Source organism: Mya arenaria, chromosome 16, assembly GCF_026914265.1.
Source record: "Mya arenaria isolate MELC-2E11 chromosome 16, ASM2691426v1".
Taxonomy (NCBI): Eukaryota; Metazoa; Mollusca; class Bivalvia; order Myida; family Myidae; genus Mya; species Mya arenaria.
Genome location: NC_069137.1, coordinates 33,919,914 through 34,392,639, shown reverse-complemented (window position 1 = coordinate 34,392,639; position 472,726 = coordinate 33,919,914). Strand labels below are relative to the sequence as shown.

General features: G+C 39.1%; 7 protein-coding genes and 1 non-coding gene across 31 annotated transcripts; 4 read left to right on the top strand and 4 right to left on the bottom strand.

Moving 5' to 3' along the window:
- Positions 1 to 23,973: 23,973 nt before the first annotated feature.
- LOC128221575 (uncharacterized) lies at positions 23,974 to 28,324 on the bottom strand. The gene is made up of 2 exons (XM_052930180.1): positions 28,212 to 28,324; positions 23,974 to 26,748 (listed from the first exon to the last, which is right to left on the bottom strand). The coding sequence occupies exons 1-2, from the start codon at positions 28,212 to 28,214 to the stop codon at positions 23,974 to 23,976; spliced, it is 2,778 nt and encodes a 925-aa protein (XP_052786140.1). The 5' UTR covers positions 28,215 to 28,324.
- Positions 28,325 to 35,021: 6,697 nt separating this feature from the next.
- LOC128221371 (transmembrane protein 267-like) lies at positions 35,022 to 45,269 on the top strand. 6 transcript variants are annotated; one of them, XM_052929972.1, is made up of 4 exons: positions 35,022 to 35,190; positions 40,417 to 40,643; positions 40,961 to 41,056; positions 43,210 to 45,269. In XM_052929972.1, the coding sequence occupies exons 2-4, from the start codon at positions 40,464 to 40,466 to the stop codon at positions 43,543 to 43,545; spliced, it is 612 nt and encodes a 203-aa protein (XP_052785932.1). In that variant the 5' UTR covers positions 35,022 to 35,190; positions 40,417 to 40,463; the 3' UTR covers positions 43,546 to 45,269. The 6 variants fall into 6 exon arrangements, with proteins under 6 accessions (XP_052785932.1, XP_052785931.1, XP_052785930.1 ...); XM_052929971.1 differs by lacking the exon at positions 35,022 to 35,190 and adding an exon at positions 38,766 to 38,863; XM_052929970.1 differs by lacking the exon at positions 35,022 to 35,190 and adding an exon at positions 38,781 to 38,941.
- On the bottom strand, positions 43,712 to 78,599 carry LOC128221369 (ras-related protein Rab-8A). Of its 2 annotated transcripts, none has more exons than XM_052929968.1 (7): positions 78,401 to 78,599; positions 64,800 to 64,860; positions 58,035 to 58,095; positions 52,584 to 52,661; positions 50,964 to 51,053; positions 48,819 to 48,935; positions 43,712 to 48,349 (listed from the first exon to the last, which is right to left on the bottom strand). In XM_052929968.1, the coding sequence occupies exons 1-7, from the start codon at positions 78,522 to 78,524 to the stop codon at positions 48,257 to 48,259; spliced, it is 624 nt and encodes a 207-aa protein (XP_052785928.1). In that variant the 5' UTR covers positions 78,525 to 78,599; the 3' UTR covers positions 43,712 to 48,256. The 2 variants fall into 2 exon arrangements, with proteins under 2 accessions (XP_052785928.1, XP_052785927.1); XM_052929967.1 differs by lacking the exon at positions 78,401 to 78,599 and adding an exon at positions 67,337 to 68,224.
- Positions 78,600 to 78,845: 246 nt separating this feature from the next.
- On the top strand, positions 78,846 to 78,917 carry Trnag-ucc (transfer RNA glycine (anticodon UCC)). The gene has a single exon. It is a non-coding gene; the product is annotated as a tRNA-Gly (tRNA).
- A 4,282-nt stretch (positions 78,918 to 83,199) lies between these two features.
- Positions 83,200 to 88,056, bottom strand: LOC128221574 (uncharacterized). Its single transcript, XM_052930178.1, has 5 exons — positions 87,939 to 88,056; positions 87,479 to 87,570; positions 86,847 to 86,958; positions 85,003 to 86,579; positions 83,200 to 83,691 (listed from the first exon to the last, which is right to left on the bottom strand). Exons 1-5 carry the CDS (start codon positions 88,054 to 88,056, stop codon positions 83,200 to 83,202), a joined length of 2,391 nt encoding a protein of 796 aa, XP_052786138.1.
- Positions 88,057 to 98,017: 9,961 nt separating this feature from the next.
- LOC128221939 (mothers against decapentaplegic homolog 3-like) lies at positions 98,018 to 160,282 on the top strand. The gene is made up of 9 exons (XM_052930651.1): positions 98,018 to 98,370; positions 115,517 to 115,743; positions 120,983 to 121,114; positions 150,030 to 150,083; positions 152,037 to 152,112; positions 152,431 to 152,612; positions 152,987 to 153,124; positions 154,431 to 154,575; positions 154,895 to 160,282. Exons 1-9 carry the CDS (start codon positions 98,168 to 98,170, stop codon positions 155,016 to 155,018), a joined length of 1,281 nt encoding a protein of 426 aa, XP_052786611.1. The 5' UTR covers positions 98,018 to 98,167; the 3' UTR covers positions 155,019 to 160,282.
- A 22,784-nt stretch (positions 160,283 to 183,066) lies between these two features.
- On the top strand, positions 183,067 to 281,935 carry LOC128221838 (multiple epidermal growth factor-like domains protein 6). Of its 11 annotated transcripts, none has more exons than XM_052930442.1 (41): positions 183,067 to 183,684; positions 204,187 to 204,288; positions 206,918 to 207,036; positions 210,269 to 210,404; positions 210,663 to 210,762; positions 212,118 to 212,204; positions 213,577 to 213,713; positions 215,603 to 215,714; positions 216,049 to 216,260; positions 216,814 to 217,026; positions 217,329 to 217,508; positions 220,035 to 220,895; positions 222,844 to 223,680; positions 224,441 to 225,091; positions 228,054 to 228,205; positions 228,445 to 229,045; positions 230,081 to 230,185; positions 230,404 to 231,051; positions 232,122 to 232,889; positions 233,121 to 233,885; positions 234,781 to 235,533; positions 236,078 to 236,830; positions 238,212 to 238,387; positions 238,691 to 238,901; positions 239,688 to 239,906; positions 241,963 to 242,210; positions 242,526 to 242,622; positions 243,403 to 243,564; positions 257,369 to 257,481; positions 257,952 to 258,131; positions 261,385 to 261,512; positions 262,323 to 262,499; positions 263,282 to 263,391; positions 266,252 to 266,374; positions 266,738 to 266,873; positions 269,177 to 269,385; positions 269,520 to 269,895; positions 270,191 to 270,426; positions 271,875 to 271,949; positions 274,925 to 274,997; positions 280,357 to 281,935. In XM_052930442.1, the coding sequence occupies exons 1-41, from the start codon at positions 183,615 to 183,617 to the stop codon at positions 280,505 to 280,507; spliced, it is 11,562 nt and encodes a 3,853-aa protein (XP_052786402.1). In that variant the 5' UTR covers positions 183,067 to 183,614; the 3' UTR covers positions 280,508 to 281,935. The 11 variants fall into 11 exon arrangements, with proteins under 11 accessions (XP_052786402.1, XP_052786401.1, XP_052786404.1 ...); XM_052930441.1 differs by having other exon boundaries at positions 278,730 to 280,499; XM_052930444.1 differs by lacking the exon at positions 234,781 to 235,533 and having other exon boundaries at positions 183,068 to 183,684; positions 278,730 to 280,499.
- A 1,690-nt stretch (positions 281,936 to 283,625) lies between these two features.
- LOC128222028 (CUGBP Elav-like family member 3-B) lies at positions 283,626 to 438,692 on the bottom strand. Of its 8 annotated transcripts, XR_008259056.1 has the most exons (15): positions 437,695 to 438,692; positions 381,035 to 381,117; positions 324,572 to 324,620; positions 311,623 to 311,643; positions 296,740 to 296,868; positions 293,164 to 293,243; positions 292,675 to 292,857; positions 292,276 to 292,435; positions 291,746 to 291,874; positions 291,396 to 291,470; positions 291,026 to 291,154; positions 290,627 to 290,773; positions 290,175 to 290,342; positions 289,724 to 289,810; positions 283,626 to 287,944 (listed from the first exon to the last, which is right to left on the bottom strand). XR_008259056.1 is itself a non-coding variant. In XM_052930766.1 (14 exons), exons 1-13 carry the CDS (start codon positions 437,957 to 437,959, stop codon positions 290,215 to 290,217), a joined length of 1,578 nt encoding a protein of 525 aa, XP_052786726.1. In that variant the 5' UTR covers positions 437,960 to 438,692; the 3' UTR covers positions 283,626 to 287,944; positions 290,175 to 290,214. The 8 variants fall into 8 exon arrangements, 7 of the variants coding, with proteins under 7 accessions (XP_052786726.1, XP_052786728.1, XP_052786731.1 ...); XM_052930766.1 differs by lacking the exon at positions 289,724 to 289,810; XM_052930768.1 differs by lacking the exon at positions 289,724 to 289,810 and having other exon boundaries at positions 290,627 to 290,770.
- Positions 438,693 to 472,726: the final 34,034 nt, after the last annotated feature.

The window sequence follows — 472,726 nt, the reverse complement described above, 5'->3', positions numbered from 1 at the left end:
ATTGCATAATCCATTGGATTGGATTGCCCTTGGGGGGGGCATTCATCACTTTCTGTGATAGTACTTAAACTAGCACTTCCAGCTGTAAATGAGTCAAGTATGTTTTATTTAGGAATTTCCCTTGCTGCGATCGGGAGGCGACAATACCTGGGGCGGGGTCAACTGTGGTTGGTCAGTGTCAACTGTGGTTGGTCAGTCAATTGGTCAGTGTAAACTGGTTGGTCAGTCATTTGGCCAGTGACTGTGGTCGGTCAGTCCATTGCAATCTTCCTTGTTCGGAACATTATTTAAAAAACCGCTGGATGGAGTGTATTTAAACTTCATACACTGAACATAAGACATTAAGTGCAGTGTACATGTACCATAACTCTATTTTAGCAAACTAGAGAGTATATTCTCTGGATAGGAAATGACCAAATAAGCCATGCCAGTAGAGCATAGGCCCTCGTTGGCCTTTTGTTTAATGCATGCTTTAGACGGTCTTAAAAATGAACATATTTGAAAGTTTTTAAAATACCACAATTTTATTTTGTAAACATGTTTTTTTTAAGATAAACATAGACTTTACAGGCTACATTTGGTAATTTAAAATATAAACACACATCATTTTATGTTATTTTAAGATACACATAGGTATTTAAACGATAAGCATACACTGATGATATGGAAGAACATGATATTACACAGAGTTGGGATGCAGCCAATGCCGGTATTAGGTGCACACCCCAACGGAATTCCGTAGTAAACGTGGTATTGCCAACGCATCGCAACCACGCCTACGCGTTTATGGAAAAAATGACAAAGTATATGACGTATTTTAACGTGTTCACGGTTCACTCGACGATCATTGAATAATTCAATACCTTTCAACGCTTTGAAATTACTGTAAAGGTGTTTTATTATTAGTATTATTTATTAATCTACTGCTAGACTCGTATTCGAAATGATGCAAATTGCTTCCATTAAATGCAACCTTCAAGCAGCTTACAAACAGAAACCATGAAACTGACTTAAACAACAGAATGGCATAATACGTAATGTTAATACTTGTCAGTAATCAGTCTATGAAAAGTGTTCTTCGTTTAGCATAGCTCTTACTCTCACGATTTCTTTCAAGTTCGTCCCGAAAATCATGACATGGGGACAATGTCCATCTCGACGATTTATGCCACTGTCTTAAAGGCTTACCATTACGTTTTATACAAGCGCTAAATGACGTTTGTATACGCCGTTGCCACCTACGACGATGGCCGAAACTTTGCTAAAGAAATAATCAAGGATGGACACTCTTGATTTCTAAATTGTATGCGTGTGGTGCATCTTGCTGCAATCTTCAGTATCGTAGTGTATTCATAAAGGTAGCATAAGACATTACCGTAAAACGTAACATGAATCGTAAAAAAAATCAACAACAAAAATAAGACATTTTGTTCTGACAAATGATTCTTTTCCTTTTTAGTACATTTGTGTATATGTATATTAGGGATATAAAATGATAGCTAATTGTAGTTTCTAGCTCTAATGGTCAAAAGCAAGTTTTGCTATCGTTATCATGCCAATCCTTTTTATTTGCATCGCCTTCACTAAAAATGGTACGATTCGACATTTTGCAAAATATTTATTACCTTAGCAAAGATAGTATGTAAATATAAGGGTTAACGTATTGATGTTTCGTGCACCATTGATTTCTACAGTTATACGACAGTACCCACGCAGAGCTATTGAAAAAGTGTCTTCTTACGCTTGTAAGCGGATCGTGCACGAAAATTTCGAGTAATCCCAATAGCCGATACATTGTATTTAGAAAGGCTACAATAATAATCTTGTGTTTATCTTTCGGAAAAAAATATTTCTATTTCTCAATTTATAAATCTGTATTTATTCATGAATGCATTTATCTCCTCACTAATATAACAATTATGCAATACACTTATCGTATAGGTCAGATACAGTTACTCGTTTTCCCAAGTCTTCAACAAAATAAGGGCAGAACTCAAATGTAAATTATGTCCACAGAATTCTACTATGTAGTTCCCCTTAGATCGATATACTTAGAAAACATAAAATGTAATCAAACTGGCCTAGCTTAGTTAAATTTTATAATTTATATCAGATGCTATGAAGTTTTTGCTCATGTACGTTTGTGTCTTGGTCATATCGATATTTATTTTGTGTAATCAGCCAAAGGCAAACTGCTGATTGTCCAATACAAACTTGTGACCTGTTTTAAAATAAATAAATGCATGCTTTAACTTCGCCCACCAGGACAGTACACGCTATAATAACATAATTCATCTAATCAGTGCAAGGACAGCAACCATTCTAAATTTTAAACATCAAAACAAAATAGACGGTGGAAGGATTATAATTTATTGTATTCAAACAATGAATTCTAGCCCCTGGACATGTGTACAATTTGGTTTGAGTAAACGGAGTCATATGCGGTCAACCTTGCATATTCCTGTGTTAGCTATACCTTGGTCAGTTGAAGCCAGAAAACAAACAAAAAAAGATTTTTTTTATAGTGGCTGCCATGAGGGAAATCTTGTCTGTTTCCAGGTATTTCTTTTGGGTTGTGCTTGGATTTAATATTGTGTTGGACTATGCGTACAGTAACTGTTTCCATTGAGTTTTCGATTTTCTTTCACTTGCTGGTTGTGAAACAAATCGTGTAGGAAATTGGATCATTCAAAGGAACTAGCTAAACTGTTCAATAACAAAATATTTACAAGAATGTCAGCTTTATCTAAAATTTTCTGTTGAACGATTTTATATATGAGTGCTCTGTCAGGAAGCATTTAAAATCAGTTTTATATAGTTCAAATAGTCGCCGACGTCTCTCCACGATTCATTGACGCAAACCCACGACGTATCTACCTTCGCCTCATGCAGCTGCCATGAAAACATCAACGAAAGGCAAGTTTAATTCTCCTCTGTTCGTGTGTATTAGAATGAGTTTAAACCCAAAACAAATCTTTTACACTTAGCTATGGCACTATCTGCACTATTTGAATCGTTCCCCATAAAAAGTCAAGCTTAAACTGTTTTCTCTAAATAGGTCACTTTAAAATTATTTTAAAAGCTCATCATTTATGAATTACAATAAAATGGGGAAAAATGAATTATGAACTCTTATGTTAATAATAAAATCAATAATTGTGTGAGAGAGCAAATAGTCTTCGTATTGATAATTAATAGTATTATTGAATTTTAGGCCAGAGTTTTTTATCTTTAGATTTACGGGAGATTTTTCAAAAAGTTGGGTAAGGAGGAAGAAATAAAAATAAAAATAAAATGCATAAAATGTCCCGAAGGAGAAATAAATAAAAATAAAACGGATTTTTCTCCGATTTTTTTTTATTTTTTAAATCTTCTTATAACATGAAGACAAAAGGGTGATAGATCACCATAAAGTTTCAAAAGCATAATTATAAGATCCTTTTAATGACTGAAAATATTGACCTCAACACTGTGGAGTTCAAGCGCTCATTGAAATTAATTGTATATATTTGTTCGAATGCATCTATGCATATGAGGTGCATATATTATCAACCCATGGATTTTATGAAACATGTCAGTGTAATAAAGAAGTTTAAATGGCCATTTCTAACCTTTTGCCCACAGTATATAAGCATATCCTTTCCATTGTGAAGTAATCAAACATTGAACAAAGTTTCAGACACGGTATAATAAGGAGGTCAAATGTGTGTTTTAACGAAATAGTACCGTGACAATTTACCGTGATGTGGTTTTGATATAGAAAAAATAACCAAAAAAAGTCGACGCCCTGATGGAAATTCCTCTTCACTTCAAAGTTTGACAGGGCTTACGGATACACAGACAGTCAAAATCTACATTTATGTATATTCTTCACCAAAGAAAATTCGGGAGCATTATGATAAATTTGACAAGTGTTATATGTTTCAAAAAACCAGGTCTAAGAACTGATTTTAGAATCAGTCCTGAAAAATATCCTAATTCCAGCTATGCCCGTTGGCAATAAGCAACGGATAAGTTTGACTTCTTGCACTGACTGCCAGATATCTTATGTTCAGATTTTTTTCTGTTTTATCGGAAACACACACTATGTTATTATTACATCATTTTCAGTACTCTATAACGATTTAAATTCTAAATCATTATTAAACTAATTAACAACTACGAATATCACGATACCTTGTGTTTTTCTCTTCAAATATGTGATCGTGAAGTAGTGTGTTCAATGCTCCCCAGAGTCAAATTCAGAAAAAAATATCCATTTTGACTATGATGAACACGATATCATTTTGCAGTTTGTGTTTGTCAGAAGCTATACATTTTTGCACTGTAATCCAATTCATCCTTGTTAATATACGACGTGCGCCAACGACTTTTAATAGACAAAACAACCCAAGAATTTTTGTCTCCTTATTTTGACCAGAAGTTTCGCAATCATTCCACGAAACGCGAACAACATACCGAATCTATAAAGAATTCACAATAAACACGCTTAAAGTTCTCCACGGTTTGATTTAAATAATGAAAAATAAACATCGGAACGTTTTTGTAGTAAAACATTTCTATATAGCTGCAGAAATTGCGAGAAATAAGGGGTATGACAAAAACTACTTTCACTTTTGACAGGACGTTGTTATGGTAACGGGTAACTGTTCTGTTCCCCCCCCCCGTATTTCCGACTGGTTTACGTGGTTTGTGCAGTAAAAAGACCTATAATTAATGAAAATTGGTACACCAGTTGGTTCTAGTATATGGGTAGAGATCACTAGTTTTATTTTCTTCTTAACATTGGAGCAACGTTCGTCGGAAAATAAAAATAAAACTACGAAAATGAATTTTATTTTTATTTGGGTTTTGCAATATTTAGGTACGGCGCTCCCGTAAATCTAAAGATATAAAATCTCTGGCCTTAGAACTAAATGAATTGCAAACAGACTTTCTGTTGTTTTAAGAAATACATCAAGAAAAAAAATCAGTACAGTATACTATTTGTTTTAGTAAACTTTTGAAATAATAAGTGACTGCACCAGTTCAATGGTTCAGCACTTTCAGCATCTTATACATCTGATACTTGCTTATTTGATATATATACAACTTATTGAAATAAGTAACTGCATCGGTTTTTCATATAAATATCAATGTTACAGCATCCACGGTACCGGAATTGTCCAATCATCCAACCGGAAGTGATGCCCCTTGCAGTGGAGTTGGCTAGGAGAACAGATGGCTATGGGCGACGACTCACTGATGATGACTGCGTTGTACCAGGTGAGCAGTGTATCATAGATGAGGTTAAACAATCGTTTGAAATATTCACAGAGAATTTGCACATTGTTTTATACTTTCTAGCTCGACTAATCGAAGAATAAGGAGGGCTTTACTACTCGGCCCGGCGTCGGTGTCGGCGTAGGCGTCTGGTTAAAGTTTTTGGGCAAGTAAGGTTGTATACTTATAACTCCATTACTCTACTATTAATTTAATTCACTTAATACTTAACACAGTTGTTCAGATCCATCACATAATGAGGTTAGATAACTCCATATCATACTTTATACACATTTTGGTCCCTGACTATGGAACTTAGGTTAAAGTTTAAGGGCAGGTTGGGATATTTATTAATAACTTCTTTATCCTTCATTCAATTGACTTAATTCTTCACACAGTTGTTCAGGACCATCACAATATGAGGTTACATAACTCCATATTGTCCTTAATACAAGTTATGGCCCCTGATTGACTAAGGCTAAAGTTTTAGGGCAGGTAAAAGTTTAAGGGATAGTTGGGATTTTAATATAAAAAAAACCCTCTATACCCTACACTCAATCGACTTGATACTTCGCAAAATTATTCACGACCATCTTACAACATGGTTACATAACTCCATTTTAACCCTAATGACAAAATATGGCCCTTGAGTGATTTTTTTTTCTCTTTTTTTTATTGATTTATTTTATGGGGTTTTTTTGTTTTTTTTAACAGGCATATTTTTTTTGTATTTTTAACGAGGTTTTCACAAAGGAAAACTATCTATTAGAATGACTTGCGTCATTGTTCGGGCAGGCTGGTGGAAGAGCAGCGTCAAAGTCACCTTATGTATCGAATACTTTCATCTAGGTTTGACATATAGTGACCAGACTTGGTATATAGGAAGAGTTCATAGAGACCTTTCACGGGATTGCGTTTGAGGCCCCTAGGATCAAGATCAAGGTCAAAGTTACTATTTATAGAAAAATGGTCAGTATTGTGACCTTTCGTGAGATTACGTTTTGGGCCCCAAGAGTTATGGTCACGGTCACTGTTACTTAAAATGGTTTGTACTGAATAACTTATGTAATGGTTGACATAGTGTGACCAAACTTGGTATATAGGACACGTTTAAACATAACTTTTAATGGATTGCCTCTTGGCCCCCTAGGGTCAAGGTCAGTGTCACAAAAATTAGATTACTGTTTCAGTTATGGTTGACATACTGTGACCAAACTTTATATGTAGGAAGAGTTAATTAAGGACTTCCATGGAATTGTGTTTGGGGCCCCAAGGATCAAGGTCTTTGTTACAAAAAAATAGAAGAAAGCAGTTGAAACTGAATCTCTTTTGCCAATCATTTAAAACCCTGTTTTGTCACATCGGGGTTCTTGTTCACTTTTTAATTATATTTTTTCATTGCTTTTGAATGGCAAATATTACATCATTGTTTTCACTTCCAAGACAACGCGGCGTAGTCGAGCACGCTGTCTTGCGACAGCTGTTGTTTTGTATCTTGACCATTCATTATGATTTCGACATTTGTTGTTTGAAGAAATGCACTTTTAATTTGGACGTGTTGATTTTTTTTCTTTGGTTGGATATAGGAGCCTTGATTTCCGCGTTTTGTAAAATAGCATTCTGGAAAATGAAGTTACTAACGTTCTTATGTATTTAATCAATCCACAACCTCACTTGTGACTTGTTCAGATTTCTTTGCATTGTACTACATGCAATATTAAGACCTAAACATTTTTCCAAAAATGTTGGCCTTGTCTTAATTACCTTACAACTTTGTGCACGTGTCATCAGTGACAATGTTCATATAAATAGCAAGGCTCATTTATTTGATTGTAAATTATATTTGTTTGTACCTATTGAAATAAGTAACTGCATGCGTTCAATGTTACAGCGTCCACGGTACCTGAAGTGGCCAACCATCCAACCGGAAGTGATGCCCTTTGCAGTGGAGTTGGCGAAGAGGCGTAATGCGGCTACAGTTGAAGTCTGGTTTTTCCAAATACACGAAAATTGGAAAAGCATTTTCTGTTAGTTTTAGAAATCTTACAGTGAAAATGCTTAAAGGTGCCAGCATCCTTTCCCAAGATTTCTTTAACCGAACACAGGTAGCAGAAAATGTCTATTTCATTTTCGTGTATGTCAAAATATAGTATTTTTAAATAAAATGTTTTACATTTGAGGGGCTTCATTTGTACAAGTCTAAACGTGTTTTATAATGTAACTGGTGGGAAGAGAGGGCAAAACAATATAAAACTCATTTAATTCATATGAAAATATCTGTTTAATAAACATAATTTAATTGATTTCGAATGACATTTGTTTAGAACTACTTTAATTCACATGTTTAACAATTGTTTATTTAATTACGATATTGCATATCTTATATATGAACTACATATTGAAATAAGTTAATGCATCGGGTTTTCATATAAATAGCAATGTTACAGCGTCCAGGGTTCCTTAAGTGGCCAGCCATCCAACCGGAAGAAATGCCCTTTGCAGTGGAGTTGGCGAAGAGGCGCAATGCGGCTTCAGTTGCAGTCAGGTTTGCGTAATGTTATGTGGACAACTTCATCAACAAAGGTATGTATTATTTTGCTCACTTTTTGTATAAGTTTTTGTTTGCACTATTTGGCTCAGCATTGTTTTGTTTTTAAACAATTCATCTTGAAAGAATGTTTTCAATAAGCAGGTCACTTTATATTTCATAGCCTTTTAATGAACTAATTAAAATATGTGGTCAACATTTTTAAAGGTTCTTATTAAGTCAATTATTTTATTAAACATATATTTATGATTTTTCGAATTAATAGTTCTTTTTTTCAAATACACGAAAATTTAAAAGGCATTTTCTGTTGGTTTTAGAAATCTTACAGTGAAAATGCTAAAAGGTGCCAGCATCCTTTCCCAAGATTTCTTTAACCGAACCCAAGTAGCAGAAAATGTTTTTTTCATTTTGGTGTATGTCGAAATATTATATTTTTAAATAAAATGTTTCACATTGGAGGGGTTTCATTTGTACGAGTCTAAACATGGTTTATAATTAACTGGTAGAAAAGGCTCGTGAAAAGAGAGTGCAAGCCAATTTAAAACTGATTTAAATCATATGAATACATTTGTTTAATGAACATAATGTAAATGATTTTGAATGTTTTTTTGTTAATAACTACTCTAATTAACATTTTTAACAATTGTTTATTTAATTACGATATTTGCTTATTTTTTTATATAAACTACATATTGAAATAAGTTACTGCATCGGTCTTTCATATAAATAACAATGTTACAGCGTCCAGGATACCTGAAGCGGCCACCTTACCAACCGGATGAGATGCCCTTTGCAGTGGAGTTGGCGAAAAGGCACAATACGGCTTCAGTTGCAGTCAGGTTTGCGTAAGGTTATGTGGACAACTTCATCAACAGAGATATGTATTATTTTACTCACTTTTTTGTATAAGTTTTTGTTTGCGCTATTTGGCTCAGTAATGTTGTTTTTTTAAACAATGCATCTTGAAAAAATATTTTCAATAAGTAGGTCACTTTATATTTCATAGCATTATAATGAACTAATAAAAATATTTGGTCAACATTTTTGAAGGGTCTTATTAAATCAATTATTTTATTTAACATATATTTATGATTTTTCAAATTAATGATTCTTTTTTTCAAATACACAAAACTTGGAAAGGCATTCTCTGTTGGTTTAAGAAATCTTGCAGTGAAAATGCTTAAAGGTGCCAGCATCCTTTCCCAAAATTTCTTTAACCGAACACAGGTAGCAGAAAATGTCTATTTCATTTTCGTGTATGTCAAAATATAGTATTTTAAATAAAATGTTTCACATTGGAGGGGCTTCATTTGTACAAGTCTAAACGTGATGTATAATTAAACTGGTAGGAAAGGCCTCATGAAATGAGAGTGCAAAACAATATAAACCTTATTTAATTCATATGAAAATATCTGTTAATGAACAGAATTTAATTGAATTCCAATGACAATTGTTTATAACTATTTCAATTCACATGTTAAACAATTGTTTATCTATTTATGACACTTGCTTATAATAAATATTTCTTATTGAAATAAGGTACTGCATTGGTGTTTTATATAAATATAAATGTTACATCGTCCAGGCTACCTTAAGTGGCCAGCCATCCAACCGGAAGAGATGCCCTTTGCAGTGGAGTTGGCGAAGAGGCTTAATGCGGCTACAGTTGCAGTCTGATTTGCGTAAGGTTATGTGGACAACTTCATGAACAAAGATATGTATTATTTTGCTCAATTTCTTGTATAAATTTTGTTTGCACTATTTGGTTTTGCATTTTTCATTTTTAAACAATTGATCTTGAAAGAATGTTTTCACTAAGTAGGTAATTTTATATTTCATAGCCTTATAATGAATTAATTGAAATATATTGAGAACATTTTTAAAGGATCTTATTAAATCAATTAATATATTAAACATATCAATGATTCTTCAAATTAATTATTCTTTTTTCCAAATACACGAAAATTGGAAAGGCATTTTCTGTTGGTTTTAGAAATCTTACAGTGAAAATGCTAAAAGGTGCCAGCATCCTTTCCCAAGATTTCTTTAACCGAACCCAAGTAGCAGAAAATGTCTATTTCATTTTCGTGTATGTCAAAATATAGTATTTTTAAATATTTATACCCCCACAAACGAAGTTTGAGGGGGTATATAGGAGTGAGCTTGTCGGTCGGTCGGTCGTTCTGTCTGTCAGTCTGTCGGTTTTCATGGTTTCCGGACGATAACTCATGAAAGGCTAGACAGATTTGAAAAAATTTTGGTACACAGGTGTAACATCAGAAGATACAGGTCAAGTTCGATATTGGGGCTGGTGGGGCCAAGGTCAAGGTCACTGTTTCTAAAAATAGAAAAACGGTTTCCGGACGATAACTCATGAAAGGTTTGACAGATTTGAAAATATTTTGGTACACAGGTGTTACATCAGAAGATACAGGTCAAGTTCGATATTGGGGCTGGTGGGGCCAAGGTCAAGGTCACTGTTACATAAAATAGAAAAACGATTTCTGGACGATAACTCATGAAAGGCTAGACAGATTTGAACAATTTTTGGTACACAGGTGTAACATCAGAAGATACAGGTCAAGTTCGATATTGGGGCTGGTCGGGCCAAGGTCAAGGTCATTGTTACTAAAAATAGAAAAACGGTTTCCGGACGATAACTCATGAAAGGCTTGACAGATTTGAACAATTTTTGGTACACAGGTGTTTCATCAGAAGATACAGGTCAAGTTCGATATTGGGGCTGGTGGCGCCAAGGTCAAGGTCACTGTTACTAAAAATAGAAAAACGGTTTCTGGACGATATTTCATGAAAGGCTAGACAGATTTGAACAATTTTTGGTACACAGGTGTAACATCAGAAGATACAGTTTGGTACACAGGTGTAACATCAGAAGATACAGGTCAAGTTCGATATTGGGGCTGGTGGGGCCAAGGTCAAGGTCACTGTTACTAAAAATAGAAAAACGGTTTCCGGACGATAACTCATGAAAGGCTAGTTTTTCTTGTCAGCAGTGTAACTTCTAAATTACTCAACAGATTTAAATAAAACAATACATGCATGATAAAAGAAGATGCAGTGTGCAGTAACCTTGGAGTTATGGCCTCTTTTCAAAGGAATGGTTTGCCATTCCTGTGTCCAGGCGGCATTTGGGGGTATTCGTCACTCCTGTGACAGCTCTAGTTTTTTCACATTGGAGGGGCTTCATTTGTACAAGTCTAAACGTGATGTATAATTTAAACTGGTAGGGAAGGCCTCATGAAATGTGAATGCAGAACAATATAACACTAATTTAATTCATATGAAAATATATGTTTAATGAACATATTTTAATTGAATTCGAATGACATTTGTTTATAACTACTTTAATTCACATGTTTAACAATTGTTTATTTAATTACGATATTTGCTTATCTTATATATGAACTACATATTGAAATAAGTTACTGCATCGGGCTTTCATATAAATAACAATGTTACAGAGTCCAAGGTACCTTAAGTGGCCAACCATCCAACCGGAAGTGATGCTCTTCACAGTGGAATTGACGATGAGGCGTAATGCGGCTACAGTTGCAGTCAGGTTTGCGTAAGGCTATGTGGAAAGCTTCAACAAAGATATGTATTATTTTTCTCACTTTTTTGTGCAAGTTTTATTTTCACTGTTTGGCTCAGCATTGTTTTTGTTTTATTTAACAATTCATCTTAAGAGACGTTTTCACTAAATAGGTCATTTTATATTTCATAGCCTTATCACGAATTAATTAAAATATATTGATTACATTTCTAAAGGTTCTTATTAAATCAATTATTTTATTAAACATATCAATGATTCTTCGGATTTATGATTCTTTTTTCCAAATACACGAAATTGGAAAGGCATATTCTGTTGGTTTTAGAAATCTTAAGTGAAAATGCTAAAAGGTGCCAGCATCCTTTCCCAAGATTTCTTTAACCGAACCCAAGTAACAGAAAATGTCTTTTTCATTTTCGTGTATGTCAAAATATAGTATTTTTAAATAAATGTTTAACATTGGAGGGGCTTCATTTGTACAAGTCTAAACGTGTTTATAATGTAACTGGTGGGAAGAGAGTGCAAAACAATATAAAACTAATTTAATTCATATGAAAATATCTGTTTAATGAATATAATTTAATTTAATTCGAACGACATTTGTTTAAAACTACCTTTATTCAAATGTTTAACAATTGTTTATTTAATTACGATATTTGCTTATCTTATATATAAACTACATATTGAAATAAGTTAATGCATCGGGTTTTCATATAAATAACAATGTTACAGCGTCCAGGGTCCCTTAAGTGGCCAGCCATCCAACCGGAAGAAATGCCCTTTGCAGTGGAGTTGGCGAAGAGGCGCAATGCGACTTCAGTTGCAGTCAGGTTTGCGTAAGGTTATGTGGACAACTTCATCAACAAAGATATGTATTATTTTACTCACTTTTTTGTATAAGTTTTTGTTTGCACTATTTGGCTCAGCATTGTTTTTTTTTTAAACAATTCATCTTGAAAGAATGTTTTCAATAAGTAGGTCACTTTATATTTCATAGCCTTATAATGAACTAATTAAAATATTTGGTCAGCATTTTTAAAGGTTTTTATTAGATCAATTATTTTATTAAACATATATTTATGATTTTTCGAATTAATTATTCTTTTTTCAAATATCGAAAAAAAATGAAAAGGCATTTTCTGTTGGTTTTAGAATTCTTACAGTGAAAATGCTAAAAGGTGCCAGCATCCTTTCCCAAGATTTCTTTAACCGAACCCAAGTAGCAGAAAATGTTTATTTCATTTTGGTGTATGTCGAAATATTATATTTTTAAAAAAAATGTTTCACATTGGAGGGGCTTCATTTGTACAAGTCTAAACGTGGTTTATAATTAACTGGTAGGAAAGGCTCGTGAAAAGAGAGTGCAAAACAATTTAAAACTGATTTTAATCATATGAACACATTTGTTTAATGAACATGATTTAACTGATTTTGAATGTTTATTGTTAATAACTACTCTAATTAACATTTTTAACAATTGTTTATTTAATTACGATATTTGCTTATTTATTATATGAACTACATATTGAAATAAGTTACTGCATCGGTCTTTCATATAAATAACAATGTTACAACGTCCAGGATACCTGAAGTGGCCATCTTACCAACCGGATGAGATGCCCTTTGCAGTGGAGTTGGCGAAAAGGCACAATGCGGATTCAGTTGCAGTCAGGTTTGCGTAAGGTTATGTGGACAACTTCATCAACAAAGATATGTATTATTTTACTCACTTTTTTGTAAAAGTTTTTGTTTGCACTATTTGGCTCAGCATTGTTTTTATTTAAACAATTCATCTTGAAAGAATGTTTTCAATAAGTAGGTCACTTTATATTTCACAGCCATATAATGAATTAATTAAAATATGTGGTCAACATTTTTAAAGGTTCTTAATAAGTCAGTTATTTTATTAAACATATATTTATGAGTATTCGAATAAGTAGTTCTTTTTTCAAATACACGAAAATTGGAAAGGCATTTTCTGTTGGTTTAAGAAATCTTACAGTGAAAATGCTTAAAGGTGCCAGCATCCTTTCCCAAGATTTCTTTAACCGAACACAGGTAGCAGAAAATGTCTATTTCATTTTCGTGTATGTCAAAATATAGTATTTTAAATAAAATGTTTCACATTGGAGGGTCTTCATTTGTACAAATCTAAACGTGATTTATAATTACACTGGTAGGAAAGACCTCATGAAATGAAAGTGCAAAACAATAAAAAACTGATTTAATTCATATGAAAATATTTGTTTAATGAACACAATTTAATTTAATTCGAATGATATTTGTTTATAACAACTTTAATTCACATGCTTAACAATTGTTTATTTAATTACGATATTTGTTTATCTTATATATGAACTACATATTGATATAAGTTACTGCATCGGTCTTTCATATAAATAAAATGTTACAGCGTCCAGGGTACCTGAAGTGGCCAGCCATCCAACCAGAAGAGATGCCCTTTCCAGTTGCAGTCAGGTTTGCGTAAGGTTATGTGGACAACTTCATGAACAAAGATATGTATAATTTTGCTCACTTTCTTGTATAAATTTTGTTCGCACTATTTCGCTTAGCATTGTTCTTTTTTAAACAATTCATCTTGAAAGAATGTGTTCATTAAGTAGGTTATTTTATATTTCATGAACTTATAATGAATTAATCTTTAAAAATGGTTTTCATTTAATTATTGATTCGCAAATACACGAAAATTGAAAAGGCATTTTCTGTTGGTTTTAGAAACCTTACAGCGAAAGTGCTAAAAGGTGACAGCATCCTCTCCCAAGATTTCTTTAACTTAACTGGAGTAGCAGAAAATGCCTATTCCATATTATCGTGTTTATATATATTAATTTAATAATGCACATTGGAGGTGCTTAATTTGATATTTGCTTTTTAAATTATATGTTTAACATTTGTTTATTTGATGATGAAACTTGATTTTATTATATATTTAACGTTGTTGTTTTATATAAATGAGTGCGTTCGTTCAATGTTTCAGCGTGTGTCCCACCATTCGGTTTTGAATCGATGCTCCATGCATTAACCTTTGGATGACATATCACTTGTGGTACTTGGCCAGGAGCAGGTGAGCATTGTGTATAAAACTTGAGTTTAAAAGAAATGATATAACTATGATTCGGTTATACATGGTCAATTGTAATATTGATGAAAATGCTTACAGTCGCTGTACAGGGGATAGTAGTGTTATTGATTGTCAATTCGGTCTTGCAAAATGATCGTATTGTTTCTAGCCTGACCTTTCGAACAATAAGGAGGGTTATACTTATCGTCTAAGCATTGTTGTCAGCGATCATACTTTACAGCGTTGTTCAGTACCATCACACAATTATATCACATACTTCCATATCATACTGAATACAAATTATGATCCCTGATAGACTATAGATTAACCTTGGGTTTATGTTTTGGGTACAGTGTTTTCCTGTTCATTTTAAGGGAAGTTGGGATTGTCACAATTAACGTTTATACTCTTTTATACTCTTTATTCAGTTGACTTGAAATGACGTTACATACCTCCATGTTATCGACTAGAACTTTGGGGGTTTTACCAAGATATGAAATGACGTTCATTAAATGGATTTCATTCTTAACAGTTGTACACGGCCATCTAACAATAAGATTACATAATTCCATAGTATCCTTATTACAAATTATTACCTTTGACTTTATTTTTAATCAAGATGACGATTTTTTAACTTAACCTTTACTAAACCCAAATGTGGTTCAATATTTCAGTGTCCAGGGAACCGGATGTGTCCCACCTTGTAACTCGAAGTGATACCTCTTGCAACCTGAATGATGCTCCATCAGTGGCATTTGCAATGGTACGAATTGATCAAAACATTGCCTTATATAATTTTAGAACTTAAATAAAGATAATATTTAATGGAAATGTCTCTATAGTTCGTTCGAATGGCATTCGTACAACAAAGATATACACTTTAATTGATATTAAAGTTAATGATTAATATTATAATGAAGATGGTTAAAACGATGATTGTGGTGCTGTTGGTGATGATGCTGTTCAAGGATAATTATTTTGTCATCAAGATACCTAGACATGATTGAAGATTTGTTGTTTAATACAATTTCAGCCCGAAGACCGCACAAACCTGTCCTTCATTTAGCACTTTTAGCCCTGTATGACAACTTAGTGATGACACAATGGGTAACACCTCACTGATGACACACTGGCTTGATTGCTTAACTGGATCCGGCCTTTTCATGGGAAACTCAATGGAAAATGAGATATTTAATACATTGACGCTCTATTTTTTGGCCTTGTGTTGATCGATAAGACTTTTACATTTATGTGACAATCTTATATTAATGTGACATTATAATGGTTATGTTACATTCTTATACTGAAGTGACTTTCATATGTTGATTTGACATTCTTATGTTGATGTGACATTCTAATGTTATGTGATTTTTTATATTGATGTGCCATTTTAATGTTTATGTGACATTAGTATATTTATGTGACATTCTTATATTAATGTGACATTAAGGTGTTGATGTGACATTCTTATAACGATATGACGTTCTCATATTGATGTTACATTCTTTTATCGATGCGCGGGTTATTTGAGCGTGAAGGTCACGTGGTATTCGAGCTAGGGTAGTCGGTTATATTGGCGAGCAAATCAGTTGTAGTCTTGACTTCTAACAGCGATCATCGATTCCATTCAAATTCGATAAAAGGATGTTTGTATACATATGTTTGATATGTGTTTATACATGCATGCATGTCCGGATGGATTCCGTAGTTCCTATATTCTGAGGAATGAATTAGGGGTTATCTGTTTTAGTTAAGCCTTACGTGCATCGCTACGGTAACACGTTTCATCCACCGGGTGTTTTGCGTGGGCGGCTGTCATTCCTATGAAGGATATATGATCAAATCTGTATTACCATTAGTAAGAATTAAGAGGCGCAATTAAGACTCTTTAAAACTTATTTATTGTTGACGCCTGGTAGTATACAGGTGTTTGTCTTTTGTGCGAAGGGACGTTAAGACTATCTTTTACAGTACTGTATTATATCAAACTAGATTTATTGTGTTTGAACTTAATATTAAAATTATTTTTTCGTTATGTTTAATTCTTTGATGAACTAATATTTCAGTCTTTTGGGAACATTCAGATAAGGTATTGAATAAGGTCCAAATGTGAATTGGTTACTCTACAGGAGAGGTGTTTGCGTGCAAACACTATCTAGCAAGAAAAATTACCTCGTTTTAAGAAAACCGATATGGACCTTGTTGTGGCACTCTTATTCAAAAAAGCACATGTATAACCATCATAAATTTTGACTTATAAACTATTAACTACTTTCTAAATAATGCATTTAATGGAAACTATTAATAACTGATAACAATGTTTTAACCGTTCATTTAATAGTTGAAAGCGCCAAAAAAGATTGGTGAGTGCTGAAATATATACTGTGATCTTCTGTGGTATCATAAGGTAGAAATACCGTGTTTTCTGCACATTTCTTTCCAATTTAATTCGGTATCCATCATTAGAACCATTCTTTTCGACATTTATTCATTGGTTTTGGTATATTAAAACAATTATATTAATTGTGGTTAATCTTATTTGGGAGTAAGAGTACATCTTTTAAGTAATTGTGTCTACCCAAGCATCGAAAAAAAATACAAGAGATTACACTAATCAACGTTCAACCAAATGCGAGAAGCGTGGACATATGGGGACTTAAGACAGCGCATGAATCTTGACAGGTTGGATTTTGAAATATAATAATCATATGACGCAGAAAACATCATTTAAAGAATTCTCACTACGCCATTCTTGAGATTTTCATTTTATTGATATGATTTTAAGCGAATCTACTTGAAGTCTTTCCAATATCCCTGATATATGCAATAAGTCGAACGACCTTATAGAGCGCTGTATAATCAGTGTGTAGCCATTTGGTTTACTTCTTTGGATATTAGTGAACTCATTATATATATTTACCTTATTGTGTACAGTGTTAGTATCAGTCATATAATAGATACAAAATATAAAACTGGTGTTCGTCCTAGCGAAACGGTTTCTTAAGTCTGTAAGAGGACATTTTATAATAATAAACGAGTAACTGTATCTGACTTAAACGACGATCAGTTTATTGCATATATTAGTGAGCAAATAAATGCATGAATAAATAAATAAATAAATACAGATTTATAAAAAGATAAATAGAAATATGTTTCAGAAAGATAAACATTAGATTATTATCAGTGCTTTTCTAAATACAATGTATCGGCACGTGGGAGTACTCGAAATTCGCGTATACGGTCCGCTTACAACCGTTAGAAGACGCTTTTTCAATAGCTCTTCTGGGGGTTTAGTCGTATAATCAGTTTAATAAACATAAGGATACTAACAGACAGTTAAACAGAAGCCTTGGAGGGCCACTTTTGAGTTTCGACTTACGGGTACTTTTGACTTTTGACTTTTGACTTTCGACTTTCGACTTATGACTTATGACTTTTGACTTTTGACTTAGGCTATGCATTATACACGTGCTCCAGAAGCTGAAGGGAACTACGTTGATTTCAGGTATGTAACCCCTATTTTAAACGTTTTCTCTGGCACATACACTGTGAATTAAAATGATTTTAATTATTCTTGCTCAAATACTTAATATCGCATATATTTAATTGTGGGTTGTGACGGAGGATTTTGTGTGTGTGTGTGTGTGTGTGTGTGTGTGCGTGTGTGTGTGTGTGTGAATGAGTTCAGTAATCTGTTGACTATGTTGTTAATGTTTTCATGTTTTTAGTAGTTATACATGTTCTATCTTTCTCAACACAAACTCTGATCTGACAAGTTATATCACTTTTAAGACGTTCACAGAGCCAGTATTAAACATGTATAGCTAGGTAAGAAATAGACTGCATTTTTACCGGGCAAACACAGAACCAGCATTAAACATGTATAGGTAGGTAACTTTACCAAGCAAGCACAGAGCCAGTTTTAAAAATGTTTAGCTAGGTAAGAAATATACCATTAATGAGTACTTCCTTTTTGAAGACATATGGAGTACTTTGGACTCAATAGTGTTACCTATGTTGTACAATGTAGAGAATAATATCATATATATAAACATGTTTTTCAGACACAACTACTCGACTGAAAAATATGAAGATGACAACTTGGATAGTGTTCTGTGTCTGTTTCATAATACTGCTCGGTATTGCCCAAGCTACTGTGCCAAGGTACCTACCACCAACATCTATAACAGACAAAACTCTGCTCACAGTAGAGTACTTTCAGAAAGGCTTTAAGATCTATGAAATTGTTGCATTTTTACTGACACGACATGGCATTATAACGTCATTGAGGACAGTAAAGAGGATACTTAAACGCTTAAATTTGAAACGACGTAATATAATATATACACCTTTGGAGATTGTGTCTGATGTTATAAACAGAGAAATACAAACAAGTGGACAATGCATAGGTTACCGTACAATGTGGCGTCGGTTAATGCTGGATTACAACATGTACGTCAAAAGGGACGACGTCATGGAAATAATGAGAGCGCTGGATCCAGTTGGTGTAGAGCTGCGAAAAGCACATCGTCTCCGCCGGCGAGTATACTTTGCCAAAGGACCCAATTTTGTATGGCATATAGACGGTTACGACAAATTAAAGCCATATGGATTTTGTATTCATGGTGCGGTGGATGGGTTTAGTAGGAAAATAATATGGTTAGAGGTTTCGGACTCAAATAATGACCCACGCTTAATTGCAAGATACTTTTTAGATGCATTGAATGAGCATAAAAAAGTCCCTCGAATACTACGTTCTGATGGTGGCACGGAAAACTGCATTGCTTTACTTTTGCAGCAATACTTCCGGCACGATGCTACTGATCCGTTTGCTGGGGTTCGAAGCGTTGTAGTTGGAAAAAGCACATCGAACCAGCGCATTGAGAGGTGGTGGGGTACATTACGACAAAATGGAATACATTGGTGGATTAACTTTTTCAAAGACTTACGCGATACAGGGACGTTTAATGAGCTGGACGCAATACAATGTGAGAACTTAAAATTTTGCTTTATGGATCTCATACAAACCGAGTTAGACCGGATTGCACAGCAATGGAACGTTCATGAGATAAGGGAACAAACCAATTCTTCGGTTATTGGTGGAAAACCTGACACACTGTTCTTTATACCAGGTCTGTTTGAAACTCACGACTTCGGTAATGCAGCGAACTTGAATGACGTAAATGTTTGCAAAGACATGTATTCGCGTCCAAAAAGACACTGTGAGGAATTCAAAGAATTAGCACATCTTTTGAAGCCAGATCTACAGATGCCATTGGACGCTGAGTCAGCACTACGACTGTATACTGAGTTGAACAATTTAATTTCGAGAATTGATTAAACATAAATACCCATTGTACTAATGAATATTGCATGGGCGTACGTTATTGATAAAACTACTTTAAGGGTACTGAATATCAGTTTCGAAAAATGGCGATTAAAAATCAGAAAATTGTTCTAAACAAGAAAAGGTCTTTGAAAGTTCTACCATTTGACTTGCTTATATAGTTGTTTTAAGGCATAAATAAAGCTGTAACGTGTCTCAGAAACTGCTTATGCGGCTTCTTATATGGTAGGTGCACTGTAGTTACATTAACCCTTTACTCCATATATGCATTATACTCCTGTCTACGCCTGCTTTCTGGTCAGGATACATCTTGTTTGCAAATATGGAATATCATAGAAATTAAATCTTCAGATTCGGCTATGACAATAATATTCATTAGTTTATGTGCTACTATAAAGATATATTCAATTATATACTCATGGTAGGTGGAGACTTGCTTGAATATTCATATAATAAAGAGTTCAATCATAGTTGCCTCCATAAAAACGCATGCAGATCACTCACAGTGCGCCGGGAATCGCATTTGTTCAGTCTGTGAATGAATTGGGTCAGTCTTTACTCCTTGAATATTCAAGAAAGACTCCGCCCACCATGACTATATAATTTAATATATCTCTATAATGGTACGTACTTGTTATAGCCAATTGTGATGAATTATTTCTAGGATATTGCATATTTGCAAACAGGATATAACCTGATTAGGCAGCCTCTGTAGGAGCGGCGTGATCTGGGTATACCCTGTTTGCAAATGAATAGAAATAGTACATATGGAGTAAAGGGTTAAGGTTAAAACAACAGTATGTCTAAAGCGAAAGTCTCGTGGTCCTTATCCTATATCACGAAAGAGTTCAACTCCTTTCATGCTAACCGCGGCCACAATAATGTAAAATAAGTATGTAAACAGTTTGGATCGATATCAGACGCCGTGTAATTCGGATTCTGATCAGGATTCAAGCTGCTTGATACTCGGCCAACAGTTCTTTTAAATTGGAAGCGAACTGGACGACGTTGAAGTAGACGAGATTACCAGATGACAAATAAGGGTCAAAGCAATTGTATGTATAGCAAAAGTCTCGTTTGAATTTGATTGGCTGTTTATGTCGTGGGAACGAGATAAAAAAACACTTTCGTTTTCCCCCGAGTTAAAAAAGAAAATCGGGATCGTTTTCCCGAGGTTATTTTTAATTCGAGAAAAGAAAGTTCGTTTTCCAGAGTTATGTTTTTGGTATATCCCCCGCACAGTCCCCACCCACTCATTCTCCCATTCATTCCGTATGCAACTTGCATACGGAATGAACGGAATAATGAGTGGGTGGGGACTGTGCGGGGGATATTCCGGTATATTGCCGGTATATCGTCAACCCCCCCTCGGGATGTCATTAAGTCCATTTCGTTTTCCCGAGGTTAATCTTTTAAAATATATTGCACATGTCACCTCAGTGCCACCGTAAAATCTAGATCACTAGGTCATTTAAAAAATTTAAAAAATGCTTATGAACACTCTAGCGGTTGTAAATATGACCCGATCTTCAACACACAGCATTTAAATCACACTCTTAAACTTCCAATACTACATTTACTTGGTACTTTATACACAAGTGAGTTATGAGTTGTGAGTTATGAGTTGTGACTTGTGAGTTACAACTTAAGATTTTATTCTTAAATGAACTAGAAATATCACTAAATTTGATTAATACCCCCCACAGCATCCTTAAGTAGATAAGGGCAAGGTTTAACAATAAACATAACAAATATAGAAAGGACAATAACTCCGTAATTAAGCAAATTAGAGTTATGGTTCTCAAGTACTGCACTTCCTCTCATCAAGGTCTATCTTCAGACGAAATTTCATCAAACTAGCAGCTTAAGTATAAGAGTTATGCTCCGGACAAAATCAAAAGACCAAAAACAACAAAGGGGAATAACTCCTTTAAAAGAGCAAGCATAGTGATGGGCTTGTGCACTGCACTACCCCCTCATCAAGGTCTATCTACATATGAAGTTTGATCAACATAGCTACAGTAGTATTAAAGTTATGCTCCGGACAAACTTTTGTAGACCGACCGCCAGACCGACCGACCGACCGAAAGGGTGACTCCTATATACCCCCCCCCCCCCAAATTTCTATTGTGAGGGTATAAAAACTTTATTATGCCCCCTTCTGAAAAAAGTGGGGTATATTGCTTTGCACATGTCGGTCGGTCTGTCGGTCGGTCTGACCCCTATTTTTATTGGGTCAATAAGTCAAAGGTCAAGGTCATCAAGGTCATTTAATACTGTAATTCTGACCAAATGGTTTCCGATCAATAACTCGTCCATTCTTTCATCTCCAGTCATCATATTTGCTAGGGAGGTTCGTGGTAATGAGTAGAATACCCTTATTATATTTTGTAACAACTTTGTAAATAAACAAATTTGGTCAAGTTCAAACATTTCAAGAGAAAATTGGTTGTTTACAAAGTCGTTTTGTGCGATTCTAGGTTATATCAGTTTCTTTTACAAAATCTAACTCTCGTTGACTCTAGATAGTGTATCTGTCTTATATTATCTAGTGAGTTTTTTATTGATACCACTGGGGTGAGGTAGATGTCCTGCAACTGCCGGAAGCTATTGTTTTAGCTTGTCCGGTAGTAATTAGTCGTAATTGGAGGCTAACATTATGCAGATACCTTCCATTCAACATTGTCAGGTTGCAGAAACACTGTTTTGGATATTTACTATCGATATCGTAGAACTAGGCTGACAAATTAGAATAGACAGTTTAGGCCAGGGAATATAATTTTCGAATTATGACATAGCCCTTAAACCTACAGTCCTTATATTTGGTAGGGAGGTTCGGGATGATGAGTAGATGACTCCTATTTCTTTTGAGGTCAGTAGGTCAAAGGTGAAGGTCATTCAGTACTGTGATTTGATGGCAAGGCTTTTCATGTTTTATAGGTATATATTGCTTGTGACATGATATATGCAAACATACCAACTTTTTTGACCTGTGACCTTGACATTTGACCTACTTTTTATAAGTTTAATCTTGGCCATCTTTGACATACATTAGAAAAGAAATATCTGCTTTGAGGGGGGGCATTTGTGTTTCACAAACTCTTGTTTAACTAATGTAACTCAATTGTTTCAAATTGCTACAATGAATTGTTTCAAATTGCTACAATGAATTTCACAAATTAATGGCATTTTGTACAAATGAACCCTTTCCACAACAGGCTTTATTTTAGATCATTTCATCATTGTCTCTACTTTTACAATTTTTAAGTTAAAACTTAAGTAATGATTTGAATTCAAGCATAGGCTCCATATAGTCAAATGCTTCATTTTCGAAAATCTGATATTTCAGAGGCGTCCAGAGGCGCTGGTGTTGAGGAAAGGATCAAATATACAAAACAATATACATGTAAGCCAAAGAGTTTGAGTATTGCTAATGCAGACTTTGACAACATCTACAATAATGCCGATGACTTTGACTGCAGAACAACTTTTAAAAGCTCTCATGGAATAGTCTCAATAGTGTTCAAATGATTTCCAAAAGTAGGTATTTATACAGGTTGTCTCTAAGGTATGTATGGATATAACTCGTAATAACTTTTATGAACTTTTAATGGTCCTTTTTATTTATCTGCAACAAACTAATGAACAAGTCTACTGTTGTATTTTGTATACATGTATTTTAACGATTTCTATGTATACATGTATTTTAACGATTTTAACGGTAACATTTCAAACACTGTATACCTGAATCAAAGGGCTCCTATAAGAGCCAACTGGTCTTGTTTTACACTGTGTGCAAATGTAACAAGTGCACTTTAAATCAGATCTATAATGTTAAAAGATATAACTTTGTGTAAACGGATTGTGTGAAACCTCATTTTAACAAATACCTGCCGTCATGAGAAAATGGACCCTTTTGTCTTTCTACTGAATAACATAAAGGTCACTTGTCTCAAACGTTAATTATCTTTAACACAAAACACAAAGATCTATATAAATCCTTACCAGTATTATGCGATATATGAGGTGTGTTAGGGAAAATAACCTCCAATATAATAGCCAAATGAGGCTACATGTACATTACTAATTGCACAGGGCATTCTAAACAATCGTCAATCTGATAAAGAGGGCCATGATGGTCCTGAGCTGCTCATCACATTTCTTTAAAGTTCATGTTTTAGCGCAACTACAAAGTCTAATGCTGTCGGTCTGTCCTCAATCTGGTATGATAAGCCCTTCTGAATAACAGCCTTCAGCTGCACTGAAAGGGTATGCTCCCTGTCTAAATTACTTAAGCCATGTGGCATATCCTTTCTTTGCATTGCCCGGATTATAACCTGGACAGAGTCGTCATTTTCATCATCCTCACTGGTCAAGTCCCATATGGTTTTGGCAGTAAAGAGCTCAACTAATGAACAACAGAGGCTCCAAACATCTGCTTGTGTTCTGCCTCTCCTAGCTTGCAGAAGAATCCCTGGAGCTTGATAAGCTAGAGTTCCTGGCTGTGTCTCTCTGCGATCTGCAACTGTTTTGGTCATGGTATTCATTACCTTCACCTTAGACAATCCCATGTCACAAAGTTTTGCCGTTTCCAAATTTCTCGTCAGCAAAATGTTTTCAGGCTTAATGTCTCTGTGAATAACTATTGGATTATGATTATGTAAATATGCTACACCCTGACATACTTGCAATGCCACTGCATGTTTTTGAGGCACAGTAAATTCGTACTCATTGTCAGCAAAAAGCACATCATCCAAATTTGGACCTGCAATGAACTCTGTGAGAAGATAGAGACAGTCAGTATTGATTGAGTAACCCATCAGTAGAACAATGTTTGGATGCCTAAGATGACTGTTTGTGACAACTTCTTGCAACACTGACTGTTTCACAACTTTCATGCGTTTTATCTTAACTTTCTTCACTGCAATATCTGTTCCCAAATATTCACCTTTGTAAACCTCACCAAAACCACCCTCCCCTATTTTTTCCAATAATTTGAAGTCTCCAAACCTTACATTTAAGTTGTCAGTATTAGCATCCAACTGTGTAAACCCTTTTTTAACTGGTGGTTGCTCTGCAACTAAATTATCAGAAGAACCCATACTCTTTCTTGAGTTTTTTCCAGTAAGCTTAGCTTTAATATCATTTTCATTTTCATCCTTGTCCAGTCTGGTTTCCACAGAATCCACAAATCCTGTTGAAATATCTAAGAATTCAGTTGTAACATCACCCAAAAAACTTGTTTCTGTAACTGTTGAAATAGCATTTGAACATGTACACTCATTTTCGATCAAAATACTTGTTTCGGTAACTGTTGGTGCTTTGTTTACTGCTGCACCATATTTTTCACAGAAATAACCTGTTGAAACGGTGTTTGCATCTGAACCATATTTTTCAAAGATTACACTTGTTGCAGGAATTGTCTGAACAGTCTTTGAACATTTGCCATCTTTTTCACAGATTACATCTACTTTAGGAATTGTCGAAATAGTATTTGTTCCTGTACCATTGTTTACACACATTGCACTTGTTTCAGGAATTGTTTCAGGAATTGTTGGAATAGCAGTTGCCCCTGTGCCATCTTTTTCATGGATTACACTTGTTTCAGGAAATGTAAGAACAGCGTTTGCACCTGTGGCATCTCTTTCATGGATTACACTTGTTTCAAGAAATGTTGAAACAGCGTTTGCACCTATGCCGTCTTTTTCACAGAATACACTTGTTTCACAAGCTGCTGATACAGCATTTGCACATGTGCCATCTTTGTCACAGATAAAAGTTGTTGTTGTTAAACTGTGTGTACCTTTACCATCATTTTCACCCAAATCACTTGTTTCAATAAACGTTTGTGTAACCATGTCTAGGCTAGAATCTGTAGCTGCTGTATTAGAAACGCAATCTTTCAAATCAGCAGTTATGCCAAAGTGTGTGGTGTTCAGATTTTCAGTAACCTCGCTGTCGATTCGCATATCCATGTCATATCTATCTGTAGTTGCGGGCAAAGCTATTTCAACACTCTCTTCAAAGGTGTACAACGTTTCGCCTACTTGGCATTTTACATTATAGACACCAGTGTCATTTGTATGTATCAACATGAGATTAATCCCTGCTGCATATATGCTTTGATCCTTATACCATGTGTAATTAACGTTTTCAGAACAGTTTGTTACTACGCCTAAAACAACTTTGCCTTCATTCATTCCACATATCTCATTAGGTCCATGAAATATATATGCACTGTCTTGTCCAGCGACGTCTTGTGGAAAACTGAGGCCAGACGAAGTTCGCTCCATGTAAACCTTATCATTTACAGCCAGATACGTTACATTATAACCATCTTCAAGAGGGTCGTAATCGTCTATGTCATCAGGAATACCTGATAATTCCCTGCATTGTTTTGTGCTATGACATGTGATAATTGAGGTGTCTCCTGAATATTCTGATGTTTCATTCTTAGTATACTGTACATGCAGTCCTTGTATTGTCTTCCTGTTGGCAAGATAACTCGTTTCACTTGTTTCTTCCAGTGGCGTTATTTTATCATAGGTAATGCTTTTCGTCGAAAGATAAACATGGAATTGAGACGAGTACCTTCCTGTTGACTTCAAAAATTCTTGAAATGTACACGGTTGTTCATCTATATTGCAGAAGCGTTCAATTTTCTCACCGCTGTAATTAGTTAAATTCACTTCCATATCATTTAAATTTCCAAAAGAATTTCTTCCATTCGGAAAAAATAAACGTTTGCCGACTTCAATTATTGATTCCACTGACTGAGGCTCCGTTATATTATATTCCATCTTCCGAATGCCCCCACCTCGTCTTGATGTAATTTGTCTAAAGTCACCTTGACAGTAATGGCGCCATCCGATATGTAGCTTGTACATAGTATGACGGCCGCTAGGTTTCTGTTTTCTCTTTTCCTGTCCTGCAGCATCCTAAATGAAATAAGTAGAACATGTAGTCCTAAATGAAAAAGTAGTAGTAGTAGTAGTAGTAGTAGTAGTAGTAGTAGTAGTAGTAGTAGTAGTAGTAGTAGAAGTAGTAGAAGCAGTAGCAGTTGTAGTATGAGTAGTAGTAGTAGTTGTTGTTGTGTTGTTGTTGTAGTAGTAGTAGTAGTAGTAGTACTAGAAGTAATAGCGCTAGTAGGGCTAGTAACGGTAGACGGTGGAAGTAGTAGTAGTAGTAGTAATGGAAGTAGTAGTAGTAGTAGTAGTAGTAGTAGCAGCAACAGCAGCAGTAGCAACAGTAGTAGTAGTACATGTAGTAGTAGTTAGCAGCAGCAATAGTAGTAGTAGTAGTAGTAGTATAATTGTAGTAGTAGTAGTAGTAGTAGTAGTAGTAGTAGTAGTAGTAGTAGTGGTATAAGTAGTACTAGAAGTGAAGTTGTAGTAGTACTAGTAGTAGAAGTAGTAGTAGTAGCAGAAGCAGTATTATTAGAAGTAGTAGAAGTAGTTGTAGTAGTAGTAGTATCAGCTGTAGTAGTAGTAGTAGTAGTAGTAGTAGTAGTAGTAGTAGTAGAAGTAGTAGTAGGAGTAAAGGTTATAGTAGTAGTAGAAGTAGAAGCCGCCGCAGTAGTAGTAGTAGTAGTAGAAGCAGTCGTAGTACAAATAGTAGTAGTTGTAGTATTAGCGGTAGTAGTAGTACTAGTAGTAATAGAAGAAGTATTAGAAGTAGAAGCCGCAGCAGTAGTAGTAGAAGTAGTTGAAGCAGTAGTAGTAAAAGTAGTATAAGCAGTAGTAGTATTGGTAGTAGTAGTTCTAGTAGTAGTAGAAGTAGTAGATGTAGTAGCAGTAGCAGAGCGATAGCAGCATCAATAACAGTAGTAGTAGTATTAGCAGTTGTAGTGAAAAATCCTAAGAAATGGCATATTATATATGTGTTATAATAACTTCTATTATAGATCAATTGTATGCAAAGTTCTACAAAACAGAAATTAACAAGATTGCAGTCTGAAGGACAACTATATTCCCCACCGCCATGTATAAAGTTATATGAAATTCCATCCAGTAGTTTTCAAGTTATGCTCCGGACAAGAAAAAGTAACAAAGGAAAATAACTCAGTAATTAAGCAAATAAGTTATGGTTCTTGTACACTTCACTTCCTCTCATGAGCTCTACCATTGTATGAAGTTATATCAAATTCCATCCAGTGGTTTTCAAGTTATGAAATATGTTATATATATTTGCACCGCTTACAATCTTCTGTTTAGATAAGGAGATAGTGCATGTTTCTACCTGACTTTGCCAACGAACGACATTCATTAAAAGTTGCAGTGTTAACAATTGCTTTTTCATCAAAAAATGGAGCTAATAAAGTGGTTTCCAATAAAGAATACCTTGTTATTGTAAGTCGTTCCCCTGCCAGTACCAAGACAAATCTATTTTTAGACATATTTACCATTTTTTCCTTTTCTTTTGGCTCACTGACTTTTTTAGTAGCAGGCACCAGAGCTTTCTTCTTCAGCTTTTTACTACGAGTACGAATATTTTCAATTACTGCTTTAATCCGCTCTCCTCTTTCCTGCAAAGTATGAAGTGTATTAGCTGTACATCTGACATTCAACAAGAATCTGAATTCTGAAAGAAACGACCAGTTACATGTATATATAAATTATTATTTTATTACACAACACGCTCCTTTCGGTTTCTTCGGAAATATAAAAAAAGAGTAAACTATTCGAACTATTAAAGGCATATGCTACAGACCAGCCACGGTTTTCCTAAAACAACATAGGTAAACGTTGTGCACCGCATCATAATGCTTTAACCTGACGAGGAAGGTAATAACGAGAACGGTTAGTCCGAGGTTTATTTGTCGTAAAGCTTAAAAAAGAATGAAATGCACATTTACCAGAAAGCCCGATAACCTATTAAATATATACTATAAGGGCGCATAATCCCCAATGCCCGAAGCTCAATATGCTGTAATAATCCAATTAAAATGGTGTTTAAGCATATCAAATGACTAAATAAGTCAAGTACATAGAGGTATTTATCTATTGATAGTATCAATAGTTTCATAGATCTATAAACAGGACTTAAGGAACCAAATTATACTCAGTTCACATGAAAAAGCATAGTACACTAGTACACCACTGTAATCCACCTAAATAAAAGGGTACTAACAACATCTAGGACGGAACAGCAAAATATGAATCGCGAACGAAAGGTCGAGGATACGAATATTGCATTCTGGTTACGAAACTGACGAGGACGAAACTATTTCCTTACAAGTAGCAGACTTATAACAAGTACTGAAAATTTAAGTGTAGACTCTTGAAGAAGCATATAAATTTACATCATATTCATATATAAGGGACTACAAAACATAGAAATTCTCACATCTATGGCCTTTTGAAAGCGAACAATCGGAAATTTACCTTCACAAAGAGCGAAAGACCTCGGACAAAAGATTAAACCGCCCCAATACTATTTCGAAACAATGCTAAACTGTTCCCCCTTTAGCTTTATTTCATTCCTCATCAACTTGATTAAGTGTGCATTGTCACACCCTATAGAGCTCCCATCGAAACGAGTTACACGGGATCTCGATGAACTTCAACGAATAGTGCTGTCTTTAAAAGGGAGCTCTATTCGTTAAAAACATTTGAAAGCCCACATACAGCTTATTTGATAGTTGTCACATATGGCTGGGACGTACATAATTTAGCAAGGACGTGTTTATACAGCATTAAGTGTGAAATAATGGCCGGAACCGTTGACAGTGTTCGTGTTATTATCATATATTTTTTGGATCAAAGGGCTTAGGGGACCAAACGCGGCCTTAGGAACCCAGTCCAAAAACAATTGAGTGCGCTATAATTAAATCTATCTAGTTCCTTATGTAGAGCTTTCTTTACAGGCGCTTCAGGTGAACATTTTTACCAGTTATTGAGCAGAACCCGATTTCAAAATCAGCTCACGATGACCTTTGACTCAGTGACCCATTTTCAATTAGGACCAAGTGTCATTGAAATCAATACATTATTTCCAGTGAATATACGACGATTTCAAAGGTAGGTCAATGTGACCTTGACCATTGACCTAGCAACGCTATTCTAGCAACTAATATGGTACTGTATGATGGTGGTCACGCTTCATTGAATTATACTCAGTAGTTTCTTGCGACTTGCGGGTTGCGATACCAATAATTTGTTAAAGAAAGGACTGAAGGACGGACGGACGGACGGACGGATGAACCACGGATGAAATGCGATAGTTTAAATTACAAATTTGAAACTGCAAACGGCAACAAACAATGCTGATCTAAGTGGGTTTAAAACCCGATCCAATATTTAGGCTTTTCATTTATAGATATGTCAGATTGAGCTTACACATGTAGCAAAGATTCCCTGTTCCTGAAATGAATATGTTACAGAAAGGCCTACATTGTGCACTTTGTGACAGAAGAAAAACACGGGGAGCTCTATTCGAGGGAAGCTCTATATGGAGTGACAGTGCATACAAGTCAAAGTATTCAGTGAACTTTGAATTCTGCCCAAATAGCGTTGTGGAAAAGGATCCCAAGTGTTCCTTTCTAGTACATTAGAAATAAAAACCAAACACCATTTGTGCCGGTGTTTTGCATGAACGGTGCCATGCAAACAAAGTGTTTTCGACTCTTCTTTCCGAATTAATTGCAAATTAATAACACACTGTTCGCGGACGTGTGTATATATGTTTTGTTTTCAATTATTTCGCAAATAATACAAGAAAAAACTAAGACAAATGAACTTACTTCTTCTGAATATTCCTTGTCCGCCATCATGAGATGAGGCATGCATCTCAAACGTAATAAGTCAAAAGTCATAAGTCATAAGTCGAAAGTCAAAAGTCAAAAGTCAAAGTACCCGTAAGTCGAAACTCAAAAGTGGCCCTCCAAGGCTTCGTATGATAAACCTCAGCTGATATCCTCACTTTAGGATGGTACGTCCTTCTTTTTTCACAAAAGCTTGATCACTGAAATACAGCGAAACCTTCTGCAATCTTGTGAACAGGCATGTTAAAAATTCCTGGACACCAGGCCATGCTGACATTCAAGGAAATGAGGAAATGAGTTAGCTGATATGCTGGCCAAAAAAAGCTGCAAAAGAGTTGCTGGATGAGGATCTTATGACAGCAGTTTCCCAAGGTGACATCAAATCAGCAGCAAGAAATGCGCTTCATATCAAATGGGCAAGAAGATACATGTGACATTTCAGAAAAGGCATGAAGACAACATTCCAACCGCACCTCTGCATCCTCGGCACCCCAAATGTATCATAACCTATACCATGCTTGGTTACTGGGGTTACGAGGATGCACCTCTGTTAAACAGAAGAAAATTTCATTCAACTTCCTTCCAAACCAACGCATTCTCTCTACAGCTTCAGAGTGGGCACTGCAAATTGAATGATCACCTACACAATTTGAGTCAACGAAATCCGCTGGTGTTTATATATCGTACACTTATAATGTTGTTAAGGCGACCGCAAGCCGGTTGAACTAGTAATGTATGCAGGAAAAGTTACAAGAAACACTGCGTTGATTGATAATGGCCGGGCATTTATTCAAAATGCCAAAAAATAAATTCAAAGTCAACAAGAATAGGTTGACAAGTGTTACGCTATGTTTCCCGTAATACAATATCTGGGTGGGTAAACCACCAAAAGGCAAAGCCGCCGCCACCAGGTGTATTTGTGGTGAACCTGAAACCATTTCTAATTACCTGATTGACTGCAATCTCTTTTGTGCTGAAAGGGAAAAAATGTTATCTAACCTCTACAACATAACTGGAATACAGCACCAAGAGGTCACAGAACACCTTCTCCTCACTTCTGGACAAGATGATCTATGGGAAGAGCATAGACAAATTATTGCTGAAGAATCAAATGCCTTCGTCGAAAATACAGAACGGTTTTCAAGTTAAATAGTAGATGAACTCCGCAATGTGACGTCACTAAAACAGATGTTACTGTGATACTTTATTTTTTTACATAAACTGGTGAACGAGTTCTACCGAAAGTTATTGTGGCTGATTGAGGCGGGGCCAAAGACGATGACGAAGACAATTTAACGCATTTCTTTTTGAATTGACACTGTCTAATTAACTCGAGTTGTCCTATGTACAAGTTATGAAATCAACAACAAAATTGACTTGAGATTCCATAAATAAAACGCCGTCTCAACATTTGCAAATTCAATTAACATGTGGTATTCGGATTTAAGATAATTTGGATAAACGATCGATTTCCATAGAATACTTTTTGTGTATGTTGTACAGAATGTAGTTTATACATGCATCAATACTGTCTAGAAAGTGATCGTTTTTATGTGTTTGTATTCTTAAAGCTGCAAACTTTTGATGCCAAGCAATAGTATATGAATTCGGGCTTGTTCATCCAAAAGTCTAATTTCGATGACTGTCTCACATATTTACTTTTTTTTACAACTTTTTATATATTTTTTTGTCTTGGAAAGAGCAAATGTTTGCGTAAATATCTGCAAACCAATGATATTGATATAAGATTGCTGACAAAAAATCAGTGCGTAGATGATGATATTTCCGTTCGAAAATTAAAGTTTTATGGCCTAAACCGTTACTAACGGTATAAGAAAAATGAATAAAACATCAATTTTTGAACTTAAATATAAAATCTGCGATCCAATTTCTGTCAGCAGTCTTATTCAACTGGTTTCAATGGATATTCGCAAAAATCGACAGGGATTTCCGAGAAAGGAATACCGTCTCCAAGAAAGAATATTTTTTAGCATGTCTGGTTTTGAATCTTTCAAAATGCATCTTGGATTCTGGGTACTCAATTAGTTGAGCTTAACGTTTGAATTGTTAAAAACTTACTGCAATATGTCTAAAAGATTATATATTTCATGAATTTTGTCCATGAGTTTTTTGGCATTTTTATCATATTTATGACTACTTAAAAGGTTGTCTATGTCTGGAATGAGTGTTTACAGGCAATTTTTATACTCTACGCTGATTCCTCAATGCCAACGCTAAAATTACCAAATGACGTCGCCTGTGCATATTAAAATTGCACTGTTAGTCCGTCTGTCCGTCCGTCAGGCTCAATAACTCGTGTCCGGTCTGTAACGTTCTCTTGTATGGACAGATTTTTAAAAAAAAAACATGTGTTTGACATAACAAGATGACGTGTCGCGTGCAAGACCCAATGTCCCTACCTCTTAGGCCAAGGTCACAGTGTTTATTCACAATGGAATGCTGCATATAAGGACATAGAGTATAGGTTGTCGTGTCCGGGCTGTAACTTTCCCCTGTATGGACAGATTTTAAAATAACTTGCCACATGTGTTTGACATACCAAGACGAGGTGTCGCGTGCAAGACCCGTGTCCCATCCTCTAGGTCAAAGTCAAACTTAGGTGTTTATTCACAATGGAATGCAGCATATAAGGACATAGAGTATAGGTTGTCATGTCCGGGCTGTAACTTTCTCTTGTATGGACATATTTTAAAATACTTGCCACATTTGTCGACATACCAAGAAGACATGTCGCATGTAAGACCCGTGTCCCTCCCTTAAGGGTCAAGGTCACACTTAGGTCTTTATTCACAATGGAATGCTTCATATAAGGACATAGAGTATAGGTTGATGTGTCCGGGCTGTAACTTTCTTTTGTGTGGACATATTTTAAAATAACTTGCCACATGTGTTTGACATACCAAGACGACGTGTCGCGTGCAAGACCAGTGTCCCTACCTCTAAGGTCAAGGTCACGTTAGTGTTATTAACAATAGAATGCTGCATATTAGGACATAGAGTATAGGTTGTCATGTCAGGGCTGTAACTTTCTCTTGAATGGACAGATTTTAAAATGACTGGCCACATTTGTCGACATACCAAGACGACGTGTCGCGTGGAGGATCCGTGTCCCTATCTCTAAGTTCAAGGTCACACTTGGTGTTTATTCACACTGGAATGTTGTATATATAAGGACATGAGTATGAGTTGTGTCCGGGCTGTAACTTTCTCTTGTATGGTCAGATTTTAAAATGACTTGCCACATTTGTCGACATACCAAGACGACGTGTCGCGTGCAAGACCCGTGTCCCTACCTGTAAGGTCAAGGTCGGTCACACATTTATTCACACTGGAATGCTGCATATAAGGACATAGAGTAAAGGCTGTCGTGTCCGGACTGTAACTTTCTCTTGTATGGACAGATTTTAAAATGACTTGCCACATTTGTCGACATACCAAGACGACGTGTCGCGTGCAAGACCCGTGTCCCTACCTCTAAGGTCAAGGTCACACTTAGGTGTATATTCACAATGGAAGGTGTCTATTCACAACGAAATACTGCATATAAGGACATAGAGTATAGGTTGTCGTGTCCGGGCTGTAGCTTTTTCTTGTATGGACAAATTTTAAAATAATTTGCCGTATGAAAGATACACTTAGATGTTTATTCACATTGGAATGCTGAATATGAGGACATAAGAGTGTAGGATGTCAAGTATGGATGGTATTTTCTTATGTTCAGAAGCAATTTAAAATAACTTGACATGTGTATTTGACACGTAAAGGCAATATCACATTTTCATGTTGTTCAAAGGTCAATGTTACATTCGGGGGCATCCATCACATACTGTGACAGCTCTTGTTTTATGTTGTTTGGTTTGCATTGTTGTTCAAAATGTTTACCGAGGCCATAATTTAAAATCCTTTCAAAAGATTCAACTTAAACATGTAAAACACTCTTGACCTTAGCTTTTATTTTAAAAATGAATTTTTATTAAAAATATAGATCTGTATTAGTTCTACAGCTCTCTGGTCGTGTCATTTGGGTTGTCTACAATATCTTCTTGCTTACTATTTCATAGTTAACATTTAATTATACAGGGAAGCAGAAATTTTATCTGGTAGACAAGGCTGAATTGCCGGGGAAAGGAAGCGACAGTTTCGTGAGCATGGGCCACCACTACTTCCAGCGCTATGGTGAAAATCATGCTAAGGTATTAAGTGCTTCGAAAAGTTTACCCATTCAAATTATCTATAGAATATTTAATGAATTAAAGGTTCTAACAGCCTATGCAAACTTTGACCTTATTGCTGAGTAGAGATAAATAGAATCAATAGTGAATGTAAAATATGATGAAACTTAATATAGATTATACTGTCAAACACATTCTTACTATTGGATTTTTTTCCATTTCACATTTGATGATTGATTACGGTTGGATATTTTGATTCAGCTAGGGCTTATAAAATGTGTCCGTCATTATCACTTTGCTTCATGTACCAAAAGTTCTAAAATATGAAAAAGGAATGTATTAAACTTTCCAGGTTCATTTTGATAATGCAGTCGGCCAGAACAAGAACCAAACTGGTTGGTATGCCATGTGGCGTGTAATGGCAGGTAAGTTCTCTAGTCTGTTAATATTTCTGTGTCTGTTTTTTTAAGGACAAATACACTGCACCGTCTTTCGAGGTAAATCACACCATTGACACCTGCATTTGGTGCTTTAGTTTAATCGGATGCAGAACTGGATGAAGTTAAAGCGTAGCAGGCAGTTATTTGATATAAGGAGTAGGTTAACTCAATATAAACCATATGTGTAAACACCACATTATTGTAAGATTGATATATGTCTTGACAATTTGATTATAACCTGGTTAAAATCATTTGCTTTCTTTTATTTTTTGTGTATATAGATAAATTTTATTTACACTAAATAGATCTTCCAACAATGTTCAGGAATTAATGAGTGTAACGCTCGACACTATGTTGGCTGGGCACACCAAATTGGCTCCTGACTGTCACTTCGGCATCTGGAAGGTGAAGTGGTGTTGCCGTAATGCAGGAAAGTTTCAAGAAATTGCCCACACTGTAAATCTGGCCACAACATCCACCAGTTGGTTAATGACCCTCAGCAGCCAGTCACATTTTACAATTGGAAATGATTCCTCGATACATATTTCAAAACTCTTAAGAAAATTACCAAATACCACCATTTCATCAAAACATAAACCTCTCCTAGTTCCTTATTCGATTTTTTTCCATTTGTGGGCATTACTTTATTCACAAAGTTGTTTAATTGCTATGAAAATACGAAGCACATAACAAAGAAGTGATTTTCTTTCATGCTTTACGATGAAATATGGGGTTTTAACAGTGAAATAACAACAGTGAAAATATCAATTTGATATTTTCACTGCAAAATAAGGAGTGACAATATCAATTTTCAGAACTACTTTTAAAATCCTTTGTTGTTACATGTACTTGCCTTGGTCAAAACAGAACACTGGACTTCAGTAATTTATGTCAAAAAATGTTAAAAAAAAATAAAGAAATATTTTATAAATTTAAATAAATATATAATTGGAAATTAACAACTTACCGTTTATAACCGGTTATCCCGTTTATCAAACATTTTACTGATCTTTGAAGCTGAATGTTCGAACATTTGCTTTCATTCCAAACAAATTACAGACAAACACAACTGTTCGAACATAAATAAAATTTTATAGCATCGTTAAAATGTATTTTGAACTGTTAACCGTTGTAGTACGTAAAATGAGCTTCCTGGAGAATTCACACAACAATTTACAGATAGATCCGATATTTTTTACCCCACCCACATCTCAAAATGTGTCAACAAACTAGCGTGGCATTTACTCTTCGGAAAAACAAACATTTTAAAGCGAAACAGACTGGTCTCTTACAGTAAGATGACTGAATATTAACTTACTATAAAAACACACGTATATGCAGTCTTAAACTAAGAAGAATGGTTAAAATCCAATGAGTATCCATTTGTTTTGCTAACACATTTGACCTTCCAAATTTTCATTCTATAAATAGCGGCGTAGTAATTTGGTCAAAATAAAAAGTGTTTTCATTATTTTTTGGAACATTTGTGCACTAATAATACTTCCTTTTTTACTGTTCATAAAACTTTGCAATAGAAAACGAGCGAATAATAAGCTATAAGAATGAATAGCAGAGAACTATTTCTCAGCAAACCGAAAGTAGAAAAGTTGACAGCTATAATTATGCATGAGGGGCACCCCACGGGTAGCGGCGTAAAGCCCACCCTTTTCAAAAAAGGGGGTAATTCAGAAATAAATAAAAAACAAATAAATCTCCGAAAATAAGCATAAAAGATACAGAAAATTTGTTTATTTCAGTGTAAGATCGTATTTAATTTCACTCGTGGTCATTAAAAAACTACATTTTCACTCGTGGCTTCGCCACTCGTGAAAATATGTTTTTTTTATGACACTCGTGAAATAAAATACGATCTTACACTGAAATAAACAAATATCCTCTATATCCTCTATTTATGCATATCTACAATTATTTATTTTGAATAAGGAATAGGGAACTAGTTCGAAAAAGGAATAAGGAATAAGGAACTAACTTATCGTCCATATATTTTTATGCCTTCCGGTTTTGTTTTCTTCTAATTTATACTATTAATAAACTTAATACATTATCTATAAATAAATGTATTATTATAATAACAATGCTTAACTGCAGCGCGTTTGGCCGTTGCAATAAAGGTGCGAAAAAAATGGCCAATGATGATTAGAGCTTTGAAAGTTGCATATCGGTAGTACATGTAAAACTGATGTTTCTTCTTCAAATTAAGTAAACTCTTGTGCTTGCCTTTTAACAGTACAAAACGCCACAAAATATGTATTCAACTCGACGACATGGTTTTGTGTGGGGGGTTTGTGTGTAAAAAATTTGATATCATGAGTACTGGATCTGTAAATTGAGCTGTTCGTTGCTGACGTTCCTCGCGCGCTTTTATACGCAACCTGGTGAAATCATATTTACTTTAACACTCACACTTATGAGTTTCACATAATATAGACATAAAAGGTCTTATCAATAGAATAAAATAGTTTAATTGTTGTGGGACATTTTCGTGGCTTGTCACACCAGATCTTTTAATTTATCTTAATTCAAGTTTTGCATATATACATGTATGTATGTATATCGATACCCTTTTTCTATGAACTACCTGAAATGACAGCCCATCATAAAAAAAACTTATGAACAGTTTTTCTACAAATACGCAAATACATGGACAGATCATAAGTCTTCCTTTCTTAATTACATTATTACATTTCATTGTGGATTTTAAGTGTTTTTTAGTAGTTCTAGTAGCTCTTAGTAGTGCTTATAATAGCTCCAAGTAGCTCTAAGTAGTGCTTATAATAGCTCCAAGTAGCTCTAAGTAGTGCTTATAATAGCTCCTAGTAGCTCTAAGTAGTGCTTATAATAGCTCCTAGTAGCTCTAAGTAGTGCTTATAATAGCTCCTAGTAGCTCTAAGTAGTGCTTATAATAGCTCCTAGTAGCTCTAAGTAGTGTTTATAATAGCTCCAAGTAGCTCTAAGTAGTGCTTATAATAGCTCCTAGTAGATCTTAGCAGTGCTTGGTAGCTCTGATTGGCATTCTAGCATGACCACAGTCAGGTGGAACTCGCTGGTCACCCTGGACTTGGCCACAACCAGAAGTTCAACTGCATGCCGTTAAAGTCAATTCGGGGCTATTTGGTGGTCAGGAAACACGCTGAAGTAAATACACTGTATATTGTTTACTGTTTAGAAGGAAAATCTGACATAGAGAGAAAAACAGTTGGAATCTGCATCAGAGAACAACCTGAACAATTTTCGGAGCACTGTACATACTCTCCTGCTGTTAGATTTACACACACGCCCCGAGTCACTTTGCTTTGTCTGATTTCAATCAAAATCGATGCAACCAAAATTAGTTATGTTAAAATATTGGTTATATGTAGCTACAATAATGAGCGATCAGGGATACTTTTTTTTTTATTATCATGACATTTCTTATGTTTCCCTGTAACGAGTCTGCCATACATATTAAAAAAATCGTTAAAAGACTCGTTGACGGCCATTTAGGTGGACTATGGTTATATGTAGCCTTCCTCTTACAAAACCTTGGAAAAGTTGTTTCCCTTGTATTTAAAGTTGCTATTTATTTCGAAGGAAATGTTAACGAAAAACACGTCGATGTTTGGAAATTTACGGGTTAAATCATTGTGGTCATAGGCTTGTACGTTTGAATTGAAACATGCTTAATCAAAAGTACACATACATTTAGAAAAAAAAACGAAAGTGCATGGTGTAGTAGGTAACTTGTAAGTCTCACATCAAAGACGATTAATAGATAAACACTGAATAAATTTCAAAAACAACGAATATAAAATCAACATAAGTGAGGGCTGTCTTGTGGTGTCCCCCTCTCATTCAAGTGGTTATGAGTTAGATAACCAGTAGGGGAAACTTCTCATTGCTTCCTAAATAGACATCAGTACTGGTTTATAACCAAAGAAATGGACCCGAGTTAGGAGTGATTATCATGACTATATCTTTAATAGCTTTTTATATGCTTAATAGTTGTGACATTGGCATTTTTACCAGAAAGATAAGATTTATTTTGAGATTGCAAGATAGCAACAGTTCCACATTTATTAGCTCATGAAAACTTTTGAACCTACCATATTTTCCCGACTATAAGGCGATCCGCTTATAAGACGACCCCCCTACTTTGCCCATGAAATCTGGTGTTTTTGTCTTGACTCGTTTATAAGATGGGGTAATTTTTAAAGCAAATCCAGCACTTGAAATTCTCCAAGTCTGTGATAATGTTCAAGCTTAACAGTCAAATATCAACTAAATTTGTTCATTTGCTTGGGATTATTGATTTTTATTTTCCGATGGTATGATATGTTTGAACCAGCCTAGACGCAATTTTGGGATTTAAGTGGGTTCATACCGTATTTGATTGACCTATTTAAATACAAACCATTGCAGTGCATCTTTGATCTTTACACAGCTCTTGCTGTGACGTCACAAATTGTACTGTTTGATCTGCAGCCGACAAACAGAGCAAATTCCATTACATGTGTTAATGAGTTATATTTTCGCAAGTGTTTGTTTCGATTGCAGTTGATGGGACTTAAATTTTGAGTAATAAATAACCATTGATGATTGCGGATAAATTAATGTAGCAATTTATAAAATATGTATTGAAATCTGCTAGTTACATGCATGTGCATAATATATACAAAGCCTTATAGTAAGGAAAAAGTAAGTTTTATTTACGACATAGAAAAAATAACAATGCATTAAAAAAAAAAAAACGTCGAAATATTTTTATTTTAAAAGTAACAAAATATGTCTCCTGTGAAAAACAACGTGTTTGGACCGATAACATGTGTTATATTGAGTGTTCATCGTAGCGAAACAAAGCAGATCTATGGTCGTCTTAATCCGATGGGTGTGATCGTGTCACTTTTATTGGGGTGTCATCCACAGACAATAAATCAGTCAGTTGAATACCTTATGTTGAATTTTCCTGATTATGACTCTATTCTTTATGAAATTCTTGAAAGACTCGCCTATAAGAAGGGGCCCCTACTTTAAGGTTCAAAATCAGGACCAAATTTCCCCGTCTTATAGTCGAGAAAATACGGTACATGGTGAAGGAAATGGAAGTTTTTTGTATCTAATTTATTACAGAGCAATGGTACTGATTAATGTTGTATGTATTATTGTATAGAACTTGGTTATTTGATAAATCAATTCAGTATGCTTTATTTCCAGGTTTGATATGAAATAATAGTAAAGTTTGTTCTTGCTCTGCCACCTACATGTTATTCAGCTTAGGAAAGCTGTTTGTCCTGGAAGTAAGTCTTCTGTTAACATGTTTCCTTGGCGACCATCTACTTACACATCCTGTTACTAACCAGCGATATCTGGTTGCCATTGGTGACAGTCTCACTCATGGATTTGTAGGAGCCATCTCTTGGGTCATTGTTATTGATGCAAAGGTAAAAATAAGTTTAAGTTTGCCATTAACTCTAAGTGTTTACACTTTCTCTTTAATTGGCAGAGAATTTTTTTAGTCTTGATAGCATGGAATGTACATATTTTATTCATGCATACTTAAGGTAAATTATTATTTCATTTATTACAAATCTGAAACATTTCAGCTTAAATCATACTAGAATGAAATCCGCTGCATTATATCAAACTTGATACTTGTTTCGATGTTACAAAATACCTATAACATATTTGTAGTATGGCCCATCACTCTGGCTTAACTTAGAATTTACTCTTGTGAATTTTTGCCGTGGTTTACTTTCAGAACAGACATGATATTGCCCAGTGTTTGCTGTGTTTGATGTTTGCCATGGCTGTAGATGTGGACCATTTCATCGCTGCAAAATCACTTAGCTTAGAGGTATACCTCTGTTAAATTTTTCTCTTTTTTATTTTAAATGTTATGTTAGCATGGATGTCCCTGCATCAATTTTAAGTCTTGTCTCATCGTTGAGAGCTATTTGAAGTAACTTGGCAAACATGTTGCTAATGAGGACATGGGATGTCACACAAAAGGCTGTGGTCTGCAGATTCTAGGTCGAGGTCTCCTGAGAGGAGTTATGTCTAGACTATTATTGGAATAATACCAGCCAGCAGTGGGTTAACTTGGAAGAAAGATTAAAGTTATTGGTCCCAGGTTCAGTAACGTCTGGCTGGTTTCTTTACTGGTTTCTAGCTCTTGAACAGCTGCTTAATCCTCATCATATCAAAGACTGTGTTTTTTGTCTGCTTTTTTTCACCAAACCAAGTTAAAGCACTTGCTCATTCCTATTGTATTTTAATACCACCGATAGGTTTGATCACTTATATTTGAGGTTTTATCACTGATATTGAAGGATTGATCACTGATATTGGAGGTTTGATTGCTGATATTGGAGGTTTGAACACTGATATTGGAGGTTTGATTGTTGATATTGGAGGTTTGATTGCTGATATTGGAGGTTTGAACACTGATATTGGAGGTTTGATTGCTGATATTGGAGGTTTGATCGCTGATATTGTAGGTTTGATTGCTGATATTGGAGGTTGAATGCTGATATTGGAGGTTTGAACACTGATATTGGAGGTTTGATTGCTGATATTGGAGGTTTGAACACTGATATTGTAAGTTTGATTGCTAATATTGGAGGTTTGATTGCTGATATTGGAGGTTTGATTGCTGATATTGGAGGTTGAATGCTGATATTGGAGGTTGAATGCTGATATTGGAGGTTTGAACACTAATATTGGAGGTTTGATTGCTGATATTTGAGGTTTGAACGCTGATATTGGAAGTTTGAACACTGATATTGGAGGTTTGATTGCTGATATTGGAGGTTTGATTGCTGATATTGTAGGTTTGATTGCTGATACTGGAGGTTGAATGCTGATATTGGAGGTTTGAACACTGATATTGGAGATTTGATTGCTGATATTTGAGGTTTGAACGCTGATATTGTAGGTTTGATTGCTGATATTGGAGGTTTGATTGCTGATATTGTAGGTTTGATTGCTGATATTGGAGGTTGAAAGCTGATATTGGAGGTTTGAACACTGATATTGGAGGTTTGATTGCTGATATTTGAGGTTTGAACGCTGATATTGGAGGTTTGATCACTGATATTGGAGGTTTGAATGCTGATATTTGAGGTTTGAACTCTGACATTGGAGGTTTGCACACAAATATTGAAGATACAGGCCAGGGAAAGGGATTTATTTAATTAATAATTATCAATACATTTAGTTATTTCCACTGCATATTATTATTTTCAATTTAATGTTCAAACCCCCGATATTGACATCCAAACCTCTAACATCAGCGTTCAAACCTTCAGTTATTCTGTTCAAAGAAGTTCATACTGACTTATTAAATTACTTTAATAAAAAGGAAATAAATGTGTAATCAACTACATGTATGTTATGTTGAGCATCCATACCTGTACTATTTAATCACCTAACAGGTAAAAGTATTGGGTCTTTTCTTGACCCCAAGCACTTGGTTAAACGCTTGAAGCCATATTCAATACAATTCTTATACTTTTCCTTAGATATGTCTCAGTGATTCCAACCTAATAATATTATAGTCAAATCAAAACATTGAATTCTGAAATGTAAGTTATATATAAGTTGATTACCAAATACAGCCCTTGTTTGTTCAACCCATGTATTGAGACACACCCTGTTGTTGAGTAAAGAAATTGGCCATTTGTGCTCTATTCAAGTTGTCATACAAAATTGTTCTCATATACATGTATTCATTTAATGGCAATCCAATTATGAATTAAAGATCTGTTATATGATACAAAAATAAATTAATATTTATTAATAACTTCATTTGGTCATTTCTTTATTTCATGGCCATAATAATTATGTAGCTGAATGAAATGTTTTGCCATCAATCACCATTGCAAGATAAATCAATGGATTTTTTTTCTTTCTTTCAGTCTTTTTCTGCATTCACATTACGTAAACTGTATATACAAAGTAATATAATTGTAGTGTATCAGTAGGCATATTGTTCCTCCTTTTTTTCAGGCAGCCTTGTCGTTACCCTCCCGACCACCATTCCATGCCACAACTGTGATATTTCTTGTGGACCTTATTCTTCTCATCATGGCAGCCATTCTAAAATCTGGAACACCTCTGACTTTAGCCCTCATGTTCACTGTTGCCTGGTTTTCTCACCATGTGAGAGATGGGACTAGGAGGGGGCTATGGTTACCTCCCTTTACTGAAACACCGCCATTGTCAGGATTGGCATATTTAGGACTGATTATGGTTATACCTTTGTTAGGCAGAATTTTATATACAAATTGGTTGCAGTTTTCTACTGACAGACAGTTAAAGATCATAGAAAGTAACATTGTATAGTGATTTTATTATGAATTGTTTATAATTAATAAATCATTTGGTACTATATGCATTGTGGTCAAGTTTTCAATTATCTACAATACAACGAGAGTGGACGAGAAACAGTTTAGCAAGTAAAGGACCACCTCTTGTGTTATATAGAAATTGCTAAGTAAAAAGGAACACCTTGTAAGATTTATATTTTAATCCACAGTAATAGTTTTATCAAAAGCTACAGGGGTTTTGTTTACTGTGTTATGAAAAACAATGTACATTTAAACCTTTCTTGCAGATCAATGTATGAAAGTACACATATCATGTAGATAAGTACACATATGATGTATGTAAGTACACATTTAATGTATGTAAACACACATATAATGTATGCAAGTACACATTATGTAATTACACATATACTGTATGTAATTACACATATGTAAGTACACATACATTGTATGTAAGTACACATATAATTACATGATGTTATGCACATTTTAACATAATATTAAGCAATTTGCGGACAGAAGTAATTAAGCAAATTGTGCTAGGTTTCAACTAAAACTAATAACATACGAGGACTTATAGGTCTTGCAAGTCGTCAGTTTTTTAGTCTTGCTTCTTTAAGCCAGGTAAATGCTGTTTGTGTGAACTACTATTGTTTAACAGCTTAATCATCTTCTAAATGATTTCATCACAATCTTAATTTCTTTCAAATTTAGTAGATTACACAATACAACAATTTGTTGAGCCACTAGATTTTCGACGTAAACGAGTCAGTCCTATTCACAATGAGTTTAGGGGAAAGCCATTTGTATGCATGCAGCAATGACCTGCTCTATTTTGCATAACATTTTCTGTTTGATCTGACATTTCTCTAGTTGAAATTCATTCCCCGACTGTAAATATAATCAGCGACTTTAAATATAAGGAAGTTCTATTTCTATTAGGAAGTTGAAGACTTTTTGCGCAATGCTTGCTTGAAAGAAAGCGGGAAATCTTGACCATGATGACAATGCAATTCTTATTAATGTGATGAAAAGTGATGAAATATGTCCTCGTATGTTAGTTTATTTTGATTGCCAATATAAATGAACTGAAAGTTGTTCATTAATATACAAACAGATCAAGTTCTGTAATAATTACTTCACTGATGGACTAACCATTTTACTTCTTAGATGAAAAGAGTGGACACAAGTAAATTGTGAACATTTAAATGTCATATGAATTTTTATACATCAATTAACCAACCCTATTACCCTATCTTCCATATTTTATGTATTTGTTACATAAGTTACTATAGCATAGAAAGTCAACAAATTATAACATTCATATACTGCAAAAATCAACTATAGGTAGCATGCATTAAATAAATTGAATCATTTGAACGTACATGTACCTTCAATCTTGTATTTTGTTTTACTAAATGAGAAATATATAAACAGTGACTAGCAGAAATAATTCTTAAAGTGCATTTTTTTTAATAATAAGTGTTTGCGTCAAATCAAATACCTTATTAACAAACCTTGAAATTACCATTGACCTTAAACCCAACATCACACTGCATGTGTTATCATTCCATTTCCAGTCACATAAAACTATTAACGTCATATTTCCGGCTTAAGCCTTATTTCCCTATAGAATCTATCTCTGCTTGTCAACATTCATATAAGTTTGTAAAACATTGAATTATCATTATGTTTACTATATTCGGCTTGTATAACCATAATAAATAGTACCATAAATTGGACACCCCTCGTTTTCATAAAATGTTTGTATCCCTCAAGTGACAAAAGTAAGATCATAGTTCTTTCATTTTCTAAGTTTTGAGGCCAAAAAGGTCTCTACACCCATTTTCATACACGTTACAGTAATGAACATAATAATAACAGATTGTTTGTGGTCTATTCCTCAGAACATCATTTATACAAAATGATCTATGACTTGTTGTTTACAAAATATATGGAAGTGAATGATAAAAAATAAAATAAACATACATTTTGAACTTTTAAATTGATATTGTTTTTTATCTATGTGAAGCTGTAACTCAGTGATTGGGACAGGAACACATCAGTTATTATGCATGTAGTTCATAGAATTACTTTTATCCAGCAGAACAAAATTATTTTGATAATTTTGAACTTGCTTCTTGGATATATTGAACTGTATATGCAAAGTCTGTTTATAGAAATGTACTGCGAGCATAAAATTAAAATAAAAACCCAATTCAAAATTAAATTATGTTTAAAACAAGATCAGGTACACATATTTCATTAATTTTAACATTTTGCACAAATTTCAACCTTACAATTTCATTTTGAAACAATAATTTCAATTTTTCTCAATCTCAACAATTAAGACAATTTAATCTTAAATTCGCACATATTCACTTCAATCAAGAGTGAAAACTACAGAAATGTGTCTTTGTGTTAAAAACTTTCATGTAAAATATCCCAGGCCATCCTTAAATATTGTTTGTTTTCAGTGGCCCTATTTATGGTTGACCATAAAATGACTTTACAACTGACAAGAGATCAAAATACAACTATTTGTTGAGCCTACACCAGGAGTGAACATATTAATTTAAGTGTGGACATTTTAAGTGAGCTGGTTGGACCACTGGAACCCAATATCTGTACAGGGATGGCCTTATATGACGCCTTGGTGTCCTACAGAACGGAGTTCAGAAAGGAAACAATGTACAGGTACCTATATATTAAAAGCAAGGCCAGCAGAAATTGGTCTCATAGTGCATGTCTCGGATAGGTCAGTTTTGACTTCATAATATCTTTTATAATTGTAAAAAAGGAAATCAATAACCCCTAAGGACATGCTTACAGACAGTCTCAAGACCAAACACTTAGTAAAACACTTTTATTGAATTACAAAGAATCCTCTTTAATTCATTCCGTTTTACCTGGGAGTAGGATTGGTCCCACATACCAAAAAAATGTGAAGAATTGTACAATTTTAAATAGTAATAAAATTCAGCAAATTTTATCATAAAAACTCAGCTACAATGAAAGAAATATTTGCAGTTCTGAAGTCAGACTTGAGACTGTTCGTAATCATGGCCCTTGACTTTCAAAACACCTTACAACATGGTGCCACCAATTTATTTTCAGTCACAAAAGTCTATGATGATGTCATAGTTCACCTTACGTCATGACAACTAAAAGACCTATATCCGCTCAGTCATTCATTTCATCTATTTTACTGTAGAACTTCATTACACCTTGTCACCAAAATATCATGCTTAAAATAGTTTTAAATCATAAATGTACATGTATAACAAATTGTTACAAATAATGTTCCATACAGTTACAGCAGACATACTGATGTTATTCATAATTTAGACTGAAGTTTGCTGAATATCTGCTGAAATAGCAACGATGATTAATTTAAGATTCCCATTTAATAAAGGATACTTTCATCATTCTTTTCCTTAAATTTTCACATTTTTCGTTTACATTTTCAGAATCAATGTGTGAAAACTGAGTTCTTCATTGAAAGAATGCATGTTTGTCTTCTTGTGTACAGATTTTTTAAGACTGGATTTTTTAACATCTGATACAAACATTCAGAAATACAATAATATAAAAATAAACTTCTATAGAAATGTAGCAACGTATGTACGAGAAAGGCACATGATTATGATAAGCAAAAGTTCCATTTTTACGGTGTTTCTAAGCCAACACTAACGGTAACATAAAGTGACCCCAATGGCAGGCTTGGTTTCAACTATGTGTCTACCCAGTGCAGAAATAAAAAAAATTGACGTGTATCTATGTGAAATATAAGAAATGTTCAACAAATGCAGAAATTGAAAACTAGTAAATTAAATGGTAAACACATGTGTAATCAAGTTTATCTTATATGAATTTTATCAGATTTGCATATCCTTTTTTAGTTGAATATCATTAATTTCATTAATAAGTGATATTCATACAGTAATTTTTGAAAAGAAAGTGTTTACAGCAATACACATTCTATACATCAAGCAATTCATTACTAGGACTTTTGGACTTATTCACAAGTCAAAATTGAATCAGTTTTGTATTGTGAGGACAAAAGAAACATTGTTACGGCTCAGTTCAACTCTAAATTAAACACTCATTGCATAGTTAATATAAAACTTTTAGATCTCCTCTCTAAAATCTTGATAAACCTTATCCCATTTAGAACATGTACATCAAATTTGTTTAAGAAAAAACTGCCTTCAATTTATAATAAGTCTTTCTTGTAACATATTTCAAAGCTTTCTTATTACACAAGCATGGAACTCGAACTATTACACTGACATAACTAGTCTGCACCAAAAATCGTGCTATAAGTGATACATACATGTACACATGCTAGGACGCATGAAATTGACAATGAATATTAAACCTTAACAATTTAGTCTATAACAAGGTTTATATAAAATTACAGCTTTAAATAAGACCGATATCTATATATACACTGAACAACTATATACTACATATTGCCACAGGGGAGTTATAAAACAGGACTTATAATGACTTCATCATTCACAGATGATCGACCAATAAAATTGTGTCTTTCATTTGGATGACAGTAGGGATTATATGACCTGTCCATAAGCACTGAAATTCTATTGGTCAATCTCCTACTGCACCATTCAATTTCAACCAATCAGCATTCATGTAGCAAACACTTGTATGACATTGTAAACATCTGTCCAATCAGATAAGAAATGAGATTTTGCAGTGACCAATCATAGAATGGCACACTTCCACCATGACTTCTTCTGTTCCTGATTGGATGTCAGTTTTCTTCCCCCTCCTCCCTTTGGTGGTGATGAAGCATCCTTTAATGAGAGGGAAATTATTATAAAGAAAGCTGTAAAATTCTGAAGCAAGATGGTAATGGTTTTAATAAATTCGTTTTACCAAAGCACCACATAGGGAATGTTAATGCTATTGGTTTTCTGTAAAACAAGGGGCATAGCTCACCAGTCGTGTAAAGCAATGGAGCTTGCTGTGACATACAGTAATGTGACTTTTGTCTCTAGCAACATGTTTAACATGTTCTTTTTGAATATCTTGAAAGTTTTTGGGTTCTGGGCTGGATTTCTGTTTTTGTACAATAGGTTTTGACCAGTATAGAATACTCCAGGCATGGGAGCTACTGGCACCAATAATTAACATATTTCCTTATGATTGAACCAGCAACCTTCTGCACCAGAAGCGAACATTCAACCACTAGGCTATCACTAAGCTATCACTAGGCTATCAGGGCAGTCATGTCGAGGAAAAGAAAGCCTGTAGACTATTTACCAGTTTCCTGTCCATCTTTGCCTTGATATCGCGTGCGAGCGTGAAAAATGCCTCCTCTACATTGATACTGGCTTTTGCACTCGTTTCCATGAACTTGATTCCATGCTCTATCGCTAACTGTGTAAAGAAGACATGAAACTTTATAAGAATGGCAAAACAAACAAGAGCTGTCACAGAGACAGCGCGCTCGACTATTCCGCCGCTTTTCAGTGTAAGGATTGAAAAGTTTTGGCGAAACATGCATGGATCACTGTTAGATTAGATTTCAATTCAATACATTATGTGCTGAGATATAAACATAAATGTGGTTACATGAAAAATTTTAACCATAATTTTCAAGTCTAATAATAAAGGGCCATTATTTGCAAAATACAGTTATCTCACTTGGTTATTCAATTAGGTTGGGTGGTTGAATACCATTGCATAAAGTCTCAATGCAATACATCAAGTAGTTGCTGAGATATTATCCTGTGTGTGGTAACATGCAAGACTGTAACCAGAATTTCTAAGTCGCATAATAAAGGGCAATTATATGCATTAAATGCAAACAAGAGTTAGCTTACTTGGTTTATTAAGTAGGTTGGATGGCTGAGTACCATTGTATCAAGTCTCAATGCAATACCTCAAGTAGTTGCTGAGATATTAACGTATGTGTGCTTGCACACAAAACCTTAACCAGATTTTCTAAGTCGAATAATAAAGGACAATTATTTGCATTAAATGCAAACAAGAGTTATCTTACTTGGTTAATTAAGTAGGTTGGATGGTTGAGTACCATTGTATCAAGTCTCAATGCAATACCTCAAGTAGTTGCTGAGACATTTACCTATGTGTGCTTGCATCCAAAACCTTAACCAAGGGGTGACGCCAACGCGACGCCGATGATTTTTATCTTCATGAAGCAAACACTAAGGCTAGTCTGTTGTTTTTTGGTCAAAAAGGGTCACAACTGACCAATTATTAAATCCAGAGTTATGGACCTTACTGTAAATGAGTGTATTGTCAACATGTGTACCAAGTTTCATTAGATTATTTACATCAAGTGACATTATAGGTTTTTTTGATTGTTTTTATTGTATGGTGGCCCGGACAAACTCAGATAAGGGAAGTTTAAGTGTAGATAACCAAAAACATGTTGGGCAGGATTATGGTTCTTTGGTTATACACTCCCTTATTACCATCTATCTGAATTTCATGTTTCATTTCAATTTAGTATTTTCCAATATATGGCCTTGACAAGTATCCATTTTTTAAATATATCAGGTTAGGGGGGATACATGTAACTAAAAAATATGCTAGCAGGATTATAGTTCTTTGGTAATGCACTTCCTCGTATTGCCATCAAACTAGATTTGAAGTTACATTTCAATTCCTTAAGTAATTTCCAAGATATGACCTGGACAAGCACCAAAAATGGTTATGGGGAGAAACTTAATTAAGGTTAGGTAGTAAGACCCTAATGTGCATCATTTCAAGCTATGATCTACTTGATAATTACTTAATGTGTGTCATTTCTTGGATTAAAAAACAATTTTTTTAAGAACTTACAATTTTATTTAAACTTCTCATTTCAGATTATCTTTTTTATAAATATCATCCAAAAGACAAGAAAAACTCTTTATTTCATTTATTTTTTAACATTTTGGTAATATTTGGAAACCTCGTAACAAAAAATCAGAACGCTTTCAGAAATATTACATTATTGATCACTGTTACTCACATCATCAACAAATATAATCAAACTGTACTGGTATTACAATTTTAACATCCTGTTTTGACCGCGTAAAAACTGGAACATCGAAGTTTTAAGCTAAATGAACAAGTTCTAGAAATATTCCTGTTCCTACACTGCACTTTCTCTTATCACCATCTATCTACATATCTACAAGTTTTATTTCATCAGTAGTTTTGGAAGTGAAAAATGGTTAAGGGGATATAACTTAATAAATATGCATGCTAGGATTATGGTTCATGTGCACCGCACTTCCTCTCATTGCCATCTATCTTTATTCTAAGTTTTATTTCAATCCCATCAGTAGTTATGAAGTTATTTTCGGAACAAGAATGTGATGGATGGACAGACAAAGCAGCAACTATATGCTCACCCTTCAGAAGGATAAAAATGGTGATCATGTTTTGACTGACCTGTTCCCCTCGTTCCTTGCTGACCTGTCGCTTGTCGTTCATGTCACACTTGTTTCCCAAAATCATCTTCTCCACGTCTCTCGATGCATGCTGCAATACATGAATGTAACAACCCAAGTTAAGGTTATTTTTGGGAGAGCAAAATATTGCCTGTTTCTAACATCTGGTTATGCATACAAAACAAGAGGGCCCTAAAGTCAACACTTCCTTCCAGTCAAACAAGGGGCATAAGTCAACAATTAATTAAGTCAGGGTTGGGGGCCTTGACTTGTTATTTGTGCCTATTATTGTGGCTACCAACACATGTACCAAGTTTCATTTGAATAGCATGAACAGATTTTGAATTAAAGCCATCAGTGAAAAATGAGCGCACTGACCCACCCAGGCTTTGAAGTATGCAATATACCTGAGAGCACAAAATTGGATGTTTTCAACATCTTGTAAAGTATACCAACCAAAAAAGAAACAAGAGCTGTCACAGTATGTGACGAATGCCCCCGAATGTGACATTGACCTACGAACAAGGTCAGTACATGAAAAGTTGATCTTGCCTTTACGTGTCAAATACATATGGCAAGTTATTTTAAATTGCCTCTAAACATAAAAAATACCACCCATACTTGACAAACTACACTGTTATGTCCTTATATTCAGAATTCCCTTGTGAATAAACACTTAGTGTATCTTTCACCTTAGAGGTAGGGACATGGGTCTTGCACACGACACGTCGTCTTCGTATGTGGAACAAAAAAAATCTGTCCATACAAGAGAAAGTTACAGCCCGGACACGACAACCTATACCCTATGTCCTTGTATGCAGCACTCCATTGTGAATAAACACTAAGTGTGACCTTGACCTTTGAGGTAGGGACACGGGTCTTGCATGCGACATGTCGTCTTCGTATGTGGAACACATGTGGCAAGTTATTTTAAAATCTGTCCATACAAGAGAAAGTTACAGCCCGGACACGACAACCTATACTCTATGTCCTTATATGCAGCACTCCATTGTGAATAAACACTAAGTGTGACCTTGACCTTTGAGGTAGGGACATGAGTCTTGCACGCCACACGTTGTCTTGGTATGTGGAACACATGTGGCAATTTATTTTAAAATCTGTCCGTACAAGGGAAAGTTACAGCCTGGACACGACAACCAATACTCTATGTCCTTATATGCAGCACTCCATTGTGAATAAACACTAAGTGTGACCTTGACCTTTGAGGTAAGGACACGAGTCTTGCACGCCACACGTCGTCTTGGTTTGTGGAACACATGTGGCAAGTTATTTTAAAATCTGTCCATACAAGGGAAAGTTACAGAGCCTGACGGACGGACAGACAGACGGACGGTGCGATTTTAATATGCCCACCTTCGGGGGCATAAAAAAAGATTAATATTGAAGTTTTTTATTTCATTTAATAGAATGCTAAAGATCTTCTAATGTAGATCAGTTGATAAAGTGTTACAGATTATTCAATGAGATGTTACAGATTGTTAAATGAAAATTAACATATTAGTTAATGATATGTTACAGGTGTTTCCGACACTTTATCTTAAGAGACATGCAAGGGCTTTTTCAATGCTCACATATACCAACTAAGCAAAAAGATACATACCTCTTCAATATTTCTTATCCAGTTTCGGATGTTGTCGAAGGACTTCTCATTTGTAATATCATACACCAGCATTATACCCTGCAAATAGAAGCACAGTGAAAAAAGCCGCTGTGTAGGACAATACACATCATGGCACTGGCTGTACAGTTAGTGCAGTTGTTAGGGCACTCGCTTCTTACCTAGGTGACCCAGGCTCTGGTTTCTTCCACAACTCAAGACCACACTCTCGCGTAAAATCGTGCCAACGAGAGTGATTAATATAATGTTGTAATAACTTGTTTCACAATTGTTGTAAAATAAATAAGTTAAAACTAAACTAGTACATTGTTGTTACAAATTTGGTATAGAACAGTAATAAAAACATAATCATCACTCAATCTAGTTTAATGCAAAGGTTAAATGAAAACTTCCTTTTCACCAAAAACAAGACTTCGTGTAGGAAAGGTAATATTGCACTTTTTGCAGTATGCTCATAGTTTGTATAAAATAGTATAAAATCAGTTTTACCATCAGGAAATCCAGTATATTTATTATTACACTGTCTTCACTTAACATTATTTGTATAACTATTACTATACAACTATTATAATTCAAGAAAAGAAGTTTACTTTTGATTAAACAGAGCAAGCTTTTTAAGTGGATGTGAAGTAATCTAATCATGAAGGCTGAATGAGCAAGGTTTTGAGTCGGATGTGAAGTAATCTAATCATGAAGGCTGAATGAGCAAGGTTTTGTGTCGGATGTGAAGTAATCTAATCATGAAGGCTGAATGAGCAAGGTTTTGAGCCGGATGTGAAGTAATCTAATCATGAACGCTGAATGAGCAAGGTTTTGTGTCGGATGTGAAGTTATCCAATCATGAAGGCTGAATGAGCATGGTTTTGGGTCGGATGTGAAGTAATCTAATCATGAACGCTGAATGAGCAAGGTTTTGTGTCGGATGTGAAGTAATCTAATCATAAACGCTGAATGAGCATGGTTTTGAGTCGGATGTGAAGTTATCTAATCATGAAGGCTGAATGAGCATGGTTTTGAGTCGGATGTAAAGTAATCTAATCATGAACGCTGAATGAGCATCGTTTTGAGTCGGATGTGAAGTTATCTAATCATGAAGGCTGAATGAGCAAGGTTTTGTGTCGGATGTGAAGTTATCTAATCATGAACGCTGAATGAGCATGGTTGTGTGTCAGATGTGAAGTAATCTAATCATGAAGGCTGAATGAGCATGGTTTTGAGTCAGATGTGAAGTAATCTAATCATGAAGGCTGAATGAGCATGGCTTTGTGTCGGATGTGAAGTTATCTAATCATGAACGCTGAATGAGCATGGTTTTGTGTCAGATGTGAAGTAATCTAATCATGAAGGCTGAATGAGCATGGTTTTGAGTCAAAGTGAAGTAATCTAATCATGAAGGCTGAATGAGCATGGTTTTGTGTCGGATGTGAAGTAATCTTATCATGAAGGCTGAATGCGCATGTTTTATCTAATCATGAAAGCTGAGTGAGCATGGTTTTGTGTCGGATGTGAAGTAATCTAATCATGAAGGCTGAATGAGCATGGTTTTGAGTCGGATGTGAAGTTATCAAATCATGAAGGCTGAATGAGCATGGTTTTGTGTCGGATGTCAAGTAATCTAATCATGAAGGCTGAATGAGCATGGTTTTGAGTCCGATGTGAAGTAATCTAATCATGAAGGCTGAATGAGCATGGTTTTGTGTTGGATGTGAAGTTATCTAATCATGAAGGCTGAATGCGCATGGTTTATCTAATCATGAAGGCTGAGTGAGCATGGTTTTGTGTTGGATGTGAAGTAATCTAATCATGAAGGCTGAATGAGCATGGTTTTGAGTCGGATGTGAAGTAATCTAATCATGAACGCTGAATGAGCATGGTTTTGTGTCGGATGTGAAGTAATCTAATCATGAAGGCTGAATGAGCATGGTTTTGAGTCGGATGTGAAGTAATCTAATCATGAAGGCTGATTGAGCATGGTTTTGTGTCGGATGTGAAGTAATCTAATCATGAAGGCTGAATGCGCATGTTTTATCTGATCATGAAGGCTGAATGAGCATGGTTTTGTGTCGGATGTAAAGTAATCTAATCATGAACGCTGAATGAGCAAGGTTTTGTGTCAGAAGTGAAGTAATCTAATCATGAAGGCTGAATGAGCATGGTTTTGTGTCGGATGTGAAGTAATCTAATCATGAAGGCTGAATGAGCATGGTTTTGTGTCGGATGTGAAGTAATCTAATCATGAAGGCTGAATGAGCACGGTTTTGTGTCGGATGTGAAGTAATCTAATCATGAAGGCTGAATGAGCACGGTTTTGTGTCGGATGTGAAGTAATCTAATCATGAAGGCTGAATGAGCACGGTTTTGAGTCGGATGTGAAGTAATCTAATCATGAAGGCTGAATGAGCACGGTTTTGTGTCGGATGTGAAGTAATCTAATCATGAAGGCTGAATGAGCATGGTTTTGAGTCGGATGTGAAGTAATCTAATCATGAAGGCTGAATGAGCATGGTTTTGTGTCGGATGTAAAGTTATCTAATCATGAATGCTGAATGAGCAAGGTTTTGAGTCGGATGTGAAGTAATCTAATCATGAAGGCTGAATGAGCAAGGTTTTGTGTCAGAAGTGAAGTAATCTAATCATGAAGGCTGAATGAGCAAGGTTTTGTGTCAGAAGTGAAGTAATCTAATCATGAAGGCTGAATGCCCATGGTTTATCTAATCATGAAGGCTGAGTGAGCATGGTTTTGTGTCGGATGTAAAGTAATCTAATCATGAACGCTGAATGAGCACGGTTTTGTGTCGGATGTGAAGTAATCTAATCATGAAGGCTGAATGCGCATGTTTTATCTAATCATGAAGGCTGAGTGAGCATGGTTTTGTGTCGGATGTGAAGTAATCTAATCATGAAGGCTGAATGAGCATGGTTTTGAGTCGGATGTAAAGTTATCTAATCATGAACGCTGAATGAGCATGGTTTTGTGTCGGATGTCAAGTAATCTAATCATGAAGGCTGAATGAGCATGGTTTTGAGTCGGATGTGAAGTAATCTAATCATGAAGGCTGAATGAGCATGGTTTTGTGTCGGATGTGAAGTTATCTAATCATGAAGGCTGAATGCGCATGGTTTATCTAATCATGAAAGCTGAATGAGCATGGTTTTGTGTCGGATGTAAAGTCATCTAATCATGAACGCTGAATGAGCACGGTTTTGTGTCGGATGTGAAGTAATCTAATCATGAAGGCTGAATGCGCATGTTTTATCTAATCATGAAGGCTGAGTGAGCATGGTTTTGTGTCGGATGTGAAGTAATCTAATCATGAAGGCTGAATGAGCATGGTTTTGAGTCGGATGTGAAGTTATCTAATCATGAACACTGAATGAGCATGGTTTTGTGTCGGATGTCAAGTAATCTAATCATGAAGGCTGAATGAGCATGGTTTTGAGTCGGATGTGAAGTAATCTAATCATGAAGGCTGAATGAGCATGGTTTTGTGTCGGATGTGAAGTTATCTAATCATGAAGGCTGAATGCGCATGGTTTATCTAATCATGAAGGCTGAGTGAGCATGGTTTTGTGTCAGATGTGAAGTAATCTAATAATGAAGGCTGAATGAGCAAGGTTTTGAGCCGGATGTGAAGTAATCTAATCATGAACGCTGAATGAGCAATGTTTTGTGTTGGATGTGAAGTAATCCAATCATGAAGGCTGAATGAGCATGGTTTTGGGTCGGATGTGAAGTAATCTAATCATGAAGGCTGAATGAGCAAGGTTTTGTGTCGGATGTGAAGTTATCTAATCATGAACGCTGAATGAGCATGGTTTTGAGTCGGATGTGAAGCTATCTAATCATGAAGGCTGAATGAGCATGGTTTTGAGTCGGATGTAAAGTAATCTAATAATGAACGCTGAATGAGCATGGTTTTGAGTCGGATGTGAAGTTATCTAATCATAAAGGCTGAATGAGCAAGGTTTTGTGTCGGATGTGAAGTTATCTAATCATGAACGCTGAATGAGCATGGTTTTGTGTCAGATGTGAAGTAATCTAATCATGAAGGCTGAATGAGCATGGTTTTGAGTCGGATGTGAAGTAATCTAATCATGAAGACTGAGTGAGCATGGTTTTGTGTCGGATGTGAAGTTATCTAATCATGAAGGCTGAATGCGCATGGTTTATCTAATCATGAAGGCTGAGTGAGCATGGTTTTGTGTCGGATGTGAAGTAATCTAATCATGAAGGCTGAATGAGCATGGTTTTGAGTCGGATGTGAAGTAATCTAATCATGAACGCTGAATGAGCATGGTTTTGTGTCGGATGTGAAGTTATCTAATCATGAAGGCTGAATGAGCATGGTTTTGAGTCGGATGTGAAGTAATCTAATCATGAAGGCTGAATGCGCATGTTTTATCTGATCATGAAGGCTGAATGAGCATGGTTTTGTGTCGGATGTAAAGTAATCTAATCATGAACGCTGAATGAGCAAGGTTTTGTGTCAGAAGTGAAGTAATCTAATCATGAAGGCTGAATGAGCATGGTTTTGTGTCGGATGTGAAGTAATCTAATCATGAAGGCTGAATGAGCATGGTTTTGTGTCGGATGTGAAGTAATCTAATCATGAACGCTGAATGAGCATGGTTTTGTGTCGGATGTGAAGTAATCTAATCATGAAGGCTGAATGAACATGGTTTTGTGTCGGATGTGAAGTAATCTAATCATGAAGGCTGAATGAGCACGGTTTTGAGTCGGATGTGAAGTAATCTAATCATGAAGGCTGAATGAGCACGGTTTTGAGTCGGATGTGAAGTAATCTAATCATGAAGGCTGAATGAGCACGGTTTTGTGTCGGATGTGAAGTAATCTAATCATGAAGGCTGAATGAGCACGGTTTTGAGTCGGATGTGAAGTAATCTAATCATGAAGACTGAATGAGCATGGTTTTGAGTCGGATGTGAAGTAATCTAATCATGAAGGCTGAATGAGCATGGTTTTGTGTCGGATGTAAAGTAATCTAATCATGAAGGCTGAATGAGCACGGTTTTGAGTGGTTTTGAGTCGGATGTGAAGTAATCTAATCATGAAGGCTGAATGAGCATGGTTTTGAGTCGGATGTGAAGTAATCTAATCATGAAGGCTGAATGAGCATGGTTTTGAGTCGGATGTGAAGTAATCTAATCATGAACGCTGAATGAGCATGGTTTTGTGTCGGATGTGAAGTAATCTAATCATGAAGGCTGAATGAGCATGGTTTTGTGTCAGATGTGAAGTTATCTAATAATGAAGGCTAAATGAGCATTGTTTTGAGTCATAAAGGCTTAAAGATTAATAACAAAGCATGTAAAAGAATTTTCAAAAAGATTCCAAATTGATAACTGTTCATTTTTCTGCAAATAATTCATGCTTAAGACTTTTTTCGTGCATACATCCTTTCATTCACTTACCATTGCACCTCTGTAATATGCTGTTGTGATGGTTCTGAATCGTTCCTGTCCTGCTGTGTCCCTGTAAAAAATTTGTAATAAAATTACAAAAGAAATACTGAAAAATGTTTATTCATGCTTGTATTCTGACCTCCAGCCACTTTTTTATTCATTTTGAATTGTGGTATTTTGCACGATATACTATAATCTCTGTTAAAATGGACAATATATAAATAGTATTAATGATATTATAACAAGGTGAAGCTTCAAATTTACATGCATAATTGTGGCATAATCAACAATTACTTAAGCCGCAGTGAAAGGCCTTGCAAAGCACAGGGTCAACATCATTGATAAAATGTCCATGTTTTATGGGAATACATAGGGAAATGTCACTGATAACATGTGTTTGTCTCACAGGAGTACACATTGGCAATAGCACTGATAACATGTGTTTGTTTCATTGACATACACATTGGCAATGTCACTGATAGCATGTGTTTGTTTCATTGAAATACACATTGGCAATGTCACTGATAGCATGTGTTTGTTTCATTGAAATACACATTGGCAATGTCACTGATAGCATGTGTTTGTTTCATTGAAATACACATTGGCAATGTCACTGATAGCATGTGTTTGTCTCACAGGAGTACACATTGGCAATGTCACTGATAGCATGTGTTTGTCTCACGGGAGTACACATTGGAAATGTCACTGATAGCATGTGTTTGTCTCAGAGGAGTACACATTGGCAATGTCACTGATAGCATGTGTTTGTTTCACAGTAGTACACATTGGCAATGTCACTGATAGCATGTGTTTGTCTCACAGGAGTACACATTGGCAATGTCACTGATAGCATGTGTTTGTTTCATTGAAATACACATTGGCAATGTCACTGATAGCATGTGTTTGTTTCATTGAAATACACATTGGCAATGTCACTGATAGCATGTGTTTGTTTCATTGAAATACACATTGGCAATGTCACTGATAGCATGTGTTTGTTTCATTGAAATACACATTGGCAATGTCACTGATAGCATGTGTTTGTCTCACAGGAGTACACATTGGCAATGTCACTGATAGCATGTGTTTGTCTCACGGGAGTACACATTGGCAATGTCACTGATAGCATGTGTTTGTCTCACGGGAGTACACATTGGCAATGGCACTGATAGCATGTGTTTGTCTCAAGGGAGTACACATTGGCAGCATGTGTTTGTCTCACGGGAGTACACATTGGCAATGGCACAGATAGCATGTGTTTGCCTCACGGGAGTACACATTGGCAATGTCACTGATAGCATGTGTTTGTCTCACAGGAGTACACATTGGCAATGTCACTGATAGCATGTGTTTGCCTCACGGGAGTACACATTGGCAATGGCACTGAAAGCATGTGTTTGTCTCACGGGAGTACACATTGGCAATGTCACTGATAGCATGTGTTTGTCTCACGGGAGTACACATTGGCAATGGCACTGATAGCATGTGTTTGTCTCACGGGAGTACACATTGGCAATGGCACTGATAGCATGTGTTTGTCTCACGGGAGTACACATTGGCAATGTCACTGATAGCATGTGTTTGTCTCACGGGAGTACACATTGGCAATGGCACTGATAGCATGTGTTTGTCTCACGGGAGTACACATTGGCAACGGCACTGATAGCATGTGTTTGTCTCACGGGAGTACACATTGGCAACGGCACTGATAGCATGTGTTTGTCTCACGGGAGTACACATTGGCAACGGCACTGATAGCATGTGTTTGTCTCACGGGAGTACACATTGGCAACGGCACTGATAGCATGTGTTTGTCTCACAGGAGTACACATTGGCAATGGCACTTATAGCATGTGTTTGTCTCACAGGAGTACACATTGGCAATGTCACTGATAGCATGTGTATGTCTCACAGGAGTACACATTGGCAATGTCACTGATAACATGTGTTTGTCTCACAGGAGTACACATTGGCAATGTCACTGATAACATGTGTTTGTCTCACAGGAGTACACATTGGCAATGTCACTGATAACATGTGTTTGTCTCACAGGAGTACACATTGGCAATGTCACTGATAACATGTGTTTGTCTCACAGGAGTACACATTGGCAATGTCACTGATAACATGTGTTTGTCTCACAGGAGTACACATTGGCAATGTCACTGATAACATGTGTTTGTCTCACAGGAGTACACATTGGCAATGTATGTTTCATAGGAATACCTTGAACTGTTTTTTCTCAAAGTTCAGGAGTTACTCTGCAATAGTCAACAACACCTGGTTCTAGAATGATGACAATATGCTGACTTCTCTCTTCAGAAAGCAGACAAACCAACAAAATATATTCATTGCATCCAGCAAATAGACGTATGTTGGCAACTAGAGATTGCTTTTTTGAAAAAGCGCATGTCTCCCCCATTGTGTGGTCGTAGGTGAGAAATAATCAATGATGGATCCCAAAATCAATAGGGGCCATCAACTAGTCATGACTAACTGGCATACCAAGTATGAAGTTCCTGGGTGTAAACGTTCTTGAGTTATTGAGCAGAAACCGGTTCTTCACCTCAAGGTCAGTGACCTTGACCTTTGACCAACTGATTGCAAAATCAACTAGACATCATGACCAACCTCACTTCAAAGTTTGGTGAACCTAGATCAAAGCATTCTCCTGATATTGCACGGAAATATTTTTTTACATTAGAGGTCACAGCGACGTTGACCTTTGACCTTGTGACCCCCCAAAATATAGGAGTTTTCTAAACCTCATGATCAACCTCCCTACCAAGTTTGGTGAACCTAGGTCAAACCATTCTCAAGATATTGAGCGGAAATGTTTTTTACATTGGGGGTCGCCGCAACCTTGACCTTTGACCTAGTGACCCCAAAAACAATAGGGATCTTCTACACCTCATGACCAACCTCCCTACCAAGTTTGGTGAACCTAGGTCAAACCGTTCTCAAGATTTTGAGCAGAAATGTTTTTTATATTGGGGGTCGCCGCGACCTTGACCTTTGACCTAGTGACCCCAAAAACAATAGGGATCCTCTACACCTCACGACCAACCTCCCTACCAAGTTTGGTGAACCTAGGTCAAACCATTCTCAAGATATTGAGCGGAAATGTTTTTTACATTGGGGGTTGCCGCGACCTTGACCTTTGACCTAGTGACCCCAAAAACAATAGGGATCCTCTACACCTCACGACCAACCTCCCTACCAAGTTTGGTGAACCTAGGTCAAACCATTCTCAAGATATTGAGCGGAAATGTTTTTTACATTGGGGGTCACCGCGACCTTGACCTTTGACCTAGTGACCCCAAAAACAATAGGGATCCTCTACACCTCACGACCAACCTCCCTACCAAGTTTGGTGAACCTAGGTCAAACCATTCTCAAGATATTGAGCGGAAATGTTTTTTACATTGGGGGTCGCCGCGACCTTGACCTTTGACCTAGTGACCCCAAAAACAATAGGGATCTTCTACACCTCATGACCAACCTCCCTACCAAGTTTGGTGAACCTAGGTCAAACCATTGTCAAGATATTGAGCGGAAATGTTTTTTACATTGGGGGTCGCCGCGACCTTGACCTTTGACCTAGTGACCCCAAAAACAATAGGGATCTTCTACACCTCATGACCAACCTCCCTACCAAGTTTGGTGATCCTAGGTCATGCGGTTTTCCAGTTATCGATCGGAAACGAAGTGTGACGTACGGACGGACTGACGGACTGACGGACTACCGGACTACCGGACTGACGGACAGGGCAAAAACAATATGTCTCCCCCAGAGAGGGGGAGACATAATTATGCCAGTTATTTTATATGGCTCAGAGTTATGTCTTATGGGGACTGAAAAAAATGGTTTCCATTGATAATGTACATATCTTGGGATGCAAGGGGCTCTTGAAATGTTCAACAAACTGGTTGTAATGAGGTGGTTCTAGGTGACTTGAGGGTTGGAACATTTCCCTATGTATATTAATTCATCGAAACGTTGTACTAAATACTGGACTCATCTTCTTAGTATTCCAAATACTTGATACCAGAAATTATGTTTTTGTATATCACGATAGTAATGGCTTTGGTAATTAGGTGACTCCTGTTAGAGAAAATTTATAAAGTAATTGCTGTGGCAACATTTGGGAACGTCAACATATCAATAATGTTATGTTGTATTTGTTTATGTATACTAGTAGGTTAAAAGATCAGTATTTACAAATTTGGAGTGCTAGATATATAGAGAATAGAAAGTTATCATCATTCACTCAATATAAAACAAAGTAAACAAGAGATGTTTGTCAAACATTATGCCCCCCCCCCCCCCCCCCCCCCCTGAGCGCCATGTTGTCAGGATTATGTGGACAATTGAATGAAATATGCATGGACCGAAATGACAGCTGATTTGTTGCCATTAAGGCAGTTTTAAGATTATGACCATTAAAGTGTGAGGATAGAGTGTGTTATGACCATGACCTTTGACTCTATGAACTCAAAATCCAAAGTCATCAGCTGGTCACCAGAAACCTAAATGTCAAGTTCGAGGGCCATGGGTGCAGGCATTGTCAAGTTATCACACAGACAAGTTTTTTTCCTTCAAGGTCACTGTGACCTTGACCCAATGACCCCTTAAATCATAAGGGGTCATCTACAAGTCAGATGCAACTCCAAGTCAAGTTTGAAGGCCATGGGTTCAGGCATTGCTGAGTTATCACTCGGACAACTTTTACCATTCAAGGTGACCTTGACCTTTGGCTCTATGAATCCTAAAATCAATAAGGGTGGTCTACTGGTCAGGCTTAACATCCATGTCAAGTTTAATGATCATAGGTTCAGGCATTGTTGAGATATCAGTGGGAGAAGATTTGTTAACTTTTTAATGTTAAAGGTTACTATGACATTGACCTTGGCCTGATGACCCCCAAAGTCGATAGGGGTCATCTACTGGGTATGCCCAACCTTCATGTCAAGTTTGATGATCATAGGTCCAGGAATTGTCGAGTTCGCTTTCAAGGTCACTGTGACCTTGCCCTTTGACCCCTAAAATCAATAGGGTCATCTACTGGTCAGGCCCAACCTCCATGTCAAGTTTGAGGGCCATGGGTGCAGGCATTGTTGAGTTATCACTCGGACAACCTTTTATCATTCAAGGTCACTGTGACCTTGACGTTTGGCCCAATGACCCCTAAAATCAATAGGGATCATCTCCTGGCCAGGCCCAACCTCCAAGTCAAGTTTGAGGGCCATGGGTGCAGGCATTGTCGAGTTATCACTCGGATAACCTTCTACCATTCCAGGTCACTGTGACCTTGACCTTTAGCCCAATGACCCCTAAAATCAATAGGGACCATCTTCTGGCCAGGCTCAACCTCCAAGTCAAGTTTGAGGGCCATGGGTGCAGGCATTGTCGAGTTATCACTCGGACAACCTTTTACCATTCAAGGTGACTATGACCTTGACCTTTGGCCAGATGACCCCCAAAAACAAATGGGGTCATGTACTGGTCAGGCCCAATTTCAAGTCAAGTTTGAGGGCCATGGGTGCAGACATTGTCACGTTATCACACGGAAAACCTTTAACCATTCAAGGTGACTGTGGCCTTGACCTTTGGCCCGATGACCCCCAAAAACAATAGGGGTCTTCTACTGGTCAGGTCCAACCTCCAATTCAATTATGAGGGCCATGGGTGCAGGCATTGTCAAATTATCACTCGGACAACCTTTTACCATTCAAGGTCACTGTGACCTTGACCTCTGGCCCGATGACCCCCCAAAACAATAGGGGTCATCTACTGGTCAGGCCCAATCTCCAATTCAATTATGAGGGCCATGGGTGCCGGCATTGTTGAGTTATCACTTGGACAACCTTTTACCATTCAAGGTCACTGTGACCTTGACCTTTGACCCGATGAGCCCCAAAAACTATAGGGGTCAGCTACTGGTCAGGCCCAACCTCCAAGTCAAGTTTGAGGGCCATGGGTGCTGGCATCGTCAAGTTATCACTCGGACGACTTTTTACCATTCAAGGTCACTGTGACCTTGACCTTTGGCCTGATGACCCCCCAAAACAATAGGGGTCATCTATTGGTCAGGCCCAACCTCCATGTCAAGTTTGAGGGCCATGGGTGCAGGCATTGTTGAGTTATCACTCGGACAAGCTTTAAAATTATTTTACCATTAAAGGTCACTGTGACCTTGACCTTTGACCCGATGACCCCCAGGCCTGATAACCCCCAAAAACAATAGGGGTCATCTACTGGTCAGGCCCAACCTCCATGTCAAGTTTGATGACCATACATCCAGGAATTGTTGAGTTATCACTCGGACAAGCTTTGGTCTACCGACGGACCGACCGACCGACATGCCTGTGCAAAGCAATATATCCCTCTTCTTCGAAGGAAGGCATAACAATTGAACCCTATGTTCATGTTTTAGATGTAGCTGAATTTCATAAATATTTTTCATCATTTATATGTCCTGTACATAATCTCTCTAGTGAAATTGGTAAACATTATGGCAAAGACTGAGAAGAACACAGACTTCAAATGTTATATTGAAAAAATGAATTACATTTTTTCGTTGATATGTCATATAATTACATAATGTTAAAAGAAATGTTTTACATCATTTCAATTATAACATGTCATTGTCACTATAAATCACATTTGTATTATATATGTATACTCTTGTTTTTGTGTATGGACTTAAAGGCCTTCTGTACAATAAACTTTGAACTTGATGTAAAAATAGCCAATTTAAATCTAAAAGTTACCATATTTGTAGTTTTATTTTCTTCCCATCAAGTTCTATTGTCCTGATTTTGAAGTCTATGCCTGAAAAGAGAAAAAAGATAAATCAAACAAAATTCATCAAAAATAAGGTTTACTATGACATATAATTATATAGATAGGAAGATATCTAAATGACTGTGTGTTAGGTTGGTCCATTATTTGTAAAAACTTGAAAAATTCATTTGTTTGTGCGCAATAACTACACATTGTTAATTATTAATATTAAGAGAACAGCCTCTGATATTTATTATGTGCTGCTATCATCAGATATGAATATATGCCAGTATCAGTTGAACACTTGAAATAGCTGATAAAATAATTTTTGTTAGGTGTCCAATGCATATCAAATAAAATGACAGTCTTATCTTACTATTTAACCTTGCAATTTGACCACAATACTGTGCAGCAAACACACATGAGCAATCTTATAAGCTCAAGTATCTTTTCTGAAATACTTGAAATATCCTGCATTCAAATCTGAGTCAACATGTGCTCAGGACAATCAAAAACATATTGTTTACATTATAATACATCAAATGACAAGTTAGAGAAACGAACAGAAAGCCATAATTTTGGTCACATTTGACACAGCAAAAATGCCTTTGTTTAGTTCACCTGAACTAGATGCTAATGATCATCTGTGAAAATTTGAAGCAATTTCTTTTAAAGGTGAATGTGGAGTTCGAAGCACAATAAGTTTTCACTAAAAAGTAATAACGGTCAAAATGGACACAGAACTAGAACCTTCCTTCTTTGCTATCAGCACGTGATGCAGACTATCATCTGTGAATGTTTGAAGAAAATCCAGCAAATGGCATAAAAAAATAGATACACTAGTTTTTTAACTTTAGTCATAACTCTATTTAGAGGAAAAAGGGCCATAAAAACTTTCAAATGTTAACATAAATTTACTCATTCACAGTCTTTGTTTGTTTTATTATGCTATATAAATCCTAATAGGATATGTGTCCCATGTCAAGCTGACATAGACGATACTCATAAGGTCACTGACAACATTATGGGTAGTTATGTGTCCTTGTATTACCTTTTATACAAAACATAACAAGTAAATTACATACTTCAGAAAATATTATGTCTATACTAACCTGTTATTAATTTTACATATATAGAAAATATGTCTTACTACTAAAATGTTATTGAACTCACATATTTCAGATAATCAAATGTAATTGAACTTATATATTTCAGATAATCAAATGTTATTTAACTGACATATTTCAGATAATCAAATGTTATTGATCTCATATATTTCAGATAATCAAGTGTTATTGAACTCATATATTTCAGATAATCAAATGTTATTGATCTAACATATATTAAAATAGCATGGCTACCAAAACAAAATGTGTTATACTTCCACAAAATAATTAACTTAAAACAAGAGGCCCAACAGGGCCTATGCTCTACTGGCATGGCTCTTGTGGTCATTTTCAATCCAGAGCATGTAATTATGAGTAATAGGCAAAAAATATATAGTTCACTTTTTTTGTGTTTGGGTTAGCTGAAAACGCTACACGTTCAACATCTGAGGACACAAAGTGTTGTAAGCAGATTAGTTGCATGAACTATTTTAATATGTGCCAAGTAAAGGTAATCTGAGGGTAAAAAATATTTGCTTTCAAAACTGTACTCACGGTCAAAATTTCATTTCTGTAGCTTTAAAAATAAAAACGTTGGTCAAAAGGTCAAAGTCAAGGACATCTGAGGATAACATTGATGGTCAATTGAAAAACTGTACACATGGTCAAAATTTCATTGCTGTAGCTTTAAATATTAAAAAGTAAGTCAAAAGGGGTGGGGCCAGCTTTTGCCCAAGGGGCATAATTTCAAATGTTTTGCTAGATGGTCATCATATGATGCTCCACAACAAATATCAAAGGTATGGGCCTTGTGGTTTGAAAAAGGAACATTTTGAAAATATTTCTTCAATAAGTCTCTAGGAAACTTGTGACCCCCGGGGCAGTGCCAGTTTTGACCCAAGGGGCATAATTTGAACAACTATGGTAGTGGACCACTAAATTAAGCCTCGTTCAAAATAGCAAGGAACTGCATAGCTGTTTTAGACAAAAAAGGTTTTTAACATTTCCCAATTTAAGTATACCAAGCCTGTGAACCCGGGAGCATGGCCAGTATTGAACCCAGGGGCATAATTTGAACAAACATTCACAAGCAATTGTGACTTTACATGTAAACTTGGCTAAAAATAGACTTTGCTCCTGTAGTCTTGGCTAAAAATAGACTTAGCTAAAAATAGGATTTTTTATACTTTTAAGACCCATAATCTAGGCGGATCTGGCTGGTTTCCAAAAGGAACCGAGCTTTAATGGCTATTTAAATACTGTACAAGTTTCTTCGAGATACAATCAAAACTGAAGACTGTATCCTGTTCACAAGCAATTGTTTACTGACGCACGGATGCACAGACTACGTACATATTACCATCGCATAAGCCTTTGGCCAGTAGAGCTAAAAATCTAATTCCTGGTGTTTGGTTTACCTATTGTTGAGATAAATATAGGGCTATAAGTATTGTCGCAGTAACGAAACATGAGCGATGTCTTCCCAACAGCGCTGTCCCCGATAATGAGAACCTTGATGGTTAAAGGTGCGACAGGTTTAGATTCTGGCACAGTTGTGACATCTTGGTACACCGGGCTGTCCATATCTGAACTCATTTTTGCTTCTTATTTGTTCCTTATTTAATGTACAATGTAACAGTTACTTTTCTTTTCTTTAAATCCAAGCACAGGTTCTTCTGTGAGTTCTCTTGCACATGTGGATAAGTAGAACACTATATTAGTCTTGTTAAGCTTTCTTTTATTGCTTCCTGTTCTTATAGCATCAAACTCTGAATTAACAATGATATCTGTTATGGCACCAAATAGTCCATTATAAATGATATTGCATTTACTACTTTATTCAAAATATCACATGAGTATGTGTCCACAGTCAATAATTCAATCAAGTCTGATGAACTGAAGTAAAGTCTTATGTTTTAAGAAAAATGCTACATCCAAAATTTATATCTTATCTGATTTTATTCACTGTAGTGTATGTTTTGGTATAAAACAAACACATAAAAAATAAAAACTTAAACGTCTTCTTCCCTGGTATTGATTTAAAGTGTTAACAATAATGTTGGCTGGTTGCTGATTTTCTCTAAAGTTCATTTACATATACACTATATAATCACAAATAAATATCACTGTTAACACTGCACAGGGAACAATTTTAATATGTGCCACTGTATGTCCACTTTCTGAAATCTTGTTGCTCAGAATGTCCACTTTCCTAATTCAGAGAACTTGAAAGAGCAACAAAACATCACATGATGTCTATAAAAAATTGATATACTTTCTACATGATTTCGTGAAACTTTGAACTGATTTGATAAAATAAAGTGATAACTGCAACCAACATACTATCAAGCGTTTATTTATATGAATCAATTGTTTACTTTATCCAACTATTTGGCCATGTGATATATAGGTGCTCCAATGACGATGAATCAGTCAAGGAAGACAAAATGTTCAAAGATATTTAGAAGGTGGAGGTAGGGAGCAAACTATATATCAAGTATTCAGGGCTCGAATTTAGCACTCGCACACTCGCAAAATGGCAGTGGAAATTGAAAATTGGGAGTCGAGTTGAGGTACTTGCAAAATTTTGTGAGCAAAAACTCTTGAATAAAAACAACTTTCAATTTGCCTACTGTCTATTTCTCGTAAACACACATAAAATGATAAAATTTAAAAAAATTGAGGACTGGTTTTTTGTGTTCAGACTTAGGCAGCCGTATTTGGCTACATTTGTATCATGAGGCACAATTTTGAGGCACAGTCCATCATCATGACAATCAAGAAAAGTTTGTTTACTCATGGCTATTTAAAGGGAAACTCTTATTCAAAATCAATACATAAACATGTACAACAAACATAAATTTTGAGTGATAAACCTTAAACTACTTACTAAATAATGTTTTTATGGAAAATATTAATTACAAACAAAAAGATTGTAAGTAACTGTGTATTTAATAGCTGAAAACGCACAAATATTAAATGATTGGTGAATGCTAAAAGATTTACTGTGATCTAATTTCGTCTCATGCGGTAGAACTATCATGTTTTCTGCACCTTTCTTAAAAATTTAATTCAGTACTGTATCCTCCATAAAAAACATTGTTTTCGACATTTAGTCATCCTTTTTGGTGTATTAAAACATTTTGAGCAGACTGCACATCAGACTTCCTCGATACGTTTTCTATGTTTACAAATGTAAATTGCTTTAGAAGGTGAATTGTTATGACACAGAAAAAAATATTGTCGTTTTTTTTTCACATTAGATTTTCCTAACAAAAACAAAATGGTAACAAAAATATTGCGAGACAATTTCTGATTTTGCGAGATGAAATTTTCATCACTTGCAAAAATTTATGAGTCAAATTATTTTCTTAATTCAATTCCTCAGGTTTTGTCAATAATTGGTCTGAGTTTAGCGACAAATGAATCTGATTTTCAATAATTGATTATCGCTGAAGTAGAACTGTATAAAACACACACTACAAAAGTATAAGAATGGATGACCACCTCTCATTGTGATATGAACATACCAACTTGTAAACCCAAAACACTGCATATAATGGTTCTGTCTCGACCCATGTCGAGCATAAATCTTGCCCAATAAAGCAAGATCATGTTCGTCATTTACCGAACGATATTTCTATAATGTTTTCTCACACTTCATACACAATAAATTATCAGTAAAATGCACTTTTTCTTTGGTTCTGCATGATTCAATGATTTTTATCAAACTGACCTCTTTGATAATAAGCAACAATTGATTGCTGTTTTTGCCTGATTTTCAATCCCTATTATCGATGTTGGTCTAATCGGTGTTGTAAAAATGTGTTGGCATGCACAAACTTTAATCTTGGCCTTAACTTCAAAAACATAGGTCAGAAAATGAAATCTAGTTTACATGTTGCCAGAAACATTATGCACATGTTGCCAGAAACAGTATGCACATGTTGCCAGAAACATTATTGGTATTCTGTGGGGACACTTATATTTCTGACCGATAAACGCAAAATATCAATAAATATGTAGCATTTCATTAATTTATTACTTAGGGTCCCCCTAAATTTCTTGACAGTGCATGTCAAAATGATATTATAATTATTATTATCAGACACACCAAAGCGAAAGAATAGCTGACTTTTTTACTATAGTTACATCATGAATCTTTAAATAAACTGGTAATTTCACAGGGCGCAGGAGGGCTAACGCTTCCGTTTTGTTGTTTCCATTTTCAACAAGGTCAGAGGTGACAGAGATTTATTATCGATAAAATACCTCTGTGGAATTGTTTTGCTTATGTATCAGAACCGCCCCAAAAAGATGCCAACACTGGTGATACCTTTATGATACGACCTTCAAGTATTTAGAGTAACATTTACGGCACAAATGACCGGCATCCTACATTCAGCATTCTTTGTTAATTGGCATTCAACTTATCAGTATTCTTTGTTAATTTTAAAGACATATATTTTAATGCTATGATCAAATCATAATAGAAATAAAATTTGCTAAGTTTTCTTCATAATCTCAATTTATGAAATTTTATGACTTTTTGGCACGAAAATTAACATACACAATTTTTAATTGTCTGCTCTGCCAGTATGCACTACACCTATTGGGCAGTCTGATTGATTAATCAGCAGCTCTACTAAATACATGTATTGACTTCAGTTTTCACAAGCCAGACATCTGACAAGACCCTGAACCATGATGTATTTTATGCGTATTTTCCGAAAATCTATAAAATAGTAACAACATCAAGTTTTTGTTTACATCTTTGTTTTGACATTCTACCACTTTTGAACCCAATCTACCAACTTAGAGACCCAAATATACCTCACTGCCATTGCCAGAGGTTCATATGTCTGACATTCAGTGCTACTAAACTTGTCATTACATACTGCTGAAAACATGTATAATATGGTGTATACTGAATTACAAATTGAAAAGTAAAAGACACTGTATTTGTAACAGTATGTTGGATTTAATATTAAAACAGGCTCAACAATGAAAAAAATGTAAAAAGTGGAAGGGACTCCTAATTTCAGGAAGGGACACCTGATTTCAAATGTTGGTATCCCTTCGGGATCCCTTGGAAAAATGGTAAGTGTCGACTCCTGAACAGTATGCACATGTTGTCAGAAACAGTATGCACATGTGGTCAGAAACAATATGCACATGTTGCCAGAAACAGTACGCACATGTAGCCAGAAACAGTGTGCACATGTCGCCAGAAACAGTATGCACATGTGGCCAGAAACAGTGTGCACATGTTGCCAGAAACAGTATGCACATATTGCCAGAAACAGTGTGCACATGTTGCCAGAACCAGTATGCACATGTTGCCAGAAACAGTATGCACATGTTGCCAGAAACAGTATGCACATGTTGCCAGAAATGTTGTCAGAAACAGTATGCACATGTGGCCAGAAACAGTGTGCACATGTTGCCAGAAACAGTGTGCACATGTTGCCAGAAACAGTATGCACATGTGGCCAGAAACAGTATACACATGTGGCCAGAAACAGTATGCACGCACATGTGGCCAGAAACAGTATGCACGCACATGTGGCCAGAAACAGTATGCACATGTGGCCAGAAACAGTATGCACATGTGGCCAGAAACAAAACAGTATGCACATGTGGCCAGAAACAGTATGCACATGTGGCCAGAAACAGTATGCACATGTTGCCAGAAACAGTATGCGCATGTTGCTAGAAACAGAGTGCACATGTGGCCAGAAACAGTATGCGCATGTTGCCAGAAACAGTATGCGCATGTTGCCAGAAACAGTGTGCACATATGGCCAGAAACAGTACGCGCATGTGGCCAGAAACAGTATGCACATGTTGCCAGAAACAGTATGCACATGTGGCCAGAAACAGTATGCACATGTGGCCAGAAACAGTATGCACATGTGGCCAGAAACAGTATGCTCATGTTACCAGAAACAGTGTGCACATGTGGCCAGAAACAGTGTGCACATGTTGCCAGAAACAGTGTGCACATGTGGCCAGAAACAGTATGCACATGTGGCCAGAAACAGTGTGCACATGTTGCCAGAAACAGTGTGCACATGTTGCCAGAAACAGTATGCACATGTTGCCAGAAACAGTGTGCACATGTCGCCAGAAACAGTCTGCACATGTGGCCAGAAACAGTATGCACATGTGGCCAGAAACAGTATGCACATGTGGCCAGAAAGAGTATGCACATGTTGCCAGAAACAGTATGCACATGTTGCCAGAAACAGTTTGTACATGTTGCCAGAAGATTTAAATTTGTTTAATATAAGGGCAACTCTTATTTCTTACCATGTTGCATTTTATTGTGTCAGTGTTCAAAATAATGATTTTAAAAATACATTATAATTTAATTGTCAACTCCTGTCTTATGCTAAACTTATCAGCTACTTTATGAACATGACATCATCGGTTGCATTGTGTTCAGATATGATAAGTAGTCATTGTATTAGTTCAACTCATATCAATCTCATATCAAATAACAACTACCTACTTTAGAAAATATTGAATCCAAAGGGGAATAACAAATATTAAAACCAGAGGTATATGCCTTACTGTACATATGCATATTGTCGCTGGCAACATGTGAACTCAATTTCATTGTACCAAGCATTCGGAACTCCTCGGCCATTTTATCGAAAACAACCTCGGATGTATGCCGGTACATCTGTTGAAGTAGTTTGTAAAATTTTGAATTATATCATTAGTTAAATGTAGTGTTTTAGAGTTGTATTTATTGATCTAAGTTAAAATTTATTATCATTGAATTGTATTATAGCAAACATAATGAAGAATCCCAAGAGTTAAGTCACAAAGTTTAACTGCTAAATTAAATACGCGATCTACTTGCAGCGGACTTAAACGTACCACTTTTTGAGTGTGTAAACCATCCAAATACATCCGAGGTTGTTTTCGATAAAATGGCCGAGGAGCTCCGAATGTGTACCAAGTTGCATTTTTTATCTTGAAGGGAGTTGGGTTATGGCCAAAGTTAGTTTTTGCACAATGATGACTTCAAAACCAAGGCCTCAATGATACCTCACACCTTTTTACAGCATTGTAAGCTGCACAGCCTCAGATCATTGTTTTAGAGTTAATGAAGGTCTGACTGTAACCATTGGCTGCATTATGGCTTTATCTACAGTGGCACAGAGGTGACATCTGCAACACTTAATTCATATTGTGGCCACAACTTAGTATTAACTTGAGGCCACGAATTAGTAACTAAATTGGCCTCAATTTACAAAGTTGTGGCCACAATTTTTTTAAGTTGTGGCTACAAGTTACTAAGATGTGGCCACAATATGAATGAAGTGTTGCAAATGTCACCTCTGTGCCACTGTATTTACCTCAGGCTCACAGGAACATCAGTCTCAGGGAGGGTAACTCAAACAGAAAGGAAAATAAGCTTCCTTGACTTAAACAACTTCAATCTTCACTCATCAACATGTCATGACTTTGAGGTTCAAATATTTTAGGAAGTTTAAGGTTTATTTAGTTACCTTTTAAGCAATTTCTAAAATGCACATGATAAAAAGGAAATGTAATCTTTGAGATTTCATAATGATATACAGGTAGAGGGAAGAATACAAGAAAGTCCTTACAAACAATAAGGAAGTAAAAACCTGATCACAGTATCAAACTTAGTCAATTAACCATTTAAATATTCTAAATTTGAATTGTTGTCAATACATTTAAACCCCCTTAATCCAAACACCATATAAATCCGAATTCAGATTTGTTTCAAATTATTTTTTCTGTCCATATTTTTTGCTTCTTTGTTTAATTAAAATTTTCATCAATGAACCAAATATCGCTGTTTCGAATTTATCGCCGTTTCGAATTTTTCGCCATTCTGGAGTCAAAATTATGGTCCTGATTCGGTATTTTCACTTATTTATCGATTATTGTTTCAAATTAGAAACTGAGACCATGAAACTCACTGACACACACTGGCCATCTTATAGTTTACACACATGTACATGTAGCACAATAAGCGCTTGTTAAAGAATGACATTGAGCACTCATAGATAACAAACAAAAAACAGCGAGACTGCACATCATTCTCAGTGACTTTTTTTGGAAATATTTTTACCGCCTGTGCCTTGCAAATTGGGAAAATAAGACGATCTAGGGAAATCAGGACAAAATAGCTAATATATAATGGCAAATATACATGTTTGAACTTTTTATGCTGTGAAAGAGCAAGTCTTGTCAAGATATTGTTAATATTTCAAGAAATTCATTGCTTTTTCATTCATTAATGTAATCTGAATTTATTAAATTTGGAAAAAATGATTTGTAAGGGGAAACAGCCTTTAGAAGGCAGTAAAATGCACCAAAAAAATCACTGATTCTATAAAAAAAAATAAACTAAACAATACTGTTTAAACTTTTTGTATTTTCAGTGCTATCAAATAAGATCTATATAATGTGCACTGTTTCGAATGCATGCATGTGCTGTCATTTTATTTTACATTAATAACGTTGCGTCAACAAAAAGTATAATAACAGACTTTTCATTTTATTAAACAAATTTCAATATATTCAAAACAATAATTCAAACAAAAAGCAACAAAATTGTAATGTACAGTACACTCAATGAGTTAGACCGACTTTCCTCGCTCACTCCGAGGGATAAAGTCGATGATCGCGGGTTTCCTCCGAGGGTAAAACTAAAACTGTTTCCCTCGCTAAAATTCCCCCCCCCCCCGAGTTCCTACGAGTGGCTGGCTTACCGCCGAGTTTAATATGAACGATAGCGTTGAGAATCGTCCGATTTTATGATCCCGCGGCGGAACTCCGAGTCTAATCAGATAAGCAAGAAATCGTTCTTGTTTAGAAGTTATTTATTTTTATGCTTACTGTATGCACATTGTTAAGCCTAAAAGATTCTTACATGTACCAACGTTTAATTTGTATTTATGTCCGTAAACGCCAATTGAATATTGTCTTGAATTATAAACATTGAATCATTAAAGTATATCCACTAAGTTATTGCATCATAAAGCAGCCGACTATTTACACGATTCTGAACCATGACCTCTGACGTCAAGCGCGTGATCAATACAATGTACAGTAGAATATACTATTTATTATTGGTGGTTAAAAATAGCTATGACGTTTCATGGAATTTTCCACAGAAAACGAGGCAAAGAAGGCCTTCAACACCATGCGCTGTGAACTTTGAACGCGTGTTTGACCTCCTGATTTTCCGAAAATGTGTAACCTAGAATTTCTCGGAAGAAATGTGTTTATCAGTCATTAGCAAAAACACGTTTATAAGATGCATGTGCAACTAGTGAAATACAACTGCATTCTTGTGGTAAGCTAACTTCATGCAAAAAGGGCAAAGGAAAAAGAATAATAGCAATTTACTGGATCTGTCGTAATCGGTTGAACATTTTAATAAAATAAATATAACTTTAGCGTAGATTCTTATCTAGTGCCCGCAGAGTTTCGCGGAGTTACCCCCCCCCAGGAACGCCGGGTTCGTTATTCTTCGGTCGACTGTTCACCCTCCGAGGGCCTTAAATTCAAACTCCGAGGAACGCGGACAGTCGATAAAATCATTGTGTTGGCCGCGATAGCAAAAATCCGCGGAGGGAAACGGAAAGTGGGTCTAACTCGTTGAGTGTACTGTATTAGCCGACATTGCTTTTTTCATGACTTAATATTTCACGTCATGAGGTGAAATCCTGAAGATTGTCATTTCTAATACTTGTTAATCTAAATTTAATATAATTGAACCACAGTTTTTACCTGCATCCTGATAACTTCGAAGTACAACTGTTAAAATGTTTAAAAAGATAAAAGGAGGCTACATAGATTGAGATATCAGAGATAAAGCTGGTCTATGAGCCAAAAATCCCTGTGCCCTTAGACTTGCAATATGTAGCTACATTGGCTTTCAAGTATACCCCATACTCCTTTGTGACCTACGACTTGCAGTATGTGGCCAAAGTGGCTTTCTCGCATACATGTTACCCTCCCTGTCACAAAAAATGTGCACCCATAGTCTTTGTACTCCCATACTCCCAACACCAATTGAATGAGGAATGTTTGTTTTGTATTAACAGGTAAAAAATGCATGACTTCAGCAGTCTGAGCAGATGCCCTATAATGTTTCCAAAGGATTTCATCACATTCTGTTTCCGGCTTTGAAGTATCTGTTTTGCATGCACAGGAATCGTCCATGAATTCCATGTGGGCCATACCACCACTATCAAAACTCATTGTAATGTACATACTTTTGTATTGTAGCTGATTGCAGGTGGAAATTCAGTGTGTGATGGGGTCACCATTTTGCAAATATTTGCCAATGAGGTTGGGGCTTTTCAGATTAGAGAAAAAATCTGTCATTGAGAATAAATATTATGTCTAGAAATAAACAAGAAAGGAATAATTAAACAGAAAAGATTAACACATACGTGATAATGTTTGTTTCTTTAAGAATACACCAGAAATTGCGAAAAACGTTGGTCCGACCGGTAAATTTTGACTCGGTCTGACTAAATTGTGATGGGGTCGGTCTGTCTGACCGACAGCTTTCACATCCAGATTTTAAAAAAATTGGGATTTTATATTTATCAAACACCGCTTAAAAGTAAGAATAATTCATTTTGTTTAACAGAAAATCGTGTTTTTATCAATGATATTGTCAAATGACCATTTCTTTACGAATCCAATGTTGTTTTCCGGTAGTGTAAATGTCGGAATGCATACTGCACTAAGTCAAACACCATGCAGCATTTGCCTCCCTTTGCAATACATTGCCAAATAATGTTTACTACTGTTTATATATCACGCAATGTTGGAAACACTAAAATGATAAACTTTAGTCATGAACATTAGGATATTTTAAACGATAGTTCCAAATGTTCCAAGTATCAATAATCATATCCTTTGAAACATGTTATTCGATTATGAAACCGGTACGGTCCAAAAAATACAAATTGCCAACAAAAATCGACCAATCAGAATTTTAATTACGATTAAGTGCGAGTGTCAGAAATTGGCTACCTTAAAATTTTATTCCAGGGCAATACCTGGCAAAACAAAGAAAGAACGAAGCAGATGAAAGCAGAAAGAAAAAACTATATGTTTTTATTTCTTGTAAATGTAAAATTAGCAACAAACGCTTTGAAAAGCTTTCATACAAAAAATTGTCGGACTGGCAAATTTTCTTTCGGACCGACAAAATATCAGAGGCCGTCTGTCTGAATGACCGAGACTTTTTCTGAACTTCCGCGATGTCTGATACACCATACAAAATGGGTTAGTCTGAAAAATGTCCTAAATAACTGCCGATTAATATAACATGCTGGTGAAACTTATCCAGTGGGCCAATTTTGCCTAATCAGTCTATTATTGAGCAATAATTGGAACAAAAGGAGCAATGTTTCATGCCTTGATTACCCAGTAGCACCAAACTGGAAGTTTTTGCGCATCCAGAATAAAACATTCATAATGAAACATTTACAAGGCAAACATTCAAAGAATTACGCAAAGTGTACCATGATGCACCCAGTAGCTCAAAATGCACACAATTCCTTCAAATATTACAATAACCTACAAACACATTGCCAGAAGTTCTTTTCTTTCACTCAATATGTCAAAGCATATGGAATTTGCAACATTCAGCCTCTGTATCAAAATGCATGAATAGCTTTTGAGACTTATCTAACATCTAAAAGTTTCAATTGAAAACATAACTCTTATGTTTAAACAGTAAACTTCCTCAGTAAAACTGACTATCTGATATCAAACAAAACATTTCAAATGACACACATAGTATTCTGTTCATATTGAATTATAAATGGATGATATTATAAAACCTGAACTGTCTGGAATTTGTTTCTTTAAAAGAAAGGTAAACTGTAAGATATTGTTCATGCACCCCATATTGTATTTGGATGCTAAAATAAATGTAACTTTTTAAACATCTATATCAGACACTACTCATTAATGACAATTTACCAAATGCATAAACATTTTGTTAAAAAAATTAACAAAAAAAACTTCAGTACTAGCTCAAGTAAAAATTCAATTTAATTTTATGAGGTTCTACAAGAACATGCATAAATGCAAACAGAACGCAAGTAAATGGTTATAGGCAAATGTTTCATCACTTGTAATGCTTGGATGTGCAAAGCAGTTGCTGCCTGGAAAAGAAGACATTAAGCGTTTCTTCTTCGTTTTAATACTTGATTGAGCGCAGCAATATTGGCCGCGTCAAGGCTGTTCGACAAGTTTTACCAGCATGTGTTTGTTTCCCATACTGACAAGAGGCTCATAGCATTACTCAACTGCTTTTTCTGAGCTTCATGGACAACATCACTTTGGGGATTAAATTGACTGTGAAATGTACTAGCAAATAAGGTACACTGACATAAAATTGCTTCAAACGAATGAATCCCCCACCCACCAAACTTTGCCAAGTTTTCTCAACTTTTACTTACCTATCGTTGAAATAAACGTGGCATTAAAGGCATCTTCTGAAAATCGAAATAGCACACATGTTTTTCCTACACCACTGTCACCTATCAGTAACAGTTTAAATAGATAATCGTATGTTTTGGCCATCTTATTCACTTATAAATGTCAAAATGTTAGGAAACTCCCTTCATTTACGATGTGTTGTGAGTATGACGTCACTTTATTTCCGGTGAGTATCAAGAATGTTTTTAGTCGTAAGAATAGCAAATGTGATCCGAAACAATAACAATTGCGAGTTTGATTTAGCACAATATTAATTATCTCAAAGTTGACAAATAAGATGATTATAAACATAACTTTACACTTATTCACTAATTCGTTGATATTTGTGAATTTTAAACAACAGTATAAACACAACCGTTTTGATTTGTTTGATTTATATATAAAACTTTACCCGGTATGTCATAAGCGTCGGTGGTGTAAAGGTTAGCATGGTTGCCTTCCAAGCAGTCGATCCGGGTTCGATTCCCGGCCGACGCACGCTTTTTAGTTCTTTTTATTTTCTTACTTTATCGAATATTTGAGTGCCGTACCGTGATATAATATTTCTTGTATAAATCAACGTCAACGCACTGTTTCCGGTAAATAAGCCTTTGCAAAAGAAAATAAATCCATCTGATATTGTGTCAACCCCTCTAGAATATCGCTTAGTGTTTCACAAGAATCCATAATATAAAACCTCTCAAGACTGCTGTATTTTCCTAGCCTTTACATTAATTTCTCCCATCTTTGATATGTTTTGTCTGACGGTCCGATCCAGTTGTCATTCAGCCATTGACGTTGCCGTGACGTCAATTTTAGGAATACGTGTTACGTCATGATTGCAGCGATATATTTGTATAATAAAAAATATGATCGCAAATATCTATGATCTTAACATCGCCTATTTTTAACATTCGATAGCAGTATAATATTAGTAAAGCTGGAAAAATAATTATAAAATCCACGTGAAAAGAACGGACGTTTGATAATCGAATATATGTATGAAAGGATGTAATTTTAATTCGCTCATTATTTAAAAAAACCCGTCTTTTAAATAGAGTAAACACATTATATAAAATGTGTTGTAAATTAATTATTTTAAATGACAGCAGTTGTTGGGGGCCCTTTTCCAAAAGGTGGTAATACAATGACTGCTCAAACATCCTAATGAAGTTTAGAAAATAATTCCCTATAAGTAAAACTTTATCTTAGTGAGGGGCATCACGATCCCCTCCGGCGCCTTGCTTAGATATATGTTCATTACTAACAACAAATATGGCAGGCTTACCTGACAACTACAAACACATTATATTATATTGAACAAGAATGGGCATAGAGGGAACGAAACGATAACCGGCACCTTAAGCGACACACACGATGAACGAAATACTAAGCTAACAGCAAAATGTATATAGAATATTTACTGTTTTACATATTTTACCTTTTGAAATTATCGAACCATACGAATGGAATTCATGAATTTAAGCAGGGTATCTGGAACGATACAATGAATACCAAATCGACTATCCATTATTATCAAGCCCGGTAAAAAAACATTTTATCCCCGGAGTTATGAGATGAACGCGTATAAATTGGATCTCTACTACTTTTAGTAGCTATACATTATTTCAATGATTTTCAATCTACATTACGGTGACAAAACATTTCTTTTCTTTTCTTCTTTCGTTTTCACATGAAAGGATAAGGTATTAAGGAGTATGATGATATACAATCGATTTAACCATAAATTATTAAATGCAAGTCACCATAACCTAAAACGAAACCAAATTTTTTTTTCGGCCGAAGTAGTCAAGAAAGAAAACCAATATCGGTATAAACTGTATAGAGACATTTTGAGTTAACAATTCTACCGATTAAAACCGTTACATCCATAGTACTATTAGAAGTTCATGACGATATGACATGCTATTCTATGTGATGGTGTTGTAATATTACTCTTCTGGTCAAGGTTCATTGTTAGGAAAAACAGTTTTTGATCCTAGCCCTAATTCATTCATACACTTAAAGATTTTTAAACTTTGAAAATATATATTGTTACGACCCATTGATAAAAAAAGAGAATGCACTGGACAAGGGGCTACATACCTGTGTATAGAAAGTATACCATGTACTTTTATCCTGTACATACATATTAAAATGGAAAAGAAAATCGGGGGCGGGCCGTTTAAAAAAAAAAAAAAAAAAAATATATATATATATATATATATATATATATATATATATATATATATATATATATATATATAAATAATAATAATAAAAAAAAAATATATATATATATATATATATATATATATATATATATATATATATATATATATATATATATATATATATATATATATATTTTAAAACAACCATAGTAACCCTCTCTATATATGTACATGAACATTTAAAATACATGTAGGGAAAACTTGTAAGTAATGTCAACGCACTCTCTGGTCTTGAAGATGTTCCAATTATTAAATAGTGAGGCAATAGTCGGGCATCGACAACAAAGTGGTCAGTTCATCTATATATTAGAAATATACATACATATATTGGACGAAAAGTCCTGTTCTCGCAACACTTTCTTGTAAATGAACTGACCGCGAGTCTTGCCCATCCTTTAAAAAAAATACCATTCTTATACGTAAATGTTTTTTAAGATACAATGCAATATCAAACTTACAACTGTAGTTAAGACTAGAGAAATGAAACCACATCCAATAGTCAGAGCTGTGGGACCACTCTAGATGTCATTCATCGCAGGTTTCGCGGCATTTTGTGTACAAAATTACTTCTTTGGCGAATATCCCATCAACCGATGGGGGTAAAGCTCCCCATTTGGCTTCAAAATTCTGTTAAAATTCTGTTTAAGTCACACTTGGGGATGTGACTGGGTCAAGCCATAAAGCAGCCATTATAGGGCGCGGGCAGACCTTTATAAACTCAACAACTGTGGTCATCCGACACTTTGTCAACATTATGGGAGTTATGACCATACGGTGATATACAGTGAACTAGGTCACACCAATTTCTTTTGTGGATTTTGGTTTTAAATGTTGATCGAACGAATGTCCTATTTCGTAAATAGCCCTTATATTTCTCACCCTGTTAGGTAAGGTATGCTCAAGAAGTCGGACAAGTGAATTTGGTAAAATGTTTGACAATTAAAGGGCCATAAGTATAGATAATATAGTGTGATCAAGCTGTTAATCGAACTCAGTTGAAAACGTATGCCAATAAACATTGTTACCCATCTTTACAAATCCACATGTAATGGCTGCCATGCTACGTTGCCATATGTAATGGCTGCCATGCTACGTTGCCATATGAAATGGCTGTCAGGCTACGTCGCCACATGTAATGGCTGCCATGCTACGTCGCCACATGTAATGGCTGCCATGCTACGTTGCCATATGTAATGGCTGCCATGCTACGTCGCCACATGTAATGGCTGCCATGCTACGTTGCCACATGTAATGGCTGCCATGCTACGTTGCCATATGAAATGGCTGTCAGGCTACGTCGCCACATGTAATGGCTGCCATGCTACGTCGCCATATGTAATGGCTGCCATGCTACGTGGCAACATGTAATGGCTGCCATGCTACGTCGCCACATGTAATGGCTGCCATGCTACGTCGCCATATGTAATGACTGCCATGCTACGTTGCCACATGTAATGGCTGCCATGCTACGTCGCCACATGTAATGGCTGCCATGCTACGTCGCCGCATGTAATGGCTGCCATGCTACGTTGCCACATGAAATGACTGCCATGGCTGCCATGCTACGTTGCCATATGTAATGTCTGCCATGCTACGTCGCCACATGTAATGGCTCCCATGCTACGTTGCCACATGTAATGGCTGCCATGCTACGTTGCCATATGAAATGGCTGTCATGATAGGTCGCCACATGTAATGACTGCCATGCTACGTCGCCACATGTAATGGCTGCCATGCTACGTTGCCATATGTAATGTCTGCCATGCTACGTTGCCATATGTAATGTCTGCCATGCTACCTGCCATGCTACGTTGCCAACATAAACACACCAAAGCCTGCAAAGGAACGGGCGTGACCACACTTGTGGACAGTGTTCAGAAACTGCCACTATTCATTGGCGATACTTATTTGTAATTAAGCACTAAGACGAACATAAACTATTTCATCTTCGACAGATCTTTGCAAACGTGAGATGGCCATACACATTGAGTTTTTAAATGAATGCATTGGAGTGGACATCCTATATGCGGACTGGGGTAGGACATGTAAGACATGGACGGCGTTTCAATGTATAACAACGGAATTTTATTATGCAAAATAATACAAGTCTATATACAATTTTTAACAGACTACATATATGAAAATAATTACATATGCGGTTTATTTAAAACAACAACAACTTCTAAAGAACATAAATATTTCACTAACAATTGACGTGAAAAGCTAACAAACCAAGCAGGTTCATGTTGGAACTATGACACGTTAATCACAGCATATATATGTATCTGTAATGATATATCATCAATTGTACAATTTACCATTCGTTTAACAGGTTTATAAGTAAGCATTAATAATACATTAATTATTACTTGAAGCGGAGGTTCAACATCACAAGTCTCGACATCATGTAGACACTGGATTTGAAAAACAACAACACTGTTGAGTCAACTGATACTTCAACAACTCATTTTCGCTCCCAAATTTGTTTAAAAAAATGCAGTAACTCTACAAACATTGTCTTAAAACACCACTGCAATATTCTCGAATTAACCCGCAAACGGCATCATTGGTCTCCCAGCGGGTGGTCGCGCCGGCCCAAACATGTCTTGCATCGGCCCAGGTCTCATTTGCCCAAACTGGTTCGGCCCAAAGTTCATAAACTGTCCATCATTTGGAAGACCGAGCATTTGGCCCTGATTAAAGCCGGGAACAAGCATGCCTAGATTCTGTTGATTTTGTAAGGAAAACTGCTGTTGCTGTTGTTGTATATTGGGAAATTGTCTGAGATTTGGATTTGTAAAACCATTTTGTTGGTTATTGTTGATATTTGGATTTGCAAAGCTATTCTGCGGGCTGCCATTAGTGCCCATGTTTCCAAAATTGGGGTTCTGTTGAGCAAATGTCTGAGCATTTCCCGAAGCTTGTGACGCTTGTTGGTTGTTCCACAGGTTTCCTCGATTATTCGTTGGAAGTGCTTGGTCAACCGTTGGTCCGTTTTGATTAAATCCTCCAGTTTGCCCAATATTCATCAGTTGATTCTGGAAGGTGTTTGTTGGTAAAAGTCCTTGTCCTCTCGCAATTGTATTTTGCTGTTGCGTATTAAATGTTTGTTGGTTGCCCTGCCCTACCGTATTCCTGGGTAAAGTGTTAATTTGGGTGTTGATGTCCATCCCCGGCTGTCCTATTGTTTGTTGAACCTGTGTATTTCCATTATTTTGTTGAATTTGACTCACTAGTTGTCCATTAGTAACGGATTGTTGGTTCAAATTAGGTAACTTTCCCTGTAAGTTACTGAAACCATTGTTCATAGAACGTGATGGATCTTGGTTATTTATTGTAAGCTGACCGTTGCTTGACCGTCCTGGATTGCTTGTCAGAACGTTTTGCTGAGCATTATTATTTTGGTTGTTTATCGGTACATTTTGTTGACCAATATTAGGGTTGTTTATTGGTATATTTTGTCGACCAATATTATTTGGGTTGTTTATCGGTACATTTTGTCGACCAATATTATTTGGGTTATTTATCGGTATATTTTGCTGACCAATATTATTTGGGTTGTTTATCTGCATATTATTCGAAATGACAGCGTTATTGTTCATCTGAGTGTTCCCATTGTTGTTTTGTGCATTTTGCATGCTATTTATCAAACGATTCGTGTTAAATTGACCTTGCACCCACCTGTTGTTGGACAGCTGATTTAAATTATTCCGGTTAGACCCAGGACCATTGGGTGCATTCATTCCATTCACTTGGCTTTGCATGTTTTGCAGTTGATCAATCTGGTTATTTACTTGATTTGATATTGGTACATTGTTTGGCAGCATCTGGTTTGTCCTTGGGTCTTGGTTGATCTGCTCATTTCTATTAAACCCTGTCATAGTGTTAGCTTGTCCATTGCCCTGCATGCTGTTAATATTAGTTTCTTCACCGCCGTTGAAGCTTCCAATGAAACCGTTTCGTTGGTTGTTATTGACGTTATTAAATGAGTTTAATCTGTTTACGAGATTTGTTGCACTATTTGCATCCGGCCGATTTTGTCCGTTATTATTAACTATTGTATTAGAGGTTCCTGGAGTATTTTGCATGGTTCCAAAAACGTTTGCATTAATATTTCGGTTACCTTGTTGATCATTAAATCGATTTAGGGTATCGCTTAATCCTACCGTACGCATACTTTGATCTTGATTACTGTCTAATCCATTTACAATAACGTTGTTCATATTATTTTGTCGGTTTGTATTGACACCATTCATGGTATTCAAACCATTTATGTTTTGTAATCTGCCATTTCTTTGTAGCACTGGCCTGCCGATATCCATTGAATTGACAGGAAAATTATTAAGCACCTCGTTTAATTCAGTGTTGGTCTTTATCCTGTCTAAAGGTATAAACTCTGTCGTAGACAACCCAGGAACTTCTGCAGTAGGGGCAACGTTGGGGAAAGCCCCAGTGCCTGGGTTGGAGTTATCTACATCTTCCTTGTTGAGAACCTGAACATCTGGTTCGGTAACAAATCTATCGTCAGTGTTGCGACCAAGAATATGGTTTGTATGTCTAACATGGGGAATATCTAAATGTGTGGCTACGTCTGAGGCGACACTTTCCGTCTTCGTTCCTCCAGTGATTGCGATGAGATCTTTAGTGTCAGCATTTACCGGCTGTTCAGCGTTTATACTAGAAGAGGTGTCGTCAGAGTTCGTTTCGGGTTTCGAAGGAAATGGCGCCGGGGGGTACAGAAAGTCGACTTTCAGACCTTTGTTGCCTGGGTTTTTGCTGTTAGCTGCCTGCGACAAGTCACTTGTTGCGTCTACCTGCAGTGTCGTGGAAGGTGATTCATTGATTGTAGTTGTTACCGGGGGAGTCTTGGAATTTGTTGATGGTTTTGTTATTTCTGTAGGTGTAAGCGCTGTTGGTTTAGGTTCAACTTCTGCAGGGGTTGATTTCGTTGTGGTTGTTGGTTCCTCTTTCTTGATGTGACTTAGATCTACAAACTTTGACTTGACCATAAATCTTGGACCTTTAGACTGGTCCTTGAATTGCCCAGTAATCATCATTGTTGGTTTCTTGATGTTTTGTGATGTAGGTGGGGCTGGTGTCGTTGTTGTTTTCGCAGCGAAGTTATTCATTACTTGCATGGTAAGTTTTGGTCTCATTGAATTCTTGAAGGCAAAGTCTGTCGAAAAGGTAGGCAATGGTTTGATGCGGACTTTGTTTTCTGTTGGAGAAACGCCTAGAGTATCCATCGGATAGATAGGGCCAGTACTTACATCAGAAATCCCTAACTGAGTGAAATCTGTAGGCGCACTGTTTAAATTGGTGTCAAAGTCAAAAGTGTTTGTACTCTCACGTGACTTGGCGTTATCACTCATACTACTCAAGTCAACGCTATTTTTATTACCAGCCATGAATGAATCAAATGGATCAGAGTTTACATTGCCAGACGATACTCTTCCAAATATCGAACTCTCGGAGCCAACTGAATTGTCAATAAAAGTAATGCCATTGCTGTCTGGCGATGAGGAGAGGACGGCGTTGTTGTCAGTTCCGGTGTTTGTACTAGAATCAAAGTCACTATTAAATCTCGACCCGAAACTGCTAAACGGCAGATCACCTCCTGTTTCTGACCCCGTTGCTAAAGTATTCAGCCCAAAGCCTTGGTCTACAGGTGCATTTCCGGTTTCAAATATAAGAAACGGGTTATCAGCTGCGCTTGGTGTGTCCAACTTCGTTTGTAGTGTATTCTCACCAATGAAATCGCTGGGAGATGGGGCATCTAGGTCATTTGTATTGGTTGGCGCAAATGATGCCACATGATTGGTTGGTTTCTTTTTTGTCGTGTCGGAGTTGCCCATGAAAACAGGTAATGTTTCTGTTTTAAATGCGCTCTTTTTGCTGAAAACCATCCCCATGTCGTTCTGGGATTCTAGGAAGAAATAAAAATGCATGTCAATACAAATATAATGTATAAGATATTGATTTTTAAAATACATATAACTGTTTTCATTATATGTATTTTTTACGCAAATTGAACGGTTAGTATCGCTATACATAAACATAGAATTGTGCGTACACGTTTGCTATAATGTATAATTAACTACTAATAAAATGCACTTTTGGTATTATAAAATAATTCAAAACACAATTTCAATGCCAACTGTCTAATTTTGTATTTAATTAAACTACCATTTACCAGATTGAGGAAAGAAACCGCCAAAGTGAGACCAGGAGCTCCGGAGACTGGGTTTGGTCTTCGCGAGTCGCTCCACGGTCTTAGACAGTAGAATGTCGTTAGGTAACACTCTCTGAAATGTGAATAGCATTGTATTTATAATACGTCTCATATAATTTAGATATTTGAAAGTTCTGGTCGACAATATTTGATCTCTCTATCATTGCTAAAACACGTAGTCTTTTATAGTACAACAGAATGAAAGGGTCGTAACTGGTACGTAACGTTCAAATAGCCTAGCTATGCACCAGTCGCACCAGTCGTTGTTTGTCCAGGTCGTGTATTTATTAGTTAGAAATGTATCTTACACTGTAGTATTGCAATATATATGCATGCTTTTGGTGTTGACGATGCCATATAGTAAAATTTCTTTAAGATAAGTGTCATTTGAACATTTATTGCCCTATATCACACAAAATCAACGACCGAATATTTACGAAACCAACTAAATCACTAACGTTAACTAATAACTGCTTTAGGCAATCCTTACTTTAACAAATAGTCCTACCATAAACACAGCATTAACACCCCTTACCCAAGGTTGTACGTTAGCTGGCCTAGCCAAAACCCTAATCAACCACTTAGTAACATACCGAGAATGTATGGACGTCATTTTCGCTCGGTTTTGGGTCAGAGCCGGCGTGGAAAAATGTTATACCTTCCGGGTCAAGATCTTTGGCTGTTCCTATAAACAAATAAGCAGTTTAAACGAGGGCCGATCCAAAAACTTGCCGACATTTGAATCCGATAAGAGATTTGTTTAAACATACATGTAATAAGAAAGTACGTAATATTTACACAAACCCATTATTTTTGAACGAAATTGACAGTAAAGAATATGGTCCATATTGCAAAATGTGCAACAAATCATTTGAAATAAGAATGCTTAAACCCTTACCAAAATTGTGAAAACTATTTCAGGAGTTTCCGTTTATATCAGACTTTACGAGAACATGATATCTTAGAACATGTTATATAATATGGAGCTCTTGTTTCTGTTTCAGGATATTGTTATTTTTTTATATTTTTGTTGTTATAACATTGCAATAATACCTCCATGTAGTGTCCAGACTTTATTTAAGGGTTCACCATTGACCCGGTGTGTTGTCTGTAACACCAGCAGCATTGTCATGGCAACGGTTACGCCCAAGCTCCGTAAATCCATGCGCATTTTGTATTGTTTTCAAAATATTCCGAAACTGACGTTTGTTTTTATAACTATTTTGAAGACTTTTTGTAGATCTGCAGTTTTTATATTTAGATTTCTTGTCCGCTTGATAATTCTTTGCAAAAATATCCGTTTTATTTTTAACTAATTTAAATGAAGTTCGTTCCGGGGGGTTTTCTTGTCAATGTATTTATATGTTATGTATGTTCCTGTTATATTTCACAAAGTAAGTCACTTCAAACGTCCGCCGGAATTCCACCACTGTTAGTTAGCTGTGTCCGTCCAAGCACCTCGCACAATTCTGTTCACCCTGTTATGAAATCGGATACACAAATTGTATAAATATTTCACATATCAAAATATTTAAATACGTCAATAAGTTTGACAATTACGCGTTTATTCGTTTGACTCAAAACATCCCTGGGGCACACGGAAAACGTTTTGATGACGAGGCCCGTCAATAATCGTCATATTATGACTAATTGACTATCCTGTATGTACGATGTATGTGTATACATCGTATATATACAGTTATAACATGATTTCATACTTAACTCCCAGCATTTTTTCAGACATACACATACCAATATGGAAATGGTATCAGGTACGTAGATGGAAGTATCTATCACAGATCAGATGTTGAAAAAAACGAGACGGTAAAAACAAAACACACACACCTAAAGTAATAAATCCAATTTAAAGGCCACATACCTGAGTTTGTCTTGCATGGATGCACGAACACCTTCGTGAAAACAGTGTTTAAAAATCTTAAACATTCTCGAAAAGTCCCCTTTTTATCCCAGGTTTACCGTGTTTTTTAACAAGCAGTTCAGTTAATGATCGTGATATATTCATTAAATGTTCCTGAAAAAAATTCAAAAGTCCGTTTCTGTATTTGAACTATGTATGTGTTTTAAAATAGTAAACTTACATTTGGAATAAATATAGTCTATAGAATGACATCACGTGTTGAATCTTGTTGATCATACAACTACAGAAATGCGCTTTCTTCTTCAAAAACGCATTTCTGCTGTTTATGTAACTTTTTTTATTTATTAGTTTCTACACGATTGAATCGGTAGCCGGGCGTCGATTTTGTAAAGGAGAACAAATAGTTCTTTATGTTCAGTAGAAGTGGGTGTATGTGTGTTTAACGTGTTCATCAAGGTCTGCTCGAGCTTATTGGCTGCACGTCTTAACACTATCACGACTTCGGTTGTGTTTTAATGCCATAAGTGACATAAAATTCACAGTCATAATCATATAAGAATCTTCGACGAAACGGAGATTGTACGACGATCCCATTACTTAATCGTAAGCATTACGGAGAGTGTCCGGAGACGCCGTAATCAGGCTACGTGATAGTCGGTTCCATAGATTTGTGGAACCGACTTGATGTTCAAGTTTGCAACTGTAACACGCTAAATGGAATTAAGTTTTAAAGATACATACAAAGGCTCAACAGTATTATCTTGTCGCGGACAGACTTTCAAATATCCACCGTACAATAATCAGAAATGCTCGCAGCAATCTTAATGCACATCTTCATATAAAAAAAATCGTGGTAATCTTAATTGTGACTGTGGACAAGGCACAGAACAGCAGAACGTCATTTCTTTAAATGTAGTAGATACGGCGAACAACGCATGTTATTGTATCAAAATACTCGAATATTTCATCCTTTAAGTACATCAAAATTATTATTTGGAATAGAAAATTACACAGGCGATAAAACAGTGTGGTGTTTTTTTATTGAAGTCCTTAAGAATATATAATTAACCAAACTTTTCTTTTGATATCACCCTCAAGCACGATATAAATGTTTTGGGATGTTATTACAATGTGTTTTTTTTCTTTCGGTGGCAACCAATTTTCTTTTTTTCCTCAATTTAATAAGTTAATATTTTTTACTTTTTCTAGTTACGTTTTATCATAGATTTAAACGACATTGACGTTACATTGACGCCTGGGAAGGGCTGAAACTAATGTCGTCATAACCTGAAGCCCAACCCATTTGTTAGTTTTGTTTGATTGTATGTGTATGTGTATGTGTAAAGTTTATGTAATTTATACTGTAGACAAATATGAGTAAACTAAATGTACCGGCTACGGGCAGAATCTAAACGATTTATGTTCTTTCTTATGCTTTATTGAAAAGCAGTTAAAGCCGAAATCAGAGTTACGACTTGAATATTACGATTTTACGACAGTTATTGATACGGGTACATGAAGATTAAGTGTCTTAACTGGTACATCAGTTTATTTTTGGAAGTATATAGCGTGAACGGAATGTTTGTTCTTTTAATATAACTATGTAGTAATCAGAGCTGCTTGTCAAAAATCAACATGGTATAAATGTGATAAAATGCGTGATTTCTCAAAAAAGACTGTTTAGCTACAGCTGTATTTCATAAGTGAAGTTGTACGATTTTATAGGTGGGGCTGTGCGCTCAACTGCAGCTGTATTTCATAGGTGAGGCTGTGTGCTCAACTACAGCTGTATTTCATAGGTGAAGCTGTACGCTCAACTACAGCTGAATTTCATAGGTGAGGATATACGTTCAACTACAGCGTATTTCATAGGTGAGGCTGTACGTTCAACTACAGCTGTATTTCATAGGTGAGGCTGTACGTTCAACTACAGCTGTATTTCATAGTTGAGACTGTACGCTCAACTACAGCTGTATTTCATAGGTGAGGCTGTACGTTCAACTACAGCTGCATTTCATAGGTGAGGCTGTACGTTCAACTACAGCTGTATTTCATAGGTGAGGCTGTACGTTCAACTACAGCTGTATTTCATAGGTGAGGCTGTACGTTCAACTACAGCTGTATTTCATAGGCGAGGCTGTACGTTCAACTACAGCTGTATTTCTTAGGCGAGGCTGTACGTTCAACTACAGCTGTATTTCATAGGCGAGGCTGTACGTTCAACTACAGCTGTTTTTCATAGGCGAGGCTGTACGTTCAACTACAGCTGTATTTCTTAGGCGAGGCTGTACGTTCAACTACAGCTGTATTTCATAGGCGAGGCTGTACGTTCAACTACAGCTGTTTTTCATCGGCGAGGCTGAACGTTCAACTACAGCTGTATTTCATGGGCGAGGCAGTACGTTCAACTACAGCTGTATTTCATGGGCGAGGCAGTACGTTCAACTACAGCTGTATTTCATAGGCGAGGCTGTACGTTTAACTTCAGCTGTATTTCATAGGCGAGGCAGTACGTTCAACTACAGCTGTATTTCATACGTGATGCCGATCGGCATGGCCACCTTCTTTTAATAAACAGTAATTATATCAACAACACGACATCAATATATCTGCTTATATATGGAAATACGTGTACGGCAGATATTGTCGTATTAATCATGCGCATGTTCGCGCGCACCATTTTGTTTTCAAAATCAACCCGTTATATACAATTGTATATATATTTATATAAGTCCATAGGCAAACAATGTTTGCAGTATTGACTGTGTTGTTAAATACACACAGAGCGTAAAGAACGAGGCGAGATGAAATTTCAACCTTTTTTGTATGTATTTTTTATTTAGAAGGGCCATGGCAGTGGATGAAATCAAATTTGGAAACCATACCGCTCTTTTCTTGTTTTCTTTCGGAGAAAGAGAAATAAAGCACGACGGGCCTCAAACAGTGATATTTTAAATTTCACGTTTGACTTACAACAATTTATAGCAGGAGCCTTGAATTTTAAGGAAGTCACATATTATTATTATGAAATAAATTACTAAGAAAGGGTTAGGGTTTTCTGACATTTTTACAGCAATCGTAACTACTCGGCCATCTCCGGCAAGATACGTTGACCGTAACAGCTCGTAAAATGTACCTGTATTATTTTTATATATTTCTGAGTGTGACAAAAATTAATACATAACATAACATAACATAACATAACATAAAATATCTTTATTCAGCATTAAACGGCATATGTACATTTATAGCTTTATAATAAAGTACACTATGGAACAGTGAAGACACAAATTATTTACAGAGAGGTCAAGCATTCAAGAAAGTAGAAGTCATGTGACAAAAAACATATACTATACACAATAAATAAACATCTGTCAATAAAGAATACATAGCTAGGGTGGGAGTGTTATGAATCCGCGGTTAAGACCTCACATCTAAAAAATAGACCTACCATGAGGGACATTACCAGGGTCCCTATTCACTGATGCCGCGTGTAAAAGCTCTTATCTGGGTTGTTACAATCTTTCTATGCACCCCGCTCCCCCACCCCCAATTCATAGATCAGCTATTAGCTGCCTACTCAGTCGAGCTTTATTAAAGCTGCACTCTCACAGATTTACCGTTTTTACAACTTTTTTATTTTTAGTCTTGGAAAGAGCAAATTGTTGCGAAAATATCTACAAACTAATGCTAAAAGAGTGTTGACACAAGATCGGATCTCAGATTTTCATATTTCCGTTCGAAAATTAATGTTTAATGCATAAAACATTAATTTTTGAAATTCAATATAAAAATCTGCGATCTTTTTTTTTTTGTCAGCAGTCTAATATCACTTGTTCCCATGGATTTTTGCAAAAATTGGCTCGTTCCAAGACAAAAAATAAAAAAGTTGTCAAAACGTTCAGATGAAATCTGTGAGAGTGCACCTTTAAATAAATAAGTATCAATACAGAGGAGCTGAATTCACACAACCTGATATTTATTAGTTGGCGCCCTGGGCGCCGACTATATTTTGATAGGAATTACTTTAGAAATATTCCAACTTGACTTCTGTAGTTCATAAATTGCAGAACAATGCTTTCAATAGTTTAGTGATAAAATATGAAGTTTTTGAATGTTTTATAAAACTTTACTCTTTAATTGATAAAGAAACCTTAAATCATAATAGACCTGCTTATCATTTTGAAAATTTTGATTTACACGGTACTATTACAATATCCGTTATGTTTGTAAACCTCCTACGCAGTAATCTCCCTTGGTGACGGGAAAAATGCCGAGTTTTGAAAAATTAACCTTGAGCTTAATTGTTTGTTTTGAAAATGTCATTCGAAAGAATGAACTCTAGATCATTCCCTCTTGATGTATATTATTTGTATCCCCGTTCTATATACTCATATGAGTGAAATGTGTTACAAAAATGTATACAAAATATAAAGCAAGGAATTCACATAACATGCCGGTACAAATAAAAGGTGAATTTCATGTTATTGAAATCTATGTACTATACCATATTTCTTCCGAAGAAACGTTTGTATATTTTTGTTATAATTTAGTTTTAGCTTGGGAAAAAACCCAGAATATCTATAATTCCGGGCTTAAACTATTGTAACAATATTATAATATTAACCATAATGTCCTTCAAGCATGTGTACACCCAACATAAAAACAAATATTATCATTGAAATAATAACCACTTTTGGTTATCTGCATACACGTTTTTCTTCTTATTTCATTGCGCCGACTTGATGCTATGCATCAACTTTTTTCTTGATGCTTTTATGGTTGTATGTTTTGCTTGAGAAGTATCCAATTTATAGTAGTGAAAGACAAACACAAGACGTGAGTCTGCTAGTGCTACTAAGTTTATTCTACAAGTGAAGTCCAGTGGTCAAATAAGGGTACACGTATTAATAGATCTATAGTCTGTTTCATAATAGAACAGTTTAAATTTACAGTCTAAATTTATCTGAAATAAAATGTTATCAATATATCGAACTCCATCCAGTTAAGTTCAGTAGTGCATCTATTTTGGTCAAATAGCCCCCACACTTTTGGTCAAATAGCCCCAACTTGCAAAAAAATGGTCAAAACGCACCCAATCTCATCAAAACGCCCCCATTATTTAAAATTACATTTAAAGGTAAGTTGTAATATTTGTAAGATATTTGAAGGTATGTTGTAATATTTTTAAGATATTTGTATTTATAATTGAAGGTATGTTGTAATATGTGTAAGATATTTGTATTTATATTTGAAGGTAAGTTGAAATATTTTTAAGATATTTGAATGTATATTTTAATGTCAGTTGTAATATTTTTAAGATATTTGTATTTATATTTGAAGGTAAGTTGTAATATTTTTAAGATATATTACATTTACATAATTGCTAATCAAACAAAACCATTTGTTGATAATTAAAATGTTTAAAAAAAATGCACATATTAAAGACTTATAAATTAGAAAAGATAGGGCATCTTAATTATCACATTGCTATTCGTATGTTTTTGGTATGTGACATGTTAATTGATGACTACTAGTGCAAAATGGCAAGAAACTCTTTAATGTTGCTAAATGTGCAAAATAAATAACCAGCTTCATCATACTCATGTTTTTTTCTAAAGTAGCACGTTTTATTGTTTTCAAGCGAAATATATTAGATGAGTATTGATCTTGGAACCAGCACGACCAGGGGACGAATGTGCCTCTCACATAAGAGACATATTCATAGCACTGAGGGACCTCAATTCCGCCGACCACCTTGAGCCGCTACTGAACTACATAATGATGTAATAATATAGTATTTAAAGTAATATTTTAAAACATTATCTGGTAAAATTGTCAGATTTATTAATATACAAATAATGTTAATTGCACTTCATTTGTAAAAGTAAAGGTTTAAAAATGTTTTGGAATAACATAAGTATGCATACATACATATAAAAAAAGAAAAGAAAAGTGAGGGCGTTTTTTTGGGGCTATTTGACCAATTTTAAAATGTGAGTGGGGGCTATTTGACCAAAATGTGGGCTATTTGACTTGGAAAAAATAGATACGATAAGATAAGATAAGATTTATTTAAAGTCGGCAAGACAGATATACAGACAACATAAGCTCTGATTAGCTTTTACAACCGACTATTTAATAAATGTATATGGATAACAAGCAGCTACAAGAAAGTAAAACTTACATAATTACAGCATAAAAGCTATGGGAGACATGCTAATCTTACCAAAGGTTTAAAAGAGCTTAAAAAATTATTACTACATGGCAAAAAATGTAAATGACATAAGTGTGTTTGTTTTAAAAAACGGCATAAGAAATCAAAATATCAGCTCAAATCAGATTTGAAGTGACCTGATTAGCATGCTACTCATAGTAAATAAAATTAAATCATTTGATATAAATTATTAAATATTATACTATTACCGACATGGCACACAGAAAATCACAATTATGCTAGGTTACAGGTATCCAGGTTATACAAGATAGACATGCATGCTATTTTCTAAAGCAGCTAACCAAAAGACACAGCAAATCACAATAATGCTAGCTAAGGGTACAGGTATCCAGGTTATACAAGATAAGCAGACATGCATGATATTTTCTAAAGCAGCTAACCAAGAGACAAAATAATGCAAGCAACACAATGCAAAATAAGGCAGAAATACGAAAGCATAACTAAGCAAGATAATGTTTGAGTACAAAACAATGCAAACTGAGGTAAGAATACAGAGCAATACAAACAACACAGTTAAAACAATGCAAGCAAACAGAAAAAAACCCAGATCATGCAATTAACATACATGTATGTGGGTTGCTAACAAGAACTACAGATCAGAAAAAAGCTATACCTGTGCTATGTTTTAGGCCCATGAACAAGCAACACATTTACATTCTTTACCATTCCAATTTGACATTAAACTTTTAAACTGATTAAAATTTGTGCTAGAGCGATATTCTTCGGGAAGGGAGTTCCATAGCACAGGCGCAGCAAATCTGAATGTGTTCTTACCGTAGGTGGTAGAGCAATACGGGGTACCTGCAAAATATTAGAGTATCTGAAACCTAAGTTTGAGTTTCGTTGAACAACAAGATTTTGAAGAACAACGGGTGATATTTGAACAACGGGTGATATTTTGTTAACTATTCTATAAGTTTCATTAGCCATGGTACGCATCCTTCTGACATGAAGTGTTGGTAAAATTACTTTTGTTAACAAATCTTGATAGGGTGAGCAGAAGACAAATCTAAGCGCCATTTCCTGAAGTTTTTCCATTTTCTTAGTATTAGCTTCACCGCAAAAATGCCAAGTCATTGGACAAAAAATTGAAATTTGACAGAATGAAGGTATGGAAGACAATTAATCGGTTTAGCTTACCCAAGATTATGTCCGATTCTCTTTAGAATGTTAAGCTGTTCAGCTGCTTTCTTGCATAAATAACCAATGTGGAGATCAAATTTAAGTTTGTAGTCAATATGAATCCCTAGCAGTTTTACAGACTCTTCACATGTAATTTCAGTGTTGCCAATGTTAAAGCTCGGATGTTTTAAATGGGTTTTATTACCAACAGCAATGGCTTGAAACTTGCTTGCATTTTATTACAAGTAAACCAATCTATTAGGATTTTACTTTTATCCTGTACAGTAAAACTGATTTAACTTCATCAAAATTCTTGGAATGATAAGACAGTGTATTGTCGTCTGCATAGTTGTATAAGGTGCCTTTATGAATGAAGTACAAAATATCATTAATGAAAACATTGACCAATTGGGGACCAAGTATAGATCCTTGAAACACCTTTGCTTATTTCGGCCCAGGAACTTACTAAATTTATGACGGTAAAGTTGGAAGGTAGTTGGTAGTTGGGGATTCGAATAATCAACTACTTACCAGTTGCCAGTTGGGGATTCGAATATTCAACAACCTGCTAGTTGCCAGTTGGGGATTCGATAAACACTGTTTTAATTCACTTTTATTGGTATATTCGCCAGTCGGATATTCGACCATTTCCAGTCGATTATTCGCGAATGTTCAACTGCAAACCAGTCAGTAGTTGGGGATTCAGATTATGCCTATATATATGGTTTTAAAGGTCACATATGGGAAAATTAATCGCCAAATGTTTCTCTATGCATGTACACATATGTATCTTTGCAACAAACACTGTATACAATTTTTCTCGTATATTTGACAGTCGGACATTCGACCATTTCCAGTCGATTATTCGCGAATATTCAACTGCTTACCAGTCAGTAGTTGGGGATTCAGATTATGTCTATATACGTATATGGTAGATGGAAGCCTAAACAAGGTTTAAATCTGGGATTGAAGAGTTGTTCGCCCCAGCATATTTAAACTGAATATCTATATTATACGCCGGTCCATGTTGACAGTTTCACTCGCACAAGTAGGTAGGAACAACAGCATATACTATAATACATGTACATGTATGTACATATTGCTTTTAGTCACTACTTCAAGTTATTTAGTACAGTCAAACTTCAAGTTATTTACTAGAAGAAAATAAACCCTGAAACACTTTTCTATTCCGATTGTTAATCAAGTTATTTACTACAATAAAATAAATCCTGAAACACGTATCTATTCCGATTGTTATATAAATACTATTGCCAGTTGAATTCTAAATTAAATCTAATTATTGTAATGTTCTCACCATAAACATGTTTATGCAATATATTAGTGCATTAATATATATATATCTAAATAATATTGTATGTGATCGTTTCATTGTTTAACATCGAAAACACCCTCGGGTATTGCCCCATAGTATTTACATGAAGGTAAATTCCTTCACCGCTTGGTCTCTTAAACACGTGCCATTCAAATTAGAAATTGAATTCATTTCTCGCCAACAGAAAAATTAGCATGCTATTTAGTATTGTAGAAAATATACCGCGCCGATCGCATTGTGTTGTTGCTTGCGTAATATAAGTAATTATGTGTGTAAAATAATGGTACGAATGTATATAAAATTTGAAACATATTGAGTACGAATAAATAAATTTCCGTGAAATTCCGTGGCTTACGGAAAACGCGTAGTAATATATTGTGTCTGATACCTAATAAAAAGAATATGTAGCTTGTACGAAATGTGTTTGCTTCCTTTAAATATTCTCTATCACATGTTTACATATTTTGACTTACATTTAAAACCAACTCCAAACTAAAGCCGAACCAGACAGCGAACTATTTGCCGGATGTCAATACAACCTAAATGTGTTGTTCGGTCAGTGTTATGGCGGATTTAGACATTTCATAAAAATTCAGTTTTCGATGAAATATTGCATCGTTTCTTTTTTGAAGCGTTTTATAAACATTGCCCATGGTTAGCAATAAGCTATAAAAGTCCTTATATCGTCTCACTAACGAAACGTCAGAAAAATGACGTCCTTTTCGCCATTTACCCCACCAGTTGTGAAGAGGTTGCTCAGTCACAAGAAAGGCGATTCTGACCGAGAAGATAAATGGTCTGAAAAGGCGGTTAAAAGCCTAGTTAAGAAGCTGAAAAAGTCTGGTGGCCTTGATGAATTGGAAAAGTCCATAACTAATCAGGACGCCACAACAAAATGCATTACTATTCCTCGGTAAGCAGTGAGTGTGATTTACGTTGTGTGTTCGCATTTTTTCAATTAAAATTATTCAAAACTTGAGGTGATAAAAATATGTAGATGAATCTACATGTTATAACAGTATGACATTCTCGACAAAGATGTAGACACAATAGCATAGATGTAGTGAGTGTGGGTAAGAACAAGCGGTCCCTTTAGCTCAGTCAGTAGAATGCAGTGCAAGTCCAAGTAAATGTTTGTGGACATATTTTTTTATATGGCAAATCTGTTACGTACAAATTGTTTTATCGCCATTGTGGGCCATTCATTCAGATTGGGATTTTGGGCATTAATAAATCTATAAAAGATCATTAAAACAATAATACAATGAAAACTGCAAGAACAAGCCATACAGTACACTCAACGAGTTAGACCCACTTTCCTCGCTCACTCCGAGGGATAAAGTCGATGATCGCGGGTTTCCTCCGAGGGTAAAACTGTTGCCCTCGCTAAAATTCCCCCGAGTTCCTCCGAGTGGCTGGCTTACCGCCGAGTTTAATATGAACGATAACGTTGAGAATCGTCCGATTTTATGATCCCGCGGCGGAACTCCGAGTCTAATCAGATAAGCAAGAAATCATTCTTGTTTAGAAGTTATTTATTTTTATGCTTATGCACATTGTTAAGCGTAAAAGATTCTTACATGTACCAACGTTTAATTTGTATTTATGTCCGTAAACGCCAATTGAATATTGTCTTTGATTATAAACATTGAATCATTAAAGTATATCCACCTCTGACTTCAAGCGCGTGATCAATACAATGTAGAATATACTATTTATTATTGGTGGTTAAAAATAGCTATGACGTTTCATGGAATTTTCCACAGAAAACGAGGCAAAGAAGGCCTTCAACACCATGCGCTGTGAACTTTGAACGCGTGTTTGACCTCCTGATTTTCCGAAAATGTGTAACATAGAATTTCTCAGAAGAAAAATGTTTATCAGTCATTAGCAAAAACACATGCATAAGATGCATGTGCAACTAGTGAAATACGACTGCATTCTTGTGGTAAGCTAACTTAATGCAAAACGGGCAGAGGAAAAAGAATAATAGCAATTTACTGGAGCCGTCGTAATCAGTTGAAAATTTTAATACAATAAATATAACTTTAGCGTAGATTCTTATCTAGTGTCCGCAGAGTTTCGCGGAGTTAACCCCTCCGAGGAACGCCGAGTTCATTATTCTTCGGTCGACTGATCACCCTCCGAGGGCCTTAAATTCAAACTCCGAGGAACGCGGACAGTCGATAAAATCATTTTGTTGTCCGCGATAGCAAAAATCCGCGGAGGGAAACGGAAAGTGGGTCTAACTCGTTGAGTGTACTGTATCATATATGTTTTTTTGTATTAGTTCTTTGTAGAAAATCTTTCTTAAGAAAACATAATGGGTACCGCAAAGAGCCATAGTGTTCAGAAGTTTGATATGCAAAATTGTTATCTGTGTCATAAGAAGCTTTGTTTACCCATTTTTTAATGGAATTAATGCTTGTTTTGTGCAAAATACTTCTGCAGTTACATGGTGAAATAAAAGTATAATCCTTTTTAATTTCAAACATCAAATACTTCTCTTTATTCAAACTTAATATTTTTCAAACCCGTTCAGACGTTTAGGGAAAAGAAGAATGCCTTTTTGAATGTCAATTATTTTAGACTAAGTGCAGTGCTAGTGTCCCGGCAGCTGTGAGTTTGAGCCCAAAATATTTCTAGCTAGGGTTACTTATAGAAATAAAGTTCTCATGAAAGTAAGGTACTGTTAACTTAATTTGGTCTTTACTTCTATGCACAATCTAGTCAGGTCAGTGTCATGCTATGAAAGTGAATGTCATACTTAGCGCATCTCTAATACAGCTCAAACGGTATGCCCAATATTTAAATAGACCAAACAACACATTTTTACATGCAATCTTTGAAAACAATTCTGAGGACAGATATTCTTATATCTATAGACTAGTAAACTGTAATGCATAGTTTTTTTATTAAAGTATTGTCTTTTTACTGTTAAAAGGAAGGCCGGTCTGCCAACTTTTTTAATTTATGACAATTGATTCAATCAAAATTTAAAGTTCATGTTTGTTATTGTAACTCCAAAAGCGAGTCATCTTCATTCTTTGAACTAGAAAGTGTATTTTACCTGAAGGTGAAGGTAATTGGCTCAAGAGTGTAAATAATAATTGATGGAGTAGTAACAGAGTGTGTATACTATGTGATTAATTGCGTCATTAATGCTCTATCGGAAGGCAATATTTTGGTTTAAATGTAGACTTCAAACAAAGATAACTTTACTAGTTCTTCACCATTTTAAATGAAACCTAGCGCAGTCAACACCGCTTACAGGGCCCCACCTTCGTTCTTTTATCAGAGTTTGATTGAGTCTTTAAACACTTCGACAAACCGTTTCACAAAACCGCTGCCTGATGAAACACTGTCAAAGCATTATTTTGGAAACAGGTTTGTTTCAGTGTTTGAGAAATTTAATCACCTTATCAAACTCCAGTAATTCAACAAAGACAGGGCTCTTTAAGTGCCATAGACTGAACTTTGTTTCCTTTAAAATGGTGAAGAAAAATAAAAGTTATCTTTGTTTTAAGTCTTCATTCCTAGAATATTGCCTTCCGTTGTAGCATTTATGACGTAATTTATCATTGTGGTATACACACATCGAGTTACAAAAAGTGAAAAAATATATTTGTAAATTACACAATCATGTTCCATTCTATGTTATAAGATATAATGAAATGTGGGTAACAGGTTTTATTTTTGTGGCTTCCATCTGTCCAGGTCCAATCATTTTTGTTGCTTATTTGGCACTCTTTTTTATGCTTTATTTATGCTTGAGATATAATCTTTTAACCAATCTATTTTTTTGTATTTTATTATTTTGCTTTAATATGTAATCATACATGTATGCATCATCCATCATGTTTTGTACTTATACTAATATAATTTATTTACACTGTAGTATATGTACATTGTTCATTTCATCTCATCAGGTCTCCAATAGATTCCCCGCTGTAAGTTGATTCATTATTCTCGTTTCTGTTACCAACAATAACCTTGTACTAGGGCTTTTTATGCTACAAGAGTTTAACAAATTATTTGAGAAATTATTTATGATAACAGACTGTTATTCTAATTGAATGGATTTTTGGTCAAGAGTCGAAAGCCTTGATTTTATATAAAAAAAAGATCCACTTTGGGCAAAATTCTAGAGATGCATGGGTGAAAGTTTTCCTGATTTTGAAAGGCTCCAGGAATATTTTTTTCCAAATCATGTAAATCTTGGAGGTTGGGTTGGGGGTGGCTCATGGATTGGAATTCATCTGTTTGATAATATCACCTAAAGTAACAGTTGTAACCACACAGCAATCTGTGGCAAGCTTCTGTGTTCCTATTGACGACCGCAGGCCCAGAGCATTTTTTTGGTTTTTCGCTTTTCCTACCTTTCACCCATGTCGCAAAAATAAGTCGCAAATAACTATATTAACATTGTAAATACATATAGATAAATCACTGTTACTAACATTTCAAAGTTTCGATATTGAGAAATACAAGTATAAAAAGCCCAAGTAGCAAATCATAATTATTGGACACTTGGTAAAATTACAAAATGTCATAACGGCATTATACACACAACTTCAGGACTGTTATATGTTCATTATATATGTACAGTGCTCCATAAATCATGTTCCTACATAAATTTTGCCAAATTCTTTGGCAATGGTGGTGCTGAATTATTAAAAATATTTAAATTAACAGATTTGTATGGTAAGCCAATGATAATGATTATCTAACTTACTGAAATGGTTTTACTGAGTGTCAATTTCTGCATGTGTTTCATGGGTTATGTTGGAGAAAAGTTTCATGTTAACAAATCAGTTTTCAGTTTTTGTTTAACTGCATGCATGAGGTTATCATATTTATTTAGAGTAAATATTTGCATTTTAAGTTCATAATCACTATTTGTAATAGCACCAGAAAGTGATTGTGATATACTTAAATTAGACACAGATGCCAATTGTTTTTTGAGAGCCCACATATTCTTTATCAATGCCAAGAAGTACTGTGATAATAAAGGGTTAAAGTCAAACCTTTTTTAGTTCACCTGAGCACTTTGTGCTCAGCTTGAGCTATTGTAGTAGGGAGATTGTCTGTGGTCTGACCATCATCAAATGTGCTCTTTTGTGATAGGTCAACTCCAACTTAAATATTGTAAGAGTATGTTTTTGAATGTGATAGTGGGCCATCTTGTCCCTCTTGCTTTGTATTGTTCAAATACTTTCTTTTTTTCTGAATCTAAACTTTCGAGTTCTTAAGTGTGTTAGTACATGTACGAATAGGTAATCTGCCGGACTGTGCAAAAGCATTAAGTAAACTTAAAATACCAAAAATGTGATCAGTACCATGGTTTGTGTAGGTGTTGGCTGTGGTGTTGGTTTGATAAATGAGTTCCAGCTAGATGGTCTGCCCTACACTGGTGGTTGTAGAGGAGCCACTGTAAATGCCCCTCCCCAGGTGGCTGTAGAGGAGCCACTGTTAATGCCCCTCCCCAGGTGGCTGTAGAGGAGCCACTGTTAATGCCCCCTTTCCCAGGTGGCTGTAGAGGAGCCATTGTTAATGCCCTTCCCCAGGTGGCTGTAGAGGAGCCACTGTTAATGCCCCCTCCCCAGGTGGCTGTAGAGGAGCCACTGTTAATGCCCCCTCCCCAGGTGGCTGTAGAGGAGCCACTGTTAATGCCCCTCCCCAGGTGGCTATAGAGGAGCACTGTTAATGCCCCTCCCCAGGTGGCTGTAGAGGAGCCACTGTTAATGCCCCCTCCCCAGGTGGCTGTAGAGGAGCCACTGTTAATGCCCCTCCCCAGGCGGCTGTAGAGGAGCCATTGTTAATGCCCTTCCCCAGGTGGCTGTAGAGGAGCCACTGTTAATGCCCCCTCCCCAGGTGGCTGTAGATGAGCCACTGTTAATGCCCCCTCCCCAGGTGGCTGTAGAGGAGCCACTGTTAATGCCCCCTCCCCAGGTGGCTGTAGAGGAGCCACTGTTAATGCCCCCTCCCCAGGTGGCTGTAGAGGAGCCACTGTTAATGCCCCCTCCCCAGGTGGCTGTAGATGAGCCACTGTTAATGCCCCCTCCCCAGGTGGCTGTAGAGGAGCCACTGTTAATGCCCTTCCCCAGGTGGCTGTAGAGGAGCCACTGTTAATGCCCCTCCCCAGGTGGCTGTAGAGGAGCCACTGTTAATGCCCCTCCCCAGGTGGCTGTATAGGAGCCACTGTTAATGCCCATCCCAAGGTGGCTGTAGAGGAGCCACTGTAAATGCCCCCTCCCCAGGTGGCTGTAGAGGAGCCACTGTTAATGCCCCCTCCCCAGGTGGCTGTAGAGGAGCCACTGTTAATGCCCCCTCCCCAGGTGGCTGTAGAGGAGCCACTGTTAATGCCCCCTCCCCAGGTGGCTGTAGAGGAGCCACTGTTAATGCCCCCTCCCCAGGTGGCTGTAGATGAGCCACTGTTAATGCCCCCTCCCCAGGTGGCTGTAGAGGAGCCACTGTTAATGCCCTTCCCCAGGTGGCTGTAGAGGAGCCACTGTTAATGCCCCTCCCCAGGTGGCTGTAGAGGAGCCACTGTTAATGCCCCTCCCCAGGTGGCTGTATAGGAGCCACTGTTAATGCCCATCCCAAGGTGGCTGTAGAGGAGCCACTGTAAATGCCCCCTCCCCAGGTGGCTGTAGAGGAGCCACTGTTAAAGCCCCCTCCCCAGGTGGCTGTAGAGGAGCCACTGTTAATGCCCCCTCCCCAGGTGGCTGTAGAGAAGCCACTGTTAATGCCCCCTCACCAGGTGGCTGTAGAGGAGCCACTGTTAATGCCCCTTTCCCAGGTGGCTGTAGAGGAGCCACTTTTAATGCCCCCTCCCCAGGTGGCTGTAGAGGAGCCACTGTTAATGCCCCTCCCCAGTTGGCTGTAGAGGAGCCACTGTTAATGCCCCTCCCCAGGTGGCTGTAGAGGAGCCACTGTTAATGCCCCTCCCCAGGTGGCTGTAGAGGAGCCACTGTTAATGCCCCTCCCCAGGGGGCTGTAGAGGAGCTGTTAATGCCCCCTCCCCAGGTGGCTGTAGAGGAGCTGTTAATGCCCCCTCCCCAGGTGGCTGTAGAGGAGCCACTGTTAATGCCCCTCCCCAGGGGGCTATATAGGAGCCATTGTTAATACCCCTCCCCAGGTGGCTGTAGAGGAGTCTGTATAGGAGCCAATGTTAATGCCTCTCCCCAGGTGTCTGTAAAGGAGCCACTGTTAATGCCCCCTCCCCAGGTGGCTGTAGAGGAGCCACTGTTAATGCCCCTCCTCAGGTGGCTGTAAAGGAGCCACTGTTAAATGCCCCTCCCCAGGTGGCCGCAGAGGAGCCACTCTTAATGCCCCTGCCCAGGTGGCTGTAGATGAGCCACTGTTAATGCCCCCTCCCCAGGTGGCTGTAGATGAGCCACTGTTAATGCCCCCTCCCCAGGTGGCTGTAGAGGAGCCACTGTTAATGCCCCCTCCCCAGGTGGCTGTAGAGGAGCCACTGTTAATGCCCCCTCCCCAGGTGGCTGTAGATGAGCCACTGTTAATGCCCCCTCCCCAGGTGGCTGTAGAGGAGCCATTGTTAATGCCCTTCCCCAGGTGGCTGTAGAGGAGCCACTGTTAATGCCCCTCCCCAGGTGGCTGTAGAGGAGCCACTGTTAATGCCCCTCCCCAGGTGGCTGTATAGGAGCCACTGTTAATGCCCATCCCAAGGTGGCTGTAGAGGAGCCACTGTAAATGCCCCCTCCCCAGGTGGCTGTAGATGAGCCACTGTTAATGCCCCCTCCCCAGGTGGCTGTAGAGGAGCCACTGTTAATGCCCCCTCCCCAGGTGGCTGTAGAGAAGCCACTGTTAATGCCCCCTCACCAGGTGGCTGTAGAGGAGCCACTGTTAATGCCCCTTTCCCAGGTGGCTGTAGAGGAGCCACTTTTAATGCCCCCTCCCCAGGTGGCTGTAGAGGAGCCACTGTTAATGCCCCTCCCCAGTTGGCTGTAGAGGAGCCACTGTTAATGCCCCTCCCCAGGTGGCTGTAGAGGAGCCACTGTTAATGCCCCTCCCCAGGGGGCTGTAGAGGAGCTGTTAATGCCCCCTCCCCAGGTGGCTGTAGAGGAGCCACTGTTAATGCCCCTCCACAGGGGGCTGTATAGGAGCCACTGTTAATGCCCCTCCACAGGTGGCTGTAGAGGAGTCTGTAGAGGAGCCACTGTTAATGCCCCTCCCCAGGTGTCTGTAAAGGAGCCACTGTTAATGCCCCTCCCCAGGTGTCTGTACAGGAGCCACTGTTAATGCTCCTGCCCAGCTGGCTGTAGATGAGCCAGTGTTAATACCCCCCCCAGGTGTCTGTAAAGGAGCAACTGTTAATGCCCCTTCCCAGGTTGCTGTAGAGGAACAACTGTTAATGCTCCTCCCAAGCTGGCTGTATAGGAGCCACTGATAATGCTCCTCCCAAGATGGCTGCTAAGGAGCCACTGTTAATGCCCCTCCACAGGTGGCTGCAGAGGAGCCACTGTTAATGCCCCCTCCCCAGGTGGCTGTAGAGGAGCCACTGTAAATGCCCCTCCCCAGCTGGCTGCAGAGGGGCCACTGTTAATGCCCCCTCCCAGGGTGGCTGTAGAGGAGCCACTGTTAATGCCCCCTCCCCAGGTGGCTGTAGAGGAGCCACTGTTAATGGCCCTCCCCAGGTGGCTGTAGAGGAGCCACTGTTAATGCCCCCTCCCCAGGTGGCTGTAGAGGAGCCAGTGTTAATACCCCTTTCCCAGGTGGCTGTAGAGGAGCCACTTTTAATGCCCCCTTCCCAGGTGGCTGTAGAGGAGCCACTTTTAATGCCCCCTCCCCAGGTGGCTGTAGAGGAGCCACTTTTAATGCCCCCTCCCCAGGTGGCTGTAGAGGAGCCACTTTTAATGCCCCCTCCCCAGGTGGCTGTAGAGGAGCCACTTTTAATGCCCCCTCCCCAGGTGGCTGTAGAGGAGCCACTTTTAATGCCCCCTCCCCAGGTGGCTGTAGATGAGCCACTGTTAATGCCTCTCCCCAGGTGGTTGTAGAGGAGCCACTGTTAATGCCCCTCCCCAGGTGGCTGTAGAGGAGCTGTTAATGCCCCCTCCCCAGGTGGCTGTAGAGGAGCCACTGTTAATGCCCCTCCCCAGGGGGCTATATAGGAGCCATTGTTAATACCCCTCCCCAGGTGGCTGTAGAGGAGTCTGTATAGGAGCCACTGTTAATGCCTCCCCCCAGGTGTCTGTAAAGGAGCCACTGTTAATGCCCCTCCCCAGGTGTCTGTATAGGAGCCACTGTTAATGCCCCTCCCCAGCTGGCTGAAGAGGAGCCTCTGTTAATGCCCCTCCCCAGGTGGCTGTAGAGGAGCAACTGTTAATGCCCCCTCCCCAGGTGGCTGTAGAGGAGCCACTGTTAATGCCCCTCCTCAGGTGGCTGTAAAGGAGCCACTGTTAAATGCCCCTCCCCAGGTGGCCGCAGAGGAGCCACTCTTAATGCCCCTGCCCAGGTGGCTGCAGATGAGCCACTCTTAATGCCCCTCCCCAGGTGGCTGCAGATGAGCCACTCTTAATGCCCTTTCCCAGGTGGCTGTAAAGGAGCCACTGTTAATGCCCTTTCCCAGGTGGCTGTAGATGAGCCACTGTTAATGCCCCTCGCCAGCTAGTTGTAGGGGAAGCATGGTTAATTGCCTTCTCCTGGTTTCTTCACAAGAGCCACTGTTTATGAACACAAGTATTCACATTATCTCCCTTTATATATAAAAACTGAATTCATCTCAATGATCACATGAATTGTTTATACTTTCAAGGCCCCCCCCCCTGTTTTTTTGAAGGAATGAGGACAGTCTCAGTTATTACTGATACAACTTATTTAACTTTGCAATTGTATTCAAAACCTTGGCACATGGCAGACAAGCCTTCAAAACATTACAAAACATGCAGATTTTGTTAGAAGTTATTTATGCATATTAAAGTAAGATATTTGTTCCTTTAATGGAGAAATTAAATTTCATTGTCAGTTCAATCAATACATGTCTTTAAGTATTATTTCATATCAATGGAGCATTATGTATGACATGGAAGAAGAAATCAAATATATTCTGTCTAGAATGCTCGTACATACGTTTTTTCTTGTTGTCATAGTCTCAAAAACATGCTTTCAGGCCAAATATAAATTACTTGAAATGACCTTAAATATGATATTATGTGTTGGTTATGAAATCACTAGACCACACACATCCTTACAGAGAGTGAGAGCATTTCTCAGCAATACACAGGTGTTATCAGCAAACCAAACAAATAACTCTGCAGGAATGTAAACATATCCTGTAACTAGTCCACAAGAAAGTAGTCCTGAGACTGATGTTGACCTACTGAGGTGGTCTATCTAGGTCAATATAGTTTATATTATCAGGTCAATGTATTGTGTTGCTATTGATTTTCTGGTAGATGTATCTATTTATCTGGTATTAATATTGTCTTAATGGGGGGGGGGGAAGTACTAAGAGACCTAGAGTTTAGATTAGATGTTCCCTTGTGTATTTAACTTAGTAGTAGATAATTTTGTAAAATCTTATTGATTTAGAAGTCAATAAGATTTACATAATATGATCCAAATTCAACTGTTCTTAGATAAAATGGTCATGTGTAGTAGATAATTTTGTAAAATATTATTGATTTAGAAGTCAATAAGATTTACATAATATGATCCAAATTCAACTGTTCTTAGATAAAATGGTCATGTCTGTTAAGATGTAAAACTGAAAGTCTTTTAATTAAGCATTGTACTTTTTGGAGGCTAATATGGGATCTAATTTGCTTGAAATGTCTGTCATAATCTAAGTTGTAAAACTACACATACTTATATGAGGCAAATATTTTTTGGATATACTGGTATATATAATTATTCTAACAAGTAAAATACAAAATAAAAACACCATCTGATATGGCCGTCTATTTTTAAAATAAGTAAAAAAAAAACAACGCAGAAAAAATCCTGGCAGATAATAGTAACTTGTCTGTAATAACAGCAATTCCTAAATAACAAAGATATACATATATATTTATAATGAAGGAATTCTAGGGCATGGAATGACATGACACAGGGCAGTCGTTGTCCTATATTTGGACTTTTCTGATAGGGGAAATATGTGTTTTTTTGACTTTGATTGGGAATTCCCATTTTTCCTAGAAATTAACAATATTGTTTACGAAAGACAGCAATATAGTATCAACTTTATGAGGTTGAAAAAATATGTTGCTAAGAGGCAAATACATTATTCCTAACACAAAAAATAAAGCAATGTTCTAATCACGAATTTTCATTGAAATGTTCTAGGAATATGCTCTTTGGTGTTGTTTCTGTGTAATAAATGCAACAGCTTTTATCCGATCTTCATGGAGGTTGGTCAGAATTTTGGTCAGCAAGATATTAAGACAAGTGTAAATATAGGTCATCTCTGGTAAAAAAACTACCATAAGTTACTAGGTCAAATATTAAGACAACATATTGTGTGAAGTTTTGCTTATTTGTTTCACAAATTCACAGAGTGATGCATGGCTCCTTATTAATGATGGAAATAGTTAACCTGTATGATTCCTGTGTCCAAGCAGTGTGTGGTAGGGATTGAAAATCGGACCAAAGTCATAATCGATCATCGAAAATAATCGGACGAGCCATTTCGATCAATCATAGATTATATAATCAAAACGGAACAAGTGAATACATTACAAATATATCCCAAACTATATTGGTTTGTACATACATGTCTTTAAATGAATAAACATATTACAATCAGTTATGTTTTATATGCTGTTTTGTTTTACATTCCAGGTTACAATTGATAATTTAGTAAAATGTTTTTAGGAGATAACTTAATTCTAAAATTATTGAGAATTAAAACTTGATTTTTCCACACTACAAGTATATACCAGACAGTAGTTTTATATTTATTAAAAAGATCAATCATAAACTGATGAATTAATTACATAATTATCAGCATTTTCATCACTTTAAAACAGATATTACATAAATTGGAACAAAAATGTAGTACAAAATGTATTTACATGTAGCATTTTAGAAAATGTTCAATCTTTTACATGAAATACTTATCAATTATAATGACATCATGTTGAAATGAATTTAATATTTTTCTAGCAAGATATAACATGGGGAAATGCTGATCATAACACCTACATCATTTTTACTTGATATTTTTTTTATATTTGATATTACAATGAAGATGATTTTTTACTTTAATAAGACACGTTCGTCCATGGGAGCACATTTTGAAACGGATGTTGCGAGAGTGCATGAGCTCCCCTGATTTCTAATTGCCGTATAAGTCCGTACCGTTTCCCGTTTTAAAGAAAATCAGTACATACCCAACACGGTTACTTCCCTTTGCCGTACATTAGCGATAATCGATTATGGAATAATGAAATCGATTATCGCCAACCTCGGACACAAATAATCGACTTTCGACAATACTCGATCATCGTTTAATCCCTAGTGTGTGGATATTTTTCTCCTCCGACATCTTTTTATTTTTATTTAATTAAAACAGCCCTTAACTATATTTTTACATGTGTACTCAATTTGTCAAATATTGGTCAAATGGCTTTATTTCGATTGTTTTATACCCATTACTATATCAAAAGCCTAAAGGGCCAGAATTCACTCAATATTCAAACTTGGTGCACAGTTATCAAACTCTGCTGTTTATTCAATGTTGGTTGTTGAACAGGAAAGGTGGTCCAGTGTCAAAGCTTAACAACTTAACAACAAGAATTTTTATTTTTGAATTTCAATTGATTGTCAAGCTGGCTCAACAAACAACAGTCTGAACATGACTTTTGAGCTCACTCAACAATTTCTTTTTATGAAATTGAATTCTTAAGAAATGTTTAAGTTGTTAATGACATCATCTGATTTCAAATGTAGTGTGTCAAAATTTTCTTTAGGGGCTCCCAAAGTGCAAAACTGATGGGAGGGCAAACAATTAATATGTTTTAATTAGTTTGTGTTTATCTAGTAATGAGAAACAATCTTTTTCAGGAGTTACTTAAAAACATACAATCTTTGCAACATGTTTTGGTAAACTAGTAAGGAGTTGAGTAAATTTTTGCTTTGGCTGAAACAGTACTTTTTCAGAAAAGTCTGTTCACAAGATAAAGTGATGTTATGACAAAATTGCCACACTACCCAATCAAAAGTGTCTTGTGGTTTCCTTGTTATATCTTTTCAAATAGGAAATATATTCTAGAAAAGACTGAAAAATATTTTATTTACTACCTTGAAGGTTACACAAATGCAAATATCTTGTTTGAAATAGAAGTAATCACCACAGAGCCACAACGCATTGCTGATTGGCTAATTCCAAAATTTGATAAAATATTCTTTCGTAAAAATTAATCAGCTGCTCATAACACCTACACACGTTTGAAAAGATGTTTGTTAAATATTGAACCTAAATACTGAAATAAAAAAATGAAATTTTTACGTTTTGATCCTTCAAATCAACTTTTGCACTGTGGAAGGACCTCATAGTGTTTCGTCAGGCAAGCTTAACAATATTTTTCTGAATGTTGAACACCACATTCATTTCTTTGTATTGTTGAATGATGTTTTTCCAGCTAGCCAGCTCAACATTCGATGTAGTTTGTCGGCCAAGCTCAACAATCATTTCCTGGCCCCAATTTCTCGAAACTTCTTAAGCTTAACAGGCTTAAGTCGCTTATTTCAATTAGCCTAAATACATACTAATAATGGATTTTGATAAATGAAAAATGGTTTCTTCTAATTAGCGTACAGAATTTTCTTATATAATTTATAAAAACTCCAAAAGAAGTTAATATAACACATATTATAGAACAGCAAAAGTAGTGAGATTAGCTTAAGCCTGTTATAAGGGTCTTAAGAAGATAGGAGAAATTGGGGCCTGAATGTTAATCATGTCATTATGTCATGTCAGGCTGGCCTGATTTTACAGTTCCGTTAGTCAAATGCCATTTGTCAGGCCAGCTGAACAATCATTTTATGATGTTAAATGATGGTTGTTGAGCCAACTCAATATTAAGTTGCCCATCTAGGTCGACATATATTTTCTGATTTGCATGCATCTGATTGAACATTTTGTGAGTATTTATTTTTTTTTGAGGCAAATTGGAAGTGGTTTGCATAAAAAATCAGAGACAGTTAGGTTTCCTAGTCTGTATATTAAAACTCCATTGTTGTGAAATATTGATGTATTGTTATATAAGAAAACTCTTGTAACATTTCTCTGTGAACAGGGGAGATGAAAACATCAACTGCTGCCAAGTTGAAGGTCATTTTAAAATATAACTGCTTAGATTCTGTTCTTTTTTAACAATTCGTAACTTCGCAGAGCGCATTGTAAAATCTGATTTCAGACAGAATTATTTTTTTCTAATTGACAATTTATCATTTACTTCTCTTCTTCCCCCAAGGAAAAAATGTCTAAATGTTATTAAAGAACGCACATAAATGGCCGGTTAATGTGATCCTGTTGAATGAAAGTGTCTAATGATGTTTGTTAACTTCAGGGTTATTTCTTCATCTATAGAAAGTATGCAGAATATCAGTATTAATGTTTAACAATGGGTGGTTTTAAAGAGAACTTATGAAAAGAACTGCACTCTTTTATATGGTAGATACATTTAGAATTTTATGATTGGTTATTTTGTCAGTCCATCCATTCCTATTTTGTGTCCAATTCAATAACACTCAAACTAAGGAAGGATTCCTAACTAACTGCACATTGTTCACCACATCAAGAAGACTTGCAGAGTACTTGCTCCAGCCACCTACCTTCAAGGTCACCGTCCATAACTGTCAAAGAAACTTTACACACTGTCTGCTATATTAAGTCTTTGTTCAGTAAGCATGTTCCTGCCCCCTAGCACCTATCTTCAAGGTCAAACTAAGGGGTCATAGCAGGGCTTCTAAACTTTTGGAACCTCAATCGGTCCGGACCCGGACCCCCCCCCCCCCCCCCCCCCCCCCAAAATAAATAAATAAATAAATCCTCCCCCTTCAAAGAAAGCAAAAAAGACCTGTTCAAAAAAGTCAAAAAGTCCGATTATATAGAAATGTCACACATTTTTGCGATGTACATTCTGTCAATACTTTTCCCGATGTTACACTTCGTAAGTGGTCTGTATCATCAATAGTAATTGATACAAACTTAATTTCAAATGAGATTATCATCAAGTTCTGTGGCGTTTCTAACAAGAAACGCTGCAAGCTTAATTAACTGCGGCCGCCGGTAGCGGTCAGACGACAAAAAGTGAAACAGTATTATGATTTATTTGCTTAATGCTACTACAGTGGGTCAACATTCAACTGATAATCTTTAATAATCATATATATATCTACATTTATAATCGGGGCTTCAAGCTATAAGTTTGATATCGCAGCGAATTTTTCATTACAGTGTATTAAAATGACGTAAGCAGCACACTGAGCTTTCAGACTCTGTAGTTGATCGAGCGTGTCGCTGTTGATATCCTATAGGACTGGGTTAATCAGTTTCAATGCTTTCACGGATTAACAAATAACACTTATTCAGGATAGCTGCAAGCTCATAATTTGTTTAATTGTGTCTTCTACGACCTATCACTACACGTGATTGGACCGATTGCAAGTGTCTGCTAAATTAACAGATATCGTGTTCAGCGTAGCGGAAAAAGCAGCTGGTCGCATTGGTCTGATGGTAACTAGGACACTTTTATTGTTTTTTTTTAATGTGTGAATGACCCAAGAATGTTTGTGTATTACAATTTCTACAGTTTTTTCTGACTAGTCATTTTGGACCGAAATTATAAAAAAATGAGGAAATTTCAGACCAATTTTTTGACACTTTTTGAAACTGAAATTGGTCTGGCTTGGTCAAAATCGGTCCAGACTCCAGACCAGCAAATCGCCGGTTTTTAGAAGGTCAGATTGCCATTTTTATGTGTCCCAAAGGGAGAACATATAGTTATTGCTTAGTCCATCTGGCCATCAAAGCCTTGTCTGGAAAATAACATCATAACTACTGATGGGATTGAAATGAAACCTTAAATATCAATAGATGGCAATGAGAGAAAGTGCAGAGCACAAGAACCATAATCATGCCATGCATATTTTTAAGTTATCTCCCATATACTTGATATTTTTCAAAAATAGGTACTTGTCAGGGCCATAACTTGGAAAATACTAAATGGATTGAAATGAAACTTGGGAGAAATGTAGATAGATGGCAGTAAGAAGAATTGAATTATGACAGAACCACAATCCTACCCTGCATTTTTAATTATCTCCACTGGAACTCCCCTTATCTATTTTTGAAAATCAGAGTTTGTCCAGGCCATATCTTGGATATTTGTGTAAATTTTATAATTGCTACTTTTTTATGCCCCCACAAAGTGGCGGCATATAGGGTTGCCCTTGTCCGTACGTCCCGAAGATTGTTTCCGATCTAATTCTTGAAAACCGTTTGTCCCATCCTCACCAAACTTTAAACACATGTTTGTGACCATAATATCTTGATCAAGTTCGATAGTCATGGAAATCGCTTTAGTCATTTAGGAGTTACGGCCCTTTTTTGCCAAAAATTCCCGAAGATTGTTTCCGATCTAATTCTTGAAAACCGTTTGTCCAATCCTCACCAAACTTTAAACACATGTTTGTGACCATAATATCTTGATCAAGTTCGATAGTCATGGAAATCGCTTTAGTCATTTAGGAGTTACGGCCCTTTTTTGCCAAAAATACTTCAAAAATATATGTTTCCAATCTAATTCTTGAAAAGTATGTGTCCAATCCTCACCAAACTTTACATACATGATTGTGACCATAATATCTTGATCAAGTTCGATAGCCATGGAAATCGCTTTTGTCATTTAGGAGTTACGGCCCTTTATTTGCAAAAAAAGACTTGAAAAATATGTCCCGAAGATTGTTTCCGATCTAATTCTTGAAAACTGTTTGTCCAATCCTCACCAAACTTTTAACACATGTTTGTGACCATAATATCTTGATCAAGTTCGATAGCCATGGAAATCGCTTTAATAATTTAGGAGTAAGGGCCCTCAGATTATCCTGAATAATCATTATGGCTTATTTTCTGTGACAAAAAATCGAAGTGGGGGCATCCGTGTCCTATGGACACATTTCTAGTTATTTCATTTCTTGAAATTTATTATAAGACCTGCCAATATCTTTCCATGTTATGAAATTTTCCAATTTGTATATAAGGCCAAAAAAAAAAAATTGTTTGTTTAGGGTAACCTTCTCAAAATTTCTAGGTAGGGTAGGTAGGGATTTTTTATTAATTTTTTTCAAAATCTGTCGTAAGTTCAGAGTGTTTTCTTGCACATGGCAGTCTTTCCTACATTACTGTCATTGCCTGACTTTGTTTTATCATATAAACAATAATTCTGATTAAAATCTGCATTTATCCGCCCTTCGTTACTCTCTATTCGCTAACGAATATTTATTTTGCTCAGAAACGTAAATAAATAGTTAGGATCAGCGCATTTTTATAGGTAGGGTCGGGTTACCCGAAACAGACATATATTTTTTTAGGCCTAATAATGCCTTAGCAATTACCTTCTACCAGCACATTGTATTACAAATACTGTTTTTCATAAAGAATGAAAAAATGGGAAGCATCCAACACTTCCTGTGATAGTCTTGTTCATGTCTTTTATATAAGTCCTTAGGAAATTAAAAGGATTTCAAAATAATTTAGCACAAATGTTCACTAAATCATGCTGATATGCATGGTGCAAGTTCATGAACCTACCTTCACACTTAGGGGTCAAAGGTCTTCTGTAAATCATTGAAAACCTGGTCTCTTCGTATTGCGATGTATCTTATTTGCTTTTTAATTTGTCTTTTATATATTTTTCCTTTTGACAGGCACATATTACAATCAATCATTATCTTCTTACTTATAAGACAAAACAGGGTAAAGTTGAGCGCGCTGTCCTACAACAGCTGTTGTATAAATGGTAAAATCTATATTGATACTAATATCCATTTTGAAGTTATTCCATACTAGTGATGGTAATCCATAATTCCAGGTCGCTGGATGGTCGTCTGCAGGTATCCCAACGGAAGGGCCTCCCTCACGTGATCTACTGTCGTCTGTGGCGGTGGCCGGACCTCCAGTCCCACCAGGAGTTGCGGGCCATAGAGTCGTGTGAGTACGCCTACGCCCTGAAGCGGGAGGAGGTGTGTGTGAACCCGTACCACTACAACCGTGTAGAGATTCCTGAAGGATTCGAGGCCGACACTGGCAATATGATGAGTACGTATCCGACCAAACTTTAGGGTCATTTAACAGAAATTGAAAAATGATTGATGATCAGTTAATAATCAAATATTTCCATGCTCAAAGAAAAAACCTTATATTTCAACTATTTTTTGTCTACAAATTTCCTATGCATTTTCTGACTTGTCTGTTTTGCTTTATTTATTTATCTAGCATTGATAACTAAATTTATATCAAATGCGGGTGATAATTTTAATTTAAAGTTGAAAAGTTTTTATTCTGGAAGAAGAGAAATGGAGCTGAAATGGTCTTAAATCATGGAAAAAGAGACGAAAGGAAAATATTTTTGATAATTGATTATAATAATAATAATAATAATTAATAATAATAATTATACATATAATCATATTAATCATAATAATAAAAATAATAATTATAGTTATAATAATAATAATAATAATAATAATTATAATAGTAATAGTAACTAATAAAAGAAGAAATAAAGTAAAGATATAAATGTCATAACCTTGAAGTAAAGATATAAATGTCATAACCTTGAAGTAAAGATCAGGGCTCTCGCGAGGGGGCGACTTGGGCGAAGTGGTCGCCTAAAATTTCCAGACTTTGCCCATTTGTATCATCAAAGCGACATTGACTTCGCCGAAAATTTTAGCACATTGTAAATCTGTCAATCAGCGAGTATTTGGCCACTGTCCCATTAGTCAAAACATCGCAGTAAGCAATTCATACAAATTGGTAATCTCCTAATCCGATAATTGGGCCGTGTCACCAAAACATCGCCAGTAGACGGAGCTATTGAAAGTTAACCAATCAGAATGTACATTGAGAAGACCCTGATCAAATGATATAAGTTTGTTAAAATGAGATAGAAAAGGCGACATAATTATGTAAAATTGTGTCGAGCATTAATGAAGTAAAAAAAAAATTAATATATGTATTGAATAAACAATAGAAGGCATTTAAACATTGTTGCTTTTGAAGCAGACGGTCATAGCCATCTCGGGCCATCGGCAAGTAGGCGTTAAGAAAATCAATAACATGGCGTATCACCAAATATTTGATTGGTTTTAGTGAAATGTTCATGATAAAAATTGATTTGTAAACACATTTTTTTATTTTATTTTTGCTTTATGTAGAGTTTACTTACAGTAATTTTCTCCTGTCATAGTTACGATGTCCAAAAAAAAATCGGCGAGGTTGCCATTTTGTCAGAACAATTTTCCGAGTTAATTTTTCAACCTCCCATTATGTATTGGTAAATTTTTCATCAAGGACACTGATTTAAATGTCATATGGTTTTTAAATGTTAGCATATTTAAAATTATTTAGTCAGAGAAAAGTAAATAACAGCATAGATGAATGTGACATTCGTACCCAATCCCGAACGTACCAAAACAAGATTCGTCCCCCTACTATATTGACAGTTCATTTATAAGGTCATTTTGATTATTTAAAATCCTTAGCTGTCCTTTTTTTCATTTTAGATGCTTTTTTGAGATAAACTATGTGACATTGACAAATACACTTTTGCTGAGCCAAAAATGATACATTATTTTTTGAACATTTTATATAGTTATAGCAATCAATTTTAATGTGAATATAAACTTAGGTGAGTGGTATGGCATAGTTTTTGTATCAGGTGTTACAAAAAGTATCACTTCTCCCTAAAGTCTCCCCACTTCTCCCTAAATTGCCTGAAGGGAGAAGTCACTTCTCCCAAAATGTTCAGCCTAGTGAGAGCCCTGAAGATATAAATGTCAAAACCTTGAAGTAAAGATATAAATGTCATAACCTTGGTTGTTTGTTGACATCATAGTCAATGTTGTGGAAAAGCTTTTGGTCACAACTCTAAATGCTAAAATATTCACATAAAATCTTGTACACATACTACAAATGACAAAATGCATTTTTCTCTACATAAAATTGGGCAGAAATTTGCTTTCCCATATAATTCTTATATGATTCATTTTCCCTTACAGTGGTAGTAGAACTCGTATATCTGAAAATTATTTAATTAAAAGGGGCTAGACACCAGATGCTCCAGTAATCTGCTAAATAGATTTTTTCCACAAAGCCAGCCTAAAATTGGAGGTCGATAGTTTATCATTTAACATGATTAAAAGTAAACTATATTTTCTAGGTGTCCCAAGTTGAATTTACCAGTGTAAAAATACCAACGCTATTTTTAATTTAACTTGGATTTACGCAGTGACAAAACCAGTAAATTTTAAATTGGAAAAATACCCTGAAACTGTGAAAGATACAAGTATCATAAGCCATCTGATTCATCAGTTAGTAAGATTCAATGTGTTGTCCACAATGGTATCAATTTTATGTAAGATTTTGATAAATTCCTTTTTCTTGAACTAATGTATCACCTGGTGTCTATTCCCTTGAACATATCATTTTCCTACATCCTTTTGTCATTGACCTATTTGAAATGTTTATAGTTGTACTTCATTTAGCAAATAAGTGATTCCTAACAACTTTTCAATGATCATTGTTCTAAAATTCTGAAACTCACTATCGGTAATCTTTAAAAGTACCACTATTTCTTCAAGGTTCACAAATCAGTCATAGAACACTGGCATGTGTTGCAATGCCGATCTTTCAGGCATAACTAATTTTAAAGCTTAATTTATCCCTTTAAAGCTGCGCTCTCACAGATATACCAATTTTACAACTTTTTATTTTTTGTCTTTGAAAGAGCAAATTTTTGCATGAATTTCTGCCTACCAATGATAAACGATCAGATCGCAGATTTTCAAATTTCATGCCGAAAATTAATGTTTTATAGCTTTAAGAAAAATGCATAAACATCAATTTTTGAACTTAAATATAAAAATCTGTGATCTGATTTTCTTTTTTCCATGTTTTCCATGGATTTTCTCAAAAAAGACTGTGAATGATTGGTATGCCCAACAGCTGGCAACCTGTTCTGTGAATGATTGGTATGCCCAACAGCTGGCAACCTGTTCTGTGAATGATTGGTATACCCAACAACTGGCAACCTGTTCTGTGAATGATTGGTATGCCCAACAACTGGCAACCTGTTCTGTGAATGATTGGTTGGCAACCTGTTCTGTGAATGATTGGTATACCCAACAACTGGCAACCTGTTCTGTGAATGATTGGTATGCCCAACAACTGGCAACCTGTTCTGTGAATGATTGGTATGCCCGACAACTGCCAACCTGTTCTGTGAATGATTGGTTGGCAACCTGTTCTGTGAATGATTGGTATACCCAACAACTGGAACCTGTTCTGTGAATGATTGGTATGCCCGACAACTGGCAACCTGTTCTGTGAATGATTGGTATGCCCAACAACTGGAACCTGTTCTGTGAATGATTGGTATGCCCAACAACTGGAACCTGTTCTGTGAATGATTGGTATGCCCAACAACTGGCAACCTGTTCTGTGAATGATTGGTATGCCCAACAACTGGCAACCTGTTCTGTGAATGATTGGTATGCCCAATAGCTGGCAACCTGATCCGTGAATGATTGGTATGCACAATAGCTGGCAACCTGTTCTGTGAATGATTGGTATGCCCAACAACTGGCAACCTGTTCTGTGAATGATTGGTATGCTTTTCACATGTAGACATTGCTATAATTATTATTTCTTTTCAAGACAGATGTGGTCTACATGGCTATATTATTTCTTTCCAAGACAAATGTGGCATAAATTTCCTCACCCTAACCCTGGCAGAATGTAGGGAGACATCATTCCCATCGATTACAACATCAAAATTCAGTGTAGGCCATTACATAACCCTGTACAAATTTGAGCAGATTAATGCAATTTGCTTCCTCCAATTTCTCACCATACTTTATTGCTATAACAGACTGGTATAGGGTTGTATACAGTTTTGTTTTACTTGAATAGCTTCTCAAGGAAATAGTGAGAGATTTCAAATTTTGAATTATAGTTGATGTTGAATATAAAGACTCGCTGGGCTAGTTGCAAGGAGCCATGCACATATGGGGTAGGCTATAAAAGGGAACAATGCATTATGTGGGATAGGCTTTAGAGGGGAGCCATACACTATGTAGGTAGGCTATGAAAGGGAGCCATGCACTATGTGGGATGGCTACAGAAGGGAGCCATACACTATGTGGGGTAGGCTATAGAAGGGAGTCATCCACTATGTGGGGTAGGCTATGAAAGGGAGCCATACACTATGTGGGGTCGGCTATAGAAGGGAGCCATACACTATGTGGGGTAAGCTATAGAAGGGAGCCATACATTATGTGGGGTAGGCTATAGAAGGGAGCCATACACTATGTGGGGTAAGCTATAGAAGGGAGCCATACACTATGTGGGGTAGGCTATAGAAGGGAGCCATGCACTATGTGGGGTAAGCTATAGAAGGGAGCCATATACTATGTGGGATAGGCTATAGAAGGGAGCCATGCACTATGTGGGGTAGGTTCTAGAAGGGAGCCATATACTATGTGGGATAGGCCATAGAAGGGAGCCATATACTATATGGGATAGGCTATAGAAGGGAGCCATATACTATGTGGGATAGGCTATAGAAGGGAGCCATGCACTATGTGGGGTAGGCTATAGAAGGGAGCCATGCACTATGTGGGGTAGGCCATAGAAGGGAGCCATACACTATATGGGGTAGGCTATAGAAGGGAGCCATATACTATGTGGGGTAGGCTATAGAAGGGAGCCATATACTATGTGGGGTAGGCTATAGAAGGGAGCCATACATTATGTGGGGTAGGCTATAGAAGGGAGCCATATACTATGTGGGGTAGGCTATAGAAGGGAGCCATATACTATGTGGGGTAGGCTATAGAAGGGAGCCATATACTATGTTGGGTAGGCTATAGAAGGGAGCCATGCACTATGTGGGGTAGGCTATAGAAGGGAGCCATATACTATGTGGGGTAGGCTATAGAAGGGAGCCATGCACTATGTGGGGTAAGCTATAGAAGGGAGCCATATACTATGTGGGGTAGGTTCTAGAAGGGAGCCATGCACTATGTGGGTTAAGCTATAGAAGGGAGCCATATACTATGTGGGGTAGGCTATAGAAGGGAGCCATGCACTTTGTGGGGTAGGTTTTAGAAGGGAGTCATGCACTATATGGGGTAGGTTCTAGAAGGGAGCCATACATTATGTGGCAAAGGTTATAGAAGGGAGCTCATGATTACTTCATAGGGTTATTAGTGTCTAGCCCCTTCACACCCCTTAAACTGAAACCATCATGCAACACACTTGTATCTGATTTCAGCTCTGCCCCCTGTCATGGTACCCAGATCCACAGAGATCCCGAATAAACTCCCGGAACTCGAGAATTACGCCACCACAGTGCCAGAGAACACAGACTTCCCAACAGGACTGGGTGAAAACTTTTCTATACCAGGTATGCTCAAACTTTGTGTAGTGGCTACATCCCCTTCGTGTACTACTCACACTTCCCCACAGACATATATAGCAGGATGTAAGAGAGATGAAAAATGCCAAAAAGCATGTTGTCATCAGAATGCATTTGACACTCAAATCCCCTACTAAGTACTTGAGGAATTGAGTTTGTATGGTAGGACAAAAGGTGCATTCAATAAACATCCATTATCATCATCATCCGCCATCACCATCAGTAGATGATCTGCTGAAATCATTGTAATGAATGATGTTTTAAGTTCTCACACATATAATTCTGGTAACTGAATCATTTGTCATCTGTTCTCAGAAACAAGACCCTAAAACAAACAGCTTCCTGGGGTAAACTTCATCCTTTTTACAGTTTTGTCAGGGGAAAAAATCTCTTTTTTATATAAAATATCTGTCTGGTGTGACAAAGCATGTCAGACTTAACACTTTCTTTAGTGTAACAGGATATACTCCTCTCTGTAAAAAAATTAAATTACATTTTATGAAGTTCAGTAACTGCAGCGTGTTATTGTGTGGAGGTATTCCCAATTTGGGGTCTAGTTTTGTTACATCGCAAAAATAACTTAAATTGTTACAGAATATGTCTAACAAAGGTTCGTTTTTGCATGAAACACATACATTTCTAGACACAAGTTGTCAATCAGTGTCATGTTGTAATGTTTATTTTCGACAGAGACAAATGGAGATGCCTTGCAAATGGTATAATATGGGCTGTAATAGATCAAAACACTCCTCAGAGATTTTGTAAGATTAAATGCAAATTGTATGTTTTCACATATTTACATATTTGAAAGTTGGAAGTTTTTTTCTTTTAGATGATGTATTAGAAATATTTTCATACATCTCAAAACTGGGTAAATAGTATTTAATCTATTGAAATGGTTTTGGAGGTTATAGGGGTCCGTGGCGGTCTTGCGGTGGCCTACGAAGTCAGTACAAGTCATCAGTGTGTGTTAAACAAGCAACCACGTTATTTACCTTGAAGTCAGTTTTAGGATATTCATCATCCTCAAATTCTCATGAAACTTCGTGGTTTTGGCAATAAGCATATCAGTAGCAAGTTCAAGCATCCTAGTTTAACATAATGTATTGTGAGTTATGACGCTTGATCAAATGATCAGGGCAAACTGCCTCGTGGGAATGCAGATGAGCATTGACATCTGGGGGAAGTTGTGTCTGCAGAGCACTAATCAGGACAGGTCAACGAGAGAGCTTTACTAGCGGAAGCAATGACTTTTTAAATCACTTTCTGTTAACAAGGAATTAGTTAACTGACATAACCCCAGCAAAGAAGGTTCAGAGATTCTTATGCAACAGTGTGAAACTGTAAAGCGCTCTCCAGGAAGTAGATAATTCCTTGCCACTGGGAACTGACTTAATAGGACTTTCTTGTTACATGCTGTTGTATAAGAGTTGGCTTGGGTGGCCTTTAGGGCTTAGACAACTCAAACAATGCTCAAACAACACATGTACACCCCTCTTTGTTGTCATCTTAAGTTTTCTTGTGATTTTTATCCTCAATTTACAGACAGTTATCTGAATTATGATTAAATGATGACTCTGAATTCTCCAAGAATGTGGTTAAACCAACATCATTATCTGAACATAGACCATCAACTTATCAGAATAAGGCATTTTACGGAAAAATTAAGGTTTTGTTAAGAAAATTAATTATTCAAACAAATTCAAATTGATTGGTTCTTTAATGCGCTGATTATTATACTTTTGAGTACAATTAGAGGATAATTATATCAACTGGTAATATCACAGTATACTTCATAGTCTTAACTATGTAAAAGTAAATGCCAAAATATCAAAAAAGAAAACCAACATATTGTTATGTCCTTGTATTCTTCCTTGAAAATATCGGTTCTTCATTTACACGGGGTCATGGTAATATAGGGTGACGTAAATAACGTGTCAAGATGTAGGCTGAATCTGTTTACCAATACAGCCACAGTGCAAATCTCCTTGACATCCCTCCTTGACCAATCAAATCGCTGACCGATTCCCGGAAAAAATGGATAAAAGTTCGGTGAGCTAGGTCTGGCTTTCAGCGTGGATGTATCGTGAAGCAGTGCTGTATTGCGGTATCCCATGCAGAATCAATACTCTGGTTGACGGACTCTTCTCCATGCAGCGGGAGTGGTTTTTTGGCTGGTCACCAGTTATTGCATGATCTGAGTAAAAATTATAGATTAAATTTATCACAAATCCTAGGAGCGGTTTTGTACCTAGGATAGAATTTCAACAGTTGAGCATTCCTTGTATTAAAGTGTAAAATCGCCCCTTAATTCCTAATGAAGTAACCGCCTGGTTTCGCATAAGCGGTCATTGAATTATTCGTCATTCATGGCGGATGTCAAGAAGCAGTCAAGTGTAATATGTTATTATTCTGATAAGAAACCCAGAAAGAGCTTGCAAAAATGCTAAAAGTAAGTCTGGATTGAAGATTTCCTGCTAACATTATTTTTAAGATGAAGCAAAGTGGAGTAAAGTCAGGCAGCACAAACAACAAACTGAGATTTTGAGCCACTTTCATAACTTCAAAAGCCCTGTAGTCATTTTTTGCTTTCTATTTTTTGATTTTCTGGTTGTGTAATGTTTGAGTCTAAGATTGCCATATTTGGCCCTGTTGTTTGGTGCTGGTTGTGACGAAGACGTGCATCCAATCAAGTTGACCTGTTTTGCAAGTAGAGACTCTACAAGGAAATAATAACCAGACAGCCATTATAAGTATCTAAATAACACTGCTCAAGTATTGGAGATTTGCCTGCAAAAGTATTTATAATTATGGGAAATATAAACAGATAAATTCTTCCTAACCTACACGTACACAGAATGTCAAAGACTGCAGGCATTGGCCAAGCTTCATTTTTGCCATTGTGCATATTGGGATGTTGTTTTGCTGAAAAAAACTCCAAGATGAATTCTCCTATACATTACATGAGAATCTAGATGCTTATTGGCAAAAACCTCTACTCCACATACATAGGCTGTAGGTAACAGACACGCTATTTATAGAAGCTCGGAGTTCAACTATTGAGAAACCAGTGCATATTGTCTGTAATGGTTGGATGTCGAAGAAACCCAGACAAAATATGTCGTCTTGGACTGGTTTTCAATTTCTGCTAAAAATGGCTTCTTCCAGACTGCGAAGAGAAGCCTCATGTAATACAGATTTGGCTTGGAATCTGCAATGGCGGAGTTAAGTGTTTGTGAACCAGTCTTCGGTTCTGTTCCATAGCTGAAGTGTACACTACTTAAGACGATGTATGCATCTATATATCCATGTGCAGTCGTTGCAGACATGACGGTTTTGGCGATAACAGCGATTCGGTCGATATTCGGGTTGAAAAGAATATTTACACGGAGACCTATATTTTTTAACGACAATGGCGCACAGGAAAATGTTAACTAAATAAACGGATTGATGGCAGAAATATCTACATGTTATTTTTGAATTAAGTTTGCCAATATTCTTATTTTAATAGCAGTTTTTGAGGAAATATCTACAACAATGAGTGATTTACTTGTCTTTTAAACAATAACGGAATATAAGCGAATTGTTTTTGCCATTAGATAGACAATGCTTTATTGATTGGGATTGTAATTGTCTTATATTTTCCGGGGAAAAAGTAATTATATATGAAAATATTGACATGAAATGAGATATGAAAAAGTGGGCAATGAATTTTTGTTCGGATATTAAAAAAAGTTTGTGGTAACTGAGGAATAGTGGACATTGGTGAATTTTTAGAATTAAGCTACACTGGTGTTTCAATAGACTTAAGTGATCAAATCCTACCTCATAAATGGATTATTTTTATTCCAACAAATAGAGTTATATTGAATAATTAATTTATCTGAACTTACCTCAAATTGTTGAAATAAACTGTGATATTTGCTTTTGAACTTTAGCATTTACAATTTATAAATGAACCAAAAATTCACATTTTTGTGACTTATCTTTTGCTGGAGATTTGTTTGTTAACATAGAGTTTTTGTATATTGTACATTAAGATTATCATGTTTTGAAAACTAATCAAACCAAAACGGCAAGCTGAATAATTTGGAATTTGAACCGGTAGAAAGACGTTCAACGAAAAACCCAAGTTATTGGAACTATTTTGAGATGTAATGAAATGCATTTACATCAAATAGGCTGAGGAAAAGGAAAACTTATATTTAAAACAAAAAGGCATTTGAACCCAAATATATAAATATAATTTCAAAGAAGACACAGAAAGGCATAATTGAAAAGCGATCATTGTCAAAGAAAGGCATAGCAAACCAAAGAGCAACAATTGAACCCAAAGAAAGACATTTGAGCCCTAGGAAGGCCCTAGGCTCAATGTCCAGTACACAAGTTGTGTTAGTTTCCTCGTCATCGGAAAGCGAGGAAAGCCGACCGTCACAGATGCACAGACATATTATCTCGTCACTGTTTGGAGCAGGTACAACATTTTTGTCTTAGTATATTGTTAAGTTAACCGTGGTAAGTGTAAGCAAAACATGAACATGTCTAAGATGAACTCATATTCTTATAATGCCAAGTAAATCTTATCAGCAGAATGTGCACTATGTGTGCTGATTGGCTGTAGAATGACTGGTAGATTAATAATTCCAAGGAACAGAAGCAACATTTTATTAATATTTTTAGCTGTTGAACCAACATATGCTACGGAATATTACGACCAATCTTGGGCCTTCATTTCACCCTGGCTCTTGTCACGTTTGTTCCCGTAATTATGACAACATACTGTAATTGCAGAACCATACCTGGGTCGAGGGGGACATGAATAAAGTGACTTTTACTTTTACCATGAAAACAGTGCTACAGACATTAATCAATGGGTTGAAAATACCCTGTCTGGTGGGGATGCACAAATTGTAATTATGTCTGGACAGTCAGCTGTTTCCAAGAAATCTCCAGTTTTTGCCTGACTATAAGTGCACTTGGCCAGTGTAACAGTTACTATGACTTCATTAAAGCTGTTTTGACCACTGTATTTTTATATATTTAATAATATAGAAACAGATTTAAGGGACTGTACACCAGTTTTTTTCTGTAACAAATCTCAGGACAATTATTTAATAAAATGTTTTACTCTTTGATTTCATAATTGTAAAAAAACATATCAAAATGTAAACAAAAATCAAGTCGGGAGACCGGGTTCGAACTGGTGATGCCAAAATTGCATTCTAGTGTTGTATCCCCTATGCTACGAAGGCTGCGCCTAAACAGTAGGAATATTTAAGCTATATACCTAACATGGTCATATCACGTGATAACATCGACTAGCCAATCACGCATAAGGAATGAATTCTACTAGGTAGACATACCTAGTAATCTTTTTGAATGGAAAAATATGAAAGAACTGCGAAAAATAAATTAATTGTAAACTATGTGGTACTTCAGTTATTAAGTTTCAATGCATTGTACACACCAAGTTTATGTCAGTTTTCGACAATTTTCTTTTTTTTTTCGCTGCTTCATCATACAAAGTGCAGCCCCTTTAATGGTTGCATTAGGTGTCTTGAGCACTTTGTAATCCTCTGATATTTCGATGCAATGTTGAGAAATTCTGACACAATTAGAAATTGTGTTGATATGTTTGATAATAAGGCCCTAGATATTATTTCCCTTCCATGGTGCAGTGGCTATGATCCCAACTGCAGAATGAGTGCATCCAAGATCAAGTCCTGCTGCTGGCCAAACATCCTAGATATTTTTTATGCCCCCAAAGTTGGGCATATTTAAATGGCACCCTACCATCCGTTCGTCTTTGTGAGTCCATCTGTTCTACTGTGTCCGGCTCAATTTCTTATGTCCAGGCTGAAACTTTATCTTGTTGGACCGAATTTAAAATAACTTGCCACATGTGTTTGGCATACCAAGACGATGTGTCGTGTTCAAGACCTTAGTCCCTACCTCAAAAGTCAAAGGTCACATGAAGTGTTTGGTTTCTATGAAATGCTGTATACACGGTCATAGAGTATACCAGTAGTTTGCCGTGTCTGGGCGGTAAATTTCTCGTTTATGGAGAGATTTTATTAAAACTTGTTTGTCTTTTTTTTGTATGGAATAAATTTCATGTTGTCACATCAGTTTGTCTTTCCAAATTTTACAAAATATTTAGTACTGCAGCTATGCGTAGTCTTAAGTATTTAACAGAGATATTTATTTAAATTGCCTCTCGATGTCACAAATTTTAAAAATATGTGTATTTGAAACAGTTTTGAGTTTACTTTTTAGCTTTCAATTCCATTGCATGCTACTGCTTATAAACCATCAATATTAAATTCCTAAGAATGTTCTTGGTAATCTGCTTGCATGCTTGTTTTCATCTATATCAACGTATTTATATTGCCAGGTCTTGAATGCATACCAAATGAATCTGCATAACATATTAGTTGAATATGAGGATTCTTTTTTTTGCCATAAAAACAAATTATTAGCTAAAATGATAATTTTTAAGGAAAGGCAGGAAAAGTGAGTATACTTTAGTCTTTAAATGTGCCTGACTCTTCAGTGTAACTAATGCATTGACTCATTTTTAAACTGCCTTAAATTTGCCTTTTTGGAAATTCAGCGCAATATGTCCTAGAAGTGGTAAAATAAGTGCTGGAATGAGTCACAAATGTGGCAAAACAATCACAATAAGTCCCAAATATGGCAAAACAAGCGCTATTAGTCCCAAATTGGCAAAACAAGCGCTGTTAGTCCTAAATTGGCAAAACAAGCGCTGTTAGTCCCAAATTGGCAAAACAAGCTCAGCTAGTCCTAATTGTGGCTAAACAAGTGAAGTAAGGATCATATGTGGCAAAAAAAGAGTATCTCCCAAATGTGGCAAAATAAGCACATTAAGTCCTAAATGTGGCAAAATAATCACAGTAAGTCCCAAATGTGGCATAATAAGTGCAGTAAGTCCCAAAAGTGGCAAAACAAGCTCAGTAAGTCCTAAATGTGGCAAAATAATCACAGTTAGTCCCAAATTGGCACAACAAACGCTAATAGTCCAAAATCCAAATGCGGGAAAATAAGAGCGCAAGTCCCACATTAAGTTCCAAATATGGAAAAATAAGCCCAATAAGTCACAAATGTGGGAAAACAAGCACAATATGTCCCACATTGGAAAATAAGCACAATAAGTCTCAAATGTGGGAAAACAAGCACAATAAGTCCCACATTGGAAAATAAGCACAATAAGTCCCACATTGGAAAATAAGCACAATTAGTCCCAAATGTGGGAAAACAAGCACAATAAGTCCCACATTGGAAAATAAGCACAATAAGTCTCACATTGGAAAATAAGCACAATAAGTCCCAAATGTGGGAAAATAAGCACAATTAGTCCCACATTGGAAAACAAGCACAATAAGTCCCAAATGTGGGAAAACAAGCACAATAAGTCTCACATTGGAAAATAAGCACAATAAGTCCCAAATGTGGGAAAACAAGCAAAATACGTCTCACATTGGAAAATAAGCACAATAAGTCTCAAATGTGGGAAAACAAGCAAAATACGTCTCACATTGGAAAATAAGCACAATAAGTCTCAAATGTGGGAAAACAAGCACAATACGTCTCACATTGGAAAATAAGCACAATAAGTCCCAAATGTGGGAAAACAAGCAAAATACGTCTCACATTGGAAAATAAGCACAATAAGTCCCAAATGTGGGAAAACAAGCAAAATAAGTCTCACATTGGAAAATAAGCACAATAAGTCCCAAATGTGGGAAAACAAGCAAAATAAGTCTCACATTGGAAAATAAGCACAATTAGTCTCACATTGGAAAATAAGCACAATAAGTCCCACATTGGAAAATAAGCACAATAAGTCTCAAATGTGGGAAAACAAGCACAATAAGTCCCAAATGTGGGAAAACAAGCAAAATACGTCTCACATTGGAAAATAAGCACAATAAGTCTCACATTGGAACAATAAGTCTCACATTGGAAAACAAGCAAAATACGTCTCACATTGGAAAATAAGCACAATAAGTCCCAAATGTGGGAAAACAAGCAAAATACGTCTCACATTGGAAAATAAGCACAATAAGTCCCAAATGTGGGAAAACAAGCAAAATAAGTCTCACATTGGAAAATAAGCACAATAAGTCCCAAATGTGGGAAAACAAGCAAAATAAGTCTCACATTGGAAAATAAGCACAATTAGTCTCACATTGGAAAATAAGCACAATAAGTCCCACATTGGAAAATAAGCACAATAAGTCTCAAATGTGGGAAAACAAGCAAAATAAGTCTCACATTGGAAAATAAGCACAATAAGTCTCAAATGTGGGAAAACAAGCAAAATACGTCTCACATTGGAAAATAAGCACAATAAGTCTCACATTGGAAAATAAGCACAATAAGTCTCACATTGGAAAATAAGCACAATTAGTCTCACATTGGAAAATAAGCAAAATACGTCTCACATTGGAAAATAAGCACAATAAGTCTCACATTGGAACAATAAGTCTCACATTGGAAAACAAGCAAAATACGTCTCACATTGGAAAATAAGCACAATAAGTCCCAAATGTGGGAAAACAAGCAAAATACGTCTCACATTGGAAAATAAGCACAATAAGTCCCAAATGTGGGAAAACAAGCAAAATAAGTCTCACATTGGAAAATAAGCACAATAAGTCCCAAATGTGGGAAAACAAGCAAAATAAGTCTCACATTGGAAAATAAGCACAATTAGTCTCACATTGGAAAATAAGCACAATAAGTCCCACATTGGAAAATAAGCACAATAAGTCTCAAATGTGGGAAAACAAGCAAAATAAGTCTCACATTGGAAAATAAGCATAATAAGTCTCAAATGTGGGAAAACAAGCAAAATACGTCTCACATTGGAAAATAAGCACAATAAGTCTCACATTGGAAAATAAGCACAATAAGTCTCACATTGGAAAATAAGCACAATTAGTCTCACATTGGAAAACAAGCAAAATAAGTCTCACATTGGAAAATAAGCACAATAAGTCTCAAATGTGGGAAAACAAGCACAATAAGTCTCACATTGGAAAATAAGCACAATAAGTCTCAAATGTGGGAAAACAAGCAAAATAAGTCTCACATTGGAAAATAAGCACAATTAGTCCCAAATGTGGGAAAACAAGCAAAATAAGTCTCACATTGGAAAATAAGCACAATAAGTCTCACATTGGAAAATAAGCACAATAAGTCTCAAATGTGGGAAAACAAGCAAAATAAGTCTCACATTGGAAAACAAGCAAAATAAGTCTCACATTGGAAAATAAGCACAATTAGTCCCAAATGTGGGAAAACAAGCAAAATAAGTCTCACATTGGAAAACAAGCAAAATAAGTCTCACATTGGAAAATAAGCACAATAAGTTTCAAATGTGGGAAAACAAGCAAAATAAGTCTCACATTGGAAAACAAGCACAATAAGTCTCACATTGGAAAATAAGCACAATAAGTCTCACATTGGAAAATAAGCACAATACGTCTCACATTGGAAAACAAGCAAAATACGTCTCACATTGGAAAACAAGCACAATAAGTCTCACATTGGAAAATAAGCACAATAAGTCTCACATTGGAAAATAAGCACAATAAGTCTCACATTGGAAAACAAGCAAAATACGTCTCACATTGGAAAACAAGCAAAATACGTCTCACATTGGAAAATAAGCACAATAAGTCCCACATTGGAAAATAAGCACAATAAGTCTCACATTGGAAAATAAGCACAATTAGTCCCACATTGGAAAATAAGCACAATAAGTCCCAAATGTGGGAAAACAAGCAAAATACGTCTCACATTGGAAAATAAGCACAATAAGTCCCAAATGTGGGAAAACAAGCACAATAAGTCCCACATTGGAAAATAAGCACAATAAGTCCCAAATGTGGGAAAACAAGCAAAATACGTCTCACATTGGAAAATAAGCACAATAAGTCCCACATTGGAAAATAAGCACAATAAGTCTCACATTGGAAAATAAGCACAATTAGTCCCACATTGGAAAATAAGCACAATAAGTCCCAAATGTGGGAAAACAAGCAAAATACGTCTCACATTGGAAAATAAGCACAATAAGTCCCAAATGTGGGAAAACAAGCACAATAAGTCCCACATTGGAAAATAAGCACAATAAGTCCCAAATGTGGGAAAACAAGCACAATAAGTCCCACATTGGAAAATAAGCACAATTAGTCCCAAATGTGGGAAAACAAGCAAAATACGTCTCACATTGGAAAATAAGCACAATAAGTCTCACATTGGAAAATAAGCACAATAAGTCCCAAATGTGGGAAAACAAGCACAATAAGTCCCACATTGGAAAATAAGCACAATAAGTCTCAAATGTGGGAAAACAAGCAAAATACGTCTCACATTGGAAAATAAGCACAATAAGTCCCAAATGTGGGAAAACAAGCACAATAAGTCCCACATTGGAAAATAAGCACAATAAGTCCCAAATGTGGGAAAACAAGCAAAATACGTCTCACATTGGAAAATAAGCACAATAAGTCTCACATTGGAAAATAAGCACAATAAGTCTCACATTGGAAAATAAGCACAATAAGTCCCACATTGGAAAATAAGCACAATAAGTCCCAAATGTGGGAAAACAAGCAAAATACGTCTCACATTGGAAAATAAGCACAATAAGTCCCAAATGTGGGAAAACAAGCACAATAAGTCTCACATTGGAAAATAAGCACAATAAGTCCCAAATGTAGGAAAACAAGCAAAATACGTCTCACATTGGAAAACAAGCACAATAAGTCTCACATTGGAAAATAAGCACAATAAGTCTCACATTGGAAAATAAGCACAATAAGTCTCAAATGTGGGAAAACAAGCAAAATATGTCTCACATTGGAAAATAAGCACAATAAGTGTGGCGAACATAATTGTTTGTCTATTTTAAAGTGGGAGAGCGTTTTTAGATTGAATGCCGTCTGTTCGACACACTGTAATATTGTTTCTTGGATAAATTAATTTCAGCAACACAGTAAAATAATCTAAACATTTTATTCTTCGTTAACAATTTTATAATACCGTTTTACTTAGTGAAATTCTAATAAGAGCTGGTTTAGAAATATGTTTTAAAGTCCCAAAGTAAAGTCCAATGTTGAAGTCTGAAGTCTAAATCTCTGGTCTAAAATCCAAATCAAATCTGATGTAAGAACATGAAACGTTCGTTTATATATGAGAGTTCATCCGGGTAACTTTATTTAACAAAAGCTCCGGTGCTCCGGTGCACGATAAAGTCCTGATTCATATGGAACGGAGTCTGCTCCGAACACCACGTGTCTATTTGCTCCGTTTGGAGTACGTCAATAACTCCGCCTATCTGGCTAATTCTTAAACTTGAATTAAGTTAACTTAAACTTAACAAAATAAACATAACATAACAAAAGCATTTAATTAGAAACTAAATCGTTCACGACACTCCCGACCGGAGAGATGGCGGAGTCTGTATTTAAGTAATTACCAATTCACTGATTATGCTGTGAAACGTAATTCATAAACTCTTCCTGAACACGTCTAAAGACTGTCAACGGGTTAACTGAATCTGGATTAAAATTGTCTGAATACCCCAGGGAGACAACTCTGTCCACACTATCATATACTCCGTTGACGTATCTGGTGGTTGTTCTTAATGTAACGTTTATATATTCATGCTCTTCGGTAATATTATCGTCTATATTGTCGTTGGGGGCGTTGAACACGGAAGCGTCGTCGTCGGTGGCGTTGAACACGGAAGCGTCGTCGTCGGTGGCGTTGAACACGGAAGGGACGCTGGCATCATCGTTGCTTGTGGACGGAGGAATTTCGTCGCCGTCGCTGTGCGCTGAATAAACGTCGTCGACGTTGCTGACGTGACTGTCAGCGTCGGTGACGTCTTTTGTAATACTGTCCACTGATGTATCTGTACCCATAGCGTCGGAACCAGCTGTAACTTCATCACATTCGACGGCGTTTAAGGTAATAACGTCATCAGTAACGGTGACGTCTGAATCGTAAGTGTCCGTTACGTCGGCGTTTCCGCTGATTCCAGTGTCTGTCTCACGAATCCGTTGTAGCTCACATCGGGCCTCATCATATATCCTATTGATTGACATTTCGTCGTCAATAACCGCTTCCTCAGATCCAACACCTGGCTTAATGTCCGTCTCCTGTGTTGCACCACTTGGATTAGATATTACAGTATCCAACCAATTGTCAAAATCACCATCATTGTCTTCAGATATGGCTTCGTACTGATATGTTTCTGTCAATGGCTTCCGCGCAGGTTTGTTTGGCTGGAGGACGACATTCGACGCAGACTGCTGGGCTGTAGTTTTGTCCATTTTGTGGATTAGTGTAAGGTGCTTTTTCAGGTACCCTCTGCGTATAAACTTTGACTGACAGTTTGGCATCACACACTTGAAATGCAACAATCCATTATCATGCTTCTCTTTTACATGGCGGCATAAGTTACGCTTATTCGCGTATATGCGACCACATGTCTCACACATGAACGGCATGGCTGGGTTTTGAATCTGATAACGTTTGAAGAGGTGAACTACGTCTGAAGTTGTCGAAGACTAGAGCGAAAATGATCAGTTCGAACCATGTGCTCATCGTGCACGGGCAAAATCACTTCCGCTGGCTCCGCCAGCTATTGTTAGCCTAGGTCTCCGCCAGCGATAACAATAGAACCTTAGGTAGAGAGCCCGGGGGGATTAATTCAACCGGCTCCGCTCAGCCTTTATACATAAATATCGTAAGCGGAGCTGATCTGGTATGTACATATACATGTATAAAACGTATCCGTTCATTTCTTTGCAACATGTACCCTTTACAAGAGCTTGTATATACATGTATGCATTTAAAGGATGGTTGTAATTGCTTTATTGGGAATCAAATAAACGTGTATATTGACTATCTACACTGGCATATAAAGTTACTCATTCAAAGATCACCTTTATTAATTGTCTTTATTGAAGTATTCACTCAGTTTTACTTTCGCTTGTTCGGCGGCTGGTCGTTTGGGTCTCGAACACCGGTCCGATGACTCTGGCGTGTATGAGTCGTGTCTAGCATCGACGTTCCCCGATACTTCTATTGGGTATAGTAAGTTAAGGGGTCGACCTATGACACGCCCTGTGTGAGTCTGTACTTTAGCAGACCTGGTTTGACCATCACAGCTCTTGATAAGATCCTTAATCTTTCCAAATTTCCAACATCCTCGGGGAACATCGTCCTTTATAAGAACTACGTCACCTACCCTTGGTAAGAAGTGTGACTGTATTCTATGAGATTTGAGCTTTGTTTGAGTTCATTCCCGGAGGCTAAGCAGATATTCTTCTCTCCACATCTTCCAAAATGAATTAAGGAGCTTTTGCCCTTTTTTCCATATTTGGAGGAGCTTTTGCGCAGAGCTTTCATACGGTGTATAATCCGTGTCACTGTCAACATCTACACTTGGTATTCCAATTTTTGGATTCAACGTCAAAAAACTCGATGGCGTTAACGTAATCATTGAATTGACGTCGTCGCCAACGTACGTGAGTGGCCTTGTGTTTATAACTGACTCGATTTCTTTGATCAATGTTTGCATTTGCATTTCTGTGAGAAGATTTCGGCCGATGGTTTTTCTCAGTGACCGTTTGACAAGGCCCACAAGCCTTTCATAAAAGCCACCCATCCATGGTGCTAGCTCTATGTTAAATATCCAATGTATACCGTTTTGTGAGGCATAGTCTTGTACGTCTTCAGTTTTCAAGATATTTTTCCATATGATGTCCACGGTCTCACTGGCCAGCTTAAACTGGAGTGCATTGTCACTAAAAACTACTTCCGGTTTTCCCCTAGAGGCAATAAATCGACGCAGACACATCAAAAATTGTTCTGTGGACATGTTCTGCACAAGTTCTAAGTGAATCGCTCGAGTAACAAGACATGTGAACAAACATATCCAGACTTTGCTTGTTCCGTCTGCTCCTTTTATATATAGCGGACCCAGATAGTCTAAGCCAACCTTTGAAAAAGGAGATGACTCGGTCACTCGTGACATTGGCAGCGGAGCCATCGGTGGCATTTTGTAAGCTCCGCCCTCGTTGCGCCTGCACACAAGACACCGTCGTATAACGCCCTTTATGGTAGTGCGTCCGCTAGGTATCCAAAATCTAAAGCGAACCCTGCTTAAGGTTTGTGATACTCCACTATGCAAAGTTTCTTTGTGCATTTTGTCTATCATCATGTGTGTGAGTCGTTCACCCTTTGGCAAAAGAATAGGGTACCTGGCAGCTTCACTTAGATTGGCATTTTCTAACCGTCCCCTACACCTGAGTAATCCATTTGGATCTACATATAGACCCAATTGTCTCTGCAAGTTGTTTGGTTTCTGTTCAGAGATTGCTACAAAAGTGTCTCTGAAGCACTTTTGCTGAACATATGTAATCCACAGGTGTTCGGCGCGGTCCAGTTCCTGTTTTGTTAACACCCCACGTTCAGTTGACTTGTTTCGAAGTTTGCTGATAAATCGAAGTGCAAAAGCAGTAACTCGAACTAACTTTGTAGCTGACGAGTAATTTTCACTTTCGATTTCAAAGGGGGGTAACTCCGTTTGTGTATATGCTCCGTCAGGAGATGCTCCTTTGAGCTTCTTATCTGAATTTTCTGCTCCTTCAAGAACATGTTCAGCTGATTGTTTTTTATGCAACCTTTTTGTCTTCTTCAGACTTTCTGATCAAGTCTTCGTCGAGGTCTTTCTCAGAGCTCGGCTCTATCTGCCAGTTATAACCTTGTTGTGTCAGCCACTCTGGTCCATGCCACCACAGTGTCAGCTCCTTCAACTGATGTACAGATGCGCCTCTTGTGGCGATATCTGCAGGGTTTTCAGATGAAGGTATGTGATGAAAGCTGATTGACGACTGCCGTTTGATTTCTTTCACTCGGTTTGCTACGAACACAGAAGACACGTTTTCTGAAGTGATCCAGTGAAGAACGCACTGGGAGTCAGTCCAAAGATGAATATGATCAACTGGCAAATTCAAATTGTCCTTCACAAACTTGATACATCTGACCCCAATTACAACCGCCATGAGCTCCAATCTGGGAATCGACATCTGTTTTGTCGGTGCAAGTCGAGACTTTGCGAAGATAAGGTCACACCTTGACTCATTGACACCTGTTTGATGCAGGTATATAGCAACTGCATATGCCTTTGCTGATGCGTCGCAGAAACAAAATAGCTTGTATGACGATTTTTCACAACCAACCTGAGCGATGCACCTTGGTATGGCAACGTTTGGAATTTTGGCCAACTCCTGTCTTATTGTATCCCAAAGTATGACGTCATCTGATGGTAAGTTGTCGTCCCAGTCTAGATGTTTGCTCCAAAGACTTTGCATGAGCACCTTCCCCCTCAAAAGCACTGGGGTGAAAAATCCCAGCGGATCGTAAACGGACGCTAGCTGTCTCAGTACCTTCCGTTTGGTTGGATTCGCAGTGTCATTTAACACTGGAGATTCTTTTAGTGTCAGAGTGTCATTTTTAGTGTTCCACGTGTGGCCAAGAACCTTGATACACTCAGACTTGGCCTTGTCTGTATCGGGAATCACACTGTTGACAAAATTACTATTTGTTGACCATTCTCGAAGATTCATGGCAGCGTCATGGAACATGGCTTTTGATGATGTATAAAGCTCGACCCCTTCACTTTCTGTATGTGTGCCTGTTATGACATTGTCAACGTATATGTCATTCTTAAGCTTGTTTGCGATGTCATTGTCATATTTGTCTAAGTGACACTCTATTGTAGCTCCAAGAATGAAAGGGCTTGAAATAATCCCAAACGGAACACGACAAAAACGGTATTCTTGCAAGTTGTCACCTCCTGTGCTGGGATTTTCACAGTCTTTTAGCCAAATGAATCTAGTTGCATCTCGCTGATCTGGCTGAAGTCCTACTTGAAGGAAAGCTTTCTCAATATCCGCCACAATAGCAATATTGTGAGTGCGGAATCTCATAAGTATGCCGCAGAGGTCATGCAACATAACTGGACCCCTGTAGAGGCATTCGTTGAGGCTTTTATTTTTGTCACACGTCTTGGCGGAGGCATCATATACCAATCTCAATTTTGTTGTCGACTTCTGAGGAGTTACTACTGCATGGTGTGGAAGATAGTGTTTGACAGTGTTGGTACTATTTCCACTCACCTTTTCAATAACTCCTTTTGATAGCTGATCCTGTATAACGGAGTCGTACTGTTTCAGTAGCTCTGGTCTCCCTTGCATTCTCGATGCTGTAGATTTCAGCCTACCAAGAGCTAATCCGCGATTGACAGGGAGATCGGGATTTTCTTCCTTCCATGGCCAGGTAACTTGATAACGACTGTCTTTGAACTGTATAGTCTCTTTGAATTTGGCCATGGCAGTTTCGTCATCATTTTGTCTAGGGTCGTCAAGTATCCCGATAGATTCAATTGCCCAGAAATCCTCGAGATCGGGCTTCTTTGGAACATCACTATCCACTGAAGAGAACACATTTGAGTTTGTTATTCTATAAGCATCGGTCCCATAGGTAAGTATGAGCATTCCAATGTCATTCTTTTCAGCTTCCTCTTCACAGGGTTCATTGATGCGACCGGTAAGTAACCAACCAAATTTGGAACTTAGAAGGTACAAACCAGGCTGTATCTCTATCCTCTGTGGCAGGACAACGTCAAGGTAGTAGTCGTTTCCCACCAACAAGTTTATGGTAGAGTATTCATTTGTGGTAGGAATGGTGTCCGCCAGGTCAACACTGCTCAGGATGTGCTGTATGTTCTCAGAGTGAGACAGATGTACAGCTTTCCTTTCTATTGTCCCTGTGATGTCAGGCACAATATTAGCAGTTATGCTCAGATATTTCCCATTGGTCAGCTTCAGACTCAATTTGGTAGTCGGCGTTTTGATCACTTTTGCTTTATTACTACCAAACGTGACTAGTTTTATTTCTTGCATTTCTCCTCTAACGAGGTCAAGCTGCTCCGCCAGGCGCTCCGTCACATATGTCCTTTGTGACCCCGAATCTAGGAGGAGTCTAATCTGGCGGCTGTTTTCACTTGTAGGACATTTTGCCTCTGTTCTTGCAGTCTGCATGAGGACAACCTCACCAGATGACACGAGAACATTTTCGTGATGTACATCATTATTTTCAGACACAAGTTCTTCTGAAACGTTCGCACTTTCTGCTCGTCTTGTGGGAATGTGTACACTAAATTTGGCGGGACAAAGACTTCTGTGATGAACATCCTTTTCACCACAATGTACACACAGTTTTCTAGCCTTACACTTATCAGTTTTGTGTCCAACTTTCAGACACTTGTAGCATGCACCTTTCAGCAAGCGTTTTCTTTCTGGAATCGTTTTGTATTTCGTACATTCATCACTCCAATGAGAGTTCGTACAGTATCTGCACTTGTTTGCATAAACACTGTTTTTGCTGTCTCCAGAGATTAGGGACTCCGCCGAGATGTGCTTTCCAGCGGAGACTGGCTTCTGACCAAACATTTTCGTTGGCCTTGCGCTTTTAATTTCAAAATTGTTGCCACTTTGAAAGTCAATTTTCTGTTTCATTTTGTTTGCAGGCTCTTGTTGGTTGCTTTGTTCAGCGTGTTCACGAGCAATTATGTAATCTCGTAATCGCTGTCGGAGTGTTTTAGCGCTCCATTCGTTTCCTGAGCCTTTCTGTACCTCCAGGTGCAAGAGTACGTCCTTTGGAATTTTCGATTTAACCATTGAAACAAACATGTTTTGATCAATGTTTTCACCTAATACTTCTAGGCTCCGCATATGTTTTTCAACTGTGTCAAGAAAGAGTCGCAAACTCTCGGTCTTGCAGTAGGGCGGAACAATATTCATCAGCTTGTGATAATGAATATCTATGATTTCTTGTTTCTTTCCGAATCTCTCTTGCAACAGGGTTACGGCAATTCGGTAATTTTTGTTACAGAGAGACAATCCGGATATTGCTGCTTTTGCTTCACCGACTAGCTTTGTCTGGAGATAACTGAATTTTTCAACGTCTGACAGTTTCTCATTTATGTGAACCGTACACTCAAAGGCATCCCAGAATTCTGACCACTTTAATTTATCACCATTGAAACACTTAAGTTCCAATTTTGGCAATTTAACTGACGTTGATGGCGACTTTGATTTAGAAAGTTTGTCTAAAACCTCGTGTTGTTCTCGAACTTGTTTTTCTAAGAACTCTATTTGCTGTTGACTTTGCCGTTCTACAAATTCTTGCTGATGTGTACTCTGTTCGATCTTAAAAGATTGCATTTGATGTGTAATGGTACTAACCTGTTCTTCACGGGTCGCCGTTTCCTTGGAACCACGTTTCCTTGCAGATTCCATTTCATCCAGATAATTCTCCAATACCATAGAACATTCAGTTGCTTCATCACAGATAGTATAGTCCTCGTTCAATATTTGTTCTACTGTTTCTCCTTCAGAGTCTTCTAATACTCCAACATATTTTTCACATTGGCATTCTAACTTTTCGCGATATGCTTTTAGCATTTTAATACACTTTTTTGTGTTCGTTATTTCTTCGTTTAAATCGATTTCCTCTATATCTTTTCTTGATAATTCCATGCCTTTCTGAATTTCCTTCTTAAGGCTGTTCCTGAACCTCGTCCGTACAGCCTTTATGTACGTTTTGGACGACATTGTTCAGTGTTGTACTGCTGCTCAATTCTGCAACAACTAACGCCAATCTCCTTTTTAGAGACTGTAGGCGTGTTTCCTGAGAGGCAAGTTTTTAGCCGCTCAAGACACGTGACTTCACAGATGTAGCCGCTACGCTGTTTTCACGAACGACAAATCCGTATCCGTCGGTTTTGTTAGTTCCTATGTTGTGGTGTTTCACACTATTCACGACACGGAAAGTTCTTAATATTCCCTGGGAATTCCCGGGTTCCGGCACCAAACAAATGTGGCGAACATAATTGTTTGTCTATTTTAAAGTGGGAGAGCGTTTTTAGATTGAATGCCGTCTGTTCGACACACTGTAATATTGTTTCTTGGATAAATTAATTTCAGCAACACAGTAAAATAATCTAAACATTTTATTCTTCGTTAACAATTTTATAATACCGTTTTACTTAGTGAAATTCTAATAAGAGCTGGTTTAGAAATATGTTTTAAAGTCCCAAAGTAAAGTCCAATGTTGAAGTCTGAAGTCTAAATCTCTGGTCTAAAATCCAAATCAAATCTGATGTAAGAACATGAAACGTTCGTTTATATATGAGAGTTCATCCGGGTAACTTTATTTAACAAAAGCTCCGGTGCTCCGGTGCACGATAAAGTCCTGATTCATATGGAACGGAGTCTGCTCCGAACACCACGTGTCTATTTGCTCCGTTTGGAGTACGTCAATAACTCCGCCTATCTGGCTAATTCTTAAACTTGAATTAAGTTAACTTAAACTTAACAAAATAAACATAACATAACAAAAGCATTTAATTAGAAACTAAATCGTTCACGACAATAAGTCTCACATTGGAAAATAAGCACAATAAGTCCCAAATGTGGGAAAACAAGCAAAATACGTCTCACATTGGAAAATAAGCACAATAAGTCCCAAATGTGGGAAAACAAGCAAAATACGTCCCACATTGGAAAATAAGCACAATAAGTCCCAAATGTGGGAAAACAAGCAAAATACGTCTCACATTGGAAAATAAGCACAATAAGTCTCAAATGTGGGAAAACAAGCAAAATAAGTCTCACATTGGAAAATAAGCACAATAAGTCTCACATTGGAAAATAAGCACAATAAGTCCCACATTGGAAAATAAGCACAATAAGTCTCAAATGTGGGAAAACAAGCAAAATACGTCCCACATTGGAAAATAAGCACAATAAGTCCCAAATGTGGGAAAACAAGCAAAATACGTCCCACATTGGAAAATAAGCACAATAAGTCCCAAATGTGGGAAAACAAGCAAAATACGTCTCACATTGGAAAATAAGCACAATAAGTCTCACATTGGAAAATAAGCACAATAAGTCCCACATTGGAAAATAAGCACAATAAGTCTCAAATGTGGGAAAACAAGCACAATAAGTCCCACATTGGAAAATAAGCACAATAAGTCCCAAATGTGGGAAAACAAGCAAAATACGTCTCACATTGGAAAATAAGCACAATAAGTCTCACATTGGAAAATAAGCACAATAAGTCCCACATTGGAAAATAAGCACAATAAGTCTCAAATGTGGGAAAACAAGCACAATAAGTCCCACATTGGAAAATAAGCACAATAAGTCCCAAATGTGGGAAAACAAGCAAAATATGTCTCACATTGGAAAATAAGCACAATAAGTCTCACATTGGAAAATAAGCACAATAAGTCCCACATTGGAAAATAAGCACAATAAGTCTCAAATGTGGGAAAACAAGCACAATACGTCCCACATTGGAAAATAGCACAATAAGTCCCAAATGTGGGAAAACAAGCAAAATACGTCTCACATTGGAAAATAAGCACAATAAGTCCCAAATGTGGGAAAACAAGCACAATAAGTCCCACATTGAAAAATAAGCACAATAAGTCCCAAATGTGGGAAAACAAGCAAAATACGTCTCACATTGGAAAATAAGCACAATAAGTCTCACATTGGAAAATAAGCACAATAAGTCCCACATTGGAAAATAAGCACAATAAGTCCCACATTGGAAAATAAGCACAATAAGTCTCAAATGTGGGAAAACAAGCACAATAAGTCCCACATTGGAAAATAAGCACAATAAGTCTCACATTGGAAAATAAGCACAATAAGTCCCAAATGTGGGAAAACAAGCACAATAAGTCCCACATTGGAAAATAAGCACAATAAGTCCCACATTGGAAAATAAGCACAATAAGTCCCAAATGTGGGAAAACAAGCACAATAAGTCCCACATTGGAAAATAAGCACAATAAGTCTCACATTGGAAAATAAGCACAATAAGTCCCACATTGGAAAATAAGCACAATAAGTCTCACATTGGAAAATAAGCACAATAAGTCTCACATTGGAAAATAAGCACAATAAGTCCCACATTGGAAAACAAGCACAATAAGTCTCACATTGGAAAATAAGCACAATAAGTCTCACATTGGAAAATAAGCACAATAAGTCTCACATTGGAAAACAAGCACAATAAGTCTCACATTGGAAAATAAGCACAATAAGTCCCAAATGTGGGAAAACAAGCACAATAAGTCCCACATTGGAAAATAAGCACAATAAGTCCCACATTGGAAAATAAGCACAATAAGTCCCAAATGTGGGAAAACAAGCACAATAAGTCCCACATTGGAAAATAAGCACAATAAGTCTCACATTGGAAAATAAGCACAATAAGTCCCACATTGGAAAACAAGCACAATAAGTCTCACATTGGAAAATAAGCACAATAAGTCTCACATTGGAAAACAAGCACAATAAGTCTCACATTGGAAAACAAGCACAATAAGTCTCACATTGGAACAATAAGTCTCACATTGGAAAACAAGCACAATAAGTCTCACATTGGAACAATAAGTCTCACATTGGAAAACAAGCACAATAAGTCTCACATTGGAACAATAAGTCTCACATTGGAAAACAAGCACAATAAGTCTCACATTGGAAAATAAGCACAATAAGTCTCGCATTGGAAATTAAGCACAATAAGTCCCAATTGTGGCAAAATTAGGGCCGCTCTAAGTCATAAATTTTGGAAAAGAAAAGCTGCAATAAGTTCTAAATTAGAGAATATAAGCACTAATTATGGGAACTGTAGATGGTGCCATATGAAAGACTGTAAGTTACAAAACACATCTATTAGTTATCTCTTATGTACATGTACATAATCAGACAGGATCCTTGAATTATAAAAGTAAATCCTTTAAGCGTTTATGAAAATTGAGTCTTTCTGCTGTTTCTTCTTTCTCTTTATAAGGCACAATATTACCAAGTTTTGCGGAAAATATGTTATTTTTTAAAAATGAGGACTAATTTGCTAGGAGAAGCAGCCTGTAAGCGGCAATTAATCCTGAATAAAATCACTGGCAAAGCATTGAAGGTTGGTGGAGCTACACACTTTAGCAGGAAATGGCCTATATATCGTCCAGAAGTTCATGGCAATAGTTCCCTCAAACCCTAATACAGCCATTACATTCCTCCGCCATAACATTGCTCTCCATGAGAGATTTAATGGAATGGTAGATGGCTTATTTCCTATCCAGACAAATCCCCGTAACAATGACAGGAGGCTGGGAAAGTCAGACTTCTAGATGAATGCACTTGTTAACCATATATTCATTTGTTTCGGGGAAATTAGTGTATGTAGTGAAGAAAGTAAGAGCTATATACAGTGTGTGTATACCAAATGATAAATTACGTCATTATATGCTACATCAGAAGGCCACATTTTGCTTAAGATTAAGACTTAAATCATAGATAACTTTTCTTTTACAACACCATTTTAAATGAAACAAAGGGCAGTCTATGACGCTTAAAGAGCCCCGTCTTCGTTTTATAACTGAAAGTCGATAAGGCAATAAGTTTCATCAAACACTTCGACAAACCATTCTCCAAAATAATCTTTTGACAGTGCTCCGTCAGACAGCCGTATTGTGAAAAGGTTTGTCGGAAGTGTTTTAAGAAACTAAACTCTCAATCAAACTCTGGTAAAAGACCGAAGGTGGGCTCCGTAAGCGGGGTAGACTGCACTATATTTCATTTAAAATGGTGAGTAAATAGGAAAGTTATCTTTGTTTAAAGCCTTCTTTCCAAGCAAAAAAATGCCTTCCGACATAGCATTTATGACGCAATTTATCACGTGGCATACACACACTGATATAGATGGATGTTTGTGATATATGCTCTGTAACCGAATTAAGGACTTTCAGATGTATGAATCAAGTCAGCCACATACAACCATAACACAAATACAGTGCACAAAATTCTTGTTTCTGAAATTCAAAAGAGGAAAAAAGCACAGTGGCCGTCATTGGAGTTGGAACTATTTCTTGACACCAACATTCACGTTTGCTACAAGTTTAGGAAATTCTCTAATTGTTGTGGTAATATTATATTATTTTGCTCTTTTCTGTGAGGTGGTATTGATACTCTCTGTAAGTTCAGTCAGTCCTGTCAATTCTGATAAATCAAGCATTGTTACAAAACTGTGAAAATCAAACAACTTCAGTACAAGTAATGTCATGTTTTATGTCCTGGCTACCACAAATTCTATTCATTACATATCACCTTGATGTATATTGTTTAAATTTTGGAAGGTTTTCACACACAAAACTTTTCTTGATTTGATCATGTCACAACGTTAAAATCCTAGTGAAATTTACATGCAGCTGTTTGCACATTATTAAAGGTATGAGAGCATTGTAATTAAGGTTCCGTAATTTACAAATACATAAATATACCAAAACAGGACTGGTGAAACTACAATATGCAGTATATTATGGGTTTCCTATACGGGACAACCCTGTGATAGGTTGATGATCATAATGGATGATATGGGACAACCCTGTACAAGGTTGATGATCATAATGGAAGATATGGAACAACCCTGTACAAGGTTGATGATTTTAATTGATGATATGGGACAACCCTGTACAAGGTTGATGATCATAATGGATGATATGGGACAACCCTGTACAAGGTTGATGATTATAATTGATGATATGGGACAACCCTGTACAAGGTTGGATGATCATAATTGATGATATGGGACAACCCTGTACAAGGTTGATGATCATAATGGATGATATGGGACAACCCTGTACAAGGTTGATGATCATAATTGATGATATGGGATAATGCTGTACAAGGTTGATGATCATAGATTGATTATATGGGATAATGCTGTACAAGATTGATGATATGGGATAATGCTGTTCAAGGTTGATGATCATTATGGATAATATGGGATAACTCTGTACAAGGTTGATGATCATAATTGATTTTATGGGATAAATAACCCCATACAAGGTTGATGATCATAATTGATGATATGGGATAATTAGGGCTGTATATCGCCGGACAAAAGGCGATCCGATTCGAATCGCGATCTTTGACTAGCGATCCACGAATCGATTTACGATTTACTTGGTTATAAAGCAAAACATATTTTGAAAGTAAATGAATAATTTAAGTATAACAAAAGCTTCATTTTTATTTAGTTTTCATTTTTTTTGTCATTCATTACATCAAACCCGAAATATTTTCAGAATTTAGAAGAAAAGGATGCTGGGTCATTTCTATATAGCGCTGAATTTGATGTTTTTGTTAAGGGGGATGCCATGTTGACATTGAATTGCAGACGAAAATAAACGATAGCTGCACATAAGTTTCGCATTTTATTTTATTATTGTTGATCATCTCTTTATAATTTCTTTAATGCCCTTTGACTTTTTATTTCTTATTTCTAAATTTGTATTCATTTTAAAACATTATATTCCCTTAAAACCTTGAAAGAAGCATTCTCCATTCGAACACCGCACTGCATTGAATGCTAGCGCTGTAGGAATTAACTTCCGGTTGCGTCAGTGTAATGTATTTCGGATAAACAATTCATTATATTTTATAAAAACAACCACAATATTGCTGGAATTGAATTATCTCATTTTGTTTTGTTTTTAGCTCTACTGGCCAAAGGCCAGAAGAGCTTATGCGATGGTAATGTGTACGTAGTATGTGCATCCGTGCGTCCGTGCGGTTGTGCGTCTGTAAACAATTGCTTGTGAACACGATACAGTCTTCAGTTTTGATTGTATCTCGATGAAACTTGTACAGTATCTAGATATCCATTAGAGCTCGGTTCCTTTCGAAAACCAGCAAGGTCCGCCCATGAATGCCTAGATTATGGGCCATGAAAGTTTTAAAGAAATGCTTTCTATTTTTAGCCAGGTCTGCATGAGCGAATTCTATTTTTAGCCAAGTTTACATGTACATGTAAATTCAAGTTAAGGGAGACAATTTGCAAGACTAGGATTTTGAGAGACAATTTGCTTTTTGCTTCTGCAGTTGATTTTGTGAATTACTCTGCCATGTTCTTGTTGAAAGCCCAAAGGCCATTTTTTAGCTTTAAGTTCTGTAGTTTGTGCATTCATCTTAACAAAATTGGTTGTGAATGTTTAAGTTATGCACCTGGTGTCATTACTGGCCACACCCAGGGTTCACAGGTTTGGTAAACATAAATCTGGAAAGGTTTGAAAATCTTTTTGTGTGTTCGTGCATCCATCTCAGCACAACTGATTGTGAATGTTTGTTCAAATTGATCAATGTTGTCCGAGGATGCCCTTGACTTTGACCTTTTGACCAACTTTTTTTAACTTTTAAAACTACAGAAATTTTTACTATGAGTACAGTTTTGAAAGCATTTTTTTTTTGTCGGATGACTTTTACTTTGCACATATTAAAATAGTTCATGCAGCGAATCTGCTTACAATACTTTCTGGGCTCAGATGTTGAACGTGCTACGTTTTCAGGTAACCCAAACACAAAACATAAACTATATGTCGGTTGCCTTTTACCCATACATACATGCTCTGGATTGATATGACCACAAAAGCCATGCCAGTAGAGCATAGGCCCTTTTGGGCCTCTTGTTTATTAACTTTTGCACTTGAATCCCGATCCAGCGATCTCGGCACTGGCGAATATTTGTGTCGAATATTTTGCTTTGACTCGCCATTACTCGGATACTCGTTACATCCCTAGGGATAATGCTGTACAAGGTTGATGATCATAATGGATGATATGGGATAATGCTGTACAAGGTTGATGATCATAATGGATGATATGGGATAACCCCATACAAGGTTGATGATCATAGATTGATTATATGGGAAAACCCCATACAAGGTTGATGATCATAGATTGATTATATGGGAAAACCCCATACAAGGTTGGATGATCATAGATTGATTATATGGGAAAACCGATACATGGTTGATGATCATAGATTGATTATATAGGAAAACCCCATACAAGGTTGATGATCATAGATTGATTATATGGGAAAACCGATATATGGTTGATGATCATAGATTGATTATATAGGAAAACCCCATACAAGGTTGATGATCATAGATTGATTATATAGGAAAACCCCATACATGGTTGATGATCATAGATTGATTATATGGGAAAACCCCATACAAGGTTGATGATCATAGATTGATTATATGGGAAAACTGATATATGGTTGATGATCATAGATTGATTATATAGGAAAACCCCATACAAGGTTGATGATCATAGATTGATTATATGGGATAACTCTGTACAAGGTTGTACTTTATTTTGAAACTATAGAATGACAAAATTATAAAGCTCTTACTTTAATCTTAGGCCTGTTTGGAACTTTTCTGGATTCCAATTAAGGGAAAGCTTAAGAATTTGAGTGACAGATGGGGGCTTTATAGACATTTTCTGGACTTCAAATCGTGTGCTATGTTGCCCTGCTAAATTGAACCACTTACATTAAATCAGCCAATAGCATGATAAGGCACTTTTCTTAGATTACTGAAAAAAGTAGGATAACTCTAAATATAGGGTGTGATTGATGTCTGTACTCTTGGAAGACTGCCATAGATGTGGTAAATGTCACAGAATTCACTTGGGAACAATCCTTGTAGGCAAAGAATTGATTGGAATTCATGTTATGTTATTATTTCATATAGTTATTATAATATGGAGATTATCGGTTGACATTCTGATGTTAATTGATGGATGTCTTAAGCGCAACTATTGGAAGAATAAAACGGCTATTGGAATCACCCTCATAATTGCGCCCTAGTAGCTATTACAGTTTGGTTTAGTAATAGTTCATGCACCCCTTATCGGGTTATAAGATTAAACATTAGCATGAAGTCTGAGGTCACTGTGAGTGTTACTCAAAATAGAAACAATGGTACATCTTAGGGTTGACATATTGTGACCAAACTTGGTATAGCTATATAGAGATCGTTAATTGGATTGCAATTAGGGTCCTTAGGGTCAAGGTCACTGTTAATAAAATAGAAAAACAATGGTACTGAATAATTTATGTTTGGGTTGACGTTTTGTGACCAAATCTGGTAAAAAGGAGAAGTTATAGAGACCTTTCATTGGATTGCAATTGTGGCCCCAATAGGGTCAAAGTCACTGTTACTAAAAATAGAAAAACATTTTGTACTGAATAACATTAGTTAGGGTTGACATATTGCGACCAAACTTAGTATATAGGAATAGTTAATGGAGATCTTTCATGGGATTGCAATTAGGGCTCCTAAATTCAAGGTCAAGGTCACTGTTACTAAAAATGAAAAAACTGGTGGAACTGAATATATTTTGTTAGGGTTGACTTATTGCAACTAAACTTGGTTTATAGGAAGAGTTTATGGAGCAGTTTCATGGGATTGCAGTTCAGACCTCTAGGGTCACGGTCACTGTTACTAAAAATAGAAAACAGTTGGTAATGACAAACTTTTACTTAGTAAGGGTTGACATATTGCGACCAAACTTGATATACAGGATGTACGCCCATGTGAGTGTAAATAATTTTTATGAGTCTTAATGGGAATTGATTTGGGGTCAATATCAAGGTCACTGTCACTAAAAATGCTTGAAACTGATTAACTTTAGATGGTTGACATATTGTGAATTTACTTGCTATGTAGAAAGAGTTTATGGAGACCTTTCATTTGATTGCAATTGGGGTCCCTAGGGACATGGTCAAGGTCACTGTTACTAAAATTAGAAAAGCAGCTGAAACTTAATCTCACGATGCAGGCTGAAGTTCCTCGATCAATCATTAAAAACGTGAGTTCTTTGCATTGCAGAGTTTCTTGTTAAGTATTTATGCAAACTCTTCAGCCTTGGTCATAACACAATCCCTTGAGACAATATGCACAGGTAAAGAACGGCCCACAACACTTGTTATTGCCCTTTTTCTGAAAAAAAAACAACATCACAGAACTACAGAGAAGGGCTGTAATTGGCTAAAATATGCTTTAGCATGTGCCAAGTTCAATATAAAATCAAAATCTGTTTGTATTGTTGCAAAAACACAATTTTTATAAGGGGCACTGTTACTACAATGATTTTATGACTGTCTCGGCAACAATGCTTTTGAGCAAATCAAAGATACTGCTAGACTGTTGAAGAATCACTTCAATCCTTCACAGTTATTAACCTTAAAGAGCGTTGTGTTTTATAATGCAAAGAAATGGAAGTTTGATATAGTCCAGTATTTAGGATCAAACCTTTCTTGTACGTACAATACATGTATGTGTGCATCTAAATATGACGAAAAAATTTGACAATCGCCATTACACGTTATTGAATGAAATCAAGGCATACACTTCTATCACTTTACACCAGTACATATGGCTGTACAATATACTTTAAGTAAAACGTTATCTGTAGCTCTGACAACAGAAGAGCATGGTTGTTGGCTATTGTTTTTGTTTGTTTTGCTCCACCTTGTTTGCGTTCTTACTGTTAGACAGATACTTAACCATTTCTCTCATTGTCTTAGCAACTTCAATGAATGTATATGCTCTTAATTGTCATGACATCATCACTTAAATAATAACTCTGTTCAAAGGGGTTCCCATTAGTGTGGACAATTTGTTCAAGTACATTTTGGATACAGATGCATCAACAAGATTTTATAATATGGTATATGTCTTTAGAATTGCAATAAGGCTACTGACCACGTAGACGTGTATGTGTGAATCTATATAAAAAAATCCCATAACGCAAAATTGATAGGTAGTTTACAGCTTGAGTTCAAATAACATTCCCCATTGTTGCCCTATATGAAACAGACATGAAGACTTGAACCTGACCCTCCTGTGATATTATTTCAGACACGCCCCCACCTGGCTACATAAGCGAGGATGGAGACAATACAGACAATCAAGGTGAGAGGTTTTTCTTTTGAGTATATTGAATCATTATTTATACTTTTTATTACAATCTTTAGTCAAAATATGTCTCAATTTCAAATCGAAAGCAATGTGACAATTGCATTTTACTTGGTGAACTGTACAACCAGTTACAGGAAGTGTCAAAACAGAAACAGTCGTCAAGGTTTCTAACCAGACAGAGTAACTTCTAAAACAGTTTTACATAGTGCATTGCGATGCATGTTTATTAAAATGATTGCTATAAAATGACAAATATTGTTTTAAATTAAGTGTTTAGTATGGCATTTGTCTTTTCTTGCAATTTCTGGGGCTTTGTTTTTAGCTCACCTGAGCACGAAGTGTTCAAGGTGAGCTATTGTGATCGCCCTGTGTACGTCGTCCTCGTCAGTCATCCGTCGTCAACAACTTGACTGTTAACACTCTAGAGGTCACAATATTGGCACAATCTTATTGAAACTTGGTCAGAATGTTACCATCAATAAAATTTTGGACAAGTTTGATATTGGGTTATCTGGGGTTAAAAACTAGGTCACCAGGTCAAATTAAAGGAAAAGCTTGTTAACACTGTAGAGGTCACATTTATGACTGTATCTTCAGGAAACTTGGTCAGAATGTTAATATTCATAATCTCCAGGTCAAGTTCGAATCTGGGTCAAGTGCGGTCAAAAACTAGGTCACCAGGTCAAATTGAAGGAAAAGCTTGTTAACACCATAGAGGTCATATTTATGACTGTATCTTCATGAAAGTTCGTCAGAAAGTTTATAAAAATAATCTTTAAGTCAAGTTTAAATCTGGGTCATGTGCGGTCAAAAACTAGGTCACCAGGTCAAATCATAGCAAAAGCTTGTTAGCACTCTAGAGGTCTTATTTATGACTGAATGTTTATGAAATTAGTCAGAATGTTAATATTAATAATCTCTAGGTCAAGTTCGAATGGGGATCATGTGCGGTCAAAAACTAGGTCACCAGTTTAAATTGAAGGAAAAGCTTGTTAACACTCTAGAGGTCACATTTATGACTGTATATTCACGAAAGTTGGTCAGAATGTTTATATTAATAATCTGTAAGTCTAGTTTAAATATGGGTCATGTGTGGTCAAAAACTAGGTCATTAGGTCAAATCATAGGAAAAGCTTGTTAGCACTCTAAATGTCACATTTATGACTGTATGTTCATGAAACTTAGTCAGAATGTTTAAATTGATTAGTTCTAGGCCAAGTTCGAATGTTGGTCATGTGCGGTCAAAAACTAGGTCACCAGGTCAAATTTAAGGAAAAGCTTGTTAACACTCTAGATGTCACATTTATAACTGTATCTTCATGAAAATTTATCAGAATGTTTATATTAATAATCTCTAAGTCAAGTTTAAATCCAAGTCATGTGTGGTCAAAAACTAGGTCATTAGGTCTTGATTAGTTCTAGGCCAAGTTCGAATGTGGGTCATGTTCGGTCAAAAACTAGGTCACCAGGTCAAATAATAGGAAAAGCATGTTAACACTCTAGAGGCCACATTTATGACCATATGTTCATGGAACTTGATCAGAATGTTATTCTTGATGATCTTTAAGAGAGTTTGAGACTGGGTAATCAGAGGTCAAAAACCAGGCCACTAGGTCAAATCATAGAAAAACATGAAAACACTGTAGAGGTTACATTCTCACTTTGATCACCATGAAACTATGTCAGAATGTTTGTGTTTATGAATTCTATGTCAAGTTTGAAACTGGGTAACCAGAGTTCAAAAACTAGGTCACGGAGTCAAATTCTAGAAAACATTGTTAAAACACTGTTGAGGCCATATTTTCTACTTTATCTATATGGAACCTGGTCAGAAAGTACTTATTACAGCAAGGTAATTGAATTGGATCAGGTGAGCGATACAGGGCCTTCAGGGCCCTCTTGTTGATTTTGCATTTACTAATTTTTTCCATCATACAACTGTTTCAGGTGATATGGACATGTCCCCCAGCCCCTCCAATCAGAATCAAATGGACGCCCAGCCTGTCACGTACAAAGAACCCACGTAAGCCTACTATTTGATTTGGTCAATATTAGATGTCTGTAAGTCTGATGTCTGGTAATGCTTCATGAAATCTCAACTTGCAAATAAATCCAATCAAGTAGAAATCATCCTTCCAGATGAAAACCTAGTATTAATTACCCTATTGTGTTTCCAATTTTTTGTGTGTCATTAATTTTATCAGATGGAGGAATTGAACGGTCCTTCAAAAACACATTGACAATGACGTTTGGGTCATTAAATCAACATCCAGGGCGAGGTCATTTCAAGGTGCCACCACTTTAAGCCATACAAATGGAAGATCATATTCTATTTCCGCAGGTATTGGTGCTCTATAGCATACTATGAGCTGAACACACGAGTAGGAGAAACATTTCACGCCTCCCAACCCTCGCTGACAGTGGATGGGTTTACTGACCCCTCAAACAGCGAACGCTTCTGTCTCGGCTTGCTGTCAAATATTAACAGAACACAACAGGTCGAAATGACGCGGAGACATATTGGTAAATATGATTCATGTAAAGAAATGTTCAGTATTATAAATAAGTCTTACCAAAGACATTGCATGATAATTCATACACTGGCAGTGCATCTCAGGGGTCGTCAATATTTTGTACAAGTATGGTAAACTTTAGTCTTTCATGATTATTTGTATATTGCCTTTAAGTCTTTAATTTAGGCAAGAGTATGTCTTGACTACATTGGTCTAGGTGTGCCTGTAAATGTCCTAACAGTTTGTTGATGAAAACTTTCTTTGAAATTATATGTTGTTTGTATAGTTATATGTTTTTTGCGCCAGTCTATGTAATATTGGTGTTCATGATGTGAATTTGTGTCCAAGTGTTTGTATATATGATCATGTATATACACATTGCAGGTAAAGGTGTTCGTCTGTACTACATCGGAGGTGAGGTGTTCGCGGAATGTCTTAGCGAGAGTGCAGTGTTTGTACAGAGCCCCAACTGTAACCAGCGATATGGCTGGCATCCTGCAACAGTGTGCAAAATACCCCCAGGTACTCTCATTGTTAGTATTAATAGTGCATGGAACAAAGTATTTTTCTCGAGGTGTTTGGAAGTTTTAAATATATTTCTTTCATTATTTTCGATGAAATATGGGGTTTAAACAGTGAAATAACAACAGTGAAAATATCAATTTGATATTTTCACTGCAAAATAAGGAGTGAATTTTTTTTAGCTTTCAGAACTACTTTTAAATTCCTTTGTAGTAACTTCCCCTTGATCAAAACTGAACACTTCACCTTGAACCAGTAAATGTTGGCAAAACATGTTTAAAATTTAAAGACATGTTTTATTAATTAAAATGAATATATATTTGTAATATAAACAACTTACTGTTTATTACCGGTTATCCCGTTTTTCAAACGTTTTCTTGATCTCGAAGCTGAATGTTCGAACATTTGCTTTCATACCAAACAAATTACAGACTAAAACAACTGTTCAAACATAAATAGAATTTTATATCATTGGTTGAGTGTATTTTGAACTCTGCCATTGTAATATGTAAAACGAGCTTCCTGGAAAATTCACACAACAATTTACAGATAATCTGATATTTTTTACCCTACCCACACATCAAAACTTGTCAACAAACTAGGGTGGCATTCACTCTTTACCTGGAGAACAAACCTGTTTTCATAGCTGCAGATAATGTATCATGAAACATGTGCAGACTTAAACTAAGAAAAATGTTTAAAATCCAGTGATTATCCTCATTTGTTTTGCTTACACATTTGACCTTCCAAATTTTCATTCATTAAATTGTGGCGAAGTAATTTTGTTATTTAGCTACGTATTCATGCCCCACTTAAAATAAAAGTGTTTTCGTTGTTTTTTTTAACATATGTGCACTTATAAAACGTCATTATTACTGTTCATAAAAGCTTTGCACTAAAAAATGAGCGAACAATAAATTATAGGAATGAAAAGCTGAGAAATTTTTCTCAACAAACCGGAAATAGAAAAGTTGACAGCTATAATTTTGCGTGTGGGGCGCCCTACAAGTAGCGGCATAAATGACACCCTTTTCAGAAAAGTGGCTAATTAAGAAATTAATTCAAAAACTAATAAAACTCCGAAAATAAGCATAAAAGACACAGAAAATTTGTTTATATCAGTGTAAGATAGTATTTAATTTCACTTGTGATCATAGAAAAAAAATATTTTCACAAGTGGCGAACTCTTTATCTTTGACAAAATGACATTTGAAGCATGAATTAGGGAATTAGACTTTAGTAAATCATTAAATCTGTTATTCTTATCAAACACTTAAATAATTGTTTCTCCATGTTTGGTTTGTAGGCTGTAACTTGAAGATCTTCAACAACCAGGAGTTTGCAGCCCTTCTTGCCCAGTCAGTTAACCAGGGCTTCGAGTCTGTGTACCAGCTGACCAGGATGTGTACCATACGCATGAGCTTCGTCAAGGGGTGGGGAGCCGAGTATAGGTTGGTGGTCTCCCATCTTCGGGATGGTTGTTTGTTGAGAAACTGTAAATTGGAAGGGTCAATAATGTCATTGTCATGTGAAACTGTAAACCCCTCAAACTGTTGAAGGTATTCACATGAATCTTTGTACACATGTTAATAAGTGACAATGATGGCATGTTTAACAAGGTTATAATGCTGGCTTTAATTGTCCAGTTATGCCTGTTGATTGACGTTTACAACTGACAAGTAATTTTCAAAGCATCCATTAAAAGCAGAACTGGTGATTAGATGATGTGCGCGTAGATCAATACAAAATCCCCGCTTTTGTGTCTTTCAGGCGTCAGACAGTCACAAGTACTCCGTGTTGGATAGAAATTCACCTGAACGGCCCTCTACAGTGGCTGGATCGAGTACTTACACAGATGGGCTCTCCAGGGTTGCCATGCTCTAGCATGTCATAACTATTATAAACATGATAAAAGTGGTTAACCGGGTCTGTGGGAAAACCCACTGTACATTATTTGATTGACTTCTGGTGAAAACTTGAGTTACAGACTTAATCAAGTGTGAAGCCGGGTTGGTGGGATTCTGCCCATCGTATTTGATAAACTTATTGTTAAAACTTGAGTTACAAAGCTAACCAAGTGGTATCCTGGACTGGTCAGATTCTCCTCACTGTATTTGATCGACTTCTTGTGAAAACTCTACTTCCCTTGAGTAGTACACCAAATGGTGTACTGGTGTACTGGTGTACTGGTGTACTGGTGTACTGGTGTACTGGTCATGTGAAAAACACCTCCACTGGAAACTGTTGTCTACATTTGAAACCCTGGGTTGTAGCCTGTGACAGTCACGATCCAGTTTTAGGTCCAGTGGCAAATCTTATCTAGTGTGAAGACAGACTAATTGTTGGCATTTAAGGCTGGTATTCATACAGCACGTTCAGTTCAACTCAATGTCAATGTATATTCAGCTCCTGTTATTACACAAACTGTTTAACAACAGGAAATGTGTAGGGAGTTGAAAGGAGATAAGAACTTTGTTTTGGTTCAATCCCTTTAGATGTTTGAAGGGAAAATGAAATGAGGATAATACTCCAAGACAGCTAAATAGGAGTTGCATTGTCACATAAGGTCCCAAAATATTGTTTCATGAAACTCCAACAGTAATGCTCCTACACTCATGATTTAACTTTACAGGTATGTTAGTTTGGGCTGATGTGCAACTGAACTTTTTGTCACATACGACTTGGGCAAAAAAAGACATGGCCCTAAACTCAGTAAAAAATATCATAGATTAGCATGGGCGATTGTGCACCTGCCATTGTTGGGAAATATATCTAGCAAGAATTCTGGCACTGTAATTAGTTAAAAATGGTATGATGAATCTTGCGTGGCATGTAGATCCCATCATACCATTATTGCATCTATACTCGTGAAGCATCATAGTAATTTTGGTCATCATAGACTTTATGTGCACCTGCAAATGTTTCACTGCTTCACTTCTTAACTCCACAACGCCACATTTCTGTGTCAGGGGGCATCTGAGGGGATCCATCACGACTCTGACAACTCAAGTTTACATAACTATGTTGGCGCTAGGAAAGTGTAGGCCACTATTTCAATTGAAGCAGAACATCTGTCAATTTGAGATAATGAAAAGATGAAAATGAGTTTTTTAGCTACATGTACTGGCTATTTTTAATACTGTTGAAGCCTACATGGCTTCTAAACTAATTATTACTGAACTTGTTTTATGAATATCAGCTCTTACGGTAGTGTTACCATGCCAGGAATGATCATGTACTGCATGTGTCAAACCACTGCTACACAACATTTGTTATCTCTTTATTGATGTATTGAATTGGACTCAGTACCTCGTGTAGAACCGTGTCTTTTGCTGAAATATATACTTTTAAAACTGCGTTTAAAGTATAGGATACACTGATACCATTTTTGATGAATTATATTTTTACGACAAGTTTAGTGCTAGTATTGTTGAAATGGAAATGCTACATGTATATTAATGAGCATTTTGAAGTCACCATTTATGATGGATTGAAAACTCTATTTTACAACCCCCTAGTTTAATGATTTTCCCCCATTAAAATGTGATTTTTTAAGAACATTTATAACTAAATAAATAAATGTATGAGGGAAAAGAAAAAGTTTTTTCATTAGCATCAATTTTGATATGGGGAGTTATTAACTTTTTTTTTTTCTAGTTTTTGACCATGGCCCGTAACACATCAGCAAGAGATAACCAAAATAATGTTTGTATTCCATTCCCTCACCTTCCCTCATTGTTTGCAACCATGCATATTTTTTTATTGATGCCAGATAATAAAAAAAAAAAACATTATTTTTTTATTCTTTAGAATATATTTTTGGTGTTGACACGTAAATGAATTGTTTTTAAATAGTATTTAGTTTTCTTTGAACAATACAAATTGGAGATAGTCCTAACTCTGAAATTGAACATCATCATAACCCGTGGAATCTAAAATAACAATCCTGACCCTCCTTCCCTGCTTTTTTACCAGTAAAATAGGAAATGAACATTTTATTTTTGCCTAATGATTATACCAGTATATTGAGTTCTTTCATATGTGTTTACATGTTCAACCATTGTTCCTGATGGTTTTTAGTTTTACTATAGTTTTATTTAGATTATCAAAGTTCAGTTATTTGTTTATTTTGCATATGAAGTATAATTAGAGTTTAGAAGGAACGGCAGTAAATATGTAATATGTTACTGAAAGGATGTTACGTTTCTCGTTATGTTATTTCTAATTGGGCCTACATTTTACATGTTTCTTTGTTGACATTTGGGAAGAAATAGTTTGTATTATTAGCTGTTGAAAACATTCGTATTGAATATGCCTTTATCTGTCTCAAAGAAATGTTACAATGGTTGAAAAAAAAAAGATTTTAACATGTACTATTTTCATATTAGGATCGATGTATGAAAACATTAAGCAAGTGTACTTGTACCTGTCATTTTGGAATTCATAAACTATGTACTCACCAAATTATACACAAATGAACTCCAATAGAAAAAGACATGGAAAGCAGTAACATTTCTGTAAATTGTGGATAAAATACTTGTTAAAGATAAAACATGATCAAAACTTCATATCAGAGATCTATTGATAAAAAAATGGACTGAAAATGCTTTATTTTGTTGAAAAGTGTTCAAAACGCTACTAAAAATTAAATTATTTCAGCTTTGGCTTAATAAGATTCTGTTAAATTTTCTGAGAATCTGCCAGTTGCTTTTTATTCTACACATAAAATATGTGAGTGTGTTCCTAAATGAACTGGATAGAGGCATTTAACTTGGTGAAACAACTTGAGCTTTTGTCATGGAGACAAACTTTGACTTTGTGTTTTGTAATGTATCAGTATTACTTCTGTATTATTATCTATGAATATTGGAACAACATATGTATACATTTCATAGCCCTAGTGTTGCAATGAGGCTGTGTGGAGCATGTGAAATGTAGGCCCAAGTATTTGTTCACAATCATGAAATGATTGCTTTATATGTCCATATGTGATCACTCAAACATTATTGTTTCATAATAACAATTCTCATATACATTTCACTCCGATTGTTTGCATATTTTATATTAACTTAAGTCTAGCATAAAACAATAATATCAGAAGTGACCAGTTTGCACAATTTATAAAGTTTATATGGACATTTTAAATAATAATTGTGTTAAGGAATTTGAACTTCCTAGTTTAGAGTAAGGATATATTGTCAAAGCCCATGTGTTTTTGGTGTGAAAATTAGCCAAAAAGGACTCGGCCATATCGAAACAAGTTACAGTATTTGCAGAGTTTAACCTTGATTCACTCAAGAACCCAGATACCAGTGCAACCATATGACAAGTGCACGGGCCTCCTTCTTAGTATCAGTTAAATTGACTTGACAACGAACCACCCTGATATAAATATTCATAACTGTTTAAACTCTTTAATTTACATGATTGTGAAGAAAATTATATTGATGCTGTGTTGTTGGGGGAAACTTGAGTGCCTGGCTTGGTAACCACCAATCAAGCTCACATATGCCCAAAACTGTTAAACCATTGGGAAGATGTACTAGAAACAGCTCACATATGCCCAAAACTGTTAAACCATTGGGAAGATGTACTAGAAACAGCTCACATATGCCCATAACTGTTAAACCATTGGGAAGATGTACTAGTAACAGCTCACATATGCCCATAACTGTTAAACCATTGGGAAGATGTACTAGTAACAGCTCACATATGCCCATAACTGTTAAACCATTGGGAAGATGTACTAGTAACAGCTCACATATGCCCATAACTGTTAAACCATTTGGAAGATGTACTAGAAACAGCTCACATATGCCCATAACTGTTAAACCATTGGGAAGATGTACTAGTAACAGCTCACATATGCCCATAACTGTTAAACCATTGGGAAGATGTACTAGTAACAGCTCACATATGCCCAAAACTGTTAAACCATTGGGAAGATGTACTAGTAACAGCTCACATATGCCCATAACTGTTAAACCATTGGGAAGATGTACTAGAAACAGCTCACATATGCCCAAAACTGTTAAACCATTGGGAAGATGTACTAGTAACAGCTCACATATGCCCATAACTGTTAAACCATTGGGAAGACGTACTAGTCACATATGCCCATAACTGTTAAACCATTGGGAAGACGTACTAGTCACATATGCCCATAACTGTTAAACCATTGGGAAGATGTACTAGTCACATATGCCCATAACTGTTAAACCATTGGGAAGACGTACTAGTCACATATGCCCATAACTGTTAAACCATTGGGAAGACGTACTAGTCACATATGCCCATAACTGTTGGAAAGATGTACTAGTCACATATGCCCATAACTGTTGGGAAGATGTACTAGTCACATATGCCCATAACTGTTGGGAAGATGTACTAGTCACATATGCCCATAACTGTTGGGAAGATGTACTAGTCACATATGCCCATAACTGTTGGGAAGATGTACTAGTCACATATGCCCATAACTGTTGGGAAGATGTACTAGTCACATATGCCCATAACTGTTGGGAAGATGTACTAGTCACATATGCCCATAACTGTTGGGAAGATGTACTAGTCACATGATGTACAAGCACACTAGCTTGGTTTCAAGGTATTCTTTTGTTATACAAAGTTGGCAATTATCCTGGGTGGTCGTTACCATATTCAAGCGTCATATCAATTTGCATACTTCCACTTCATGTTATGTTGATCCAGTTTTAAGTAAGTTGATGCATTGTGCACTTGTTATATCTGATGTGTTCCATACTGGGATGATGTTTTCCCTTTAATTCTTAACCGACAAGTCTAGTACATGTTTCGAATGATCTTTTCAATACTAAAATTATGAAAGACAGCAATATTCAAGTGTTATCAAACTGCAACTGTAAAACATTGGTTTTGAAGAAGTTGTTTGTTATTTCAAAAACTTTGCAGGTATTTTAGTGTAACAAATCTCATGGTCACAGAAATGGTTATAAATTAAAATCAGAAATAATGCGTTTCTGAGTATCATCTGAAATTTAATCTCAGTTTAGTTTTGTTATGATTGCCTATTTACCCGAAACTCTGATGGTTATTTTTACTGTATTATAACCTTGATAATGTATATATGTGATACTAGCATATGTTTGTGCTGAATAAATACATTTGTCGCTTTATAAATTTCTTTTGTTTACCTTCATTGTCCCCCGTCACGGGCATGTGATGAGGTCAGACATGTAAAGAGGTCATGTGCATATGATGAGGTCAGACATGTTAAGGGGTCATGTGCATATGATGAGGGTAGATATGTAAAGAGGTCACGGGCATATGATGAGGTCAGACATGTAAAGAGGTCACGGTTATGTGATGAGGTCAGACATGTAAAGAGGTCACGGGCATGTGATGAGGTCAGACATGTAAAGAGGTCATGGGCATATGATGAGGTCAGACATGTTAAGAGGTCACCGGCATGAGAAGAGGTCACAGGCATATGCAGAGGTCACGGGCATGTGAAGAGGTCACCGGCATGAAATGAGGTCTTCAGCATGTGAAGAGGTCACAGGCAAATGAAGAGGTCATGGGCATATGAAGAGGTCACAGGCATATGAAGAGGTCACGGGCATGTGATTAGGTCACAGGCATGTGAAGAGGTCACCGGCATGTGAAGAGGTCACGGGCATATGAAGAGGTCACGGGCATGTCACCTGTATTTTGTCTTCTGTGAGTTCCACAGGAGTTCGTGTTTTCGGTAAAACTCCAACAGACTATCCGCCACCGCCAGGTGGAGTACGGTATACTAGTAGTATTCCCAATAGCAGAAGCGCCCTCCCCACCTTTTTTTCTCTTGGCGGCATGATGCGCACTATTCAATATCAAAAAGAATAACTGAATCCACTGTGATTTTTCCGCGTTTAATACCCGTAAGGACATGGAACGCCAGCAACGTGTTAGTCTGTAGTAAGTCACCCTTAAGTTTCATGCTCAACATGCTCGGCTTACGTTGACTAATTGTTCGTCGCGCACCAGCAACACATCGGCACAAGCTAATAGTTTCTAGGGTTGTCTAACTTGGTCGCTGGCACCCGTTCCTCATGCGTTAATCACAGTCACGCTAATCATGCATGAGTCACACGTTAGTCACACGCAAGATGTGTCCACCTTAGTCTAGAACGCTCGAAAATTGAACAAAATAAACGTATCCTAGAACGCTGACCAGAACGTTATGGTGTGACGGCCCAATCACATATAACGTATCCTAGAACGCTGACCAGAACGTTATGGTGTGACGGCCCAATCACCTAACGTATCCTAGGACGCTGACCAGAACGTTATGGTGTGACGGCCCAATCACAGCATCATTTTGTCAAAAGTATTCTCAGAGATCACATAATCATTTTGTCACAAACAAAGAAATGTTCCGAGCGATTTAAAACTGTGCCCTGAAGCCTTGCAGGTTCCCTTCATGTATATATCGTTATGTTTTGACAGAATGAAATGAAGAAAAGCCGTCAAACTCATAATTATAAGTTGGATATTTATTTTTTGTGTACGGAACTAATGTAAAATAACATTATCTGGTAATATTTCTTGTTTTTATGATATTTTATAGACGCTATATGCTTTAACCCGGAATCCTGATCGGAACAACTACCCACTTTTGATACTAAACAATTTGTACGTGAAGGATTTGCCATATCAAAAATCTAAAAAAAATTCGTCAACGTACAATTATTTCGACTACATCAATACATGCACTTGTGGTGGACTTGTAGTTGTTGGCGATCTGCAACATCAATGCATGCACTCGTGGTGGACTTGTAGTTGTTGGCGATCTGCAATATCAATGCATGTACTCGTGGTGGACTTGTAGTTGTTGGCGACCTGCAATATCAATGCATGTACTCGTGGTGGACTTGTAGTTGTTGGCGATCTGCAACATCAATGCATGTATTCGTGGTGGACTTGTAGTTGTTGGCGACCTGCAATATCAATGCATGTACTCGTGGTGGACTTGTAGTTGTTGGCGACCTGCAACATCAATGCATGTACTCGTGGTGGACTTGTAGTTGTTGGCGACCTGCAACATCAATGCATGCACTTGTGGTGGACTTGTAGTTGTTGGCGATCTGCAATATCAATGCATGTACTCGTGGTGGACTTGTTTATTGGCGACCTGCAACATCAATGTATGTACTCGTGGTGGAATTGTAGTTGATGGCGATCTGCAACATCAATGCATGTATTCGTGGTGGACTTGTAGTTGTTGGCGATCTGCAATATCAATGCATGTACTCGAGGTGGACTTGTAGTTGTTGGCGACCTGCACTATCAATGCATGCACTTGTGGTGGACTTGTAGTTGTTGGCGATCTGCACTATCAATGCATGCACTTGTGGTGGACTTGTAGTTGTTGGCGACCTGCACTATCAATGCATGCACTTGTGGTGGACATGTAGTTGATGGCGATCTTCAACATCAATGCATGCACTTGTGGTGGACTTGTAGTTGTTGGCGATCTGCAACATCAATGCATGCACTCGTGGTGGACATGTAGTTGTTGGCGATCTGCAATATCAATGCATGTACTCGAGGTGGACTTGTTTAATGGCGACCTGCAAGATCAATGTATGTACTCGTGGCGGACTTGTAGTTGTTGGCGATCTGCAATATCAATGTATGCACTTGTGGTGGACATGTAGTTGATGGCGACCTGCAAGATCAATGTATGTACTCGTGGTGGATTTGTAGTTGTTGGCGACCTGCAATATCAATGCATGTACTCGTGGTGGACTTGTAGTTGTTGGCGACCTGCAATATCAATGCATGTACTCGTGGTGGACTTGTAGTTGTTGGCGATCTGCAACATCAATGTATGTACTCGTGGTGGAATTGTAGTTGTTGGCGATCTGCAATATCAATGCGAATACTCGTGGTGGACTTGTAGTTGTTGGCGATCTGCAACATCAATGTATGCACTCGTGGTGGAATTGTAGTTGTTGGCGATCTGCAACATCAATGTATGTACTCGTGGTGGAATTGTAGTTGTTGGCGATCTGCAACATCAATGCAGGTACTCGTGGTGGACTTGTAGTTGTTGGCGATCTGCAACATCAATGTATGTACTCGTGGTGGAATTGTAGTTGTTGGCGATCTGCAACATCAATGCATGTACTCGTGGTGGACTTGTAGTTGTTGGCGACCTGCAATATCAATGCATGTACTCGTGGTGGACTTGTAGTTGTTGGCGACCTGCAACATCAATGCATGTACTCGTGGTGGACTTGTAGTTGTTGGCGACCTGTAATATCAATGCATGTACTCGTGGTGGACTTGTAGTTGTTGGCGATCTGCAACATCAATGCATGTACTCGTGGTGGACTTGTAGTTGTTGGCGCACTTCAATATCAATGCATGCACTCGTGGTGGACTTGTAGTTGTTGGCGCCCTTCAATATCAATGCATGTACTCGTGGTGGACTTGTAGTTGTTGGCGATCTGCAATATCAATGCATGTACTCGTGGTGGACTTGTAGTTGTTGGCGATCTGCAATATCAATGCATGTACTCGTGGTGGACTTGTAGTTGTTGGCGATCTGCAATATCAATGCATGTACTCGTGGTGGACTTGCAATTGTTGGCGACCTGCAACATCAATGCGAATACTCGTGGTGAACTTGTAGTTGTTGGCGATCTGCAACATCAATGCGAATACTCGTGGTGAACTTGTAGTTGTTGGCGATCTGCAACATCAATGCATGTACTCGTGGTGGACTTGTAGTTGTTGGCGATCTGCAATATCAACGATGTACTCGTGGTGGACTTGTAGTTGTTGGCGATCTGCAATATCAATGCATGTACTCGTGGTGGACTTGTAATTGGTGGCGACCTGCAACATCAATGCATGTACTCGTGGTGGACTTGTAATTGGTGGCGACCTGCAACATCAATGCATGTACTCGTGGTGGACTTGTAGTTGTTGGCGATCTGCAATATCAATGCATGTACTCGTGGTGGACTTGTAATTGTTGGCGACCTGCAACATCAATGCGAATACTCGTGGTGGACTTGTAATTGTTGGCGACCTGCAACATCAATGCATGTACTCGTGGTGGACTTGTAATTGTTGGCGATCTGTAATATCAATGCATGTACTCGTGGTGGACTTGTACTTGTTGGCGATCTGTAATATCAATGCATGTACTCGTGGTGGACTTGTAGTTGTTGGCGATCTGCAATATCAATGCATGTACTCGTGGTGGACTTGTAATTGTTGGCGACCTGCAACATCAATGCGAATACTCGTGGTGGACTTGTAATTGTTGGCGATCTGCAACATCAATGCATGTACTCGTGGTGGACTTGTAGTTGTTGGCGATCTGTAATATCAATGCATGTACTCGTGGTGGACTTGTAATTGTTGGCGACCTGCAACATCAATGCGAATACTCGTGGTGGACTTGTAATTGTTGGCGATCTGCAACATCAATGCATGTACTCGTGGTTGACTTGTAGTTGTTGGCGATCTGTAATATCAATGCATGTACTCGTGGTGGACTTGTAGTTGTTGGCGATCTGCAAGATCAATGCATGTACTCGTGGTGGACTTGTAATTGTTGGCGACCTGCAACATCAATGCGAATACTTGTGGTGGACTTGTAGTTGTTGGCGACCTGCAACATCAATGCGAATACTCGTGGTGAACTTTTAGTTGTTGGCGATCTGCAACATCAATGTGAATACTCGTGGTGGACTTGTAGTTGTTGGCGATCTGCAACATCAATGCGAATACTCGTGGTGGACTTGTAGTTGTTGGCGATCTGCAACATCAATGCGAATACTCGTGGTGGACTTGTAGTTGTTGGCGATCTGCAATATCAATGCATGCACTCGTGGTGGACTTGTAGTTGTTAGCGATCTGCAATATCAATGCATGTACTCGTGGTGGACTTGTAGTTGTTGGCGATCTGCAACATCAATGTATGCACTCGTGGTGGAATTGTAGTTGTTGGCGATCTGCAACATCAATGTATGTACTCGTGGTGGAATTGTAGTTGTTGGCGATCTGCAACATCAATGCAGGTACTCGTGGTGGACTTGTAGTTGTTGGCGATCTGCAACATCAATGTATGTACTCGTGGTGGAATTGTAGTTGTTGGCGATCTGCAACATCAATGCATGTACTCGTGGTGGACTTGTAGTTGTTGGCGACCTGCAATATCAATGCATGTACTCGTGGTGGACTTGTAGTTGTTGGCGACCTGCAACATCAATGCATGTACTCGTGGTGGACTTGTAGTTGTTGGCGACCTGTAATATCAATGCATGTACTCGTGGTGGACTTGTAGTTGTTGGCGACCTGCAACATCAATGCATGTACTCGTGGTGGACTTGTAGTTGTTGGCGCACTTCAATATCAATGCATGCACTCGTGGTGAACTTGTAGTTGTTGGCGCCCTTCAATATCAATGCATGCACTCGTGGTGGACTTGTAGTTGTTGGCGCCCTTCAATATCAATGCATGTACTCGTGGTGGACTTGTAGTTGTTGGCGATCCGCAACATCAATGTATGTACTCGTGGTGGACTTGTAGTTGTTGGCGATCTGCAATATCAATGCATGTACTCGTGGTGGACTTGTAGTTGTTGGCGATCTGCAATATCAATGCATGTACTCGTGGTGGACTTGTAGTTGTTGGTGACCTGTAATATCAATGCATGTACTCGTGGTGGACTTGTAGTTGTTGGCGATCTGCAATATCAATGCATGTACTCGTGGTGGACTTGCAATTGTTGGCGACCTGCAACATCAATGCGAATACTCGTGGTGAACTTGTAGTTGTTGGCGATCTGCAACATCAATGCGAATACTCGTGGTGAACTTGTAGTTGTTGGCGATCTGCAACATCAATGCATGTACTCGTGGTGGACTTGTAGTTGTTGGCGATCTGCAATATCAATGCATGTACTCGTGGTGGACTTGTAGTTGTTGGCGATCTGCAATATCAATGCATGTACTCGTGGTGGACTTGTAATTGTTGGCGACCTGCAACATCAATGCATGTACTCGTGGTGGACTTGTAATTGTTGGCGACCTGCAACATCAATGCATGTACTCGTGGTGGACTTGTAGTTGTTGGCGATCTGTAATATCAATGCATGTACTCGTGGTGGACTTGTAATTGTTGGCGACCTGCAACATCAATGCGAATACTCGTGGTGGACTTGTAATTGTTGGCGATCTGCAACATCAATGCATGTACTCGTGGTGGACTTGTAGTTGTTGGCGATCTGTTATATCAAATATCAATGCATGTACTCGTGGTGGACTTGTAGTTGTTGGCGATCTGTAATATCAATGCATGTACTCGTGGTGGACTTGTAATTGTTGGCGACCTGCAACATCAATTCGAATACTCGTGGTGGACTTGTAATTGTTGGCGATCTGCAACATCAATGCATGTACTCGTGGTGGACTTGTAGTTGTTGGCGATCTGTAATATCAATGCATGTACTCGTGGTGGACTTGTAATTGTTGGCGACCTGCAACATCAATGCGAATACTCGTGGTGGACTTGTAATTGTTGGCGATCTGCAACATCAATGCATGTACTCGTGGTTGACTTGTAGTTGTTGGCGATCTGTAATATCAATGCATGTACTCGTGGTGGACTTGTAGTTGTTGGCGATCTGCAAGATCAATGCATGTACTCGTGGTGGACTTGTAATTGTTGGCGACCTGCAACATCAATGCGAATACTTGTGGTGGACTTGTAGTTGTTGGCGACCTGCAACATCAATGCGAATACTCGTGGTGAACTTTTAGTTGTTGGCGATCTGCAACATCAATGTGAATACTCGTGGTGGACTTATAGTTGTTAGCGATCTGCAACATCAATGCGAATACTCGTGGTGGACTTGTAGTTGTTGGCGATCTGCAACATCAATGCGAATACTCGTGGTGGACTTGTAGTTGTTGGCGACCTGCAATATCAATGCATGCACTCGTGGTGGACTTGTAGTTGTTGGCGATCTGCAATATCAATGCATGTACTCGTGGTGGACTTGTAGTTGTTGGCGATCTGCAAGATCAATGCATGTACTCGTGGTGGACTTGCAATTGTTGGCGACCTGCAATATCAATGTATGTACTCGTGGTGGACTTGTAGTTGTTGGCGACCTGCAATATCAATGCATGTACTCGTGGTGGACTTGTAGTTATTGGCGATCTGCAATATCAATGCATGTACTCGTGGTGGACTTGTAGTTATTGGCGATTTGCAATATCAATGCATGTACTCGTGGTGGACATGTAGTTGTTGGCGATCTGCAATATCAATGCATGTACTCGTGGTGGACTTGTAGTTGTTGGCGACCTGCAACATCAATGCATGTACTCGTGATGGACTTGTAATTGTTGGCGACCTGCAATATCAATGTATGTACTCGTGGTGGACTTGCAATTGTTGGCGACCTGCAATATCAATGTATGTACTCGTGGTGGACTTGTAGTTGTTGGCGACCTGCAATATCAATGCATGTACTCGTGGTGGAATTGTAGTTGTTGGCGACCTGCAATATCAATGTATGTACGCGTGGTGGACTTGTAGTTGTTGGCGATCTGCAATATCAATGTATGTACTCGTGGTGGACTTGTAGTTGTTGGCGATCTGCAACATCAATGTATGTACTCGTGGTGGACTTGTAGTTGTTGGCGATCTGCAACATCAATGTATGTACTCGTGGTGGACTTGTAGTTGTTGGCGATCTGCAACATCAATGTATGTACTCGTGGTGGACTTGTAGTTGTTGGCGATCTGCAATATCAATGTATGTACTCGTGGTGGACTTGTAGTTGTTGGCGATCTGCAACATCAATGTATGTACTCGTGGTGGACTTGTAATTGTTGGCGATCTGCAACATCAATGCATGTACTCGTGGTGGACTTGTAGTTGTTGGCGATCTGCAATATCAATGCATGTACTCGTGGTGGACTTGTTTATTGGCGACCTGCAACATCAATGTATGTACTCGTGGTGGACTTGTAGTTGTTGGCGATCTGCAACATCAATGCATGCACTTGTGGTGGACTTGTAGTTATTGGCGATCTGCAACATCAATGCATGCACTCGTGGTGGACTTGTACTTGTTGGCGATCTGTAATATCAATGCATGTACTCGTGGTGGACTTGTAGTTGTTGGCGATCTGCAATATCAATGCATGTACTCGTGGTGGACTTGTAATTGTTGGCGACCTGCAACATCAATGCGAATACTCGTGGTGGACTTGTAATTGTTGGCGATCTGCAACATCAATGCATGTACTCGTGGTGGACTTGTAGTTGTTGGCGATCTGTAATATCAATGCATGTACTCGTGGTGGACTTGTAGTTGTTGGCGACCTGCAACATCAATGCGAATACTCGTGGTGGACTTGTAGTTGTTGGCGATCTGCAACATCAATGCATGTACTCGTGGTTGACTTGTAGTTGTTGGCGATCTGTAATATCAATGCATGTACTCGTGGTGGACTTGTAGTTGTTGGCGATCTGCAAGATCAATGCATGTACTCGTGGTGGACTTGTAATTGTTGGCGACCTGCAACATCAATGCGAATACTTGTGGTGGACTTGTAGTTGTTGGCGACCTGCAACATCAATGCGAATACTCGTGGTGAACTTTTAGTTGTTGGCGATCTGCAACATCAATGTGAATACTCGTGGTGGACTTGTAGTTGTTAGCGATCTGCAACATCAATGCGAATACTCGTGCTGGACTTGTAGTTGTTGGCGATCTGCAACATCAATGCGAATACTCGTGGTGGACTTGTAGTTGTTGGCGACCTGCAATATCAATGCATGCACTCGTGGTGGACTTGTAGTTGTTAGCGATCTGCAATATCAATGCATGTACTCGTGGTGGACTTGTAGTTGTTGGCGATCTGCAACATCAATGTATGCACTCGTGGTGGAATTGTAGTTGTTGGCGATCTGCAACATCAATGTATGTACTCGTGGTGGAATTGTAGTTGTTGGCGATCTGCAACATCAATGCAGGTACTCGTGGTGGACTTGTAGTTGTTGGCGATCTGCAACATCAATGTATGTACTCGTGGTGGAATTGTAGTTGTTGGCGATCTGCAACATCAATGCATGTACTCGTGGTGGACTTGTAGTTGTTGGCGACCTGCAATATCAATGCATGTACTCGTGGTGGACTTGTAGTTGTTGGCGACCTGCAACATCAATGCATGTACTCGTGGTGGACTTGTAGTTGTTGGCGACCTGTAATATCAATGCATGTACTCGTGGTGGACTTGTAGTTGTTGGCGACCTGCAACATCAATGCATGTACTCGTGGTGGACTTGTAGTTGTTGGCGCACTTCAATATCAATGCATGCACTCGTGGTGAACTTGTAGTTGTTGGCGCCCTTCAATATCAATGCATGCACTCGTGGTGGACTTGTAGTTGTTGGCGACCTTCAATATCAATGCATGTACTCGTGGTGGACTTGTAGTTGTTGGCGATCTGCAACATCAATGTATGTACTCGTGGTGGACTTGTAGTTGTTGGCGATCTGCAATATCAATGCATGTACTCGTGGTGGACTTGTAGTTGTTGGCGATCTGCAATATCAATGCATGTACTCGTGGTGGACTTGTAGTTGTTGGCGACCTGTAATATCAATGCATGTACTCGTGGTGGACTTGTAGTTGTTGGCGATCTGCAATATCAATGCATGTACTCGTGGTGGACTTGTAGTTATTGGCGACCTGCAACATCAATGCGAATACTCGTGGTGAACTTGTAGTTGTTGGCGATCTGCAACATCAATGCGAATACTCGAGGTGGACTTGTAGTTGTTGGCGATCTGCAACATCAATGCATGTACTCGTGGTGGACTTGTAGTTGTTGGCGATCTGCAATATCAATGCATGTACTCGTGGTGGACTTGTAGTTGTTGGCGATCTGCAATATCAATGCATGTACTCGTGGTGGACTTGTAGTTGTTGGCGACCTGCAACATCAATGCATGTACTCGTGGTGGACTTGTAATTGGTGGCGACCTGCAACATCAATGCATGTACTCGTGGTGGACTTGTAGTTGTTGGCGACCTGCAACATCAATGCATGTACTCGTGGTGGACTTGTAATTGTTGGCGACCTGCAACATCAATGCGAATACTCGTGGTGGACTTGTAGTTGTTGGCGATCTGCAATATCAATGCATGTACTCGTGGTGGACTTGTAGTTGTTGGCGATCTGTAATATCAAATATCAATGCATGTACTCGTGGTGGACTTGTAGTTGTTGGCGATCTGTAATATCAATGCATGTACTCGTGGTGGACTTGTAATTGTTGGCGACCTGCAACATCAATTCGAATACTCGTGGTGGATTTGTAATTGTTGGCGATCTGCAACATCAATGCATGTACTCGTGGTGGACTTGTAGTTGTTGGCGATCTGTAATATCAATTCATGTACTCGTGGTGGACTTGTAATTGTTGGCGACCTGCAACATCAATGCGAATACTCGTGGTGGACTTGTAATTGTTGGCGATCTGCAACATCAATGCATGTACTCGTGGTTGACTTGTAGTTGTTGGCGATCTGTAATATCAATGCATGTACTCGTGGTGGACTTGTAGTTGTTGGCGATCTGCAAGATCAATGCATGTACTCGTGGTGGACTTGTAATTGTTGGCGACCTGCAACATCAATGCGAATACTTGTGGTGGACTTGTAGTTGTTGGCGACCTGCAACATCAATGCGAATACTCGTGGTGAACTTGTAGTTGTTGGCGATCTGCAACATCAATGTGAATACTCGTGGTGGACTTATAGTTGTTAGCGATCTGCAACATCAATGCGAATACTCGTGGTGGACTTGTAGTTGTTGGCGATCTGCAACATCAATGCGAATACTCGTGGTGGACTTGTAGTTGTTGGCGATCTGCAATATCAATGCATGTACTCGTGGTGGACTTGTAGTTGTTGGCGATCTGTAATATCAATGCATGTACTCGTGGTGGACTTGTAGTTGTTGGCGATCTGCAATATCAATGCATGTACTCGTGGTGGACTTGCAATTGTTGGCGACCTGCAATATCAATGTATGTACTCGTGGTGGACTTGTAGTTGTTGGCGACCTGCAATATCAATGCATGTACTCGTGGTGGACTTGTAGTTATTGGCGATCTGCAATATCAATGCATGTACTCGTGGTGGACTTGTAGTTATTGGCGATTTGCAATATCAATGCATGTACTCGTGGTGGACTTGTAGTTGTTGGCGATCTGCAATATCAATGCATGTACTCGTGGTGGACTTGTAGTTGTTGGCGACCTGCAACATCAATGCATGTACTCGTGATGGACTTGTAATTGTTGGCGACCTGCAATATCAATGTATGTACTCGTGGTGGACTTGCTATTGTTGGCGACCTGCAATATCAATGTTTGTACTCGTGGTGGACTTGTAGTTGTTGGCGACCTGCAATATCAATGCATGTACTCGTGGTGGAATTGTAGTTGTTGGCGACCTGCAATATCAATGTATGTACGCGTGGTGGACTTGTAGTTGTTGGCGATCTGCAATATCAATGCATGTACTCGTGGTGGACTTGTAGTTGTTGGCGATCTGCAACATCAATGTATGTACTCGTGGTGGACTTGTAGTTGTTGGCGATCTGCAACATCAATGTATGTACTCGTGGTGGACTTGTAGTTGTTGGCGATCTGCAACATCAATGTATGTACTCGTGGTGGACTTGTAGTTGTTGGCGATCTGCAATATCAATGTATGTACTCGTGATGGACTTGTAGTTGTTGGCGATCTGCAACATCAATGTATGTACTCGTGGTGGACTTGTAATTGTTGGCGATCTGCAACATCAATGCATGTACTCGTGGTGGACTTGTAGTTGTTGGCGATCTGCAATATCAATGCATGTACTCGTGGTGGACTTGTTTATTGGCGACCTGCAACATCAATGTATGTACTCGTGGTGGACTTGTAGTTGTTGGCGATCTGCAACATCAATGCATGCACTTGTGGTGGACTTGTAGTTATTGGCGATCTGCAACATCAATGCATGCACTCGTGGTGGACTTGTAGTTGTTGGCGATCTGCAATATCAATGCATGTACTCGTGGTGGACTTGTTTAATGGCGACCTGCAAGATCAATGTATGTACTCGTGGTGGACTTGTAGTTGTTGGCGACCTGCAACATCAATGTATGTACTCGTGGTGGACTTGTAGTTGTTGGCGATCTGCAACATCAATGTATGTACTCGTGGTGGACTTGTAGTTGTTGGCGACCTGCAACATCAATGCATGTACTCGTGATGGACTTGTAATTGTTGGCGACCTGCAATATCAATGTATGTACTCGTGGTGGACTTGCAATTGTTGGCGACCTGCAATATCAATGTATGTACTCGTGGTGGACTTGTAGTTGTTGGCGACCTGCAATATCAATGCATGTACTCGTGGTAGAATTGTAGTTGTTGGTGACCTGCAATATCAATGTATGTACGCGTGGTGGACTTGTAGTTGTTGGCGATCTGCAATATCAATGTATGTACTCGTGGTGGACTTGTAGTTGTTGGCGATCTGCAACATCAATGTATGTACTCGTGGTGGACTTGTAGTTGTTGGCGATCTGCAACATCAATGTATGTACTCGTGGTGGACTTGTAGTTGTTGGCGATCTGCAACATCAATGTATGTACTCGTGGTGGACTTGTAGTTGTTGGCGATCTGCAATATCAATGTATGTACTCGTGGTGGACTTGTAGTTGTTGGCGATCTGCAACATCAATGTATGTACTCGTGGTGGACTTGTAATTGTTGGCGATCTGCAACATCAATGCATGTACTCGTGGTGGACTTGTAGTTGTTGGCGATCTGCAATATCAATGCATGTACTCGTGGTGGACTTGTTTATTGGCGACCTGCAACATCAATGTATGTACTCGTGGTGGACTTGTAGTTGTTGGCGATCTGCAACATCAATGCATGCACTTGTGGTGGACTTGTAGTTATTGGCGATCTGCAACATCAATGCATGCACTCGTGGTGGACTTGTAGTTGTTGGCGATCTGCAATATCAATGCATGTACTCGTGGTGGACTTGTTTAATGGCGACCTGCAAGATCAATGTATGTACTCGTGGTGGACTTGTAGTTGTTGGCGACCTGCAACATCAATGTATGTACTCGTGGTGGACTTGTAGTTGTTGGCGATCTGCAACATCAATGTATGTACTCGTGGTGGACTTGTAGTTGTTGGCGACCTGCAACATCAATGCGAATACTCGTGGTGAACTTGTAGTTGTTGGCGATCTGCAACATCAATGTATGTATTTGTGGTGAACTTGTAGTTGTTGGCGACCTGCAACATCAATGTATATACTCGTGGTGGACTTGTAGTTGTTGGCGACCTGCAATATCAATGCATGTACTCGTGGTGGACTTGTAGTTGTTGGCGATCCGCAACATCAATGCATGTACTCGTGATGGACTTGTAGTTGTTGGCGACCTGCAACATCAATGCGAATACTCGTGGTGAACTTGTAGTTGTTGGCGATCTGCAACATCAATGTATGTATTTGTGGTGAACTTGTAGTTGTTGGCGATCTGCAACATCAATGCGAATACTCGTGGTGGACTTGTAGTTGTTGGCGACCAGCAATATCAATGCATTCACTCGTGGTGGACTTGTAGTTGTTAGCGATCTGCAATATCAATGCATGCACTCGTGGTGGACTTGTAGTTGTTCGCGACCTGCAACATCAATGCATGCACTCGTGGTGGACTTGTAGTTGTTAGCGATCTGCAATATCAATGCATGCACTCGTGGTGGACTTGTAGTTGTTGGCGACCTGCAGTATCAATGCATGCACTCGTGGTGGACTTGTAGTTGTTAGCGATCTGCAATATCAATGCATGTACTCGTGGTGGACTTGTAGTTGTTGGCGACCTGCAACATCAATGCATGTACTCGTGGTGGACTTGTAGTTGTTGGCGACCTGCAACATCAATGCATGTACTCGTGGTGGACTTGTAGTTGTTAGCGATCTGCAATATCAATGCATGTACTCGTGGTGGACTTGTAGTTGTTGGCGATCTGCAATATCAATGTATGTACTCGTGGTGGACTTGTAGTTGTTGGCGATCTGCAATATCAATGCATGTACTCGTGGTGGACTTGTAGTTGTTGGCGACCTGCAACATCAATGCATGTACTCGTCTTGGACTTGTAGTTGTTGGCGATCTGCAACATCAATGCATGTACTCGTGGTGGACTTGTAGTTGTTGGTGACCTGCAATATCAATGCATGCACTCGTGGTGGACTTGTAGTTGTTGGCGATCTGCAATATCAATGCATGTACTCGTGGTGGACTTGTAGTTGTTGGTGATCTGCAACATCAATGCATGCACTCGTGGTGGACTTGTAGTTGTTGGTGATCTGCAATATCAATGCATGCACTCGTGGTGGACTTGTAGTTGTTGGTGATCTGCAACATCAATGCATGCACTCGTGGTGGACTTGTAGTTGTTGGTGACCTGCAATATCAATGCATGCACTCGTGGTGGACTTGTAGTTGTTGGTGACCTGCAACATCAATGCATGCACTCGTGGTGGACTTGTAGTTGTTGGCGACCTGCAACATCAATGAATGCACTCGTGGTGGACTTGTAGTTGTTGGCGACCTGCAACATCAATGCATGTACTCGTGGTGGACTTGTAGTTGTTGGCGACCTGCAACATCAATGCATGTACTCGTGGTGGACTTGTAGTTGTTGGCGACCTGCAATATCAATGCATGTACTCGTGGTGGACGTGTAGTTGTTGGCGATCTGCAATATCAATGCATGTACTCGTGGTGGACTTGTAGTTGTTGGCGATCTGCAACATCAATGCATGTACTCGTGGTAGACTTGTAGTTGTTGGCGACCTTCAATATCAATGCATGTACTCGTGGTGTACTTGTAGTTGTTGGCGACCTGCAACATTAATGCATGCACTCGTGGTGGACTTGTAGTTGTTGGCGACCTGCAACATCAATGCATGCACTCGTGGTGGACTTGTAGTTGTTGGCGACCTGCTATATCAATGCATGTACTCGTGGTGGACTTGTAGTTGTTGGCGATCTGCAACATCAATGCATGTACTCGTGGTGGACTTGTAGTTGTTGGCGATCTGCAACATCAATGCATGTACTCGAGGTGGACTTGTTTAATGGCGACCTGCAATATCAATGTATGTACTCGTGGTGGACTTGTAGTTGTTGGCGATCTGCAACATCAATGTATGTACTCGTGGTGGACTTGTAGTTGTTGGCGATCTGCAACATCAATGTATGTACTCGTGGTGGACTTGTAGTTGTTGGCGATCTGCAACATCAATGTATGTACTCGTGGTGGACTTGTAGTTGTTGGCGATCTGCAATATCAATGTATGTACTCGTGGTGGACTTGTAGTTGTTGGCGATCTGCAACATCAATGTATGTACTCGTGGTGGACTTGTAGTTGTTGGCGATCTGCAACATCAATGTATGTACTCGTGGTGGACTTGTAGTTGTTGGCGATCTGCAATATCAATGTATGTACTCGTGGTCGACTTGTAGTTGTTGGTGATCTGTGCATGCACTCGTGGTGGACTTGTAGTTGTTGGCGATCTGCAATATCAATGTATGTACTCGTGGTCGACTTGTAGTTGTTGGTGATCTGTGCATGCACTCGTGGTGGACTTGTAGTTGTTGGCGACCTGCAGTATCAATGCATGTACTCGTGGTGGACTTGTAGTTGTTGGTGACCTGTAATATCAATGCATGTATTCGTGGTGGACTTGTAGTTGTTGGCGATCTGCAACATCAATGCGAATACTCGTGGTGGACTTGTAGTTGTTGGCGATCTGCAATATCAATGCATGTACTCGTGGTGGACTTGTAGTTGTTGGCGACCTGCAATATCAATGTATGTACTTGTGGTGGACTTGTAGTTGTTGGCGATCTGCAATATCAATGTATGCATTTGTGGTGAACTTGTATTTGTTGGCGATCTGCAATATCAATGCATGTACTCGTGGTGGACTTGTAGTTGTTGGCGACCTGCAATATCAATGCATGTACTCGTGGTGGACTTGTAGTTGTTGGCGACCTGCAATATCAATGCATGTACTCGTGGTGGACTTGTAGTTGTTGGCGACCTGCAACATCAATGCATGTACTCGTCTTGGACTTGTAGTTGTTGGCGATCTGCAACATCAATGCATGCACTCGTGGTGGACTTGTAGTTGTTGGTGACCTGCAATATCAATGCATGCACTCGTGGTGGACTTGTAGTTGTTGGCGATCTGCAATATCAATGCATGTACTCGTGGTGGACTTGTAGTTGTTGGTGATCTGCAACATCAATGCATGCACTCGTGGTGGACTTGTAGTTGTTGGTGATCTGCAATATCAATGCATGCACTCGTGGTGGACTTGTAGTTGTTGGTGATCTGCAACATCAATGCATGCACTCGTGGTGGACTTGTAGTTGTTGGCGATCTGCAATATCAATGCATGCACTCGTGGTGGACTTGTAGTTGTTGGCGATCTGCAACATCAATGCATGCACTCGTGGTGGACTTGTAGTTGTTGGCGACCTGCAACATCAATGAATGCACTCGTGGTGGACTTGTAGTTGTTGGCGACCTGCAACATCAATGCATGTACTCGTGGTGGACTTGTAGTTGTTGGCGACCTGCAACATCAATGCATGTACTCGTGGTGGACTTGTAGTTGTTGGCGACCTGCAATATCAATGCATGTACTCGTGGTGGACTTGTAGTTGTTGGCGATCTGCAATATCAATGCATGTACTCGTGGTGGACTTGTAGTTGTTGGCGATCTGCAACATCAATGCATGTACTCGTGGTGGACTTGTAGTTGTTGGCGACCTGCAATATCAATGCATGTACTCGTGGTGTACTTGTAGTTGTTGGCGACCTGCAACATCAATGCGAATACTTGTGGTGGACTTGTAGTTGTTGGCGACCTGCAACATCAATGCATGCACTCGTGGTGGACTTGTAGTTGTTGGCGACCTGCAATATCAATGCATGTACTCGTGGTGGACTTGTAGTTGTTGGCGATCTGCAACATCAATGCATGTACTCGTGGTGGACTTGTAGTTGTTGGCGATCTGCAACATCAATGCATGTACTCGAGGTGGACTTGTTTAATGGCGACCTGCAATATCAATGTATGTACTCGTGGTGGACTTGTAGTTGTTGGCGATCTGCAACATCAATGTATGTACTCGTGGTGGACTTGTAGTTGTTGGCGATCTGCAACATCAATGTATGTACTCGTGGTGGACTTGTAGTTGTTGGCGATCTGCAACATCAATGCATGTACTCGTGGTGGACTTGTAGTTGTTGGCGATCTGCAATATCAATGTATGTACTCGTGGTGGACTTGTAGTTGTTGGCGATCTGCAACATCAATGTATGTACTCGTGGTGGACTTGTAGTTGTTGGCGATCTGCAACATCAATGTATGTACTCGTGGTGGACTTGTAGTTGTTGGCGATCTGCAATATCAATGTATGTACTCGTGGTCGACTTGTAGTTGTTGGTGATCTGTGCATGCACTCGTGGTGGACTTGTAGTTGTTGGCGATCTGCAATATCAATGTATGTACTCGTGGTCGACTTGTAGTTGTTGGTGATCTGTGCATGCACTCGTGGTGGACTTGTAGTTGTTGGCGACCTGCAGTATCAATGCATGTACTCGTGGTGGACTTGTAGTTGTTGGTGACCTGCAATATCAATGCATGTATTCGTGGTGGACTTGTAGTTGTTGGCGATCTGCAACATCAATGCGAATACTCGTGGTGGACTTGTAGTTGTTGGCGATCTGCAATATCAATGCATGTACTCGTGGTGGACTTGTAGTTGTTGGCGACCTGCAATATCAATGTATGTACTTGTGGTGGACTTGTAGTTGTTGGCGATCTGCAATATCAATGTATGCATTTGTGGTGAACTTGTATTTGTTGGCGATCTGCAATATCAATGCATGTACTCGTGGTGGATTTGCAGTTGTTGGCGACCTGCAATATCAATGCATGTACTCGTGGTGGACTTGTAGTTGTTGGCGACCTGCAATATCAATACATGTACTCGTGGTGGACTTGTAGTTGTTGGCGACCTGCAATATCAATGCATGTACTCGTGGTGGACTTGTAATTGTTGGCGACCTGCAATATCAATGCATGTACTCGTGGTGGACTTGTAGTTGTTGGCGACCTGCAATATCAATGCATGTACTCGTGGTGAACTTGCAGTTGTTGGCGATCTGCATCATCAATGCATGTAATTTTGGTGAACTTGTAGTTGTTGGCGATCTGCAACATCAATGTATGTATTTGTGGTGAAACTGTAGTTGTTGGCGTCCTGCAATATCAATGCATGTACTCGTGGTGAACTTGTAGTTGTTGGCGACCTGCAATATCAATGCATGTAATTGTGGTGAACTTGTAGTTGTTGGCGACCTGCAACATCAATGTATGTATTTGTGGTGAACTTGTAGTTGTTGGCGATCTGCAACATCAATGCATGTAATTGTGGTGAACTTGTAGTTGTTGGCGACCTGCAATATCAATGCATGTACTCGTGGTGAACTTGCAGTTGTTGGCGACCTGCAATATCAATGCATGTACTCGTGGATGTACTCGTGGTGAACTTGCAGTTGTTGGCGATCTGCAACATCAATGCATGTAATTGTGGTGAACTTGTAGTTGTTGGCGACCTGCAACATCAACGCGTGTTCTCGTGGTGAACTTGTAGTTGTTGGCGATCTGCAACGTCAATGTATGTATTTGTGGTGTGTTGGCGACCTGCAGAATCAATGCATATACGTGTGGTGAACTTGTAGCTGTTGGCGAGCTGCAGGATCAATGCATATACGTGTGGTGAATTTGTAGCTGTTGGCGAGCTTCAGGATCTATGCAGATACTTGTGGTGAACTTGTAGCCTTTGGCGATCTGCAGGAGCAATGCATATACTTGTTGTAGTTGTTGGCGACCAGCAGCATCAATTCATGTATTTGTGTTTTTGTTCGTATATTCAATTTTGATATCATCAACTCGTCAGTTTCCCAAATATAACCGGCCGATGTATATATTTCCAAATCCTTATGATGTCTGTCTGTGTCGTCCACGTTGAGGACGTCCTTAAACTCTTGAAATTCCCAGGATGCTAGCCGAATTTTCTAAATAAAGTTTCTCAGCCCATCAACTAGATCACGCCTACTGGCTTCCTTCAAGTCATGTAGTTCCACAAGTTCTCCTATTTTCTGCTCCTCCTTTCTGTCCTCGGTCACTTCATACCTCCATCTGAAAGTTATAATGGACTGATTTACTAATTATAGCAGTAATGCTCTTTTAATATTGTGTTTTTTCCAGCAGTTAGATGAAGCGTCGGGTAGACAGTGGATTTCAGGTAAGACGTCAACAGATCAGGCAGGACTTGAGCAGTTCGGCTGGGACTGCCATCTGGCAAATAGGCTCGGCGATATGTTAATACCTGGACATCTCCGACGCCAAGTTTCCATGTGAGATACTAACAGTCCTAATCATAGGGTGTCCCCAGTTAACACTTATAATAATACACGCGTGAATTCAATTGTCTCGCACAGTAATGCAGTCGTCAGTTGGGTTGATATCTGTCTTCCCAATCAAGCTATGAAAAATGTACAAAATAAATTATTGACATTTTACACTGATTTTAATTGCAGCTTGCAAACTTACTGGATAAGCTCACACGATATGACCTCGTGCTATTGGTCATAGTGGACTCGTTCTGGTTTATGACGTATTTGTGGAAAGTCAATGCCCAAATACTCGATGACCGTGACCACTTTCTTTCCCCGTGTGATATGTGCAACAGGAACCTGTCAGACAAGGGACCTGCAACGTTATAAGTAGACACTGGTAAACCGCGCACAGATGCAAATTTTGAGTATTTCTTAGTATTGATCGATCATTGATGTTTCTTCAGGTTAAGACACACTCAATATACAATTTGTTATACATAATACAATATCATTTAATGACATGCTAATACTAAGCACTACTTGGAAGTATATTTCTGTAACGTATCACAACATGCTAAATTCTAAAATGAAGAACCTCTGGACTAAGACCTTAAAAAGTATAATTAGCAACTCGACTAAATGTAGTAAATATAAGTGGAGTGTGTAATAACCACGTACGGTTTTAGAAAGAAATAATTGTCTCAACTAAGTTTTGCCCTAATAATCTGACTTACCTATGTTTTGTACAGAAGACATTTTGAATGAGCTTGCAAATCTATTATTTTTTACCTCAAACATTGTCCTTAAGAAAGGATATAATATTAAATCATATCGTTCAAATTTACTGTTTTACTAATTCTTCTTCACAAAAAGATGTTACTTTCTGGATGTGTTCATTTATCCGATTAAACAAACACTGCAATAAAAAAATAGAGTCCGCCTTTATATTGCTGTGCCTCATGCATTGTGCAAGGTAAATATTGGATGAAAACTCCATTCAAACAACTGTCGGACCATATAAGACAACTAATATGTCAATAATTTATAGGCGTAAAAACAGAACAATACCTTATACAAGCGGGAACAATGGACGCATTACAAAGGCAACTCCGGCTAATTAGCCTAAAATACTTGTATGTTTACAATAGTTTACAGGGTTTAGTTGTTATAAAAAGTTTTGAATAGGACTCTACTGTGATTTTCGAATGAGTTGAGGAAAAACTAAAGTTGCCTTGAGCCATATTGTGTGAATGGTACACTTAACTTCATGCTGCTTGATAACGCGACTGAACATTACTGATGATTTTCATGGTATCTTTACATAAAAGGCCTGCTTTAACTCGTAAATTATGCATGTTGAACAAAACTTATTTTCATTTTTGAAAATACAAATTTATATGTATTAATCTAAGCCAATAAAAGCCATGTATAGTTTTGTATTTTGTACAAACATCATGTCTGTAAGGTTATGTCATGAGCCCAAGATGTACAAGCATCATGTCTGTAAAGTTATGTCATAGGCCCAAGATGTACAAACATCATGTCTGTAAGGTAATGTCATAGGCCCAACATAGAAACACAATTGTACAAACATCATGTCTGTAAGGTAATGTCATAGGCCCAACATAGAAACACAATTGTACAAACATCATGTCTGTAAGGTAATGTCATAGGCCCAAGATGTACAAACATCATGTCTGTAAGGTAATGTCATAGGCCCAACATAGAAACACAATTGTACAAACATCATGTCTGTAAGGTAATGTCATAGGCCCAAGATGTACACACATCATGTCTGTAAGGTAATGTCATAGGCCCAAGATGTACAAACATTATGTCTGTAAGGTAATGTCATAGGCCGAAGATGTACAAGCATCATGTCTGTAAGGTAATGTCATAGGCCCAAGATGTACAAGCATCATGTCTGTAAGGTAATGTCATAGGCCCAAGATATACAAACATTATGTCTGTAAGGTAATGTCATAGGCCCAATATGTACAAACATCATGTCTGTAAAAGCTATGCCTCTCGTTTAAAAGTGATGCACCTGGCTTTACCATGATGTTATTGCCCAGATACACGACAGACATACTGCCATAGGCTGCGCTTACTGCTACCATACCCGGTGGTTAGGGCTCGATAGGAACACCTTTTGTAGCTCACCCTCATGTAATATACTAAACAATTGAAGTTATATTTGATATGTTATTTACACAGCGTTCGGACGCTAACAATTCTGATAATTTACAGTTAATACTGGTGATAGTGAGCTGTTTTGTGATAAATAAAGGCATTTAATCTATGTTCAACCGCATGCCCGTAGCAACACTTCGGCTACATTGTGTGGAAACTGATCACATGTACTTCATTTTATGAGTTGGTTTCGAGGTCTCTCTTCAAAATCAGATAATAAATTTAGCCAAAGTTCAGATGCATCGTTAGTGTGTGTACCACGTGATAAATTGCCTCAAAAATGCTACGTCGGAAGGCAATATTTTGCTTCGGTTAAAGACTTTAGAGAAAGCTAACTTTCCCATTTCTCCACCATTTTAAATGAAACATAGCGCAGTCTACGCCGCTTACGGAGCTCCGCCTTTGGTCTTTTATCACAGTTTGAATGCGAGTATAGTTTCTTAAAACACTTCGACAAACCTTTTCATAATACGGCCATCTGACGGAGCACTGTGAAACATTATTTTGGAAACAGGTTTGTCGAAGTGTTCGCTTAAACTAATCACCTTATCAAACTCCGGTAATAAAACGAAGGCTCTTTAAGCGGCATAGACTACCATTTGTTTAATTTAAAATGGTGTAGTAAAAGAAAAGTTATCTTTGATTTAAGTCTTCATTTTAAGCAAAATATTGCCTTCTGATATAGCATAAATGACGTAATATATAACGTGGTATACATACCCTGTATAAAGCTAAAACATAGTGTAACGTGCGACGTATAGAAACACCAACAGATCCCTTCAGAGAAAAGCATGCTCGATCCAGAAGGGGTTCGCTGGTCTTTATATACAATAAATTCTCAATCTACACAGAGCCCAGGCTGTGCTAATTTGCATATTACCAACCAAGTAAACGTACGTACTATGAACGTACTTCCGTTTATAACGGAATGTTATACTATGAACGCACTTCCGCCGCCTACAGCGGACCATTGCACTAATCCGCCGCCAACAGCGAACCGTTACACTAATCCGCCGCCTAGAGCGGACCGTTACAAAAGTTTTCAGTGCAGTCGATCATGACTAAGAGGTTTTTTTTTTCAGAACAAATTACGTATGTGTTTCAAAGGCAGTGGGCACACAACATTTGATACATTTCATCTCCGCACTGTCATTGGTTAGATGGGATTCTAGGTAGAGAAATAGAGACAGACAGAAATGAGGATAGGTCAGGATGGTCAAATGAGGAAACGGTTGTGTATCAGTATAACGCTTTAAGTATCTCTTCTTGTTGGGTACCATTTGGCGCGACGGTGCCCGAGTCAATGTATTGGCTCTGGTAGAGCCCAAAGACTTGCAGGGTTTACCGCTTCTAACCGAGATATCGGGTGTAGGACAGGGCGTTAGTTCATGAAGACGGTTGTCTGGGAATGGCCCGCTGACGATTTGATTTTCAGGAGTGTTTATCATCTTGATTCGGGTGAAGTGCTGTTTTAAAATTATTTGTGCAAGATATACGTTGGATTGAATTTGACGAACGCGTGCATTGTTTTCTGCATGGCACAGCAGTAGGCACTGGGTTTAAAAGCTTACGTAAGGAGTAAATGTGTCATTGTCACGTAACAATTTGGGAAATGCTTATTAAGATCTTGAAGTAATTTTCCTCTAGTTTCGGTTAACAGTTAGGATTTTAAAGCGTGAAGTGATTGGATCTTTCAAATCGCGGGAAAGTGATGAAATATTAACATCATGAAGTGGACAAATGTTTTTCTCGGGGTCTTAGTGATTCTCGGAATATTGTCAACGGTATATGCTCAATGTAAGTATTTTCCCACCTATACGATAGGCTTCAATTTCTTTAATCCATTTTAGCTTGACTGTGAAGACTGCTATAAGCTGATACACATGTAACGGTCCGCTGTAGACGGCGGACGTGCGTTCATAGTATATCATTCCGTTATAGACAGAAGCACGGTACGTTCATAGTACGTATGTTTATTTGGGTGGTACTGTAACGGTCCGCTGTAGACGGCGGACGTGCGTTCATAGTATAACATTCCGTTATAGACGGAAGCACGGTACGTTCATAGTATGTTTATTTGGGTGGTACTGTAACGGTCCGCTGTAGACGGCGGACGTGCGTTCATAGTATATCATTCCGTTATAGACGGAAGCACGGTACGTTCATAGTATGTTTATTTGGGTGGTACTGTAACGGTCCACTGTAGGCGGCGGACGTGCGGTCATAGTATAACATTCCGTTAGAGACGGAAGTACGTTCATAGAACGTATGTTTACTTGGTTGGGAATATGCAAAATAGCAAAAGCCCGGGCTCCGTGTGGTTTGAGAATTTACTGGAAAAAAAAGACCAGTGGACCCATTCAGGGTCGAGCATGCTTTTCTCTGAATGGATCTGTTGGCCTTGTTCGCCTCGTACGTTACACAACCATCGCCCGAGACTGCTTTCTGGGTATAAACCAGTACCGACTTCAGTTTGAGAGGCCGCGGGAATGTGCCCTATTTAGGATTCAATCCCACATCACCGTAGATGAGAAACCGGCACTCTGACTATAGCCTCGTCCCAATACGATTTGAATTTCTTAATTCTGCTTTTCGATACATGTTTCAAATTCATGGTACAGGATATTTATTTCCAAAAATGACTTATGTACACGATTATCAAATTGTTTAAGATCAGTTTAGATTTTGACCAACAAAAAACATTACAATGATTGAGCTAGCAAATCGTGTTTGATGTACAGAAAAAAATCATTTTTCAGTTTCAAATGCTTCTGAATACACAATAAGCACGCTCGTCAGAAGTATTCTTATGTGAGTCTTCCTGGTCTTTAATGTGTTTTTTTTTCTCACGAACAATAAATACAAACAAAATTCGTACCATGGCATAGCGTTTGTGCAAACTTTACAATATAATGAAATAATAATTGAGGACAAATATTACACTCATGCGAAATTTAACAACGGCTGGTTTCGTTTGCTCATCGTAAATAAAAGAAGTCTTTTCATGAGGACAATGTTTTATCCAAATAATCATTGAATTTATAATCGTTTGTTGTGTCTATATATGTATACCTCACAAAACGTAAGATTCAATAATTTGCTGATGAAGTGAATTTTCTATGACATATCTTTAAAATAAACAATGCAAATAAATAAATGGACGGATGGACGCACGGACGGACGAACGAACGAACGAATTTTGTTTAATGAAGATTTTATATAAAAAAAACATTGAATGAAACCACACCTATCACGAGCTTCCGGTGCGCATGTGCTGCAAACCTCCTGCTAATATTTCAGTGATTAGCCGTTTGTCTATAAGTAATTTTAGACCATTTATAGATCCACATAGATAAAACCAATCACAAGGACCGGTTTTTCGATCAAACAATTAAAATAGTTTCTATTGTTCTTTCTGTTGTAAACGTGTATTGGGTTTACTCTGTTCGTGAAGTTATTTATTTAATTCTGATCCTGTACAATAGTGTTTAAATGACTCAGCATTTCTATGCAGGGATATTCAAACTAATGAATTTACGTTTTATAGCTACATAAGTGGATATGGATAACCATTCTTTACTTTTTAGTTGTGAAATATTAGACAATATCGGTTAACAACTTAAGACTTTTAATTCTGCACAAAAAGGTCTACACAATGCAATACTATAAAAGGAAACAGATTTTAAATAAAACAAATTGAAAGCTACTCTCCGCTTCCTGGTATCTTCATGTTTTGTATCATTTGATATTCTATAAATGCAAACATTGACATGACAATAGATTAACCTCTTGGGACATTTACACCCAGATACAAAACGACTTTAGCAATGCATTGGAGCTATGCTCGCGTTCTTTAATATGATACCTGACATGTTTAAAAAACTTCATATATCAAAAGCATTCGGAAATCCTAGGCCATTTTCTACGAAAACAACTCGGATGTAAAACTTCATATATCAAAAGCATTCGGAAATCCTAGGCCATTTTCTACGAAAACAACCTCGGATGTAGATATGAACGAATTGCATTGTCAGAAATCGGTCACCTTGACTACGCTGCAAGTGGATCGCGTATTAAATTCATTCTAACAACTAAACTTAATCACTTAACTCATAACATGGGAATCTTCTGCAATAATACACATCGCCGGCAATCAATATATCTACAAATACAAGCTAAAACACTACATTCATTAGTTATATAATTCAAAATTTTACGAACTACCTCAACAGATGTACCGAGGTTGTTTAGTAGAAAATGACCGAAGTTGATAAGGAGGTAGCGAGGACAAGGTTATGATCGGGTGAGGGCGAGTTCGATGAGGGGCGAGCTTGAGGAGGGACGATGGCGAGGTTGAGGAGGGATTATGAGGAGGGGCAAGGGCAAAGTTGAGAATAAGTGCGATGGCGAGGTTGAGGAGTGGCGATGGCGAGGTTGAGGAGGTGCAATGACGAGGTTGACGAGGTTGAGGAGGTGCGATGGCGAGGTTGAGGAGGGGCGATGGCGTGGTTGAGGAGGGGTGAAGGCGAGATAAAGAAGGGGTGAATATGAGATTGAGGAGGGGTGAAGGCGAGATAAAGAAGGGGTGAAGGTGGGGTTGAGGAGGGGTGAAGGCGAGATAAAGAATGCGTGAAGGTGAGGTTTAGGAGTGACGGCGAGATGAAGAATGGGTGAGGGTGGGGTTGAGGAGGAGTGACGGCGAGATGAAGAATGGGTGAGGGTGAGGTTAAGGAGGGGTGAATGCGAAATAAAGAAGGGGTGAATGTGAAGTTGAGGAGGGGTGAATGCGTGAAGGAGAGGTTTAGGAGGAGTGACGGCGAGATGAAGAAGGGGGTAGGGTGGGGTTGAGGAGGAGTGACGGCGAGATAAAGAATGGGTGAAGGCGAGGTTTATGAAGGGTGAAGGTAAAATAAATAATGGAAAAAGGTGAGGTTGAGAATGGGTGACGGCGAGATAAAGAAGGGGTGAAGGTGAGGTTGAGGAGGGGTGACGGTGAGATGAAGAATGGGTGAGGGTGGGGTTGAGAAGGAGTGACGGCGAGATGAAGAATGGGTGAGGGTGGGGTTGAGGAGGAGTGACGACGAGATAAAGAATAGGTTAGGGTGAGGTTGAGGAGAGGTGAATGCAAGATAAAGAAGGGGTGAAGGTGAGGTTTAGGAGGAGTGACGGCGAGGTGAAGAATGGGTGAAGGTGAGGTTGAGGACGAGTGATGGCGAGATGAAGAATGGGTGAGGGTGAGGTTGAGGAGGGGTGAATGCGAGATAAAGAAGGGGTGAAGGTGAAGTTGAGGTGGGGTGAAGGCGAGATAAAGAAGGGGTGAGGGTGTGGTTGAGGAGGGATGAGGGTGAGGTTGAGGAGGAGTGACGGCGAGATAAATAAGGGGTGAAGATGAGGTTGAGGAAGGATGACGGCGAGATGAAGAATGGGTGAAGGTGAGGTACGTTGAGGAGGGGAGAGGGTGATGTTTAGGAGGGATGAGGGTGAGGTTGAGGAGGGGTGACGGCGAGATGAAGAAGGAGTGAAGGTGAGGTTTAGGAGGGGTGACGGCGAGATGAAGAATGGGTGAATGACGAGGTTAAGCAGGTGTGATGGCGAGGTTATGAAGTGATTAAGGCAAAGTTGAGGCGAGGGGTAAAGGCAAGATTGAGGAGAGTGAAGTCAAATTCTTGATCAGCCACTTACGTGACGTTAAATATGAGACATACAACTTTTATCTTAGGATATATGGACTACCTAGATAATACAACTACTGTGTTATCCTTTGAAAATGTATTTTGAGCGTAAATGATCTGGTACTTTACATTGCAATTTAGCTGCACAAATTATATTTGAATTGTGAAGAAGGTACCAACTTCTTTCAAAGAAGAAATTGAATATATTCTTGAGGATATTGTTTGTATTTCTCAGTGAAAACATATGCATACATCCCAAACAATGGATGAATAATTCTGGTCGATTTGAAAACACTAGTTGTCCATGTTAATGCATTGATTTTTGAAAGTCTGTATTAACTTAATAAATAATTGATCCACCCTCCCTATCACAATAGAGCGATGTCGATCATTAAATGGTACTAAATTTAGGCTCCTCCAACCAATTGATTTGTCATAACTTCCTGATAGTTTTTAAGGATCGTTTCTTGTCGTAAAATATACACTGCATAAAGAACAGCACTGAATATAACCGACAGTTCATTAAAACTTATTCAACAATACATCGTCAGAATAAAGATATTCGTATCGCGTGTCCGCAAATTGTATAAATTAAAGACTACAGCTACAGAACATGATCACTATAAGTTTGTAACATAAACAGTAAGGAACTCCACCGAAGTTGGTCTTAGTTACATTATCAATAATTGAATGGCTTCTTTAACATACCCCCCCCCCCCGTGCAAATAATTGTTTGAAGAACCAAAACATAAACAAATGTTGCATAATTTCATTTTTATCTTTTCTTTTGTTCAACAAGTGTAATTTAGAATTTTCCTTTTCAAAATGTCTAGGTGTAATAAGGACTTGAGTAAATATTTTGAGACAAAATTAAAGCAGATTTTGTCTTAAAAGCAATTGCAAAAGCATTTTTTTCGGAAAAGTGATTCAACATAATGCATTGGTTTTTGTATCACAATATTCATTACTGTCTTAGCAACACTAAACTGCGGCTTGAGGTGATAGCTTTTATTTTCAGAAAGATAATTGCATTTTTGTAAGCCAGAAAAATAATTCAATTCACTACTTTTCACTATCTTCTTTTTGAATTATTTTATTTTTACCAAGAAACCATAAAACATTGTTGATTTGGGTAGTCACATAATAAAACATATTTATAATATCGACTGGCTTTTCCGAAAGAAATCAATCTTACAATTATAAGATCTTATTTCATAAAAAAATGCTCCAATTCTTATAACATCAATATGTTGCAAAAAATGCATGTTTTATTATTGACAAATACTATCCCCCAAAACTAAACAAAACATGAACTTTTTAAACATCGATCTTGAGAAATAACTTAAGAAGGTTATGTAACAGTACATATACATATATAGGCGGTCACATATACATATATAGGCGGTCACATATATAGGCGGGCACATACATAGGCGGTCACATATATAGGCGGTCACATATTTTTCTGCTTTTCTTGAAATTACTGAACGGATACCGAGGTAAAATCAAGACAGCATAAAAGATGTATATACCCCCTGTTCATGCTGATGGGGGTAACTTTGATCTGTATTGTCATCTATATTACAAATAAACATTTACAATCTACATGTATAATCATATATAGATATGAGTACATGTGTTCTCAACTACTTTGTACATTTCAAGTGGTTATATTGGGAAAGGAAAAAAACAAACAATTGTCGGCATTTTATAATCATGCGCGTTAATTCCAACAGAAAATTGACACCTCAGTACATGTTATGTGGACATCTATCAGTATCTGACAGCAAACATGGTACGCTTGAAACTTAAACACTGTGATAACACGTAATTAAAGGGACATTCTGTATAATAGCACATATCCTTTTTGTTTTATAATAATGAGCTGCATTCCGGTCCAATGTACAGGAATATCATAAAGTTAAAAAAGCCATCACAACCATCTCAGTGGTGGTGGGATATCCCCGTATACAACAACCAGCTCAGTGGTGGTGGGATATCCCCGTATACAACAACCAGCTCAGTGGTGGTGGGATATCCCCGTATACAACAACCATCACAGTGGTGGTGGGATATCCCCGTATACAACAACCATCACAGTGGTGGTGGGATATCCCCGTATACAACTACCATCACAGTGGTGGTGGGATATCCCCGTATACAACAACCATCACAGTGGTGGTGGGATATCCCCGTATACAACAACCATCTCAGTGGTGGTGGGATATCCCCGTATACATCAACCATCACAGTGGTGGTGGGATATCCCCGTATACATCAACCATCACAGTGGTGGTGGGATATCCCCGTATACATCAACCATCTCAGTGGTGGTGGGATATATCCGTATACATCAACCATCTCAGTGGTGGTGGGATATCCCCGTATACATCAACCATCTCAGTGGTGGTGGGATATCCCCGTATACATCAACCATCTCAGTGGTGGTGGGATATCCCCGTATACAACAACAATGTCAGTGGTGGTGGGATATCCCCGTATACATCAACAATCACAGTGGTGGTGGGATATCCCCGTATACATCAACAATCTCAGTGGTGATGGGATATCCCCGTATACATCAACAATCTCAGTGGTGGTGGGATATCCCCGTATACATCAACAATCTCAGTGGTGGTGGGTTATCCCCGTATGCATCGATCATCTCAGTGGTGGTGGGATATCCCCGTATACATCAACCATCTCAGTGGTGGTGGGATATCCCCGTATACATCAACCATCTCAGTGGTGGTGGGATATCCCCGTATACATCAACAATCTTAGTGGTGATGGGATATCCCCGTATACATCAACAATCTCAGTGGTGGTGGGATATCCCCGTATACATCAACAATCACAGTGTTGGTGGGATATCCCCGTATACATCAACAATCACAGTGGTGATGGGATATCCCCGTATACATCAACAATCTCAGTGCCCTGTATGCATCGATCATCTCAGTGGTGGTGGGATATCCCCGTATACATCAACCATCTCAGTGGTGGTGGGATATCCCCGTATACAACAACCATCACAGTGGTGGTGGGATATCCCCGTATACAACAACCATCACAGTGGTGGTGGGATATCCACGTATACATCAACCATCACAGTGGTGGTGGGATATCCACGTATACATCAACCATCACAGTGGTGGTGGGATATCCCCGTATACATCAACCATCACAGTGGTGGTGGGATATCCCCGTATACATCAACCATCTCAGTGGTGGTGGGATATCCCCGTATACATCAACCATCTCAGTGGTGGTGGGATATCCCCGTATACATCAACCATCTCAGTGGTGGTGGGATATCCTTGTATACAACAGCCATCTCAGTGGTGGTGGGATATCCCCGTAAACAACAACCATCTCAGTGGTGGTGGGATATCCCCGTATACAACAACCAGCTCAGTGGTGGTGGGTTATCCCCGTATACAACAACCATCTCAGTGGTGGTGGGATATCCCCGTATACAACATCCATCTCAGTGGTGGTGGGATATCCCCGTATACAACATCCATCTCAGTGGTGGTGGGATATCCCCGTATACAACAACCATCACAGTGGTGGTGGGATATCCCCGTATACAACAACCATCACAGTGGTGGTGGGCTATCCGCGTATACAACAACCATCACAGTGGTGGTGGTGGGATATCCCCGTATATAAGATCCATCTCAGTGGTGGGATATCCCCGTATACATCAACCACCTCAGTGGTGGTAGGCTATCCCCGTTAACAACAACCATCTCAGTGTTGGGATATCCCCGTATACAACAACCATCACATTGGTGGTGGGATATCCCCGTATACAACAACCAGCTCAGTGGTGTGATATCCTCGTATACAACAACCATCTCAGTGGTGGTGGGATATCCCCGTATACAACTACCATCACAGTGGTGGGATATCCCCGTATACATCAGCCATCTCAGTGGTGGTGGGATATCCCCGTATACAACAACCATGTCAGTGGTGGTGGGATATCCCCGTATACAACTACCATCACAGTGGTGGGATATCCCCGTATACATCAACCATCACAGTGGTGGTGGGATATCCCCGTATACAACAACCATCACAGTGGTGGTGGGATATCCCCGTATACAATTATCATCACAGTGGTGGTGGGATATCCCCATATACCACAACCACTGAGATGGTGATGGGCTATCCGTGTATACAACAACCATCTCAGTGGTGGTGAGCTATCCCCGTATACAACAACCATCTCAGTGGTGGTGGGATATACCCGTATACAGCAACCAACTCAGTGGTGGTGGGATATCCCCGTATAAAACAACCATCACAGTGGTGGTGGCCTATCCCTGTATACATCAACCATCTCAGTGGTGGTGGGATATCCCCTTATACAACAACCATCACAGTGGTGGTGGACTATCCCTGTATACATCAACCATCTCAGTGGTGGTGGGATATCCCCGTATACAACAATCATCACAGTGGTGGTGGGATATCCCCGTATACAACAACCATCTCAGTGGTGGTGGGATATCCCCGTAGACATCAACCATCTCAGTGGTGGGCTATCCCCGTATACATCAACCATCACAGTGGTGGTGGGATATCCCCGTATACAACAACCATCTCAGTGGTGGTGGGATATCCCTGTATACATCAATCATCTCAGTGGTGGTGGGATATCCCCGTATACAACAACCATCACAGTGGTGGTGGGATATCCCCGTATACAACAACCATCTCAGTGGTGGTGGGCTATCCGCGTATACAACAACCATCACAGTGGTGGTGGGATATCCCCGTATATAAGATCCATCTCAGTGGTGGGATATCCCCGTATACATCAACCACCTCAGTGGTGGTAGGCTATCCCCGTTAACAACAACCATCTCAGTGTTGGGATATCCCCGTATACAACAACCATCACATTGGTGGTGGGATATCCCCGTATACAACAACCAGCTCAGTGGTGTGATATCCTCGTATACAACAACCATCTCAGTGGCGGTGGGATATCCCCGTATACAACTACCATCACAGTGGTGGGATATCCCCGTATACATCAGCCATCTCAGTGGTGGTGGGATATCCCCGTATACAACAACCATGTCAGTGGTGGTGGGATATCCCCGTATACAACTACCATCACAGTGGTGGGATATCCCCGTATACATCAACCATCACAGTGGTGGTGGGATATCCCCGTATACAACAACCATCACAGTGGTGGTGGGATATCCCCGTATACAATTATCATCACAGTGGTGGTGGGATATCCCCATATACCACAACCACTGAGATGGTGATGGGCTATCCGTGTATACAACAACCATCTCAGTGGTGGTGGGATATCCCCGTAGACATCAACCATCTCAGTGGTGGTGGGATATCCCCGTAGACATCAACCATCTCAGTGGTGGGCTATCCCCGTATACATCAACCATCACAGTGGTGGTGGGATATCCCCGTATACAACAACCATCTCAGTGGTGGTGGGATATCCCTGTATACATCAATCATCTCAGTGGTGGTGGGATATCCCCGTATACAACAACCATCACAGTGGTGGTGGGATATCCCCGTATACAACAACCATCTCAGTGGTGGTGGGATATCCTCGTATACAACAACCATCACAGTGGTGGTGGGATATCCCCGTATACATCAATCATCTCAGTGGTGGTGGGATATCCCCGTATACAACAACCATCACAGTGGTGGTGGGATATCCCCGTATACAACAACCATCTCAGTGGTGGTGGGATATCCCCGTATACAACAACCATCACAGTGGTGGTGGGATATCCCCGTATACATCAACCATCACAGTGGTGGTGGGATATCCCCGTATACAACAACCATCACAGTGGTGGTGGGATATCCCCGTATACATCAATCATCTCAGTGGTGGTGGGATATCCCCGTATACATCAACCATCTCAGTGGTGGTGGGATATCCCTGTATACAACAACCATCTCAGTGGTGGTGGGATATCCCTGTATACATCAACCATCACAGTGGTGGTGGGATATCCCCGTATACAACAACCATCTCAGTGGTGGTGGGATATCCTCGTATACAACAACCATCACAGTGGTGGTGGGATACCCCCGTATACAACTACCACTGAGATGGTAATGGGCTATCCGTGTATACAACAACCATCTCAGTGGGGATGGGCTATCCGTGTATACAACAACCATCTCAGTGGTGGTGAGCTATCCGTGTATACAACAACCATCTCAGTGGTGGTGAGCTATCCGTGTATGCAACAACCATCTCAGTGGTGATGAGCTATCCGTGTATGCAACAACCATCTCAGTGGTGGTGGGATATCCCCGTATACAACTACTATCACAGTGGTGGTGGGATATCCCCGTATACAACTACCATCACAGTGGTGGTGGGATATCCCCGTATACAACAATCATCACAGTGGTGGTGGGATATCCCCATATACATCAACCATCTCAGTGGTGGTGGGTTATCCCCGTATACATCAACCATCTCAGTGGTGGGATATCCCCGTATACATCAACCATCTCAGTGGTGGTGGGATATCCCCGTATACAACAACCATCTCAGTGGTGGGATATCCCCGTATAAAACAACCATCTCAGTGGTGGTGGGATATCCCGTATACAACAACCATCTCAGTGGTGGTGGGATATCCCCGTATACAACAACCATCACAGTGGTGGTGGGATACCCCCGTATACAACTACCACTGAGATGGTAATGGGCTATCCGTGTATACAACAACCATCTCAGTGGTGGTGGGCTATCCATGTATACATCAACAATCTCAGTGGTGGTGGGATATCCCCGTATACATCAACAATCACAGTGTTGGTGGGATATCCCCGTATACATCAACAATCACAGTGGTGATGGGATATCCCCGTATACATCAACAATCTCAGTGCCCTGTATGCATCGATCATCTCAGTGGTGGTGGGATATCCCCGTATACATCAACCATCTCAGTGGTGGTGGGATATCCCCGTATACAACAACCATCACAGTGGTGGTGGGATATCCCCGTATACAACAACCATCACAGTGGTGGTGGGATATCCCCGTATACAACAACCATCACAGTGGTGGTGGGATATCCACGTATACATCAACCATCACAGTGGTGGTGGGATATCCACGTATACATCAACCATCACAGTGGTGGTGGGATATCCCCGTATACATCAACCATCACAGTGGTGGTGGGATATCCCCGTATACATCAACCATCTCAGTGGTGGTGGGATATCCCCGTATACATCAACCATCTCAGTGGTGGTGGGATATCCCCGTATACATCAACCATCTCAGTGGTGGTGGGATATCCTTGTATACAACAGCCATCTCAGTGGTGGTGGGATATCCCCGTATACAACAACCATCTCAGTGGTGGTGGGATATCCCCGTATACAACCACCATCTCAGTGGTGGTGGGTTATCCCCGTATACAACAACCATCTCAGTGGTGGTGGGATATCCCCGTATACAACATCCATCTCAGTGGTGGTGGGATATCCCCGTATACAACAACCATCTCAGTGGTGGTGGGATATCCCCGTATACAACAACCATCACAGTGGTGGTGGGATATCCCCGTATACAACAACCATCACAGTGGTGGTGGGCTATCCGCGTATACAACAACCATCACAGTGGTGGTGGGATATCCCCGTATATAAGATCCATCTCAGTGGTGGGATATCCCCGTATACATCAACCACCTCAGTGGTGGTAGGCTATCCCCGTTAACAACAACCATCTCAGTGTTGCGATATCCCCGTATACAACAACCATCACATTGGTGGTGGGATATCCCCGTATACAACAACCAGCTCAGTGGTGTGATATCCTCGTATACAACAACCATCTCAGTGGTGGTGGGATATCCCCGTATACAACTACCATCACAGTGGTGGGATATCCCCGTATACATCAGCCATCTAAGTGGTGGTGGGATATCCCCGTATACAACAACCATGTCAGTGGTGGTGGGATATCCCCGTATACAACTACCATCACAGTGGTGGGATATCCCCGTATACATCAACCATCACAGTGGTGGTGGGATATCCCCGTATACAACAACCATCACAGTGGTGGTGGGATATCCCCGTATACAATTATCATCACAGTGGTGGTGGGATATCCCCATATACCACAACCACTGAGATGGTGATGGGCTATCCGTGTATACAACAACCATCTCAGTGGTGGTGAGCTATCCCCGTATACAACAACCATCTCAGTGGTGGTGGGATATACCCGTATACAGCAACCATCTCAGTGGTGGTGGGATATCCCCGTATAAAACAACCATCACAGTGGTGGTGGCCTATCCCTGTATACATCAACCATCTCAGTGGTGGTGGGATATCCCCGTATAAAACAACCATCACAGTGGTGGTGGCCTATCCCTGTATACATCAACCATCTCAGTGGTGGTGGGATATCCCCTTATACAACAACCATCACAGTGGTGGTGGACTATCCCTGTATACATCAACCATCTCAGTGGTGGTGGGATATCCCCGTAGACATCAACCATCTCAGTGGTGGGCTATCCCCGTATACAACAACCATCTCAGTGGTGGTGGGATATACCCGTATACAGCAACCATCTCAGTGGTGGTGGGATATCCCTGTATACATCAATCATCTCAGTGGTGGTGGGATATCCCCGTATACAACAACCATCACAGTGGTGGTGGGATATCCCCGTATACAACAACCATCTCAGTGGTGGTGGGCTATCCGCGTATACAACAACCATCACAGTGGTGGTGGGATATCCCCGTATATAAGATCCATCTCAGTGGTGGGATATCCCCGTATACATCAACCACCTCAGTGGTGGTAGGCTATCCCCGTTAACAACAACCATCTCAGTGTTGGGATATCCCCGTATACAACAACCATCACATTGGTGGTGGGATATCCCCGTATACAACAACCAGCTCAGTGGTGTGATATCCTCGTATACAACAACCATCTCAGTGGTGGTGGGATATCCCCGTATACAACTACCATCACAGTGGTGGGATATCCCCGTATACATCAGCCATCTCAGTGGTGGTGGGATATCCCCGTATACAACAACCATGTCAGTGGTGGTGGGATATCCCCGTATACAACTACCATCACAGTGGTGGGATATCCCCGTATACATCAACCATCACAGTGGTGGTGGGATATCCCCGTATACAACAACCATCACAGTGGTGGTGGGATATCCCCGTATACAATTATCATCACAGTGGTGGTGGGATATCCCCATATACCACAACCACTGAGATGGTGATGGGCTATCCGTGTATACAACAACCATCTCAGTGGTGGTGGGATATACCCGTATACAGCAACCATCTCAGTGGTGGTGGGATATCCCCGTATAAAACAACCATCACAGTGGTGGTGGCCTATCCCTGTATACATCAACCATCTCAGTGGTGGTGGGATATCCCCTTATACAACAACCATCACAGTGGTGGTGGACTATCCCTGTATACATCAACCATCTCAGTGGTGGTGGGATATCCCCGTATACAACAATCATCACAGTGGTGGTGGGATATCCCCGTATACAACAACCATCTCAGTGGTGGTGGGATATCCCCGTAGACATCAACCATCTCAGTGGTGGGCTATCCCCGTATACATCAACCATCACAGTGGTGGTGGGATATCCCCGTATACAACAACCATCTCAGTGGTGGTGGGATATCCCTGTATACATCAATCATCTCAGTGGTGGTGGGATATCCCCGTATACAACAACCATCACAGTGGTGGTGGGATATCCCCGTATACAACAACCATCTCAGTGGTGGTGGGATATCCCCGTATACAACAACCATCACAGTGGTGGTGGGATATCCCCGTATACATCAATCATCTCAGTGGTGGTGGGATATCCCCGTATAGAACAACCAACACAGTGGTGGTGGGATATCCCCGTATACAACAACCATCTCAGTGGTGGTGGGATATCCCCGTATACAACAACCATCACAGTGGTGGTGGGATATCCCCGTATACATCAACCATCACAGTGGTGGTGGGATATCCCCGTATACAACAACCATCACAGTGGTGGTGGGATATCCCCGTATACATCAATCATCTCAGTGGTGGTGGGATATCCCCGTATACATCAACCATCTCAGTGGTGGTGGGATATCCCTGTATACAACAACCATCTCAGTGGTGGTGGGATATCCCTGTATACATCAACCATCACAGTGGTGGTGGGATATCCCCGTATACAACAACCATCTCAGTGGTGGTGGGATATCCTCGTATACAACAACCATCACAGTGGTGGTGGGATACCCCCGTATACAACTACCACTGAGATGGTAATGGGCTATCCGTGTATACAACAACCATCTCAGTGGGGATGGGCTATCCGTGTATACAACAACCATCTCAGTGGTGGTGAGCTATCCGTGTATACAACAACCATCTCAGTGGTGGTGAGCTATCCGTGTATGCAACAACCATCTCAGTGGTGATGAGCTATCCGTGTATGCAACAACCATCTCAGTGGTGGTGGGATATCCCCGTATACAACTGCTATCACAGTGGTGGTGGGATATCCCCGTATACAACTACCATCACAGTGGTGGTGGGATATCCCCGTATACAACAATCATCACAGTGGTGGTGGGATATCCCCATATACATCAACCATCTCAGTGGTGGTGGGTTATCCCCGTATACATCAACCATCTCAGTGGTGGGATATCCCCGTATACATCAACCATCTCAGTGGTGGTGGGATATCCCCGTATACATCAACCATCTCAGTGGTGGGATATCCCCGTATAAAACAACCATCTCAGTGGTGGTGGGATATCCCCGTATACAACAACCATCTCAGTGGTGGTGGGATATCCCCGTATACAACAACCATCACAGTGGTGGTGGGATACCCCCGTATACAACTACCACTGAGATGGTAATGGGCTATCCGTGTATACAACAACCATCTCAGTGGTGGTGGGCTATCCATGTATTCAACAACCATCACAGTGGTGGTGGGCTATCCATGTATACAACAACCATCTCAGTGGTGGTGAGCTATCCGTGTATATAACAACCATCTCAGTGGTGGTGAGCTATCCGTGTATACAACAACCATCTCAGTGGTGGTGGGTTATCCCCGTATACATCAACCATCTCAGTGGTGGTGGGTTATCCCCGTATACATCAACCATCTCAGTGGTGGTGGGATATCCCCGTATACATCAACCATCTCAGTGGTGGTGGGATATATCCGTATACATCAACCATCTCAGTGGTGGTGGGATATCCCTGTATACAGCAACCATCTCAGTGGTGGTGGGATATCTCTGTATACATCAACCATCTCAGTGGTGGTGGGATATCCCTGTATACATCAACCATCTCAGTGGTGGTGGGATATCCCTGTATACATCAACCATCTCAGTGGTGGTGGGATATCCCTGTATACATCAACCATCTCAGTGGTGGTGGGATATCCCCGTATACAACAACCATGTCAGTGGTGGTGGGATATCCTCGTATACAACTACCATCACAGTGGTGGTGGGATATCCCCGTATGCAACAACCATCACAGTGGTGGTGGGATATCCCCGTATATCTCATTGGTGGTGGGATATCCCCGTATACAACAATTATCACAGTGGTGGTGGGATATCCCCGTATACATCAACCATCTCAGTGGTGGTGGGATATCCCCGTATACATCAACCATCTCAGTGGTGGTGGGATATCCCCGTATACATCAACCATCTCAGTGGTGGTGGGATATATCCGTATACAGCAACCATCTCAGTGGTGGTGGGATATCCCCGTATACAACAACCATCACAGTGGTGGTGGGATATCCCTGTATACATCAACCATCTCAGTGGTGGTGGGATATCCCTGTATACATCAACCATCTCAGTGGTGGTGGGATATCCCTGTATACATCAACCATCTCAGTGGTGGTGGGATATCCCTGTATACATCAACCATCTCAGTGGTGGTGGGATATCCCTGTATACATCAACCATCTCAGTGGTGGTGGGTTATCCCCGTATACATCAACCATCTCAGTGGTGGTGGGATATATCCGTATACAACAACCATCACAGTGGTGGTGGGATATCCCTGTATACATCAACCATCTCAGTGGTGGTGGGATATCCCTGTATACATCAACCATCTCAGTGGTGGTGGGATATCCCTGTATACATCAACCATCTCAGTGGTGGTGGGATATCCCTGTATACATCAACCATTTCAGTGGTGGTGGGATATCCCCGTATACAACTACCATCTCAGTGGTGGTGGGATATCCCCGTATACAACTACCATCACAGTGGTGGTGGGATATCCTCGTATACAACAACCATCACAGTGGTGGTGGGATATCCCCGTATATCTCAGTGGTGGTGGGATATCCCCGTATACAACAATCATCACAGTGGTGGTGGGATATCCCCGTATACATCAACCATCTCAGTGGTGGTGGGATATCCCCGTATACAACAACCATCTCAGTGGTGGTGGGATATCCCCGTATACATCAACCATCTCAGTGGTGGTGGGAAATATCCGTATACATCAACCATCTCAGTGGTGGTTGGATATCCCTGTATACATCAACCATCTCAGTGGTGGTGGGATATCCCTGTATACATCAACCATCTCAGTGGTGGTGGGATATCCCTGTATACATCAATCATCACAGTGGTGGTGGGATATCCCTGTATACATTGGGATATACCCGTATACATCAACACTCTCAGTGGTGGGATATCCCCGTATACAACAACCATCTCAGTTGTGGTGGGATATCCCTGTATACAGCAACCATCTCAGTGGTGGTGGGATATCCCTGTATACATCAACCATCTCAGTGGTGGTGGGATATCCCCGTATACAACAACCATTTCAGTGGTGGTGGGATATCCCCGTATACAACAACCATCTCAGTGGTGGTGGGTTATCCCTGTATGCATCGATCATCTCAGTGGTGGTGGGATATCCCCGTATACATCAACCATCTCAGTGGTGGTGGGATATATCCGTATACAACAACCATCACAGTGGTGGTGGGATATCCCTGTATACATCAACCATCACAGTGGTGGTGGGATATCCCCGTATACATCAAGCATCTCAGTGGTGGTGGGATATCCCCGTATACATCAACCATCTCAGTGGTGGTGGGATATCCCCGTATACATCAAACATCTCAGTGGTGGTGGGATATCCACGTATACATCAATCATCTCAGTGGAGGTGGGATATCCCCGTATACATCAACCATCTCAGTGGTGGTGGGATATCCCCGTATACATCAACCATCTCAGTGGTGGTGGGATATCCCCGTATACATCAATCATCTCAGTGGTGGTGGGATATATCCGTATACAACAACCATCTCAGTGGTGGTGGGATATCCCCGTATTCATCAACCATCTCAGTGGTGGTGGGATATCCCCGTATTCATCAACCATCTCAGTGGTGGTGGGATATCCCCGTATACATCAAGCATCTCAGTTGTGGTGGGATATCCACGTATACATCAATCATCTCAGTGGTGGTGGGATATCCCCGTATACATCAACCATCTCAGTGGTGGTGGGATATATCCGTATACAACAACCATCACAGTGGTGGTGGGATATCCCCGTATACATCAGCCATCTCAGTGGTGGTGGGATATCCCCGTATTCATCAACCATCTCAGTGGTGGTGGTATATCCCCGTATTCATCAACCATCTCAGTGGTGGTGGGATATCCCCGTATTCATCAACCATCTCAGTGGTGGTGGGATATCCCCGTATACATCAATCATCTCAGTGGTGGTGGGATATCCCCGTATTCATCAACCATATCTGTGGTGGTGGGATATCCCCGTATACATCAAGCATCTCAGTGGTGGTGGGATATCCCCGTATACATCAATCATCTCAGTGGTGGTGGGATATATCCGTATACAACAACCATCACAGTGGTGGTGGTATATCCCCGTATACATCAAGCATCTCAGTGGTGGTGGGATATCCCCGTATACAACAACCATCACAGTGGTGGTGGGATATCCCCGTATACAACAACCATCTCAGTGGTGGTGGGATATCCCCGTATACATCAATCATCTCAGTGGTGGTGGGATATATCCGTATACATCAACCATCTCAGTGGTGGTGGGATATCCCTGTATACATCAACCATCTCAGTGGTGGTGGGATATCCCCGTATTCATCAACCATCTCTGTGGTGGTGGGATATCCCTGTATACAGCGTATGTTTCATTTCGGATATTTATTTTCATTTTTAATTATTTCAAGATGATAGAATACCCCTTTTAACAAGAGACGTGTTTTAAAATGTCAACATACTTTTGTATTTGTCAAATATTTCTTGTATTAATCTGTATAACCATCTTGTTTAGTGATATGTTAATGTTTTACGTGTCAGTCAACTGTAGATTGATAAAACTGCGATTTTCTCACGTAGATGGATACCTATTTTCGATGTTAACCTTGATAAAATGAAAACAAAGAATCCCTTTATGGTATCGCTTCACAATCAAAAAAGCATTGTATTTGACTGTGAACTGTATTACAATAATTATTTAAAACAGAACGACACACTAAAATTAAGGAAACACACAATGTGCCTCATCCAGTAATCCCTATAAATGATCTGAATGAAAGGATTGGAGCGAACAATTTGAATAATATTAATAATAATATTAAATGAAATTAATAATACTAATATAAAAATAAAATAATAATTAATAATTATAATAACAAACACACCAACCCATCCGTGTTGTTATATTGTGTGGTATAATAATGTTAATGTTTATATTGTCAGATCAAAGCTCATTTATAAACGCAGCATTGTCACCACAACCACCACCATTACCACTACAACAACAAATACAACATTAACGACACCAACAGCAGCTACTAGACAAACAACAATTGTTAACATGCAGAACAAATTAAATATGGAATAACCACGAGTTGATTGGAACCTTTTTAAATGTTTCTAGTATTCTAAGATTATGTTTACGCGTTTAGTAAACATTCTATAAAAAGTCTTTGTCTCCCATATTTAAAGGGACTGTCTCACGTATGATAAAATAGCGAAAAAAAAAGAAGAAAATTGTCGAAATCTGACATAAACTTGGCATCGATGTGTATTGACACTTACTAATTGAAGTACAACATAGTTTATAATTTATTTAAGTTTAGTAGTTATTTCGTATTTTTCCATTAAAAAAAGATTACTGGATATGTCTACCAGGTAGAATTCATTCCTTATGCGTGACTGGCTAGTCGGTGTTATCACGTGATATTAGGTAGATTTATAGCTTAATTATGTCACTCTATTCGTATTAACCTTTGTAGCTCAGTGAGGTAGACGCCGAACTTCAATTTTGGCGACGCGGTTTCGAACCCGGTTTCCGACACAATTTTTTGTTTACATTTTGGTACTTTTTTAACAATTATGATATCAAAGCGTAACACATTCTATTAGATATTTGTCCCGAGATTCGTTACAGAAAAAAAACATATTTTGGTGCCAATCTGTGACACAGTCCCTTTAACTGTTTATACTTTATTTCAATAATGATCAAACATCACTGACGAAGTTCTTTTTAAATGAGCTGTTTTAGTGTCGACCCAGTTTGAGCGTTCATGTTGAGGAGTTTTTATTATTATATCAATTATTCCAAATAGTTACAATCAGTGAACCCCAAACTACTCAAATAGTTAGTGTTGGTTCTTTATGAAATACATGCAAATCCATAATAAATATTTAAGAAATATTACACACCACTGATGGTCATATGTCATAAGAACCGGCCAGTCAGCGCCAGAAGGTGTATATGGACCGAGGCGTTAGCTGAGGTCCATTCACCATCTTGGGCTGACGAGTTTCCGGATAAATCTTACACGAGCGGCTATGGTAGATGCTTTTTCTCCCACCTTCTTAGTTCAACAAAATCAAGTAAAAATATTGCCACAAGACAGGGTTTCTATGATGCTACAGACGACAGTCTTCAACAACAGAGGTAGTTACAATGTGATGACCATTAAAAAGGGGTTTTGTACGGGTTCTTGTTTTATCTTCGCCCGTGGGCAACATAAGAATTTCTAGCATGGTTATATTTTTATGTACTTATCTGAGGTGGGAGAAAACCAGTTACTGCTAGAAGCCAAAAGTGCATTTATAGCTTAGTGGTAATAGCTAGATAATTATTGCGAAAATTAAGTGATTAACAACTTGTGTGTGCATATTCTGTGTAGTTTCTTTGTATAATTTATGTTGAATAAAATATGTTTAAGTCAAGTGATTAACACGGAACAAATTGCGAACGCCATCAGGTTATCTTACGGCAGATATGCCACCGTAAAACTGACAGGCCATTACTCAGATTACAAAACAAGGGCAGTTGTGGAAGTGAGTTGTCTGAACCGTTTCACTTGTACACAGATGCAAGTTAATTGTAAATTTTAATAAATTACTTTGCATCTTTTACTATCGACCATTGCGGCCGGATATGACAATTGTTTTATCTTTGTCATCCATGATATCGCTCATTGTTTTCATGATTTCCAGCGTGTTCTTTTGTCCACTGTAAGACCTGTCCTGACGGGACATGCGAGCAGTGCACGGACGGGTACAGTTTCAACTTTAATCGAACGTTGTGCTGTAGCATTGGTATGTATATATTTATATAATGGCTTAATTGGGTCTGGTTATAGTTTCAACTTTAATCGAACGTTGTGCTGTAGCATTGGTGTGTATACATGTATATTCTTATATTGACTTAGTTATGTCGTTTTATAATTTCAACGCCGCCGAACGAACGCTGTGTTGCAATATATGTTTGTGTGTGTATACTGGTTTGATGGGACTGAAAGAACCCTATTTTGTATTGATGGTATGTGCGATCTCTTATATATACTTGGTTGAGCATGGTTACAGCTTCAACGCTGAACGGGCGCTGTGCTGTAGCTATTGAGTATTGTATCTATGTATTTCTTTACCTGCTTGGTTGAGCGAACGAGGTTATTGCTTCGACTCGGAACGGGCGCTGTGCTGTAGCTATTGTATCTGTGTATTTCTTTACTTGCTTGGTTGGTCGAGCGAGGTTATTGCTTCAAAGCTGAACGGGCGCTGTGCTGTAGCTATTGTATCTGTGTATTTCTTTACCTGCTTGGTTGAGCGAGCGAGGTTATTGCTTCAAAGCTGAACGGGCGCTGTGCTGTTGCTATTGTGTCTGTGTATTTCTTTACTTGCTTTCATGGCTGCGCGAGATTATTGCTTCAAAGCTGAACGGGCGCTGTGCTGTAGCTATTGTATCTGTGTATTTCTTTACTTGCTTTCATGGTTGCGCGAGATTATTGCTTCGACACTGAACGGGTGCTGTGCTGTAGCAATTGTATCTGTGTATTTCTTTACTTGCTTTCATGGTTGCGCGAGATTATTGCTTCGACACTGAACGGGTGCTGTGCTGTAGCTATTGTATCTGTGTATTTCTTTACTTGCTTGGTTGAGCGAGCGAGGTTATTGCTTCGACACTGAACGGGCGCTGTGCTGTAGCTATTGTATCTGTGTATTTCTTTACTTGCTTTCATGGTTGAGCGAGATTATTGCTTCAAAGCTGAACGGGCGCTGTGCTGTAGCTATTGTATCTGTGTATTTCTTTACCCGCTTGGTTGAGCGAGCGAGGTTAATGCTTCAACGCTGAACGGGCGCTGTGCTGTTGCTATTGTATCTATGTATTTCTTTACCTGCTTGGTTGATCGAGCGACGTTATTGCTTCAAAGCTGAACGGGTGCTGTGCTGTAGCTATTGTATCTGTGTATTTCTCTATTTGCTTGGTTGGTTGAGCGAGGTTATTGATTCAACGCTGAACGGGCGCTGTGCTGTAGCTATTGTATCTGTGTATTTCTTTACTTGCTTTCATGGTTGCGCGAGAGTATTGCTTCGACACTGAACGGGCGCTGTGCTGTAGCTATTGTATCTATGTATTTCTTTACCTGCTTGGTTGAGCGAGCGAGGTTATTGCTTCAAAGCTGAACGGGCGCTGTGCTGTAGCTATTGTATCTGTGTATTTCTCTATTTGCTTGGTTGGTTAAGCGAGGTTATTGATTCAACGCTGAACGGTCGCTGTGCTGTAGCTATTGTATCTGTGTATTTCTTTACCTGCTTGGTTGAGCGAGCGAAGTTATTGCTTCAAAGCTGAACGGGCGCTGTGCTGTTGCTATTGTGTCTGTATTTCTTTATTTGCTTGGTTGGTTGAGCGAGGTTATTGATTCAACGCTGAACGAGTGCTGTGTAATGTTGCTGTAGCAGTGGTACGTATGAATTATTATTGTAACTGTGTAGCGGGGATGGGTTTAAGAAGTTTAACACTGAACTAAGGCTGTTCTTTATAGTAATGGTATATGGGCATTTTTAATGACTTGATGGAGCGGGGCTTCAGTTTCAACGTTGAACTAATGCGATGCTGTAGCAATGATAAGCGTGCTTTCTTTTATTGGCTGGAGGGACTGAACGAACCTTGTGCTGAAGCAGTGGTTTGTTGAAACTCTTATATTTGCTTGGTTTGGCCATTTCGATAATGAATAGTGCTGTTACAGTGGTATGTATGCATTCTGATGTTTGCTTGATTTGCCGTCACATTGTTATTTGAGTATTATTGTATTGGGTTCACTGAGCGCGCTCATGGTCTCAAAGCTGAACGACTGCAGTTCGTTTGGCAGATTTAACATTTAAACGCTGAACGAACGCTGAAGCAGTAAAAACAGTGGAGTAGTAACGTATTCTAATATTGGCTTGTGGCGCGGGGTGAGACGCTGAACGAATGCAGTGTTCAAACAGGGGTATGTGGAGTTTCTTAGATGGTTGAATGGTGTTATAGTTTGGACGCTGAACGAATGCACTTCTGTGGCAGTAGTAACTTTGTGCTAAGATGTGATTAAGTTAAAAGTTATTTATTTTACAACGATTGTTATATAAACTTGCGAAGTCATTCTCGTGCGCACGATGTTGCGGCGCAAAATTCGGTCTTTTGTTGTTGGGGAAATCGGAGAACTCCCAATTATCCGACTTGGTGACCTCAAAGCAAAATCACATGCACTCAAGCCGGGAATCGATCGCGGGTCGTCTTGGTGAGAAGCGAGTGCACTCACCAGACAAGCTCGTTATATGAATGATAGGTAGGGCAGAAATATACAGCTTTAAATGATGTCCATCAAATGTGTTTATTTGTCTAAAGTAACATAAACAATAAATTAAATTTGTAAGACGTTATGTCACATTTGTCATGTGCTATTTTCAGGATGCAATCAGGATCAGCACGGGTATCCCGTGTGTTTGGAGGACGATACCTGCTTCTACACAGGGTGTAACACCGGCTACTACAGTAGCCGGTGTAGCAGATGTACAGACAGAATCACGGTACGAGCCAAATGGCATTCAGCTTCTTTCGAACTATTTTTATATGGTGATTTCAATAATCACCTACCTTTAATAGGTGTATCTTATGTGCCGAGCTGCAGTAGCCGTCATACGCTATATCATAATTAGTTCCACATTTTAAGGTGCATGTTTTCTGCATTGCTGTCATAAGTAATCGCATTGTGTGCCTGTAAACATTTCATTCATATTAAACTGAATTCTCGTATTCATCAAAGAAGCCAAATTTATGAAAATATCACATATTGTAAAAATAAGCATACCTAGAAAAACTACCTTTTTAGCATTTTAAAGGGCATTTCAACGGTCAGGATAGTGAAATATGTACGACTGATTTGCACTCTATTATACTATACAGTAGTTAGCGAAAGTAATTGCATCTTATTTTATATATTGTAATGTTTAAGATCGGCACGAAAGACAGTGTTTTCCCGTTGAAATCTTGAATGAACGCATTCTCACATGCTTATTTACAATCAGGATCGTTTCCATGCAAGTGATTTTTCTAACTTATCGGACTCTTATGTCAGACCGATGAAATGCCAAAAATGTAAACAAGACAGACAGAACACATGATGATAATAAAATATTGTGACCATGGCCTGGGGACGGTAAACGAAATATAATATTTGAGGGGTTTAAATCTATGCACGAATTTGTCAATAATTGCAAACATAATTACTGTCCTGCAGGAGACTGTGCAAAACGATTGTGTAATGTTGCCTGGAGGGGCAGATTGAAATATGGCCGTGGTATGGAAAATATTTTCAGAGATGATGAAATATTTTATTATGTTTGCTTATGAATGGCGTGTGATCATTCTATGAAATACCCAACATAAATTGGTACAAGCTGTAAGAAACGTCCACAAAATGACTGGGTTATAAAATGTCATGGTACGAAACGTCCATGATATGACTGGGTTATAAAATGTCATGGTACGAAACGTCCACAATATGACTGGGTTATAAAATGTCATGGTACGAAACGTAAAAACGACTGGGTTATAAAATGTCATGGTACGAAACGTCCACGATTTGACTGGGTTATAAAATGTCATGGTACGAAACGTCCATGATATGACTGAGTTATAAAATGTCATGGTACGAAACGTCCATGATATGACTGAGTTATAAAATGTCATGGTACGAAACGTCCACGATATGACTGGGTTATAAAATGTCATGGTACGAAACGTCCACGATTTGACTGGGTTATAAAATGTCATGGTACGAAACGTCCATGATATGACTGAGTTATAAAATGTCATGGTACGAAACGTCCACGATATGACTTGGTTATAAAATGTCATAGTACGAAACGTCCACGATATGACTGGGTTATAAAATGTCATGGTACGAAACGTCCACGATATGACTGGGTTATAAAATGTCATGGTACGAAACGTCCACGATATGACTGGGTTATAAAATGTCATGGTACGAAACGTCCACGATATGACTGGGTTATAAAATGTCATGTTACGAAACGTCTATGATATGACTGGGTTATAAAATGTCATGGTACGAAACGTCCATGATATGACTGGGTTATAAAATGTCATGGTACGAAACGTCCACGATATGACTGGGTTATAAAATGTCATGGTACGAAACGTCCATGATATGACTGGGTTATAAAATGTCATGGTACGAAACGTCCACAATATGACTGGGTTATAAAATGTCATGGTACGAAACGTAAAAACGACTGGGTTATAAAATGTCATGGTACGAAACGTCCACGATTTGACTGGGTTATAAAATGTCATGGTACGGAAACGTCCACGATATGACTGGGTTATAAAATGTCATGGTACGAAACGTACACGATATGACTGGGTTATAAAATGTCATGGTACGAAACGTCCGAGTTCAAAATTCTATTCCGGTCCAAGTAACTATTAAGTTATTTGAATACTTCAAGACATTTTTGTCATGAATTATTATTCTATCAAAATTAACTTTACGCCTCAGAATCAAACTTATATTAGTATAAATTGGTATTGATTTTGAATGTATACGTATACAATTAAAGCTTTACAAAATTACTGAAATAAAACTTAAAATGGGGTTGGCAGGTTATCCATTCGGGATGCAGAACGAGTGAAGCATTATTTCTTGAAATGTGCGTCAAAACTTTTTTATGGTGACATTTGAAGCGAGAACTAATTAATACGCATTCTTAATACTGCAACAAGACCAGGTTTTTATGATGCTACAGACGGCAGTCTTCAACAAGGGAGGTGATTACAATGCGATGACCATTAAAAAGTAGTTCAATACGGGCATTTTATCTTTGCCCGTGGCAAGATTATAAGTACCTTCCATGACCGAGAGTGTAAGATAGGTTCATTCCGACCCGAGCGTAGGGTGTTTTGTGGAAACGAGGTTTACCGAGTTTTCGCAAAACACCCTGCGCGAGGGTCGGGATGAAACTATCTTACACGAGCGGCTATTGTAAGATGCTTTTTCTTCCACCTCAGTTTAACAAAATTAATTTAAAATGTATTTTTTGCTGGAACTCCTTAATGCTTAGTGAAAATAATTGCGTATGGATATGCGATGGCACGTGGTTGTCATAGATACGCGCGCAGTGATCCAGTTAATGTTAATAGTCAAATCGGTTTTTATTAAATAGTTCTAAGGAAAATGAAGCATCATTTCTTGAATGGTGCTTGAAAACTGTTTTATGGTGACATTTGAAGCGAGAAATAATTAATTAGCGTTCTAAATATTACCATAAGACAAGATTTCCTTGATGCTACTGACGACAGTCTTCAACAATGGAGGTTATTATAATATGGTGATCGTTAAAAAGGAGTTCCATACGGGCATTTTATCTTTGCCCGTGGGCAAGATAAGAATATCTAGCATGGTTAAATTATTGGATATACTTATCTGAGGTGGGAGAAAAGAATTTCTAGCATGGTTAAATTTTTGGATCTTCTTATCTGAGGTGGGAAAACTCGTATTTCCATTTGCGATAAAGTTCAAGTTAATGGAAACGTTGTTTGCAGTCCTGTGACACGTACTAAATTGTTGAACAAACCCATAAAATACGATATGTTATTAGTAACGTGTCTTGTATAAAATTGTTTTAACAATTTACATGTACAGCATTTACTTCAGCGTTGTGTCTGTTGTATACGCCGGTGGTCTCATGCATGGTATTGTCACCTATCAAGTTTTTAAAAAAAGATCACGTGTTTTAGTATTGCGACACGTGTAACGAGGTGACCATTGGCGGGGAGGTACAGTGTACCAAGTGCGCCACCAACAAGTACCTGAGCGACAATCTTTTACATTGCTGTGCCAACCCGGGGTGTAACCAGTGCTCCGGAAGTGACAGTACGTACAATTGAAAATCTGACTATTTTCCTCTTTTTATACTCGAGGGCAGTATCTGTGTTTGCAATGACACATTCCGGTATATAGAGACACGGGACCACTAATATGTCCGTATACGAGAATACATGTTAATCATCCAATTGTAGCACCCACTGATTTTCGACATCTTTGTGTTAGAGGCAGCTGTACATCTAAAATTTAAATTATTTAAATTGTATCACTTGACGAATCATAAGAAAGTAGTGCCTGTTTTTCCAGACTCTGTGTGTACATCTTGTAAGCCCGGTTGGTTTCTGTACCAAAACTCATGCGATCAGTGTGGCACCACGTGTCAAGCACCCGCGGACGGATCGGCAAGGTACAGTATAACGTGTTAATGTTGTTGTTTGACACGTTGTGTTGAGTGTTCCGCTTGTAAGAGTGGAGTATGAAACTTAACATAAATATGATTTCAACTTCACAATGTGAAGAGTTAGATCGTGAAATCGTGAAGTTGGAATCGAAAAATTAAATTTGTGATTTTTTCCTAACAAATGTACATTAGCAGACGATTCATAAGGCGCGGTCATTTTGGCGAGAAAGACTCTGACTCTGAAAATCGGATTAACGTCGTCGACCTTCGGAAAAAGGATCGTCTGCTTCTCGCCAAAATGACCGCGCCTTATGAATCGTCTGCTAATAAAAATACTAAAATTCCTGCAAAATATTATAGCGAACTGTTATCCCGTGATAATGGCGGACTTGAGGAGAATTGACCAGAACTTGTCGTCTGCTGAACGGTTGGACCCGGAAGCGTTACACCGGAGCCGCCGGATCAATAATGTTACGCCTGAGCGGCTTCAAAAATTCCTAATTTTACTATCATATTTAAGATGCCGGATTTACTTTAAATACATGTGGATCACCGAGTGCATATCGACTGGATGAGCACATTAGACTACTTATATATCGTAACATGTCAACAATGTCATGACGACTCCATTTCTTCTCTTGAACCGATATGACAAAGATGAAAATTATATCAATACCTCTTCCTGTTTTCAAGATAGTTTAAAACGCGCGGAGTCTGGGTTATCGCGACATGAACTTGTGATAGATGGGATTAAAATTTACGATTAAGAACATTAGTTCCTACAACATATTTTTTTACTCATTTGAACAATTAAAAATCACTACGGTCAGTACCATTTTAGCGTTTTGCCATTGGGGTTAATATCAGTATTACACAGAAAACTACAGGGACAAGAACTACTTTGGAAGTTGATTCTTGTACAAAAGCAAGGGAACGAAATTAGGAAAACGTAATAAAGCTCTTAAAATTTTACAACACGACTGTTCCATTCATATGCGTTTCATTCTTAAGGAAAATATAGTTTATTTAATCCTACTGAACAACACGTTAATTAACGGTGCCCTTCTTGCCATCAATGTTCTAATCGTACAACATTAAATTAATAATTGAATAAGACACCACTACCGTGTATTGTCATGATTGTTCTGTCATTTAAAGTGCAGCATCAGTATTTCTTCATATTGTATGACAACAATTCGAATTGACTTAGTTCCTGTTATGATTCTGCGTGTGGTCAAATAAAATCTAGTTACAGGTATGTTCAACGAAATGTAGCCGCTTGAAAATAACGCATATAACGGATACTTCAAGACCTTGTATGTCAATACATCACCTAATTTTGATTCACATTTCCGTTACAGGTGCAATGCGGTTTCAGGAAACTGTTTGTACGGATGTATACAAGACTACCACGGCAACACATGCCAGAGAAACTGTGATATTCCGAAGTAAGAAATATGATAATATCAACCTTTTTGTATAACTGCCCGTACGTATGTATACAGAATATCAACCATTCATATCGTAAGACTGCCCGTAGGGATGTATACAGAATATCAACCATTCATATCGTAAGACTGACCGTACGTATGTATACAGAATATCAACCATTCATATCGTAAGACTGACCGTACGTATGTATACAGAATATCAACCATTCATATCGTAAGACTGCCCGTACGTATGTATACAGAATATCAACCATTCATATCGTAAGACTGCCCGTACGTATGTATACAGAATATCAGCCATTCATATCGTAAGACTGCCCGTAGGGATGTATACAGAATATCAACCATTCATATCGTAAGACTGCCCGTACGTATGTATACAGAATATCAACCATTCATATCGTAAGACTGCCCGTACGTATGTATACAGAATATCAACCATTCATATCGTAAGACTGCCCGTACGTATGTATACAGAATATCAACCATTCATATCGTAAGACTGCCCGTACGTATGTATACAGAATATCAACCATTCATATCGTAAGACTGCCCGTACGTATGTATACAGAATATCAACCATTCATATCTTAAGACTGCCCGTACGTATGTATACAGAATATCAACCATTCATATCGTAAGACTGCCCGTACGTATGTATACAGAATATCAACCATTCATATCGTAAGACTGCCCGTACGTATGTATACAGAATATCAGCCATTCATATCGTAAGACTGCCCGTACGTATGTATACAGAATATCAACCATTCATATCGTAAGACTGCCCGTACGTATGTATACATAATATCAACCATTCATATCGTAAGACTGCCCGTACGTATGTATACAGAATATCAACCATTCATATAGTAAGACTGCCCGTACGTATGTATACAAAATATCAACCATTCATATCGTAAGACTGCCCGTAGGGATGTATACAGAATATCAACCATTCATATCGTAAGACTGCCCGTACGTATGTATACAGAATATCAACCATTCATATCGTAAGACTGCCCGTACGGATGTATACAGAATACCAAACATTCATCCTGTGAAACTGCCCGTAGGGATGTATACAGAATATCAACCATTCATATTTTAAAACTGCCCCTTAACCATTCATACTGTAAAACTGCCTGTACCGATGTAAACAGAATATCAACCTTTCATACTGTTGAACTGTCTTTACGGGTGTATACGGGATATGAAACATGCTGTCAAACGTCATGCACGTCTGTACAAGTTTAACAGGACCATCAAACTACCATTTATCAATAAATCTGATTGGTTTATATAATGTTTTTGATGGCAAAAACGAAACAACAAGGCAACATTGTTTCATATATTGTTCTGGTTTCAGCTGTGACACGTGTAATTACGTACAAGCCACTGACAATCTGACATGTGCTGACTGCGCCGCCGGTAGATACGGTATTTCGTGCGAACAGTGCAACTCCCACTGTATACTGAAGACCGGCGAAATCTGTCTCCAGGATGGTAAGTAGTTATTGTTTTTTATCTTCAATGTATATTTTTAGTGGTGAAACTTTTTAAAAATCCCTCGTGTTGGCATATCAATATATACATAAGTGTGGTCTTCTGCTGTGTGAACGCATGAGAAAACCTTATCCATATTTGATACCAGTGCCTATCAACTAGACTAAAATGCACCCGGGCCAGAAACCAACTGGAAATCATGTGACTTTGGTATATTGTGTAGTTCATTTGCCGACTGAAGACGGAAAATTAAAGGCCAAAATGTAGTTTTAGTTTGGTTACTTAGCGGTTTAACACTGTGTTAGACGGGAACTGAGGTATTTTTAAATTAATATCTGTATCGCAATTGCACGTACACGACGATCAGATCTGTTCATCGAGTATTTGTGATAGCCAGGATGCGTCTCGATGTCGACACAAGATATTGTAATAGCCAGGATGCGTCTCGTTAACACGAGATATTGTGATAGATAGGATGCGTCTCGTTGTCGACACGAGATATTGTGATAGCCTGCGTATTCGTTGTCGACACGAGATATTGTGATAGCCTGCGTTGCGTTGTCGACACGAGTTATTGTGATAGCCTGCGTCTCGTTGTAGACACGAGATATTGTGATAGCCTGCGTATCCGTTGTCGACACGAGATATTGTGATAGCCTGCGTATTCGTTGTCGACACGAGATAGTGTGATAGCCCGTGTCTCGTTGACGACATGAGATATTGTGATATCCTTCGTCAAATTGTCGACACGAGTTATTGTGATAGCCTGCGTCGCGTTGTCGACACGAGATATTGTGATAACCTGCGTCTCGTTGTCGACACGAGATATTGTGAAAGCCTGCGTTGCGTTGTCGACACGAGATATTGTGATAACCTGCGTCTCGTTGTAGACACGAGATATTGTGTTAGCCTGCATATTTGTTGTCGACATAAGTTATTGTGATAGCCTGCGTCACGTTGTCGACACGAGATATTGTGATAGCCTGCGTATTCGTTGTAGATACGAGTGATTGTGATAGCCTTCGTCTCGTTGTAGACACGAGATATTGTGATAGCCTGCGTATTCGTTGTCGACACGAGTTATTGTGATAACCTGCGTCTCGTTGTAGACACGAGTTATTGTGATAGCCTGCGTATTCTTTGTCGACACGAGATATTGTGATAGCCTGCGTATTTGTTGTCGACACGAGATATTGTGATAGCCTGCGTCGCGTTGTCGACATGAGTTATTGTGATAGCCTGCGTATTCGTTGTCGACACGAGATATTGTGATAGCCTGCGTATTCGTTGTCGACACGAGATATTGTGATAGCCTGCTCATTCGTTGTCGACACGAGATATTGTGATAGCCTGCGTATTCGTTGTCGACACGAAATATTGTGATAACCCGCGTATTCGTTGTCGACACGAGATATTGTTATAGCCTGCGTATTCGTTGTCGACACGAGATATTGTGATAGCCTGCGTATTCTTTGTCGACACGTGATATTGTGATAGCCTGCGTATTCGTTGTCGACACGAGATATTGTTATAGCCTGCGTCGCGTTTTCGACATGAGTTATTGTGATAGCCTGCGTATTCTTTGTCGACATGAGTTATTGTGATAGCCTGCGTATTCGTTGTCGACACGAGATATTGTGATAGCATGCGTATTCGTTATCGACACGAGTTATTGTGATAGCTTGTGGCTCGTTGTTGACGGTGTTGGCAGGCAATAACTTTAACCATAATTATTTCTAAAATCCAAAAGGCGCATAACTCTAGCATTAATATTTGTTAAGATATGCTACTTCTCGGATGAAAAGGACCACAACGGCGCTGTATATCGAACATCCAATTCACATAGTATAAAAGGTTAAATGAAGCTATATCACTGATTTCCTTTTCAGGTACGTGTAACGATGGATGTGATCTCGGATTCCGAGGGAGCCAATGCAACATCCAGTGTAATGCAGCAGTTGGGATGGAGAACTGCATCCAGTGTGAGAGATACAATTTCCGGTTCGTAATATGTACTTACTTTCTATCAGTGGGAGAGGTAAATGGACTAAGTTAAAACATTTTTCACGCAAGCCTGTGGTTTGCACCATAGGTGGCAGTTTCGACGAGAGATGGAAGAAACAGATTATATATATTATATAAATAATAAAGATATATACAAACATGCTGTCACCATATCTGGTTGAAACTACCGACTATGTCGTTGCAACACGATCTATGTCTGTTATTCTTCTGCCAGGCGCCCGGTATGGTATGATGCGTGAAACAGTAACGTGTGCCTCTATAAATCTAATGTCTTACAGGCATCCATCTGCATTTTGACACATACTTTCAGATGCACCACATGCCAGACGGGTTACTGGGGTACCACTTGTCAAAACACGTGTTACGACAAATGCGTTCCCCAGGCCGGCTCCCCAACAGCGTACCCGTGCGAGATATTGGACGGAACGTGTGTGAAGGGCTGCCAGGCCGGCTATTTCAAGAACGACTGCCGTGGCTCTTGTCCAAACTGCGGAGCTGGAGGCCATTGTAACAGGACCACAGGTACGTCATCCGGCTAGGGATATATTTAACAGAATGGTTGTGGGAGGAAACTGGTCATAGTCGCTAGCGGATTCAGGAAGGGAGGGGGCGCCCCTGAAGTGTATGTGAGCATCTTATATGGAATCAGTTTGAGTACAGCCATGTCGCTTTAGCGCCCCTGGGCTGTTGCTCTTTTATTGTCAAAAAAGTAGCAAATTGACATTTTTGTCAGCTCTCGTTTGATTAAATTCGTATTCATACCCAGCTTGGTCACAATGCCAAAATGTGTTTTCCATTCTGTACACATTCGATAACCAATCTTATCTATACACTTTTATCTTCTATTGTAAAAAATGACTTGTATTCGCTCTCTCATTTTTGTTCCAGTTTTCATCGGAATCTAAAAATAATATCTCCATTATATATATTCGATACCTTTCTTTGACGTGCCTGTAAATGATCCCGTGTACTGAAGAGCGTAGAATGGGGACATTTAAAACGTGCATTTTATAGAGGCCCATAATAGAAACTTCTATTGAATAAAGGATGAACACAAATGTGTCTGTATTTGCAGGTGTGTGTATGCAGCAGATTTGTGACCCGGGGTGGTTCGGAGCGTCCTGCAACAACTCGTGTCCCGCTAACTGCAAGAACAACACCGGCCAGAGGTCATGTGACTTCAACACGGGCAGGTGCTCGAACGGGTGTCAGGACGGCTATTTCGGCGATACCTGCACGCAGCACTGCAGCATCAACTGCGCCATGAGCCCGGCTGGAACTGAAACTGGTGAGAGCTTGTTAACTGTGTGTGATTCTTTAACTAATGCAAAGGTTGTTAGTATGGTATATATATACTAGTATATATGTAAACTGGTATTTTAAAACGATATTCATATGCGATATATAAATGTTTTGTTTAATATTACTGAAAGCGGAGAACTAACCTAAATCTTTAACACTAGCAGACGGCGCTTTCTCGATAACATTGCAAACACATGTACGTTGAAGAAATATATGAAATCTTGAATTCCAAGAAAATCAATCTATAATGCAAACCGTTGACATTTCTCACTTGCAAACTTCCTGCAGGCACACTATGCATGCAGGCCAATGGAGACTGCGTGTACGCCTGCAGGCCGGGATATTACCACTCCACCTGCAGAGAGACGTGCCAATCACAATGTGTGGACAATACTTGCAACATCACCACCGGCATCTGCACGGAGTGTGAGAAGGGAGTTAACGCTGGCTACCTGTGCCCCGATGGAGGTAAGTCGTCCATGGTTGTTGAAACGTGTGGTGTGTTGCAGTGTTACGATGTTACTAACATATTGCTTATAGTTCGTGTGTTTGGTAGTCAAAAGTATCACCGATGATCGCCTTGTTTCGCTATGAAGCCTATAGTGTATGTGCACATAGAACTTTCAAACGTTTTATAAATTGGATGATATTTCCATGATAAAATGAGGAATTGAAAATACTGGAGGATAGATATCTTTTAAATAGGTCGAAGTTTAATCGAAATATGATTTTCTTCGTGACTGTTTCAAAATAACCTCACACAGTCTTCTCATTTTAACTGTTCTTGTTCAACAAAGTTTTACGTAAAGTTCCTTATCATGTCCATACAAAGTCTGTGAACTGCCATAGCTATAAGTGAGGTCCATTCTTTCACAATCAAACCGTGAAATAAACCACGCAAATACATTCGTAGCAACTTGATAATTCACGAATAGATTTTCGTACTGAGAATGAATATGATTCTGTTTCGAAGAGCACCTTAGTGTTCAAGCTTTAGAATCAGTATAGCCATGCTTCTTAGTTAGCTTTGCTTACTTAACTGTGCCGTATATAGTTAAAACATACAAAACATTGATGCTCAGAAACAATACTCTTCCATGCCGCTCGTAAGCTGGGTTTGGACACGGAGCTTTGGTTCCACGAGACTTTGTAGAACAGATCTTATCTGCTTGTTACTAATGCTTCACAGGACATTCTTACAGCAGTCATGTCACTTCGTGAACCATCTGACAAGAAACTTCTATTTTCTTTATTTTCATTTATATTAGTGTTATTTTTTATAATTTACTAAAAATGAAGTTACGTTTATTTACGTTTGAGCAATGCTTTGGGGATGTCTTTTTGATACGTGTAGTAATAGCTGTTCACCATAAACTGAAATCTAACTACTAAAGCTTTAATTGTGTTAGTTTTCCACGCATTCACGCTTTTTATCAATTCATTTTCTGTTTTCACTTCATTTCTACCACTCCACTGTTTATTTCACACTGCTTTATATTCCAAAGACCTCATTATTTCCCATTCTCTCACTGTTCTTTATCGCTTCTGTTCCGTCCCCGCTTGCCCTATCTGTTTCTCCATCATCCTTCACTTCTGAGACTTGTGCGAATATACGTAGTTATTGAACCATCCAACTGTTGGATTGCGAGGCAGCACTGACCGTGGCCCGGATGCTCCATCCCTTCCTCCACATGATAGAGGCTCTCTGGGCAAGGTAAGCTCTTAACGTAATGTTTAAAATATTATGTTAGTATGATGCCTATTTCAGGTGTTTGTTCGTGCGCACATTATGTTCTCCTGCGTCGATATTGCAATATACAGAGTGACTACTGGTGGCTGTTGAGTCATTATACAAATGTCTGCAAGTTTGTAAATGTATTATTGAGGGATATACCTTATGTTGCCATTCTGTTTTGTTGTCAAAAACATAACAATTGCGTTAATGTTTTAAGCAATTGCGTTTATGTTTTAAGCAATGTTGTTTATGTTTTAAGCAAATGTATTAATGTTTTAAGCAATTGTGTTAATGTTTTAAGCAAATGTATTAATGTTTTAAGCAATTGTGTTAATGTTTTAAGCAATTGCGTTTATGTTTTAAGCAATGGTGTTTATGTTTTAAGCAAATGTATTAATGTTTTAAGCAATTGCGTTTATGTTTTAAGCAATGGTGTTAATGTTTTCAGCAATTGCGTTAATGTTTTAAGCAATGGTGTTAATGTTTTAAGCAATTGTGTTAATGTTTTAAGCAATTGTGTTAATGATTTAAGCAAGTGTGATGCAAAGTTGTTGTTAACAGGAACCTGTCTATAAATAAATACACCATGTTTTGTTTGTGAGTTGAGTTGTTTTTGAAAGCTATGTCAAACGTTTGTGGTGCAACACTGTTTCAAGTACCATTAACGGAACAACTTGTCTTGTTATACTATTTTTTCAATGTACAGAGCTGAGCGTGTACGTGTTGGTTATATACATGCCATGAAACTACAGGTAGGACTCAAGGTTGTTCTCTCTTTTATTTTATGTCGTTTGGAGATGAAGTTCTGACCCGTCTGATGAAAAACACAAACCTCTGGTTTGTTCGATGCTTAACAAAGAAGTACTCTCTCACATATATATAGTTTGAAAATACCGATTTTAACACTGCTAATGTCATTGTGACTTACCTGTTTTACCCCTGTGTACTCCCGAAGTCAAGTATCCGTTCTATGAACCAGTATAACAAATGAGGCTTGTAAAAATATTAAACAACTCCGCCCATATGTACGTATTGCGAACAATGTCTAATACCCATATGTGTCATCTACGTTCATTCCTGTTAGTGAACGCTTGTTGGCGGTATGTATAAAACTACTGCGCTTTCTGGTCTCGGTTGTAAATTTGGTCACTCATAGAAAACATATAACAAAACATAAAGCTGCACATAGTATATGTCTGCTATTAGCTTTGGTCCGCAGTATCAGCCTTACCCATCATTTTGCACCCCATTCATTTCAGTGTGCGGCGCCGGCAGCTATGGTACAACGTGTCACCTGTCCTGTCCTGGTGGGAGCTCATGCCTTAATCATCTCTGTAACCGCTATACTGGTGACTGTACTGTTTGTATCCCCTATCACTGGGGCGAGACTTGTAACCACACCTGCTCTTACTGTGTGAATGGTCAGTGCTCTCAAACTAGCGGGATTTGTTCCCAGGGTTGTGTTGATGGCTTCTATTCCTTGTTGTGTAACCGCGCGTGTCATGATAGATGTTCCGTTTGCCGACAAGAGACGGGTGAATGCATTGTTTGTGATTCTGGAACTTACGGAGAGCTTTGTGAAGATGACTGTAGCTTAAAATGTGCCAATGATACTAGCGGTGATTATATTACGTGCACAAAAGATGGGGGACAGTGTAACAGCGGAGAGTGCACACCGGGTTACTATGAAAGAACGTGTACATCACAGTGCAATTTAAATTGTGCTCGGAGTGGCACACGATTACCTGAATGCAACATAGATTCAGGGCTCTGCACACATGGTTGTAGTACTGGATTCTATGGCCCGGATTGCTCAAAAGATTGTAGCTTTACTTGTCTTAACACAAACTGTATTGATAATGCAAACAATTGCATTGATGGATGTATAGACGAGTATTACAACTTCCCTAGCTGTGATCGAATGTGCAGCAGTAATTGTGTTCTGGATAAATGTATGGACGATAGTGGGTATTGCACATTCGGCTGTGAACCTGGCTTCTACGGTCCTAAATGTGGTGAAAGATGTACTGACACATGCATGAACAAAACCTGCGACCGGCTGCTCGGCTACTGTGCCGAGTGTGATCTGGGCACGCCTGGCTTTCAATGCAGATCAGCCAGTAAGTTCGCCATTATCAGCTACAACGTTTGTCTATTGATCATGGCAGTGGTTGCTTTCCTGTTCTATCTGTTTTGCTCAGCTCGTCCATGTACTCCAGCAGAAAACTCATACCATTTAACTCGTCCATGTACTCCAGCAGAAAACTCATACCATTTAACTCGTCCATGTACTCCAGCAGAAAACTCATACCATCTAACTCGTCCATGTACTCCAGCAGACAACTCATACCATCTAACTCGTCCATGTACTCCAGCAGAAAACTCATACCAACTAACTCGTCCATGTACTCCAGCAGAAAACTCATACCAACTAACTCGTCCATGTACTCCAGCAGAAAACTCATACCAACTAACTCGTCCATGTACTGCGGCAGAAAACTCATACCAACTAACTCGTCCATGTACTGCGGCAGAAAACTCATACCAACTAACTCGTCCATGTACTGCGGCAGAAAACTCATACCAACTAACTCGTCCATGTACTGCGGCAGAAAACTCATACCAACTAACTCGTCCATGTACTCCGGCAGAAAACTCATACCAACTAACTCGTCCATGTACTCCGGCAGAAAACTCATACCATCTAACTCGTCCATGTACTGCGGCAGAAAACTCATACCAACTAACTCGTCCATGTACTCCGGCAGAAAACTCATACCATCTAACTCGTCCATGTACTCCGGCAGAAAACTCATACCATCTAACTCGTCCATGTACTCCGGCAGAAAACTCATACCATCTAACTCGTCCATGTACTCCAGCAGAAAACTCATACCAACTAACTCGTCCATGTACTCCAGCAGAAAATTCATACCAACTATCTCGTCCATGTACTCCGGCAGAAAACTCATACCAACTAACTCGTCCATGTACTCCAGCAGAAAACTCTTACCATCTAACTCGTCCATGTACTCCAGCAGAAAACTCTTACCATCTAACTCGTCCACGTACTCCAGCAGAAAACTCATACCATCTTACATGTGCAGATGAATGTCCGCTATAATTGATTGCTACTTGTATTTCGATTTGGCGACGGCAGTGACTCATCGTTAATTTCATTGCTATGTTCAATACATTATTAGGTTTATTGGGGGAAAACACACTGGGTGTAATTCTCAAACTCCATACGTGTAATATTATTTATATTATCCATCAAATACACGCTCCCCCTTAACATATATCATATAAGTGCCGTTTGACCAAACGTCCACAACTTGGCAATTTGGTGAAATAGCATGTATAATTCATATGTTGTGGTTGTCCCCTCATTAATATCGAACCCGAGCAGCTCTCTAACTCCATTGAATTTTAACACCGGACTAACTAATACAACGGATTTATTCAAGAAATCCATACGTCTCTATTAACCGTTAGTATTCGTAATAATGTCATCTGACTCAACTTGTAGAAAACATTTGCCGTAATCACAGCCTTCAATGTTTACAATACTCAGCTCACACCTAATAAACGCCCTTTGTGTCTCAGTAACAGCCAACATGTGAGCAATGTGTCGATGTATGCAGCGGCCAAACATCCTGCATTTTTCTGAAGCCCTAACATCTTACTTCGTCGGTGTTTATAACAGCATAACCACGCTCTGCTCAGCTCAGTTCAGGAAAGGTAGTATTCTTAATTTCCATACTTGAGCGTCTAAGCTTGCATATACATGTTAACTAAAATTATAACACACACACGTTTAACATGTTCTAAAATATAACATAGAACTGTAGCTTCACTGGAAATGAAAATATACGTTTTCTGGTTTTCTGGGTTAGTTTGATTAATTTTCTTTTTCCTGGATATTTGGCGGCAAAAGTGAAACGCATTAACACTTTTCACTTCTCGATTAATGGTTTGTAGTGACCAAAAATGGACTGATTCTATGTTTTGATCTCTCTTTAATTTAGATACATGTATATCACTCACTCCTGTCTCGTCCACTTTCAGATTGTTCAGTCAGTTTATACGGCGACTTTTGTAACGCCACCTGTCCAGGCGGTACTCAGTGCTTCAGCAACATTTGCGAACGCTACACTGCCAAATGTGTCGGGTGCGTTAGCTATGCCTACGGTGAATACTGTGAACTGAGTTGTAATAACTGCGTCGGTGGACGTTGTGACCAGGACACAGGCAACTGTCTTGGAGAATGCGTCCGTGGTCATTATGGACCCAAGTGTGACGCTCAATGCCATAACCGATGCACATTCTGCGTCCAAGCCACCGGTTATTGTGAGTTGTGCGATACTGGGACGTATGGGAGTGCCTGTCAGTATAATTGCAGCACCCATTGTCAGCCATCATCTAACGGAGAAATAACTTGCGGAAGGTTTGACGGTAGATGTGACTCGGGTCGATGCGAAACTGGCTTCTATCAGCCTACGTGCACCTCGAGCTGTGGCGTCAACTGCAGAAACTTTGAATGCGACATCAACAGCGGGAACTGCTCCTTTGGCTGCACTATCGGTTGGTTTGGACGATACTGTGACGGACCTTGTAGTATTAACTGCGTCAACGAAAATTGTTTAAGCAGAATTGACAACTGTGTTGAAGGCTGTATTCCCGAAAATTACGGTCCTCGGTGTGATATACAGTGCAACCCACATTGCTTCTCCGCTATATGTAACGATACGGGGTATTGTTCAGTTGGCTGTGATGGTGGTTACTATGGCGATATGTGTGAGCTGCAATGCAGCGAGACATGCACCGATGGAAGATGTGACAGGCTCACCGGCAACTGTGCTGAATGCAGCAAGATCAGACCTTCGCCGCTCTGCCGAAGTTCAGGTTAGTTGAAATGTGTCATGACCCTTTCGTGGACCACCTTTCACGCATGTGTGTGTGTGTATGTGTCCTACTAGGATGATTTATATCGTGAATCATGAGCAGTTGATCATGAACCCATGCTTTTCATGAAACGTTCGTTGTCGTTTGGCCAACAATTTAAAAAGACTCTGTCATCCATACTCATTCATAGATTCATAATCAGGAGTAGTCGCTGTTTTGCAGTATTCCTGAGTTTAATATTTAACGATATTAAAATGATAACATATTGGTAGAATACGTGTTTATACTAATCCAATCACACTTCTGCAGCCATTTGGATCTGTTCACCTTAGTTATAAACAATGAACGATGTAAACTTTAGTTTTTTCACCAAGGCATCAGTGCTTATCCTCGATGTTTTATCATCGTTGTGTAGTCTAATGTTTCATGTGCGTGCATTATTGTACAGTTTCCTTATGGCATAATTATGTTGCAATTGGACTGCTTGTGTTACGCTACGTCTTGTTTTACATAGATGATATGTCACACCAGTAGTAAACAAATGGTATGTTCAACACCGCTGATATGTTTGTTTGTTGGTAACAAAACTTTAAATGAAATGCGTCGTTTATAATGCCTGATACAGGTTACAATTATAAAACTGTAAATAATTGCTTTAAAATATTTCTTTTGTTGTCGGAGAATCACCATCATGCTTACTTTAACGTACTAGTCACCTGAAAGTTAACTAACGTGTAAATGCTTGTTCCTCTATTTTCAGCCTGTGTCGTTGGTTTCTACGGAATAAACTGCGACATACTATGCAAAAGCCTCAACTGTCAAGACAACGTCTGCGATCGTTACACCGGAAATTGCGTAGGTTGCGTTACTGGTCGCTATGGTGATATATGTTCAGAAGAATGTGACACGTGTCTTCGTGGAACAACGTGTCAGCAAGCAGACGGGAGTTGTGACGGGGCATGTGAGAACGGATATTTCGGCTCTTTTTGTCGTCAGAACTGTACATCATGTATAACGTGTAACAAAGATACTGGACTCTGCGTGCAATGTCCGGATGGGAAATACGGCCAACTATGCGGTTTAAACTGCAGCAGCGCTTGTGTGCCAGTCAATGGTGTGGTATCGTGTGACATTTCCTCCGCTCACTGCACATCAAGGCAGTGCGTTCCTGGTTTCTGGGATCTCAAATGTTTTTCATTCTGTCACCCAAATTGCGACACCGACGCTAATGGGAATGTCACGTGTGACGTGATGACAGGGCGATGTGCCGGTGACTGTCAAGCCCACAACTATGGCGCCCAGTGCGACCAGCGGTGCGAGTCGGAGTGTTACGACGACACGTGTCACCGGGACAGTGGAGTGTGTGCCGAGTGCCTCAAACCCGACCCGGGCTTCACCTGCCCAAATGCACGTTAGTATCTTATACATTTTAATTTAAGTAATTATCGGTTAATACTTTTTTTACTCCAAAGAGTTACTCTGTTCGTGACTTTTACCATATGTCTGTTCGTATTCCTGTTTGACAAGTCCTTAATTGCGAGTGCGTATTATTATTTGTTTTTCTCTCTTGTTATTTTCCAGATATAAATTACCTTGACAATAGAGTATAGAGACACATAGAAGAACACTTGATATTGAAGTGATCCACTATCTTATGTATATACTCTCATTAATATTCCATCTTACGTAGAAACCCATATATCTATATACAAGTGTATACTCTTATGTATAATCCATCTTACGTAGAAACCCATATACCTATATACAAGTGTATACTCTTATGTATAATCCATCTTACGTGGAAACCCATATACCTACCTATATACAAGTTTATACTCTTATGTATATATAATCCATCTTACGTAGAAACCCATATACCTATATACAAGTGTATACTCTTATGTATAATCCATCTTACGTAGAAACCCATATACCTATATACATGCGTATAGGGTCCTCATTAATATTCCATCTTATATAGAAACCCTATACCTATATATAAGTGTATACCCTGATGTATAATCCATATATATGTAGAAACCCTATACCTTTATTCGTGTAATTTCTCCTATGTATAATCCATCTTATGTAGAAACCCCTATACCTATATACATGTAATTACTCTTATGTATTATCCATCTTATGTAGAAACCCTATTCCTATATACATGCAGTTACTCTTATGTATAATACATCTTATGTAGACACCACTCTACCTATATACATGTGTATACTCTCATGTATAATCCATTTTATGTGGTGTGTAAGCTTATTTATACTCGCACTCGGGCCTAGCCCATTCGGCGAGTGCTCCGTTAAGATTATTAGTCATTTTAGGTTTTTGGAGCATAGTGCACAGACAGAATGTAACCCTGTTTAGAGCTACCCTTGTTCTTTAACATGCACCAGTGTATAGCACTGTCACACGGGACCCCCATTTAACGTCCCTCCCGGAAGACGATTAGTTTTTTTAGTGATGCGACGGGGGGTCGAACCTGCGACCCCTGGATTGATAGTCAAGCGTGTAACCTCAAGACCATGGATCCGCCATTTTATGTAGAAACCCATATACCTATACATCACGCCTCCAACATGAATGACGCAACGCCATTGGTCCAGGACTGGTCACGCGATGACCCCATATTTTTTCCATATTGGGTCACCAAATCTATATCGTAGGTGACCCGATATGGGATATACGGGGCGCAGGAAACGATTTTCGAGCTTTGCTCTTACCAGATATGGTTTCCTTTGCCCCGTATATCCCATATAGGGTCAATTACTAACCCCGTATCTTATAATATACTCTAATGTATAATCCATCTTATATAGATACCCACATACCCATAAACATGTATATATTCGCATGTATAATCTACCTTATCCTATATATGTGTATATACTCGCATGTATAATCCACCTTGTCCTATATAAATGTATATTCTCTCATGTATAATCCACCTTGTCCTATATACGTGTATATACTCTCATGCATAATCCACCTTGTCCTATATAAATGTATATTCTCTCATGCATAATCCACCTTATCCTATATAAATATATATTCTCTCATGTATAATCCACCTTGTCCTATATGCATGTATATTCTCTCATGTATAATCCACCTTGTCCTATATACGTGTATATACTCTCATGTATAATCCATATTATCCTATATACATGTATACACTCGTATGTATAATACTTGCACACATTGAAAAACGCAAACCTTTCGCATATCGCATTTTGTAAAAATTAAAGTGTTAAATAAGTGATAAAGTAATAATTTGAAGATTTTTTTTTCAAATACGAATCTATGATATCAAATTAGAGCTCTATTCAGATCAAGATGCTGGTCTTTGCGTTTTTGAGTGTACTACGCACATTTAACTGACATCTAACCATATGTGTGGCCATTGGCAACAAGCAGCTCTAAATCCTGCAAACAAATATCTTCACAATTAATGTGTTATATGGCGTGTTTTTGAAGACAGAATTATATGTAGAGGGACGGTTGTAGGTTTATAAGATCAGACCAATGAGTGAGAACACACTGGTTAAGTTTGTTGTTAGCAGTGACGCTAACGAACTATAATATGTCTTTTAAGTTTTCAAAGAGATCAATGCTCTAAAAACACTTGTTACGAATACCGGAACACCTAGTATGATTGCATGTTACTGGAAACTCCTGCCAGTGAGGTCCAGAGATTTCCTACTATGATTGCATGTTACTGGAAACTCCTGCCAGTGAGGTCCAGAGATTTCCTACTATGATTGCATGTTACTGGAAACTCCTGCCAGTGTGGTCCAGAGATTTCCTACTATGATTGCATGTTACTGGAAACTCCTGCCAGTGAGGTCCAGAGATTTCCTTCTATGATTGCATGTTACTGGAAACTCCTGCCAGTGAGGTCCAGAGATTTCCTACTATGATTGCGTGTTACTGGAAACTCCTGCCAGTGTGGTCCAGAGATTTCCTACTATGATTGCATGTTACTGGAAACTCCTGCCAGTGAGGTCCAGAGATTTCCTACTATGATTGCATGTTACTGGAAACTCCTGCCAGTGAGGTCCAGAGATTTCCTACTATGATTGCATGTTACTGGAAACTCCTGCCAGTGAGGTACAGAGATTTCAATGTACCGATACTACATGTACACACACCTTTCTTTTCAATTCGACAAATAATAAAGAGGTTTAACATTGACGCGATGTTTAATAAAATTAGCTCGCCGAAAAGCGCGTGTGAAAGCCGTAGGTGTGGTTACAGTAGCGTTGGTACTGGCGACAGATTTAAATTGTGCTTTGAAACTCCTTGCCTTTGTACGATAAGGTAATGATTTAAATAATAGTTGATTCCATTTAATATTTCAGCGTGCGATGAGGGCAAATACGGTAACGACTGTAACCTTGACTGTTCGCCCGGGTGTACGCGTGTATGTGATCGGTACACGGCCATCTGCAGTAATTGTAGGGCCGGCCTGTATGGGGACGAGTGTAAACAGAGGTGTCGCGACAACTGTACGGTAAGAACGATAACTCTGATAAGTGTAGATACATTATAGGACATGCGTGTAAGACAATTACAGTGGTGAGGATCTTTCAATGACAGCAATGTTAAGTACACAAATGATTTGACCATTAAAGTCAAGCGATTAAATCATAATGAATTAATAATGCATTAATTAAATTGTTTTAGTTTGCATCAACCTATATTGTGTCCAGTTAACACTGGCAGCTTACTTATTATTCAATACCTTTACAGGTTTGCGATCAGCGTAGCGGTGCGTGTACCCAATGTAGTGCCTATAAGTGGGGGTCCAACTGTCAGATCGATTGTGGACAGTGCACGCCGTCCGCAGATGGGCTCGTGTACTGTGACATCCGGACGGGCGCGTGTGCAACAGATACCTGCACCCCTGGCTACCATGGTGCACTGTGCGAGTTTGAATGCGGAGTCAACTGTAAAGACTCTGTTTCAGGGATCAACAACTGTGATCGTGATACAGGAATTTGCTCTGACGGCTGTGACATCGGTTATTTTGGCGTGTATTGTACCGGCGACTGTAGCGTTACGTGTTTAAATCGTGATTGCGTGGGTACCGCGACGAACTGCCGCCAGGGTTGCGCGTTCGGTTATTACGGTAGTGACTGTCTGACGTCGTGTCCGGCCAACTGTGTTGGCGGCGGATGCGATGGTGTAACGGGCGCGTGTGACGGTTCATGTAAGGACGAGTATTTTGGAGCCCAGTGCTCCCAGCGGTGCAGTAGTACGTGTATTGATAACAGATGTGATCAGTCTACAGGCGACTGTTTAGAATGTCGCATAGCAACAGCAAACCCGTCGTATTTTTGCCGAGACGCAGGTAACTATGTATTTGACATGTTGTCCCCTATCTTGACATTCCAATCTGCGTCCTACTTTCTCTTGACATCACATATATCCACATGTATACTATCAGAAATTTACTGTTAACAGACGTATACACATTGGTACTGGGCTTCACGCATTCGGAGCTCCTCGGCCATTTTTAACAAAAACTACCCCGGGTATATGCTGGCACATCAGTAGAAGTAGTTCGTAAAATTCTGAATTATATATCATTAATTAAATGTAGTGTTTTGCTACTTTTTGTTGTTCTAAATTTAAATTGATTGCCAGTGATAACGTAATCAATATTCCTAAGAATTAAGTCATTAAGTTAAACTGCTGAATTAAATTACTACGCGATCTACTTGCAGCGGACTTAAAAAGACCCGATTTTTTACATTTAAACCGTTCATATACATTGGAGGTTCATTCGTAACTTAAAGTTGCGCTCTCACAGATTTACCATTTTTACAACTTTTTTTATTTTTTGTCTTAGAAAGAGCAAATTTTGGCGTAAATATCCGCAAACCAATGATACAAGATTGCTGACAAAAAATCAGATCGTAGATGTTCATATTTTCGTTCGAAAATTAATGTTTTATGGCTTAGTGCATAAAACATCAATTTTTGAACTTAAATATAAAAATCTGCGATCTTAATTTTTGTCAGCAGTCTTATATACCTGGTTTCCATGGATTTTCGCAAAAATTGGCTGGTTCCAAGACAGAAAAAAATAAAAAGTTGTCTAAACGTTCGATCTCTGAGAGTTCAGCTTTAATGGAAATGTGGCTGATATGTAATCTGCTGAATGGATTTTTGGTGTTGAGAGCTCTTCAAAATCTTTACATTTGAATACTAGCATGTCCTGTATGTTTTACAGCGTGTGATATCGGATTGTTGTATGTCTCAGCGTGTGATATCGGATTGTTGTATGTCTCAGCGTGTGATATCGGATTGTTGTATGTTTCAGCGTGTGATATCGGATTGTTGTATGTCTCAGCGTGTGATATCGGATTGTTGTATGTCTCAGCGTGTGATATCGGATTCTTTAGTCAGTTCTGTAACAACACGTGCTCAACTAACTGCGCGGGTGGATGTGAACGGTACACGGCCAGATGTGCGGCCTGTGTTACAGGTGAGCGGCGTCCTGCTTGGTTATGTTGTGTACGGTCACAAAATATATAAACGTATGTTTCCTTAATGTAAACGTTATCGACAGCAATTTTACGAAGTTTCCGTATTCCTATAGTTTCAATATTAAGATACTGTTATAACACTGCGTATTGGTCTGTATCACACACTACCTGGTTTTTGTTTGGTAGAGTCAGACCACTTACTTCTTTATTTATCTAGGTACATACGGCGCCACGTGCAACCAGTCATGTGGCAATTGTGCCACCAACACTTGTGAGCAGACATCCGGGTTTTGTATCGGTCCGTGCAGGGCGGGGTACTACAACAACTTTTGCAGGGCAACCTGTCTTTACAGCAACTGCGAAACTTGTGACAAAACCAGCGGCGTCTGCAGCACGTGCAAGCAGGGCTTTTATGGGACCAACTGCGAGCAAAGTTGCAGCAGCAACTGTTATCCAGACAGTAACAATCTGATATACTGCAGCAAGGACCTGGGCTACTGCAAAGCGAACCAGTGCGTTCCAGGGTATTGGGATGATACGTGTTCTATTCAATGTGAACCAACTTGCTTGCCGGACATTAATAATGACCGTATTTGTGAATTCCAAAATGGCCATTGTATAATGGGCTGCGAGTCAACGAACTACGGGGATTTCTGCCGATTGAAATGCAGCAACAATTGTGTGAGCCAGCTCTGTGAGAGGAACGGGGTGTGCACACTCGGGTGCGTGGCTGGAAAATTCGGAGAGATCTGTAGCATGGATTGCACCCAGACGTGCAACGATGGCACGTGTGACAGGTCGACGGGGGAATGCGCGGAGTGCAACAAACCGCTCAACGAACAGACCCCGCTCTGCAGAAGTGCAGGTTGGTTACATCATTTAGTACGCATAGTTCATTATTTCTTCACCTGTCGGGCAAAGAACAATCTTTTTACGAAAAGTATGTGTTGATAAAAGACAAACCGTTTTTTATTCGGTATGAAACATTTTGCGTTTTTATTAAACATATTGCTATTGAATTAAATAAAAACATCGACAGGTAAAGAAACTCCAATAGTTGTGTTGTTTGTCTGCGCCCGCTCTATCCACACATCACAGATCAGTTTCATTGTGCTTTTATTTGTAGCAATCACTCACTTGCCTTCTTTCCTTTACTCAAACAGTTATCCCGTCAACTTCTACTTTTTTTATTTTGTTTTTTGTGTTAAAATTAGATTCGATTGTGTGTTGTTTTTTATGTCCATAGCTTTCTTGTTTTCTCAGAAACATACAAACACTTAACAGTAGCTTTCTTTATACTCACCAGCACCTTTAAGACTATCAAGTGGAGCCTTCGTGTGATTTACAAATTGTATGAATTACATTCCGTGAACAAATGGTTTTCAAGCAAACTTTTTATGAAATAAAAATAATGTTTTAGTAAAACCGGTCGTTCTCATCCGACAATGAAGTGGTTATCTTTCCTAGCATAACACAGTAGCCCATCATGTACCATTACATTTTAATCATTTACATGTGTCAATTTGATTGTTTCTATAAGATTTCGTAAGAATATCAATGTCATTATCAATCATAATTATATAGTTTCCATCATAACTATATTGTTTCCATCATAATTATATAGTTTCCATCATAACTATATTGTTTCCATCATAATTATATAGTTTCCATCATAACTATATTGTTTCCATCATAACTATATAGTTTCCATCATAACTATATTGTTTCCATCATAATTATATAGTTTCCATCATAACTATATTGTTTCCATCATAATTATATAGTTTCCATCATAACTAAATAGTTTCCATCACAATTATAAAGTTTTGAAAACCTAATTCAATGTTGTCTAGTAAAATTGTACCAACAATGAATAATTAGTTTTCTATTTAATGAACCACAATATCCTCGTCATATGCTGTGAAATATTTGTAGAATGTAATACCGGGTTCGCTGGCCTGTCATGTAACATCTCGTGCCCCCCTAACTGTCGCGACAAGTGCGAACGATATGAAAGTTACACGTGCGCAGCGTGTTTAAATGGGTATTACGGTGCCACGTGCGATAATTCTTGCGGCTTTTGTGCGACCGGGACATGTTTCAAGGCAAATGGGACGTGTGTGGGGCGTTGCCGGGAGGGATATTACTCAGACATGTGTGATCTAACATGCCGCCAACTAAACTGTAGATCGTGTGACCGAACAAGTGGAGAATGCGCTACGTGTAAGCAGGGGCACTGGGGAAGTGATTGCTCACAGGATTGCAGTGCTGAATGCACGAGCTCATCCGATGGACTTGTTTACTGTAGTAAGGAAAACGGCAACTGCGAAATTGGAGCTTGCAACCCGGGCTTTTATTCCTTGACATGCCAGTCAGAATGCAGCAGAACTTGTCAGAAAGATCCGTACGGCAATCGAGACTGTGACTTCGGAACAGGAATCTGCAGAGACGGCTGCGAGGATGGATATTACGGCGACTATTGTGACAGACAGTGTCACGAAAACTGTAAAGGGCCCATTTGTGAGCGAGATGGGGAATGTAACAGGAGCCTCGGTTGTAGGGACGGCTTCGGTTGGTACGGTTTTGACTGCACCTTAAACTGCACAACTACCTGTACGGACAACACGTGTGACAGGGACGATGGCGTCTGTGACGAGTGCCGGAAACTACCACAACTACAGTCGCCTCTATGTCGATCAGCAGGTATCATCATACACTTAACACAAACTTCAATTACACACTTTATTACGTATTACTTGAGCAAGTCGTTCTTTGAAATAATTCTTATTTCGCTCGTTGTCAAATTTTTGTATATTATTTTCTATTAATTGGAAGAAATTGTGTCTGCAAAGCAGTCATTCCGGACCTCAAGAACAAGTTTTTAGCAAATACTGAAAATACCTATAATTGTACCGATGCTTTGTCATTTAACAGAATGTCGGCCTGATTCGAGCATGACGTACTTGTACGGGGCGGACTGCAATATATCATGTCCCCAGAACTGCGTCGACTCGTGCCACCGTTACTCGGCCAAATGTGATCAGTGTAAGCCCGGATTCTGGGATAGCCCTTGTGACCAGCAGTGTGGCAAATGTGCCACCGTTTCCTGTGATCAGGACTCAGGAGAATGTTTCAGCGACTGTAACCCTGGCTTCTACGGTTTGAATTGTGCCAGAACCTGTCCATACGGCGGTTGTGAGACATGTGACCGATTAACTGGAAGTTGTATTCTATGTAAGAAGGAGCTGTGGGGACAGAACTGTGAGAACTCGTGTAGTCCTAATTGCGACCCGTCCACTGGTGGTAACTGCAGTAAGGAAACCGGCGCTTGTGACAGTCAAGGATGTAGAACGGGCTTTTACAACCCATACTGCACTGCTGCTTGCAATTCAAACTGTTTTCCATACGAAGGAGAAAGCGTCGGATCGTGCGATTTCACAAACGGCAGATGTGACCGATCCTGTAGAACAGGTTGGCACGGGGACATGTGTGACCGCCCTTGCAGCCAGAACTGCGTAGATAGCACGTGCCATCGCGACGGGGAGTGCCACGTGGTTCTTGGATGCATCACAGGATTTCACGGTTTCAACTGCACTTCTAAATGTTCCGATACGTGTAACGATGATACATGTGACAGAACATTGGGCGTGTGTGCCGAGTGTCTTCAGGAAGTGAAAACTCCGAAATGCAGATCAGCAGGTACCCTTGCACGGCTGCATGGACGTGTTATTGCATGGACTGCATGGACGTGTTATTGCATGGAAGTGTTATTGCATGGACGTGTTGTTGCATGGACGTGTTATTGCATGGACGTGTGTGAGCAGAAGGGCTATATTTCACATAAAGCATGTACACATAATTGCATCCTGTGACAGATGTGTGAGCTGGTATTTGGAAAGGCTTCATTCTTTAACCACACAAACGAGCCAATCAATGCATGGAGTTGTGATTCGGAATGGCTACGTTTTCTTAACATAAGCAATATATAAGGCATTATAATTTTGCGTGTTTACGTCATGGTGATACATATATAGCGTCCAAAAACATGCACAGAGAGATTATACTTATATATAAGTATACACACTCGTATATAATTTTGGAAACTGACGTGAACTGACTCAATCAATTTAGCGCGTCTGTGAAAAGGGTTTTTGCTGTAATGGTGTGTGTGTGTGTGTGTGCTCTCATTCACAATTTGGCTGTCTGTTTTAATACTTCTATAGGAAGTAATATATTATTCAAAAGATGTACGTTCGTTCAGACTTTAAGCATCGCATTGCTTTGCATAATTGATTTATTTATATACCATAATGTTATGATGTTAGACTCTCTCCTCTCTCAAACAATTCACACCAAGCGTACGCCATCCCTCAGTTCCTGATGCTCGACCTCTCTGGGTATTCAGTTTAGATCATGCCAACTCAGTTTCCGTAAATGCATTTGTAAACACACACGCCGGTTTTCTCAGTTTCATCTGTCAGCTCATTCTTGCTATTTCACACCTTGCATTAACGGCAATGACTATGGCTTTATGTTTTGTTCACGTTACACCTCATATATTAACGCTTATATTCCATTTCATTCGCACTTGCAGCGTGTCCAGTAGGTTCGCACGGCCTTTTCTGCGAGTATAACTGCTCGGCCACATGTGAAAGCTCCTGCGGACGTTATACGTTACGTTGCGACTCGTGTGACGACGGATTTTATGGACACACGTGCAACGGCTCTTGTACCAACTGCATGACTGTAACATGTCAGCAGTCCAGTGGAACCTGTAATGGCATTTGTGTGGATGGCTATTATACCGACCAATGCTCCCGGCAGTGTATCCACACCGGCTGTATGACGTGTGATCGGCAGGCCGGTGAGTGTCTGACTTGTAAGCCAGGCTTGTACGGTGTACAGTGCAGCCTGCCATGTAGCGATCAGTGTGTTCCGTCATCCGATGGCAATGTTTACTGTAACAAAACAACAGGAAGCTGCATCGCTGGTGCATGCAGAGCTGGCTATTACGGAAGTACCTGCACGCAGACATGCCCCGGGGACTGTCGTGAAAACCCAGTAGATGGTCTGACGTATTGTGACTTCAGCACCGGGGAATGTCTCCACGGTTGCAATGATGGCTTCTTTGGAGAACAGTGCGAGCTAGAATGCAGCGAAAACTGTGCTGGCCAAGTCACAGTCTGTCGACGAGACGGATATTGTACCAACGGTTGTGTAGACAATCATTACGGGTCTTTTTGTGGGGAAATGTGCAACTCTTCCTGTACGGATAACCAGTGTGACCGGGTAGAAGGCATCTGCATGGACTGCCTCCAAGACAGGACGCCACTGTGCAGGGACGCAGGTAACAACACTCATGTCAGGAAGCTTACCACTGTTCCACGTTCATTCAGCATACATATCTTACCACTGTTCCACGTTCATTCAGCATACATATCTTACCACTGTTCCACGTTCATTCATCATACATATCTTACCACGAACTATTTAGTTACTCACACGTAGGTATTACCTTTCATATCATTGTACTCGTGCACATGTTTTAGACACACTGCTTCTGGTTATATAGGTTGAAGTGACACCTAACACATGGTCTTATATGCTTCTGTTTATAGTGTACTAATATGTTTCTGTTTATAGTGTATTAACACACGACATGTTTTGCTACTGTACAACAATTAATCCGCGCTTTTCCCGGTTTTATCAGTTTTAAGAAGTAAAAGTACAACTATTTACGTATTTGAAACATTTATGCAAGATGGCAGTGCAACTCGAGACAATGGTGCAATGTTAGCTGGTTTTACCTTCAGGTGTATCGGATTCATTGTTTCATTGTATTAACTTTGTTTGTCCAATGTCTAACAACTTGTTGTTTTGTTTCTTGATAGATTGTCCGTTACCGTACTATGGGCTTAAATGTAACGAGTCCTGTGCTGCTAATTGTCGGAATGGTGACTGCGATAGATACTCGGCACGTTGCACGAGTTGTGTGGCTGACTACTGGGGCGGCACGTGTACCCAGGCATGTGGACACTGTAGGGGAAACATATGTTATCAGAACAATGGCACGTGTCCGAGTGGATGTGATGACGGATTTTACTCCATTGATTGCACAGTTCCCTGTACATACCCAGGGTGTCAGACCTGTGATGACACTGGCGCATGCGCATCATGTAAGCAAGGCAGATATGGCACAAACTGTGATCGGGGGTGTAGCGGAAATTGTCTCCCAAGTTCCATCGATGGGTTTATCTACTGTAGCCGATCTCTGGGCTCCTGTAGCGAGAACCAATGTGTTTCGGGATATTACAGCAGCGACTGTAGTCAACAGTGTAGCTCAAACTGTGGAGTTGCTGCTGGATTTAGATCATGCGACATCGACGACGGCGAATGCGACGCTGAATGTGAACTAACGTGGTATGGCCCAAACTGTAGAACAATTTGTTCAAGCAATTGTTTGAATCAGAACTGCAACCGGACAGGAGAATGTCGCGAGGGCTGTACTGTCGGATACTGGGGAGAAATGTGTGAACGGACTTGCACGATGGCGCAAACATGTAACGACGGGACCTGCGATCAGGGACTGGGACGCTGCTTAGAGTGTGAAAGAGTTAACCCGTCACCTCGCTGTCGATCCGCAGGTACTGCTGCAAAAGTGATATGATATTAGGACATGCGAGAAGAAATTGAGTTTCGATTCTTTGATTTGTAAATGTTAAACTTGAAGAATGGGGTGATAAACGATCTGAACGATGTTAATATCATTTAAAGTTGAACTTATATTCACTTAATATTTTTCATCAGAAAATATTCCAACGATATTTTAAGCGATAAAGGTCATGGGCTGGAGTTTAAACGTACGAAGGCTGAGATTTCTTAGCAATTACATTCACATTGCGTGGATTTTTTTAAAGATAATATTTAATGGCCAGGAACTTCAAATATGTACCCTAAACAACATCGAGTTGTTTTTTTAGTAAGCATGCAATATTTATTCATTAAGATTTTTGTTATCTATTTACTACTATACTAGCACACGTCTGAATTTCACTGAACCACTTATACCTGGCTTTCTTTTACAGTTAAAATCTTCTTATTGACATTCCTACAAAGTCTGGAAGCGAGAAAGTCATGTCTGTATGTTTTTCGAGAAAGGCCCGTCTGTGTGTTTTTCGAGAAAGGCCCGTCTGTGTGTTTTTCGAGAAAGGCCCGTCTGTGTGTTTTTCGAGAAAGGCCCGTCTGTGTGTTTTTCGAGAAAGGCCTGTCTGTATGGTTTTCGAGAAAGGCCTGTCTGTATGGTTTTCGAGAAAGGCCCGTCTGTATGTTTGTCGAGAAAGGCCCGTCTGTGTGTTTTTCGAGAAAGGCCTGTCTGTATGTTTGTCGAGAAAGGCCTATCTATATGTTTGTCGAGAAAGGCCTGTCTATGTTTGTCGAGAAAGGCATGTCTATATGTTTGTAGAGAAAGGCCTGGGTATATGTTTGTAGAGAAAGGCCTGTCTATATGTTTGTCGAGAAAGGCCTGTCTGTATGTTTGTAGAGAAAGGCCTGTCTGTATGTTTGTCTGCCAGTACGTAATGCTTGTCTAAACATTGCCCCCACCCCATTGTCATCATGATGCTTTAGCGTACTTGCCGTCTTTTCATATTTGTCGTAGCAAGTGTTTGGTTTGAACGCATTAACACGTCTAAAATCAGCTTAAACACTCTCTCGTGGCCTTGTCGTTGGCAGAGGCATATATTTGCTCACACTGCCTATAAACTGAATCTGTTGTATGTGGTGATTTCATTAGAAATAGTGTGTTTTCATATCATATCCGAACCATCGATGCGAATTAAGTATTGATTATGACACATGTATATAATATAGAAATGATTGTAGTATTTGCAGGGAAATTGACGTCAAACATTTGTTCGACTAATATCTTTGGAAATTGAAAGCATATTTTCCATTCATATAACACGAAAACGGTATCAAATTTATAGAAGAGTAACAAAAGAGTCTCAATTTTCCGTTCTCTTTCAGCCTGCACCCCCTCCAACACGTGGGGTGTGTTCTGCGACCGCACCTGCCCAGCAAACTGTCGTGGTGACACGTGTGACAGGGACACCGGCGAGTGCGCAGGCGGATGTAAGGACACGTACTTCGGAGACTACTGTAACATGACATGTCCCAACTGCCTACAGGACATGTGCTTCCAGGTAAGGTACCTCTAATTATGCAACAAGAACATGTACTTCTATGAAGTTCGTCTTTCGTTTCCAATTGGTTAGAATTTGTAAACCTATTAGATAACATTTGAGTTTCCTGGGTCTGCTTTCTACGTTGTAGCATGGGCTAGCTAGGGCTCTAACCTTTAGCCGTTAAAGGCAACATTCCATGGTGAAATTTGTTTATAAAGTGGTTTCAATGGAAGTGAAACGTGTACGAACACTATAAGCTTACATTCAAGCGCTTGATGTGTGTCCCATGTCGCAGAGTAAACGACTGATTGTTACTTTCAGAACAATGGTAACTGTGTATCAGGTTGCAAACACGGATACCACAAGCTTGATTGTAACACCATGTGCCTCTACCCCGGATGTAGGAACTGTGATCGGACGGAGGGCAAGTGTATCACGTGTAAGACGGGCCTCTTCGGAGAAGAGTGTGACCGGGACTGTGAGCGGAGCTGTGGGGAGTCGGGCGGTGTCCTCTCCTGCAACAGGTTTACAGGTTGGTGGGGTTTTAACTGATCTCGACCTGGATTGGTTCAAGACGGCCCTCCTCGGCAAGGAGTGTCGGTTGTGTTGGTAGTGTTCTATTTATGTTTTGCCTTGCAAGACGGGCCTCAATGGCAAACAGTGTGAGCGGAAATGCGCCTGGAGCTTGGTTAGGGTGCGGTGGGGTGGTGTTATTTCTAACAACAGGTGAACAGGGTTGTGGGACTTGAACTGTTCTTCTCAATTATATTGCGCTTAAGTTATTCCGTCAAATGACGATCTCTCGGTAAAGTGTACATGGTCGAGGTTTCAACGATTAAATTGATTCAGCCCGTGTGGTGAGCGTTCCTGGCGTGTTTTTCGCAACGAGTCTGTGTGAACACGGCACGTAGCTCGAACACGATCATGGTTTACTGTGCCCCGTATATCCCATTTCGGGTCACCTATCAACCCCGTAACGTATATAACACGTCGACAACCTGTTAACATTGGTCAATTTATGGAAACTGTTTCATTCATTCATTGGAATCGGAAAACAGACGCCATTTGGTACAATATAAACATTAGTGACCCAGTATGGTAAAATATGGGGTCACCGTGAATGTGACTAGTCCTGGACAAATGACGTTGCGTCATTCACGTTGGAGGAGTGACATGGTAAGATAACGTGTAACAGTATCGAACACAAGTATTATTAATTCTAAGGATCAAGCAAAATTTAACAAAGTAAGTTAAACAGACCTAAGAAAGTTATGATATTAAGATATTTGTTTCACGTTTATGTTTCAATTGTCTGCAGGAAACTGTGACGCGAGGTTCTGCAAGGACGGCTGGTACAACCTGCAGTGCACAGACAAGTGTAGCGACTTCTGTGAAACCAACAACAACCAGTGTGAGTTCGAGACCGGCACGTGCTCGCCATGTGCGCTCGGCTGGTACGGCCAGAAGTGCGATGGCGAATGTAGTACCAACTGTAAGAATAAGAACTGCACAGTGACGGCAACGAATTGTAGAGAAGGTAAATACCGGAACATTTGGGGTTTAAGTTTAAAGATTATATAGATACAGAGTTTAGAGAAAGGTGCATGGCAACCAGAGCGTTACTATAATGATGCTATATATAGAGATCTAGCGAACAGAATTGTTCTATAAACAAGAAGGTGGAGTTATTGCCATAGCCGTCGGATGAAGATATTTATAATATTTCCATAGTGGTCGGAAGAATATAGTTGAGGCTTATCCATAGTCGTCGGACGAAGGAACTCGAGATATTGCCATCGTCGGAAGGAAGGAAGAAGTCGAGATATTGCCATCCTAGTTGGAAGGAAGAAGTCGAGATATTGCCATCCTCGTCGGAAGGAAGAAGTCGAGATATTGCCATCCTCGTCGGAAGGAAGAAGTCGAGATATTGCCATCCTCGTCGGAAGAACAAAGTCGAGGTATTGCTATCGTCGGAAGGAAGGAAGAAGTCGAGATATTGCCATCTTAGTCGGAAGGAAGAAATCGAGATATTGCCATCGTCGTAAGGTAGGAAGAAGTCGAGATATTGCCATCCTAGTCGGAAGGAAGAAGTCGAGATATTACCATCCTCGTCGGAAGCAGAGAGTCGAGATATTGCTTTAGTCGTCGGAATAAGTAAGTTCAGATATTTCTTTAGACGTCGGAATAAGGAAGTCGCATATTTTAGTTCTTAATAAGAATGTTGAGATGTTTCCATAGTCGTCGGACGAAGGAAGTCGAGATATTGCCATCGTCGTCGGACGAAGGAAGTCGAGATATTGCCATCCTCGTCGGACGAAGGAAGTCGAGATATTGCCATCCTCGTCGGACGAAGGAAGTCGAGATATTGCCATCGTCGTCGGACGAAGGAAGTCGAGATTATAAGTATCTTCCATGGCAGAGAGTGTAAGATAGGTTCATCCCGACCCGAGCGTTTGGTGTTTTGCGGAAACGAGGTTTACCGAGTTTCCGCAAAGCACCCTGCGCGAGGGTCGGGATGAACCTATCTTACACGAGCGGCTATGGTAGATGCTTTTTCTCCCACCTCAGTTAAACAAAATTAAGTGAAAGTGTATTTTTTGCTTGAACTCTTTTGTGCGTAGAGAAAATAATGCATATGGATATTTGATAACTCGTGGTTGTCATGGATATGCGCGCATTGATTCAGATTATGTTACTAGTCAAAGGGGTCTTTAAATAGTATTGATGAGAGTGGAGCATTATTTTATGAAAGGTGCGTGAAACTTTTTTTATGGTGACAATTGAAGCGAGAAACAGTTAATTAGCATTCTAAATATTGCCATAAGACAAGGTTTCTATGATGCTACAGACGACTGTTTTCAACAAGGGAAGTAACTTCAATAATGTGACCGTTAAAAAAGAGTTCCATACGGGCATTTTATCTTCGCCCGTGGGCAAGATAAGAATTTCTAGCATGGTTAAATTATTGGATCTACTTATCTGAGGTGGGAGAAATTGCCATCGTCGTCGGAGGAAGGAAGTCGAGATATTGTCATCGTAGTCGAAAGTCGAGATATTGCCATCGTCGTCGTCGGAAGGAAGTCGAGATACTGCCATCGTCGTCGGGAGAAGAATGTCGAGATATTGCCATCGTCGTCGGAGGAAGGAAGTCGAGATACTGTTATCGTCGTCGGACGAAGGAAGTCGAGATATTGCCATCGTCGTCGAAAGACGAAAGTCGAAATATTGCCATCGTCGTCGTCGGAAGGAAGTCGAGATACTGCCGTCGTCGTCGGAAGAAGAAAGTCGATATAGTGTCATCGTCGTCATACGAAGGAAGTCGAGATATTATTGTCATCGTAGTCGAAGGAAGAATGTCGAGATACTGCCATCGTCGTCGGAAGAAGAAAGTCGAGATATTGCTTTATTCGTTGGCGTGGTTGAAGTGCAATAATTAGAAAAGAAATATTTAATTAAGCTATTATTATAAACACGTACTCTACTGAGAAAAGGGTACATCGCTTAAAGGGCGATGCTTTTGTTATTCGTTGTGTGGAATGCATATATAGTTACAAGGGTCTGCAGCACACTATGTATGCGTTTTATCTTCACAGGCTGCACAGACGGGTTCTGGGGATCCGAGTGTCAGAAGGTGTGCTCAGTGAACTGTCAAAACAAGGCGTGTGACGCCGTGACATCTGCTTGCAGGTTCGGTTGTAACCAGAGTCGCTGGTACGGACAGCTATGCGACACGGAGTGTGGAGCCAACTGTGTAGGTGGCGTTTGTGACAGGAGCGGGACCTGCACCGGCGGGTGTGTGGTCGGCTATTACGGAGCCATGTGTGAGAACCAGTGTGGTGAGGTGAGAAACAATTGTGATCTTGAACACTCGCTACTCGATTATGTAATACGCTAGATTGGGTCAAATGGTCCATATCGACCCTGGTGATTTAAATAAATAATTCTAGAAATGTTCGATGATATAACATTATCAACAGAATGCTACACATCGATATCAAGATGATTTTTTAAAGGAATAAAATACTAAAAAAAGCAGAACAATGGACCATTTTAGAACGATATTTACACTGTAACGTACACGTTTTCTTTGGGGGACCTTTCAATGTAATCAATGGTGTATATTAATATTATTAATAGTGAATAATTCCATTTTTAGAGCTCCAAATGTAATGACGGCACCTGTAACCGGGAGACGGGACTTTGTGATGATTGTTTTGACACGGCCCCCCGCCCGACCAATTGTCCCACCGCAGGTATGTTTATAAATGCTATAATTCAGTCTGATCTGTGTAAATAAAAATTAGTTTTTAAAGTTACGAGTATGCTATAAACTGGTGTTTTGAGATTGGAATATATGAGGGTTCGAGTGACGACTAGAGAAAGATAGCGATGGGAAGATACATGTAGTTTCATGCGATGATTAATTAAGACAACTGTTGCCTTTTTCTCAATCTTATCTGCACATCATTCATAATATGGACATGCCTTCATTGTGCAGGGTTTCACTGACTTGGTGGTACTCCTCACCATCACCTTTCCTCTTCCACATATGACTTACAGTGGCTGTGTGATATAGGATACAGTCGCTTGCAGTGGCTGTGTGATATAGGATATAGTCGCTTGCATTGGCTGTGTGATATAAGATATAGTCGCTTGCATTGGCTGTGTGATATAGGATATAGTCGCTTGCAGTGGCTGTGTGATAAAAACATTCTACCTTTTTACACATAACAGTGTGTAAATCTTAAGAGGACTTGAACAGTCAACATTGAATAAACAAACACACTAATTGAGAGATTTAATTTACTGTCAGTATATTTATCATGTACTTGACAATGCGATGACAAACTTACTTTTTTCCGTTTGAAATGTGTTAAAATATTTAATATTGTTTTCACAAAAAGAAATACAAAGCTGTTTCTTATAAAACGTTGAACTATATGGCAACTGCTAGTATTAACTCACATCCCACATGTACACAGACTTAAATTGTGTGAATGAGACGGACTATGTAACTTGCTTATCTCCTGCAGACTGCCCGGCTGGAAAGGCAGGTGACCAATGTACTGATGATTGTCCGAGCACGAATTGTCTGTACAATCAATGTGACCGGTACGCCCCTAGCAACTGCAAGGCATGTCGACCTGGCTACTATGGTAACCTGTGTGCACAGACGTGTCCCAATTGTAAAACAGGTAAGTTGATGAGCGAACGAAGTGTCCCATCACAAAACCCTTTGGCAATTATGAACCTACGTGGTCTTCTATTATTTGATGGTACCGCACATTACATTGTCCGTTCATGTCGACCTATAACGGATAATCTTATTTCCCGGCGAACGGTATTTATGTGGATAAGTTTACGTTTATTTTAGCATGAGTAAAAATGTTGTTTACCTTCTTTGGTGGTGTTTTTATAAAAACATTCGTGTTGACACTTTATACAGGGTAGTCCAACTGTGTATTGCATCCCAATAATTCGTGTTGACAGAACGTGCGACTACTTGCATTGGACATATACTCTACTGACTACTTGCATTGGACACAAACTCTTCTGAGTTCTTGCACTGGACACAGACTCTCCTGACTACTTGCATTGGACACAGACTCTCCTGACTACTTGCATTGGACACAGACTCTCCTGACTTCGTGCATGGGACACAGACTCTCCTGATTACTTGCATTGGACACAGACTCTCCTGACTACTTGCATGTGACACAGACTCTCCTGACTGCTTGCATTGGACACAGACTCTCCTGACTACTTGCATGTGACACAGATTCTCCTGACTACTTGCATGAAACACAGACTCTCCTGAGTTCTTGCATGTAACACAGACTCTCCTGACTACTTGCATTGGACACAGACTCTCCTGACTACTTGCATGGGACACAGATTCTCCTGACTACTTACATGGGACACAGACTCTCCTGAGTTCTTGCATGGGACACAGACTCTCCTGACTACTTGCATGGGAAACAGACTCTCCTGACTACTTGCATGGGACACAGACTCTCCTGACTTCTTGCATGGGACACAGACTCTCCTGACTACTTGCATGGGAAACAGACTCTCCTGACTACTTGCATGGGACACAGACTCTCCTGACTTCTTGCATGGGACACAGACTCTCGAGACTACTTGCATTGGACACAGACTCTCCAGACTACTTGCATGGGACACATACTCTCCTGACTACTTGCATTGGACACAGACTCTCCTGACTACTTCCATTGGACACAGACTCTCCTGACTACTTGCATTGGACACAGACTCTCCTGACTACTTGCATTGGACACAAACTCTCCTGAGTTCTTGCACTTGACACAGACTCTCCTGACTATTTGCATTGGACACAGACTCTCCTGACTACTTGCATGTGACACAGACTCTCCTGACTTCTTGCATGGGACACAGACTCTCCTGATTACTTGCATTGGACACAGACACTCCTGACTACTTGCATGTGACACAGACTCTCCTGACTACTTGCATTGGACACAGACTCTCCTGACTACTTGCATGTGACACAGATTCTCCTGACTACTTGCATGAAACACAGACTCTCCTGAGTTCTTGCATGTAACACAGACTCTCCTGACTACTTGCATTGGACACAGACTCTCCTGACTACTTGCATGGGACACAGATTCTCCTGACTACTTACATGGAACACAGACTCTCCTGAGTTCTTGCATGGGACACAGACTCTCCTGACTACTTGCATGTGACACAGACTCTCCTGATTACTTGCATGGGAAACAGACTCTCCTGACTACTTGCATGGGACACAGACTCTCCTGACTTCTTGCATGGGACACAGACTCTCGAGACTACTTGCATTGGACACAGACTCTCCAGACTACTTGCATGGGACACATACTCTCCTGACTACTTGCATGGGACACAGACTCTCCTGACTACTTGCATTGGACACAGACTCCCGAGACTACTTGCATGGGACACAGACTCTCGAGACTACTTGCATGGGACACGGACTCCTGAGACTACTTGCATGTGACACAGACTCTCCTGACTACTTGCATGGGACACAGACTCTCCTGACTACTTGCATAGGACACAGACTCTCGAGACTTCTTGCATGGGACACGGACTCCTGAGACTACTTGCATGTGACACAGACTCTCCTGACTACTTGCATGTGACACAGACTCTCCTGACTATTCGCATTGGACACAGACTATCCAGACTACTTGCATGTGACACATACTTTCCAGACTACTTGCATGTAACACAGACTCTCCTGACTACTTGCATTGGACACAGACTCTCCTGACTACTTGCATTGGACACAGACTCTCCTGACTACTTGCATGGGACACAGACTCTCCTGACTACTTGCATGGGATACGGACTCTCGAGACTACTTGCATGGGACACGGACTCCCGAGACTACTTGCATGGGACACAGACTCTCGAGACTACTTGCATGGGACACGGACTCCTGAGACTACTTGCATGTGACACAGACTCTCCTGACTACTTGCATGGGACACAGACTCTCCTGACTACTTGCATAGGACACAGACTCTCGAGACTTCTTGCATGGGACACGGACTCCTGAGACTACTTGCATGTGACACAGACTCTCCTGACTACTTGCATGTGACACAGACTCTCCTGACTACTTGCATTGGACACAGACTCTCCTGACTACTTGCATGTGACACAAACTCTCCTGACTATTCGCATTGGACACAGACTATCCAGACTACTTGCATGTGACACGGACTCCTGAGACTACTTGCATGTGACACGGACTCTCCTGACTACTTGCATGGGACACAGACTCTCCTGACTACTTGCATAGGACACAGACTCTCGAGACTACTTGCATGGGACACGGACTCCCGAGACTACTTGCATGTGACACAAACTCTCCTGACTACTTGCATTGGACACGGACTTTCCTGACTACTTGCATGGGACACAGACTCTCCTGACTACTTGCATGGGACACAGACTCTCGAGACTACTTGCATGGGACACGGACTCCCGAGACTACTTGCATGGGACACAGACTCTCCTGACTACTTGCATTGGACACGGACTCTCCTGACTACTTACATTGGACACAGACTCTCCTGACTACTTGCATGGGAGACAGACTCTCCTGACTACTTGCATGGGACACAGACTCTCCTGACTACTTGCATGGGACACAGACTCTCCTGACTACTTGCATGGGAAACAGACTCTCCTGACTACTTGCATTGGACACAGACTCTCCTGACTACTTGCATTGGACACAGACTTTCCTGACTACTTGCATGTGACACAAACTCTCCTGACTATTTGCATTGGACACAGACTATCCTGACTACTTGCATGGGACACATACTTTTCAGACTACTTGCATGTAACACAGACTCTCCTGACTACTTGCATTGGACACAGACTCTCCTGACTACTTGCATTGGACACAGACTCTCCTGACTACTTGCATGGGACACAGACTGTCCTGACTACTTGCATGGGATACGGACTCTCGAGACTACTTGCATGGGACACGGACTCCCGAGACTACTTGCATGGGACACAGACTCTTGAGACTACTTGCATGGGACACGGACTCCTGAGACTACTTGCATGTGACACAGACTCTCCTGACTACTTGCATGGGACACAGACTCTCCTGACTACTTGCATAGGACACAGACTCTCGAGACTACTTGCATGGGACACGGACTCCCGAGACTACTTGCATGTGACACAGACTCTCCTGACTACTTGCATTGGACACGTACTTTCCTGACTACTTGCATGGGACACAGACTCTCCTGACTACTTGCATGGGACACAGACTCTCGAGACTACTTGCATGGGACACGGACTCCCGAGACTACTTGCATGTGACACAGACTCTCCTGACTACTTGCATTGGACACGGACTCTCCTGACTACTTACATTGGACACAGACTATCCTGACTACTTGCATGGGACACAGACTCTCCTGACTACTTGCATGTGACACAGACTCTCCTGACTACTTGCATGGGACACAGACTCTCCTGACTACTTGCATTGGACACAGACTCTCCTGACTTCTTGCATGGGACACAGACTCTCCTGATTATTTGCATGTGACACAGACTCTCCTGACTACTTGCATGTGACACAGACTCTCCTGACTTCTTGCATGGGACACAGACTCTCCTGATTACTTGTATTGGACACAGACTCTCCTGTCTTCTTGCATGAGACACAGGCTCTCCAGACTACTTGCATGGGACACAGACTCTCCTGACTACTTGCATGTGACACAGACTCTCCTGACTTCTTGCATGGGACACAGACTCTCCTGATTACTTGCAATGGACACAGACTCTCCTGTCTTCTTGTATGGACACAGACTCTCCTGACTACTTGCATGGGACACAGACTCTCCTGACTACTTGCATTGGACACAGACTCTCCTGACTTCTTGCATGGGACACAGACTCTCCTGTCTTCTTGCATGAGACACAGACTGTCCAGACTGCTTGCATGGGACACAGACTCTCCTTACTACTTGCATGTGACACAGACTCTCCAGACTACTTGCATGGGACACAGACTCTCCTGACTACTTGTATGGGACACTGATTTTCCTGTCTACTTGTATTGGACACAGACTCTCCTGACTATTTGCATTGGACACAGACTCTCCTGACTACTTGCATGTGACACAGAATCTCCTGACTACGTGCAAGTGACACAGACTCTCCTGACTACTTACATGTGACACAGACTCTCCAAACTACTTGCAAGGGGCACAGACTCTCCAGACTAATCACTGGAGACAAATACTCTTCAGACTAATCACAGGTGGCACATACTCTCCAGATAATCACAGCGGACACATACTCTCCAGAAAATCACAGGGGGCACATACTCTCCAGACTAACCACAGGGGGCACAGACTCCAGATAATCACAAGGGGCACCTATTCTCCAGATACTCACAGGGGACACATACTCTCAAGAAAATCACAGGGGGCACATACTCTCCAGACTAACCACAGGGGACACAGACTCTCCAGATAATCACAAGGGGCACTTACTCTCCAGATAATCACAGGGGACACATACTCTCCAGACTAATCACAGGGTGCACAGACTCTCCAGACTAATCACAGTGGACACAGACTTTCGAGACTACTTGCATGGGACACGGACTCCCGAGACTACTTGCATGTGACACAGACTCTCCTGACTACTTGCATGGGACACAGACTCTCCTGACTACTTGCATGGGACACGGACTCCCAAGACTACTTGCATGTGACACAGACTCTCCTGACTACTTGCATTGGACACGGACTCTCCTGACTACTTACATTGGACACAGACTCTCCTGACTACTTGCATGGGATACATACTCTCCTGACTACTTGCATGGGACACAGACTCTCCTGACTACTTGCATGGGGACACAGACTCTCCTGACTATTTGCATGGGACACAGACTCTCCTGATTACTTGCATTGGACACAGACTCTCCAGACTACTTGCATGGGACACAGACTCTCCTGACTACTTGCATGGGACACAGACTCTCCTGACTACTTGCATTGGACACAGACTCTCCTGACTTCTTGCATGGGACACAGACTCTCCTGTCTTCTTGCATGAGACACAGACTGTCCAGACTACTTGCATGGGACACAGACTCTCCTTACTACTTGCATGTGACACAGACTCTCCAGACTACTTGCATGGGACACGGACTCTCCTGACTGCTTGCATGGGACACTGATTTTCCTGTCTACTTGCATTGGACACAGACTCTCCTGACTATTTGCATTGGACACAGACTCTCCTGACTACTTGCATGTGACACAGAATCTCCTGACTACGTGCAAGTGACACAGACTCTCCTGACTACTTACATGTGACACAGACTCTCCAAACTACTTGCAAGGGGCAAAGACTCTCCAGACTAATCACTGGAGACAAATACTCTCCAGATAATCACAGCGGACACATACTCTCCAGAAAATCACAGGAGGCACATACTCTCCAGACTAACCACAGGGGGCACAGACTCCAGATAATCACAAGGGGCACCTATTCTCCAGATAATCACAGGGGACACATACTCTCCAGAAAATCAAAGGGGGCACATACTCTCCAGACTAACCACAGGGGGCACAGACTCTCCAGATAATCACAAGGGGCACCTACTCTCCAGATAATCACAGGGGACACATACTCTCCAGACTAATCACAGGGTGCACAGACTCTCCAGACTAATCACAGTGGACACAGACTCTCCAGACCAATCACAGGGGGCACATACTCTCCAGACTAATCACAGGAGGCACAGACTCTTCAGATAATCACAGGGGACACAGACTCTCCAGACTAATCACAGGGGGCATATACTCTCCAGACTAATCACAGGGGGACAGACTCTCCAGATAATCACAAGGGGCATCTACTATCCAGATAATCACAGGGGGCACATATTCTCTATTTAATCACAGGGGACACATACTCTCCAGACTTATCAAAGGGGACACACGTATACTCTCCAGACTAATCACAGGGGACACATACTTTCCAGACTAATCACAGGGGACACATACTCTCCAGACTAATCACAGGGGATACATGCTCTCCAAATTAATCACAGGGGACACATACTCTCCAGACTAATCACAGGGGACACATACTCTCCAGACTAATCACAGGGGACACATATTCTCCAGACTAATCAGAGGGGACACATGTTCTCCAAATTAATCACAGGGGACACATATTCTCCAGACTAATCACAGGGTACACATGTTCTCCAGACTAATCACAGGGTGCACAGACTCTCCAGACCAATCACAGGGGGCACCTACTTCCCAGACTAATCACAGGGGACACATGCTCTCCAAATTAATCACAGGGGACACATACTCTCCAGACTAATCGCAGGGGACACATACTTTCCAGACTAATCACAGGGGACACATACTTTCCAGACTAATCACAGGGGACACATACTCTCCAGACTAATCACAGGGGACACATACTCTCCAGACTAATCACAGGGGACACATACTCTCCAGACTAATCACAGGGGGCACATACTCTCCAGACTAATCACAGGGGACACATACTTTCCAGACTAATCACAGGGGACACATACTCTCCAGACTAATCACAGGGGGCACATACTCTCCAGACTAATCACAGGGGACACATACTCTCCTGACTACTCACACGGGGCGCAGACTCTCCAGACTAATCACAGGGGGCACCTACTTCCCAGACTAATCACAGGGGACACATACTTTCCAGACTAATCACAGGGGACACATACTCTCCAGACTAATCGCAGGGGACACATACTCTCCAGACTAATCACAGGGGACACATACTCTCCAGACTAATCACAGGGGGCACATATTCTCCAGACTAATCACAGGGGACACATACTTTCCAGACTAATCACAGGGGACACATACTCTCCAGACTAATCACAGGGGACACATACTTTCCAGACTAATCACAGGGTGCACAGACTCTCCAGACCAATCACAGGGGGTACCTACTTCCCAGACTAATCACAGGGGACACATGCTCTCCAAATTAATCACAGGGGACACATACTCTCCAGACTAATCACAGGGGACACATATTCTCCAGACTAATCACAGGGGACACATACTTTCCAGACTAATCACAGGGGACACATACTCTCCAGACTAATCACAGGGGGCACATACTCTCCAGACTAATCACAGGGGACACATACTTTCCAGACTAATCACAGGGGACATATACTCTCCAGACTAATCACAGGGGGCACATACTCTCCAGACTAATCACAGGGGGCACATACTTTCCAGACTAATCACAGGGGACACATACTCTCCAGACTAATCACAGGGGACACATACTCTCCAGACTAATCGCAGGGGGCACATACTCTCCAGACTAATCACAGGGGGCACATACTCTCCAGACTAATCACAGGGGGCACATACTCTCCAGACTAATCACAGGGGACACATACTCTCCAGACTAATCACAGGGGACACATACTCTCCAGACTAATCACAGGGGGCACATACTCTCCAGACTAATCACAGGGGACACAGACTCTCCAGACTAATCACAGGGGACACATACTCTCCAGACTAATCACAGGGGACACATACTCTCCAGACTAATCACAGGGGACACATACTTTCCAGACTAATCACAGGGGACACATACTCTCCAGACTAATCGCAGGGGACACATACTCTCCAGACTAATCACAGGGTGCACATACTTTCCAGACTAATCACAGGGGACACATACTCTCCAGACTAATCACAGGGGGCACATACTCTCCAGACTAATCACAGGGGACACATACTTTCCAGACTAATCACAGGGGGCACATACTCTCCAGACTAATCACAGGGGACACATACTTTCCAGACTAATCACAGGGGGCACATACTCTCCAGACTAATCACAGGGGGCACATACTCTCCAGACTAATCACAGGGGACACATACTTTCCAGACTAATTACAGGGGACACATACTCTCCAGACTAATCACAGGGGACACATACTTTCCAGACTAATCACAGGGGGCACATACTCTCCAGACTAATCACAGGGGGCACATACTCTCCAGACTAATCACAGGGGACACATACTTTCCAGACTAATCACAGGGGACACATACTCTCCAGACTAATCACAGGGGGCACCTACTCCCCAGACTAATCACAGGGGACACATACTTTCCAGAGTAATCACAGGGGACACATACTCTCCAGACTAATCGCAGGGGGCACAGACTCTCCAGACTAATCACAGGGGACACATACTTTCCAGACTAATCACAGGGGACACATACTCTCCAGACTAATCGCAGGGGACACATACTCTCCAGACTAATCACAGGGTGCACATACTCTCCAGACTAATCACAGGGGACACATATTCTCCAGACTAATCACAGGGGACACATACTTTCCAGACTAATCACAGGGGACACATACTCTCCAGACTAATCACAGGGGGCACATACTCTCCAGACTAATCACAGGGGACACATACTCTCCAGACTAATCACAGGGGACACATACTCTCCAGACTAATCACAGGGGACACATGCTCTCAAAATTAATCACAGGGGATACATATTCTCCAGACTAATCACAGGGGATACATGCTCTCCAAATTAATCACAGGGGACACATACTCTCCAGACTTACCACAGGGGACACATACTCTCCAGACTAATCACAGGGGACACATGCTCTCAAAATTAATCACAGGGGATACATATTCTCCAGACTAATCACAGGGGACACATGCTCTCCAAATTAATCACAGGGGACACATATTTTCCAGACTTATCACAGGGTACACATGCTCTCCAGACTAATCACAGGGTGCACAGACTCTCCTGACTAATCACAGGGGGCACCTACTTCCCAGACTAATCACAGGGGACACATACTCTCCAGACTAATCGCAGGGGACACATATTCTCCAGACTAATCACAGGGGGCACATACTCTTCAGACTAATCGCAGGGAACACATGCTCTCCAAATTAATCACAGGAGACACATACTCTCCAGACTACTCACACTGGGCACATACTCCCCTGACTACTCACAGGGTGCACATACTCTCCCGACTAATCACAGGGGACACATATTCTCCTGACTAATCACAGGGACACATATTCTCCTGACTAATCACAGGGGACACATACTCTCCTTACTACTCACAGGGGGCATAGACTATCCAGGCTAATCACAGGGGACACATACTCTCCCGACTAATCACAGGGGACACCGACTCTCCAGACTAATCTCAGGGTGCACAGACTCTCCAGACTAATCACAGGGGGCACAGGCTCTCCTGACTACTCACAGGGGGGGGGGGCACATATTCGCCGATCTAATCACAGGGGGCACAAACTTTCCAGACTAATCACAGGGGGCACATACTTTCCAGACTAATCACAGGGGGCACCTACTCCCCAGACTTATCACAGGGGGAACATACTCTCCAGACTAATCACAGGGTGCACATACTCTCCAGACTTACCACAGGGGACACATATTCTCCTGACTAATCACAGGGTCACATACTCCCCAGATAATCACAGGGGACACATACTCCCCATATTTATCACAGAGGGCAAATACTCTCAAGACTAATCACAGGGGACACATACTCTCCAAACTAATCACAGGGGACACATACTCTCCAGACTAATCACAGAGGGCACATACTCTCCAGACTAATCACAGGGGACACATACTCTCCAAACTAATCACAGGGGGCACATACTCTCCAAACTAATCACAGGGGACACATACTCTCCAGACTAATCACAGGGGACACATACTCTCCAGACTAATCACAGGGGACACATACTCTCCAGACTAATCACAGGGGGCACATACTCTCCAGACTAATCACAGGGGACACATACTCTCCAGACTAATCACAGGGGGCACATACTCTCCAGACTAATCACAGGGGACACATGCTCTCCAGACTAATCACAGGGTGCACATACTCTCCAGACTAATCACAGGGGGCACATACTCTCCAGACTAATCACAGGGGGCACATACTCTCCAGACTAATCACAGGGGGCACATACTCTCCAGACTAATCACAGGGGGCACATACTCTCCAGACTAATCACAGGGGACACATACTCTCCAGACTAATCACAGGGGGCACATACTCTCCAGACTAATCACAGGGGACACATACTCTCCAGACTAATCACAGGGGGCACATACTCTCCAGACTAATCACAGGGGACACATACTCTCCAGACTAATCACAGGGGACACATACTCTCCAGACTAATCACTGGGTGCACATACTCTCCAGACTAATCACAGGGGACTCATACTCTCCAGACTAATCGCAGGGGGCACATACTCTCCAGACTAATCACAGGGGGCACATACTCTCCAGACTAATCACAGGGGGCACATACTCTCCAGACTAATCACAGGGGGCACATACTCTCCAGACTAATCACAGGGGGCACATACTCTCCAGACTAATCACAGGGGGCACATACTCTCCAGACTAATCGCAGGGGGCACATACTCTCCAGACTAATCACAGGGGTCACATACTCTCCAGACTAATCACAGGGGGCACATACTCTCCAGACTAATCACAGGGGGCACATACTCTCCAGACTAATCACAGGGGGCACATACTCTCCAGACTAATCACAGGGGACTCATACTCTCCAGACTAATCACTGGGTGCACATACTCTCCAGACTAATCACAGGGGGCACATACTCTCCAGACTAATCACAGGGGGCACATACTCTCCAGACTAATCACAGGGGGCACATACTCTCCAGACTAATCACAGGGGGCACATACTCTCCAGACTAATCGCAGGGGGCACATACTCTCCAGACTAATCACAGGGGACACATACTCTCCAGATAATCACAGGGTGCACATACTCTCCAGACTAATCGCAGGGGACACATGCTCTCCAGACTAATCACAGGGGACACATACTCTCCAGACTAATCACAGGGGACACATACTCTCCAGATAATCACAGGGTGCACATACTCTCCAGACTAATCGCAGGGGGCACATACTCTCCAGACTAATCACAGGGGGCACATACTCTCCAGACTAATCACAGGGGGCACATACTCTCCAGACTAATCACTGGGTGCACATACTCTCCAGACTAATCACAGGGGGCACATACTCTCCAGACTAATCACAGGGGACACATATTCTCCTGACTAATCACTGGGTGCACATACTCTCCAGACTAATCACAGGGGGCACATATTCTCCAGACTAATCACAGGGGACTCATACTCTCCTGACTACTTACAGGGGGCACAGACTCTCCAGACTAATCACAGGGGGCACATATTCTCCAGACTAATCACAGGGGACTCATACTCTCCTGACTACTTACAGGGGGCACATACTCTCCAGACTAATCACAGGTGGCACATACTCCCCAGACTAATCACAGGGGACACATGCTCTCCAGACTAATCAAAGGGGACACATATTCTCCTGACTACTTACAGGGGGCACAGACTCTCCAGACTAATCACAGGGGACTCATACTCTCCTGACTACTTACAGGGGGCACAGACTCTCCAGACTAATCACAGGGGACACATGCTCTCCAGACTAATCACAGGGGACTCATACTCTCCTGACTACTTACAGGGGGCACAGACTCTCCAGACTAATCACAGGGGACACATACTCTCCAGACTAATCACAGGGGACACATGCTCTCCAGACTAATCAAAGGGGACACATATTCTCCTGACTATTCACAGGGGACACATACTCTCCTGACTACTCACACGGGGCGCAGACTCTCCAGACTAATCACAGGGGACACATACTCTCCAGACTAATCACAGGGGGCACATATTCTCCATACTAATCACAGGGTACACATGCTCTCCAGACTAATCACAGGGTGCACAGACTCTCCAGACTAATCACAGGGGGCACCTACTTCCCAGACTAATCACAGGGGACACATGCTCTCCAAATTAATCACAGGGGACACATACTCTCCAGACTAATCGCAGGGGACACATACTCTCCAGACTAATCACAGGGGGCACATACTCTCCAGACTAATCACAGGGTGCACAGACTCTCCAGACTAATCACAGGGGGCACCTACTTCCCAGACTAATCACAGGGGACACATGCTCTCCAAATTAAGGGGACACATACTCTCCAGACTACTCACACGGGGCACATACTCCCCTGACTACTCACAGGGTGCACATACTCTCCAGACTAATCACAGGGGACACATATTCTCCTGACTAATCACAGGGGACACATATTCTCCTGACTAATCACAGGGGACACATACTCTCCTTACTACTCACAGGGGGCATAGACTATCCAGGCTAATCACAGGGGACACATACTCTCCCGACTAATCACATGGGACACCGACTCTCCAGACTAATCACAGGGTGCACAGACTCTCCAGACTAATCACAGGGGGCCCAGACTCTCCTGACTACTCACAGGGGGGGGGGGCACATACTCGCCGATCTAATCACAGGGGGCACAAACTTTCCAGACTAATCACAGGGGGCACATACTTTCCAGACTAATCACAGGGGGCACCTACTCCCCAGACTTATCACAGGGGGAACATACTTTCCAGACTAATCACAGGGTGCACATACTCTCCAGACTTACCACAGGGGACACATATTCTCCTGATTAATCACAGGGGGCACATACTCCCCAGATTATCACAGGGGACACATACTCCCCAGACTTATCACAGGGGACACATACTCTCCAGACTTATCACAGGGTTCACATACTTTCCAGACTAATCGCAGGGGACACATACTCTCCAGACTAATCACAGGGGACACATACTCTCCAGACTAATCACAGGGGACACATACTCTCCAGACTAATCACAGGGGACACATACTCTCCAGACTAATCACAGGGGACACATACTCTCCAGACTTATCACAGGGGACACATATTCTCCTGACTACTCACAGGGGACACATATTCTCCTGACTACTCACAGGGGGCACATACTCTCCAGACTAATCACAGGGGACACATACTCTCCAGACTTATCACAGGGGACACATATTCTCCTGACTACTCACAGGGGACACATATTCTCCTGACTACTCACAGGGGGCACATACTTTCCAGACTACTCACAGGGGACACATACTCTCCAGACTTATCACAGGGGACACATACTTTCCAGACTAATCACAGGGGACACATATTCTCCTGACTACTCACAGGGGACACATATTCTCCTGACTACTCACAGGGGGCACATACTCTCCAGACTACTCACAGGTGGCACATACTCCCCAGACTACAAGTACAAATGTACTTACATTGGGCACAATTCGTTCAGACTACTTGCAGGGGTATACATTATGCGGGTATGCTCATTGCTGAATGCCTTTAACTAATGAGGCAGTTGGTGTTTCAGATACGGGTTGTATCCAGGACACAGGTGATTGTACAGCAGGCTGCAGGGACGGTTGGTACGGCCCCAAGTGCACATTACCCTGTAACACCAACTGCAAGTCATGTGAACGTAATGTAAGTCTTTCAAACAGTCATTTCAAATATTGATTATCATTATGTTTTTAATATTTTAATATTATTTGACCATGTTTTTGTTCTGTTTTGTGTTAATTTCGTCTTTAAAAATGCTATTTTATGCAAATGAGTCAATAACGGTATCGGTTTCGCTTAAATATTCATTCGAAATAGCTCATGGTAAGTGCACCACTGTACACGCATCCTCGTACTGCCGAACCCCGTTGACTCGAACTAGCTCGATTTCCTCGTAGGCTCAAACTAGCTAGGCTCGATTTCCTCGTTAACTCAAACTAGCTAAGCTCGATTTCCTCGTTGACTTGAACTGGATGTAAAGGGACGATTTCTTTCCACTGAAGGTAAGCATTCACGCTTTGGTCGAATTTCACGACGCATTAGGTATTTTTGCTGGCCCGTGGAAGTTGGAGCCAACAGGGTTTGGCTATACATTGCTTCTCGTTCCATTACAGTCCGGGACGTGCATCGTCTGTAAGGACGGTCGTTGGGGCCCCGCCTGCTCTCAGTTGTGCTCGGTGAATTGCAAGGCTACGTTGGTGGCTGGAATGAGCGTCCACTTGTGTGACAAGACGAGCGGTGCTTGCACTCCTGCTGAGTGTAACGTGGGATACTGGCATACGGATTGTACACAGGTAGAGGCTTATATAGGGGATGTCAAATGTACGAACTGAAAATGGATTTCAATATTCACTATCCCAAGAAAAGAAATCAGTTTTTCTTAGGAACTGAAATTCAATACTGTGAAAAATTTAAAATTGTTGAACACTATTGTAATCCGATTAAGTTCATTTGAGTAAGTAAATTTGAGCATTGTAGCCAGCATTGCCTAGTTGACGCCAGTAACAATCATGTGTTTGAGAACATAGACAGTGTACATATATTTCAGCAATGTAGCCAGCATTTCCAAGTTGAATCGAGTAGCATTCATATGTCTGAGAACATAGGAAGTGTTCATATATTTCAGCAATGTAGCCAGCATTTCCTAGTTGACGCGAGTAGCATTCATGTGTCTGAGAACATAGGAAGTGTCCATATATTTCAGCAATGTAGCCAGCATTGCCTAGTTGACGCGAGTAACATTCATGTGTCTGAGAACATAAGGCAGTGTTCATATATTTCAGCAATGTAGCCAGCATTGCCTAGTTGACGCCAGTAACATTCATGTGTCTGAGGACATAGGCAGTGTTCATAAATTTCAGAATGTAGCCAGCATTGCCTAGTTGACGCGAGTTACATTCATGTGTCTGAGAACATAGGCAGTGTTCATATATTTCAGTAATGTAGCCAGCATTGCCGAGTTGACGCGAGTAACATTCATGTGTCTGAGAACACAGACAGGGTTCATATATTTCAGCAACGTAGCCAGCATTGCCGATTGACGCCAGTAACATTCATGTGTCTGAGAACACAGGCAGTGTTCATATATTTCAGCAACGTAGTCAGCATTGTCTAGTTGACGCGAGTAACATTCATGTGTCTGAGAACATAGGCAGTGTTAATATATTTCAGCAACGTAGCCAGCATTGTCTAGTTGACGCGAGTTACATTCATGTGTCTGAGAACATATGGCAGTGTTAACATATTTCAGCAATGTAGCCAGCATTGCCGAGTTGACGCGAGTTACATTCATGTGTCTGAGAACATAAGACAGTGTTCATATATTTCAGCAATGTAGACAGCATTGTCTAGTTGACGTGAGTAGCATTCATATGTCTGAGAACATAAGACAGTGTTCATATATTTCAGCAATGTAGCCAGCATTGCCTAGTTGACGCGAGTAACATTCATGTGTCTGAGAATATAAGGCAGTGTTCATATATTTCAGCAATGTAGCCGGCATTGTCTAGTTGACGCGAGTAACATTCATGTGTCTGAGAATATAAGGCAGTGTTCATATATTTCAGCAATGTAGCCAGCATTGCCGAGTTGACGCCAGTTACATTCATGTGTCTGAGAACATAAGGCAGTGTTCATATATTTCAGCAACGTAGCCAACATTGTCTAGTTGACACGAGTATCATTCATGTGTCTGAGAACATAGACAGTGTTCATATATTTCAGCAATGTAGCCAGCATTGCCGAGTTGACACCAGTAACAATCATGTGTCTGAGAACATAGACAGTGTTCATATGTTTCAGCAATGTAGCCAGCATTGCCTAGTTGACGCCAGTAACATTCATATATTTCAGCAATGTAGCCAGCATTGCCGAGTTGACGCGAGTAGCATTCATGTGTCTGAGAACATAGGCAGTGTTCATATATTTCAGCAATGTAGCCAGCATTTCCTAGTTGACGCGAGTAGCATTCATGTGTCTGAGACCATAGGAAGTGTTCATATATTTCAGTAATGTAGCCAGCATTGCCTAGTTGACGCGAGTAACATTCATGTGTCTGAGAACAGCAATGTAGCCAGCATTGCCGAGTTGACACCAGTAACAATCATGTGTCTGAGAACATAGACAGTGTTCATATGTTTCAGCAATGTAGCCAGCATTGCCTAGTTGACGCCAGTAACATTCATATATTTCAGCAATGTAGCCAGCATTGCCGAGTTGACGCGAGTAGCATTCATGTGTCTGAGAACATAGGCAGTGTTCATATATTTCAGCAATGTAGCCAACATTGCCTAGTTGACGCGAGTAACATTCATGTGTCTGAGAACATAAGGCAGTGTTCATAAATTTCAGCATTGTAGCCAGCATTGCCTAGTTGACGCGAATTACATTCATGTCTCTGAGAACATAGGCAGTGTTCATGTATTTCAGTAATGTAGCCAGCATTGCCGAGTTGACGCCAGTAGCATTCATGTGTCTGAGAACATAAGGCAGTGTTCATATAATTCAGCAACGTAGCCAACATTGCCGAGTTGACGCGAGTAACATTCATGTGTCTGAGAACACAGGCAGGGTTCATATATTTCAGCAACGTAGCCAACATTGCCGAGTTGACGCGAGTAACATTCATGTGTCTGAGAACACAGACAGGGTTCACATATTTCAGCAACGTAGCCAGCATTGCCGATTGACGCCAGTAACATTTATGTGTCTGAGAACACAGGCAGTGTTCATATATTTCAGCAACGTAGTCAGCATTGTCTAGTTGACGCGAGTAACATTCATGTGTCTGAGAACATAGGCAGTGTTAATATATTTCAGCAACGTAGCCAGCATTGTCTAGTTGACGCGAGTTACATTCATGTGTCTGAGAACATAGGCAGTGTTAATATATTTCAGCAATGTAGCCAGCATTGACGAGTTGACGCGAGTTACATTCATGTGTCTGAGAACATAAGGCAATGTTCATATATTTCAGCAATGTATACGGCATTGTCTAGTTGACGTGAGTAGCATTCATGTGTCTGAGAACATAAGGCAGTGTTCATATATTTCAGCAATGTAGCCAGCATTGCCGAGTTGACGCCAGTTACATTAATGTGTCTGAGAACATAAGGCAGTGTTCATATATTTCAGCAATGTAGCCAGCATTGCCGAGTTGACGCCAGTAACAATCATGTGTCTGAGAACATAGACAGTGTTCATATATTTCAGCAACGTAGCCAACATTGTCTAGTTGACACGAGTATCATTCATGTGTCTGAGAACATAGACAGTGTTTATATATTTCAGCAATGTAGCCAGCATTGCCGAGTTGACGCCAGTAACAATCATGTGTCTGAGAACATAGACAGTGTTCATATATTTCAGCAATGTAGCCAGCATTGCCGAGTTGACGCGAGTAGCATTCATGTTTCTGAGAACATATTCAGTGTTCATATATTTCAGCAACGTAGCCAGCATTGCCTAGTTGACGCCATTAACATTCATATATTTCAGCAATGTAGCCAGCATTGCCTAGTTGACGCCATTAACATTCATATATTTCAGCAATGTAGCCAGCATTGCCTAGTTGACGCGAGTAACAACCGTGTATGTGAGATACAGGACGGGAGATGTAAGGTTGGCTGCGAGGACACGTTCTATGGCACAACATGTGACGACAAGTGCAGCGTTAGGTTGTTTGCATTTTGTTACGTCATTTTTTAACTGTTTTATCATGCATCTAAGAAAATTTGTTATGTCCCTGGCCCCAATTTCTCGAAACTTCTTAAGCTTAACAGGCTAAAGTATCTTATTTCAATTAGCCAAAATAGACACTTAAAATCAATTTTGGTAAATGAAAAATGGTTTATTGTGATTATCATATTTTAGATAATTCCAGTTAGAAGTCTAAAAAATATTAAAAAAGTAAAATTAACACAAAAATTAATATAGAAAAACAAAAAATAGTGAGTTTAGCTTAATCCTGTTATAAGGGACTTTTGGAAATTGGGGCCAGTTGTTTTTGCTACTGAATGTTAAAAATCTCACCATTGTATTTTTGCAAATGTCTAAGTATCTTGCTGATATTTGACATACACACAGATCTACACATACCGACAGATCTACACATACACACAGATCTACACATACACACAGATCTACATATACCGACATATCTACACATACCGGCAGATCTACACATACACACAGATATACACATACGCTCAGATCTACATATGCACTTAGGTTTCCTACTATTATGTAATTGATAATTGTATTTTGGAGTATACCATTAAGAAATGGTATGTTGACAATTATTACAAGTGATCTTTGTATTCATATTATGTACCTACTTGGAACTGTAAACAAAATGCAATGAATGACTTTCAGTAAGGAACCCACAACGCCCTCGAAAATGTTAGGTACTAGTTGATCGAAACAAATCAAGAAGTGAAATTCGTGAAAAGAAACCGTATTATATGGCTTAACCATCTTATTTACAGATGTAAAGATCAGAGGTGTACGAACTTCGCCACGAGCTGTGACATGGGTTGTGAAGCTGGTTATTATGGCGCCACGTGTATTAATGCGTGTAGTCAGCAATGCGCAGGCGCGGGCACATGCTCACCGATTAATGGCACATGTATGGAAGGATGTAGGGACGGGCATTACACCACACGGTAAGCTTTGCCGTTGTTACAATGGGTTGGTAGGAATATATTTATATCTTATGGTGTCAGTCCAAATAATCCTTGAACATTTCCCATTCTGTGAATCGAGCGAAAACAATGACCACCTCGCGATATATATATAATGCACGATATTTCTGAGATACGTGTACTTAAATATGTCCTGCTGTGTGCCAACAGCTGCTGCAGTTGTCCTAGGACATTATAATGTACCCAGTGAGAACAAAACGCCAACATCATGTGAGTTTAGTTAGTGGTCACCAAGCCGGACAAGTGGGTTTTCACCGGGTACTCCGGTCCCCCCCCCCACACACACACACCACCAGACCACACTCTCGCGCAACATCGTGCCAATGAGAGTGACTTAGTATAAGCTAGGATAGCTTTCTTCACAATCGTAAAATATAAAATGTTTAAACTAAAATGCCAACATGTCAAGCCTATGATGTACTCGTTGTTATACACTATTTGAATGTCAAGCCTATGGTATTCTCGGTGATATACACAATTTCAATGTCAAGCCTTTAGTTTCCCGGTGTTTTACACAATTTGAATGTCAAGCCTTTGGTATCCTCGGTGTGATAAACTATTTGAATATCATGCCTTTAGTTTCCCGGTGTTTTACACAATTTGAATGTCAAGCCTTTGGTATCCTCGGTGTTATACACTAATTAAATATCAAGCCTATGATATCCTCGATGTATTACACAATTTGAATCTCAAGCCAATGGTATCCTCAGTGTTATGCACTATTTGAATGATATGTGTTACAGGTGTAACGTTGCATGTGCCTACACTTGTCTCGACGGAAAGTGCGACTCCACGACTGGTGGCTGCCCTGACTGTAAGACTGACCCAGTAGGCCCCAACTGTCGAGTCAAGGGTATTTAATACCATCTTTATTATTTAATGTGCAGCGAGACTGTTTTGATGATTTAGGTGTACCTGTCATATTGTCCGCTGGTCCTGGTCCTCGTGTAGCAAAGTATGCATCTCAACCCATATTTGTTTCCTGTATATGTAACAGCATTGTTTGTATTACTCCTAGTTTTGAAATACACATCTTTAATCCATGCCCAAGAGAAAAGTATATCTTTAACAAAAATGTTCTTCAGTATTCCAAAGCACTAAAAGAGTCCTGAATGCGACAATGCCTATAATAATCAATGGTTTGTTGAATAAAAGCGAAACTAATATTGTCAAGGAACTTAAATCCTTTATTTGCGATACATTGTCAACATTGACTGAGTAAGACAATGGGGTCGATATTCATATTTTTATTAATGATCCAGCAGCAGCCACTCTTCAACGTGGAAACGTTGGTAAATAATCGTTGCCATTGAACGTTTCGGAGACGTTGAGATTTCAACGTTAAAACAACTGCTTGTTGTGGAATTTAAAGTTATTTAAACTTAGTCTTTGGCTAACATCAAGTATGAATACGTGCAAATGAGACTTATAATTTCTCACCAATAAAGTAAAGCTCAAGGCTATAAATATCTTACACCGAACAATGTCATTGGTTGCTAATGAAGTAATTTATTGCTAAGAAAGTCTAAGGTTGCTAAGGAAGTAATTAGTTTCTATCAATGTGGCTAGTTGCTAAGAAGTAAGTTATTGCTAACAAAGTCATTTACCGCATAGAAAGTCATTGTTTTTGAAGGAAGTCATTGATTGAGCTAGTAAAGGTAGTTGATAAGAAAATCATGGTTGCAAACGAAGTATTTTGTTGCTAAGGAAGTCATTCCTTGCTAAGGAAATTATAAGTTACTAAGTAAATAAGTGGAAATATAGGGAGCATATGTTTACGAAGGAAGTCATTGGTTGCTTAGTAAGTCATCGGTTGCAATAAAGATACATGTAGGTGAAAAGATTATCATTTGTTAGGTATTGACTGGTTGCTATGTATGTAGGTAGCTGCCAAGGAAGTAAGTGATTGCTTAGAACGCCAGTGGTTGTTAAGAAGTCATAGGTTGTTAAGGGAGAAAGCAGTCGCTAAGTTATCTAAAGGTTGCAAAGAAGGTCATTGGTTGCTTAGGAAGTGTGTGCTAAGGAAGCATTGGTTGCGAAGGAGGTCAATAGTTTCTAAGGAATGAGGTTGTTGCTGATAAAGGCATTGGTTGCTTAGGAAATAGTTGGATTCGTAATCAAGTAAATGTTTGCTAAGAAAGTGATTGGTTACTAAGGAAGTAGTCGGTTACTGAGGAGTTACTGAAGAAGAAAGTCAAGTTGCTAAGGAAGTCATTTGTTGTTTACGGAAACAATTAGATGCTTTTTAAGTAAACGGTAAATAAGAAGTTGGATTGGTTGCTATGGATGTAGGTAGTTTCTAAACACTACATGAGGCTACTTACCAATAGCAATGGTCTTGGCCTTGCGGTTTAGAGGGGATTTTCAAAGATTTAACTGTATAAGTATAGGGAACCTTGGACTCCTGTGCCGGTGCTTAGAAAACATTTTAAGTCATTTCCTAAATTGAGTCATTTTAATATATCACTGGTCATATGATAAATTAACTTAATAGTGTTTTGGCATAATTGGTCATTACACAAATCGATTTTACAAACTCGATTGACCGTTGCCACATTATTAATCGATTACTTCTATTTTATAAAAGTTTTTATTCTGATAGGCTTGATGTCCGTAAAGACAAATTAATGCTTGATTATCGTAAAATTCAGCATGGCTGCTGCATTAACATTTCGGTGTAAGAAAATAGTACATGTGACCTCTGATGTCACAGAAGACTTGTAGCCTAATTCTCTTTTCGATACTTCTCGGTGAAGTATTCGTCCGCACTACATTCTAAACATTGTTTTAACTTCAATGTCTGTTATGTCTGTTATGTCTGTATCTTGTGAGCAACAAAATGTGTTTAATTTGTCGATTTCTTAAAAATTCGAACATCAAAACCCAAATTACATTTGAACGATGCATACTTCGAAAATGAATAATTTGGAAACTCTTTTTGGGGATGATTCACAATTTGCTTTTCCTATAGCGATAATTTTCATGATATCTTGATTTTATTTGTGATTACCTTGTACATTGCTACATGTAGGTAGAGAACTTTCAACTTATATTGATGGAAAATACTGGCGATGATTTTGAACAGGAACAACCATATATTCCGCCGAGAACTACTTATTTTGCCTTAAACTGAGATGAGTTACGTGGCATTTCCAGCCTGTTCAAAATTCCATGTAGTTATTGATACAAAAGGTGACATAGCCGCAAAAATACAAAGTGTATACGTAGTGGTTTATATGTGGTATATATGTCAGATGAGCATTTCCAACTTTCGCCGAGTTTCTGTCTGTTTCAGAATAGTCGGATAAGTCCAGTCTTTGAAAATCCTTACATTTCAAGTCTTACTTTACCAACCTGTCTAGTTTCATCTACTCATTCTTTATCAATACCATTATTGTCTGATTATAAGTTGCCTGTGTAGTATGTAGAATGCGCTTTTTATTTTCCTGCACATACACTTTTCACTTCTGTTTGGTTTTAAACGTTTAACATGTATATACATATTATTGTTAAAGATATTTTCCCAAACTTTAACCTGTATCATGTTTCCTAAGTGACAAATTATAACACATATTCTAAATAAATGGAGAAGTTTAAGAGTTATCGAGTTTGCTATGACACAGAAAATATATTGTTCATGTGGTGAAGGTGTGTTTAACTATTACATCGTCTTATAGTTCATTCACACTGTCTTTCTTGTCCCGTGTTTACAGAGTGCGATGCAGGTTGGTACAGCCCCACGTGTGATAGCCGCTGCCCCGGAAACTTCTGTCTTAACAACAAATGTCACCGCCAGACGGGCACCTGTGACTCTGGATGCCTGCCAAACTACTATGGTACGTGTCTTACAGTCGTTCGTCTGTAATCAGAATGATTGTTATACATCCACCACGAGCTGATTAAGGGATTATGGTGTTATCGTATGGTTGGTTGGTTGGTTGAGAAGTCTGTTGCAAACAGTGAAAGGTAGGACAGAACGCGTGAAAGCGGCATGCAATGGCTGAAAGCACTGCGCCGTAGTTAAAGGTTCATATAGTATGCATTAGATCATTCTATTCTGCTCTGGTGCGATCATCTATTTTTAAACTTTTAAAATCACACTTTTTATAACAAGAATTATGACTGGTTCAAACGATCATCTCAAGATAAACATGTTGTACATGTACATGGTAAGATTAAGAAAATATACTTCTTTCCAGGCGCCTACTGTACGGAGGTGTGTCAGTGTAGCCAGCTGGGAACGGAGACATGTGAGCAGGACAAGGGCACCTGTGTTTGTAAAGCTGGATACACTGGAGTGTTGTGTTCGGAGACATGTAGCGTGGGATGTATAGGGTAAGTGGCTCGAGCGTGTAAAGCTGGATACACTGGAGTGTTGTGTTCGGAGACATGTAGCATGGGATGTATAGGGTAAGTGGCTCGAGCGTGTAAAGCTGGATACACTGGAGTGTTGTGTTCGGAGACATGTAGCGTGGGATGTATAGGGCGTGTAATAGGCTACATTGGAATGCCATGTTCGGATAAGTGTAGCTTGTGATGTCTCGGGTAAGTGACTCAATCGTGTAAGCTGGCTACAATGGAATGCTTTGCCCTTAGAAGCGTAACTTGGGTGGTCTCGTTAGGTGACTCAAGCGTGTAAGCTGGCAACAATGGAATGCTGTGTCCGGAGAAGGGTAGCTTGTGATGTTACGGGTTAGTGACCCAAGTGTGTAAGCTGGCTACATTGGAATGCTGTGCCCGGAGAAGGTAAGCTTGGGTTGTCTCGAGTTAGTGACACAAGCGTGTAAGCTGGCTACAATGGAATGCTCCCGGAAAAGGTAAGCTTGGGTTGTCTCGCTTAGTAACTAAAGCGTGTAAGCTGGCTACAATGGAATGCTGTGCCCGGAGAAGATAGGCTTTTGTTGTCTCGGTTAGTAACTCAAGCGCGTTCTTAACCACATAGGGTTGGAGATGAACAGTCCCAATATATAAAAATACTTGATAAAGGTCAAACAAGGTTCCACTGAATGTACATGTGCATTCAAATAAATTTTATGGCGACATATCGGTGTACTATAAGGTTACTGTCATGACATAACATCATCAGTAGCAGGACATTCATTAAGTAGAATCTAAAATTTGGGTTCATGATGTCGACGTCCATTGGAATGATGTAAGACGTTCACTAGCAAAACAGACGGCTTATAAAAGTCACTGTAAACAAGGATGCTATTTTTTATAAAACATGACCCAAGTATGTTTAAGCTGGTTTTAAACATAAGAAAAGCGCGACCGGGTCCGCTATACAAGGGCCAATCGCTGTACATAATGTAACCGTGCAAACGGCGAAACAGATACGGTCTAACGAAAGAAATCCTAGATATAGGTGAAACTTGAACCAGACATGGGCCAAGATGTAGGTAATCTTGAACCAGACATAGGCCTAGATGTAGGTGAATCTTGAACCAGACATGGGCCTAGATGTAGGTGAATCTTGAACCAGACATGGGCCTAGATGTAGGTGAATCTTGAACCAGACATGGGCCTAGATGTAGGTGAATCTTGAACCAGACATGGGCCTAGATGTAGGTGAATCTTGAACCAGACATGGGCCTAGATGTAGGTGAATCTTGAACCAGACATGGGCCAAGATGTAGGTGAATCTTGAACCAGACATGGGCCTAGATGTAGGTGAATCTTGAACCAGACATGGGCCAAGATGTAGGTGAATCTTGAACCAGACATAGGCCTAGATGTAGGTGAATCTTGACCCAGACATGGGCCTAGATGTAGGTGAATCTTGAACCAGACATGGGCCTAGATGTAGGTGAATCTTGAACCAGACATGGGCCTAGATGTAGGTGAATCTTGAACCAGACATGGGCCTAGATGTAGGTGAATCTTGAACCAGACGTGGGCCAAGATGTAGGTGAATCTTGAACCAGACGTGGGCCTAGATGTAGGTGAATCTTGAACCAGACATGGGCCTAGATGTAGGTGAATCTTGAACCAGACATGGGCCTAGTTGTAGGTGAATCTTGACCCAGACATGGGCCTAGTTGTAGGTGAATCTTGAACCAGACATGGGCCTAGATGTAGGTGAATCTTGAACCAGACATGGGCCTAGATGTAGGTGAATCTTGACCCAGACATGGGCCTAGATGTAGGTGAATCTTGAACCAGACATGGGCCTAGTTGTAGGTGAATCTTGAACCAGATATGACGATTAGGCGGTTAACGTCGTAATTTAGATTTGGCATTTCACGCTAGCTTCTAAATGTTAAAAATAACGACACGTCAAGTCAATTTCTTTGAAAAAAACATCAAACAGTTGTGAAATTTAGCTTGGTATTTCATACATGAAAGATCGTAGTGTTTTTTTACCATAACCCATGCCTACGTTAGATGTCGTACTGAAAAAAAACACATTTAACTTACCAAATGCGCTTTGAAAGAAGTTACTTTTTCAAACATGTATTGACTGTTAAATATTAGCTTTAAATATAATCAAACAAATGCGTTGTTCTAGTGTATATAATTCTGATCGACATGTGGCTGTGAAACTTTTAAACTGAGAGGCTTATGTCACCGATCTTAAATCATTATTTTCTGTGTAAGATGGCGACTTGTATGTTTGTTTTGTTTGACACTTTTTACAGTCTGACCTGCGCGAGGGACGGTACCTGTAGTGGCGGTTGTAAGGCTGGGTATTACGGCGCTGAGTGTGACCGGCAGTGTGATGCCTGCCTCAGTAAGGAGTGTGAAGCCTCCTCGGGGGTCTGTTCCATTGGGTGTATCCCCGGTTACTATGGCAACATGTGTCAGACTAGGTGTCCAACCAACTGCGTGGAATGTGAGCGAACAAGCGGTAAATATTTCATTTTTTTCAATTGTCATCAAACAGCAACCATGGTCAAAATATACTTGTCACCGTGTGCTTCATTGTATTTCTGGTGCTCGGAACGTAACGTGTAAAAGACGTGAGTATTCTCATGATTACAGGTGACTGCACATCCTGCATATCAACCTTCTATGGTCTACCGCGGTGTGACATCGTCTGTAACGCCAACTGTCTCCCGGGTTTAGGGCGCCAGTGTGACCAGAGCACTGGCAAGTGTGTGCACGGCTGTCACGGAGGGTTCTATGGCGATGATTGCCAGGAATCGTGCGGACAGTGCGCCTCCGGTGTGTGCGGCACAAACGGCGCGTGCAACGGGTGTAACGTCGGCTATTATGGCAGTAAATGTACGCTCACGTGCAGTGACAACTGCGAGAGCGCCGCTAGTGGACGGCCATGCGCACAGACGAACGGTTTCTGCTCGAACGGATGTAGGCCCGGATACTTTGGTGATGCTTGCAGCGTACAGTGCCCAGCTAGGTTAGACCCACAAGCATTTATTGCACTTACTACAAGTAATCTGCACTTTGTAAATAAAATCCTGCGGTAAAACTGTAATGGCGATTGTACGTGTGATAACCAGAATGCGAACACATGTATTATGTTATCAATAGTATAGTTGTAAGTCATTGCTTCATCATCATTTTGTTTCTTCTTTGACTTTGTCTTTGAGCATTTAGAAGTTCATTGTATTAATGTTAAAACACGCATTGTGTAATTATAGTTTTTGTTTTCTTATCACCTCAAAGGATGTTCGTATACTGTTTCCCTGCAGGTGCTCTCCGGCCTTCTGTGTAAGATCAACTGGTGACTGCGGCACGTGCCAGGAGGGATATTACGGCCCCAAGTGTGACAACGCATGTAACAACTGTTTCGAGTCCCGTTGTAGCAGCGTTAATGGAGATTGTACCAGTGGTTGTACGGTCGGAAAGTATGGGTCTAAATGCAATTCCGATTGTAAAAGTACATGCAACGACGGGTCATGTGACCAGACTAGCGGACAGTGTGAAGGTTAGTCCTTTTTAATGTAGTTTAAATTACGTGAATTAAAAAAGTATATTGAGTATATTTGAATGTGATCAAAATAAAACAAATGTAAAACATAAGCGACACGATAGAGTTACCTGTGTAGTGTTACTCCTGTTAGTGTATACCATACTGATTACCTGTTAGTGTATACCATACCGATAACCTGTTAGTGTATACCATACTGATTACCTGTTAGTGTATACCATACTGATTACCTGTTAGTGTATACCATACTGATTACCTGTTAGTGTATACCATACTGATTACCTGTTAGTGTATACCATACCGATAACCTGTTAGTGTATACCATACTGATTACCTGTTAGTGTATACCATACTGATTACCTGTTAGTGTATACCATACTGATTACCTGTTAGTGTATACCATACTGATTGCCTGTTAGTGTATACCATACTGATTACCTGTTAGTGTATACCATACTGATTACCTGTTAGTGCATACCGTACTGATTACCTGTTAGTGTATACCGTACTGATTACATGTTAGTGTATACCATACTGATTACCTGTTAGTGTATACCATACTGATTGCCTGTTAGTGCATACCATACTGATAACCTGTTATTGTATAACATACGGACTACCTGTTAGTGCATACCATACTGATTGCCTGTTAGTGCATACCATACTGATTGCCTGTTAGTGCATACCATACTGATCAGCAACAATCACATGTGCATCAAGATATGTACAATGACATCAAATAGATTTGTCTATGGGAAACAAATATAAATGCTACAGTTTTTAGTCAACTTCTAGCATCATTTTTATCGACCAAGTAATACTAGTGTTCATAACCATTGTTTTATTTGCAGAAACAGTTTTATATTTATCATATTTTGGAATTGTATTGTATTATTTCTTTCTTGAATAAATGTACGTATGTATCAACGTCATTAACATGTGCCTTGTTCAGAATCCGGGTAATGCATGGACAATGTTCAAGATTAATTCAAGTTCTGTTTAGTTCGCTTACGCATGCGCAAACAATACCAACACTATATGTTGTGTGTCCACATTACTGGTATCTGCTTTATTATTTCATTTGATAGTTAGTGACAAGTATGGATCTTGTATGCAGCATTTCAACTTTATTCACAAACTATGAATCACACATTTCTAGTTATACTTGTTTTGTAATAAATGCGGATAAAACTTTGATATTCATGAAGTTAAAACTATGATCATTACTGTTCAGCATATAAATGAATATTTCAACCAAGCAATGACAGAAACATGCGAGAGGGAGAGGGAAAGCTTCAACATTAGACGACTCTGATCTTTAATTTCATTATATAATGAAACTTTATTAACGAATGCAATTTGTCGTGACATAATTCTTGTATGAAGCTTTAAGATTTCATTGATAATTCATTCATATGTTATTGAGCGTTGTGTTGGTATTTTAGCGACTACAGCCGCCCCCATCCCTGACGCCGCACGCCAAGTATCCAACGAAGAACTGTCTACTGAGGGGATCATAGGTAGGAATTTGCAGTTATATACAAGTGCATCATTTATATTCAAGTGTATCATTTATTTTTAAGTGTATTATAAAATGTGTCACAAATTATTAAACTTCAGTCTAAAATGAGTTTTAAACTTAAATTGAAGATTGAAGAGTGCGGAAATAATATTACGGTAGCTTTCACCTGTCTCCTCAATCCTTACCCGACTAAATGTGTAATATATGTATAGTTGAATGGTGTAATTACATGGTTCGAGGATACCCACAAGTGTAAGAGTTATCTAGTGGTATTGGTGCCCGTCTCTAACTCAAGAGGTTGTGGGTCCCTCCCCACCAGGGTAAGAGTAATCTAGTGGTATTGGTGCCCGTCTCTAACTCAAGAGGTTGTGGGTTCGTTCCCATCAGGGTAAGAGTGATCTAGTGGTATTGGTGCCCGTCTCTAACTCAAGAGGTTGTGGGTTCGTCCCCACCAGGGTAAGAGTGATCTAGTGGTATTGGTGCCCGTCTCTCACTCAAGAGGTTGTAGGTTCGTCCCCATCAGGGTAAGAGTAATCTAGTGGTATTGGTGCCCGTCTCTAACTCAAGAGGTTGTGGGTTCGTTCCCACCAGGGTAAGAGTGATCTAGTGGTATTGGTGCCCGTCTCTCACTCAAGAGGTTGTGGGTTCGTCCCCATCAGGGTAAGAGTGATCTAGTGGTATTGGTGCCCGTCTCTAACTCAAGAGGTTGTGGGTCCCTCCCCACCAGGGTAAGAGTAATCTAGTGGTATTGGTGCCCGTCTCTAACTCAAGAGGTTGTGGGTTCGTCCCCACCAGGGTAAGAGTGATCTAGTGGTATTGGTGCCCGTCTCTCACTCAAGAGGTTGTGGGTCCGTTCCCACCAGGGTAAGAGTGATCAAGTGGTATTGGTGCCCGTCTCTAACTCAAGAGGTTGTGGGTTCGTCCCCATCAGGGTAAGAGTAATCTAGTGGTATTGGTGCCCGTCTCTCACTCAAGAGGTTGTGGGTTCGTCCCCATCAGGGTAAGAGTGATCTAGTGGTATTGGTGCCCGTCTCTCACTCAAGAGGTTGTGGGTTCGTCCCCATCAGGGCAAGAGTGATCTAGTGGTATTGGTGCCCGTCTCTCACTCAAGAGGTTGTGGGTCCGTTCCCATCAGGGTAAGGTGATCTAGTGGTATTGGTGTCCGTCTCTAACTCAAGAGGTGGTTGTGGGTCCGTCCCCATCAGGGTAAGAGTGATCTAGTGGTATTGGTGCCCGTCTCTCACTCAAGAGGTTGTGGGTTCGTCCCCATCAGGGTAAGAGCGATCTAGTGGTATTGGTGCCCGTCTCTCACTCAAGAGGTTGTGGGTTAGTCCCCATCAGGGTAAGAGTGATCTAGTGGTATTGGTGCCCGTCTCTCACTCAAGAGGTTGTGGGTTCGTCCCCACCAGGGTAAGAGTGATCTAATGGTATTGGTGCCAGTCTCTCACTCAAGAGGTTGTTAGTTCGTCCCCATCAGGGTAAGAATGATCTAGTGGTATTGGTGCCCGTCTCTCACTCAAGAGGTTGTGGGTTCGTCCCCACCAGGGTAAGAGTGATCTAGTGGTATTGGTGCCCGTCTCTCACTCAAGAGGTTGTGGGTTCGTCCCCACCAGGGTAAGAGTGATCTAGTGGTATTGGTGCCCGTCTCTAACTCAAGAGGTTGGTGGTCCGTTCCCACCAGGGTAAGAGTAATCTAGTGGAATTGGTGCCTGTCTCTCACTCAAGAGGTTGTGGGTCCGTTCCCACCAGGGTAAGAGTGATCTTGTGGTATTGGTGCCCGTCTCTCACTCAAGAGGTTGTGGGTCCGTTCCCACCAGGGTAAGAGTAATCTAGTGGTATTGGTGTCCTTCACTCATTCAAGAGGTTGTGGCTCCGTCCCTACTACGGTAGGAGTCTCTCACTCAAGAGGCTGTGGTCCGTTCCCACCAGGGTAAGAGTGATCTAGTGGTATTGGTGCCCGTCTCTCACTCAAGAGGTTGTGGGTTCGTCCCCACCAGGGTAAGAGTAATCTAGTGGTATTGGTGCCCGTCTCTCACTCAAGAGGTTGTGGGTTCGTCCCCATCAGGGTAAGAGTGATCTAGTGGTATTGGTGTCCTTCTCTCACTCAAGAGGCTGAGGGTTCGTCCCCATCAGGGTAAGAGTGATCTAGTGGTATTGGTGCCCTTCTCTCACTCAAGAGGCTGTGGCTCCGTTCCCACTACGGTAGAAGTCTCTCACTCAAGAGGCTGTGGCTCCGTCCCCACCAGGGTAAGAGTGTTCTAGTGGTATTGGTGTCCTTCTCTCACTCAAGAGGCTGTGGCTCCGTCCCCACTACGGTAGGAGTCTCTCACTCAAGAGGCTGTGGTCCCTCCCCATCAGGGTAAGAGTGATCTAGTGGTTATGGTGTCCTTCTCTCACTCAAGAGGCTGTGGCTCCGTCCCCACTACGGTAGGAGTCTCTCACTCAAGAGGCTGTGGCTCCGTCCCCACCAGGGTAAGAGTGTTCTAGTGGTATTAGTGTCCTTCTCTCACTCAAGAGGCTGTGGCTCCGTCCCCACTATGGTAGGAGTCTCTCACTCAAGAGGCTGTGGCTCCGTCCCCACCAGGGTAAGAATGTTCTAGTGGTATTGGTGTCCTTCTCTCACTCAAGAGGCTGTGGGTCCGTCTCCACAAGGGTAAGAGTGGTATTGTGGTAAAGGTACCCATCTTTCACTCAAGAGGTTGTGGGTTCGTCCCAACCATGGGGTACTTTTGCATGGCCTGTCAAAACGGAAACGATTACCCACAACTGCTCCAGTATAGGAAACTGACTAGAACTTGATTCTACTTTTGTCAAAGTCGAGCGTAAAGAAGTGAATACAAACAGATAATCGGACACCTTCTTGATGAGTGAAATTAATCCTTAAAATTGTATTATTACAGGCATTTGGATTTATACCATTTTAAACTTTTAAAACATGGTTTATTAATGATTTTTAAACTTTTATTATTTCAGGTATCGCTGCGGGATGTTTCGGAGCCCTGCTTATCATTGTAATTCTGGCATTCTGCTGTATCATGCAGAAGAGGTAGGTGCTAACGTGGCAATATGTTATAGAGGCCTATTTTGTCAGTTCATGGTGGTACTCTTTGTGGACGATAGCGTGGCGCTACCTACTTTATCGCGTTTTGGTAAATCGCTGTCAAAAACATGACAAGTATTATGCCGACTTATTTGCGTTGGCGGTATACATTTGTCACTTTTTCGACCACTAGTTTGCGCTTCATGCCAAAGCTATTCTATAATATTGTTACTTGCTAGCGAGTTCACCATTCCCCTGCGCAAACGCGACAGAGAAGTTTCGCGTTCTGTTTCTCAACGGACCATTTTGCTATAACGTGCCTTTACTACTTTCAACCGTTTGTAAAGAACAGTTACCATCGGTCTTCGGGTGTCCCATTGTTTCTGTTATAATTAGGTATTGTTTAAACGAATCTTGCATCACATGAGTAAGACGTTTCAACTAATTAGTAATGGATACCAGTATTCCCATCTATGTAAAGGTGAATAACTATAATTTGCATTTAACACAGACTTTTGAGTTTCATGCAAAATTACAACTTATCAAATACGTTTAACATTGCCTTCACCAAGGATACGTGAGCATCAAATGCATGTACAACCATCCGTGACTAGACTCAACACATGTACCACTATCCGTGACTAGACTTAACACATGTACAACTATCCGTGACTAGACTTAACACATGTACCACTATCCGTGACTAGACTCAACACATGTACAACCATCCGTGACTAGACTCAACACATGTACCACTATCCGTGACTAGACTTAACACATGTACAACTATCCGTGACTAGACTTAACACATGTACAACCATTCGTGACTTGACTCAACACATGTACCACCATCCGTGACTAGACTCAAAACACATGTACCACTATCCGTGACTAGACTCAACACATGTACAACCATCCGTGACTAGACTCAACACATGTACAACCATCCGTGACTAGATCAACACATGTACCACTATCCGTGACTAGACTCAACACATGTACCACTATCCGTGACTAGACTTAACACATGTACCACTATCCGTGACTAGACTCAACACATGTACAACCATCCGTGACTAGACTCAACACATGTACAACCATCCGTGACTAGACTCAACACATATACCACTATCCGTGACTAGACTCAACACATGTACAACCATCCGTGACTAGACTCAACACATGTACAACCATCCGTGACTAGACTCAACACATGTACAACCATCCGTGACTAGACTCAACACATGTACCGCCATCCGTGACTAGACTCAACTCATGTATCACCATCCGTGACTAGACTCAACACATGTACAACCATCCGTGACTAGACTCAACACATGTACCACTATCCATGACCAGACTCAACACATGAACCACCATCCTTGACTAGACTCAACACATGTACCACCATCCGTGACTAGACTCAACACTAGTACCACTATCCGTGACTAGACTCAACACATGTACCACCATCCGTGACTAGACTCAACACATGTACCACTATCCGTGACTAGACTCAACACATGTACCACCATCCTTGACTAGACTCAACACATGTACCACCATCCTTGACTAGACTCAACACATGTACCACCATCCTTGACTAGACTCAACACATGTACCACCATCCGTGACTAGACTCAACACATGTACCACCATCCGTGACTAGACTCAACACATGTACAACCATCCGTGACTAGACTCAACACATGTACCACCATCCTTGACTAGACTCAACACATGTACAACCATCCTTGACTAGACTCAACACATGTACCACTATCCGTGACTAGACTCAACACATGTACCACTATCCGTGACTAGACTCAACACATGTACCACCATCCTTGACTAGACTCAACACATGTACCACTAACCGTGACTAGACTCAACACATGTACCACCATCCTTGACTAGACTCAACACATGTACAACTATCCGTGACTAGACTCAACACATGTACAACTATCCTTGACTAGACTCAACACATGTACAACTATCCGTGACTAGACTCAACACATGTAACACCATCCTTGACTAGACTCAACACATGTACCACTATCCGTGACTAGACTCAACACATGTACCACCATCCTTGACTAGACTCAACACATGTACAACTATCCTTGACTAGACTCAACACATGTACAACTATCCGTGACTACACATACAATGTAAGGTGTCACCACTTTTCTTGCTGTTCATGTTTGGCTTGTGCGATATCGTAATGACACGTTTTGGATGTTTGTAACCTTTTAATTTCAGTTATTAGCGAAACGTTTTATTTCGAATACATCATTTTGATTGCAACAGTTATGTCTTTATGTTGTCAATTCCGTGTTTGTAAACATGGTCTTAAGTTGAGTAAACTATATTTTTCTGAAAATGAAATGCATTATTGCTTGACATATGTTGATATAAACTACTGTTTTCCGTCGGTAAAGGTGTACATCATGCGAAGGGTTATTGCGACGGTAGATTTACAAGTAGTTTTGTGCAGAATGTTGAATACTGTTGCATGTTTTGCTTGAATGCTTGATTGTCATACATTTTATGTTTGTATTCACTACCAGGCAGGGATACAGAGAAAAGCGTTTCAAAACTGTCCGAATGCTAATTACAAAACTACAGTAAAACTGCGATTCCTCGAGCAGGCGATTTCTCGAGAACGAACTGCAGATTGGTCGAGGTCGAGGCTTATTAGAGTCCCGACCTTTATTCCTTCCATTTTCATATTAAATTTACTGTCGAATGACCGAAACCTTAATAATCGAGAACTTGAGCATCATTGCTGGTCCCAAATACACAAATCAGACACAAAAGGTTATTATTACCTCGAGGTTATATTTTCACACATGCAATGCTTAAAGTTACACTGCGAGATATAATAAACAGTACCATCATTGGCATGATGGAGACCTTCGCAGTACAGCCTTAGCCTCCAATACATCGAACAAATCTGTTAATTTAAGTGTATGCTGTATGAAGTCGAAATGTGGCATCGAGGCTAATAAATCAGTTAAAGTTCACTGGTTTTATTGATTTTTTTTTCAAAACATGAATTTGAACAGCTTTCTGCTAGCTTTGTTATACATATTAGCAATGGCTATTCAATGTACACGCTGTCCGCATGCACTCATTATCTTAGAGCAAATATTCATACAATGAAATTGTTCCATCCGTCTTTTCACATTTTTTAAGTGTATTCTATTCCAAAAAAAGCTTTGTTTAAAGTTCACATCATACATTTAAAACTTTACTTATGGAACCATTTGCGATTATTGAAATAAAATCAGTACCATTTCGAATGAGAAATACGATTTTCGTTATTTCTTTACGGACACATGTAATACAGTTTCCGTTTTGAAATGAAAATGCGTAACTCTGCTGCTGACTACGGGTGCGGAAAGCGTGTACATGTTATACCGGTCTTACATGCAAATATATGAATACTTGTGGTGTAACGTAGTGAATACCTCAGTGCTTTCAGCGCTTTGATTCTAAATTGTAGTAATAAATGTAAGTTGGCTAAAAAGGGTAAACACGGTTAATGATTTAATAATAATAATAATAATAATAATAATAATAATAATAATAATAATAATAATAATGATAATTAACTTGGTTAACATATGTATTATTATTTTCATTATTGAATATAAGACTAAGAAAGAGGAAGATACTGCCACAAACTAATGTACACATTCTATTATGACATTAATAACGGGCATGTTACAGGCGCGCTGATGAGGCCAAGGATGAGATTCACATACCTGAAGATCTCCTGGAGCGACTGTCTACCAAGGGCTATACTCCACAAGCCTCACATAGATCCATGCACAGCAGTTACGCACCAAGAGACCTTCACAGTAACTACTCACAGCCGCTACCAAACCCAACATACATCGACGGCGAGGACGAAAAAGACTTTGTGCTGTTTTAGGACTTTGCTTTAGTAATTGCGGAAACGTGACACTTGCTAACATCTATGTGCTAGCTCTATCAGCGATTTGCTATGTTCGGTACCTTGGATAGGATTGAACGTTATCAAAAGTGTTTATGTTAACATCATTGTTCAAGTTAAAACGTAGAAAAAAATAATTTTGGAAGGGAAGTTTAAGTAATGTCGTTCGCTTTTCTGATAATGTTGATCTAAATTATAAACAAAGACCTCGTAAATTTTACCACGTTCATATATACTTGTATATCTTTCCTTTTTTTACTCGACTAATCGAAGAAGGAGGCTTTACTACTCGTCCCGGCGTCCGCGTCGGCGTCCGGTTAAGGTTTAAGTTGACATTTTCATTTGAACTGGAATACCCTATATGCAATTCACTTGATACTTCACACAGTTGTCCAGGACCATCACACAATGAGGTTAGATAACTCCATATTATCCAAATTACAAATTATGGGCCCTGATTCACTTAGGAACTTGGGTTAAAGTTTTTAGGGCACATTGTGAGAGGTTAACGTTTTAGGGCGAGTTTGGATTTTCACTTATTACTTCTATACCCTTTATTCAATTGACTTGATACTTCACACAATTGTGTACTTCACACAAATAGGTGACATTACTCCATTATATAATAAATACAAATTATGGCCCTTGATTGACTGTAAAAAGTTTCTATTTTACTTTTAAGTTGACTTTTTTATTTATTTCCACAGGCACATATTATATAATTTATGTATTAATTTCACGAACAAGTGACGTATAGTCGAGCGTGCTGTCCTTGGACTGCGCTTGTAGCAATTGTTTGTGTAGTGGAATCGAATTTTTAATATAGCAGACATGTATCAGCCAATGACACCAAATATTTTAACCAAGAGCTTCGATTTTTCTTAACATTTCATGCGTTGTAAATGTTCGGGTGATGGCGTATGTGTTGCTGATCAAATATCACGTGGGCACCCACACCTAATGGCAAAGCGCAATACTATTGGTTTATGCAGTGTTTCGTCAAAGTTATTTGTCATCCGCTTAAAGCTTCTTTTCTTTGCATTATTGATTGGACTTCAACCAACAACAATACGCAAAAGTGTATAATTGCAACGCGATTGCAGATAATCCCTCACAAAAATAATGCAGCAGTCCCTTTTCATTCACATCACGTGTAGTATAGATACAACATGGGCAGTTTAAGCTTGATGCTAATGAATTGTGTTCCATATTTATTGCAGATTCTAATGTAATACTTGTCTTATTAACTTGCAGGATTGTTAATTAAAACATCTTTATTTCAGACGTCTTCAAGATTGAAAATCACGACATGATTCTATGATGAATTATATATCGAAGGAGAGAAATACATCTTCTTGTTAACACTACCATCTAAGAATCCTCACACTATTTTCGTTACAGGCGAGCTGACGAAGCGAAAAGTGAGATTCATCTCCCATCTGACATGTTGGAGCGCTTGTCCAACCACCAGAACATGCATGACGGTGGCTCTGTGCAGTACCCTGTGGCACGGGTGGTCGGAGATGATGAGCAAGACTTTATCTTGTTTTAATGTGCTGCCGTGACCACATATGCCCTAGTTAGTCTTGGCTCTACTTTATGTTCATAATACAATCTTAAACTAAGGATAACTTGTCTATGTCCAATATGATCATGAATGTTTGGGGCTTGATTTTAATTATAATATTGGAGACATTCAAGCACATCTTTAAATGATCAATAACAGGTTTTTGTCATATCCAATCCATTTGTTTTAGTGCCAACACCAGCTGGGTTTTCATATTTGCAGTGAAGTGATATTTGCAATGAATCTTTGCCGGAGTTACTTAGGACGTAGTTATAATTGAAACGTGTTCCTACAATTTATCATGACAGGATAAAAAAATATATGTATAAGCAATATACACTATATGTTTATCTATACAATGCATAGACTGTAGCATTATTTTACATATATCATACACAGTAATGCAGATGTGTTTCATAGTATTCAAAAATAGTATGCGGTCAGAACACCCAGCATCTAGTTGGTGATATATTTCTTTACGGAAGTACATGTATATCAAATGAAGATGCGGAAACACTGAGTGGGTGATTTCTAACTTTGACGAGACATTAGACGTTTTTATTTAGGAATGACTGTGATACCGACGGCTTAATTCTGAACGATGATGATAATTATTACAGTGTTAGTTCGCCTGTATAAGTCAACCCATGGTGTCGCTGGTGCCAATTCGCATCTCTGTTTTTATTAAATCTACAACGAATAGTTAAGTACGTTCATGTAATCTATGGTGTTTGGGTATGTATCAATATATTTTCTCATCCTTCTAAGTGTGCTTTGGAATTAATTACGAAATTGTCATCATCTCATTCTAATATTCATAATATGCTTATCATTATACCACTTCAACGTGACTAGTTGCCGACATGTGTACCGGCTGTAAGTATTTGAAGGGGACTGCCAAGTGTGATTTGTTCTGACATAAAGTTTGACATACCTTTAATTGTAACACGATGTTTGTCCAGTATGTTGAATTTCTCGCATCTGCAAATTCGTTTGTTATTGTCATGAAACATTATTTTCAAAATTCAGGCATTTATTAAGACCTTAAACTTAAAGTGCAGTATAAGTTAATGTCTTTGAACTTGTTACAACTGAAACTTCAAAGCTTTTTTGAAATGCTATCTGTATATTTGATTGATGTCCAATGCTACAAGAGGACTATGGCACATGTAGGAGTAAATGTCCCAGGGCTGTCTCGCTAGTTACCTTGCAAAAGTTTGTATTAGAATTATTCATTCTTTTAAACCAATCCATGTCTAGAGTATTAATATCAAGTACTAGTATTCTATTATGAGTGTTGTTTACGGAAATGTACGTGTTTAGACTGTTTACTATAAACCAACTGTCTGGTGTTTGTTTTGCCATATGTATTTTTTGTGTTGATTTTTTTGTAAATAAATATATTTTATCAGACATTTGTGTTCCTGAACATTTTAACTTGGGTGATTTTAGTCAGTACCGGAGTCCATTTATAAAGACAGTATTCATGATAACCTCGCAACCATTAAAGCACCTATATTTTCCGACAAAATAAGACCGAGTTATCTTCCAAGCCTTGGTAGCGTTATTGTCGCCCTTGTGCTCGGTTTGTCACAGGTGTTGTTCAAGGAGTGATGGGCGTGGCAACACACGTACTTCTGTTGACCTATACATGGGAGAGGGGTAAAATGACCGGAAACGCGGGGAGCAGTTGACCAATTTTGGGACCAGTGGGGGTAAAATGACCGGAAACGCGGGGAGCTGTTGACCAACTTGGGGACCAGTGGGGGTAAAATGACCGGAAACGAGGGGAGCAGTTGACCAACTTGGGACCAGTGGGGGTAAAATGACCGGAAACGCGGGGAGCAGTTGACTAATTTGGGGACCATTGGGGGTAAAATGACCGGAAACGAGGGGAGCATTTGACCAATTTGGGGACCATTGTGGGTAAAATGACCGGAAACGAGGGGAGCAGTTGACCAATTTGGGGACCATTGGGGGTAAAATGACCGGAAACGAGGGGAGCAGTTGACCAATTTGGGGGCCAGTGGGGGTAAAATGACCGGAAACGTGGGGAGCAGTTGACCAATTTGGGGACCATTGGGGGTAAAATGACCGGAAACGCGGGGAGCAGTTGACCAATTTGGGGACCATTGGGGGTAAAATGACCGGAAACGCGGGGAGCAGTTGACCAATTTGGGGCTAAAATGACCGAAAATGCGGAGAGCAGTTGACCAACTTGGGGACCATTGGGGGTAAAATGACCGGAAACGAGGGGAGCAGTTGACCAATTTGGGGAGCAGTGGGGGTAAAATGACCGAAAATGCGGATAGCAGTTGACCAATATGGGTACCAGTGGGGATAAAATGACCGAAAATGCGGATAGCAGTTGACCAATTTAGGGATTATTAGGGGTAAAATGACCGAAATTGCGTATAGCAGTTGACCAATTTGGGGACCAGTGGGGGTAAAATGACCGAAATTGCGTATAGCAGTTGACCAATTTGGGGAACAGGGGTTAAAATGACCGAAATGCGGGGAGCAGTTTACAAATGAAGACATTTGTTTACTTGGGCATCAGTTGACTTTGGGATCGGTTTGGCGGTGAAAGCAGCATACAATGTTACACTGTACAACAATTCATTGAAGTATACGTTGCTTAACTAGGACAATTTTTGAACAATAAATAAATGAATAATTATGGTATTAAGTATTCACATTCTGAAACTGCCATTTCCAGCACAGCTTCTGATGATCAAACTATTCCTTTAGACAACATTTCACCAGGACGTTGACGTGCTAAGGCTATTGATACGCGGTACATGTAAACGCAATTTATTACATACAATTCTTATTGGTGTTAAGTTGTATGGGTAAGAAATCGGTGTTATCTCTGCGGTATCTCTCAACGGCTTATGTATACATTCGGATGGAAAATGTGGAATGATTTCGTACACATACAAAACAATGAGGAATGACAAACACATTCTAGCTAATATATTTTATTATTCTGTTCCTATTGTATTATACAAAGTTGGTCAGATAGGATTTCAGATCCATGATTTATACCAGAATTTTGAATTCATTAAATATACTGCAACAACTTAGGTATATTTAAAAAAAATGTATATTTAGGGTTTACCATGAAATCACTGTTGTATATTACATAATTTTATTCTTAACCTAAGTAAAACGTTAAACATTTGTGGAATACATTCAAGGTCCTGGTAATATTTTAACAATGTAAATCGTTCTTAAACAATTACTGAAATACATAACATGATTCAATTGCTTTTAACAACGTAACTTATTTTTAAACAATTGTTGAAATACATAAAATGATTCAAACGCTGGCATTAAAAACTAACTAAAGTCATTATGATAAAGCAAAAAAAATAGTTCATAATATCAAATTGTAATGGGCGTTCATTTATTTAGAATGAGATTCATTTCTGAGACGTATTTCCTCCCAATAAATAAAAGCAAAACAAGTAAAGTGGGGTTAAAATGAAATGAAAGTGGATTTCAAACATTTAGCAAATATATTTAAAATTCAGTTTAAAACTGTTTGGTCCTGTATGTTTTATGCTGTTGATAATATAACTTGAATAAATTTAAACAGTTATCAAATATAAAAATACACACTTATCAGAAGCCCAATATTTGTGAGAAGATTTGGAAGGGCCGTTGCTTGACGTTAAGTCTACAATTATACGGTGGGTGAAACATATATAATCAGTAAGAAACTAAGGAGGGCGATTTGTAACAAACAGATGAGTAACACGGTAAGTAATACTAACTTGTAGACTAGTGACGCATATTGCACTGTGTAGGGCTACAACATCAAACAGTTTCTTTCTTCACTCGAAACATGTGGGGATTACTAAGTCATTATTAACTACACGAATGTGTTGGATTCCTATGTTTTTCGTTACATAATGATATTTCTGAAAAGTGCTATGATCAATGTTCACAGTTCAATTTCGTTTAATATTACGACAATCAAAACATTCATTATTGTTTAACTGAATTGTTACATGGTAACATTGGTCTAATTGGTTGAGTAAAGGCTTGTTTATTGTTTATTGCATGAAAACATTATACAACGTTTTTAGCAAAAACAAACAGTGAATGGAGAAAAGTACATTGCTGAGGTTGAGTAAAGGCTTGTGTAAAAACGACTTAAGCCTAATTACCCTAAATACGAGTGTCAATGACCGGGTATGGGACTGATGCGGCGTTGAGAGTAGTGGTGGTAATAAGGGAAACTGTAACTGAACACAAATTGTAAATAACAACATTGATAAGCGCGGTGAAGATTTTAAAGACTTTGTCAGTATGGTCGGATAATTACCTGTTTACGATAACAACTTCATGCTACAAAACGTTTGATATTCCAAAGAGCATACGAAAAACTGCTTTAAAAACCAAGTTTGATCTTAACTTTTGATGGACTGAAAGTCTCAGGGTGAAAATGGGTAGCATGGAGCTAAATCTTGGTCTACAATTGTTCTCATTCATACATGAACATTTAAAGTGATAGCAACATGATAATGGCTTATCTACATTCTACTGTCAACAAAATATGTTCGCCCAGCTCTACTCAAGCACAATCCATCACTTCTTCGTAACAACATGCGAATTTATATATGCTTTCAAAAAATGCCCGTTGAATACGACGACTTTAGATATTACCTCCCAATTTAGAATCAATTTTACTACAGTAAAACTCAAATATGCAAACTAGAACACTACTTATCATCACGGAAATTTCCCCATCCGTTGTCAATGAAAGAGAAAATAAGTCTCCAAATATAGCAAACATATTTTGCACACAGCAGTTAAAACTACGAAAATATCTACAGTGAATGGTAGTCAAAAGCGGCAATGAAAATACACGACATTCATTTAGATGCAAAAAGCTTGAAGCTTATGTAATAACATCCAAAAAGCCTTTCAAACTAAACAATCGAATAGTTAATAATCAATATTTCACTTCGTCATTTTTGTTGTTACAAAATGGGAGAATTCTAGAACATACAAAAACATCAAAAGTATGAAATGAACCGCTAAATGATATTGTAATATATATTCAATGCCACATACCAAATGAACATTTACACAATGCTTTAAATGTCATGCAAAGCTCTCTTGTGAACATAATAAACAAGAAATAAATAAATAATGTCAATCAATGCAATAATCGTAATAATTTAAAACAATATTTGAAGATTATTTACACCTCTGATATAGCTTCAAGATTCAACAAGTGTAACTAGTGTGAGATAGGTAGTGTTTTAACAACGATATGGCATTTGTAAAATTAACATTTTAACAAGTGTTTTTTTAACTTGAAATACAACAAAATAAGTCTGGTAATTTGTTTAGGTCTTTCCTTTTTATAGACACGGAATATACCGATAATGTGTTAACGTCATATTTAAAAGTAGACATTCTTATAGAATCTAACTACCGTAAGCTTCTAATTCTAAAAATCTATAATTAAACGTGTAATGACTTCAATAATTTAGAATCAACTGACTATTTACATAACCTCAAGAAGTAAACAATGACTGAGGTCAAATGATTTATATGCAAGGAATGATTACTGTTGTCCAAGACCGCAGTCTTGCTTCCTTTGTTTTGTACAAAAAATATCAGAGGCATCTATTGGTCGATTAAAATAGGCTATTAACATATCACATCTAGTTCCAAAACTTACAAAAGGAAAACATTATTTTACCACACGGACTATTATTCTTTATAGAAATGAAATCACAATAATATTGATGTACGAAAATCAAATCAGTATATTTAATAGATGCCTACTGACATTTTCATCGCAACAAGGAGGTAACTACAAACCATATGTTGTGTTAACACATGTGGCGTGTGGCATAAACAGAAGACACGGCCCTCTTTTGTAAACTAAAAATAGTACAAAGCAAGATGTACCAGGACTCTTCACCGGAAATTAAACCAGAATATACGTCACAACATGGAAGTGACAAGAAAACCCGCTATCATTCTAAAAATAGATGTTATTTCTAAAAATAGCACACTTTAGTAAGAGGTCACATTACTACAACATATCTCTACAGATCGGATTTGTTTCTAGTACAATCACCACAAAATATATAACCAAACCACAATATTAAGAGTGTTAGTAAATTTGTATAAAAATGTAGATTATCAAAATATTGTATAAAATGTACATCTCATATTACTAAATATAGAGCACGACGCCGATTGGTCAAAACTGTACATAACAGCACAACAGAAATGAACATGTGTCTTACACATTTCATGAGAACTGCTTAATTTTGGCATGCGTATATCAACAATCGTCAGGCATCCTCCAATGACAGAGTTCCAACTGTATTGTAACAATGTTGAATTATACAACATTATTTGATCATTTTTCAGAATGTGTGGTCTTAGTCAGCAATTTCAATCCATCTTCAACCCGCTATTAGAGTCACTATGATGGTCAATTCTGCCATAAGAGTTAAGCCTAACTCCCACCGAATACTTATCCTTCAAGGTAATCAATGAGCTATGGAATGTAACCAACAATGAAAAACGCCATCAAACATCAAAGAGGGCCATGACTTCTATACATTGTCATCATAATTATACATGTCATATATAATACACAAAATATATAAACAAATTTAACACCCATAATGTAATCTCTTTTTGTGGCGCATAAGTTCCAACATAAATAAATTGTATTACTGTTCTCAAATATGAAAGCATGATTTTGCAATGCATTTTAACTTCGCGGATTTCTTACATCAAACCATATCATTAATTAACAAGTATATTATCAAAAAGCCAAATCTTTGTTCCATAAAGTTGATCAAGTTTGAGATTGTTGTACTTCTGGATGCAAGCACTTATACATAATTAAATATTGCACATGTTATAATGAACAGATATATCCATGAACACTCGACATTATCCACTCAGAAATAATGTATCCGCATCAAGATATATATAAAACAAGAACATCATAAAATAAGAAAAAGTAATGGCAAATATAACGAGTTAAAATTAAAAGACATAATTTAGAAAAAAACCTGTAAGTTAATATGTACAAAACATTACTGAAATGTAAGTAAAGAATAAGAAAAAATATATGTACAAAATATCGGTGGTATGTATAACCGCTGTTCAGGAAGTTTATATCTGATAAAGTAGCATTTTAGCCGAGGAGTGTATCAATTTGCGTGTTGTTATTGTTGTGTTATATCCAGTTATCTTGTTTAAAAATATTCAAATACTTCGTCCTCTCACTGTTTACTACCAGTATATATGTCAAAAAAGAATTGATTCCGGCTCGCTTGGAATCGGTCATGCTCTATGGCGTCACTTTCGTATCTCTATGACGTCACTTCCGTCCGTATAGTTGCAAAATGTCGACTAGATTTCACCTTCCTCCTGAAAAGAACAAATAAAGAACATTAAAAGCAACGATAATCATTTGATTTAATTATCAACTACAGTTTTATCAATCCAAATGTTGTTCCATGTGTAATGGTCGTGTCCTAAGCCCTTGCCTACTCAGTCATAGCTTTGAAATCCAAAGCGTTACATTCATATCGCTGTGAACTGCAAATTCATAATTATATATAATACAAGGCAATATTATTCATATTTTTGTTCTCTTCAGATGACACTTTAACATGTAGTGAGTTGGACAAACATCTAGAAACAATTCGACAAATGACTGTCAACATTATATAAAGTGAGTAACTAACACATTTTTTTTAAAGACACATTAAATTTCGTCTTCAGACCTCAAAATTCAGTAGCATACATCTTGTTATAAAAAGACAAACAGACGTACAAAAGCGAAATACACGTGTCAAAATACAAGGACACAACAGCAGACGAAGTAACATATTTTCTCATTAAAATGTGACCAAAAATATTCTTTCCATATGGCACTAGTAATTTGTATGGCATTTTAACGTATAACTTCATTACGTCCGGATCGATGATTACACAGGCGGTTATCGTGTTACTGCTGTCGTGTACATATCACATTCTAATATAGACAATTAACGACAAAATCCAAAATGACACCAGTGTCTATTCACTTTTGAGATCAAAAACGATTCAACTAGGTATGCTCGCCAATTGTTTAATGTATACATGTACACTCCGCGGCTTTTTGCCAGTGATTAGTATGGCAGCTTGCTTCATGCATGTATTACAAGGAATCACATCATTAGTAATAGCTGAGAAAGTTTGAACAAAAATTCTAACACAATGAATAAGCAGGCACAAAAGGAATCCACGTCCATAATCATTGCTATGTTTGAACATTTATCATGTTAAACTCATATACATGTATTCTCATTGAACGACATTCGTTACGAAAATAAAAACAAGATTTAGATAGCAAATGACATCAGATTTCTTGGTTTCCTTTTAGTGCCTTGAGAGAAATAAGTAGATCAGATTCCAGTGTTAATTAACCAAAAGCTATAGATACAAAGGTGGTGTGTAAATAACAATCATCTCAATACAAGAGAATTTCTCAGTCCTTTGCTCAAGAAAAGTCTTCAATTTGATCCTTACAAAGCACTGAGATATTTTCTTTCACAAAAACTTCACAAATCGTGTTTTCAACAATCCAGTAACTTGCGCTGTTATACAAAGGGTTCAAAATGTCGGCAGCTACGGGAAACCACAATAGAAGGACCTTGCTAATGTCCAAGAAAATGTATATCGTACAATAATTACCAAACGACAGTTCAAAAATCACTCATCCAATCAAATCAAAACCATGATCACGTGACCGAATATTAATAAAACCATATAAGCTTATGAACACGATGGCGAACCAACATCCCACGGGATTTCATACACAAAATCATTCCAAAACACCACCTGACGTACTTATTTGCTTCAGGCGCTGAAATGCTAGGCGAGTCCCTGTATTTTCTCGTCCAATCGTTCGCATATCCATTGTTTACAATACTGAATATAATTAGCGAGAATAGACAATCACAAAAGGTATATTTTACGAAAAAAGAACAGTAAAAGTCCATACAGTTTTGGAGATGTGCAATGGTCAAGTTGGTTCGCCATTTTTAAAAATATTCCGTTTCACCAGTAAGACGTGAAAATAAACTCTACACAAGTAATACAATATATCGTTTGCATCACGACTAATGAAACAACATCCGCCATTAACCATGGTTAACTTACACCAGTTCGGAAGACCTTATCGTTACTAGGCTAACGAATCGAATGTGCTTGGCCCTAGCTCATTTTGAAGTAAGTCTTGGGCAATGGCTATAACAACATAATATTGTACTGTTAGCCTCAGTCATTTTAGTATGGATATTTGACATGGATACAATGTTTAAAGGGTTGCATTACTGTATCTAAGACACCGTTGATTTAAATGCTTACAATGGTATAGTAACATTGAAAACATAAAACTTAAGGACGAGAAGTTTAAATGAAGTGTACTTATTGAAGTGGCCGAAAGTTATTTACTTTATCACAAGCATGAAAATCAAAATACGATACTAGCAACATTCGATTGTACAAATAATTTTACTGGATACAAGATGTTTCCCATTATAATACACCATTAAAATATTTTTCTTCTTTATGAAGATCATAAAGAAAATATAAAACACCAGTCACCCACCTGTTCCTAACCCCTAGTTGGATACCCGGGCGGCCGGGCTCTAGTACGGCTTGGAGGCGTCCTTGGGTCGTTTGAGCTGAACCTTTAGACGCTTCATCCCGATCTGAAAGCCATTCATCGCCTGGATGGCGGCCTGTGCACACGCCGGGTTGTCGAAGCTCACAAAGCCTGGAAACAAGCAAACAAGCTGCTCTAATCGTGTGGCACAGAATAATTTGCATTAATGCACGGTCCGTCTACATGTATGGTAGAAGTCAAACCTCAATTTTTACCGTCCTGATTTCTACTATGCATCATTATATTAGAGCAACACTTAAACATGACTGTTATCTAACCTTGGTCACTCACTTTCCGAAATAGATGCGTTAGTCGATAGCGATTCCTTTTCATCATTTTTTTCTTTTACAGCAATCTACAAAATGACATTTTCCATGCATAGAGCAAACCCTTACCGAAGCACTTGCTCTGGTTGGTGGCGCGGTCGACGTACACCTTGGCACTGATCACGTTCCCGAACGGCATGAACATCTGTGCGAGTTCAGCGTCTCCGAACTCTTGGGGCAGATGATATATAAACAGGTTACAGCCCTCGGGACCTGCTGGCAAAATCAGATCATCAATTAAATCTCTGTGGTCAGTGTAGGTCTGGGAAGAATAATGTTGAGAAAAGTGTAGTGACATGTTAGCTAATACACGAATGCTCGTTATTGACACGTGTTTTATTTCAGACGTATCAGATTCCTTGCGCGAATGTTTTGTTTTAAAAACTTACTCTACATGGCGCTGTAAATGATACATCGAAAGAGAACATATGCTAATGACAAACACCCGTGCTACTGATAAGCTCGTACCTTCTCGGATTTCTAGATTAGCGAATAAACGTGGTCCTAGGAGCGTACCTTCTTTCTGGGCCGTCGTCATGAGGGCCGCGTTCTGAAGCAGGGCCTGTTGAATCGGGTTGAAGGCCGTCGGGTAGGCCGCTGCAAGAGAAAACCAGACATGTCTCAGAAAATGTGAGCATATACCATTTGCCAAATTTAAATTGAACGTTTCTTTATATGCAAATACTGCACTGCTGATAAAATCAATAAACGGTCTAACAAAATGACAAGAGCCATGGTTTACGATTATGTCAAGTTATCAAATAGGTTCATTAAATTTAGTTAAATAAAATACAATTGGAGATTTGTTACTTACGCATTATACTCAAGAAAGACCTACTCAGATATTCGCTAATCCCGTATGGAGTGACAGTGGTATACAGCTGGGTTGGGTCGCCGTTGGTAATTGTTTGTGCTAAAATTAAAAGATACAACATATAGCCTACATCACAATCATAGCAAATTAAGTCAATTTGTGTATATTATATATCTTAATGATAGGGATGCAAACGAATGGCAAATACAAAGAAACATGTATATATTAAGTTAATTAATATATACCTGTGTGTTGTATCTGTAACGAAAACATTACATTCAAAGCGATGAGCACAAACTTTGATTATAAGTTTCGAGATGAAAATTTACGATGTGCAGTAACGTTTGATGGATAATACGTATGCATTTCTATACCTGTATAAGCTGGAATGCCGTTGGCGTAAATTTCTCCCGCCTGTCCGTTTGCCTGAAGGGGGAATCCCGCCACTGGGGTAGGGGACAGGACGCTAGGGGGCGCTCCACTGATTGGAGTCGATGCTGTACCTGAAAACATATACCGTGGACTTTTATACATGCTGTTTCGGATTTCGGAATGTTTGAGAACTCCCTTTTTGAAATACGATTCCATTAATTTTCCCATTTTCATGAAAATGAATATATTACCTGTATGTACTAACATTCACACAAAACAATAAACATGCATTCATTGTGACAAAATAAAATAGAAACAAGCTCACTTTTGGCGTGGACTATATAGATCAATTTGTGACTATCAAACTCAATTTGACGATTTCGTGGCGAAACATGTGAACAGTGGCAGTAAATTCGTTCCTGTGACTGTCGAAGAAAATATGGATAAAGATGTAAACGCACTTTTCATCACTCTTACAAACTCGTTCTGTTCCTGTTATGACATAACATGCTAAGCATAGAATTAAACTCACTCTCACCATTGGCCAAAGAGGCAGTGGTGGGCGTCATAGTGGCGGTGGAGATACCGCTGGGCGCAGCAAGGGCGGCAACCGCTTGCGGAATTTGGCCCAAGGTCACGGGCGTCAGGTAGTGACCTTGACTGGCGGCGACAAGGGCTTGCTGCTGCATGAGCTGGTGGAGGTAGAGAGTGATGGCTTCAGCAAAGCATGTTGTGATAGGTTCATGATGTGTCATACTGCTGTATATGCTAAATTCTATTTTATTTTAATTTCGACATTACTTAGACTGGTGGTTTGAAGTCTGGAAGTTACGTGAATATCGACTAAATAAAATCAAAAGTAATCGTTACTCAATCACTATTGCACTGCAATTAATGATAACAATTCTAGTTGGTGTACATTGATGCTTACAGCTTCTGGGTAAACTTGTAGGTCCCTGTGTGGGCTGTAGACACCGTACGGGGACGGGGTTCCTATCTGGGACAGAGCAAGGGGGTTAAGTAGCCCCACTGACTGTGCCATCTGCTGCATACGGCGGAGTTGCCTCTCCTTCTCCGTATCCGCGAACTTGACAACCAGGCTCGAAGAGGCGCCCTGCCAGGAAATCAAACATAGGAAATTAAGCTAGGATTTTCTTTTTGTTACCTTAGTGTCGACTTCATTTCATTTTCCAATTGTGTAAAAAACAACTATATATTGAAGTCATATTTTGTATATGTCTCAATATTTCCACTGAAATGGAAGATATACCAATGGATTCATCATGTCATATATTACTCAATAAGTATATAAATTTCAAGGTCATGCTATGTGTCTGCTGCTTTTTTATATAGTTTTTTTTCTGCTGGGGAATGGCAAGAGTTTCGCTTTCATCTGCGTATTGTGGAAACTTGTACTTACCGGCATAGTCTGGCTACCATGTAGATTGTTGATTGTGGCCTGTGCCTCGCTGTGATTCGAGTACTTGACGAACGCACAACCTGCAGATTCAACATACATGAATTGAAAAGTTTATCTTTAAATTGAACAATAATGTATAATTTGCAATTGTAAAGACTAAGATGTAATAATCATTTCCCTGTTTTTATTGCTGTGCAGCTATTTCATTTGGTCTGTTTGTACTTCATAATGAGTTTTGTTATTGCAGTAAAATCCGGACGCCATTAATGTAGTTTTGCACATTATTTTATAAAGATCAGATAATATTGGACTTGGCTTGCGGATCTTATATGGAATTTGTATAATTCAGGGAAACTGTCACATCTCAAGGACATGATTAACCGAGAATGTCATCGATTTTTCTGTCAAAAATGATGGAAATCCGACTGCGTAACGGCGGCGCCTAAAATTATTCTGGCTCTGAACGCGATTCATTAAAAGCTAGTATTTTATTCGAAGACACACGATCGAAGAAAGAAATCTTATTGGCATTCTCGTAAATTCTTCATCCTACAAAATGAGCGTGCAAATCAATACTCTTGTCAAAGACTAGTGTTTTATGCCTAATATAAAGCCAAATAAATAGCAGAGCAGAAATGCCTTTATTTGTATTGCCAGTACACATCTGATTATAAAGGATATTGCAAATGAAAGGCCAACTTTCAATAACCTATTAAGTACCAGTATTTTAAAGAAATATCTCGCTTGGAAACCAAGTTTTATTGTTGCTACTATTATTTTTCCAAATCTTTGAGACTGTGAAATTCTATTGAAGTCTACTAGTTTTCGTGCATGTCAATGGAACCATTATCGGTTGTCATTCATAAATTAGCCCTTTAGGGAATGCCGTACAGACTTAAACCGTCGTATTTACAATTGAATAGAAGAATGAAAATCAGAACCAAAAAGTGTATTTTACTTAATAAACACAGAGAACGAAAGCTCATGCAATCTGAAACCCTTGTATTCTCCGTTATTGTTGGAAATGTACTGTTCGCATGCCCTCTTTGATTTAATTAGGGTGTGCGTGCCACACTTCAATCGCAGAATGCCTTTGGCCACTCTGGGTTATTTCGCCGTAAATTGGTTGAGCTTTTAGAACCGAAATGTAATAAAACCAATGGCAACTAACATTAAATAGATCAGACTAGTTCACGCAATGAAGTTAATGTTTCTATATGTAGATCCCGGACATGTTTTTGTTCTGAGACGCATCATCAAAGAACAATTAAGCATAATTAAATGCGAAAGTAGAGATTCTTGACTGTGGCAACGGAAATCGCCAAAGCCAAATGTCATAGTCATCATCACTGACGTTAGCATCAATGGGTTCTTGTATCGTCTTAAAGGTTAAATCATAAAAGGAAATTCTTCTTCTGCTACTTAATACGCAAATGTATTCAATGACACAATCCATTGTACATTAAAAGCATTGCGTCATTACGAAAAGAAAATTAAACAATTAATCACACCAGGAATCACGCTATTATTTTTCTCTTTTAACGGTTTGCAGACGTATACATAAATTTATACCCACGTCGATGATAAGAAATGAAGGCGCTCGGTCTATGATAAGTCTCCCCGCTAATTTGTTTATTTCATGCCTCGGAGAGTTGGTCGATGCGAATCGCCTGTTGCTTTTCCCGTGAGGACTATTACTAATACAGAAGAATCAATATTGAATCAGAACTGTGATCTGTCTATGTTTGTACTGTATTGATTTGTCTTGGAGTTCCTCATATAGCTGCAGTGGCAGTGGCATGAACCCGCTCTGCCACTCGATTTCTTATCAAATACGCCGTGGCGTCCATCAAATACGCCGTGGCGTCCATCAAATACTACCCTTCCAGAGAACTGTCGACTGAATCGAATTTTATTCAAATGGCCGATTGTATAGTAAACTCATTCAGATTTTTAAGAGACGAATGAAATCGATAAAACTAATTTCCAAGATTAAAGTTCTATAGAAATGGTTGCCCTGTTCTTGGCCCTTTCTTGTAAGATATTTTATTTGAATAGTCGCACTTGATTTCTCAGCATGCTGATTTTAAAGTGAATGGTTGATTGTCATGTAGACGCAACATCCTAACAAAGTGTCCATGTTTCCTCTAACAGCTAAATCGGGATCGATGGGCCTGGATATGCGACGCTTCACAGAGCTTCAATACGCCATCTAATGGAATTTCCTCATTTTCTAGAAGATCGATATTTTCTAGTGAAAAGTTGGCTGAATCACGCAGTTGAACTGATACAGGTCTCAGCCGCATATTCCCCTGATCTCGTTTATCACGCACAGCCAACAGGTCCCCATTTTCACAAGTAAATTACAATGGTGTCTGATGGTGTCGTACATGAAGACATTCTACGTAGGGACACATCAAAACTCGTAGTTCAAGTCAAATAGGTTGCGTCATGCAAAGCTCGGGGATTGCTTACTTTTATGTCACACTCATCTGCAGAAAACGTCGTACTAATTTGAGCCAAACATCGATAAAGGCAGGTTGCAGTTTCCACCTTGACATCGTGGGTGACTCAAGTGAAACCATGAGTAATTTAACTTAAAATGAGCATTCCATTTGGCTGACGTCCATGCCATACAAACGTAATTAATATAACGATACAAGTATATGACGTTAATAGTTTGTCATTCTGAAAACCGGTTATATCGTACTGATAGAGATTCTGAAGTTTGATGTAAGGCAATTCTGCCACCATATACAGGGCTTGTATTGTTGGACCCGGCTCCTAAAATTGTCCCAACCGTTCGGGATATGGATTATACAATTATAGCCAATATTTTCCAGAAAATCGGAAGGTATCTCAGTGCACGTTTTTTAACAGTTTCAGGGTAGTTCATGTTCAGCCCATTTAACCAGCAGAGTTACGTATGTGTCTGTAATTGGCACCTCAATGTCGTTAACCGTTACCTAGACATGACACAAACCTCTCTACGGCATGTTTTACGACATCTCAGGGTCGGCAGCAATCTATGTTATTAACTTCATGGCTCCCTAGGTAACTGTTACATCACAAAACACTTAAACAGCATTCCTTAATATTGTGACTATGCTAGATTGTGTTTTAATCTTAGAAATGTTAAGCTTTACTTAGCAACCAGGGGGTTTTCCTTTTGTTTTGGAAAATAAAAGTAGTCTTTTGGACAAACTTTAACATTTCGATGGCGTCCATAGAGTTACCTTTAAAACAGAAAGCAAACGAAATACTTCAATGTACGTTAAGTGTTTGTAATTGTTTTGGTGGCAAAATCTGTAAGTTTAAATTTCGTATTTTTGACATCGAATATTTTGGATACCCTGTCGCATCAATGAACTTGAGTGATACCAAGTACGGTTACTGACTGCATGTCGCGCTTATGTTCATTCATTTCCTGTACAACGTTTAGTGCTCTTTATTAACAAAGAAAAAAGGGGAAAACTTCTGTCATAGTTCATGTTCTGTACTCCGTGTGTGACGAAAACTCCTTAACGACAAGAGCGCAAAGGGGCTTCACTACTCAAAACATAGTGATTAACTCACCTTTACTATTTCCATTTTGGTCCCTTAGAATAGTGAGTTCCTCAACTTGTCCGAACGGTGAAAACAGATGTCTGATGTCATCCTCTGTCTGCTGTTTGTTGAGCATACCAACAAACAACTTCCGGTCCTCTGAAAAGACACAATGGCAACTCAAAATTAGACGAAATTAATTTGCAAATACAGAGATGTCCCCCTGGAATGGAGTTTAGATATCTTCAACGTTTATTTGCAAATCGGCCTTTGGTCATACGAAGTTGAAAGTGGTGCTGGTAAGTTACAACATCTGTTTAAATTAAGTTGATGAACATTCACGAAGCCATTGACTTTCTTGGTTCAGTAAATGGAAAACAAGATCATATACATGCAAAATTCAAAGAAAGTATACAGTTTAATAAAGTAACACATGCACAAAGTTCAACATTATGACGACTTTTTTCAAAACACGAACAACAACTGAGATGAAAATAGAAGTAACTCAAAAGATAAATAAGATTTCACTTGCATATAATACATAAACCTTCATTATTTACTAAACACAAGTGTAGAAGGCATGTGTTAATAATTACGCGCCTCTTCATAATGCTGAATGGTCTATGGCGGGCCAGACGGGCTTATAAGTAAGCACTTGATGTCGGTATGAAAGGAACTGCAGTTCCTTCCTGGTCTTGGAAAGTTCGGAATTCCGGTGTTTAGATTTTATATTATAACTTTGGGCGTTCATTATCCTAGCACGAAACTATTTGGAACAACGAGGTTGTAGCATTCTTGATGTGTTTTAGTCCTTACTTTGCCCATCAGGGATTGTGAATAGTGGATCTTGTTCACTATATTTGTTTCACGTATTATTAATGTCTTAGAATGTTATTTAAGTGTATGTTCGATCATTTATAATCATGAGTTTTCATTATACAATATATTTAGAATTTATTTCACTCACTCTATATAATTATAACGTAAAAAACCCAACTTTAAAGACATCCCACGCACAATTTCATGATGTGGTATTTTCCTGGAGAACACAAGACTCTTGGGACAAGAATTCTGCTTCATGACGATATCAAAATAACCATATAAACCGATTCCTAGAAAGCTCCAGATAGCTTGTGCATAATGATGACATGTAGATATGGATAGCACGCAGGTGAATCTATGTACGTAGAATATGTATTTTTTATATGGACAATATCATTCTTTCAAGGAAATGAATTTAATCTGATATAAATATAGCAACAGGAGCGCATAGTACATCATTGTAGGTTCGTTGACGTAAGAGGGGTTGGGGAACACGGTGTGTACGCTTAGCTTCATAGACATGTACCAGTTGTAGTGGATTTGTGAAGTCGTTTGCAAACACATAACTGCATGACGCATTGCACAAAAAGTAGCACATTCGTACACATAAGTGCATGACGTAGTGCACAAACGGTAGCTCATGCGTACACGTACCAGTACACATAGTGTTTCGCAGAATCTCAAGTAATCTTTATACATTGTAAACATCGGGTACAATAACACAAATATATGGCATTTCATCAAATACTTGACACCAAGCTTTCAAAGAATCGAGTTCATCAGGAAATTGTCTAAAAGCAACCATTTTAATTATTGATATATTTTTACTTTGATCTTTGTTGACACTCACTCTAAGGCCATTAAAAAATCGATCAAATCTGATTTCTTTGAATCGCCCTTTTGCGTGAGGCATTCCAATAACATGAGATATTGTGCGCATGCGTGTAAACGTCCTGACTATAAAGGAAGGCCAAAGAATCATGAGAATGGTAAATTTTATTCCCGTGGGTACTTTTTCCCAGCCACGTGACCTCTTTTGTAGCGACAAGAGGACTTGAGAACAATCATACGGGCCTGTGAACGCGGCACGGGTGTTTTGGATCTGATATGATAATGGCACGTGTACATCACGTGACATTAAGAGAGCTGAATGAATTACAATCCGTATACACAACAATGTCGTACGGATTCGAGGGCAGATAATAACACTTCCATGTAGCATCAAAACCTTACATCAAATGTAGAACGCTGTGCACGTTAAGTGTATTTTACAAAAAACTTACAGAGAGAACATAATGTAGGCCATGTTCTCAGGTCATAATACGTGTTAACTTAGAACTTGATGTAATGAAACCATATAAATAAATTCAATTAATACAGACAGCACACGCTCTGTGGAGATTACTTTGATCCCTAACGTTTCCAAGTTGCAATGGTAAATACAAAGATACGTTGTTAGGGACTGCCACGCGCCTGGCTTCCATAGTAACCGCTTGTAAGTTCTTGAATTAATTTAAGAGAATGATTAGTCATGTATGAACAGTTAATATCAACAGTTTTGTCTAGGGGTATGGAAAAGTTTATCTTATAATAATTACAATGATTGTCTCTATAAGAAAGACATAATAAAACTGGTTTGATCCTTCAAATAGAAGCCACGTGTTGAAAGGAAAAGTAATAAAACTGTCAGGCTACAGTTCCGTGCAAAGCAGTTTTCAATCAAGGTATTTATTAGGAAATATTATAATAGAAATTTAAAAAAATCCGGGAAGCGCTAAGCAAAGGCCATGCACTTTCCGAAAATATGTGGAAAGTATTTCGTTGGTTTGCGTTTTAGTATTGATGTCTTCGAAATTAGAAAGATAAATGGACGACCACAGCGGAATAATTCGTGATTAATTCCATTCCAAAACCAAGCTAGACGCTCATAAAAGTTGTGTATAATTTATTTATTCGGAAAGCTTTTTATCGATGCTGTTTGAGAAGTAAGATCCGGTTACATGGCGGAAATTTCATGTCGTCTGCCTGGGCCCAAAATGCATTCTGATGCATAATTCATGCCAAATGGAGGTTTATCTCGGGATATCGAAGTTTTTAGATGGACAAATGAATAAATAAACGAAAAGCTCTTAGCCGAGTAGACAGTTCGTTAGTGGACTGGGCTTTTCCCAAGACATATGACTTAAATACAACTCAGAACTGTTTACAGAGCATATAAAAATACATTTTTTCATCTCTTTCCTCGAATCGAAAAAAGTGACCCTGAGCCTGAGCTCGATGATTTCAAATGGTCCAATGTATATAACTTGGTGTTCAAGGTTGTCTATTCGCAATTTTGTAAAAAAAATCCATTCATAAATGTGTACAGTATCTTTTGAAAAATAGATCGAGAACTCATCTACCTTGATTACAGTTTACATTATCTTCTGTCTCAAGTCTAACAATTATCGAACCATTCAATGGAAGAAGGGCATACGTCGAAAGCCTTTTGAACGTCCAGGAAAACAGACCCGCACTTTTCAACGAAATGTTTATAATATGGCACATCTGTTATAATGATCATAAACAAACTACACGGATTGTCTAAAACAGACTCCAACTTCTGTAAAACGCATTCATTACTATAAAGCATTCAGTGAAGGTTCTTTTTGAAATATTTCTCTTTCTGATGAATACACACCATTTTTCTTCTTCTATGAGTTTCCATATTCTGCCCCAAGTCTTGGAATATTTGTGTTGTGTTTTGTATTGTTGTTTTGTTTCTTTATTTAGATGAACCATTTTCAAAAAGGAAATAGTAGTAAATCATACCGTTTGAATTGAATTAATCAGAGTTCTGGATATTTATTTTTAAACAAAACAAAACTTATGCTTGACCTTGTGCTGCTACACAGACAAGATATCGCCACAGTTCCCCGGTGCCATGAATAGTCCACACATATTTCCCTAGTGTCCATACGTTTCGGTAAGAAAGGGATAAGTGTAAATGAATTGACACGCGTAGATTGATTACTTGTCTCTCCAAAGACTATTAGTTCACACACAAATATGCTTGATCTTATCGTTTTTAAGAACTTAATAAATGATTAACAAAGGTGTATCGCTAGCTTAACATATTTATACCTGAAAATAGAAAACACCTTTATTTTAATTACAATAGTAAAAGTTCGAACAGTAGGGCATCATGTTTTACAATGCGTGCCTGGCACGTGCCTTCTGAACTTAATTCCTACACCCTACTGGCACGCTTTTGTTTTTCTGTGTTCAAGTACTCTGCTATGCGGATCTTGAAAGAAACTATCCATCAAAATGTAGTTAATTAACGTTCCTCTAATGAATAACATATCGGTTATGTTTTATTAATCCATGATGATGGTTTATATGTTTATATCAAACGTCTCCGTGTGTTGTAAAACAAAACCAATACGGAAGAGTTTTTACAACCAAAAAAATGGCATAATAATTACCTTGTGCAATAATCGTTAACATATCGTGAATGCACCTTCGTTATAACACCAAGATAAACCCATCATAACCAACATGATCAAATGGATCCTTCTGCCACCAATACACTCGTTATTGTTATCCTTGACTGGTGTGAAAGAGTCGAGTTCATCAAAAATTCAAATCGCATACTTTTAAACTATAAGCTTAGCGATAATAATGGTTCGGGAGACAAAACAGTGAACTTAAAAAATATGACCATCATATGAAGCAGAATAACAGAAGGAAAAAAATATATCTAGGTTCATTCTCGCCATACCGATGTTTCAAATCGGAATGTAATGCACAATTTGTACTGCTGGCGAGGTAGGAAATGAACATCACTTTTGTTTTAAACTAACGGTGGAAACGAGGTAAAAAATGCAATTTCGTAGAAATGGGGAAGAGAGGAGTCCTGACATGCAATTTTCCGAGTGATGAATGGGAAAGGTAAACAAATACACGTGCCTCTCGTAGCCACGGTTGTTATGTATTAGGCTGTTTAGTTTGCTCTCGTTTAAATACAACCGGCAATTAATATTCCTTTCAGGTGACCCTGTATGTTCGAACGGGAATGTGTAGAGAAAGGTTATGATAGAAAATATGGAGGGATGCGGACACATGTTTTAAATCGATGATGTTTTAAACGACATATACGCGCAGTTAAATACAGGAAACTCAAAATCCGAGCAAAACCATGAGGTACGTTTCATGCCACAAAATGAAAATTGTTTTCAAAAGTTAGCCTCTTCAAATCATTCATTCTAATTGACGTGCTCATAAACTTCCTGCATACTATAACACTTACACATAACTCAAGCGCAAGTAGTTCTTTAAGAGCCCAAGACCAGTATTACCCTGATTGACTGATGTGACCTAAGAACTATCACCTGTCTTTTTATTGACACTTCCGCCATATCATTTTTTACGCGAACTAGTTCCTCGTAAAGTATGTTGTATGTTCCGAGCACAACTCATATTCGTACACACAGATGGTTAAAAACAGGCGCTCGGATTGTTTAGCTGTTAATTTGCTCTTCCATTTTATGGTTCATTTACAGCTGAAGTATTATTTCAGTCGAATGTGAAAGCGTTTGCTAGATTTACTACAAAAATACTTCAAGTCAGAAAATGAATGGGCTTTTAACGCACATCTATATTTTCCTTCCGTAGAAACGAAATCAAATATTTCTTTGATCCTAATTTTAAATCTGGGCTGTTGACATTTGGTTAATCATTGGAAGACTTAAATCTTACATGATTTGACTACTAGTAGCGGTAGTTAAAGAAATAGCAGTAGCACCATCAACAGACGCAGTGGCATTAACAGTGTTATTATGATGGCCATTAAAAAAGGATTTTTTTTTACAGGATTATACTGGATTTTGAAAAAAATTAACTCACCCCCATCCCGCATATTGATTCTGAAACTGTCAATGTTTCTTTATACTTCTAACGATGATGATGATGATGATGATGATGATGACGATGATGACGATGATGATGATAATTAAGGTTTTCGGCCAGGTGAATGGTGTAATGATCAGATTGACGATTTTTCTCTGATGTATTTCGCTTTGACGTTCTGTCAATTAATTAGGTGAAAAGCATGCTATCAAACCAGACTAGATCAGAAGACATAAAGAAGATAACATTCTTTACAAATTAAATTACACCATCTGTCACCTTAAGCCACCTATATCAGATTCTTGAATTCCATTATGTCATCAATATCGATGTAAATAAAGGGATACCGAATTTGTACATGCACGCCTTTGTTATCAAAAGGTTATATCATTATTATTTCATTCACCCTTTCCAGAGTTTTTACACATAAAAGTTAAAAATACACGAACTTGCGTGATTTTAGATGTCTTTGTTAAAAAGTGCGACAGATGTTAGGTACAACATAAAAGCAGTCGAAAACGCGTCGTCATTCGAGCGTAACCACGGCTGTAATGGAGGTAGCATGATTTGGCCCTAGGTATAGAATTTCGGTATGATTGTACATTAAATATTTATAAACATACATGTGCGAGTCGCGTGTGAGACATCAAATAAAGAGAATGGTTTAAAAACGATAATAATCTTATTATTGAACATCTGGTAGTGATTGATTCAACATATCTGTAAGCTCACCCTGTAATAAGGAAGGGCATAGACATTTATTATTTTGGAAAAGACTACATGTTACACGATGATAAAACACCATTAGTAGCCTATTAGAAATGATCTTGTTCATGTGTCAACACCTTCTACGATTGATGATTATCACTGATTTACCCTGATAATAAGGATATGCCATCACCATTTTGACCCAGATTCTGGTTGTGAAAAACACGAAAACACAATAAAACAAGCACTACATGGCGCCCCGGTGGTGTGACCCGTAACAGGGTTCCTTTCTGTCCCAATCCGACCCCAAGATTGAAAACCCCAAAATTTCCTTTGTTGAACCAGTGGCAGACGAGTTTGAGTGTTTCTAACACAGTAGCAGCCGACAAAATGTTTAGCGGACGAGAGTAAACAGCTGGTTTTGTCGTCTGCATTCAGCTTTTTACATCTGTCACAAAAACCGCCAAAAACTGAAAAACACTTTATTTCAATATTTTGATGAAATCGAGAATAAGTTCAGTTTGTAAAGCGTTTCAATGATTTTAATGTAAAAAGATTATCTTCGAGTTATGGCAGCTATAAACATAAGAAGTTTCGACGAGTTTTTTAAGTTCTAATGAGAATATATTTATAATTAATAGTCTTCAAAATCGTAGATGATATCTTTATGAAACCCAACAGGACAACAGCCACTACCACCACCAGCAACAACAACAGGACGACAGCCACTACCACCACCAGCAACAACAACAGGACGACAGCCACTACCACCACCAGCAACAACAACAGGACGACAGCCACTACCACCACCAGCAACAACAACAGGACGACAGCCTCTACCACCACCAGCAACAACAACAGGACGACAGCCACTACCACCACCAGCAACAACAACAGGACGACAGCCACTACCACCACCAGCAACAACAACAGGACGACAGCCACTACCACCACCAGCAACAACAGTGGATCCAACAACAACAAAATCCTCGACGATTTATTTCATCATTAATTATAAAACATGACTTCAATCTGTACCATGTTTTATATGTATTTATTCAGTTATATGATCAATCGCCGGCCACATTTCCGTCCCATTGTCGAGGCGCAGTAGGATTTTTGTGAAATTTGGTGAAATTGCCTTTTCTTCTCTCATGTTTAAAGCACATCCCTTCAATCAACCTTGTCCCAAATAAAGTCAAATTGAAATCCTCTATTTGTACATGAAGTAAAAATCTGTATAACCCGAGGGTATTTTAAATGACAAACCAGTCGTTTTTATAAGATGAAACTAGATTAAATAAAATTTCGAGATTTCAAGTGATCATATCGCTACTTTATCATTTAAAACGGGTATATATTTCTATAAGGTGTTTATAAATGGTAACGAGCAGGAAAATGAGAAGTTGTGTAATTAAAAGTCAGAACGTTTACCATGTTAACATAAAAACAAAGTGACCACAAACAGACACATGTACAATTCATATACGAAGATTAAAAATAATTGTTTAAAAAAGAATTTTTTTTATCATAAGGGTTAACAATCACTTTGTTTTGTAATTGCATCACAGTGAAACAGTGAACCATTTCTACTATGGTAAGCAAACGACGTTAAGTTGTATTTAAATACGCACTCGGTGGGTTATCTATTTAAATATTTGAACTAAAAATCATTATGTTCGATACACCTCCCACATTAGCACATTCGGTACGGACAAAGAGTATTGTTGACAAATCATTCAACTTATTGCAATTCTAGTATTACGTGTTAATAATTCAACAACCCATGAATCGGACGAAATGGACGTGGACTATGCGAGCGGGCCTGCATTATTGATAACTTCATATTGACATAATAATGTACGATTGGCAGCATCAATTCTGTTGGAAAGATATTGATTATAACCAGACGACCATGATGTCACCAACATCAGTTCATGGCATTTCCTGTTTGGTGTTTTTTTTACGTTTTAATTGAATTTTTCGATTTGAATTTCACATACTGAATAACTTGTTGATTAATTCCATGAGATCTAAGAGTGTAGTATGGTGAAGTTGGCATTCACTTGCAACACGAAATGAACAAAATAAGCAAGCAAAGAAAGGCGAGTAGCTACAGGGTGCGTTGAAATCATCAAGTTGTTGAGGGATGGCGAATGTTACGTGTGGCGAGTATCTACATGGTGCGCGTGTGTAAGTTAGCCAATAACCTAAACATTGTCATGATACTAAGTAATGTGAATTTCCGACCAATCTCCCCACCTGTTTAGATTTCCTGACCCCCTACCCCATACCATAGGAACTTTCACTCAAGTATCGTTTCTATACATCATATCGGTACAACCTGTTTGAACACTCTGATAGCCTATGTTTGACGTCCCCTATCTCATGTTGCAATCTTTACAATGTCTTTTCCATTTCATCATATTCTCTACGTATTCATAGCCAGCCAGGCTTATGAGCAAACCTTTGACGAGCTAATCAGTAGAGATCTTGTTAAGATAGTCGCTATCTTTGATACCTGTTGATTATATGGGGAATAACTTATCATGGTAAATAGAAAATAAACACTCTAATATGACATACACGATTAGCGATGTTTAATGGTTCAGCACGAAGTAACAAACATGGCAACAGTTGTGACCAACTCTTAGGCGACGTGTGATGAGCGCGAAACGGACCTGAGAATTTGGACAAAAATAGCCATACCTGGCCTACTGTTTTCTTCAACGTGAAATCACTGTAAAAGGAACAGACGGACATTTTCGAAAGTTCTATTATATATTTTATAAACTTAAAGAAACTGTGTGCATGAGATCTCTAAGTGAAACTCGTCCTTCAAACTGTGTCTTTACGACAGTCAAGTACATAAATAATTATACAATAGTGTTTCTAATTCAATGAGAAAGACATCTAAAGCGGTGATTTTCGATTTACAACTTTAAAAAACGAACTTTTAAAATCAAATTCTATGCTTCATTCCTGTCACAGTTTAAGGGTCAATTAGGGTTCAGTGTTGATTTAAAAGTGGGAGGCATTAACCATTTGGGATGCTGATGACACACATTTAACACAAACAGGGGTCTGACAAAGGGGCTCCGGTGATTTCCCCGACCATCATACAAATTAAGAGATTTAAATTGGGGCCCAAACTCGCTCGGTTAGACGTTTCGATTCAGTTATCAAATCTGACTCTTTTGTGTAGTTTTGATAATCGAACTCAGGGTTTAACAAAGAGATTTAAAGTTAGCAAAGAAAAATGAATAGTGAGGTTTAAAGTCCTAAATGGTGTGTGTGTGTTGTCTTGCGAATTTACAACGATATCCTATAATTTAAAGGGGGCCCTGTGGTATATTGTAAGGCCGAACCAGATGCTTTATATGACATACCGAAGTAGGACTAGTATAAGCAGGCTACATCTTAGTAGAATATACAGCATCCACATGTTCAACCAACAGTTTTAATAAACGTTTTTCAGCATGTTTAAGCCTCCCAAACACAATACACGGAAGCCAAAGCATACACTGCGTTTGTAATTCAATCTGGCGCAGCCTTGTTGGCTTATCAGGAACGACACGGAACACTTGTTAGGCTGGTTCACGCCTTATGAACTAGTTAATTGTCGGGTTTACACCCACTTACATACTAAACTTAAATACAACGTAACAAAGTCATATAGGTATATAACCTATAATAAGATATTATAAAATTGTGTATAAGACAATGACTTTCATAGGACCTCTGCCATATACGATGTAGGTTTATAACCCCAAAACCCATGATTACAAGAGACCACCGTTTAGTAAACACTGTGGCCGTGTCGTCGAGAATCACGAGAGCGATTGAAAATATCCCCTGGTTTAGTGAAACTCTCTTCGTTACAAGTCCTTTGAAAGTTTAACATTATGCCAAAAAGACGCTTTTTTTGGAAGAAAGGATGGCCATACAGAGCTAGACAAAGGAGCTTTCATAGAACTGACTACAAGTACATGGAGTGGTTTTGACGATATCATCGGTCTTTGAAAAAACAACGGACGCATGAAGGCTTATGGACAATCTCTCAGAACTCAGCAGCTCGGAAATGCGGACATGTGACCGGTCTATGCAGCGGAAGCTGACTACATGCAGAGTTGACGAGCAGATGTAAACAATTCTACATTGAAAACTTTACTTTGGCAATTGAATATGATAACTAGTACTTCTTGTATTCAAAACTTCTAGCCATGCTTGTATAACAGTAGTGACATGTTTTCACTATTTTATCCAAAATATCCTTGATGTATAAAATATATATTGCAATGCAAGTAAAATATGATTGGTTTTGTCAGGCATGGAAAATGCTTTTAAAGATACCTGATTGTACCCCAATGTCTAAAAAGGGGTATCGTTCTTGGTGAATTGAAACTGCAAATGAACGGAATTTGGCACGTGCAATTTAACCTCACGGAACAATGAGAGCGAAAGCAAATGTTTTCTGTGATAAGACAAATTAGCGGCAGATAAGAATACCTGAACTCAAAGAACCGGTAGTTTGCTTGAGAGCAAGTGTATATCTTATATTATTCATCATAAGAAGGCATTTTATATGCACAATGTACGATATAATGAGGTAAAGTGCAGTGTTATGTATATTCTGTCTGATGAAACATGCACAGAATCAAGCTTACAGTCATTTGTATAGAAGATCGAGTTGGAGGCAAGGAATTACTTAAAACAATGCGTATAAGTATTGTCGCTAATACCACTACTAAGTACAAAAGCATAGATCACTTCTAGACACAGAATACCTATCATAATTTGATTGTGTTTTTAACTTGAATCCCCAAAATGCACGTATTTTAACCCAATAAATTAAAACATCAATCAACAGATGATCGTCTGCCAGGAAATGTTGTAAATATATCCCTATAGAAACGCGAATCAAGATGAGAGTTGTATGTTTTGTCATGGTATTGATTAGTCTGCTAGAATTTTATAACTATTTCTGCCAGTTTGATGGGGGATGTGGTTATATTGTTATTGATTTGTAAATAATTAGTCCTCCATATACGGCTGTCAGTGCATTATTAGCCAGTGAATTATATGACGTCAGTAGCTTACAGAGCTGCAAACCATCAAGGTCTATATGGACGTACACCAGTACTTACAGTTACGGTCCAACTTCGAAACCTCAATGCAATTGTAATACCAAACTATTTCCTTCAAAATGTTAGAATAAAGCAGAATAACTGTTACAAAAGAGCCAGTTTGTGTTTCCATATCGCTTGAATACCAGGTTCATTGAAAGATGAACAGTTTACTCATAGGAAACATTCAAATTATACACATATTCATTAAGTCTGAACAGCTTAATAACTTAAAGTCAACACAAACATTTGAAATAAACCACATACACAATAACAATATGTTACTACTATTTAGTATTATATCTTTACACGATGCCGAGTTTTCAATTTGCTTCAATTTCTACAAAAATGAAATATTTGACTCACCGTCTCCTGCTACCATGTTGATTTCTGTTGGTGAAAGTAAGTGCGAAATCACAGAAATAAAATGTGCAACCACAAAAAGTAGTAACAACTCGTACAACACTCTTTATATACGACGATATATGTATATAAACAAAACTAGCACACTTCTTTCCCGCTTTCCTTAGTCACTAAAGTGCAAAACAGTCAACACTATTTTCGAGTATATACTAATAAAAACTTTAGTGTACTTTTTGTAACAACAGATTCACTCTTTCGTGATAACTTATTATAAATATATTGAATATTAGTTAAATAATTTCACAACAAAGTCACTCGACAACACCTAGAACAGCGAGAATATCACATACACTAAAAGAGTGCCATCTCAAAGATGAAGCCCTAAAAGAAATTTCCCAATATTTATAGCCAAGTAGGCAGCTGATTTTACCCAACGGTAGCAGACGAATTTGCAATTCTCATGATTTGCTTTTCACACGGAACGAACCACTACGCGAGTGGTGGAACAGCGCGGTTAACCAATCAGATGCGGGATTCGATATGCTCTGGCGCGCTTGATTAAATAGCGATAACTACAAGCGAACAAAGGGCCGGAAAAGGGTCCCATATGTCCCTATTTTAGAAATGGGATCGCCCGCAGAAAGTACAAAGGGAGAGAAGAGGATATTAGAATATCGCGGGCAGATGCGAGACCTACGGAATAATTTATTATAATTAGCTTGCTCCAATTATCGTTTAAATGAAAGTGATTATTTGTACACATGTGGCAGACGACGATTTTGCTGATGAAAGAAAAATCAAAATGATATCGACGTTGTATTTTCCCAAATCATTTATCATCGATGATTTCAAAAACTAAAATATTATCATTACAGCGTTATGAAACTATACGGCCTTCAGTTAGCCAATATAACAATATAACCATGTTTGTCCTCCGCTTCTGAAGCTCCCTGTATTTTGGTACGTAATTAAAAACCACGACAATAACTTCACTAATATCAGAAAATGTGAACTGAATATTATCCATATACAACATTTATTCTAGTACAATTCTAAATTTATTCTATGTGCCATAACACAATACAAAATTACGATATTGAAAACTACTTGAAATGAAAACATTATCTTTGTAAACTTAATATTAAAGTCTTAATAATAAATGTAGCACTTAACTCAAGACACATAAAAGGATTGGCTTTGTAATGGTATATTCGTCACTATAATTTAAACACATCAATATAACAATTGACTTCAAAGATTTTCCTGCATGTTCATTGCAATATTAGAAATTTGATTATAATCTCGAAGCAAATGCAAACAACCTTCTGCTGCTGCTGTTGTTGTTGTTTTCAGAAGAGCTCAATTATTATTTATACTGTAGTTTTGGGCCTGCTGTATATGTGCATGTTGTGTTTGGCAACACGTGAACCAAGTAACATTTGAATGTCTTAGAGAGTTTTGGGTTATTGGTTGTTGCGCTTCGACTATCGCCAAGGTTCAAGTTGTTGCGCGTCGACCATGGCCAAGGTTCGAGTTGTTGCACGACGACCATCGCCAGGTTCCAGTTGATGCGCGTCGACCATGGCCGATGTTCCAGTTGTTGCGCGTCGACCATTGCCAAGGTTCTAGTTATTGCGCGCCGACCATTGCCAAGGTTCTAGTTGTTGCGCGTCGACCATGGCCAAGGTTCCAGTTGTTGCGCGTCGACCATGGCCGATGTTCCAGTTGATGCGCGTCGACCATGGCCGATGTTCCAGTTGTTGCACGTCGACCATTGCCAAGGTTCCAGTTATTGCGCGCCGACCATTGCCAAGGTTCTTATTTTTGCGCGTCGACCATGGCCAAGGTTCCAGTTGTTGCGCGTCGACCATGGCCGATGTTCCAGTTGTTGCGCGTCGACCATGGCCGATGTTCCAGTTGTTGCGCGACGACCATCGCCAGGTTCCAGTTCTTGCGCGTCGACCATGGCCGATGTTCCAGTTGTTGCGCGCCGACCATGGCCAAGGTTCATGTAGTTGCGCGTCGACCATCGCCAAGGATCTAGTTGTTGCGCGTCGACCATCGCCAAGGTTCTAAATGTGCGGGTCGACCATTGCGGCAGTTCTTATTTTTGCGCGTCGACCATCGCCAAGGATCTAGTTGTTGCGCGCCGACAATCGCCAAGGATTTAGTTGTTGCGCACCGACCATCGCCAAGGATCTAGTTGTTGCGCGTCGACCATCGCCAGATTCCAGTTGTTGCGCGACGACCATGGCCAAGGTTCCAGTTGGCCAAGGTTCTTGTTGTTGCGCGTCGACCACGGCCAAGGTTCTAGTTGTTGCGCGTCGATCATGACCGACAGATAACGACATTACCTTGAAACATCTCCGTTAAACAGCCTCATGCAATAAGTAACCAAAGTTTTATAAGACAACTGAACACACCTGTACGCTATTGAACGTGAGGCCACACCAATCTAATGTTTATATGCGTATTTTGGAACGGTTTTTCGACAAAGAAAAATTGAGACTTGTGACTTAAGAAATGTTGTTAAAACGTTATTTTCGTCCAAAAACATTTTTGCTCAATTTCGATGCAACATTGCTTCGAAGGAGAGCGAGCGTTTGGGAAATTATGTATGTAAAAATATGGGTTTTTTATGCGAAAAACGTTTTGAGAATAGAATCAGTCGGTTAAAACTTATAGTTATTGGCAATTTCCTTTAAAAACAACAACAACAACAAAAACACGTTCGGTTGATCCGGTGAACCACGGAGATATAAACACATGCGTAGATCTGTCGAACGAAACATGATTTCGGTGTGACCTTAAATGTTATAATTTGAACGCAAAGAAAATAATGATAACAATAATGAATAATAACACTACTGACGTTAATTATACTTGACTGCAAATGAAATAAAATACTGCAAACAAATCACCGAAAAAATGAAAATAGACAAAAGTGCTTTGAAATGAAGCTGAACCAAAATTGTGCCGATGACGATGTCCACAAGCGGCTTACCGTGTTTTGTAGGGTCGCGTTCTAAAAAGTAAAATGAATATTAGATCTCTTGTGGATATAAAATACGAGACCAACAGTAACAGATGGACTCCGACAGTTTCTAGATTGGTTTTAGACAATGGCTAAATACCTTCATCACTTAAGTTAATCAATATTCATAACATATATTCTAAATACTTCACGCATGTGATGTTAATTATGACTCTGAATGTGATTTAGTTTTTATATAATTTTAATATTCACAAAGTTTTATGTTTTATGTTTTACTCGCAAGTTAACATAAACAAATATATATTTTTTAATTATATATAATTATATGCACATACACATCATGTGAGGGCTTTTTTTTCTCTTCGTCAACATTATATTCATAGAAAAAATGTTTTGTGAAAGTTTCGTCCAACAGAGTAGATGTACATGTCATCGCCGATGCGTGTTCACTCCGCGAAAAGACCATCAACGAAAATGTGAACTTTTTACTGAGGATCTTATTTGGCACCGCATTACACAAAAAGCAAATCGATGGTTGGTAAACACAGGAATGAGATTACCAGCCTCCCCACCATTATTTGTCATTCAATATTGGTCATTATTAAATGGGCAATATTTTTCCACACTGAGGTAACCATATCAAATAAAAGCCGTTTTGTTTTGTTTAAGATTTTTGCCAATACAGCGTAGTATTCTGCAGTCAGATAAAGCCTTTATTTGTTCAGTATAGATTAATAACCTAAAAATGTCTAAAGTATTGATTTACATCCAAAATAATCAGAATTTCGCAAATAATGTCATCACCTATCGGCGCGTGCCATGCGGTTGACTTGTCTACATGAATCCCGTTGATTGGTGTCAACCAGGCGTTTGGGTGATATTGATCACAAGTCTCCTGCCTTGGACGCACCTGTCGATTTTTCGAATAATGGATTTTGACAGAATGTATCCGAAATTGCGTAACTCACGATATTATCAGTATCTCTTCGATAAATACCGATAATTGCCCGTAGTTTAGGCTCAGATGGTTATTATGTTTGACCACACTCTTTGGTCAATGACAGCTAATGAGAGCAGAGCAGTTTCACACGAATACTGTGAAATTTTATTTCAACAGACAGCCAACAAAGAAACAAACACGAGTTATTCGTCAGGTTAGTCGGATGCCATTAGAAAATACCCCTTTACTACAGGACGCATCTTTTCTAACATAATCACGCTCGTCCCCAGAAAACCTCTGAATGGTTCAATGCGAAAAACGTGGCTAGATATTAACATAAAACACACCAACGTTCGAACAACCGAAACTGACTTATAAATTATTCATGGCCCTTGCAACACAACATGCTAGTTTGGATATTATATTATTCTACCTTATTTATAAAAAAAAAACACAATGTCGGAAAATTTAACTGTAACGGAGGATGACGATATTCTTGTTTAAATTATGTCGTATTTTCTTTATTATTGGCAAGCTCTTCTGCATTCCAGAATCGTGCATCAGCCTCACAATGCATTGCATGACAACACCAGGCTCTGACAGATGGTCGGCCACGCAGCTACGACACAAGGCCCGCCTAGGCTTACAATCGATCCGTATATGGAATCCCTTAAATATCTTTCAGCTTGTCCCCCCGTCTTTGAAGTGACCCAATATCCTCGAATGACCTGGCATGAACTCTCTAATAACGGTAAATGAACCTAACAGTTCTGCGGGGATTTGAAGATTTAAGCGAGGTCCTTTGTTTTGGGTGCTGGCTGTAGAAGCGGGTATAATCATGATCTTATTGAGTTATTTCGGGCATGGAGTTTTGTTCGTAGAAACGGAAATGAGCACGTGACGGGCGCGTGGCGTGATTCGTATGTCCACCAAAATTAATCAACTTGACTAAAGCAGGCGTCATGCATCATAGGCCGACGTCCCCAAGTGACTTTAAAATACTGTCCATGCTGTAGACATAGTGGTTTTTAGACCCTTAAAAATCTAAACGGTTCACATGAGGTTTCATAGCTATTTAATCAGACGAAGTAAGAAGCGCTAATGTAAACACTGACGTATGAAGCGCTATTGCGAGCACTGACGTATGAAGCGCTATTGCGAACACTGACGTATGAAGCGCTATTGTGAACACTGACGTAGGAAGCGCTAATGTGAACACTGACGTATGAAGCGCTATTGTGAACACTGATGTATGAAGCGCTACTATGAAAACTGATATTTGAAAAGCTTCTGTAAACACTGACATATGAAGCGCTACTATGAACACTGACATATGAAACGCTACTGTGAACACTGACGTATGAAGCGCTACTGTGAACACTGACATATGAAGCGCTACTGTGAACACTGACGTATGAAGCGCTACTGTGAACACTGACGTATGAAGCGCTACTGTGAACACTGACGTATGAATCGCTACTGTGAACACTGACATATGAAGCGCTATTATGAACACTGACATATGAAGCGCTACTGTGAACACTGACATATGAAGCGCTACTGTGAACACTGACATATGAAGTGCTACTGTGAACACTGACATATGAAGCGCTACTATGAACACTTACATATGAAGCGCTACTGTGAACACTGACATATGAAGCGCTACTGTGAACACTGACATATGAAGCGCTACTGTGAACACTGACGTATGCAGAGCTACTGTGAACATTATTGTATAAAGAGTAACTGTTAACAATGCCGGGTGTAGCACTTCTGTGAACACTGACGTATGAAGCGCTACTGTGAATACTGATGCATGAAGATGTGAACACTGACGTTTAAAGTGCTACTGTGAACACTGACGTATGAAGCGCTATTGTGAACAAGGGCGTATGTGGCACTACTGTGAACACTGACGAATGCAGTGCTACTGTGAACACTGACGAATGCAGCGCTACTGTGAACACTGACGTAAGAAGAGCTAGTGTGAACACTGCCGTATGAAGAGTTACTGTGAACACTGACGCTTTATTCGTAATTATGAACACTTACGTCTGAAGCGCTACTGTGAACAGTGATGTTTAAAGCGCTACTGTGAACACTGACGTGTGACGCACTACTGTGAACACTGACGTATGAAGCGGTATTGTGGACACTTCAGATTTTGAAACATATCATTTTATGAATTATATATTATGGAAGTGAATATACATGTAGGGTGAAACACAGTTGAACTAGTTTGACCGGAGTTACCACTCAACTGTATTTCTTTGTTTCTTTTCGTTTTCATGTACTCAGTTGTGCTCAACAATTTAAGGAGTTAAATTGAATTGAATTTATAAGCTAGTGAAAAGAAAACATGGCGTCAATAAAGGCCGCAAAATTCGCGTAAAACATTCGACAATCACGGTAATAACGATACACCTAGAACCCTTTTTCGTAAGCTTCAGTCGCAATGTTTGAAGTTAAATCTAGAACATGGAAGACTCTAGACAATGCTTGTCGGACAATTCATTATTTCTTTAATGTGCCATTCCGTTTTTCTTTTCAATTCTTTTGTTTTTTAATCCCCAGATCTTGAAATCACGTGACCTATTCCCGTGGATCGTGAAGCTATTTCTATATCGTGTGGCTTCCAAGGGACATTCTTACAGATTTTCTGTGATTTATGGCCAGCAAAATGAAACTATATTGGCAATATTGTCCCACTAAATATTGTGTTTCTTCGAAAAAAGAAAAGAAATCGGAGTATAGAATAAAAGTGAGATTTTTGAACAAACCAGGGACATTGTAGACCTGAGTTTGTTTTAAAAGAGAGGCCGTATCTGACTCTGGTTATACTTAGAACTAAATATGTGTCACACTTGTATTATGCATTATAATATACTATGTTGATTTGCTATATTTCTTTAATGTGTTGTCAAAAGAACATAAAAAAATATGATTTACTTCAAATAAAATAGTTTTTTTCCAGATTTAACGAGCATCGGATTGTGCTAATGTAGAAGCCTAGAGATGTTGAATGTGTCAAATACAGAGATTCTTACTGTAATGAAATCCCCTCTCCATCTCTGCTTGGAAATAAAATCCCTAATTGGAATTTTCTGGTTGTCTTGGTAACGGATGTTAACAGCTGTTGGCGTCTTTAAACAGACAAAAAACTGTTTAAGAATCGTTTAGAAATACGCCGGAAACGAAAGAGCATGCTTGGAGACATTTAATGTTTTTGAAAGTCTTAAATGACATGTTTTAATGGCAAAAAAGCATCGCGTGTACGTATATTGAAGGCAATGACTTGCTGGTAGATGGTATCTAACCCCTGGAATCTCAGAAAAAGGGTGAATATTAGTCGAACACGTAAAGGATATTTAATCAAATCAGCTGAAAGCACGTGGGGAAATTCATTAACAGATCACCTGAGTCATGCTTTAATGAATAACTGATTAACACTTCACCGACAATTTATTGATCGACCCTCACCCTCCAAAAACAAAGAGAAATGGGTAAATGGATCCATTTTTATGACATCCCACCATGCCTTTGATCAGGAGAAATCACCTGTAAAATTTGCCTGCTTTATTTTGATTTGTCGTCTGCCTCTCGATGTAGCAACACACACACACCTTTTGACATTGTCGTCTGCGAGACCAATACAAGGACATAAACTTCAGGTCGCAACCATCTTTTATTTGGAGAGCTAGACGAGAGATAAATCAATGTTTATTAACTTAATTCCTTTCAAACTCGTTTTAAGCGTGGTTTAATTTCATTTACGTGATCCCTGGCGCGTGCTGAGCACGCGGCAATGATCTACCTGCAAGCGCCTGAATAAGATAACAACTTTCACCTGAGTGACGCTGATTACTCAACTGTGAGTTCTTATATCAGTAACGATGAAATTTAAATGCGTGTCAAAAGGTTGAATACCATTTGCGGCTCGTTGACTGTGTATTGTATATTTCATGTTGTGGCACGTGGTCTTCTAGTATTTATTGGCATGAAAAATAGCCTGGACAGTAAACGCAAATTAAAAAAAAACGAATAAAGAATTAAGGGGAGAAATAAACAGAACCTACATGAACATTAACATTATTATTTATTATTATTTATTATTATTATTATTATTATTATTATTATTATTATTATTATTATTATTATTATTAACAAAGAATCATTAACAAAGACAACATAAGTATAGTGTAGGTAACAATTTCAGATATTTCGAATATTAGCGTTACCATGTCAAATAAAAACGATAACCAAAGAAATATTCGAGCATTTCTTAAAAAATATATGATAAAGCGATGCGATTCGTTATGTGGTGATATTGTCCCCCAAAAGGGCAGGTGAGAATACCACGGGAACTAGTATCGCTGACAAACAAGGACCTCGGGGTAGCAATAACATCTGCCTGGAGTTTTATCATTGTCATTGTCAGTGAACGAGGTGTGATTTCTGGCCAGGATTGCGGCCCATTTCCGTATGCAAATAAAATCTGAACTTAAATTGAATAATGGTAGCTTTTGTTTGCCGTATAAACATACCAGGTTGTTCGCTGATAACTTTTGTAGTCGACTTTCAGAGAATGGTACTATGGAAACCAATACTTGTTAATCGTTTGTTTTAGTATTTGATGGAAACATTTTTTTTATTTAGAGTTTTGAAGTTACATCGCAATTCAACCACCTGATGACTTTTCAAATGCTAGGATGAAAGAAAATTATGACACTCATAAAACCATCCATACAATTAAAGTTCGGAACAAGATTGTAACTCTGTTTCTAATTATATTTCTGATTGTGAAAGAAAATAATTAAAGCTGACTTAAGATAAGAATATACTAGAATTATAGAAAAACCGGTATGTGACGTGAAACGATTGCTTCTAGTTAGCATGGTTTCTCCAGTGTGTTCTTTATTGGTGGACGTTTCTAATTAAATATTTCAGGCAAACTGAATTTGTCTCGTTTGTCAATCAAGAGAATTCAAGACGTCACGAGAAAACGTATTGGAATGGTTTGACTTGGTACACATGTATTGAATATAAAAGGTCGAATTTCTACGCTCTTTACCTCATTTGTGGAGAGCCATTCGGTTCATATCGTTCATTTGTAATGTGGTCGCAGGCTCTATATTAACGGCACCTGATGCTTATAAAAAACAAAGTACCAATGTTCATGGAACGTAACGATACAATGAGTCACAAGAAAACAACAATAATGAAGCGAATACACGACAAATCGAGAAGAATCATTAACAATGGTCGATAATGCCACAGTAGCGCAGATGAGAGCCGTACTGTACGAGGCTGTGTTTTTTGCGGAAAAGTTTTTTAGCGGAAAAGTATTCAATTAAACGGAAAAAATGGCCCTAAGTTCGTAAGTAGCGTTTGTTCTAAATTCGGATGTAGCGTTGTGGTCGGCGTGAAGTGTTGTGGTTTATGTGACGTGGTGTGGTTGGTGTAATGGTTGGCGTCACGTGATGTGGTTGTTGTAATGGCTGGCGTCACGTGATGTGGTTGGCTTGGCATGTTGTGGTTGGGTGACGTGTTGTGGCTGGTGTGACGTGTTATGGTTGGTGTGACGTGTTGTGGCTTGTGTGACGTGTTATGGTTTGTGTGACGTGTTGTGGTTTGGGTGACGTGTTGTGTTTGATGTGACGTGTTCTGGTTGGTATGACGTGTTGTGGTTGGTGTGACGTGTTGTGGTTGGTGTGACCTTTTGTGGTTGGGGTGACGTGTTATGGTTGGTGTGACGTGTTGTGGCTGGTGTGACGTGTAATGGTTGGTGTGACGTGTTGTGGCTGGAGTGACGTGTTGTTGCTGGTGTGACGTGTTGTGGCTGGTGTGACGTGTTGTGGCTGGTGTGACGTGATATGGTTTGTTTGAGGTGTTGTGGTTGTTGTGACGTGTTGTGGTTGGGGTGACGTGTTGTGGTTGGTGTGACGTGTTGTGGCTGGTGTGACGTGTTGTGGCTGGTGTGACGTGATATGGTTTGTTTGAGGTGTTGTGGTTATTGTGACGTGTTGTGGTTGGGGTGACGTGTTGTGGTTGGTGTGACGTGTTGTGGTTGATGTGAAGTGTTGTGGCTGGTGTGACGTGTTATGGTTTGGGTGAGGTGTTGTTAAGGTGACGTGTTGTGGTTGGTGTGACGTGTTATGGTTGGTGTGAGGTGTTGTGGTTGGTGTGGTGTGTTGTGGTTGGTGTGACGTGTTGTGGCTGGTGTGACGTGTTATGGTTGGTGTGACGTGTTGTGGCTGGTGTGACGTGTTATGGTTGGTGTGACGTGTTGTGGTTTGGGTGACGTGTTGTGTTTGATGTGACGTGTTCTGGTTGGTATGACGTGTTGTGGTTGGTGTGACGTGTTGTGGTTGGTGTGACCTTTTGTGGTTGGGGTGACGTGTTATGGTTGGTGTGACGTGTTGTGGCTGGTGTGACGTGTTATGGTTGGTATGACGTGTTGTGGTTGGGGTGACGTGTTGTTTTTGATGTGACGTGTTCTGGTTGGTATGACGTGTTGTGGTTGGTGTAACGTGTTGTGGTTGGTGTGACCTTTTGTGGTTGGGGTGACGTGTTATGGTTGGTGTGACGTCTTGTAGTTGGGGTGACGTGTTGTGGTTGGTGTGACCTTTTGTGGTTGGGGTGACGTGTTATGGTTGGTGTGACGTGTTGTGGCTGGTGTGACGTGTTATGGTTGGTGTGACGTGTTGTGGTTGGGGTGACGTGTTGTTTTTGATGTGACGTGTTCTGGTTGGTGTGACGTGTTGTGGTTGGTGTAACGTGTTGTGGTTGGTGTGACCTTTTGTGGTTGGGGTGACGTGTTATGGTTGGTGTGACGTCTTGTAGTTGGGGTGACGTGTTGTGTTTGGTGTGACGTGCTGTGGCTGGTGTGACGTGTTCTGGTTGGTATGACGTGTTGTTGTTGGTGTGACGTGTTGTGGTTGGTGTGACTTGTTGTGGTTGGGGTGACGTGTTGTTGTTGGTGTGACGTGTTATGGTTGGTGTGAGGTGTTGTGGTTGGTGTGGCGTGGTGTGGTTGGTGTGACGTGTTGTGGCTTGTGTGACGTGTTATGGTTGGTGTGACGTGTTTTGGCTGGTGTGATGTGTTATGGTTGGTGTGACGTGTTGTGGTTGTTGTAACGTGTTGTGTTTGATGTGACTAGTTCTGGTTGGTATGACGTGTTGTGGTTGGTGTGACGTGTTGTGGTTGGTGTGACCTTTTGTGGTTGGGGTGACGTGTTATGGTTGGTGTGTCGTGTTGTGGCTGGTGTGACGTGTTATGGTTGGTGTGACGTGTTGTGGTTGTTGTGACGTGTTGTGTTTGATATGACGTGTTCTGGTTGGTATGACGTGTTGTGGTTGGTGTGACGTGTTGTGGTTGGTGTGACCTTTTGTGGTTGGGGTGACGTGTTATGGTTGGTGTGACGTCTTGTAGTTGGGGTGACGTGTTGTGTTTGGTGTGACGTGTCGTGGCTGGTGTGACGTGTTCTGGTTGGTATGACGTGTTGTGGTTGGTGTGACTTGTTGTGGTTTGTGTACCATGTTGTGGTTGGGGTGACGTGTTGTTGTTGGTGTGACGTGTTGTGTTTGGTGTGACGTGTTGTGGTTGGTGTGGAGTGTTGTGGTTGGTGGGACGTGCTGTTGTTGGTGTGACTTGTTCTGGTTTGTGTGACGTGTTGTGGTTGGTGTGACTTGTTGTGGTTTGTGTACCATGTTGTGGTTGGGGTGACGTGTTGTTGTTGGTGTGACGTGTTGTGGTTGGTGTGACGTGTTGTGTTTGGTGTGACGTGTTGTGGTTGGTGTGGAGTGTTGTGGTTGGTGGGACGTGCTGTTGTTGGTGTGACTTGTTCTGGTTTGTGTGACGTGTTGTGGTTGGTGTGACGTGTTGTGTTTGGTGTGACGTGTTGTGGTTGGTGTGGAGTGTTGTGGTTGGTGGGACGTGCTGTTGTTGGTGTGACTTGTTCTGGTTTGTGTGACGTGTTGTGGTTGGTTTGACGTGTTGTGGTTGTTGTGACGTGTTGTGCTTGTTGTGACGTGTTGTGGTTGGTGTGATGTGTACTGGTTGGTGTGAGGTATTGTAGTTGGTGTGACGTGTTGTGGTTGGTGTGACGTGTTGTGGTTGGTATGACGTGTTATAGTTGGTGTGACGTGTTGTGGTTGGTGTGACGTGTTGTGGTTGGTGTGACTTGTTGTGGTGTGTGACGTGTTATGGTTGGTGTGACGTGTTGTGGTTGGTGTGACGTGTTGTGGTTTGTGTTACGTGTAGTGGTTGGGGTGACTTGTTGCGGTTGGTGTGACGTGTTGTGGTTGGTGTGACGTGTTGTGGTTGGTATGACGTGTTGTAGTTGGTGTGTCGTTTTGTGGTTGGTGTGACGTGTTGTGTTTGGTGTGACGTGTAGTGGTTGGGGTGACTTGTTTCTGTTGGTGTGACGTGTTGTGGTTGGTATGACGTGTTGTAGTTGGTGTGACGTGTTGTGGTTGGTGTGACGTGATGTGGTTGGTGTGACGTGTAGTGGTTGGGGTGACTTGTTGCCCATGGTGTGACGTGTTGTGGTTGGTGTGACGTGTTGTGGTTGGTATGACGTGTTGTAGTTGGTGTGACGTGTTGTGGTTGGTGTGACGTGTTGTGTTTGGTGTGACGTGTTGTGGTGTGTGACGTGTTATGGTTGGTGTAACGTGTTGTGGTAAGTGTGACGTGTTGTGGTTGGTGTGACGTGTAGTGGTTGGGGTGACGTGTTGCTGATGGTGTGACGTGTTGTGTTTGGTGTGAGGTGTTGTGGTTGGTGTGACGTGTTGTGGTTGGTGTGACGTGTTGCGGTTGGTGTGACGTGTTGGGATTGACGTGTTGTTGTTTGTGAGACTCGTTTTGTCCTGTGGTGACGTGTTTGGTCTTCCGTTTCGTTTCCGAAAGAGGAAAATCGGTTTTGTATCCGAAAGTATTGTAACTCGGTATTATTTACAATAGAGATACAACTCGTGTTTGGTAGTTTTTCCGGATGGGGGTATTCGTTATTGTTTCCTGTAGGTAGTATTCGGTAATGTTTACGAACGGGGTTGTTCGGTATTGTATCCGGAAGGGGAAATTCGGTATTGTAGTCGAAAAAGAGTATTCGGTATTGTAACTGGAGGGAGTATTCGGTATGGTAACTGTAGGGGAGTATTCGGTATTGTAACTGGAAAGGAGTATTCGGTATTGCAACCGGAAGGAAGTATTCGGTATTGTAACTGTAGGGGAGTATTCGGTATTGTAACGGGAAGGGAGTATTCGGTATTGTAACTGTAGGGGAGTATTCGGTATTGTAACTGGAAAGGAGTATTCGGTATTGCAACCGGATCGAAGTATTCGGTATTGTAACTGGAAGGGAGTATTCGGTATTGTAACCGGAAGGCAGTATTCGGTATTGTCACTGGAAAGGAGTTTTCGGTATTGTAACCGGAAGGGAGTATTCGGTATTGTAACTGGAAAGGAGTATTCGGTTTTGTTACTGGAAGGGAGTATTCGGTATTATAATTGAAAGGGAGTATTCGGTATTGTAACTGGAAATGAGTATTCGGTTTTGTTACTGGAAGGGAGTATTCGGTATTATAATTGAAAGGGAGTATTCGGTATTGTAACTGGAAGGGAGTATTCTGTATTGTAACTGGAAGGGAGCTTTCGGCATTGTAACCGGAAGGGAGTTGGTGGTTTTGTATCGGAATGGACTGATCTGTATCACGGTGCGTATCCATATCGGTACCCTCTTTGCGAAATCTACTGAAAAGGTACCCTTTTTGCACATGCACCGGTCATTCTCTGCTGAAAACAAATCGGCGATGGACAACAATCCAGTTAATGTTCATTCTACTAATGAAAGGTGTGTCATGTGCAAAAGAAGTATACCACGAAACACTAGAATGTTACAGCTATGTCTTTTTTTGTAATGTGCCCATTTTTCAATTACTCCACAATAAGCTACACAATGTCGAAAAGTCTTGCCTCGCCCACCGCCTCTGCATGTTCTGTGGGCTTAAATGAACCACTGGTTTGATTATGTACACACCATAAATATTGCATGTATTCATTTATGTATCATATTTATACAAATTGCAATAATTTGTCAAAAACATATGTAAAATTCAATAAAAACTCCCTACTTTCGGTTGCACAGCGGCACGGGTAACCTCTTTGCTATTATTTTTTTTTATATCACAGGTTACCTCTCTATTAACGGAAACTTGCTTACGGCTATCAGTCGAAGCAATTGACGAAACTCAGCATGTTTACCGGCGTGTTCTAAGTTTGTTAGAATTGCTGGAAGTAATTTAGTCATTTCCTTGCAAAGCCACTCTACTATGAAAAAATGTGGCAGAATATATAATTATCGGATTACTGGTTTATGCAATTACCTTTGTATTTTTATACGTGTATGTTTTCTTGCACGTGCATCACGATGCAGTTGGATGTTCCTTTTCCCCAGAATCTCTTTAAAGCCCAGGGATATTCGAACAAACCTGAGTATGTCAGTACAGCTATGTACGACTGATGAATACATGTATAGACACTTTGCACGATCATCCACATACTCGTGTGTGATGCAGATAGCAAATTGTGCGCTATAGACAAAGTATAAATGTGTAAAATATACACCGACAACATCGTGAAAAACGCTCTAAACGTGTAGTTAACACGTATACGTACACTTGCAAGAAGCATTTCTAATCTCCCCATAACTCCTATTTACTTCGCGAAACATCTGTACATTTTTCGCCGCAAAATTAAAACCACTCGAAGCATAAATGGTTGTACATCAACTGTTGACTCCAATAGGGATGGTGCCATTCTGCGATAGAATTGTCCTCAGTCACTTTCACGTTGTCATGGCAATGCAATCACATTAGAAAATTCCACAACACATAGTGATGCGCTCCTCCGGAGATAATTAATTAGGTTGAAATAAAAAGGCGTAATTTCAGTAGCGTTTATCATTAGCAAAAAATCAGTTTATAACTTAGATAAGAGCGCATGGAAACTGCTCTAAATTATGTATTGATTTCTGGTTTCCAATAAAACTTTTCAAAGAGAAACTTGATACGTAGATTTGTCAGGTTTTATTGTGTAATTACTTTACGTGCGTGATTGCATGGAAACATGCAACGGTTCTCCGATTGTTTTTTTTTTCATCAAAGTTACTTTTATTTGAGTCAGTTGCTATCTCAATATTAAAGTATTTTCATAAAATGACAATAAAAAAGTGTTTTTTTTGTGAGAACAAAATTTGAATAATTGTCTTTGTTTTATGCAAGTACAAGATACCTAATCTTATCAGCAGTTGACAGAAGATGCATTCTCAAAGATACCGCACATTCAATGCGCAGGTGTTCGCTGAACTTACAGGTACCGTTGTTTACGTTTTCTCTGAGAGAGGGCATTAAAATGCTACGGCAAAGCCACATGCGAGATGCAAAATGCAGAAAATCTAATAATTACTACAGTACGCTTGAAAACCATCCCGTGTTTAAAATTTCTTTAATGATCGCTGGCTGTTTTCTTTCCGCTGCGCTAATCGATGATGACAGAAGGCATCCGACCCATTCCGGAAGTGAAAGCGCTGCACAAACAATCGCTCAGAGATTGTGAGGCGGTTTTTGCTCTTTCACGTTCCTTTGTGAAATTAGGTATTTTTAGCAAATACAATTGGCGGAAATGTCGTTCACTTCAAACTTTCGAAATTCGTAATTATTCAGGTAAAACTACTTAAAGATATAGCTTGCATATGCATAACAGAAATTCTGGAGCCTAGATGAATGAATAGAAAACTATAGTATTGTACTACCATGGATTGGTTTTATATAAAAATCACCCTATTTCTAACCAATTAAGTGTGACTTGATCCACGAAGCATCTGGCATACTGTTGACTTGACCACGGTAATACAGTTAAGTCATCAGTTAAATTATTAAACGTTCACTGTCCCAAGCATGCTATTAATACTCCCTTTCTACTATTTAATTAACATTATCATAAGGGAAGTAACTCACCGGCTCTACTTTCACTGTCCGCCGGCTTAACTTGTATCGGCCGGTTCATCTGAAAAGAGACAAAGACTTATATGAACAGAACGTCCATCCAATTATAACGAACTGAAAAAGACAGTGTATAAGGGGACATTGCAGGGGGCCATGTTAAGACATTAACAAAATTGGGTGTGGGGGGAGGAGGTGGGGAGGGGGGGATTCTCCAGTGACAAATTGTTGTACCTCGTAGTCTTCAATGCGAAATCAGTGGTATTTGAAGAATTATATATAATAGTAGTATACTATATCATTATACTATATCATCATAATGCTTTAGACACTAATTCATTCTAAACATGCACTATAGTACAGAAGATACTTGAAGCACCGCACGAGTTTAAACTAAGAACTATTAACATTCATATGCCGTAGTGATGCAGGTTTGTGTAGGTAGAATTCTTCAATTGAAAGTTTTGATGTATTCAGGGGGCGTTTTCTTAACATACCTGCAAATGCTTTATTTACAAAAATACAGCATACGATTTTCATCAATATTTATTATCTCTATAATTCATTTAATAGGCAATAAAATAAAAAAAAGAGAGCTTCACATATGTTTCCACCATCGAGAAGAAAAGCTTAATAGCTCTTTCTAGATCGAATACACTTTTTGAAATATACGAAATGTTTACAGCTACTGTTAAAACATACACCTTTAGAAATGACACGTGAGTTGGATTCACGTTTCTGCTTAAAAGTACTCTCTAAAATACCAACATTCCATTATATGTCCATATTTTTTTCCAATCTCTGAGAAAACCTTTATTTAAGAACTCGCCAATCAACAATTTGAAGCTTTTCCGCACATGTGGGTTTCATAACATGGAAATTTAACGGTCAATTGAAAACTAGTATGGCGGATAAAATAGATAGAGTATATTTCTTCTTAGCTTTCCTCAATATTTCATTAGTTTAAGTTTCCTAGGAAATATATGGTTAAAAGAACATATATAGCTATGCAGTGTATTTCTGTATTGTTGTGGCTTCATTGTGACACTCTACGGTTTGGCCTGCACACCATTGTCTTGGCTTAGGTCCTAGCCATAATATCATTGGCACTATAGACCCTGGCCTGAACACCATTGTCTTGGCTTAGGCCCTCGCTTGAACATCATTGGCACTCTTGGCCCTGCCCTGCAAACTTTGGCTTGGCTTAGGCCCTCGTTTGAACATTATTGGCGCTCTAGGCCCAGGCCTAATCACCACTATCTTGGCTTAGGCCCTGGCTTGAACATCATTGGCACTCTATGCCCTGGCCCGAATACCATTGTCTTGGCTTAGGCCTGGCCATAATATCATTGGCACTATGGGCCCAGGCCTGAACACCACTGTCTTGGCTTAGGCCCTGGCCTGAACATCATTGGCACTCTAGGACCTGGCCTTAACACCATTGTCTTGGCTTAGGCCCTGGCCATAATAACATTGACACTGTAGGCCCAGGCATGAACACCATTGTTTTGGCTTAGGCCCTAGCCTGAACATCATTGGCACTCTAGGACCTGGCCTTAACACCGTTGTCTTGGCTTAGGCCCTGGCCATAATAACATTGGCACTATAGGCCCCGGCCTGAACACCATTGTTTTGGCTTAGGCCATAGCCTGAACATCATTGGCACTCTATGCCTGGTCTGAACACCACTGTCTTGGCTTTATGGGAACACCCGATGCCTTGGCCTGCCAACCATTGTCTTGGCTTCATGGAGTTACTCAATGCCTTGGCCCATATCTGATCAAATAATGTGCTTAGATATGCCGAACGACGCTTCCACTTCATAGGGAGCATCCCCGACCCCGACCAGAACGGACATTACATATAGTTCGGAATAGCTACGTCAGGCTGACTAGTGACGTCAGTTTGCATACTGAACCGTGCACGTGACCACGTGGCGCGGTAAAAATGTACAAAAACATATATATACCTTCAAGTGCATGTTTATTATACCTTTAAACTTAAGTTTTCTGTAATGGATTCTTCGCATTTTTGTAATAGTAATCACGGTGCAAGTGAAATTAAGTTTAATGACAGTAATGCTATTAATGCGCAGGGGGATTTTTCTCTTGCTTGTTTAATCAATTTAATTTACCAAGTTTCTCCATTTAGAAACCCCTAATGCATTTAGCTAATAGTTTAGTGGAAAGTTACAAATTCAATGTAAAATGTCGATTGTCTCCTTTAATTATAGTCTTGCATTAGTCAACGTCTCGTAAATACACATGTTTTATGCAGGAAAAACACATATCATTTCCCGACAGGTTTTCTGCACTTCGTTAGACCGGGAGTTGAGACACATGGGTATCATTTAACGATAAGCTCACATTCTCTTTTCAGCTGCTTCAACATTAAGCTCAAGTGAGATTGAAAGTAAAGCTCAAATTCCCTTTCAGCTGCTACAACGCGAAACTCAAGTGACATTAAAAGTAAAGCTCACATTCTCTTTCAGCTGTTACAACGGTAAGCTCAAGTGAGATGTAAAGTGAGGATCACATTCCCTTTCAACTGCTACAACGGTAAGCTCAAGTGAGATTGAAAGTAAAGCTCACATTCCCTTTCAGCTGCTGTAACGGTAAGCTCAAGTGACATTGAAAGTAAAGCCCACACTCTTTTTCAGCTGCTACAACGGTAAGCTCAAGTAACATTGAAAGTAAAGCTCACACTCTTCTTTTAGCTGCTACAACGGTAAGCTCAAGTAGCATTGAAAGTAAAGCTCACATTCTTCTTTCAGCTGCTACAACAGTAAGCTCAATTGAGATTGAAAGTAAAGCTCACACTCTTCTTTCAGCTGCTACAACGGTAAGTTCAAGTAGCATTGAAAGTAAAGCTCACACTCTTCTTTCAGCTGCTACAACGGTAAGCTCAAGTGACATTAAAAGTAAAGCTCACATTCTTCTTTCAGCTGCTACAACAGTAAGCTCAAGTGAGATTGAAAGTAAAGCTCACATTCCCTTTCAGCTGCTATAACGGTAAGCTTAAGTGACATTGAAGTAAAGCCCACACTCTTTTTTAGTTGCTATAACGGTAAACTCAAGTGCCATTGAAAGTAAAGCTCACATTCGCTTTCAGCTGCTACAACGGTAAACTCAAGTGTCATTGAAAGTAAAGCTCACACTCTTCTTTCAGCTGATACAACGGTAAGCTCAAGTGGCATTGAAAGTAAAGCTCACATTCCCTTTCAGCTGCTACAACGGTAAGCTCAAGTGACATTGAAAGTAAAGCTCACATTCCCTTTCAGCTGCTACAACGGTAAGCTCAAGTGACATTGAAAGTAATGCTCACATTCTTCTTTCAGCTGCTACATCTGTAAGCTCAAGTGGCATTAAAAGTAAAGCTCACATTACCTTTTAGCTGTTACAACGGTAATCTAAAGGGACACTGAAAGTAAAGCTCACATTACCTTTCAGCTGCTACAACGGTAAGCTCAAGTGGCAGTGAAAGTAAAGCTCACACTCTTCTTTCAGCTGCTACAACGGTAAGCTCAAGTGGCATTGAAAGTAAAGCTCACATTCTTCTTTCAGCTGCAACAACAGTAAGCTCAAGTGACATTAAAAGTAAAGTTCACACTCTTCTTTCAGCTGCTACAACTGAAAGCTCAAGTGGCATTGAAAGTAAAGCTCACATTCTTCTTTTAGCTGCTACAACGGTAAGCTCAAGTGGCATTGAAAGTAAAGTTCACACTCTTCTTTCAGCTGCTACAACGGTAAGCTGAAGTGGCATTGAAAGTAAAGCTCATATTCTTCATTCAGCTGCTACAACGGTAAGCTCAAGTGGCATTGAAAGTAAAGTTCACACTCTTCTTTCAGCTGCTACAACGGTAAGCTGAAGTGGCACTGAAAGTAAAGCTCATATTCTTAAATCAGCTGCTACAACGGTAAGCTCAAGTGTCATTGAAAGTAAAGCTCATATTCTTAAATCAGCTGCTACAACGGTAAGCTCAAATGACATTGAAAGTAAAGCTCATATTCTTAAATCAGCTGCTACAACGGTAAGCTCAAGTGTCATTGAAAGTAAAGCTCATATACTTAAATCAGCTGCTACAACGGTAAGCTCAAATGACATTGAAAGTAAAGCTCATATTCTTAAATCAGCTGCTACAACAGTAAGCTCAAGTGTCATTGAAAGTAAAGCTCATATACTTAAATCAGCTGCTACAACGGTAAGCACAAATGACATTGAAAGTAAAGCTCATATTCTTAAATCAGCTGCTACAACGGTAAGCTCAAGTGGCATTGAAAGTAAAGCTCATATTCTTAAATCAACTGCTACAACGGTAAGCTCAAATGACAATGAAAGTAAAGCTCATATTCTTAAATCAGCTGCTACAACAGTAAGCTCAAGTGGCATTGAAAGTAAAGCTCATATTCTTAAAGAAATCAGCTGCTACAACGGTAAGCTCAAGTGGCATTGAAAGTAAAGCTCATATTCTTAAAGAAATCAGCTGCTACAACGGTAAGCTCAAGTGGCATTGAAAGTAAAGCTCATATTCTTAAAGAAATCAGCTGCTACAACTGTAAGCTCAAGTGACATTGAAAGTAAAGCTCATATTCTTAAATCAGCTGCTACAACGGTAAGCTCAAGTGGCATTGAAAGTAAAGCTCATATTCTTAAATCAGCTGCTACAACGGTCAGCTCAAGTGACATTGAAAGTAATACTTACATTCTTATTTCAGTTGCTACAACGGTAAGCCTAAGTGACATTAAAAGTAAAGCTCACACTCTTCTTTCAGCTGCTACAACGGTTTGCTCAAGTGACATTGAACGTAAAGCTTACACTCTTCTATAAGCTGCTACAACGGTAAGCTCAAGTGGCATTGAAAGTAAAGCTCACACTCTTCTTTCAGCTGCTACAACGGTAAGCTGAAGTGGCACTGAAAGTAAAGCTCACACTCTTCTTTCAGCTGCTACAACTGTAAGCTCAAGTGACATTGAAAGTAAAGCTCATATTCTTAAATCAGCTGCTACAACGGTAAGCTCAAGTGGCATTGAAAGTAAAGCTCATATTCTTAAATCAGCTGCTACAACGGTCAGCTCAAGTGACATTGAAAGTAATACTTACATTCTTATTTCAGTGCTACAACGGTAAGCTCAAGTGACATTGAAAGTAATGCTTACATTCTTATTTCAGTTGCTTCATCGGTCAGCTCAAGTGACATTGAGGTAATGCTTACATTCTTATTTCCGTTGCTACAACGGTCAGCTCAAGTGACATTAAAAATAATGCTTACATTCTTATTTCAGTTGCTACAACGGTAAGCTCAAGTGACATTGAAAGTAATGCTCACACTCTTCTTTCAGTTGCTACAACGGTAAGCTCAAGTGGCATTAAAAGTAAAGCTCACATTCTTCTTTCAGTTGCTACAACGGTCAGCTCAAGTGACATTGAAAGTAACGCTTACATTCTTATTTCCGTTGCTTCAACGGTCAGCTCAAGTGACATTGAAAGTAATGCTTACATTCTTATTTCAGCTGCTACAACGGTCAGCTCAATCGACATTGGAAGTAAAGCTCACATTCTTCTTTCAGCTGCAACAACGGTAAGCTCAAGTGACATTAAAAGTAAAGCTCACATTCTTATTTCAGCTGCTACAACGGTAAGCTCAAGTGCCATTGAAAGAAAAGCTCATATTCTTAAATCAGCTGCTACAACTGTAAGCTCAAGTGACATTGAAAGTAAAGCTCATATTCTTAAATCAGCTGCTACAACACTAAGCTCAAGTGGCATTGAAAGTAAAGCTCATATTCTTAAATCAGCTGCTACAACACTAAGCTCAAGTGGCATTGAAAGTAAAGCTCATATTCTTAAATCAGCTGCTACAACTGTAAGCTCAAGTGACATTGAAAGTAAAGCTCATATTCTTAAATCAGCTGCTACAACGGTAAGCTCAAGTGGCATTGAAAGTAAAGCTCATATTCTTAAATCAGCTGCTACAACGGTCAGCTCAAGTGACATTGAAAGTAATACTTACATTCTTATTTCAGCTGCTACAACGGTAAGCTCAGGTGGCATTGAAAATAAAGCTCATACTCTTCTTTCAGCTGCTACAACGGTAAGCTCAGGTGACATTGAAAGTAAAGCTCATATTCTTCTTTCAGCTGCTGCAACGGTTAACTCAAGTGAGATTGAAAGTAAAGCTCACATTACCTTTCAGCTGCTACAACGGTAAGCTCAAGTGGCATTAAAAGTAAAGCTCATATTCTTATTTCAGTTGCTACAACGGTCATCTCAATCGACATTGAAAGTAAAGCTCACACTCTTCTTTCAATTGCTACAATTGTAAGCTCAAGTGACATTGAAAGTAAAACTCACATTCTTCTTTCAGCTGCTACAACGGTAAGCTCAAGTGACATTGAAAGTAAAGCTCACACTTTTCTTTCAATTGCTACAATTGTAAGCTCAAGTGACATTGAAAGTAAAGCTCATACTCTTCTTTCAGCTGCTACAACGGTAAGCTCAAGTGGCATTGAAAGTAAAGCTCACATTCCCTTTCAGCTGCTACAACGGTACGCTCAAGTGAGATTGAAAGTAAAGCTCACATTCCCTTTCAGCTGCTACAACGGTACGCTCAAGTGGCATTGAAAGTAAAGCTCACATTCCCTTTTAGCTGCTACAACGGTATGCTCAAGTGGCATTGGAAGTAAAACTCAAATTCTTCTTTCAGCTGCTACAACATGGTTGTGGTAATGGTGATGATGGTGGTGGTGGAAATGGTTGTGGTGGTGGTAGTGGTGATGGTGGTACTAGTTCTGATGATGATGATGATGATGATGATGATGATGATGATGATGATGATGATGATGATGATGATGATGATGATGATGATGAACTAGTACCACCATCACCACCATCACCGCCACAACCATTTTCACCACCACCACCATCATCATCATCATCATCATCATCATCATCATCATGACGAGAAGTTAAGAATAAAGGATTTGTACTGTATACATACCGCACTGAGTGAGTAATTTAGACCGGTAGTGACGTAACAAGGTCTGGAGAGGAGCATGTCAGCCATATAGACGCTAATATTGCTGCGACGAGGTCACTTCCGGAATGTTAATTGTGCCACAATTACAGTTAATCGTTTTAAATGTACGTGTCTAGTCTTAGTTCGAATATTTTTCTTGGGCTAACATAAAGCAATCTAACACTAATATCTTAAGACACCGTGTGTGGATATGTGTATACCAGACGCGGTGCCGTTAATTAAATTATAGGTTTACGTATCAAGGAAACTTCCAGTGCCAAACTATAATTACACAGTAGTCACCTCTTTATTATCTTCCTTAGAAAAAATATCCATGTAATTATTTTAATTAGAAGTTAAGGCACTCTCTGCTGTATATATCGCAGTGTCGATGACTTCCCGGTGTTATTTTAGTGTTTATAATTATAAAAAAGCTGTATATTACCACTAGTGTATTGAGTTTTTTGTTTTTAAAACTTCTAAATCCACAAGATCAAAGTGATGGTTTTATAAAGGTAACACGTGCTCGTTTACTAGGATTTAAAACCTTACATCCCCTGTACGATATGCTTGTACACAGAGCACTCAATTCGATGAGTTCTAAGATTTTTTTGTACGAACTATTACAAAACTTGAGTTGAAGAAAGCGTGTCCTGCACTGTGGACAACAATCCAAGAAATGTCATACAAAAACAGATACAAGGAATTACGAGGGAATCGTTTAGTTTAAATCTTTAATTGAAAGGTGTTAAAAAGGAATCCGTCTTTAATTTAAAATACAATAGCGAGCAGGAGGACGGTGCCGGTGCTAATTATTCATGTCTTCATGTAGGACAGAACGACGCCTTGCAAAATAAACCATACCAAGATGTTTTGCTCGAGCCTGATGATTAATTATCACTTTAAGTAGTTAACTATTTCAAACTCAAGAGCTTTATTGGTCATTTTTTTCAATATATTTGTGATTTAAAAAGTTCAATTTAATTGCTAACCCAGACGTTCAATTACAGTATTTTCATGTTACAATACTTGTACTTGTGAAACTATGATCACAAATTTCACAAATGCGAAACCGTGACTTGTAAAGTGTTTCCAAATGAGCATTAGTAACTATGGATATCATGAGTCCATACTTAAGGTAATGTAACGATACGCACATGATGAGAACAACACGTGCCATCATATTATACCCAACTGTATACACAGGTTTGTCTCGTGACATGCTGTTTCCGTTAATTTCTTTTGATATTCATTTAAATGTAAATCCGGGTGGTAAACATCTTGCATTTTGGATCTTTGGAATATGTGGCATCTTAGGGAAGCTTTCTTCCTTCTTAGCCACCAGTAGCCATTGCCTGCATGGCGCCCCGGTTTCGTGATCATCTGCAATTATCTTTTATTTATTGTGACAAAATTTCAGGTTGAAAAACAAGAAAGAATAAAACATTTTGTTCTCCTTTTTGTGATGAATAATTCAATTATTTATTCATCTCATTTCGAAGTTGTTAATTGTGTGATACACTCAATAACAGCTTCCTTTAGTGATCTTGTGTTACACAAGAACAGCTACCTTTAATGGCATTGTGTTACATACGAACAACTACCTTCAGTCCTTGTGTTACACAAGAACAGCTGCCTTTAATGACCTTGTGTGGCACAAGAACAGCTACCTTTAATGACCTTGCGTTACACAAGAACAGCTACCTTTAATGACCTTGTGTTACACAAGAACAGCTACCTTTAATGACCTTGTGTTACACAAGAACAGCTACCTTTACCTTTAATGACCTTGTGTTACACAAGAACAGCTGCCTTTAATGACCTTGTGTTACACAAGAACAGCTGCCTTTAATGACCTTGTGTTACACAAGAACAGCTGCCTTTAATGACCTTGTGTTACACAAGAACAGCTACCTTAAATGACCTTGTGTTACACAAGAACAGCTGCCTTTAATGACCTTGTGTTACACAAGAACAGCTACCTTAAATGACCTTGTGTTACACAAGAACAGCTACCTTAAATGACCTTGTGTTACACAAGAACAGCTACCTTAAATGACCTTGTGTTACACAAGAACAGCTACCTTAAATGACCTTGTGTTACACAAGAACAGCTGCCTTTAATGACCTCGTGTTACACAAGAACAGCTGCCTTTAATGACCTTGTGTTACACAAGAACAGCTACCTTAAATGACCTTGTGTTTCACAAGAACAACTGCCTTTATTGACCTTGTGTTTCACAAGAACAGCTACCTTTAATGACCTTGTGTTACACAAGAACAGCTGCCTTCAGTGACCTTGTGTTACACAAGAACTTGTGTCACACAAGAACAGCTACCTTTAATGACCTTGTGTTACACAAGAACAGCTGCCTTAAATGACCTTGTGTCACACAAGCACAGCTACCTTTAATGACCTTGTGCTACAAAAGAACAGCTACCTTTAATGACCTTGTGTTACACAAGAACAGCTACCTTTAATGACCTTGTGTTACACAAGAACAGATACCTTTAATGACCTTGTGTTACACAAGAAAGCTGACCTTGTATGACATTAAAACTGAAAACAGTCGTTTGCACCGCAAATGGATTCATAATCCTTTTCACCGAATTTGAATACCGGTGCTTTCGAACAAACTGTTCAGATATTTTACGGAAATATTGTAGAATTTACAGATACCGTTACAAAGGTTTTTATGAATTTATTTCCGAGTTAAGTCTCAGCTCACACAGATCATGGAATTAAAACTTGATATAGCAAGAGCCTGACCGCCGAACTCAATTATTTCTCATCATTATCCATACTCTATTTAATAAAAAATCTTCCATATCAGCCGAAATGCATGAACAATAAAGTAGTATTCTTAAACCGATTAATTATTCCCGCTAAATTCTAGAACTAATGAACTAGAATTATTAACGAAATGTAAGAAACGAGCTAAAATATATAGTCAATAGCCATTTATCTGGTAACACTGAAAAAAAAACGTTGTTGTTGATGTTGTTTGATGATGATGATGATGATGAAGATGCTGCTGCTGCTGCTGCTGCTGCTGCTGATGATGATGATGATGTGATGATGATGATGATGATGCTGCTGCTGCTGCTGCTGCTGCTGCTGATGATGATGATGTGATGATGATGATGATGATGATGATGATGATGATGATGATGATGATGATGATGATGATAAGGATGATAAGGATGATCAAGATGAACATGATGATAGAGGACAATTGGAAAATTGTTTGTTTCAGTGTAAGATCGAAATATATTTTTACCGAGTGAGCACACAAAGTTATATTCCACGAGTGTCGAGTGATTAATTCACTGTTGGTATCACGAGGTGAAATATATTGCGATCTGACACTTAATCATTTCTTTTTCTTTTTATTACATGCTTAATATCGGTATTGAAAGACATTTAAGTGCATCTCAATTGGAAAAAGTTGCGTCAAACATGCAACGCCATTTCGGAAATGACATCTTTGATACTGTTATCCAGTCCTTTGCGCGCTGATGTTTGTTTTGATAGCATAACGAGCGGAAACTTCAAAACAATGAATACTATCAAATTGATATTTTCACTGTTTGAAACAGTGAAATATCTTTTGTATTTACTGATAAATCTCTATAGACCAGAAAGTATATACATCATCATTTTCATCCTCACCCTAAACATGATCAACACCACTTTGATTGTTCCTAACATGTCCATCAATAATATCGTCACTAATAGCATCATCATTATCGTCGTCGTCCTTGTTTTGTTAATTCTAATCGTGTTATTACAACTTATTAATGTTGTCGATGAAAGAGCGGCGCAAGAAAGCTGCTTTCCGTTCATGTGGCTACAGTTGGTCGCTTGTAAAGGTATGTTTTAAATCCACGAGCAATCCAGGCATGGAACTAACCCCAGCTTCTTACAGGTGCAGCTACATTACCACGTGTGTTAACAACAGTTTACCATTTATTTTCGTCTAAACGTTGCTGTTTTTAATTAAAATCGATATCCACGCCGAGCCAGTTACAAGAATTTAATTAAACGAAATCTTCACAAAATATTCCAATTAACAAACCATTAACACAGTTCCATACGTTACAACGCGAGATTGCTTCTCAGCTAGACCTCAAGGAAAGCAAATGTTGTGGCTTTCATATTTTAAATAATATGCATTCTTAAAAAACATATCTTTATTTAATACTCTATTTAAGAAATACACCACTGAGGGTCATATGACATTATAAGGACCGGCCAGTCAGCCACCGAAGGTGTATATGGACCGAGGCGTTAGCCGAGGTCCATTCACCTTCGGGGGCTGAATGCCATATGACCCGACGTGGTGTGTTATATTTCTTATATTAAACCGAACACTTTTCATTTCAATTAAATATTTTAAAGCGATTTAAATGTGTGTTGTTGAACAAAGCTAATAATGTTCACTTGCGACAAGTTTTCGCCGTTGTGAAAATAGCAAAGCGCACTTACCAATTGTATGACGTCAGAGGTCCATATTACATTTTTTGCGATGTCCGGACCGGCCAAAAAAATAATATGGACCGCTGACGTCATTAAACTGGATTTTCATAAAAATACAGTGATATACGGACCGATCGAGTTTATATATACTAAGGAGGGAAAAATTTAAGTGAGGTATTATATATACATATATATACACACAGAATCCGTATATCTGCATGCATATATAGTATGGTACATGTTAATGGATCCAACACCATCGTTTTATAATTTTAAATATATAAGGTCAATGCGTATGTGGTTATTTAACAGGACTATAAGCTTAAAAATCACTGACATAACAAACACAAAATAAAATGAAAAAAAGCCTTCTTTGACCATACATACACGTATACAGTCTAACAGAGCACATCTACAAGTATCGCACACCTACAAGTATCGCACATCTACAAGTACAAGTATCGCACATCTACAAGTATCGCACATCTATACAAGTATCGCACATCTACAAGTATCGCACATCTACAAGTATCGCACATCTACAAGACGTCTCAAGACGTGTATATATATCAGAAAGGTAACAGGGTAAAGTCTAAATAATGTAGCACACGCCATGTATTGTTAATGGTTTAGGGGTCGAATAATGTAGCACACGTCAGGTATTGTTAATGGTTTAAGGGTCGAATAATGTAGCACAAGTCAGGTATTGTTAATGGTTTAAGGGTCGAATAATGTAGCACACGTCAGGTATTGTTAATGGATTAGGGGGTCGAATAATGTAGCACAAGTCAGGTTTTTTTAATGGATTAGGGGTCGAATAATGTAGCACACGTCAGGTATTGTTAATGGTTTAAGGGTCGAATAATGTAGCACACGTCAGGTATTGTTAATGGTTTAAGGGTCGAATAATGTAGCACACGTCAGGTATTGTTAATGGATTAGGGGGTCGAATAATGTAGCACAAGTCAGGTTTTGTTAATGGATTAGGGGTCGAATAATGTAGCACTCGTCAGGTTTTGTTAATGGATTAAGGGTCAAATAATGTAGCACACGTCAGGTATTGTTAATGGATTATGGGTCGAATAATGTAGCACACGTCAAGTTTTGTTAATGGATAAGGGGTCGAATAATGTAGCACACGCCAGATATTGCTAATGTATAAGGGGTCGAATAATGTAGCACACGTCAGGTATTGTTAATGGATTAGGGGTCGAATAATGTAGCACACGTCAGGTATTGTTAATGGATTAAGGGTCGAATAATGTAGCACACGTCAGGTATTGTTAATGGATTAGGGGTCGAATAATGTAGCACACGTCAGGTATTGTTAATGGATAAGGGGTCGAATAAAGTAGCACACGTCAGGTATTGTTAATGGATTAGGGGTCAATGTAGCACACGTCATGTATTGTGAATGGTTTAAGGGTCGAATATTGGAGCACACGTCAGGTTTTGTTAATGGATTAGGGGTCGAATAATGTAGCACACGTCAGGTATTGTTAATGGATAAGGGGTCGAATAATGTAGCACACGTCAGGTATTGTTAATGGATTAGGGGTCGAATAATGTAGCACACGTCATGTATTGTGAATGGTTTAAGGGTCGAATATTGGAGCACACGTCAGGTATTGTTAATGGATAAGGGGTCGATTAATGTAGCACACGTCAGGTATTGTTTATGGATTAGGGGTCGAATAATGTAGCACATGTCATGTATTGTGAATGGTTTAAGGGTCGAATATTGGAGCACACGTCAGGTATTGTTAATGGATAAGGGGTCAAAAAATGTAGCACACGTCAGGTATTGTTAATGGATTAGGGGTCGAATAATGTAGCACACGTCATGTATTGTGAATGGTTTAAGGGTCGAATATTGGAGCACACGTCAGGTATTGTTAATGGATAAGGGGTCGAATAATGTAGCACACATCAGGTTTTGTTAATGGATAAGGGGTCGAATAATGTAGCACACATCAGGTATTGTTAATGGATTAGGGGTCGAATAATGTAGCACACGTCATGTATTGTGAATGGTTTAAGGGTCGAATATCGGAGCACACGTCAGGTATTGCTAATGTATAAGGGGTCGATTAATGTAGCACACGTCAGGTATTGTTAATGGATTGGGGGTCGAATAATGTAGCACACGTCATGTATTGTGAATGGTTTAATTGTCGAATATTAGAGCACACGTCAGGTTTTATTATGGATTAGGGGTCGGATAATGAAGGACATGCCAGGTATTGTTAATTGATTAGGGGTCGAATAATGTAGCACACGTCATGTATTGTGAATGGTTTAAGGGTCGAATATTGGAGCACACGTCAGGTATTGTTAATGGATAAGGGGTCGAATAATGTAGCACACATCAGGTTTTGTTAATGGATAAGGGGTCGAATAATGTAGCACACGTCAGGTATTGTTAATGGATAAAGGGTCGAATAATGTAGCACACGTCATGTATTTTGAATGGTTTAAGGGTCGAATAATGTAGCACACGTCAGGTATTGCTAATGGATAAGGGGTCGAATAATGTAGCACACGTCAGGTATTGTTAATGGATTGGGGGTCGAATAATGTAGCACACGTCATGTATTGTGAATGGTTTAATTGTCGAATATTAGAGCACACGTCAGGTTTTATTATGGATTAGGGGTCGAATAATGTAGGACATGCCAGGTATTGTTAATGGATTAGGGGTCGAATAATGTAGCACACGTCATGTATTGTGAATGGTTTAAGGGTCGAATAATGTAGCACACGTCAGGTATTGTTAATGGATAAGGGGTCGAATAATGTAGCACACGTCAGGTATTGTGAATGGTTTAATTGTCGAATATTAGAGCACACGTCAGGTTTTATTATGGATTAGGGGTCGAATAATGTAGGACATGCCAGGTATTGTTAATGGATTAGGGGTCGAATAATGTAGCACACGTCAGGTATTGTGAATGGTTTAAGGGTCGAATAATGTAGCACACGTCAGGTATTGTTAATGGATAAGGGGTCGAATAATGTAGCACACGTCAGGTATTGTGAATGGTTTAATTGTCGAATATTAGAGCACACGTCAGGTTTTATTATGGTTTAAGGGTCGAATATTGGAGCACACGTCAGGTATTGTTAATGGATAAGGGGTCGAATAATGTAGCACACATCAGGTTTTGTTAATGGATAAGGGGTCGAATAATGTAGCACACGTCAGGTATTGTTAATGGATAAAGGGTCGAATAATGTAGCACACGTCATGTATTTTGAATGGTTTAAGGGTAGAATAATGTAGCACACGTCAGGTATTGCTAATGGATAAGGGGTCGAATAATGTAGCACACGTCAGGTATTGTGAATGGTTTAAGGGTCGAATAATGTAGCACACGTCAGGTATTGTTAATGGATAAGGGGTCGAATAATGTAGCACACGTCAGGTATTGTTAATGGATTAGGGGTCGAATAATGTAGCACACGTCATGTATTGTGAATGGTTTAATTGTCGAATATTAGAGCACACGTCAGGTTTTGTTAATGGATTAGGGGTCGAATAATGTAGGACACGTCAGGTATTGCTAATGGATTTGGGGTCGAATAATGTAGCACACGTCAGGTATTGTTAATGGATTAGTGGTCGAATAATGTAGCACACGTCAGGTTTTTGTTATTGGATAAGGGGTCGAATAATGTAGCACACGTCAGGTATTGTTAATGGATAAGGGTACGAATAATGTAGCACACGTCAGGTATTGTTAATGGATTAGGGGTCGAATAATGTAGGACACGTAAGGTTTTGTTAATGGATAAAGGGTCGAATAATGTAGCACACGTCAGGTTTTGTTAATGGATAAGGGGTCGAATAATGTAGCACACGTCAGGTATTGTTAATGGATTAGGGGTCGAATAATGTAGCACACGTCAGGTATTGTTAATGGATAAGGGGTCGAATAATGTAGCACACGTCAGGTATTGTTAATGGATTATTTGTCGAATAATGTAGCACACGTCAGGTTTTGTTTATGGATTGGGGGTCGAATAATGTAGGACACGCCAGGTATTGTTAAAGGTTTAGGGGTAGAATAATGTAGCAAACGTCAGGTATTGTTAATGGATTAGGGGTCGAAAAATGTAGGACACGCCAGGTATTGTTAAAGGTTTAGGGGTCGAATAATGCAGGACACGCCAGGTATTGTTAATGTTTAAGGGTCGAATAGTGTAGGACACGCCGAAACTCACTAGTATGATAGTGTGAATGGTTTAGGGGTCGAATTGACCAACAACCAAAACATGTGACAATACTCGTCATAATACTGTTTTAGCTTTTCAGTCGAGCAAATCAACTTGCGATTTGATTATTTATTAATCAATCCTTCTAGTTAGAGTTTCAGACTTATATAGACTTATATGTATATATCAGTGTTCTATGCCTTGTGTCCTCTATCTTGCGCACAGAGCTTTCAATTCGCCTCCTCTGGCTTATTTTTCTCTGTCAAATATCCTAGTAGCATAACATGGTAAAAAGTGTACACATACATTGTGTTTGAACTGCTCCAATTACTGACTTAAATGAAAGTAATACAAGCTTTTGAAGCTCTGTAACTCTGAAAACGTGTCCGTCTAAACATCTAGTTGGCACGCGATCTTTAATGATGCCCGGAATTACCTGTACATGAACAAGTAAAGGAATCGAAGTTTATGCCATTAGAACGGACTCCTTTTCATCCATCGCGCAATTGTCCACTAAGATTTCTTTGGATTTAGAAGGCCAACATATTATTGACTCACTCGTTGGTTCATTCTTAGTTTTTAGTTGAAGACACGCGTTTGGTCTTCTTTGTTCGGATGATACTATGTATCATAAAATATACAGAATTATCCTAAACTATCTATAATGATGAATGTATGGACTAAAATCGTTTTAAAATGCTGTTGAATACCAATACATAAAGAATTAAGCCTACCAATTGATCCCATATACATGTTGCACTCACTTTTCCAACATGGTGCGATAGGGCGGGGTCTGATGTCTATAGTAACACCACTCTAGCGTAAATGGTTGGCTCTGTGGTGCGATGGGGCGGGGTCTTGTGTCTCTAGTTACACCACTCTAGCGTAAATGGTTGGCTCTGTGGTGCGATGGGGCGGGGTCTTGCGTCTCTAGTTACACCACTCTAGCGTAAATGGTTAGCTCTGTGGTGCGATGGGGCGGGGTCTTGAGTCTCTAGTTACACCACTCTAGCGTAAATGGTTAGCTCTGGGGTGCGATGGGGCGGGGTCTTGTGTCTCTAGTTACACCACTCTAGCGTAAATGGTTGGCTCTGTGGTGCGATGGGGCTGGGTCTTGTGTCTCTAGTTACACCACTCTAGCGTAAATGGTTGGCTCTGTGGTGCGATGGGGCGGGGTCTTGTGTCTCTAGTTACACCACTCTAGCGTAAATGGTTAGCTCTGTGGTGCGATGGGGCGGGGTCTTGTGTCTCTAGTTACACCACTCTAGCGTAAATGGTTAGCTCTGGGGTGCGATGGGGCGGGGTCTTGTGTCTCTAGTTACACCACTCTAGCGTAAATGGTTAGCTCTGTGGTGCGATGGGACGGGGTCTTGTGTCTCTAGTTACACCACTCTAGCGTAAATGGTTGGCTCTGTGGTGCGATGGGGCGGGGTGGTATATCTCTAGTTACACCACTCTAGCGCTTATGTTTGGCTCTGTGGTGCAAAGGGTGGGGGTCGTATGTTCCTAGTTACGCCGAGCCAACGACAAGGGTTGGGTTTTTTTACTATCAGGAGGGGTAGTTTGTCTCTTGTTACACCACTCTTACCCCAAAACTTGGCTCTGTGATGCGATGCATTCCATGTGGCATTTTAAAGGCGATTGGAGATGAAATTCGTTTACTATTATTATTATTATTATTATTATTATTATTATTATTATTATTATTATTATTATTATTATCATTATTATCAAAACGGCTTTACAAACTATAATACTAATTCTGAACCATTTTAACTGAACTTAATTGAACGTTAATATCAACATTACTAGATTTCCATGCACAGGTATTTCATCATGGCGGAATCAAACTTGTTCTGTTTCTGTTTGAGGCCTTTGGGAAATCAAATGCAATAGGCATTAGTTGTGAATCTCTCTGAATTTCAATACAGTGAAATTGCATTAATCATGAGCTCTGATTTCGTTTGAACACTTTATTCGCGAGTGGTGTATTTCCACTGGCATATTATGTTCTTTAAACCAGATATGCCTCTACAACAAACACAAACTCTTTAATTTCAAGTTGTTTTCTTATTGAATTGACTTTCAATAGCTGCTTTCAGTTTCAGGAACGTGTTGAAATCATTGTAGCCTGTACTTTATAGTTTAGGATACTAATGTGTTGACATTGTCTGAATATAATGTTTAAAATATATTTGTATTATTATACGTATCTTTATTTGGTCTGAAACATTTATCGAAATAAGCAGGCATATCAACACCATTGGACATCTTTAAAATACAAGAAACACGTAGATTCGTTGAATGGATATCCCCCGCCAGGTTAGGCAAAGTAGATAGCTTGTAGTTTGTTTGCAACTGTTTTAGTTATTTTTATTTTCTATAGCGTTGCATTAAGATTAGACATAGTAACCAAATTTTTTACCACACGTTACCCAGTTTAAGTTTCATGAAGATTGGACCAGATACATTGGAAACATATAGCATCTAGTGTTTCCATTTTTTCCCCCAAAATCAAGTTACCTAGTGTTTGAACCTACCTAGTTTTAAATAATTCCAAGATTTCATCGAGGTAAATATTCTGATAAAGTTTCATGAAGATTGTAGCATATATATTGCGTCTATTTGTTCCAAACATTTCTTTAAGATTTGACCTTATGCCCTAGTTTTTGACCCATGTGACCTTTGTTTTAAGTAAACAAATATTACATCAAGGGGAAACAGTTTGGCCACAGAAGGTGTGACCAATCAATACCAATATTTGGTTCCGGACAATTCTGACCTCATCTGACCCAGTTTCAAAATATAAAATGATTTCATAACGGAAAAAAATCTGATTAAGTTTCATAAATATTGCACCATATATATTGCCTCTAGTATGTTCCTAACATATTTTCTAAGATCTGAAATAGTGACCTAGATTTTGGTCCCCTTTTATAAGCATTCGAGGTTTCATAAAGGGGAGCATTCTGACCAAGTCTGAACATTTTCTGACCAATGCCAACCAAAATATGGTTTCGGAGAGAAATAGCCGGCCGGGCGGACTTAAGGACAGGCGGACGGACGGACGGACGGAAGTACAGACAGTCGGACGGAAGGAATGGAAGAAAGACGGACGGACGGATACCCCCCAAAAATTTCCTCCTCCCTAAACCGTCGGTTCGGCGTGGGATTATTAACACGGCAACATGCGCCGTTTTTCATAGCGTAAAGACAAATATTTATATGTCTGTATTATTTTTTTTTAAATATTCATTAACCCAGTCCATATATAGAAAGCATTCCTAAATCTTCATTAACCAAGTCCATTTCTTATCGACAAGCAGGGACTTAAAACAAGACAAATGCAGTCTATCGGCATTTGCAACGGAATATAAAAAAGACTTATAAGAGCAATCGAATCAAAGCCTCGTCTCAAGAAAGCCCGTTCTTAAACCATTCATGAATATACAACGATCGTAATGAGAAGAACCTGTTAAAAAAGATGAATAAGTAAATATTGATCGAGATGCGTTAGGTTCCAAGTAAGGAGACAATGTATAAGAGGGTAAGACCTGGAATCAAACAAGCAATGGTCGAATTTGCTACGTGTAAAATCCCATGTCATGTACCATGCAAGACTACAAAGTACGAGCAGTGGTTGTATTGCTCCGTGCTAAATACCACATGGGAATTAGCCCGTGGCAAATATAATCACAGTTAACCAGCTTAGTGTTTGGGATTATATTGTGTCTATTGACACAGCCCCTACCGATTCACCTGATTAAAATCAATAACAACTGGAAGCTGATTTAACAAAATATTCGCACGATAAATTAGAAAAAAATATTGCCACGCCATTGGACGAAACATAATTTCGAACACTAAATAATAACATACTCCTGACTTTTCAGATGTTATTTGCTTTCTAAAGTATGTTTTTTTCATTCGTGCGCTGTAAATGTTCACTACCCTGCAATGATCGAGATGAACATAAAGTATATTATAAAAACACCAACATTACATTTATCTGTCCTGTTCCCTCGAGAGTGAATTGTGTTGCTTAATGCATTAGTGCAGTTTGCATTAAAACAAATACATTTTTTTCATGACTAAATCGTATAGACTTTCAGGAACCACTATCATATATTTTATTCTATTACCTCACAAATTTTGTGTCGGAAATAATTCACTAATGTAAAACTGTTGTTTACCAGAAAACTGAACTATTTTATTGCTTCTTCTTCACTTCTCCGAATTTTCAACATGGGAATATCCTTTAAACTATTTGATGTGAAGTGATAGCTTTCTATTTTAAACCATCGAATGCAGCACACTACAAATACTGCCGTAAAGAACGCTTTTTTATTTTTCATCACGGTAGTAAACTGTGTCTCCTTTCCATTGTCTTGAAATGACAACTTTGTTAATCCGTACAGTTATTCGTCTACTGTCCTCGTGTAGTGGAACACAATTGGTATGGCTTGCTTTGTGATATGACTTGCATTGTGATATGACATGCTTTGTGATATCATGTGATATGACTTGCTTTGTGATATGACTTGCTTTGTGATATAAATTGCTTTGTGATATTATGATATACATTATGATATGACTTGATTTGTGATATGAATTGCTTTGTGATATGAATTGCTTTGTGATATGACTTACATTATGGTATGGCTTGCTTTGTGATATGAATTGCTTTGTGATATGAATTGCTTTGTGATATGAATTGCTTTGTGATATGACTTACATTATGATATGACTTGATTTGTGATATGAATTGCGTTGTGATATGAATTGCTTTGTGATATGACTTACATTATGGTATGGCTTGCTTTGTGATATGAATTGCTTTGTAATATGACCTGCTCTGTGATATGACTTATATTGTGATATGACTTTCCTTATATGACTTGATTTGTGATATTTACCGTTAAACCATTTAGGTCCTTTTTGATAATAACAACAGAGTGCCGCACCCTACCTAACTATTGCTACCAGAAAAAAAGAACTGATCCAGATTCCCATAGTAAACACTTATATAAGCGCTGTTGCTTTCTTCACGTTTATTTCGGTAGCCCCTCTCTGTCTTTAAACAGACAAAGGAATCTGCTGAAACTGTTATTAAAAGTGCACTATGACTTATCTTATTGGTAGGATTAATATAAGGAACTATTGTGCTTCTTCTGGCACACACTGTCAAACCAGAGTTATAGTTCTTACCATTGACGGACTGTTTCTTTAATGTATTCAAGTTTTCTTATCTGTGGTCTCCCAATCAGCCTTGTGCCAAGTAAGGCTTTGCTATACAGCTGCTTTGGAAAACTCCACTTAAGTGAAGGAATATAAATGAGGGTTTCAAAGTAAGGACAATCCGAGGCAGGCCTAATAAAGCTCACTTCTTAAAGATTTCATGAATATCTAAGACAAAATCTATCTCCAAGACGATGGCCGCCTACAGGTTGTTTTGGTTGGGCATATATTAAGGCTGGTCTTGAATTTGTCGTGTCAATATGGTCCAACATAACATACGCTGTTTAAACTGTGTAGTTCCAAATATACAACAAGAACTTAGTATCTGATTATATTTATGTGTGCAATTATTGAGTTATTGCACTAGGGTGATGTAATACGCATTAGTGCTGTATAATCCCCGACACCATACTTAATACAGACATAATGACCTCCGGGAGAGAAGTACATGTATTTGTACCAGCCCTCGAAGTGGTTCAATACAACCACGGTAGTTAGTACATCGTGGTAAACTTCGAGTTGATTCCGTACAGGTGGCAGGAGCAGATGTATCGTCAAAGTAAGGGCAGCAGCAGGCATTGCATTGCATTAAAGGTAACAATAATTAAGAGCAGATGTAATTGGAGTTACAGATCACTAGCATTAGTCAATGCAGTATCAATCGTATCGTTGGTGATGGTGGTGTTGTTGTTGTTGGTGGTGGTGAAAATGGTACTGGCAGTGAAGGTAGAAGTGGTAATGGTAGTGGCTGTGGCAGTATTAACGAAATAAAGACCTGCATTCAAGGAACGAAACGACGATCAGCATTCAAGGAAGGAAATCACGATCTGTATTCAAGGAACGAAATCACGGCCTGCATTCAAGGAACGAAACGACGACCTGCCTTCAAGGAACAAAACGACGACCTTCATTCAAGGAACGAAACGACGACCTTCATTCAAGGAACAGGAACGAAACGACGACCTGCATTCAAGGAACGATACGACGACCTGCATTCAAGGAACAGGAACGAAACGACGACCTGCATTCAAGGAACGAAACGACGACCTGCATTCAAGGAACGAAATCACGGCCTGCATCAAAGGAACTAAAACACGACCTGCATTCAAGGAACGAAATCACGGCCTGCATTCAAGGAACGAAATCACGATCTGTATTCAAGGAACGAAATCACGGCCTTCATTCAAGGAACGAAATCACGTGCATTTAAGGAACGAAATCACGACCTGCATACAAGCAACGAATGACGACATGCATACACAACGAGTCGACCATTATTTAATAGTAGTATATCGAAGTATTTAGAAGGGTTTGATCCAAGCGCAGCATACGGTTTTCAGCGAACGTTCAAAGGAGAATGCGATGCTCCCCATGGCATTTGTACCTTTTAAACTGAGTTTGAATTTGTTAAAGGGTCCAGTCTTGATTAACAAATAGTATCTTTGTAGTACACATGTATATACAGTATGTCAACGTCGAATCTATAGAAAAGATCGCCGATGTTTTTATTGTTCGACCATGTAGCTGAAGAGTGGCGATGTGTGGCTCAGCCTTGTTCTCCGAAATCCAGCAATCTGCAAATACGTAGCTCGCTCTTGGACAACAATCGAGTTTGCGTGCGGACAATCTATTTTAAAAGGAATCTTGTAATTTGGTCGATATTTCAAAACAAAGCCTCAATTTATTCTTGAGTTTTGTGTCGAATGTAAACGACAGATAATTGTCCCAACTCACGCAGAATATCAAGAGATTGCGCGGACCGGAAATGCGAGGTATAAAACAGACATTTTACTGTCTTTGAAAGGACAAGAAAAAGGTTTATGTCGATCGAAGATGAACCGATTGAAGAACCTTTCGCCGACATAACGACAGTTAATGTGCTGTTACTTGTTAGTGTAAATTAGGTTCAGATTATGACTATAAAGACGGAGCATACGCCTCGTTTACATTTGACAATAACATAACTTTTTCCCCAGACAGCGATTTGGTACACTTGGCATTTTAAAGATTTAAAGCTTAAATATACATGTATTACAGTTGCACAGCATGCAATTGCCACCAGTTATATAGCACCAAGAAGAAATAAAGGTAGCGTATGTTTTATTCGCAGGTATCTTATCCATTGTCCAGTATAAGCCGAATAATAACATTCGTTGTAAGACTTGCGGATACTGGAATTGATTTCATTCTATAGCTAATGTCCGTTTCCAAGACAAGTTTTAAATAAACATTTCTTACTTCTACCTATAAACCGCTACTTCTATCACTTCTAATGATTACATTTATACCACTATTTCAGCCACTCCTTACTACTACCTTTATACCACTACTTTTACCACTTCTAACTACAACCTTTATACCAATACTTCTACCACTTCTAATACAACCTTTATATCACTACTTTAACCACTTCGTACTACAAATGTTCTACCTTTATACCACTACTTCAACAACTTCTAATTACTACCTTTATACCACTACTTCTACCACTTATCATACAACCTTTATACCACTACTTCTACCACTTCTAAATACTACCTTTATACCACTACTTCTACCACTTCTAATACAACCTTTATACCACTACTTCTACCACTTATAACTACTACCTTTATACCACTACTTCAACCACTTCTATCTACTACCTTTGTACAACTACTTCTACCACTTCTTACTACTACCTCTATACCACTACTTCAACCACTTTAAACCACAACCTTTGTACCACTGCTTCAACCATTTCAAACTACAACCATTATACCACTACTTCAACCACTTCTAACTACTACCTTTATACCACTACTTCTAAAAATAACCTTTATACCACTACTTCTACCGCTTCTAATGACTACATTTAGACCATTACTTCTACCACATCTTACTACTAGCTTTATACCACTACTTCTACAACTTCTAATTACTACCTTTATACCACTACTTCTACCACTTCTAATACAACCTTTACACCACTACTTCTACCATATCTTACAACTACCTTTGTACCACTACTTCTACCACTTATAACTACTCACTTTTTACCACTACTTCTACCACTTCTAACTACAACTTTTATAACACAACATCAACCACTTCTAACTACTACTTTTATACCACTACTTCAACCACTTCTAACTTCAACCTTTATACTACTTCAACCACTTCTTACTACTACCTTTATACCACTACTTCAACCACTTCTATCTACTACCTTTGTACAACTACTTCTACCACTTCTTACTACTACCTCTATACCACTACTTCAACCACTTTAAACTACAACATTTGTACCACTACTTCAGACACTTTAAACTACAACCTTTATACCACTACTTCTACCACTTCTAATGACTACATTAAGACCACTACTTCTACCACATCTTACTACTAGCTTTATACCACTACTTCTACCACTTCTAATTACTACCTTTATACCACTACTTCTACCACTTCTAATAACTACCTTTATACCACTACTTCTACCACTTCTAATACAACCTTTATACCACTACTTCTACCATATCTTACAACTACCTTTGTAGCACTACTTTTACCACTTCTAACTACAACCTTTATAACACTACATCAACCACTTCTAACTATTACTTTTATACCACTACTTCACCCACTTCTAACTTTAACCTTTATACTACTTCAACCACTTCTAACTACAACCTTTATAACACTACATCAACCACTTCTAACTATTACTTTTATACCACTACTTCACCCACTTCTAACTTCAACCTTTATACTACTTCAACCACTTCTAACTACAACCTTTATAACACTACATCAACCACTTCTAACTATTACTTTTATACCACTACTTCACCCACTTCTAACTTCAACCTTTATACTACTTCAACCACTTCTAACTACAACCTTTATACCACTACTTTTACCACTTCTAACTACAACCTTTATATCACTACTTCAACCACTTCGAACTACTACCTTTATACCACTACTTAAACCACTTCGAACTACTACCTTTATACCACTACTTCTACCACTTCTAACTACTACCTCTATACCACTACTTCTACCACTTCAGACTACAACCTTTATACCATTACTTCAACCACTTCGAACTTCTACCTTTATACCACTACTTCTACCAATTCTAACTACTACCTTTATACCACTACTTCTATCACTTTTAACTACTACATTTATACCACTACTTCAACCACTTCTAACTACTTCCTTTATTCCACTACTTCTACCACTTCTAACTACAACATGTATACCACTACTTCTACCTCTTCTTACTACTAACTGTATACCATTACATCAACCACTTCTAACTACAACCTTTATACCACTAATTCTACCACTTCTAACTACAACCTTTATACCACTACTTCTACCACTTCTTACTTAAACCTCTATACCACTACTTCTTCCACTTCTTACAATGTAAACCCTATATACTCCTAACCTCCCAGAATTACCTTTATGTTTGTATGGAATGTATCATAAGGCTTTACAATGTAAAAATGATCTACTCCTAACCCCCTAGAACTCCCTTTATATATGTATAGAATGTATCATGAGGCTATACAATGTAAACACTTTTTCTCCTAACCTCCCAGAACTCCCTTTATATATGTATGAAATGTATCATAAGGCTATACAATGTAAACTCAATATACTCTTAACCTCCTAGAACTCCCTTTATATGCGTATGGAATTATCATAAGGCTATACAATGTAAACTCAATATACTCCTAACCTCGTAGAACTCCCTTTATATATGTATGGAATGTATCATAAGGCTATACAATGTAAACCCAATATACTCCTAAACTCCTAGAACTCCCTTTATATATGTATAGAATGTATCATAAGGCTATACAATGTAAACACTTTTTACTCCTAACCTCCCAGAACTCCCTTTATATATGTATGGAATGTATCATAAGGCTATACCATGTAAACTCAATATACTCCTAATCTCCTAGAACTCCCTTTATATATGTATAAAATGAATCATGAGGCTATACAATGTAAACAATTTTTACTCCTAACCTCCCAGAATTCCCTTTATATATGTTTGAAATGTATCATAAGGCTATACAATGTAAACTCAATATACTCCTAACCTCCCAGAACTCCCTTTATATATGTATGAAATGTATCATAAGGCTATACAATGTAAACACTATATACTCCTAACCTCCTAGAACTCCCTTTATATATGTACGGAATGTATCATAAGGCTATACAATGTAAACTCAATATACTCCTAACCTCCTAGAACTCTCTTTATATATGTAAGGAATGTATCATAAGGCTATACAATGTAAACACTATTTACTCACAACCTCCCAGAACTCCCTTTATATATGTACGGAATGTATCATAAGGCTATACAATGTAAACACTTTTTACTCCTAACCTCCCAGAACTCCCTTTATATATGTAAGGAATGTATCATAAGGCTATACAATGTAAACACTTTTTACTCCTAACCTCCCAGAACTCCCTTTATATATGTACGGAATGTATCATAAGGCTATACAATGTAAACTCAATATACTCCTAACCTCCTAGAACTCTCTTTATATATGTATGAAATCGTAAGGCTATACAATGTAAATACTATTTACTCACAACCTCCCAGATTTCTATATATATATATATATGTCCCATTATGGAATGCTAACTATTGGTTAAAATTTCTGTCTATAATCTGAAAATACGTGCAGGTAAAATGTAAACTAAAACATATAATATTGAAACTTCATGGTGTTATGTGTTTTGATTCATGTATATACCATCAATTTGCATGAACATGTGTATTTGTTTGTTTTGTTTCTGTCAATTTGCAAGTGTCCCCTTTTTAGCATATACAACGCTTATTTCCATATTTTCAGGGCCCCGGCCCCATTCCCAAACATGTAGAAAGACTCTACTTTATACATTTCAGTTCGAACAATGCTGTTGCCTTAATTATAATGGTACACTGGCTGATATTTTGAATGCAATAATACATTGCTGGTGGGTTAGGAGTTTGTTTCAGTATATGTCGTGTTTACTTCCAATTAGAGGTTGTGCAGTATAATGCTTTACGAGAACTGGATCCCACTTTCGAACCAGCGCTGCATGAAACTGTGGTTGTTGTCATTACGGAAGACAGCCCTCTAATGGAGCTCGGACAATAAATCTGCATTAGAAATAATTGATAAACTTGAAAGCAGACTTTTTGGAAGACATCCTTCCCAGTAAATAAGACTTTTTGTGTCAGAATAACGACATTCTAATGCAAGTCCGACTGTTTTATTATTCAACGAAGCCATGCTAGCAATTGTTACTAGTTCATGTTTCTAAAATTCCCTTTTGCCATTTTCCATTTGGGATATATTTCTTAAATTTGTAACCGTTCAATTTGAAACAAAACTACCACAAATATTGTTATAAAATTCTTTATCTCTTTAGTGTTTTGTAAGTTAAAGTGCCATATATGTTTATGGTATGTACTGTTTAAAGTGCGAAATAAACATGAGTATGTGTTGCTTAAGATAACGTGTCCACACAGTATATTGCCTGCATGAGTATGTTGTGCTTAAGACAACGTGTCCACACAGTGTATTACCTCTATGCGTATGTGTTGCTTAAGACAACGTGTCCACGCAGTGTATTGCCTCTATGCGTATCAGTTGTTTAAGACACCGTGTCCATACAGTGAATTATCTGCATGCGTATCAGTTGTTTAAGTCACCGTGTCCATACAGTGAATTATCTGCATGCGTATCAGTTGTTTAAGACACCGTCTCCATACAGGTAATTATCTGCATGCGTATCAGTTGTTTAAGACACCGTGTCCATACAGGTAATTATCTGCATGCGTATCATTTGTTTAAGACACCGTGTCAATACAGGTAATTATCTGCATGCGTATCAGTTGTTTAAGACACCGTGTCCATACAGGTAATTATCTGCATGCGTATCAGTTGTTTAAGACACCGTGTCCATACAGGTAATTATCTGCATGCGTATCAGTTGTTTAAGACACCGTGTCCATACAGGTAATTATCTGCATGCGTATCAGTTGTTTAAGACACCGTGTCCATATAGGTAATTATCTGCATGCGTATCAGTTGTTTAAGACACCGTGTCCATACAGTGAATTATCTGCATGCGTATCAGTTGTTTAAGACACCGTGTCCATACAGTGAATTATCTGCATGCGTATCAGTTGTTTAAGACACCGTGTCCATACAGGTAATTATCTGCATGCGTATCAGTTGTTTAAGACACCGTGTGCATACAATACTATGCAGTATACTACCCAAGTCCTGTTCAAGTTATCTTTATATAAACTGTACTCCACAACTCCGTGTTAATACAGCCAAGAATACACAGCATACCTATGTAACCTATGTATGCGAACATTTACACTCACGGATGTTGTTTCAAAATGCCGGCAGCTTAGCCGTTTTCATTACTTCAAATTTTAATAAAATTTTCATGGATTTTGAAATGAAAATACATATAAATTGAGTGAAATCTGGTTAAGGAGTTATTTGGGGTAGTATAACACTCATATTGAACCCCGGAGCTGCATTTGTAAGGCGTGTCTCAGGATAAATATAGGCATTATATTGAATACAACCCCTGATCTGCACTTGTGAGGCGTGTCTCAGGATAAATATCGGCATTATATTGAATACAATCCCTGATCTGCACTTGTGAGGCGTGTCTCATAATAAATATAGCATTATATTGAATACAATCCCTGATCTGCACTTGTGAGGCGTGTCTCAGGATAAATATAGGCATTATATTGAATACAATCCCTGATCTGCACTTGTTAGGCGTGTCTCAGGATAAATATAGGCATTATATTGAATACAATCCCTGATCTGCACTTGTGAGGCGTGTCTCAGGATAAATATAGGCATTATATTGAATACAATCCCTGATCTGCACTTGTGAGGCGTGTCTCAGGATAAATATAGGCATTATACTGAATACAATCCCTGATCTGCACTTGTGAGGCGTGTCTCAGGATAAATATAGGCATTATACTGAATACAACCCCTGATCTGCACTTGTGAGGCGTGTCTCAGGATAAATATCGGCATTATATGAATACAATCCCTGATCTGCACTTGTGAGGCGTGTCTCAGGATAAATATCGGCATTATATTGAATACACCCCTGATCTGCACTTGTGAGGCGTGTCTCAGGATAAATCGGCATTATATTGAATACAATCCCTGATCTGCACTTGTGAGGCGTGTCTCATAATAAATATAGGCATTATATTGAATACAACCCCTGATCTGCACTTGTGAGGCGTGTCTCAGATAAATATCGGCATTATTTGAATGCAACCCTGATCTGCACTTGTGAGGCGTGTCTCAGGATAAATATCGGCATTATACTGAATACAACCCTGATCTGCACTTGTGAGGCGTGTCTCATTATAAATGTCGGCATTATATTGAATACAACCCTGATCTGCACTTGTGAGGCGTGTCTCATTATAAATATCGGCATTATATTGAATACAACCCTGATCTGCACTTGTGAGGCGTGTCTCATGATAAATATAGGCATTATTTGAATACAATCCCTGATCTGCACTTGTGAGGCGTGTCTCAGGATAAATATCGGCATTATATTGAATACAATCCCTGATCTGCACTTGTGAGGCGTGTCTCAGGATAAATATCGGCATTATATTGAATACAATCCCTGATCTGCACTTGTGAGGCGTGTCTCAGGATAAATATCGGCATTATATTGAATACAATCCCTGATCTGCACTTGTGAGGCGTGTCTCAGGATAAATATCGGCATTATATTGAATACAACCCCTGATCTGCACTTGTGAGGCGTGTCTCAGGATAAATATAGGCATTATATTGAATACAATCCCTGATCTGCACTTGTGAGGCGTGTCTCAGGATAAATATCGGCATTATTGAATACAACCCCTGATCTGCACTTGTGAGGCGTGTCTCAGGATAATATAGGCATTATATTGAATACAACCCGATCTGCACTTGTGAGGCGTGTCTCAGGATAAATATAGGCATTATATGAATACAATCCCATCTGCACTTGTGAGGCGTGTCTCATAAATATAGGCATTATGCTGAATACAACCCATGATCTGCACTTGTGAGGCGTGTCTCATAATCAATATCGGCATTATATTGAATACAATCCCGATCTGCACTTGTGAGGCGTGTCTCAGGATAAATATCGGCATTATATTGAATACAATCCCGGATCTGCACTTGTGAGGCGTGTCTCATAATAAATATCGGCATTATATTGAATACAATCCCGGATCTGCACTTGTGAGGCGTGTCTCATAATAAATATCGGCATTATATTGAATACAACCCTGATCTGCACTTGTGAGGCGTGTCTCATAATAAATATCGGCATTATATTGTATTTACAATCCCTGATCTGCACTTGTGAGGCGTGTCTCAGGATAAATATCGGCATTACATTGAATTCAACCCCTGATCTGCACTTGTGAGGCGTGTCTCAGGATAAATATAGGCATTATATTGAATACAATCCCTGATCTGCACTTGTGAGGCGTATCTCAGGATAAATATAGGCATTATACTGAATACAACCCCTGATCTGCACTTGTGAGGCGTGTCTCATAATAAATATCGGCATATATTGAATACAATCCCTGATCTGCACTTGTGAGGCGTGTCTCATAATAAATATCGGCATTATATTGAATACAATCCCTGATCTTCATGATCTGCACTTGTGAGGCGTGTCTCATAATAAATATCGGCATTATATTGAATACAATCCCTGATCTGCACTTGTTAGGCGTGTCTCAAGATAAATATAGACATTATATTGAATACAATCCCTGATCTGCACTTGTGAGGCGTGTCTCAGGATAAATATCGGCATTATATTGAATACAATCCCTGATCTGCACTTGTGAGGCGTGTCTCATAATAAATATCGGCATTATATTGAATACAATCCCTGATCTGCACTTGTGAGGCGTGTCTCAGGATAAATATCGGCATTATATTGAATTCAACCCCTGATCTGCACTTGTGAGGCGTGTCTCAGGATAAATATCGGCATTATATTGAATTCAATCCCTGATCTGCACTTGTGAGGCGTGTCTCAGGATAAATATCGGCATTATATTGAATTCAACCCCTGATCTGCACTTGTGAGGCGTGTCTTATGATAAATATCGGCATTATATTGAATACAATCCATGATCTGCATTTGTAAGGAGGTAACCTAGAATTAACAACATTACAATGTACATTCGACCAAAAATTAGAATGCCCACTTTACAGTACTTACTAGAATGCATACGTAAATAACGTATTGGAAAGTCCAATATAGATTACATATTATATTATCAAGTGAAATGTACGTATTGGATTGTCCACTATGCAGTACGTATTAAAATGTACTCAATACTGAACATATTAGAATGTACACTAAAAACAACGTATGAGAATGTACACTGCACAAAACGTATTAGAATGTACACTATTCAGATATAAATAGAATATCCACTTTACAGTAACTATACGAATGTTTTCTTTACATGACATATTAGAATGTACACTATACACTTCATATTAGAATGTACACTATACAGTACATATTAGAATGTACACTATACAGTACATATTAGAATGTACACTATACAGAATGTGGATATGAACGTGTACGTTTACCAGGGTACTTACATCAACATTTATGTAGTACGGCATACTAGGTACACAGTACCTGCAGAAAATGGTTCCACCAAGCGAAAATGTCACGTGCACTTCAATACTTTATATGTAGCTCCAAAGCATTACAACTTTTTTCTGTCAGATAGATTACACCATTCGTGCAAAGTGTTGTTGTTCTTGTTATTTCAACTGTTTCTTTGCGTCCCTATCTATTTTCAATCACAGTTACAAATCCATTCAAATTTGAAAATTAAAAGAATATTGCTTAGAAATAAATCAACAGTTTGAATTATTGCTTCTCGTCAATGCCCTCGCCTAAACAAGGAAGGCCAGCGTATTGTATATCAATGTACGCGCCGTAACACGGAAGGAGGCCACCGTGTAGTATATCCGAAGGTATCCGATATTTGTTCGAATTTACGATTTGTATAGAAAAGGTTAGCGTTGCATGCAAGGTTCTGGTTTAAGTAAAAGGATGTATTGAACATGTCCGGGCAAACTGGAGAGGGAAGCAGGAAAAATCACGGATCTGTTATTCGGTATTGAATTGTCTCGGACAGCGGGAATCACTGCGAGATTGCGTTGGATTGGTAACTTGGTTTAAACCCTCATCTAGGGATGTGAACACGCCTTACCCATACCCAGCCCCTGACTTGCAATGTACGGCTCGCAGTTTCAGATGTGAACACGCCTTACCCGCACCCAGCCCCTGACTTGCAATGTACGGCTAGCTGGTTAAGATATGAACACGCCTTATCCGCACCCAGCCTCTGACTTGCCATGTACGGCTTGCTGTTTGAGATGTGAACACGCCTTACCCGCACCCAGCACCTGACTAGCCATGTACGGCTCGCAGTTGTTTCAGATGTGAACACGCCTTACCCGCACCCAGCCTCTGACTTGCCATGTACGGTTTGCAGATTAAGATGTGAACACGCCTTACCCGCACCCAGCCCCTGTCTTGCCATGTACGGTTGGCAGTTTAAGATGTGAACACGTCTTACCCGCACCCAGCCCCTGACTTGCCATGTCCGGTTGGCAGATTAAGATGTGAACACGCCTTATCCGCACCCAGCCCCTGACTTGCCATGTACGGTTGGCAGATTAAGATGTGAACACGTCTTACCCGCACCCAGCCCCTGACTTGCCATGTACGGTTGGCAGATTAAGTTGTGAACACGTCTTACCCGCACCCAGCCCCTGACTTGCCATGTACGGTTGGCAGATTAAGATGTGAACACGTCTTACCCGCACCCAGCCCCTGACTTGCCATGTACGGTTGGCAGATTAAGATGTGAACACGCCTTACCCGCACCCAGCCCCTGACTTGTCATGTACGGTTGGCAGATTAAGATGTGAACACGTCTTACCCGCACCCAGCCCCTGACTTGCCATGTACGGTTGGCAGATTAAGATGTGAACACGCCTTACCCGCACCAAGCCCCTGTCTTGCAATGTACAGTTCGCTGGTTAAGATATGAACACGCCTAATCCGCACCCAGCCTCTGACTTGCCATGTACGGCTCGCAGTTTAAGATGTGAACACGCCTTACCCGCACCCAGCCCCTGACTTGCCATGTACGGCTCGCAGTTTAAGATGTGAACACGCCTTACCCGCACCCAGCCCCTGACTTGCCATGTACGGTCCTGGTTAAGATGTGAACACGTCTTACCCGCACCCAGCTCCTGACTTGCCATGTAGGCTCACTGTTTAAGATGTGAACACATCTAACCCGCACCCAGCCCCTGACTAGCCATGTACGGTCCTGGTTAAGATGTGAACACGCCTTACCCGCACCCAGCCCCTGACTAGCCATGTACGGTCCTGGTTAAGATGTGAACACGCCTTACCCGCACCCAGCCCCTGACCTGCCATGTATTCATGGAGGTTTTCTGAAGACACAGTGCAACACAGACTAAATACAAATTCAATATGAACTACAATGTAGAATTATTCATCAACATTTGACCTCAAATGACTCGGTGTCAATCTTATTAAACACACTAATCATCTTAAGAAAAGACTGTACTCTCCCCCATTGAGTACCGAATACTCCTTTATTTTCTACCCAAATCCTCAATTATTTGAAGCTATTTTGAAGGACTGCGTACTGAATTATGTCATTTTTTAATTTCTGCGTACCGAACGCGACCCTCCTTAGTCCTGAGTTCTCCGTAATATGCCCCTGAATACATCGTTCCACCTTCTTGAGACCCGTGTACTCCGTAATATGCCCCTTAATACCGCGATCGGCCCTCTTGAGACCCGAGTGCTCCGTAATATGCCCCTGAATACCCCGATCGACCCTCTTGAGACCCGAGTACTCCGTAATATGCCCCTGAATACCGCGATCGACCCTCTTGAGATCCGAGTACTCGGTAATATGCCCCTGAATACCGCGATCTACCCTCTTGAGACCCGAGTACTCCGTAATATGCCCCTGAATACCGCGTTACACTCTCTTGAGACCCGAGTACTCCGTAATATGCCACTGAATACCGCGATCTACTGTCTTGAGACCCGAGTACTCCGTTATATGCCCGTGAATACCGCGCCCCAGGTTTCAGCTTCAAAACCCCTTTTCTAACTGTTCATTAGACTAATATCTCAAACAACAAACGGTCAACACATGGATAAAATACGCCAGCAGTTCGGTAGGATTTACAGCTTGTCGCTGAGCCCGGAATTCGAGGCATGTTTCCATGGGAAACATGAAGCAATGTCAGTTACTCTACGATATTTCATCCTTATGCCAATGTAAATTATTGATGCCTCAACGGTTATTCCTAGCGAAGATGTGTGAAATTTATTACAAGAAAGGTGACTATAGACTGTTTGAAAGTGCAAGTCTCAGACGAAACAAATGCTTTGAGGAATCGCTTGTAGATAGACTGCATGGGCATCATCCTGTTCGAGGATCTATGAATAATCATGTTTATCTTGACATGTGTCTGTTTCCAAAGCAATGAATGGTATCAATTTTGAAAGAAGTCACTATTTAGATACAGCTTGTCTCAATAATAATAAAGGACGAGAGTGTTGCATTTGTATTGATGACCGCCTATCATGAAGGAGGTTTGGGTAAGAGATTTCTGATCAAGGAGGGTTTGGGTTCGAGTTCTCTCAAGAAAGTTGTGGGTTAGAGATTTCTGATCAAGGAGGGTTTGGGTTCGAGTTCTCTCAAGAAGGTTGTGGGTTATAGATCTCTGATCAAGGAGGGTCTGGGTTCGAGATCTCTCATCAAGGAGGTTGTATGTTAGAGATTTCTGATCAAGGAGGTTGTGGGTTAGAGATTTCTGATCATGGAGGTTGTGGGTTCGAGTTCTCTCACCAAGGAGGTTGTGGGTTCGAGTTTTCTCATCAAGGAGGTTGTGGGTTCGAGTTTTCTCAGCAAGGAGGTTGTGGGTTCGAGTTTTCTCATCAAGGAGGTTGTGGGTTCGAGTTTTCTCATCAAGGAGGTTGTGGGTTCGAGTTTTCTCAGCAAGGAGGTTGTGGGTTAGAGTTTTCTCATCAAGGAGGTTGTGGGTTCGAATTTTCTCATCAAGGAAGTTGTGGGTTCGAATTCTCTCACCAAGGAGGTTTTGGGTTCGAGTTTTCTCATCAAGGAGGTTGTGGGTTCGAGTTTTCTCATCAAGGAAATTGTGGGTTCGAGTTCTCTCATGAAGGAGGTTGTAGGTTCGGTTGTGGGTTCGAGTTCTCTCATCAAGGAGGTTGTGGGTTCGAGTTCTCTCATCAAGGAAGTTGTGGGTTCGAGTTCTCTCATCAAGGAGATTGTGTTTTCGCGTTTTCTCATCAAGGAGGCTTTGGGTTCTGGCTCTCTCATCAAGGAGGTTTGGGGTTCGAGTTCTCTTATCAAGGAGGTTGTGGGTTCAAGTTCTCTCATCAATGCGGCTTTGGGTTCTGGCTATCTCATCAAGGTTTTCTCATCAAGGAGGTTGTGGGTTCGAACTTTCTCATCAAGGTGGTTGTGGGTTCGAGTTTTCTACTCAGGAAACGTTATCGGGATTGATTCAAATAAGCTTGCAGTTGTCTTCCAAAATAAATCGGTTAGTATACACTATCCGTACCAAACTATTACTGTTTTTGTTTATTTGAAATTGCAGATTGACTCAATGTTACAAAAGAACTCAGTGACAGGCGGTTCCAAAATAAAATTTTCAATACACATTTCAACGTAATGTATTACTGAACTGTGCACAAAATGGTTGATTGATTTATTTCTACCAGCTAATTCACTAACCTTAACCGTCACTGATGACTTTGTTTGAACTTGTCTTATCCCTACCCTTACCCTCTGCATCTCTGAGAAACTTGACCCTAACCCTAACCGTATTTTGAAACCCTAATCCTAGTCTTAGCGCTATGTGGAAACCCTAACCCTACAAATGTATGGATACTTTGTTATTAACATGCCCAATAGCTTGTAATCATGAGCAAAACTTCAGTTAATAAACAATCTAAGGAGACAATTGCATTATATCGGTTACCTACACAGTTGCTTTTCCTGGCAAGGGACTAAACTGTCACACTTTTCCTAGAAAAAGTAAGAGAAGTTTCCGCGCATATCTTATAGTGAAGGGAAGAAACACTTTCACCGACAAGTTTTCTGTAATGGAGAATTTATCTCCCTCCCTGGGCTATTTTGTTCATATTCCGTGCTATTTGGTGTGTTTCTTGGCTATTGGTGCATATTCCGTGTCTATTTGATGTATGTTTTTGGCTATTTAGTTCATTTTCCGTGGCTATTTGGTGTCAGTTTCTTGGCTATTTGGTGCATATTCCCTGGCTATTTGGTGTGTGCTTCTTGGCTATTTGGTGCATATTCGTTGGCTAATTGGTGGTGTTTCTTGTTTTTTTGGAGTATTTTGCTCGGTTATTTGGTGTGTGTTTCTTGCTAATTTCGAGTATATCCCTTTGTGTATTTGGTGTGTGTTTCTTGGCTATTTGGTGCATACTCCGTGGCTATTTGGTGCGTATTCCTTGGCTATTTGGTGTGTATCTCGGCTATTTGGAGTATATTCCTTGGTTATTTGGTGTGGCCTCTACGCTATTTTGTGCATATTCCTTGGCTATTTGGTGTGTATCTCGGCTATTTGGAGTATATTCCTTGGTTATTTGGTGTGGCCTCTACGCTATTTTGTGCATATTCATTGGCTATTTGGTGTGTGTTTCTTGGTGTTTTTTTTAGTATTTTGCTCGGTTATTTGGTGTGTGTTTCTTGCTTATTTCGAGTGTATCCCTTTGTGTATTTGGTGTGTGTTTCTCTGCTATTTGTCGCATATTCCGTGGCTATTTGGTTTGTGCTTCTTGTCTATTTGGTGCATATTCCTTGGCCATTTGGTGTGTATCTTGGCTATTGGGAGTATATTCCTTGGCTAATCGGTGTGTGTTTCTTGGCTATTTGGAGTATATTCCTTGGCTAATCGGTGTGTGTTTCTTGGCTATTTGGAGTATATTCCTTGGCTAATCGGTGTGTGTATCTTGGCTATTGGGAGTATATTCCTTGGCTAATCGGTGTGTGTTTCTTGGCTTTTTTGAGTACATTCCGTGGCTAATCGGTGTGTGTTTCTTGGCTATTTGGAGTATATTCCTTGGCTAATCGGTGTGTGTTTCTTGGCTATTTTGAGTATATTCCTTGGCTAATCGGTGTGTGTTTCTTGGCTATTGGGAGTATATTCCTTGGTTAATCGGTGTGTGTTTCTTGGCTATTTGGAGTATATTCCTTGGCTAATCGGTGTGTGTTTCTTGGCTATTTTGAGTACATTCCGTGGCTATTTGGTGTGTGTTTCTTGGCTATTTGGAGTATATTCCTTGGCTAATCGGTGTGTGTTTCCTGGCTTTTTTGAGTACATTCCGTGGTTATTTGATGTGTATTTCATTCATACTAGTAACTGGTTTATATTCCTTGGCTATTTGGTATGAGCCTCTTGGCTATTTGGTATGAGCCGATATGAGTTTCTTGGTAAATTTGGTATGAGCCTCTTGGCTATTTGGTACATGTATATTTCTTTGCAACTCATTGACTATTGTGTCGTATCATGAGAGTCTCTGGTTAATATAGAAAAAAATGAAATCCGACCTACTGAAGAAATAAGTGCGATCATTTGTGTAATTTTTGCTGGAGAAAGTGATATCAGCGATGTCTCCTACTGTTCAAACTTGCCTCTTTAAAAGCTGGAGACAAAATCAATAACTTCTGTACAGACGCCTGTCTCGTATTTAGTCATTTGAGGCAATATTTTGTCTCTAATGGTTAAATCCACGGTTTGTAATATGTATGGCTTTGCCGATAAACAATTATCATTTGATTTTTAAGCCTCCATATAATATGACGTTTTTTTTTACGGACGCGGACCGTTTTTTGTATGTCTACTTCAGCCACGGGCCGTTGGTGGTATGTCTACTTCAGCCACGGGCCGTTGGTGGTATGTTTACTTCAGCCGCGGGCCGTTGGTGGTATGTGTACTTCAGCCACGGGCCGTTGGTGGTATGTTTACTTCAGCCGCGGGCCGTTGGTGGTATGTCTACTTCAGCCACGGGCCGTTGGCGGTATGTCTACTTCAGCCGCGGACCGTTGGCGGTATGTCTACTTCAGCCGCGGGCCGTTTGTGGTATGTTTACTTCAGCCGCGGGCCGTTTGTGGTATGTCTACTTCAGCAGCGGGCCGTTTGTGGTATGTACTTCAGCAGCGGGCCGTTTGTGGTATGTCTACTTCAGCCACGGGCCGTTGGCGGTATGTCTACTACAGCCGTGCGCCGTATGTTGAATGTCTTCTTCAGCAGCGGGCCGTTTGTGGTATGTACACTACAGCCGCGGGCCATTTCAATAATTTTAATAATAATTAGATTCAATTATCTTTAATCTGCAACAACTTTGTGTTTATTTTCAATGTAAGCTAAAATTCAATTTATACAAACATGTAGCAAAGTATTGAAACAACGGAAATAAGATCATTGCTTCACTACTTCCCAATCATCGAAATCACCATTCACGAGGTTGATGATGGTGGTTGTGATTGTGGCGGTGGTGATGGTGGACGTGGTCGCCGTGTTGGAGTTGGTGGTGGTGGTGGTGGTGGTGGCGGCGATGATGCTGGTGGCGATGGTGGTGGTGACTGTGGCGGTGGTAACTGTGGCGATGGCGGTTTTCGTAATGGGATGCTGGTGCTGGTGGTGGTAATGGTGCTGCTACTCGTTTCCGCGATTAATGTGGTATTGACGGTAGTGACAATGGCGATGATGGTTGTGCTGATTGGGATGTTGGTTACGGTGAAGGACAGGTGGTATGGATATGATAGTGGCGGTGCGTAAAGGGGATTGTGGTAGTGGTAGTGATATTGGTGGTGTGGTGGTGGTGTGTGGTGGGTGGTGGTGACTGTGGTAGTGGTAGTGATACTGGTGGTGGTGGTGGTGGTGGTGGTGGTGGTGGTGGTAGTGCTACTGGTGGTGGTGGTGATGGTGGTGGTGGTGACTGTGGTAGTGGTAGTGATACTGGTGGTGGTGGTGTGCTGGTGGTGACTGTGGTAGTGGTAGTGATACTGGTGGTGGTGCTGGTGGTATTGGTTGGCAGTAGTAGCAGTAGGTAGTAGCAATAGAAGTAGTGGTAGTAGTTACGGTAGTGACTACAACTACTGATATAAGGATGATATCAAAAACAATTTGTGTTTATTGTAGCAACATTAACAAAACTAGTTGAAGCTAACACTACGTTACCTACTTATATTTCAAAAGACCGATACAAGTTCAGATCTTATTTGTAGACGAGAGAATGGGGACGGCTTTTACAGCCGTGAAGTGAAGGCGTAAATCGTGAGCGCACGCAGGTGTTTAATTTGAAAGACTGGAATCCTATTTCTGTTACAAAATATTGAGCACATGTGGTGTGAAACGAAAATGTAATCTTTTCCTAAACAATATTGAATGCATCTTTCAAATTTTATTTCATCTCATAAAGTATCAAGATATTTTAATTGTCTGAGGAATTTTAATTGATTTTTAACGATATCTCGAGTTACTTGATTCTAGGAAATTGCATTGCACTCCATATGGTATTTTCACTAGGCATACCTACATAATAATGGTTTGTTATTCCGTGCCGTCCTACATTTATATTGTCATCTGAATTGTATTTACCCCAAGAGTAGTGATATAACGAAGTAACTTAATTGTCCTTATAATTCTATATTTTGATTAATTTCATATGTCATTCCTCTTCAATTTTTAGAAAAGTAATCTAGGACCATATCTTAATTAATCCGGCTCTCACCCCCTCTGATGGCCTTGCAGCATACCCCGTAGATAAATTCTTGCTCTCACCCCCTCTGATGGGCCTTGCAGCATACCCCGTAGATAAATCCTGCTCTCACCCCCTCTGATGGGCCTTGCAGCATACCCGGCAGATAAATCCTGCTCTCACCCCCTCGGATGGGCCTTGCAGCATACCTGGCAGACAAATCCTGCTCTCACCCCTCTGATGGGCCTGCAACATACCCCGTAGATAAATCCTGCTCTCACCCCCTCTGATGGGCCTTGCAGCATACCCGGCAGATTAATCCCTGCAGCATACCCGGCAGATAAATCCTGCTCTCACCACCTCTGATGGGCCTTGCAGCAAACCCGGCCGATAAATCATGCTGTCATTCCCCTGATTGCCTTGCAACATACCCGGCAGATAAATCCTGCTCTCACCCCCTCTGATGGCCTTGCATCATACCCGGCAGATTAATTCTGCTCACATCCCCTCTGGTGGGCCATGCAGAATACCCGGCAGATCAATCCTGCTCTCAACCCACCGCCCCCCCCCCACCTCTGATGGACCTGCAGCATACCCGGCAGATTAATCCTGCTTTCAACGCCCCCCCCCCCCCCCTCTGATGGGCCTGCAGCATACTCGGCAGATTAATCCTGCTCTCACCCCCTACCCCTCTGATGGGCCTGCAGCATACCCGGCAGATAAATTCTGCTCTCACCCCCTCTGATGGCCTTGCAGCATACCCGGCAGATTAATCTGCTCTCACCCCCTCTGATGGGCCTGCAGCATACCCGGCAGATAAAGTTCTGCTCTCACCCCCTCTGATGGCCTTGCAGCATACCCGGCAGATTAATCCTGCTCTCTCCCCTCTGATTGGTCTGCAGCATACCTGGCAGTAGCGCACGTGCGGTGTATAACCTCGATTTAAATGTGACAATGTGTTGTGACTATTGTAAACTCTTGTAAACGTATTCCTTTTCAAATATTATTGAGCCTCACAGTATTCAAAGTGTTGTCGACAAGCCCATACTTTCATTATTTATTGTGTTATAACAGAGCTCAGCACCTGTGCTACAAAGTGACGTCATGTCGGGACGAAGGAAAACGAGTGCTTAAAAACGACATTAGCTCAAATCAAAACGAATTTGCCAGCGATATAACAGAGATGTTGTTTCAGTCTGTGAGCAGTTAAGGTCTGGGGGCGACTTAGGTATTCATAAGGAAGAGAGTTGTTGTAACAGTCTAGGAGCGACTTGGGTATTCATGAGGAAGAGAGAAGTTGTAACAGTCAGGGAGCGACTTGGGTATTCATGAGGAAGAGAGTTGTTGTAACAGTCTAGGAGCGACTTGGGTATTCATGAGGAAGAGAGTTGTTGTAACAGTCTAGAAGCGACTTGGGTATTCATGAGGAAGAGAGTTGTTGTAAACAGTCTAGGAGCGACTTGGGTATTCATGAGGAAGAGAGTTGTTGTAACAGTCTAGGAGCGACTTGAGTATTCATGAGGAAGAGAGTTGTTGTAACAGTCTGGGAGCGACTTAGGTATTCATGAGGAAGAGAGTTGTTGTAACAGTTCTAGGAGCGACTTGGGTATTCATGATGAAGAGAGAAGTTGTATCAGTCTGGGAGCGACTTGGGTATTCATGAAGAAGAGAGTTGTTGTAACAGTCTGGGAGCGACTTGGGTATTCATGCGGAAGAGAGAAGTTGTAACAGTCTGGGAGCGACTTGGGTATTCATGAGGAAGAGAAGAGTTGTAACAGTCTGGGAGCGACTTAGGTATTCATGAGGAGAAGAAGTTGTATCAGTCTGGGAGCGACTTAGGCATTCAGGCGGAAGAGAGAAGTTGTAGTCTGGGAGCGACTTAGGTATTCATGAGGAAGAGAGAAGTTGTATCAGTCTGGGAGCGACTTAGGCATTCATGCGGAAGAGAGAAGTTGTATCATTCATGAGGAAGAGAGAAGTTGTAACAGTCTGGGAGCGACTTAGGCATTCATGCGGAAGAGAGAAGTTGTATCATTCATGAGGAAGAGAGAAGTTGTATCAGTCTGGGAGCGACTTAGGCATTCATGCGGAAGAGAGAAGTTGTATCATTCATGAGGAAGAGAGAAGTTGTAACAGTCTGGGAGCGACTTAGGTATTTATAAGGAAGAGAGTTGTTGTAACAGTCTGGGAGCGACTTAGGTATTCATGAGGAAGAGAGAAGTTGTAACAGTCTGGGAGCGTGGTAGGTATTTATGAGGAAGAGAGAAGTTGTAAAAGTCTGGAAGCGACTTAGGTATTCATGAGGAAGAGAGTTGTTGTAACAGTCTAGGAGCGACTTAGGTATTCATGAGGAAGAGAGAAGTTGTATCAATCTGGAGCGTCCTTGGTATTCACGAGGAAGAGAGAAGTTGTAACAGTTCGGGAGCGACTTTGGTATTCTTGAGGAAGAGAGAAGTTGTAAAGGTCTTGGAGCGACTTGGGTATTAATGAGGAAGAGAGAAGTTGTAACAGTCTGAGAACGACTTAGGTATTCATAAGGAAGAGAGATAAATCTGAGGTAAAGTTTTGGAAAACAGTTTTGCACGGTTCGATAAATTACTAGTATAACCATGACAAAAAGGTTAAAAATCTGAATGGGAAATAATCAACTAGCGGCCTCTACTTCGTGAACCCGTGGACATTGGAGGGTAGTTAACAAACTATGATACCGAGTATCCTCCGTAGCTTATTAGCATTGTCTTAAAATGATCTGGTTCAAGAGACTTTCCTGCACAATCATAAATGCAATTATAATTTATGTTTGGATGACCAAGAACTTTGATATTGAAAACCCGTGCAATACTCATGAGTATCTAGTATATACCTAGTTTATCTCCGTGTGTACATACTTCAAAACCTTGTTACATTGATGTTACACGCAGTGCATTAACGTAGTTCTACTCACATCTTTATAGGATGACTCTTCTTAGTCTATCTTAACTTATTTCATGGTATAAAACATAGAATAATGAACATGAAATATAGCAAGATAAATCAAATAAATGGTTGGTGTCGATATAGAGGACATACTTCCTCGCTCGCAAGATTGGTACCAACCCTGCTTTCTCTATTTTGGCACCAACCCTGCTTTCTCTATATTGGCACCAACCCTGCTTTCTCTATATCGGCACCAACCCTGCTTTCTCTATATACAAAACAATATACATCCAGTAAGAGAAATCGTCATGTGTCCAAATGTTTTTCAAAAATGCAAGATTACTAAATTCATAACACAAGCAGCGGGATATGTTTGTTATTAAAGGGTTTTCCCAGGTTACATTGCATGCACCACTTGCATTTTGTCTAACTAACATCTTTTGTGAGTGCTGCTAGACTAATTAGTGAACTTAGCATTAATTCAACACTCCCACTTGGCAAAACGTCCTATTCAAAACATTCAATTAACTTCGCCCTTATGTTGTTTTGATTTTTTAGACATTTTTACATTTCTGTATGCTCAAAGGAAGATTAACTTTACAGATACTTGCCATAGTTAATTGGAATAAACCAGACGTGTGCACGGTATTGTAAACGTGGAATGCGAAATCCTTCTATGCAAACACAAGGACAATCGGTAAAGCGCGTTTTAATAGCGGATTTTGGAAGTCTTCGATATATTAATCGGGACGGGGCCATTTCATCATAAGTTCAAACCTCAACAAAACAACCAACATTTGTCTATTACATTTGCCCATACACCAATAAAAACAAATCATGTAAGTCGATTCAAAATAAAATAAAGTCAGCAACCGAGCGTTCTATAGAATATATTTAGACGAAACTTTGAGTATTACTCAATTCTTATTGGTCCTAAGTGCACTTTATTGACGGCATGAACGTCGAAACCAGTAATATCCGTCCCCCAGGAATGTTCACGTGCCGCAACGAAACGTTTCAAATTACAATATTGCTACTGGTTACATAATTATTTGACTGTCTATTTTGCGCCAAGCAATTTGAAAAAAAACAAAAAAACAGGAAGGCCAGAAAACGTCCAGAAGATCAATGATTTTTGGATTCTTGGAGACAACCGAACTCGCACGAATATGTGGCTATTACACGTGCTTCTATATTCAGACGGGAATCAGAGACAAAAAAGGATTTCCATGAAAATATAATTACTCCCTGATAAATTCCGTGCGTTCATCAAAATACACACAAATCATATATAATTATATATTTTATTTTTATACATTTTCCCGGGAACAGTTAAAATCCGCGTACCATTCATACACCTGGATCGATACAATTACGACAAGAATGTTGAGATGTTCTATAGTATTACCACTGAGTTGGTTTTGCAGCAGTTTATGGCTTCTATTTGTAGGAGTGGGCCAAAAGTAGTGGCGCGTGCTGAAAGTTCAATATCAGAAACACGTGCACTACTTTAACACCATTGCTTTCACACTTCCCAAAACAGTAGTTTTGCACGTGTGGATAATTTACCTTTATTTTGCACGAAATATGTAGATATATTTAGTAAGCGTGTTTACGTGAAGCGTTTTAGAAACCGTTTATGGAATACGCTCCCATGACACTTGTAAGTTTTACATTTATTTGCAATAAAACAAAGTAAACATTATTTTTTGAGGTATTGCGATCTATTGAAGTTCATACCACATGTGGTAACGTGTTCAAATCATGTATGAAGCCAATAATGGAATATTTTAAACGTTCCCCGCACATCGCACATGATATGAAAACAATAAGGATTGACAATGTTTATGTGAGTGACACAAGCCACTCTTATATATTGCTTATACCAACAATAATATACTGAGAAAACATTCAATGATTTTCTTTTCACAGTTTTTACGAGCTTGTGAATATAATACCGCGACTAAGGTAACGTTACCTTTATAATACACATGTGGTCATTTCACCGTACGACTACTATGAATGTACGCGCATTGTATGCTTGTTTTTAACAGAAACATACTGACATATGAGTGGTGAGAGATTGAAATCTGATGTGGAACATTTCTCTAGAAATTATATAGAACCATCTCCCTGAGAGCTTCTATTCATGGCCGTTGTCTTGTATATTTTGAGTCTTTTGTGCTCAGCTGAGATGCTTGATTTAATGGAGTTAGATAAATTTAGGGACGCACGAATTGAGTCGTATGTGAATCATGTCTGCAGATTTCCTATAGAGACTTCTCGTTTATAATGAGTCGATGCAAAGATCATACCTCGTGTTCCAACAGTCAAAGATGCTTGCGCTTATTAAAGATGACTGCTTAATGGCAAATATGATGACATTACTGGCAACTGGGCATGTCCCTGTAGTTTTCATATTTTATTCATACCCAAATGAAAAACACTAAGACAATGGCAGTAATGTCAGGTGCGTCCAGGCTCCCTGGTTCATTGTTTGCGTCCAGGCTCGCTGGTTCATTGTTTGTGTCCAGGCTCCCTGGTTCATTGTTTGGGGAACAAAACATACTCGATTCGATGAATATAAACACATTCGGAACTCCTCGGCCATTTTTATCGAAAACAACCTCGGATATATATGGACGGTTTACATATACAGAAATCGGTCTGTATAAGTCCGCTGCAAGTAGATCGCGTAGACATTCATTTTAGCAGTTGATTGTTATCCTAATACACGTATAAGAAGAATCATTTTGATAAGTACCTCAAAACTCCCTGCTAAAAGAAGAATTGTCCTCACATTTAGACGGTCATATAGTAAGGGAGACAAGGTTAATCTTTAATTGAAATAGTGTTTACTGAAGTTGTGACGAATTCCATTTAAGGCATTAAATTGTTTACTAAGTAAACTCTTCATCTGCATGCTCGATTCTGTCCATTTTCGAAGAAAAAAAAATACACCACATCGTCGGGAATGCATAAGTTATGCATGTATTATCACCCTTTACAATATGTATGAAATAAAATTATTTTCCGCGCTTCTACCTATATACATTTGAATCTATATGATTATATATAAAAATCAATATATATTTATATAGGGAAAAGGGATTATTAGAAGGAGAGGGGGAGAAAGGAAATGGAGAGAAATGGGGGAGACAGAGGTGGGGGAAGATTGTATAGAAAGGGAAGGGAAAACAGTTATGGAGATAAAGAGGGGAAGAAAGAGGAGGGGGAAGAGAGGAGAGTAAGGGGAGGGCGGAAGACAGGGGAAGGAGGTTTGAGTTGGGAGGGAATTGAGATAGAGGAGAAAGAGAATGGGGAGAGAATGTGGTAAAGAAATATATGGAGTTGGAGGTATGAGAGACATACAAGCGAAAGTGTGAAGTGACAGAGGAAGTAGAGCGAGGAAGCAGATAAAATGCAGAAGTTGAGAAGTTGAAAGCATTTGAGATTCAAGAGGCAAAGAGGGAGAGTGTGCAAAAGGAAGAGAAAGTGTGGGGGAGGCCAAGAGGGGTGAGTGTGTAAAGGGGAGAGAAAGTGTGGGTAGGGGAGGCCAAGACGGGAGAGTGTGTAGAGGGGAGAGAAAGTGTGGGTAAGGTAGGCCAAGAGGGGAGAGTGTGTAGAGGGGGGAGAAAGTGTGGGTAAGGTAGGCAAAGAGTGGGGAGTGTGTAGAGGGGGGAGAAAGTGTGGGTAAGGTAGGCAAAGAGGGGAGAGTGTGTAGAGGGGGAGAAAGTGTGGGTAAGGTAGGCAAAGAGGGGAGATAAAGTTAGGGTAAGGGAGGCAAAGAGGGGAGAGTGTGTAGAGGGAAGAGAAAGTGTGGGTAAGGGAGGCAAAGAGGTGAGAGTGTGTAAAGGGAAGAGAAAGAGTGGGTAAGTGAGGCAAAGAGGGGAGAGTGTGTAAAGGGAAGAGAAAGTGTGGGTAAGGGAGGCAAAGCGAGGAAAGTAATAAATGTTTGATAGATCTCGAAACATGCGCGACCACATACGCATGTACGATGGTGGCTCAAAGAGCCAGAAAGAAAGACAGAAGAGGAAGACAGATTTCGTACCATGCACGACCACACATACGAGCGGTGGCTCTGAGAGCCAGGCTCGAGAACCAGCACCGCTAGTTCCCGTACAAATTCATCCAAGATTTAAAATCCTGGGATTTTGTCATAAAACGAAACTTGAAGGTTTAAATGGCAGATATATATTACATTTCCGTGGAAATGTTATTTGTATAAATTCATGCAGTGGTACAAAAGAAAACTACATGTTATACTTTTATATTTTAAGATCGCTACTCTGGAAAGAAAATTCATCAAAAATGAGTTAAATGCCTTGTTTTAGCGATTTAGAATGATTTTAATGCCTTCCGTTTTAGTTTATTCAGTCTATTTATATTAGTATCAACTATTCTATAAATAAGTGTATTATTACAATAACAATGATATACAGTAACGCCTGTGACTATCACAATGAAAGGTGCGAAAAATAGAGTCATGAATGAAAATTTGACTGTAAAATGTATACCGGCAGAAAATAATGTATAAACTCTTTAAATATGAAGAATTCTGAAACAGTGCCGTATAGAGTGCGACATGGAGGCACAACGCCGCAACAGATATATCACTACATTTAGGTCGCGTAACGGTCCCCCGCATAAAGCACCATTTGAAATACTTAAGCACCTTATGAAGAGGTTTGTATATTTATTATTGACTGTTTTGGGCAAATAATTGATACAAACTTGAAGGAGATAAAAAATAAAAAGTGGCCGAGAAACTAAACATTAAATTGGCTTAGCCTAATGCAGAAAACGCATTATTTAAGGGAAAAAAATGTCCTAAGTCCATTATGATTCGAAATTGGAAGCATACATTGTGAATTTTATTTCACTTCATATCTAACAGGCTTAATGACATAAACTAGTTGTGTAAAACTCTGGCCAGAATCGGAAGCTTTTCGTGATGATCTAGCCCTGCACGACTTTGGTGGCAACCTTGGAGAAGCACGGCTTCCTCGTTATCGCAGGTGAATCATGGATTCCTCGTTATCGCAGGTGAATCACGGATTCCTCCTTATCGCAGGTGAAGCACGGCTTCCTCCTTATCGCAGGTGAAGCACGGCTTCCTCCTTATCGCAGGTGAAGCACGGCTTCCTCCTTATCGCAGGTGAAGCACGGCTTCCTCCTTATCGCAGGTGAAGCACGGCTTCCTCCTTATCGCAGGTGAATCACGGCTTCCTCCTTATCGCAGGTGAATCACGGCTTCCTCCTTATCGCAGGTGAATCACGGCTTCCTCCTTATCGCAGGTGAATCACGGCTTCCTCCTTATCGCAGGTGAATCATGGCTTCCTCCTTATCGCAGGTGAGTCACGGCTCTCTCGCTATCAGAGGTGAATACCGGCTTCCTCGTAATCGTAGGTGAATCGCGGCTTCCGTGTTATCGTAGGTGAAGCACGGCTCTCTCGTTATTAGAGGTGAATCACGGCTTCCTCCTAATCGTAGGTGAAGCACGGCTCTCTCGTTATTAGAGGTTAATCACGGCCTCCGCGTTATCGTAGGTGAAGCACGGTTCTCTCGTTATTAGAGGTGAATCACGGCTTCCTCGTAATCGTAGGTGCATCACGGCTTCATCGTTATCGCAGGTGAATCGCGGCTTCCGCGTTATCGTAGGTGTGTCACGGCTTCCGCGTTATCGTAGGTGAAGCACGGCTCTCTCGTTATTGGAGGTGAATCACGGCTTCCTCGTAATCGTAGGTGAATCACGGCTTCCTCGTTATCGTAGGTGAATCGCGGCTTCCGCGTTATCGTAGGTGTGTCACGGCTTCCGCGCTATCGTAGGTGAAGCACGGCTCTCTCGTTATCATAGGTGAATCACGGCATGCTCGTTATGTAACGTTAATCACGACTTCTGCGCTATCGGAGATGAGTCACGGCTTCCGCGTTATCGTAGGTGAATCGCGGTTTTCGCGTTATTGCAGATGAATCACGGCTTCCGCGTTATCGTAGGTGAGTCACATCTTCCGCGCTATCGTAGGTGAGTTACGGCTTCCGCGCTATCGTAGGTGTGTCACGGCTTCCGCGATATCGTAGTTGAAGCACGGCTATGCGTTATTGTAGGTGAATCACGTCTCCCGCAAAAGCATAATGAATCGCGGCTTCTTCGTTTACGTAGGTGAAGCACGGTTTCCGCGTTATCATATGTGAATCATGGCTTTTCTCTAAAGAAGAGCCCTTCTTTCATTGTTACAGAACACATATATGGATAAGGAAAACAATCGACGCCTTTTCATCGATATTAAAGTTTGCCATAGATTGACCTAATATGGGATGAACCTGGGTTCTTCAAATTACCAGAATGAACCAGTAAACATTTTCTTTAATGTGCTGATCTATCCCAAAAACTGGCGATCTGCACTCGGAAACAATAACAATACCTTTGATTGACCAATTCACGGTATCGGATGGGAATTACACGAAAAAGAACGGTATAAATTCCTTGTTTTGAAGAATAAAGTGCATTGAGTGAGTCGGTAAGATCGTACATTGTTTTCACGAGATATTTTAAGACAGACATGCTTTCAAGCGCCATCGTAAATTAGCAATTGCTCTTCATTCGGTGCACACGGTCGTTTCTATAAAATATCGTGAAAACAATGATTATAATCAACGAATCGAGGACGTTCTTCACCCCCAAACAATGAACCAGGGAACGTGGACGCACCTGACATTTCTTGTGTTGAAAATCGACGCAATACTAAGGTCATTTAATTTAAGATGCACACATAGCCACGAAATGTTGGCTGAGAGAAAACTTCACATTTATTTTGAAATGCACAAACAGTATCATGTTAACGGAACTAGCAGTACATAGATAAATTGAGCTCAATAAAGGAAAATTAATCTGAATATATTTATTTAGGAGAACAATGATCTGTGTTATTATATATACAGTTCTGCAATTGTTAATCTGCTCAGTCTAACCCTATAATTGTTATCTATTCATTTCTGTAAATGTTATATATTCTGTCTTATTATAAAAAATCAGAATAATTTTCAGTCACTTCTATAACACTCGGTTACGCTATTCATATTGCAAACCTTGATGGTTCGATCACACGTAAAGACATGAACTTGGTCCTGTTCCTCCAGTCTACACGAACGTATAGACTAGGTTTGGGTCATGTTCCTCCAGTCTACACGCACGTATAGACTAGGTTTTGGTCATGTTCCTCCAGTCTACACGCACGTATAGACTAGGTTTTGGTCATGTTCCACCAGTCTACACGCGCGTATAGACTAAGACTTGGTCAGGTTCCGCCAGTCTACACGCACGTATAGCCTAGGACTTGGTTATGTTTCTCCAGTCTACACGCACGTATAGACTAGGACTTGGTCATGTTTCTCCAGTCTACACGCACGTATAAACTAGGACATGGTTTGTTCCTCCGGTCCACACGCACGTATAGACTAGGACATGGTCTTGTTTCTCCGGTCTACACGCACGTATAGACTAGGACATGGTCTTGTTCCCCCGGTCTACACGCACGTATAGACTAGGACATGGTCTTGTTTCTCCAGTCTACACGAACGTATAAACTAGGACATGGTCTTGTTCCTCCGGTCCACACGTACGTATAGACTAGGACTTGGTTATGCTTCTCCAGTCTACACGCACGTATAGACTAGGACTTGGTCAGGTTCCGCCAGTCTACACGCACGTATAGACTAGGACATGGTCTTGTTCCTCCGGTCTACACGCACGTATAGACTAGGACATGGTCTTGTTTCTCCGGTCTACACGCACGTATAGACTAGGACTTGGTCGTGTTTCTCCGGTCCACACGCACGTATAGACTAGGACATGGTCTTGTTTCTCCGGTCTACACGCACGTATAGACTAGGACTGACATGGTCTTGTTTCTCCGGTCCACACGCACGTATAGACTAGGACTTGGTCGTGTTTCTCCGGTCCACACGCACGTATAGACTAGGACTTGGTCGTGTTTCTCCGGTCAACACGCACGTATAGACTAGGGCTTGGTCGTGTTCCTCCGGTCTAAACGCACGTATAGACTAGAACTTGGTCGTGTTTCTCCGGTCAACACGCATGTATAGACTATGGCTTGGTCGTGTTCCTCCGGTCTACACGCACGTATAGACTAGGGATTGGTCGTGTTTCTCCGGTCCACACGTACGTATAGACTAGGACTTGGTCGTGTTTCTCCGGTCTACACGCACATATAGACTAGGGAATGGTCATGTTTCTCCGGTCCACACGTAGGTATAGACTAGGACTTGGTCGTGTTTCTCCGGTCCACACGTTAGTATAGACTAGGACTTGGTCGTGTTTCTCCGGTCCACACGTACGTATAGACTAGGACTGGGTCGTGTTTCTCCGGTATACACGTACGTATAGACTAGGACTGGGTAGTGTTTCTCCGGTCCACACGTACGTATAGACTAGGACTGGGTCGTGTTTCTCCGGTCCACACGTACGTAAAGACTAGGACTTGGTCGTGTTTCTCCGGTCCACACGTACGTATAGACTAGGACTTGGTCGTGTTTCTCCGGTCCACACGTACGTATAGACTAGGACTGGGTCGTGTTTCTCCGGTCTACACGTACGTATAGACTAGGACTGGTTAGTGCTTCTCCGGTCTACATGTACACGCACGTATAGACTAGCACTTGCTCATGTTTCTGTCACAGTGTTGACTGTGGTTTCTGTGTTACCTTAGCAATCTAATTGGCACATTTACATTATTTGTGTTCGCTAATTAATCATAATAAAGCTTATAACACGTGGTTGCCTTTCTTGTAGTAAGTTGACGGATGGCAGTAACAGTAGAATGCAGAGTTGGTGTCGTGTTTTGCTTGATATTAATTAATGTTCAATACTCGCACTCATTTCAGGTATGTGACAGGCAGCAAAGTAAAGACAGGGAACACATATCGACTTCCCAGCCTTATAATTTATATGTCTTAAAATGATAACACGATCTGTACTTTTAAAATAACTGTTTGAAGTTAGCTTGTATAACGCTGTTCAGTTCAAGCTCGAGCTGGCTGGGTGCAGTTGTATGTGATATACGGTCCAGTTCAACTTCTATCTGATTGGGTGCAAATCATTTAATGCATGGGATATTATGGTGTAGATTTCTAATGAAATGTGTTGTTTTCTCAACATAATTCCGTTAAAGGAAACTTTACTTTCCTTAAATTAATACATCAGACAAAATACGAATAAGTATTGGCGTTGCATAAGAGTTATATTTTTTTCTATGAAAAAATTACGACGAAAAGTGCTGATAGCTGTCCATTTATTTTTATTTAAGCTGCCTTGCACGCGAGATAGGGATGAACTTTAGGCATTCAGTTTAAGACATCAACTATTACAGACCCTTTCCGAAATAGTTTCATCTTCAGAAGCTAATATTTTTTTTAAAGTTCAGTAAACCAGTTTAGAGAGAAAATAAGGAAACCCAAACCATAATTATCTGATATATTTGAAATATCAGATTCTGACTAATGCTTAACTAGTATTGTGGTGTACTAAATTGCTGTCAAAAACAGAGTAAAACGCCCTTCCGTAAACTGATTTCAATTTTTTCATTTTACATTTTTACCATTTTTACAACTTCTTTATTTTTTGTCTTGGAAAGAGCAATTTTTTGCGTAAATATCTGCAACCAATGATATAAGATTGTTGACAAAAAATCAGATCGTAGATTTTCATATTTCCCTTCGAAAATTAACGGTTAAGAAAAATGCGCAAAACATCAATTTTTGAACTTGAATATAAAAATCTGCGATCTAATTTTTTGTCAGCAGGTTGTATCACTTGTTTCTATGGATTTTTGCAAAAATTGGCTCGTCCCAAGACAAAAAATAAAACAGTTGTCAAAACATTCAATCTGTGAGAATGCAGCTTTAATATCATCTACGCTCGCATTCAAGAGTAACTCTCCATAATCAACTTTCTGTTGTTAGAAGTGTTAACAAATGATATAAGTGTGTCCCCGTATATTTTGCAAATATAGTCAAACACTATCAAGAGCTCCTTCCCCCTTTATTCAAATATGCAGGTTACATTTGTGTGTTAAACCTCAATATAACTGTCAAACGAACAAAGAACTCTTGAGTTATCCATCAGTATACCATTTAAACGAGCAAGTGGAGAGTTATACCCATATCTGGTTATAAAACTAGATTTACTTGCTGCACACATGTCTCACACATTATAAAGCATCTGTTTAGGCCTAAAAAAAATAATGTCTGTTTCGGGTAACCCGACCCTACCTATAAAAATGCGCCGACCCTAACTATTTTTTCCGTTTATGAGTAAAAAAATATACGTTAGCGAATAGAGAGTTACGAAGGGCGGATAAATGCATATTTTAATCAGAATTATTGTTTATATGATAAAACAAAGACAGGCAATGACAGTAATGTAGGAAAGACTGCCATGTGTAAGAAAACACTCTGAACTTACGACAGATTTTGAAAAAAAAAAATCCCGACCTACCCTACCTAGAAATTTTAGGAAGATTACCCTAAACAAACAATTTTTTTTGGCCTTATTGAACACTTGCTGCACACATGTCTCACACATTATACAGCATCTGTTTATTGAACACTTGCTGCACACATGTCTACACATTATACAGCATCTGTTTATTGAACACTTGCTGCACATGTCTCACACATTACACAGCATCTGTTTATTGAACACTTGCTGCACATGTCTCACACATTACACAGCATCTGTTTATTGAACACTTGCTGCACATGTCTCACACATTATACAGCATCTGTTTATTGAACACTTGCTGCACACATGTCTCACACATTATACAGCATCCGTTTATTGAACACTTGCTGCACATGTCTCACACATTATACAGCATCGTTTATTGAACACTTGCTGCACATGTCTCACACATTATACAGCATCTGTTTATTGAACACTTGCTGCACATGTCTCACACATTATACAGCATCTGTTTATTGAACACTTGCTGCACACATGTCTCACACATTATACAGCATCTGTTTATTGAACACTTGCTGCACATGTCTCACACATTATACAGCATCTGTTTATTGAACACTTGCTGCACATGTCTCACACATTATACAGCATCTGTTTATTGAACACTTGCTGCACATGTCTCACACATTATACAGCATCTGTTTATTGAACACTTGCTGCACACATGTCTCACACATTATACAGCATCTGTTTATTGAACACTTGCTGCACACATGTCTCACACATTATACAGCATCTGTTTATTGAACACAACTGCTGCACATGTCTCACACATTATACAGCATCTGTTTATTGAACACTTGCTGCACATGTCTCACACATTATACAGCATCTGTTTATTGAACACTTGCTGCACACATGTCTCACACATTATACAGCATCTGTTTATTGAACACTTGCTGCACACATGTCTCACACATTATACAGCATCTGTTTATTGAACACTTGCTGCACACATGTCTCACACATTATACAGCATCGTTTATTGAACACTTGCTGCACATGTCTCACACATTATACAGCATCTGTTTATTGAACACTTGCTGCACACATGTCTCACACATTATACAGCATCTGTTTATTGAACACTTGCTGCACATGTCTCACACATTATACAGCATCTGTTTATTGAACACTTGCTGCACATGTCTCACACATTATACAGCATCTGTTTATTGAACACTTGCTGCACATGTCTCACACATTATACAGCATCTGTTTATTGAACACTTGCTGCACACATGTCTCACACATTATACAGCATCTGTTTATTGAACACTTGCTGCACACATGTCTCACACATTATACAGCATCTGTTTATTGAACACTTGCTGCACACATGTCTCACACATTATACAGCATCTGTTTATTGAACACTTGCTGCACATGTCTCACACATTATACAGCATCTGTTTATTGAACACTTGCTGCACATGTCTCACACATTATACAGCATCTGTTTATTGAACACTTGCTGCACATGTCTCACACATTATACAGCATCTGTTTATTGAACACTTGCTGCACACATGTCTCACACATTATACAGCATCTGTTTATTGAACACTTGCTGCACACATGTCTCACACATTATACAGCATCTGTTTATTGAACACTTGCTGCACATGTCTCACACATTATACAGCATCTGTTTATTGAACACTTGCTGCACATGTATCACACATTATACAGCATCTGTTTATTGAACACTTGCTGCACACATGTCTCACACATTATACAGCATCTGTTTATTGAACACTTGCTGCACATGTCTCACACATTATACAGCATCTGTTTATTGAACACTTGCTGCACACATGTCTCACACAATATACAGCATCTGTTTATTGAACACTTGCTGCACATGTCTCACACATTATACAGCATCTGTTTATTGAACACTTGCTGCACATGTATCACACATTATACAGCATCTGTTTATTGAACACTTGCTGCACATGTATCACACATTATACAGCATCTGTTTATTGAACACTTACTGCACATGTATCACACATTATACAGCATCTGTTTATTGAACACTTGCTGCTCAGCCTGTTTATCAAATACGTTTCATGTTGATCAGTTGACCCAACACTACATATCCCTCCTTCAACACACAAGTCTCCATGTGTGTTTATCATCAAAACAATTATAAGGAGGTATTTCCATGTATATGTTAATACAGTAAGAGTTATCCACCTAATGTTACTCAAACGAACAAGACATGTCCTCTATAATGTTCGAATGCCGTGCCATAGAAACAATTTCAAGATGTATCCCCATGTATCCATGTATATACGTTAATCCAACAAAAACTATCACCTACATATGTGATCATTATCGAAACAAATTCAAGAAGCATCTCATACACGTGAATCCAACAAGAATGCCCCCCCCCCACTGTATGTCCAAGAAAAAATACATGTACCCTGGATGTTTGATTATCATCAAAACAAACTCAATGGGTATCCCCATTTATGTACAGCAAGAATTAACCCCCTGCATGTATGTCTATAACCAAACAAGAACTGTCCTCTTTATTTGTGTTTATCACTGAGTCAAGTCCATGTATATAGGTTACACACCACCATTGTTATTCCCTATGTAATTCAATGTAAAATTTTAATTTTTAGACAACATTTAAAGGCATTTCGAGCGAATGCAGGCTATGATAACCACATATATTCTTAAAGTACAAGCTTTAAATTACCTTTTAAGGCAATAAAAAGGGGGGTCAAGTTATTCCTAAGAAAAATCACTCCACTTGAAAAACAAACTCTAAAAATTGCACCGTCCGCCATGACAGATCTTCCAAAATGACCTTTCAACTATAGGGCAGCGGTTTATGTTTTTATCTTTACTCTAAATGATAAATCAAGCAAGAATAGATACTTAAGGTATAAAACGTTTCAGGAATAATGATAGTTTTGATTGACAGTGTATTGAGCATGTGAAAACATGTCTATCAATCATAAGAACATTTTTTATTTTTTGAGAATTTTCCGAACAACGGAAGTACATATGACGTTATGGTGACGTCATTCCTATACGTGAACCCAACAAGAGTCGGTTCCCTGCAAAGCATGTTATAAGCGGTACCACTGTTGTGCATAGGAGAAGAGTGACTTACCCCTGGTAGTGTTTTCTGTTCGTGTAAGGCGGCTTGGGCATGAAGGGCGCTCTCTCGCCCACAGTACGTTAAAAAGGCACATCCTGGAATGAGAAATAAGACGATTGTAGAATATAATCTTCACTGTAATGTTTCATGTTGCTGTTGGAAATGGTGTAAGCACTGTGGTCGAATGATGGTCTTGGTCACGTTTTGCCAGGTCGCAAGTTAACATAATGGGAGTAATACAAACATGAGGTCACAAAAATAAATTTAACATCCATCCAATCTCCTACATTCTTTGTACATTGTGATCAGATTCATGGAAAAATCAAAAGATTCACAGAAACAAAAGCGTGCCGTTGTTTTAAAGCTTGTGACACATGCTCTTGACAGTATGGCAATCTTCCTGGTCAATCCCATGTGTAGAATCGCAAGTAACAGCTGCAGACGTTACACAGGGGATTCATTAAGGCACCCAATTTTCTTCTTACCAGCAAGGAAGATACGAAATTGAATTATAAGACTTTAATGGGCTACAAATTCTTCCAAAACTAATCTCTAAGTTACAACAAAATGAAGTTACTGACTCGCATTGTTCACCGTGGAGACGAGATCAACACCAGGAAGAATTGATCGAGCAATTGTTAATACCATTATCTTAAAGTGTCGCAGGAAACAAAGACGAAACTAATATTAACCTGCGAAGTGATTAGAAACCACCAAACACAAGAGTGATTTACATCAATTAGAATCGCTCAAAGCACAGTATATTTTCAACAAGCTATTATATATATTATCAACGCCCATGGAAGATAATATGAGTCAAGTCATGATCATGATCATGTCCCTGCGAATCATTGCTCCTGGAAACCCAACAGCAGTCAAGTTACTGGTATAAGTGTCTTTTGGAGTCAACGCTCCAGGAAACCCAACAGCGGTCAAGATACTGGTATAAATTTCTTTTGCAGTCAACGCTCCTGGAACCCCAACAGGGGTCAAGTTACTGGTATAAGTGTCCTTTGGAGTCAACGCTCCTGGAAACCCAACAGCGGTCAAGTTACTGGTATAAATGTTTTTTGCAGTCAACGCTCCTGGAACCCCAACAGGGGTCAAGTTACTGGTATAAGTGTCCTTTAGAGTCAACGCTCCAGGAAACCCAACAGCGGTCAAGTTACTGGTATAAGTGTCTTTTGGAGTCAACGCCCCAGGAAACCCAACAGCGGTGAAGTAACTGGTATAAGTGTCTTTTGCAGTCAACGCTCCTGGAAACCCAACAAAGATCAATTTACTGGTATAAGTGTCCTTTAGAGTCAACGCTCCAGGAAACCCAACAGGGGTCAAGTTACTAGTATAAGTGTCTTTTGGAGACAACGCTCCAGGAAACCCAACAGCGGTCAAGTTACTGGTATAAGTGTCTTTTGAAGTCAACGCTCCAGGAAACGCAACAGCGGTCAAGTTACTGGTATAAGTGTCCTTTGAAGTCAACGCTCCAGGAAACCCAACAGGGGTCAAGTTACTGGTATAAGTGTCCTTTGAAGTCAACGCTCCAGGAAACCCAACAGCGGTAAAGTATCTGGTATAAGTGTCCTTTGTAGTCAACGCTCCAGGAAACACAACAGTGGTCAAGTTACTGGTATAAGTGTCCTTTGAAGTCAATGCTCATGGAAACCCAGTAGTGGTAAAGCTACTGGTAGAAGTGTCCTAGAGAGTCAACGCCCCTTGACACCCATTTGTGGCGAAGTTACTGGTGTAAGAAGTATCAGAGAGTCAACGCACCAGGAATTCCAACAGTGGTCAAGCTACTGGTATTAGTTTCCGAGAGTCAATGCTTCTTTAAACCCAGTATGGGTCACGTTACTGGTATTAGTGTTCCAGAGAGTCAGCGCTTCTGAAAACCCAGTATGGGTCAAGTAACTAGTATTAGTGTCCGAGAGGCAATGCTTCTTGCAACCCAGTATGGGTCAAGTTACTGGTATAAGTGTTCTAAAGAGTCAGCGCTTCTGAAAACCCAGTATGGGTCAAGGTCAGCGCTTCTGAAAACCCAGTATGGGTCAAGTAACTAGTATTAGTGTCCGAGAGGCAATGCTTCTTGCAACCCAGTATGGGTCAAGTTACTGGTATAAGTGTTCCAGAGAGTCAGCGCTTCTGAAACCCCAGTATGGGTAAAGTAACTAGTATTAGTGTCCGAGAGGCAATGCTTCTTGCAACCCAGTATGGGTCAAATTACTGGTATAAGTGTTCCAGAGAGTCAGCCCTTCTGAAAACCCAGTATGGGTCAAGTAACTAGTATTAGTGTCCGAGGGTCAATGCTTCTAGAAACACAGAATGGATCAAGTAACTAGTATTAAAGTCCGAGAGTCAATGCTTTTTGAAACCCAGTATGGGTCAAGTTGCTGGTATTGGTGTCCGAGGGTCAATGCTTCTTGAAACCCAGTATGGGTCAAGTTGCTGGTATAAGTGTCCGAGGGTCAATGCTTCTTGAAACCCATTATGGGTCAAGTAACTAGTATTCGTGACCGAGGGTCAATGCTTCTTGAAACCCAGTATGGGTCAAGTTGCTTGTATTAGTGTCCGAGGGTCAATGCTTCTTGAAACCCAGTATGGGTCAAGTTGCTGGTATTAGTGTCCAATGGTCAACGCTTCTTCAAGCCCAATATGGGTCAAGTTACTGATATTAGTGTATCAGGGAGTCACCGCCCATTGACACACAAAAATGGTCAAGTTACCGGTATAAGTGTCAGAGGGTCAACGCTCTTTGACACCCAATAGTGGTCAAGTTACCGGTGTTAGTTTATCAGAGAATCAACGCCCCTTAACACCCAATAATGATCAAGTTACCGGCATTAGTGTAGCAGAGAGTCAACGTCTCTTGACACCCAATAGTGGTCAAATTACCGGTATTAGTGTATCAGAGAGCCAACGCTCCTTGAAACCCAATAGCGGTCAAATTACCGGTATCAGTGTATCAAAGAGCCAACGCCCCTTGACACCCCATGACAGTCAAGTTACCGGTATTAGTGTATCAGAGAGTCAGCGTCCCTTGACACCCAATAGTAGTCATGTTACCGGTATTAGTGTATCAGAGAGTCAGCGTCTCTTGACACCCAATAGCAGTCAACTTACCAGTATTAGTGTATCAGAGAATCAGCGTCCCTTGATACCAAATAGTGGTCAAGTTACCGGTATTAGTGTATCAGAGCTTCAGCGTCCCTTGACACCAAATAGTGGTCAAGTTTCCGGTATAAGTGTATCAGAGAGTCAATCCTTGACGCTCATGGAAACCTATTAGTGGCCAAGATCCTGGTATTAGCGTCCGAGAGTCAATGCACATAGAAACCAAATATGGGACAAACTGAAAGTGGGCATGCCAATGTTTTAGTAAACTGCACATTTCACCATCAAACCTCTTTACTTCTGATACTTATTAAGATTAAATAAACAAAACTGTGTAGTACAGAAACACTTAAAATGAATGAAAACTGAACATACCAGACACTTGAAACGCTGCATTTCAATATGATTATTTTAACAGTCATGTGCGTTCATATAATGATTATCAGTAAATAAAGCTCTTAATGTGTCCAGATCATCGCGGCTACAGGAATATTTCAGAAGCTACTGGTTCCATGTTTCAAATAACGTTACTTACGTAAGATCTCCGAATTACAAACGTCTTTCTAATCGACTGTCTAAAATTACTGCATATGATACATTCGTCTAGACTATGCGGAGATGTTCTAAAGGACATAAAATAAAGCAGCAGCTGGAGCCATGTCGCTTTCATCCCGCGCTTTTCAAATGATATTTATAAGGACGTTTTGGCGAACAACAACACTAACACGATTCAGATGACACTACCAAACAACAACACTAACACGGGTCAGATGACACTACCAAACAACAACACTAACACGGGTCAGATGACACTACCAAACAATTTATTTGCAATCAAGCATAATTCATCAATTGCAAACGTAAACGTGAGGCAAAAAGTTGAAATACCAAAATAACTAGGTGTGTCCAAACGATATTCTCTAGAAATCAGATATACAAGTGAAATCCGGTAGCCGAACCTTGTTTAGATCTCAATGTGCTCCCTGATTAATTCGTTTTAATATATCAAAGCAACTGTAAATGCGCAGATCAATCATTAGGAAGAGTAAAGAATACATCTGCCAAATACCTGTTGTTCTGTGGCCCTCAAAGCCAGATTAGCCAAATACCTGTTGTTCTGTGGCCCTCAAAGCCAGAGTAGCCAAGTTTCTGTGGCCCTCAAAGCCAGAGTAGCCAAGTTTCTGTGGCCCTCAAAGCCAGAGTAGCCAAGCTTCTGTGGCCCTCAAAGCCAGAGTAGCCAAGCTTCTGTGGCCCTCAAAGCCAGAGTAGCCAAGTTTCTGTGGCCCTCAAAGCCAGAGTAGCCAAGTTTCTGTGGCCCTCAAAGCCAGAGTAGCCAAGTTTCTGTGGCCCTCAAAGCCAGAGTAGCCAAGTTTCTGTGGCCCTCAAAGCCAGAGTAGCCAAGTTTCTGTGGCCCTCAAAGCCAGAGTAGCCAAGTTTCTGTGGCCCTCAAAGCCAGAGTAGCCAAGTTTCTGTGGCTCTCAAAGCCAGAGTAGCCAAGTTTCTGTGGCCCTCAAAGCCAGAGTAGCCAAGTGTCTGTGGCCCTCAAAGCCAGAGTAGCCAAGTGTCTGTGGCCCTCAAAGCCAGAGTAGCCAAGTTTCTGTGGCCCTCAAAGCCAGAGTAGCCAAGTTTCTGTGGCCCTCAAAGCCAGAGTAGCCAAGTTTCTGTGGCCCTCAAAGCCAGAGTAGCCAAGTTTCTGTGGCCCTCAAAGCCAGAGTAGCCAAGTTTCTGTGGCCCTCAAAGCCAGAGTAGCCAAGTTTCTGTGGCCCTCAAAGCCAGAGTAGCCAAGTTTCTGTGGCCCTCAAAGCCAGAGTAGCCAAGTTTCTGTGGCCCTCAAAGCCAGAGTAGCCAAGTTTCTGTGGCCCTCAAAGCCAGAGTAGCCAAGTTTCTGTGGCCCTCAAAGCCAGAGTAGCCAAGTTTCTGTGGCCCTCAAAGCCAGAGTAGCCAAGTTTCTGTGGCCCTCAAAGCCAGAGTAGCCAAGTTTCTGTGGCCCTCAAAGCCAGAGTAGCCAAGTTTCTGTGGCCCTCAAAGCCAGAGTAGCCAAGTTTCTGTGGCTCTCAAAGCCAGAGTAGCCAAGCTTCTGTGGCCCTCAAAGCCAGAGTAGCCAAGCTTCTGTGGCCCTCAAAGCCAGAGTAGCCAAGTTTCTGTGGCCCTCAAAGCCAGAGTAGCCAAGTTTCTGTGGCCCTCAAAGCCAGAGTAGCCTAGTTTCTGTGGCCCTCAAAGCCAGAGTAGCCAAGCTTCTGTGGCCCTCAAAGCCAGAGTATCCAAGTTTCTGTGGCTCTAAAAGCCAGAGTATCCAAGTTTCTGTGGCTCTAAAAGCCAGAGTAGCCAAGTTTCTGTGGCCCTCAAAGCCAGAGTAGCCAAGCTTCTGTGGCCCTCAAAGCCAGAGTAGCCAAGTTTCTGTGGCCCTCAAAGCCAGAGTAGCCTAGTTTCTGTGGCCCTCAAAGCCAGAGTAGCCAAGTTTCTGTGGCCCTCAAAGCCAGAGTAGCCTAGTTTCTGTGGCTCTCAAAGCCAGAGTAGCCAAGTTTCTGTGGCTCTCAAAGCCAGAGTAGCCAAGTTTCTGTGGCTCTAAAAGCCAGAGTAGCCAAGCTTCTGTGGCCCTCAAAGCCAGAGTAGCCAAGTGTCTGTGGCTCTCAAAGCCAGAGTAGCCAAGTGTCTGTGGCCCTCAAAGCCAGAGTAGCCTAGTTTCTGTGGCCCTCAAAGCCAGAGTAGCCAAGTTTGTGTGGCCCTCAAAGCCAGAGTAGCCAAGTTTGTGTGGCCCTCAAAGCCAGAGTAGCCTAGTTTCTGTGGCCCTCAAAGCCAGAGTAGCCAAGTTTCTGTGGCTCTAAAAGCCAGAGTAGCCAAGTTTCTGTGGCTCTAAAAGCCAGAGTAGCCAAGTTTCTGTGGCTCTAAAAGCCAGAGTAGCCAAGTTTCTGTGGCTCTAAAAGCCAGAGTAGCCAAGTTTCTGTGGCTCTAAAAGCCAGAGTAGCCAAGTTTCTGTGGCTCTAAAAGCCAGAGTAGCCAAGTTTCTGTGGCTCTAAAAGCCAGAGTAGCCAAGTTTCTGTGGCTCTCAAAGCCAGAGTAGCCAAGTTTCTGTGGCTCTCAAAGCCAGAGTAGCCAAGTTTCTGTGGCCCTCAAAGCCAGAGTAGCCTAGTTTCTGTGGCCCTCAAAGCCAGAGTAGCCAAGTGTCTGTGGCCCTCAAAGCCAGAGTAGCCAAGTTTCTGTGGCTCTAAAAGCCAGAGTAGCCTAGTTTCTGTGGCTCTAAAAGCCAGAGTAGCCTAGTTTCTGTGGCTCTCAAAGCCAGAGTAGCCAAGTTTCTGTGGCTCTCAAAGCCAGAGTAGCCAAGTTTGTGTGGCCCTCAAAGCCAGAGTAGCCAAGTTTCTGTGGCTCTAAAAGCCAGAGTAGCCCTAGTTTCTGTGGCTCTCAAAGCCAGAGTAGCCAAGTTTCTGTGGCCCTCAAAGCCAGAGTAGCCAAGTTTGTGTGGCCCTCAAAGCCAGAGTAGCCTAGTTTGTGTGGCCCTCAAAGCCAGAGTAGCCAAGTGTCTGTGGCTCTAAAAGCCAGAGTAGCCAAGTTTCTGTGGCTCTAAAAGCCAGAGTAGCCAAGTTTCTGTGGCTCTAAAAGCCAGAGTAGCCAAGTTTCTGTGGCTCTAAAAGCCAGAGTAGCCAAGTGTCTGTGGCCCTCAAAGCCAGAGTAGCCAAGTGTCTGTGGCCCTCAAAGCCAGAGTAGCCTAGTTTCTGTGGCCCTCAAAGCCAGAGTAGCCTAGTTTCTGTGGCTCTAAAAGCCAGAGTAGCCAAGTGTCTGTGGCTCTCAAAGCCAGAGTAGCCAAGTGTCTGTGGCCCTCAAAGCCAGAGTAGCCAAGTGTCTGTGGCCCTCAAAGCCAGAGTAGCCAAGTTTCTGTGGCTCTAAAAGCCAGAGTAGCCAAGTGTCTGTGGCCCTCAAAGCCAGAGTAGCCAAGTTTCTGTGGCTCTAAAAGCCAGAGTAGCCAAGTTTCTGTGGCTCTAAAAGCCAGAGTAGCCAAGTGTCTGTGGCTCTCAAAGCCAGAGTAGCCAAGTGTCTGTGGCCCTCAAAGCCAGAGTAGCCAAGTGTCTGTGGCTCTAAAAGCCAGAGTAGCCAAGTGTCTGTGGCCCTCAAAGCCAGAGTAGCCTAGTTTCTGTGGCCCTCAAAGCCAGAGTAGCCAAGTTTCTGTGGCTCTAAAAGCCAGAGTAGCCAAGTTTCTGTGGCTCTAAAAGCCAGAGTAGCCAAGTGTCTGTGGCTCTCAAAGCCAGAGTAGCCAAGTGTCTGTGGCCCTCAAAGCCAGAGTAGCCAAGTGTCTGTGGCCCTCAAAGCCAGAGTAGCCAAGTTTCTGTGGCTCTAAAAGCCAGAGTAGCCAAGTTTCTGTGGCTCTAAAAGCCAGAGTAGCCAAGTGTCTGTGGCTCTCAAAGCCAGAGTAGCCAAGTGTCTGTGGCCCTCAAAGCCAGAGTAGCCAAGTTTCTGTGGCTCTAAAAGCCAGAGTAGCCAAGTTTCTGTGGCTCTGAAAGCCAGAGTAGCCAAGTGTCTGTGGCCCTCAAAGCCAGAGTAGCCAAGTGTCTGTGGCCCTCAAAGCCAGAGTAGCCAAGTGTCTGTGGCCCTCAAAGCCAGAGTAGCCAAGTTTCTGTGGCTCTAAAAGCCAGAGTAGCCAAGTTTCTGTGGCCCTCAAAGCCAGAGTAGCCAAGTGTCTGTGGCCCTCAAAGCCAGAGTAGCCAAGCTTCTGTGGCTCTAAAAGCCAGAGTAGCCAAGTGTCTGTGGCTCTCAAAGCCAGAGTAGCCAAGTTTTAATCATTAAACTTTTTGCCAGCAGCTTTCAGATGCAAGCAGGATTTAACAAAGACAGTGTTCATATTATAAGTGAACAAAACTGTATACTAGCGTGAGTTGAGTACTAAAAACCGGTTCAATAACTTAAATATACTGATATGATGCAACGCTTCACGACCACAATAACTTTATGTCCATAAAAGGAAGAGAACTTGATATGTTGACCACAAATGAATGGCAAGCATGTGTAACAAAATATTGGAATCATTGACGCAACAGTGAAACTCTATTCCCTCAACTCGCGTGCGTGTCAGAATACTTGATTTTTGCTCCTAACTGTTTAACTGGCATTTTGTTGTAGTTCGATTTATCTATTTTTCTTTATTGTGTGATTTGTTTTCCAAATCGGGGCTTCCAAATGTGGACCAAGGTCATAGATACGATTTTTTCTCCGTTTCTAAGGTACTTACAGCTAAACAGAGAGGTAATTTTGAGATACATTTGATCAATAATATATATAAGATAATTGCTCGGTTTGCTTTTCATCTTTACTACAACTCATACTCTTACTAAATCATATATAATGATCGGTGTAAATATTTATAAACATAACGTTAAGTGGCTTAGCGTGAACAAGGCACTATAAGGACGTCACTTGTTGTGTCCAAGCTGATAAACAGCCATCATTTAACAGCACTGTAGGTGACGGGTGGTGATCAGGACGAACCAGAGTGGCACCGCCAAATCAAGACGAGTTACTACGGCCAATACCACTTCAAAGCAGACTGTAAAAGGGTGTCTTTACAGCACGCAGACAATTGGCTGTGGCAGCAGCACCTTCTTTATTGAACGTCTGTCACTCTAGTTCACAGGGCACCACCCGCCCACGATATGTGAACTAAACACCGAGCTACTGAGATACAAACAACGTCCACGTGTGGCCATGACCAGCACTTTTACCCAATTTGAGCACACCTGAGACCAGATTGGTCGACGTGAACAAGGTTGTCACCTTTCCAAATTATGTCGTTGTACACGGCATCTGATTAAAAAAAATATTTGAACTAACTACAATACTTTTCTAGAAGATATATGTTATATTTACTATAATATCTTCTCCACGGTAATTATCGTTTTTCATCTCATAATTCCATCAGCAAGGAATCGTGTAAAACCTAGCAATGGAATTTATGATGACATTTACAGAAAAAAAAACGACAATGTTTCCAAACTAGTTGCATTATGTGTCCAGTAGTTACACAAGTAGGATAGAGCATTTACTAAGTACTACGTTCTCATATTATAAAACATTCTAAGTATGTATTCGAATTATTATTATACCGCATACCGCATTTTTGCTTAAGACACAGGCATATAGCTCGTACTAAAGTTATAACACTGTTAGACAATATCATGAGAACAAAAACGAGCTAGGACAAATACACAATTAAAAAACAACATCATCTACTAGTGTTATATCGCAGTACAGATCTCATGACAATCTTAACAAACAAACACTGTGTGCCTCCATTCGAACATACATTTGTGCCTCCATTCGAACATACATTTGTGCCTCCATTCGAACATGCCTCCATTCGAACATACATTTGTGCCTCCATTCGAACATACATTTGTGCCTCCATTTGTTCATACATTTGTGCCTCCATTCGAACATACATTTGTGCCTCCATCCGTACATACATTTGTGCCTCCATTCGTACATACATTTGTGCCTCCATTCGTACATACATTTGTGCCTCCATTCGTACATACATTTGTGCCTCCATTCGAACATACATTTGTGCCTCCATTCGTACATACATTTGTGCCTCCATTCGTACATACATTTGTGCCTCCATTCGCACATACATTTGTGCCTCCATCCGTACATACATTTGTGCCCCCGTTGTGCAAACATTTGTGTCTCCATTCGTACATACATTTGTGCCTCCATCCGTACATACATTTGTGCCTCCATTCGTACATACATTTGTGCCCCCGTTGTGCAAACATTTGTGCCTCCATTGGTACATACATTTTTGCCTCCATTCGAACATACATTTGTGCCCCCGTTGTGCAAACATTTGTGCCTCCATTCGTACGTACATTTGTGCCCCCGTTGTGCAAACATTTGTGCCTCCATTCGTAAATACATTTGTGCCTCCATTCGTACATACATTTGTGCCTCCATTCGTACATACATTTGTACCTCCATCCGTACATACATTTGTGCCCCCGTTGTGCAAACATTTGTGCCTCCATTCGTACATACATTTGTGCCTCCATTCGTACATACATTTGTGCCTCCATTCGTACATACATTTGTGCCCCCGTTGTGCAAACATTTGTGCCTCCATTCGTACATACATTTGTGCCTCCATTCGTACATACATTTGTGCATCCATTCGTACATACATTTGTGCCTCCATCCGTACATACATTTGTGCCCCCGTTGTGCAAACATTTGTGCCTCCATTCGTACATACATGTGTGCCTCCATCCGTACATTCATTTGTGCCTCCATTCGTACATACATTTGTGCCCCGTTGTGCAAACATTTGTGCCTCCATTCGTACATACATTTGTGCCCCCGTTGTGCAAACATTTGTGCCTCCATTCGTACATACATTTGTGCCCCCGTTGTGCAAACATTTGTGCCTCCATTCGTACGTACATTTGTGCCCCCGTTGTGCAAACATTTGTGCATCCAATCGTACATACATTGGTGCTTCCATTCGTACATACATTTGTGCTTCCATTCGTACATACATTTGTGCCTCCATTCGTACATACATGTGTGCCCCCGTTGTGCAAACATTTGTGCCTCCATTCGTACGTACGCCCCCGTTCTGCAAACATTTGTGCATCCATTCGTACGTACGCCCCCGTTGTGCAAACATGTGTGCATCCATTCGTACGTATGCCCCCGATGTGCAAACATTTGTGCCTCCATTCGTACGTACATTTGTGTCCCCGTTGTGCAGACGGAATCAAAACGTAAGACAGATCTTAATTGTCGCTGTTTATTTTTTAATGGTGGCCATTGCCTGCCTTCTACAATTATTTACGCACACTTCATAATAGCAATTCCCTATACAAATAAAGCATATTTTGCACTGAAGAAAACACACAGGCGGCGCAGCATGCCACATTGGTCCGTTCTCATAGACACAAGATTTCCACAGAGAAAGAAAAGAACATTACGGCAGTTTCGTATCTGCTATAACGGCGAAGACAAAATAGATTAAGCCCAAGTTTATGATGATTTCTTGGGTTGTCTTTGTCTTTTATTGCCCACGAGATTATTGGCTTGATGAGAATCAAGCAACAGGAATGTCAGGGACATATACATGTATACCGTGTATTAAATCTTGATAAATGGACCATTTCTAGCACACGGATATTTACACTTTTACATATATACATTCATTGTTTTGCTTCTCCAGAAGCACACAGAAACGGTTAAATAGGGGCAAAATGGGGCACAATGAACTGATCACGTGCAGCTCATTCGGGAAGTGTCGGCTAGCACGACATTTATTTTTGAAATCCCAATGTCCAATGTCATGCTGGCACGACATTCATTTCTGAATGTCCAATGTCCAATGGCGTGCCAGCACGACTTTCAATTTTGAATGTCCAATGTCAAATGCCGTGCCAGCACAACATTCGATTTTGAATGTCCAATGTCCAATGTCGTGCCAGCACAACATTCGATTTTGAATGTCCAATGTCGTGCCGGCACAACATTCAATTTTGAATATCAAATGTCCACTGAATGTCCAATGTCCAATGTCGTGCCAGCACAACATTCGATCTTGAATGTCCAATGTCCAATGTCGTATGTTTAGCTAACTTCACACAGCTGCATTCATATACCATACAAGATTATCTAAATACACGTTTTAATATTATAATATCAATTATTTGAGCATTCAGTTGCAACATCGGCTTAAACAATTACTAGTTCACTCGGTGAACGCTTTTAACACTTCCACAGACACCATATTATATTACACGATAACCCAGATTGCAGTCGTCACACTTAGTCACCATTATCACCATGCCAACGAGGGAAGCTTCTATACTTATACCGGCACCCTAAATGCCAATTATCACAACACCAAGGAGTGACCGTCTACAACGGGGTTGGACCTATCTCATATACGGGCAGCCTAAATTCCTGAGCACTATCACAAATGTTACCTGAAGACAATGTTTGCAGATGTCGCGTCTATTAAAGTCTTCTATGGGTAGTATCGTCTCATGCTAAGCACTAGCAAAAGTAAATTCCCATACCAGTATTCAGCCAAAATGAAAATGCATTATAAGACATTACATTTTCATGGTCATTTGGTAGGTTTGAAGCAATATGAACATATTCTTTTCTTTATTGCATATATAATGTTCAATATGCATGAACGCTAAATACCATGATCGTTTATATCCAACTCTAATTTGGTTATCCAAGTTTCAATTCAATTCAATTTCAACAAAACTACAACAATCAAGAGTTCTACAAGTCATTGTGATTGGCGAGCTACAGGGGTATGTAGGTCACTTGAATTGGTGAGTTATTGGGGTGTGTAGGTCACTTGGATTGGCAAGCAGCTACATGGGTGTGTAGGTCACTGGAATTGGCGAGCAGCTACATGGGTGTGTAGGTCACTGGGATTGGCGGGCTACAGGGGTATGTAGGTCACTGCGATTGGCGAGCAGCTACAGGGGTGTGTAGGTCACTTGAATTGGTGAGTTATTGGGGTGTGTAGGTCACTGGAATTGGCGGGCAGCTACAGGGGTGTGTAGGTCACTGGGTTTGGCAAGCAGCTACATGGGTGTGTAGGTCACTGGAATTGGCGAGCAGCTACATGGGTGTGTAGGTCACTGGGATTGGCGGGCTACAGGGGTATGTAGGTCACTGCGATTGGCGAGCAGCTACAGGGGTGTGTAGGTCACTGGGATTGGCAAGCAGCTACATGGGTGTGTAGGTCACTGGGATTGGCAAGCAGCTACAGGGGTATGTAGGTCACTGCGATTGGCGGGCTACAGGGGTATGTAGGTCACTGCGATTGGCAAGCAGCTACATGGGTGTGTAGGTCACTGGAATTGGCGAGCAGCTACAGGGGTGTGTAGGTCACTTGAATTGGTGAGTTATTGGGGTGTGTAGGTCACTGGAATTGGCGGGCAGCTACAGGGGTGTGTAGGTCACTGGGTTTGGCAAGCAGCTACATGGGTGTGTAGGTCACTGGAATTGGCGAGCAGCTACATGGGTGTGTAGGTCACTGGGATTGGCGGGCTACAGGGGTATGTAGGTCACTGCGATTGGCGAGCAGCTACAGGGGTGTGTAGGTCACTGGGATTGGCAAGCAGCTACATGGGTGTGTAGGTCACTGGGATTGGCAAGCAGCTACAGGGGTATGTAGGTCACTGCGATTGGCGGGCTACAGGGGTATGTAGGTCACTGCGATTGGCAAGCAGCTACATGGGTGTGTAGGTCACTGGAATTGGCGAGCAGCTACATGGGTGTGTAGGTCACTGGGATTGGCGGGCTACAGGGGTATGTAGGTCACTGCGATTGGCGAGCAGCTACAGGGGTGTGTAGGTCACTTGAATTGGTGAGTTATTGGGGTGTGTAGGTCACTTGGATTGGCGGGCAGCTACATGGGTGTGTAGGTCACTGGGTTTGGCAAGCAGCTACATGGGTGTGTAGGTCACTGCGATTGGCGGGCAGCTACAGGGGTGTGTAGGTCACTTGAATTGGTGAGTTATTGGGGTGTGTAGGTCACTTGGATTGGCGGGCAGCTACAGGGGTGTGTAGGTCACTGGGTTTGGCAAGCAGCTACATGGGTGTGTAGGTCACTGGAATTGGCGAGCAGCTACATGGGTGTGTAGGTCACTGGGATTGGCGGGCTACAGGGGTATGTAGGTCACTGCGATTGGCGAGCAGCTACAGGGGTATGTAGGTCACTGGGATTGGCGGGCAGCTACAGGGGTGTGTAGGTCACTGGGTTTGGCAAGCAGCTACATGGGTGTGTAGGTCACTGGAATTGGCGAGCAGCTACATGGGTGTGTAGGTCACTGGGATTGGCGGGCTACAGGGGTATGTAGGTCACTGCGATTGGCGAGCAGCTACAGGGGTGTGTAGGTCACTGGGATTGGCGAGCAGCTACAGGGGTGTGTAAGTCACTGGGATTGGCGAGCAGCTACAGTGGTGTGTAGGTCACTGGAATTGGCGAGCAGCTACAGGGTGTGTAGGTCACTGGGATTGGCGGGCTACAGGGGTATGTAGGTCACTGCGATTGGCGAGCAGCTATAGGGGTATGTAGGTCACTGGGATTGGCGGGCAGCTACAGGGGTGTGTAGGTCACTGGGTTTGGCAAGCAGCTACATGGGTGTGTAGGTCACTGGAATTGGCGAGCAGCTACATGGGTGTGTAGGTCACTGGGATTGGCGGGCTACAGGGGTATGTAGGTCACTGCGATTGGCGAGCAGCTACAGGGGTGTGTAGGTCACTGGGATTGGCGAGCAGCTACAGGGGTGTGTAAGTCACTGGGATTGGCGAGCAGCTACAGGGGTGTGTAGGTCACTGGAATTGGCGAGCAGCTACAGGGGTGTGTAGGTCACTGGGTTTGGCAAGCAGCTACAGGGGTGTGTAGGTCACTGGGATTGGCGAGCAGCTACAGGGGTGTGTAGGTCACTGGGTTTGGCTAGCAGCTACAGGGGTGTGTAGGTCACTGGAATTGGCGAGCAGCTACATGGGTGTGTAGGTCACTGGGATTGGCGGGCTACAGGGGTATGTAGGTCACTGCGATTGGCGAGCAGCTACAGGGGTGTGTAGGTCACTGGGATTGGCGAGCAGCTACAGGGGTGTGTAAGTCACTGGGATTGGCGAGCAGCTACAGGGGTGTGTAGGTCACTGGAATTGGCGAGCAGCTACAGGGGTGTGTAGGTCACTGGGTTTGGCAAGCAGCTACAGGGGTGTGTAGGTCACTGGAATTGGCGAACAGCTACAGGGGTGTGTAGGTCACTTGGTTTGGCAAACAGCTACAGGGGTGTGTAGGTCACTGGAATTGGCGAGCAGCTACAGAGGTGTGTAGGTCACTGAGATTGGCGGGCTACAGGGGTATGTAGGTCACTGGGATTGGCGAGCAGCTACAGGGGTGTGTAGGTCACTGGGATTGGCAAGCAGCTACAGGGGTGTGTAGGTCACTGGGATTGGCGAGCAGCTACAGGGGTGTGTAGGTCACTGGGATTGGCAAGCAGCTACAGGGGTGTGTAGGTCACTGGGATTGGCGAGCAGCTACAGGGGTGTGAAGTTCACTGGGATTGGCGAGCAGCTACAGGGGTGTGTAGGTCACTGGGATTGGCGAGCAGCTACAGGGGTGTGTAAGTCACTGCGATTGGCGAGCTTCAGAGGTGTGTAGGTCACTGGGATTGGCGAGCAGCTACAGGGATGTGTAGGTCACTGGGATTGGCGAGCAGCTACAGGGGTGTGTAAGTCACTGGGATTGGCGAGCAGCTACAGGAGGGTGTAGGTCACTGGGATTGGCGAGCAGCTACATGGGTGTGTAAGTCACTGGGATTGGCGAGCAGCTACAGTGGTGTGTAAATCACTGGGATTGGCGAGCTACAGGGGTGTGTAAGTCACTGGAATTGGCGGGCTTCAGAGTCGAACTAAGAAAACGTTTACGTTTATAGACCAAAGAAATATGCATCGTTTGTATACATGCATTGTTACACCTGATTTCCATTGTTTTTGTGACCAATGTTTGTCTGAACGTTAATCAACATTCAACAAATACAACTAAGGGTAACTCGAGGATTCCAACATGTCATCTGATGTTTGAGTTTAGTTTAAACATTAGACATACTATTATTTTACAACGACTGGGAAGAAAGTTATGATAGCCTGTACTCTCGTTGGCACGATGGTGAGCGAGAGTGTGGGCTTGTGTTGTTGGGGAAACCTGAGTATCCGGAGAACACACACATGTCCAGCTAAGTGACCAATACCCAAATTCACATGCGCCCAGGCTGAGAATCGAACCCGAAATCCCTTCATTTCAAAGGATCCTATTACGTTTTATTAGACCTAGCTAAAATCTATTTGATATCTGCAGAATATGCAGCGAACTGTACGTATGTGGGACTCCGCGAGGGACAAGATAACATCCCAAAATATCCGACCTAGTGGGCTGATTGTTCAGAACTTTGTTAAAGTCAACAACCTTGTTTACGTCATTTTTGTTAACTTTCGAATATTTCTTGTTCTGGAAGGTTCACGGATACACTCATGGTCTGCAGAATTCCTAACATGAATTGAGACAACTGTTTCATATTTGAGCACATCATAAAATATTTCATCATTAAATGTTAACAACGGTGTCGCTAATACCGCTGTTAACTTTAGTTCTGAACGATCGGTCCATTGTTTCCAACTACATCAAGAGTTTTACAATTTGAAAATCGATTAAAGATATTGTCTGATTTTTTCGTACATGTTTACAAATATTCGACGTCGTGTGGTTGCTTGATGTCAGTGATTGTTACCATAACAATAGGAACAATATTACATCTGAAAATTCAAACGGCCCATCTTTTTCATCGAGCGATCGACAAAATGACGCGAAATCTCTATGAAAGAATTTAGATTGGAGTGCCAGAAATTCAATTTGGAAATTTAAATAAACATGTTTCAACCGTTTTATACAAACTGTTCGTTTCGAAATCCATCCCAAAGCAACAAGGAATCTAGGTTTAAGCAAACGATTGCCGTACGATTCGTAACTTCAACGGCCTTATATAAACAATACTTTTCTAATTGCGCCTCTATAGCTGTTGTATGCGATATAAATTTTCTCTATATTTTATAACAAAGGGTCAGCGGAATATTGCTGCTTGGTAAGATATAAACATACACGCATAAAGGACCGACACCCAAAAGGTAAGAATATGGCTTATACGCTAGAAATAATTACTAGTTTCTTTCACGTATCCTAGTTCTTCTGTAAAAAGCCAAGTATGTGACATTTTAACATAATTCGTTGCCGATATATTTGATAATTGATAAGGAGGCTGGTCCTTGTAAAGGGGATCAAAAGGTTTTTTTCCTAGGGAAGTCCTGACATTGTCAACTGGTTGTTCCCAGGGACAACGGATGTGGTAGCAATGGAAGCCGATTGTTGCTATGGAAGACAATGGTTGCTAACGAAGTAAGTGGATGCTTTGTAAGTCAATGATTGATCAGGTCATTAGTTGCTGAGGAAAACGTGGTCACTAAGGAAAGCATTTGATGCTTAGTAAGTATGTGGTTGATAAGAAATTCATTTGTTACTGAAGAAGTCATTGTTTGCTAAGATAGTAATTGTTTGCTATGGATGTAGGTAGTTGCTAACTACTACATAAGGCTACACACCACAAATATATAGGGTCTAGGAAATGCGGTTGCAGAGAAGATTTCCAATTATTTTACTACATGTACGATATATTTCGTATATAAGAAAGGAAGTCTGGGACCCTCGGAACGGGCCCACTTTTGAACCCAAGGACACACTTTAAACAACCTTAAGATAACTTCATGAGGAAGTATCACAAATACCATGCGTCTGGGTCATGCGGTTTCAGAGAAGAGGATGAGATGTTTAGCGTTTTGAAATGTTAACAACGGAGACCGGACATTGGACGATACCATGAGCACTTCCTGCTCTGGAGAGCTAAAAGAAATTGTGTCGTGAATAATACCGAGACATAACTTGAGCCACGTCAATAGGTAATTTAAGCTCAACCTTGCCTTTGATAATCATACATGACTTCATATAGGTTTAATCCAGTAAGCGTGTTCATGATTGCTGCCACCTTTGTTACTATGGTGACTTAATGTCAGTTTTAGTTTTTCATGCGTAGGTTTTTACAGAAGTCTCTTGCCAAGTTGCATCTCCAGTGCATGCATTTAGCGGAATCTGTTTCACGGTAATTCGATTTCTAAAAACGGACCAGCTGCTATCTAACCGATATATCACTGGACCATTAATTCAACTGTGAATGGAACAGGCTTGCAGTGAATTTACATACAAGGCAGGGGACAGATGCAACAACTGGTGTTTCAGTTTTATTTACACTGTGATGATGCAATTATGTTTCATTTTAATTTATTGCGTGTTTGCAATGAGCAATGGTAGCGACACTACAGTTATATTTTATTGATAAAAACAGTATGATACTGTCAATCTAGAAACGCTTAGTTTCCACATTCCAATAGTTCAAAGAGAATAGAAATTGCATGGTTTATCACTGATAAAAAATGTTCCATAAAGAATATGTCTCTCAATGGCGTACGATAAATGCTGTGTGTGCACATTGGGATAAAGAGTGAAGAAAAGTGCTTAATGGCAGTCTCAAAATAAAACGTTTTACCATCCTCGAGTTCTTAGAAGCACTAGTATTAGAGTTGGCAAAATGAAATTAAAATAATGAAATATATATTAGTTTTATGTATTTTTTACTTGAGTATTACATGTGAGGTTACCATCAAAGGTAGAATCTAGTGCGTACCGATGGAACGACATATTAACGCTGGGATACGTGTAGAAAGTTCTGAAAATTGTACTGGCGTTTTAGAACTTGTGACACGGGTGCTCAAAGTCGTGCTCCTATATGTTGGGTTCACATATAACACATCAATATAGGAAGCCTATGGTGTATGTTGGGTTCACATATAACATATCAATATAGGAAGCCTATGGTGTATGTTGGGTTCACATATAACACATCAATATAGGAAGCCTATGGTGTATGTTGGGTTCACATTTAACACATCAATATAGGAAGCCTACAGTAACAGTGAAACAAAGCAAACACCCAGGAAACAATGAAACAAACAAACAGCCAGGAAACACTGAAACAAACAAACAGCCAGGTAACAGTGAAACAAAGCAAACACCCAGGAAACAATGAAACAAACAAACAGCCAGGTAACAGTGAAACAAAGCAAACACCCAGGAAACACTGAAACAAACAAACAGCCAGGTAACAGTGAAACAAAGCAACAGTCAGGAAACACTGAATTAAAGCAAACAGTCAGGTAATAGTGAAACAAAGCAACAGTCAGGAAACACTGAAATAAAGCAAACAGTCAGGTAATAGTGAAACAAAGCAAACATCCAGGTAATAGTGAAACAAAGCAAACAGCCAGGTAATAGTGAAACAAAGCAAACAGTCAGGTAATAGTGAAACAAAGCAAACAGTCAGGTAATAGTGAAACAAAGCAAACTGCCAGATAATAGTGAATCAAAGCAAACAGCAAGGAAACACTGAAACAGCAACTAGCCAGGAAACACTAAAAAGGCAAACACCCTGGTAACACTGAAAAAGGCAAACAGCCAGGAAACACTGAAAAAGGCAAACAGCCAGCTGAAAAAGGCAAACAGCAAGGAAACACCGAAAAAGGCAAACAGCCAGAAAACACTGAAACGGCAGCTAGCCAGGAAACACTAAAAAGGCAAACAGACAGGAAACACTGAAAAGGCAAACAGCCAGAAAACACTGAAACAAAACAAACAGCCAGGAAACACTGAAAAAGGCAAACAGCCAGGAAACACAGAAAAGGCAAACAGCCAGGAAACACTGCAAGGAAGCAAACAGCCTGGAAACACTGAAAGGCAAACAGCCAGTAAACACTGAAAAGGCAAACAGCCAGTAAACACTGCAAGGAAGCAAACAGCCAGGAGACACTGAAAAGGCAAACAGCCAGTAAACACTGAAAAGGCAAACAGCCAGTAAACACTGCAAGGAAGCAAACAGCGAGGAAACACTGAAAAGGCAAACAGCCATGAAACACTGAAAAGGCAAACAGCCAGAAAACACTGAAAGGAAGCAAACAGCCAGGAAACACTGCATGGAAGCAAACAGCCAGGAAACACTGCAAGGAAGCAAACAGCCAGTAAACACTGAAAAAGGCAAACAGCCAGGAAACACTGAAAAAGGCAAACAGCCAGGAAACAGTGCAAGGAAGCAAACAGCCAGTAAACACTGAAACAAAGAAAACAGCCAGTAAACACCGAAACAAAGCAAACAGCCAGTAAACACCGAAACAAAGCAAACAGCCAGGAAACACTGAAACAAAGAAAACAGCAGGAAACACCGAAACAAAGCAAACAGCAGGAAACACCGAAACAAAGCAAACAGCCAGGAAACACTGGCTTGTTTTGTACCTTAGATCAGGTTACTTTACAACATTTGGGATTTCAGAGTGAATTATCTTTAGACTTTTCTCTGCCATGTTCAACCTTGTTCCGATGAATCCAAAAAAAATGATTTATGCGGTGATTTATCATGAGTGAAAACAAACACAATGTCTGCTCAATGTATTTCCTTCCACTGTTTTCTAAAGCCGGGAAACCAAGTTTGAAGAGACGTTATATTCCCAGCTATGTTTAGTTGCAAATTTAACAGTTTCTTGTTATTCTATGTTTAAACTGTTTTTTGTTTATTATATGCTTAAACAGTTTTAACCTAGTCCATTTATTCAGATTTATATTATGCTTTACGGATATAAGGTAAGGAATCGATGATAAAATTAAAAACTATTTTCGAGCAAAATTGGATAATAATCTGAAGTTGAGTACTAACAAGCAAACTAAGTAAACACATGTGATGCCACGTTTAACAAACACACAATCTCCATAAGAGAACTAACGACTGACAAGACAATTTGATATGTTTGCCACAAATAACTGGCTAGCGTGAGGAACAAAACCTTGGGATTATCGACGTAACAATTAAACACAAGGGTGGAATAAAGTTGATCTCTCTAACTGTGAATCAAATGTGATGCTCTAGAAGTAATTTAAGGAAACGCGTTCTTGACTTTAAGATAACCGTAGCAATAAAACGTTGGCAGCTTTGCATGAGGTCTAAGATTTAAATCATGGGATGGGTCGACAGATTAAAGTTCGTGTCAATTGTCCATTCATGGCATTGAATGCCTATTTATCTTACTACATTTGGACTGTATTTAAATGAACATGCGTTCGCTATTAACGAACCCCACATCCACGTGTACGCAGTACATTTCAGGTACTGGCATTTTGTTCTTATTTAACTTGTTCGCTGCAAAGATGATATTTTTACCAATCGAGGTCATATCCCGTGATACACGTCAGAGACTATCAACTCCGTGATGAGACATAATTATAGTCAGAGACTAACAACTCCATGACGAGACATAATTATAGTCAGAGACCAACAACTCCGTGATAAGACATAATTATAGTCAGAGACTAACAACTCCATGACGAGACATAATTAAAGTCAGAGACTAACAACTCCGTGACGAGACATAATTATAGTCAGAGACTATCAACTCCGTGACGAGACATAATTATAGTCAGAGACCAACAACTCCGTGACGAGACATAATTATAGTCAGAGACCATCAACTCCGTGACGAGACATAATTATAGTCAGAGACCATCAACTCCGTGACGAGACATAATTATAGTCAGAGACCATCAACTCCGTGATGAGACATAATTATAGTCAGAGACTAACAACTCCATGACGAGACATAATTATAGTCAGAGACCATCAACTCCGTGATGAGACATAATTATAGTCAGAGACTAACAACTCCGTGATAAGACATAATTATAGTCAGAGACTTTCAACTCCGTGACGAGACATAATTATAGTCAGAGACAATCAATTCCGTGACGAGACATAATTATAGTCAGAGACCAACAACTCCGTGACGAGACATAATTATAGTCAGAGACCATCAACTCCGTGACGAGACATAATTATAGTCAGAGACCATCAACTCCGTGACGAGACATAATTATAGTCAGAGACCATCAACTCCGCGACGAGACATAATTATAGTCAGAGACCATCAACTCCGCGACGAGACATAATTATAGTCAGAGACCATCAACTCCGCGACGAGACATAATTATAGTCAGAGACCATCAACTCCGCGACGAGACATAATTTTAGTCAGAGACTATCAACTCCGTGATGAGACATAATTATAGTCAGAGTTATCTGTGATGAGACATAATTATAGTCAGAGACTATCAACTCCGTGATGAGACATAATTATAGTCAGAGACTATCAACTCCGTGACGAGACATAATTATAGTCAGAGACTATCAACTCCGTGATGAGACATAATTATAGTCAGAGACTAACAACTCCGTGATGAGACATAATTATAGTCAGAGACTATCAACTCCGTGATGAGACATAATTATAGTCAGAGACTATCAACTCCGTGATGAGACATAATTATAGTCAGAGACTATCAACTCCGTGATGAGACATAATTATAGTCAGAGACTAACAACTCCGTGATGAGACATAATTATAGTCAGAGACTATCAACTCCGTGACGAGACATAATTATAGTCAGAGACTATCAACTCCGTGACGAGACATAATTATAGTCAGAGACTAACAACTCCGTGACGAGACATAATTATAGTCAGAGACTAACAACTCCGCGATGAGACATAATTATAGTCAGAGACTATCAACTCCGCGATGAGACATAATTATAGTCAGAGACTATCAACTCCGCGATGAGACATAATTATAGTCAGAGACTATCAACTCCGCTAGGAGACATAATTATAGTCAGAGACTAACAACTCCGTGATGAGACATAATTATAGTCAGAGACTATCAACTCCGCGACGAGACATAATTATAGTCAGAGACCAACAACTCCGCGACGAGACATAATTATAGTCAGAGACTATCAACTCCGCGATGAGACATAATTATAGTCAGAGACTATCAACTCCGTGATGAGACATAATTATAGTCAGAGACTATCAACTCCGTGATGAGACATAATTATAGTCAGAGACCAACAATTCCGCTATGAGACATAATTATAGTCAGAGACCAACAACTCCGCTATGAGACATAATTATAGTCAGAGACCAACAACTCCGCGATGAGACATAATTATAAGCAGAGACTATCAACTCCGCGATGAGACATAATTATAAGCAGAGACTAACAACTCCGCGATGAGACATAATTATAAGCAGAGACTAACAACTCCGCGATGAGACATAATTATAGTCAGAGACTAACAACTCCGTGATGAGACATAATTATAGTCAGAGACTAACAACTCCGCGAAGAGACATAATTATAGTCAGAGACTATCAACTCCGTGACGAGACATAATTATAGTCAGAGACTGTCAACTCCGTGACGAGACATAATTATTATAGTCAGAGACTAACAACTCCGCTATGAGACATAATTATAGTCAGAGACTATCAACTCCGCGATGAGACATAATTATAGTCAGAGACTATCAACTCCGCGATGAGACATAATTATAGTCAGAGACTATCAACTCCGCTATGAGACATAATTATAGTCAGAGACTATCAACTCCGCGATGAGACATAATTATAGTCAGAGACTAACAACTCCGTGATGAGACTAATTTATAGTCAGAGACTAACAACTCCGTGATGAGACTAATTAATAGTCAGAAACTAACAACTCCGTGATGAGGCTAATTTATTGTCAGAGATTAACAACTCCGTGATGAGACATAATTATAGTTAGGGTCTTACAGCATAATAGTCAAGAAACGTCCAAATCGTTTTAAATCGTTTTAAACCCATATATTAACTGCTTTGAAAGGGTTTTGTTTCACATGGAAGGAGGGGAGAATGGTGATTTATTAAAAGTGCTGTCCAAATTATGACATAGTATGCAACGTAAATCTCATTTAAAAAGCCAGATACCTCCCCAAACTACAATGCTTGTGTTGAAGAAATTTGTTATATTTAATATCTCATCTTCTCCGCGTGGCAGCGGTAATTATCGCTTTTTATCTCATAATTCCATCAGCGATGGATTGGGTAAAACTTTGCAGCGGAAGTTATGATGGCATTTCAAGGAGAGAAAAAAGACAAGTAGGTAATTCTTTTAAAAATATTTTTTTAAGTGTTTCTACATTTTATTTCTATATCACAAACAAAAATACATTATACCACAGCATGGTAAGAAACTTTCTAAAAAAAAATTTTCCTTTTCGGAGATGTTTTATGCACAATATTATCATAAATTGTGAAAGAATTTGAGAAAAAATATTATTTTAATCTAGGAACATTTATATATGGAACACCCTTTATTTAAGAAAACGACATTTCGCACTACATAGTTTTACACAGGTCGCACGACATGGATTTCTTCGTGCTATTCCACAGACTCGGAGCGTTCCGCAGAGACAGAAAAAAGATTACGACATTTCATATCTGCAATAACTGTGATAATAAATTGGATTAAGCCGAAGTTGATGATAATTCTTGGTTCGTCATTGCCATTTATTGCCCACGAGATCACAAACATGATCCTTTTTTCTGATTCAATTCAGCATTGAGGAAGGCTGTAACACATAGGAAATCTAGATCTCCTGTCACACAGAAACAATCGTGTACAATTATTGCATTTTAGTAGTTGTTGTTTTATACGTATTTTTTTTCCAGTCCGATAAATGCATAAATATAAATGCTGTTATGTACATGCGCCTCCATCGACCTTTTTTTTTCAAATATTACCAACGTATTCTTTTCTACAGTAATGCAATGATCAGGAGGCAATAAAGAAAAAAATACTGAAATAAAACAGGCAAAAACTAAGTTACAGTTCTCCCACAGTTATTTCGCGTATCTTCTCCCAGAAGTAACCGTGTTTCTCTATTACAAAGAAATAACAATGTATCCAAAAGCAATGGAAACTTAGCCCCGTAGACATTTACTACTGGTTCTGTAACGTTCATCTACGTAACTGAAAGCCTGTAACGTTCAATACTGTCATTAATGTAATTGATATCCTATAACGTTCAATATTGTCATCAACGTAATTTATTATGCTGTAACGTTCAATACTGTCATCAACGTCAAAGTAATTGATATCCTGTAACGTTCAATATTGTCATCAACGTAATTTATTATGCTGTAACGTTCAATACTGTCATCAACGTAATATATATGCTGTAACGTTCAATATAGTCATCAAAGTGTTTGCTATCATGTAACGTTAATCTACGTCATTGATATCCTGTAACGTTCAATATTGCCATCAACGTAATTGATATCCTGTAACGTTCATCAACGTAAGTGATATCCTGTAACGTTCAATATCGTCATAAACGTAATTGATATCCTGTAACGTTCAATATTGCCATCAACTTGATTGATGTTTTGTTACGTTCAATATTGTCATCTACGTAATTGATATCATGTTACATTCAATATTGTCATCAACGTAATTGATATCGTGTAACGTTCAATATTGTCATCAAAGTAATTGATATCCTGTAACATTCAATATTGTCATCAACGTAATTGATATCTTGTAACGTTCAATATTGTCATCAACATAATTGAAGTCCTGTAACGTTCTGTATTGTCATCAACGTAATTCATATCCTGTAACGTTCAGTATTGTCATCAACGTAATTTATATATTTTAACATTCAATATTGTCATCAACGTAATTGATATCCTGTAACTTTCTGTATTAACATATATGCAATTGATATTCTGAAACGTTCTGTAGTGTCATCTTTGTTATTGATATTCTGTAACGTTCAATACTGTCATCTGCGTAATTGATATTCTGTAACGTGCAGAATCGTCATAGTCAGCGACGTTATGGGTATTCTGTTACAACCAGTATTGTTATCTACGTAATTGATGTCCAGTTACGTTCAGTATTGGCATCTACGTAATTGATGTCCTGTAACGTTCTTTATTGTCATATACGCAATGGATATTCTGTAACGTTCAATATTGTCATCTACGTAATTGATGTCCTGTTACGTTCAGTATTGTCATCTGCGTAATTGATGTCCAGTTACGTTCAGTATTGTCATCTACGTAATTGATGTCCAGTTACGTTCAGTATTGTCATCTACGCAATTGATGTCCAGTTACGTTCAGTATTGTCATCTACGTAATGGATGTCCAGTTACGTTCAGTATTGTCATCTACGTAATTGATGTCATGTTACGTTCAGTATTGTCATCTATGTAATTGATGTCCTGTTACGTTCAGTATTGTCATCTGCGTAATTGATGTCCAGTTACGTTCAGTATTGTCATCTACGTAATTGATGTCCAGTTACGTTCAGTATTGTTATCTACGTTATTGATGTCCTGTAACGTTCTTTATTGTCATAGTCGCAATTGGTATTCTGTTACGTTCAGTATTGTCATCTACGTAATTGGTGTTCTGTAACGTTCACTAAATTGCGACATGACTATTGACTTTTTTCTAGAGTTCCAAAGTAATTTTGCCACCTGGTGACACGATGTTTTATATACGTACACCTTTAATTAACAATTTATAATCTTATAATGTCGCCGTTATAATTAAGGCGTCATACTGCATGTATGAACTCATAATAACAAGGAGAGAGACCACAACGCCAGTTTTAGACCCGCATTAGCGGTAGACTAAACGGGCACTTGCTTTAGGGTGACAGCAGTCTCTATATAACGGAGCGGCTATTTAGACGCAACTTACTGTTTCAACTGTTGTAGGCTATCACCTCCTGTTAACATCATGTTAAGACTCAAACCATTTAAACTCGTTCATGTTGAGCCGGACAGGTGGGTTTCATCCGGGTATTCCGGTCCCCCAAACCAAGAGACCGCACTTTCGCGTCACATCGTGCCAACGAGAGTGATTTATATAATGTTGTTCTGACTTGTTTCACAATCGTTGTAGGATTAAAAATTGTTAACCCTTAATGAAAGCCTTGCTCTATACATGTGTTCATTGTACAATCAAACAAGACTACACCAATTCACCTCAAGAAGTAGTTCATGCCGGATGCAACCATTAAAGGCAATGTTGCGGGATCGATATTTTAACAAGTTCCATTACCGAACCATAGAGAAGTGTGACTTGCAGACGAAACGTGGGAAAAGTAATTATTATGTTTCGATGCCGAACGTGAGGAGGTGTCGAAGATAGCGAATACGTATCGCAACTTGCAGCACGATCTATAGTCATCAGGTTTGTGCTGGTGGTTCCACAGGTGTGTGCTGGTTGTACCACAGGTATGTGTTGGTGGTACCACAGGTATGTGCTGGTGGTACCACAGGTATGTGCTGGTGGTACCGCAGGTATGTGTTGGTATACCACTGTTTGGAGCCGACGGTATACAGCATTGACAGCAACATGCAAGGTCGGGAAATATGTGCCTCCAACAACCTAGCTGTGTGTTCTTGCAAAAATAGTTAAAATATCGAATGCATCATGATTCGTTCCGTTTCACCATTAACCAGGTAATGGAAGATAATCAACATCATGTTGAATAAAGGCTATGGGTATATTTCACCATTAAACTGGTGATAGAGGTAACAGCATGTTTCTAGAGAAAAACTTATGCTCCATATATTGTTTAAAAATAATAAAAAAAAACAATGAATTGTACTCAAATACAATTTGTGCCGTAATATTTTAAATTACCAGGTTAAAACAGTCATGATTTTTATAAACCTTTAATGCTATTTTTGGTAAAATAGGTTAAGACTGAAAATGACACTTGATTTCAGTATTTTCGTGATTTATGGGCCAGGCCTCTACAAAACCACAACATGGGGCGGCATCAAACATACCTCACTTAAACCACATCCACGGCATTAAATACGTCCCTACAGCTCAACAACAACATTGGGCAGCATCAAACAGGCCACTACAGCTCAACCACAACATAGGACGACTTCAAACAGGCCACTACAGCTCAACCACAACATAGGACGGCATCAAACAGGACACTACAGCTCAACCACAACATCGGACGGCATCAAACAGGCCACTACAGCTCAACCACAACATGGGACGGCATCAAACAGGCCACTACAGCTCAACCATAACATGGAACGGCATCAAACAGGCCACTACAGCTCAACCACAACATAGGACGTCATCAAACAGGACACTACAGCTCAACCACAACATCGGACGGCATCAAACAGGCCACTACAGCTCAACCACAACATGGGACGGCATCAAACAGGCCACTACAGCTCAACCATAACATGGGACGGCACCAAACAGGCCACTGCAGCTCAACCACAACATGGGGCGGCATCAAACAGGCCCCTGCAGCTCAACCACAACATGATGCGGCATCAAACAGGCCCCTGCAGCTAAACCACAACATAGGACGGCATCAAACACACCACTACAGCTCAACCACAACATGGTGCGGCATCAAACAGACCACTACAGCTCAACCACAACATAGGACGGCATCAAACAGACCACTACAGCTCAACCACAACATAGGACGGCATCAAACAGGCCACTACAGCTCAACCACATCATGGGGCGGCATCAAACAGGCCACTACAGTTCAACCACAACATTGGGCGGCATCAAACAGGCCACTACACTCAACCACAACATGGGGCGGCATCAAACAGGCCACTACAGCTCAACCACAACATGGGGCGGCATCAAACAGGCCACTACAGCTTAACCACAACATGGTGCGGCATCAAACAGTCCACTACAGATCAACCACAACATTGGGCGGCATCAAACAGACCACTACAGCTCAACCACAACATGGGGCGGCATCAAACAGGCCACTACAGCTCAACCACAACATGGGGCGTCATCAAACAGGCCACTACAGCTCAACCACAACATGGGGCGGCATCAAACAGGCCACTACAGCTCAACCACAACATGGGGCGGCATCAAACAGGCCACTACAGCTCAACCACAACATGGTGCGGCATCAAACAGTCCCCTACAGCTCAACCACAACATGGGGCGGCATCAAACAGGCCCCTGCAGCTAAACCACAACATAGGACGGCATCAAACAGACCACTACAGCTCAACCACAACATAGGACGGCATCAAACAGGCCACTACAGCTCAACCACATCATGGGGCGGCATCAAACAGGCCACTAGAGTTCAACCACAACATGGGGCGGCATCAAACAGGCCACTACACTCAACCACAACATGGGGCGGCATCAAACAGGCCACTACAGCTCAACCACAACATGGGGCGGCATCAAACAAGCCACTACAGCTTAACCACAACATGGTGCGGCATCAAATAGTCCACTACAGCTCAACCACAACATTGGGCGGCATCAAACAGAGCACTACAGCTCAACCACAACATGGGGCGGCATCAAACAGGCCACTACAGCTCAACCACAACATGGGGCGGCATCAAACAGGGCACTACAGCTCAACCACAACATGGTGCGGCATCAAACAGGCCCCTACAGCTCAACCACAACATGGGGCGGCATCAAACAGGCCCCCACAACCACAACGTTGGGCGGCATCAAACACAGTGGTTACCTTATACTTGATTAATATAAATAGGCTTGAATTTGAGAATATTTTAATTAAAATGGTTGATTTGATGGATGATTCTTTGTTATTAATGAGTAACTGTTTTCCCCACTGTACATAAAATGTGTTAAAGTGAATGTTATAACGTTATTATAATAATGAGTACTTTTGAAGTTGGACTCCTGTAATTGAAATTAAATGAAAAGGAGTAAAGTTACTTTAAAAACAGAATTGTCACACGTGTCTATTGACAAATCAATTTTGTTTTCAATCAAATGCGTTTTCCACCACGATAATCCTACAAAGTGCTTTAAAGATCGAAAACGCATTTCAACAAAAGGTGCACTCAGATATTTGCGATGATGAATAAATGAACAATTCACATAAAAATGACCCCGTCACTTCAGAAGTTGAAACAAACCACCAATATCCGTTCATGAGGTATCAGGGTTAGTGCATAAATGCTGTATCTAGACATAGTATCAGGGTTATCTCAAGAATGCATTATGTAGACACAGAACCAGGGTATCAGGGTTATCTCAAGAATGCATAATATAGACACAGTCTCACGGTTATCTCAAGAATGCATAATATAGACATAATCTCACGGTTATCTCACGAATGCATTATGTAGGCACAGTATCAGGGTTATCTCACGAATGCATTATGTAGACACAGTATTAGGGTTATCTCAAGAATGCATAATATAGACACAGTCTCACGGTTATCCCACGAATGCATTATGTAGACACAGTATCAGGGTTATCTCACGAATGCATTATATAGAAACAGTATCAGGGTAATCTCAAGAATGCATAATATAGACAAAGTATCAGGGTTATCTCACGAATGCATTATATAGACACGGTATCAGGGTTATCTCACGAATGCATTATGTAGACACAATATCAGGGTAATCTCAAGAATGCATAATATAGACAAAGTATCAGGGTTATCTCACGAATGCATTATGTAGACACAGTCTCACGGTTATCTCAAGAATGCATAATATAGACATAATCTCACGGTTATCTCACGAATGCATTATGTAGACACAGCCTCACGGTTATCTCACGAGTGCATTATGTAGACACAGTATCAGGGTTATCTCACGAGTGCATTATATAGACACAGTATCAGGGTTATCTCAAGAATGCATAATATAGACAACGTATCAGGGTTATCTCACGAGTGCATTATATAGACACAGTATCAGGGTTATATCACGAGTGCATTATATAGACACAGTATCAGGGTTATCTCACGAATGCATTATGTAGACACAGTATCAGGGTTATCTCACGAGTGCATTATATAGACACAGTATCAGGGTTATATCACGAATGCATTATGTAGACACAGTATCAGGGTTATCTCACGAATGCATTATGTAGACACAGTATCAGGGTTATCTCAAGAATGCATAATATAGACAAAGTATCAGGGTTATCTCACGAATGCATTATGTAGACACAGTACCAGGGTTATCTTACGAGTGCATTATATAGACACAGTATCAGGGTTATCTCACGAATGCATTATGTAGACACAGTATCAGGGTTATCTCACGAGTGCATTATATAGACACAAAAATAAAGTAAAGGCTAGCAGTTTGGTACAGAATAGCAAGACGAAGTAAGGTATAGGCTAGCAGTTTGGTACAGAATAGCAAGACGGAATAAGGTATAGGCTAGCAGTTTGGTACAGAATAGCAAGACGAAATCAGGTATAGGCTAGCAGTTTGGTACAGAATAGCAAGACGAAATAAGGTATAGGCTAGCAGTTTGGTACAGAATAGCAAGACGAAATAAGGTATAGGCTAGCAGTTTGGTACAGAATAGCAAGACGAAATAAGGTATAGGCTAGCAGTTTGGTACAGAATAGCAAGACGAAATAAGGTATAGGCTAGCAGTTTGGTACAGAATAGCAAGACGAAATAAGGTATAGGCTAGCAGTTTGGTACAGAATAGCAAGACGAAATAAGGTATAGGCTAGCAGTTTGGTACAGAATAGCAAGACGAAATAAGGTATAGGCTAGCAGTTTGGTACAGAATAGCAAGACAAAATAAGGTATAGGCTAGCAGTTTGGTACAGAATAGCAAGACAAAATAAGGTATAGGCTAGCAGTTTGGTACAGAATAGCAAGACAAAATAAGGTATAGGCTAGCAGTTTAGTACAGAATAGCAAGACAAAATAAGGTATAGGCTAGCAGTTTGGTACAGAATAGCAAGACAAAATAAGGTATAGGCTAGCAGTTTGGTACAGAATAGCAAGACAAAATAAGGTATAGGCTAGCAGTTTGGTACAGAATAGCAAGACAAAATAAGGTATAGGCTAGCAGTTTGGTACAGAATAGCAAGACAAAATAAGGTATAGGCTAGCAGTTTGGTACAGAATAGCAAGACGAAATAAGGTATAGGCTAGCAGTTTGGTACAGAATAGCAAGACGAAATAAGGTATAGGCTAGCAGTTTGGTACAGAATAGCAAGACGAAATAAGGTAAAGCCTAGCAGTTTGGTACAGAATAGCAAGACGAAATAAGGTATAGGCTAGCAGTTTGGTACAGAATAGCAAGACGAACTAAGGTATAGGCTAGCAGTTTGGTACAGAATAGCAAGACGAACTAAGGTATAGGCTAGCAGTTTGGTACAGAATAGCAAGACGAAATAAGGTATAGGCTAGCAGTTTGGTACAGAATAGCAAGACGAAATAAGGTATAGGCTAGCAGTTTGGTACAGAATAGCAAGACGAAATAAGGTATAGGCTAGCAGTTTGGTACAGAATAGCAAGACGAAATAAGGTATAGGCTAGCAGTTTGGTACAGAATAGCAAGACGAAATAAGGTATAGGCTAGCAGTTTGGTACAGAATAGCAAGACGAAATAAGGTATAGGCTAGCAGTTTGGTACAGAATAGCAAGACGAAATAAGGTATAGGCTAGCAGTTTGGTACAGAATAGCAAGACGAAATAAGGTATAGGCTAGCAGTTTGGTACAGAATAGCAAGACGAAATAAGGTATAGGCTAGCAGTTTGGTACAGAATAGCAAGACGAAATAAGGTATAGGCTAGCAGTTTGGTACAGAATAGCAAGACGAAATAAGGTATAGGCTAGCAGCTTGGTACAGAATAGCAAGACGAAATAAGGTATAGGCTAGCAGCTTGGTACAGAATAGAAAGAAAAAATAAGGTAAAGGCTAGCAGTTTGGTACAGAATAGCAAGACGGAATAAGGTATAGGCTAGCAGTTTGTTACAGTATAGCAAGACGGAATAAGGTATAGGCTAGCAGTTTGTTACAGAATAGCAAGACGGAATAAGGTATAGGCTAGCAGTTTGTTACAGAATAGCAAGACGGAATAAGGTATAGGCAAGCAGTTTGGTACAGAATAGCAAGACGGAATAATGTATAGGCACGGAATAATGTATAGGCTAGCAGTTTGGTACAGAATAGCAAGACAAATTAAGGTATAGGCTAGCAGTTTGGTACAGAATAGCAAGACGGAATAAGGTATAGGCAAGCAGTTTGTAACAGGACAGCACGACAAATTAAAGTAAAGGCTAGCAGTTTGTAACAGTATAGCAAGACAAAATAAGGTATAGGCTAGCAGTTTGGTACAGAATAGCAAGACGGAATAAGGTATAGGCAAGCAGTTTGTAACAGTACAGCACGACAAATTAAAGTAAAGGCTAGCAGTTTGTTACAGTATAGCAAGACAAAATAAGGTATAGGCTAGCAGTTTGGTACAATACAGCACGACAAAATATGGTATAGGCTAGCAGTTTGTAACAGTATAGCAAGACAAAATAAGGTATAGGCTAGCAGTTTGGTACAGAATAGCGAGACAAAATAAACTAAGGCTAGAAGTTTGGTACAGTACAGTCCGACAAAATAAAGTAAAGGCAAGCAGTTTGTAACAGTACCACAAGACAAAATAATGTATAGGCTAGCAGTTTGGTACAATACAGCACGACAAAATAAATAAAGGCTAGCAGTTTGTAACAGTACAGCATGACGAAATAAGGTATATGCTAGCAGTTTGGTACAGAATAGCACGGCGAAATAAAGTAAAGGCTAGCAGTTTGTAACAGTGCAACACGACAAAATGAAGTATAGGTTAGCAGTTTGGTACAGTACAGCACGACGAAATAAGGTAAAGGCTAGCAGTTTGGTACAGTACAGCACGACGAAATAAAGTAAAGGCTAGCAGTTTGGTACAGTATAACACGATAAAATAAGGTAAAGGCGAACAGTGTTTACGGTAGAGCACGACACAACAGTATATCATAGGCACAAATTTTACAAGGTTCATTGGTAACTTATTTTATCAAAAAATATTTTCATGTTAGAGAGATAACTTTAAAGCCGATGTGTTTCTAATGCACTTGACTGTGCGTTTGTGCATAGTGTATTGCGAAAAATCTTGATAAAAGATCATTAATTTTAATGTTACAGAAATAGAATAGAATTCCTGAACGTTCATGATAAAACAGACAGTTTTTCCTTGTATCAAATGTAAGTTGTGTTAATATCGGTGGTAGGATTGTAACCGAATAGATTCGTGCCAGTGTGTTTTGCACTTTTATACACTCGCAATGGAAACATACTATTTAAACTATTAGATGTGCATGATACTAAACGTACTTCATTCTCTTTTTCCGTCCTTATTTATTAATGGCAAGATGGATTTATCCGCCATCACTCTCATCCCTGTTCAAATGCACCATAACGGCGTTGGCATTAATATCCGCTGTATCAAATTACGCAAAACAAATGAAATCATATGATGCTGATCCAATTACACATTTCATGGGATGTTGATCAAATGATTTTTTCTTCGATTTCCAATGGTAGGTTCAGCTGTTCAAGTTGTTAAGAGCGCTATATATGAAACTTTATTAATGACAAAGATACATGAAAGGAAAGCATTGTCATACGAGTACCGCTCTCAGTCGTATATACCTCATTCAGCTCAATTAACGCTGACTACGTGCAAATTGTGCACCAAATGGTGAAATGGACTGCATTGGACACATAACGATAATCAGATATGTATATTTAAGAATAATTACTCCAAGATAGCTACAGATCACGTAAGTATAGCACGAACATGCTCTCGTAAAACCCCACACCGGACTAGTGGGGTACAACATTCCCGGGTTAAACCAGTACTAAGTACACCACTTTTCCAAGCACTGCACTTCAAATGCCGAGCGCAAGGCAAGGGAGCTACTTATACCAACTTTTATTGTCTTTCGGTATGACGCGAGAAGGGATTGAACCCATGACCTCCCGCTCCGTAGGCGGACGATACTGATTGATACATTTGGAAAGAAATTGCAAAAAGTTTACAAATAATTAAATCACTATAAAAACAACAATATGCTTTCATTTGATAATACCAAGGGCCATTACTGTTTAAGACTTCTGTCCTGATATTGATACAGAGCAAATCGAAATCTGGTATCTTATGGCCCGGTTGTTCAAAACTCTCGTTAAATTACTTACGCTTACGCTGACGTGTTAGCGTTAACCGTAAGCGTTAACGTAAACTAACGAAATCAGCATTATCCTGTTGTTCAAAAATCTATAGGCGTAAGCGTTAGCTAACACTGATGTAACGCTTACGTGTTGGCGTTAACATCAGCGTTAAGCTCACTTCCTGTTTGTATTTCCATAATCCTTTACATTTATTTATTCGCCGGGCTACGAAATAGGCCGTATGGTGTTATGCGCTTTACAATATAGTGCGAAGTAAAATACCACTATACCACTATACATGTATTTAGTTTGAAGAATGATCTCGTTTTGTGGAGGATTTCGGAAATCCCGGATAAAACCCACTTGTCCGTCTTGGCGAGCACCAACCAAACTCTTGGTGAACAGCGACTGCTATAATCACTGCCCTATCGGGACAACCCCGCATCCGCATATAGTCTTAAGACCAGAAACTCCGAAAATCTACTTATTTTCATGTCCGTTTTAACCCATTTGTTAGAGTCAATGCGCCCAATATTTAGAAGAATGACATCGAAACAATAAAAATAGATTAGTTGCACTGCGGACCGAGTTCTTACTGGTTCGGCTATTTCCACCCTGTACTTTTGTTTTTAGCAGAATATTACTATTTCCAGACCGCCATATTTTTTAGATAAGTGTGGGTCAAAATAATGGAGGCTCTAGGATGTATTCATTCATTTGCATAAAAACTCCGTCCTAGTGTATAATTGGCATAGTTTTGGACCTTCGGCTTTCGATTTATATTAACACACCTGCCCACGTAGTCACGGCAGTCACTCCTAAGCCATTTTTATCGAATTCAACCTCGGATGTATGCCGGTACATCAGTAGAAGATGTTTGTACACTTTTTAATTATATCATTAATTAAATGTAGTGTTCTAGCTTGTACATGTATTTGTTTATCTAAGTTTAAATTGATTGCCAGTGAAGTGCATTATAGCAAACATAATTAAGATTCCCAAGAGTTAAGTCATTTAGTTTAACTGCTAAATTAAATTAATGCGCGATCTACTTGCAACGGACTTAAAAAGACTTCTGACATTGTAAATATCACATCTGAGGTTGTTTTCAATAAAAATGACCTAGGATCTCTGAATGCACGGCAGTGAGTTGTGCATACGTTTGGTCAAACAAAGTCAGTGTGTGTATACCTCGTGATAAATTACGTCATAAATGCTACGTCGTAGGGCAGTATTTTGCTTCGAATAAATACCTATTTATTCACCATTTTCAATGAAACATAGCGCAGTCTACGCCGCTTATGGACCTCCACCCTCGGTTCTTTACCAGAGTTTGATTGAGAGTTTAGTTTCTTAAAACACTTCGACAAACCTTTTCACAATACGGCCGTCTGACGGAGCACTGTCATACCTTAATTCTCGAAACAGGTTTGTCGACGTGTTTGATGAAACTAATCACCTTATCAAACACCGGTAATAAAAGAGAACGTGGTTCTTAAACGTCATAGACTGTCCTTTGTTTCATTTAAATGGAGTAGTAAAAGAAAAGTTATCTTTGATTTAAGTCCTCATTTTATGCAAAATGTTGCCTTCTGCCGTAGCATATATGACATAATTTATCTCGTGGTATACACACACTGTAGGTGGTTCGTTTTTTAAACCTGTAAAACATGTACAGAGTGCGAAACGTTTATAACTGTATTATTAATAACTAGTAGAAGTTAGACAAGAAGACAAAGATACTTGCATGAAACGAAAATATCAATTATGTATCATTTTAACACATTTATATTCTTAAGAGTTACATAAGACGGAATTCATCTGGAACGTGCACATGTTCAAGATCAAGTTTGTTTCATATTATTGCCAGAATTCAATATACACAGGCCATTGTTTCAATTATCTTATTATTTATGTATATAACTTATTGCAATGTTGAAATTACTGACACACGTACAATTTGTAAATATGTAAGACAGTCGGAAGTTCATGATGCTTGATAAACTCCTGTTTTTTATATGTGTTATAATTACATAACTTATAAATGAACGGATTTCAATCATAGGACCAAAAATCGACTCGGTACGTGTGTTTTAGCGAGTGTCCATTTGAATGTCTGTATACTCGGTTGAGGGGTTTAAGCGGGTGTTCATTTGAGTGTCTACTCGGTTGTGGGGTGTTTTAGCGAGTGTCCATTTGAATGTCTGTCTATCGGTTGTGGGGTGTTTTAGCGAGTGTTCATTTGAGTGTCTACTCGGTTGTGGGGTTTAAGCGAGCGTTCATTTGAGTGTCTACTCGGCTGTGGGGTTTTAGCGAGTGTCCATTTGAGTGTCTACTCGGTTATGGGTTTTTAACGAGTGTTAATTTGAGTGTTTACTCGATTGTGGGGTTTAAGCGAGCGTTCATTTGAGTGTCTACTCGGCTGTGGGGTTTTAGCGAGTGTCCATTTGAGTGTCTACTCGGTTATGGGTTTTTAACGAGTGTTAATTTGAGTCTCTACTCGTTGTGGAGTTTTAGCGAGGGTCCGCCCACACTTAATTTTTACTTTTGTTTATTTGTTGCTAGTTAAACATGCCTATATTGATATCACACATTGCCGTAACTACTCTTGCACTTGATCATACACTCGTCAAAACTCTTGTATTATTCTCAACCCGAAATTATAACGAAGCCAGAATACCTATAAAACTCTAATTAACCTGTCAAAGTGTATATACAATGTAAACATCTAGTTATTTTACCTTTGCATCCTTAATATCGTTGTGCTCTTCTGTTAAGACAATTTATTGCCTAAATTCATGTTTTTGCATCTGTTGTAATTGCTATAAACATGTATAAATGCAATAAACAATGTTGAGTTGAGTTGAAATACAAGTATGCATACTTTATTTATTGTAAAGGTGATGCATACGATGGCATAACCAAACATCTGGTTGGCTACAATAGTCGTTGTATCTCCCATACAATAATGACCATGAAAACACATCCCTTATTGATTACAAAGGTAATCCAACTGTTTTTGTCAATATTCATACGCAATTTTCTTAATTGTAGCCGACGTTTAATTAAGTTAAGAGTTCGTTTATTGAGTTAGCTGCTTCAACATTGTAGTTATTGCTTCATTTCAAATTCAGGAGAACTTTGTTCAAAACTGAAATAGCATTGGTGTATAAGCTAACTAATTAAAATACTGGGAAGAGAGATAGGACACTCAGTTGTGCCTGCCTTCACAAACTTTATGTGGCTGTAGCCGTCAGTATGTATCCGAAACATTTTAACTCAACCATTTATATTACAACAACAACGTTCGAAATATCTAAATGCCTTTGCTAACGGTAAATGCATAGTATAAGTACCTTAGAAATGTAGGTATATTTAGACTTGTTTGTATTATTACTATTATAACTCATAATTTTGCACCATCAAGCAGCACTCGTATATAAATGGTTGACACGATCACAGTTGACTGATATTTTTGTTCCAATACAACTCCATATAGAGCCAATCGCGATTGCTCATATCGTGCAATTAGTGGCAGTCAAGAAGACGGGCATCAATTTTTGCCTGAGTCAGTTCTTTCTTTGTAAATGAATTCCTGCAACATCATAAAGTATATATAAACCACAGCACGTGTTTAAACCACACTGAGATAACTACAAACACGTAATGAAACCCTTTGTACTATATGCGTTCCTAATGCTTAATTGCTAATAAGACAATCATGGTTATGCCCATGCTCTCTGGTAAAATGCCTGACATAAGTTAGGTACCAGGAAGGCAGTAAGACAGACAAACAACTTGGCATCCAGATTGAATGATCTAAATGCATTTTTCTCAATAAAGACTGTTTTGACACGTATTGCCTCCAAGGCCATAGCGCTGTGGCCATTTGGAACACTAAGGCAGGTGGCAGGTGGGGATAATCAAAACAGTACCCAGTGGCATACAGTCAGTCAGGAGGCGTGTCAACATACAAGCCCTGTATGTGAGATGTGTTCATATACAGGCTGCATAATCATTGTAACAATGCAGGTTATCCTGGAAACAAACAATTGGTGTTTATCTTATCACCAAAAACAGTAAAACAAATTGCAACAAGGTAGCCAGGTATATCCCTGCATTCCTATGCGAACTTATAGCTGCGACCTGCCATATAGTGTCGCCATGAGACAAGCACAGACACTGCTTTAAAAAACTAATACAATAGAAAATTAAACAAATTAAAACATTTCTTATGTGCTTCTACTAGGTACAAGTTATTCAGGAAGTGTTGAAGAAACTGTGCGGTATGGAATTCACAGTTTATGATTGCGGAAGCGTAAACACTAATTAACCAGGTGATATCAACATGGTGCGGCGGTAAGCGGGAAGGAGGCCAGGTGTTTCCAGCTGTTTCACTTTCACCAGATACACTGGCTACCCGTATGTTCCTGACAGATTAGCTACTTCGTATGTAAGGGACAGAATAGCTGCTTTATAATATCATATTCATTCTGTTTAAGACAAATAGCGAAAAAAAATTGGTTCCAAATAGAATGGCTACTTCAATGTTTATGGCAGACTTGCTTTTTTATTTTTCAAATATAAACTTGCTACTTCATATGTTCAAGATAGACTGGTACTTCGTATTTTCCAGACAGACTAATGTATTCATATGTTCAAGCTTCATATGTTCCTAACAGACTGCTAATTTTATTTATTCCAGACATACTGTCTACTTCACATGTTCAAAAAAAAGGTTACTTTATGTTGAAGAAAGTTGAGCTTCTTCATTTGCTTAAGATAGGCTGGCAACTTATTTGATCCAAATCGGCTGGCTAAGTCGTGATCCAGACAGATATGCTACTTTGTATGTTCCAAACACACCACTACTATGCTACTTTATATTTTCCAAATATACCGGCTACTTCATTAGCTCCAGATTGTCTGACTACTTCTTTAGCATCAGATAGACTGACTACTCCATTAGCTCCAGATAGACTGACTACTTCATTAGCATCAGATAGACTGACTACTTCATTAGCTCCAGATAGACTGACTACTTCATACACTCTAAATAGACTGGCTACTTCATATACTCTAGATAGACCGGCTACTTCATTAGCTCCAGATAGACTGGCGACTTCATATATTCCAGATAGACTGGCGACTTCATATGTCCCAGTACCACTCTTATGTTCAAGCTATACTAGCTACTTCATATTGCCAAAACAGAATGGCTTTTACATATGTTCCAAATGAATTTGTTACATTGTGACTTTTGAGTAACTTTTTAGACCCAGTCCGATGGCCGCGTTTATAGCGATACATGTTCGCATTATTCAATGAGAAAGTGCCTATGGATAATTTTTAGTAATTTATTAAAATAATGATTTCCTATAGATTATGATGCCATGTGATTTATCCGTCATAGTTTACACATTTCAGTGTTTATTTAGATTATTAACAAGATGTTTAAATATTCAATAATACCCATTCGGCCGAATTTCAGAACTGGTAAACTATTTGTGGCACGAATCTACGTGAGGGTTATGGCACGAATCTATGTAAGGCCACAACAAATTGATCATTTGTTCGTCGGATTTGCCGCACCTAAAATTCGAAAAACGAAAAAAAAATAAAAAAACTTTTTTTTTGCGCCCGCACTTACTATTTGGCCGCGCATATTATTTATTTTTTTACTTCTGAATTTCCTCTATTTTCTGAAGTTTTTTTACTTAAAATTTGAACCTGCAACGTCGACTTCGCCTTTTTTGAAGGTATTTCCATGCTTTACATTCTCCGCGAGCAAACTTTCCTCGTGTCAGGACAAAATCAGGTCCGGGTAACCGCAAAACAGCCGATATTTTTTGACAGTCTTTTTTGTCGGGAATATTTTGCAGGACGCATCGTTGTTATCTATTTCCGGTATTAATTTGCAGGATACTTTCAGTTTTCGTTAATGTAAAATACACATTTTTAATTGAAAATCAGTGTCATAGTCAATGGATTATAGTCTTCAGTAAACAACAACAGTTTTACAGCGTCGAAGACAATAATTATTTATGTGTGTTTTAAGTAATTCAGTGTTTTGTACTCAAAATTTAGTGTTAAATAATAACTAAATCAGATTTTGAGTGCAAAACTTATATTAAAATACACGGACACTCAACTTACATCAAATGAACATGTTTTCGTGAGTTATTTTTTTAAATTCTAAAATGCATTTCTCAGTTTTATAATCGTAATTGATAAAAATAGAAGGACTTGTAAATGTTTCAGAAACAGTCTGTATTTATGCACCATTCAATTGTAACCATGCCCCCCCCCCCCCCCCCCCAGGACCGGGGGTATACCGGAGAGAGCCGGTGAAATGGGCCGTGTTTTTACCTTCCAGGTGGCCCCGCAGTGCCGTTGGTTTTACCCGGGGTTGGCTGGACCGAAAGTCAAAGTCCACGCGATTCCCCGGACCTTGGGGTCGTGGTTACAATTGACTAGTGCATTACACATACATGTACATGTACAGTATAAAAATAACATCAGTAAAATCAGAAAATAAAACCTTTTATAAGTAAAATGACTGTTTTAATTTTCTCAATTCTTTGTTCTTATCCACTTGTTTTCTTTGATCGATTTGTAGTAAAGTGGCCTGTTATTAAAGTGGCCTGTTTCTTACGGGCATTGAAGCTATGGAGGGTGTCATGATTTTTTTTTTCAAGGCACAGACCTATAAACCATTGGTTCGTGGTAAAGGCGAGGTCTTGAAAGGGAAACATCTTTATTCCACCACCTGCTCTAATATAATGACCGCTGCCACATTTGCAGATTTGTTTAATACTGCTTCAATTGTGTTGTCCCACGTTTTAATCGGCAGTGTCTTAAGTAATAGTAAAGCACTGGATCTTATTGCCATTTGTTATATATTGAGACAGATTTTCATGTGATACAATCAAAACCTTTTCATTTATATTTAAACAAAGAACCTATGTTTGCAATTAAAAAGCATTTCTTGACATATTGCATGATAAATTTAGTAAGAAATAAACTTTTTAATTTTTATTTTATTTTTCGCCTTGCGCTCGCCTCTGAATTGCCTTAAATTTAAAAAAAAGTATTTTAATTTTTTTTTCGCTCGCTCGCTTCTACTTTTTTGGGGCAAAATCCGTAGAACAAATGATCAATTTGTTGTGGCCTAATATCTACAAATAATTTTATGCCGAGTGTATATTTGGGTACCTTCACTTTTATGAACGCCAAATCTAACACCAGCTCGCTGTACATCCCCTGTAAAAAGCGCGCGAAACAATGGGCTCCCTGCATGATCGCGCCATTGTCTGCGCATGTTTTGTAATGTAAAATGTAATAACCTATATTATCATTATAAATGTATTCGAAAGTTAAACAAGATGATTTTATTTCAAATGAAGTTCATGTTCCTCCTATTGAAGGTAAGTTACAGTGCTGGTAATCGACCTGCACTGAACCATTCAAACTGTAAACAAAAATCCCCCACCTTAAATGTAAAAAGGCAAGTTTTTGATTATTTCACCGTTCATAAATTATACTAGAAGATAAAATATAGTTATGAACCTGCTCCTCAAGGGTAATGTACAGTGCATTTTCTGGTTTCTCACTACATTTGGCCAAGAAATAAATTCTGTTTTAAATCACCAACTACATTGTGCCATTTTTTCATTTCAACAAAGCACCAGTTTCCACTAAAATTGTCGTCGAGTGTCATTTTTTGTACGGCGCAGTGATATAAAATAAATAATAAAATGCAGTGAACTTTTCCCCATTATAAATGACAAATGGCATTCTCAGATTGGAATGATAATGTTCGATTTCAGCAAATATGTTAAGTAAGCCAATAGCACCATTGTTTTATCTTGGTAACTTGTCATTTAAGTAGCATAAAAAAATCACACAAATGAGTGTCAAAAGAGAGAACTCTTATATATGTTAAAAATGAAATGTGTTATGATGTATTGAGAAATAATTGTGCTATATTATTTTACACATGTTGTATAATGACAGTTTCGAGAGGAGCATTATACCCAGTATTTAGGTAAAAGTAATTACAAGTCCGATTCCAAAACTAAACATGTAAGAGCCTAGAGACCCCTTGTTATACAGGGGTATTTCATTTTCTTGTGGTAGGTATACAGTTTATTGGTCAATGTTGAATCAAAGGCTCTAAGCATTGGCTGAAAGAAAAAATATTTTAATAGAAGAACAAAATGGATCTCGTAAAAATACGGAGTACAATAGACGCTTCCACCTTAACTACAAGAAAGAAAATCAAGGCGTCTCCCTTCTGTGCTTTTATTGATTTTATGAAAGTGTATGATTGTAGTTAAATGTATGACGTCTGTCCTTGAATGAGTTTGTACTCGGCAGGAACAGATTAGAAACAGTGAGGAGCAGGTTCATAACCCTATTTCTGCTTCAAATTTATTCTATAAACTAAAACTAATATTGTCAAAACATACCTATCTACAACCCCGATGACAACCAATATATATGTATCGCTTTGATGTGTTTGAATTCTCATTACATGCTTTAAGAAAATAACACTAAGTTAAGAGAACGAACCACACAAATACAATTTTGTAATGCAGCATGTGCATTGAAACTATTTGAACTAGATTTCTCAGTTTCTTCAGTCACTTTTAGTTTGTTAAGTGATAGGGATGATTATCAAGATATTTGAAGAGAAAATGAATTACAGGCTCTTACGATTTTTGAATGAAGTTATGTTTGCTGCATCATTTCTTGGCACGATGCAAGAATATTTAAGTGGAATTCAAAAACCAGCGTCACATTAGTTCCGTGCCGTTGTGATTGATGAGCGGATCTTCTGTATGTTAGATGTTTATTTCTAAATAGATATGATCCGGATGTTGTTAGTAATGTCGCTCGATAGCTCCCATAGCCAGTCTATTTTGCTGGATTTTTGAAATGTTTTGCATGGCGATGTGTAGCCTATTTTCTTTGCCAATTTCAACGACTAAACAGCAAAACAAATGGCAAAACAGTGGCTTGCAAATTTTAACATTCAAAGGTTTTTTTTAACTTAATATCTTGTTACTTTTAATATTAATAGATTACCTTACCGAACTAAAACGCGTCGAATCGAGATAAAGGTGTGTAATCTACATCTATGTTTCAATGTTTGTTTCCAAAGTGTCGTGATCGATTCCTGATATCATTTATAAACGGTTTCCTCTCACCTCTCTCACTAAATATTAATCAAACGATTCGATGAAAATTGCTAAATCAATCAAACCGGATGCCATGTCGCCATTTACTACGTTCCACTATCGATATACTATTATTGACTTCCGGAACTCGTTGTTTTCATTTCCAGTTTGCAGGATTTGATTGAAACATGGTCAGTTACGTTTATTTTTTTGCTCAATAAAGAAAAAATATGTGAAACAGTTAAAAGAATAACGATAGTTGCAGTCTATTTGGTGATACATAGTTTTAAATAAAGCATGCATTACCCAAAACAAATATAATAAAATAAATATAAAAAATAAATGTTCAGAAAAAAGTAAGACCACTGTTGACTTAAGTGCCATTTAATTGTTTGGTTTGCATCACACAACTATAAACTTCGAAATGGACATGAGTCGGGTGTATATTTTGCAGCGACCCTCGTGTTGTCTGGCAGACGTCAACAAATCAGAATTCATGGAGACTTGAGGAACTCGATATGATAGAAGAAAACAGCACCAGAGAGTGACTTTCAATTTGCATTTATGATGGGAACTGACGATTTATTGAAATATTGAGACGAATCAAATTATTATATTATGTTGGAGATATGTTTGGTTTAAATTGAATATGATCCGTCTGTCAAAAGAGACCCTCGGATATCGTAGCATGAGTTATGTACTGGGGGTTTCATAGATATCTTCTATATGTCAATAGATATGCAGGGATTATAAAATTTGGTAACATGTTAGGAAGTCTTGGTTGTCGAAACAACACTGCAAATAAGAAAAGATCTCTTGATAGATATGTATATTTTGTGATATGTGTGGTTAAATCCAAACCGTGAAGAACTTAAATATCATGTTCAATGAAAGAGTGACCGATGTTTTCAAGCAGTCATGGTATGAACGGATACGCAATAGTAATAATATATACTCATAAAAACTCATAAATTGAACTTTAAGATTGTCATCACATAAACTTCATATAGAAACAGGCCGAAATAGAATATATAGAGATCAACTCCGTTGTACTGTTTGTAAATCTAATGGTTTAGAAGACAAATACCAATTTATCATAATATATGTCCTGTATGTAACAACTCGGAAAAATAGGATTAAATCATATTATATCAGAAACCCAAGCATGTACAAATTTAACGAACTGTTATCTAAAAACGTCGGCAACAAAGAAGCCTAGGTAAATTTATAAATCAAGCATTTCTATTCAGAAAATCTTATATTAATAACATCGCTTAGATCTTTCAAGTATTATGACATTTGTAAATCGTCCATACTATTTCATACTCTATTAATTTTATATCTCACAGTTTGATTTCAAAATCTTTTTCTTTTCGTTTTATACCTTATTGTATGTTCTTTAATTAAACTTACTTATTCCTTTCTCTTTTTCTTTATTCATTTTGTGACCATACTGACTATTTATATACATGGTTATATGTATTATATTTTGTCAAGAAACTGTTATAAAACATGTTTACGACAATAAACATGTCTGTATGTTTGTCTATCTGTCTGGTAAAAGAATATTTTTTTAGAGAATTTTAGCCCCACTCATATTATTCGCTGTTTACCACACACATATTGTCCTCAACCAGGCATCAATAACCAACTGCCACAAGTGTTAGGTGGTGGAGTACGTCCCATGAGCTTGGAGAGTTCACAACGTGTTGTTATGCTTTTAAAGATATCTTAAGATGCTTGGTTCAAATATGAAATTGCAAAAGGTTTATGAATTTTTATACATGTATCAATATATGCACTAGTTTTGAAGCCGAGTAATATTAATTTGAATTCGATAACCGTGTCAATGTGACATACACCTCAATCAGGTACAAATAGTGATTTGTTATTTGATAATTTCCCGCGTAACTCAGCGCGCGTTACTCCGCGGGAAATTCTCACAAGTGTTAGCCTGAGCAAAATTCGCCCATTCGGAGGTGCTTGACGCCCATTAAACATTTCCTTTATTTTAAATGCCCGACATTAAGAATGTCGTCGACTTAAACAACTGACTTCAACATTTTGATAATTCTTTAAATAGTTACTTTTATTTAAATGCAAAATTACATGATCCTTCGTACCGGAAACGGCTTTCGCCCATACCCGAACAATGTTATAGTATATTCCTAAAAATAGCGCCCACCTGAAGCAGCAATATTGAAAGTAGAACCACAAAGTTTACGAACCATAGATATAAGGAACTGATTTTGTGTATGTGGAGATATACTAAATATGTGTCCAAAGTAGTACGAACAAAACAAACAAGACACACATGGAGCACAGGGAGCTAAGATTTTTTTTTCTCTTTCCGAAAACAGTCTGGAAAAAACACAATTTCCTCAGTTTAAGTTGTCCATATGGTTTATAAAACGTAACAGTTGCATACCACAATATTGGAAGTATTTGAAAGTTTGAACAATAATTGCTTCCTTTAACTATTTTGAAAATAAGTGACCACGTCTAGAAGCATAAATCAAATAAATGCTGTTAAAATGCAATAACAGGGGCAAATGTGTTCAAAAGTGCTGTAACTGTTACAAATACTCTGTTCTACAATCAGACACACGCTGTTTTGTCAAAAATAGTCATATTAATATAGGTATTTTGAAACATTTAAGAATTCCGTTTTCTGCGCCTGAGCCTCAAACTCAAACTCGAAACGTTATTGAATACAGCCAAGCATCACGTGATCTCAGCTCCATTGACAATGTTGTCCAAGCATCTCGTGATCTCAGCTCCATTGTCAATGTTGTGAAAGCATCACGTGATCTCAGCTCCATTGTCAATGTTGTGAAAGCATCACGTAATCTCAGCGCTCAGCTCCATTGACAATGTTGTGCAAGCATCACGTGATCTCAGCTCCATTGTCAATGTTGTGCAAGCATCACGTGATCTCAGTTCCATTAACAATGTTGTGCAAGTATCACGTAATCTCAGCGCTCAGCTCCATTGACAATGTTGTCCAAGCATCACGTGATCTCAGCTCCATTGTCAATGTTGTGCAAGCATCACGTGATCTCAGTTCCATTGACAATGTTGTGCAAGTATCACGTAATCTCAGCGCTCAGCTCCATTGATAATGTTGTCCAAGCATCACGTGATCTCAGCTCCATTGTCAATGTTGTGTAGTCTTGACTTAATTGAGTTTTTTCGGAGTTTGGCGAACTGCTTAATATAACGGATAGGTTTGTTTCATAAATGTGTGTAAGCATGTGTGTAAGCAATTATAAATCGGCTCAGTGTTCGAGTTTGTCAACTGACCCAACCGCTGTTTACATCAGCCAAGGTACCTATGACGAACCTTTGGGTGGGTCAAACGTCGATGTAAGCCGACAAGAAGAGCTCTGGCTGCCAGTCGTTTGTATCTTGCTCATGTTATTTATTGTCAATTAGGATATTTTCAATGCTCTAATCGATTCTAATTTACCAACCGTCAAATATCCATTACTGAGACCTGAACTGGTTATAAAAAGTTAATTTCGCGCATGCGCTCTAGCTTGTAAAAAGGAATGCGCGGTAAGCTATGATTTAGTTATCCTTTACCAAACTTATTTCGGCAGCCGTGCCCAAGCCCGCCTTAAATCGAGCTAATGTTTTAGTTAAACCTAAATAAACAATATCAGTTTTAATGCTAAGATATGTGTCGCTTAATACATGATCGTGTATGATCTCGCCTATACACGTACAAGTTGTTGCATCTCACACTTATGGTTCAAATCTGTTGTATAATGCTCTCCTTGCAAAGGTTTCTCGACATTACCAATAGCAAAAATAATATGTGCTTAAGTTTCAATTTCATAATCATTCAACGGACAAGTATCCTTCAAAAATGGTCAAAATCGATTATTGATATCATTTACAAACTGAATTCATTCACTAGCTTATCTAAGTTACATAATCAACGCGCGGCTGAAATTTTCTGAATCAATCGAACCGGAAGTTGTGTTCGTCATTCACTGCGTTACAGTATCGATATCCTGCGACTGACTTCCGGAAATCGTTGTTTTCATTTCCGGTTGGAGAATAAAATTGCGACAAGGTCATTTACGGTTCTATTTTTGAAATGTAGCAAACGACGTAAACTATTTGAAAAGCGATCTTTTTTCTGGTTAAATATTTGAGGTTTGGAGTATACTTAACATGTATACCCTGAATAAGATAGGTTGATGGATCGCGAACTATATGGAATTGTAGTTTTAACATGTTCACGTAAGGGCTTAGCCCAAAAGTCCAAATGTAACAGTCCTTTTATGCAAACAGAAAAATGTGTCGGATTTGGCAAGATGAGACTAGAGGTACTAAACACATCATCAAATCTTTTAACAAACCATTGCTAATATTAAAGTTGATTAGTCCGTTTAGACACGCTCAGTGCTGTGGGACTATGGGGCGATATGAATCAAACTGTGCAGGAAACACTTCATGGTGGGTTCACTGTTAGAAGCTAAAGGATATAAATTTCGAAGGGGTAAATGGATTATACACACCTCGTCGTGACCGCTCTAGTCCAATCGGATAGCGTCATATATGTGTAGGAGGTGAGCATACCACTATACTCACAAATGGACCGGATACAGCACGTTTTTTTTTTGGTTAAAAGTTTGGATCATATTATGCCCTTATAAGACCCACATGCACAGCTAATCATGCTAACCAGTGAGATACATGCTCGTTAGTTTTACAAAGTACCATCGAAAGTCCCTTTTTACCGAACTGGTATCGCCCCAACAGCACATTCCTGCGCGTTTCAAACAGTGAAATATCAATTGTATTTCACCGATAAATCCAGTTAAACCACCGTTATCATTTTCTTTTGAAATGCTCATTGCAGAATGACCTTAGAATTTAAGTATTCACCAAGTTATTATAGACAGCGTCCAAGTAGTAATAAATTATTTGAGTGCTTAATACCGAAAATGTTACATCTTATTGTGCTTATTTTCAAGGCTTTTGTATTTAGAAATAGTATATTATATTTAATTTACAATTGTAACATACTTTTAAAGCTTTGTAAAAAAGCATAATATCTTGTTAAAGATCAATAATTGCATAATTTGCGTGTATTTGTAATGATTGGTGACTATTTTGATATAATTGTTAAATCCTGTATTTGTATGATCTCAGTTTTGTCTTAGTGGAAGGTCACATTGTAAACAAGATACTGATTGCCTAAATGTGTTATTATTATTATTATTATTATTATTATTATTATTATTATTATTATTATCATTATTATTATTATTATTATTATTATTATTATTATTATTATTATTATTATTATTATTATTATCATTATTATTATTATTATCATTATTATTATTATTATTATTATTATTATTATTATTATAATTATTATTATTATTATTATTATTATTATTATTATTATTATTATTATATGTCAATCGAAACAAGCTGAAAAATAATTTTTCATTAGTTTAATCGATGTGCAATTAAAGCACAACTATAAGTTCAATGTAGAGTAAAAGTGAATGACATTTACAATCAAGAATATGAAAATGGCATATACATGTAATAACATAATAATGTAAAGCAAGAAACTAAAACATAATATGTTGTGCTGTCGAATTTCTTAACTTTATAAAAAAACACACTTGATTAAAACTTCTGTTTTCACTTGCAAATGGTCGTTTCTCAAATCCATAAAATAATCATTAATGATGTCATATATTATTGTGGAATATCGCATATTTCAAATAGAATTGGTATTTCGCCAACTACCGACGTATTCCCACCACGGGCTCCTTCTGATGTTTTATTGAAAAGCCACTTAAATTTCTGGCTAGTTATCTTACACAATTATGTCTCGTCGTTTCTTTTTCCTAATCAACTATCAGGGTTCCAGGATTTGACGTCAGAGGGGCGTAGCTAAGGGGCGTAACCTTATGACTAGCGTCCCACCATTAGATCCGAAATGTAAATCGTTAAACGTGTGGTGGGGGGGGTAATTTTAACAATATCTAGCTCGAAATGGTGCATTTTATGCGTATTATATATATATATATATTTCTCCTATTTTGAAATAAAAAGTAAACTGAAAGGAAGGGGGATTTTATGGGGGGGGGGGGTCTCCGGATACACCCCCATGGATCCGCAAACGATTATGAAGTTAGATTTACAGCTTGACGGTATAGACACACTATAGTTTCATAAATCAAGCAAATTCGTAAGACCGGTTTGTTTTAATATGCTGCAGTTTTGCAAAGAAAATAAAAACAGAGCCATTAGAACTCAGCACTTCAGCATCAGAATTGCTACTCCGATTCTGGTGTTCAATGGTTCGTCTACGGAGAAAGAAATACATGCCCAACAATGTGGCCATCAAATCGATATATCCTTTTGTTATTATATATATTTGAGTCATTCGTTTATGGCAACATATTAATTATCGGGCCTTGCATTTGACAGAAGCCACGTTCTCGGTTGAGAGTCTGTCATTTTCAGCTACGACCAACCTGTTAATTACATGGACACGGCTTCCCTTCACGCAGATCGATTTTTTACCTCGAAGAAATACATGTATGCCTCTCGAATAGAATACTAAATGACTGCTCATATTAATACTAGTATACGAGTCAATCATTCACATACACGTCGTCAACTGTGATACATATGTATGTACTGGTTTTGAATAAGAGTGTCACTTTAAGGCGTTTTGAATCGAAATCATTTCACGAGAATTACCATCGCACATGAAGAAAGGTTAGATGCGTGCTTTAAATTTGAAACGTTGAAATGTAAGAAAAAGTTCTCAGAAACGTTCTGAAATTCTTGTATACATTAGCGATGACAGAGAAGCTGATAGCGGAGATATGCCCAACAACAATAACGCTCTTAATATCAGCTTGATTTTAAACACCTGAAACAAAGTAGACATTGAGTTCCTATTTACATGTACAATGAAGAACTTTCTAAGGTTATTAGAGAATATTACAAAATATGATTAATTAACTAGTATGTACGAACGTCTTCATAAAACTTGAACGAGTTATTAGCCCTGCTATACATTTGCGTATAATCGTTGCCAACACGTGTACACAGTTTCATCCATTCTGACTTTTCTAAACCATTAATTCTTCAACCGGACCACATAAATGGTCTAGAAACGCAAACATTAACAATAAATATGACTTAGAAAATTACATGTATGATTAAATTTCAGATTTAAAACATGAATTTTAAATGTCTTTTGAATAATTTGGGATGAGAGTGGTAAAAATGTCCGCTTCTCACCCAAGAGCTTGTTGGTTCGATCACAACTAGGGTTACTTTCTCAAAAAAACAGAATAACCAAAGAATATCCTTTCACCATCAATATGAACCCCGATAGCTCGAGATTGCTAGATAACCCCGATACCTCGACATTGCTCGATAACCCCAATACTTCCACATTTCTAGATAACCCCGATACCTCGACATTGCTCGATAACCCCGATACCTCAACATTGTTCGATAACCCAATACTTCCACATTTCTAGATAACCCCGATACCTCGACATTGCTCGATAACCCCGATACCTCGACATTTCTAGATAACCCCGATACCTCGACATTGCTAGATAACCCCGATACCTCCGCATTGTAACCACGACATTGCTGGATAACCCCAATACCTCGACATTTCTAGATAACCCCGATACCTCGACATTGCTAGATAACCCCGATACCTCGACATTGCTCGATACCCCCGATACCTCGACATTTCTAGATAACCGCGATACCTCGACATTGCTAGATAACCCCGATACCTCCGCATTGTAACCACGACATTGCTGGATAACCCCAATACCTCGACATTTCTAGATAACCCCGATACCTCGACATTGCTAGATAACCCCGATACCTCCGCATTGTAACCTCGACATTGCTCGATAACCCCAATACCTCGACATTTCCAGATAACCCCGATACTTCGACATTGCTAGATAACCGCAAAACCTCGACATTGCTAGATAATCCCGATACCTCGGCATTGCTAGATACCCCGAACCACGACATTGCTTGATAACTCAGATACCACTACATTGCTAGATTACTCCCGATACATCGACATTGCTATAACCCCGATACCTCGGCATTGCTAAGTACCCCCGATACCACGACATTGCTAGAATTCCGATACCTTGACATTGCTATGACTCCGATACCTCGGCATTGCTATAAATCCGATACCTTGACATTGCTAGATAACCCAGGTACCTCGACAATGCTAGATAATCACGATACCTCGGCATTGCTAGATAACCCCTATACCGCTATATTGCTAGATAACCCCGATACCACACCACATCATTGCTTGATAACCCCGATACCTCGACATTGCTAGATAACCTCGATACCACGACATTGCTAGATAATCCCGATACCACGACATTGCTAGATAACCCCGGTACCACGGCATTGCTAGATAACCCCGATACCACATCATTGCTTGATAACCCCGATACCACGACATTGCTAGATAATCCCGATACCACGACATTGCTAGATAATCCCGATACCACGACATTGCTTGATAACCTCGATACCACGACATTGCTAGATAACCCCGGTACCACGGCATTGCTAGATAACCCCGATACCACGGCATTGCTAGATAACCCCGGTACCACGGCATTGCTAGATAACCCCGGTACCACGGCATTGCTAGATTACCCCGATACCACGTTATTGTTAGATAACCCAAATACCAGGTCATTGTTCGATTATCCCGATACCTCGACATTGCTCGATAACCCCGATACCTCGGCATTGCTAGATAAACCCAATAACTCGACATTGCTAGATTACCCCGATACCTCGGCATTGCTAGATAATCCCGATACCTCGGCATTGCTAGATAATCCCGATACCACGACATTGCTAGATAACCCCAATACCTCGACATTGCTCGATAACCTCGATACCTCGACATTGCTAGATAACCTCGATACCTCGGCATTGCTAGATAATCCCGATACCACGACATTGCTAGATAATCCCGATACCACGACATTGCTCGATAACCTCGATACCACGACATTGCTAGATAATCCCGATACCGCATCATTGCTAGATAACCTCGATACCTCGGCATTGCTTGATAACCCCGATACCACGACATTGCTCGATAACCCCGATACCACGACATTGCTAGATAATCCCGATACCACGACATTGCTAGATAATCCCGATACCACGACATTGCTAGAAAATCCCGATACCACGGCATTGCTAGATAACCTCGATACCTCGACATGGCTAGATAATCCTGATACCACGACATTGCTAGATAAACCGATACCTCGGCATTGCTAGATAAACCCAATAACTCGACATTGCTAGATTACCCCGATACCACGACATCGCTAGATAATCCCGATACCACGACATTGCTAGATAATCCTGATACCACGACATTGCTACATAATCCCGATACCTCGGCATTGCTAGATAAACCCAATAACTCGACATTGCTAGATTACCCCGATACCACGACATTGCTAGATAACCCCGATACCACGACATTGCTAGATAACCCCGATACCACGACATTGCTAGATAACCCCGATACCTCGACATTGCTAGATTATCCCGATACCTCGACATTGTTTGACAACCCCGATACCAAGACATTGCTAGATTACCCCGATACCACGACATTGTTTGACAACCCCGATACCAAGACATTGCTAGATAATCCCGATACCACGACATTGTATAAAAACCCCGATACCACGACATTGCTAGATAATCCCGATACCTCGACATCGTAGACAACCCCGATACCACGACATTGCTTGATAACCCCGATACCTCGACATCGTAGACAACCCCGATACCACGACATTGCTAGATTACCCCGATACCACGAAATTGCGCTAAATTACCCCGATACCACGACATCGCTAGATTACCCCGATACCACGACATCTTGGATAACTCCGATACCACGACATTGCTAGATTACCCCGATACCACGACATCGTAGATAACCCCGATACCTCGACATTGCTAGATTCCCCCGATATCTCGACATTGCTTGATAACCCCGATACCTCGACATTGCTTGATAACCCCTATACCTCAACCAATTTAAACTTAGTAATACGAAATACACGTTAAACCAATACAATTAATTTATGCTATTATTTAAAGGTTAAAAAACCACTGCTTCTGTTTAACCGCCAATACATATATAACTCAGAGGTTTTTTTTCGATGGAAAATTGCCGAGGAGTTCCGAATGATATCTTGACTGACGCTATAATATGAGTGAAGTACTGCATTCTAGAGTATAAAGCATGTTCGAACATGGGATTTATTTACCAATTGAGACTAAACGAACGTTATAAATAATTTCCTTTTCTTTCTGCAAAACAATGAAAGTTATGTTTATATACAGATAATGCATATTTTAACACTAAGCTGTTAGCTTTGAATAAAGCCTTTTGGGATCTAACTCGATAGACAATGGGATATAATAACCTAAACTTACAAAAGATGTTCAACACCGTCTTAATCTGTTTTTTTCCTTCATTTTAACAGTCGCATTGACAACAAATAAACGGCATTTTAATAATTGCTTCTTATACAGGTGCATATTTGTATATTAATAAATCGTTAGTTTATGTGTACGATGTCCTTTGTTTATGGGTACAGAGTAAAACAACATTAAACACAAGTGTTTGTAAATCATAGGGCATTTTTTAGAGAAAGTTGTGTTAAAATTCAACTTCAGTATCGATGACAACACGCCAGTTACTGCGTTTCGCCTGTTGTGAGAATATTGCACGTGCATTTCACTTTCTCTGCATCATATACTCAAGGAATTCATCGAATTCATATCAGCAGCAATCTTCATACATATAATTCAAACTGCGTGAATATTTCTCTAATCCAGATGTTTCTGTAATCACGACCTGGACTGGAGTCTCTTAAAAATGACTATGCACTCAATATACACAGCATACGTAAGGTCTTTAGAATATTCACAAACGATATATTATACAATATTTGTTTCCAGCTCTCCGTTTAGATCTTTTTTCGCAGATATTTGCCTTTCGGAAACTATCATGAGACAAACATAAGGCTGTGTTCATCAAATGCTCACATCTGTATATTCTACTGTCATAGCTAAATACGACGTCGTACTGTCAGCTATTCGTTACCTTTAACCGGCAAAGTAAACCAGTGTTGCACACATTTCTTTGTTATACAGTACCTAGGCCTATGTAGTATATATGATATCTAGACATGAAACGTAAAAACGTGACCCCCCCCCCCGCCCTACCCTGCTTGGCGTTTAAACTGGCAACGTAAATGGTAATACGCGACGACGAGTTCACAGCTTTACAGAGCTAATCATTTTGCTTGTACGTATGTATATGGATATTGTATTGACGTGTGCAAAGTATGGTATTTCATTTGATATAGATATGTCTGATATGGAATGGAATAAATAACAAGTATTTAATAAAACAAAATGTTATTGCTGCTTTAATGTACACGTGATGTTAATTCTGAAGAATTTGTGCACCTATAGTTGGCCACAGACTAGCTGAGGAATTAGGGAACAAGACATTGCACTCTATGCCTCTTGAGCTGCCGTTGTCTGATATGGACTAAAGTCGACGAAATAAGAGCCCGCTCTTAAAACATAACCAGTTGAAAGTTGAAAGTTGACAACTGTCGTTGCAATATTGACAAGTCCGATATAACCATGACATGTGGTTAAAGTGCTACATTGGCACATCATATGTGGACGTCTCAGAGGCCTCAAAGACATTGCCTAGCAACCCAGAGTGATCGGTGTTATATTAGATTTAGCTATAAGTAACTTGGCTTTAAGCATTCCATAAAAAGAGAAATAAATCATGTTTTCCAAATACGCTTTGATGGCCGTGACTTGTCTGTGGAAGATTCCTGCACGACTGATGATCGTTTTAATGCGAGTGTCTCACATTTGTAGGAGGATGTTCCACATTTGAAGAACGATTTTCCACATGTTTAGAAGAATGTCTCATATGTGTAGGAGGGTAGATACGAAAAGGTGCGGTATTTCTCAGAATGGTTCTAAGGCATGCATTCATTACACGTGTAGTTTAATGTGTCAGTTGTTTTGACTGATTTATGAAGTTGGCTACAGAGCATCGTGTTCATCATGAAGGAAAACTGGTATGGCACAGATAGTGTAGATCGTATGGTTCTACTACATTCCGGGACTGCACTGTATTCTGATCAGTGATCACGCCCGATGGAATTTAAGTCTTTACACCGTATTTAAAGATTAAAATACTGTATGATGATGAACAAGTATACACTTGTCTATATGATTAGTAAACTACTATCGTACGTTCGACAGATGTCATGGAACACAACTGTCAAGCACTAGAGACTCGTGTACACAGACTGTAGGTTGGACAAGGCCTACACCAAACACATTAAATCATCAGTGACAGACCAGACAAAATCAAACATCATGAAGGAATTTAAAATAATGGGACCAAAAGACCATATTAAAACACCAAACATAATTAGAATATGTAAGGTAAAAACACAATGGCCAGACATTAAAATATGAATGTCCCATAATTGTATGACCAAAAAAATAATAATATAGAACAGGACCCATAATTGTCTGACCAAATACGTACAATACCTAGATATAAATGACCTCAAATGCCATAAAGATCCCAAATTGAACTACCACAGATTTACAAAGACCTTAGCATAAGAACACTTGGCGTACCTTTGTGCATGCCGGTGAAGCGGTCCTTAAGGACGGTGAGCTCATAAATCTGTCCGTACTCCTCGAAGATCGGCCGCAGATCCTTTTCCTCGAGGTTCCGGGGAATCTGGCCCACAAACAGTTTAATGGCATCATGGTCCTTCATTGGGATGGTGGGGCCGGTACCGTTCATTGATGCCGGTCCGAGTGGGGCACTCAGGTGAGATTCCCCTACTCCGGGGACAAGCGCAACGCCATTGGTCAGTGTTGTAAGGTTAGGCCTCATTTGGATAATTATATTTTGAGAAATTTCTGGGTTTCCGTTCGTTTGGCAATGTGACGTCACTGATGATGACGTTGTGCCTTTCTGTTGCTTGTGTATCCCGTGATGTTCCACAGCAAGAGTTTTGTGAAGAATTTGACCACTTTCACGGTCGCTTTGAGATTTTGGCTTCCCAATTTTGGCAAAGGAATGATAAACACACTTAAGAATGATATTTGTTTCAAAGCACTATGTATAAGTTCGACAGCAGTTTTGATAATACCAATTAAACTAATACTCCTTGTTGTATATATATTTCGGCTATAATATATGCTCTGTTGATATGTGTAGCAAATGTGAGATATACAATAAATATGGAATGCTTGAGCAACGGTCGTAAACAAATCAGTGTCTATCTATCAAATACAAGTATATATTGTATGTCAACAATATCCCAATTTGGTTAGCAATCAAAAATTAATTTTCGCAATCCAAAACTGTAGCAGCGCATTAATATCCGTTAGCTTTAATGGAATTGTCGACCAAAATCCAATTATTTTGGAACAATATAAATACGACACGTTTTCACGAATTAAAACAAAAATCACCAACAATTGAACGCAAGTCTAAACTAACTACAACTAAAACCTACAATGAGTATTCATAACAGTTTATTCACTATTCATATCTCTACAACACTTTAAACAAAACTTGACAACAAAAGCACATGTTATTCCAAGCTCTTGCAGGAACTAGATTAACAGAAAATCTGCGACTCCCATAATGCTTTTCAATAATCAATTTCGTCTCCGCCTGTTTTTATCCGTGTCGCCGGTGTACATAAAAATCGATAGTCATGATAATCGCAAAATGTTTTCTCCAGCTGATAAGGAATAACGTTTTCTGTGGAAAATTCTGTAAATTCCGATAAAACGGTGTTTATTCCAGAAAATGCGCTAGGCTCTCACAGTAAAATTCAGTGGACTTACAAATAATGGCAAATAATTATCGGGAAGCGGCGTAAGATGACAGCAGCCAAACGTAACGCTGGAACTTTCTAAACGGCGGGCTTCTGCGAAACAAATGATAATTGAACTCACAGTGACAAGTAAAAAAGCCACTGGGACTGTTAATGGAAAAATCAAATTTACAAAGTCCTTTAAAAAATACTATAAGTATAACACCCCTCAGAAAACATTAAAAAATGTAAAATCGGCAACCGTCGTTTTGCATTTGGACGATAGACTCGATACAACGTTATTCAATCGACATTGATGCAAAAGCTAACAAGAAGTGAAGCGCGTGTAACACTGGAACACAGTTTTAGCCATTAACCATGTCGTTCTTTGAACATTCATACATTTGCATTTGCTTAATCTTTGGTCTATACAATGTTTTGAGACGATAATGATGCTAAAAATAACAAGACAAGTAAAGTGCTTGTATAAATGGAACACAGTTTGAGTCCTTGCACATGTCGTATTTTAAACATTCATGATTTTTCATTTGCTTTATTATTCTTCCAAGAAAACAAATCGACATCATAATCTCGCCCATGTAACCACACTATTTGGAAATCATGTTTTGTTATATAATTAAACGCAATATATTCTGACAATAACTGTTTAAAACACAAGACTAGTGTACAAATCTGCACTTTCGCATTTTCTATGAAAAGGGTAAGAGTGATTATAGCAATTGTCATACGTATTTCGATTTGAGACAAATTAACTAGAAAACATAAGTGATATATGAGGGTCCTGCTAAAAGCCGCTAAGAGTTACTACGAACTACTAATAGCTACTTAGAGCTATTACGAGCTACTACTGACAACTAAGAGTTACTACGAACAAATAAGAGCTACTACGAACTACTTAGAGCTACTAATAGCTACTAGAAGCTACTGCAAACTACTTAGAGCTACTAATAGCTACTAGAAGCTACTACGAACTACTTAGAGCTACTGATAGCTACTAGAAGCTACTACGAACTACTTAGAGCTACTAATAGCTACTAGAAGCTACTACGAACTACTTAGAGCTATTGATAGCTACTGCGAACTACTTAGAGCTACTGATAGCTACTAGAAGCTACTGCGAACTACTTAGAGCTACTAGAAGCTACTGCAAACTACTTAGAGCTACTGATAGCTACTAGAAGCTACTACGAACTACTTAGAGCTACTGATAGCTACTAGAAGCTACTACGAACTACTTAGAGCTACTGATAGCTTCTAGAAGCTACTACGAACTACTTAGAGCTACTGATAGCTACTTGAAGCTACTACGAACTACTTAGAGCTACTGATAGCTACTAGAAGCTACTACGAACTACTTAGAGCTACTGATAGCTACTAGAAGCTACTACGAACTACTAGGAGCTACTGATAGCTACTGCGAACTACTTAGAGCTACTAGGAGCTACTAGAAGCTACTACGAACTACTTAGAGCTACTAATAACTACTAGAAGCTACTGCGAACTACTTAGAGCTACTAATAGCTACTAGAAGCTACTACGAACAACTTAGAGCTACTGATAGCTACTAGAAGCTACTACGAACTAATTAGAGCTACTAAGAGCTACTAGAAGCTACTACGAACTACTAAGAGCTATTGATAGCTACTGCGAACTACTTAGAGCTACTGATAGCTACTAGAAGCTACTACGAACTACTTAGAGCTACTGATAGCTACTAGAAGCTACTGCAAACTACTTAGAGCTACTGATAGCTACTAGAAGCTACTACGAACTACTTAGAGCTACTGATAGCTACTAGAAGCTACTACGAACTACTAAGAGCTACTGATAGCTACTGCGAACTACTTAGAGCTACTAGGAGCTACTAGAAGCTACTACGAACTACTTAGAGCTACTAATAGCTACTAGAAGCTACTACGAACTACTTAGAGCTACTGATAGCTACTAGAAGCTACTGCGAACTACTTAGAGCTACTAATAGCTACTAGAAGCTACTACGAACTACTTAGAGCTACTGATAGCTACTAGAAGCTACTACGAACTACTTAGAGCTACTGATAGCTACTAGAAGCTACTACGAACTACTTAGAGCTACTGATAGCTACTGCGAACTACTAAGAGCTACTAAGAGCTACTGCGAACTACTTAGAGCTACTAATAGTTACTAGAAGCTACTACGAACTACTTAGAGCTACTAATAGCTACTAGAAGCTACTGCGAACTACTTAGAGCTACTAATAGCTACTAGAAGCTACTACGAACTACTTAGAGCTACTAATAGCTACTAGAAGCTACTACGAACTAATTAGAGCTACTGATAGCTACTAGAAGCTACTACGAACTACTTAGAGCTACTGATAGCTACTGCGAACTACTAAGAGCTACTAAGAGCTACTGCGAACTACTTAGAGCTACTAATAGTTACTAAAAGCTACTACAAACTACTTAGAGCTACTAATAGCTACTAGAAGCTACTGCGAACTACTTAGAGCTACTAATAGCTACTAGAAGCTACTACGAACTACTTAGAGCTACTAATAGCTACTAGAAGCTACTACGAACTACTTAGAGCTACTGATAGCTACTAGAAGCTACTGCGAACTACTTAGAGCTACAAATAGCTACTAGAAGCTACTACGAACTACTTAGAGCTACTGATAGCTACTAGAAGCTACTACGAACTACTTAGAGCTACTGATAGCTACTGCGAACTACTAAGAGCTACTAAGAGCTACTGCGACTTTCTTAGAGCTACTAATAGTTACTAGAAGCTACTACGAACTACTTAGAGCTACTAATAGCTACTAGAAGCTACTGCGAACTACTTAGAGCTACTAATAGCTACTAGAAGCTACTACGAACTACTTAGAGCTACTGATAGCTACTAGAAGCTACTACGAACTACTTAGAGCTACTAATAGCTACTACAAACTACTTAGAGCTACTAATAGCTACTGCGAACTACTTAGAGCTACTAATAGCTACTGCGAACTACTTAGAGCTACTAATAGCTACTGCGAACTACTTAGAGCTACTAATAGCTACTGCGAACTACTTAGAGCTACTAATAGCTACTAGAAGCTACTACGAACTACTTAGAGCTACTTAGAGCTACTAATAGCTACTGCGAACTACTTAGAGCTACTAATAGCTACTGCGAACTACTTATAACTACTGCGAACTACTTAGAGCTACTAATAGCTACTGCGAACTACTTAGAGCTACTAATAGCTACTGCGAACTACTAAGAGTTACTAATAGCTACTAGAAGCTACTACGAACTACTTAGAGCTACTAATAGCTACTAGAAGCTACTGCGAACTACTTAGAGCTACCAATAGCTACTAGAAGCTACTACGAACTACTTAGAGCTACCGATAGCTACTAGAAGCTACTACGAACTACTTAGAGCTACTAATAGCTACTAGAAGCTACTACGAACTACTTAGAGCTACTAATAGCTACTAGAAGCTACTACGAACTACTTAGAACTACTGATAGCTACTGCAAACAACTAAGAGCTACTAAGAGCTACTGCGAACTACTTAGAGCTACTAGGAGCTACTACGAACTACTAAGAGTTACTAATAGCTACTGCGAACTACTAAGAGCTACTAATAGCTACTGCGAACTACTTAGAGCTACTAAGAGCTACTACGAACTACTAAGAGTTACTAATAGCTACTGCGAACTACTAAGAGCTACTAATAGCTACTGCGAACTACTTAGAGCTACTAGGAGCTACTACGAACTACTAAGAGTTACTAATAGCTACTGCGAACTTCTAAGAGCTACATATAGCTACTGCGAACTACTTAGAGCTACTTATAGCTACTAGAAGCTACTACGAACTATTTAGAGCTACTGATAGCTACTGCGAACTACTTAGAGCTACTAATAGCTACTGCGAACAACTTAGAGCTACTAATAGCTACTGCGAACTACTTAGAGCTTCTAGGAGCTACTACGAACTACTAATAGCTACTTATAGCTACTGCGAACTACTTAGAGCTACTAGGAGCTACTACGAACTACTAAGAGTTACTAATAGCTACTGCGAACTACTAAGAGCTACTAATAGCTATTGCGAACTACTTAGAGCTACTAGGAGCTACTACGAACTACTAAGAGTTACTAATAGCTACTGCGAACTACTAAGAGCTACATATAGGTACTGCGAACTACTTAGAGCTACTAGGAGCTACTAGAAGCTACTACGAACTACTTAGAGCTACTAATAGCTACTAGAAGCTACTACGAATTACTTATTGCTACTGATAGCTACTGCGAACTACTTAGAGCTACTAATAGCTACTGCGAACTACTTAGAGCTACTAGGAGCTAATACGAACTACTAGGAGTTACTGATAGCTACTGCGAACTACTAAGAGCTACTAATAGCTACTGCGAACTACTACAAGCTACTAGGAGCTACTACGAACTACTAAGAGTTACTAATAGCTACTGCGAACTACTAAGAGCTACATATAGCTACTGCGAACTACTTAGAGCTACTAATAGCTACTAGAAGCTACTGCGAACTACTTAGAGCTACTAATAGCTACTAGAAGCTACTGCGAACTACTTAGAGCTACTAATAGCTACTAGAAGCTACTGCGAACTACTTAGAGCTACTAATAGCTACTAGTAGCTACTGCGAACTACTTAGAGCTACTAATAGCTACTAGAAGCTACTACGAACTACTTAGAGCTACTAATAGCTACTAGAAGCCACTGCGAACTACTTAGAGCTATTAATAGCTACTGCGAACTACTAAGAGTTACTAATAGCTACTAGAAGCTACTACGAACTACTTAGAGCTACTGATAGCTACTAGAAGCTACTGCGAACTACTTAGAGCTACTAATAGCTTCTAGAAGCTACTGCGAACTACTTAGAGCTACTGATAGCTACTAGAAGCTACTACGAACTACTTAGAGCTACTGATAGCTACTAGAAGCTACAGCGAACTACTTAGAGCTACTAATAGCTACTAGAAGCTACTACGAACTACTAGAAGCTACTGCGAACTACTGCGAACTACTAAGAGCTACTAAGAGCTACTGCGAACTACTTAAAGCTACTTATAGCTACTAGAAGCTACTACGAACTACTTAGAGCTACTAATAGCTACTAGAAGCTACTACGAACTACTTAAAGCTACTGATAGCTACTAGAAGCTACTACGAACTACTTAGAGCTACTGATAGCTACTGAGAACTACTAAGAGCTACTAAGAGCTACTGCGAACTACTAAGAGTTACTAATAGCTACTGCGAACTACTTAGAGCTACTAATAGCTACTGCGAACTACTTAGAGCTACTAATAGCTACTGCGAACTACTTAGAGCTACTAATAGCTACTAGAAGCTACTACGAACTACTTAGAGCTACTGATAGCTACTAGAAGCTACTACAAACTACTTAGAGCTACCAATAGCTACTAGAAGCTACTACGAACTACTTAGAGCTACTAATAACTACTAGGAGCTACTACGAACTACTTAGAGCTACTAATAGCTACTGCGAACTACTTAGAGCTACTAATAGCTACTGCGAACTACTTAGAGCTGCTAGGAGCTACTACGAACTACTAAGAGTTACTAATAGATACTGCGAACTACTAAGAGCTACTTATAGCTACTACGAACTACTAATAGTTACTAATAGCTACTGCGAACTACTAAGAGCTACTAATAGCTACTGCGAACTACTTAGAGCTACTAGGAGCTACTACGAACTACTAAGAGTTACTAATAGCTACTGCGAACTACTAAGAGCTACTAATAGCTACTGCGAACTACTTAGAGCTACTAGGAGCTACTACGAACTACAAAGAGTTACTAATAGCTACTGCAAACTACTAAGAGCTACGAATAGCTACTGCGAACTACTTAGAGCTACTAGGAGCTACTACGAACTACTAAGAGTTACTAATAGCTACTGCGAATTACTAAGAGCTACATATAGCTACTGCGAACTACTTAGAGCTACTAGGAGCTACTAGAAGCTACTACGAACTACTTAGAGCTACTAATAGCTACTAGAAGCTACTACGAACTACTTATTGCTACTGATAGCTTCTGCGAACTGCTAAGAGCTACTAATAGCTACTGCGAACTACTTAGAGCTACTAGGAGCTACTACGAACTACTAAGAGTCACTGATAGCTACTGCGAACTACTAAGAGCTAATAATAGCTACTGCGAACTACTTAGAGCTACTAGGAGCTACTACGAACTACTAAGAGTTACTAATAGCTACTGCGAACTACTAAAAGCTACATATAGCTACTGCGAACTACTTACAGCTACTAATAGCTTCTAGAAGCTACTACGAACTACTTAGAGCTACTAATAGCTACTAGAAGCTACTGCGAACTACTTAGAGCTACTAATAGCTACTAGAAGCTACTGCGAATTACTTAGAGTTACTAATAGCTACTAGAAGCTACTGTGAACTACTTATAGCTACTAATAGCTACTAGAAGCTACTGCGAACTACTTAGAGCTACTAATAGCTACTAGTAGCTACTGCGAACTACTTAGAGCTACTAATAGCTACTAGAAGCTACTACGAACTACTTAGAGCTACTAATAGCTACTAGAAGCTACTGCGAACTACTTAGAGCTATTAATAGCTACTGCGAACTACTAAGAGTTACTAATAGCTACTAGAGGCTACTACGAACTACTTAGAGCTACTGATAGCTACTAGAAGCTACTGCGAACTACTTAGAGCTACTAATAGCTACTAGAAGCTATTGCGAACTACTTAGAGCTACTGATAGCTACTAGAAGCTACTACGAACTACTTAGAGCTACTGATAGCTACTAGAAGCTTCTACGAACTACTTAGAGCTACTGATAGCTACTGCGAACTACTAAGAGCTACTAAGAGCTACTGCGAACTACTTAGAGCTACTAATAGTTACTAGAAGCTACTACGAACTACTTAGAGCTACTAATAGCTTCTAGAAGCTACTGCGAACTACTTAGAGCTACAAATAGCTACTAGAAGCTACTACGAACTACTTAGAGCTACTGATAGCTACTAGAAGCTACTACGAACTACTTAGAGCTACTAATAGCTACTACGAACTACTTAGAGCTACTAATAGCTACTGCGAACTACTTAGAGCTACTAATAGCTACTGCGAACTACTTAGAGCTACTAATAGCTACTAGAAGCTACTACGAACTACTTAGAGCTACTGATAGCTACTAGAAGCTACTACGAACTACTTAGAGCTACCAATAGCTACTAGAAGCTACTACGAACTACTTAGAGCTACTAAAAGCTACTAGAAGTTACTACGAACTACTTAGAGCTACTAATAGCTACTAGAAGCTACTACGAACTACTTAGAGCTACTGATTGCTACTGGAAGCTACTACGAACTACTTAGAGCTACTGATAGCTACTGCGAACTACTAAGAGCTACTAAGAGCTACTGCGAACTACTAAGAGTTACTAATAGCTACTGCAAACTACTAAGAGCTACTATGAGCTACTACGAACTACTAAGAGTTACTAATAGCTACTGCGAACTACTAAGAGCTACTAAGAGCTACTGCGAACTACTTAGAGCTACTAGGAGCTACTACGAACTACTTAGAGCTACTAATAGCTACTGCGAACTACTAAGAGTTACTAATAGCTACTGCAAACTACTAAGAGCTAGTAATAGTTACTGCGAACTACTTAGAGCTACTAGGAGCTACTACGAACTACTAAGAGTAACTAATCGCTACTGCGAACTACTAAGAGCTACTAATAGCTACTACGGACTACTAAGAGTTACTAATAGCTACTGCGAACTACTAAGAGTTACTTATAGCTACTGCGAACTACTTAGAGCTACTAATAGCTACTAGAAGCTACTACAAACTACTTAGAGCTACTAATAAATACTAGAAGCTACTGCGAACTACTTAGAGCTACTAATAGCTACTAGAAGCTACTACGAACTACTTAGAGCTACTAATAGCTACTAGAAGCTACTACGAACTACTTAGAGCTACTGATAGCTACTGCGAACTACTAAGAGCTACTAAGAGCTACTGCGAACTACTTAGAGCTACTAATAGCTACTAGAAGCTACTGCGAACTACTTAGAGCTACTGATAGCTACTAGAAGCTACTGCGAACTACTTAGAGCTACTAATAGCTACTAGAAGCTACTACGAACTACTTAGAGCTACTAATAGCTACTAGAAGCTACTACGAACTACTTAGAGCTACTGATAGCTACTGCGAACTACTTAGAGCTACTGATAGCTACTAGAAGCTACTACGAACTACTTAGAGCTACTGATAGCTACTAGAAGCTACAGCGAACTACTTAGAGCTACTAATAGCTACTAGAAGCTACTACGAACTACTAGAAACTACTGCGAACTACTGCGAACTACTAAGAGCTACTAAGAGCTACTGCGAACTACTTAAAGCTACTAATAGCTACTAGAAGCTACTACAAACTACTTAGAGCTACTAATAGCTACTAGAAGCTACTGCGAACTACTTAGAGCTACTAATAGCTACTAGAAGCTACTACGGACTACTTAGAGCTACTAATAGCTACTGCGAACTACTTAGAGCTACTAATAGCTACTGCGAACTACTTAGAGCTACTAATAGCTACTAGAAGCTACTACGAACTACTTAGAGCTACTGATAGCTACTAGAAGCTACTACGAACTACTAAGAGCTACCAATAGCTACTAGAAGCTACTACGAACTACTTAGAGCTACTAATAGCTACTAGAAGCTACTACGAACTACTTAGAGCTACTAATAGCTACTAGAAGCTACTACGAACTACTTAGAGCTACTGATAGCTACAGCGAACTACTAAGAGCTACTAAGAGCTACTGCGAACTACTTAGAGCTACTAATAGTTACTAGAAGCTACTACGAACTACTTAGAGCTACTAATAGCTACTAGAAGCTACTGCGAACTACTTAGACTACTAATAGCTACTAGAAGCTACTACGAACTACTTAGAGCTACTGATAGCTACTAGAAGCTACTACGAACTACTTAGAGCTACTAATAGCTACTGCGAACTACTTAGAGCTACTAATAGCTACTGCGAACTACTTAGAGCTACTAATAGCTACTGCGAACTACTTAGAGCTACTAATAGCTACTGCGAACTACTTAGAGCTACTAATAGCTACTAGAAGCTACTACGAACTACTTAGAGCTACTGATAGCTACTAGAAGCTACTACGAACTACTTAGAGCTACCAATAGCTACTAGAAGCTACTACGAACTACTTAGAGCTACTAATAGCTACTAGAAGCTACTACGAACTACTTAGAGCTACTAATAGCTACTAGAAGCCACTACGAACTACTTAGAGCTACTGATAGCTACTGGAAGCTACTACGAACTACTTAGAGCTACTGATAGCTACTGCGAACTACTAAGAGCTACTAAGAGCTACTGCGAACTACTAAGAGTTACTAATAGCTACTGCGAACTACTAAGAGCTACTATGAGCTACTACGAACTACTAAGAGTTACTAATAGCTACTGCGAACTACTAAGAGCTACAAAGAGCTACTGCGAACTACTTAGAGCTACTAGGAGCTACTACGAACTACTTAGAGCTACTAATAGCTACTGCGAACTACTTAGAGCTAGTAATAGTTACTGCGAACTACTTAGAGCTACTAGGAGCTACTACGAACTACTAAGAGTTACTAATAGCTACTGCGAACTACTAAGAGCTACTAATAGCTACTACGAACTACTAAGAGTTACTAATAGCTACTGCGAACTACTAAGAGCTACTTATAGCTACTGCGAACTACTTAGAGCTACTAATAGCTACTAGAAGCTACTACGAACTACTTAGAGCTACTAATAAATACTAGAAGCTACTGCGAACTACTTAGAGCTACTAATAGCTACTAGAAGCTACTACGAACTACTTAGAGCTACTAATAGCTACTAGAAGCTACTACGAACTACTTAGAGCTACTGATAGCTACTGCGAACTACTAAGAGCTACTAAGAGCTACTGCGAACTACTTAGAGCTACTAATAGCTACTAGAAGCTACTGCGAACTACTTAGAGCTACTGATAGCTACTAGAAGCTACTGCGAACTACTTAGAGCTACTAATAGCTACTAGAAGCTACTACGAACTACTTAGAGCTAGTAATAGCTACTAGAAGCTACTACGAACTACTTAGAGCTACTGATAGCTACTGCGAACTACTAAGAGCTACTAATAGCTACTGCGAACTACTTAGAGCTACTAGGAGCTACTACGAACTACTAAGAGTTACTATGAGCTACTACGAACTACTAAGAGTTACTAATAGCTACTAGAAGCTACTACGAACTACTTAGAGCTACTAATAGCTACTAGAAGCTACTACGAACTACTTAGAGCTACTGATAGCTACTGCGAACTACTAAGAGCTACTAAGAGCTACTGCGAACTACTTAGAGCTACTAGGAGCTACTACGAACTACTAAGAGTTACTAATAGCCACTGCGAACTACTAAGAGCTACTAATAGCTACTGCGAACTACTTAGAGCTACTAGGAGCTACTACGAACTACTAAGAGTTACTTAAAACTACTGAGAGCTACTACAAGCTACTAGGAGGTACTACGACTAACTAAGAGCCACTACAAACTACTAAGACCTACTAGGATTGTTTAAGAGTAAATTAAAAGCATTAATACATTATTAATGAATGTGAAGAAGTTTAAATAGGTAGAGTTAAAGGACTTATTAAAATAAAATTTGAGTTTACTCTTGAAATTCACTGTGTAGTGATTAATCAGAATTTAGATACCTCATATGAATCCAAATTTCTTTCTTTTGAGATTTATACGAGGCAGCATGTTCAAAGAACTGTTTTATGGCAGAACCAGTGCAAAGTGGACAAATTAAATTAAACTGAATGTTCGTGAAGTTGGCAGACTGGCAGCCCAGCAGCCAAGCAGCGTGAAGCCAGCAGCCAAGCAGACTGACAGCCTAGCAGCGTGTAGTCAGCAGTCCAGCAGCGTGAAGTCACAGCCCAGCAGAGTGGCAGCCTAGCAGCGTGAAGTCAGCAGCCCAGCACACTGACAGCATAGCAGCGTGAAGTCAGCAGTCTAGCAGACTAGCAGCATAGCAGCGTGAGTTAGCAGTCTAGAAACCTGACGGCGTGAAGTAAACAGCTGAGCAGGTGGGCAGATTAGCAGCTATGCTAAGACGAACTCGTGTGAAGTTTCCCGTCGGTTTTCAGTTTTCAAACACAAAAAAAACATAAAAAAATGAAAAAAAAATGCTTCACAATAGTTGGTTTGCAAAACTCACCTTGAAATGAAGCAAAAATACTGAAATGAATAATTTAAAAAAAATTACACTATTCCCTTTTTGTGAACTAAAGAAATCACTTTACTCCACTTTTCGATTTCACGCTTCTGACAGCCCCGGGCAGCCCCGGGCGTTTTTTGGTATTTTCACTCGGGCTGGATACATGGCTTCTAGTATATGAAACGTTCGAATGATAACAAGTTGAATGACTTAACAACACGGAAAATTCAGAAATTCATGTTTTCAAAGCCGATAATTCGTTTGCAAAACACCCCTTTATTTGACGCAAAAATACTCAAATGAATAATTTAAAAACATTTACACTATTCTTTTTGTGTGATCTAAAAACATCACTTTACTCCACTTTTCGACTTTCGTTTTCTGGCAACCCGGGACAGCTCGGAGCAGCCTCAAGCGTATAACGATCTTTTTACACGGGCTGGATACAAGGCTTTAACTCTGTGTAACGTTCGGATGATTCCAAGTTTAATGACTTTAAAGCAAAGATAAGATGTAAAATGTTACAGAACACTAATTATTTAACGTAATCTTGCTAGAATTTCACTCGATTTTTATCGCTCTGCTAAGACGAAATCGTGCGAAGTTTCCCGTCGTTTTTTTGTAAATAAAGCGCGTCTTTAAATTCGAAACATTTTATTTTGCCATCTAAGCGGTAATTTAGTTTCACCTTACCATATCACGCATTAAAGCGTTATATGGTGGATTTAGCTTTTTCTTTCATCACGAAAAATCCTGAATTTCATGTTTTCAAAGCCGAAAAAAAAACATAAAAAATGTAAATAATCCTTCACAATAGTTCGTTTGCAAAACACACCTTTAAGGTGGAACGCGACTATGAACGAATTTTCGAGTTAATATCTGAAAATTGGTATACGAATAGAAGAGCATATGCCCAGTTAAGGACTAATATTACTTTTTCAATATTCAGAACAGTTTTGAAACTACCAATCTTCAAAATATACCACTGACGTAAATTTTAAGACGTCTGTCGTATTTTTGCGTTCCAGCTACAATTACCGATATTTTTATCAATTCTTCGTTTACCGCTATGAAATTTCAACCTAAAGTGCGTGTTGTGAAAACGTTCACGCACATAGTAATTTTCTTTCTCTTGTTTTACGGGTTTTTTTATTTTAAATTCGTCTGTAACGTCATTTTTCGCGAGGAAAACGGCGTCTTGTTTCGCTGAAAAAGTGCGCTTTTCTTTATTTTTTCAAAAAATTTGCTCGTTTATTTTTTTATTTTTTTTAAATACATGTATTCAATGTTTAATTACAAATGGCCTGATATCAAGAAAAGTGTACCTTACCGACTTTTTGCCGCAGTATCAAATAATCTAACACCTATACCTGTTTCTTATTTAATTAGTTTCGTATTGCATTAAAACGTTTAACATGACGTTTAACGCAATATTATTAATGCTAAAAAGAGCTTAGTTTTGAATAAACCACTGATCAATTGAAGATAACAGGAATTGTTTTTGTTAAATTCATAATTCAACATGGTTTTCTTTTGTTAAACTCCAAATAGTAAACATAATAAAATTATTTAACACTGATTATAAATTAACTATAGTTAAATAGTTACTAAAAGCACAATTTGTTAAGGGTGGTTATAGCTCACATACAAACACATACACATAACGCAGGTACAATAAAAGCACGCACGCAAGCACGCGTAAAAACTCACCCCACAAACCCGTCCACACTCGTGCAGGTATGCGGACACGCTCACTCGCACACACGCACACACACACACACACACACACGAACGCGCGCGCGCGCTCGCGAACATACGCATGCACACGCATATATACAAACACACACACACATACGCGCGCACGCACGCACGCACACACGCACGCACGCGCGCACACACACAATCACACGCACACACAATCACACGCACCCACGCATCTTCGCACACACACGCACGCACACACGCACGCACGCAATCGCACGCATGCACCCACGCACACACACACACAATACGATAAAATATATGTTCCAAATGGCTAAAATGATGATCTTGAAGTTAAATGTTATAAGTTCACTAAAATGTTTAATTTTTTTAATCAACGCATTGCTTGTTTTTACCAATACCGAATTATTCTGTTTCGGCAATGCATTCAATCCCATGATATAAAAGCCAACAAAGTTACATTATCCTGCACTTTGCCGTGCGTACAATGGCTGTGAACGCGAGTGTGCATACATGCCTGCATGGGATAGCGTGTATGAGTGTGAGAGCGTGTGTGTGGGCGTGTGTGCGTGTGTGTGTATGTGCGTGTGTGTGTGCGTGCGTGTGTGTGTGTTTGTGTGTGTTCGTGTGTGTGTGCGAGCGTGAGTGAGTGCGTGGATGAGTGTGTGAGGGGGGGGTGCGTACATAGACGGATATGTGGGCGCATACGTGCGTGCATGATGTGAGTGCAAATTGTGTGAACTATAAAAACCTTGAATAAGGATTCAATGTGATCATTTTTAATCAGTGCAAATGCAAGTATTAAACACAATACGCAATGCTTTAAGATGCACTTTTGCTCCCAAATGAGAGTTTCCACAACAAATAAAACTGTTTTAATAGTCCTTTAAGAATGAATAAGTAATATCGAAATCAAAGGTTCGAGTTTAATTTGAAAGAAATGTGCATTTAACACGTTCTTTTTACCTTATAAGTCGATAGTAGATCATAGTAAATGTTTCAGCATTTACCAAAATGCCCATTTTTAGGCTTTCTGCTATTAAATACACAAGTAAAACCTTCTTATCAGTGAATAATAGTTTGCATGAATTTATTAATTAGTAAGAAGTTAGGGTTTATCAGTCAAAATTGATGTTTGTAACACACATAAAATGTTGATTTTGAATATGAATTTCACTTTAAAATATAAGTGGTTTTTTCAATTAACGCCGATGTAACATTCAATTTTGACCCCGTTATATATTGACAATATGAGTATTTTTTTCTGTTCAAAGAATGACCGATTATTTTTAAACGTTAATAACTGACCATCCCCCAGCCCCTTCACCAACCGTTTGACTACATCAAACCTAGATCCAAAACACTGAACTCTATTATCGCGTATTTTATAGGTCTGTATATTGTTACATTTTTCTCAGATAGTGACGTACTTAGGTAAACTTGGATGATTTTAATGCATCAGTCAAGTGTAACCACGGAACCCTGGTCCGATGAACAGCGGGGAATTTGACTTACGTCCAGCCAACCCCGGGTAAAAACCCCACCTCGCGGGGACGAACTGATGGTAAAATACCCGCCAAATGCCCTCGCAACCCCGCAAGACCCATTCCACGCTATATTTTAAATTATTCATTTCAGTATTTTTGCTTCATTTCAAGGTGAGTTTTGCAAACCAACTATTGTGAAGCATTTTTTTTCTGAATTTTTTATGTGTTTTTTTGCTTTGAAAACTGAAAACCGACGGGAAACTTCACACGAGTTCGTCTTAGCATAGCTGCTAATCTGCCCAGCTGCTCAGCTGTTAACTTCACGCCGTCAGGTTTCTAGACTGCTAACTCACACTGCTATGCTGCTAGTCTGCTAGGCTGCTGACTTCACGCTGCTAGGCTGTCAGTCTGCTGGGCTGCTGACTTTACGCTGCTAGGCTGCCACTCTGCTGGGCTGCTGACTTCACGCTGCTAGGCTGTCAGTCTGCTTGGCTGCTGACTTCACGCTGCTGGGCTGCTGACTTCACGCTGCTAGGCTGTCAGTCTGCTGGGCTGCTGACTTCACGCTGCTGGGCTGCCCTGGTGCTGACTTCACGCTGCTGGGCTGCTGGGCTGCCAACTTCACAAACATTTAAACTGAGATTTTAATCTTGAAATTTACTTGTGTTAAAAATTGTGTGTGAAAATAAAACCGAATTTCTACAAAGAACGCGTGCGCCGAGTTGGTAGAGGCGTATTGTTGACTATTAAGCCTATTTATAAGAATAAATTAAAAGCACTAGGACCAAAAAAATTCAGGGAATAATAACAGTCAAATACTGACAAAGCATGACAGTTAATGGAATAATACAATTATAATAGTGACGGACTGATAACAACAAAGTGGCATACTAGTTATACAAATAGAAACGAAAAGGCATGCTGATCTACTACTACTGCCACTGCCACTGCTACTGCCACTGCTACTGCTATTGCTACTGCCACTGCCACTGCTACTACCACTGCTTCTGCCACTGCCACTGCTATTGCTACTGCCACTTCCACTGCCACTGCCACTGCTATTGCCACTGCTACTGCTACTGCAAATAATAATGATAATAATAATAATTGCCATTGTTTTCTGTTTAATCCAATTTCAGTTCTGATCGGTTTGAATTGCTTATCAATATTCGATCTTTTTCTCCTTTTAACACATCACAGTTTTATAACTAAATATATCTGATTTGTTTATTTGAATGTTATATTTAATACCGACATCATCGTCCACGTCCTCAGAAGGGCGGATAAAACAAACGAAAGAATGGATAGGTAAGGGGAAGGGTGTTAGACGAGAGAGAGGGGCGGATAGAATAGAGGCGGAAAAGTGAGGTAAGATGAGGTATGAGAGATGGGGAAGAAGGATAGAAGAGCGAGAGAAGGGAGGATGATGAGCGGGAGAAGGGAGGATAGAAGAGCGGATGTGAGGAGGATATAAGAGAGGAAAGCACTGGGGTAAGAGAAGGGAAGTTAGAAGGGGAGGGAGTATAGAAGAGAGGGAGAGGATAAAGAGAGGGTAGGGACGATAAAAGGGAGGTAGAAGTTGGAAGAGAGGGAGAAAGGAGGATATGAGAGAGGATAGAAGGGAGGCTAAAAGATAGAGTGAAGCTAGAGAGGGAGGATAGAAGGTGGAGAAGGATGTGAAAATGGAAGAATAAGGGTGAAAGATATGGTAAGGAGAAGAGGAGACGAGAATAAGAAACCATTCGTGCTTGAAAATAAAGAAAGTTAATTGGATAGTTCTCGTAACATGCGCGACCACATACGCATGTACGATGGTGACTCTGAGAGTCAATGGAAAGACAGAAGAGAAGACAGATCTCGTACCATGCACGACCACACGTACGAGTGGTGGCTCTGAGAGCCGGGTTCGAAAACCAGCATCGCTGGTTCCCGTACAAATACGTCCAAGATTTGAAATCCTGGGAGATTATGTCGTTATATAAAAAATTGGAGGTTTAAATGGCAGATTTCTATATCAATTTCCGTGATAATGTTATTTGTATAAATGCTCGCAGTGTGCACTGAAAACCTACATCTGATAATATAATATTTTTAGAGCTTTATTCTGGAGCGATAATTCTTCAAAATTGAGTTTTTTATCCTATTTGAGCGATTTAGTAATATTTCTATGCCTTCCGGTATTGTTTTCTTAGATCTATTTATATTCTTAATAAACTAAATAAATAATCTATAAATAAATGTATTATCATGTTCACAATACATTACTCTGGCGCGTTTGGCCATTACAATAAAAGGTGCGAAAGAATGGCCATGTATGATCATATGTTACACATCGGTTATACATAATGTTTTCTACTCGAGGTCAGGATTTTGTTGTGTGTGGTAACAAAAATCTGATATAATTTCTATTTTGTTTACATTTGTGTGTTGTTTTTCTAAAATGATATTAGAAAATATTATGAGACTAATGGTGATAACTTAGAATTAATTGTTAGATAGTCAGATCAGATGTGCACCATTTTAAATGCTGTTGACATCTTATGAAGATGGTTTAATAATAATTGTCTATTTGAGGCGTATAAAAACAATGAGTAAAAAATAAATAATAAACCTCTTAAAACCGTGACTGAGAAACTAAACATTTTTTCTTTGCTCCGGTACTAGGAAAATATACAATATATTGATAGCAAAACATTAACGTCATTAATTTATATATCGCAAAATAAACAAGAAATATTCTTAAAAAATATACTCGGTCACGGTTAACCAGTGGTTGACTAGTGTTCAAAGGATGTTTGAATATTTGAGCACAGGAGATGGTTCCTGGTTATTCCTGGAATTGAAATGAATATTTAGACGTTGATTACTCATGGAATAGAAGATCATTGCAATACAGTATTTCAATAAAAAATAATAACTTGCACTTACCAAACTCGTTTGAAGTGGAGACGTCTTGACTAAACTATGTCCAATACGAGAAAGGGTGACCTAAACCTATAAATATCGATCAGCCAGATCATTCCGAAATTGTATGATATTGTATAATATTTTCCTCGTTAAGGCTAAACTATGGCGTGTGGAGTGTTGCAAAATTATATAATAAAAATATTCGTTCAATAAATTATATTTATGTTCTAAAAAATATTTATGAGGTTAAAAAAATATATATGGACAATAAGAATATATATATATGGACAATAAAAAATATTTATGGACAATAATTTTTTTTATATATATATTGACAATAAAAAATATATATGGACAAGAAATAGAAAAAAAAAATTGTTCATAAATATATTTATGTTCTAAAAAATATTTATGAGGTTATTTTTTTTATATATGGACAATAATTAGAATTATGGGATAGTCAAAGTTTTAACGGCCAATCTGATTGGTTCGTATATTCCAATATGACAGCTCGCGCTCGGAACGCATGGGTACACCGCCATCGAAGAAATGAATGCTTCTGGTAAGTATAATATCAGTTGATTTACATTGGTTAGATCTACACACATTGAAATGTGATTGATTTACTGAAATCCAGTAAAATCCGTTTGCGTTTCTGTATCAAAACGATAATTTTGCAAGGTTAGCTAATGCACGATTCGTACCCAAATTGTTTCACCTTTAAATTCCTATGATGGATAGCAGAAATTACTAGTTGTGCTAAGGGTTTCATAAGGCTGTAACGGTCATGTGACGACGGTGCTTTACAATTAAAATTTAGACATAGTGCTGCCTCACTGTTCTAAATTAAAGCGTCATGCCTTAAATGATAAATGATTTATAAGCTTGCCAACCACTCATGTCGCATAATAGGTTGATTTTGTTGTTTTGTTGTTGATATAATTCATTTGGCATTCACCATTTTTGTGTCAAAGATATTACTGAGTGAGTGTATGACACATGTATTTTCATTGCAGGCTGAATACTATAGCTGACCATTCCATTAAACTCAGAATTATCAATCACCAATTTCCTTGTCCAATTATTAAACAGTTAAGTGACTTCTTCTGCCAGTTAGTTCTTCAGTGTTTTAAAACACTTTGTTTGGTTTTTTTTTATTTTCTTTAAAAGCTGTACCCAATCTCATTATTACTTCACTTCTATCCTTTCACATTTCGCAGATACAGAAGGCGGAGGACTTAAAATCCCTAGACCTTCCTGAGACATTACTCCAAATAGTAGAGTTTGTGGGGGGGAATGCCTCCGATATACAAAAACAAGAAAGAAAAACTCATCGAGGCACTACTAGAATTCATTTTAATAACTAGAATTATAGGAGTTTTGACACAGTAAGTATAAAAGCATTAAGTACAATCATACAGTGCCTATTTTTCTACATCCAAATATGATATTTTACTTTTGACTAATATTTGGGCACAAGATTAACTATTTATGATTTAACTGTCCTCCAGCAGATGTTTACAAAGTGGTTAAAAGGTTAGCAAGGAATGTCGTATTTCAATATGGGTCTTTTCCTTTTTAAATGATTACTAGTATTTTTTTAAATAATTACATGTAACTGCAGATATGTATACCGTTTATACCCAATTTTGCAGGTTCCTCGATGGTCTTTCCTGTTTAGGTGTACTGCGAACAGTTCGTGAATGCCCCAGTACAATGTCCTCATTGTTCTTCCCAAACAATTGTCCAACAAATGCAGAACAGGTTGAAGAAATGTTTAAGCCAGTGTTTTCTGAGAAGGGAATCAATCAATACGTCCAGGAATTGATTTCTTGCAAGATCTTGAACGTTTTTATTTTTTTATAAATTACTCAAAGGTTTGATGCTTTGTATATAATATCTTCTGATGATCTCCCAAGGGTATTAAGAATGCCAAAGTGATGCCTATGGGGCTCAAAATAACACTAATCTGTGGACAAAAGGTTTACAAACACTTGTCCAGTAAGAACTGTTTAAATTTTCACAGAAAATGACAAAGCCTAGGCCACTGAGATTAAGAATGTAGCAATGCCTAGTGGTTCTTAGCTAAAAGTGTCCAAATTTGCCACCTGGGTTGAATAGAGGTTACCAAAGTTTTACAAAGACTTAAAGTATAAAGGAAAAACAAGTAGATGTGTTACACATGACAATGCCACCGTCATGGTTAACATACAAAATATTATATCAGTTAGATAAACAATCTGACAAAGTTTGATGAAGATTGGACCAAAACTACGACATGTTCAGTGACGACAAGCTTTATAGATAATTTGACCTAGCGACCTAGTTTTTCATGTCAAGTGACCCTGTTTTAAGTCATGTAGATCGGACCAAAATTACAACTTCTATTGCGATGACAAGCTTTCAAAAGGATGTGACCTAGTGACCTATTTTTTGAGGTTTCGTGACCCAGTTTTAAATATGAACTAGATATAATAGAGGTAAACATACTGACCATGTTTGATGAGAATCTGACCAAAATTATAACTAAGAATGATGACAACCTATTTAGAGAATTTGACCAAGTGACATATTTTTAGTCAGACAATGTGTTTCAAACTTGATCTACATATCATAGAGATGAACATTTTGACCAAGTTTACTGAAAATCATACCAAAAAAGACGACCAAGAAAGATCACAAGGTTGTGTTTCGAAGGACGAAAAGATGAATGGACTGACAAGTCAATTACAAGATGCCGCTGACAAAAATATTTTTGCCAGAAATGTCCAAGTAAAGGCCTTTAATAAGTGGCATTGCCTAGTTAAATATTGCTCAAATCATAACCCTGCGGTGAAAAGATGACCCGCCAAGGGTCCAAGAATTTTCTATGTAACGTATTACATAAAACAAAAGTTAAAACATTTTTTTTAATTGTAATATTTCATTCCCATCTTAAAGTGTTCCAAAAATAACACTGTTCCACATTAACCCTTTGGAAAAAAATAAGTGCATCTGATACTTTTTTTCCTATATGTATTATTCCTGTGTCGAGTTTTTGGTTGTACCAGAAATTAAATGGCACTCAAAAACAATAACAAGTTGGACTTTTTCACATAATTTCAACATCAATGATTTTTAAACACTCAAAAGTAAAATATTTGGAATTTTTTTGTTTAAAATCCCTTACTGCACCTTTAAAATGCAAGGCCCAAAATAATAATTTTCAAATACTTATATGTTATGTTACTTAGTGGTTCTCTATCAAAGCTGTTTAAATTATTACCCAAGTAAAAAGAGTGAAAGAAGTAAGGGTGAAAATGTCCTGTTCAGTTTGGCCTTACCTTCTTGATAAAGCCATGTTAACTTTTGAATGCATTACCTTAGGATTGAAAAGTACTCAGATGAGCAATTAAGGACCATCATTGCCCTTTTGTTTCATTGTTGTTGTTTTTTAAATCTTGCAGAAAAACCAGATGGACTAGAAAGTCTGTTATAGTTTGTAACTGGTCTAGATGTGGCACCAATGCTTGGTTTTGACCCGTCTCCGGAACTGAAATTCAGCCATCCTGATGTCGACAATCCACTTGATGGGACATCTTATGCCAACACATGCAGTAATTCATTAACAATTCCGGTCCTTCAAAGTTATGAGATCTTTGTGGATAGGATGAATATGGCCCTAACATTTGGTACTTTCTTCACAAATGAATAAAGCAGAATTGTAGTACATGTAATTGGCATTACATTTATTGTCCTATGAGTATTCATAATGAACACTTGTGAAGCAAAATCATTAACAACAACAAATTAGTCGATTGTAAATATGTTGTATCATAATTGCTTGAACATTTTAACCAGGGTCAAAGTCTTTGTTAAAACTAGGTCAGTAGTCGTCTAGAAAAACTCTTGTGACCAATCTAAATGTTATGATTTTCTATTGATCTTCAGGAATCTTGAACAGAAAAGTTATCTTAATGATATCTAATGAAGCGTCATGTTAAGTGTCTCGATTTTATTGAAACAGTTTCCATCCTATTTTCTCTAACTTAATGACATTGTTAATTGGCATAATATCTTGCCGAAGGTTGATTTTCAGCAAAATTGCTTTAGGTACTGTATTACACTGAGATAGCATATTAGGAGGTAGTACAGAGCGCAATAAAAATAACTCTACCTTCCTTAATTTATGCTCCCCAGAGTGGAAGCATATAGTCACCATTCGTTCCGATGACCCTTGTCTAGAGCATTACTAAAAATTACTAAGGACTCTCCGAGTACATTATAAGAGAGTACAAGCTTCAGGTAACATCTTCCTGGCTGGGAATTAACCATGTGTAACATGGCTCTTGTTTTACTAAAAACTATTTTGTTTTGCTGTTGTCAGTCATTTGTCTCTTAGAAAACATAGTTTGAAAATTATTGTGTTTTGCTTGTTGTAACTTGCGTGTTTCTGAAACAACATACTTTGAAAAATACTGCGTAAATTCATGTAGAAGGGGGGATATAGTACTTCGACCCAACACTTCTCAGGATTCGATATATTTATTTCTCAATGGTCGTATAGAAAAACCTATAAATATGATAACATTATGACAGAAACAATAAACATTTGTAAGACACAATACAAAACATACAAGATAAAAGCAAGTGCCATGCCCTTCATGAAATTCAGTAAATACAATTAAGCAGGTTATCTCTAATTACAGCTTTTCGGATTAAATACAAATAAATACTAATATGAATGTAATAAAGAAATACACTCACCAGACTGTGAAACAGTACACTATTAAATATGAATATATAAACTATAAAGTTTTGTAACAATATAGAAATGACTTTGAAGGAGAAGCGGACCTCGCAGTCCGACTTCTTGAAAACAAGTGATAGCCAAAATGAAGGAAATTAGTAAGGGCGGTGAGATAAAAATAGGAGAGCCAATGAAACTGTTAGTTAAATATAAATATACCCGTTTGACCACTTTCATACATAACCTCATACACTCATTTACATAAACATGAGAATCACATGGACAAACAAGTGACAATAACAAACAGGACAGTTGGGGTGGAGTTATAGTTGAAATTGGCCTATTCTACATTCATTCAATGATTGTTTTCATTGTTGTGTTGCCGGCAATGTATAAAGATATCAAGAGTTCTAGTCATGTAAATATATTCAATGATTGTTTTCATTGTTGTGTTGCCGACAATGTATAAAGATATCAAGAGTTCTAGTCATGTAAATATATTCAATGATTGTTTTCATTGTTGTGTTGCCGGCAATGTATTAAGATATCAAGAGTTCTAGTCATGTAAATATATTCAATGATTGTTTTCATTGTTGTGTTGCCGGCAATGTATAAAGATATCAAGAGTTCTAGTCATGTAAATATATTCAATGATTGTTTTCATTGTTGTGTTGCCGGCAATGTATAAAGATATCAAGAGTTCTAGTCATGTAAATATATTCAATGATTGTTTTCATTGTTGTGTTGCCGGCAATGTATTAAGATATCAAGAGTTCTAGTCATGTAAATATATTCAATGATTGTTTTCATTGTTGTGTTGCCGGCAATGTATAAAGATATCAAGAGTTCTAGTCATGTAAATATATTCAATGATTGTTTTCATTGTTGTGTTGCCGGCAATGTATTAAGATATCAAGAGTTCTAGTCATGTAAATATATTCAATGATTGTTTTCATTGTTGTGTTGCCGGCAATGTATAAAGATATCAAGAGTTGTAGTCATGTAAATATATTCAATGATTGTTTTCATTGTTGTGTTGCCGGCAATGTATAAAGATATCAAGAGTTCTAGTCATGTAAATATATTCAATGTTTGTTTTCATTGTTGTGTTGCCGGCAATGTATAAAGATATCAAGAGTTCTAGTCATGTAAATATATTCAATGATTGTTTTCATTGTTGTGTTGCCGGCAATGTATAAAGATATCAAGAGTTCTAGTCATGTAAATATATTCAATGATTGTTTTCATTGTTGTGTTGCCGGCAATGTATAAAGATATCAAGAGTTCTAGTCATGTAAATATATTCAATGTTTGTTTTCATTGTTGTGTTGCCGGCAATGTGTAAAGATATCAAGAGTTCTAGTCATGTAAATATATTCAATGATTGTTTTCATTGTTGTGTTGCCGGCAATGTATTAAGATATCAAGAGTTCTAGTCATGTAAATATATTCAATGATTGTTTTCATTGTCGTGTTGCCGGCAATGTATAAAGATATCAAGAGTTCTAGTCATGTAAATATATTCAATGATTGTTTTCATTGTCGTGTTGCCGGCAATTTATAAAAATATCAAGAGTTCTAGTCATGTAAATATAAATTTAATGATTTTCATTGTTTTGTTGTTATGGTGGCATAAGGAAGTATGTTAACCTGTCTGGAACAGCAGACAGGAGTGTATTTAACGGATTTCCTCCTGTCTCATTGCTTTTTATTTATATTATTATTGGTTTATACAATTGTAAAGCAAGGATTTTAAGCACTCACTGAACTGCTATATTGGGGAATGTCTATTCATACAATATATTGATGGATATGTTACACAAGTCAAGAGCTGCCAGTAAGGACATCGCGTTCAAATATTCCGAGTGAATGATAGACTTTTGATAATATATAAAATAGTATTGCTCGACAAAGTTTAATACCTCCTCCTGTGTAGTCGTTAGGGTCATGTTGGTTAACATGTGTGATAAGTATAAAGGTTATACGTCAAAGGACTTTGAAAATATTTCAAATGGTACGCATACTTGGACAGGGATTTTTGAGTGAAAGAGTGGAAAAGGGCAGATAATTTTGACAAAATGCTGAGAGTTATCTACTCATATCTATGGCTCGGGAACATGATGGTATAAAAGTGTGAAAGTATGGAAATATGTCAATTGACTTTGAAAACATTTTATGCGGCTCTGCAAGTTTCAATTCATTTGACCTATTATTTCCAGAATTATGGCCCTTTGTTTTTTTACATTTTTTAAGAAAACTTTCCTTGCTTTCTTTTCAACCCATAAAATCAAAGTCAGTATCACTTTTTGTTTTTTAATTCAGTAGAAAGTCTCAATATTCAGCTTTATCTATAAACATATAACATCCTTCCCTATGCTTACATGCTGAAAGAAAATAGTAAATATATGATAACAAAGAGTGTCAGAAGGTCACAAAATATGCCCACTAGAGCCAAGTGTTACAACATATTTGGTATTATAATGCAAAGAAATATTAATAATTGGCTTAGATATTTTTCCAATCGATATTGATGCCAATTGAAATTGAAATTCCTGAAAGATTACTAAAGTTATTGAGTGGATACCTACTATTTCGTATTAAAGTAATAAATAGGGCATAACTCAACAAGAGCTCGAGACAGCACGCTCGACTAATAAAACACTGGACGCAGTAAAGAAAGACAAAACTATATAAAAATCAATTGTAAAATATATATATTTCTGTATTAATATCAAAAAGCACTCAAATGTCCAACATATTTGCACCACATAACAAGCATGTGACTATGTCGATGAAAGTGAAACAGAAAATATCAACAGAAATTTCTATGCTGAAATGGAAAAGACAACAATCTGAAGTAAATTCCTTCAGTCACAAAGATAATAAGAGTTAAAGGTATTTAAGGTATTTAGCATTTTTAAAGCAAAATTCGAAGTTCAAAGAGGAGATGACTTTAAAAATAACAAGAGCATTATAAGCCCAAAGTATTGCTGTGGCAAGATGTACGATGTTAAAGTGTGATCAGACTCAATTGAAAAATAAATGAAAACAACCAGAACAAGTTATTGATCGGACAAGGATTACACTATGTGTCACTATGACTGTTGACCTAATAATAGATAGGGGTCATCTTCTGACCATGGGCATGTCCCTACCAAGTTTCACAAATCTAGATTATTCCTTAAGTTATTGAGCGGACAAGGATTTTCTACTAAGTATGACCTTTGACCTACTGACCTCAAAATCAATTGTGTGTCATCTACTGGCTATTGGCAAGGTCCCTACCAAGTTTCACAAACCTAGGCTTCCTCTTTGACCGTTGACCTTATATTAAATAGGGGTCATCTTCTGGCCATGGGCAATGTCCCTACCAAGTTTCATTAACCTAGGCTAATTCCTTCTCAAGTTATTGAGTGTCACTATGACCTATTGACCTCAAAATCATTAGGGGTCATCTACTGGTCATGATCATCCTCCTACTAAGTATGAAGACAGCACACCTAATAGTTCTCAAGTTATTGAGCGGACATCGATGTGGCAGACAGACCATGCCATATACGACCAAAGTTACATTCGGGCGTATAAAAATGCTAGAGTTATGATGCGAGTGATGACAAGGAACAATTATCTAAAGTAGATACCATTAGTAACAAAGAAGACAAAAGTAAAAAAAATAACAATTTTCAAATAAATTCCAAGATGGAGATAATTCTGGAAAACAGGTGCTAGACTTGATGAAGGTTCACCAAGCGGTTCATGTGAAGATGTTAAGGGCCTGGTGCACAGTAAAGTGCACAATTGGGTTAGCATCAAAGTCATTTTTTTTCCTTATTTTGCATTTAAAAGTAGACTTTTCTAATACTGTAATGTGTTGTGTACAAGAATCAGTAGTTAAAAAGATAACTTTTTGGGGTTCTAATTTCTTCGAAAAAACGTTTTTTTTTCTGTTTATCGTACCATTCACTTTAATCTGACATTTTAAAACTGAGTCATATGCAGAAGGAAAACACCCTCGAAGCAAGTAATGAATACAAACAACAAAGACGGAACATTTAAACTTTTATTATAATTTTTATTACACTTGAGCAGAAAATAACATACCGTATTTACTCGGCCATAAGTCGACGAAAAACAGATCTTAAAATCACCCTGAAAACCTTCCTCGACTTATGGCCATGTAATAGTAAAAAAAATAACCAAAAACTGTTTCTGAGTAAAAGATAATGTAAATATAAGAAATGAATTATTCATAAAATAAAAAGGTACGTAACCATAATGAAACAGAAAGGTACTTAACCATTATGAAATAAAAAAGTACATGTACTTGCAACTATTAAACATAATAATTAATAAGTTTAAGCTTTGTGTTGTCTTTTTTTCTTGAAATTTATCACATATTATCTGTGTTTCTTATGAAAATTAACCCCAAAACAAAGCCTAAAATTTCACCCCGACTTATGGACATGTTCATCCAAAATCCGGACTTTTCAGACCAAAAATAGCCCCTTGACTTATGGTCGAGGTCGACTTATGACCGAGTAAATATGTTAAATAAATAGTGCGTGAAACAGGGGACGGACATTACATAAAACGACAGTTCAGCTTTTGCACCTTTTTAGCAACATATAAGATAACTAGCTAGCTATTCTAGAGACTAAAGATCAAACCCAAGGCTGTGTAACTCAAATCTGAGCTTCCAGATCAGGATTTACACAGTCGTTGTGTTGTCTGTTAATAGAATAATGATAAATTTGATTTTACATTCAAGATTATGGCAATTAAAATCACTACAAATTTTGAAATGTGCAAATATTAAACTGTATATAATCAATTATACAGAATAGATGGAGTTTTAAATGAATTTTCATAAGCAAGTGGTCTTAAAGTTTACTATGTACATACTACAGTTTGTTTTGTTTGGTGTTCAATTTCTGACTAGGTCTACACTATTTAAATACTCCTTCACTTCTATGAACAAACCAATACCATAGTCATCACAATTCAACAATGGATTAAAATGTTCTGATAACATTTCCACAATTTCTTCAGCAGGAAACTCATTTGTGTCCATGGACACGTGCATTTGTCAGGGTCAATACCATACGTTGAAATATCACTATTAATCTCCTGTTTTTCAGCCATTACACTTTGCACAGCAGAAGCACACTGATTATTTTCATGTATCGTACCATTTAACCATATCTGATATGGAGATCAGTTTCTTTCAGATCTAACTCCGTGGTGATTATAGGCATTTCTGAACTCCTCTAATGCAACATTGACTCTTGGCAAGAAGACAAAATGTAAGCACACCCTCCACAAGCGCTCAATTCTTGTATTATGTACAGATCTCCCGGCAATAAAACTTCCACGGCCAGTGCCCCGTTTCTCTTCCATGTAATTTGCTACGTCGACATTTTCACTTCCTTTGTCTCCTCGACAACGTGATGGCAAGCCATAAAGTGATACGGCATCTTGGTAGAGCTTCAGTACAGTTCCTGATTTATTGTTTTAAGAACACTTCAAATAAACTATGAATCTGCTTTATTCGTCGATGCCTCCATGTGTCACCATTTTCCATCGGATCAATGCATGATGCCCGTCAATATGCCACAAGCTATTTGGAAAAGGTACAAAATATTATCTTCTTTTTGCAACCAATCCCCATCTTAACACAGAACTTGCTGGGTTAAGTGACCTTAATGCTTCTCGTACACGGTGCTGGTGTAAATATAAGCCTCGTGATCGAAGATGTCCCATCATCATGGCAACTCCACAGTGTGGATGGGCTTTCTGAATGTCTTTCATCACATGTTTTAAAGTGTCGTCATTAATATTTGAATATCTATTGAAGTTTACAGACTCCGATTTCAACCTTCGCCAAAATGTTGTTCTACGCACAAGGAACATTCTTGAAATCTCAGACATGCTAAAACCAGCATCAAGCAAATAAATAACTTGGTCCAAATTAATGTGTTTACTAGGGCGACCAGATCCTGAATACATGTACCTTTCTCTGCCGGTGTAACGTTGTAAAGTGACCCCCATAGAATAATGACCCCCCGGTCATTATTTTATATAAAATAATGACCATTTTCTATAAAATACTGACTCCCCTTATAAAATAATGACCCCCCGATTTTATCTGTAAAATATTGACCCCCCCCCCCCCACTTAGCCTGTTACTAACATATCTATATCAATTCAAGTCACTGTCGTGTTTCTATGGCTTTTATATTTGTTGTTGTTGTTTTTGCTTCTGGAGCCGCTGCATGTTACTGCTGCAGAAGCTGCTGTGTCTACATCTATTGAAATGAAATATAAAATTGCTTCCATTTGAATTTCATTTAAATTATCATCAATGTAATACAATATACATAAGTCGCTTTAACGTAGCTGTATATGATTCAACTTCAAAGACAACATTGTTCTACTTCATCTGACGTTAGATAGCCTTTGTTCATACCGTGGAGGCATTGCTTAAAACGAATGTGTTAAAAATGCAAGGCTTTGAGGAGCTATTTAAGCAGTCACTGTTCGTGCCATGACTTACATCAAAGTCCATGATGTCACTGAGCGGTGTTTTTTATGTTTTATGCAGACTGCATCATTTCTAAAAATAGTTCCTTTGATTTACCTCAGAAAAGCCGCTCGTTCAACATCAAAGAAAACGACAGCGACACCGAAAGCAGTTCTACGTAAACGCGTGTATATATAAAGGTCTGTGGTAAGCAGTCAGTCCAACCTTGCAGCATGGACGAGAAAGATTACACAGATGTTGTAGAGTTTGTAAAAAATGGGAAGTATCCCGTTTCTGTAAAAGACAAGAACAAAAAGAGGAATTTTCGTAGAAAGTGCAAACCTTTTATTTTTGATGACGGGTTGTATTATAAGAAAACCAGCTCATCAAAACGTTTGCAAGTTGTTAAGAAAGGGAAGACAGATGACATCATTCAGAGCATGCATGCATCAGATCACGGAGGACATTTGGGAGTTTCAAAAACGTAAGTTTGATATAATGATTTCATTATCATGACCAAAAAGGAACTTGTGATTCCTGTGAGCCTGTGTTAGATATGACATTTAAGATTATTTAAATTAGTACGAAAGCTGAATAACAAAAGCGTCAAAACGTGACTGAACTCGTAATAACGAGATAAATATCTCGTAAAAACGACTAAGTATCTCGTTATAACGAGACAACTATCTTGTTATTAGACTTGTACGGATTATGACGGACACGGACACTGAGAGCGAACAACCGACAGGCAGGGGATACTCTCAAAGTTATTTCATGCTTTAAAACAGTCATGTATGTATAAATAAGGCGTATCAGATGAGTCGTTTTACAAACTAACATTAAGCTCTAGATCTTTGTATCAGTTATGATTAATTTTCGATTATAATAACTGTAAATATATTGTGAGAACAGTCCGAACGCAATATTTTGGTTTCGCTGACAAAACCATTATACTGAAAAAGGTAAAGAATATATAACGGTACTTGATTTTAAAGTTTATAATATAGGTGAACAGGTCTTTGGATCATTCCATTATTAGATAAAACTGAAATAAAGTGTTTTGTCTATATATTGTCCGCTTTTCATGCCAATAGTAAATGATACTGGTTTATTTTGATATGCAGTGTGCAATATTAAAGTATAGTCCGTTTAAAAAAGCTGATTATGAGATACGAGTTTATTGTCAATAAATAGGGGTGTAATGATCGGATGACTCCAGGTAAATGTTATTGTTTTGATAAGTATTTTATTTACTTGATGCATTAGCATATTCACTTTAATTTAATTGTCCTCTAAAATGCTCTGTACTTAATGAAATTACAGATATTAATTTCTCATATAGAGTCGCTGGCCCAGTGGTATCGTTCAGATCTATGACGATAGCGGTTGTGGGTTCGAACCTCAAGTGAGGAAGTTTTTTTTATGCCCCCCCCCCCCACAAAGTGGGAGGCATATAGTGATTGCACTGTCTGTCCGTTCGTCCGTTCGTTCGTTCGTCCGTCCGTCCGTCCCGTTTCGTGTCTTCGTCATAACTTCTTAACTGTTGAATGGATTCGAATCAAACTTCACAGAATTGTAAAGCACCATGAGAAGGTGTGTCGCGTCCAACTCTCAGTTCCCCAGGTCCAAGGTCAAGGTCACACTTAAAGGTCAAAGTTCAAATCTTTCGTGTCTTGGCCATAACTTCTTTACTATTGAATGGATTTGAATCAAACTTCACAGAATTGTAAAGCACCATGAGACGGTGTGTCGCATCCAACTCTCGGGTCCCCCAGGTCCAAGGTCAAGGTCACACTTAAAGGTCAAAGTTCAATTTTTTCGTGTCTCAGCCATAACTTCTTTACTATTGAATGGATTTGAATCAAACTTCACAGAATTGCAAATTTTGAGTTCAAACATTTCAAGGTCAAGGTCATCCTTCAAGGTCAAAGGTCAAATTAAGGTCAATGTGCTAGGGGGGCATTTGTCTCTTACAGTGACAGCTCTTGTTATTTCATTTTTGGAAAGAATTACATAGTTTGTATTTAGTAATGTTATGTAAAAATCTAAATCACGAGAACCTCACTTATCTCGATTTTGCATGTATAATTCAAATAAGGTCCGAGTACACATAATAAGTAGACAGTATCCTCCAAGTAAACTATAAGAATGCCAGGAAAGTATTTGAATTCCGCCGAAAAGGAAAAGGTTGTATCTGTGCACTTATGAGGATCGAACCCATGATCATAACATGTGTAGTGTTCCGCATTCTTCCATTATACCACTACGCCACAGTCATTGAAAGTTGCTTATGTAAACTCAAAACTAATTCTAATAATTCTATCGTCATTTAGAACATTTAGAACAACATGTATTGGATTTCAACTTGTCTCAGGTGCATCCATGGCTAGCTTTATTTTTAGTAATGATACTACAGTGAAACTTGTAATAGGTGACTTTCCGTGAGACCTTAACAAAAAGGTCACGTATGACTGGGAGTCTTTTAATTCAGGTCCACTAACGTCAAGTGTTTCAATTTATTATTTGTTCTTGTAAATCCTGATGCCTGTCTTTTTCTTGGATTATGGTATTTAAATTGATATAAGATATTCCCTATTTAGAATATGTATACGTATTTGCATTATTATTTGTCTAATTCCTTTTTACTTGTTTTGCAAGCCATTTTGTCTGCCGTGATATCATATTACTGCACATCGGTTGAGTTTTCAAATCCCGCGTTTATTCATCGGGTAATGGATAGGTTTATATGAGATTATATTTCCATCATATTTTATTATTGTTTGGTAATACTAAAAGGAGCAGGGATTTTGAAATTTCGAAATTTTAATTAGGTTGGTAGCTCCAATTCGATTTTCTCACAAGAAAAGTTGTTCGTACGGATTATATAAAATGAACTCGTGCATCCACAGATCGTCCAATTTTGGACATATTAGAAGTTATGGTTAAATTGACTTAACTCAGATAATAAAAGAGAAAAATAAACATTTTTGCCATAGCACACAGTAAAGTTAACACGCTGGTAAGAAATCCAAGATCCGAAGCGCTATATGTTAATGACTGAAAAATGCATGAAATTCGTTTAATTAAGCCATATTATCATCACGGGGTGCAAACATTACGGTCGTTTGTGGCGTCAGACAGGGAGTCTTTTAATTCAGTCAGTGACTTTATATAGATTTTTTTACGTCAGGCGGTCGTAAACAGGGTCGTATACGGCAGGAAGTTGTCTAAATCAGTGAGTCGCTAAGGCAAGGTTGACTGTATTTTGGTAACTTATCTGGACTAATAGTTATGTTTGCTTTGTTTCAGATGGGAAAAGATTTCGACTAGGTTTTACTGGAAAGGATGTTTCGAAGATGTACACACGTTTATACAGAACTGCGACAACTGTCAAAGAAAGGTGAACCTGAAGAAAGCAAAGAAGCCACTGCGACCTATCACAGTTCCCGCCGAGGCTTTCAAGCAAGTGGGCATGGACCTTATAGGTCCTCTAGAAACCTCTTATCAGGGTAAGTTTTGTCTGTCGGTTTGTTGGGCTGCTTTGGTAGACCCTGGTGACTTTGACTCGTAGACAATATATGTCGGGGCATTGTGGTGCCGCATAGCGGTGTTGCTGCATAAAGATGGTCAAACAAAATTATGCGGCGATTTTCAACGCATGCAGAGGGCATGTTTAGGCGGCAGAAAGGCCCCCTTTCGCCGCATAAAGAAACCCATTAAAACATAAACGATAATTACTAGTTACTTCTATGAAGTTTCAACCAGACCAGGATCTAGTTTTATGTACTCACTCTCTCTTCCTCTGAAAAAGTCTTAAGTTCCGAAGGTCATTCCATCTTAAGTGGGGGCATATTTTATTCACTATACATTATATAGGGAAAAAAATTGTGAACGCAACTTCTCCTACACCGCTTGGTGGATTTTGTTCAAACTTTCACAGATGATCAACCTTAATGTGTAGATGATCGTAAAGACAGGAATTTTGGCTGTGATTGGTTTTAGCAAAATTATGGCCTTTTGATGTTTTATTCACTATACATTATATATGGAAAAAAAATTGTGAACGCAACTCCTCCTACACCGCTTGGGGGATTTTGTTCAAACTTTCACAGATGATCAACCTTAATATGTTGATGATCGTACAGACAGGAATTTTTGCTGCGTTTAGTCTTAGCAGAATTATGGCCCTTTGTTGTTTTATTCACTATACATTATATAAGGAAATATTTGTGAAGTAATAATTTTGGTATTAATATACTTATTAATTTCATATTTGAACACAACAAAGCTTTGAACTGGACCTTCAAAAAATTAATATGAAGATAACCTTGGCCTCTGAATGACCTTGACCTTCAAATTTAAAGCCTCATAAGGCCTTTGTGTTTGGAGTGGCTGCCACTATTTTTGTGACTAAAGTATACTAAAGAAATTATATATTTTTCAAGTTAAATTATATAAGAAATAACTGTTTTCTTAAAGCTTTTTAACAGATTTGTATATCCAATAAGCATTATAAGGAAAACAAAATATTTTATTACCTCCCTTAATTCTTTTTACTATATGTTTACATGTAGGATAATTAAAAGTGAGTGTTTCTTTACGTTTTATTGTTGACATTCCCTATTTAGACAAATGTTAAACCCATTTTTAACATAAAAATAAAAGCCTTATGGGACTTTAAAGTTTGAAATTTCCCAAAAGTGACTAAAACTTTGCTATTTATTTATTAGTTTTCTTCATGCTTGAGCACAACAACCTTTTTAAGACAAACTTAATATGCGCTAAAGATCAAATGATATAACATGTTACTAAGCATCATGTAGGGGTGCACCAGTGTCCTATGGACACATATCTAGTTGTTTTATGCGTGGCATGTCGCCGCATAAAGGTGGTCACCCTCTATATGCGTTGAAAATCACCGCATAAACGAGTCCGACCACCTTTATGCGGCAACACCGCTATGCGGCACCACAGGGCATAATAATGTTATGACCCCCGTAATAATACTATGACTGGGGGTCATAATACTATGACCGGGGGTCATAATACTATGACCGGGGGTCATAATACTATGACCGGGGGGTCATAATACTGTGACCGGGGGTCATAATATTACGA

Bases quoted from the DNA above. Each gene is read 5' to 3' on its own strand.
- LOC128221371 (XM_052929972.1), top strand. From the start codon at position 40,464: ATGTTATTCAGCTTAGGAAAGCTGTTTGTCCTGGAAGTAAGTCTTCTG. The intron at 40,644-40,960 runs GTAAAAATAAGT...GTTTACTTTCAG, and splicing joins TCATTGTTATTGATGCAAAG to AACAGACATGATATTGCCCA. The intron at 41,057-43,209 runs GTATACCTCTGT...CCTTTTTTTCAG, and splicing joins CAAAATCACTTAGCTTAGAG to GCAGCCTTGTCGTTACCCTC.
- LOC128221369 (XM_052929967.1), bottom strand. From the start codon at position 67,514: ATGAGTTCAGATATGGACAGCCCGGTGTACCAAGATGTCACAACTGTG. The intron at 64,861-67,336 runs GTAAACCAAACA...TTCTCTTTTCAG, and splicing joins TATATTTATCTCAACAATAG to GCATAGACTTCAAAATCAGG. The intron at 48,936-50,963 runs GTCAGTCAAAAC...TTCTTTACACAG, and splicing joins GCAAGGAACGAGGGGAACAG to TTAGCGATAGAGCATGGAAT.
- LOC128221574 (XM_052930178.1), bottom strand. From the start codon at position 88,056: ATGCGCATGGATTTACGGAGCTTGGGCGTAACCGTTGCCATGACAATG. The intron at 86,959-87,478 runs GTATGTTACTAA...TTCACATTTCAG, and splicing joins ATGACGTCCATACATTCTCG to AGAGTGTTACCTAACGACAT. The intron at 86,580-86,846 runs GTAAATGGTAGT...ATTTCTTCCTAG, and splicing joins CGGTTTCTTTCCTCAATCTG to AATCCCAGAACGACATGGGG.
- LOC128221939 (XM_052930651.1), top strand. From the start codon at position 98,168: ATGACGTCCTTTTCGCCATTTACCCCACCAGTTGTGAAGAGGTTGCTC. The intron at 115,744-120,982 runs GTACGTATCCGA...ATCTGATTTCAG, and splicing joins CGACACTGGCAATATGATGA to CTCTGCCCCCTGTCATGGTA. The intron at 152,613-152,986 runs GTAAATATGATT...TACACATTGCAG, and splicing joins AATGACGCGGAGACATATTG to GTAAAGGTGTTCGTCTGTAC.
- LOC128221838 (XM_052930441.1), top strand. From the start codon at position 183,615: ATGAAGTGGACAAATGTTTTTCTCGGGGTCTTAGTGATTCTCGGAATA. The intron at 225,092-228,053 runs GTTAGTATCTTA...TTAATATTTCAG, and splicing joins CTTCACCTGCCCAAATGCAC to CGTGCGATGAGGGCAAATAC. The intron at 229,046-230,080 runs GTAACTATGTAT...TGTATGTCTCAG, and splicing joins GTATTTTTGCCGAGACGCAG to CGTGTGATATCGGATTCTTT.
- LOC128222028 (XM_052930766.1), bottom strand. From the start codon at position 437,959: ATGAGGCCTAACCTTACAACACTGACCAATGGCGTTGCGCTTGTCCCC. The intron at 311,644-324,571 runs GTGAGTTACTTC...TTTACTTTTTAG, and splicing joins GGACAGTGAAAGTAGAGCCG to AACGCGACCCTACAAAACAC. The intron at 291,155-291,395 runs GTAGGTCTTTCT...TTTCTCTTGCAG, and splicing joins CGGGATTAGCGAATATCTGA to CGGCCTACCCGACGGCCTTC.